The sequence below is a fragment of the Molothrus aeneus genome, chromosome 8, assembly GCF_037042795.1.
Source record: "Molothrus aeneus isolate 106 chromosome 8, BPBGC_Maene_1.0, whole genome shotgun sequence".
In the NCBI taxonomy this organism is placed as follows: Eukaryota; Metazoa; Chordata; class Aves; order Passeriformes; family Icteridae; genus Molothrus; species Molothrus aeneus.
Window position 1 is genome coordinate 4,043,429 of NC_089653.1, and position 553,048 is coordinate 4,596,476.

The following is a 553,048-nucleotide window of genomic DNA, read 5'->3' on the forward strand; positions in this document are numbered from 1 at the left end:
GTTTCAGAGCTGCCTGGACAAAGCCATGACCACCCTGACCCAGTGCTGGTGGCAGGCCCCTCCTGAGCTGCCTCCCACCAGCACTGCCATAAGTGGGGACAGCTCCACAGTCCCTAAATCTCCTCTGCCCTCTGTAAGTGGTAGAATCAGGGGCCACAGGGAGAATAAAACATGTTTCAGGTCTGGATTTAGGATTCTTGTAGGGCCTGACAGCTAAACAACTGTAAATGTTTAATAAGCTCCAATAATGTGTACCAATTTTGTATGCAGTCTCCTTAATTCTTCAGAGATTCATCAATCAGATAATTTTGCCTCTCCTTAAAATCAGTAGGAGAGGATGAATTATTCATTTCCAAGCAGCTGCAATCAGTCTCAGAGATCCCCATCCGGAGGAGCTCAAAGCAGTTGCGGCACTGAGTCAGGAAAAAGAGACAGAGAGCTTTGAAAGAACATCCCTGGGAATCAAATCCCTGGAGATGCTCCTGCTGTCCTGTCCTAGTAACCCCCCAGCCACCCCACTAATAGCAGGGTTTTTTTCAGTAGGTTCTTTTTTTTCTACATTTTTAGGACATGTTTAAGTAAGCCAAGCTGAGTTGCACATTAAAATATTTACCCTCTAAATCATGAACATCTGACCCCAAAAGAGAGTTTTTAGGAAGCAGGGGAGAGAGAGTGTTGAAAGCCAGAATTAGGATATCTGGAGAGCCCCTCGTGCCCCAGAGCAGGTCCCCTTGTGAAGCACCTCGTGTTTATTTGGCTGTCAGCAGTGGGCAGAATTTAGGGAGCATTTCTGGGGGGATTTTCATCATATTTTGTGCGTAGAAAACTCTCTGGGGGAGAAGCCCTTGCTTTTATTTGCTCTGTAACAGCATGGTCCTGTTGGCAGGCAGTGACCAGCAGCCCTTCCCTGCTTCCCTGCACGCTTTTTTGGGATGCTGTGCCTGGATCCAGCAGCCACTAGGTGCCAGTGCTGGTTTACACGAGAACAAGCTCGAGCCAAAGCCTAGGAAAAAAAGAATTTTCCAGGAATTTGGGCGCCTCGCCAGCTGTTAAATATAGCACTCACTACTCCTCACAGTTGCTCGTCCCTCTCCCCTCGACGTGGAGCCATTTGTGCCCTGCTACGTGCTGGGGAGAAGGGCAGAATTCCACCTTTGTTTTATTTTTGTTGGCGTGGGATATAAAGTCCCAGGAACTCGGGAAACTTGTGGCGGCAGCCCGAGCTGCTGTGCACGACTCGAGCGCTCCCTCCTGCACATCGTGTCCCTTCCCAAATTCACCAGCAGCATTAGGAGATGCTAATTTGGGATCTGACCCCAGGCCCTGGGGGAGAGGGGAGAATCCTCTGCAGGCTTTGATGATTCTCTGGAGAATTAAGGAGATAGCATGCAAAATTGGTACACGTTATTGGAGCTTATTAAACATTTACTGTTGTTTAGCTGTCAGGCCTTACAAGAATCCTAAATGCAGGATTTGGGATTTGTTGGATCTCGTGGTTGTTTGGGGTTTTTTTTCCAGCATCCCACAGAGGGTATTTGTGTGCAGTCTATCTGCAACTCTCTGGTTTTTAACATCTCCACAACCAGGGTTGGATATACACGAGGTGGGGCTGGGGACCAAGGAATGTCCCTTTTCCAATGTTTATTCCTTAAGCAATCCCAAATCTGGATGGGCACAATCCTGTGGATAGCTGGAGCCAGGCCAGGATGAGGCTCTGGGCATGGAGAGGACTTTGAGGTGTCCAGGGAGAGAGCAGCCCACCCCAAGCATCCCCAAAGGACAGGGGCTGTCTAAACCCCCCCCAGCACTTACAAAAGGACAGCTGAGAACTGGAATTTTATCCAAGACTGAGATTTTGGGGGACACAACAAAGAAGAAAGGAACATCCATCCCATCAGAGCACCGTGAGTAGCACCAGGGCCAGGCTGGCCCCCAGTCAGTGACCAGCAGGGACTGGTGACCCCTCACTGGGATGTCACCTTCAAAGGTCATTTGGTTTGGGGGTTTTTTTTCCCTCAAAAAGGTGAAATCCAGGTAGGTATGTGATGGAGCAATGAGATGAGTTGGTCCCAGGGAGATCAAGGTGGGAAAAGGGAGCCATGCAAGCTCCAAGGTCATGCAGATCCCTTGGAAAGTCACATTATCCCATGGACTGAGGGGGTTTCAGTGGGACATGGGAGTTTCCCTGTGGGATGTTCCAGGGTCTGGCCAGCTCCAAACACAGAGTTATGTCACCCTCAGAGATGTTTTATTCTCACTCTGCACCTCAGATGAGAGGCCCTGTGTTGTACAGACCTCCAGGAAGGCACTGGCTGGCAGAAGGGAGATGGAAAATGCAATTTTTGTCCCCCCTGCCTTGCCAGCAGTCAAAGATGAGGCCATCTGCTGATTTTTCTGGGTATTGATCTCATCACTTACACCTCAAACTTGTCTTAGAATTGGTGGTGGATGGTGGATATGGTTTTTGGCTTTGTCTTGCTCTCCACTGGGAACCCACATCTTTACAAACGGGAAAAAATGTTTTCTTTAAGTTGGGCTGTTGGGTTTGAGATTCCTTGGAAAATCATCCTTGCTCTCCCAAACTGACCAGCAGCTGCTGCTGAGCAAAGAGGGAATTCAGTTGTGCCAGGGGGGAAATGTTACAGTGGAGCAAATTCTCCATTGCCCTGGTTTTGGAGGAAATGAAAGCAGGACACCAGGAAAAGCTAATGAGGGAAATAATAGAGCTGGCAGAGCTGCTGGAGCCTGGAGCACAGCTGACCTCTTTGGAGGAGCAATGTCAAGCTATTTTGGCAAAATCTCTTTTGGAGTGGCAGGGAGGCCTTGGCTTGTGTCATCAGTAGCAAGGTGCCAGAGCTTCCCCCATTTTTTGGGTTTAGGATGTCTCTGGAAAGGTGCAAACCCAGAACCCCTCGTGCCAGGAATTGCTGTTTCTCAGTCATTTAGCTGTGATGGTCTTCCAAGGAGCAGAGCCTCATCTTAAAAAAGATTTACCTATCAGTGACCTGGCAACAGGCTCTTCTCAAGGTGGGGCCAATCCCTCACTGCCCTAAATCACAGATCTCCACATTTACCCCTTGTTTTTGCTTGGTGTTTTCTCACTATCGATACAACCCCCAGAAAATCTCCATGGGGATCAGGTAAGGAACAATTGCCACTGTAATAAATTCACAGCAAACCAAATTCCTGTAGCACTGACAGGTAAATAAGTACTGACCAAAGAAGTGCTGGAAAAAGAGGCCAAGAACCCCTTGATTTTTCACTTAGAAGTGCAGAAGTACAAAACCTGCCAACTTTCTGCTGTGTGTGTTTGGTGAGGGTCATCAAAGTGCACGTGGAAAACACTCCTGAACAGCCAGTGTGACCTGGGATCGATCCCTCTGGAGCAAAGTGTGCTCCTGTTTACCACAGATACATACAAGGACTGAGGCTCGTGTTTAAAAAGTTTTAATGATATTTCAAAGTCCAGTGAATGTCCTCGGATTACTCTAAAATCACAGGGTTGCTTCACAGAATTTAGTCCTGGTTCTAATTTGTAATGGATGATTGAGATGCCATTTTCCCCTTTATTCCCTTTAAACATACATGATTGTCCTCCAGTAAATGGAAATTGTGATTTTTCGCTACACTTCACAGTGTTAAAACTCTATACAAACCTTGTACTACTCGTACAAAAATAAGTGCTTCATGCACACATCTTTAATACTGCTTCTTGCCCTTTGCTTTGACATCTTTCTGAACTTATATAAATAGCTGAAAAAGCAGACTAAACTTACTGAACATGGAAAGTGAGAAACACTTCCTGCCAACGGTTTGAGAGACTCTCCTGGCTATATTTCCTTGTTGGCAAACACCACTTAAAGACATATACAGAAGAGAAAAAAAAGAAAAAGCCACAAAATCCATAACACTCTCAGTTATTTGGCCCTCTGTGACCGGGTTTATCCTTTGCTGTGAAGCCAAATGTGGCCAGCAGCAGTCACAGAGGGCTTGTAATACCTTTAGGGTCACCCTAACGAGCTACTTTATAAATAGGAGGGGTCTAATGGGATCTCAGACTGTACAGCTGATGGGGTTTGTTCCATTCTGGGGGAAACTGGGTCAGAAGAGGAAAGAAACACTTGGTGGCTGCAGTCACCATCTTGTCACAGACCCTGGTGCTCTGCACAGCTTGGGGGATGCACAGGAAAAGCTCCCCTTGGAATGGCTTCTACTCTGCCACATCACAGCATCTAAAGCAGCTGAAACATCTGGGGCCAGATCTGCTGGGTGTCACCGACCCAGCTGGAAATTCTTCCTCCCCAAAGGGTTCTTTTGGTCCTAGACTGAGTAAATTCAAGTTTTCTTAGTGTGCATCACCATGTAGCATTTATGATATAGGATTAATGTGTCTGCTGTAGTTATCCAGCCCTGGATTCCTCCCGTATCTCCACAGCATCATTGCTCCTGCCTCGATCCCATGGCAAAAATAAATGGATAATGCCCCTGCTGTACACCAAAGGATGCTCCCAGCATCCCCAAAGGGGTCAAACACAACACCAACACTGGTGCTCTCCAAATTAAGAGGTGCCTTTACTGTTGGTGTGATCCCTCTTCCACTAAATTAATTTTTGCTGGAATCAGAGCAGGCAGCAACCTTGATTTAACATGTAAAGCCAGGAAGGGCTCTGTCCAACCTGGGAAAATGTTCTATGGACATAATTTTATTCCTCTTGAGGTGCCTGCTACTACTGGGCCATGGCTGTGAGCTCTCATGCTCTAATTAAGGAGGGAATTGGCCTTAATGAATAGCACTTTTCTGCTCCTCAGGCTTAAAAGTTTCCCTATTTTTCAGTGAACGTGCCATTTGATGAGAAGCGCACAAAAATACACCAGTATTTGCTGATTTTTGGATATGGCTGGGAGGGAGCAAAGTAAGAGGGAAAGCTCTGCTGAATTCTTGTGCCCTGCTTTAAAAATAAAATTAGCACGGAAACCTGTTAAAAATTAGCCTCTTGGGCTGGGCAAAAATGTTTAGGATAAATGGTTTTTTGCCTTGGCAAAGAAGAATTTCAAAGAGCCTTGAGATGCTCCATGCTGGTGGGATCAGGGGCAGGGAGAGGCAAACTCATGTGGCCAAGGGGCACCTCTGCTCTGCCTGGCCTGGGAAACTTTGGGGTGGATGCAGGAGAATTCCTGGTGCACAGAGGGGTTTGCTGGGCCACCCCATCCTTCCCCAGTCCTGGTCACAACAGCCACAGGACCAACTGTTTTCAGCACAGGTTGTTGCTTGTAAACACACAATAGGTGTATAAATATATATACATATAAAAATATATATATACACCTGAGAACCTCTCATTTCCTGGGCTGAGCTTTTGCTTTCTAGTGTGAAAATCTGATTTTGCACCATTTAAAAAAATTTCTTCTCCCCCACCTGCCCCGTTACGAAACTAAAGACCTACAAGCCTGAAACTCCGACTAAAATGAACCTTAGGCCACAGATTCACTTAAAATCATGAGGGTGTTGAATTACCAGACTGAGATTGTTTTTCTTTGCCTTTCTGCCTGTGCTGGGTTTAAGGGAATTTGGTTAAAAGGCTCCGTAGCCGTCGCTCCGTGCGGCGACAGCGAAGGCAGGATAGGCTTCGTAGGTCGCATATGTGGCCAAATCTTGTCCCAGTGTCACTGCTTGCTTGAGCTGAGTGGCTGTGACAGTGGCAGCTGCATTAGCAATGGTGTATCCTAAAGGAAAAAAAGAAGGAAAACCCGTGGATTAATTAATGAAAATCCATCCAAAACTCACCATCGCCCGGTAGGTTTTAATGGGACGACCTAAAGAGGAAACGGCTTAGGCAGCAGTGAGTTTGTTGGTGGGAATAATGTAAATCAATTAAATAATTAATAGGAAAATTTAAGCTTTTCCTCACCCATGATTTGTTAAACACAGTGCTGGAAAAACACTCTCTGGTTGAATATTTTTTCCTCAGGTTTTGATTGTTTCTAACGGTGCTCTGGACAAGTCCACCCTGCATATGGCATGAGGAGGGCAAGGAAACAACCTAGAACGGGGGAAATTTGGGCAGGATTCTTGAAGAAAATATAGCTCTGATCCCTTCATAACCAAAATACAGGCAGTTCAGGACAGCCATGGTAGGGAAATACTGTCAATGCAATGGCAGGGAGCAAATATTTGGTGGACGGGATTTTTTGGGTTTTTTCCCATTGGTTTCTAATGGAAAATGTGGTTTCAACACTTCCAGATTTTCCATGGGAAGATGTAAGCGCTGCTGTTTGAGAATGAATCACTGGGAAAACAGCATCATTTGGGGCTTGTTCCTCTGAAGGCAGGGCATAGCAGCTTGTCAAGCAGACTGCAGTGTTTTGTTGTAAAAGAATCAGGAATTAAGACAAAGTCTAAATTTGGGAAGAATGGCTGGGGTATCCATTGGACCTGCTGGAGCAGGCTCTGCTGCCAAAATACATCTCCCAGGATCCTGTCTGACCATGTGGGCAATGGGATCAACTCCAGGTCAGCCAGAGCCAAGGTCCTCTTGGTGGGGGAATGGAAATATTGGGCAACAGGGAGCACACATTGCCTCATTGGAGGTGTCACTTTGGGGAAAAAACATGATGAATTCCTTACAAATTGAATATTGTGGCTCTCCAGAGTATTTTCTTTGCACCAGCAAAGCCAGGTGCAACATCTCAACAGGAATTGAGAAATCTGGGACTTAGAGCACAGCTGCCACCATCGGGAGAGAAATGAGCTGTGAGCTGGGCATGGCCTGAGCTGAGCTTTAGCAAGCCCTGACCAAGGACTGGTGTTTGCTGCAAGCAGCAACTTTAGCGCATGTCCATTTGCCAAGCTCCTAAGACAAATAAATAAGGGTGGATGAAAGAAAAGGAGAGATGCTAATTAAGCAGTAAGTGGAGGCTGGATTCAATAAAGAGCCCATTTGGTCTCCACGCTGCGGAAGCTGCACAAGCCCAGACAAATTGATTTTTCTGTGGCTTTTGCGGACTCCTGTGGCAGGAAGCCGGATAGATGTTTTATTTTTTTTTCAAAAATCCATCCTTGAGACACTCCAAACAACTCAGTAGTACTGACTAATGGGTTCCTCATGTGCAGCTTGGCACCTGGTGCTGCCTCTCCATCAGAACTGCTGTCATGCTGGAGAGCACGGCAAATGTAATTCCTGTGTTTTCCATGATTTTCCAAGCTGTTTTGGGCAGTTGCAAGAGCTATGAATTCTCAAACTGGGAGAAAAACCTTCTGTGGGGGTGTGAGAGCTGGGATTGGATCCAAACTTTCATGGCTGCGTCACTTCTTTGGCAGATGAAATCCCAAGTGTGGGTTCACAAGGGGCAGGGGGTGCTGGGGGAGGATGGAGAGCCCATGAATTCATCATCCTTGCAGGGAAGAGGATCTCCTCCATCCTGGTGACATCAGGGCCAGGGAGGGGACTCATCCCAGATGTGGCACTGGGGATGCCAGCTTTGCATCCTGCATTGTTTCTGGGGCTCCCAGTTGAAGGAGGTTTTCACAAACTGGGAGGACTGGAGAGGATGTGTGGTGCCAGGATGGGCCTCTGGATGTTGGGATTCTCTGCCCTTGGACACTGCTCTGACCCCCCTGGACATAATCCCAGCCATGGCATTGACTTGAGGGGTCAGGGTTGGAGCAGAGCCCCCCACCCCAGTGACCCCAACCTGAAATGCTCTGGGGTGTGGACACAGAAATTTGTGATAAAATCCTTTATGGGCAATAAACTGGCACAGACTGCCCAGAGCAGCTGGGGCTGCCCCTGGATCCCTGGAAGCATCCAAGGCCAGGCTGGACAGGGCTTGGAGCAGCCTGGGACAGCAGAAGGTGTCTCTGTCATGGCAAGGGGTGGAATTATGTGATCTTTAGGGTCCCTTCCAACCCAAAGCAGTCCAGAATTCTCTGCTAAACATGCCAGACACACAAGCAACATGAGTCATTGTGGGGGAGCACAACCAGGCCAGTCCTCAGCGGACAAAACCTGCTTCATTCCTCACATCCACAAGGAGCCACCAGGAAAATTGACATTGCAGGAGCCTTTTGCTCTACAGACATGCCCATACCTGGGAAAGCTGGTGCTGCAGGAGGCACCTCTGCCCCCTCCACGGGGATGCCCAGGGTCTGCAGGGTGTACTCTGCCGCGTAGGTCTTGGCCTCGTCGATGTAGGCGCTGAGCTTGGGCGGTGTGAAGGGGTGTCTGTGAGCACACAACAAAATTAGCTGGGTTTGCTTTCCCCAGGGCTTTCCTGCCAGGTGTTTTCATCACTTAGTTTTAAATACAAAAGGAGGTATAAAGATCTGGCTCTTCAGGGTTATTAGGGTCTGGGTTCTCCCAATCTTTCCACCGCACTCGCTTGCAATTGGAGGCAACCGCAGTGTTGGATGGATCCTCACTTAGGACAATCTGTTTTCTTGGGTAAAGTTTTATATTTTTTCTTGGGGCCCATTTTTGATCCGCTTAGAGCTGTCAGCACCCCACGCAGCAAATGGAAGCGTGGCTTCCCTGGGCTGGTGCATTACCAGAGCTGCTCTCCTCCCCGTGGTCTGCTCCCTCGCTGGGGTTATCAACCCTGGACACAACATCCTTGCAGAGGTTGTTGTGCTTTTTCCATCAAAAAAACCCCCCAAATAACCCTGCTGCATTTTTTCTTTACAATACCCAGCCTGGGTTTTTCTTTACAATACACAGTAAAGAGTGGTTTTGGTCAGAAATGTTTACAATCATATTTGGGGCTGAAATATCAGCATGTACCTTCAAATTCCTCTCATTTCCCCACAAGGGCTATCGTCTGCTTTCTTTTTGTACAAAAAAAGCACCTTTTTGCTTGATTGTGTCTGCCTTTCTGTAATGTTTGCACCAGCAGAGAGAGCACCAAGCACAGCACTTAATTATACTCTGTGGATGTTTTTCTCCCTGTATTTTTTAAAAGAGTATTTAATATATATGTATATTCATATACATATACATTAATATAGATATGTATATTAATATAAATATATTAATATAGATATCCATATGTGCATATATACTATACTAACATATATAATTATTATATAATTATATATTTTTATATATAATACAAAGTAATATATTAATATATAATACAAATATATATATTGTATATATAATATATAATTATATATACAATACATCTATACATCTATACATATATATAATTATATAAACATATATTATTTAATAAACGAAGATACATATATAAAACAAATATAGATTTAAAATTTCAAATAAATATTAAAATTTAAAAATTAAATAATTAAAATTTTGAATTAAATTAATATTTAATAAATATGGAAACAATAAATATTCTAAAATATATTTAATAATTTTTTTAAAATAAAAGGAAACTGAGACCTGTGTTCTTGGGACTTTGAGGACAGCTGTTAGGTAAAATAGAATTTATAAAATAAAGCCTAAACCTCAGAAACCTTTCCCTAATGACATACATGGTGGGGTTCTGGCTGGCAAGGGCAGGGATGGTGATTTTGTAGAGGAAGAGCTGTCTTTGATCCTGGCCAATGGCAGAGTGGAGCTGGTACACAGGCTGTCCCCAGTTGTTTTTCTGGCAAATTTCTTCTAAGATCTAGAAGGAAAAAAAAGGGGATTTGTGCTGGGGTTAATTGCTGTGAAGAAGCCTCCTTGCCCAGCTCCAGCCCCTGTGCTGAGCAGCTGCCTCCCACAAAGAGTTTTCAGGGATCTCTGGCAGCTTCCTCAAAGCTTAGCAAAAAATCCAAAATAAATGGCAGATAGAATACTGCACCCAGCTTCAAGTGTAAGATTCATCTAAATGCTTTATACATTAATATCTGTTTAATTCCTGAAATTATTCCCTATTCGGCTGGGCATCTGAGTCCTTCTGCTGATTAGATTATTTCAGTGTGGTTTGCTTTGAATCCTCCTCAGAATCTCTGTCTCATGGATGTCTGTTTCAGAGGACTAAAGAAACTCGGGCTGCATTCATCTCCTCTGCTCTGCTGCCTCCCTGGCTTAGTGGGTTACAGAGCACGAGAAGTCCAAATAGGCTTCTTTTTAAAAAGAAAAAAGGTTGTGTTTCCATCCAATTAATTCCACGAGCTTCAGCAGGGGATTGCAGCTTTTGAAATGCTGAACCACTTGCCCTCAGCCTTGGCACAGCTGGTCCCATGGTAATTGGGAACTGCTGTCCAGAAACACTCCTGCTTTGGCTTGGGATTCCAGGGGTTTTTAACCCACTCCCTGTGTGCTGTCCCAGCGGGGATTGGTCACCTTCCATTAAACCAGGTTGCCCTGACCTGGCCTTGAGCATTTCCAGGGATGGGGCAGCCACAGCTTCTCTGAAAAACCTGTGCCAGAGCCTCACCCCCATCACAGCCAAGAAATTCCTCCCAATATCCCATCTATCCCTGCCCCCTGGCAGTGGGAAGCCATTCCCTGTGTCCTGGCACTCCAGGCCCTTTTAAAGTCTCTCTCCATCTTTCTTGTAGCCCCTTCAGGCACTGGAAGGCCACAGTTAGGTCACCCTGAAGTCTTGCTGTGGTCTACCTCATTTACAGCTTACATTTGAACAGATTGAAAACTAAAAAGAAAAAATTAAACCTCACTGCTGCTTTTAATTTTGCCACCACAGCTCCAGCTGAAGTTTAGGGTCTTGCAGTGTAAAATGCTTCATTACACAGTTCAGTTCTCAATTACAACAGCTCATTTTTTCACTGTGGCAACACTTGTTCCCTGCTGTCCCAACTCCTTTATAGGTTGGTTTTATAAAAATGAATTTCACCTGCCCTAAGGCTCTGCAGAACCATTCCAGGGATTTCACACCTCTAGTGGAAGGTGTCTCTATGCATGGCATGAGTTGGTACTAGGTAAGCTAAAGATTCCTTCCAACCCAAACCACTCTGTGATTCTGTGATTTGCTGACAAAACAGACTAAGGGGACTTTTGCAGGAGGGAAAAATCCCACTGTCCAGTTTTCTGGGAGAAAACAAGGATGTTCTCATAAACTTTGGCAAACTTGATGCTGTGGCAATTGAAGTGTTAATAGGCAAAGACATGCTTCAAAATTCGGGGTGAAGTTGGTTTCTTGTGTTGCTCTGGACAATATAAGGGTTATAAAACAGTTATTGTCAGGGCTGGACATCCAGAAACTCAGGGAATTTATTGTGGATTTCTCCTCAGCCCTCTTCATCCATTTGCATCGACACACAAAACCAAATCAAAGAGTTTCCGTGCTAGGCTGGAAGGATGTCAACACTTCTTTTGCCATAGATGATTTGAAAATTTGCATCATTTTTCTATACATGTGCATTGTTCCCTGGTGAAGCCCCAGCTGATGCATTTTATGTATCAAACCCATCATGGGTGGGAATTCTTCGGCCTATGGTGCTTTTATGGTGCGACAGCCAGAACCTGATTAAGGCATTTATAACAACTCTCCCCTGACACTCAAGGTGATCTTAAAGGTCTTCTCCAACCCCAACCATTCCATGATTTTGTGAGGCAGGTGGATATTGCAAGATGGAATGGTGCAGCTCATATTTCAATGTCTTTTGAGACCCAAGAACGGATTTATTTACCAGGCCACAGCGCAGATTCAACGAGGGGCCCGTTTTCCCAACACAACCCTTGGGACACTTGGGACATGGCCGCTCTTTTTGGGGTCACGTACCTGAGGGGCGAGTTTGATCCCTTGGGGCTTTAGCGTGACGTGGTTCATGGGGGTGAGCTCCATGCCTGGCAGGAGGTCGTAGAGCTTCTCCTCTCCCCTCTTGTCTCCCTTGAGGTGGTATCCGCGCCCCAGGCCCGGGAACGCCAGGTAGCCGCGGCCTCCCAGGCCTCGGACGCCCGCAGCCCCTACAGGTACATTCATGTAAATTTCTAGGAATGTAAGAAGGCATTAAACCGAATCAAATCACCGGAAAAAGGACCCTGATTCTCGCTGAAAGGAAAAAGTTAGCCCCGCTTGCTGGGAGGGTTGGGAAGCAGGTGGGCAGGAGGTCCCAGGGCCTGGTGGTGGGATAACACAGGCTTGACATTGACACCCTTTCTTGGATAGGTGAGGGGTTTTGGGGAAAAACTGCTTCTTTTTGCCCATTTTTCATCATCTCTGGTCAGTTTTGATTTCAAGACAGATTTTTAGCCAGCTTTGTAGCTGGAAGTCAGAGAGGGGACAGCTGGAATCTTTTGTTACCCATCAGTGTAATTTCACCTTGAAGAAATCACAGCTTACACAATTTCATACCAATATGGACAAAAATCCTCTTTGGTTTTGCCCTATTACACTTCCATTTTTTCTCAGGGAGCCCTGCTTGGGAGTCTGGGGAGACCATGAGGCAGGAGATGGATGGGGAATTATCATATCTGCTCCTTTCCTTAACACAACTTTTAGAGGAGCTGGTTCACCTGTGTGGGGAAAAGCTTGAGGAACAAGGGTTGTTCCTGCTGCCCTGTCTGCTTCCTGCTAAAGGGACAAAAACTGGCCATCATGATCCTTGCCAGGCCTACCAGGGTGCCACACAGAGTCCTAGCCTGCTGTGGGACTTGGCTTGGGGACACAAGGCATCATCTTTGGAAGGAAGATCAGATGACAGAGTTATTTCTTTGCTAGTCCCAAACTTACATCTGCACTGACTGAGCAATACCTGTATTGACATTTAATTTGGGGTGTGGGGATTTGATTTGGCTCCAGGCAGGGTCACCCAAGAGTTCTCAGAAATATTCTCTTTTATTCATAGATTGAACTAGTTGAATTAACTATTATTAAGTTAACAATCCCCCAAAAGGGGGCCTCCAGCTCCCAGAGCACAGAATGGCTTGTTTGATTCCCTACCCTGCACCAGGGCAACGTGACTTCCTTGGAAAACTCCACAGCTTTGGGTCAGAAAACACCAGGACTGGTAAAATTTTCCCTGCAACTTTCAAGGACAAGTGTCGCAGACATCTTTTATGGAAAATCCTTTCCTTAGGATTTTTCCTCCTGAGAAGCTGAGAGGCATCAGGAACAAAATGTAACCAATGATTATCTGCTGCTGTGGAATGCAACAGGTGGATCTGGGATTGATCTCATGTGGTTGTTTCTAATTAATGGCCAATCACAGTCAGCTGGCTTGGACTCTCTGTCCAAGACAGTTTTTGTTATTATTCTTTCTTATTCTATTCTTAGCTAGCTTTTTGATGAAATCTTTTCTTCTATTCTTTTAGTATAGTTTTAATATAATATATATATAATAAAATAATAAATCAAGCCTTCTGAAACATCCTAGTCTCTTCCCTCATCCAAAAACCCATGTGAACACCATCACAGACAAGAGGAAAGATAGTGGTGGTGGTGGCTGGCTGTGGGAGGGGGAAAGGAAAAGTGTTTTATTTGGTCTTCCCTGCTGGGGCAAAACCAGGAGGATCTGTGGGTTATTTACACTGGACTGAGGGCAGCCCAGAAATTCCTTCCAGGAAAACAATTTTTTTTCCAGCTGGAAGGTTGCCTTTGGGAAAGACAAGAGCCTAAACCCTTTGTTTCCCATCACAGAAAACGGCATCCAGGAGTGGGGCAATGCCAATGTCACCAATACCCATCTGGGGAGCAGCTGCCCGACCCCTGGAGGGGATGCTGGGTGGGAGGGGGTGGTTTTCAGTTTTCCAAAACTCCAAGAGGGAATTACCTCGGATGGAGGGGGGCCGGAGGATGCTCCTGCTGCCGAGCCCCTTGGCGGCGGGGAAGTGCAGGTTGGGGATGGCCGCGTAGGCCTGCGGTGCGTAGAAGACGGGGGCGCCCAGGTAGGCGGTGGCAGGGTCGTACAGGTGGCCCAGGGTGTAGGTGTAGTCCCCCTGCAGCACCGGGGCCCTGCCACCAGTGCCACGTGTGTACCTCACGTAGCTGTCCTTGTCCACCGGCTTGGCCAAGGTCACCTCGATGGGGGAGCCATCCAGCACCTGAGAGAGCAAGGGACAAGCACAGGGGGGAAATGATGCCTTGGGTTTTGGCTTTCTTCTTCTTTCTTTTTGATTTTGTGCTGCTTGGGTGTGTGGGTCTGGGTTTCATATAAGGGGATGGTAAGCTTTCTTCACAATGTTGGTGGACACAACAATGCCTTCTCTAGCTGGGGACCAAGGACAGCCAGATCTGGATCTCAGGCCCAAGAGTATAAACTATGTGGACTGAAGAGAGAAAATAAAAGGATGGGACTTCATGGGCTGGGGCTGTAATTGGACAATTAGCTCCAATATGCTATGGACCAAAACTTATAAAAATGTGAGATCTTGTCACTAAGCCCTCCTTTGCTTCCATCTTGGAGCCATCTGGGCAGAGCCAAAGACGTGGCTCTGGTACTGCCAGAGTGTGGCCTTTGAAGGCCCTGCAATAAATATCCTTTTATTAAATATAAATATCCTTCCCCTTAACTCTGTCTAGCCTCTGTTCCAGCTGTTTAAGGCAGCAGGGGAAGGGGTTAAAAGTGCTTGATGAAAATCCAACCTATGGGGGAGCTGCCCCCACATCCTAACAGATGAGAAGGTGGAGGAAACCACCCCAAAAAAGCCCTGGATCTCCTTCACATGGTTGGAGGCTTAACCTGAGAGTGCCCAGCCCTGGCTCTAGCTGGGAGAGGCTCCTTCAGCAAAGCCTTCAAAAGGCCTCACTTCCCTGCAAAGCAGCTCATAAGGCAGCGAGATTCCACGTGCCCCCATGGAGAACAGCAGTGGCACTAAAAATAGGAGCGGGGTTAACACCTCTTTGGGAACAGCTCTGGCTTTAGAGTGAATTACATGCAGTGCAAGAAGGGCTAAATTCAGCAGCCTCCTCACAAATCCGCATCTGAACTCAGAGCAGATGTTTGGGCTGACCTCGTTTGTCCCACTTTGCCATTCACACGCTGCCCTGCCAGTGTTTTTGTTGGCAGTCTGGAACAAGGATGTGAGTGTGAGCCAGGGGGGGGATCCTCACCCCTCCTTTCCTAGTTCTTCTTTCAGCTTTTCCTGTTTTTTTTTTTTTTCTGTCTGAGCATGAGCTAGAGCCAGGCAAACACTTAGCACAAATCCAAGGAGCCAAAATGAATCGTTTGTGTACAACAGAGCTGCTGAAAAACAAATTCAGGAGTATAAAAGCAACCAGCAAAGAGCAAATTGGGATAACACCTCCAGGAGGATTTTAGAGCTAATAAAGCAGGTGGCTTTGTGTAATGTACTGCACTGTAAGCTCCAGGAATTAACATTTACAGCAGCTTTACCTTCCCATTCAAGGCTTTCATGGCCTCCACTGCGTGTTCTCTTTTATTAAAGTGCACAAAGGCGTAGTCTCTAATTTTCTTTACTCTCTCCACTGCACCTGTGGAAAACATTGGAATATTAGTGGGAAGTGGGGATTAGTCAGAAAACAGAGACCTGAAAGAGTGGCTCTGTCAGGTTATGAGCCCCTGGAGAGCAAAGGCTGAGCAAGGGTAGAAGAACAAGAGGTCAGTGTCCCCTCACCTCTTTGGATGCATATTCCAGAGGAAAATCAATATATAATGGTTGTAGCATTTCAAGGCAAACTAGAAGGGTTTGGGGTCAGATACCAGTAAGATTCCCGTTAAACTGGAGTGGTTTTCTCCTGTCCAAACCATTCTGTTGGACACTGCCTTTGGTCTTGTGCCTCCCTTCTGTGACTGACAATGCACCAGCTGTGGGAACACCCCCTGTGATCCCCATCTCCCCGCTTTTGTATGTGCATTGGAGGCAGCTTTTGCCATAAAACAAGGTGGTTTTTCTCCTTGACAACCAGCTCAGGAAGAATGAACAGCCAGCCCTGCCCAGGACAGAGCAGCCCAGGGCATGGGGATGGGCTGGGGCTGATGGGGCAGCAGGTCTCTCCCTAAGAAACAGCCTCTCTATAGGAAACAGCCTTTCCCGGGGCAGTGGGGCTTCCCTGGATGCCCCAATTCACCTGGACACGGCCCCAGTCAGGCTCTGCAGCTGAGGGTTGGCCCTCCTGGGATGGGGCTTGGGCTCGAGAATCTTTCTTCCAGCCTGAATCTTTCTTACATCCAATTTATCCAAAGTAATTCAAATGTAAATTACTTGTTCTTCTTTTCTAAATCCATCCCCCACAGTTTTGTCTTTCCCCTGTCAGCTGCTCTGATGCCAGAAACTCATACTCTACACTGAGGAGTCTGTCTCCAAAATAACCCCACCAGTCCTGCTCCCCATGGCCACAGCCTTCAGCCATTTCTTTAATTCCTCATCTTCTCTGCTCCTGTGGCTTGGGAAGCACAACATCAGGCAGCCCAGCCTCCTGTAAAACCCCCAGAAAAATCCTTTGGAAACATGGCTAAGGGATGCTGAACAGCTCTTCTGTTGGCTTCTTACCTCCTAAAGCTGAACAGGTGCACAGGGAAATGCCATATTGCCACAAAAAGCATGCACTTAGAAAAATGCAGGTGGAAACACATTTCTTTGGTGTTCAGGGGAGTCATTAGGAGCTGCAGAGGGCTAAATGAGCCTGTCCCAGCCCACAGCCCAAGCAGGCTGCACGTCTTGGAATGACACAGGGATGGTAAAGTAGCACTTTGTGTCCTTCTGGGACAGAGGATGATTTTCCAAGCCTAAATTTATGGGAGTTATATGCTGATGCTTTGTTTACAAGTGGAAGCTTTAATGAACTCGCTGTGTTTTGAATATCCCCCTTCTGCCTGCTGGAGAGCATTCCAGGACACCAATGCTGAGCCAAAAATTCTGCTCTCCACTGCTTTGGCCTCTGCTGGGCCAAGCAATGTGATACCCACCCCTGGGTCAGCTCCATGGAGGAGGAATTTCCTTGGGATTCCTAGGGAGCAAGGGGAGGGCTTTTCAGAGAGACAGCTCTGCAGAAGTCATCAGGCTGTGAATTTGGCACAGGTTTAAGGGGTGCTGCTTGTGCTGTGTCCCAACTTAGCATTCCTGGTGCTGCCTGTGGAGCCCTCAGAGATGTGGCAATTGCTGTGTCATTGGAAGCTCTGGATCATTTTTTATTGCATGATTTGTTGATGTCAAAACAGCTTCCTAATGCCCTGGATCCAAGGTAATTTCAGCTAAGTAGTGCTGAAATGTGGCTGAATGAGTGAGGCAGAGAATCACGGCAGGGCAATGAATCATTTCACGTCCTTGCTGCCTTTTTTGATCTCACTGTAACTTAAACAGCATTTTCTCTCCCCAAAGCTGGAAGTTTTGCTGCTCCAATGCACCCATTCCTGATTTTAGCCACCAAAATCAAAGCTGTCCATTAAAAAAAAAAAAAATTCCAATGTGAACGCTGAAATGATAAAAGGAAAATGAAAGATGATGCAGAACTTGTGTTGTTATGGTGGAAAACTTCTTAGGAGCAAAGCAGATGACTGTTACCAAAGTGTCAAAAGGCCACAAATGTGTTTCTGGGGAGTGTGAGCTTGCTCAAAGCTCGGGAGCAAAACTGGGTAAATAAAAGAAGGAAACAGTTCAGAGAGTGGGATAACATAAATTTAACTAAGGAGTAAAATGGGTTCTGCAACAGCTCGATGGTGGCTAAAAGTATGAGCCAGAAATGCTGGAAGGACACAAGGAATACTCATGAAGACCTTTGCATTGCAGCCTAGTCCAAAAAAAGGCATGAAATGAAGAACTTAGAGGAAGAAAACTGAAGCTCTGCAGTGTATTTTAAAAAATTAATAGAAGGAAGCTAATAGGAGTGAGATGAAAGGAGATTTCCCATTGCCAAGCACCAGTTCCTAATGCCTAATGGACTGTGTGGCTTGCAGAGCTGCAGAAAAGGGTTATTTTTACTTTGTTGGTTTTGAGTGGAATTTCCTAAAGCTGGAACAACTCAGAAGTAAAATCTCCTTTGAAAGCCAGCAGGATTTTTATTCCCAACCATTTTTAAAATTTTTTTTTTATTCCCAACTAATTCTCCCAGCTTTTTTTGAAAAAAAAATCTCACCCTAACTGCATGTAAGATATGCCACAAAGGAATATTGAATTAAATGGAAAGCACTAATTATTCACCAATTTACACGGGGACTAGGGGGATGTATGAAAATGAGTTCAGAATTTAGATAGCTCAGATAAAAAGGAGTTGTATTAAATCACTCTATTTTTATCACCATCCCTTGCCACAGAAGAATGCTGAAGTCACCCAGCTGCTTCCCCAACTCTTTTTAAAGAAAGACTAAATGATTCCAAAGCATTTTGAGGACACAGGGCAACCCCATGCAGCATTTTGGGTCTCTTCAAGTTGCCAATCACCCTCCTTCATGGTGGCTGGGAATTAAGCAGCCTTTAATGGGATGGCATTTTGGGTGGGAGCCTTCAGCCCCACGACAATTTTTGTGGCATTTCACACAAACATTTCACAGCAAGAAAAACCCAGCTATTTTTATCTCTTGTGGCATTTTAGGAAGGCAGAAACATTTCCACTTGCAGCACTTGTTTAGAAGGCACAGCACCTACCTGGTTTGATGCTGTTGAACTCCTTCTCAATGGTCTCCTCGGTGGTGGAGAGCATGAGGTTCCTCACGTAGAGGATCTTCACTGAGGACATGGTGTCCTCATCCACCTCCACCTCTGGCTCTGCCCAGTCCACAGCAATGGGGTGTCCCCACAGCTGGATCCTTCCTTTAAGGGAACAAGGCATGGTCAGGGCTGGGGGGCTTTGCTTCCTCTTGCCCCTTCTCATGCTCTATTTCACAGCAGAACAGGCCTAATTCTACAAACATGACCCACAAAAAGCCTTCCCAGCTCTGCCTTTCCAAAGGCAGATGGTCACACTTGGAATGGCCTCCTGTAAATACCTTTGGAGCCTCCAGAACTGAGAGAAGTGAAAATGTGGAATAATTCACTTTAAACCTCCATTTCCTGGAGCACTCCCTAAAGGGAAATATTTTAATGTATTTATAAAAATCCCCTTTTGGCCAGCAAAGTTTCATTCCCTTGATACCAGAACAGGGATCCTGAAGTCCCAGTGGGATGGAACGAAACAGCAAAAGCAAGGATGTCTCTGTGTGTGTTTGAATTTGTTTGGGGGAAGCTGCAGCAGAAGAAAGGAGGGACACAAAAAGTCTTGATGCATAAACCAGGGTGTGGGTGTGGAGGACGAACCCAGGGGCTCTGTGTGCACTGGACTGAGCTGCTGAGGGGCAGGGAAGGAAAAAAGCAAATAAATCACATTTGTGAATGCTGATGATGCAGCTGGGTTGGTGTCCCCACTTCTTGAGGCTCAGCTCCAGATTTAAAGGCACCTGATGTGAGACTTTCACTGAACTCCAGGGGAATTTTCAGAAGTCCATATTTCTGTCTGTTTGCATGCATGTGTATTACCAAGGCTGCCTTTTTAGAGTTGCCATTAGATTTTGGTCAATTTATTTATTTTGGTCAGATTTACGGTTCTGTTGCACTTACAGAAAATTCTATTAATCCTATTAGAGGTGTTAAATCGGTCAACTTATTAAGGACTACTAGTGTTGATTAGATATTGTTATGAATCATAAACCATGATTAGATATTGTTATGAATCATAAACCATCTAGACCTAAATTGTTGAGCCAGTCTGAGGCTGAGATTGGCAAGGGGGTTTATTCTGTCGGGACTCAACCCTTGGAATCCTTCACTTTTTCCCTCCTCACCTTTTTGCCTCCTTGGTCTCCACATGAATCGTTTAAATCTGATATTAATCAGAGTAATCTGATTGCTTTGTCTGATGTTTCTTTAATTGCTTTAATCTGATGTTTCTTTGTCTGTTTTATCTGTATAATAAGTAATAGAGTGACCCTTGCCATCAACCCTGTCACAAATTTATATTAAACCTGCTTTTGCCCAGACCTTGCTGCTGATTCTTTGAGTGACCTAAACCACACATTGATATTTCTTTAATTGCTTTAATCTGATGTTTCTTTGTCTGCTTTATCTGTATAATAAGTAATAGAGTGACCCTTGCCATCAACCATGTCACAAATTTATATTAAACCTGCTTTTGCCCAGATCTTGCTGGTGATTCTTTGAGTGACCTAAACCACACATTGGCAGCTGAGGGGACAAAGAAAATCCTGCAAAACACTCTAAAAAGGCTTCTCTGCTTGTGCAACCCAATTAAGAGGCGGTGGGAGCTGTGAAATGAGAGGGTGAGGATAGAATTTGGAGGTTTATTGGGAGAGTAAATAATCAAACTAAATGGGAAGGTGCTGTTCCCTTGGAATCCCTCGGGAATGAGCTGGGATTTGTGGAGTGAGGCTGTTTTGTGCCCCTTTCTGAGTAGCTGTTTTCACTTCAAGGGTGGAAATAATGAACTGGTTGACTTGCAGCAAGGAGCTAAGCTTGGTGCCTCTTGCTGAAAATCAGTCCATCTCCACCCTCTTGTTTAGCCAGAGACAGGAGAAAATTTAAATTTTTTAATGAAATCTCTCCATTTTTGAGCACTTTCTCTACAAAGCTCCCTCAAAAAAGCAATGAGGTTCAGTTTAAAGGAACCATCTGATAATGATATTCAATCTCACATCTGCTGGAGACACATTCAGCTCTGGCTTGAAACTTTTTTCCAGTTCCTGCTTTGTGCTTGAGGCTTCAGAAGACTCTGGCTCCTGCTCAGGCCTTTGGAATTCCCTAAATTGTTTACTGAGACTTCCCTAAACTGGAAACCCTCATGCATTGCACATGTCTGCTCAGGGCTCTGAGTTCCTTCCATCTGTCTTGCTGTCTTTGCTCAGGATTTCAAGTGCTCTGCCTGCCCCTGCCTTCCTTTTCCTCATAAAAATCATGGGAAATTCGTGCTGGAGCACAGAATGTGCTCCCACCATCAGGGAGAGGCTTAAACTGAAGAAGAAGATGCAGAATAAAAGGCAAAATTGTCAGGGTGACACATCTCTCAGTAGAGAAGAAAATTTAGTGCTCAAAATCATGCTCATTTTTTTACACAATAAGAAAAAAAATTTAAGTGATGCAGGGTATTTCATGTATCAAACAGGTGAAAGAATGTGGTTCTGAACAAATCTCAAACCGTAAGGTTTGTGGGATGCCTTCAGCAGCCAGTGTGCTCAACAAAGCAGTGCAGGAGCATAAGAAAGCAAGAGAAGATTGGTGAAATCCCTGAAAATGTACTTAATGTCGAGTGACTTCTTCACCTAATACCTGCTAAACCTCTCTCTCCTTCACAATGGTCTTTGGCTGTCTCCCAGTGCTGAATTTCACAGATGTACTCTAAAGCAATTCCTCATTCCAATTTTTTTTTTGCCAAAATATCAGTTTCCAGTCCATGCTCCAGCCTGAATCTGCTCTTGGATGCTTTCCTGAGTGATTCTCCCTTTGAGAAATGGATTTGTACGGAATTTTAAAAACTTGATAGAAAGTTTACACAGTTTTGTACATCTGTATGTAAGCACTGAGATAAGGTGTGTTGACTTAGGAAGGTCATGGAACAGAGATGATATCGTTGAGAGGTTGAACCAGAAACAAGTTTTAAAATATGTAATAAGTTTTAAAATATGTAAAAAGACTAGATATTTTAGAGAATTAGAACTGTGAAAGAGGTATTGTAGTAAGACTATTTGGGATAAAAATACAGGTGATTGGTGTTAGAAGTAATTGTAGTATCGTGTAGTAACAGCTAATAGGTTGAAAAATATTTATAAGGTATTGCAACTAGGAAATAGGTTAGTTTCTGATGGAATCGTGTTAAGTTTTATATTTCTTATGTCTCACTTTTTATCAAGACTAATAATGGAATAAAATCTTCTAAAACACCTCTCAGTTACTCTGTCTCTGTAAAAGCTGGAAAACCCAACACTCCCTGAGAGGCCATAGATGAATCTCTATTTTATGTTCAACCCAAGACAAACACAGGACCAAGCAGAGCTGCATGGATACACACACAGCTAAATCCATCTGGCTGGATTTCCAATAAACCCAAGCTCCTGAAGGACATCCATGGATCATCAGCACTGCAGGAGCTGCAGGCAATCCCACACCCCATGGTGTGTTGGGGCACCTCTGGCTTTGGGTGTCTCTAGCAGAAAACTTCTCTCTGAGGGCAGAAAACCCAGCCAGGTCCACTTCCTTGGATTCCTGGACCCCCTGAAGACGTTGCCACCACACTCCTGAGGCTAAGCCACCCCTCCCCACCCCTGCTGACCTGGGAGCAGCTTCCTCCTGGCCATGGCTGCTGCCCGGTGGCTCTCGTACTCCACGAAGGCAAAGCCCCTGTTTTTGGTTTTATCGGCCGCGCTGGGGTAGACGATGACATCCACGACGCCGTCCGTGACCTTCTTCATCTCTGCCAGGATCTCCTCCCTCTTCTTGGTTTTGGGGATGCCCCCCACGAACAGGCGGCAGTTGTCCACGCTGGCACACACGCCCAGGAGTCTCCCGTTCCTGGAACAAGGGAGATGCTTGGTCAGGAGCCAGGAGTCAAGAGAGGAGAAGGTTAAAGCAAAGCCCCTCTTCTGTCCCCAAACACGAGGCTTTGGTGTCAGCTGTTCTTTGGGATATTCCAGTGGCCTTGCTCAGTGCAAAAGCTGCCACTCTGCTAAATGTGACATCAGGCAGCACAGCTGAAATGAAGGATTTGAGGGAGAAACCAAAGCCAAATTTTGCTTTTCCTACTTGAGGTTCTTCCTTTTGCTGCCACCAGGCAACTGCACCCCCTCCAACCCAGGTCCTTGTGCTGTCACCAGTGGCTTGTGGCTTCCCACTCACTTTGTGACTGAGGTTTTGGGGGAAGAAAATCCCTTCCCATGGAGAGGCACCATTTGAGGACTCACCAATGAGGACCCACTAATGGACTCATCAATGGGCCAACTTTTGTGCAGACCCTAATATAAAAATTTCCTTCGTTCACCTCTTTGGAGTCAAAGTGTCTCTTATAGGCCTGAAGAAGTGCAAAATTTCTTTAGAGGAGTCCTTGGAACCAGGGAAGGAAATGGAGGAAGTGGGTGAAGCCTGATCCCTAAGACCTTCCAACCTCTGCTACAAAGGGCATCTCCAAGGCCTCCATGTTCCTTGACCCACTCAAAGCAGTTCACAACCCATCACTTTTTTATTAAAAAAGCCATACAACTGCCAGAATGGTTTATCCCGAAAGGTTTTTAAGCAAAGGCATCAACTCATCCCACTTTGAACTGGCAAAGAATATTTAGTGAGGTTGAAATCCAACCAACACGTATTAATGGGCCCATCTGTTGTTGATTTCTGGGTGTTTTGTTCCCTCAAACATGAGGGTTTTTTCTGTTCCTTTCTATTAGGAAATGTCACTATTTGCCAATTGGTTTCCATCCTATTTCACCATTTTTTGCAATTGCTCCATCTACCAAAACATATCTGCACAATCTGTCACGAGGGAGACTGTGAATAGAGTAAGTCAACAACAAACAACCTGAGGGGAACATAATAAACAGCGCTGGTTAGGGGAAAGTTAATTTGATCCAAAGCAGAACATTTTTTTCCCCAATGTTCTGATAGATTTTGTTGTTGTTGCTGTTGATTTTCTTGGTTTTCTTTTTTTTTTTTTAATTGTGAAGAAGAAATTTCTTGTGAAAGATGTTGGTTTTAATGAGCACTGACTGCACAGGGAGACAGGAGGAGATTTCCCCTCAAAACACAGCGATCTAAATAACTTTGCTCTGGACTGCCAGGAAAAATATCCCTCACATGCCAAAATAAGACTGATACATATGATTTAAAGTTTCCTTGAAGGTGTTTTTGCTTTGCTTACCTGATTTCATAATTATTGAGCGTCTTTATTGCATTCTTGGCCTCCTGTTTATTGGAGAAGGTCACAAAGGCATAGCCCCTGTTGTTGCCATTGAAGTCCATCATCATCCTCATCTCATAGATTTTGCCAATCTGCCAAGTGAGAGAGACTTGTCAGCAAGGTAGGAGTGGTTAGAGAAGACTGGAATTTTAAAGACTGGAATTTTAAAGTTCCATGGGCAGGGACACCTTCCATGGACCAGACTGCTCCAAGTCCTGCCCAGCCTGGCCTTGGCATCAGCTCAGTTCAGCCATGAAATGCAGCTCTGACCATCAGCAACTGATCAGCTGCCACCAAGCCTCACCTTTTCACAGAGGGGGATAAGTTCATCCTCAAAGAGGTCTCGGGGCAGTTTCCCAATGAAGATCTCACAGCCCCTCTCTGGTGGAGGGCCATCCCAGCCTGGTGGTGGTCCCCCATATTTCCTCTGCCCATTTTCCTGCCGTGGAGGAGAAGAAAAGAAAGGTTCAGCTATCAACTTTTAAACATGGATCAAACCAACCCTGACCCTTGAGTCAGACACCCTCCTTCCCTTCAGCTCCTGGTGGATTCAGCAGGGATCACGCAGTGTCCTGCTGCCAAGGCTGGGATACTTCAGAAGTCCAAGTGCAGACAGTCAGTAACTCCCTGGAAACTGGAAATCCTCCTGGCTCTGGCAGGGGAATCTCCGTGGGCTGTGTGTTAGTTATGGGCTGGGTAATGGAGCACTTGCAAAATTTATAACTTGTCTGGATTTTCATCCAGTCTGAGGATGACACCTGCCCACCCAGGAGGTCCTTCTGGCAGAGAGCAAATCTCGGCCCCAATTAATATTCAAAGATGTGAAGGCCAATCAGTATTTTCCTTTTTCTCTCTTTTTGCTAGATGAGTGTGTCTCTGTTCTCCTCCCCTATTTTTAACCTTCCTTCCTTCCTTCCTTCCTTCCTTCCTTCCTTCCTTCCTTCCTTCCTTCCTTCCTTCCTTCCTTCCTTCCTTCCTTCCTTCCTTCCTTCCTTCCTTCCTTCCTTCCTTCCTTCCTTCCTTCCTTCCTTCCTTCCTTCCTTCCTTCCTTCCTTCCTTCCTTCCTTCCTTCCTTCCTTCCTTCCTTCCAGTGATTCACTACTCCCAGAGGAGCTGGGGCTCCAGGAATTTTTCCATTTTTGGCTCCCTGACCATTTCTTTAGCATTTTTGGCTCCCTGACCATTTCTTTAGTCACTTCCCATTCTGGGATTATTCCAGGAAAGCAAATGCCTTGTACAACTGATTTAAGAGGAACTTAAACAAACAGAGATCGTTACAAGAAAACAGGAATATACCACAAACCCTTTTAGTTTTCTCAAGCCTAGGACAGGCCCTGAATTATCCATTCTCATTCCTGTTTTTCCAATGTTTTCAGTCGTGGTGGAGTCCTGGGGACATTTGGTTTTATGTCTGAGCTGGTGTGTGAGGGAGCACAGCAAGAAATAAACCCTTCTCTAAATTTGCAGTGGCTTTGTTTGTGGCTGGAAGGCAGCACCTGAACAAACCCTTCTTGACAAGGTGCCTGGAGGGAAAGTGGACATCAGCCACTTCCCAAAAATGAATGACCCAGGTGTGCACTGAGGAAGATGATGTTTGGCTGCATCCTCAGACAGGCTGGAAGAAAAATCCCTAAGGTACAGGGAAATTAGGAGAGGTGGGGGAAAGAGAAAAAGATAAAATAGCAAGGTTGGGATGGAAAAGGAAAGGAGAGAGAAGAGCAAGAGGATGTTGAAGTGTGTGGGGGATTGGGAGCTGAAATCTGTGCTTTAGGAAATTTGAGCTTTGCCAGATTGACAGTAGGGAAACCTGAACCCCAGGATAATTCCAAGGCGAGGGTGGACAGGGCTTGGATTAACCTGGGCCAGTGGGAGGTGTCCCTGCCCATGGCATGGGGCTGGAACAAGATGGGCTTTAAGGAACCCCCCAACCCCTGTGATTCTAAGAAAGCCACAGTAAATCTAAGACATACAGGAGTCCCTTATCTCATGGGTCAGGTACAGCAGAAAGGGCACAAACACAGGTGCTGGCCTGGTCCTGGAATGTGCTTTTTCCCAGGAATCTCAGGTTGTGCTTGGGGCTGTTGTGCCCTCTAGTGCCATGCAAAACAAGACAAGGTTCATGGCCTCCACCTGCCTAAAATCCAGTTTCCAGTTCTTTCTTCCAGGATGCAAAGGCAGTCATGGCCAGTGCCCAATGCTTTCCGAGGCTGAGCTTGTTTTGGTCATGGTAGCCAAGAAAGGCTTTCTCAGGTGGGTTTGAAGGTCATGCCCAGGCTGCACCTGCCTTAACCATGGGAGGTTTGGATCTTGGAGACCTTGGAGCCTGAACTGGGAGCAAACCTTGGAGCAGGTGAGGCACCTGCCTCCCATGTACCTGTGCAAGGATCTGCACAAAAGGTGACGTGCTGGACTTCCCATCTCATCCCTCTTCTGAAACTTTGCTCTGTGGGTTTTCTCTGGTTTTGAGACACCAATCCTGACCTTTCCCAACATTTAGCAGAGCTCAGGGTTGTCCTAGCCCCACCTTCATTGTAATTTCCCATCAAGCAAGGAATTCCTTGAGGAATACGACCCTGCTTTGTGAAAGACAACGCAGTGATGATCAGCATGGATGTGAGAGAGAAACAGAGCAAAAAGGAATGAGCAAGGAGTGATTCAGGAGCATGGATTGGCTGCTGACGCCCCCAGTGAAGCTTCAGGATGAAGCACAAGAGGATGGGACCGTGGATTCCTACCTGGATCAAATTATATCCCGTTCGCTGAATTAATGCACGGAGGGCGGCTTCTTTCTGTGTGCCGGTCAATCCATCCCCGGATTTGTGATTTGATTCCATTTGGGAGTGATTATCAGCAAAAAATCAGGTTAATTAGGGGTGCTCACTGCAATCAAATTTAAGATAAATTAAATCAATTAATACAGCTGGGAGGAGAAAGTCCACCCCTCCTGAGAAAGCTTACAGGGTTGCTCTTCCTAAATCAGTTATTTCAGAGATAAAACCAAAACAGAATAGCAGAGATCACGGAAAAAGCAGAAATGTCCCCCTTGCTGAGTGGAAATAAATAGCATTTAAACCCACAGCCAGATCCTGGGGAGATGCAGAGGGAATTTGTAGCTTTTTGGTGGTGCCTCAGGAGGAAAAAATATGTAAGTGCCTAATCCTGCACTGAATACACAACAATGAGTCCTTCAGGCCTTGTGTGATGCTGACACTGGGAAGGCAACCTTGTACCAGCCATGTCCAGCACTCCATGAGAAACAGGACCTAGCCCCAAATTCGGCCTATTCTTATTTTTGAAAATAAAGAACACGGGAGAACTTCAGATCTTAGCTCAGCTCAGGGCTGGAGCAACCTTGGGTTCAGGCATTTTGATTCAGAGCTGCAGTTTTAGGTCATGGCTGATTCAAGAGTTTTTGGTTTGGGTTGGGTTTGGGCTGAAAACATCATAAAACTGAAATCTGAATCTGACTTGGGCTACACCCTGGGAAAGGGACATTTACAGCATTCATTACTGGTGATTCCCTGTTTTTCCTGAATGTTGAGCTTTGAGCTTAAAAATCCATTTATGTGCTCCAGGCATAAAAACCTCCAGGGGTCTGTAGGTGCAAGGCTGAGCTAGAAGCCTCAGGCTGACACTGAACAGCAGTCAGAACAAACCCAGTTCCCTCCTCAGGTCCTTGAAGCCAGAGTTGGGGGCCAGTAGCACCAAGGACTCCATGCAGCAAAATGCTAATTTGTGTCATCCAGCATGGTTGCTGTTGCCTAAAATTACATTTCATCCTAGAAAGGTGGAGGCAAGGCAAGGTGGTGCCTGCCAGGCTTGCCTGGAGAGCAAACAGGGCCAAAAGGGGCTGGGAGGGGTGGACTGGGGGTGAGGGGGATGAGGCACCCTGGTGGGGATGCTGGGCAGAAGGGAAATCCAGAGCAGCAGGGAGGTGGAAAGAAGGTGGATTGCTGTCCTTACACCCTGAGCTACTGCCAGATGTTCAGGAGGAGCCCCTCAACAATCCCCCTGCCACGTTTTCAGAAGGACACCCTAAACAATCCCCCTGCCACTATCAGATTTTCAGGAGGAGACCCTAAACAATCCCCCTGCCACTATCAGATTTTCAGGAGGAGACCCTAAATCCCCCTGCTACTGCCAGATCTTTGGGAAGAGACCCTCAACAATCCCCCTGCCAGATTTTCAGGAGGAGACCCTAAACAATCCTCCTGCTACTCCAGATTTTCAGGAGGAGACCCCAAGTCCCCCTGCTACTGCCCGATTTTTGGGAGGAAACCCTAAACCATCCCTGCACAGCAGTCCCTCGGTGCACATAAGGTGAGCACTGCATGTAAAGAAATGCAAGTAAAGAACTGCAATCTGTCTGGCTACAGCTGATTTTCTGAGCATGTCACGATGCTGCAGAAATAACAGAAAAAGCCTTTTCCACCCAGCTCTTAACACCAACCGCTTTTTCATCGGCTGCTTCTGCGGTTCACTGAGGGAGGAGCCAATGCTGGGGGCAGCCCACTCTGTTTTTGGCCATTACCTGCCCTGTGCTCCTATGCTTTTGTGCCCTGGAAGTCTCCAACTGCTGCTTTCAATTTGAAGTGGATTATTCCCAGCACCAAAAATGGGGCAGGAGCCCAGGAATTTGGAGGATCTCAGTCTCCTGTCACTTGAGCTCTACCACACTGAGATGCAGAGGCTGTGACTCCAACACTTGCAAACAGAGGCACCTCTGTAATGCCAGATTTTGGAGCTATTTAATGCAGAGGTTGGTGAGGCTCTTCTGATTTAATTTTAATTTTTCCCATGCTCCTGGGCTCTCCAGTATTTTGATTACTACCAAAGTGCAGAGGCTGGGACATGGTTTATCCAGTGCAACAGCTCTCTCTTGTCTCTAATTCCCAAATGAGTGTTTTCTGCAGCAGCTGGAGCCCAGTTACTGGTTTGTTTTGCCCTTCTGAGGGCAGCATCAGAACCCTGCTGATGTTTGTGGTGTCTGTGCCTGCTGCCTCCTCCGGAGCTGGCGTTCAGCAGGCACAGGGCAGGATTAGCAGACTGCTGTGCAAAAACCACTTGGAGCCTTTCCCAGGCTGCTGCAGAAAGAGAAAGTGAGCATTCAGAAAAAAAAAAAAAAACAAACAAAACCACCCAGTTAAAATCCAGATTGGTTTTGCACCCTCCCCTGTCTGGGCAGAGACACCCCATATCCACCACATAGGGGAAAGCTCTGTCACACTGCAAATCTGGCCCCTTATATTCTGCTTTTGGAGCATCCTGGCTTCATCAGGGAATTGAGGGATCAAATTGCAGCTCTCCATGGGTCTCTCTCAGCCCTGAGAGCTGGACTTGAGCACTGCCAGGCCGGAGGCCTGCAGGGCTGCTGCTCTGGATGCACTTCCACGTGGATCCTTTAAGGGCAGGCATCCTCTCCTGCAGGGAGGAGGGATTTCCAGGAAGGTCTCTCTCCCCCAGGAATGATTTCACAGCTGAGCAGTGAGCACCAGCCTCGGGGCTGGCGCGGGTGGATGGGAACAGAGCATCTCCCTGGCTGATGCCTTTCCAGCAGCAGCAATATCCCTCTCTGCCTTCTGCCTTATTAGATAAGACAGCAGAGCTCTTCTGGGCTCTTCTCGTAAGGCATCCTGCAAAGATTTCAGCTCTAGACCAGCATGTCTAGACACTGGTGCACTCCAGGATATGCTGAAGCAATCCACTTGGAATCAGGGAGCAAGAGCATTCAGGGTTGCAATGAAGTATTAACCACAGCCTGCTGCAAAACCCGAGCTCTGGGGGGGTTCCTAACAAAGACCTGGCTTTAATCTGTGCCTGGTGCTTCCACACATTCCTGCCTTTGGAGAAAGCCCCGAGGAAACAACCCTGCCCCATGGAAGAGGGGCAGGATGCCCATCCTCAGGGATGCCCTGACTCACCTGGACCTGTGGAGCTGGAAGTGGGGTCCAGCTGGAGACCCCCATCCCAAGGCAGCACCAGCCCCTGCAAGCCCCCACGCCCAATTCTAAAGGAACCTGCAAGCCCCCACCTCTGATTCCTTTGGGATCTGCAAGCCCCCACTCCTGATTCCAAAGGAACCTGCAAGCCCCCACCCCTGATCCCAAAGGAGGCCAAGTCTGGACTGCGCACTCAGGGCTGGACACAGTGTGGACACCCCGGGTATGGTTTGGTGTCCCCACTCTGAGCAGCCAATTCACACCTACTAATTAGCAGCCCGACATCATTCACAGGTAATTGATAAGCCAAAGAGCTGTCCCCCATCAGTGGGGTTTCTCTGGGATGGAAACAGCAAACCCCTCTTTTATTTGAGGTATAAATCCCAACCCAAGCAATCCCAAGGCCAGGAAAGCATGCTTTCCACCCTGCCGTTTTCCAAGCACTTCTTCTCTCCCTCCTTCCTTCCTGCCTCCCTTGAGTTAAACATCTAAACTCATTTTTGGACAGGGCACTTTTCCACCTCTGTCACCCAAGGGTCCATCTCATGGAATCACAGAATTATTTAAGTTGGAAAAGCCCCCTTAGATCATCGAGTCCAACCATTAACCCACTACCAAACCTCACCCCCAGGTCCCTCAAACATGTGTTCATCCATCAGTGCATCCAGAAGGTTTCCAGGATACAGATCATGGGGGGATGTTTTATTTCTGAAACTTGTGGAATTCCAGCCCTTTGCCCTTATTGCAGGCACCAGCTCCAGTCCTTGCAGCAGTGCCAGTGTGCTGGGATATTTTTATTTTACTTTAAGGGAGGAGAATTCCTGTCATCCAGAGGAAACACGATTACTTTTTCTCCTTCTTTGTTCCCTGAGCCAGGAATCAATTAGCAAATCCACCCTCACAGGGGAAAACCCCCCTTCCGTGGCTGCTGATGGAAAATGTGAATGACTGCAGCAAATTCAGGCAATGCTTTCAGCTCTGCTTTAAAAAAGAATCAACCCAGCCACACTTAATAGAAATAATAGTTCTGGAATTCAACCAATTTTGGGGATTTGCCCTTAAAATGGATTATCATTAAGAAGGGCCACCATGAGAAAAAGAAAAGGGAAAAAAGGAGAAGGGAAAGTAGCATTTTGTATAGAAGTTTGAATTGAAATTAACACCTTTGGAAGTGCAAACTATCCATATTTTCTATTTCATCCTCATTTGTGATGAAATTTTGACAACAGCACCAACTTATCATGGTCACAGCATCAAGAAAAGGAAGGTTCTGATTTTACCTTCCATTAGAGTATCACTGGGTCTGGTTTTCCTCTCTCCACTCTCATTTATTTTAGGTTTCTGCTGAAATTCTGAAGTGCCAAGGCAAGAAAAGGTCCTTTTATATCTTGCAAGCCCCCATCAACAAGAAACAAACCTATTTTGATACCACCTGACTACTCCATAACTACTTCTACACATGGCTCCCTCACACCAACTGCAGCACATCCTCTGGCTTTGCTCCATCCATCCAGGAGCAAGATGAATCCAGAAGCTTTTACCCCAAAAATTGTGGAAAAGTTTGCTTCACTTTTGGGTTATTTGGAAAAGGAGGAGTCTCTTTCCTCAGCCAAGGGATGTGTCCCATGCCAGGATTTTTGCTGAGGGGGTATGTGAGGGCAGAACCTGCCTCTGTGCAACTTTTTGGGGAAAGCTGGTTCCTGGTTCTATGAAGGAGATAACAAACCCATGTTTATCCCGCAGGATCAATACAGACCTGACTGTGCTGAGCCACTTGGACACATCTAATTAAGGCCATTTTGTTTGGTATCCCCTCAGTGCAACTACTCCTCCTAAAGAATAACAACCTTTGGAAAGACTGGACACTAATATTCACCCTTTGCCCTAATAACCCACTGGACAAACTATTTTCCTCTAGGTTATCAACATTTTGGGGATTTTTTCCCCCTCCCTCCAGGCTCCAAGCAATATATACTCCTTTCTATCCATCCACAAACACCAAGCAAGCTTCATTTTCCTCCCCAAGGCGGGAAGCCTTGTGAAGCTCCTCGCTGGGGTGACACTCTGGGGGACGGAGTCCGATTGAGCAACGCGGCACGAGGCTTTTGTCCCTTGGCTTCCCAGCCTGGGGGGTTGCTTTCCAGCTCTGGTGGCTCCACACAGAGTGGGAACTCACAGACATTTGCAGGAAAACAGGGCAAATTTGGAGCAGCATGAAGGCTCTGCAGCATTTGAGCCTGGAGAAAATATTTCATGCCTAATCCAGCAGAGTTTTTGTTCGGGCATCACCTTTGGAATCCCTTTTCTCTTGGTCACAGCTTTTGCAGTTCTGCCTCCAAATGCACACAAAATGCCCCCAAAAAAACCACTCAGTGATGCTGAGCCCAGCCTCCTTCCCTAGTGTTTATTTGCATCCCCACTTTGAAACCATCCTCTTTCCCCTGCCTGCTCCCACCCAAAACTCCTGTTCCACCGAGGGAAAGAGCTTGGGAGGAGCATTCTGTGCGGGGCAGAAACTATCCCTGCTAGCTGGAAGGGATTAGGGAAAACTGAGGGGGTTTTGGGAGCAGCCAGTGCCTTGGCCAGGGAGACTGGCAAAGAGAAGGAGGGACACCAAGTTGGCTGGAAAGATCTCTAATGATTAAACCTCAGAAAGTTGCGCTTTAACAAATCCAGAGCGAATTATGGCAGGGAAAATCCCTCCTCCCTGTCTGCCTTGTCTGGTCTTGCTTTCCAGACACAGAAGAAAAGCACAAAACCCCCTCTTTCCATGGCTTTGCCAGGTAAAAACCACACCGAGCCCCGGGGGAGCCCTTTGTGCCCTCCCTGCTCATCCCAAACTCATCTCCAGTGCTGTGGGGCTGTGTGGGGTCAGCCAGGGGGTCCCAGCCCCCCCTGCTCCGGGCTGTGAGTCCGATGCTGGGCACTGCTGGGCTGGGAGCTCCCGATGGAGCTGCTCCTTCCCAAGCCCACCAGCAGCCCCCAGGAGCACCCCCAGTCCCTCCCACAGCCCCAAAGCTCCGAGCAGCTGCCTACCTGAGCAGTTTTGGAGGTGGCCCCCTGGCAAAGAGGTCTCCTTGCTAGTGGGGAGTTTGCGACGTGTCACTGCGGTTATTCCCTAATCATCATATCAAACTCCAAAGGTTCAGCAGCCCCGGGCTGCTTTACAGTCCCGTGGGTTAAACGTTAACCTGCCCTATCTGCCAGCTCCCCGCAGGCCTTTGACCAGATAGCTGCCTCAGACAGCACCCACCAGGCCCAGCTTTCCCCAAATAAATGCAGACAAATCCCATTTGAAGGGCTGGGGTCATGCTGATGCTGGTTTGCTCCACGCTGGGACCTTCCCCACCTGATCCGTCCCCAGCCTTGTGACACTCTTGGGCTTTACAGAAGGTTTGGGTTTGCTGGAGGATGATGGCAGGAGTGAGAAATCCCTTCTGGTGGAGAAATTCCTCTTGGTGGCCTAAACAAAGCTGTGGGTTGGCAGAAATTGCTGCAAAAAATGTTATTCAAGCAAAGATTCAGAGTGAGGAAAGCCAGTGCAGGTTTTGGGGGGCTTTGTTGCATCCAGAAAAATCCAGAATAAATCCAGAATCTGTGAATAAGTCCAGAAGCCACAAATCTCTCCAACATCTGAGCATCCCAATACTATATTTGACCTGAGGCTGTAGAAAAAATTCCCAAAATTAATTAATAATCACGAGTATGTAATTTAAATAAGAATATATAATATCACAAAGTAAAAACACTTAAAAGTTTTACAATATAACAATACACGTAAAACAAAACTTTTAAAACACTAATTCTTCTTCTTCACCTTCTTCTTCATAAGTTTAAGTAATATTACATAATTAGTTAAAATGTCCACATTGCAAACTTCAAATAATTAATTATTAAGTTAAAAATAAAAATAATTCAAGTATCATTATCATTTCTTAATTAAAGAGTTTAACCTTTAAAATCCTTATAAAAATAGTAAACAGTTTTATACCCCATTAATAAAATACTACAAAACTCACACCTTATAAAACTATATATATAACCCTATATAAACTATATAAAGACACCTTATATAAACGATAATATAAATAAAAATAACAAACACCTAAACACAAAGTATCATCTCAAACACTTCATATATAAACACATCTTATATAAACTATAATATAAATAAAATATTAAACACCTAAATCTAAACACAAAGTATCATCTCAAACACTTCATATATAAACACACCTTATATAAACTATAATATAAATAAAATATTAAACACCTAAATCTAAACACAAAGTATCATCTCAAACACTTCATATATAAACACACCTTATATAAACTATAATATAAATAAAAATATTAAACACCTAAATCTAAACACAAAGTATCACCTCAAACACTTCAATACCAACCTTAACAAAAACAAAAAACAAAAAACAAATCAACTCAAAAAACCCCCACATTTAGTGGTCCTTGTGCCACATCTGGTGATGCAACAGCTGAATTGAATGTTTGGCTCTTTCCAAAATCCTTCTGGACCCTCACAGGGATGAAATGGAGCACCAAGGTACTTTAGCAGAGAGATTTCATGGAATTACAGGATCGTGAAGTTGGAAAAGCCCTTTATGATCATCCAGTCAAACCAGCAGCACCACTGTGCTCACCACTGGGCACTCTACCATTTTTCTCGTGTGATGTGCAAGTTTAGGATCCCAGCTTTGGGATCCATCCCTGGAATTGCATCCTGCTGTGGCTGACCCTGAGCTCAGAGCTGGAGCACGCCCAGGCTGGGCCATGGTTTGCCATCCCAGAGCTGACCCCCAGCACAGGGATGCAGTGCTGGGCTTCATTTGCAGCCCTGGTAAATGAAGCATTTATAATTAAGTGTTGCTGACGCTTCAGGTGTGGAAAAGTGCCATCCCTGTGCTTGCTCAGCTTTAAAAGCACGAGGTGTCCCTGAGGGGGGAGGTGACAGGGCTGGATCCCTCTTGGAGAGCAGCATCTCTCTCCTTCCTCTCTTCTCACCAGGGTGCAGCTCCCATTTCCTGGCCCAAACACGGGATTGCTCCCAAGGAGACATCTGCCCTCTGCTCTCCACCTCCCTGCAGGATTTAGGGGTTCAAGGGCAGGTTCTGGAGCACATTCAAAGAAGATAAAACCCCCAAATAATCCCTTCCCAAGCAGTTATGAGCTCCTCTCCCTGAGCATAATTTGGGATCTGCTGCTTCTCCTGATCTCCAGGGCACAGCTTGGGAGTGAGGGGCAGATCTTGTGAGGATTTGTGAAAAGAATTTGGAATGTGTTAGAGATGAGACTTCTGAGTTGTTTTAGATAATGTAATTATTTTTTTTTATCCTTTACATAGGTAAGAAAAGTGAGTTCAACTCATCTTGTACGATTTTATATGAATTATATAAAATTCAGCTCACCTTTTATGATTTTATATGAATATGAATTATATGATTCAGAAGGTCACAAGACTTTTAGTTACAAAAATTTTTGAAAATTTATGAACTAATAAAATGATATCAACAAAAATATTTCTATTTTTGACTTAATCTTTAAATATTTCATCTTATAGACTCACGTTACAATATAAACCTTTTTAGTTAATTATGTTATAATACACAAACTTACAATACTGTATTCTACAACTCTAAGCTTTCTTCTATTTAGTTTAACATGTTTTTATTTTAAACTATAAATCTACGTTCCCATTTCTAATGCTTGAGTTCAGAAGTCTTTTCTAAAATTTCAGATCAAATCTTGTGTTTAATCCTAAGTTTTAACTTACAAACCCAAAGTTTTAAGAATCCTCTACATTTTGGATTCTAACAAGATGGGACAATGGATTTTTTCCATGTCAAAGGGATTTTTCTGTCTTTAGCATGTCATCCTATCCTGTCCAAAGGGACTGGTGGGATTTGATCGCTGGGACACTGGATTTCAGACTGAAGGCCCCCATGTGCCACTGAGCACTGCAGACTGCACAGGAAAATGAGCTGAAATCATTCAGTGACCAATTAAATGTTTTTGCCATGGAATTGTGACAGTGGGAGGAGCAAACCAGCTCCATAAAATCAAGTGTCACATAGCAGCACTCAAAAAAGCAATGAAGAAGTCTCTCTGAGGGTAATGTGAGGTGTTACCTGAGTGCAGGTAACCGGGCTCTGATGATCTGTCAGCAAGAAGGGATGAAATGCAGGTGGCCATGACATGGAAATAGGGCACTTTGGGATGGAAAGCCCAATTTTGGGATAGAAACCAGCTGTGGATTGACCCACAGGTGTGAGGGTGTCTTAGGCTGGGGGTGTGGATTCTATCCCCATCTGTCAGAGGTGGGGCAGTTCTCTTCTGTTCATTGGGCAGTTTGCTTTATCTTTTCCACAACCAATCCTCCCTCCAGGAGATCTCTTCTGTTAATGGACAATTAATTATTAATTATCTCCTGTTCCTGGGCCATTAATTATTAATTATCTCCTGTCCATGGCCAGTGAGTGTCCCTGCAGGGCTGATCCAATTCCATCATCCCATGGGGAGATGCTCTGCCCAGGGGAGGAGCCAAGCATTCCTACCTGGATCCAATCTGAGGTTTGGGACAGCCCAGCAGCCTTTGCCCAGTGCATTCCCAGACGAGCAGCTTTCTGCTGCCCTGCATGGCCAGAGGGAGCCCAGGCCCATCTCCAGCAGCCCTGGAGCTGCAGAGGAAAACTCCCCCCTTGTGCAGGATCCCTGCTCCAGCAGAGCCACAGCTGGCACTGCAGGAGGGCTGAGCCCCCATGGGATGGGGCTGTGCCACCCCCCTGACACACAGGGGACAGGGCATGGGCTGACTCAGTCATTGGTTTGTTTTCTTTTTTGTACTATTTTATTTGTATTTTAATTTTTCTAGTAAAGAACTGTTATTTCTATTCCCATATCTTTGCCTGAGAGCCCCTTAATTTCAAAATTATAATAATTTGGAGGGAGGGGGTTTACATTTTCCATTTCAAGGGAGGCTCCTGCCTTCCTTAGCAGACACCTGTCTTTCAAACCAAGCCAGAGGGAAGCATGACAGCACACATGGACATGGAAAGCCCCTGTGATGCCAGAGGGGTTGCAATTCCAGCATCATTGTTTGAGGTTGTGCAGGAAGAGCAGCTGTGATGCTTTCCTTCCCTGTCTGCCCCTCTCTGCCACAGATTTTGCTCAGAAGAAGAGAAGTGATCAAGAGAGGAGATGTGACTTGTGCTCGTGTTTCCTTGAAAGCCTCTTGAGGAGCAGCCCCAAGAGCAGTAGAACATAATTGTTTCCTTCTCCACAATCACAGTGGGCTGCCTCCTCCAGGCTTTGCCTCAGCCTGCCAGGTGGGATTAGGGAAAAGCACTTCCAGCTCAGGAAAAATGTCACTTGAGGGGATGTTACCCCTTTGTGTTATTTATTTACTGCCACAAACCCCCTAATGGATGGCCTGATCCTCCAGCTTTCCCTGGAAGTGCTGCAGGAAGTTTTCTGGGATGTCCAGCAAGGGGTTTATGGCAAATCTCTGGCTGTGCCAAGCCCCGCTGGGGATCAGCAGCTGCCCTTTAACACAGCAATCAAGCCAATAAAAATATCCTTGGTGTCAGAAGGAGCAGGATCAGAGCCCAGCCATGGAAAAACATGAAAATGGTGATGTTGAGAGCATCTCCTGAGTGCTGTGTTTGCTGTGCTTGGTGGAGACACCCTGGTCAGACAGACCCTGCTGTGATCCAGGTGTGTGGTTGGTGACATTCCCACTGCAGGGACTGCTGGAAGTTGGGCAAAAAATGGGATGTTGCCAAAAAACTTTGAATTTTCCCAAGTTAGCTACAGATTTAGAGGGATGTATGTCAGTTATTGGGGAGGGTTTTGTGTGTGTACAGAAAGAGGTTGTTAAACACCACTGCAGCTCATTATAGCTCTCTAAACATCACAGTTCTCCCTTTTCCCTCAAATAAATCTGCATGCTGCAATGCCACTGTGCTCTGTAATTAGGAACAATTCAATTGAAGTCTTAATGCTTTCCAAAAACAATCCTTTGCTTCAGCAGCCTGACTCATACCCTGCTAGAGAGCTGCTGCTAGACTGAAAAGGAATTTATAGTGGAGTAAACAGCTTGTGTGTATTGGTATTTAGAGATATGAAAACCACTTGGTCCTAATTCCAAAACTGATATTAGGGGGAAAAAAATATTTTAAAAAATGGGCATAAATGAGGTTTCTGCCCCCCTTTCCTTCAAGCCATGGGCTCTCCAGATATTCAAATTGCCAGTTTGCCCTTGTTGTGGCTGAGACATTTTGGGTTTGTTTGTGCCATGGAAAAGCAGCAGTTCTGCCCAAAGGGGGCTGGATCATGCTGCTGCCAAAGAAAACAGAATTAGTTATAAAATTAATTATAATCTGTGGCTTCAAGATAAATCTGTGGTCGTAAGTGTTCCTTTGATTCAGGATAGTTTGATATGACCTGTGTTTGTGTAAGGCTGATGTTGGGATATGGATCAAATATTGACACTCTGCTGCTCCAGAAATGACTTTTGTACAGCTGTGGTTACAGCTCCTTCAGCCTCAGGTGTTTCTGCAATGCTTCTGGATAACAGCAACAGAAATAGTGGGTGGGCAATGCCAGCCTGAATAATCACAGCAGAGGAGCAGGGTCCTGCACCTGCACACAGGAAAGTGGGAGCCAGCAAGCTCAGGAAATGCCCTCATTCCCCATTTCTCTGCTCAGCACTGGCTCCTAAAATCCGTGTCCAAAAATAATTGCAAAGAAGTGATTTCAAGCTGGAGCTGGTGGCAAAACAGTGCTCCTGCAAATGTGTTTGACATGGGAAATGTCTGAATCCTGTCCCTGCTGGCATGTCCTCCCCTTGGGCAAAAAATTCTTCAAAAGGCATCATCAGACCCAAACACTTGGGAAGTTTAATTGGAAGGTACATTCCAATATTTTTAGTTCTGCTGAACAATTTCCCAACCTGCTTTCTGACTTCTGTCCATGCATTCTTGATACTGAGATTGTGACCTCCACCTGGTCTTGGGGAAAAACAGGGGCATCATGGGCCTAGAAATACCTGGTGCCTTAGAAAAAAAGTTGTAAATTTATAAAACAAAGTCCTCCTGTTAAGTATGGAGGCAAACCTTGAAGTCACAGGCGTTAAGATTAAGCTGTAGTGCAGCTTAAAAAAGAAAATCCTTTTTTGCAAGATGTTACAGAACCCCAGACTGGTTTGGGATGGAAAGGACCCTAAAGCTCATCTTCTTCCATGGGCAGGGACACATTCCACTCTCCCAGGCTGCTCCAAGCCCCATCCAACCTGGCCCTGGGCACTTCCAGCTCTTATTTCTCCTCTAAGTGCATTCAAAAAACCAGAATGTTCTGATAGTAATGGTTTACACTGAACAGAAGTGAAAAGCAGTAATTGGATTTACTGTACAAATCACTGACAGTAAGTCCTCTAATGCTGTTAGGACTCCTTAAAATAATAGACTTAAACCTCTCTCCCAGCTGAAACCAAAGCTCCCAAGGCAAATAATTACACTTAAAGGCCAGATGTGGTTATTTTGCAGCACCTTTCTGTGGCTTCTGTGTGTGCAGGAGAAAAGCCTTAGGTTTTGTTCCTTTTTCTTTCTGTTTCAGTACAAATAAATGGGATGGGAAAGGCAAGGACTTGCACAGGTATTTGTTTGCTTTGGAAGGACACCCTGCACAAGGGTGGCATGAACTCAGAGTGCCCCAGCCTGCCTGCCTGCCTGCCTACAGCATAAATCCTAATATTTCCTAATAGATATATTTAATATATCCTGCCTGGGAAGGGAGGGCTGCTGGGGAGAAGGAAACACCCCAGTGGCTGGGTGCAGGTGTAAAGAAAATGGGGTCAAGGCCACTGCTCCAGTTTGTGGGTGGGGGCAAAGGGGGGAGGTAGGAAAAGTGGTATTGATCTGGGGATATGAGGGCACTGATAAGAGAAATGGGAACAATTTGCATGAAGAACTTGGCAAGTCTGGGCAGGACAAACAGACAGGAATGAGGCTTTATTTTTATATATAAATGTGCTTTTAACAAAATTAAAAGGTGATGTTGGGCCTTGTAGATTTTTCCTCTGCTGGGAGACCAGGGAGGAAAATGAGATTTTTCCAAGCAGCAGGCTGGGACTTGTAAAGCCAGTCCTAACCACTAAGCTGAGTCTTTTACCTCTTCTGAGCTTTGGCCAGCTGGGGAGGCAAGAGCAAATAGTTTGTGACTTGTTTCCTTCCATGTAGCTTTTGTTGTTTTCCACTTGTGCTTTTCATCAAAGCCCATTTCATACCTGCCTGGTGGATTCAGGCATTTGTGGAATATTTCCCACAATATTCACCCTTTAAGGGTGGTTGTGTGCTCATGACTCGCTGCACCTTTCTGATGTGTAATAATAACTTCCTTCTGAAAAATGGCTCTGCAGCACATTGAATTCAGGTGTGATTTACCATCTTGTGGAATGGCAGAAAAACACTTGGGACATCTTGCTGTCATTTGGGCATCAGAGTTTATAAAACTGGTACAGAACTTTTACAAGGGATTCAGGGAAGAAATAGTGCTTGGGATAGACCTTGATGTCCTGAGTGGGCTTTGTAAGTCCCTGGTTTATGAATTCATTGAGAAATTGAATCACAGGATGGGTTGAGTTGGAAGGATCTTAAAGCCCAACCATTCCACCCCTGCCATGGCAGGGACACCTTCCACTGTGTCCCAGGCTGCTCCAGCCTGGCCTTGGGCACTGCCAGGGATCCAGGGGCAGCCCCAGCTGCTCTGGGCACCCTGTGCCAGGGCCTGCCCACCCTGCCAGGGAACAATTCCTCATTCCCAATATCTGACATAAACCTGCCCTCTGTCACTTTAAAGCCATTTCTTGTCCTGTCACTCCATGCCCTTGGCAGAAGTCGCTGTCCCTGACTTTCCCTGGAGCAGGAAAAGCAAGTCAGGCTTGACTTTGTTCTTGCTCAGGCAGGGGTGCCATGGAGAAGATCAGGAATGTGTGGCCTGTCCCAAATCACCTTAGGGATGAGGTGTGGGAGGGTGGCTATGGGAAACTGCAAAAGGAATTGAAAAAGGCTCCTGTGACCTGAAGAACTTTGAGAAACAAGCAGAGGGTGCTGAGCACCCCTGGGAGAGGAAAGTCCTGAGTGGGAATGGGTGGCCAGCTCCTGCAGCTCGTAGGTACAGCAAGAATTACTCACCTCCACAAATTGCAGAGGTGCCAAAGCGCCCCACTGCCCCCCTAAACACAGCCAGCTCGTGGTGGAGACTTCCACACCTCTGCTCCAGCAGCCTCAGAGTGCTCAGAACCCAAAATAGTGCTGGCCAGGGGCTGGGTTTCTTGAAATATTTCCCTAAGCCTTGTTGTTTTTGCTGTCTCCTTTTTGCCCAGTGGGTTGGTGGGTGGTCTCTTGGTTGGGGTTGGGTTTGGGTTTGCTCATGGGTGGCCCTGAGCTGGAAGGGTCGGGGTTCTTGAGGCAGGGGCTGGTGCAGAGCTGGGTTTTGGGGTAGGGGACCTTGCTGGAGCCCAGCTCAGAGGCTCATTCCTCCTTCAGGAGGCTACAAAAAGTAGTTCAGACTCAAATCATGAGGCTTGGCCCCTCTGCTTGGGCTAAACATGAACCTCCCTGAGGGTTTGGGTTTGGATCCCACTGTTGGAGTTCAGGGGAGCTGCCAAGCTGTCCTAAATTCAGGTGGGTGGTGGAGCTGGATCTCCCCCCAGGAGGCCAAATGTGAACAAAAAAGGGTCTGTGATGCAGGGCAGTGGTGTTTGGGTTGGGATGTGTGACTGCTAACCACAAACAGAGTCAATATTTAATAGAAAAGAATGGAAAAATAGTAAAAATAGTACTTTAAGCAGACCTGTGTCACTTCAGCATAGGTGTGAGGGGTATCTTTTGTCCTTTCAAGTGTTTATTTTATTTTTATTATTTTTTAAATGAATCTGGGACCCTGGCAGTTGTTGGTGTGTTGCAGTTTGCTGCTCCAAAGGAGCTCTGCCAGCACCATCCCCTGAGGTGCCTGCAGGGTGAGGGATGGGGAATACACTCATTTTGAGTGAAGGTTTTTAACCAAACCCTTTCCAGCTGTGGCCAGACTTGAACCTTCCAATGCTTCCATGTCTGGTGAAAATGGTGTTTCTTTAAATAAAAAAAGGTAGGAGCCAGCACTCCAGAGCACAACCCCAGATGGGTTTGGGTGGGAAGGGACCTTAAATCCCATCCAGTGCCATGGGCAGGGACACCTTCCACCATCCCAGGTGGCTCCAGCCTGGCCTTGGGCACTGCCAGGGATCCAGGGGCAGCCCCAGCTGCTCTGGGCACCCTGTGCCAGGGCCTGCCCACCCTGCCAGGGAACAATTCCTTCCCTCTTTTAGACCAGCTCTGGTGTGGGTGGTGTTGGAGGCACCTTCTCCTTTCTGAGTCATCCTTGCCCTTCCCATCCCATCAGATTCCTGCTGTGGATGGGGTGGCTTGGGATGGTCTTGCTGGACAAACTAAACTCTATAAAAACCCCATCCACCCTCCAAGGCTTCCTGAGTAGTGCCACCATCCTGGACTCGACTTGCCCCGATGTTCTGTCATTTCTTTGAGAAAGTTCCAGCTCTGGCAATGTGTCATTTTCCCCCTGGGAAAAGTGGCTTCTCAGGCAGCTCCAGCCCAGCTTTCTGCTGAAGCTGTCTCAAAGGAGATGTCCACCCTTCCTGGCAAACCTTGCTAGCAACACTTAGGTCATATTCTGCTTTTATTTCCCCTGCTCTGAAAGCAGCCAAACTTCTCCCCAAGCTTCGTGCAGCTGGAAATTGCTGAAGCCTCTCCAGCATCCAGCAACAAATTACAACTGTGAGATAACACACAGCCCTGGGCATTGGCTAGAAATGGCACATTCTAAATATTTTAATTGCTGATTTGTATGTTTGGAAGGGAAAAAAACCCCTTCAGATGCCGTGCAATGCATGTATAAATTGTGAATTGTAAATAAATATGCTCCCTGGGAGCTGAGATTTTTTTGGCAGTTTATCAAGCAGTGAGGTTTAAATGGGAATACATTCAGCTGGACTAGAAAGCAGTCAGAATATCTCTGGGATTTTGGAGTGGGATGGAGCTCCCTGAGCTGGGCAGGCCTCTCCTAATGTTGGTGTCCATGAAAATTGAGAATTGAGAGCATGCAAAGGGACCTCTGGAAGGGAGAGGAGCCAAATTGCACGGAGCAAACTCAACGTTTTGTCCCATTCATGACCTGCAAGAGCCAGTTCTGTTGTGAGAAGGTCACAGATGAATCAGAGCTGCTTCTCCAGCCTTGGAAGAGAATTCCTGCTGCCCAAGCTTTGGGCCTTTGGACAGGGATGCTGTGTTCCCAGGGAGGATGGCTGGTACCTGTGGGATTGCTCAAATAACTCTTTGAAAAGATCAAATGTGGATGCACCCAGTGTTGCTTCCCAGGCTTCAAACTGAGAGAGATGTGACAGGACTTTTAATGCTGGAGGAAAATAAAAATATCTATTTAAAATGGCAAGAATCCAGTCAGAACAGGAAAAATGCCTGGCACAGACCCGAAGCCAGGTTGGACTCTGCTTTGTGCATCTTGGAAACTGCTTTTCACAGGTGCTGACCTCAGTGCAGAGGGGCATGGAGAGGTTTTGTCCCCATCTTGAGCAAGGCTGGCTGTAAAACCCCTCCAGGTGAGCTGCCAGCAGCTTTTCCAGGAACACCAGCCTGTGGGAGCAGCTCTGCCTATGGGAATGAGCTTGGGAAGGCAGGAAAACAAAGCTCTAAAAATTACAGCTGGCTCTGTCACCTTGGTTTTTAATTTCTTCATCAACACAACTTCGCCTGGGTGGCAGACAGGGACTCTGAAGAGCAATTCTCCCTCCTTTTCCTTTTCCAAGTGGTTGGGATTGCCCCTGAGCTGGTGGATGAGGTGGTTCCTGGGAGCAGAGCGTGCTTACCTGGCTGTTCCCAGGCTCCAACATGGGCAGCAGCTGATGCAGAAAATGCTCCAGTGCAGAACAAACCAAGCAGAGGAGAAATATTAATTTAGATTTTTCCAAAAGGCAGCTGGTTTTGTTGGTTTTGCTCACTGGGTTATGCAGATGCTCCCTCGGTGTCAGGGATTTCTGATGGAGCTGGTGCTCTCAGCTGTGACAGAAGGCATAAAAAGAGGTCATAAATACAGCTTTGACTTCAGGTAAAAGTAATAAAATCCCCCCAAAAGACAGACAAAACTGCTTCTAAACCCAGCTTGCAGCAATTTCATGCTCTATATATGCAAGAGGTTTCAGTAGCAGTTCAGTAGCATCAAGAATTCTTCACTTTTCACTGTAAATATTTCTTAGATTAAAAATAAAACTCCAAACAATTCTCCAATTCCCGTGTGCAGCCCTGATGGATTTGTACCTCCTGAGATGAATTTAATTATTTTTCACCTGAAATAATTCAGATTTTACTGCCACAATTAATGTTGACTGAACTTTTAAGCTGTAACTTTCCTGGTGTCTTTGCAAATCTGTGGGGTTTTCATTATTTGTTCTCCACCCAAGACACTGTGAACAGAACAGGGTGTCATTCCTTAGTAAAAAAGGATTTAATAATGAAAATTCCATTTTAAAGGAACCTGAATCTCAACATCTGTGTTGGGAGAGTCTGTAGGAGCTGAGGATCATTTCTAAATGGTTTCTCTGCTCAGCAGCTTCCAAAAGCAAAAGTCATGGAAGCTGAATGTTTCTTGGGATTTTAAACTGAAAATCCAGTTAGAAAGAAGAAAGTCCTCAAGGGAATTGAGGTAAAAATAGCTGCCAAACAAGGGAAAATTGAAGAGGAAAAGAACATTGATATTCAGAATATTCATTTCTCACGGAGCCTGACGTTAACGGCTCTGCTGGGAAATTACATTATTGTTGTTAAAATGCTGTGGAAATCCAAATAAAGGCTGGGAAGCTACAGGATGTTCTCGGAGGATGCAAGCTTTGCTGGAAGAAAACGAAATAAACAGTTCAGCTCCAACACCTAAATATTGATATAAAGATGTAAAAGTCGAGGAGGCTTCACAGAGCAGCAAGTGATGGGGATGTCCCAGGGCACTGGGCAGGCTTGGAAAGTCAAATATTCTCCATCCCTGTGAAGCACTTGGAGTTCATGTGGTGTCCTGGAAAAGCAGGATGTGAGCCAAGGAACAAAGGAATGACAACCCCAATAATGGGGTTACTGACTGGGTTGTGCAGCAGCACAGTGGGGAATGGGGTTTAAAATAACCTCACTGATGGGTGAGAAGGGCCCTGGAAGAGCAGCCCTGAGCAGGGGGGATCCCCGTCCATCCCTTGGGGTGGCCCTGGTACTCCCAGAGCCCTTTCCCAGTGCTCCCAGCTGGGATTGCTGGGGATGCCAGCACGTGCTGCCACTTCAGGAACGTGGCTCTGAGGGGGATCTGGGGTCACAACAGCACAGGGCAGGAGCCACTTGTGGGAAAATGTCCCTGGAGCTCATGGCTGAGCAGGGAGGTCATCAGGGCTGACATTCCCATATGGATCCTGTGGAGCTGCTGCTGGCCCAAGCCCAGCTCACTCTGGAGTTATTCCTGCTCAACATTCCCTTGAGTGGACGGGACAGGACTGCTGGGGAACGTGCCTTGAGCTGTTTTTATTTTCCACCATCACTCTCATTCCATGGTTATGACAATGGGAAGATGCCAGCAGCTCACATCCCAGGCACCAGACCAACAACTTCATGTTACAATTCACTTTAAAAGTTGTTTGACCAATCACACAAAGCAAAAGCACATTGACAGCAGTTCTATCCAACCACTGTAAGCACAGGTACCTTTGGTTAAACAATGCTTGCCTATTTCAAATACAATACCTGCTTGTAAGCCTTAAAACACAATGCACAGAGCTCCATTATTAATCTTAGAACTCCCTAATATCTTGCTAGACAAACTTTTCTGCAGCTTAGGGAGTTATTCTAGACAAGCATTAATACACAGACCATTGTTCTATTTGTCCTTACTTTTCTACTTCTTACGTAATTTTTCTGCTGACCAATCTCATGGCTGCTGCTTAGCTCTAACCACAGTTCTGCTGTCTCTGGGGCCTGCCTTTTGCAGCTTTCCCAAAACCCTCTGATTTTGTGGATTCCCACAGGGGCCTTTTCAGTATTTGACTTTTCCCACTGCTTTGTCACCCTCCTGATTTTCCAGAGCCACTTTTGTCGTTTCGAGAGTTCCTTGCTGGTGGTTTGGTCACCTCCAAGCTCTGCATCCAAAGGCAGGACACGAGCAGGCAGGAGGATGGGAAATTGGGCTCTGCCTCAAATCCCACTGCCCCAAACAGCCCCATCACAGCCAGGCTGCTCTTGGAGCTGATCCCAAATAAATTTGGAGGGTGCTGAGGAGGAGCAGCCCTTAGTGGCATCGCCTTCCCAAGATAACCATCAGTTGTCACCCAATTTTGGCATGGAACACGACAGCGAGGAGCAGGAAGCTTTTTAGATCAGTCCCAGATGAGATGCTGAGCATTTTCCAGGAGCATTTCTGTCTGGGAATAGCCAGTGGGAGGCTGAATGGATTTGTGGCTGGCCAGGTGGCTGCCACAGCTGTGCTGTGCTGTGCTGCTGGATGTCACCCCTGCCACTGCTGCCATCAGGGGCAGAAGGGGTGGCAGGGCTTTGTTCCACGGCTGCAGAGGGGAAATGCTCTGGGGGATGAGTTTTCCTGAAAGGTGGAAGGATTTTTATTATTGATTTATAACTAAATCTATTTTTTAAATTTGGTATTTTTAATAAAAATATCAAAATCTTAATATATATTTTACTATAAATTCTAATATATATTTCAATATATATATTTTAATAGATATATTTGAAATGTTATATTTTAATATATATTTTTATATATGTTTAATATGTGTTTTAATGTATAATTTATACATTTTAATAGAAATTTAATATAATTTTAATATATATTTTAAAATGTATTTATATCTATATATTTATACATATATATGTATATACATATAATATATATATGTATATACATATATTATATATGTATATTTATAAACGTATAATAAAAATGTATAATAATGTAAAATAATAATTGCCTATCTAAAGGAAAAAAGTTCAGAAAATTCTTTGCCTAGATTTGTAATAAGATCAAGTGATGGGATATGACAAAAAAGGAAGTATTTACAATACAATCATCTTTTTACAAGTCTGGCAGAAAGCGACTTTTTTTTTTTTTATGGAGTTATGACAAAACTCTCAGTTTTTGTTCACATTCACCATTTTTCAAAACTCACCCCGTGCTGAGTGGGAGGGAGGAAACAGCCTTAAGAACCAGAAATGCAGAGTGGGAAATTCTTCTGGGATAGCAGACAGGGGGGAAAAACCCAGCAGGAATTCAGGCGTAGATGTTGAGAGCATCTAAATTTGGATGCTGGATTTTTGCAGCCCCAACAGCTCCCACTTGTGCAGTTTATTTTTTCCCCCCTCTTTATTAAAAAGAAAACTCTTTGCAGTCTGTGGTTGGAGTGTCCAGTTGTGGAAGTGCCTCCAAAGGGGAGAGTTAATAATATTTATCTAAAACATGCCAGAGCCCACGTGGAGTCTGGGGGATTGGGCTGGATAAAACCAGAATGAAATCCCTGCTATCCTGGGAATCACTGGAGGGCCTTTTTTTCTTTTTTTTTTTTTTTCCCATCAGCCTCTGATGCTGTGGAGCAGTTGTGGTGAGAGCATGGATGTGATGCTACCCCTGTAGCCAAAGGAATATTTTTAGCTTCCTCGTTTTCCTTTAGGAAAATGACATCCTGCTTTAATTTATATTAATGGGGGAAGAAGTTGAAGCTGTGGGACCATTTCCAGAGCAGTGTCATAAGCAGCAGTGAGGAAAAAAAAAAAGCCAAAAAGAGAGAGGAAGATACAAGGAAATATTTCCAGGTTATTGCCTCGAGAAAAAAAATAATAATGTGGGATATCAGAGTATTTTATATAATCCTAGAATGTTTTGGGTTGGAAGGAACCTTAAAGCTCATCTCATGCCATGGGCAGGGACACCTTCCCCTGTCCCAGGCTGCTCCAGCCTGGCCTTGGGCACTGCCAGGGATGCAGGGGCAGCCCCAGCTGCTCTGGGCACCCTGTGCCAGGGCCTGCCCACCCTGCCAGGGAACAATTCCTCATTCCCAATATCCCATCCAGCCCTGCCCTCTGGCACTGGGAGCCATTCCCTGGGTCCTGTGCCTCCATCCCTTGTCCCCAGTCCCGCTCCAGCTCTCCTGGAGCCCCTTTAGGCCCTGGCAGGGGCTCTGAGCTCTCCCTGGAGCCTTCTCCTCTCCCAGCCTGGCTCCAGAGTAGAGGGGCTCTGTGAACTCTTGAAATTCCACCAGCAAAAAATCCTGGATTTGGCTGATGGGAATAATTTCCTCTGACTTACTGCACGTGCAGTGTCACTGTGCCTGAAGGTTTGATGGATTATAATTGATAGCAGAGAGGGAATTCAACCCAGTTTCCCCAGTGAGGTCAGAACTGGACGATCTTTAAGGTCTCCCTTCCAACCCAAACCATTCTGGGGTTCTGTGGAAATGCCTGAGCTGCATCACCTGGAGCTTTCTGTGCTCCAAAGGAACAGTGGATTCTTGGACACTTCAGTAGCTGCAGGGTACTGCAGCTCACACATCCTCACACTGCTTGTGCCCCAAGCCAACCCCACAAAATCCTGTGGCAGCAAAAACTCCTGTGACAAGCTCAGAAGGAGCTCAGCATACTGCCTGCTCCATGGCATCATCTCCAAGGCTGATTTTTTAATACAAATATCTTTGTTCCCATTTAGGGAGTTACTCTGTGGTGAGCAGGCTCATATCTGTTAGTAAATTAGACACTGAGGAGGTGACACAGTTTATTAAATTACCCAGTGAAATAGGGACTAAAATGAAGAAGGAAACAGTACAGAATTAATCCTTCCTTTTTCTGGCCTTAAAATGCCCTCCCACTGAAATCTTCTGTGTCCACAAAGCAGCTCCATCCCTTGGGAAGCTGCCACGAAACTCCAGCTGATGTTAAGAGATTGGGGGGGGGGGAAATCTAGGTTCAGATTTGTGCCACTATTGAAGTAAGTCACAAAATAGTGAGTATTTTCTTTTTTAACACGGTGGGGATTGCTGCCTTCCTCCAGCTCCTCCAACTCACACAGGGCTGTGACCTCGAGTCCACTCTGCTGCTGCTGCTGCTGGAGAGGCTCCTTGCTTGCAAAAGCGAACTTGAAAGACACAATGGTGGGGGTTGCAGAGGTGGAGTAAAAGGCAGGGTATTGATTTTATAAAAACCCAGCCTCACCTTTGATACTCTGTTAAAGTTACACCAAGGGAGAGCTGGCACGGCTTCCAGCGGGATAAATACGGCCCCAGCCTGAGTAATGTCTGCGTGCTGCCATGAGAAACGCGGGCGCTGAGCCTTCCTGCCTTCAATAGCTGGCATATTTTACATATCTGCCGCCTGCAAAACGTTTTCTATAGTGCCTCGTCACAGAGAAGCCGCGGGGAGCCGGCAGAACGAGCTCTGGCTGAAGCCGAGGGGTTATTTCCAGCAGAACTTTGTGTTTTGCCTGCTCTGAGCGTGCCTGGGGATGCTCACCCTCCGCTGGGAGGCGTGGGAAGGGAGGGGCTCCATCCATTCTGGGACCCCTTCCTTATGGATGGGATCGTGCCCTTTCCTTGGATAAACTCCCGGGGTCTCACTGGGCAGGCTTTAAAGCTAAAAACGTGCACTGATGAAAGGCACCGAGAAATGAGGGGGCTGTAAAGCGCTTCCCAGCACTTGGAGCATCGCATCCTCACCAATTACTGCCATTGTGCCTAATTAACAGCGAGGTGTTAATCTTGGGGTGGGTTTATCCCTGAAAAACGGGACTGTCCAGAGCTCAGCCCGGGGGCGATGCTGGGGCGGGGCGGAATCGCTGCTTGGCTTGGGTCAGCTCCGGGACCTCCTTCTGTGCCTCTTGATCCACTGCGAGACATATAAATTCCCCTGCTCTCCTGGCCTGGGCTCAGTCTGCATCTCCCGCTGCGTGTCCCGGGGAGCTGCTGAGCTTCCCTGCTCCTGGCCGGGCTCTCGGGCATCCCGGTGGGCACAGAGGGGGCCGGGATGTGGGCACAGAGAGGGGACCGGGATGTGGGCACAGAGAGGGGACCGGGATGTGGGCACACAGAGGGGACCGGGATGTGGGCACAGAGAGGGGACCGGGATGTGGGCACACAGAGGGGACCGGGATGTCGCTGCTCTGGTGCCTCAGGGGTGCACAGTGTCCCTGTCCCTCTGTTTCCAGCCGCTCCTCCTGCTGGCCCTGGGCTCCCAGCCTCCCCTCCTGCCCGGGGCATCCCTCGGGCGCTGCCTGCGTGCCAGCCCGGGAGGACAGCGGGATGCAGGCAGGCTCCCAGCCGGGACAGGGCTGCGGGGCGCGGTGGGGACACAGCCTCACCCCGCTGTTCCCGGCCGCTCCTGGCTCTCTCGGTCTCCTTGCAGAGGTTTCTCAGGGCAGTGCTGGCGCTTTTGCCGGCTGTTTTATCTCGCTGCTTATCTGCAGATGAAGCCGCAGTTGGTGCGGGCTGCAGCCGGACCCTGCGCTGGGAGCGCTCCGGGAAGGGCTGGTGGATGCAGAGCGTGGCTTTGGCTTGGCGTGGGGACACGGGGGACGCTGTGACCCCACAGCATCTCAGAGCCTCTTGCTTTGCCATTTTGGCCTCTCAGGAGCTGACCTTGAAGCGGCATCAGTTGCTGGTTGTGAAATGGGGACGCTCCTTGGTGACTCGCTGAGCTGTCAGTGAGCTCATGGAGTGGAGTCACCAGCTGTTCTTAGTGCCATCTACACATTTTATATAAAAATATATCGATGTAGCCTTTAATCTAGACCCAAAGTAGATTACTGAGCATGTTTCACCGATGTGTTTCCCCTTCTGTGCCTCCCAAGCAGCACAAGGCAGCTGGGATATTAATAATGACCATGTGTTGTTCACACACTCCAACCCCAGAGTGCCAGCGTGGGGAGGCAGCCTGGGAGCTGCTTCTGCTCTTCTCTGCTCCAGAGATTGGATTTCCTTTAAGTGAGAGCTCTTCTCAAAAGAGAGTCATAGCCCAGTGTCCCCAGCTGGGGTCCAGTAACGTGGTGAGGGCTGGAGAGGCTGTCAGAGTGGGCTGAGGGCAGGACTGGTGGTTGAATTCACAGAAAATACATAATTATCCTTAACTCACAGCTTCCTTGGAGTTTCCTCTCTCTGCTGCTGGCCCCTGGAGCTGCAAAACAACTCAAACCAAAAGCGGTGCTCCTGGGCTAAACCATGGAATTACACAGTTCCAATTAAAAGAAATGTGTCCAGTTTTAAAAAAAACCTCTTTGGTGAAAGTTGCATCCTTCTTCTGCTGCATGTGAGATTGTTGTAGGAGAGAACCTGCATTTTGGAGCAGTCAGGTGGCTGCTGCTTGATGGAGATCCCTCTGCTTTCCTCATTCAGGAAAGCCAGATGTTTGGGAATGGCAGCAGCTTGGCCAACACGAGTGTCCCTAGGGATTTGAAACTGCCTCAGGTGTGGAGAAAAGGGGATCCTCCTTTCCTGACTGGGTACCCTGGCAGAAAGGCCACAAGCCTTTTTATTTAAATAGACAGAGGACTCTCACATCCATAATTACATCCATAAATGGAAAATAAAGAATTTCATTGATAGGGGAACACAAAACTGACACAGGTAATCACGTTTTGAGAAAAGGGTTCTTCTATCACGTAAAAAACTTGGAGGAAAGTGATGGTTGTGCAGCTGAAATTGTTAAATGAATGATACAAACTCATTCTAACTCCCAGGGGAGTATTTTTGTTCCTAGATTGAGATACTCTTCACCCTATTTTTTTTTCTACACAAGTTAATATTCTCCTGGGAAATACATAAAATCTGTAAAATCAGTGATGAAAAATGATAACCAGCCCACTTCCCTACACACACAAAGGACCAAGAAAACGCTGAGAACTTGCCCAATGACAATAAAAATCCTAAAATGAAGCTCTGAAGCATCTCAGAAGTAACTAAAACACACCAAGAAACAATCATTTGGCTTTTAAAATGAACAAACTACCTAAAGCTGCTCCTTTCTGTGGAGCAAAAGGTTCTCAAGTCCATCATTACATACACAAATAGAAAATCGGGAACTGTATTGATAAGAGACTTTTCCTTCCTTCCCTTTAACCTAAGAGGTTAAAAAAACCTCACCTCCAAAATCTTAATTTGCCTTAAAAACAGAGATTAGGGAGTTGCCACTCTATCATGAGCTCTCCAGTGTGGAGGAAGCAGCTACAACTCCAACTAATCTGTGACTCCAATACCTTGTTATCTTGAACCCTCAGCATTTATTTAACTTATTAAAAAGCTTCATTAAAACCTCAATTGCAAAACATGCCAGGATGAATAACTGTGCTCAACACCTCTGTGGGATGAAGGTTTCTCATCCCCAAGGGATTTGTCCACCTTTATCTTCCTCCAAACCTGAAGCTGCTCTGTTTTATTCCCAGCCAGGTGTGAGGGATCCTCATTTTCCTCTTCCTGAGGCCCAGGGCAGGCACCAGGTAAGGATTGAGGGTGGTTCCTGCCTTTCCTGTCTCTACCCAAGCCACACGTGCCCCATCCGGGTGTTTTCCACCCTGGGCCTTTCTCTTTCCATCCAGCTCCTTGCCAGACATTCATTCTCACTACTGATGCTTTTCTCCTACTCATTCAAGGTGCTTTGACAGGAGGAATCCAGGAATTGCCTTCCAGGCTGAGTTCCTGTCCCTGGGACAGGTTCTACAGTGCCAGGTTTAGAGAGACAGGCAGAGATCCCTCCTTGGGAGCCAGCTGTGTTTGATCCCGAGGGGATCCACCCCCACACGGTCTTTTCCTTCCTTGATGAATCTTCTTTCCTCCTTTGGTGGAAGGAAGATGTTATTCCCGTTTTGGGCTGGAATTTTCTCTGTCTTGCCAATGATTTTGGTTCTGGTCTTTTCCAGTTGTGGCTGTCGGGGGTCGGTCACCACCGTTCGGGTGTGACCCGAGGCTGAGGGACTTGGGGGAGCAGTGTCACTCCCACCCAACAGTGTGACTGTGTTCACAGGGGTCTCAGGTTGGGGAAGAGAAGAGGATCTGACTCCATGTTTCAGAAGGCTTGATTTATTATTTTATGATATATGTTACATTAAAACTGTACTAAAAGAATAGAAGAAAATGTTTCATCAGAAGGCCGGCTAAGAATAAAATAAGAAAGAATGATAACAAAAGTTTGTAGCTCGGGCTCTCTGTCTGAGCCAGCTGGGCTGTGATTGGCCATTAATTAGAAACAACCTACATGGACCAATCAAAGATCTACCTGTTGCATTCCACAGCAGCAGATAATCATTGTTTACAGTTTGTTCCTAAGGCTTCTCAGCTTCTCAGGAGGAAAAATTTTTCATAAAGATGTCTGCGACACAAGAGCTCACCCCGTTCCCCCACACGCTTGTTTGGAGCCATTCCTGCAGCACGGACCCCACGACCAGGCCCAGAGCAGCACCATTAGCTGAGCAATTCTTTATTTTGGGGTCCGCGGCGAATCACAGACTGGTCTCAGCAAGCCACGGCCACGAGGAGTACGGAGACCAGGCGGCGCCCTCGGCGGGTTCCTGGATCACCATCAGCACCCCGATGCCCGTGGTGTGTGCCTGGGGGAGCTGGGCCGCTTTGTGCCCGGCGCCGAGCGGCTCGGGCGGTGCGGCGGTGCAGGAGCCGCGGCAGGCCCGGAACAGCCTGCGGACCCGGGACAGCCGCTGCCGCCGCGGCTCCAGCTCCACCGAGGCCGCCCTGGGCGGCAGCGCTGAGGGCAGCGTCTGCGTGGCCCGCTCCATGAACAGCCGCACAGGGGCAGCCCGCCGCTCACGGCCCGGGCTCTCGGTCTGCACGTCTCGATCCACGCGTTCGGCAGCACGCCAGCTCTCGGGTGTCTGGGTCAACTGGTGGATCAAGAGCACTTCGGGCTCGGTCGGGGCAGGGGTGGAGGGTGTGGAGGGCACTGTCGAGACGGTGTCCGGCGTGGCCTTGCCCGAGCAAGCCACGCAGCTCCTGAGGCGGCGGCACTGCCCGCGGGCCGCGGTGTTGGCGGGCGGCGGCAGCGGCAGCGGGCTGGACGCGGCGGAGCGCTGTCCCCGCCCCGGTCTGGCCGAGCTGGGACGGTTCCTGGAGCTCTGCTGCGGGCGGGAGTGCCGTGAGGGCTTCTCCCCGCGGGCGGCCGGAACCGGGCTCTGGGACAGCTGCACGTGGAGGCGAGAGGAGAAGGAGACGCGGGAGGTGTGGGATGAAATGCTGGCGCCATCCTCGCCTGTCCCTCCAGCCCCATCCTTCAGCAGGTGCCTCTTGGACGGCTGAGGGGCGAGCTGGCCCCTCTCCATGGGCATCTCCATGGCAGCTATCCCGGGGAGCTGCAGCCTCCGGAGCGCGGTGCCCTGCGCTGCTGGAGGGCACGGCCCGGCATGCTCCCTCCACAGCCCCGGGAGCCGCAGTGCCACACGGGCCCTGGGGACAACACGACGTGGCCCCGTGTCACAATGGCACCGCGGGGCCCCGGTGTCACAATGTCCCTTTGTGACACAGGGCCGGACTGTGCCGTCGTGCTGGATGGGACAGGATCGGGCGCGGGGCAGCCCCTGTGTTCCGCTCCGGGACATTTATCCTGATGGGGATCCCAGCGCATCCCATGGAAGCTCCCAGGGCTGTTGGAGCATCCATCCCCTTTCCGTCCCTAAGCTCCCGGGAAGGGCCGCGCTGTCCCCAAATCTCGGCCCTGCTCTGCTGGGCCGCCCACGAGGTGGCGCTCTCTGCCCGCCAATAAAGCCCAATTATTATTAATAATTGTTAATTAGTTCCCCCTCCCCCCCAGCAAGGACTGCCTGGCCCCTTGGCCGCAGGGATGCTTCCACAGCTCCCAACCCAGAGGTTTCCAGGGCTGAGAAAAGCTGGAGGCAAAGACACGAGGGTGCAAAAACACCCCACCACCCCCATCTCCTTAAAAGACAGAGACACTGCTAATTGATTTTTCAGCCCTGAATTTAATACTCCATTGTCCTCCAGCTCAGATGCTTTGCCCTCTCCTTGCCCTGCCCAACCAGACGGAGTCTGTCCCTAAAGGCGTGGCACAAGATTCTGTGGGTCGGGATGTGGACCCTGAGGGGTTCCTGAGAGCCCTCAGTGCCCAAGGCCTGGCTGTGGGGGCTGGGAAAAACCCCCTCCCATCCCCAAGGGTTTTTTTTTTTTGCCTGCAGCAAGGGGCTCCTGAAATCCCTGCTTGGAAACAAGAGTAGTTTGGGAGGGAAATATGATAGGGGAGCTGATGGTGCCCTTTGCCAGCCGGCATTAAAAATTCATGTGCATGATGGGCTCTTCCAAATAAGTCCGGGAAGGATGAGTTCCTCCCTCCCTGGACAAGCTGGCAGAGCACTCCGGCTGCTCCCCCCTCAGGTGCCACCAGGGTGTCTGTGCTTGGGGACAGCATCTTCTTCCTTAGGGTGTGGGGTGCAGGTTGGGACGAGGGACAGCGTGTCCCACAGGATGGTGGGGCTGGGCTGGCATGTGCTGGGGGGTGACCTGGAGGGCAGGGAGCAAGGAAACCTGGTGGGAAGGGGTGTGGAGTCCTGGATGGGGAGGGATGCAGATAGCCGAGAGGGTGGGGAGGGATGCTGGGTGGGATGTGCGGTGCCCCAGCCATGAGGTACACGGGATAATCTGGGCAGGGAAGCATGGAGGGAGGCGTGCGAGGTGCCAAAGGGGGGTATACCCAGGAGGGACCAACAGCTGAGGGTAACACAGCCTGGAACGAGGGGTGAGGAGAGAGGTGGGATGCTGATCTCCTTGGGAGGGGGCAGGATGGGATGCAGAGCTCCCGAGGGCCAGGCCGGGATGCTGAGCCGCTGCCGGGGATGCGGAGCTGCCGCCGGGGGCCGGGCCGGGCGGGCCGGGGGGCGGCTCCACGTGGCTCATTAGCAGGAGGCAATTTAATATTTATGAAGTGTTCTTGTTTGAATCCCAAGTCTTCGGCTCCAGTTACAAGGAGCTGCGTCACCCTGCGATCACATGGTAATTGTTGCTATTTCCAGGATCCCAGCCTCGCAGAGTGGCACAAGAGCTCTTTCCCCTTTTCTTGTCCTTTTTTCCCCGCCGCCTTTTCCCTTGTTGGCGGCTGTTTTCGGGGCGGTTTCTGCTCGCCCCTGGGCCGGCTCGGCGCTGCCGGCGGGCTCGGGGCGATGCCGGGGCCGCTGCCCTGAGCCGGGGCGGCCGCAGCCGCTCCCCCGCCGCTGCCCCTGTCCGGGAGCCGCTCCATGAGAGCGGGACCGGCCCGGCAGCCCCAAAATGACCGAGCTGGAAGGGGACTTCACCAAGCTGCTGCTGCTCAAGGAGGAGCGCATCAAGGAGCTGGAGCGGCGCCTGGGCGAGAAGGACGAGGAGATCCAGGAGCTGCGGCGGCGGCTGCACAAATGCCAGTCCGTGCTGCCGGCCCCCAGCCCGCACATCGGGCCCCGCACCACCCGGGCGCAGGGCATCTCGGCCGAGCCGCAGACCTACCGCTCCTTCCACGACCTCCGCCAGGCTTTCCGCAAGTTCACCAAGGCAGAGAGGTAGGGATGGCACCCCTTTCTCCCCGCTCCCTCCAACCCCGGTCCCGAGCGGGGTGGCCGGGACACCGCGTCCCCCCGCCCGGCATCGCCGGCACGGACCGTGCCCGGGGCGTGGAGCGGCTCCGAGCCGCCGGGAAGGAGCCCTGCCCCGGCATCGGACAGCCCGGAGATCCCTCCCTCCCTCCCTCGCTCCGCTCTTCCCGTCCCCGGCGCGGCTCCGCTCCCGGGGGATGCTCGGCCGGAGCGCGGGGGGGCGGCGGTGCCTCCCCGGCGCTGGGAAAAGTTTGCGGCGGGGCCGGGAAGTTGTTCCGTGGCTGCTCGAGAGCCGCCAGCACCCCCGGCAGCCCCGTTCCCAGGGCAGGTGCTGCCACTCGCCCCGACCCCCCCCTCTTTCCCCATCCCATTCTCCCCAAAAACGAGCCCACGCTGCTCCAGCCGCGCTTTGCCTCCCGGTGGTGGGACTCGCTGGTCCTGCAGGACTTTTCCCACGTTAGTAATTCCATGATTCTATTTCCCTGTGTTGCTGTCAGGCACCCACTGAGAGGTTTTCTGGGGGGAGTATGGGGTCTGCATCACTCAACCCGGGGTCTTGGGGGTCGTCCTTCTTCCATACATGTGGGAGAACTGGGGAGTGTGGTGCTGTGCTGGCTGCTGGGGAGGTGGATGTGGTGGAGAAGTTGTGTGTGACCACAGTGTGACCCTGCTTTGGGCAGAAGCTGTGCCTGGTCCTTCTGGAGCAAGGCACGGTCCCGTGTGCCCTGCGAGGGGTGATTTGTTTCAGCAGAGCCATTCCTGATGGGATCTGTGTGTGTGAATCCTCAGCCCTACCCAAATGTGTCCAGACCAAACTCCAGCCCTTTCCTCCTCTCCTGTGCCCTGCCCCTTGTTACTGCTCAAACGAGGAGCACTTGGCTTTGGGCTTTTTAAATTCAGTATTATTATTTTTTAATTCAGTATTATTCTTTTCCCTGCCTGTGGTGATTTAATAAAGCAAACTGCTGTGCCCAGGGAGGCGTGTTGAATGGGAGCTGAGTGTGTCTCCATTTGTCCTTCCCTGGGGCAGCACATCCCCATGCACCAAGGCAGAGGCCAGGTGTTGTGGATGGAGGAGAAACCACATCCAACTTTTCCTTTTGCTGTTGGTTTTTTTGGAGGCAACGATCATCCCGAGCCTCAGGAAGGCGACAGTGACCTGGCACCTGTGGTGAGGGCAGGACCCAGTGTCCCCACCATGAGTAATCACTTATTTAGAAGTTGTTAAACCTGCTCATGGCTCTAGTGAGGTTTAGTCCCGGCCTGAGGCTTTCCTGTGCTGTTCCCAGTTTGGGTTGGCAGGCCAGCTGCAGGAAAAGCTGTGTCCATGTGGTGCAGTGAAGGTCGTTTGGCCCATCCTGCACCATTCCCACCCTCCTCAGATGATGTTGCAGCAGGCAGGAGAAACTCCTGGTGGGGCCTGCGGGCAGTTCCAGGCTGGAGCTCCGTCCCCTGGCATCCCCCATGCCTCAGCCTCGCTCGTGGTAGCCATGACAATGGTAACCAAGCCAGTCTGGGATTGCTTTTGGGTTTTAATTCTTAATTCTTCCTTTAATTCTGCTTAATTCTTCTCCCGTCACGTTGCTGGGAGAGCGGCGGGCGGCTCCGTGGTGTGCTGAGCACGCCGCACCCACAACCTCCCTTTTTCCCCTGTTTTCCCCCCAAATCCCACCCCACCATGGGCTAGATTGAGGTGTTTTTTCAATGGGCGGTGTGTGGGTCCTGGATGTGGCTCCAGGGTGCTGTCCTGGGCTCAGGGAGCACAGAGCTGTGCTGCAGAGCTGTGCCAAGAGCATGATGAGCTCTCCTTGCTCCCAATCCTGGCAGGAGGCAGGGATGGCTCTGGCTGGTGCCAGCTCCCCTCAGTGTCCCCGGGGCTTTCTCTGCCTCTGGCATCTCAGAACTGCTGACAGCACCTGGCTGATTTATTTATGGGGGGAGCTCATGCACCTCCAGGAGTCTCCTGCCTGTGCTCCAGCAACAGCAGCAGCTCCCAGCTCTCCATCCCTCATCCCTGGGACACCTCTTTTCCCAAACCCACAGACAACTTCCAGACCATAAAACCCCCAAGGGGATATTCAGGCCCACCTGTTTTCAGTTAAATGCCAAAAAAACCCCCCTTTTTTACCTGGGATCAACCTCCAAGCACTTTTCCACCCCTGAAGATAAAGATGTAGTTATTGACCATATAATTGGATTTGTTTATTGTGTGTAATATACACTGTCACGTGAAACTGTCAAGGAGTTGAAAGCAGCAGACTATGGGATGACAGGAACTCAAACAGGGATAAATCCCAGCTGAAAGTGGAAAATGGAGTTGGTTTAAATGTGTTGTGACTCTTGTAAGGCACCCCTGTCACATGCAGCAAGGTTGAAAAGGCTTGCAGAGATCCAAAAAACAGAGGTGTGTAAACAGAAAGGTGGTGAAGGATGTGTTATCTTTGGAAGTGTGATTTTATGCTGTTGTTCCTTCTGATAACATAGAAATATAAATTTTAATGGCAGGAAGCATTGCTGTGTAGCTGGCCAGGTGTATAGAATTATCCATGTATCTATAGCCAATCTGTAAATCAGATTTTCTTTCAAAAGAGCCACTTTCTGTGCCTGTCTACAAAATAATTCCTCCCTGTTGTTCCTTGATCAGCAGAGATGTGAGTGGAGAGTGAAGCTGCACTTCTTGTAGATGATTCCTTAATTTATTTATGGCCAGTGAGTTTTGCTTCACTTTCACCCACAGCCAGCGAGTGTTTCGGATCACACAAGGCCTCGGGGCTGTCTGATCCAGCACCTGCCAGGCCCTTATGGCAACACAAAGAAGGAAAACCAGTTTGTCCCTGTTTTTCCTGGCAGGGTGGGAGCCATCCATGGATAATGTAGCAATCCAGGCACTTTGCTAAAGTGATGCCCAGTTGCTAAGCAAAAGCACTGCAGATGATCAGTGATGCAAAAAAGTAAATGCTGAGGTGTGGCAAAGCCAGGACTAAGAGCTGGATCAGCCCTGCCTGTCCCTGCACCCAGAGCAATCCACCTGAGCCCTAATCCCACCTCCAGATCATCCTCCCAGGAAATTCCAGCTGCTGCCTGCCTTAATTCTGAGGTGCAATGTCTAATTCCAGCTAAATCCTGCTTATTTGGGACGAGAAGCCTCCTTCAAACCAGGGCAGCATGAAATGACTTTGGGAACTCTGGAATATTTTTGGAATTGTGACTGAATCTTTGCTGAAGCCCTGGCCCTGCAGGCAATTCCATGTTTTGTGTGTGGTTATATCCTCAGCTCCCCAAATCCAGCTTGGACAGTCCATGCCTGGGTTTTTCCATGCCTCTTTCAGTCTGACACAGTGCTGTAGGCTCAGCCTCAGCATCATTTCAGACAGGTGAGATTCCCCACCTTGTTCTTGGTAATTTACCCATCCTTCCTGGCTCCCTAACTTTTCCTGCAACTTTTTAATGGATTTTCCCCCTTTTTAAATTTTATTTCAGGAAGCATTTGCCACAAGATGGCAGTGGGGTCTAACATTTAAGGCAAGGTATTGGGGTGTATTGTGGTTTCAGCCTCCCAGTCCTGGACCAGTCCTCCTGCCTGTGGTTTTCCAGGTAAAATCAGACCTGAATCCTTGTTTCTCCTGCTTCCACCTGCCCTGAGGTGGTGGGGGATACTTTGCTGAGGGCGTGTGTTCACCCAAGGTGTTTAAACTCAGGATTAAAGGCTTTGGGTGGTACTGGGGATGGAGGATTGGAGTGGATCCTCTTGACTTTATGCAGCAGAACTTGGGATAAGTTGGTGCTTGCTGTGGCAGGATCAGTCCATCTCTGGGGTTTGGGTATTGCTCAGGCCAGGACCAGCCATGCCCAGGGTAAAAACTGGGCAGCCTGGGAAGTCTCCAGTCCAAAACTCAAGGCTGAGTCACCTTCAAAGCTGGACTGGCTGAAGCAGAGGTGTCCTGCACAGCCCTGTAATTCTCCATCATTTTCCCCCACTATAACGCTTCTGTCTCACATCTCCACCACCCCTGGAGCTGCTCTGTTGATGGCTCCAACCCTCTGAGCATGGCCAGGGGGATGTTCCCCCTCCCTGGAGCTGTGTCCTTCCCCCCTCAGCCCCTTTCTGGGAAGTGAGCTCTGTTAATTTAGCCATGATCTCATCAGCTGCCAGCCACTAAAGCGATATCGATCCTGCGCTAAGCCTGCCCGTGAAAAACAACCCAGCTGCTTCCCCACTACCTGGAACCGCTCTCCCTCAGGGCCTGGCCAGCCTGGAAAAGGAGCTTTTGCCTCATTTTTTTTTTTTTGCTGGTGGGAGACCAGTGTGTGATCTGCTGCCTGTGTGTGACACTTCAGCCTTTAAGCTGAGGAAGGACAGTTTGGGACTCTCCTCGTGCAATATTTGACACCACTCAGCAGCTGTGTCTGAAATAGTTCAAACAGGGAGCTTTTGCTGGATCTGAGGCTGCTGGTTTCTCTCTGTAAGGATCAGCATTACTTTGCAAAGCTCAGAGGAAGGATAGCAGTGATTTTGCCATTTATTACAACTCTAAAAACGCCTCTCTTCCTCATTTACTCGTCCCCAATCCGGTCCCATCCGCTCCTGATGCGCTGCAACAGCAAATTCCTTGGATGCTTCATCCCTGGGTGATCCCCACCAAAGATCAGAAGGATTTTATTAGCTGGAATTCTATTGGCAGAGGAGGAATTAACACTGTCCTCATTGCTTGTTGTGTTGGGAGAGCGTGGCTGCTGCAAGGGAGGGAAATACAGAGGGAAGTTTGACAGGGATGCTTAAATTTGGGGAGAGCTGGAAAATATTCCAAAGAGAGCTATGGAAGTGGGAGATGGACTCTTTGCTTGGTCCTCATTTGGATGGAGAAACTTGTGGCATGAAGCAGTGAAGATGGGGAGGACAAAGTGAGTTGTCACTGTGGGGAGAGGTGTGACATCAGCCCCTCGAGAAGTCCAAGGTCAGACAAATGAGCACAGAAGGGTTTTAGAAAGGGAGAGAAGCAAATGTTTATGGTTAATCAATGGAAATCATTTCCTGTCTTTTAATTTTTAATGGGCCGAACTCACTGCTCCCCCCCTTTCCCTGGGCATCGCTTCCCTTTGGTTTACAGGAGACCTGAAAATCGAGCCAGGATGGGGGGAAATTTGGCTCCCAAAAGGCATCAAATGGTGCCTTTCCACTGGGTACAGCCTGGCGTCTGTCTGTCTGTCTGTCTGTCTGTCTGTCACCAGCAGCCCTGGTCACCCAATCCACCTTTTCCATCGTATCCCTTGGTTGCTTCCTCACGGGCCAGGGCAGCACAGCAAGAGCAGCTAAACTCAGCTTGCCCTTCCAAAAATAGTACAAAACAGGTATTCATTTATATACAAACATCTGAAATTAAATAAAAAGAGTCAGATTAATTTATATATAAACACGTGGAATAATAAAAAAATAAATTATTAGATGCGATCCCTGGTCCTGGTGAAGAAAGGAAGGGCAAGATGGCAGGATTATTTTTTTTAATTATAAAAATGATGATTTTTCTGCATGGTTTGGGATGAAAACTTGGAATCTTTGCTGTGTGTTTCTCAGGTCTGCCCTGAGGAAGGGCACACTCTTGCCAAGGGAATGGGGCAGTGCCCATCCCTGGCTGACGCAGGCTCTGTCCCAGCGGCGTCATCCCAAATTCTTCCTTCAGCCTATTTTTAAATGCCTCAAGTCAGGAGGATTTTGGAGCCTCCCTTGGGGCACCAAACCACAGGCCCAGAGATTTCAGGGCAGCTGCCAGATCTCCATGTCCCCCACCTTCCCTCTGCCTGGAGCTCTGCTTCCCAACCCCTGAAAACCGGGTTACATTGGTGGGCTCTAAACCTCAGCTGTGCTGCCAGGCAAGGCCACCAGAAACTGCTTTTCCCTCCTGGATCTTTGGTGTGAGTGGATTTATAAAAATACAAGGAGCTGGGAGCTGGGACTGTGTTGTTTTTCTGCAGCAGCTTGTGGACATCTCTTGGTTTGGAGGAGAAAAAGGGTCCTGTGTCCTTCTTGCTGCTGTGATTTTAAAAGTGGCCCCTGGATGTGGTGGTGTAAAACTGCTTGGCCTCACTTACTCTTCATTTGGCCTCTTTTATAATTTCTGTCAGGTTTTTTTTTAAATCACTTTCTTCAGAATTTTTGTATCCTTTTCTTCAGGATTTTTGTGTCACTTTTGTCAGAATTGTTCTGTCATTTTTGTCCCAACGGTCCCTCAGGATGGAAAAGGTAATTCTCCAGCAAACATCCCCCCGGGTGATGAAATCTTATCAGAGGAAAATGGGATAGAAAGGACTAAAATAAAACTCAGAGTGCCTCTTTCCTAACGAGAAACTTCAGGAAAAAGCCTTCCCAAGGTTTCCACTTGGTTGTGGAGCTGCTGCAGGTCCTGGAAAATCTCTGACAGAGCTTTGGCAAGGGGCTTCCTGAAGGGCTTTCCCCTCTGCTGTGACCTCCTGAGTGGAAAAGATGAGGATTGCTTTTTTTCAAATAGATTTTTGTTTCTGTGTCCTGCTCATGGGTGTTCTCAGAGCATTTTTGTTCCATTAGTAATAAAACCCTGTAGTCACAAATGAGGCAGGAGATGCTAAAAAAGGAGGGAGGGAGGCAGAGCTCAGGCCCATGGGTGGTGGAAGGAGCTGGGAGGATCCTGGGGAACCACAAGGATAAAGGATTGAGATAATTTTAAATTTAAAATTCCATTTTTGGGATTTAATTCATGTTGGGGGGCTGAGCCTGAGCATTGTGGGAATTGCTACAGGAGAGGGGGAAAAGCTCTCCAGTAATGGGATCAAATCTCTTCTGCTTGACTCAAAGGAGGGTAAATAGATTTGGCTGTGATTTTCTTGGTGATTCCTGGTTTTGAGACATTTTAAGGTGTAAAATGGGGTGAAAACATCCATCTCATGGCACTAAATTAATGACAGGCCAGTGGGGTGATGGAAACTCAAACAGCAGCTACAACAGGGGGGAGAAAACAAAGAATTATTTAATATAAAATACCCAGAAGGAAACTGTGCAGGTGGGACACAGGTTCAGGGGAAATACCTTAATATTTGGGGTTCCTGGCACAAAGTTTGTACTAAAGGAGGCTGTGGTTGATTGATTGATTGATTGATTGATTGATTGATTACAGCAAGCACAGCAGAATGGCAATTTTGAGTTGTTTTCATTTACATTTTACTATTTCTTGGGAGTTTCTATAAAATCCTCCCAGGTAAAAATCACCACCAGGATTTAAAGTGACCAACTAGTATAAAAATTCTGCTTTAAAAAAAAATTTTAAAAATCTATTGAGCTGTTTTAATAAGGGATCAGATCCTAAATCTGGGAATTCCATTTTCTATTTATGCATCTGCACTGTATTGCCAATATTTAACTTTTTGTAAACTTTTAAAAAAACTTTTTAAAACTCTTTAATCCATCAATTTCTGAGGAGCTGTGCTCTGTATTATTTTTCCTGTGATGTGTGGAAGTGGGAAGGATGACTGGGAATAATTCCTTGAGACCCCAAAGAACTACAACCAAATCCTCTGAGTGGCTCAACACAGAATTTTGGTAATAATAATAATTGCTTGCAATTATTAAGCCAAAATTCAACTTTTAAAGCCTGGAATTGGTGGGAATAGCAGGAAGTAGTCCCTTAAAAATACATCTCCAAGGTTTGTAAGGAATCTTAGAAGTGATTGTGGAGCAGGGAAAAATGCAGGGAGAGACACCTGGGGAGTTGCTACACTTCCTAAAAATGGATCTTAAAAAAAAATAAATCAGGAAGCTGGAAGGAATAAATACATCCAGTGTCCCCTCTTGCTCCAGCCTATGGGTTTTTTTTTTACATTCATAGGAAAATAAATCTGTGCTTGTAGAAATACAGAAAGGTTCTGAAGGTTTGGAAAGGCAGAGTGGAGAAAATCTGGGGAGGAGCTCTCTGGGAAGGTGGAAAAAACACCAGGAAGTTGCTTTATCTGGGAAAATGTATATAAAATACACATTTTTATATTTATTTAAATACAAGGCTGTATCTCCAAGGTAGTTTTGCTTCCTATCTGCCAGCTCACCCAAACCAGTCAGGGATTCTGCTTTTTCTGCATTTGATGTTTGCCCTTTTCACAAAGCCTTGGGGGCATTTCTGAGGCCATTTCAGCCTGCATAGAGGCAGGAAAAAAAATCCCCAAATCCGCTCTTAGAGGGAAAACTTTCATGGAATGACACTGAGAGTGTATTTTATCAATAGACAGCAGCCCCCTCCTCGGCTACTTTATTTCTGCTCTGCTCTGTCTCAGAAAAGGATTGTTCAATATTAAAAAAAAAATAGAATACTAAACTGAAAGCAGCATGAAAGGTGGTGGTTGTGGGGTTTTTTTCTCCCCCCCATTGATTTTCATGCTGCTTTATGAAATGTGTGTCAAGTAAAGGGTGAAATCTCTGCCTTCCCTTTCATCCCAGAATGCAAGGCTGGGCTCTCCCTGCCAGGAGCACGTTTCTCACTTTGATCTGCAGCTTTATTATCCCACGTCCCATCCAGGGAAAAGGCTGCAGTGCCTTTTGGGAAGCACACTCCAGAGCAGTTGGTCTCCCCTGCAGAAACCTTGACATTTCAGATCTTCTTCCCCACATTCCTCAGCACTGCTGGGGCACAGAGACTTGAAGCTGGATTGAAATTTTTCCCTCCCTCTAAAATAATCACCTTAAAAAGAAGAATTTCAAAGTGTTTTATCTTTTGATAGGAGAATGCTCGTGGCAACTTCAACCAGAAACTTGTTCTTCTGTGGGAAGATGCTGCAAAAATCTGGGTTGAGCTGGTGTGGGCATTATGAATATTACATTTTTTACTCCATTATTCCAAATGTTTGGAGGCAGAAAAGCAAAAAAGGAAGTGGAAGTGGTACTGTGGATCAACTGAAGGCTGGTTTTAGAGTAATTTTGGGGTCTGATTAATCCCTCTTGAGTCTGTGCAGTCAAATCCATCCTAAAGCATCAGCTGCAGAGACCATTTGATTTTGGGACAGTTGTGCCTCACACTCCCAGTTTTTGGCTGGGTTGACCCCTAAATTTTAGTTTCTACTCTGAGATGAAAAGCAGGTACAGCTGATTCCCATCTTTTATGTTGGGCTGGTTGATTTCTGTTTTGGGGAGCCTTCTCCTTCTCTTCTTTCTCCTTGTTTCTCCTTCTCCTTTGTTTTGCTGCCAAATATCCAGTAGCTGAATAAAAATCAACTCTCTTGAAACCAAATGGGAAACACAAGGGGAAACTTGCCATGCAATGATGTCACAAATCTCCCCAGCACTCGTTTCTGTGGTGGCTCCTGCCCGGGCAGCACATGGAAAAATCCCCTGGAGCTGGATTCCCCCAGAGTGACTCCTCTCCTGACCCTGCTCCCAGCCTGTGGCTCCCTGGGAACTGGGAGCAGCAGCTGCTTGTGTGGGTGTTGTGCTCATGGTGTTCACATCGTGGGGGAGAACAGGCAGCTGATGAATCCCTGCATCCCTATTCCAGCCTGCAGAGTAACCCTGACTGGGGAAGGAGATTTCAAATTGCATTTGTGGAGCCTTTCTGGTGGGGCTGGGAGATGCTGGGTGGCAGAGGAGGAATGGGAATCTCAGGGGGTCAGCTTTGCTCATCCAGTGATGGTAAAAATGTTAAACTTTCTGTGCTTAAAGGCACAGACCCACAAGAGAACACCACGACTGACCTAAAGCTGTAGAGAAGATTGCCAAAAATTAATTAATAGCACTGAGATTACAAGTGTGTAGTTAGTTAGAAGTGTGTAATATCACAAAGTAGAAAATTCAGAGTTTAAGGTTTTAGAATAGAAAAATAAATATGAAGCAAGATAGAAATTTTAAGACAAAAGCAAGTTATTCTTCTTTACCTTCTTCTTGGTAAGTTTGACTGATATTTTGTAATTAGACAAAAAAGTCTGCATTGCAAGCTTCAAAAGATGTTATTGAGTTAAAAAAAGAAAATAATCTGTGTCCTTTGAGATAGTTTAGTTTTAAAAGACCTTATAACAACAGATAGTTAGCCATTTTGTGCCTTACTAATGAAAGACTACAAACTCATCGTTATAAAGCTGTTCCACTAATAAAAAAATAAACACCTAAATCCAAACATAAACTACCATTCAAGCACCTTCAATCCCAAACTCAAAAACTGATAATCCAGCCCTGTTTGCAGACGCTCCCTTGCCCTTGGAGGTTTTGTTTGCACGGGTGCATTTCTGTCATTAATAAATTTCCCCTTCCCATCCGGCTCAAAGCCCTGCCCCGGAGCTGCAGGGGAGATTCATTGCGCTAATTGCTCTGCTTTCAGCATCGCTTCCACATTTCCAGCCTGGATCTGTCTCAGCCTCCCGGCCCAGCTGCTCCTCCTGCCCTGGCTCTTTGCTGGCCTTCCCACGCTTCTCCCAAGCGCTTTTCCCTCGCTTTTAACCCTTCCTGTGCCAGGATAAAATCCCCCGGAGCTGGAGATGCTCCCAACGAGCTCGAGTTTGTGACTCAGGCACTTCACACCAGACTTAATTGCATCAATTGCATTGCATGGCTGCAAATGCTTTTTTGAGCCCAGTTTGGAGGTGCTTTAATAAAACCTTGTAAACCCATCCCTATGTTTTCCATAGGATCCTACAGATTGGCATTGTTGTCTGCCTTAATTTTCCCAGCAATTAAATGGAGGCTTGAACATCCCAAAGGATGTGCAGGGTTTGATGTCAGGCTGACACAATTACCTGTGGGGTTTCATTTACCTGCTAAAATCCTGGTGGAGTGTTTGCTGTCCTCTGGCTCTCCAAAATTTTTTTTTTTTTTTTAATTCCAGAACTCAGTGACCCTCTGTCCCACCTTTTATTGAAAATTAAAACCCCCAGTGTGTAAAGACCTGAACCACTCTATTTTCCAGTATTTTGCCTGTCCATAATTATGTTCTGCTCTAAGCTTTATCTCTTCAGGTGCTGACCCATAAGATCATTTTTTAGCCAGTGACTTGCCCAATATTTTCCTTCCTAAGGCAGCTGTGACCATGACTTTACTGCCCCATCAAGTGACTCTTCCTGTCCCCTTCAACTAATGGGAATGTAGTGAGATTTGGGCCATTTTAGTGTGATGGTGATGGGCTGGAGGTTTTTCTTTCCAGCGCTTGCTGCCTTGGCCAAGCTGTGCTAACACATTTAATTATACAAAATTTTATTTTATTTTATTTTATATTTTATTTTAATCTCAGTCTGAGCTGCCTGGCTCTGGGAACAGGGGTGGTTTTTGGCTTGGAGAACACCAGGATTACCCCAAGTCTCTTGCTGAGGACATGAGGACGTTCTGGTGAGGTTTCTTCTGCCCTTTTCTCTCTGCTGGTCCCATCCCAACACTTCTCTCCCCGATCCACATCCTGGGGGGCAGATTTAAGGAGCAGGATTTGAGGGAAAAGCTGAGGTGCTGTTTCAGCCTGCTCCTGCTCACAGCAAAAGCTGCTTGAGCCTGATACTCCCCTAATGAAATCATGGAGGGATTACTGGGATACTCCCAGTGTGGGAGAAGCATTTTCCACTGACATTATCTCAGTTTAGCCTTCAGGCCCGACAGGAGGATAATGGGATAATTACAGCCCAGTTTGATGTGCTCAGGCATCGCTTTCATTACAGACAAATGTTCCTGGAGAAAGGAAATGTCATCCCATTACTGGCTGATCTTTAAAACCTCGAGGTCCTCGCTCATTTTTGCCTTCCCAAATCTGCTTTTCACTCATACACATCCCCAGCCTTACCCAGGGTAGTGGCTGTGGTTATCAGGCTGATAAAGCAGGCCTGGACACTCAAAGAAATGAGAATTTACTGGTCTCCTGTGGTCACCAGTTGGTCTTTGTGAGGTCCCCAGGATGAGGTGAGAGATGAGAATCTGACTCCAAGTTCTCAGAAGGCTGATTTATTATTTTATGATATTATATTAAAAGAAAATGATATACTAAAACTATACTAAAGGAAGAGAAAGGATCCAGACAGAAGGCTAGAAAAGAATGAATAATAAAAACTCGTGACTGACTCCTCAGAGTCCTGACAAAGCTGGACTGGGATTGGTCATTAATTAAAAACAATTCACATGGAACCAATCAAAGATGCACCTGTTGGTGAGCAACCTCCAAACCACATTCCAAGCAATCAGATAATTATTGTTTACATTTCTTTCCTGAGGCTTCTCAGGAGAAAAATCCTGGCGAAGGGATTGTTCAGAAAATATCATGGTGACAGTCTCCAACCAATAAAAGTGTCCAGGAGCTTAAACACAGATTTGTCTTTTTAAGTGGGCTTCTCATTCAGGAGCACTGCAGGGAAAATCAGGCTGGAAATGAGGAGTGGTGGAAATGAGGAGATTTTTTGGGACTTGGAGCTTTGGCGTCTCCCCAGTGAGATCAAGCCCTGTGTGGAATTCTATTGCTCTCCACAACCCCCTGACAGGAGGGGCAGCCAGGGGGTTCAGGTTTCCTCCTGGGGAACAGGGACAGGATGAGGAAATGGCCTCAAGTTGCTCCAGAGGGGTTTTTTATGGGATAGCAGAGAAAATTCCTTCACCAAAAGGGTCCTCAGGCCTTGGTGGAGTCACAGCCCTGGGAGTGTGTCCTGGTGGCCAAGAAGGCCAAGGGCTCCTGGCCTGGGTCAGGAATGGTGTGGCCAGCAGGAGCAGGGAGCTCATTCTGCCCCTGTACCTGGCCCTGCTGAGGGCGCACCTGGAGTGCTGTGCCCAGCTCTGGGCCCTCAGCTTGGGAAGGACCTTGGGATGCTGGAGCCCATCCAGAGGAGGCAACGGGGCTGGAGAGGGGCTGGGAACACAAACCCTGTGAGGAACCACTGAGGGAGCTGGGGGTGCTCAGCCTGGAGAAAAGGAGACTCAGGGGTGACCTTACCACTCTCTACAGCTCCTGAAAGGTGCCTGTGCTCAGCTGGGGCTGGGCTCTTTCTCCAGGCAGCACTGACACAACCAGAGCACACAGCCTTAAACTGCACCAAGGGAAATATAGGTTGGATATTAGGAAGAAGTTTTTTACAGAAAGGGTGATAAAGTTCTGGAATGGCTGCCCAGGGAGGTGGTGGAGTCACCATCCCTGGATGTGTTTAAAACCAGCCTGGATGTGGCACTGGGTGCCAGGGTTTAGTTGAGGAGTTGGGGCTGGGTTGGACTCAATGATCTTGGAGGTCTCTTCCAGCCCAGTGATTCTGTGAATTCTGTGACTCTTCCAAAACTGTGGATGTGGCACTTGGGGACATGGGTTAGAGGTGGCCTTGGCAGTGCTGGGGAATGGTTGGACTTGATCTCAGAGGGGTTTTCCAACCTTTAGGATTCTCTGTGGAGCATGAACCATCCAGCCCTAAAAACACCAGCTTGATGTAAAAGAACTGTCAAACCTGGGCTATTCCTCTGCTTTTTTTTTTTTTTTTTTTTTTTTTTTTTGCAGTCCCACCCTCTCCCTTATTTTTCAGTTTAAAGTAGTTGTTGGTGCAAGAAAAGAAAGGGTTTGGTACCATGTGGGAGAACCAGGGCTGGATTGGGTCTGGTCAGAGCATTAATGGAAATTCAGTGTAAGGCTGAGCTGACAGATGGATTTTATGCCACCTCCCTCCTGGCCATGGCTTCTGGGAGAGAAAGGAGATCTGGGAGAAAAGTGCAGTTTTAACACTTGGATTATTTCAGCTTTATCTTCCACGTGGCTGGAAATTCTTGATGCTTAAGGCAGCAACAGAGCCATGTCTTGGGGTAAAACCCTGACAAAGTGCAGGGAACTGTGGGAAAGAGATTTATAGAAAACTCTTAAAGTTTGATGCAAGGTTCACATAGTGTGTATTTGTATATAAATTTTGAGATAAGAAATACTGACTTAGAAATGTTGTAGAATAATATAGATATGGTTAAGAAAGAAATAGAATTAGAAATAAGTTTTAAAGGATGGTTTTGTAAAGAAGAGTAGATATTCTAGAGAAATAGAACCATGAAAAACGCATTGTAGTAAGAACCATGAGGAGTAATTTTGGATGATTAGTTTTAAAGTATTTACAACATAGTGTGGCAAAAAATAATAAGCTAAAAAATACTTAGAGTGTTGACTTCTGATTGTGATCATGTGAATTATAACATTTGTATTGCCTCAACCTTCTGAAACTGAAATAAAAGTTTTTAAAACACCTCTCAGTTGTCCCATCTCTGAGTCAGAAAAAAGCATAGTCCAGCAGGGGGACAACCCTCAGCTCAACGCTGAGGAAGTGCTTAAAAAAACCTCCCCAAAACCAAATCCAGGGAATAGAGGGAGGGAAAAGCTTCAGAGCCCCCTGGCTTTCCTGGGAATGAACAAACGCTTTCAGCTCTGCCTCCCCACGCCGTGCCCTGGTGAAGGGCCTCACAGAGCAGAGATCTCTTTGCAGAGGCTTGGAATGAGGGCTGTGCTGCCCTGTGGGTAACCACAGCACCCTCCAGCAGCTGCCCTGGCTGGGGGAGGCTGAAAGGCTGCCCTGTTCCCACTCTGGGGTTTTTATCAGGAAGGGTTCCTGGGGGGAAGCTGCCAAACCCCCAAACCCAGTGGGAAGGTGGGGAGAAGCCTCTCCTGTGTGCTGCCATCCAGGGCTTGGCTGTGGAAAATATTTTGGCACAGCTCTTTGGGGCTGGAGGGGATAGGGAGTGGCAGCAGAGACTCCAAGGGGGAAGATTTTGGGATAAACACACTTGTGGAGGAAAAAGCTGGGTGGTTTGGGGGTTTCAGAGCATAAATCTGCTCAGCTGGGGTGGTGATGGGCGCTGGAGGTGGCACTGCTGACCTGCAGCTGCAGGTGGAGATGTGGGTGAGCCTTTCCCAGGGGTTTTGTGCACCTGGATATTTGTCCTTGTTCACAAGAGCTGCCTCATTTCTCATATGGATTCGCCCATCTTCCAGTTCTTGTAAAGCCTTTTGCTGCTCCTCCTAAAATCCCACTTAATATTGAGCATTTAATCAATAATAGCGTCGATCTAATGTAAAATAAGATTTTTATTCTGTTTTTTTTTTTCCATAAGCCCCCTCTGCCCTTGACAAATACCAGCTCCCAGGTATTTGTTTACCTTCTTTCTGTTCTCCTTTCCAGCACATTCCACCAAGGAACCAAAAGGAAAAGGTGATTTCTTTCCCCTCCCAGATTCCTTTGGTGCCAGTGGCATCCCTGATAAATCAATTTCCATGATTTTTTTGGTGTCTGAATGCAACCCCAGCCCACTTTCTCTGCTGTGATGCCTGGGATCTGTGATGCCCAAAACCTGAGTTCACGTTCAAAGGCTTTTCTGATGAAAAGAAATAAAGAATTTAGTTACAAGCGGAGAATATTCCCCTTTCCCCCCTGCTCTTGAGTTGACAATAAACATTGCTTTGCACTGTGAAGATCTGGAAGAACCCAGAATCTGAAGAAGCCATTGCTGGAATTGGGTTGATGAGAGGGAAGTTTAAGGAAAGCCTGAGCTGGGCCTGGTTGGGCAGGGCTTGGCTTTGCCTGCCGGGTCCAATCCTGGCACTGACTGCCTTCTGAAGAACTCCAGGCCATGAATAATTAATACCTGCTGAATTATTCAGCCTGGGTGTGCAGCAGATGAATGCAGGGAGCTGACCAGGCTAGGAATGAGTAATTATGTTAATTAACCCGTGCAGCTCACTGGAGGTGCAATTAAGTTCATCCTTCGGGCCGCTGTGATTTTTCAGGCACAGAAATGAGATGAAATGAAATAAACTAAAGCTGCAGTTACAAGAGGTGGGTTAAACTATGTGGTTTCAATGATCAGCAGATGAGCTGTGCTCTAATTCAGGTGGATTTATGTTCCAGCAGCCCTCTGTTCCTTCAGGGGGAGAAACAGGTACATTTTTTAAAGCTTCAATTGCTGCTCTCTGCAAGAACTTGAAGATGTTTCTGCAGATTTAGTAGTGTGATGTGCCAGTCTCTTTTTATCCCCTGTGTGTTGCTAAAGAGGAAGAAAAATTAAAGAAAAAAATATTTAAAACCCATTAGCATCACGAAATGAGTCCTAATAATGCCCTACAAATGGAAAGCTTAATTTTGCCAACACATCATTTGACATTCAGTGGCCAGCAAAACCTAAGTTTATGTTAAAAGGCTTTTCTGGTGAAAAGAAAAAAAATAATTTATCTACAAGCAGAGAATATTCCCATTTCCCCCCTGCTTTTGGGTTGATAATAAGTATTGCTTTGCACTGTGAAAAACTGGAATAACCCTGCTGGAATTGGGTTCATGAGAGGGAAGTTTAGGAAATGCCTGAGATTTTTCCCAAGCTGACAGGGAAAGGGTTTGCTCTGAGCTTTGCCTCTCATCAAGGAATTACCCAGGTGAGGTGAATTCTCCACTGAAGAGCTCCAAACCTGCTCCAGCTGTGGGTGGTTTGGTGAATCCTTTAAATAGGAGAAGTGACGGGGTAAAAGCCATAGTTTTACCTTCTTTTGGAAGAGCAGAGATGGTAGAATGTGGCTTATCCATGGGCTGGATTTTGGATTTGGGATTCCCACCTTCAATTTCACCTCCTGGTAGGGATTTTATACTACTAAAACATTGGGTACTGGGAGGATTGATTTATCTTTCTGAATTACTTAATCTCCTTGGGTTTGATTTGCTTTTTACAAACTTTATTTGCCCCTTGTCCTGGGAATGTCCTACAAAAATATAGAGAAGCTTATAGAAAACCATATTTAGAAAATATAGAAAATCATATTTACTTAAATGCCCCATCCTAGTGGGGCTCCTGGATTGATTTTCTCCCATAATTTACCCCTCCATGCTCAGCATTTGCTGTTCTGCTGCCCAATCAATACTGATTCTGCTTGGAAATTGCATTCATGGTTTTTAAAATCGGGGTTTGCTTGCAAAGCTTGATTTTATCTGTAGATCTGAGCAGTTTGGGAAGTCAGGGTTTGTTGTGAGGTTTTGGGGAGGTGATGGATTAGCTGCAATTGCAGTGAAATATCTGTGGTATTAGTGTGAGCTATTTAAATTTAATTGACTTTTCTGGGAGTTTACAAGGGAATATAAATGGAGAGTAAAAAGAGCCAGACTTCTGACAATGCAATAATTTAAAATTCAAAGAAGTGAGACAAAAATGTGGCATGTACAGAGGAAATAAACCCCCTTCATTTTCCAGATTGCTCATTGATACTAAACAATAGGGATGGTTTGGGTCTGTGTGTCCTGAATTTTGTGTGCACACTCAAGGTGGTTGGGAGTTGAGCCAGGAATGGATGCAAATCAATGCTTTAAAGTCCATTACTGCATCAAACCATTGATTCCAGCTCACACCAGATCAATCTTTTGCTTCTCTTTAAGGGGGAACACAGAGATGGTATTATTTAAGTTTGGTATTATTTACCATACCACAGGAATGGTAAAGAAAACCCACCCAAAATGTGATGTCTGCAGGCAGAGCTGTTGTCACAGCTCTGAAATAATTTGTTTATTGGGCAAAATGACTATTTAGCAGAAGCAGGCTGTGAGTTTGATTGCTGTAAGGGACCCACAGACATTGCTGTGGGTTTATAAATGCCCATTTTTATATAAATAAGCTCCTTAAGATGCTATGTGTTCACTTTTTGGGGGAGTTGTAGTGGGTAACTCAAAAAAACTTTGATTAAAAAGTTGTGGTAGCCCCTTGCAGAGAAAAGGAATAAACTAAAGTATTAAAGCTGGGCTTGAGCAATAGTATTGCTATTTTTTTAATGAGATGACTATTTTTGGATTTTTATGTTGCATTTTGGTCGCTTTGGGGATGTTTTTTGTTCGGTAGCTTTTCTGTTTCGTTGGGTTTTTCTCGTGATGTCGTCGCCCGCCCGATGTTTGGTGTAGGGCAGCAGAGGGCGGCCTTACTCCTTGTGTTTGTGTTCTCTCCTGCCGAGAGAAACGGGGATAAAAAGCAGGGAAAAAGGGGAAGAAGGTGGGGAATGCTGTGCCTGCCCGAGCTGCGGGCCATGTAAGGCAGCGGAGGTGGCACAGCAGCCGCGTCATGCCCAAAGCAGCGCTGCAAACTCTCTTTGCTGATAGCCCTGCCTTGGGAGCAAAAGGAAAAAAGGAATGGAAAGCAAAAACAAAGCGATTTTTGTGTGTGTGGAAAGGAGCAGGGGTGGTTTGGAAGCAATTGGAAGCCAACTATTTCTTAATTAGAATACATTAAAAATGTTTTTCTAACCTATCAACTTTAAGCACACCGTACTATAAATACTCTCAAACCAATCATCTAAAATCACTCCTCATAAGCCCTACTACATCTTTCATAATTCTATTTCTCTAAAATATCTAGTCCTTTTCTTTACAAAGCTACCTTTTAAAACTTGTTTTTAGTTCTATTTCTCTCTCAACAATGTCTGTCCTATTCCACAGCATTTCTAAGTCAACCTTTCTTATCTCAAAGTTTACATACAGATGCACACTACATAAGCCTTGTGTCAAGCTTTAAAAATTTTCTCCAGATCCATTTCCCACAGTTTGTGGAAGCAGGCTGTGAGCTTGCTCTCCTGCTCAGGGGTCTGGAATGTGTTGCCCTCCTGCTGCACAGTGCAGGGTTTGTGCCTTGTTTTGATCCTTCCTCTTGTGCCAGGGGCTCTGGGGATGGGTTTGGACACGAGGCTTTGTGTGTTGGGATTGCAGAAATTCGGGAAGGGGGAAAGGGCCCTGTTGCCTGAGGTTGCTCAAGGAAAGCAGAGGAGATAAAGCTGCAACACAAAGGGTTCTTGCAGAGAAATCACCTGGTGAAATCTTGCAGAGAAATCGCCAGCAAGGAGGGACCTGGAGCTGCTGGAGAGAGCCCAGAGGAGGCACCAGGATGGGCAGAGGGATGGAGCAGCTCTGCTGGGAGGAAAGGCTGGCACAGCTGGGGCTGCTCACCTGGAGAGGAGAAGCTCTGGGGTGACCAAACTGTGGCCTTGCAGGGCCTGAAGGAGCTACAGGAAACATGGAGAGAGATTGGGGATAAGGGATGGAGTGCCAAGACACAGGGAATGGCTTCAAAATGACAGAGGGCGGGAGTGGATGGGATTCTGGGAAGGAATTGTTCCCTGGCAGGGTGGGCAGGCCCTGGATCCCTGGCAGTGCCCAAGGCCAGGCTGGACACTGGGGCTTGGAGCAGCCTGGGGCAGTGGAAGGTGTCCCTGCCATGGCAGGGGTGGCTCTGGATGGGCTTTGAGGTCCCTTTGGACCCAAACCCTTCTGTGGTCATATAAAGATCAACACCAGCCTGGGAATCTTTCTTTCTCAACCACAGAGAAGCAGACTCAGAACACTTTGCCCTTGCAGCAGCATCACTTTCAAGAGATTGTTCCCTTTGGGCTGGAGGAAGCTCCCAGGAGTTGGTATCACTACTCCCCAGAAGTGACAATTGTGCTGTTTTGCACACAAACCAAAGTTTGGGAGCTGGTGGGGAAGAGGTGCATGGGGGAATCCTCCTGGCATGTTTGAGTTCTCTGCCATGGAGAGGGGTTAAAGCCAGAGGAAAAGCAGCTGGGAATGGAATTGGAGTGAGGAACACCAGGGCAGGTGAGGAGGTGGAGCAGAGGGAGCCCAGCACCTCAGGCAGGGGTTTGGCTGCGGGTCCGCACCAGAAATGGAAAGAAGGAGAGGATAAAAGCTCTGCCCACCCCTGACTCACCCAGGGCACTCAGCTGAGAGGTGTTGGCCGTGCTGAGGAAATCGGGCGAGTGCTGGTCTCTAATGCTCTGATGAGTAGAGCAATCAGTCCCTGCAAACACTGACAGAGAAAACGGTGAATATGAACATTTTACACACTCTGAGAGCCCAACTTGATGGAGTTCCCCCAAGCATAAATAAGAAATCGCTGTAGAAGTCAGTGGAGCGCTGTAAAACCTTTGTGAGGCCTGATGTGTGCCCTGTTTGCAGATCGTGCCTGGGTGATTCACGGATATTTCCTTGGTACTGTAACAAGCCTGGCCCTCCGTGGGGTGCAGCCATTGATTCTGAGCCTTAAATGAACACAGGGCTCAGCTCCTGTGGGCAGAGCTTTTTGGGAAATGTTTTCAGAGAGGAAAGGTTTAGCATTGCTGCAGTTGTGGCCATAAACACCTGTGGATTCCTAAATAAGAGTCTGCTGCTCCAGTGGAATATTTCCAGTTGCTCAGGACGTGCAAAAGTCAAAGATTTCAGGATAATTTCTGCCACAAATCTGTTTTTGAAAAGGAAGGTAACTCTCAGTGCAACTTAAAGAAACAGCAGCCTGTTCTCCAGGCATGTAAACCCCAGATTTAAAATCTATGGTTTGTGTTTATTATTATAAATACCTGAAACAACCAAATAATATTTTTTTTAATAAGCAAGGGAAATTAAACTGATTGTATAAAGAGACAGGGCACTTGTTCTCAATGCATCATGAAATAATGGTAACACACTGGTTATTTTCATATCGGGGGAGCGGAATTTGTGTTTATTTCTAATCCAATTTCAAATATAAATGAATTGTTTTGAAGGCTGGATAAATCAACCCAGCAGACCAAGACAATTATGGGAGGTGAGTGGTGCATTACTGGCGAGGAGAGATAAGAAAACTGCAGGGTCTGAAGGGGTGAGCAGAGGGAGCACCCAGAATTGCAAATGCTCGGGGCTGCTGAGATGTTTGTCACTGTGAAACCCCCAAAGTGAGGGAATGGCATCAAACAGCCTCAAAATGAGGCTGGAAAAATGAGCTGTTATCCTTTAATATAATTTGGGAGGGGGATAGAATGAGCTTCTTGCTGTTCTCACCTTCCTGAGGGTTTTGCTTTCCACCTCTTGCAGCCAGAGCACTGTGATTAAAGCAATGAGGGAGGTGCAGGTCAGAGAGGGGAAAAGCTGAGACTGAGGAGTTCAGCTGTGCTCGTGCTGTGTTTTAAAAGGAAACAGAGAAGAATTGTAGCTGTCTGGTGGAAGAAATCTCTTTTTTTGGTGAGCCCAAGTTTTTCCCAGCACCTGACAAAGAGCAGTGCTCTGGCAGAGTTGGGATTGTTCAGCCTGGGGAGGAGAAGCTTTGGGGTGACCTCACTGTGGCCTTCCAGTGTCTGGAGGAGCTACAGGAAATGTGGAGAGAGACTCTGAACAAGGGATGGAGGGGCAGGACACAGGGAATGGCTTCCCAGTGCCAGAGGGCAGGGCTGGATGGGATATTGGGAAGGAGTTGGGCAGGCCCTGGCACAGGGTGCCCAGAGCAGCTGGGGCTGCCCCTGGATCCCTGGCAGTGCCCAAGGCCAGGCTGGACAGGGCTTGGAGCAGCCTGGGACAATGGAAGGTGTCCCTGCCTGTGGTAGGTGGTAAAATGAGCTGAGATTTAAGATCCCTTTGAACCCAAACACTTCTGTGATTCCAAGGGTGCCCTGGGAATGGTTGTTGCTCATTGGAGTCCCAGGTAAAGCCAAGCCCAGAGGTGATTTCACATGGAGAAGGTGTGGAAGAGATGCACTCCAAGGAGGAATGTGTGGGGGGCAGTGAATGTCACAGGGTCACTGAGCACAGGCTGTCCCCAGCGTTCAGCTCTGCCTGATGAGAGGTGGAAGGAAGCTGGCCTGGCTGTCCCTGTGGAAACCAGGCCCAGCACATGGCTCCCACCTTCCTTCAACTGCTGCAGCCTCCCCCAGTCCAACAGAGATGTGTGTGGGAGCACAATGAACCTGTTTTCCCAGCAACATCAACTGAGTTGATGTTTTTTACAGACTTCACCTCCGTTGCATCCTGGATCTCATGGCTCCACGACTAAATCTGCTTCCCTGCATTTCATTTAATTGGTCCCTGGGTTCATTTGCTGGTTGCTTATGGCTGAAAGCAAATGGAAAACTGCATTTCCAGGGCCTGCCTTGTCTAAATGCTGCTTTTTGCTCTACATAGGCAGTGCCCTGGGACTGCTGGGAGAAGCAGGGCATGGGCACTGTCTGATTGTGGTAACTGCAAAGAGCACTGAGTGTTTATTTTGGCAGCTTGCAGAAGAAATTTCTACTTAAGCTGAGCCTAAGGAGACTTCTTAAGGCAGCTGAATCATTTAGAACTGGTTTCTGGCTTAATTCAGCCCAGAGGAAGAAGTGTTTAAGCTCTGCCTGTGTGTGATCTTGCTGGGCAGTCCAGCCTTTCCTGGGACCTGGGAAAAATGAACACTTGAGGTGTGTCTGGAGAGGAGGGATCAGGATTGTGGCACTGGTTCCTTCAGGAGGGGTTGAGATCATGTGTGTGGTCCTTCCTGGAGAAAGCCTGGCCCCAAGAAGTCATTCAGGCTGAGGATGTGAGAAATGCTCCCAGGAATCCCACAGCATTCCCTTAACCCTGCAGGGCTGTGGGGACACACAGCCACCATGTGCACCCAGCTGGAGGGGTGAACTGCTGAAAAATCCAATTTTCTGTGTGGTCATGGGAGAAAATCTTCCTGCTTTTTGGAGGGCAGAGGTTTCTGTAGATGTGTGGCCAGAGATGGTGGCAATAGGGTGTTGTCAGTGGGGAGAAGAACTCAGAGGGATGGTTTTGGTTGCTCTGATGGAAGGAAGAAGCTTTGAAGGGTTTATTGAACTCGTGGCTACAGAGAATTATTTTCTGGTGACATTTTTCTCTAGAGCTGGTAATGAGATGAGTGATACTGGTGTTGTTTCAGCTCTGCAGCCCACCCAGCAGGAAGCACAGCCCAGGCTTTGCTCCAGCCTGCAAAAACAACGAGGGGAGGGAGATCTCTCACCTTGCACTGACAGGAGGTGCTTTGTGCCATCCATCTCCTCCTTCCAGGCCAAGAGCCCACCAAGGAGAATTTAAATCTTCAATGTGCCTGAAACCACTGTGTTCCTGGAGAATCCTCTGCTATTCCATGCTCCCAATATCTCCTCCTTGGGTTTTGCATGGCACAAACATTCATTTTGGTGTTCTGTGTGTCCCTAATGTGATATAAAAAGCTAAATGCATTACAACTGCAGAACAGCACATTGTTATTTTTTCCTTCGACTTCTTCTGCAGCGAGCAATTTTTTGTTCCATTAATAAGCCTTGTGGTATTTTTCTTTTCCTTCTCATGCACTCTACCCCAGATTCATCCTGAGAGGATTTCCTGGAATGGCTGCATGCTCTTCACACTTCTCCATGTTTCACACTGAGCATGGGAAGAACTGATGCCCTAAAGGAAAGTCACCAGGATAATCCAGTTCAGGTGTTGATCTGACTGCCAGCATGGAGGAATCAGTGGGGTTTGAATGACAGTGTTCAGAGCTGGACATCTCCATCCATTTGTGGGGAGGAGCAAATGGCTTTCAGTTTTGTTTTACAGGCTCTGGAAAGGACCAAAATAGGGAGGAGGAGCATCCAGTGTCATGAGAAAATAGGTTTTGTTTTCCTAGAGAAAAGAGGCTGAAGCACTCCCCAGATGTTCAGTTCCTGCTCCTTGGTCTTGGCAAGGCTGCTCTGCCAGAGTAATTTCAGCTTCATCCCCATCCCTGGGGGCTGAATTAGTTCCCAGGTGCCCTCTATAAATCTGTAGGGCCCTGTGGCCCCAGAAGGAGCTGCCAGAGGTGCTTTGGGGCAGAAGGAATGGCCAGATGTGCCTTAGGGAGGAGTCAGGTGTGCCTGTGTTTCAGTAGGTGGCACTCCTTGCCCTGCCTTGGGGACTGCCATGGATTTTGGGGACGTGGTGGAATAGCAGGAGGCATCCCATGGATGAGATGGGGGGAGTCTCAGGTGTGACCACACGTCGAGGTGCTTTTTGCAAGGGTTCAGCTGCTGTGCTGCCTCCCTCGAAATTTTCCTGTATTTTTGTAGCTCCTTCTCATCATAAAGGTGTTGCTGTGACTGTGCAGGTAGGGCAGGGATTTGGTTGTGTACCCGTGGAGGGCAGAGCCCTGCAGGTCACAGAGCTTCCCAAAGCTGTACCAGCAGGATAATCCAGCACAAAATCCAGCTGGTTCAACTTTCTGCCATGGGCTGATCTGCTCCTGCAGATCTTTTGGGTAAAGAGTGGAGTGGATTAGGCAGGGCACAAACACCACATCCAGGAGGAGGAAGATGTTTATGTATGTGGTCAGTGGTGCATGTCCAGCCTCTCTGTCCCTGCTGTCCTGGCTGGCTGGAGCAAGGTGACATTTTCCTGTCAGGGATCGTGCCAGCTCCCTGAGCCCTGTCTTGGGAATCCAGGGAGGTGTTTGCAGGATAGGCAGTGCTCAAATCCAGCTTCAGCTTGAAAAATGGCAGCTGAGTGGGTGCATTTGGTGACAGATGATCCCTGAAAGGGTTCAGAAGCAGAAGGTATCAGAACCCCGGAGCTGTGCAGAGAGGAAATATTGTGAGTGCAGCAGAGAGGAGAGCCATCCCTGCTCTGATTCCCACCAGCCAGCCCTGGTGTGCCATGCTCTGGGGGGGGGCAGATCTCTGCAGATGCTCTTTTTTTTGGGCTTCCCACTCGACATCCAGGCACATTCTGGCAGTGGAGGGAGCAGGGAAAGGCTTTGGGAAGGTTTCCTTTAGCTGTGAGCAGCTTCACCCAACACCAAGCCAGTTGGTGCATTCCTGCCATTCTTCTCCCTAAAGCTGTTTCTTTCCATTCCCTGGATCAAGCAGACAAAGCAGCTGCTCTGTTGAGCCTGAGATCCATTTATTTATTTATTTGTTTTATTGGGAGCTTTAAATCAAAAGGGATGGGACCATAGGATTTATTTTTGTTGGAGTGGGGCAGTACCCTGAGATCACACAGCAGGATCTGTGCTGCCCACTGCAGGTTTCTGTGCTCTGGCTTCTTTGGGAGAGCAGGGAATAGCCAGGGATAGGCAATTACAGGCTGTCTCTCCATGGCAGAGCTCTGCTGTAGGCTTCTAAAGCCCTTGGGCTGCTTTGGCCTCATCTTTAAACACTGGCCTTGGGGCTTGACAGCTGCTGGTTATGGTCCCAAATCTAAAACTGGACCATAAAAATCTCTATTGAGACTCCCAAGGGTCTAATGAAAATCTGCTTCCTACCTGGAGATAAATATATATTTTAGGTACACTCAGCTAAATTCCTTGACAGCTTTATGTGCCATAATTTCACATGTTTTTCTGTGGATCCTTTCTGTTCTGGAGCACTGTTGTCTCAGTCCCAGGCTGTGCCCCTCTCACCTATTATTTTACTGCTTGTCACTGAGAAATTATGCAGCAGTTTTCTTCAGGGCTGTGGTTCTTTTGAAGCCTGGTGGGCTTCAGGTAACTGTATCACCTCTCCCTCCTGCAGATTTCACTTCTGCAGGGAGAAAAGCAATAAAAATTACAGCGTGTTGGCTGAACGCTGTTAAAATATTTTATTTATCACTGATTCCCAGTTTGTAGGCAGCAGGAATGCATCTGTTTAATGCCTGTTGTCTTTAAAATGGAAATGTTCAGCAGATAGCTGGTACTTTTGTTCCCAGTGAGTTATGTGAGATGGAAATAGTAAAAAATGCTGTCTGGACTTAAACCTGTGGAAACAACTGGGGGACTTTGCTTTGTGCCTGGCACAAATGTGTCAAGGGGATTGAAAACTGAAGAGTTTTGCACAACCCAAATTTTTCCCCCCTTTCCATGTACATCTCAAACAATGCAGGATCAAATGCACAAAAAACCTGCAAAGCCTCGTGTCTGTGAGCAGAGGCCAGGCCCTTTCCAGCAACAGTGTGGAGCAGGGAGCACTTCTAATTCCTCATCTGTTCTCTTTTATAACTTTATAAAATAAGACTAGCTGCAGGTTGAAAGCTGGAGCCAGCGTGTAACAGGGTGGGGAAAAAAGGGCGAGACCAAAGGAGCTCAGCCCCATAAGCAGGGACTGATGTCTGGCACTCCCAGCTCATGCCTGGCATGGGAGGTCTAGACAGAAACACAAAAAATACACTCAGGGCTGCATCCTCCTCTTCCTCCTCAAATCAAACTCCCCAAGAGGGAACCAGAAACAGCTGCTGGAAACCTCTGAGCATGAAACTGTGCCAGTGCCCCAGTGCTGCAGAAGCTTTTGTGAGGTTCCTGCGCTCTGAGGCTTTCATCACTGGCTCCTCCAGGCTGGATGATTTGACCAGGAACCCCCCAAACAGCTCAGAGCCCCCTGTTTGTTCCCCAGAGAGCCAAGGCTGGAGCTGTGCTCTCAGCGTGAGCATCACTGGCCTTTCAGCACCTGGCAAATGGAAGAACCCACAATCATTTGGCACCAAGGACTTGGCCACTGTGGCTCATTTGTTTGATTTTGTTATTTCTGTGCTGCAGCTCTGTGGGCTGTATGGCAGAGGTAAGGCTACACAGAAAACCTGAGTGCATGAAGGAAAACCCTGCACTCTGGGGAATCTGATTGGTTTGGTACGGCAGAAACTTCGGCTTTCACATGGGTTTGTGGGCCAGGCAGAAAATCTCCCAGATTTTAAGTTAGGTTTTTTTTTTTCTCAGCGCTCTGAAAGCCAGATGCCCTGCCTCCAGGCTTTTTCAGCGCAGACAGACTTGACCGATATTCCCGTGAAAATCTGGGTTTTTGGAGCCCGGAGCTTGCTGAAGCTTGAGGAGGAGCCATGCCAGACGCTGGCTTGTGAGAAAACAACACAACCCGGCTCTTTAAAAGCAAAGTAAAGGGGGGATAAGTTCTTTAAGGAGAAGCGGCACCTTGAGCGGAGCGGAGGGAGGGAGGGGAGCAGCACGGGAGGTGTGCGCGGCTCGGAGCGCAGCCCAAGGCCGGGAGGGCAGGCACCGCTCGCTGCTCCCGGCCCCTTCCCTCCGTGCTCGGCAGCCCGCGGGGCGTGGGCGGCGCGGGGCGCGGCGGGGCCGGCGGGAGGGAGCGGGGCGAGCATGTGCATCCTCCCCGCCGCCCCTGCCTCCCTCCCGCCGCCCGCCCGCCTCCCCTCCCTCCCCGCTCGCCGCCGCGGGTGTGTGTGTGTGTCTCGGCTCCCTCGGCAGCCCGGCCTGACGCAGGCGGATCCACATCGCCCCTGACAACACCCCGGCTCCGGAGCGCCGTGCCGGGGGTCCGGCTGCGGCGGCCCCGCGGGGCCGGGCCGAGCCCAGGGGGGCGGCGGGGGCCGGGGTGGCCCGAGCGAGGGGAGGCGGCCCCGGCGGGGGAAAGTTGCCCGGAGCGGCGAGGGGCGAGCGCGGCGGCAGGACCATGGGCACTTTGCGGGATTTACAGTACGCGCTGCAGGAGAAGATCGAGGAGCTGCGGCAGCGGGATGCGCTCATCGACGAGCTGGAGCTGGAGTTGGACCAGAAGGACGAACTGATCCAGAAGCTGCAGAACGAGCTGGACAAGTACCGCTCGGTGATCCGGCCCGCCACGCAGCAGGCGCAGCAGCAAAGCGCCGGCACCTTGCAGGGCGAGCAGCGGACCAAGCGCCAGGCGATCTCGGCCGAGCCCACCGCTTTCGACATCCAGGATCTCAGCCACGTCACCCTCCCCTTCTACCCCAAGAGCCCGCAGTAAGCAGGGGGTCACCCCGCCGCCCAGCCTCCCCTCTCTCCTCCATCCCGCTCCATCCCCGGCCTCGCCGCCGCCCGCCGGGCAGGGACCGGAGCGGAGCGCGGCATTCCCGCATCCCGCATCCTCCCCGGGTGGCCCCGCGGGGTGGGAAAGTTGCGAGCGCTGAGGGGGAAGAGCGGCAGGAGTGAGCGCCGAGGTGCCGGCAGAGCGGGACGCGCCCGTCCCGGCTGCCACATCCCTCCGGGGCACGGGATCGTGTCCTGGGCATGGAGGCTTTATCGCTGCGGGAGGGAGCGGGAGGAACCCGGGGCTCGCCGCGGGACCCCGCAGGGAGACATTCCCAGCTGGGAAACTTGGAGCCCGGCGGGATGCGGTGCCCGGCTCTGCGGGCGGGGGCTGGTGTTTTGGGGAGGGGGGTTCGGCAGAAGCAGGAGCTTGTTGCGGTGTCCTGGTGCGCCGGAGGGTGTGCGGGGGACTGGGAAAGTTGCGGGATCCTCAGGTGCCGGCGCGCCGAGGGATGCGCTGCCCCGGTTTCACACCTGCAGCAGATTAGGGAAATTAGAGCGCCTTAATGGGGGAGCGGAGCCCTCCCTCGCTCGGTGTCTTCTCCTGGCCGGTACATTGCCGTGCCTTCGGTTCAGCGCTCCTCAAGGGATAAAAAGGGAGCAGGGAAGAGGTGATGAGCGGATGCTCGCCGCGCTGGGCTCCGTGTGCGGGGCCGGGGCGCAACCTCCCCGTCGATGGGCAAACCTGCCTCCCCTCCGCGGCCGGCATCTTCCTCCTATGAGGAATTCCTCGGGATGATAACCGGGAGCGCTGGCGGATCCCCGGAGCCATCCCGTTAGTGGGGAGCGTGTGCGCCGGGTGGGCTCCGGGATGTGGGGACTGAGCGGACGGTGCCCGGGGCACAGGGATGGTTCTCGGGCAGGGATGGCGGGACACGGGGCACGGGACCCTGCCGGAGTGTCCCCTGAGGGCCCGTGGCGGGGCTGGCCCCGCTCCCCGCGCAGCCTCATCCCTTTCCCGCCGCCATGGCGGGCCCCGCCGTCTCCAGGCAACTGCCCGCCCTCAGGGCGGCCGCCATGGCGGGACCCCGCCGGGCCGGGCCGTGTGTGCTCCTCCTGCCGCCCCGCCGCTTCCCATTCCCGCTCCCATCCCCACATTCCTGTTCCCGCCCCCCATTCCCACCGCCACAGATATTTTGTCCTTTTAAGGTCGTTCTGAAGGGATGTCATGGGAGGAACGGCGGTGGCGCGTGAAATGCTTCCCCTCCAGCCCCCAAGACGAATAAAACACCCAAAAAGTGATCAGGGGGGCACAGGGATGGCTGTGAAATCCCTGGGGTGTGTGATAAACATCCACACATCCCACAGTGTTAATTTCCTCAGGGAATTCAAAGCCCCACACGTGTCGGTTTCCTGGTCGGCGTCGCTGCCCCTCGGCGCTCCTGAAGTGCAAATGGAGCTCCCAGAACTCCGGGAAGCGCCGCAGTTTCCAGCAGAGCGAGTCCGCAGCCTCTGCCGTACCCACTGGAATGTGTAGGAAAAGCCTTGCATGAACGTTTTCCAGCTGGGATTTTAGGCGCTCCTTGCGTAAATGCAGCCCTGCGGTCTGGCGTGGGGTGTAATGCCCAACTCCTTTGAGGGGTTGTTTCGTATTGATCATCCGTGGCCAATGCTTCTAATATTATTTACAATGTTCGAGTCAACTTGTGGCTGCAGGTTGTGATTGCTCAGGTGGGGTTTGGAGCAGCCCGGGATAGTGGAAGGCGTCCCTGCCCAAGGCAGGAGGCTGGAATGAGAGAAGGTTTAGGGTCCCTTCCAACCCAGATTGGTCTGTGATTACAGGAAAAGATCCTTGCTAATGATTTCAGGAATGTACTTGGCTCTGGGCAGTGTTGAGTGCTCTGTGTCAGCTTTAAGAGCCCAGTGGCCAAGATAACTCATGGTGGTGGTGAGGACCTGGAAATGACAAAATCTGCACAAAAGGGTTGGGTTTTTTCCCCCCCGTTCATGCTGAATCTCAGTGACTCTTGAGGTGATGGCACCCAGCCTTTGGTTTTGTCAAGCCACCAGGAAGGGTTCAAGAGGCAGGTGGATGTGGCACTTGGGGATGTTGGTTAGTGGTGGCCTTGGCAGTGCTGGGAGAATGGTTGGACTGGATGATTTTAGAGTGGTTTTCCAACCAAGATGATTCTAAAGTAGCCTCTGGGTTTGGTTTTTTTTGTAGTTAGGTGGTGCTGGATTTGCTCTCCTGCTCTGGCAGAGGTGGCTGGAGATTGGTAGGGTCAATAGCAGCAGAAAATCTGTGGGAACTGAATTATCATGAGGGTCATGTAGGTACTTGAGGGTCTGTGGTGGTGGAAGCTGTTGTGATGCCACACAGAAGATTCTGGGTTATAGAGTGGCTGAACTCTGAATGAGTGTAAGAGAGCTGGAGAGGGACTGGGGACAGGACACAGGGAATGGCTTCCCAGTGCCAGAGGGCAGGGCTGGATGGGATCTTGGGAATGAGGAATTGTTCCCTGGCAGGGTGGGCAGGCCCTGGCACAGGGTGCCCAGAGCAGCTGGGGCTGCCCCTGCATCCCTGGCAGTGCCCAAGGCCAGGCTGGACACTGGGGCTGGGAGCAGCCTGGGACAGGGGAAGGTGTCCCGGCCAGGAGGTGGAACTGGATGGGCTTTAAGATCTCTTCCAACCCAAACCATTCTGGGATTCTATGAATGGCTTTCAAAATATGAAAGTAAATTTAATTGCCCTGTGTGGACAAATACTATTCAATCTGCAGGATCTTCCCTTACACACACATCTTCCCTCCAATTAAGGATGCATATGGTTAAATAAAATTGCTTTTTCAGAGCTGTAAGAGTTGGAGTTGCTCTTGGAGGGTTGGGCTTGTTTTGCCTCTGCAATGTTTTTAAAAGTGAAACAGGACTTTGTGGGCTGACTTGAGGAGCTGAAATCCATGGAGGGACACTTCCAGCCATGCAGCCATTTTCTCCTGAGTTATGAGTGAGAGGAATTGGGCATTAGCATCTTTATCAGTCTCCTTGTCCAAGAAGCCAGTTATTTAGAATAGAAGCCAGTTATTTAGAATAGAAGCCAGTTATTTAAAATAAGTGGCCTTTTTTCCCCCTCCCCCTCACAAAGGACATAACTTGCCAGAAGTGACCGAGTAAGAGGGCAGGAAGCTGGCTGGTTTTCTGCGGCACAAAAAATGCCGTGACAGATCGTTCTCTCCTCTTCGTCTTCCTAAATTGCTGCTCTTGTTTGTTTTTCCACACCTTTGACCTCTTGCAGGGTGTATCCTGGCTGCTAACAGCCTGTCAGCACCGAGGGAATACTGGGAGACCGAGTTTGTACCAACTGCCTTTGCACTTTAAACTCTTCAGAGCAGACAAGCAGAGAGAAGCCTTTTCAACCAGCAAAGCTGCAACTCTTCCCTTTCCCTGCCTCCTTCTTGCCATGGGAAAATACCCAGGACTTTAATTTTAACAGGCTGCTTTGTTCAGGGATCTGCAACAGCTGTTTGCCTTTTTGGAAGGCTGTGTAATCAGCGTGTTTTCTTTTCCAGAAGGGAGAAAAAAAGCAACTTAGAAGTAGAACACAGAATAAAGCATGGAGCTCGTGAGTGTGAAGGGCCTGATCTCTTGGCTGAGGTGGTACAAGCTCTGCTGTTAACAGAGACAGCAGCAAAGTGCTGTGTCATTTGTAAGAAATGTTGAGTAAAAGGAAAAATAACTTGGTTTGGGCAGTTAGCAGACTTTTGGGGAATCTGCCAAAATCCCAGAGACTCGTTTGTGAGGGGAGGAGCAGCCTGGGAGTTGTATTTAAGAGGTCTGTTTAAGAAATAGAAAATACTTGGTTGCATAGCCTTAGGGAAAATACAACATCCATACAAGAGGTTTAACAAAATCTCTGCAACAGCCAGATTGGTTCTTTGAAGGCAAATGTGCACATCCTCTGGGGGCTAGAGGCGTATTTTAAGTGATCATAATAGTCATAAAATCCCCAGAAATACTTGAAAAGCACTTTGTATTTAGGTGTTGGCGTGAAATGCTCTTCTGGTGTTTATCAGTGCTATGTATGCTGCAGTTTCATCTAAAAACCCCTGAAACGACCCAAACCCCTCTCCCCTCACTACAGGAATTTGGGGGGTGGTTGGTCCATGGTGAAACCACTGGGAACTGGTGGTGGAGGTGATGGGGGAGGAACTGAGGCATGCTCCTGCAGGGATGGTTTGCTGGAATGTGGGGCAGGAGCTGGGATGGCGCTGGCCTCTTGAGTCCTGTCACTGTCTGGTGAAGCATCTTGCCCCAAGCAGTCAGCAGAGATGGATGTAAGTGGTGCAACCTTTATTTTTTTATTTTGGTGTCAATCCACTCTGACACGTCCAGCGAGCAATTAATTGAACTGCATTTATCATTTGTTGTGGGAGCTGTTAAATGCTGTGGTTGCTTTAATGTCAAATCCATCTGAACGTGGTTTAAGCTGATGTTCGATGGACAAAAATCCATTAATGCCAGTGGGGTTTTTCGGTGCATTTGAAGGGTCAGGGTTTGGGGTCAGGATTTGATGGCACAGGCTGGGGAGGATCCCTGGTGCTGTGCTGTGAAGGATGAAGCTCTCCCTGGCAGAGCTGTGAGCACAGGAAGGGCAGTGCTGGAGCCAGGCAGCCGAGCGTGATTTCCCCGTGTTGTGACAGGTCTGGCTCGGCAGTGGTGGCACTGATGGGGCTCCCCTCTGTGCACTCGTGTGACTCACGCTCTAGTGCCTTGGGAAGTGACAAGGGGACACTGTGACAGCTCAGCTCCTTGTGTAATACATTACAACCCTCTGAGGTTTGGGTTACTCACGGTAGTAAGGGGTGGCTGTGTGGTGTTAGGCTGTTAAGCACAGAATTGTGATTTTTCTCTGTCGAAGGAGTGTTTTGGGTCATCTTTCAACACGTTTGTTCAGGCTGGTGATGTCTGTGCTGAGTGTAAGCTGCAGAGGGGTTTGACTCAAAGGAAGGTAAAAAACAAATCTCCCAATAAAGCTATTAAAGCCACATAGTTGTTTTGTCATCTTCTGTCTGGTTCTTGCTGAGATGAGTTTAATTGCAAGATAAAACATTGCTGCAATGTCACTTATTCTTAGTTCTGTTCAACAAGCAACACAGACTTCCCTGGGTTTTTCTGCTGCTTTTGGAGATTAATTTTAGCAGTGTGGTGTCAGTAAACTGTGTTTTAAAGCAAGTAGCTCTTTTCAGAAACTACAATGACATTTTCTTGGTGGTTATATGCAAAACAACACTGTTCAGCAAGTACAGTAGCTCCGAGCACACTAACAGCTGGTAATTAACATAGAGACTCTTTTTTAAATTTTACTACAGCTCCATAATTTCATTTTCTGCAGAATTAACTTTTTTTTTTCCTTTTATCTATACTACTGGAATAATTACTTATACTTGTTTGAGCTGTGTTACATTCATCCTTAGCTGTATGAATGCTGTAGGTGGAGAGTTTTAAAGTGCTTCAACACAAAATGAGGTCCCCAGGCCACGGACATGAATTCCTTCTCTCCAGACTCTGTGAAAGCATTCCTGAACTTCAGCATCCCCTTTCAGCATTCCTAAACACAGGATGTGTCTTATGTTTTTGAAATGAACAATAATAATAAAAAAGCTGGGTCAGAGTTGTGAAACTGAACAGAAATGGACATAGCATGGAATTTAGCCTGGCCAGCTGCCTCTGGAAGGAGAGGGGACTCTGTGAGTCCTGAATTTGCTGAGCACCAGATGGAAAATAGGAGTTTAGGGGAAAATTTGTTTCTTTCGAGAGTTAAAAAGGATACAGTGAATTGTTACATATCAGTTTCTGTGGTTATCCTGCTCGAGCTAGAGGCTGTAGGATGATCAGAGTTACTGAATACAAACATCTTCCTGAGGGAAGGGGCTCAGAAAAGCTGAGCTGGAGCTGGATTCACTGCCATTAGTGATAGTCCTTGCTGCCCGTGCTGCTGGTCTTTGCTTTTGGCTTTTAAATCCTTGCCTTTGCATCAGGATCAAGTCTAAATATTTCTGTAAATGTTTTTCATCTGCTGCTCTGCCGTTTCTAGCGGGTACATGCAGGCAGAGGAGTGCCTGACATTTGTGTTTTGTGTGGCTGGTCTTTGTTTTGAAGGGCAGAGAGAACAGGAAAAAACAAAAGTATTTGTTGCTACGTTGGAGCCTGAACCATGACAATAATGCCTTTCTCCTCTCAGCAGGTACAGAAAGTGGTTTGGTCGAAGTGTGCAGTCAGTCAGGTATGTTGTGTGTATCCTGACATCCTGAATGCCTGGAATTGCATCCAGGCGCTCTGGAAACGCTGCTAAAGCCCCTCCTGGCAGGGCTGGTGTCAGGGGAAGCTCCAGCACAGCCTGCTCCGAGCAGGAGCACAGGACCGAGCAGGAGCACAGGACCGGCGTTGTGCAAGGCTCTCGCTGCCACTGGTTTCCTTGGAAACCAGAGCCTGAGCAGGGAGAGCCAAACTTCAACACCAGTGCCTGCTTTCCAAGTCGAAAATGGGCTGTCAGACTTTCTGAAGGCTGGGGTCTTTGGGCTGTGTTTGGGGCTTGTTCATTAGGAGCAAACCTGAAGTAGGGTATCAGTGAAAAAAAGCTCCTTGTCAGGCTGCAACAGTTCCTGCCTGGAGCAGTGCTTCTTCCCCCAAATTCCCTTCTTTGATTCGGTTTGTGAGCACATTTATTGGAGGTGTTTCCTGTCAAACACCCCAGCTGTGTCAGGAAAGCTGCACAGCAGCTCTGTGACTTGGGCTTGACATGGATCTAGAAACTACCCAGCCCAGGCCAGCTTGTTTTGTTCACTTACTTAATGTTCTCTGAGGTGGTGGCTGTGGGTGAGGTGATCAAAGAGGAGAAATCATAATGGAGCTGCCTGGCTTGATGGAAAATTTGAATTACAGTCTTGTAAGTGCACATACTTTGTGTTGGATGTGAATAGAAATATATATATATATATGTATAATGACATGTATGTGCACTCGTGTATTTAGCACGTGTAGGGGAGTATTGCATTCATGAAAATACACTTTTATTAGGAGGGAAAACAGGCTTTAATATAGGAGGCAATTTTGTACAGACCCAGCAGGACTGTGGGAAGGCATCCTGGTCTAGTGGAAGGTGTCACTACCCATGAACGAGGTCATTTTTAAGGTCCCTTCAAATGCAAATGTGAAAATGCTGTTGGCTTCTGTGACCACAGAGTATCATTGAGATTCAGGAGTAAATAACATGGGTGAGATGGAAATGCAGAGCCAGTGTTCCCTGCCCCCAGTGGAAGTGGGTCCCTGGGATGTGTCAGTGCTTGTTAGGATTTAAACTGCCTATTTGATGTCAATTGTGTGCACAGATCCGGAGGCTGAGGGGAATTCATTACTGCTCTTGGAGTCCACAGGCTAAATGAGGAAAATAACCTTCTTGGTGGGTGATATTTCTGGTGAATAGAGGAAATCAATGGCCCTGGGACTGCCAGCAGCACATCAGGGCAGTGGCCAAGCACTTGAGGAAGGTGTAGATAAAGCAAATGTGATGCAAATGGTGCCATTCAGCTGTACCTTAAGGCTTGTTGGAAACCATACCCGGCTTCAGCTATTGAGACTTCCAAAATCTGCCTCTGGAACTGCTGAGAAATTCCTGCAGGTGAAATGGAAGATCAGGCATCCTGGAAATGCAGAGTTAGCCTCCAGCTCTTTGCCTTGAGATTGCAGTATTGCCCAAGTCAGTAAAGGTTGTGTGAAGCTTAAGGGTGGGCATGGTCAGCTGGAGGAGATGAACATCCTTCAGCAGCTCCTGTGCTCTGTGGTGTGGAGCACCATCCTCCTTCTTCTTCTGAGCCCTTTGTTACTTCCCTGGGTGTCTTGTTCCTGCTCCTCCTTCTGCCCAAGATTTTTCCCTCTTCCCATGGATGCTGCTTATTCTCTTCCCTGACAATCCCAAAGCTCTTTTTCTACACAGCTGCCCCTTCCAGCAGGGTCCAGACTTCCCATCTCTGTTAAAAATCAGCCTTGTTGCCTGTGTGCATCTGGAGGCAGAGAACCTCCAGTGCCTGGAGCACAAGATCCCACAGGAGGCTGGATTTTCCTGCCAGTCCAGCTTTTCTGGTGTGCCAAGGCCTTTTCTGCTCCTCACCTGCCCCACCAGCCAGCAGACAGGGGCTACACAAGAAACTGGGAGAGGACAGAGCCAGGACAGCTGATCCCAGCTGCCCAAGGAGGATGGCAGAGCATGGAGCCCCACATTCCTGAGAATGGCTGAACACCCACCTGCCCATGGAAAACACTGAATAAATTCCTTGTGGCTTTTGCTTTACCTGTTGAACTGCCTTCATATCAACCCATGAGTTTTTTCCCTTTTGCCCTTCTGATTGTCTCCCCCATCCCAGTTGGGCTGTGGGTGGGTGGTGCTGCTGGGCTTCCACCTCCAGCAGGAACATCTCAAAGTGTCTGCACCTCCAAAGGGATTGGGGCCCAAGGAGACATCCTGGAGCAGGAACACCTTGAGGCATCAGCAGTTGTGCATGAGGCCATGGATAAACTCATGGCACAGCAGGGTAAGACCCATATTGCAGCAGGTTCATTCCTGGAGCAGGGTCATTCCTGCAGGGCCTGTGGGTAAATCCATGCTGGAGCAGGTTCATTCCTGCAGGGGCTGTGGGTAAATCCATGCTGGAGCAGGTTCATTCCTGGAGCAGGTTCATTCCTGCAGGGGCTGTGGGCAAATCCATTCCGGAGCAGGTTCATTCCTGCAGGGACTGTGGGTAAATCCATGCTGGAGCAAGTTCATTCCTGCAGGGACTGTGGGTAAATCCGTGCTGGAGCAGGTTCATTCCTGGAGCAGGTTCATTCCTGCAGAGCCTGTGGCTCCTAGAGGTGGCCATGCAGGAACAGGAGCACTCAGAGTAAGTGTGGCTGATAAATTCACCACAGCAGGTAAACCCCTGGAGACACTGGGTGATGGATGAGGTTCCAGCTGGAGCAGGTACATCCCTAAGGATGTCTGGATAGGTCCAGACTCCTGGACCTATTGTCCAAGTGTCCACAAATACCAATTTGTATTGTCACAGTGTCCCTCTGCATGCCCTGTGCTGGCTCAGTGACATCCTGGGCACCTCCATGCCTGCCCCAGCTCCAGAGGCTCCATGTTTGGCATTGCTTGTCCTATTACAGTCCTGCCTGGGGACCAAACAACAGCCAGGTGTCCCTGCTGGGGAATATCCAGGGGTAAATCCATTAGAAACGTGGGACTGTGTGTGTGCCTCTGTACACAGCTGTGCCTGAGTCCTGGAACAGGACCCAGATGGGGCAGATACTTACAAACCAACTGAGGGTGTGTGTGTAATGCCTGTTGTACTGGGTGTGTGTGTAATTCCTGTTGTATTGCGGGTGTGTCTGTAATGCCTGTTGTACTGTGTGTGTGTGTAATGCCTGTTGTACTGTGTGTGTGCAATTCCTGTTGTACTGTGTGTGTGTAATTCCTGTTGTATTGGGGGTGTGTGTGTAATACCTGTTGTATTGAGGGTGTTTGACTCCTTTTCTGGGTGTGTCTATAATACCTGTTGTACTGGGCGTGTGTAATTCCTGTTGTACTGAGTGTGTGTGTGTAGTTCCTGTTGTACTGGGTGTGTTGTGTGTGTGTAATACCTGTTGTTGCTCCTTACACCTCCTTGCACAGTTCATTGCTGTTCAGACAGTGACTGCAGAAAAAGGAGAACATCTCCTGCCCATCAGATCCATGATTGCCTTCTGTTCTCCTGGTGGAAGCCCAGCTCTGCAAGGCACAGGAGGGAAACTGTGTGGAGTTTTTTTGTTTGTTTGTTTGGTTTTTTTTGTTTCTTTTTTTGTTTGGATTTAGATGTTTATTAGTTCCTACTTACATTATAGTTATATATAATATATTTTATTATATATGATATAATATATTTATTATATTTTATATATTTTAATATAATAATATATATTATTATCTATAACTATAGTTATAGTTTTATAGATTGTGAGTTTTATAGTATTTTATTTTAATAAATTAAAAATGAAGTTGTATTTTTTAATAAGGTTTGTTAAGGATAAATGGTTTATTTAAGAAATGATATTTAAATTATTTTTATTTTTAATTTAGTAGCTAATTATTTGTGGTTCATAATGTGGATTTTAAAATTTAATTATATAATATTATTTAAATTTATGAAGAAGGAGGACTAGCTTTTGTTTTCAAACTGTTTTTGTTATATATCCATCTTATCTCCCTCCATTCACCTGCTGGCTTTGTTTCTGTGCCTGCAGGAGGGTTCCCAGCAAGCTGGGACACCTGAGCACAGTGACTGCCAGCACAGGTGTGTTCTGTGTGCCAGGACTTTTTGTTGGGATCTGGCACTGGGAAAAGTGACCTTGGGCTCTGTGGGGTGACAGACCCAACCTCTGCCTGCTTCACCTTCTGTTCACCTTTACCACTGTTATTTTCTCCTCAACCATCCTGCCAGGTGGTTCTTGTCTTGTCCATGGCTCAGAACATATGATCCCTTCCCTCATAAATCCCCAAGCTTTCCTCCTTTGGACTTTGTGCAAGGATGAGTGTGAGTGTAATCACACACTCACAAAGGTAGGCAAAGCTGCTCCAAAAGGGAGGTCATCAATCAAATCTCAGCTCTTTGGGTTTGTGCTGTTACTCTTGCACAGACAAAACAGGTGTTGGGAATCTTTTGAAATGGTTTCTTAATTTGAAAGCCAAAAAGAACTCAAATGGGAACCCACTGGTGCTGTGCTAAGAGCATCACTTGGGATGCACAAATCTGGGTTAAGAATTATCCCACTCTTTGCAGGTACAGATGGAGAAGCTTCCATGGGGATTGAGGCTGTTTGGTGAGGCCAAATGTGGCATTCACATTCTCTGATAAAATCCATTTGCCCAGGATTTTTCTCCTGGGGAGCTGAGAAGCCTCAGAGAAAAGGAAAACAATTCTTATCTCATTTGCTTCTCCTGTGCTGTGCTCATGTGGAATGTGTTTGGAGATTGTTTACCCACAGGTGATTGTTCCATTGGATTCTGCTGTGAGTTGTTTTGACTCTTTGGCCAATCAGGGCCAAGCTGTGTTGGGACTCTGGAGAGAGTCACAAGTTTCCATCATTATCTTTTTTAGCCTTCTGTAAGTATCTTTCCTGTATTCTTTAGTATAGTATAGTATTCTTTAATATAATAGAGTATCATAAAGTAATAAATGAGCCTTCTGAGAACACAGAGTCAGATTCATCACTCCTGCTTTCATTGAGACATTCCCAGCAAACAGAATAACCAAACACATGGGAAACCTGCTGGAAATGGGGCAGAGCCAGGGACATGTCACAGGTCACCTCTGGAGCACAGTGGCTCTCCACCCTCCTAGTTTTGACTGAAGTTCCAGCTGTGAGCTATAAAGGACTTTTTCAATGGCTGGCCTACTCTATATCCACATATTTTTTCATGTTTTTCAACACAAAAGGTTCTTGCTGTGCTCTGTGATGGGCAAGTGTTATAAGCTGGAGTCAAATTATTTGTTTAAGCTGGCTAGGCACAAACATTTTGGCTGTAGGGTTCTGAAGGAGGCTCCTGCTTAATAAATACAGCTGAGCAACGTTCAGAGCATTGTGGCAGAGTTGTTATTGATGGAAAATCCATGAATATGTAGCAACCAAATGGTAAAGCTCAGCAAAGCTGTGCTGGCAGGGTGCAGGATTGGGAAGGGTGACTTGGGACAGCTGCCTTGGGCACTGGGGCAAAGCAGAAGCTTTGTGGGAAGTATGGATGCTTGTGGAATGTACCCAGAATGGGATCTTCACAGGGATTTGGAGTTTTAATATATGCTGGAGGAGCTTTCTGAGGCTTAGGTGCTTCCTGGGGAGCCTTGAGCTCTGTTACCTATCCTGATTTCCTTGGTCAGCAGCTGAAATATTCTGTGCTTTTGCTCATGCTGAAGGAATGATATATTATGGGGAGATAATATTCCATGCTTATTCCAAGCTTCTTAATGGAATTTTTATCAGTTCTGCTGAAGAATAGGATGCACAAAAAAGCTGCCTGGCTGCCAGGTTGTTTGCTCTGTGGCTCCTTTAGAGCTGCCTTGGCTCTCTCCGTGTGGCTTCTCAGAAAAATGATGAGAGGAACCTTCCCACCCTAAATTCCAGGTGTCTGCAGCCACCAGGTGACATCAAATCCCTTGGACACTGAGGGACAGGCAGGGCAGGAGTGCAGGATGCAGACCCTGAGCATCCCTTGCTGATGTTTCAGGCCCATCTCTGGCCATCTCTCTGCTCAACAATGGGATTTTTTTCCTTCCACCCATATCTGCTCATTTTAAACCTGTCTTGTGCTCAGTGTTTCCAGAAGACTTAAAAGCTGGGTTTTTTTAAATCAGTTTGGTCTGGGGAGCCTGAGATTGCTCAGCCACAGCCACTCAGTGCCTTGACACCATTTTCTGTGGGATTGCTTTGTCGACTCAAGTGCACTTTGCTGCAATACAAACATTGCAGATAAAAGGCAGCCACCTCAGCAAATTAGTGTGAAAGCACTGCAGAGGAATTGTAGATGTGTATTTTGGTGGTTTGGTCTTTATTTTAGAGTCAAGATCTCTCCTTCTACCCTTGGCCTGTGCTTTTTAAGGAGTATCTGTTGTGCAGGGAGGGCTTTTAGAAATTAAATCAATTGTCGGTTTGTGGACTCATCTGAAGAGTAAATCAGATGCTGCATTGACAGGGATCTGCCTGTGTGGTAAAACTTCAGGCAAGGTGGGATTTAAGTGAGTCTGGGAAAAAAAAAAAATCAGTCATGAATCATTTGAAACCTCTCCTGGGAGAAAGGCAGGGAGAGTTGGGGATTTAGCCTGGAGAAGAAGGCTCTGGGTAGACCCTAAAGCCCTTCCAGGGCCTGAGGGGGTTCCAAGACAGCTGGAGAGGGACTGGGGACAAGGGATGGAGTGTCAGGACACAGGGAATGGCTTCCAGTGCCAGAGGGCAGGGCTGGATGGGACATTGGGAATGAGGAATTGTTCCCTGGCGGGGTGGGCAGGCCCTGGCGCAGGGTGCCCAGAGCAGCTGGGGCTGCCCCTGGATCCCTGGCAGTGCCCAAGGCCAGGCTGGAGCAGACTGGGACAGGGGAAGGTGTCCCTGCCCATGGCAGGGGTGGGATGAGATGAGCTTTAAGGTCTCTTCCAACCCAAACTTTCCTGGAATTCTATGATTTCATTCTAATTTTCATAATGAAAAAAGTTTTCCTCTACATGCTACAGGTGTCCAGCTGTGCAGTCTTATTACAAAAAAAAAGTAACAAAAAAGCAAAAAAACCCTGAAAATGCTCTGAAGGGTTATAATGCTTTTTAAACAAGAACCTCAAAATGCCCCATCTTATTTTTGGTTCCTGTCCAGGAAGGCTTTTCTGAGCAGCAGGCTCCACTCTGATTGCAGCTGGTTGAGAAACCTCTCTTTTAGCAGCAGCTGGGTTGTGTGGAATGAAAGAATTAATTAACCTGGTGTGGAATGAGAGAACTTAATAAACCTGGTGTAGAATGAAACAATTCATCAGCCTGTGGCCAGCCTGGAAGAGCAGCCACCTGATGTGTCCTGTTTGATTATCAGGGGCTTGATTCCTGGCCAGGCATGGCTGAGGTGAAAAGCTCCTTCTTTGTGCTGGGACTTTAGCAGAAAACTGAATTTTCATAGCCAAGACCCAGGAGAGTGGTCAGAGGCACGTAGTGGCAGAAATTTCTGCTGAGGAACAAAAGCAAATTCCTCATCAGAGAATGTAATCAACTGGTGATGCTGCAGCTGGTTCCTTGCAGCCTGTACACGCAGACAAAATAGCAATGTAGTAGAGAGAAAATGTTTGCTGAGTTAACTGGGCTATATTTAGGTGCCAAATAAACAGATTGCTGCTTTTGACCCTCCCCCTCACACCCTCAAAACTGCTTCTTGGGCTGTCTGCAAATGTCTTGGCTGTTGGTGGCTCCTGTTCCCTGCAAGGAGAGTGATGGGGAGCGGTAGGGGAGGGACACCTGTATCAGCTGGGCATGGGAAGGGTGAGTGCTGGGCACACAGTGCCCTTCTCCAGCCTTGTTCCCTCCTCTGTCCTTCCTTAGCCCTGTCTGCCCAGGCTGGCTCAGGTACAAAACCCTGAACCCCCAAACTCTTTTCCATGGGAGCCCTTGGGAATCCCAAGGGTTCAACCAGGCCAGGTGCTGGTGCTGCCCCTGGGTCAGGGCAACCCCTGGGATGGATCCAGGCTGGGGATGAGCAGCTGGAGCAGCCCTGGAGAAGGCCCTGGGGGTGCTGGGGGTGAGAGCTGGGAGCCAGAACCCCCCCGTGCCCTGGGCTGAGCCCCAGCGTGGGCAGCAGGGGAGGGGGGGATTCTGCCCCTGTGCCCCTGGGCTCAGGTGAGACCCCACCTGCAGAGCTGCCCCAGCCCTGGGGCCAGCACAGGAGGGACCTGGAGCTGCTGCAGAGAGCCCAGGGCAGGCACCAGGATGGGCAGAGGGATGGAGCAGCTCTGCTGGGAGGAAAGGCTGGCACAGCTGGGGCTGCTCACCTGGAGAGGAGAAGCTCTGGGGTGACCAAACTGGGGCCTGAAGGAACTACAGGAAAGATGGAGAGGGACTGGGGACAAGGGATGGAGGGACAGGCCACAGGGAATGGCTTCCCAGTGCCAGAGGGCAGGGCTGGATGGGATATTGGGAATGAGGAATTGTTCCCTGGCAGGGTGGGCAGGCCCTGGCACAGGGTGCCCAGAGCAGCTGGGGCTGCCCCTGGATCCCTGGCAGTGCCCAAGGCCAGGCTGGAGCAGCCTGGGACAGTGGAAGGTGTCCCTGCCCATGCCAGGGGATTGTCCTTGCCCAGGCATTGGATAGAACCCCTCCAATGGGTCCCTTCCAACCCCAACCCCTTCTGGAATTCTATGACCACTGTGGCCTTTTTGCTCCTTTATAAAGCAGGAGCTGAAAAACCAGCATCTTCCCTTCCATGCTGCATTTTGCATCCCATTTTCCCCTTGCTGCAGGCTCTTTTCCTGGCACTGCTCTTGGGACTGATTGTACAGTTAGCCCTTTCTTGGTGTGTGCATAAATTTGACTTCTTTTAAAGGAAGCAGCTCCTGTAATGGCCTTGCCAGAACAGATTAGGAGAGGGAGTGTGCAGATCACAACACTCCTCTGCTGCCTTTGACGAGGAGGATTTCATCAGCCTGCTTGAAGTGCTGCTTGCAGCCTTAGGGGTGGCCAAAGAGCAGCAGGAAGTTCATTTTTTTCCTTTATTTTCTCCTCTTCAGATGTACTTATGCTGTTCGTGTGTTTTTGCCTCCTAATTTACAACAAGTTGGGGAGTTTGGGGTGTTGGACCTGAGGAGGAGACAATTGTGGTCAGCACAAGGTTTGCTCTGCCCATCTCTGCAGGCTTTCATCTGTCTGGCTTTTAGTGCTGATGAGTTTTTTCTATCCCAGAGAATGCCTTAACTGTAATTGCTTCATAAGCACGGGCACTTGGTGATTAGAAATTACTTTTCATTCCTGATTAAATAGCAAGGCACGGGTCTTTAACAAAAGCAGGACACTTAAAATTCCAGTGTTCTCATTTCAGGAACATTGATTTTCACAGGCAGAAAAGCTTTCCTCAAATTTCCACCTAAAGAACAAACATTAATGCAGCTATAGGTTAAATACAGGTTTATTTAAGGCTTTCTTTTCCTAGTAACCTGAGACTACATCACACAGCAATCTTTAAAGATTGGGTTTATATCTATTAGAAGTGTGCTAATGATATGGAGAGTTTAAAATAGTTAAAGCTCAGGTTAGAAACTTTAGGTGGGTTTTTTTTGTTTTTGTTTTTCTTTTGTTAATCTAAAGGCTTTGTGGAGCCCAGCTTGATTGTCATGGGGCAGAGCAGGTCACTTGGGGTTTCTGCTGCTGAGCTTCCAGCTGGCAGTGCTGGGCATATCTGTCCAGAAAAATGGACTTGGAGCACCTGCAGGGAGTAATTCTGCCTGGCACTTCTTTGTCCTGCCTTTACAGACTTCTCTGAGCTGCTCTGGGGGAGAATATGCTAACCAGCCTGGGGACATCCCTTGCTCAGCTCAGTTTTTGGTTGTGCCTGTGCTCTTTGACGTTGGCTCTGTGGCACAGGACGGCCCTCAGCTCTCAGCCACCCACCAGCCCATATGGTGGAGATCACCAAACACAAAATGCCATCAGGAATTCAGGTTCCTGTGCAAATCCAGCTGAGGAATGTCTCCTGTGCTGTGCAAGGCACAAGCTGGGAATGACTGGGATGGGCTTGGATGGGATTTCTGGGTTTGCTGTGTTCCTGGGGGCCTGCCTGGGCTTTGTGCAGTGGCAGCAGCATCACAGGTGCTGCTACCTTGGATTTAAGCAGTGTGCCCCATTTTGCTGTGCCATAATCACTAGTCTGACCACTAAAAACCTGTTTATTTGCAATTGATGTTAAGCGGATAAAGATTAAACCAGTGTGGTTTGATCACAAAACTGAGGAAGGTTTGAGCACTGGCAGCTCTGGAATCCTTGTGTGACCTCATGTGGAAGTCCCAGTCCCTCAGGACATCATTCCAGGACAGGAACATGGCAGAGATGTGTCCCAAGGCAACGTTTTTGTCCAGGTTAAGCCTCTTAAACCTTGTTTAACCCCCCCTCAGCCACAACCCCCTTTGCTGTTCCTGGCAGCTTTTCTCTCTGCCAGGCTTTTTCCTGGCATGACAGCCAAGCAGGATTTATGGCTGTGCCTTATCCAAACAACCTGTAAAAGTGTTGTAGAGTGTTTAAAAATAATAGTTGTTATAATTCAAGTGAAGAACAAACAAACACTTGCGTTTTCCTCCTTGTGCACAGGCCTTAACTCAGAATGGAGGGAGGAAGAGATGTTAGTGGGAGAAATTTCTTTTTCTCTCTGAAAGGGGCTGTTTAAATGAAATATTCTGTTTTAATAACACAGAGATGTTAAGGCTCCACAGACTGCACACAATTTACTTGACCTTTATAAATAGAACAGCCTTGTCTCTCTATTGGAAAACAAAAATAAAAAAAAACCCAAAAAACCCTGAAAGCAGCATGCAGATTTATTAACCAGCACAGAGAGGAATTGTTAGATTTTATTCCTTGAGCAGGAAGGCAAAATGTCCAAGTAGGATTTGGAGAGAATAGCTTCACATGCAGCAGCTTTTTGGGATGGCTGCCAGAAAAAAATGAAAAGCAGATCCATGCAACTGGCAGGTGGAAAATGTTGTATTCCTGAGGGCTCCTGCAAGAGTTACAGTTTGGGAGGAAAGAAATGCTGGGATGGTTGAGCACCTTGTGAAATTGGCCTCAAACTGTGCCAGGGGAGGTTTAGATTGGATAAAGGAAAAACTTCTCCATGGAAATGGCCTCAGGCATTGGAAGGGGCTGCCTGGGGGGGGGGTGGTGGAATCCCCATCCCTGGAGGTGTCCACGAAAAAGGTGTGGATGTGGCACCTGGGGACATTGGGTGAATGTGGTGGTGGAGTCCCCATCCCTGGAGGTGTCCAAGGAAGAAGGTGTGGATGTGGCACCTGGGGACATTGGGTGAATGTGGTGGTGGAGTCCCCATCCCTGGAGGTGTCCAAGGAAGAAGGTGTGGATGTGGCACCTGGGGACATTGGGTGAATGTGGTGGTGTGGGGCTGATGGTTGGGCTCAGTCTTAGAGAGCTTTTCCAGCCTCAGTGGTTCTGTGGTGGGAAGTGAAAGCTGCCAGCTGCTGTAATCTCAGGCTGGAGAGGGAAAAACAAAGGGAATTGAAATCTTAATGCTGCTTTTAGCACCCATTTGGAACCATTGCACCTAAAGGACACCGGGGCTACAGATTATTCAAGACCTGGTAATTTTATTCTTGGAATAGATGGGGAAAATCATGGAATTCCTAGGGTTGGAAGGGATCTTGAAATCCCACCCAGTGCCACCCCTGCCATGGGCAGGGACACCTTCCACTGTCCCAGGCTGCTCCAGCCTGGCCTTGGGCACTGCCAGGGATGCAGGGGCAGCCCCAGCTGCTCTGGGCACCCTGTGCCAGGGCCTGCCCACCCTGCCAGGGAACAATTCCTCATTCCCAATATCCCATCCAGCCCTGCCCTCTGGCACTAGGAAGCCATTCCCTGGGTCCTGGAATTACAAAGTGGGTCCAAGCAAGCAGAATGTCCCAGTTCCCTTAGCTGGAAGAGGTGAATTCCTCTTCTTCCTGTTCCACAATGGAGAATCCCAGAAGTTCTCATTCCTGGAGAGAAACTGTCTTGTAGTTAAAATACTTTTCCAAAATCTGCCTGTGCATCACAGCTGCCTGAGAGGCTTTCTTAGGTGAGCAGAGGTGTTTCATTTCAGATAAGGTGGATCTTTGTGGGTGAAATAGGATAAATAAAGTGAATTCCATTGAAAAGGAAGGACTTTTTAAACCTGCTGCAAAAGAAGATGTGGAAGTGCAGGCCCCAGGATGAACAATGACCCACCCAGAGTTTGGCTGCTTTTCTTTGGGTTTGAGTTTTCCATTCAGCTCTGGCTGCTGCTGCTGTTTGGGAGAACAGGCTGCATTTAGATTTTAAAAACGAATGCTCAAAGTTGTTGTATTTTCTGGGACCCCTAACGAAGGGAGGAAATGATGAATCTGACTCCATGTTCTCAGAAGGCTAATTTATTATTTTATGATCTATATTGTATTAAAGAATACTATAGTAAAGAATAGAGAAAGGATATAGACAGAAGGCTAAAAGATAATAATGAAAAACTTGTGACTCCTTCCACTCTTGGCATAACTTGGCACTGATTGGCCAATGAGTGAAAACAATCCACATGAAACCAATCAAACAATGACCAGTTGGTAAACAATGTCCAAACCACATTCCAAAGCACCAAACACAGGAGAAGCAAATCAGATAATTATTGTTTTCATTTTTCTCTGAGGCTTCTCAGCTTCCCAGGAGCAAAGTCCTGGACAAAGAGATTTTTCCAGAAAATATGACAGTGACACAAAATTGTGCTGTTTTCTCACTGACTTGAAAGGCTGGAATGTTGGTTTTTTTTTTCTTAAACTCACTAAAGGAAGGTGTGTTTTCCAAGAATTCCAGTGCCAGTTAATTTCACTGTTCAGTGTTTAACACAGGCTTGGGCTGATCTTTCCAATCACCTGAATATATGGGATATTAGCATTTATGCAAACAGCTCGTGCCTGCTTTTGACTTTAATAAGTAACTGTTATCTTTAAATGCACTTAAATTTTAAATGACACTTTTTGGGCCTGTTGGGATTAAACTGGATTTGAATTATTTCAGTTCCCTCCAGTAGTTCCTGTTTCCTCCACGGAAATAACTCTGCTCCTTGGCAGGCACGTTTTCTCCATCCCTTTTTAGCTCTTTCTGTGTATTCCTTTATGTAAATATTTCCTCAACACAGCCTGTGGGGCATGGAAAAGACTCAGAACATGAAGAAGAGTTGTAGCAGTGAGCAAAGTTTCTTTCCTAGTCCTGTGAAATATTTGGGACAGAGGAAAGGAGCTGTTTCCCTAGAAACCCACATGTGCTGTATCGGAAGAAACACCATTTCTGTCTCCTTGTGATGCACTCATGTCCTGGTCTGCTTTTTTTGTGGGATTTCTTTTCTTTATTGTCATGGAATCACAGAAGGGTTTGGGCTGGAAGGGACCTTAAAGCCCATCCAGTGCCACCCTTTCCACTCATAACTCAGGAGAAAATGGCTGAATGGAATCCTCCGTGGATTTCAGCTCCTCAACTCAGCCCACAAAGTCCTGTTTCACTTTTAAAAGCATTGCAGAGGCAAAACAAGCCCAACCTTCCAACAGCAACTCCAACTCTTACAGCTCTGAAAAAGCAATTTTATTTAACCATATACATCCTTAACTGGGGGAATGGAAGGGTGTCTGTGAGGGAAGATCCTGCAGATTGAATAGTATTTGTCCACACAGGGCAATTAAATTTACTTTCACACTTTGAAAGCCATTCATAGAATCCCAGAATGGTTTGGGTTGGAAGAGATCTTAAATCCCATCCAGTGCCACCCCTGCCATGGCAGGGACACCTTCCACTGTCCCAGGCTGCTCCAAGCCCCAGTGTCCAACCTGGTCCCAGGGATCCAGGGGCAGCCCCAGCTGCTTTGGGCACACTGTGCCAGGGCCTGCCCACCCTCACAGGGGACAATTCCTTCCAATATTCTACCAAATCTCATCCAAGGCACATCTGCTATTTCCTTCCTCCTTTCCATTCTGCCACATGAAACCCTTGGGGTCCTTCTGGCTCCTTGCAGCCCCTTTCCAACCTGGGTATTTCTCCTGGCCTGGGGCTCAGCTTTCTCTTGTTTTGGCTGCTATTTGCTCAGCTGCCCCATGAGAGCAGTGAAATAGCAAGGGGCAGGGACCTGCAGGAGGGGAGAAAGCATTTGGGAGGATGGTGAGGGGAAAGGAAAAAGAAATCCACAGTGCTCTGCACTAGGAATGTCAAATGAGGCACTCAGATGAAAAAGGAACACAAGCCAGAGTTGCTGCAATGGGAGCAAGCATTTTGGAGATGGGAGATGGTGTGGGAAGGTGATGAGACACGAGGGAGGTGGAAGAAGGGAGAGCTAAGTGCAGGATAGTAGTGCAAGGGAAGGAGAGCAGTCCCAGCAGTACATTATGGGAGCAAACTTCGTTTTCTGCTCATGTGATGCAGATAAAGGTAACTTAATTCTCTGCCCTTCTCTCTCTTACTTGTTTTGTCACAGTTCTCAGCCTCAAGATGAGGTTGGTTCTTCTCTCTGATGCCCTGTTTGGAGCTTTCCTGTGAACCAAAGGTTTTCTGTTGAGGACCTGGGCAGCAGCATGGCAGCACATTTGAACTGTACATTTTGGGGCTTTCCTGGCTTGCTGAGGAAGGCAGAAGAGCTGTGTGCCCTAATGCCTGTTCTGGCTGTCCCCAGAAACAAGTGCTGCTCCTGTTTCCCCTTGGAATGGCCCTGTTTGTAAAGGGGAGAGCCTTCCCTTGGGAATACCTCAGTGGATCCCACACTGGGATTCTGGTTTGCCAGGCTGTAACACCAGGAGCTTACAGAGTGAGTGACCTCCAAAACTTGCTCAGGGTCTGGAGTGTGAACCCTGTGAGGGAGCTGGGAAGGGGCTGAGCCTGGAGCAAAGGAGGCTCAGGGGGCCCTTGTGGCTCTGCACAACTCCCTGCCAGGAGGGGACAGCCAGGGGGGCCGGGCTGTGCTGCCAGGGAACAGGGACAGGACAAGGGCAAAGGGCCTCAAGCTGGGCCAGGGCAGGCTCAGCTTGGACAGCAGCAGCAATTTCTGCATGCAAAGGGTGCTCAGGCCTTGGCAGGGGCTGCCCAGGGAGCTTTGCAGTGCCCAGCCCTGCAGGTGTCCCAGCAAGGGCTGGAGGTGGCACAGTGGGCACAGGGTTTGGGGGCATTGGGAGCGGGGCTGAGCCTCATCCCTAACGAGCTGCAGCTGTGAGAAGCAGGTGAATAATATTGAAATTAATGAGCCTTAATGAGCCCAGGGGCACTGACCAATCACACAGGAGCAGAGGGCACACAGGTGCAGTGCATCAACACGAGGGGAGAAAAGGCTGGGCTGAGGCACAGCAAGGGCAGTTGCTGGCAGTGTTAGGGTGTTACTGTGTGTGAGCAGATACCTGAAGCCTTCTGAGCTGGTGAGGGGTTGCTCTGTGTGGGTGGTGTTCTCTGAAATTGTTTGGTGATGCTCTGTGTGTCATGGCTGTCTCAGCTGTGACAGGCACTCAGGGCTCTGGGCTGGGGACAAGTGAGCTCTGGGCACAGCTGGGACTGGATGATCCTGGAGGGCTTTTCCAGCCTAACTGGTTCTGTGATTGCACAGTCTCCATGCTACTCCTCAGCTTTCCTTGGGCAGCGCCTTTTGTATTGCTGCACTCTTGTTTTACCTCTGCATGTCCATTCCTGTCAGGGTTCCCTGAGGACAAGTGTTGCCATGAAATGTGAGGTTATTACTTGTTCAAAAATATCTTCCCTTTTGCCACAAATAAGGCATTTCCCTTTCACTGTCTTTCCAGGCTGAAATTCCTGGAAACATTCAGTGCCTCTGGAGGAGAGTTAGTTTGATCAAAGAAAAGGGCTGTTTCCTAAAGTCCTTCTAATTCAAAGCTTTTCATCTTTCCCTTGCCTTCCATCAGAATTTGGTGCCTGCTTTCTCCTAGCACATTTGTCACTCTTATTCTTCAAAAGATTTCCTTTAAGTTCTCTCTGTCTTGTGCTTACATGTGGCTGGATGATTGCAGGTATTCCTGGAGTTTGTCTCACATGGCTTAAGGGAATTAGGGAAATTTCTCTGACTCCCCAACCCACCACTAATTACCCCCTGCAGATTGTTCTTCACAATCCAAGATTTTATGAGGATCCAAAATCCTCATAAATGCAGCTTTCCATGCTTGGGGTTGTGTTTTTTGGTGTTGTGGGGGTTTTTTTTGGTTTTTTTGGGTTTTTTTTTTTTGTGAGGGTTTTTCTGGAGGTGTTTGCCTTGTGCTGCTCTCATTCCTGTTGTGTTGGGCATCCCTTCTGTGGCTGTGGGATCTCCCCTCTGTGAGGACAGTGATGAGGGCTGTGTCCTCCTGCTTCACAGTTTGGGTTAGTTTTTTGGTTACAGCCAAAGGCAACATCACAACCATGGGATTCTGAGTGGAATTCCTAAAACAGGAGGAGCAAGACCATTTCTGAGCAAAAGCCCTGTTTTGTTTTAGTGCCACAGAGTTATTAAGGTTGGGAAAGATCTCCAGGGTCATGGAGTCCTCCCTGTGCCTGATCCCCACCTTGTCCCCTGATGCCTTGAGAAGGCTGCCCTAGAGCAGAGGCTGGACAGAGTTAAAGAATAAAGCAGGGATTTATTAAAAGGATCTCCATGGATGCACCTTGGGCAGCACAAGAGCCCAGCCAGGGCTACACCCAAGGTGAACCAAAATGGGCACAAAATGGACACCTGGTCACGGGGTCTGTCACTGTGATCAGTTCTGCTCCATTTGCATATTGGAGTTAATTGTCCAATTACAGCTTTAGCCCATGCAGTCCCACCCTGCTTGGTTTTCTCTCTTTAGCCCACGTTGTTTGTGCTCTTGGGCCTGAGATTTGGATCATTTGTCCTTGGTCCCCAGCTGGAGCAGGAATTGTTTTGTCTCCCTGCTCTGTGCACAGAGCTCACCATCCCTTAATGTGAAGCTCAGAACTGCACACTAAAGCAGCACAGAATGTGAAAAATATAAAAGCTACACCTGAGGCATCACCCCAGCCCAGAGCCCTGAGTGCCACCTCCAGCCCTTGCTGGGACACCTGCAGGGCTGGGCACTGCAAAGCTCCCTGGGCAGCCCCTGCCAAGGCCTGAGCACCCTTTGCATGCAGAAATTGCTGCTGCTGTCCAAGCTGAGCCTCCCCTGGCCCAGCTTGAGGCCCTTTGCCCTTGTCCTGTCCCTGTTGCTCCCTGCATTCCTGTCAGGGAGTTGTGCAGAGCAGTTGTTGGCATATTCTTCATAACTCAGTGGCATTGTCACAGTCAATGCTCATGCTATAGAAATAGGAATGAGAAAATAATATTTTGAGTGTGCCAACTTCTCCCCCACCTGCCCTTGAGCAGAAGGAAGGCAGCAGCAGCAGCACTGCCCTGCTCCCAGCCCCATCCCCCTGCTTTTCCTCCTGAGCTTCCTGCTGCTGCTCTTTCTCCAGTTAAACGTTATCAAGTTGTGTGGCTGCTCAGAGTTCATCTTGCCGGCCCCAAGGTGCTTGTCCAGCTCTAATCTGGTTTATTGGCAGGCTAGACAGAGCCTGCAGGATGTGCTCCCATGGCTGTATCCTGGAGTGACCCTTCTGGGAGGAGGCACATCGTGCCCTTCTGTCCCCACTGGCTGCTCCTTGGTGCTTGTCAGTGGGGAGTTGTTTGGGTAATGCCACACATCTTGCAAATATTTATGTCCCAAAGCCTGCCTGCAAATGTCAGGCCTCCCGCTGACTCGTGAAGTAGGAAGAAATAGTTTTCCCTAAAATCCTCAGAGATATTTATTGGAAGACTGAGGCTCCAAGCACTGTCTGCATTCCACTGCCACACGCCCATGGCATTTCAGCCAGGGACTTCTCCAGGCTGGAGAGAGCTGATGGAACTTCCCTGGTGACAGTCCCATCCATCACAAGCCCTGGGTGAATCAGAGTGAGGGATGTGAAATCTCTGTTGCTGCTCTCCCCTCCCCATCCATCACAATTCCTGTGGATCCCCCTCCTGAACTTTCACTGGAGCAGCTCTGTATTTCCCTGGCTGTGACAGCATTCCCTGTGGATGTGTTTGTCAGGGAGGAGCAAAGTGTTTCTGCAGAGCACATCCATCTCTCCTGGCCCACGGTGCACTTGGAGGCGCTCCTGACGTGTTCTCAGCCTCTAATCCAGGAGAGCAGAGTGAGCTGTCTCTGCTCAGAGGATCTCTAATTGGATTTCTGCATCTATGTAAATTAGGTTATCATCCCCTTGGCAGATTTCCTGCCCGTTGCACCAGGGTGAAGCCATCTCTGTGGAGGCCATCAGTAACTCCCTTCTCTAGGGAATGTGGGTGCAGCTCACTGCCCACACCTTCACTTATCCCCAGGGAGCCACACACACCTCCAAAGGCACTGCAAACTTGGGGCAACTCTTGGAGCTGCCTTTAGCTCCACTCCTCATCCCTGCCTCCAGTCAGGGTCACTGCCAGGACTGGAAGCCCTCATGGATAATGGTTTGATGGATGGAAAACTCCTGCCTTTCAACTCCATGCTTCTTTCCAAGATCACCATGACCTTCAGGATGTGTTGTCTGGGTCTCTGTGACTCTGTCTTGCTCACCGAGCTCCTTCTGGAGGAGTTTGGGTTGTTTCTGGGTTCCTGGGTGTGTAGACATATGGGGACATGTGTTTTCTCTGCTATTTTTGTAGGTGCAAGAAGGCTCCAGCACAGCTGTGCTGGATGTGAGCGCTGAAACTGTGAAATGCACGGGGTAACGCCCCTCAGAAGTCTGCCTTAGAGACACCCATCCCCCTTCACCATGGCTTTGCCACGTGTTCTGCAAGAATTCCTGCATGCAAAGGGTGCTCAGGCCTTGGCAGGGGCTGCCCAGGGAGCTTTGCAGTGCCCAGCCCTGCAGGTGTCCCAGCAAGGGCTGGAGGTGGCACTCAGTGCTCTGGGCTGGGGACAAGGTGGGCACTGGGCACAGCTGGCACTCCATGGCCTTAGAGATCTTTTCCAACACAAATGTTTCTCTGATTTTTGTGTTTTCCCCTCTCATTAGCTGCCCAAAGCTTCTGCTGTTTGCTTCAGGTAATCAAGGGGCTGCTTAATCCTGCTCTGAGGGCTTGGTAGTGGTTTCTCAAAATGCAGCTCATGTGGGAGTTCCTCAGAGCTGTCAGGGAGTGCAGGAGGAGGCAAATTGTGCTGGCAAGAACCAACTTCTTCTCCTGCCTGAGCCTGCCAACATTTCTGGGATCTAAACCTGGGGCTTTGTAGGATGCAAAATAGGAGCCTAAAAAAGGGCGGTAAATTAAGATCTGTGGGGTGAGACATGTTAAAATGCAAGTTAACCAACTCTTGCCTACAGTATTTTTATACCAACAACAATTTTCAGCGTAGGTGAAAGGGGATTTGAATTTTTTTTTTTTTGCTGAAATGATTTTTCTTTTTAAATGTCGAATGCCAAAATATGATATAATGAACAGCAGTGTACTGATATATTTAGAAATCCTAAATGGAGCTGTCTGAGCAACATTCTCTGCAGAGCAACTCGGTTCTGCGACTCTAAGTTGTATTGAAGTGCAAGAAAACCTGGAAATGTGGAAGCTATTTTCCTGGCTTACAGGTTTAGATCGGGGTAAAGTTGCTTAACCTCTTTTTAAATTGGCATTTTGGGTAAAAATTTGGGTGGACTCTTGTGATGAACATTCTTCCATCCAACTCTTCAGGAGTATTTTTAAATTGGCATTTTGGGTAAAAATTTGGGTGGACTCTTGTGATGAACATTCTTCCATCCAGCTCTTCAGGAGCAGCCACGCTGAAGATCCTGCTCAGAAATTTCCCCTAAATCCAGAAGATGAGCTGTGGGTTGTGGGAATGGGAAGCCTTATAAAGAAAATCCACAAGTGTATTTAAAGGCCTTCATGTTACTCGGTCCCAGACTTAAATCCTACTCTTATTCCCAGTTACTGAGACAAGAATAGCTCTCTGGAGTTATATTTAACATTCCCTTGAAGGAACATCCAGAGTGGGCTTTATCCAGAGCCAAAGCAAACAGCTAATGCAGGGTTATCAGCTATTAATGGCACTGGAGCCCAAACAAGCCCCAGATCTTACCCAAAGGTTGGAGCTTTCCTCTCCTGCTCTGCTCCCTGGAGTGAGTTATGAAGAGATCCATTTGCTCCCTTGCAGGATTTAGGATTTGAAGGCATTATCCAGCATTTCACCTTTCAGGAAGTGCCCTGTGCCTGGGGTGCTTTGGCACTCAGGGAGGATCCTCCACCTTGCCTTGGCACCAAGAATTTCACTTTGCCTCCAAAGGCAGCTTTGCTGAAGGCTTTGGGCTTCAGGCTGGTGGTTGAGGGATTAAATATTCATCCTGGAAGTTCTGCTTCCTACCTCTGGTTCTTTGATGGGAGCCTAGGAGCTGCCAACAATCCATAACCCTGGGAAGGGAGGAGTGCCAGGAACAGGTTTGGACTGCTGCCTCTTGATGATGCTCATTTTGGTATCACTGGAGGCTTTGTGGGTCTCAGCTGCCAGTTTGGAACCTCGGGATGCGTGGCCAGGCCACAGGAGATGAGTTCTGCAGATATTTCAATGTGAGGAGGGCATGGAACTGTTGGAGCAAGTCCTGAGATTGCTGAGGGGACAGGAGCAGCTTCCCTCTGGAGCCAGGCTGGGAGAGCTGGGGCTCTGAGAAGGGTGTGGGGAGACCTCACAGCTCCTTCCAGGGCATGAAGGAGCTGGAGAAGGGACCCTGCAACAGGGACTGGAGTGCCAGGACACAGGGAATGGCTTCAGACTGCCAGAGGGGAAATTCAGGTTCCATAGACAGAATAAACTCTTCCCTGTGAGCGTGGAGAGGCCCCAGCACAGGGAAGCTGTGGCTGCCCTGGATCCCTGGAAGTGTCCAAGGCCAGGCTGGATGGGGCTTGGAGCAGCCTGGGACATGGGAGGTGTTTGGGACAGCCCAAAGGGGGTGGAAGGAGGTGATTTTAAGGTCCTTTCCAACCCAAACCACTCTGGGGCTCTATTCCAGAGCAGAGCTCAGTGTGTGTTTTAGTCTTGCCTACTCTTTGAACTGCACAAGGGCTTAAAACAGAGTTAGAAGCTCTACAAAGGTGAGCTCTGAGCAAAAAGCTTCCCCAGCCCTGCTGGAAACTTTGCTTTTTGTGCCACTTGGAATGAACACACACCCCCTTTGGAAAGGGAGATACATCTGGAGACAGCTTAAAAAACAAAATCAGTGTAACACTTCTTGCTGTGTATTTGTATCCTGCTGGATGGTTTCTGGAAAGCTGGAGCAGGCACAATCCTTGGCTGTGTTATCCCTTTTTAAGGAAGGTTTTTTTTGTTTTTTTTTTCCTTTTTCCATGGTCACATATTGTAGAAGTAAACACTTCTAAACATTTCACAGTGTGGATTTTAAACAGTTGTTGTAGGGATTGGCTGGGTTCTTGTATCCCTCCTCAGATTCAGGGGCAGAGACTGCATGCTTTTTTCCATGCTTCTTATCTCTGAAATCAGCTTAATTCCTTGGGCAGGGATATGGAAGATCCCAAAAAATAGTGCTTTTGGGCATGAGTTTCTACAAATAATTTGGATTTTGGCAGCAGTGATGACCCAGCTGAAAAAGGTGCCCCCGGTTGTAGTAGCTTTGAGTAGGGTTCATTGTATGAGTAAGTAAGAAGTTCTCCTCTCCCAGGACCCTGTGTTTTTACTTCTGTAAACTTGAACTCTCTCTGTCTGTTTGGTCAAGTTCCTGTGGGTGTTTCCCTCCTAAATATGGAGATTTAGGTTATTAGTAGTATTTGTTAATTCCTGATGGGGGAAACACCAGAAAAAAATATTCCTTCCTCCCTTTAGAATTGGCATGTTGAAAAGTTTTGCTCAAAGTTGAGATGGAAACAGCTAAATGGTCTTGCTTCTTTTTGTCACTCCAAAGTGTGTTTTTTCTTTCCCTTTTTTGCAGGCATCTTTCTGCCTGTCCAACCAGTACATTGCTTCTCATTTTCCTTACTGATAGTTTCAAATGGTTTTGCTTCAAAGCTGTGGTGTTAAACACCCTAAAATTTAGAACCATGCCACTAATCTTTAAATTGAACTCTCAATTTCTTCTAATTTTCCTGACCCACCTCTGTTTAACCAGCTCTTGCCAGCAGCAGATTCCCTGGAGGGTGGTTCCTGGGTAGCTCCCCTTGACCCTCAGGTTCCAGCAGGCTCCAAACTGGAGCTGCACCAGTACTGGGTGTGGTGGGAGGGCTTTGGTTTCTGGAAGCATCCCTGGAGGGGTCTGTCAGAGGCTTTTCCATCTGCTCCTAAATTTTTCCCTTAAAAGCCAGCAAGTGGCTTTTCCACATTGAGATGAGCCCTTTTGGGGTGAAAAACCACTTTGTTTTCCAATATTTACTGTACATGCCAGAAGGTACAAACCCAGCGTGGGGAATGTGTTGCTCTGAGGGAAGAGCCTGGGATGAGCATTCCTTGTGTTCCTTGGAAAATGGGAATTCCTGTCAGGATAGCAACAGCCTGTGCTGCAGGGTTTGGCTGTTTCACTGCAGCCATTGCAAAGCATCCCAGAAAGGACTGGGCTGGAAGGGACCTTAAATCCCACCCAGTGCCACCCCTGCCATGGGCAGGGACACCTTCCACTGTCCCAGGCTGCTCCAGCCTGGCCTTGGGCACTGCCAGGGATCCAGGGGCAGCCCCAGCTGCTCTGGGCACCCTGTGCCAGGGCCTGCCCACCCTGCCAGGGAACAATTCCTCATTCCCAATATCCCATCCAGCCCTGCCCTCTGGCACTGGGAAGCCATTCCCTGTGTCCTGTCCCTCCATCCCTTGTCCCCAGTCCCTCTCCAGCTCTCCTGGAGCCCCTTTAGGCCCTGCAAGGGGCTCTGAGCTCTCCCTGGAGCCTTCTCCTCTCCAGGTGAGCAGCCCCAGCTGTGCCAGCCTTTCCTCCCAGCAGAGCTGCTCCATCCCTCTGCCCATCCTGGTGCCTGCCCTGGGCTCTCTGCAGCAGCTCCAGGTCCCTCCTGTGCTGGCCCCAGGGCTGGGGCAGCTCTGCAGGTGGGGTCTCACCTGAGCCCAGGGGCAGAATCCCCCTCTCTTAAGCTCCTCACCCTGCTGGGGATGCATCTCAGAGGTTTTATCTCCCATCTGTTACAAACCAGTATTTTTATTTATCTCCTGCCTTTGAGCCACTGGATGTTCATAGCAGGATTTGAATTTCAGCGTTTTATGGCCTCTGCAAACCTTTAACACAAGGCTTTCCACAGCTCAGCATGGCTTCTATGCATAGCCCAGCCAGTTTTTGCTGGGACAATAACCTAAATTTCTTTGGCTTGTTGGGGATGCTGGTGGCTGGCTCTGGTTGGGCTGGGGGAGCAGAGCACCCCAGTACAGCACTGGGAGGGGTGGATGGACACTGGGAGGGGTGGATGGACACCCCCCCTGTGTGCTTTGCTCCTGAAGAGACAGCACAAGCAGGTTTTTATGCATTAAGTGTATTTGTAGGCAACCTGTTAAGGTTCTTTTTGCATGACTTCTGCAAATTCGAATGCAATTAGCTTCTTCCTCCTGTTGCCTTATTAATTACTGTGATGGACCTAAAGTGATTTGGGACAGGATGTATCACAGAGGATTGTGCCCTCTTTTTAAACTCTTCATCAAGTCTCCAGCACATTTGGTCATTAATCTTGCAGGAAAACAGGGATGGCTTGGTGCCAGGCTTGCTCTGGAGAGGAAAGATGGCAATAACTGCTTTTTACTCTGAGTGACCCTCTGAAGGCAGGGACATCCACTCCAGTGCTAAGTAAATATTCATGGAAATTCTCCTCCTTCAGACAAACTCATTTAGAAACAGTCCTGCTGCCTTACAAATATTGTAGGTTATTTTGTTTGTGCCTTGTTCCTATTAGAAACCTGAACCAGAAAGCACAGAAGAAATGCTGTTGGAAAATAAGAGGTAATGGAACAGCTGTATCTTGTTTAAAGCACTTAGTTGCCGTGGCAGGAGTGTAATTTTTAACCATTTAAAATACTTTGTATTCTGTATTATACTGGGTAGATTCCTGTATTCACATGTGTGGGATAGCTGCTGTTTTGAAATAATGGTGATGATTAAGGAATGGCGTGGTTTGGAGAAGCATTTGTTATTTGAAGAATTTATTATAAATTTTTATTTGAATAATTGGGAACTAGGAGTTGATTCATGTGTTTCTGGGCTGGTGACAAGGTGGGGATTGGTCACAGGCTGGACTTGATGGTCTGGCAGGGCTTTTCCCACCTGGGATTGGACATAAGAATAAACACAATTAAAAAAAAGCCTGTTTATTTGAAATTGGTCCTGTGAATTACAGGGAAAGAAAAGATAATAATAATAATAATAAAATAACGTGGAAGTTGCTGAAAGCCTGGCATGTGTGAGTGTGTGGGACTGGCAAGTCACAGTGCATGAATAATTTTTCTGAATTATTAAGAGTGATGAAGATTCTCTCACAGAGAACAATAGAGGAGCTCTGCTTGTAGCTCTGACGTTGTATTTTTAGGACCAACTCATTTTCAAGTGTGTCAAACTCTGCTTTTTTTTTTTGTTACTCTGTTCTAAAAGATGGATGGAATATTTCCTGCTGGAAGGGTTTGGAGCTCCCAAACACTGCAGGGTGGTTTGGTCTGTGGTGGGAAGGGCGGAAGGAGATGATTTTTAAGGTTTTTTCCAACCCAAAGCATTCTGGGGTTTTATGGAATACTCTCATAAATAAGCAGCTGCCTTGCAAGGTGGTTTTGCTCCTCCAGCCAGCCCTGTTTAAGGGCAGCTGGAGCTGCTTTTCTCACAGGCTTTGTAGTCCAAGTCTCATCTTAACCAATTATCCCTACTAATAAAGCCTATTTTGCTCACATTCAAGCATGACTGAGTTATTATTCAGCCCTTTCCTTGTGGGTATTTAATTTTAGGATGCTCAGATGTGGCAGAGATGAAGCTGTGTTTCATTGATGGCCCAGCCAACGTGTTTTCCTTTATGATGATGTATTTTGTGGGGTGGTTAAAAGGGTTTGGATGACCTGGGGGGGGCTCTGAGCTTGCTGTGATGTTCCTGTGTTGAGGACAGAGACTGAATCAGGTGGTTCAGATGTTCTCCTACACATCTGAGGTAAATATTATGATTAATATAATATTGATAATATTATTAAGCTCTTGAATTTCCTAAATTTTGTCACATTGGGTCTGTTTTGCTGCTTCTCCCCCAGCTAGAATCATAAAGGTTGGAAAAAACCTTTAAGCTCATTGAGTCCAGCTGAGTTTTTCCTGTTCCTTTGCTGTTGTTTGGACCAAATTTCCCAAGTCCTCCTCAAATCCTTTCCCATGTTCAATTCCAACAAGGAGAGCTTTGTTTTGTGCTGAAGGTTTCTACGTCCAGAGGGAAGTTTGACTTGGGCCAGGAATTCCCCACTGTCTTTTTGGGTCTTGTGACTTTTGCAGCAACTCCACTTAAAATCCTAACTCTATCAAGGAGAAATGAAACAAACTTGGAGCCTTGGAATGAAATAAAAGCCTGGGATGGGAATGCAGGTTGACATGATGAACACAAAAACTTTCATTAGGCTTTCTCTGGTGGCCAGTTGGGCACCACCAATAAGGAGCTGGTGGTGAGGAGGATTTGGGGTGGCTGACAGAAGAGCAGTCAGGAGCAGGGAGAGCATCCTCTGGCAAATGGAGGAAATGGGGCTGTGCAGTGCCTGCTCAGCCTTACAAATCCCCAGCTTTGCTGAAAGGAAGGCATGGCCCAGGGGCAGCTTTACCTGGGGCTCCTTATTTGCACACAGGGATGGCTGTGAGGGCCGATTCCAACTCTCAGGAGTGGTTTTGTGGTGCCCTGAGCCCACCTTGTCCTTGGCAGCCTGGTCCTGTGCCCTCCTGCCCTTCAGCAGGGTCACTTCTGGTGGCCTCTGGTGTCCAGTGTTGAAATAACCTCCAAACTATCAAAGGAATAAAAAGAATCTTGAACACCGCCGAGCTGGCAGTGTGGTGGGTGGGACCCTGAGCAAGGCTGGGCTGGTTTGGTGTCAGAGTGAGCTCTTTTTGGATTTACAAGTGGGGTAACTGAGAGGTGTTTTAAAAAAAAAACTTTTATTCTGTTTCCAGTCTTAGGAGAAGGGTGAGCCAATACAAATGTTATAATTCACGTCATTACAATCAAAGCCAACCATTTTTCAATTATAATACACTATAAGTGTGTATAATCATAATACACTATAATACATTTTTCACAGTTCTGTTTCTCCAAAGTATCCAGTCTTTTTTGCAAGGCCATCCTTTGGAACTTGTTCCTAGTTCCATTTCTCTCTCCACAATGTCTGTCCTGTTCCAGGGCATTTCTAAGTCAGCATTTCTTATCTCAAGGTTTACACACAGGTGCACACACTGTATGAGTGAGTCTTCAATCAGGCTTTGAGAATTCTCTACAAATCCATTTCCCACAGTTTGGGTCTCCCCAGGTCCCACTTTGGCTCTTTTTTAAGAAGATAGGACCCATTAAAATGTTTTTCTTTGAAAACTTGGCTTCACATTCACCTTTCCAACAGTTAAATCCCTCCTGGCTGCTCGGGCTCTGCAGGGAACAGTTCAGCCCCCAGGGTGAGGAGTGAGGGGCTGAGGAGCTGCTGTCCAGCCTGGAGGTGTTTTAGGAGCTTTAGTTTTGGTCTAGGTCAGGATTTAACATTCTCAGTTGTCCACCTGCACAAGTGGATTTAGGGATTTTGTGCCAAATGCCTCCTGTAGTGATTATACTATAAATACTCAGAGAATCTGAGCAGTGTCACCCTTTGGTGTGCTCCAGTTTGTATAATTAATAGAAAATATAATAAACCAAGTAATAAATCTGTTAGCTTCTTGTTTGTGCTTCCTTTCAGTTTTGTGTATGGAAGATATTCCAAGGGCTGTGTTACTGTAGATGTGAAAATTGTAGCTAAAAGAGGATTTTGCAACTCCACAAAATCTATTTTTATTGCAATGCTGGACATGTCTAAAGCTTACTTACAACAAATAATAACAAGTTCACATCTCTGTAATTATTTTTCTTTGAGTTCTCTGCACATTTTTAGGGAAAACACTGATTTTTTAAATAAATTTATTTATTCCCCAGGTCCAAGGAGCTAATAAAGGAAGCAATCCTTGACAATGACTTCATGAAGAACCTGGAATTGTCCCAGATCCAGGAGATTGTGGATTGTATGTACCCTGTGGAGTATGGCAAGGACAGCTGCATCATCAAGGAGGGAGATGTGGGTTCCCTGGTCTACGTCATGGAAGGTAGGGTTGGGAAAAATCTTATTTATTCCTTTTTTTTTTTTAACACTTGGACACAAAATCTTTCGTGGGAAAAATGGTTTCAGAGAAAGAGGTTGTCTAAATATGGTTGCTAAAAAATTATGTGGACTGCTTTACTGCTTTTGGCTGGAAAATTCTGCCTGGATTTGTGTGCCTGCCTGGCTAAAGAAAGGAGGTGAAAGATGTTAACCCTGCACTGGAATAAACCTCCCCTAAGCAGAGCTGCTGTGCTTGGAGGTGATGGTTTGCTGGATAAATGAGGATTTTAACAGAAGGAATGGAGATGGGAAGGGGTTGTAGAGTAGGGAGAAGGTGCTCAAAGCCTCCTCCCAGGAGGAAATTTGGGCATTCATTTTTTTTTTAGCCATTTTTTGCATGGATAAATGAGGAATTCATTTTTTTAGCCATTTTTTTTTGGATGGATAAATGAAGATTTTAATAGAAGGAATGGAGATGGGCAGGGGCTGTGGAGCAGGGAGAAGGTGCTCAAAGCCTCCTCCCAGGAGGAAATTTGGGCATTCATTTTTTTTTAGCCATTTTTTGCATGGATAAATGAGGAATTCATTTATTTAGCCATTTTTTTTGCATGGATAAATGAGGATTTTAACAGAAGGAATGGAGATGGGAAGTGGCTGTGGAACAGAGACAAGGTGCTCACAGCTTCCTCCCAGGTGGAAATATGGGCATTCATTTTCTTAGCCATTTTTTGCATGGATAAATGAGGATTTTAACAGAAGGAATGGAGATGGGAAGGGGTTGTGGAGCAGGGAAAAGGTGCTCAAAGCCTCCTCCCAGGTGGAAATTTGGGCATTCATTTCTTTTAGCCATTTTTTGCATGGATAAATGAGGATTTTAACAGAAGGAATGGAGATGGGAAGTGGCTGTGGAGCAGGGAGAAGGTGGAAATGTTGGTACAGCACACAGGGCTCTCCACAGTAGCTGTGCTTGGGAGGATGGAAAATGGTGTTGGTGCATCCTGGGCATCTGCTTGGTCCCAGGATGTGCTGGGGTTTCTCATTCAGCTTTGTAAAAATCTTCTAGCAGATGTTGCCAATGCTTTGCCTTTCCAAAATCCCAGCTCCTTGTGCTTGGTGTTGTCTGATTTCCAGGTTGGCTCGCTCTCCACGTGTCAAACTGAGCATATTTTGTGTATATTTGTGCTTTTTACTGTTAAGGAAGTGCATGTCAGAGCTGTCAGAGTTACTGAGCTGGATCAAACCTTGTGTGCATCCAGAGTGGCTGATCCTGAATTCTCAGGGAAATATCCCTGTTTTCCTTCCTGCTGTGATTTGGTACCACAATAGATAAGAGCTTATCAAATTCTTCTTGCTCCTCACCAGAACTATCTGGTGGACTCAAACATTTTGGCCAGATAACACCTTTTCACTTGCTCATCTATATTTTAATATCTTCAATTGTTCTTTTAAACAAAAATCTTTCCAAGGCAGTAAGCCATCCTTTAAACAAGATTTCCTGCCAAATTCCTCATGCTGTATAGTTGCAAATACTCCTCACTGCTTTCCCAAAACAACTTGAAACTTCTGTCCTTTTAAGGTTAAGTCCTTTCTCAAGGCACAGGTTTAATTCCTCTGCTTTTTCATAGTTTTGAATTTTGCACATTGAAATGGTTTTCCTGTGAATTATGTGTTTCCATCCCCAGGTTTAAGGTTTGCATGGAAAGATTTAAGGTTTGCATGGAAAGATTTAAGGTTTTCAGTCCTCTGAATACAGAGACTACTTTGAGGTGCACAATCTGTTTTGTTGATGATGAAAAAGCGCTTTAAAATCATCCTTGAATGGTATTTTCTTCCTAGTGGAAATGTGGAGGATTTGCCCTGTGCAGTTTTGTGCTCACTTCCCAAATTCCTCCCACACCAGAGGGTTGCTCATGGGATTTTTGCTGCCTGGCTGCTTTTGGGATGTTGTGTTCAATGCTGTCCCTTGGAAAAAAAAAAAAAAAAAAAACAAACCTAAGAACAGGACATGTTGGAATCTGGGTGTATTTATCTCCTGCTCAGCCTCTTCCCACTCCCTGGAGAGGATTTTGGGGGGATTTAGGGGCAGAACTGTTTCCAGCATGGTTTGGGGTATTGAGCACTTCTTGGTACTCAGATCACCCTTTACTGCTGGTAGATTTTATCATATTTATGGCCATTATTTAGCCTTGTGGTGATGAGTGTGCAACAGATGTGTGTCAAAACAAAACAAAACATTTGTATTTTTTGGCACTTGAGGTTTTCCATGTTCTCCTGGCAGCCCTGTGTGTGTGAGGGCACGACTTGGCTCTTCCCTTGGCTTTGTAACTTAATTTAAGAGTATTTAGATAGCTCCCTAAATATGCATAATGCCTAGCAAACCCAATTATGGAGAGTTTATAGTCTGTGTTTGGACATAATGCAATGAGTGATGATGAAGTCATGGAAATGGGAGAGGACATTATCAAATAGGTTATGAGAGCTCATTTTGGTTCATCATTCTGTGTCCTCTCAATTATTAACACAATCAACCCAAATAAAAACTCTGTTCTTTGCAAAATTCTACTGGAGAGACCCATCTCTGAGTGTTACTGAGGGGTGTTTTCTGAAAAATCAGATAAATTCTGCCCTCCTTCCCTTAATTCCTTTTCCCTTCCTTACTTGGGCTCTTGCTGTTCTTTGAGCTGGTAGTGACAAAAACCAGAGCTTTGAGGCAGGAGCTGAAGCTGAAATTTCTCAGCAAGCAGAATCCTGAATTTAGAGCTTCTTTGCTTTTAATAGGTCTAATAAGCTTTTTAAAAATTTATTTTTTAAATTTGTTTTTGTATTCTGGAGTGACTTTAGCCACAGTCTGTGTCTTGCTGGCCAAATTCCCACCTTTAGGAGTAGGAGGGCTCCTGGTTCAGGCTTTCAGGTGCTGGCCCCACCACATCCTATTCTTTAAAACATTTTATTTCTCTGGCTTCACCCTGCCTGTGCTGTTCCTTCAGCCCTCTGAGAACACCCCTTGATTCCCTTTTGTTCAAAAAGTAGCAAGAAGCCCCCTCAACTTTTCCTTATTAACTGAAATGGGTCAAGAGATGCCCTAAACCTTGAGCAACACCAAAAAATTTCCCTTACAGCTGTGCTTTGAAGATGGGAGTGAATTTATTTGTGATGTGACAAGTCCCCATCAGTGGCAGCATTAAATATCCCTGCTGTGCCCACCTCCAGCAGGAATATTCCCCCAGGCTGTGAGACTGGGAATGAGAAAAGGGGCATCAGTGATGCTCTGCCTTTAACTACTCCACACTGGAACTCTCAGCTCTGCAGGGAAAACAATTGTGAGAGAAAAATAATTTTATTTATTGGATATATTCCCTTTCCTGGGAGAAAGTTTGCTGCTCTGAGAGGGGCTCAAATGGAGAATTCTCAGAGCCAAAAAAAGTTCTTGTAAATTGACCATAAAGGAATCTGCTACCTCCATTTTTTTTTTCTTTAAGGGAAAAAAACCCCTAAACATTTCCCTGGATGTGTTTATAAAAAGACTGGATGTGGCACTGGGTGCCATGGTTTAACTGAGGTGCTAGTGCTGGGTTGGACTCCGTGATCTTCAAGTTCTCTTGCAACCCAGTGATTGTGTGAATTCTGTGAATTTTCCAAGTGATACTTTTGCAGCTTTGCATTTGCTGACTTTGCAACATTCCTAACATTTTGCTGAAAGCCCTTAAAAACCTGGCAGGCTGAGGAGGTGTTTTCAGAGAGCTCCACCTCAGATCTGGGCTGTGCTGACAGGCTGGGGCTGTGCGTGGGTGCTGCCTCACACTGATGAGGATAAATGGGAAATCTCACCTCCGACCCTAAATGTTTCCTCTGGCTGAGCCACCCAGCTGCAGGCTGTCAGGTTGGATTAGGGCAGGAAGATCCTGTGCAGAAATCAGGTGGCAAGGTCCAGGTTTGAGGCTCTCCTGTGAATAAACAGCTATTTTTAGAATAGAATAGATTTTTTTAGAAATTTTAGTCATAGGTGTAAAGAGTCCCCTCCCTTTAGGGTTGGTGCCATTCCCATGAAACACATAAGAAATAATTCAGTGACACAGGGGGAAAGGGGAATTCCTTGGATTAACTCTTTTGTGGCTCATGGTTTTGTAGGCTGTCAGGTTGGATTAGGGCAGGAAGATCCTGTGCAGAAATCAGGTGGCAAGGTCCACCTGATTTCTGCACCACCCAGGTTTGAGGCTCTCCTGTGAATAAGCAGCTATTTTTATAAAAAAAATAGAATAGAATAGATTTTTTTTAGGTTTTTTAGAAATTTTAGTCATAGGTGTGAAGAGTCCTCCCTTTAGGGTTGGTGCCAGTCCCATGAAGCATGGATAATTCAGTGACACAGGGGAAAGGGGAATTCCTTGGATGAACTCTTTTGTGGCTCATGGTCTGTGGGTGCTGCACCTGAATTCTGAGGCTGCAGCTCTGCACACACCTGGAGAACCTGAGGGAAGAAAAATCCTCTGTGTGCTCCTGCTCCTACAGTCATGGAGAGGGAAGAAGCAGCTTTTTGAGACCCAGCCCCTGTTTTAGTACTTTTTCCTCTCCTCTTAAATTTCCTTTTATTTGTGTCTTCAGTTGTAGAGATTTCCCTTTTATTTTTAAAGGTGACTTTGTCTCTTGCTTCCTTCTTGGTAGCTCCCCCAAAGGAAGGATCTGCCTGAGATTTCCCATGGGAATGTGGGTTTCTGGGAGTCTTGGGGAAGCAGTGTGTTCCTAGAAACTGTGGGATCTGCTGGGACACGGAGCTGGCTGTTGATAAGGGAACACAAACAAGGTCTGTGTGGCTGTTTGAAATACAGAGACAAATGGGAGTCCTTCCATGGGGTGAAATGCTCCTCTGGGAGGCTCTGGGGTTTTTCCTGTTGAATCCAAAGCAAAGCAGGAACATGGATGTTGTCTCTGTTCCCCCAGGCATCAGCTCAGTGCCTGCACAGCCTCAGCCCCAAGGATTCATGCTCAGTGTGTTGGCACTGACACTTCTCACTCCCCACCTCTCCCTTTTCCCACCTGGGCAGTTCCCTGCTTTCCCCCCAGGGTCACTGCAGGCTCTGGGGAGTCATCCCTTTGTCACACCTTTGTGTCACCTCCCTGTGACCCTTCTTTCCTCCTTTTTTATGGATCTCATTGAACAGGACTAATTCCCTTGCAGGGTCTCGTGAGTCAGATCCTCCTCCTCTCAGGGAAAGGGCTTGGTGGAACTGATACTTAAAAATGAGCAAATTGTGGAGAACAGGGACTTGTTTTGGATTTAAAGAGCATAAATGATCTGAAGGATGGAGCAGCTCTGCTGGGAGAGCTGGAATTGTTCAGCCTGGAGAAGGAAGGCTCCAGGGAGAGCTCAGAGCCCCTTCCAGGGCCTAAATGGCTCTCCTTGCCAGGGCCAGGAGAGCTGGAGAGGGACTGGGGACAAGGGATGGAAGGACAGGACACAGGGAATGGCTCCCAGTGCCAGAGGGCAGGGCTGGATGGGATATTGGGAATTAGGAATTGTTCCCTGGCAAGGTGGGCAGGCCCTGGCACAGGTTTGGCTGAACTCTGTGTGTGGTGTTCTGGGTCACTGTCATGCTCGGGGATCACACCTGGAGAGATGGAGCTGAGCCCCTGCTGGTGGGATTTTTCACAGTATGGTTTGTCCTGTGTGCCCAAATACCTTACTAGGCTTCCTCTGGGAAATCCCTTCCTTTCTAGTCTAGGAGCAGGCAGATTTGAGTGCTTTTCCCAAGTATATTCCTGATAACATTGCTAATTCCCACCTCCCCACATCTCCCAGGGGCTCTGTGGAAGGTGGTAACAGCATCCATTGCAGTCAGGGCTCTTCCAACACAATCGAGGCTGTTCTGCTTTCAGGACTTGTTCTGCCTCTCAGAGCAGCTGTTTTGGGCCCTACCTGAGCCTCTGAACCTCCTCTGGGAGGGTCTGGATCTGCTGTCCCAAGCAAATGTCCAAGACAGGTGCTGGCTTTGGAGACTGGGGAGGGTTCACTCAGTGTCCAGAGGAACTCGGTGTCTGGGTTTAAAAAGACAGGTGTCTGCTAAGGAAGGCAGGAGCCTGCCTTGAAATGGAAAATGTAAACTCCCTCCCTCCAAATTATTATAATTTTGAAATTAAGGGGCTCTCAGGCAAAGATATGGGAATAGAAATAACAGTTCTTTACTAGAAAAATTAAAATAAAATAGTACAAAAAAGAAAACAAACCAATGACAGAGTCATCATAGGCCCTGTCCCCTGTGTGTCAGGGGGTGGCACAGCCCCATCCCATGGGGGCTCAGCCCTCCTGCAGTGCCAGCTGTGGCTCTGCTGGAGCAGGGATCCTGCACAAGGGGGGAGTTTTCCTCTGCAGCTCCAGGGCTGCTGGAGATGGGCCTGGGCTCCCTCTGGCAATGCAGGGCAGCAGAAGCTGCTCCTCTGGGAATGCACTGGGCAAAGGCTGCTGGGGTGTCCCAAACCTCAGATTGGATCCAGGTAGGAATGCTTGGCTCCTCCCCTGGGCGGAGCATCTCCCCATGGGGTGGTGGGATTGGATCAGCCATGCAGGGACACTCACTGGCCATGGACAGGAGATAATTAATAATTAATGGCCCAGGAACAGAAGATAATTAATAATTATTAGCTGATTAACAGCAGAGATCTTATGGAGGTAGGATTGGTTGTGGAAGAGATAAAGAAAACTGCCCAGTGAACAGAAGAGAACTGCCCCACCTCTGACAGATGGAAATAGAATCCACACTCCCCTTTCCAACCTCAGACACTCAGTGTGGCAAGGAATCAATTAGAAATGATGGCAACATGGAAATTTCTGCACAGCCTGCCAATCAGTCATTGCTCTCCAAGGAACCTGCCTTTCCCAGGACTTCCCAAGAGGTTTGGGAAAATGTCCTGTGGCAGCAGCTTCTTCTTTGCTCTCCTTCTCTTCTTTGCTTTGTTTCATGCTTTCATCTGCTTTTGTACTGTTCATTTTTGTTTCCTTCATCCTGGTATTGCAGGGTTGGGCAGGATTTTTTCCTCTGCAGGCTTCATGGCTTTCCTGCCTCTTGGAGAAATTGGGTTGTCCTGCCATACCCAGGGCAATGGAATGCAAATCTTCCACTGTTATCAGCTCATTATTTTAATTTTACGGTGTCTTCATAATTAACTCTTCCAAGAGTATTATTTACCCATATTAGTGATGGGGAATTAAACATTTCTTGTACTTATTTCATGAAATGTTCATGAGATGAAATGGGATATGAAAGGATGATTTGGCTTGTAACAGATGTGGTTTGATCTTCTGGATAGAGCAGTTATTTTTAAAGCTGCACAACTAAACCTTAGCATTTAAAATGCAATCAGAAATAATGGTGAAGTCATCCCTTCTCAGCAAGGAAAACCTAATCTTTGGTTAACTAAGGCAATATTTGATAGGGTGGAAAAGAAAATGGGATCCAAGCTGGGACTGATGACTTCAGACTTCCCAAATTTGTGAAGGTGTTGCCAGACCGGCAGAGGAGAGGAGGGACTGGAGGGTGTTTGATGATTTATACAGATACAAATCCCCCAAAGAGCAAAGTCTGGTGTCTCTGTCCTCAGCCCTGCTGCCAACACAAATTCCTGTTGGAATTGGATGAGAGGGGCCTGCTGGCAGGTTCTTCTGCAGGGCTGTAGAAGTTTGAGTGTGGAGCTGCCCTGAGAATTCCTTTCATTTCTCCAGTGAATGCCTGGCTTTCTTTGGGGTCTGCTCCTATCCACAGTGATTTACTCCTCTTGCCATTCCTCTGATCGTTACCTGAGCCTCTCTGAGTCTTTCTGCAGTGTGGTACTGACACAAAACTGGGGCAGCCTTGGCAAAAGCTGAAAGAATTCATTGCTGGGGAGGAGAACTCGGAGTTTATCAAACAGATAAATCATTCTGTAAATGCTTTCCTACAACCTGCTTCATCCCCAGGCAGCCAGATATCCATCTATCCCTCTCCAGGGAAAACAAGGGATAGGTGTAACCTCTTCCAAAGCAGTTCCCACTGGATAATAAATGTAATTATAATGGATTTTTCCCTCACATAAGCTCATAGCTGATGTGCCATTTATTTTTGTACTGCTCAGCAGTTGTTTGAAGGCTGCTTTGTGGTGAAGGGGGTTTTATTTACTAAAGAAATTGGGGAGATAAAGTCTCATTCATTTTATTAATAATAGCAGCTGGAAAGGGAGGCACAAATGTCTTTCTTGTCCCCCCTGCTGTTCCATGACTCCCTTTTGTTGTGGCTCCCACATGTGAAATGTGAAATAAAAGGACTTTTCAGCCCAGCAGTGAACATGGGGGAGCCTGGAGTCTGACCTTTGGCTGTGCCCCTTCAACCCCAGGGCTCTGTAACTCAGGCTGTTTGTACAGATAGAAAAATTCCAGTGTTAGAATCCAAACTATCATTAAAGGACCAGTAAAAGGAAGGCTCATGTTGGGTGGGCTCCACTGGCTTTAGATTCCTTGTTTGCTTGGAAAACTCATCCACAAAAATAATCAGACCATGGGAGCTCATGGCCCTTTGTTCCTGCTCTTGGTTGTGGGGAGAGAGCTCAAAATCACCAATTTTGGGAAGGGGAAGGAGAGAGAGGCTGGGTCAGAACTGTGCAAACACAGAATAGCCTGAGCTGGAAGGGATCCCATCAGGATCAGCTCCTGCTTCTTCTGGGATCCTGCAGGGTTTCCTGGAGGAGCTCATCCCAAAGAGCTGCTGAGTAGTGAGTTCATCACTGCTATTCCAGGCAGGAATGGGTGAAAGGGGGGAAATCCTTCTTCCTGGTCCCAGAGAGCTTTTCCATGTTCCTTAAATCTCTCCTTAAAAGTTTAAGGAGAGATGTTCACCTTGGTTGAACATCTCTTCACCCCAGGGGAAGCTCATGAGAACATTTCCTGCATTTTTTCCTCCACTGAGGTTTCTTCTCCTTTTTTTTGGTGGGAAAAACCTCCCACGGATTTCTGTATTTTGGATTTTTGGCCAAGGCTTTGACAGAGACAGGTGTGAGAATAAATCCAAACAAAAGGATAAAACTGGGAGGGAAGGTGGGGGGAGATGTTTGCATTGCATTATTTGGCAAAGTTTTCTGATTTTTGCCTGTGCTCTGATGTGCAGGGGTCCTGATCTGCAACTTCTTTGCAGCCCTGGCAGATGGGTTTGGGGGAAAAATGAGAATTCTGCTCTCAGGAAACAAATCAAAATGTCAGATCAATGTTTGCACTGTATTTATCTAAAATAATGGAAATTACAGTGTATCCCAGCAGCTGCTGCTCCTCGCACATCCAGGCACAGATGATAATTAAATGCAATCAGGACACGTTGCATTTAAGATGGAAAAACTAATAAAAATAAGATGTTTGCAATCCTTGTGCTAAATATTTTCATAGCCTCTCGGTTCTGACTGCAAAAGCTATTTTGTGGAGCTACCAGAACATGAAATAACAGTGGGTGAGCTTTCTCCTATTCTAAATAGCAGCAGCAGGCAGGATTTGAGATGCTGCAGATCTGGAAAAGCAATAATCTTGGGCTGGTTCTGCAGCCCCATCCTTCCAGAGGAGCTCCACAAGGGACTCTTTATCACTGCTGAAACTCTGTAAACTCTTATCTTGGACTAGGAGGTAACTTGAAGTCATTTTCTGCCTGGATTGTGAGGCTTTTTTTTTTTTTTTGATTTTTCCTGGTAGTGATGTATAACTTCACAGGCTTCCTAAAGTTAATTGTATTTTTTGTTGCTTGTTCTCCTGCTCCCAGCTCTTTCTTCTCATTACATTTTTGGGGGGATGGAGAGGTCCAGGATCTTTTGTTTATGAAATCTGTATATGAATCTGTATATATTTCATGTATATGAAATCTGACTGAAATGAGGGTTTGGTTTTTTTTCCCCCAGAGTTTTCAGCCCAGAACACTGTGTTCTTTTGGCCTGTTCTCCTGTGACAGTTAATTCCCTCAGAAAAGGGAAGTCCAGTTGTAATGTGGATTAAAGATGTGCAGTGGGGAGTGAGGAACTGCCATGGCAAAGCCTTTAGGATCATGGGACAAGTCAGGGTGGAAGGGACATCTGATGCCACATCCCTGCTCCAGCAGGGTCATCCCAGGGCACATGGCACAGGATTGTGTCCACTGAAAATAGTGAATAACGTAGGAATTTACTGCAGGAGTCCCTGCAAAAAATGTTCCTAAGGATTATGGACCATTTGTGCTCCTAAACCTGTAACCCATGGCAGGGGGTGAAACAAGGTGAGCTTCAAAGTTCCTCCCACCCCAAAGTTTAGGATTTATTTGGCAGAAGTAAGATGGAGAACTGACATCACTGCTGAAATTTAAGTTTTCCAGTGATCCCTGGAGGTTTGTAGTAACCCATGGGGTAAAAATTCCACAGTGGCTGAGGAAAATCTCCAAGTGTCAGGTCCCAGGATTGACCAGTTGGCTCTAAAAAACTCTATGTGGCCTGAAATGAGAACCAGCTCCAGAGATCTCCATTTAGCACTGTGCTCCTGTGTTCAAATTTGGACTGAAAAAACCCATGGAAGATATTTTTTTTTTTTTTTTTTTTTTAAGCAAGGAATGTTTTTGTTCCTCGTTGGTACAAGATAAGAGAAGGAGATGTCCTTGGGAATGTTCATCTGGAGGGAACAAGTGGACCTGCTGCATGATGAATGAAAAGAAAGGAAGTGCATTTTCTGCTTTCCACCAGCAGCCTCTGCTTATTTTCATTTGTCAGCTCTCTCCAGGACATTGCTTTCCTTCTTGGAAAAACCAGGCCTTTTTCACAGACCCCACTTGGCTGAGCATATTTAACACTGCAGAACATATTTAACACTGCAGAACTTACTTTGGTCATCATTGCTGCTGGGAGGATCATTTATATCCTGCTCTTGTGCTCTGTGGACTGGAACAAAAAGCATTTGGGTTTCCTCAGGAGCTTTGGGTGGTAGATGGGAAGATCAAGGGGATGGGGAGCGCTGAGAAGTCCCAGCAGCTTCTTGTCCTGCTTTGCCTTTTAAATATTAATGTTAATCTCAGTTTTCTGTCTTACTCAGGCAAAATAAATCCTAGATGCCAGAATGGTTTGGGCTGGGAGGGACCTTAAGGAACATCTCATTCCCATGTGCAGGGACACCTTCCACTGTCCCAGGCTGCTCCAACCTGCCCTTGAACACTTCCAGGGAAGCCTCTGATTTAGCTGAGAAAAAAAAAAACAGGGCTGGAGTTCTTTATCCCTTTTCCTGCTCCCCAGATTTGCTTCCCAGTTCTGCAGCTGGATGATTTCCATGTGTTAGCATTCCAAGCCAGGTCCTTGGGTGACACAAACCAGCACAGCCCCATCTGTCACCGAGCTGCTGTCTCCATGCACTGTTTAATGTTGTTATTTAGCAGAGGAGGATGAGCAGTAAGTGAAACCTTTCCTTCGTGCCCTGGCCTCAAACAAGGCAGGCTGAAAAAGAGACTGAGAGCTGGGGCCAAAGCAGAACATAAAATCTCTCAGTAAATGAAAGCTGATGGGAGGCAATGGAGTGTGGAATGGGATATGGATTTTGGGACTTCCACAGAAGACTGTTCAGTGCAGATTGGGCCAAGGCAGCAAGGAGTGTGGGAAGGGAGCTCAAAGGGACACCTTCCACTGTCCCAGGCTGCTCCAGCCTGGCCTTGGGCACTGCCAGGGATCCAGGGGCAGCCCCAGCTGCTCTGGGCACCCTGTGCCAGGGCCTGCCCACCCTGCCAGGGAACAATTCCTCATTCCCAAGATCCCATCCAGCCCTGCCCTCTGGCACTGGGAAGCCATTCCCTGTGTCCTGTCACCCCATCCCTTGTACAGAGTCTCTCTCCATGTTTCCTGTGGCTCCTTCAGGCCCTGCAAGGCCACAGTTTGGTGACCCCAGAGCTTCTCCTCTCCAGGTGAGCAGCCCCAGCTGTGCCAGCCTTTCCTCCCAGCAGAGCTGCTCCATCCCTCTGCCCATCCTGGTGCCTGCCCTGGGCTCTCTGCAGCAGCTCCAGGTCCCTCCTGTGCTGGGCCCCATGGAAAGGATAAATCCCATTCCTTAGGGTTACTGATGTCTGAACAGGTTAAGGCTTAAAAACTCCCTCTGGGCTTTTGTTCCCCCTGAGTAGGTGATGAAAATGATCTGTTTCCTAATACAGTTTTAATTTTCTGAACCCTACGAGTCAGAATTGGCACTCAGGAGGCGTTTCCAGAGCTGTGCATTGTGCTGCAGCACACAGCAAAAAGAGGTGCTGGAGATTTATTTCCCTGTCTGGAGATGAGTTATAAGTACATTCACCACATTATGCAGATCAGCTGTCAGACTGTGGGATATGTGCATCAGGAATGGCTCTGATGCCAGAATAGAAATCAGGGAGTATTCACTCCAATATTACAAATTAGTGATTTTAAGAGCTCCATAAGGAGTGGAAAGAATAAGGGTTTTTAAAAGCTCAGAATAAACAAGTTAATGCAGTGACAGTGCTGTGGGAGTGGTGAGCATCAGTTTTAGGGTTTCTCAGAGTCCTGTCAGCCTGATTTGGGTTGTCCTGTGTTTATTCAGGATGTTATTCCCCATAATGGGGAGGTCCTGACACAGGTTGCCAGAGAAGTTGTGGGTTCCCAATCCCTGGAAGTTTCCAAGGCCAGTCTGGACAAGGCTTTAAAGCTCCTCCAGTTCCTCCCCCTGCCGTGGGCAGGGGCAGCTTCCACCAGAGCAGGTTCCTCTGTGTTGTGGAGAAGGGGAAGAGGGTATGAGAACATGCCAGGGTGAGGGGGTTTCCACCTCATTCCATCTGGGAATTAGGAGTCACCAGCAGACCCAAGCAGGCAACAAATCCTAAGAGCAAAAAATGCCTTTTTTTTTTTTTTTTTTTTTGTTTTGTTTTGTTTTGTTTTTTGTTTTTTGTTTTTTCCAGTGGTGAAAGACAGGATACACATTTGACATAAACAATTCCTTAGGAAATGTAGACAGTTTTACATTTCAAGTACGATTCCCTTCCTAAGGGAATGTGTAATTTTGTTAATTTGACTTAGCTATTTCCTTCCATGGCATTTGTTCTGTCAGCTTTGCTATGTGCAGGATATTTGGAATATATCCCTGGTGGCCTGTGAGACCTTGTGCTCACTCATCCCTGGATGTCCTTCCTGATCCCTGGAAAGATTTGAAGCATGGAAAAGGTACCCTTTAAAGAACCACAAGGATTCACTGAATCTTGGTGTGCATTAACAGCTACCATGTTTCTTTGGAAAGAAATTCTTTCCCAACATCCCTGCTCTGGTTCAGCCTAGTGATTACCACAAAAACCTGGCCAGAACAGGTTGGGAGCAGCTGCAAACGGAACTGCTCAACATCACAGATTCATATCAGGCTCTAATGAGGCAAAAATTAGCTCTCCCCATGGCAGATGATTGCTAATGTGCTGGAATATTGCTGCTGCTGCTGCAGCCTGCTTGGAATTCTGACCTCATCCTCTCACACTGGGCCTGGGAGCACACCCTGCTTCTCCCTGTGGGGCTCAAGTCCTTCAGGACATCAAAATCAGGCAGGAAAAAGAGAATGGGGTTTGTTAAATGAGTGAATTTTTCCAAAATCAGGCACTGCTGCCTCGTGTCACAGCTTCAGTGGTTTAATCTAATTCCCTGAGTGCTTCAATTGCACCTTCCCTGTTCCCAGTGGTGAGCTGGGCACAAAGGTTTGCTGGGATGCCTTGGTGCTGTCTGGAGGAATGGACAGCACAGCTTAGGGCACTTTCTTCTCTTTGGTAAATGGTCTCTCTGTGTCTTTGAAAGGATCTGCATTTTTCCCCTGCAGCCTTCCTGATCACAGTTTGCCACACTTCCTGTGTGGTTTGTCTTGGTCTCAAGATACGTCCCTGAAAACTGGTCTGTGTTGGGAGAAAACAGCACCTAAATTTTTTATCTGGTGAAGAAATTAAACTTTAATGGTTAGTTTGTTAATGAAGGTGACCAAAGCAAAGTGTCTCAGCTTTTTCCTTTCTGGTTCTGTGGTGGGAAGGGATGTTCAGGTAGAACATCTGGCTGGGAGAGCCTCAAGTCATCCAGCAGGGAAGCTGAGTGATTTTTTCCTGCAGCTCACATTGGATAAAAGTCCCAGTCATAGGGAGTCTGGAGAGTTGCTGATGGAGTATTGAGAAAACTTGCACCCCTCAGGCCTCACAGCCCCATGGCTGACGAATGGCAGCATAAAAAAACCAAAAGGAAACAACTGGGACACAAGAGCTCTTCCTGGTAAATGGGAATATAAACACTCCTGGACAGAAATGGTTCGCTGTGTTCTTTTTTAACAGAACTTTCCCCCTTCAGTGCATTATTTAGGATTTGAGATTAAAACTTTGTGCTTTCCAGAGCTAAGGGACACTTCTTGAAGCATAAGAAATGCTTGCAGCTTGTCTTTGCTGTGGGAAGTTCAGCTGGAGGGAGTCTGCCAGTTAAAAATATTAATTATTTATGGATTAAGTATTGAAATATTGATAATGAAGCCATTATCAAGGCTTTGAAAGTTCAAATGTGCCAGGCTGCTGTCCTGGAGCAAGCCTGGGTGGAAGCACCTCCAGCCCAACCATCACTGGGCACTTTCTTCTCTTTGGCTAAATGATCTCTCAGTGTCTTTGAAAAGATCTGTATTTTCCCCCTGCAGCCTTCCTGATCACAATTTGCCACCCAGTCCTTCCTGTGTGGGTTGTCCTGATCTCAAGATACATCCCAAATTTCTTCATCTCATCAGGGGTTGCTTTGTTAAGCACTTTCCCCATACAATAACCCAAGTACTGTGCATGGAGATGAAATCATTTTAGCTGACAAAATGAGGGTTTTTTTGTGGTCTTTACCAAAGTTAGACCTAATTCTTACAGGGAAAGAGCAGCCAGATTCTGTTGTTGACAAGCTTTAACAAAGGTCTAGCAGGAGGCTTTTTTTTTCCCCAATTCTTCCAATTTTCTTCCTTCTGTCATTGTTACAAGTCACCCCCTGAGCTGTTGTTGCTAAGCTGCCCTAAGAATTTGCATTCCCAGGCTGTCTGAAACTCTCCTGATTTCAAGAATAACCTCAGCAAGGAGCAATTCCATAACCTAAAATGTGGGCTGAAAACAGCCACTGGTGTGTTTGGCCTATTATTCGTGCTAGGGAACAGCTCCTTGGGCTGCTGTGCGATCCAGAGGAATCTGTTTTAGAGGATGTGTGGAATTCTTCCCTCAGCTCCCCTGTGCAGGTTAATAACCTCAAAAATGGTTTTGTTTCACAGCCAACACCGCCAAGGCTCCCAGGGAGGGGAGGGGAAGGGAATGCTGGCCTCAGGAAAAGGCAGTTTAGGTTTGTCTTTCAAAAGATATCGATTCCTGCACTGTGGGAACCTGGGGAATGGAGTAACAGCTTGTGGGATTTGCGTCTCAGTGAATGGGGAAAAACGATCAGCAAACAGATAAAGCCATTGAGGAAAAGCAGCACAGGCAGACAGAAAGGGATTTATTGACTGCTGGAATGGAATGGCAGAGTGGTCGTGCTAATAAAGTCATTTTACCTGCTTGGGGCAGAAATGAAGGCAGGGCTTGGAGGAGGAGAAATTCCCTGTTAGAGGAAGCATGGGGATGGAGCCTGTGCTCCCTGTGGACACCCAGCCCTGGGATGAGCTGTAAACCTGCCCAACCCATGGAGTAAACCCTGAGCAGGGTGAAAGAGGAGCACTCAGTGCTCTGAACAAGCCAGTATCACCTTGGCAAGCAGGCTGGGGCTGAGTCTCCAAGGCAGAGTCTGACAGGATTCAGCAGAGTGACAAAATCTGAAGGATTCTTTTTTTTTTTTTTGGGGGGGTCTCCCCAACACTCTCGGCCTGGAAAAGCACAGCACATTCCTAAAGAGCTGGGTTTCACCTCCAAAGGAACAAAACAAACCCCAATTGTCCTGGCTGGGAAGAGACATTTATTTTTAGAAGCCCTCAGGTTCCATGCAGACATTAATTATGAATTAATCTGCTCAGGTGATCAGTATTCAAAGCAGCTGTTCCCAGCTGGTTGCACACCAACAATTAGGCAGTGACTCCCTTTGTTGAATATTCCTAAATGAATCCATATTGGGCAATTCCATAATCATCAGTAATCCAGGGAAAAACCATCCTGTTTGTTTTGGTGTCCTTTACTGACCAAACTCTGCAGAAGGGACCAGTGGCTAAAGGTTTTGTTGTACTTCCAAGTCTGATTTTCTTGGAAAGAAATCCCATTTTCTGCTCTGCAGAAATTCCATTTTCTGCCATTATCTTGGCTTCCATTTCTGTGTGAGGGAGTGCGGGCCAGGTGCTGTTTGTGGGATATTTGGGTGCTGGAATACCCTTCTGGCAGTGTCATGCTTTTCTCCTTCATCCTTCCTTCCCAACCCATTCCCTCGTGGCTCTGCACCTGCTGGCTCTCACCTGGGGTGTAACTCCTGAGGAGATGCAGCTTCTGGTTCTCCACAGCACACAAGCAGATGCCAACATCTGCCTCCCTTTTTTGGATACACCAATATTTCACATGATTGCTGCTCCAAGCTCGGGGAGATCGCTCAGCACCTCATTTATTTCAGATTCAGTCTGCCATCCCCTCCTCAGATGAATTACATTTGCCCACAGGAGTCCCTTTTCCCTCAGCCTGAAAACATTTTCTGTCATTTTTGATCTGTTTCATAATTTCCAGTGGGTCACAAAACAACCCTTTCATTTACAGGGAGAAAATTCAGGTGCAGAAAGATATTTTCTCTTCTCCCAGCTATTTGGAGGTGATACAGGCTTTGAAAACATTGGCAAGCTTAAAAATGCCTCCATCTTTCATGTGTAGGAAAGAAAACCTACCTGTGACCTTTTAAGTGCCTTTGTTTACTTTTTGGAAGGTACTTCACAGAAAAAGCAAGATTTAAGAGGAATTTGCTACTTAATGGGTCGATAAAGTATCCAGTAAGGTGAGACTGCTGCTTTCCCAGCCCAAAATAAATCACAGCACACACCAGCCTTGCAACTGAAAAAGCTCTGGAGAGCACCTATGAAAAAATATGTCTTGGTGGGTGATTGTTTTGGGCCGTCTGGTGACGTCCCCAAGTCATGACTGTGTCCTTTCAAGCATGGCAGCCACGTCACTGCTGTGATTCATCCCAGAGCCTCCAATGTTTCTGGCTAACATGGGCATGGCTTGTTTTCCCGACATCAGGGTAATTTGTAGAGGTGTTTAATAGCTGATTCAGTTCTGATTTGGCAGCAATTGCAGCCTTTCAGACGTTCAGGATTGCTGGGTTTGTGTCCTTTCAACAAAAAATGCCCTGAACAAAACCAACCCCCCAAAACTTGTGGCAAGAGTGTTTATGAGCTGTTGTTTTTAAATGGATTTGTGTATATGATCTAGCAGAAAATCTGTGCTTTGCTTGTGTGTGATGGAGATAAAGCAGTCAGGCATTACTGGGCTGTTTATTATGTGGGTTTTGTTTTTCTGGAAGATGCTCATTTTCAGCTTCTCAGAAACCACAGGCTCCTCTCTTGCGTATTAACTGAAACTGAGTGGATTTTTGCTGCCAGCAGGGAGGCTGCTGAGCTGCCTGCAGGTCTGGGGGGGAGAGATGGCAAACATCTCATCCTTGTGGAGATCACTTTTTGGCTGGAGGTCCTTGAAGAGGGCAGATGAAGCTAAGATCGTGTTTGTACAGCAAAATCCTTATCTCCTTTCTTCTTTATTGCTCTTAAATACCCATGACTTTGGAAGCATCAGTTGGAGAAATACTTGGATACTGATGTGGACATGAGGCAAGAAGGTCAGCATTCCTGCCAAACAGCTTTCCAGCATCCCTCAAAAAGGGAGGAGCTGGAGTTTCCTTCTCAGCATCCCTCAAAAAGGGAGGAGCTGGCATTTGCTGCAGAACTTTGGATGTGTGTCGTGTCTGGAGGCCTTGATGGGATCTCCAGGCCATGCTGGGTGGCTCTGGGGAAGGGCTGGGACAGCACAGTTGCACATCCCAGACTTGGAGAACTCACTGCCCCTGGATCCCTGGCAGTGCCCAACACCAGGTTGGACAGGGCTTGGAGCAACCTGGGACAGTGGGAGGTGTCCCAGCCATGGCAGGGCTGGGGACAGGATGGACTTTGAAATCTCTTCCAACCCAAACCATTCTGGGATTTTCTCCTAATTCTATAACTCTGTACCAGGTTGGTAAAAAGTGACTGGAATTTGGAAGGAGGGGTGTCAGGAATGCATTTGGGGCAAACAGCCTGAGCACTGTCAGAAGTCACCAGAGTTGATGTGCCGAGTTCATCAGCAGTGCTGGGCAGCTGGCAAACCTTGGCTTTGCCAGGAATGAAATCCACACTTTTGTACAGGAGCAGAGAAGGCAGCTCTCTGATCTTGCTGATGGTGCCAACTTCTATTTTAACTTCCCTCCCATTCCTCTGAGTTATCCCAAGTGCTGAAGGAACGCCAAGGCGTTGTCACCCCAAGTCGTGCTGGGACACTTGTGCCAGGTGCCTTTGCTGCACCCAGGGACAAGTGTGGGTTGTGGATCGTCCTCACACTGCTGTGAATAACACCTCCTGTGTTAAATCATATTTCACACTGTACTTGTGAAACCTCAGAGTTTCCAAACTTTGAGGCCGAGGCATCCAAGGAGCAATTTCTCCTTCCTTCCTGCCGTTCCTGTTCCCAGTGGGTCTTTGGCACACTGGCTGACATCCCCTGAGCCAGCACCAGCCCTTAGCATGCAGGGCCAGCAGTCCTGGCTGGAAATTGGTGTGTTCTTCACTCCTCACAGCACTCAAGACAATGATCTCATCAAGCTCTGCAAGGATGGATGAGGCAGTGTGGAGAGATGGAGGCCAAAATAGCATCTTCATCCCGAAGGACACTCGGGAACGGACTGATAACCCTGGAGTGGGGAGAGCGGGGAGCTGAGCAGCTGGAGAGCTGCACTGCAGAGGCTTTGTGCTGATGGAAGCCTCACCCATTCACACTTGTTTGGAGAGAAATGAGAGCCTTGCTAACTGCCTGAAGTCCAGGTGTGGCTGGACAGTGCCCAGGCAGAAGGGACCTGGGGGTGCTGGTGACAGCTGGCTGGACATGAGCCAGCAGTGTGCCCAGGTGGCCAAGAAGGCCAAGGGCTCCTGGCCTGGGTCAGGAATGGTGTGGCCAGCAGGAGCAGGGAGCTCATTCTGCCCCTGTACCTGGCCCTGCTGAGGGCGCACCTGGAGTGCTGTGCCCAGCTCTGGCCCCTCAGGCTGGGAAGGACCTGGGGACGCTGGAGCCCATCCAGAGGAGGCAACGAGGCTGGAGAGGGGCTGTGAGCACAAACCCTGTGAGGAACCACTGAGGGAGCTGGGGGTGCTCAGCCTGGAGAAAAGGAGACTCAGGAGTGACCTTACCACTCTCTACAGCTCCTGAAAGGTGCCTGTGCTCAGCTGGGGCTGGGCTCTTTCTCCAGAAGAGAGGACACAGCCTTTAGCTGCACCAGGGAAATATAGGTTGGATATTAGGAAAAAGTTTTTTACAGAAAGGGTGATAAAGTTCTGGAATGCTTTGCCCAGGGAGGTGGTGGAGTCACCGTCCCTGGGTGTGTTTAAAACCAGCCTGGATGTGGCACTGGGTCCCAGGGTTTAGCTGAGGTGTTGGGGCTGGGTTGGACTCAATGATCTTGGAGGTCTCTTCCAACCCACACAGTGATTCTGTGAATTCTATGAAGTGTTCCCAGTGAAAGATGCACAGAAATTCCCTATGTGGGGTACAGAGACAGTTCTGTAACTGGGATAAACCCCAGGAGAGCCAGGACACGGCCCCAGCCTTACACTTCACACCAGGTGTCTGGTGAAGCTTTCCATGAAGTATTTAGTTCCTGATTATTTTGTAAAGCAGACCTTTTGAAACCTCTGCCATCGTGATTTGAACCAGGTTACTCAGTTTTTTGTCTGGTCTGACACGTCTCCTAATGAATTTTTTGTTGTAACTTGGTGTCCATGTGTTGAGTTTCATTGTCTTTGCACTAAGCTGCTGGTATTTGCATTTGAATTGCTTTCCCAGGTCTGTCCAAAGTTTCTAATTTTCAATTTCCCAATTCCTTTGCAGTAGGAGCTAGTCAGATGAATAAAAGATGAAAAATTTCCTGGCTGTTTCATACCTTAGAGATACAGCATTTCTGAGCACTCAAAGAAAGGTCAGTGCTCGTGCACCTTCATTTGTGCTCTTCAAACAACTCCAGAGTCCAGAAATGACAGGACCAGGCACAAAGTAATGGCCAGTGCTGAGGACAGCTGGGACTACCTGAGGAAAATCAGGAATTTGAGGGCAAGGATCACTCTTCTGTCTGTGGGGTGTTGTGTCCCACACAAACCTGAGTCAAACAGACGCTGCTTCTCTAAGTTCCAGAGGATTTGAATGACACAACCCCTTTTGTTCCATTCCATTATGATCCTGTCAAACTTGGAGGAGGAAAGCCAAGGGAAGATATTGGTTGTGCTGAGTGAAAACATTTGTGCCACACTGCTCTGGTGCTTGGAGCTGGATGCTCCTAGTGGGTATTTTGGTACTCTGTAGGAGAAATGTTTGTTTAATTTGAGAAGTGAGATTACAACACATCCTGGGGGATAAAAGAGGCTCTGCTGCCATCCTTCCCTGCCCAGGCAAGGCTGAGGGAGCTGGGGCTGCTCAGCCTGGAGAGGAGCCCCAGCTGAGAGGGGCCCTCAGGCCTGGCTGGCCCTGGCTGCAGGGAGGGGCAGAGCAGGGCCCAGGCTCTGCTCCGGGGCCCAGCAATGGCCCCAGAGCCACGGGCAGGGCCTGAGCCCAGCAATTGCCCTGCACAGGAGGCACAACTTCTGCCCTGGGCACTGCCCAGCCCTGAGCACATTGCCCACACAGCCTGGGGGCTCTCCTCCCTGGGGCTGGGCCACAGCTGGCTGCACACAATGCTGTGCCCTGGCCTCTGGGATGGCCCTGCTGGAGCAGGGAGGGGATACCAGGTGCCCACTGAGCTCCTGCAGCCTCACACACCCTGGCATCCTGTGACTGTGTTAGTGCCAGGCTCTGCCAGCTGGGCAGCTCTGGGAATTTCCAGGGAATCCAGCCAGCAGTCAGTAATTGAGTGGTTAAGGAGCACTAATGGGGTCTCCAATGGCCAGAGGGGCTGTTTGGTGAGGGAGCTTTATGGATATGCCTCCCTCAAAGCTCCCATTACTTCTTGTATTGTTTCCCTTCATTCCAAATAACTTCTCATCTGACTTCCTTAAGTAAATGTGGCTGATTTAATCACCTCCTCCCTGTGTCCACCTTCTGCACCAGCTGAGGTTACCTGTTACAGTCCTGGTAAGTTCAGCTTAACAGTTTAGAGCCTGTGTCTCCTACTTGGTTCTGCTGAGGCAGAGCTCAGTAATTCACAATTTAGAACCTTCTTTCCCTTCCATGGAAGATTTAATTTGGAAATTAGGGAAAAGTTCTTCCCCCAGAGGGTGCTGGGCACCCCAGGCTCCCCAGGGAATGGGCACAGCCCCGAGGCTGCCAGAACTCCAGGAGTGTTTGGACACTGCTCCAGGGATGCTCAAGGTGGGATTGTTGGGGTGTTTGTCCAGGAGTGAGACTGGATGATCCTTGGGGGTCCCTTCCAGTGCAGGATATTCTGTGATTCCATAACCAGAAGAAAGCACAGGAAGGAAGAGAGAGACTCTATATCCTCACTTGACTTTTTAAAAAAGCTTTCAGATCCTCAGGTTCTGGTTATCCTGTTATTGTGGCTGCAGGTTTTTTTCCCTTTAAAATTGGTTTCCTATCAGTAAATTTTATTTCCCCAAGGCATTTGCTTTTTTCTAGGCTCTGGAGTTTGTGAAAGGTATGATTCCATGCAGTATGGATGGAACATCCATGGATGGAACATCCTTTTCACCTCTCCAGTTACCTTGTCCTGGAGGATTAGAGGGAACCCTGATGCACATCACACAGTGCCTGCATTTTTGGTTTTCATCTTTGGCATTTGGATTTTCCCCAGGAATAAATGGAATAACCTTTGGGTTGAGAGTAGTTTTCTTTCTGAAATGAAAGCAGGCTCATTTTCCACAGGACCTAAAATCGTTTCCCCACGAGTTCTAATTAAGCAGTGTTTGCACTTGAAATCAGGACTGTTGATAGGAAATTAATGTTTTCAAATGTGATTAAAAAGCAAATAGTTGAATATAATCTCTGCAAACTAATGAAAAAGAATAAAGCAGAATGGTTTAAACCAGCTTTGTTTACACTCCAGGATCACTCTGTGTGCACATTCACTGCTGGCTACACTTTTCCAAATCTAATTGCTCCTTTTTTTCCTGCTGGAATAGCTGATAATCAGATTTACGTGTGAAGAAACAGAATGTTTTATATAAAAAAGCCCAAATTGTTTTATTTAACAGAAGAATATCACCATTATGTTGTGTCACTGAGTGTTTTAAGGGAAGCTGAGTGATTCCCACTTCTCCTGAAGCTCAGCCAGCTGCCTGAGTCTCCATCCCAGCACTTGTCTTATCAGGGTTAATGTTCCAAAACCTCACAAAGAAACTCTGCTCTTTCACTCACTCATTTTTTCCCTTGCTGGAACAGAAGGAGCAGCACTTTGGCCTCTTGCAAGGTGAAACCAGGGCCCTGCTCTTCTCCTGCAGTTGATATTTTTGTTTGGGGAAAGGGTCACAGACCTCCAGTGTTTGCTGCACTTCTCATCCCTCTGGGTTTTTTTCACCTCCTGGCAAAGCCCAAGCCTCAAATCTGAGGTGGACGGAGCCAATGAGATCAATGGCTCAGATTTTTAGGGGAATCTGGGGCATAGAATTATGCCTTTATTATCTTAGATGTATTTATTGGAGTGTGCTACATCCTCTGTCCTTGGGAGTGAGGGTTATGGTTGCTGGAAAAGGCAAGAACAATCCTTTAATGATATTGGTTACATCAGGGTTTCCTTGCTGAGAGTTCATTTTCCTCCACAAAAGGAGTTTAATTCTCTCTCTTTGAAACCAATCTGCACTTGATGCCTCTTACTGGAAAAAGGGAAGCAGCCAGCAGTGGGAAGAGGGTATAGCTCCAGTGGTAATACAGAGAAAATGGACATTTTTGGGGGGAATTGGCAGATAGTTCTGTTTTCCTCTGGAATTAAATAAAGCAGGAAAGGCCCCAGCAAGATGCAGCAGGTCCCCTGCAATTCTTACAATAACAGTGGCCATCTGCGAGCTGTAAGGTTCCATAACAATAAATAATTAACTCCAGCAAATTAGCTCAAATTCTCATTCATCAGAACAACAGGGAAGAGAATAGTTATTGAATAATCCTGAAATCAATGTTTTCCAGCATTCTTTGTGCAGGGGCATATTGTGAATTTGTTGGCTTTGATATTTTAAGCACAAAAAAAAATCCTTAATTTTCCAAGCTCTGAAGGAAAAGTTGTTTTTGTGTCTTGCTTGCCTGGGGTGTGTGTGCCAGGTCATCAGGCACTGCTCTTCTCATCACCTCATTGAGTCAATCCTTTCTGAAAAAGTCTCCTTGCACTCAGTTTTGGCTGGACTCATTCTCTGCTCCTCAGGATGTCTCTGTGCTGCCTCCTGACTGCTGGGCACACGAGAGAGAGTCACTGACTCTGGGATGCAGGAGCTCCATCCTGTTGGGATGTGCAGAGCACAGAATGCCAGAATGGTTTGGGTGGGAGGGGACTTAAATCCCACCCAGTGCCACCCCTGCCATGGGCAGGGACACCTTCCACTGTCCCAGGTGGCTCCAAGAACCTGGCCTTGGGCACTGCCAGGGATCCAGGGGCAGCCACAGGTTCTCTAAGAAATCCATTCCAGGGCCTGCCCACCCTGCCAGGGAACAATTCCTAATTCCCAATATCCCATCCAGCCCTGCCCTCTGGCACTGGGAAGCCATTCCCTGTGTCCTGGCACCCCATCCCTTGTCCCAAGTCTCTCCATCTCTTTCCTGGAGCCTCTTCAGGCACTGGAAGGCCACAATTGGGTCACCCCAGAGCTTCTCCTCTCCAGGGTGAACAGTCAGGACCATTGCAAGGCCAGGTTGGAATGGGCTTGGAGCAGCCTGGGATAGTGGAAGGTGTCCCTGCCCATGGCAGGCGTGACTGGATGGGCTTTCAGGTCCCTTCCCACCCAAACCATCCTGGGATTTCCTCTGCTGGTTCTTCATTAAGAAGTAACCTCTAAGTGCAAGTGGGAAAAAGGAAAAGATACTTTGAAAAAGAAAAAAGAGAATAAAACCAAATAAATATTTGTTCTTCCAGAATGCCAGGAGTGTTTGGATGTGTGTGGCAGAGAGAGCAAGAGCCTGGGTTGGGTTGGAGGAGCTGAAACTTGGCTGAAGGGTGTGCAGGAAGGATGGCTGCTGCCCACAGAGGAGAGATCCCTTTTGGGCAGGCAATTCCTGCTGGGATGGCTGCTCTGGAGTCCCTGCAGCCCCACTGCCTGCCACAGTGATGTTTCCCAGAGCTCCAGGATTTGTTTGAACAGAGCAGGAGTGTTTCCTGTGGGATTGGTCTGGGAATGCTCAGGCAGCAAAGGGGCTGCTCTGCTTGGAGGTTTGCAGAACTTCTGTTGGTTTTTTGGGGAAAAGTGAGGAGGAGCTGGACACAACCAGGCTGTGCCTGTGCTTTTCTGCCCAGCCCAGGCATCATTTTGGCAGCACAACTTCTGATTACCCTCCTATAAATCAGAATAAATAATTGCTATCAGGTAAAATAATATTGGGGAAAACAAGTTGGCTCTTCTATTAAAAAACTCCCAGGGCTTGCTCTGCTTACAGCTGAGAAGAGTCAGAAACCCAGCAGGAATTGTGGCATTTCAGGTGATGATTGTGTCTGGATTGCACCAAATGGCAGCTCTAATTTCCTTGGATTTCTGTTTACCCCAGGCATTAGATAGCACAGGAATTTGTTTGCAAGTGGGGTTTGACTTTGGAATCTTCTTCGTTGCTTTTTCTGTCTTGGAGGTCTGGTAATCTTTTTTTTGGTGGGGGCAAAGATTTGAAAACCAGGCCTGGCAGTTGTGTGTGGTTTCTGACTGGAGGGAGAAATGATGTAAGCATTGTATGGTGCCTTTTTGCCCTCCTTTTCCTGGGCAAGAAGTGTTCTGTCAGGATAAGAGATGTCCTGTGTAGGTGGTGGAATTGTTTGCTTTTGATTCGTGCAGCATTTCTAGGAATAAATATTAAAAGTGTCATTTTTTTTCCCACTGCTGCCGTGTACCACGAAATCCATGAAGTTCATCTCTCCCAGTGTCATCTTCTAACTAGAAATTAAACTGCTCTGTAGTACTGGAATGTTACAAGGTTGCTAAGATGTTGTATTTTTAGAAATTGGTGCTTATATCTTCCTGTGTGACAGGGGGCTGCTGCTAATACCAGAAATGAAGAACCCAGGCCAATGTTTTTATTTGTACTGTGTGAGTAATACTGATGTTTTGAGAGGTGATCACTTTTTCCCAAGGAGCTTTTTCCTGAGCCATCCTGGCTCCAAACTCAGCCTGTGCCAGCTCTTGGGAAGAAAGGAGCCCTATCCCAGTGCAAACCAGAGCACTGGGAGCATTTCCTTGGGAAATACTGATTTCTTTAGAACAGGAAGAGTTGGGGAAACAGAAACCTCTTGCCAGGCAGCTCAGGGATGGGGGAACACAGCTCCCCTTGTGTCTGCAGGATCTTCTCAGGCCCTGTGGGGTGGCACTGGTGGCACCAGGCCTGTTCCTGATGTGCCCCTTGCTCCTGGGAATGCTTCACTGCCATGGGCTGGGATCCCATTTTGACTTCCAGGCTTTTTCTGGCCGTGAGCACCCTCAGGGCTGAGCCCACAGAAGTCCCTGCTGAGTCTGGAAAGTGGGCAAGGAGAGGGTGATCACTGCTAGGATGGGATGGGTTGATGTTGAAGATCACCTCACAAACAGGGACAGAGACCAGGCTCAAGCGTTCAATGCATTCTTTGCCTCCATCTTCAGCTCTCATCCGTGCATTCCCAGTAAAACATGGATTGTGCCATGGGACACTGCAGAGTCCTTGAGGAGGGCAAGCCCTGCTCAGCAGCAGCCAAACTATCACATCATTGGATGCACAGCTTTGCCAGGGTATTTTGCTGTCACAGAATCCACTGCAGCTTGTCCCCACAATGTGCAGCTCCCAGCCAGAGGTTAGGACAGCAGCGGGTAAAGGGCAGAGTGTTTGTGTCCCTTGCTGTCCCTCGGGGCGCTGGGTGCAGGGATTTGCTGTGACAAGCCCAGCTAGTTTATTCAGGAAGTGTGTGTTGCTGTTAAGATGAATTTTAGCTGGATTTTAGCCCTGGTTCCTGCCTGGCTCAGGGAGCTCTCCTATTTGGGGTGAGCTGGGAGTTACACAAAATGGTTGAGACAGGATGAGTAATGTTTAATAGTCTCCAAAGCAGGACAAGTTTCTGCTCTTCTTGCTGTCTTCTTCCACCCACCAAGTGAGGTTTTGGTAAAGTTTGCAAAGTAGCAGCTGCCTAGAAATGGGTTAGTTCAGGTAGCCTGGAGGTCAGTAGACCCTGAGGGACTTGGGGCTGTGGGAGAGGCAGAGGCCATCTCCAGATCTGCCAGGACATGGCTGTTCTGCAGTGTTGGGAGAGCTCTTCCAGAGGTTTCCATCTTCACCTGGACTGGAGGTGCTGTGTGTCCATGGTGGTGGCTCCATTGGTGCCTTGAGGAGGCTGATCTAGAACAGAGGCCAGACAGAGTTAAAGAATAAAGCAGGGATTTATTAAAAGGCCTTCATGGATCCACCTTGGGCAGCACAAGAGCCCAGCCAGGGCTGCACCCAAGGTGAACCAAAATGGGCACAAAATGGGCACAAAATGGACACCTGGTCACGGGGTCTCTCACTTTGATCAGTTCTGCTCCATTTGCATCTTGCAGTTCATTGTCCAATTCCAGCTTCAGGTTATGGAGTCCCATCCTTGTTTTTCTCTCTTCAGCCCACGTTGTTTGTGCTCCTGGGCCTGAGATTTGGATCATTTGTCCTTGGTCCCCAGCTGGAGCAGGAATTGTTTTGTCTCCCTGCTCTGTGCAGAGAGCTCACCATCCCTTAATGTGAAGCTCAGACCCACACACTAAAGCAGCACAGAATCTGAAAAATATAAAAGCTAAAACCTGAGGCATCATTAGCACAGGTCAGGTTGGGGTAGCAGTGAATAATTCATATCTAAGTAGTGAATATTCACAGGATGCCAGGGTGTGTGAGGCTGCAGGAGCTCAGTGGGCACCTGGTGTCCCCTCCCTGCTCCAGCAGGGCCATCCCAGAGGCCAGGGCACAGCATTGTGTGCACCCAGCTGTGGCCCAGCCCCAGGGAGGAGAGCCCCCAGGCTGTGTGGGCAATGTGCTCAGGGCTGGGCAGTGCCCAGGGCAGAAGTTGTGCCTCCTGGGCAGGGCAATTGCTGGGCTCAGGCCCTGCCCGTGGCTCTGGGGCTATTGCTGGGCCCCGGAGCAGAGCCTGGGCCCTGCTCTGCCCCTCCCTGCAGCCAGGGCCAGCCAGGCCTGAGGGCCCCTCTCAGCTGGGGCTCCTCTCCAGGCTGAGCAGCCCCAGCTCCCTCAGCCTTGCCTGGGCACCCACAGCCTCCAGGCCCTTGCTCAGCTCCAGGCCCTGCTGTGCTGAGGAGCCCAGACTGTCTGGTTTGGGCTCAGCACAGGCACCCTGCTTCTAGATCTAGCCCCAGGATTAACCTCCTCTTTCTAATCCTTTCAATTGCTGAGCTATTACCAGACTTCAGGAGCTGGACTTCATTTTTATTGACCTGACTTAGCCTAAGCCAGGCCTGAATCCCCAGAGGACACAGTAAATATCAAACTCGGGGTCGTTCAGAGTAAGCCTCGCTTTGCCTTGTGGTTGGATGGGCTGGCTCAGCCTGTCCTGAATCTGTTCCAGTTTGTGTAAATATTTGCAGGCAGACCTCCCCTTCCACCCACTGCAATCCCTTGTCTCACTAATATGTGTCACCTTCGACTCTGTGCTGCTGATCCCTGTTGGTTTTTCTGATATTTAAAAGCTCAGCTGGAGCAGAGTGACCTTCAGCCAGCACCACTCAGGGATCACCTTCCTTACACTTTCCTTTCTCCTTGCAGTGAAGAGAAGTTTGTAATTTGATTTTTTTTTTTTTTTTGTCTGTGTATGTCAAGTGATCTTTTCAGGAAGAATCCTGCAAATGAAAATTCTGAGAAGGAGATGATTAGATTTTTGAACAGCTAAGAATTAACTTGAAATCTGAGAGCAGATAAAATATAAGGTTCTGCTCTGACCCTCACTTTCAGTTGCCCAGGGCAGTGGTTGTATGTCCATCCCTGGAAGAGTTCAAAAACTGTTCCTATTCCCAGTGCCTCTGTCCCAGGCCTGTTTAAAGAATTGCAGGTTAAGAGGAAAATCCAAACCTTAACCATTATCGTGAAGTGTTTTCAGAAAGATAGAAAAAACTTAATTCAGGATAAACACGTGCTGTACAATAAAGTTTCAGCACCAAGTGGTTAAAAATGCCTTTTGGAGCCTGTTAAAATGAGGAGTGGAGTTTTCCATCAGAAACAACATTTTGATTCAACATTCCCTACTCTGATGCTGTGATGCTGCACTTCCCATGCTCAGTTCTAAAAGGGTCAAAGAAAACTTCAAGACCAAAGTTCTCATTTTTGTGTCCCTCTTTTGTAAAGAAAAGCTACTGTAAGTACAGTAGGCAGTGACACACAGCCAGTTTGAAATACCTTGTTCTTCTTTAGGTCTCGTTTCCAGCTAAATATATTTATCCCAAGACATGAAGTATTCCCTAAGTGACTCTTGTTCTTAAAATACACTTCAGCAAAGGTCAGCTTAGCCCCTCACAGCACCATTTTAGAGGAGAACATGACCATGCATTTTTCAGCTTGTCTTCCCAAATCCATCTGGAAGCCTCTCCAAGCAGATCATTGGCCAAACATGTGAAAATGTGTCCCAAGGTTCCCTGAGGATTTTAACTGAGGCACTGAAACAGGGAAAAAAATGTTGCCTTGGTCTCTACAGCTGATAGAAATCAGTCTGGATTCCTCTGCTCCAGCCCAGCTCCTTGGATTTATCCTAGCTGGGAATGCAGGGGATGTGGAGGAAGTTATTTCACGGAATTGACTGCTTTGTCAAAAAGATTAACCTGAAACATTTCCTCCATTTCAGAGCAAATCTCTGTTGCCAGCACTGGAAAGGGTTTCATTCATCAGGACATGATTAATGAGGGCTGGCAGCTCCACACAGGAATTGGGGTTTTTTTTTGGTACAAATCTGATATGATTTAAGTTGGGCTGAGAGTTGTTTTGTACACACATTTTGGGAGCTGAGAGTACTTTGAGTAACTAATTCCTTCAGCTGGAGATTGCCTCTTGGAATTTATGATGGGGCAGGTTTAACCTGAGCATTATTATGGATTGCACTGCAGAATAAATAAACACAAGGTAATAGATTTAAAAAGCTGTGGAGTTGCAGGATGGGTGAGGGACTGTTGGGAATTTGAATAATGGGATTGGATGGTCCTTGAGGTCCCCTCCCACCCAAACCATCCTGGGATTCCGTGATCAGTGAAATCAAATCAAAAACCTTGCAGCAAAATAGAAATACACGATTTGAGTTCAGCTTTTTAGGGCCTTTTTTCCCCTGTAATGTTTAATGGTTCTGGATGGTTTTCATTCAACATTAAGTGGAGGGAGAATCGATTTTGCCTTCATTTATGTAGCAGGAGCTGTTTGTTCATATGATTCCTTCATGTGCTTTCTGGCATGCCATATGTGCTGCTGCAAGCCAGCAAAAAGTGCAGGGTTTTTAGCTGTGTAAAAAAGATTTAAAGATATCTCAGCTGTATCTCAGCACTTGTAAAGGAATTACTTAAATGTACAGGTTAGAAATGTGTATTTTCTGTCTGTAATTGATTTCCCCCTGACCTGTGCCCATTTATCAGCTGAAAGGGAACATTTTTATTCCTGTTAGCAGGAATCAGTCCAGGCTTGGTGCTGTCTCTGTCAAGCACTGAGTGGGAGGGGAATGGGGACACAGTTTGTGAAATGTCACCGGTGTAAACACATCCTCCTGAGCCTCAGGCACAGGAGCAGCCAGCACATGGATTTTCTTCAGGCAGGGGGAGGCTGGCAGGTACTTCTTATAGAATTATCCAACCAGAAGAGTGTTTTCAATCCAGAGAGGCCAAAACATGGCAATATTTTCCTAAATTTGTAGCCATGTCTGGTTTATCTTTACTTTTAGCCACAGTTTTTTCTCCTGAATGTGATGCTGGTGACTTCTGACTCTTCATGAAGTGCTTTAAATTCAGGCTTCTTCAACCTTGGCTTGTTTGGCTCTTTCCTTGCTCTTACTTTAAACTTTTGAAGTTTTTGGGTCATTTCAGTCCTGCTGCAAGCCCAGAAGGTTCAGTGAGGCTGCTCAGGGTGGGTTGAGAAGATGCTCATGTTACAATGCCAGATATTTTGCTTTACCTATCAGCAAACAAAATGCAGGTGGAAGAATTGAGTGGTCTTAGCTTCTGCTGAGAGCTGGAAAACACTCAGAATTTTACAAGCAAAAAAAGGACGAGCTGAGCTTTATTCTGAGTTTCACAGCAGAATAAAATTGGAAAGCACAGAGAAAGAAGCAGCAGAAGTTGGAAGCTCACATCTCCAAAAGCCACCAAGCAGATTGCAGCACAAGAGTTTGGATTTGTTAAGGATTGTGTGAGGCTCTGGGAATTGTCTATGCTTTAGACATTTGATATTTCTCTCAATATCATGTTAATGAAGCTGGGAAAGTGCCCGTTTCAAGGCTACTTTTCTTCAAAAGGGCTAAATAAAAGTCACCATCTGCTACCAGATCACTGCAGAAAAACAAGTCTCCCTCTAATCTCGATTCCTCTCTAAGCCTTGAGGTCATGCTGGTAATTGCTGACATTCCCTGAGCTCCTGTGTAAATTTTATCATAATTTCAGCAGAACTTGTCCAAAATCCCATGCCATGAGAGGCTGAGAAGGTGGTTGAGGAGTTTAGCAGTGGGGACACAGAGTGCTTTTACCTAAAGAATTCCCTTTTAAAAGCTGAGCAGAGGAATAAGCTGTTTATCTGGGAGCAGGAATTGTGTGGCAGCTGTGGAGCTGGGGCATCACAAGCATTCCAGGCATTCCTGATGGAGTTTGTGACCATTTCCTGGAGCTCCTCTGCACTTTGGATTTTGGTGGTGTCAAATCTCTCAGCCCCTTCCTTGGAGCACATTGAAACCCATCTTGGCCTGGGTTTTGACACTATTTTTCAGTATTTCCTGGTGTCTGCTGACCTTTCTCAGGGCTGCTTGAGAAATCAATCTGGGAAGCCAATGGGAAGTCATTCCTGTCCTTCTCTGCAAGAAAATTAAATGGTTGTTTGCCTTAACTGGCAGGGATTTGCAGCTGGCACTAGGAGCCTGCCCGCTGCACACAGATGATTTTTGCTGCTTCCCTGCTGGAAAGCAACTGGGTAACTGTCATCTCCTTAAACTCCTCCGTGCTTTGGAGAGCTGCTGTGCCAGCTGCCAAAGCCTGGCTGCTGGTTTTAATGGAATGCTCTTCCCCTGGCATCCAGATTGATGCAGAAACAGGGCAGCAGCCACGCCCCAAAAGCACAGCAGCATAAAAGGAAAGCTTTGTCCACTGCTGAGGCTTCAGAGGGTAAAACCACAGAGTTTCCAGTGTGAAAATCCCATTTTGGATGAGTTTTTCAGCTGTTTTCTGAGCCAGTTGCACATCCATAGCAGAGCAGCTGTGGTGAGGAGCCTGTTTGAAGGGAGCAGAAGGAGTAATTGTGATGTGTCTGATATCACTGAAACACCGTGGGATGACTGCAGCAGCTCATGGAGATGACACATCCCATTGCTCTTTCAAAATGATGTTTATTAGTGCTGGAGAAAGGGAAGGGACAGCCCCTGGGAGGCTCAGAGCAGACCCTGTCTGGGGTGCAGACGGTTCTGAGGGATGTGGGAGAGGAAATCATCAGCACTTTGGGGTGGTGAGAAGGGGCTGCTGAGCTCTGAGAAAATCCACGGCAGTCTAGAGGTTTTCCTTTTGTTAATTTTAGATTCTGTGTCTGTGTTTGCAGTCCTGAAGTTTCTTTTTTTATGTTTCACTCGAACTGGGGGTGATTCAGAGTTGTTGGTGAGCTTAGACTGAAGGAGGCTTTAGATAGAGACAAGAAATAATGAGGGATTTCCCCCTCTGTCCTTGCTAGGAGGAGTTTCTGTTGTGCCAGACTGCTGGGGTAGCTTGAGGAAAGGCTTGGACTCCCAATATCTCCAGTGTCTGTCATCCATCCTGGACAAGGGGAAGAAAAATTCCTTCTCCTTCATCCCTCCAACTCCAGTACATCTCTGGTCCCCACGGTCACTAATTAGTGGAAAGGCAAATGAGGATTGGCCAAGTCAAGCAGGGCGAGGTGGATTTCCATCCCTTGCTCCCTGGGCTCTTGCTCCAGGCACAGCCAGAGCAGGGATGGTTGGAGAGGCTGTGGGCTCTCCATCCCAAGGCTTTTCCAGGATTTAGCAGCTCAAAGCCAGCCCAAGTGAGGTGGTGTGTAAAGAAGGAGAGTTTTGGGGCAGGGGTAGGGGAAAAACCCTGGAATGAAGCACCTGCTGAAGGGCTCCATTTCCTGCTTCCTGCCTGTGGGAAATGGGTTTGGATTTTTCATAGTTTGGATTTTTCATAGTTCTATTTCTCCAAAGTATCTAGTCTTATTTGCAAGGCCATCCTTTGAAACTTGATTCTAATTCCATTTCTCTCTCAACAATGTCTGTCCTATTCCATGGCATTTCTAAGTCAGCATTTCTTATCTCAAAATTTACATACAAATACACGCTATGTAAACCTTCTATCAAACTTTAAGAATTCTCTACAAATCCATTTCCCACTCCTGCCCAAACTCCTTTGGAAGCTGGGATCCAGCCACAGACTGGGATAAAACATCACTGGTTCCCCATTCCATGGGGAATGCTGCAGAAGCTGGATAACCCCTACAAAAGTAAATATGCCTGTATTATATTTCAGGGTTTCTTGGGAACATGTTATGTGAGACAGGAAAAAATTACGTTCAGGGTGGGAATTTTTTCCACGTCTCCTCTGCTGACATTTCTTCCAAAGTTTGGGTACTGCTAAGATCAGCAGTTTCCTATGGGAAAAAATAGGAACAGAACGTGGCTCTTGCATAAGAAAGAAAAATAACTTTTCAGAAGAACTGCCTTTACTTGTTACTTAATGCCTATGAAAGTGATTAGTGAGGGAGTATAAATCCAGAAAATAAATGTTCTGGAGCCTCCACAACTGAACTTACTTCAAACTGATTTAGGAATTCAGTGTAGTAGTTTTCAAGCCAGAAATCAAATATTCCACAGGAGTTTTGTCCCTGAGCTGAATTTACTGAGCACAATGTATTAAAAAGCTCTAGTCCAAGCATTATCTCACTCTCTGAGAAAAAAGCCTCCTATTCTCACTCCGTGCCTCCAAGGACCCCTTGCTTCAGTTCATTTTTAAGGTCACTGAGATTAATTCATTTGCATTCCCAGTCAGAAATGCCATAAATTGTTTGATCAAAACCCTGCTTTTTTATTTTTTTGTCAGTCTTCCCACTCATTTTATGTAATCTCAATTTGGTATTTTTGGAAACCAGGCCTGCCTGGCCGTGTCTTGCACTGATATAATCTCACAGTGGAAGTCTCCAAGGATTCAGGGTCTCAGAAACCCAAAAAGGCAGAGCCAGTGTCCCTAAAGGAGCAATTTCTGTGTAGGGAGTGTCCCTATTTCCCTAAAGGTTACAGATTTTGATGCTAATTACCAGTTTTAGAGATAGGCATTTGGGAATATTTCCTGTTGATCTCCCTTTCCCAGCAAAATCTGTGTTTTCCTGCAAACCTCAGAGACTGGGATTGGAAAAGAATTACTTCAGTAATGGTTTTGCCCAGCACTGCTTGAAATATTATTGTAAATAATGTTGGTGCAACAAATTTTGTGAGGAGAAAAAAATCTCCTCAGAGGTCTGCAGTTGGAACAGAACTGCTGATAGCAAAGGTTATGGAATTATGGAATTGTGGAATGGTTTGGGTTGGGAGGGACCTTAAAGCCCATCCAGTTGCAACCATGGGCAGGGACACCTTCCATGGACCTTCCTGGTCCAACCCGGCCTCGGACCCTTCCAGGGATCCAGGGACAGCCACAGCTTCTCTGGGAAATCCATTCCAAGGTCTCCCAGGGAACAATTCCTTCCCAATATCCCATCCATCCCTGCTCTCTGGCACTGGGAAGCCCTTCCCTGTGGCCTGGCACTCCAGGTCCTCATCCTCATTCCCTCTTTATCTTCCTTGTAGGCTTCCTTCAGACACTCCTTTTTCCTCCTTTTTTGGTATCCTAAAATGCTCATCCTGACAGGCATCAATCCCCAGGAATCCCAGGTCTGGGTAAGTGTAGAAATGCAATTGTAGAGGCAGAGAAAAGCAGGGCTGAGCTGCACAGCTGCTGGAACCATGGAAATCACCCCAGGAAATCCAGCCCTCCTCCCCAGAAAGGCAGCAGGGGCACAAGGAGGTGCTGGGTAAGGGTGAACTTCTCAGGTTTTCAGGCTGACACAATGAAGGACAGGCTGCAGAGCTGGGTTACACACCCCAGGCACTGGGATATATTTAGGAATAGTGGTGTTGCTTTTCTCCACGAAGATGAGTGTATTTCTCCACACTGAAAAGTGTGGTCTTGCTGCTGCAGTCAGGAGACAATGGTTCATTCTCTCTTTTGTTTTGATGATGGAAGACTTGTCTGCAGTGGGAGCTGGCTGAGAGCAGGCTCTGCTCCTCCCCTGTGGCCTCTGGCTCTTGGCTATTTTCTTTTATTACTTGTGGAGAGAAAAATCGCAGTGGCCTTTCCAGTGAGAGTGAGGGCAGAACTCACTGCAGCCTTTCAGGGCCTGGAAAAATAGCAGGGGCACTTCTTACGTGGCACAGAGAGACAGGACCAGGGTTTTGAACTAAAGAGGGGAGATTTAGGTGAGATATGGGAAGAAATTGTTCCCTGGCAGGGTGGGCAGGCCCTGGCACAGGGTGCCCAGAGCAGCTGGGGCTGCCCCTGCATCCCTGGCAGTGCCCAAGGCCAGGCTGGAGCAGGAGCAGCCTGGGACAGTGGAAGGTGTCCCTGCCCATGGCAAAGGTGGCAGTGGATGGGTTTTAAGTCCCTTTCATCCCAAACCAATGTGGGATTCTGTGTCTGCAGATTCCAGAAGTGGCAACACAAAACCTTACACCCAAATCCTGTGTAAGTAGGAATTAATGACAACATCCTGTAGGTGAGTGAGTGACACTGAGCCAGTGACTGCTGGAAGTGCCCAGGATTCACTTCCAAGATCCCAGGCTTGTTTTATCTTGTTTTATCTTGTTTTTGAAGATGAGAAAGGAGCTGGGTTACCTTGGGCCATCCCTTCCCCAAGCACTGTTACAGCAAACACGACTGCTCCCATTGCTGGGGCTCAACCACCTCTTGATTCTCCAGTAAAGTTTAATAACAATGTGATTTAAGCAGGATTTCACCATGGATGTCTCAGCTGTCCTTGCCTCCTCTGCTTTTATATGGATTTTTTTCCATGACTTGTCCAGGGGTAGAACAGTTTGTCTGCAATGTGAATCCAGACAAAATGTTGGCCGGCAGCTCTGTGAAAAGGGCATTTGAAAACCTGATGCACTGGAAGCCTTTAGGTATGCAGCTTTTTAAAGTGATGGAATAGGTTGAGTAACAGCTTCTGCTTGCTGGTTTCTTGGCTTAAAAACAAATATTTTAAGCAAACTGGTTCAGAGACAATATTTTATTCTTGATTTTGCTCCCTTTTTTGAAAAGAAATGATAGAATTTATTGTGCTTGTGTATTTATCTTGGTGAATTCTTTTGTCCTTAGTTGGTGTATTTCTAAATCTTGCCTTTCTTCTTATATTACATATGGAAGAATTCTCAGTTTGGAAGGAGGGCTATATATGGAATATACTCACCAAAAGGAAAATAAACCCAAACTGAAAATCCTTTTGCCTCCATGTTGAAAAAGTTTAAGGTCTGGATCCAAGAGAAACACGGCAGTTTCTGTATGAAGGGACTGCTGTAATGTGAATAATATAATAAATATAACATGACATACACATTTGGGGTTGCCTGGAGGATTCCTGCTGCAGAGGAACTCTAATGACAGACAGATGTTTTACCTCAAGTTCTTTAAGATCTGGTTCAAAAGCTGAGTTTCCATTGTTGCTTCTCCTTCCCTGAACCAACAGAAATGTGTTTGATAGTGGTGCCAAAACTGGTTTCAAAGGCTGCTGGCAGCTCCCAGGAATCAGATCCCATTTGGCAATGACATGTACACTTGCCGTGATATTTTTCACTGCCATGAAAAGGATTTTTCTTATTTTTGATATAATCCCCTCATAACCCCTCCTTTAAAAGAGTGTGTGAAATGGGATATTTTAAATAAATGTGTGGGGTTTTCATCCAGCAGAGGTGCAGATGGCAGTATCAGACTGCAGCTGAGGGTGTGAGTAGAACCACACTGAGCTGGAAGGGATTCACAGGGATTATTGATCCCACTCCTGATCCCAACAATCCCACCCTGGAGCAGTGTCCAAGCTCTCCTGGAGCTCTGGCAGCCTCAGGGCTGTGCCCATTCCCTGGGGAGCCTGGGCAGTGCCCAGCACCCTCTGGAGGAAGAACCTTTCCTGATCTCCAACCCCAACCTCCCCTGGCACAGCTCCACCAGCAGAGAGAACTCGTTTGTGAAGCCCTTGTGCTGGAGAAACAGAGCAAAACTGCAGTGGCTCATTAAAATCCAGCGCTGGGACTGTTGGGTTTTATCAGGGCAGCGTTTCCCACCAGGAATTAACTCGCTGGGAGAAGATACAGGAGGAATAAAAGGAACTGGCAGCTCTCACAGGCGTGATTTTGAGGCTGCTTATGCAATCTGAGAGCTTCAGTGCAAAATCAATTATGGAGAAAAGAAGCAGGCACTGAGCAAGGCAAACATTATTGCTTTAGAGCTGTTTCATTATGGATCGATTGCCCAACGTCTCTGCTGTCATCCTTTTCCTCTTCATACCCTGCTCTGATGAACATGGAGAAATCCAGGAAGGTTCCTGTGCCTGCTGGCAAGCTGGAATTTGCCTGGTTAAATCAAATTTCTAATTAAAATGCAGGATTTTCAATGGAGTTTTGTGCCATATAGTAGGATTTTGTTTTTAAATAACAGAAACACCATTGCACCTTCATGGAGCTCTTGCTTTGCTCATTATTTGGGAATAATTCCAGATATTGAGCTGTTCCCTAAACCTTCAGGGAGGAGGACTCAAGGGCAGAGTTTCATGTCCCACATCTGGATGGCAAAAGTGAATTTGCTCTCATTTGCCTGGATGATTTTGACATTTCAACCAGCAGAATTATTTCTGTCAAAGCCTCTCTGAGGATCAGGGAATCTGTAGCAAGGAGGTTGTGTGGAATTCTTTTGACTGGAGGTTCTCAGGGAAAAGCCCAAATATTTTGGCTTGTTATTTCCAAGGGTTGAGGTAGCTGCCCTCACCTTTTGGGTTTGGCTTTTATTTCATTGGGAATCTCTTAATATAAAATGACTTTAAAAAGAAACTGAAGGCTGGGTTAAGAGGCTCAGGTTTGTAGAAACATCCATTGATTTTTTTAGATGGCTGAAGAGGAATTTGATTGGGGAAGGCGCCAGAGAGACCCTTTCAATATTGAAGGGTTTTAAGAAGGCTCCTGCTGGGTGTTTTCAGAAGGAAACATGCTGAAAATCAGATTAATTTGGGAAGTCTTGGCACCAGCAGAGCATGGGACAGCAGAGCAACTTGGGACTTGCCTGGTTTTCACTGCTGCATGATGCCTTCAAGGCTTTTGGTGGTTTATTCAGAATTCCAATGCCATCCTTCTCCAGCCTGTTGTTTTTCATTTTTAATGGCATGTTGGAATGTCTTGTTGCTTTAATAAATTGCCTCAGCACAAAAGCAAGCCCTGCTTGGGTATTTTTGTTATCATTTCTCTGTGCTTCAGCAAACACACTTGCTTTAGTCCAAAAAATACGAGGTAATTGGCAAATACACTGAGAAATGCTATAGAAAATGTTCATTTGTGTGACAGATACAAATGGTTTGGACATTTTTGGTTCCTCATCATGGTGGTAGGAAATTATATCCTTGCATCTTATTGAAATAATTAAATACAGCTTGCCAGAGGAAGTGTGGATGAGTCTCCCCTGTGAAGGTATTGACGTTTCTAATGTGCCTTTATGGTCCTAAGAATGCAGCAAACAGGGAGAAAAACCCTCTCTTTAGTGTCTTTTGCATTCCGTGGAGGTAATTGAAAGAGTTGGAGAACTCTGGTTTTCATTAGAAGAGAAAGAAATTCCAATTTATTGAATCATTTCTGTTTGCAGGTTTATGAAATAGCTTATTTGTTCAGGCAAATGCCAAGAGGCATCTGCAGCTCTGATAACCCGAGACATTAACTCTGCTCAGACATTATTTTTGCTTACAGTCAGGAGAATAGAAAGTTGACAGGGAAATAATGTGTTTTAATGAAGTATTCACCGCTTCTCCCCATTTTTCATCATTAAAACATCCATTTCAATTTAGAAATGGACCTGGGAAGTCATGAAATCTCTCATGCAGAACAGATGGTTTGCAGTGCAGATTCAAGCTGTTCCTAAACATCAGTCTGTGTATTTTAAGCAATTAACTGCTTTTTTTCTGGAGGTACAATGGGTCAATTCCTTTTTTTCTTTTGGCATGGCAGAGGTGAGTTGCCCAGAGTGATTAAGCTCATATTTTGTTTTCAACCAGCTAAATGAAGCTCATATTTAAAATATTGCATTTGATTAAACACAAGGGGTATTATTTTGGTAGATTTTGAGGTAGGTCAGAAGGATTTTGGGGCATTTTTGTTGTTGTCTTTTCCTAATTAACGAGGGCTTCTTGAGGTTCCTTTGTGGGCCACAGTCACAATGGAGTTTTCCACCCAAGTCCCTTGTTTCTCTGGAAGAGATTCTCCTCCTGCTTCCTCTGGAGGTGGGAGGACAGGGTGTGATTGCTCAGTGTTTCTGTGCTGGTGTTAATTAGCTCGTTAATTTGTCGGCATGCTCGTTGTGGTTGCATTTAACATATGGCTGTGTTTGGCAGGGCTGTGACCTGGAGGAGCTGGTGTCTATGTATATCTATATTATCTATATTTATATTTATTGCTTTTTTATCCATCTCCTCTGATGGAGCACTTGAGGGTCACTAATGAGATTTCCTGAGGTGAAGGGAGAGGGAATTTTAAATGGGCCAATAGTGACAGGAGAAGAGGGAATGGTTTTAAACAGAGGATTGGATGGGATATTGGGAATTAGGAATTGTTCCCTGGGAGGGTGGGCAGGCCCTGGCACAGGGTGCCCAGAGCAGCTGGGGCTGCCCCTGGATCCCTGGCAGTGTCCCAAGGCCCAAAGCAAGGACTTTGCACAAAATGAGATTTTCATGGAACTGGAGCAGGTGCCAGCCATTGGATTTGCTCCTGATTGGAGCTTTTAGAGGGGGGATTCCCTTTTCTCTTTGTGTACTTGCTGTGGTCCAACACACACCCTGGGAAACACCCGGCAGTGCATTTTATTCTCCAAGAGAATCCTTTCAGGAGCATTCCTAAACTTTCCTGTGAGGCTTTTAGAGCTTCCTAATAGAATCATGAATTCCTTGGAGGGTTTGGGCTGGAAGGGACCTCAAAGCCCATCCAGAGCCACCCCTGCCATGGGCAGGGACACCTTCCACTGTCCCAGGCTGCTCCCAGCCCCAGTGTCCAGCCTGGCCTTGGGCACTGCCAGGGATCCAGGGGCAGCCCCAGCTGCTCTGGGCACCCTGTGCCAGGGCCTGCCCACCCTGCCAGGGAACAATTCCTCATTCCCAATATCCCATCCAGCCCTGCCCTCTGGCACTGGGAAGCTGTTCCCTGTGTCCTGGTGGGTCCTTGTGAAAAATCCCTCTCCAGCCTTCTTCTGTACCCCCTTTAGGTACTGGAAGGATCTGAGCTGCCTGGGATCTGCTTGGAATCTTTGCATTTGTGAAATCTTTACATTTGATCCATGATACCTTTGAAATTTGCCACACTGCTTCACCTGACATGTGGGTGAAACTTCATCACCACATCCAAGAAGGGATTTGGCCCAAGATGGATGAAATCCTGTATTTTGGGAGTGTTGGGGATCAGCTTCCAGCTTAGAAAGGTTTACATGGTGGATGCTGTGGCCAGAGCGATTTCAAAGCTTCCAACTCTGGTGATTTTTGAATTGAGAACCTGCAGAGATGCTTTATATTCTATGTCCATCAGCTCCCAGGAGATTAAATATGTTTGTGGAGTATTGCAGACAGGGTGACCTCACTGGATTGCAGGATCCATCTCGAGTGCAATATTGAACAGGGCCATGCCTTTGCTGGGGGCCAGGAGCACCTTCCTGTGGACAAACCATGGATAAACCATGGACAAACCATGGATAAACCATGGCTAAACCATGGATAAATGCTGGTGCTGTGTTCTCCCATTGTCTGGGTGGGATCAGCCCTGCTCCAGCCACCTCTGGGAGCAGACACAGAGATGTGGCTTTAAAAGGAAGTTGTCTTGACATCCAACTCTTCCCAAAAAGCCCAAACAGCTCTCTGTGAAATCCAAAGTTTAGGCAGGCTGGCATCTTTTTACCCTAGAAAAGTCAACATTTCCCATGGTTTATTAGCCTTGTGTCTTTTCCCAACACTGCTCCTGTCTGACAGGCTCCAAATCTAAGAGATTTCAAAGGATTTCTGGCATTTCTTCCCTCAGCAGTGCACCCCAGGCATGGTCAGGGTGGGGGCTCCAAAAGGGGGCTGCTCCCAGTGCTTCCCTTCTTTCCTCTCAGGACCCCAAACATTTCCAGAATCAGCACCTGAATAAGTTAATAAATCTAAAAAAATCATATTAAATGAGGTTTTGTGTTTGGTCCAGAGCTGTGGGACCTGTAGTGAATGAAATTAAAAACATTAAGGAGCTCTAACCACAACAGAATCATGGAATGGTTTGGGTTGGAAGGCCCTTAAAGGTCATCTCCTTCCAACCCTGCCATGGGCAGGGATGCCACTCCCTAAATCAGGTGGCTCCAAGCCCCATCCAGCCTGGCTGTGGACACTTCCAGGGAAAAGGCATCCACAACTTCTCTGGACAACATCTTAGAGCAGTACTTGGGATCCCAGAGGCAATACAAAGGCCATTTGAAGTGTTTTCCAACTGCACACAGGGAAATGTGAATGTGGGGAGTGTCACATCAGATATTCCCATTCTGCTGGTGGAGGGAAGGAGCCCTTAAATTCCTCCACATGTCACATGTAATAAGTACAATAGTCAGAAATATCAGTGTGGACAGTGCCCACAGCTCAGAAGGAAAATCAAATTCAGCCTCCCCTTGCATTTTCAACCTCTCAACACCAGTGAGGCTTCTAAGCAAGAAAATAATGGATTGTTGGTTGAGTTGACACATTGCTGGGACTATTTAAGGTGATTTTCTGGATTTTTTCCTTGGGTTTGAGCATTTTGCTGCATTCCTGGGCTGGAAGAAGAGGCCCTGCTGAAGAAGAGCTGAAAATACAGCTCTGTAAAGATTGGACACGCTGTTGTGGCATCTCAGCAATTAGTCACGACCCAAATGAAATAAATACCAAACCCAGACCAGCCAGAAATAGGCACCAGGTAAAAAGCCACATTCACATTCCGTTCCCATTCTTTAAATTGCTCCAAGGGGATTTAAAAAATCCTGGGAGCATTAGGCAGAAGGGTCAGAGAGAGGCAGGAATGTCACATCATTTGTGGATATTTCTGTGCCAATCAGCCTTCATAGCTGAAATATTGTCCCAGTACATCAAATATCCATTTCCCAGCTAAGGAAAAAAGGCATCTGCACACCTTGGCTGCTGTCACCTTGTAGGTTTTGACAAACAGATGTAGAACAATCAGCACCAAAGAAAAGTGGGAGCACCAAACCTCCTTCTCAACTTACTGCACTCAGAATTTCCAAACGGATCTCACTTTTCTAAGAAATACTCAAATTTTATTTATTCCCCTGGTGGCCTCAAAGTGCACAGGGAAATGGTGGAGTCACCATCCCTGGATGTGTCCCAAAGCTGTGGGGATGTGGCACTTGGGGACATGGTTCCCTGGTGGTGGTGCTGGTTGGACTTCATGATCTTGGAGGTCTTTTCCAACCTTAATGATTCTGGGATTCTTTGAAGTTGTTTTTAATATTTTCACCTGGAAACCTAAAGCTTTTCCACATTTTTCTTGGAAAATAACCATGAGTTCAGAAATCACTGGACTTGCAAAAATAATTTACTTTTTGAAGTCCAAAGCTTACCAAATTACTCCCAAAGTGGTACTTTGTGAGGGGCTGTGCTCAGAGACACTGAGCTGTCCTTTTCCATCCCTTCTCCTCCATGAGCTCCTGGCTTGGATGTTCCTCCAAGGACTGGATTTTTGCCTCAAGACCTCAATCTAAAAAGTGATTATTTAATGACTGAATGTCCATGGATGTTAAAGCTCAAAAATACACACATATGCTGATAAATGCACACATAAATACAAACATAAAGCTGAAAAATACACACAAAAAAGTTGCAGAACTCATGGAGGGCGCAGACCGTGGGGTGGGAGAAAGTCCCTCCCTGCTTTGTGGGCTCCTGCAGGTTCCTGCTGCGCTTTTCTGCTCCTTTCTGATGGAACATTCCAGCTGCCTGAAGGGATTTCTGGTTTGGATGCAGCATTTCCAGCCTGAGGGAAGGTGGGACAGCAGGAGCTCTGCTCTGTGGTTAGGAAGGTTTGAAATCAGAGCTTGGAATGGAGAGAGAGAGAGGGGGGATGGCAGCAATGCCAGCAGCAGCCCCAGACACACCAGTGTGAGAGCAAATAAGGTGAATTTTAAATATTTTTAGGCCTTCTGGCCAAAAGTATAAGGTGAATTTTAAGTATTTTTGGGCCTTGAGTCACAGAGTTCAGCAAAGATGAGGCAAACCCCAGATGGCACAGCAGAGCCAAGAGGACATTTCAAAGTGGTGAGGGGTTTATTAAATCATGCAGCCACTGAGGGAACATTGTTTGCACACCCCCAGTGGGATTATTTTCTTCAGATAAAAAAAGGCAGTTTAAATAGCAAAAATCACAGGAATTATTTCTTTTAATGGTGAACTTTCTGGGTTAAAAAGTCTTTATTTGTGTTGCCTTTAAACACCCCTGCTATGAACACCTCCCTAATTAAAGCTTGGGAGAAGGGCAGTGTTCTCACTGAGGAGAATGAGAGGGACAGGGATTGCTTTGGGGTAAATTCAGCAGCTTTGGCTACTTGGTGGCTGTCTGTGTTGCCCCCAGGCTGTGCCAGCTCCCAGTAACACCCACCAGCTGAGACATCTATCATTCCCATTAATGGGTCAACCCACAGTGAGTGTAGAACATGATAAAAAATTTTATTTTTAAATTACATTTGAAATTAGCTCTTTCTGTATTGCCACTTTCTGTTCCTGCAAGGCAGCTCTGAGAAGGTGATTTTCTTCCAGGCTCAGGCTTGGGTTTCCTCATTCCAGATCCACCTGATGAGTTTTGTGTCTTCTTCTACAGTAGGAAAAGCAGGGCTGAGCCCACAAAATCACAGAATTCCAGCCTGGTTTGGGCTGGAAGGGACCTTTAATAGGTCCCTTAAAAGTGTCACCCCTGCCATGGCAGGGACACCTTCCACTGTCCCAGGCTGCTCCAAGCCCTGTCCAGCCTGGCCTTGGGCACTGCCAGGGATCCAGGGGCAGCCCCAGCTGCTCTGGGCACCCTGTGCCAGGGCCTGCCCACCCTGCCAGGGAACAATTCCTCATTCCCAATATCCCATCCAGCCCTGCCCTCTGGCACTGGGAAGCTGTTCCCTGGGTCCTGTATCTCCATCCCTTGTCCCCAGTCCCTCTCCAGCTCTTCTGGAGCCCCCTTTAGGCTCTGGAAGAGGCTCTGAGTTCTCCCTGGAGCCTTCTCCTCTCCAGGTGAGCACCCCCAGCTGTGCCAGCCTTCCCTGTTCCTGCTCACTCCAGACAAGTCCCATGTTGGAGGTGTGTGGAAGTTCCTCAGCACTTGGAACGAGCAGGACCCACATCTGGCTGGGCTTTCATCCCCTGCTCTGAGCAGAGGTGCTGGGTGCTCACACCCAGCTCATCCTCCTACCTCTGGATTCCCTTGGATTCCCTTCCCCACCCCTTCCTGGAGAACAGGACTGGGACACAAATTTCCTCCCTGCTTTGGAACGGGTGCAGCTTCTCCACTGTTTAATCCTGCAGTTCCAAGGGTGTCTCTGGCCTTCTGAGCCCGTGGGTGACATTAATTAATGTGACCCTGGGGCCCTGCTGTCCCCATCAGTGCTTTCAGAGGGTTGGTGCCTGCAGGGAGGAACCAGCAGGGCCTTTCCTAAGTTCTCCCTTCATTTCAGGAGCACACAGAATCCTGGCAGCAGAAATCATGTTGCAGAGGAGGATTTCTCTCATTTTCAGGGCTTTTTCTGCACATTTGGAAATGTTGATACACAACATCTTGGTTTAACCCACTGTGGTGCAGGAGCAGCCAGGGCTGAAGGGCCTGAGGGTGGCTCTAGGCTTGGTATCAAATATTTACTCCTCACTCCTGTTTGATCTGAAGATGTGAGTCTGTGCAAGGTCACCATCCTCAGACTGAGCTAATCCCTGTGCTCTTGGCTGCTTTAAGGAGGTTAAGCCCTGCTTTTTGCCAGCTTTTCCTATAAGATCATTGTGCAAAGAAAGGAGTGTTATTCCTGTGAATTTTCTTTGTCCAAGCTGACTCTGAGTTGAATTCCTACCTTGAAATTGTTCCTGTGTCTCGTTTTATTGGTGGAAATAAAAAGCAATAAGCTGTTTACACCTTGGTAAAAAATTTAGAAATAGAGGAAATCTTGCAGGAAATCTTTTTTTCTCTTAGGGTTTCCAGTCTGGGGTGGAGATCAAAGGAGCCTTGAGCTCTTGGATGCTCATGTGTATGAAACTGGACCTCTGAACCCATGAGATTTTCAGAACACTGCTTCACAGGAAATATTTATTGTTCTAAGGGGGAAAAAATCCCCAGGAGTTTACTTGTAAGTGACTATTTTCCAAAAGAAATATTCCCCAGCTGAAAAAGTGGGGCATGAAAATGACTTCCACACTGAGGCATGAATTTCTTGGTTTTTCCCATCTTCTTCTAACCCCCCAGAGGCCTCATGAGCCAGTTACACACATATTTTTCCTTCCTTTAAAAGCTTTGCTAAAATCCAGGGTATTGTTGGGATGGGTAGGAGCTGGAGTTGGCTCTGGTAATGAAAATGTGACTGGTTTTGTTTGGTATCTTTAAAAAGCACTGAGAGCTGCAAGTTGGCTCCTCCCCTGCTGTGTTCCCTGAAGGGACACAATGGTCCCAGATGAAGAATCAGAGACTCCCAAACTGGGACTGGAAGGACCTTAAAGCCCACCCAGTGCCACCCCTGCCATGGGCAGGGACACCTTCCACTGTCCCAGGCTGCTCCAAGCCCCAAAGTCCAGCCTGGCCTTGGGCACTCCCAGGGATGAGAATCGCCCACCTTGGCTGAGTTGAGGGTCCAGGAAGGCTCTTGGAAGTGGGATGAGTTCCAGATGGAAGGACCTCAAAGCCCACCCAGTGCCACCCCTGCCATGGGCAGGGACACCTTCCACTATCCCAGAGTGTTTCAAGCCCCAAAGTCCAGCCTGGCCTTGGGCACTCCCAGGGATGGGAATTGCCCACCTTGGCTGAGCTGAGGGTTCAGGCTGGCTCTTGGAAGTGTGATGAGTTCCAGATGCTGGCTGGGAGAGCAGAGCAGTGCAGCTGATAAGGATGAGGCTGATAAGGATGTCCTTTGCTCCCTAGTCCCAGGATAAGAGATCAAATCCTGTGGATACCTCTCGGTGTTGATTGGGAGCTTGGTACCCTCGCTCTGCTCACCTTTGCTCTGAAAGTCTGATTAAGTTATAACCTTGTGGAGGCAGGGAAGCTCAGGCAGGTGTTTAGGTCTGACTTAGATTTCCCCTCTTGAGTTTCCTGCCCCGTGGCAATCCTGGCAGCTTTTCCCTGGCATCCCCTGTGTGCCCATATGTGGAGCAGAGCCTTTGATCCACAGCGCTGGCGGGACCTGCGTGCACAAAATTCTTCATTTCCCTTCACCTCCCAAAAAAACAAGAACCAGAAGCAAAGAGCTGGCCTTGGGCTGCTTAGGGATTTGAAGATATCAGACAGGATATGAATTTTCACGCAGGCAGTTTGCTGGAAGCCAGTGGAAGTGAGACAGGAGCATTAAATGCTGGAGCTCAGCTCCTCCTCTCTTCAGCACACTGTTTGAAATGAGTCCCTAGAAACATGTTTGTATTTTTGTCTGTTGGAGATGAGGAGTTGAGGTCCTGTTTTGAAAATGTGCAAATGGTCTTGGGAGTATGGGGGACTTATCAAAACCCATTCTGTGTGTCAGGGATCTTGTGGGGTGCAAGCAGCCCCTCCTGGGGTTTGTCACAGCTGCTGATTCCCACAAAATGTGGGAATCCTTTCTTGCTGGGAACTGTGGTTTGCTTTTCCTATCCAGTGCTGGCTCCCTGGGCTTTTTTAGGGGATGGAGCCCACTCCATGGCCAGCAAATGGAGGTTGATTGCTTTCTGAAGTGTTTGAAGTTGGATTGATCTTGGATTCCAACCCTGGGATGGCTCAAGTCTTGCAGAGTTTTGGTGCTGTCACCTAACATGTATGGTTAGGTTGGGTTCATCATTCAAGACACATCTCAAAGGACTGAAGGGAAACCTTTTCAAGCTCAAACAAGCCTCACTTGATCCATCTGGAATTTTTTTTTTTCCATGGAACTTGCTGTGTTTTATGCTCTCTGGTCCTTCCAAGCTGCATGAAGTGACACCAGGCTGAGAAGCTGTGCAGGTGTTTTAGTGAAAAATTTGGGTTCCTGCATCAACTTCAGCCATGTGGTGTTTCTTAGGGATACTTCAGGCTGACCTGGGCAGATCCATCTGAGGAAAAACTGAGAGAATCCCTTAGAAGGGTCTGTGGGAAATGCCTGGAAATGCTGCAGGAACATGGGGCAGGAAGGGAGCAGTGAGCATGGAAACAATCTTTAGAAGGAGTTTAACACAAAATTGATGGCAAACAGCTCAGATATCAGGATGTCTAACTGAATAAATACCTGGAAGCTGCACAGGGAGCATCCCTTGGAACAAAGCTGAGTGTTTAACGATAAACTTTTGAAAGCTCATTAATGCACACAGGGTTGGAATGTCCCAGGAGAAGGCTGTTCCTGTGGATTCAGTTTTTCTTGCCATGAATATGCATTGCCATGGAGTCAGCTCTGCCAAGAGGTCCTCCCTAGGCAGCTCTCCAAGGTTCCTGGGCTGGAATTGCACCTTTCTGCCTGCGCTCCCTGGAGCTGCTGAGTGCTGGAGTCTCCCTGGCTGGAATTTTGGCAAGGAGGGGGGGAAACTGGAGCAGGTGGAGTGTCTGGTTGTGCTGTTGTTGTTGGGAAGGATGAAAGTTTGACAAGAAAGTCTCACAGATACGTGTGCTTAGCAGAAAGATTTTTGAATGTAGAGTCTGAAGAAGGAATAGAGATGGAAGCAAGTTTTGATATAGAAGAAAAGAATTGCTGAGCCAGTCTGACTGGATAACCAAAAAGGCAAAGGGTGTGTTAGTTAGAAGGGGTTTTTCTGACTTAGAGCAAAGGATAAACCCACCTCAAACATCAAAAAACATCAAGAAGATGTTTTTTCCAAGCAGAAAGAGAGCACAGGCAAACAAGGCAGCAAATGTTGCAAGTAGAGAGTTGTGCTGTTGTGCCTGTTTGTGCCATGATGTTCTGTGGCATTGCCACATTGTGGGGGTGTGTTGGAGTCCTGGATGCTGAGAATTTTAAACTTTCTGTGCTGAAAGGCACAGATCCTCAAGAGAATACTGCATTTGACCTGAGGCCGTGGAGAAGGCTTCCAAAATTGATTGATAACATGGGATTACGGGTGTGTAATTTGAATAGAAGTGTGTAATATCACATGGTAGAAAACTTAGAGTTGAAGGTTTTAGAATGTAGTAATACCTATAAAGCTAAGATAGAAGTTTTAAGGCAGTGGCTGGTCCCTCTTCTCCACCTTCTTCTTCATGAGTTTAGGTGGTGTTTTATAATTAGACAGAAAAATCCACATTGTGAGGCACAAAAGATTGGTTATTGAGTTAAAAGTGAAAATAATTTAGGTGTCATTTCTTAATTAGATAGTTTAGCCTTAAAAGACCTTGTAGAGAGAGACAGTTAGCCCTTCTGTAGCTTGTTAGTGAAATGCTGTAGAACTCACGACCTGTAAGACTGTAATATCAATAAGAAATAGTAAACATTTGAGCCCAAACATGTCTCTAGCACTTCAATCCCAACCTTAGCAGAAGCAGAAAAGAACATAAAGAATCAACTGTGGTGGAATGTGGGTGGCATATTCCTTCCCACATCAGGAGCAAGGCGAGGTTGGTAGTGCTGCTACTGCCTTCAGCTCAGTTGTCCCAAATACTTGTGAAGACAAATTGCTCAGATTTGCCACCTGTCACCCCTTCCTGAACTCATTAAAGCAATTCCCTTCCCTAAGCTGGAAATCTGCCCCAAAAGGTGCCCCAGGGCTTTGTTTCTACACTTGGGGACATTCCCAGCAGCATGTGAGGGAGATGTGTGGGATGAGGCTGGCAAGTGAAGAAGAAGGATTAGTTTCTGTTTTAAAACTTTTGTTTTATATATCTAAAACATATATATTTATATTTGTATAAATAGATGTAATTTATCACTATTATATATAATTATTGTAATAGAAAAATATATATTATTTATATTTATAATTTATATATATTATATATTATTATATTTTAAAATTTTAAATGTAAAGGTTTTTATTATGTGATATATACTTTTATTTAAATTATATATTTCTAATTTTAGTTTTATTATTTAATTTTTGAAGGTTTTTTTAAGGTTTTAGGTTAAATGTAGCATTTTTTGGGAGGTTAGTGTTTGTTAGTATAGAAAGTTTAAAATTTTCAGTTTCCAGGGTTCCAGCAGTAGGAGATGACAGCAGGAATATTTACCAGTGTGAGGATGTGTCTGTGCACTCAGAGGCTCTGTCCTAGGGGTGCCAGGGAATTGCATTTTGGATTTCACGGAGCTCTTCCCTTTTCTTTTCTCCTCAGGAAATAGCCAATTGCAATGCAAATTGCCTGGCAATTGATTCTCAGCCAAATCAATTTCTGAAGGGAATTTTGTTATTCTAACAGTCTCTAATGCACAGCCACTATTAAAGGTTAAGAACTTGAGGGAAAAAAAGAAAAAACGGGAAAATTGAGAGCAGAACTCCATTACTGAGGTATTCACCTTCTTCCGTACAGGAAAAGCACAAGGCCTAAAGCTTTCACAAGGAGCTGTTGATGATTTCCAGTAGATCAGAATGTAATTAAATCAATTTTCTATTAATGTGCTTTAATCATTAAGAAAAGCTCATTAGGCAGCTTTTCATCCTGTGTCAGCAGCATCTTGTTTGGGGTAAGACCTGAGGATCCAAGGCTTACAACACAGATGATGATAATCAGCCTGTAATCCAGCTCTGAGCTGTGTTAAAGTATTGATTTGTTACAAAAACAACCCCAAAACACGTTCTGCAATTGAAACATCCCCACTATTGGCTGCAATTGCTGCAACAGAGCTCCTGTTAAAAAATCTGAGCTCCCCAGGCTGCTCCTGCCTCCTTCCTCCACAGCTCCTCTGTGAGATTTTTTGACCCTGGCAGGACACTGAGTGACTCAGGATCAGTGACAGGGGATGCTCACGGTGGCCTGGGGGTGAAAACAGCTTCTTACTGAACATTCCCTTCCTCTGAAGGGCTGGTGTGCAGAAATTCAGTGTGAAAATTGTTTCTTTGGCCTGGGAATGGCTGATTTTCCACTCTGCCTTTGTTCTGTGCCTATGGACTAGGGCTGATTTTTAAGGAGGTTTAAGAGTTAATCACCCAGTCCCAAGGAAATCTGGGAGGGGAGATTTTAGGCAAAGTCCACGTGGACCTGGAATTGTAAAAAGAAATATTTAGAGCTTGGTTTAATAATGTTCCAGTACAAATTTGCAGGTTGAAAGCAGCTGTTGTGTGGCTGAGGAGGGGCAGGACAGGCAGGATGGAGCTGTTTCCCTGGAAAAGATGGAGAGGAGGGGGATAAGCCACACGTGGAAGGGGAAAACAAATCAGATGGAGCTGCTGGAATGATGATGAGGATGGGAGCAGCAGCCTGGGAAGGCTGGGGAATCAGGAACAGCCTCAGGGTTTCTGGTGGAGCAGGGACACCACCAGCAATAGGAGAATGGGGATGTGGAGCAAGTTTGGTCAGGCTGGGAAAAGAGGCTCCTCAGTGAATTAAAGCTGGAGGTGACAAGGCAAGAGTTCATCTTTTCATCTCTCCTTGCCTCTGAAGGTCTGGATTCAGAAGGGAGTGTCCAAAGGGGAACTCTTTGTGTCCAAAGGGGAACTCCCCGTGCATATTCTGCAGAAATGAATTCACTGGGAACTCTTTGTTCAGGGAAAAAGGAAAGGACAGGGCACAAGTGAACAGATTTCAAATAAGCAAATGTAAAGAGCCATTTCAGCAGGACAGGCAGGTGGCCAGGGGACAGTCAGAGCACCTCAGGGTACAAAAGCCTCTCTGAGCTGGACAGGTCACGGGCTGGCAGCAGACACACAAAAGAAGGTACTGAATTACCTGTGCCAGCAAGAATCACTGGATTTAATACAAAATAAGCTCTGCAGTGAGCTCAGGAGAACGGAACAGGGAAGGCAGAGAACACAGGATCAGCAAGAGGCTTTAATTACCCTCTGTGTGCTGTGGGGAAAGGGCACATTGGGGATTAATCACAGCAAGGTGGAATAGTGTGGGTTGGAAAGGAGCTTGAGAGCTCCCCAGGACAGGACAGGGAGGAGCTCTGCTGCTCCAAGCAGGGTGATGTTCATCTGAGGTCCAGTTTCTCTCTGGAATTTTAAGAATCTCCTCACCAGAGAGTGCTGGGGGAAGTTTGAGCGCTGTTGGAACCCTGGTTGCTGAGAATTTCAGACTTTCTGTGCTGACAGGCACTGACCCCCAAGAGAACACTGCATTTGACCTGAAGCCGTGGAGAAGGCTTCCAAAATGGAATAATAGAATTCAATTCTATCTGAATGAATGACAGAATTCAATCCTTGCCATAATCTGGGATTTTGGGTGTGGAGTTTGAATAGAAGTGTGTGATATCACATGGTGGGAAACTTAGATTTCAAGATTTTAGAATATAGTAACATATATAAACAAGATGGAGGTTTTAGGGCAGAGGCTGGTCCTTCTTCTTCACCTTCTTCTTCACCTTCTTCTTTACCTTCTTCTTCACCTTCTTCACCTTCTTCTTCACCTTCTTTTCCATGGGTTTGGGTTGTTTGTGTAATTGGATAAAAACCACATTGCAGGCCATGGGAGGTTGGTTATTGAGTTAAAAGTAAAAATAATTTAGGTGTCATTTCATAATTAGACAGTTTATCCTTAAAAGGCCTTGTAAAGAGAGAGATGGAGCTCCAGTTTGTAGCAGCAAAGGAAAAAGGAGATCTGCATCTGCCAGAGAGTGACCAAAGGAGGGACACAGGGATGGGGAAGGGTCTGGAGGGGCCACGTGAGGGCACTGGGATTGCAGCAACTCCTAGGGGGACACTCTGGGACTTGGTGACTGGAATTTGCTCTCAGCACAAAATGTTTTATGCTGGAGCCTAAGAAACTGAGAATTTCAGACTTTCTGTGCTGACAGGCTCTGACCCCCAAGAGAACACTGCATTTGACCTGAGGCCATGGAGAAGGCTTCCAAAATTGAATTATAGAACAAGGATTATAGGTGTGGAGTTTGAATAGAAGTGTGTAATATCACACAGTAAAAAACTTTAAACTCTAAGTTTTAGAATATAGTAATATATATAAAGTTTTAAGTTTTAAGACAGAAGCTAATTCTTCTTCTTCATGAGTTTGAGTAATATTGTATAATTAGATTAAAAAGTCCACATTACAGGTCACGAGTAGTTGGTTATTAAGTTAAAAGTAAAAATAATTTAAGTGTCATTTCTTAATTTAACATTTTATCCTTAAAAACCTTATAGAGAGAAAGATACAACTCCATTTTACCTTATTAAAAAGAAGTACTATAGAGCTCACACTTTATAAGACTATAATATCAATAAAAGGACAGCTCAGCTTTGCCACAGAGAGGGGCTTTGGCATCACTGCAGGTAATTTGTAGAAAACCATCAGTTTAATTCAAAAAGCTGGAAGTGTTCTGGGACAAAGGAGAGGTGCCTGGGTTCCTGGCTGTGGGATGTGCAGCACATTTTTGACTCGCCTGCTGAAGCTCTTCCAGTGAATTTCCTGAATTTTTAAAATTTTGCTGAGCCTCTTATTTATAACAGCACCTGTAAGACAATTTTGTTAAACATCTCTTGAGGTCTAATGGCCAAACTTGTTGGTTTTCCTTCAAATCAGAGCACTGCATGGGTTTAGTGTGGTATGGAAAGGAAATAGCCTGAAAAGGTGTGCCATATGGCCCAAATCAGCTGGTTTGGAGCTGCCTTTTTTAAAAACCAGACTGTTAGTGGGATCTAAAGCATCCACACATCCTTTTATCTGGATCTGGGGATCTTCTGCCTCTGCTGTGTCCAGTTCTGGGTCCCCAATCCAGGAAGGACCTGGAGGGGCTGGAGCGTGTCCAGGGCAGGGAACGGAGCTGGGGAAGGGGCTGGAGCCCCAGGAGGGGCTGAGGGAGCTGGGCAGGGGCTGGGCCTGGAGCAAAGGAGGCTCAGGGGGCCCTTGTGGCTCTGCACAACTCCCTGCCAGGAGGGGACAGCCAGGGGGGGTCGGGCTGTGCTGCCAGGGAACAGGGACAGGACAAGGGCAAAGGGCCTCAAGCTGGGCCAGGGGAGGCTCAGCTTGGACAGCAGCAGCAATTTCTGCATGGAAAGGATGGTTAAACATTGGAAGAGGCTCCCCAGGGCAGTGGTGGAGTGCCCATCCCTGCAAGTGTTCAAAAACCAAGGAGATGTGGCACTTGGGTATGTGGTTTAGTGGGCAAGATGCTCTTCTGTCAAAGGCTGGACTTGGTCATCTTGGAGGGCTTTTCCAGCCTTGCTGATTCCATGGTTCTGTGTGGAAATAGCTGATGATTTCCCAGTGGGTGTGGTTTTTTCATGGAGGAGGTACCTGAGCTCACTCCCCCAACCTGCCAGTCTGGGCAGTGGCTGCAGTGGTTTAATTTATTCAATTCAATTCACTTTGCTGCTGCTGGCTCGGGTCCTCCTTCCCACAGACAGCACTGCAGGAACCCAGCTCTGCAAACACCAATTAAGAGGACAGTAAAAGGCACAGTAATTAATTACAGGAATACTGTAAAGCCCCAGTGTTGGGCTTGGCTGTTTGCTACTTGTTGCTGCCTCTACCCTGCAGACAAATGCCAGGGTTGCTGCTGAAGCAGGTTGGGATGTTAAGAGCACATTAAAATGAAGCAGTGTTTGCCTGGGTCACAGCTCCTGTGCTCCCATCTGTCTGTGGGCTCCTTTCCTCCTCCATTTTCCCCAGCAGCAGCCCTGACCTCCCTGTGCCCCCCCGGGAAGGCTCCCTTGAAAAAGCAACTCCCCAAACCCCCCTGGCTGAGCGTTTTGTGCCATTTAACACTTTGGCCACGTTGTTTACAGAGTCAAATGTTTGTGTGGCATTGCTGGGGATGGGCTTAGTGCTGCAGCACGGAGTCCTGGGATGATTTGGGTGGGTAAAGACCTTAAATCTCATCCCATGCCATGGGCAGGGACACCTCCCACTGTCCCAGGCTGCTCCAAGCCCCAGTGTCCAGCCTGGCCTTGGGCACTGCCAGGGATCCAGGGGCAGCCCCAGCTGCTCTGGGCACCCTGTGCCAGGGCCTGCCCACCCTGCCAGGGAACAATTCCTCATTCCCAATGTCCCATCCAGCCCTGCCCTCTGGCACTGGGAGTCATTCCCCCTTGTCTTGTCACTCCATCCCTGGTACAGAGTCTCTCTCTGTGTTTCCTGTAGCTCCTTCAGGCCCCAGTTTGGTGACCCCAGAGCTTCTCCTCTCCAGGTGAGCCCCCCCAGCTGTGCCAGCCTTTCCTCCCAGCAGAGCTGCTCCATCCCTCTGCCCATCCTGGTGCCTGCCCTGGGCTCTCTCCCACAGCTCCAGGTCCTTCCAGCAGAGCTGAGGAGCAAAGCTCTGCAGGTTTTGATTTCTTTCTTCAGGAAGAGAAATTGGGATCTGTCAACAGCCTTAGATGAACCTTTCTTATCATTAAAAGTATAACAAGAGGCTCAGCTCTAAATTAGGGGTTCAAGGGTGTTTAGGATCTCAGACTGGTTAGGGTTGGAAGGCACCAGTCCCAAAAAAGGCTGTAGCTGTAGAACAACTTGTAGAACTCTCAGACTTTTCCCACCATGGATTGGAAGCATTTTATTGTATCTTAAAGGATGCAATTAATGTGTTGTAGAGACACAGATCAGCCTTCTTTATTCACTCAGGTGGTTTAAAAGAAAGGATCCTTTGAAGAAAAATGTCAGGTTAATTGCCAGACATAATTGCATTATGGCAGAGAAAAGAGTTGTAACAAGGCCCTGAATTCAAGGCCAGTATTTCTGATGTCTGCACTGCCTGGGATTGTTTTAATTTAGTTTAAAGTTTTATTCAGCTTCATTTTCAGGAAATGAAAGGAAGAGGAAGAGCTCTCATTTTCAGGAAACTTTCTTTAGTGGGGAATGCAAGACCGAGATATTTCCAGCTTAGCCAGCAGAGATGGGGATTTGTGTGCTGTTCAAAGACAACTTTTTCAGTGCAATGAGAGGAGATAAGATCCAGCTGGTAGCACCAATAATAGCAATTTTTTAATTTCAGAGAACCAGGCCTATCTCTCTGCTTCATTAATGGTCTGTGCTGCTTAAATCCAGTGAGGGCAATGAGCAAAAGGGTCACATTCTGGCTCCCATCTCTGGTTTTGGGCTGCAGCTCCCCAACTGTTGTCCTGATATGGAAAATCGTGGAATATCCTGACTGGGAATGGACTCACACTGTCAAAGGTATCAGCAAAACCAAGCTTTAATATTAAAGCTATTATTATTAATATTTAAATTAATTTGCAAAAGCACAGCCATGTTGGATGGCAAGGATTGCTCTGCTCCTTCCTGTGTGGATAATGCACATAAAGGAAAATCAAATTAGAGTTGAGTTGTGCTGGTGGATACAGAGCTCAAAGGGTGAGGGGAGATGGCCTCAAGCTGGGCCAGGGGAGGCTCAGCTTGGACAGCAGCAGCAATTTCTGCATGCAAAGGGTGCTCAGGCCTTGGCAGGGGCTGCCCAGGGAGCTTTGCAGTGCCCATCCCTGGAGACACTCAAAAAATGAGTAAATGCAGCACTCAGTGCTCTGGGCATGAAGGGATTTGGTCAAAAGTTGGACTTGGTGATATTGGAGGGCTTTTCCAGCCTCGGTGATTCTGGGATTTTGTGATTTCTTCACACTGAGTTTGACCTGTGTGTGGATTGCAGCACTTACTGGAGCAACATCCAGAATCTGTCCCCCAGGAATCTACAGGATAATTTCACTTCTGAGGAGGTTTTCTGGTGATACTGAGAGCCCTAGTCTCCTTTACTATAATTTATTTCCATTGTTGAACACTTAGAATTTAAATTCACAGGATGCCAGGGTGTGTGAGGCTGCAGGAGCTCAGTGGGCACCTGGGGTCCCCTCCCTGCTCCAGCAGGGCCATCCCAGAGGCCAGGGCACAGCATTGTGTGCAGCCAGCTGTGGCCCAGCCCCAGGGAGGAGAGCCCCCAGGCTGTGTGGGCAATGTGCTCAGGGCTGGGCAGTGCCCAGGGCAGAAGTTGTGCCTCCTGTGCAGGGCAATTGCTGGGCTCAGGCCCTGCCCGTGGCTCTGGGGCCATTGCTGGGCCCCGGAGCAGAGCCTGGGCCCTGCTCTGCCCCTCCCTGCAGCCAGGGCCAGCCAGGCCTGAGGGCCCCTCTCAGCTGGGGCTCCTCTCCAGGCTGAGCAGCCCCAGCTCCCTCAGCCTTGCCTGGGCACCCACAGCCTCCAGGCCCTTGCTCAGCACAGGCCCTTGTGCCTCCTGTGAGGGGGAATCGCTGGGCTCAGTCCTTGCCCATTGCTCAGGGTTGGCTCAGCTGGTGAAAGCCATCAGACAGTGATGCCTGTTGGTATTTTGAGTGTTTTATGAGCATCCTTTGCCATCTGAGTGTGTTCTATCAATAGTTCAGTTCTGTTCAGCTTAGTTCAATCTCTGTACCCTATTTTAATCTTGTTTTTCATCACAAAACCAAGCATTTTTGCTAATCTGGGCCTGAAGCACGGCGGGGAGATGGGAGCCTGGTGGTGCTCAGTGCAGAAGCTGGCCCAAAGGAACATTGCTCTGTTTAAAAATTCCCTCACGATCCCCTGGCCTGGAATGCTAATGAGGACCCGAGATAATGGGAGGAGATAATGTTCCTGCCTGGGCTGGGGAATTTGCTGGAGGGAAGGAGGAAAACATCGGTGTGGAAAATTGCACAGTGGCAGCAAGGGCTGAGTGTTCCTCACTCTGCACTTAACACAGGCTGAACACAGATTTTAGGGCTCTTGCATGCCCTCAGCTCAGCTTTGGTGTAAATACAAACCTTGCTCTGGAAAGAGCATTTCCCCTGCTGCTTTGTGGTGCAGGAGTGTTTTCAGCACTCCAAGGAAAATGAAGATAAGGATTCTGAAAGGAGATTGGGCAAGGAAGGGAGAACAGAAAATCCCCAGGGATGGTGTGATGGAGGGGAGGGAACCAACTTGTTTCTACAGAGTAAATCATGGAGTCATAGAATCATTAAGGTTGGAAAAGGCCTTTAAACCATTAACGCTGGAAAAAGACCTTTAAAATCATCTAGTCCAGCACCATTAACCCACTTGTGTCCCCAAGTGTCACATCCTCAGGTCCTATGAACCCTTCCAGCCATGGGGACCCCACCACTGCCTTGGGCAGAAATATCCAGGTTTCCCTGTTGGACAGGAGGAGCCTTTGAATGGACAAGGCTTTACAGGTTGGGCTTAGAATGCTGCCTTTAAGTTTGCTTAATTAAAGGCTGGACAAATGAGTTGGATTTTCCTGTGCTGGTGTGTTTGTGCCCTTTGTGTTTGTTCAGTTCACACTGTCCTAGGCCAGATTCCATCCTGCAGCCTTGTCTCTTCTGTCCCTGTTCTGGTGAAGGAGGAGGTGCCTGGCACTACATTTTATTCATTCCTATTTTCCAAGGCTTGGACAGTGCTGATGTTCCTACTAAAACAATTTTGGTTGGGGCAAACCCCCTTTTTTCCTCACCCTCCATCCATAGCAACATTCCTGGCCATGCCCCTGGACTGGGACAGAGCTGAGGGAATAATTTTTTTGTTTTGTTTTTTTTTTTGCTGGGCTCAGCCACAGCTCCTGGTGAGTCCAGACTTCAGAGGATGATGCTGGAATTTCATGCTGCAGGGGCCTCAATATTCAAATGGATTCATTTTTCCAAGCATTCGCCTCTAGAAGCTGAGGTTTAAATCCCCAGGTGTGTGTATTTGTGCAAAGTGATCACTGAGATAAGAGGATACAAGGGAAGAAGGCCTCAGCTACATCACTGATAAGGGTTTTTTGCCCTTTAACTTGTCCCATTCAGCCAGAATCTGCTCAAGCAAAGCAGTTCAGGCTGTAATTGCTGTGTAGGGATCAGAGGGGGAGATTTTTTTTTCTGGAGATGAGTGGAGAAGCTTTTCTGCAGCTCCTGAGCTCCCCTGACATCAGCTGTGGACTCATATTTGTGGTATTTTGTGTGTCCCTCAAAGCTGAATCCATGGGGTGGCAGGGATGAAGGTGTCCTTCCAAAGCAGGAAGATGATTTTTGCTTCTTGGTTGTGCTCCACCATGGAAGTTCTCCAGAGCAGCCTCCTAGCCCTGGTGTTTTTAGTGGATTTTAGTGATTTCAGTGACACTGGATTGGATTTAATCTGGAAAACTGCTGAATGGAATCTGGAGGTGACACCTTGGCCTCAAATCCTGGGAACATATATAGATACACAGAAGTCCATAAACCCCCTCCAGGGAATTGTTCCATGGATTAATTTCCTTTGGTTTTGGCTCCCTGCTAAAGGAGGGGATGCTTTGGTTCTTCCTTCAGGGGATGGGGCTCCTGCTTCCAGCTGTGGAGCACACCTGGGGTGGGGAACACACCTGGTGAGGGATGTTGGGGTCTGGGATGGAGAGGAACATACGTGGTGAGGGATGTTGGGATGTTGGGGTGAGGGATGGTGGGGAACACACCTGGTGAGGGATGTTGGGGTGTGGGATGGAGGAGAACACACCTGGTGAGGGATGTTGGGGTGTGGGATGGACAGGAACACACCTGGTGAGGGATGTTGGGATGGTGGGGAACACACCTGGTGAGGGATGTTGGGGTGAGGGATGATGGGGAACACACCTGGTGAGGGATGTTGGGATGTTGGGGTGAGGGATGGAGGAGAACACACCTGGTGAGGGATGTTGGGATGTTGGGGTGAGGGATGGAGGAGAACACACCTGGTGAGGGATGTTGAGCAGCAAACACCTTTCCTGTATCCTGGGGAAGCCACCTTCAGCACTAGGAGGAAGGAAAAGTTCATTTCAAAGATGTTTTTGGGGTTTTTTTTTGCTGCTGCTGTCTGGGAATTGCATTTTCTTTTCTTTTTTTTTTTTTTTTGCGTGGGCTCACAAAATAGGAGTTCATTACCACGGGCTCACAAAATAAAAATTCATTGGGTAGTGATGCTGTTATAAAACATTTTATTTTCATCTTTTGCTTTGTTTGGCTTCATGTTCAGAGAGAAACAAGCAGGTGCTGCTCCTCTGGCCCTGCAGTCACCGTGTTGTGGTGTGGTTTTCTCACTCCTCCACACTGCTCTGCTGCCCACCCACTCTGAAAACATGGAATGGATTATTTCCAACGTTTTACATTTTGTGGAGACTTAAATGATCCAAAGTATTTGCTTCCAATCTGAGGGGATCTATAGGGAAGCTGGAGAGGGACTTTCTGTCAGGGACTGGAGTGACAGGATAAGGAGAATGGCTTCAAATAGGAAGAGGGGAAATTTAGGTGGGACATTGGGAATGAGGAATTGTTCCCTGGCAGGGTGGGCAGGCCCTGGCACAGGGTGCCCAGAGCAGCTGGGCTGCCCCTGGATCCCTGGCAGGACTTTGGGGCTTGGAGCAGCCTGGCACAGTGGAAGGTGTCCCTGCCATGGCAGGGGTGGCACTGGATGGGCTTTGAGGTCCTTTCCCAAACCACTCTGGGATTCCAAGTTGCTCCCTGCTGGATATGAAGCTCCCCCATGATGATTTCAAACACAAAAGAGGTTTAAGCTGTATTTTGTGGGGATTTGGAGGGAACATAAGTTGGCATCTGGTGTAACTTTGCACCCACCCACCTGCCTGATCACAGACAGGCTGGGGGATGGCAGGGATCTCGTCTGGAGTCTCTGCCTCGCTTTTTCCAAAAATATTCCCTTGCTTTGGCCTCTCCATGGTGCAGAGTTGCATTTTTGCTTTCCTTACACACGGCAGGGTTTGTGTGCCCCCGTCCCTGGGTGAGCTGGGAAATCTCCATGTCCATTCCTTTCCTGCAGAAACTCTTGTGCTGTTCATAAATCCTGTTCATGGATTTAATTTGGTGCAGCTGCACCTCCAGGGTTGTGTCCAGTCTTGGGTCCTCCTGGCCAGAGAGCCCTGGAGGGGCTGGAGTGTGTTTTACTCACCTGCTGGAGCTCTTCCAGTGAATTTCCTGAATTTTTTTAAGTTTTCTGAAGCCTCTTATTTATAACAGTGCCTCTAAGACCATTTTGTTGCACATCTCTTGAGGTCTAATGGCCAAACTTGTTGGTTTTCCTTCAAATCAGAGCACTGCATGGGTTTAGTGTGGTATGGAAGGGAAATAGCCTGAAAAGGTGTGCCATATGGCCCAAATCAGCTGGTTTGGAGCTGCCTTTTTTAAAAACCAGACTGTTAGTGGGATCTAAAGCATCCACACATCCTTTTATCTGGATCTGGGGATCTTCTGCCTCTGCTGTGTCCAGTTCTGGGTCCCCAGTCCAGGAAGGACCTGGAAGGGCTGGAGCGTGTCCAGGGCAGGGAACGGAGCTGGGGAAGGGGCTGGAGCCCCAGGAGGGGCTGAGGGAGCTGGGAAGGGGCTGAGCCTGGAGCAAAGGAGGCTCAGGGGGCCCTTGTGGCTCTGCACAACTCCCTGCCAGGAGGGGACAGCCAGGGGGGGCCGGGCTGTGCTGCCAGGGAACAGGGACAGGACAAGGCCAAAGGGCCTCAAGCTGGGCCAGGGGAGGCTCAGCTTGGACAGCAGCAGCAATTTCTGCATGCAAAGGGTGCTCAGGCCTTGGCAGGGGCTGCCCAGGGAGCTTTGCAGTGCCCAGCCCTGCAGGTGTCCCAGCAAGGGCTGGAGGTGGCACTCAGTGCTCTGGGCTGGGGACAAGGTGGGCACTGGGCACAGCTGGCACTCCATGGGCTGGCAGGGATTTTCCAGCCTCAGGGACCCTGGGGTTCTGTCACTCCTGTGGCTCTGATGTGTGGGAAATCTGTGGGGGAGTCCCCTGTGCACATCCATCCACACTGAGCACAGCCCTGCTTTTAGGATCTTTATTCCACCTGTATTAAAATCCATTAATTCCCCAAGGAAATGACCTGAGGCTGTCCTTAGGCATGGAGAAGTCTCCAAACATGCAGTGCAGCCCCAGCAGCATGGATGGAATCACATCAGCTGCCTCTGAAGTGATCAGGAAGGAGCTCACACAGCAATTCTGCCCTTCTGGGGGGCTCTTTGGCTGATCAGCACACCAGCCAGCCTGGTGCCAAGCAGCAGCACAGCAAAGGATGTTCAGGGCTGATTAAAGAGGGGGAAAAAAAAAAAAAGCTCATTATGTGAACTAGGGGAAGGATTTATTCCATGGAAATCCAGAGCAAGCCTTCAGAAATGTTGATTTCTCAGTTCTGAATAGGAACAAGAGGGTTCTTCATTATTTGTGAAAACAAAACAAAACCCTCCAGTCAAAAGTTGATTTTTTTTGAATCATAGAAATCAGTGATCATTCCTGCAGCTTTGTACTTATGTCATGTAATGTTTTTTTGTTTGTTTGCTTGTTTTAAACCCCCAAAACAAGGCAATGTTTTCATAGCTTTGTTGGCCTCCCAGGCAAACTCTTCATTGGCCCAGGTCTGATCAGCTTGCATCCACCCCTGCTCTGTGGGGAGAGACAAACCTTGTGCTCCCTCTGACAATTCTCCTTTTTTCCCATTGAAGTGATTCACTAACACAACACAAAAAGCCTGAATTCTTCAAAAAAGCTTCTAAAAAAGGAGCTGGAGTGCTTGAGCAGTGGCTGGGGCAGGAGTTTCAGTGCTTAATTTCTGTTTTCTCTGGGTGTGCAGTGAGCTCTGTGCCCTGGGGGGTTCCTGAGCAGAGGTGTGAAGGGGTTGGTGGCTGTACAAGGCTTTTCCTTGCACACCCTGGAGCCCTTTTCCCACCAGCACTGTTTAAACCATGTGGATTTCTGGTTTGGAATAATTTTGCAGCACAAGGCATCTGCTGTACTTGAAAGAAGGCTCACATACAAGGGATTAGACACAAAGGTTAAATCTAGATTCATTTTCCCCAGATTCTGGAGGAAAAAAAGTAATTTTCCTCCTGTTTTCTCCCTGGGGGAGAGTGGAAACCAAATTACATCAAGGAGAAGCTGTTTGCTTTTCCCTGGCTCAGGGGAGAGCAGGGTCCTGCTGAGGGCAGCGGGTTTTCCTTGGCCCTGAGCTCTGGGCTTGGGACTCTGGGGAGTCTCTGGTCCCTCTTGGGGCCATCCTGAGTGCTCTTACACCCTGTGCTGGCTCACCCTCATTTTCCTCATCCAGAATGGGGTCACAGAATTCCAGAATGGTTTGGGAAGGGATCTTAAATCTGTCTCCACCCCTGCCATGGGCAGGGACACCTTCCACTGTCCCTGGTCCTCCCAGCCCCAGTGTCCAGCCTGGCCTTGGGCACTGCCAGGGATGCAGGGGCAGCCCCAGCTGCTCTGGGCACCCTGTGCCAGGGCCTGCCCACCCTGCCAGGGAACAATTCCTCATTCCCAATATCCCATCCAGCCCTGCCCTCTGGCACTGGGAAGCCATTCCCTGTGTCCTGGCACTCCAGAACCTTGTCCAAAGCCTCTCTCCATCTTGTAGCTCCATCAGGCCACAAATTGGTCACCCCAGAGCTTCTCCTCTCAGGGCTGAACAATCCCAACTCTCCCAGCAGAGCTGCTCCATCCCTCTTGATCAAACATGATCCTTCAAACCCCAGCAATCAGGGGCTTTGCTCCATCCTTGCTGTTCAGAAGAGACATTTTCCTCATGATGTTCAACCTGCAGAGATGTCCACCTGTTTCAGGGCTCTGCTCTGTGCCCAGCAATGTGTTCCTGCTGTTGTCCCTGTGCTGGAGGAGCTGCTGATGTCTCACCACGTGGCTGTGGCTGTGATTGTCCCTCACTCCTGGGCAGGAGCTGTTCCCAGCCCCCAGGAGCACGAGGTACTGAGACAGCTGAAGGGACACGCTCCATTAGCAGCTGAGATTTGCTGATCCCCCTTAAATTGTTTTTTAAGGAGTTTTCATTTCACTGTTTTGTTTTCATCAGCAAAAGGGCACAGTGAGAAAAATCCTTCCCGTTGGCATTTCCCACTGGTTTTCACAGAATTCACAAAACTCACAGAATTCACAGAACCACTGGGTTGGAAGAGACCTCCAAGATCATCGAGTCCAACCCAGCCCCAACACCTCAACCAAACCCTGGCACCCAGTGCCACATCCAGGCTGGTTTTAAACACATCCAGGGATGGTGATTCCACCACCTCCCCAGGCAGACCATTCCAGAACTTTATCACCCTTTCTGTAAAAAACTTTTTCCTAACATCCAACCTGTATTTTCCTTGGCACAGCTTAAGGCTGTGTCCTCTCATTCTGGAGAAAGAGCCCAACCCCAGCTGAGCACAGCCACCTTTCAGGAGCTGTAGAGAATGACAAGGTCACCTCTGAGTCTCCTTTGAGAGAGTTTTTCTCTGCTCAGGGGTTTGGAAAGGGCCTTCAGAGCACAACAAGGCTCACTTTTGGCTGCACTTCCAATTGGGAAGTTTCAACACCAACCTGAGGAAGGTTGGGTTTTTCCCCCCCGTTCATGCTGAATCTCAGTGACTCTTGAGGTGATGGCACCCAACCTTTGGTTTTGTCAAGCCACCAGGAAGGGTTCAAGAGGCAGGTGGATGTGGCACTTGGGGATGTTGGTTAGGGGTGGCCTTGGCAGTGCTAGGAGAATGGTTGGACTGGATGATTTTAGAGTGGTTTTCCAACCAAGATGATTCTAAAGTAGCCTCTGGGTTTGGTTTTTTTTGTAGTTAGGTGGTGCTGGATTTGCTCTCCTGCTCTGGCAGAGGTGGCTGGAGATTGGTAGGGTCAATAGCAGCAGAAAATCTGTGGGAACTGAATTATCATGAGGGTCATGTAGGTACTTGAGGGTCTGTGGTGGTGGAAGCTGTTGTGATGCCACACAGAAGATTCTGGGTTATAGAGTGGCTGAACTCTGAATGAGTGTAAGAGAGCTGGAGAGGGACTGGGGACAGGACACAGGGAATGGCTCCCAGTGCCAGAGGGCAGGGATGGATGCGATCTTGGGAATGAGGAATTGTTCCCTGGCAGGGTGGGCAGGCCCTGGCACAGGGTGCCCAGAGCAGCTGGGGCTGCCCCTGGATCCCTGGCAGTGCCCAAGGCCAGGCTGGACACTGGGGCTTGGAGCAGCCTGGGACAGTGGAAGGTGTCAGGGATGGGACTGAATGATCTTGAAGTGTCCCTCCCACCCCAAACTATTCCATGATTCTGTGTTTTTATGGATGTGTGAGATGAGGGGCAGACCACCTTCACTTGATAGGATCTCACAGTCCATCCCTTAGGACTAGGGGTGTCCTCCTGGCTGGATCTTCTCTGTTTGTTTCTTTTCATGATCTCTCCCCTTCTCTTAAAATTTGGAATGTCACTGGTGACCCACATGTCCTGGGCTGTCCCCTCCTCTGTTCACCCTCTGGTTACATTGAGGGGGTGCATGAATCCAGCATAAAACAGGCTATAACAGGGCTGGATTTCTGCTTTCTATTGCTTCAAATGCAGCTTCTACAAGAAAAATCCATTTTTTCCTAGAATTCCCCTTATTTTTCAAGTAGTCCTCAACATGTGGGCAAGAGCACGAGGAGTTTCTTGTCCCATCAGTTTTCCTCATTGCTTAGATCCAGGGAAACAAAAAAAACCCATAACATTTTTGCAGCTCTGCTGCTTTGCTTTTATTTTTCAATATTTTCAGACAGGAATATTGCATCCTTAGCTGGTGTGTGAAGGTGAGGGAAATAAACCCAGAGAGGAGCGTGAGGGGAATTCAGAATTTTTGGGCTGTAAAAGGTTTGTGTGGCTCTGCCCTCACCTTTTGGAAGACTGAAGAAAATCCTAGAGAAATTCTGGCTTTAGTGCTGGACATGGAGGATCTGCTGGAGGGGTGTGAGATGGGGACAGGGATCCACAGAAATCTAAGGAATTATCCCTATTTCTATCACTGCTTCCTGATTTTTGGTTGTTACTTCTTTCATGTGCCTAACAAGCAAAATCACAGAATTCCTGAGGCTGCCCAAAGTCCAACAAAGTGCCTGATCCCCACTTTTTTTTTTTTTAATGGGGTTTTTGAAGGAATGAGCTGAATCCAGGTAGGAATTGTACTCAAAGAAATGCCAGGCTGAATGAAAAATTAACCAGAAATAATCCTATATAATTTATTAATGAGTTGAACCAGCAGCAAGAAGCTCTTGAGGGAATATTTTGACCACAGGTTTGTGTAAATCCATACCTACTCCCACAATATCCCCAAGAAAAGCAGCTGTAATTTGGAATTATTGTGGTTATTTTTCCATTAATGCAGCCAGGGAGTTATTTGATCATTTGACAATGGAAAATATTCTTGGCAAAATGATTTGGAGATGGAAATACATTGGCATTTTTTTTATTCTTTGGAGATAAGTGGCTCATGCTCTTGTTTCCACCTCAGCTTTTGTTGGAGGTGCTGTGGAATGTGGAGAAAAACAACCCCAAAATCCTTTCATTTCCCAGGGCTGATTTCCTGAAGTGTTGCTGCAAAGATTTTTTTTTCCTCTTTTCATCTCTTTTCTTAAAAACCTGAGGTAGCCAAGCCTTTGTCATCTTCTCTGTTTTCCTGTAAATGACAGCAGTACTGGGGTGGTTTTTTTTTTTTCTTGAAAGTGAATTTCTTTGTCTACACTCAGAGACAAAGAGTCAAAGAAAGGCCAGAACTCCATCTGAGAAAGAGCCACAATAAATTCATTGTTGCAGGATCAAAAATTCCCTTTGTCTATAAATAATAAACAGCCAGAAAAGTAACAAGGGATTTCTATAGGATCTTTAAATATCTCTAGGAAAGTCCTGGCAAGTTTTCTAATGCATTTTCCTTTTTGAAATTGAAATAAATACATTTTTATACTTGCAAGTTCTGTGCCAGAACTGTACAAAAATGTGAAGGAAAACACGATCACAGCTTTCAGATTGTTGTAGGTTCTTAATTCCTGTGGAATGAGGCAACAAATTCCATGGAATGTGTGTTCCATATAGCAGAGACATCTGTGGTAACTCATGTTTTTAATTCAATTAATGTTTAATGAAGGCTATGAAAACTTTTTTGGGAATTAAATTGGAAAAACCTCAGCAATACCCACCTTGCTTTGAACTGGATAATTATAATTATGGGGAAGCTGAGGAATTTGAGAAGATCCCTCTTTTTCATCAGCTGGATGGAACAGCAACAGTCAGAAATATTTAGGAACATTTCCTAAATCCTGTGAGAAGGAAGCTGATCCCAGAGGCAGGAAACCCCTGGAAAGGCTGGAGCTGACTGCTCAGGGCTGAGATGTCCCCCCCAGAATTCCCAGATGTTCTTCCATTTTCATTCTGGAATATTTTCATCCTGATAACTTCTGTGCCCTTATTCCAGCTGGAATGGGAAGCAGCTTTTGGAATTTGGGATTTGTCAGCCTCATTCCTTGGAGGAGATGCTGCTGCTGTTGAACAAATTTGGGTTAGTTTGGCCTGAACCAAGCAAAATGTGCAGAGCTGTGGGCAAGCCCTGAGGGAAGAGCCTTGTTCTTCCTACCTGAGGCTTTTCCATCTTTTGGGATTTTCATCCCAAAGTGCAGTTGGTTATTTTAAATGCACTGTTTGATAATTATAAAATTCATTTTTGACAGGACTTGGTAAAATATGGCCAGACAGGGCAAGGAATGGTTTCAGGCTGGAAGAAGGGAGGGATGGATGGGACATTGGGAAGGAATTGTCCCCTGGGAGGGTGGGGAGCCCTGCAATGGAAGTCCCAGAGCAGCTGGGGCTGCCCCTGGATCCCTGGAAGTGCCCAAGGCCAGGCTGGAGCAGCCTGGGACAGTCAGAGGTGGAAAATCTCCAAGGTCTCTTCCAACCCAAACCCTTCCATGACTCCAGGATTTAGGTCCAATCTCATTTTCCAAGCTGTCACAGAGGTGATTTGTTAAAACCCCGAATACTGAGAATTTCAGACTTTCTGTGCTGACAGGGTCTGACCCCCAAGAGAACACTGCATTTGACCTGAGGCCATGGAAAAGCTTCCAAAATTGAATGACAGAATTCAATTCTATCTGAATGAATGGCAGAACTCAATTCTTGCCATAATCTGGGATTGTGGGTGTGGAGTTTGAATAGAAGTGTGTGATATCACATGGTGAAAAACAGAGTTTAAGGTTTTAGAATACAGTAATATATATAAACAAGATTGAGGTTTTAAGACAGAAGCTGATCTTCTTCACCTTCTTCTTCATGAGTTTAAGTAGTATTGTGTAATTAGATAAAAAAGTCCACAAGTAATTAGCTATTAAATTAAAAGTAAAAATAATTTAAGTGTCATTTCCTAATTAGACAATTTCTCCTTAAAAAGCCTTATAGAAAGAAAGATACAGCTCCATTTGTAACTTATTAGAATAAAGTACTGTAAAACTCAGAGTTTATCAGACTGGAATATAAATAAGAACTAATAAACATCTAAGTCCAAACAAGAAATACCCTCTCACACTTTTAATCCCAACCTTGGCAGAAAAAAGAAACAAAAAATTCCACAGTTACTGAGTATGAACTGCCCAAATCTCCCTTCCTGTTGCACCAGGGGGTTTGGGAGTTTATTTCTGCTTGAGCTTGAAGTGCCTTTCCTTGGAGATCTTTGCTTTTCCTCTCCTTTTCTGACCAAGCCTCAGGCAAGGTGAGGTGGAATTGCCTTCTTGAGACACATTTGGAGACTGTAAAAATCCTAATTTTTTTATCCTTGTGAGACTTATTAGACACAGATGGGAATTTTTCCTATCTTTTGAGTAAATGCTGCACTTGTTTCAAGACCACCAGCCTTGGATTTAATAAATAATTGAGAGCAATTAATGAAGTTTTCTGTAGAAGAAGATATTAGGGAAATATAATTGTTTGAATGATTTTTGGGACAGGAAGAGTCCAGGATTTAAAATATTGTAGTGATTTCTGTTGCTGGAATTCTCTGTTTAGAGAAGGGAAAGTGCAGCAAAATTTGGATTAATCCCAGAAAATATTTCTTATTTGTTGCTTTTAATAAGGGGATGAATCCAATTTCTCATTTTTGATTCCCTTTCTTTCAGTAATAGCAGATATGGAAAAGCAAAGCTCAAACTTTGAGGGTAGAATTCTAATTTTCTATTAAACAGGAATTGAAATCATCAAATAAAAATGCTTTTCCTTGAAAAGCAGCTTTTATTGCTGAAATAAAAGTTTCTAATTTATTTTCCTGAGGACAAATGCAGAGCTTTCACTTCGATCTTTAGATCTGCAAGTCATTTTTCTGGAGATTTTTTTTTTCATTTAATAACATTTTTTTTTCCCCACACCACTTAAAAAAAAAAAGGGGAGGGAGGGAAAAATCCTGAATTTTATAGGAGAGCTTACAATTTTTAATGGGATATTCCAGGGGCTGTGGAAGAGATGGAGGTAGAAGAAAAGAAAACATAGAAACATTTTTCAAGGGAGAGTCATTGCAAGAAACTTTTGGGTAATTAAACAAAATGAAGTTGTTGGTGAGCTGGCAACACACAGGAGATTTTTTGGGGGCGTTTAATTCTGTGTATTCTACAAATTTCAGGGATTTGGGTTGTGTTTTGGATAGCTCCTCACATGGAATTTAATGGATAATCTCAGGAATAAGTCTCAGGAGTAGAAGTTCACCCCTTTCTCAGTTTTTCCTGTCAGCTGGGTTTTTTCCTTGTTTATTTGTTGACAGCATTCATTAAAGTGTCATTTTTTCAAGTCCCTCAGTGGTGGGAATTGAAGGATGGGAATGTAAGGGTGGAATGGGGCGTGCAGGGAAAAGCTGGGGAGGGGGAATCTGACAGGAAATAACAGGGTTGGGAGAGATTTTGCTTTTGTATTTTAGAATTTCTCACCAAAGTTTCTGAAGGAAACAAATGCCAATCTGCAGATCAGCACTGACAGTGTGAATAACCAGCTTTTCCAGGAGAAAAGGAATTTATTTGTTTGTTCCAAACTATTTGGGAGTAATTGCTGCACGTGACCGCAACAGAAAACAGTTTTCATTCCACTTGTGTAAATAACAGCTTCTGAAATTTGAGTTTTCCTGGGTTTTCATGCAGTCAATATTCCTGTGATGCCTTTTAGCTGGGCCATGGGGAATATCCAACAATATATGGGAATATTCTCAGAAGTGGAGTTGATGTGTGATAGGAAAGGAAGCTGCTCCCTGGCAGGAGGGGTTTGGCATCTCCCCTTATTAAAAACAACAAAGAAGAAATATTTTCTGGGATGAATCCAAAAATGTGGGGAACCATGGATAGCCCAAATGTGCCAGGTGATCCCAATCCCATCATTTCTCACTAAAACACAGCAAAAAGCACAAATCAAAATCTCTCTTTTGGGCCCTTTCTCCCTGTGTTATTTTGAGCTCTGTTTGATGGGGATTAGGGCAAAGTTGCCTTTCCCAAGAAATCATTTGCCAGGGGCACAAACACTCCAAAAAACCCTGAATTTGCCTCTCTGCATGAGAGGTGAAATCTGATGAAAGCCACAGTTTTCACTTGTTCTTTTTTCCCCTTTGCTTAAATATGTAGGAATTAATTGGAAGTGGGAAGTTTTGCTGGGAGCTAAAACACAATTGGGTTCTTAATTATGATTTTTTTCTTCCCTCTCTCCATTTTGCTGCTGAACAGCCCTCAGTGCTCTGGTAGGTGGTTGTAAAGTTGCTTTCAAAGATGCCTTCTCCTCCTTCATTTGCTCAGGAATCATTTTCCTCTGCTCCTCAGGTGCCTGGGATTGGTTTTGAACAGCCTGGGATCCATGAGAACATGTTGGATTATTCCCACTGTGTTCCCCTAACATTCCTCTTGCTTTTTCTGTCCTGTTGTGTGGTGGAAAAGGGGATTAACCCCAAATATTCTCCTTTTCAATAAATCCCATGAGGCCAAATATTCTCCTTTTCATTAAATCCCATGCTGGAGCTGCATATCCATTGGAATCCTTCCTTTAGCTGGGCAATGAAGGTGGGGAGCGTGAGCTCAGCTTGTACTGAAAATCAGGGAATTTTGGGAATTTTCCCTGATTTCCCTCTTCCCTGGTTTTTGGGAATTCCTAATGGTAGCACTTGGCAGCAAAGATGAAAGCTCTGCAGGGAGGAACACACAGCAACTCCTCCCACATTCTTTGACACCACCACAGCACTGCTGGGAATTTAATCCAAGTGTGTTCCTTGTCAAAAGTGTCAAAAGCCTCCATTTTTTCCACTGAGGAGCAGGGGAATGCTTGGTTTATTGAAGAACAAGAATGGAAAATAAGAATATAAAATTCTTTCTGGAAGGTAAAGCTGCAGAGCAGAACCCCAGGTTGGTTTTATAGAATGGAACTGTTCTGCTGTGATGGAAATTAGGCTAAACTTTTGGTTTCTGTTCAAGGAGTGCACTGAAAATTGAGGGGCAGCTCCTGCCCAGTTTGTCCAGTTGGAGAGAAATTCCCAATCCTGCTGAGTGCTGGAAATACACTTGGAATACTTCTGGGCCTTTTGTTCACATAAGAATTTATCTGATTTCTACCTCCAAAATGTCATTTGTACATCAAACTCTGGGATGTTCAGCCAAAAGAAACTGGAATTTTGTTTTCTTTGCATGGTGACAGCCACTGTCACTGCAGCTAAAGTCAATCCAGCTGATTTGTCTTGCACAACCTCCAGCTCCACATGAGGAACTCCCTTTCCATGAGCCCTGGAGCAGCTCCCCAGGGAGGGTGTGGAGTCTCCCTCTCTGGATTCATCCCAAGCTCACCTGGAAGTGCTGCTGTGTCACCTGCTCCAGGTGACCCTGTCTGCACTGGATCATCTCCAGAGGTGCCTTCAAACCCAGTTCTCTGTGATTCTGGGGAATTAGGCATAGATGAAGCCACATCCCTTTTAAACCCAAGAAAATCCAGCTCTCTAAGGTGACCATTTCATAAGATCCAAGTCTTTAATCCTGTGATGATTCCCAGGCTTTCCAGTCCTGCTGCTTGGTCTCAGTACAAGATTTTTGCCCTTAGTTCCTGCTGGTGAATTTCCTTATCACAGACTCGAGGAAAAGAAATCCTACAGTTTCATTTCCCGCATCTTTGGCAACTGTTGATGCAACCCATGTGGTTTTTTGGCCATGAGGAATTACCAGAGCAGTCTTTTCCTTCCTTTGCTATGGAAATACTGATTTTTTTCCCCAAGATGTCTGGTGTGGTTCTCACTGCAGCAGCACCTGGGCATGTGAAAGGGCTTTTGGGTTGCAGAATCCTACAATGACTGCACTGTTCAAGCCTGCTCTGGCTGCTGAATCCAAGCCTTGTTCAGGAAGGGCTGCAGCAGCCTCCTGGAGAGCCTGAATAAAACCCTCTTTGCTTGACTGTGAAATAAGCAGAGCAAATTTCAGAAATGCCCTTCAGCCCTATTTGTTTTTGTTCTAAAGTTGATTTAGGTGTATACCTACTAGAGACCATATCATTCATTTGCCAATAAACACCCCATAAACCAGCCCTGTTTGAAAGCTTTGCTGGTTTGTGTGAGTGTCTCAGTGTAGGTGGAAAAAAGTCTGGACTTAAATATATAATTAGTTCAAGAAGAAGGGATGATTATTTCTGGCAAGAGGTAAATAAGGGCCTTGTTATTTCAAGGTATCTTTCTTTGGAGGAAATCAAAGCATTGATTTTAGGTGTTTTGGGGTAAAGGCAATGATGAATTTTGTTGGAAATGTGTGGGTTTGTAAGAGCAGCAGTCCCAGAGTGGTTTGGGTTGAAAGGGACCTTAAATCTCATCCATTCCCACCCCTGCCATGGGCAGGGACACCTTCCACTGTCCCAGGCTGCTCCAGCCTGGCCTTGGGCACTGCCAGGGATCCAGGGGCAGCCCCAGCTGCTCTGGGCACCCTGTGCCAGGGCCTGCCCACCCTGCCAGGGAACAATTCCTAATTCCCAATGTCCCATCCAGCCCTGCCCTCTGGCACTGGGAAGCCATTCCCTGTGTCCTGTCCCTCCATCCCTTGTCCCCAGTCCCTCTCCATCTTTCCTTTCTCCTCCTGGCACGGGAAAGCCACAATCAGCTCACCCAAACCAGGAATGTCTTGTATAAAGTGTGGGTTACAGAGCTGCTTTTTTTCCTCTTCTCCCTTTCTCTGAGAGGCCTCAGGCTGCTTGGGAGACCAGCAAAGCTCTCCAACTTGGTGTTTGCTGAGAAGGAAACTGAGGGCTCTAAAAGTGTCTGGGTGTGGCCAGGAAACCCTTGGAAGCTGCACTGCTGGTGAAAGGAGCATTAGGCAGCTATTTCCCTCAAGTGTGATCTCAATTTGCCTAAAGTGCTCTTTTTCCTCTCTCTGCCAGAAAATGTTCATGATCAGAGGCAGTGTGAGCCCTCAGAGGTGTTTGAAAATTGGTGTCCCTGCTCTCTGGTGCCCAGATATATTTTAGATCCGTTCATTCTCTTAAAGGCTCCATTTCCTCGTGGGCAGTTGTGCTGGGAAGTGTCTGCAGAGCACACCTCATTAATTGGTCTAAAAGCTTCTGTTTTAACGAGGATCAGCAGTTCTGAGGGCAGCAGCTCCCTTCCCTTCTCTTCTGAAGGCCCTGGGAGTGTTCCTGCTGTGTCCTGCTGCTCCAGCTCCTCAGGGATGGTGCTCTCCATGCTCCTGGCAGCTGTGGAGGTAAACCACACACAGCTCTCTGAAAGGAATAAAATAAAAATAAGAAATCTCATCTCCTCGGCTGCACCAACATCTCCCTGCAGTGTTTTAGGAACAAAAGGGTGCTAACATTTCCCACAGCTCTGATCCCCCTTTCCCCACTGCCTGCTGGAGATGGTTTGCCAGGCTTTGGCCTCAGTTTGGGGCTCTGCAGAACCACAGAGATTTTAGAGGTGTGGGACTGTTAATTTGGGTGTTTTTTGGGAGCTGGATCAGTTTGGCACAGGGGAAGATAAAGGTGTGAAAAACACGTTCACTCTCTTGTGGAAATTAAAAAAAAAATTAATAAAGGACAATAGGAAATAAAGACAAAAAAGCAAAAATTACTATGGTTGGGTGCATCTTGTCACTCGGCCAAGAGCACATCTGCTATTTTGGAAACAAAATTTATATATTTATATATTATATATATCTTTCTACAATCTTTATATAATATTTAATATATAGTCTGTAATCTTCATACATTATTTCTATTACATCAGCCTGTTACATATTCATAGACAATTATGCATGGTAAATTTTTCTCTAAACTACTTTATAAATCCTAAGAACTGTTTAGCATGGTTCTTCTTTGGTTTCACTTTTTTAGAGTATGTGTATTTTTTGGTTGTGGTTTTAGTTCATTTTTATTATCTTTAGTTTTTGGGCTTTGGTCTATGTTGTCTTCAGAGGGTGAGTGTTGGTAGTTGGTGTATCTGTAGTAGGTGTCTTCATCATATCTTCATTGGATGTTATCTAAGTAGGCATTTTAATATAAACATACTTATATCAGCTATTTTACTACCATATCTAAGCTTAATTAACAACAGAATTAAAACCTATATTTTTATAGCAAAGTTACTTCAACACTATATCTATAAAATTAATTTTAATTTTTGTGAAAAGCCAACATTATAACATATTTCTATAACAAAGGTGCAGGAGGACATCTCCAGGCAATGTGTTTGAATCACTTCTCAGTATCTGAGATATCATGTTTGGAGGCAGCTTTCCAAATGTTCAGGATCAGAAGGATGCTGATCTGTTTTTTTTTCTAGGAGATAATTATTGCAAGGAAGAAAAACATTAATGCAAAATGTCAGCTTAAAGTACAGTTTTACTCCATAAAAATAATGGCCAGAATGGATATTTTTTTGGAGGTAATTTGATTGTTCTGGCTGTCTGGGCTATGGAGAAATGGAAAATTCCTGAGTATGGATGTTCAGGAGTGGAGTGTGCAAGTGAAATCCAGAGGCTGTGTGGAAACCCAGAGCACCAGGAATATTTCTCTGTCTTCTCTGATCCCCAGAGCAGCACTGACTCTGACCCTCATTCATGGAGAAACTTTCCTGGCCTTCAAGATAGGCTGGAACCCACAAAAGTGTGCAATAGATTATAGAGAGCAGTGTAGGTGTATCACTGGGTGAGAAATTGAGGGTTTGGGATTTTTAATGTGTTGTGGATGGAAGCAAGATGGAGGGCACAGGGTGTCACCCTGGGTTTCTTCTTCATGCTGCTTCTTCCTCCTTCTCCATGGCTTTGGGTGGCATTTTGTCATTGGGCAGAAAAGTCCCCATTGCAGCTCTGTGGGATCAGTTATTGGGTTAAAAGGGAAAATAATCCAGGTGCCAGCTCTTAATTGGATTAATTAAGTTTAGTCTTAAAAGACCTTGGAACAAGAGATTGTTGGTCATTTTTGTGGTGCTTTTGCAGTGTGCTGAGCCTGGTGTGGACAGCGTGCAAAACTTTAGATAAGATAATAATAAACAAGAACCTGAAGACCAAAAAAATCCAGTGCATCTCTCTTTCCTGACACAAAATCGCTCCAGGAGGGTCTCCCCCAACAGGGGAGCCCCCAGGGAGGGCCCAGAAGTGGAAGAATCAGCAACAAGTACCCCAGCAAGGCTCAGTCAGCAGTGCTGCCCCAGGAGAGCTCCTCCTGCTCTGCAGATCTTGGGTGGGAAACTGAGGAAGCTTTAATTTCCATCCCAAACCTTCTCCCAGCTCCTGGGGCTGCTGTGCAGGACATTCCCACAGGGAAATGTGGGAGCAGCTCTGAGCCCCCAGCAGCAGGAGTGGGGTAGGAAACACTGAACAGCTTTAGCAATTACCAGTTCTGAATCAGCCAAGAAATGAGAGTTAACACCATCTATATTTCAAAAAAGTACCAAGGGACCCTTAATGAGACATCAGGCTCTTCTCTCATCCTGCAAACAGCTCTTCCCAGCCCTGCTGCTGCTTCCCAGCAGATTCAAAGGGAGAAATCCGATTTGCTGGGTTACAAATGCCATCCCCTGCAAGAACACAGAGGTTTGGAAGGCACCACCTTTGAGATTTGAGATTTGTATCTGTGGAACCTTTGCTTTGGAGTGGCTGGTGTGAATAATAAATAAATCAATCAGTGGCAAAGACCAAAAAAAGCTGAATATTGGGATGTTTGGGTTGACTGTTGTGTTCTCAAACATTTTGGAGGTGCTGGTTCAGCCTGCTGGGTTTGAGATGTGCCTTTAGTTCCCATTCAACTTTGCAGCAGCAGCCAGTTCCCATTTCCTGCTCCTCTTCCCATGCCTGCAGGCAGGGCTGGATGTGCTCCTTGGGCTCATTCCCACAGGCAGCAGTGTTGCCTGCAGGTTTTTATGGCACTTCAGCTAAAAGCTGATGGAAAAGCACAAGGGAGAGACTTTCCCGGAGCACAAGTACCATTAAAATTGCATTTGCCACTCCTTTTTGTCCTGCTCTCTTCAGCAAGGCTGGAGAGGCATTCCTGAGCCCTGCTGGAGGCTGCAGATGTCCAAACCCATGAGGATGTGTTTAGGTGCTATCATTCTTCTCTCCTTTCCTGTCACTTTGCCTCCATAATAATCTTTTTTTTTTTTGTTGGACAGAACAGATGAGAGATTTTCCCTCTGGCTTGTGCAGCTGAGGAGGTTGTGCCACAGACCAAGGGCAATTTTTGGTGCACTTGGCACCTGCCATGGGATCAAAGTGACCTGGAGGGAATCCATGAATATGGATTATTAATAACACAACTCATCTTTGACATTCCCACTCTTTTTCACTATTTTTTTGTTGTTGTTTGTGTGATTTCTGTGAGTTGATCTTGTTGGTTCTTTGCTAAAATATCTCCTAACTGGATGGGGACTGGGACTGACACTTGACAACCAAACCCAGCAGGGTTGTAGGTAGGTTTTGCCCCCTCAGTCATAATTAATTTCATGTTCAGCCAGAATGAAAGTGGAATTACAGAAAGCCTTTGGATGAAGTCTGGAGTGTTTGCTTCCTCTAGCTGGCATTACAATAAAATAATAATTGAAAACAGGTAAATCCCCCTGGATAAATAGAATAAAACATGATCCATCACCTTTGATTCACCTGCTCTTGCACACACGGGCTTCAAATCAAAATCCTTTGTATTTGCAAATGCTTCCAGCAGGGATACAGAAATTTTGGAAGAAACCCAGCGAATTGTGATTATTTCAAAGCAGATTTCTGTATTTCTGCAGTGTTGTTCTCACAGAGTTGAGTCAGAAAACATCCCAAGCCTTTAAATCCATGGAGTACCCAGTGTTTGCATGGACCTGTTTGGTTTTTCATTGACTCAAACCCCACACATTGATACTCCTGGAAAAAAGGAGGAGCACCCCAGGAACAATGCCTGGTGATTTTTGGCAATGTTTTCCACTTAAAATATCTCTGAGACACCCCCATGTTATGTGGGTCATTTATGGAAATCAAGAAAGGGAGAAGCTGAAGGGTTCTTCACCAGCCTCTGGAACAAGCACTGAGCAAAATGCTCAGAGTGTTGCAGAATTTACTGCCCAAAGTTCAAAGGAAGAGAAAAATGTTTGTTCTGAGCCCTGGGAAAAGCTCAGGAAGGCTCTGTGTGTCCATGGGGAGGGCAGGTGCAGCTCTGCCTGATGAGGAAATTAAAGGGGAGATGCCTGCAAAGATCTGCACAGGGGTGCTTGGGTGGTGCTGAGCTTCTGGGCCAGTATTTAACACAAAAATAGGATGAAAATAATCACCAGAGGTGACTTTTCCACACACTTGATGATGGTTTTTCCTTTCATTTCACTGCTGAAAGCTTTTCCATGAGGGTTTTATGCAGAATGACAGGTCCTGTTTGGATTTACTGTTTAGTGCATGCCTAAATTAATAGCAGCCCAGTGACACAAGTTAATTACATTTTAAGCCATTATTAATGTCCTCTAAAGAGAAACATCTCCTCTGCATTAAATTCTGCTGCTTTACTGCTCCTTGGCTGGTGGAGATGGGTTTGGGATGCTATAAATTGGAATTTTGTTGTTTCCTGTTGTTTTTATTCCATTGATATCCAGTGGGTGTTTGGACTGCTCAGCTTTTAGCAGGCAAGGAATTTCTGTTATGATCTGCTGGGATGGGATTTTTAGTTCAGATTTCTACCACTGGGTTTTCTTTGAAAAACAGTTTGTTCCCATCAGCATGTGATAAATAAGATAAGGAAGCACCTGGCAGGTTTTACCATCTTCTATTTTCTGCTCAGAGGTGACTGATACACTTTTCCTTTCCTTATTTTTCCCCTTTTCTTCACTGTCCTGCAGTAAATTACTGTAATCCAATTTTGGGCTGTATTGAATCACAGCCCTGTAAGGAACTGGGTAAGGCAGAGGAGGAGAGGAGTACTTTGAGTTCCATAACTTATAAATCCCTGGGGAAAAAAGATCCCTGAGCTCCAGTGAGGAATGGTTTTGTTGCTTTAACAGAGTAAAACTGCCTAGAAAATCATCCCCAAAATGGCTCAAGGGAAGGGTTATTTTCAGGGAAATAGCCTGCTTGAAGTACTTATTCACTCTTTTTTTTTTTTTTTTTTTTTTTTTACCAAGAGAAAAGAGGATTTCTCAGCTTTAAGGAAATATCTAAACTTGGGATCATTGTGGTCCTCACAAATTCCTAAGCCTTGGGAATTTTCTTGCTGCTGCTGCTGCAGCCTGTTCTTCACCTGGAGGCTTTAATATCTGCCATCTGTCAGCATGCTTCATTCTGATTTCTGTTAAATGAGGAGAAAAAGGCAGCACCCAAAAGGATCAGTGGCTTTTATTGTTATTAATTACATCTGTGCAGGCAAAAACAACAGAGGAGCTGCTGTACAGGGGGGCTGGGGAGAGCCTCAGAGCCAGGCAGCTGCAGGTGGGAGAGGGAATACAGGATGAGAGGGGGAATTTGGGACTGACAGAAGGAATACAGGACTGGGAGAGGGAATATGGGAGTGAGAGAGGGAATGTGGGACTGAGAGATGAATATGGGACTGAGAGGGGAAATGTGGGACTGGGAGAGGGAATGTAGCATTGAGAGAGGGAATATAAGACTGACAGGAAATATGGGAATGAGAGGGAATGTGGGACTGGGAGAGGGAATGTGGGACTGGAAGAGGGAATGTGGGACTGGGAGAGAATATGGGACTGGATAGGGAATGTGGGATTAAGAGAGGGCATGTGGGATTGAGAGAGGGAATGTGGGACTGAGAGAGGGAATGTGGGACTGGGAGAGAATATATGACTGATAGAAGGAATATGGGACTGAGAGGGAATGCAGGACTGAGAGAGGGAATGCAGGCCTGAGAGAGGGAATACAGGACATTTTTGGCACTTTGGGCATTGGATGATGTGTGAAGGCTGCAGATTTTAGTGTGGGCCTGACCTACTCTGTCAGGAAAGGGATGGTGCAAGGCAGGGACTCATCCCAGCTCCTGGAAGGACATGGTGTCCACCACCTCCCCCATGTGTGTGAGCACACAGCAGTCTCTCAACATCCTGGCACACTGAAGTGAGAAGAAGGTGTGAGGAGAAGGAATTTTAGATCCACTGCAAACTCTGGCCAGAGGATCTGATGTAATTCCCCAGCTCTGGCCATTTCCCAGGCAACCAGCACAGGGTTCCACACTAAACACCAACATGCCTGCACCTTGCCCCTCCTGAGGGGCTCAAAACACTGGCAGAGAGCACATGGGCCATGTGAGAAATAGTGTGGCAGGAATGGTTTATTATGGGCTGCCTGATTCAGAGCTGGTGGGAGGTGGAGCAGTGATGTCCCTGTGCCATGGGACAGGGATGGGCTGGGATGTCACCTGTGGGAGCCACAGGCACACCCAGCCCTGTCCTCGTGGGCATGAAAGGTTCTGCTGAGTTGTTTTCCCAGCCTGTGTGTGGTGTTTGTATGTATTTGGATATATTTAAGGTAAAGAGAATAATCTCAAGCAGTTGGAGGGGGAACAGATGGCAGTGGCTGCTTTCTCGGGTGGTGTTTCCTGGCACTTCCAAAATGGCCAATGCAGACCTTTGTCAGCAGCTTCTGCTCAGGGCACCAGCATGTGGGAGGGTTGTTGCTGTTCCCACAGCTTGGAATGGGACATTTCTCCATGGCTTTATTGCTCTAGCAATCTCTGTCTTGCTGGCTGAGTGAGTTTGGGGTGCTAAGAGTAGCCCGGAGGTGGCATCTCTTGTTTAGTCCCTCAGGGTGTTACTACTTCCCCATGTGGGTAGGAAGAGCCAGCTCTTGTCTTCCTCACAGGATGCCAGGGTGTCTGAGGCTGCAGGAGCTCAGAGGGCACCTGGTGTCCCCTCCCTGCTCCAGCAGGAAAAATCAAATTAGAGTTGAGTTGTGCTGGTGGATACAGAGCTCAAAGGGTGAGGGGAGATGGCCTCAAGCTGGGCCAGGGGAGGCTCAGCTTGGACAGCAGCAGCAATTTCTGCATGCAAAGGGTGCTCAGGCCTTGGCAGGGGCTGCCCAGGGAGCTTTGCAGTGCCCATCCCTGAAGACACTCAAAAAATGAGTAAATGCAGCACTCAGTGCTCTGGGCATGAAGGGATTTGGTCAAAAGTTGGACTTGGTGATATTGGAGGGCTTTTCCAGCCTCGGTGATTCTGGGATTTTATGATTTCTTCACACTGAGTTTGACCTGTGTGTGGATTGCAGCACTTACTGGAGCAACATCCAGAATCTCTCCCCCAGGAATCTACAGGATAATTTCACTTCTGAGGAGGTTTTCTGGTGATACTGAGAGCCCTAGTCTCCTTTACTATAATTTATTTCCATTGTTGAACACTTAGAATTTAAATTCACAGGATGCCAGGGTGTGTGAGGCTGCAGGAGCTCAGTGGGCACCTGGTGTCCCCTCCCTGCTCCAGCAGGGCCATCCCAGAGGCCAGGGCACAGCATTGTGTGCAGCCAGCTGTGGCCCAGCCCCAGGGAGGAGAGCCCCCAGGCTGTGTGGGCAATGTGCTCAGGGCTGGGCAGTGCCCAGGGCAGAAGTTGTGCCTCCTGTGCAGGGCAATTGCTGGGCTCAGGCCCTGCCCGTGGCTCTGGGGCCATTGCTGGGCCCCGGAGCAGAGCCTGGGCCCTGCTCTGCCCCTCCCTGCAGCCAGGGCCAGCCAGGCCTGAGGGCCCCTCTCAGCTGGGGCTCCTCTCCAGGCTGAGCAGCCCCAGCTCCCTCAGCCTTGCCTGGGCACCCACAGCCTCCAGGCCCTTGCTCAGTGGCTGAAATTGTATTCCTCTGGTAGCATCGGATGTGGGAAATAACTCCCATGTTTTAAGGGTAACATTTCCTCTAGCAGTGAATTAAGCCTCATCTCCTGGGCAATTTATCTTTGTCACAGGGCAAGGTCCTGTCCTGATGCCCTGCCTGGACAGGTGATGGATCATTGCAGTCCCAGCTGTGTCTCAGGGATGTTGGTGCCTGTGCTCAGAGCCCTCAGGAGTGAATGGAACACTCATTTATCCCTGGATTCTGAGCGTGCCCCCAGCTGCCTCCAGCTGTGTGAGGCCACATGGAGCTAAAGAAGTGACAAGGAATGGGGACAGGAAATGTCCTGTGGGTTGGATTGGTGGCAGCACAGGGAAGCCATGAGTGACAGACCTGTGGTGTGACAACGAGGGGACAGTGGGGACAGTGTCTGTCCTGCTGCTGTGACAACTCAGGACAGGCTGCCATCAGCAGGGCCTGGGTGAGGAACACCTGGAAACATCCAGCTTGGAATCTAACAATCCCAGTTTGGGTTGGAAGGGATTTAAAGCCCATCCAGAGCCATCCCTGCCATGGGCAGGGACACCTTCCACTGTCCCAGGCTGCTCCAGCCTGGCCTTGGGCACTGCCAGGGATCCAGGGGCAGCCCCAGCTGCTCTGGGCACCCTGTGCCAGGGTCTGTCCACCCTCCCAGGAGGAATTTCTTCCATATATCTTACCTAAAGCTGCCCTCCTTCAGCTTAAAGCCATTCCAGCTTTCTCCAGGCCCTGGCCTTGGACACTTCCAGGGATAAGGAGTCTGAAACCCCTCTGGACAACTTCTCAGGAGCATTGGCTTTTCTCCCTGCCAGCTTTTCTGTCTCCCTGGAGAACAGGCTTGCTCAGATCCACCTGTGAGGAGAAATGCTCCAGAAGAGACTCCAGAGGAAGTGGATCATGCAAACACTTATTCCAAGAGAGATTTTAATCTGTTTATTCCTCCTGGAGAGCTCCAGTAAAATCCACTGAGGGTAATGGTTCCCCAGAGCACTAATGAAGGCCATCAGTGAGACTTTGGGCTCTGTAAGTGCTGATTTTGTCTGCCTGAGCTTGTGCTTGGCAGCAGGGGGTGGATTGCCTTTAAACACATGATCGATCAACTTAAGCAGCCTCCTTGACAGCACCTTCATTATTTTTTCTCAGCCGGATCATTTTCTGTTATTAAAAAGAAGAGTAACAAGTGGGTTGGAAAACGTTTACTCATAGCTCCTCTTTTTGTGTGGTTTTTGCCTTAAATGGCTGATATTTGTGTTTTCTGTGATTTGTTGGTTGGTGGTGTTTGATACTTGTATTACCTTAGAATCCCAGGATGGTTTGGGCTGGAAGGGACCTCAAAGCCCGTCCATTGCCAGCCCTACCATGGGCAGGGATAACTTCCACTGTCCCAGGGAGCTCCAAGCCCCTTCCAAACTGCCCTTGGACACTTCCAGGTCAGGCTGGAGACTCTGAGATGAGATAATATTTGACATTTATTGACATCTCTGATATTTATTCACCTGTTCTCCTGTGTCACTGAATCTATATTCCCTTTCCATTGATTTTCCTCAGATTTCCTATGAAAACTTATCAAGTTCTGGGGCTGTAGCTCGGTGGGAAGGTGGAGGGTGGAGATTCCTGCCTGGGAGGTGCTGTCTGGCCCTAAGGAGAATGGGAATAAATGGGATTGACAGGCACCAGAGCTGGTTTCCTTCATCTCCAGAGTGGGGAAGGCTTTGTTTCCAGAGGAATTGCACACAGGAGAGGGCAGGGCTAGGTTTTGGGAGTGATGCTGTTCTGAGGCTGAGCCCTTTGCTCTCCAGGTGTGCCCATCAGTCCCTGTGGGTTTCCCGAATGCAGCAGGAGCCAGCAGTGGGAGGCAGGGCTGTGTTTGTCCCTCTGGCAAAGGCCAGGTCAGGGGGAGGATTAGTCCTGTCACTCCCAGGCAGCTGCTGTGCTCTACAGTGGCTTACAGAGGCCACTCTCTCCTGCAGAGATTTCCCATTTCCTTCAGCCTCATCCAGAGGGGAATTAGCTTTGGGAGAAATTGAAGTAGCAGGTGAGTGATTTGGGGAAGAGATTTGGCAGGGGGAATGACTGGCAGAACGCAGGAACCAAAAGTGAAGCAAGGTGACAACACAGGCACTGAAGTTTTTGTTCGCTTAGTTCAGCTTCTCCTTTTCCAATTTTGCTTTGAAGATTCACTGGCATTTCCCTCACACATCCCTGGCTGGCTCTTGCCATCCTCCCCTGTGCTGTCTGGCAGGTGCTGGGATGGATTTTCCTTTGGAAAGCTGCAGCCCTGTCCCTCCAAAGCCTGTGGCTCCCTGGCAGTGTGGGATCTTGGCTTGCTCACATCCCTGAAAGTCTGGCTTGATGGAGCAGCAGGATTGGCAAATTCATCTCCCCAGAGCTGAAGGGCAGCTATTGTGCTTTAAAAAGGCCTTTTACAAATGCTCAGGACCCCGGTGCCAGCTGGAGAACTCAAACATCAGTTTCTAGGTAAATTATTTCTGCTCCCTGAGTCTTCCCAGCGGCCTCTTGGCAGGCAATTAACCTGACAATGGGATGTGGGAGAGATACGGCACAGGCGCTGAGAATTGGACAGCAGCAAGATTTTTAAATTGCTTTTCAAACCAGTGCCTTCCTGTTCCCTGCTCTGCAGTGGCTGTTGTCATACAGCCAGGGGAGGGGGTGTTTGGCACCCCCATGTCCCCAGACAAACTTTGAGGTACATCTCAGCCTTTTAAACCCCACACTTTGAACCAAAGAGGGTCCCGTGCCTGTGGCCACAGAGAGCAGCAGGCACAAGTTTACCAAGGATTTTCTCCTAGGGAAAGGCAGTGAGAAGCTCAGAGAAAAAGAGAAAACAATTCTTATCTCTGTTTGCTGCTGCCTGTTGTTTGGCACTTGTGGAATGTGTTTGGGCATTGCTTACCCAGAGCAGTTTGTTAATTGCCTTCTGCTGAGGGTTGTTTGGATTCTTTGGCCAATTGGGTCAAAGTCGTGTCATGACTGTCTCAGACATTCACAGGTTTTTCTTTAGTATCTCTTTACTATAGTATTTCTTTAGTATGTAATTTAGTATAGTATTAGTGTAATATAATATAGCTTAATAAAGCATTTGTTCAGCCTCTTGAATCATGGAGTTAGAGCACATTACTCCCTACATTGGAATTGCCTGTTTCCACAATACTGTGCCAATGTGCCAGCTCTCAGGGCTTCTCTGGAGAGCCCTCCCAGCTCCAGGCAGCTCTGGGGGGTTTGGATCCCTCTCAGTCTGGGTGTGGGTCTGGAGGAGCAGGTAATTTGTACCTGCTGTCATTACCTGCTGCAGGAGGCTTCTGGAACAGCAGCTCCATCGTTCTTTGGAGAGCTGAGTCAGGGATGTTAGGAAAATTAATCCACAAACACCAGAGGTTTATGCCCAGAAAGGAGACAGAAGGAGTCCTTTGACTTTATTTGAATAAAGGCAGAGGCCATGGGGCATTCCCCTGGGATGTCTCCAGTTTTTGGAGGATGCAGCCTCCCTTTTTATCCCAATTTCCCAGCCACATTTCCCTTCTCTCTTTCCCCACTGGCTGAGGTACTTGAGAGGTTCAGACTTCCCAAAACACCTGATACCAAAGATTTCCCTCTAATGTATAACCCTCCCTTTTAATTTTTAATTCTCATGGAATTTAGGGATTTTTCTTCCCCATTGTTTCTTTCATCTTTCAATGTCTAATTTCATTTATCAGCAAAGCTACAGTTTATTTGCAAAGGCAAATATCTTTTTCCATTCATCAATCAGTGGAATCCTTCCCATTGTTTCTCTTATCTCCCAGTGCTGGTTTTATCTACCAGCAGACCCACAGCTTGTTTGGAAAGGCAAATCCCCTATTCCTCTCAGGGATGCCGGAGCAGGCTCTGGGTGCTGCTGAGCCAGGGATCACCAGGAGTGGGACAGGAGCTGGGTACAACCATGCAGGTCTGTCTATGGCATCATGGAATGGTTTGGGGTGGAAGAGATTTAAAGTCCATCCCATTCCACCCCCAGCCTGCTCCAAGCCCTGTCCAACCTGGCCTTGGACACTTCCAGGGATCCAGGGGCAGCCACAGCTGTGCCAGGGCCTGCCCACCCTCCCAGGAAAGGATTCCTTCCTCACATCTCCTCTGACCTGATTATCCCATTATCCAAGTTTTGGGTTTTCTCTTTCCCTCTAAAGGGATGGGCTGAGCAGGGAGCGGTTTGTGCCCGCAGCGCCCTCAGTCAGTGCTGCCTCGAGGGTCTCCTGTGTGGTGTTTGTTCCTTTGTGGGCTTGTTTTGAAGTCGAGGAGCTGACAAGGTAGGCAGATCTGGGGCTGGCAAACCTCTGATCTTGTTCTTGCATCCAGTCAAAAATCAGAGAGGCGACTTATCCTGAGGGATTTGGGTTGGAATTGGAGTGTTTTCCTTGTGAGCCCTGCAGAAATGAAAGGTTTCTGACGAGGGAGGCTGCTTCCAGCTCAACTGAAGTTCAAAGCACTGAGTGGGAGTTGTGCATACTGTGAGCCTGTGAATATAGGATCCCTGCTTGTGCTTTGACAGCTCATTTCTTATATCCTAAAGGAATGTCACCTGCTTCCCAGGAACCCGGTTTGCCAAAGCTGGAACACCTGCAGTAGATGTGACAGTGAGTGGCAGTGCTGTAATAAGTTACAAATGGCTTTTTGATGTGGGCACTGGAGAGCCTGTGCCAAAATGGCAAGAAATTTTCTGGCATGGGCTTGGGGGAGGCTTGGAAGGGCAAATCTTGCAGCTGTGTCCATCCCTGGAAGTGTCCAAGGAGAGGCTGGATGGGGCTTGGATCAGCCTGGATGGTGGCAGGTGTCCCTGGGGGTGGAATGGGATGGACTTTAAGGTCCTTCCCACCCAAACCACACTGGGTTTCTGGGATTCAATCAGCTTTTTGTCAGCTGGGTGGTGTGGCTGGAAAAAGGCTGTGTGATTCCCTGGGCTGTATCTGTGTGTGGCACTGGTCTGTGCTGGGATTTTCCCTACACCAGTGATAGTAAAATGCAGTTTGGAATTGAAGGTTTTATTTCCCTGCTCCATCTGCCTAAGCTCAAGTAGAGAAATCATCATTTTATCTCTTTCTGTTGAACCTGCCCTCTCTCCAGCCCATGACCTTGTTCCTGGGTGAAGCCCATCTGTATTTTGGTACTTTTCCTGTGGCCACCTTGAAATCCAAAGGTCATTCAGACACACTGAACATCACTTCAAGCATTTTGTTTGATGGAGTCAGGTTAAAATGTTTGATTTATCACAGCTGTATGGAGAAAAAAAGGTGAAAGATGTTGTTGCTCTTGGCTTTGGCTGAGCCTGTTGGGTTTAATGCTTGTGGTTTTAAGGACCTGGTTCAAGGCAACATTTGAAAAAGCTGCTGGGTGCTCTGCAGTAATAAAAGAAGACAGAAAATGAATAATTTTCAGGTAATTTGAGGGCTGCTTTAATTTTCACTTTTCTGTGTGTTTTGAGGTTGGAGAACTTTTTGCTGCCCAGAGGTCTGGGTACCACTGACACAGGGTCTCTGCAGCCACTGTCCCTTGAACACCCAGGAGCTCCTCAGCTGGGTGTAATTGCCTGTAATTAGCTGGGCTAAAATTAATCAGGGCCAAAAAAGAGATTGTTTTTGTCTTTCTGAATCTACCTGTTACTTTCTGAGACTGTGTGTTTGGTTTAAGCACAGCAATTAAAAGAGGGATAATTTAAATCTTTTGTTTGATGAAGATGAAAATAAATCAAGGAAATGCTGCTGATGTGCTGAGTTAAATCAGCATTTATAGCAATAAAGAAGTCTTTGCCTTGTTTGATCAACTCATCAGTGTTCACAAATCATGAGGAACCCACTTGGAATTTTAGCATTTTTACGTTCCACTCTTCAGAACACAAGGAAAGGAGAGGTATCCCATGAGTTCCTTCCCTCAGGCTTCATCACTGGTCTCATTTTGGGGGTTTTGCCCAAATACAGAATAAATCCCTGTGGCTGGAGCTGGGATGGAGCTCCTGAAGGTGGGGCACAGCTGGAATCTCCAAGCTCCAAGTCCCAGAAAATGGGAGTTCATGGGCAGGAATTCCTGGTGTTCCTATGCCCAGCAGAGGCAGAGCTGGGGTTCCTACAGGAATCCCTCTGGTTTGCAGACCCCAGGGAGGGATTCCCTTAGGGGACTGTGGAGTTCAGACCTGGATTTCTGTGCTCTTGTGCCCTCCCAGGAGATTTTCATCTCTCCCTTTATTTATGGCTCCCACCTCCCTCCCACAGTGAGTTTTCTCTCATCAATCTCTGGGAGTAAATTCATCCATCTCATTTCAGAGGACAACTTCTGTGTGTTAAAAAATACTTCTTTATTTTTCCCCCTGCAAGGACAGCCATGCAGGTACCCACCTTTGTTTCCCACATGGCTCCTTCACCACTTTAAATCCAGAGGAAAATTGGGTGTGAGACAGCAGGGAAGCAGCTTGGCAAGGGATGGAACAGGATGGGGTTTAAAGTCCCTTCCAACCCAAACCATTCTGAATTCTGTGATTCAAGGAAAACTCTTGGCTCTGTTTAAGAGGAGAAATAAAAGACTTCCCAGGTGCTGGGTTGGGATGTGCTTGGCTCCAAAATTAGCAATTTTGATCAAATTCCTTGAGCTCATTTCTTGGATGCCCTGAAGAGTGACAAACAGCCTTAGGAAAAGAAAAGCTGGCTGGGTTTTATTGCAGACACTGCTTTTTTCCTTTTCCTCATGGGGCTGTTTGTCACCAGCCAAAGGAAGAAATGGCAGGCCTTGATTTGTGGGCAGCTCTTTGCCTGAATTCCCAGAGGTTTTATTACCTGGGAAAAGTGAGAGGATGAGGAGGGAGGTGAGAGGATCCTTGCGTGGTGCAGGGAACGTCTCAGCCAGCCTGAGGCAGTTGCAGTGCTCACAAAATCCTTCAGATAGATGAAAGATGTGTTCTTGATTTCCTGCTTGTGACCTGAGTGCTGGTTTAGAGTCTGAAAAACAACAATTCTCTGCTAGGCTGTGCTGGATGGGGCTTGGAGCAGCCTGGGATAGGGGAAGGTGTCCCTGACCTGGCAGGGGGTGGGGTGAGGTGAGCTTTAAAGTCCCTTCCAACCCAAAATAATCCATGAGTCCATGATTTTTCAGCTCTAATGGATTAAAAGCCATGGAAAAGTTCTGGGAGGTTTGGCCAAGATTTGGGTCTTCTGCTGTATTTGGTTCCTTCTGTATTTAATACACAATTTAAAAAATTCCTCTTGTATCCATGAATTGCAGAGGACAATCAGCCTTGTCATGCAGGGCTGTTCACTGGGGAGCTGGGATTTGTAAGTTATTATAAATGTGTACTTAACAAAATAAAGCACAAATAGGATTTTTTAAAATTAAAACTTCTCTGTTTTAATCATATTTTGGAAGAAATTCAGGTCAAATAGCTTAGCTGGGAAACAATCTGGGGTGATCTGCAGTGGTCCTTTGGAGCTCTAAGATGGCAAAACCTTTCACAGCTGGGGATGGAGGATGAAATTTTGGCATTGCAGGAGATGAAATTCCACCTCAGGCAGCAGAATAACAAAGCACACATTAATGTGTGCTCTCCTTTAATGTATATCCTGATATTTATTGCAACATATGCTCTGCACACACAATATTTACAGAGCTGGCAGCGTCTCCAAATGGGGCTTTGGAAAATTCTCCAAATGGGAAAGCAACAAAAGCAAAAAACATCATTTAGCTGTCGTGTTGGCTAAAACACACTTGATTGGCAAACAGAGGTAGGGTTTGCCAGGGAAAACCAGCCCAGGCTCTGAAGGTTGGTGCTGCCTGCCAGCAAAAGGAAACGGAGGGTTAAGGGGAACAGAGAATCAAGACAAGACAAAATATTCCCTCAGCTTTCAGAACTGCTTCAAAGTAGTATCAGCAAGTTTTCCACACAAGCTGTGGCTGCCTCTGGATCCCTGGAAGTGTCCAAGGCCAGGCTGGACAGGGTTTGGAGCAGCCTGGGGTAGTGGAAGGTGGCCCTGCCATGGCAGGGGTGGTGGTGGCACCTCCCCAACATGATTTTACCCCTGGAGATGGAAAATTAAAACCAGCATTATTGTAGTTGATGGGCTTTGAGGTCCCTTCCATCCCAAACCACTCCATCCCCTTAACCTTCCTTTTTCTCTGAGCTGGTTTGCTGCACTGAAAAGCATCCTGGGGCTTGTCCCAAAAGATCTGGAGATGTCTGTGGGGTTTTAGAGCATCAGTGAAACCTGGAACTGTTGGAGGCTGCTGCCCCTGGCTCCTCATTGCTGCCAAGGCAGCTCTTGCTCACTTCAGTTCTTCCTGTGCCTCCCACTGGCAAGCCCAGCAGGAGTTCTGGCAATGGAAAACCAGCAAAATAACGAAATGTGACAGCTCAGGAATTTGTGTTTCATCAATAATGGTGCAAAACCAACCCCCAGTGAAGGGCTGCCTGCAGAGGATTTCCTAATTTCCCCCTCCTTTAAAGGATGTGTGCAGCTCCAGCTCTGACTTTTAAGAATCTGCACACACAAATTGGGAAAGATGAACTGGTAATTGTGGTTGTTAATATGCCACTTAGATGTGGATTGATTGCATCACTTCACAACCACCCTGCCTTGGTTTTTACTTCTTTTTTTTTCTGTCAGGGAGAGCTATTGCATGGGATTAGTGTTTGGTAGGAATGGAACTCCCTGCTTTTCTCCTTAATTTGTGATTTGTCATCAGCTGGAGCAGGCAGAGCTCTTGGGGTTTGGGAGTTGCTCTGTGTGAAACTTGTGTCTCCTATTGGCCCTCATACTTGCATGGGTTCTCCTTCTAGGACAACTCCTGCCTTTCAGGCTCAATCATCAAAAATGTTCCTTGTGGTGATATTTTCTGTGTCTGAATTTGGCAGAGCAGCTATTTTGCAAATCCCACTCCCACCCTTTCTCACTTGGTGCTGTGACAGAGGTTCAAGTCTCTCTCAGACACACAGTTCCCATCCTTGTGACTGTGGTGGGAATTACAGCTCCATAAAAGTGGGGAAGGAAAACCCAGAGGAAAAGCTCAGTACAGCTGCAGCTCCTCATACCACTTTGTGCTGTGGTTTATTTGATGTGGTGGTGTTCAGTCAAGAATGTGATGTTCTTGGAGGTCTTTTGGAATCACCTGAATGGTGATTCCCTTGGAAAAATGAGGCACTGTCATTGTGTGGGCAGCAGAGGAAGGCACAGGGAAAGAAGGGCTCAAATGCAGCCATAGCTCTGTGTCAGTGGTAGTTTAGTGCTGGCACTGGGCAGGGTTCAAACCCAAACCCTACTCCAAACTCTGCCCCTGGCCCTTTTTCCCCTCCTCAGGGCCCAAATCTCTTCATATTTCGATGCTTTCCTGTCTCAGCAGCCCCTGTGTATAAATGCTCCCAGACAGCAGAGATCACCCTGCAGCCTCAACTTCCTTTTTTCCTGCTGTTCCCTGGATAGGGAAGTGCAAAGCCTGTCAGGATCCTTTCCTTAGCAGAAGCTTTTAACCAGGAGCCCCCTCAAACTGCACAAATTCAGCTTTGATTTTCACCCACCACTATCTGCGGTGTTTCCTGTCCTGCAGGGCTGTGGTGCAGGATTAGCTGGGGGATCAGTGACTCCCTAAGTGCCAGGGGAATCATGGCAAACTGGAGTGTGCCTGAACAGCCACGTTCCAGCTCTGAGCAGGGCTTGGAGACTGCTGCATTAACCTCTGAGTGGTGGAGGGCAGGCTGGAAAAACAGCTCCCTCTGTGGCCATGTGCTCTTTTTTTCGTTGCTGTAATTTCTCTCTGCTCCAAATAGGCTCCATGAGTCAAAAAACTTGGTTATCCTGGTTCCTCATTGATTATCCAAAGAGCTTGGCTCTGGGAGGTAAAGAATTTGGCACTCGTAGCCTTTAAAGTGAGAGCTGGGTGTGATTAGACCCATCACTCCATGAGCAAGGGCTGTGCCTGAGGCCTCAGAATGGATCCCAGGCTCTCAAATCCATTCCTCTGGCTGAATTTCTCCCAAAGTTTGTCTTGAGTGGAAGCTGCTGTGTTGAGTTTTAACTTTTTTTTTTGTTAGGGTCGGGATTAAATGTGTGAGATGGTGTTTCTTGTTTGGACTCAGACTCAGAACTTTATTTGTTCTTATCTATATTACAGTCTCACAAACTGTGAGTTCTACAGCACCCCACTCTAACAAACTAAAAAAATTGAGTTGTATTTCTTTCTTTACAAGGCTTTTTAAGGATAAACTGTTTAATTAAGAAATGACACCTAAATGATTTTTACTTTTAACTCAATAACCAACTACTCATGGCCCACAATGTGGACTTCTTTATCCAATTACACAAAACCACCCAAACCCATGGAGAAGACGGTGAAGAAGAAGGTGAAGAAGGAGGTGAGGAAGAGGGACCAGCCTCTGCCCTAAAACCTCCATCTTGTTTATATATATTACTATATTCTAAAACCTTTAAGTTTTTTACTTTGTGATATCACACACTTCTATTCAAACTCCACACCCACAATCCCAGATTATGGCAAGAATTGAATTCTGTCATTCATTCAGATAGAACTGAATTCTATAAATCAATTTTGGAAGCCTTCTCCATGGCCTCAGGTCAAATGCAGTGTTCTCTTGGGGGTCAGTGCCTGTCAGCACAGAAAGTCTGAAATTCTCAGCAACCAGGGTTCCAACACTGCTGCATCTTCCACTATCCCAGGCTGCTCCAAGCCCCATCCAACCTGGCCTTGGACACTTCCAGGGATCCAGGAGCAGCCACAGCTTCTGAGCAACCTCCCCATCCTGCCAGGGAAGGATTCCTTCCCAACATTCCCAAATTTCTCTGTGTCACCTGCTGTGGGGGCTCCCCTGTGTCCTCTCTTATGCTTCTGGGCAAGGAACTCCCTGTGCTTCCCAGCTGCTGGGATGGCAGTGCCACATTTGTAGCTGTTCCCATTAAACTATGGCTGGCTGGTTGTACTGGGATCTGTTGAGTTTGTGTGGGTGAGGGACTGAGTTTTCCCTGCTCAATTGCCTGGGAAAAGTAAATGTTAAGTGCTCATGCTCAATTAAACTGGGACAACAAACTGTTAGCAGAGTGCTGGTAAAGTTCTCAAGTCAAACACAAATCCCTGGCTTTGGGCTCTGGGTGGCCTCACCTGCAGGAAAAATCTTCTCTGCCCTGGTGCTGCTTCTGGTCAAAGCTGAAATCCAGAATTCCTGTGTCCCAGTTGGACCCAAAATTCCACATTTCAGGTTGGTTATGGTTGGGATGCAGGTGCTGTGACTTGCCAGCAGGACAGTCCTGCACCAGCACACCCATCAGGGTGGGAGAGGTGGCCTGGGAAAGATCCAACAGGTCCATCCAGCTCTTAAATTTCTCTTTCCAAACCTCTCTGTCCAAGCAGTCCCAGCCCTCTGGGACTTGCTGCTTCCATCTGCAGCTTTCCACCCTTTCCCACAGCCTGAGGGAGAATATCCTCAGTGGGGCTGGACAGGGCCTGCTCCTGCTTGGCCTGAGCAGCTCCATCACCCCCTTTCCATGTGGATCTGCCCCTCCTGAATGTGGGATTTGGGTTCCAGTGGCTCCTCAGCTTCCATGAACTGAATCAAATTGGTCCTTTTGGAATTTTTGGTGTCCAAAAGCTGTGATGTCTCCAAAATTATAGATAGATTTAGGGGTTGTATGTCCAATCCATGGCTTAAATCTCTGGGATGAACCAGGCCAGAAATGACCCAAACCCCTCAAAATTTTGGTCAGATTTAGGGGTTATATGCCTAATCCATGGGTTAAATCTCTGGGATGAACCAGGCCCGAAATGAACCAAACCCCTCAAAATTATGGTCAAATTTAGGGAATATATGTCCAATACATGGCTTAAATCTCTGGGATGAGCCAGGTTGATAAATGAACCCAAAAACCTGGGGAGAAAATGCAGGTTTGTTTTCCAATGCAACAATTCCAGTAGGAAATGGGTTAAGTAAAAATCAATGGTAGGTTACAACTCTGCAGTGTTGTTCCAACAAATTCAGGTGCTCTGAAGAGCTGCTTGTAGAGAGGAAATACAGGGACAAACTGTGAGTAAACAGTGTGTAAATAGTGAGTTAATGTGCTCCCCCCCTGCCAGCAGCTTTGTGGCAATCCTCAGAAATGATCTGCAATAAATTGCTCCTAATTGGTTCCTAAATGTAAGGAAATTGTCAGCCCTCCTTTGCCATTTTAAGTCATAAATTAGAAGTGTAACAGTGACCTTGATTCCATAACCCATCTGTGCCCTTGGAGTTATGTGCTCAACACAAATAAAAGATAGAAAAATAAAAGATAGAAAAGCCAGGGTGGTCTGGGATGAAATTGGGCTCCTTGGAATGCATTGATGTTAACAAATCTTGGCTGAGCAGTTCCATGATCAAGAGAGGTAAAACAACCTGTGCTTGCTGCTGTGGAAATATTTGTTATTTCCCCCCTCAATGGGGTTGATGTTGCTGATGCTGATCAGGAGTTCGTAGCTCTTGTTCTGCAATGGAGTTTCAATTACTTCCTAATTCTGCTCCTGTCAGTGTGTGTGGGGGAGATAAGAGTCCATGGAGTTGGAGCAGTAAATCTTCCATGACTTCTTTCTGGAAAAGAGCAAATATGGCTACTTGTACCAAAATCTTCCAGGTTTCAAATTTTAATGCAAACTTACTATTGTAATAAAACCTTCCAGACATCTCCTTGCTCAGCCTTTTGCTCTCACAGCTCTTACCTGTTCTTCCCTGAAGTGGAAGTTAAGGGAATTGGATATATCCATGTGTGGCTTTTAATGGATTTAATTGTACAAAGGGAATTGCAGTTGTGGGAACAACGGAGCCACTGGAATCCAAGGAGAGGCCTTTCCTCCTTGCTGGGAAATAGGGATGGGAGAGGTCCATCAAATTAAGCAAATTAAGTCTTTATTTCACAACATTCCTGTTTCCCAAATTGCCCAGAAACACAATTATCCAACTAAGGAAAATAAGGAAAATGTAAACAATGACATTTAATTTGGGTAAGCCTATAGTGAACCCTTCAGATTTTTACCTTTCATGGTTTTTAAGCCTTGAAAGAAGAACCTGGAACTGGGGATGTGGAATGGGGAAAGGATTTTCAGGTAAAGAGGGGAATTATGGTGAAGCTGTTGTGCTCACTTACTTGTCTGCAGCCATTTGCCTCCTCCTTTGTGATAATCAACCTTTCCAGCACCATGTGGGGGATCAGTGGGATGGATGGATGGATGGATGGATGGATGATGTATGGATGATGGATGGATGGATGGATGGATGGATGGATGGATGGATGGATGGATGGATGGATGGATGATGGATGGATGGATGATGGATGGATGGATGGATGGATGGATGGATGGATGGATGGATGATGGATGGATGGATGATGGATGGATGGATGGATGGATGATGGATGGATGGATGGATGGATGGATGGATGGATGGATGGATGGATGGATGGATGGATGATGGATGGATGGATGATGGATGGATGGATGGATGGATGGATGGATGATGGATGGATGGATGGATGGATGGATGGATGGATGGATGGATGATGGATGGATGGATGGATGGATGGATGGATGGATGGATGGATGGATGGATTGCTGGCAGTGCTGGCTCCCTGCTGGCTGAGCTCCAGGGTTTCTGGGGCAGCTCCAGGTTTCCATGGGCCAGGGACCTGGCAGATCCTGCAGATCCTGCCTTGTGACATTCCCCACAGGAATAAATTGCTGAGTTCCCCGGACACAGCAGCTCTGGTAGTCACTCATCTCTGCCCTCTGGAGCCCTTGGGATTTGATGGATCCCTTTCTCCCATCTTGCATTCTGTGGTATTTTACACACCAGCCTGCTCAGACTGGCATTTCTGGCTGTGTTTGAGGTTTGCATGACCTTTTCCTCCTGGGGCATGGTTTAGCTGGACCATCCATACACGTGTCTATACTTTATTTTTCTCGTGTTGTTTTTATTTGCTATTTGACTCTTGTAATCTCAAGGTATCCAAAGTAATGTTTCCTCTCCAAACAGAAATCTAAATCCAGCAGGCATGCTGTCAAACTGCTGACAGGAAGGACTGTCTTCCATTTCTTTAATTGTGAAGATATATGAGGTTGTGCTTTTGAGTTCCTAAAGTGCCTGTTGGAGGGGATTTTTTCTCTCCTCCCAGTGGAAGTGGGTAGTTAATACAAGAAAGCAGCTTGTTTTATGGATAGGCTGGGCCTAAATCTTTGGTGCTTAATCCCAGACCTTGGGTACATTTTGTATCTGTTGTCACAGCCATCTTTTGCTGACTGTGAGGGATGAGAGAAGAATCCTGGTGCTTTCTCCTGTAGGCAAAGTGCCTGCTGAGCAACACAATGAACACATCCTCCCTGTGGGACACCAGAGGTTTATGGGACCTGTGCCCCGTTAGAGCATTCTCCAGATGATCCTTTCCTTAATCCTGATCTGTCTGGTCTGGCTGTCTGTCTCTGCCCGGACACTCGTAGGGTGGTTCTTGGGTGGCACACATTTCAAAGGACGAGTCTGGACTCTTCAGCTTTTCGATCTTCAGATTGTTTATTATTTCTTATCTACAAAGTTTTCTGTCTGCCCAACAGAGGTCTGACTTGCAAGGCAGCCAAGGGCACTCGTGACCAACCACGGGGCGGTCGTGTCTTTTTATACTAAAATCTACGTACATCATATTTACTTTTATTTCTTAATACCTTTCACCCATATTAGCAAGTGCACCTTCGCCATAAACTAATCCCCAAGTGCCAACATCACCACAGAAAATGGATGACAAGAAGCAGAAAGAAGAAGGATGAGACACGCCCTGATCCCTCCATCTTGTCTCCATAACCCTCTTGTACCAAAAACCCTAAAATCTATATTTCACCCTATAAATGTGTCTTTCTTGCACCACTCACTCCCAAGTGACTCTCATGTCCTCAGACAGGTGTCACTTCCTTAGAAGGATCGAAATCAAGCCACCAGACACTCCTGGCAACATTCCAGGATTTCCGAGCCCCCCAAGGGTTCTCTCGGTAACTCTGGACATCCGGAGTGATGTGCTGAGTTCCCACACTGATCCATAGGATGGATTATCTGCTGAGGAATAATGAACCAGCCTTCAGCCTTGGTGATGTCCCTCAGCAGCAGGTGGGCAGGCAGCATCCTTGGGAGAGCTGCTCCAGGCTCAGCTGGACCCCCAGGTAGCTCCTGGCACAGTCAGGTCCCCTGACAAGTGGCAGTCAGGCAGGTGGATTAAAAACCTTATTTAGCAGCTGCAAATCCCTCAATCCCTGAGGTGCTGGTGCCACACATTTCCCTGTGGTGGCTGTGGGGAAGGTCAGAGGGGACTGAGGGAGGCTGGAGGAGCAGCTGAGAGCAGGTTTGTGCTGTCAGCCAGCTCTGTCTTCTCGTTAATGGCTCAGCAGGACGTGGCTGGCTCGGCTCAGACCTGGCCTTTTCAGCTGGCAGCACAAGGAGCTCCCTCCCTGCAGCTCCTCTGGCACCGAGCCTGTCCTTAGTGACAGCCAGAACGTGGGAGCAGGAGCCATCCAGACCCTTATCCTGCTCAGGGCATGGAGTCACTGTCCTGCTTTCCTTGTGGGAATTGGGAAATGTGTGATGCACCTCTGCCCATTCAGGCTCCATCTCTGTGGTGCTGCAGGTTGCCCACAGAGCCTGGGGGCTCCCTCCCTGGGGCAGGAGGGTTTCTGCCTGGTTACTCTTGGTTATAACCTGTTTAACCCAGCAAAAATTCTCAACTTCATTTGGGGTTTTTTTACTGTTGGAATCCGACATGCAAGGAGCTCTCAGAACTTTGGGTCTGTAAGCCAAAGCTTAGAATTAAACACAGGATTTGATCTGAGACCTTGGAAAAGGCTCCCAAACTCGGATGGTAGAAACAAGAATGTGGATTCATAGTTTAAAGCAGAAACATGTTAAGCTGGGAACATGAAAGTTTAGAGTTTCAGAGTTTAAGATACAGAAAAATTTAAAAAAGAAGTTTAGAATTCAGTACTGTAGGTTTGTGTGTCATAACATGATTGGCTAAGAAAGCTTACATTGTAGAATGAGTCTGTAAAACGAAATATTTAAGGATTGGATCAAAAACTTAAATATCCTTGTTGGCAGTGTTTTTATTGGTCAATAAATCCTTAAAAGGTCTTGTAACTAGGAGTTCTGTGGCCTTCTGAACCATGTGGTGAAGATGTGAGCTGAACTCACCCTTCCTGCCTGTGTAGAAGATAAGTAAAACAAATCCCATCATCTAAAACACCTCAGAAGTCCCGTTCTCGAATTCTTTCACAATTCCTCACATTTACAGTCAAATTTGCCAAGGCTGAAGCTTAAGGATGGAACAACAACTCATCAACTACAATAGTGCTGTTTTTCATTTTCCATCTCCAGGGGTAAATCATGTTGGGGAGGTGATGATATTCAATCATGAGACCATCACTTGGAAAGGGGTTTGCTCATCCAGAGCATGATGAATTGATTTTTGGGGAGGACAGCTTTCTCCCATGGCTGAGTTTGGAGTATCCTCGCAGGGTTTCTCTTTGAGAGACTTTGCACCTTTTTGATGACAAATACAAAGCACCTGTAATCATCATCTGAATTTATGGCTCTGCAGTGCTGTGCAAGACACAGTTTCACTGTCCTTTAGGGTTCAATAGAATATTATGTGCTTGATATTAAAAACCTGCAGAAATGTCAGGGCCATTCCAGGTTGTAGAAGAAAGGCTGTTACTTGGAGTAGAAAAAAAATGCTTTATGTAAACAGCACAATGGAAGAGAAGTTAATATGTCCTCTTGGGAAAGAGTTGGTTCTTGAAAATACAATGAAAGGGAGGAAATCACCTCCCTCAGAGGAGAAATCCATGTGAAAGTTCAGTGTTGGGACCCTCTTTGGCTTGATGTACTCCTCCTCTCATCTCCCTCTGCACTCACAGAGAAAAGAAAACAAAGCAGATGAGCTTTGTGGGTGGTTCTGTGTTTCTTTTCAGAAGCTCTCATCCATAACCTTTCCAGCTCTTTTGTGGATGTTTCTCCTGAAGCGTTGTTCCCTTCTGCAATTCCAGCCTTCTCTCTCCTGTGAACAGGGATGCACACACTTGTGTGCATTCACCCAGGCCCTGCACCCCTGATGGGTTTGGTAGAGATTAATTAGGGATCAGTTCATACAGCTCTCCTGATTTTCACACCCAAAGCACTCTCTGAGCCCTCCTCTTCCTCTCCTTCCTCTTCTCATGCCTTCTAAAAAATGGGTGGTGGAGACTGTGAAAAGTTTAGCGAGGAAAGGAATAAAAAAAGTTTATGTGTGAGTGTTTGCATCCATGCTGGGGACAAATCCCTGCTGGGCAGGAATGGGACAGGAATGGGACAGGAATGATGGAGCAGCTCTCCTATGGGGAAAGGCTGGGAGAGCTGGGGATGAGAAGCTCCAGGGAGAGAAGAAACTCACCTGGAAAGGAGAAGGCTCCAGGGAGAGCTCAGAGCCCCTTGCAGGGCCTAAAGGGGCTCCAGGAGAGCTGGAGAGGGACTGGGGACAAGGCATGGAGGGACAGGACACAGGGAATGGCTTCCCAGTGCCAGAGGGCAGGGCTGGATGGGATATTGGGAATGAGGAATTGTTCCCTGGCAGGGTGGGCAGGCCCTGGCACAGGGTGCCCAGAGCAGCTGGGGCTGCCCCTGCATCCCTGGCAGTGCCCAAGGCCAGGCTGGACATTGGGGCTTGGAGCAGCCTGGGACAGTGGAAGGTGTCCCTGCCATGGCAGGGGTGGCTCTGGATGGGCTTTAAGGTCCCTTCCAATGCAGGACTGTGTTGGATTGTGTGATTTTGGGATTCAGCTTCTCAGGTGCTGTGAGGAAGCAGCCAGTGTGGGAATGGAGGAGGTAGGAGTGTTCCAGCCCTGGGCTGTGGCATGAAAACAAGTGTTTGCTATGGGAAAATAATTCCAAACAAGCCAGACCTGTTTCCCATCCAAACTCCAAACTCCTACCCTGATTTTGTTGGCCAGGGCACTGGTACTTGGTAAGTTTGCCTTTAATCTTTGTCCCTTGCACTTTTGCTGTTCCAGGATTACCAGAACTTCCTGGCCTGCTGAGGAAAAGTCTCTTCAGGGCACCTTGTCACAGGAAGCCACTGCCTGTGAGCTGAGAAATTGTTTGCAGGCAGATGATCAGATCTGGGTGCTTTGTTTTCTGCACTCCCAGAGAGAGCAATATCAGATTTCCCCCCCTTTTCCACAGTGACAGAGCTCAGGAGCAAATGGGACTTGTCACTCCGTATTCCCTCCATCATCAGAAGCTGCTTCCTGCTGCTCTCTCATGTCCCAGACAGTAATAAATCACATTTTCTGAGCCCAGCCAACGTGCTGATTTGCAAACATGAAGTAGCAGCTCATAAGAGAATGCATTTCACATTGTAGGGAGCAGACATTGCATTAACCTGGAGTGGTGCAAATTGCAGCAGCAGAGAGTGAAGTGAAGCTTTGCTACTTCAAAGTTCAGTGCAGACTTGATGTATGCAAAAGTAATTAAAACTCCATTTGTTGTGTTTTCAGAGGAGACTTCAAACACATTTGACAGAGAAATCACGTTCCTTTATATCACAAAGTGTTTCCAATCTTGTCATTTGCCCATTTGTCACCTTAGATTTGGAATGAGAGCTCGTACTTACTTCCAAGGAGTTTCTTGCTCAGGCATTGATCACCCAGCAAACTTTGTAAAAATAAATAATCTTATGTATTAAAATTATTTAATTTATTAAAATAATTTTATTTATTAAAATTATACATTTAATTCATTATTCATTATCAATAATAAATTTAATTATTATATATAGATTTATATAATATATAAAATTTATATATTATAAATATATAATTTTAATTTATTTAATTTATAATTTATTAAATATAAATTTAATGATTTATAAAGAATTTTATTTCTTTATTTTTAGAATTATAAATATTATTATTATTATTATTATTATTATTATTATTAATAATAATAATAATAATAATAATAATAATAATAATAATAATAATAATAATAATATGTATTTATTTAAATGCAGGTTCCTACCTGCATTTTCCAAGATTGTATAAAATGGGTCCAAACTTGTTCACAGCCCTTTGCCTTGTGTTTGAACAAACCAAAGGGCTCCTGCTATGCTGATTTCCATTCCTGGGGATATCTATTCCCCAAAATGCCAGTTCCCCCTGTACCAGGGTTTCTTTTTTGAATTCTCTTTGTGCTTCAGAAGTGCTCAGCTGCCTCCTGAGCTGCTCCATCCCTGCCAGCACAGGGCAGGCTTTGCTGGGGTGTGTTTTACTCACTGCTGTGGGGTCAGCAGTGCTGGGTTATCCAGAGAAAAGCAAAATGAAAAGCAGCTCTGGTGAAATCAAGATTTGAAGGAGGATTTTTGTGTGTTCACAGCTGCCCTGCCTGAGGCAGGAATGAGATGGTCTTTAAGGGCTCTTCCACCCAAACCATCCTGGGATTCTCTGATTTTTAGTGTGGTTTAAGCCCTGGTTTCTTGCTTCAGAGCTGCCACCCTGATTCTCAGCTCAGTGCATTTGACTATCAGAACAAGCAGCCCTTGGATCATAAATTTCACTTTTCTCTTTCTCTCAGAATCAAGACTTGATTTTAGATATTTTGTTTCTCTCCCCTTCTACCTGTTTTTTATTCTTTGAATCAAATAACCTCCTACTGTTCATAGGACAAGTATTTTTTTCCAAATTATTGATTCTCAATGTTTTCCCAACCACTTCCACCATTCCCTTTCTCTGCTGTCTGCAGTGAGGTTATCCCTACGTGGCCTCCAGGGAAACTCAGCTCCATATTTTAGCAGAGGCAAGGCAGAACAATTCTGTTTAATCCAACCTATCTCCCATCCTTTCCTTATTTCCCAGTGAACTCTGGATTTTGGAGTTCTGTGGAAGGAAGCAGCCCTTGAAAAGCTCTGGGAGAAACCACAAAGAGTCATTTCTGAGACCAGCAGAGACAGAATTGGGGCAATAAAGGAGCAGAATCTTTTAAAGCAGTGAAATCATTATTTCATAGGTGTCATTGTTTCCATGTTGTGGTGGAGCCTGAACCCTCCAGGCGTGTGAGGGTCTCCAGGGATTCCCAACTTTGTTTGCTGCTGACACTTTTCTCATATTCCTGATTCTCTTCTTGGTTGTTCTGGATGCTTTATGATCCACTTGGCATTTTTAATAAAATTCGGGTTGAGCCACTGATGTTATTTTGCCATCTCTTCCTAGAAGGAAACAGCTCTGAACTGTCCTTCCTTTTCCCACAGGATGCTTTGGAGGTCTTAAATCACAGTTAGGTGCAAAGTGGACTAAATATTGGGCTGAAATAAGGAAATCACAGCATTCATCTCCCTGGGAGGCTGCAGGATAAAATGGGAAGGGGAGCAGCTCCTGAAGGCCCTGCCTGCACCTTTCTTTCCCAGTGGAGAAGCTTAAATAGAGTTTTTCACTGTGCTGTGAAGGTGGTTGGGAATCTGAGCAGAGCAGAATTATTTTTGTTAAATGAGAAAGGATTTGTTTTCTCAAGAAATCCTTCCCTTCCTGCCTTCAGGGGAGAAAAAGCAGAGTGAAATTCTGCAGCACCTGTTCTGTCAGGAACACTTTGCTGTCAGAAACCTGCCAAGCTTTTTATTGACCAGCAATTCCAAACGCCTCGTGCCTGGACGAGGAGTGAAAGCACCAAAGTGCTGCTGCTTCTGTGTAACACAGAGCTGAGCTCATTGCAGGTGTCAGGTGAAAATATTGATTTAGTGGAGATCTTCTCCTGCTGCATCCGAGGCACTCCAGTGAGAGCTCTGCCTGCCCAGCCCCTTCAGCCTCACCCCAGGTTTATTTACCAGGAAAATGTGGGGAATAGGGGAGAGAGGAGCTGTGCTGTGAGAACGTGAGACCTGGAATAGGAAATGTGGACTTGCAGTCACTCAGAGCTGTTTGGCTCTTTGGTCAAACCCTGTGGGCTGGAAGGACCAAATAAATCCTAATCCCAGGTGTTCCCTCAGATGGATTTAGCCATCTCCTCACATTATTTACCACAGGAAGGAGTTGTGAGCATGTGCAACATCACTAAGGCTGCAGTGGCTTTAAAAAGTATTATGGCTGTGAAAAACGCTAATCATTCGTTTTTAAAATTTTACAAGTTTAATAGTAATAAAATGGTTATAAAAATAGTAATACAATTAGAGTAATAATAATTTGGACAATTTGAATTAGGACAATATGAGACAATAAGAATAAAGAGCTACGGATGGTCCAAGTACCTTTTTCCCCGAAAAAGGCCCCACGTTAACAGAGGATTAACCCTTAAAAGCAACAGCCTGTTGCATATTCATACACCTCATCCATGATGCATAAATTCCATTCAAACACAGGATTGTGTCTGGTCATCCTCAACTTCTTCCTCTGAATCCTGACAGCGCCTTTGAGGAGGGAAGAAGTTCGTTTCTCCTGATAATGGAGCAATAAATTCTCTTTCTCTGAAAGATTCAGGTGTCCTGTGGCTGCTATCTCAGTGCGAGTCCTTTCTTTAAAAAAGTATCCTACATAGCATAGTTTCTGTTTTAACATTTTGTTATAACCTAAAACTATATTTAACACAGTACTTAAGAGAATTAATACAGCATAACTTTCTAACACAACACATATAATATTCATTTTAATATTTGTGAAAAGCCAATCATAAAATACGCACTTTTCACAATGGCATTGGAGCATTTGGGCTAAATAAACCCCCCCAACCCCATACAATTACTGTGGTGTGCTTTGAGTATGGAGAAAATAGCATTTTTCCTTTTCCCTGGGAAAAGCCAAATAAATTCTGATAGCATTTCCCAGGCTTACTTGGTTTTAAGCTCCTGCAGCAGCAGTTTAAAGCTCAATCTTTTAGAGCTGTGCAAATGAAGAGGAACTGAACAGGGGCAGCTGGGCAGCCTGGAGACCAATGACCCTGCAGAGCCTCATCCATATCCCATTCCCAAAGACCCTCCAGTGAGCTTTACCCTTGCTGGATAAACCCCAAGAGGAAGGGAAATGGAGCCAGACCTGAATTCTGACTCTCAAACCTCCAGCTGTGAGTGGGGACAAGCTCCAAGTCCCTTCAGCAAATGCATTTGGAGTTGAACAAACTGATTTTAGCTCCTCTCAAACCCTCTGGGGTGAGGAGTTTTTGTAGGATTTCCTTGCAGAGCTGTCAGTGTTTGGCACTGGGATTTGTTCCAGGCAGATTGATGTGTGGATTGTGCACCTGCAGAACAGTGTCAAATATTATGGGTGTGTAAATTTTTATCAATATTAATTTTTTATTCCTGTGAGTTACAGCTTCTCTAGGAAGTGGCTGTCTCAGGGTTTTAAAATATATTTGTTCTTTTATTGCTGCCTTTCAAGTGCAAGATTCTCCTGAGTAAAAAGGGAAAGAAGGGAATGAATTTGTGTTGTTTTTAGGGATCTCAGCCTCTGGGTTTGGTCTGTTATCTTTGATATGAGACTGCAGTGGCTGCATGTCCCAGTATCACTTATCAGTCACATATCAAAAGTGATTTTCAGTTTGATTGAAGGATAAATTTAAACAGACTCCTCAATTCCTCTGTTTTATTTCTTTATAGCTACAACTTTTGTTTTTGGTAGTGATTTTTTTTTGATTAACATTTTGACATAGAATCATTAAGGTTGGAAAAACCCTCCAAGATTGAGTCCATTAACTCAGCACTGCCAAAGCACCTCGAATCCATGTCCCCAAATGCCACATCCACACAGCTTTCCAACACTTCCAAGGATGCTGATTCCACCTCTTCCAGCAACCCCTTCCAATGCCTGACCACCCTTCCTGTGAATAAATACTTCCCAAAATCCAATTTAAACCTTCCTTGGGGCAGCTTGAGGCTGTTTTCTCTCATGCTGAGAATGCTTCCAAACTATTTTGAAAAGCCAAGAAATGAAAATGAGAGCTCTGAAAAGCAAGGGAGGAGGTTTGCAACTAGGAAATAAATTTGGATGGCAGGATCTAAGAGCTGTTTGGGGCCGGGAAGCAAAATGTCTTTTCTCAGAGAGTATTCCACTGGGAACATCTGAGTGTTTTAAGGGGGATTATTTTAACCAAGTGTCTTAGAAGGGCTGTGAAAATGAAACAAATCAGAGTTTTGCTCACAAAAGGCTTTGAGTACCAAAAAAGGGTCAGTTTGCGCTCCTGGAATTGGAGCTGTGATTCCAGGTTAAGAGGTGCTGAACCAAAATTTGGGCCAAACATTGCAGCTCAGCAGGGCAGGCTGTGTCCTTCCACAGAATGCTTGGGGGAAAAGCAGTTTGCATTTGGGTTTGTTTGCTTTTGAGATTGAAACTTGTTATTTATCCAGGTAAGAGTGAGGCAGATTAGACAGGCGTGCCTTGAAGGGTATTTGAGCTTTTCAATATTTTATCCAGGGGAAATGTGAAACTCATCCCTTCTCTCTGGACACTTTTTGCTCACATCTGGGCTTCAGAAGGACTGGATAAGGGAGAGTGAGGATAAACTCCAGCATCTCCCACTCTGCAGATCTTCTTGAGTTCAAGCTTAACTCCTTGAGTTCCTCAAAAATCCAGCTGAGCGAACCACACGTTCTGTTCCTTTCTCTAAGGATCCCAGACTTCTCTTTCCCTCCTTTTTTTTCAGCCTCCTGATGGATGAATCAGGCAGAGCTGTTCATTTTCTGGGAGCTGTCCAGCTGAGGGGCTGAGTGTGGGATCAGTGCTCGTTCTGGGGTGGAACATCTCAGTTCCAGGGATGCTGATTCCAACTCTTCCAGCGGCCCCTTCCTGTGAAGAAATACTTCCCAAAATCCAATTTAAACCTTCCTTGGGGCAGCTTAAGGCTGTTTTCTCTGTGCCTTGGTGCTGAAGGAGATCTTACATCAGACAAAATATCTGTGAGTCCCACAAGAACCAAGGTTGTGCTGGAGCTCTGGAGCTCACCTCTCCCTAACCCTGAGCAGGGATCTGTGTTACAGTTGGAAAGATCTTGGAAAAGCAGGTTAAATATATGTCTGTGGGTATAGTTTTTGATGTTTTATATGGTTTTTGAGGATGTGCATCTCCCCTTGGGAGTGGGTCCAGTCCTCCTATGTGGAAGAGGTTTTACTACAACTTCTGTGAGCCAGAGAAAAGCTTGATAAGAGGATCCATGTTTACCCCTGAAAGAATTTCCTACCAAGGTCATTGACATAGAATCCAAGAAAGAAAGAAGGATAAATAAGAGAAACCTGCAACTGCCTGTTCCAATGAACACTTTGAGACCAATGAGTAGAGTGCAAATTTATGAGCTTTGCAAGAATGTAGAAAAAGCATGCATGCTAGAATAAAACCAGTTTGAAGCCTTCTGAAAATAGAGTGTGTTGCTTTGTATTGTCTCCATCTCAACTACAACACACCTGCAACAAAAAATAGTCATCATCATCATCATTATCTTAATAGAAAAAAAATCCAAACTAGTTTTCTATTCTCCCAGAGAGGGAAAAAAAAGCCAACAAGCCATTTATTTTGCTTTGGCTGCGGAGTTTTCTTGTGTGGGTCACAGGAGGATGAAGTTGGAAGTGTCCACCCCTGTGCAGGCAGAGTGGTTTTTTTTGGGATAATTCATTAGGCTCTCTCCACTTCTCCTTCCAAGGGGGATGTTGGCAGTTTGGTGGAGTGGGGATCAGGCACAGCTTGGATTGGAAGATCCTGGAGGGTTTTTTCCAACCCCAGTGACTCTGGGATCTCCACAGGCTGCCATGCTCTGGCTCTCAGCGCTCTGTGCCTTCCTCTCATCTGCCTTTCAGTCCCTATCTTTAAAGCCCAGGGGAAGTTCTTTAACCATTTTTTCAGCTGCTCTCAGTTCTCCCAGCCCCTCTCTGCCCCCAGGCTGCTGTTACACATTTCGGCAATCACCTCCTTTCTTTCCACTCCTGCTTTTCAAAACGCTCCTGCAGCCAGGGTGGAAACTGGGATGGAGCTGTGCTCTTATCTCCAGTAATCCTTTCTCTGGAGTGTGCCTTGATTTAAATCCAAGAGGTGTTACTGAAGTCACAGCTCCAGGCTGCAGACATGATACACGTTGATTCATGGCTTCAAGCTCAGTTTCTGAACGATTTCTTAAAAGCCAGTGTTAAAAAGCAGTTTTAGGACGTCATTTTTGTGGTAGCAGATCCCTGCCAGGGAGGTTGGGCCAGCTTGGTAAATACTTTCTGCTTTTGGGTTGGTGCTGGTGTCAGGTTCTCCTAAATAAACTGGCACTGGAAATCCTCCCACCCCCCAAAAAAAGAGGATTTCCAGGGTCTGTCTATAGGGAGGCTGTCCCAGTGACTGCCCCAGTTCCATCACACTGGGACTGCCTCCCCCAGAGGGTTTGAGAGGAGCTAAAATCAGTTTGTTCAACTCCAAATGCATTTGCTGAAGGGACTTGGAGCTTGTCCCCACTCACAGCTGGAGGTTTGAGAGTCAGAATTCAGGTCTGGCTCCATTTCCCTTCCTCTTGGGGTTTATCCAGCAAGGGTAAAGCTCACTGGAGGGTCTTTGGGAATGGGATATGGATGAGGCTCTGCAGGGTCATTGGTCTCCAGGCTGCCCAGCTGCCCCTGTTCAGTTCCTCTTCATTTGCACAGCTCTAAAAGATTGAGCTTTAAACTGCTGCTGCAGGAGCTTAAAACCAAATTAGTCTAGAAAATGCCATGAGAATTTATTTGGCTTTTCCCAGAGAGACATCTGAGGAAAATGCTATTTTCTCCATACTCAAAGCACTCTCTCAAGTATTTGCAGTGGGAAAACAACTTGAAATTTGGCAAAATACGCATTATTTATTTTTTTTCCTCATTGATAGTGTAGTTATTCTGTCAGAACTTTCCTGAATTTGGGTAAGGGAGAAACTTGTCAGGGCTTGTATTTCTCACAGAGGCTTGTCACTGTAAGGGCAACTTGTGCTTTGTCTCAAGTGCCATTTTTGCAATATATTCAGCCTTGTTCAGGAAAATCTGCAGATCCAGAGTGACATTTCCTAAAGAAAACTTTCTGCAAACAATCATTCCTCAGTTTTCAGAGCAGAGCTTGAATAGCATCCAACAAACCAAGCTGCAGTCCAAGTGTGAAACAGGCACAGATGAAATCAAATATTGAATAGTCATTCATGAATGCTGCACTGAATTGAGGGAATCCTCCTCCCACCCCTCCTGGCATTTTTGGAGTTGTGGGATGAAATTTATATCTTAGGAATACATGAGCTCTTGCTGAACCCTGCTTTTTTACATTCCTCATTTTTCACTAGCAGTGCTTGTATTTTTCAACCTGGCATAGCAATGTGATGAATAATTAGTGCCTTCATGGGTGAACCAGCCTTTTTTTTTTATTTCCTGAGGGTCCAGGACTTGAAGAGGGCCCAGGAATGTGAATTATACTAAAATATACCATTGCTCTTATCCATGTTCCAAAGGCACTACTGGGACAGAGAACTGAAAATAAGGAATTAGGTCTTCCAGGTGTCTCTGGGTATGGAAAAATACAAGGTAGGAATGTCCCTGGCTCATTCCTGCAGTTAGAGCCTTTTCTGGACAACAGGAGAAACATTCTTTTTGTACAGAAATATCCACTTGGGATTCTCACATACCCTCTTGGATATTCTTGTATCTTTAGAATTCAGATTTATTTGGATTTGGGAGTCATGGAAGGTTTTGGCTTGAAGCAGCAAGTGCCCTTTCTCCTGTGCTGGGAAGAAAAAAGGAGAGCTGATAATGCATTGCAAAAATTTAGTCTATTATATAAATTACACACAGGCTGGCAAGTTCCTCGGGTCAACTTAATCTGTTTTCTTCTGTGCCTGGAAAGAGAAAACGACCATTTAATTATTGGGGAGAAAAAAATGATCCTCCTGATTGAGAGAGTCACATGAGTGCAATTTACTTCATCCTTCCATTCATTGAACGGACATGGATGCAGTTCAGGCAGAGATTTCAAGTTTAATTTCAAGCCAGTTATTTCAAGTTTAATTGGGTGGACACAGAGTGACAAAACCCCCAATGTTCCTAAAGAAACCAAACCCCTCTGTGCTTTGCTGGTGGTATTGGGGGTCACAGAATTAATCCTGCTTTGTTCTTACATGCTTCATTCATATTTTTCCTCTTCTGTGGTTCAAATGATCCGTGTTTAACTTGGCATTCTAGGAAGTTATTCAGGAATTTACCAGAGCACAGGTTCTCCATCCCTGGTAGTGTCCAAGGCCAGGTTTTGGATCACCCTGGCACAGTGGAAGGTGTCCCTGGCCATGGCAGGGGTGGCACTGGATGGGCTTTAAGGTCCCTTCCAAACCATTCTATGATTTTCCATGTACAGATGATTTTCCAGGAACTATTTCCATGATTCCTGAAACTGGGACAGAGGTACACCAGGGTGCACTATCCCAGGGTGATCCAAAACCTGGCCTTGGATACTTCTGGGGATGGAGAACCTGTGCCAGGGTCTGTAAATTCCTGAATAACTTCCCAGAATGCCAAGTTAAACATGGATCATTTGAACCACAGAAGAGGAAATTCAGCCTGTTTCAAGCCTATTTTATTCAGTGTCATCCTGTTTTTTGTTCTCAGTCCAGAATCCCAGGATGATTTGGGTTGGAAGGGACCTCAGAGCTCCTCCTTTTCCACCCCCTGCCATGGCCAGGGACACCTTCCACTATTTTAAGAAGGCCTGTGACCAAAAAAAAATTCCCCTAAATCCTGGCTTTAGTTTCAATATTGGGAATGTTCCTCATGGTGAAGTGTAACACTCCACAGGCACCGAGGGGAGGATTCCCAGTGCCCGGGGCACAACCCCGTGAATTATCCATGAATAATTCATGAGTAACGGGGACCATTATCGGTTTGTGTTCCCAAACAAACACCAGCCTTAGCACATCTTCATCGGACCCGCTCTGAAGTCAGGCAGCCACTTAGCAATTAAAACTTTAATTGCTCCGCAATTAAATTGGCGACTACAATGTAATTAGCAGGCAGGGTTTCATTTGGGAAAGCCAGGCTCTGGCTGAGAGGCCCAGGGGCTGTGTGCTGGGGACCAGGGCAGCAAGGGAAGCTGTTCCCTCTTGCATTTCATGGAATATCCCCAAGCATCGCTCAGCTGCAACTCCTAGGGCCGGTTTTTACTAAGAAAAGCTTAATTTCATGAAGTTTTAGTGAACCTCCCAGAAATCCTGCAAAGCAACAGGGTGAGGTGAGGCTCTGGCACAGGTTGCCCAGAGCAGCTGTGGATGCCCCTGAATCCCTGGAAGTGTCCAAGGATAAAGAACCAAAGCACTGAGACTTGGGGGCCTGCAGAGCCCAAAATATTTTGAGTTCTGCGTGGTTAAAGGGATTTTTGGAGCTATTTCTGTTGAGGACAGGCTGATGGCTTGTGGAGGCATTGATCTCTTTTATTGACCCTTAACTCTGGTCACCTTCTCATGTTCATCCTGGAAAGGGAATGGCTGGAGCCCTTGGAACTGGGGAACTGAAGGCACTGAGATTTTTATTTTATGCTCTGTTTGAAAAATCATACACATTGCCCATTGTTATGGAATAGCTTCTTACAGCTGACAAAAAAGTGCATTGTTTGTATGCCAACTAACGCTCCCCAAAATCAGCTCAAGCTGTAAATTAAATATAATGTTGAATTCAATAATGCTCAATATTTGGACTGAAATGCAGCATTTTCTGATTCTCCTGCCTGGAGAGAAGCATCTCTTGCATTATTTAGTGTTTGTCTGATGGAGATGCCAAGGCAAGCTGCAGATGTATCTCCATTAATTGATCAATATTGTGTTGTATTCCATTTGGTTCCTTTATCTGCTTGATACAGCAGAACAATTTGTTTGCTCCATGGAAAACTGCACTGTACAGGCTGCCAGGTAGGAAAAGAAAATGGGAAAAATCCTACAGCAGTCCCTTGAACTTTTAATTCCATAAGAGGTGAAGTTTTCTCATGGTCTGGGCATCTTATGCTGAAGTGTTTAATGTTCCAGATTGCTCAGTTACACAGCAGGGGAATGGGAGGCTTTCTCCAGGATAATAAATTGTAATTAAAGAGCACATTAATTACCTAACCACAGAGCATTGTTTTATCTAATCTTTCTAATACCTGCAATATTGTGCTGGGAAATCTTCTCTTTACTTTTAAAACAAGTATTTAAATTTCATCAGCAATGTGTTTCTTGTGCTCCCCAACACTTGGGAATAATGTGATCCCATCTGTGCATTCCTGCTCAGAATTGCCCATCTTTCTTTGGAACCCATGAGCCAAAAGTCAGGTAAAGTAATTTCCTTAGCAGGTTTTTGTTATAGAGCTTTATCCAGCAGAGCTTTTTTGCAGAAAAAGCTGCTGAAACTCCAGTCTATTAAACAAAAAATGACATTCTTCAAAATGATTTAGGAATCTCTGAAGTGTGGGAGGCCCCACTAAAGGTTGATATTGCTCATTCTTGAGATAAACACCTATTTTTGTTCTTCTTGTTATATTAATACTTAATATGAAGAAATTAATCAAACATTTATAGAAATAGTCATAAAAATTAACTTGCATGAAGATATTTGAATTCCCCCCAACTCTGCTTCTCTATCACAGAAAACACTGCTGCCATTTTACACTCCCACAGCCCAGGTAACTTTTAGGTCATAATATTTACCAAACAGCCATTTTCAGCTTGATAAATAATCATCTTTTCTAACCTAAATGAGTCTGTGTTTCAGTTCTCTGAAACTGTTTCCCAGTTTGGGGTGTTGGGGGAGGTTTTTGTAGTGGCTGCTAAGATTTGAAACCTTTGTTCTTTTTCCGCACCTTTTTTTTTTTTTTTTGTGGGAATAACCCTGTGGCCCCCTCATGTCTGTCCCCTCTTCCTTCTCTTCTCCTGGCTCTTGTTTATCAAATCTTGCCTTTCAAGCCCTCCATTATTTAAAAGATGGGCCACGTCCAACCTCCCATGTTGGTCCTTTCTTTCCATCCAACCTGGGATTTTAATTTTGATCCTTCCTCACACATCCCAACATGGTGCAGATAAGCTGATAAAGCAGATTTCCCCTCATAAAACGAGATATTCAGAAAGGCAAGGGGTGGAGAGATGGGAATTAAATAATAGCCACAGGTCAGAGTAATTTTCTTTTCTATGATAGTTCTGTTACTCATGGATGAATGTTCTCAGGGATTAGTTTCTCAGGGAAAATGACCAAAATTACATCTCACCGCCGTTTTCACGTGGGGTGTTAAAGACCTAAATCTTTTCTTTTTTGAACATAAAAAAATGGGGGAAATTTCACCTGGAAGTCTAAGGGGAAATTTCACCTGAAAGTCTAAGGGGTGAAACAAGTTCACACTGAGTTTAGTGTACTGTATGTCCTGACTGTACAGATGCTCTGTAGGCACAGAATTTTTGGGTATTGGGAGTGGAGCCTCATCCCCAGTGTCTCAAGCCTTGTCCCACAGTCTCAAGCTGGCCCAAGGGAAATATAGGTTGGATATCAGGAAAAAGTTTTTTACACAAAGAGTGATAAAGTTCTGGAATGTTCTGCCCAGGGAGGTGGTGGAGTCACCATCCCTGGATGTGTTTAAAACCAGCCTGGATGTGGCACTGGGTGCCAGGGTTTAGCTGAGGGGTTGGGGCTGGGTTGGACTCTATGATCTTGGAGGTGTCTTCCAACCTGGTCATTAGAATTTAATTCTGTGAATTCTAATGAGCTACAGCTGTGCAGGACAGGTGAGTGATATTGAAATTAATGAGCCAGTAATGAGCCCAGGGGCACTGACCAATCACACAGGAACAGAGGGCACACAGGTGCAGTGCATCAGCACGAGGGGATAAAAGGCTGGGCTGAAGAACAACCAAGTGCTGATGCCTGAAACTTTTCTCTGTGTGAGTCACACCTTTGCTGTCAGTGGTGAGTTTTGTATCCCATGGAAGAGGGCTGGAGTTCATGTCCAGGGCCCTGTGGCCCTGCTGGGCTGCTGCAATTCCAGATGGTGCAGGATGTGTCCCCAGCCTGCCACCACCCACACCTCGGGCTGCCCTGGCAGTGCCAGCACCTCCTGCAAACGGGGCTGGTGCGTGGGCACAGGGTTTGTGGGCATCGGGAGCGGGGCTGAGCCTCATCCCTAACGAGCTGCAGCTGTGAGAAGCAGGTGAATGATATTGAAATTAATGAGAGGTTAATGAGCCCAGGGGCACTGACCAATCACACAGGAGCAGAGGGCACACAGGTGCAGTGCATCAACACGAGGGGAGAAAAGGCTGGGCTGAGGCACAGCAAGGGCAGTTGCTGGCAGTGTTAGGGTGTTACTGTGTGTGAGCAGATACCTGAAGCCTTCTGAGCTGGTGAGGTGTTGCTGTGTGTGGTCTGAAGCTTTCTGATATTGTATGGTGACACTCTGTGTACTGTGGCTGTCTCAACTGCAACGATGCTCCACTAAAAAACAGTCAAGTGTTAAAAGTATCTGCATGCAGTAGTTGGTTTTAACCTTTTTCTGAGTGTATGTGCTCTTCATAATATATTTAGTTCCTTTTGAAGTTGTAGGGCTCTGGTGTGGTTTTTTCTTTGTTCACAGTATGGAATTCCATGATGGTTTGGATTGGAAGTGACCTTAAATTCCCTCCAGTTCCACCCTGCCATGGCCAGGGACACCTTCCACTGTCCCAGGCTCTTCTAAGCCCCATCCAAACTGGCCTGGAATCTAAAATAAATTTTAGAGTTAAATCTCAAAAAACATTCACCCTCCTTTAAAAAATGTCTGAAATTATTTAATTGCCCTTTTAAAATGGTTATTCTCTCTTCTTTTTCTCACAGATGGGAAGGTTGAAGTGACAAAAGAGGGAGTGAAGCTCTGCACCATGGGACCTGGCAAAGTTTTTGGGGAGTTAGCCATCCTCTACAACTGCACCCGGACAGCTACTGTCAAAAGTAAGAGCATTTTAGATGTTTCTTCAATCTTTTCACTTGGGAGCTGCAGCCTCTTTTAGGTGTTTCACTTTCTCAGTGAATTCAACTCTTTAGGGCATGGATTTTGGTATGGAATTTAGGCACTCTGTATGAAGGAGATGCAGAGGAAATGCACCATTCAGTCTCTCAGGTTGGTCCTACCCCATGCAGAGGAGCCTGAAGCTTGCACCACAGTTTTCTTTACAATTCCTGCTGGATCTCATGATAATTATTTTCTTCTTGTTTAGAAGAACCTTTCTGACATGTGTAAGCCTTTAAGGGAAACTCAGTAAGCCAAGCTTAGCTTTTGTTCAGGACAAATCATTGTTTTCCCACTAAAATAAATCAGGGAAAAAAAATCTGGATGGCACTTGACCCCCTGCTCTAAACTCCTCAGCACTTTTCTTACCTGTTTTCTTTCATGAATGTTCTGGGCAAAAACTTGGCTTGCACAGTTAAGCAGAGGGAATAAATCACATTGCTATGCATGACTTAAATGGGTTTTTGTTTACATTCAGATGCAGATATAGGATATCACAGCTCTCCTTGATCTTGAGGACAAGAGTTTATGGTGGTGTCTGAAGCAGAGAGAGAGATAATAAATAGTTGTGTGGTTTTAAGGTGCTGTGGTGGAGGAGTTAAGAGTACAGATGGTACAGAAAAATTCAAACAAGAGGTACAAACTTGAATAATACAAACCAGTGGTATTCTTGTGCCAGAATAATGAGCTGTGCAAGTCCCCGCTCAGAAGAAAGCTTTTTCTGACTATCTAATTGTGCCTCAAAAAAAGAGAAAGGAAAAGAACAAATGGGCAGGAATGAGAAAGCAGGAACAGATAAGTGGATTATTTTCTGCAGCATGTGCTGTTCTCTGTAGGGCTCAAGGACATGACTGATGTTCTCTGTTCTCACCTGTGCAAACCTTGCCCTTTCACAAGTGCTGGGGACCTCAAGTGAGGGTGGAAAACTCAGAAAAGCAGCAGGTTTGTGTGATAAATACAGCTGGGGAAGGTTGGGAAGAGCAGAGGGAAAGCTCACAGCCTAGAAAAGGCAGTGAGGGGATGGTTGTTGTTTAGTTCCCCTTAGGAATGCAGGGCTGGAGGGCACCTGAGTGGAATCCCACAGAACAACTCTGTTCCTGTGCCATTCCCAGCTGCTTGGGCAAGGCACTCCCACTGCAGCTTTTCTGTGTTTTTTTTTCCCTTGCTGCCTTTTCCACACCCTCACACACCCCTCCTGAGCAAACCTCCAGCCTGGCACGTGGCATTGCTGTCCCAAATCCCTTTGTCCTGGTTAAACTGGGGGCAGGAGTAAAGTCACTACTCAGAGAATCCTTGCCTCAAGGAAAAGGAGTCTGTGTCCCTTGTTCCTTTCTTAGCAGCACTGTGTAATTAGAGTTCTGCTGGGTTTTAATCCCTTTCCCAGGGCCAGCAAGGGACCTGGAGGAATTTTCTCTCTGGTTAGTGCACAGATCAGTGCAGAGTTGGGGCTGTAATGAGCTTGGGGAGCTGCTGCAGCTCACAGTCATTGAGCTGAGGGTGTGGAGGTGCTCACATCCCCTCTGGGCTTGGTGTTGACTTAGTTGGTCCTCCACAGCTTCAAACACCTGCTTGTTCCTTTGGGAAATGAGCAATAAATGTGCTAAATCCTTAGAAAGTGGTGGTAAATACTCCATTAAGCCTTGGATCATTCCAAGGTTGATTTTGGGAGAAATAAAATTGGTGATTGTAGTGAGAGCAGACACTCAGCACTGGTGGTGAAGAAGTGGCAGGGAGCACCATCCAGCTCCCGTTTGGAGGAACTCTCAGGGCTTCCCAATTTTCAGGAGAGAGCTTTCCATCATCTCCAGGGTGTCAGGAGTGTGCTTTGATGGGCCTGCCTGTACTTCATTAGGAGGGCATAAAGTGCTGCTTTCTGAGGATGAAGTTGCAGCAGAGGCTGAGTGAAGGATGGATTTATGTGGGTGTGGAGCTCTGTGTTACAGCTGGGCCATAATGAGGTGTCAGCTGAGTTGACATCTCCAGCTGGAACTGGGTTTTATGTGTACCCTGGCTTTGGTTTGTAAATAATAATGATTTTAGTGTCATTACTCACTGTTAGTCTGCACAGGCTCTTCAGCTTGTGCTCACTCTGCAGGAGCAAACTTCAGCTATAAATCACTGGAGGAAGGGCTTTGTCTTTGCAACAGGATTTAGGAGACATTAAAATTTAATCATTCTGATCTGACTCCTGTCTCATAATGACCTCTTTAATAAGGCAATCCAGGGCTTTGAAAAGCCTGCCCCAGGAGCACTATTAATATTTTTTTCCCCCTGTCATTGCAGTCTTAAAGCAGGGTGGGGTTTGAGTTCAAGCAGGGCATGGGAAGAACCCAAACCCTTGAGTGTTGAGGAGCACCGGGGAAGGCAGGGACACATCTCCTGACATGTGGCCTTCTTTTTAAGATAAATGAACAATTTCTGACATCTGATTTTTGTTTGGTTTTTCTGCAGTGTTTGCTTTACATTTCCAGATATTAGTAGAGGGTTTGGTGGTTGTTTTTTTTTTTTTTGTTTGTTTGCTTTTTCTTCTTCTGGTAGAAACTGGTCAGTCTGCTCCAAGTATGGAACTGTCAAGGCTTTCTGACTCCTTGATGTTCACAGATCACCTTCCCTTGCACACTCAGTGAAATCCAAATCAGCAGCTAATTTCTCCCCCTCTCTATATTGATTATCCAGAGATCTCAAGTGCCTGCATGCAATCCTGGATGCTGCTTGCAATTCAAAGCAGAACCACAGACTTTTCTCCCCCATTCCAACAAATAATTAGGTTCAGAATGAGGAAAACATCACTTGTTGTGGCTACACCTAAAATGATGTCTCTGATCCTCTGTTTTTAGAGACATGGTTGGAAAAAAGAGTTTAAGAGAGGTCAGCAAAAAAAGATAAAAGACAGAAATCCCCCCAGATGAATTGGGGTTGTGTTTAAAACATTGTGATTCTTCATTTTGCTAACAAGATGTGGGAGGAAGTGAAATTAATCTGCTGTTAATACTGGGCAGAAGTCTCATTACTCTTAAAGAATAATGTGTGGAGCAGATTTTTGCAGATGATTTAGGCTGAATTTTGTGGCAGGAGCAGATTGCCCATCCTCTAAGGATGTTCTGCTTATTTTAGAAGTGGTCTAACACCTGATCAAATAAAACCATCCCTTAGAAACATCTCCATGCGAGGCTGACGATTTCAGGGGAGTTGCACTCCAAGCCAGCTTGTGTTTTCAGGAGAACTACTAGCAAAAAAAAAAAAATAATAAAAAGCAAGCAGAGGCTGAAGTTATTAAACTCTAAATTATGTAAATCCTTCTGCTGGCCCTCAAAAGGCAGCACAAGAGTCCCTCAAGCTGCTGTGCTTGCCAGCTGCACTAATCGTACAAAACCCGGCGCGGCGCAGAGGGATTAAGGCGGGAGCTCAGCTTCTCCTTGCCAAGCCTGGATGAGTTTGAATTTTCAACTGCTGGTTTTTGTTTTAATGGAGTCCTCTGCACTGCTTGCTGCAGCCCCAGGAATGACAGAACTTTCTGAGGAGCTTGGTAACATGGATAATTTGTGGGGGAAAATAAGGCAGCAGCGAGTTGCCAATTAAAACTGCAGAGACTCGTTAAAGCCTTGTAGAAGGATGCTGCCTTCAGATATTCTCCTCCAACAATTACAGGAGCCAGGGTGAAGTTTGTTCAGCTCTCCTTAAAACACACTTTGCAAGGAAGTTGACTTTTAGATACTCAACTGTTTGATTAAAATCTCTCTGATGTTACATGGAGATAAGAAACCCGGGCTGGCCCAGCCAGTCTGGTGTGCCTGGTGGGAGATAAATGGAATATAAATGGATATATCCTGGGAGAAAGTAATTTAAACTCACCCTTCCACTGCCTGTATTTTACTGTGACCTTTACAGGTCTTGCAAGTAATGTGACAAAATGGGATTGGATTATTCCTCCGAGGGGATGATAATGAGAAAATGATGTTGAGGACAATGGACAAGGTGTAGCAGGATTCCCCCCCCCTTCTTCAGAAGCATCTTCAGGATGGCATTTCCGTGGCTCCTTATTTCCATCTTTGGGATCACAGAATCCCAGAATAGTTTGGGTTGAAAGGGACCTTAAATCCCATCCATTCCACCCCATCCCATGGGCAGGGACACCTTCCACTGTCCCAGGCTGCTCCCAGCCCCAGTGTCCAGCCTGGCCTTGGGCACTGCCAGGGATGCAGGGGCAGCCCCAGCTGCTCTGGGCACCCTGTGCCAGGGCCTGCCCACCCTGCCAGGGAACAATTCCATTCCAGTCTCCCACCCAAATCTCCCCTTTCCTGCTGGGAAGCCATTCCCTGTGTCCTGTCCCTCCATCCCTTGTCCCCAGTCCCTCTCCAGCTCTCCTGGAGCCCCTTTAGGCCCTGGCAGGGGCTCTGAGCTCTCCCTGGAGCCCTCTCCTCTCCAGGTGAGCACCTGGAGGTTCTGGCATCATAGGCAGCTTTAAGACTGGGTATTTATTTATGGGAAAAACTTTCAGTGTTAAATCCATGTTGAAAAACCCTATAGACCTGTATGGCCAAGCAGATAAAGTAACAATAAATAACAAAGGCCTGTTTGTTCTGTCTGATAGAGAAGAAGGGTGATCACCATTCCAGGGAAATGAATTGTTTCTGTTGTTCTGGAATGCTTGTGGAAATAATTTTGTTGATATTTTTCATGTTGATTTAATTGCAGAGTGGATTGAGCTGAGTTCTCATCACTTAACCATGGTTATAAGGAGATGATGGCTTTCTCTGTGCAACCCTTGAAGGATTAGTGAATATTAATAGCAGATGTCAGACAATTAGTTCATAAAAGCTCCCATTTCATCCCTTTTTATAGATGTCACTGAAAATGTTGCTGATGTTTGAAATGTGGCCAGAGCAGCTGTGAGAAATGAGGTGACTGAACTTTGCTGTTGACAGTAAAGCTTTGCTTTGGGCAGAGTTTGATAAACAAGGGGATGCAATGGAATATTTGCCATAAATATTAATTTATAGGCTCAGTGACTTGTGATCTTTTCCCAGATTAAAATGCAACAGACAGCACAGGGGCTGGGTTTGCCCCACATTATATGAAATTTCTCATTCTAGACTATTTCCTGGCAGTAACTGGGGAACAAGAGGGCACTTGGCACCAAGACAGGCCCAGAACTGATCAAGTTGTGTTTCAGAACCAAAGCAACCACTGCCTTCTGTTCTCTTGGGCCACTTTTAGGAGCTCTTTGCTGCCATGAAATCACCCCAAGCTGCCTTTCCTGCTGTCCATAAAAGCAGAGAGCTCCATGGTATTGACTGTGCGACCTTAAATCCACTTGCTCGTGGCAATGATGCAGCAACAATCAAATTGATGGAATAGTAACAGTTCCAAGAATAATGGAATGATGGAATCACTGAAGCTGGGAAAGACCCTTCAGGATCATCCAGTCCAAGCTGTGCCCACCTTGTCCCCAGCCCAGAGCACTGAGTGCCACCTCCAGCCCTTGCTGGAACACCTCCTAAGAGTGCCAGTATTTCCCCAGTTTGGGATGCTGAAGAGGGCTGGAGTTCACTTGCATTTATCTGAAGTTCCCTGGCCAAGATGCATTTCACATTATTGAAGTGCCAGTGTTAAAAGCATTTGGATACCAAATAAATTGACAAAAGTGCAGATAGGCTTTTTAATTAAAAAAAAAAAAAAAAAGGCACCAACAAGTTCTCTGTATTGCACGTTTGAAAAACTCATTATATTTCATGAATTGTATCTTCTCTGGGAATGGGCTGGGAATGGAAGCTTTTATTTATCTTTAGGCTGCAATAAAACCCATCCAGACAACAAGCAATGTTGACAACTGCATTCACTCCTCTGAAGTTATTTGCAGAAGCCTTTACTCCACAATATCAAAACCAGTAGTCTTTGAAACGGGTTTGCTGAAGCTCTGCCCTTTGCAGCCTGTGCCTGACACCCATCTGGAGGAAATGAGATTAAAAAGTGTCCCTTTTTTAATTAACTGCAGCAATGAGGTGCCTGGGGAGAGGCTCAGCTATGTTTTGTTAGTTCTTTGGGGTTTTTTTAGGGTACTCCATGTAGACAGCAGAAGGTGCAGGTGCCACCTTAAAGCTGTCTTGTCTTTTCCTCTGACATGGCCTGGATGCCCTGGATTGGTTTTTTCTGATGGGAATTGAGGTGAACTCCAGACATCTGAAGCGATCCGACAGCACTAAGGGCAGAGATCTGAACGAGGCAAAATCCTGGCTGCCTTTGAAGAAATAGGATTGTCTTGATTTCCTGTGTTTGTTTTCCAGCTCTGAGATCACTCTGCCTGACTTATCTGTAGTAGAGGGCAGGAGCAGAGGCTGATTGAATTCACACAAGGCACCCCAGTCACAGCCTGTCTTTTAAACTCGGATTTTCTTTGGCTGATGAGGGTCACAGGAGCTGCCTGGAGCGGGAGGAATTGTCGGAGTGGGTGTGAAAATGCCACGTGCTGGGTTTGCCTGTGTCCCCAGTCCCATTTCTGATGTCACCAGCCCCAGGTACACCTGAGTGCCCGCAGCAGAGACACTGCTGGGATGTGCCTCTCCCCCATTCCCCCCTTGGGCAGGCACATCCTCCACTTAAAGGCTGTTTAGCATCTGCTTAGATCCTGTATTCCCTGCTTGAGGAGTCCCTTGAACCTCTTCAGGGTCCTTTTTGTGCTTCAAATTTCTTCTGCCTCTGCTTTTGTGATCCTTCACCATTTCTGAGCACTGCTGTGATTCTTCCATTGTGAGAGATCCCAAAAACAGATTTAGTTTTTGTCAGATACTCTCTGCTAGCACAGCACAGTTGGCTTTGTTCTTGGGGGAAATTAAGGGAATTCAGGTGAGTTTAGCTGATTTAAGGAAGCAGCTTTATGTGTGAAGGAGAAACTCAGGTGCTCTGCCTGTGGTCATGACACCTCCCCTGATCCTGGCCTTGTGTTGCTTGGGAAGGACCTCAGGAAAGCTTCTCCAACCTTTTTTTGGGACAGGGGCTGCCAGGCAGCCATGGCTTTGTCCAACAGGTCTTGGTGCCCTAAAGGTGCCCTGACCCAGAGGGACACTGTGGATTTTTTGGGTTTTTTTTTGTTGAGGTTGGGATTAAATGTGTGAGATGGTATTTTTTTTTGTTTTTTTGTTTGGACTTAGATGTTTATTAGTTCTTATTTATATTACAGTTTCACGAACTGTGAAGTCTACGATAATTTACTCTCACAAGTTAAAAAAGGAGGCTTATCTTTTCCTGCACAAGGTTTTTTAAGGCTAAACTGTTTAATTAAGAAATTACACAAAATGTTTTTACTTTTAACTAATTTAATAATTATTAACAACTATTAATAACTAATGACTTGTGCTCTGCAATAAGGACTTTTTGATCTAATTACACAAAACCATGAAGAAGAAGGATTAGCTTCTGCCTTAAACTTCAGTCTTACTTTATATATATAACTACATTCTAAAACCTTAAAGTTTCCCACCATGTGATATTACCCACTTGCATTCAAACTCCACACCCATAATCCCAGTTCTAGAATTGAATTTTGGAAGCTTCTCCACGGCCTCAGTGTTCTCTTTTGTGGGGGGGTCAGTGTTTGTTAACACAGAAAGTCCAAAACTCTCAGCAACCTGAGTTCCAACAGGACACCTGCTTGGAAAAGAAGTTTTCCTTCCTGTCCAGCCTGAACCTCTCCAAGAGCATGCCCTGAGATGGAGCAATGGCCATGTCCTGGTATTCCAGAGCACACCTCTGTGCCCAGGGACACAGGAGCTGCTTTGGGAAGGAGCCTGGGTTAACCATTAACCCCCCCATAAATGTTAAACCCCTCTTTGGGTGATTCTATTTTTTTTTCCCCTACAGCTGGATAAACACTTGCTGGGAGAAGGGAGGGGAGCACATGGGAATGGGGAGAGTGCTCAGGGCTGCTGCAGGTAGTGGTGACAAAACAGGGAAAAGTGTTGAAAATCCTCTTTTATTCTGCATTGTGGTGGTTGGGGAAGATCTAACAGCTTTAAAGTGCTCTCCTGCTTCAGACTTGGAGCTGTTTGGACATGGCCCATTTGGGTGGGGACATCAGGGCCCTGCAGAGCTCATCCCCATTGTCCCACCTTTCCCAGGGGATGGAAATTTCCTTTTACTAGAGGGAAAAATACACCTGGAGTGAAGCTTCAGGTTGAGTTGAGATTCTGCTTTTTTCTGGAAGCTTGACTTTGGATAAGCCCTTCCTATCCTTTAGCACAGGTTTCTGAAAAACTGGGATAATTTGAATTTGCATGCATGAGATTGGCAACTTCCTGGGAAGGGGCTGGTTTATCCCATACCATCAGCACTGTATGGCTCTAAATGCAAGTAATAATTACTTGGTTGCCATTGCTGATGACAGCTTTGTGATTCAACAAAAAAAAAAAAAAAAAATCTGTGCCTGCCCCATCCCTGGAAGTGTCCCAAGGCCAGGTTGGAACAGTCTTGAAGTCTTAGAGGGAGTTTTTAAAAATCCATTTTCAAAATGGAGGATTTTGAATCTTCAGAGAGACAAATACTTCAGTGTTGGTTGGGATTTTTTTTTATTTGGCTGCACAGATATTTGCCTGCTTCAAATGAATTGTAAAAGCTTTATGGTGTTTGCTTAATCGCTGGTGCGTTTTTAATTGTTGCTTGACAAACATTGTAATATCTAAAAAGACTCAGTAATTCCCCAGCTTTATGGAGCACTGCGAAAGGAGATAATCTTGTTTTGGCTGCTGCTCCTGCAGAGTTTTTTTGGGGTTTAAAAGAAATCCTCCTTGCAAGTCCAGGAAGATGATGATGGTTGTATTTGACAGCTGATATTCAACTCCTGCTTCGTTACTAAAATAATCCCCCTTAATTGTGGGTGAATAAAATGCTTCAACGCTCCATCAGCTACTGTAAGAAACTGTGAGGCTCCCAGGCTTTGCTGTGCCCTCATCTCCTCCTGGTTATTAACAAAGGACATCAGTGATAATGTATTTTTTCCTGATTAACTCCTTGCAAACTTATTTGCTTCCAGGTTTGCCATAACTATTTGTGTGGAATGAGCTTGCAGGCAGGTCTGGGATGGAGTACACTGCACAGGATGATCACACCCTGGTAATGCAGAGCCCCAGGACTTATTGGCAGCTGGCATGGCAGCCTCTCATTCAGCTGCTTTTGGCATTTAGGCAGGAGAAAAGCAGGGATGTGCTGCATTCCCAGTGGGAATGGGAATATATTCTATATCTCATCAATGGGAATGTATAAAAAATAGCTGTGAAGGCATGGAGGCAAGCAGGCTCATTAGCACAGTGCCCCTTGGGCCTGATTTAATGTGTGTTTTAATGACTTTCTCATTAGTGTCTGGAAACCAGTGGTTCCATTCTTGCTGGATTTGTGGGCACCCCTGAATCCTGCACTCCTGGGGTCACTTGTTGCAGACATGTTTTATGAAAAATCCTTTCCTTAGGGTTTTTCCTCCTGAGAAGCTGAGAGGCCTCAGGAACAAAATGTAACCAATGGTTATCTGCTGCTGTGGAATGCAACAGATGCATCTGGGATTGGTCTCATGTGGTTGTTTCTAATTAATGGCCAATCACAGCCCAGCTGGCTCAGACAGAGAGTCAGAGACACAAGCCTTTGTTGTCATTCTTTGCTATTCCATTCTTAGCCAGCCTTCTGATGAAATCTTTTCTTCTATTCCTTTAGTATAGTTTTAATGTAATATATATCATAAAATAATAACTCAAACCTTCTGAAACACGGAGTCAGATCCTCGTCTCTTCCCTCAACCTGAGACCCCTGTGAACACCACCACAGTCACTTCCCAAATAAATTGGTGTAACTCCAGTACATGGATGTGTTCATCACAGAGATGCTCTGGTGCCAATCTATCACCCAGTAAAACCCCAGACATCAATGGGTTTGTGATGGCTGTGGCTTTTTTAAACATTTATTAAAACCCCAGAGTGGTTTGGGTTGGAAGGGACCTTAAATCCCATCCAGTGCCAACCCTGCCATGGCAGGGACACCTTCCACTGTCCCAGGCTGCTCCAGCCTGGCCTTGGGCACTGCCAGGGATCCAGGGGCAGCCCCAGCTGCTCTGGGCACCCTGTGCCAGGGAACAATTCCTCCCCAATATCCTATAAATCTCATCTCCTTTAATTCAGAACCCTTCCCCTTGTCCCATCACTATCTAACCATGAAAATAGCCCCTCTCTCTCTTTTTTAGAAGCTCCCTTTTGCTACTGGAAGGTGCTTTAAGGTCTCCCTGGAGCCTCCTCTTCTCTTTGCTGGGAAGATGGAGAGGTGGCAGAGATCCATGGAAAATGTGCACTTTTAAATTCCTCTGGGGAAGGTTTGCAGCTGAGATCAACCAGGAAGACTGAGCAGTTTGTCAGGCAGTGAGTTTTTTTTTTCAAGGATGGTCAATTTGGAGGAGCCAATCTTAATTTTCCAGCTTAGTTTGCAAATTAAGTCTTCTTTTCTGAGAATAAAACTAATGTTATGAAAGCATCTTTATAAACAGTTTGTAATTGCTTTAATTTGATAAAGGCAAAGTGTTCCCATCTTTGTCCTCTAATATCAGTTTATCCTTCAACAGCATAAGAGCAGAACTTGGGAAAGAAATGATTCCTTGTGGAAAGAAACACTCATTTCCATGTTCTTTCTCTCTTTTTTTAATGTTCTATTGTAGCTAATGAACTGCTGTGGGTTTGTGTGGGCCACGAGCATTGTGAATTCATTGTGTGTCTGCTCTCAGCCCTCACATTAGGACTGGAACAACATTTATGTCTTTTAATCACCTCTGGAATCCCTGCTGCACTGGGGTGTTACAGCTTGGGGTGTGCTGGGAACAGAGAGCTGGCACACACTGGTGTGGATTCCTCCAAACCCAAGTGTTCCAGGCTGTTGGAGATGGGCACAAATAATCCCCCACAAGTAAAATGTCCTTGTTGATCTCATTCTGGAGTCCCCAGTGCTTTGGTGCTGGGACAGGAACAGGTGTTGGTGGTTTTGGGAACTTCTGTTTGTGTTCCAGCCTGGGAATGGGGTGAGGCCCTCTCATTGGAGGCACTTGAGAGCTGCATCTCCATCCAGGAGGATTGAATCTTGGTAAAATGTTATTTATTCTCTGCAAGCTCTGAGGTTTGAGGGTGATGTCACATCCACATGAGTATCATGGAATCCCAGAATGGTTTGGGTGGGAAGGGACCTTAAAGCTCAGCTCATTCCCGCCCCTGCCATGGGCAGGGACACCTTCCACTGTCCCAGGCTGCTTCAACCCCACCCTGTGCCAGGGCCTGCCCACCCTGCCAGGGAACAATTCCTCATTCCCAATATCCCATCTAAATTTCCCCTTTGTCAGTTTGAAGCCATTCCCCATTGTCACTCCATCCCTTGTACAGAGTGTCTCTCCATCTTTCCCATCAGCTCCTTCAGGCCCCAGTTTGGTGACCCCAGAGCTTCTCCTCTCCAGGTGAGCAGCCCCAGCTGTGCCAGCCTTTCCTCCCAGCAGAGCTGCTCCATCCCTCTGCCCATCCTGGTGCCTCCCCTGGGCTCTCTGCAGCAGCTCCAGGTCCCTCCTGTGCTGGGGACAGCTGTGTGTCACAGGGGGTTGGCAGTGAGGGACCAGCAGGACACACATTCCATGCTGGCAGGGCCACAAGAGTGATTTGTTGTTGGGATCTCTGTCTCTAAAAGGTTTGCTTAGTGAAAGAGGGGGAAATATTCCTAATTTCAGAGGTTCTACTGAGGGTTTGAGTTGAGGAATGTGCTGGTCTTGTTATACCCTAAACTCCCTCAAGCTGCCTGATGCCATTTGGAGATTCCAGCATCTGATCCATTCCAGAGTCCACTGGAAACACCCCAGAAATCCTGGAGCTGCAAGTCACAGCCACTCAAGTCCACATTTTCTACAATTAGGAATGTTAGAAGCCTGTAAAGGTTAACTACATTAATAGTCAGCCCCTGCCAGCCCTCCTGAGGTGAGTGGCCTGTCTGGGAGACCTTTTGTGGATGAATTGTGTTGTAATGTGGAGTTATTTTGCAGCTTCTCTAACTTATTTTCCCTGAATATTTGTCAAGTTGCATGTAATATTTCCAGAATAGGGGAGGCATTAACCTTTATTAACCACTGCAGAGACTGAAACTCCTAAAGACTGACGGGATAATTAAGGCAACATCTCAGGGTGACTTCACTGCTCCTCAATCTCCATTAATTCTGATGACAGTGATGAATTTCAGTGCAGTAATAATTAGTTTTTCTCACTGTATGGAGAAACATTCTGTGAATCACTGCTGTAAATTCACTCTTTCTGACTCCAAAGACATCTGAACTCATCAGTGATCCTGCAGTTATTTCCATGTCCCAAGAGATCTGTGTGTATTGGAATGGCAAAGGTTCCACAGGCTGGGACAAACAGCACAGCTGGATGTACAAACTCCTGTCGTGACACCAGCAAAGGACTTCTGAATGGTTTGGGGTAGGCTGGGCTTTCCCCCTTGCATTTACATCCTACTGGAGTTAATCCTGGCCATGTATTGCATGTTCAGGCCTTGAATAATGAGGGTGTGATTTCCAGGTGAGGCTTTGGTATAAATCCATTGGGAAAGGCTTGTTCAGCTTCTCTCTGCTCTTCTTGGGTTCTGTTCTGATCAGCATTAAAAGCTGATTGTCACATCCAGCCAATAAATCCTCTCATGGAATTATGGAATATCCTGAGCTGGAAGGACCCACAGGATCATCCAGTCCAAGTCCTGCACAGGCACCCCAGCAATCCTACTCTGTCCAAACTCTCCTTGACACCTTCTGGCTTTGCACCTTTTCCTCCTGTTCCTTTTGCCTGCACTTTCCAAGCTCTTGTGGGCTGTGTGCTGGAAACAGAAGGGATGGGTGTCACTGTCACTTTTTTTCTGGGAAAATCCCTTTGCCCAGTATTTCTCTCCAGGGAAGCTGAGAAGCCGCAGAGAAAAAGGAAAACAAATTCTTATCTCATTTGCTTCTCCTGTGCTTTGCTGCTTTGGAATGTGTTTAGAGATTGTTTGCCCACAGGTGGTTGTTTCATTGGTTTCTGCTGTGAATTATTTTGACTTATTGGCCAATCAGTGCCGAGCTGTGTTGGGACTCTGGAAAGAGTCACAAGTTTTCATTATTATCTTTTTAACCTTCTGTCTGTATCCTTTCTGTATTCTTTAGTATAATTTAGTTCTATATATATTCTTTTATATAATATAGTTATCATAAAATAACAAATTAGCCTTCTGAGAACATGAAGTCAGATTCATCATTCCTTGCTGCCATGGGGCACCCTGCAAATACAATAGATGGGTGCTGGGGAAAAGGGATTTTAAGACCTGTGGAGAGGTTCCATGTGTGGGCAGGAAGTTTGAGCCCACACCAACAAGGGCTTTTTCCTGTCTGGAATAAGCCTGTGAAGCTCCAAGGTGATGCAATGCAATTCCAGGTTTTACTTGTCAGAGGAAAGAATGCCTTGCTGATGAAATCCTATGGATGGTTTATTTTGGCTAACAGGGAGAGGATGGTCTCATTTTAAATCCTGTGCACTGATGTTGTGTGGAGATTATTTCATGTTTGGTGCTGAGAAATTTAGATTTTTTTTGGGATTGTTCAGCCTGGGGAAGAGAAGCTCTGGGGCTGCCCCTGGATCCCTGGAAGTGTCCAAGGCTGGGTTGGATGGGGCTTGGAGCAGCCTGGGACAGTGGAAGGTGTCCCTTGGCAAGGGGTGGGATGAGATGAGCTTTAAGGTTCTTTCCTACTCCAGCCTTTCCCTGATTCAATCATTTATATATAATATAAACTCATACCTTTTTGCCTATGAGCTCTGTTTTATAAAAACAATTTTCCAGTCTGAATTGCTTTTCCTAAACTCTCTGCAAAGCCTGTGTTTGTAAAGTGGATATTAAAATGGGCTGAAAATTGTCTGGTCACAAAGTCAATGCTCTCAATTCCCATGCAAATGGTTCATTTTGTTCTTTAAACTGTTATTTACACACAGTGGTCTGTGAATGTTTATATGCAATGGCAATTCAACAAGTCCTGGGAAGGAACTGGAATCCAAGAGGCTTCAGTAAAATTGTGTGGTGCAGATTTCACAGTAGATTTGGTTAAAACCATTTTTCCCCATTTAGTTTGTCACTAATCGCTGCTTTCACTAATTACTTTTTTTGTCTTGAACAACTGCTTGGAACAGCTCCACAAAAGCCAATTTGTTGTGTTCATCATGCAAAATATGCCACGACCAATTACACTGCATGAGCCTGTATATTTAAAATACAGTAAATCATCAGAACACAGCCCACAATTTATTTCTCTGAGCGCGCATAGAAATTAATCCACAATTTTCCTTAAGGTGGTTTTATGGCTATGCCAACTTCCCGTGTCATAGCATCATTTCCTGGTAAGGGGGAATGGATTTAAATTGGAAATGTTTAATGTGTTTCAATTGAATATTGGGAAGGAATTGTTCCCTGGGAGGGTGGGCAGGCCCTGGATCCCTGGCAGTGTCCAAGGCCAGGTTGGAGGAACCTGGGATAGTGGAAGGTGTCCCTGTCCATGGCAGGGGTGGCACTGGATGAGCTTTAGGGTCCTTTCCAACTCAAACCATTCTGGGATTCTGTGGTTCTGAATCTGCTTGTGCCTTATATGGGAACGGTGTCTTGTGAGGCAACAGGAAAATGAAGATGTGAGAGAAAAGAAAGGAGCAGAGGGTGTCATGTGGATGAGTTTGTTAATGACAGGTGGATTTTCCCTGTGCTCTCTGTCAAGGTGGCAAACCTGACCCTCTCTGTGCACATGTGCAGAGCTGTGCTTGCCTTCATGCTTTAATTCTTTAGCTTTGCATTCAGCATCTTTGCAAATGATTCCAGTGATTCACTTTGGGATGACAAATTCTGTATTTTTAGCTATTTTATCCCAGCTGCTGGGATAACTGCTGGGAGCAGCAGAGGCTGCAGCCAGTGATGCACAAAGGGAAGGAGCCCAGCCTGGCTGCCAGACCCCCCAAGTGACTTTGCTGGTTTTGTGCTGTTGGCAGATAAATTGCAGAATGATCCCAATGAGACAGGACTGACTGGCCAGCTCCTGATACCAGGACAAACAATATTCTGGGCAGTGGGAGCTTACCTGCTTTTATCTCTCCCTTTTACATGTGGTTTTAGCAGATTTTTAATTTCCCAGAGCATCTGGAGGCCTGCAGCTGGTTTGGCATGTGGTGGGAAGCCCAGTTTGTTTAGCCAGTGGGTTATTTAGTAATAATAATTAGTTTATTTCATTTTATCTGTCCTCCTGTTAGAGATGTGTGCATGGGAAGGAAGCAGTGGAAATTGGGCCACCCAGAGCTGGAGTCAAAGAAAAGACCAAACAGTTTCCCCAGAGCTTTCAGGAGAAAGCAGGGCAAGAAAAAGTTTTTTGGGAAGGACACTTAAATATGAGCCTTTTCCATACATTTAGGTCAAGAGGCTCAAAAGTCCTGAACAGGAGTGTGGCTCTGAATCCCTTTTGGAGATTGGTATTCCCCCAGGGAATTCCTGCACATGGGTTCTGAGGGTCCCTGGTGCACTGAGTGGTATGGAAATGATGGGAATGAGCCACAGATCAGCCTCTCCAGTGGGGTGTTACAGCAAAATTACCACAAAGAAAAGTTGGGATGGAGCAGAATTCCTGCTTCAGTTGATGTTGTCCTTGTGTCCCAGGGGAATGTCCCAGCTTCTGCTCCCTGGCCACCCATGGGTTCCTCTGTGGCTTTGTCCTTGTGTATGAGTGTGGCACATTCATCTCCATCTGCCATGAGGGACTCCAGAGGGATGGAGCAGCTCTGCTGGGAGGAAAGGCTGGGGGAGCTGGGATTGTTCACCTGGAGAGGAGAAGCTCTGGGGTGACCAAACTGTGGCTTTGCAGGGCCTGAAGGAGCTGCAGGAAAGATGGAGAGAGACTGGGGATAAAGGATGGAGTGCCAGGACACAGGGAATGGTTTCCCAGTGCCAGAGGGCAGGGCTGGATGGGATATTGGGAATTAGGAATTGTTCCCTGGCAGGGTGGGCAGGCCCTGGATCCCTGGCAGTGCCCAAGGTCAGGCTGGATGGGGCTTGGAGCAGCCTGGGATAGTGGAAGGTGTCCCTGCCCATGGCAAGGGTGGCACTGGATGAGCTTTAAAGGTCCATTCCCACCAAACCATTCTGGGATTCCGTGACGTTTCCTTGGCTGAGGCCGGTGGTGAGTGACTGGGTGTCCCACAGGGCTTTGGTGACTATGTGACCTGGCTGGGGCCCTGGGGATCAGCACAAAAGATCAACCCTGGAGCAAACTTGATTTGCACAGAGAATCAGCCACTTCCTGGTAGAACCCACTGATCCATGGTGGTTCATGGTGATCCATTGCAGTTGATGGTGACCCATGGTGATCCATCGTGATTAACAGTGATCCATGTTGATCCACGGTGATTGATGGTGATTTATGGTGGTCCATGGTGATCCATTCTGACTAATAGTGGTTCATGGTGATTTATGATAATCCATAGTGATCCATTGTGACTGATGGTGATCCATGGTGATCCATTGCAGTTGATGTTGACCCATGGTGACCCATGGTAATCCCTCGTGAGTGACAGTGGTCCATGGTGATTGATGGCGTTTTATGGTGATCCACCATGACTGATAGTGATCCATGGTGATGGATGGTGATTTATGATGATCCATGGTGATGGATGGTGATTTATGATGATCCATGATGATCCACGATGATCCAGGGTGATTTATGATGATCCATGGTGATTTATGATGATCCATGGTGATGGATGGTGATTTATGATGATCCATGATGATCCACGATGATCCATGGTGATTTATGATGATCCATGGTGATTGACAGTGATCCATGCTGATCCATCATGATTGATGGTAATCCATGGTGACCCATGGTGATCCATCATGATTGACAGTGATCCATGGTGATTTATGATGATCCATGATGACCCATAGTGATCCATGATGACTGATGGTGATCCATGATGATCCATGGTGATTGATGGTGATTTGTGATGACCCACGGTGATCCGTCGTGACTGATGGTGATCCATGATGATCCATGGTGATTGATGGTGATTTGTGATGACCCACGGTGATCCGTCGTGACTGATGGTGATCCATGATGATCCATGGTGATTGATGGTGATTTGTGATGACCCATGGTGATCCGTCGTGACTGATGGTGATCCATGATGATCCATGGTGATTGATGGTGATTTGTGATGACCCATGGTGATCCGTCGTGACTGATGGTGGTCCATGATGATCCATGGTGATTGATGGTGATTTGTGATGACCCACGGTGATCCGTCGTGACTGATGGTGATCCATGGTGATCCATCATGATTGATGGTGATCTGTGATGATCCATGGTGATTGATGGTGATTTGTGATGACCCACGGTGATCCATCGTGACTGATGGTGATCCATGGAGATCCAAGCTGTGGTGGCCTCTGGAAGCCCTGATCTTGGTGTGCAGCACAGGAATGAGGTTTTGGGGACGCGGAACAGCAGATCCAGGATCTCCCCGGCTGAGAAAGCTCTGTCCACCATCCTGCGGTCACATCAGTCTGGGCATTGAATTTCCATGGGGAAAATAAGCAAAATTTCCATTCCTGTTCAATACATCTCCAGTGGCTTTGGTTCACCTGATTCCTTTTCCTTTTTTTGCCTCAGCTCTTTTAATCCTGTTCATTAAGTATTTCATTAGTTGCCCTGATCCCTCAGTTAATCTGTTATCAAAAAAAGATAATTGAATTTAACTTCCCAGCACAACCCAGTTTAGATGGATAAAATTCTAGGCTAATGACTTGGTTTGCTTCTATTAATTGTAAGAATTTCTATAATTAGGCTGAGAATATTCTGTTGACATGAGTTCTGAAATATTGCTCATCCCAGGGAAATATTTTTCAAATAGTGCAAATAAATGTGGTGGTAGAAAACAGAAGAGTATTGAAATAGGAGGGGTTCTGCTTGGTTTGAAGGCAGCTTGGGAAGAGAAAGCATTTATGGAATATTTTGGGTGGTCCATCCCTGTATTGCTGAGAAATAGGATTGTATTTAGAGATTTTGCTGTAAAGATAAATTTTTAGAAGGAGGAGGGAATTCCCCCTAAACCAGTGGGGGGAAAGTAAAAGGCTTTGGGAATGCAACAGCCTTTGGTGTGGGGACTTTATACTGCTCAAAATATTTCCATTATTTTCCATTATTTCCACATTGCAGGCAAGTAACAACAGATGAGGGGTTTCTGATGAGAAAATGTGCTGATAAATGAGTGATGGACTATTAATTAACCTTATGTTAGTCCCTAAGGGGTGACCCAGATGATTTGGGTGGGGAAGGCAGGAGGGGGAGCAGGTCAGGATCCTGCAGCTTGGATTTTGTGGAGCTGTGTGGAGTTGTTTGGCTGAGAACAACTCTTAAAATGCCTCACAAGCTGAATATTTGCAAATAATTTCAGCTTCCCCAGCAGCTGGCTGTTCAAATCCCTCATGGAAGCTTCAGAATTCTCATTTAGGATATTTAGTGGGTTCTGTAAAATCAGTGGAATTGCACAGAATAGAACATGAAGTGTTGTATAATCCCTTCGGCTGAGGGGAGGACAAAACCCAAAGCCTAAAGCAGTCCAAGTACAGACCTGGGTTCCTTTTGTTGTCTCCCATCTCCAAAACCAGTTGCAATTTCTGTTTTATCCCAGAATCTTGGAATGGTTTGTGTTGAAAAGGACCTTGAATTTTATCCAGTCCCACCCCCTGCCATGAAGAGAGACATTTTCCACTATCCCAGGTTGCCCCAAGCCTCATCCAACCTGGCCTTGAACTTTTTTACGTTGGAAAGGGGATGAAAGAGATGGGGAAAACCTCCTAAAGCTTTTGTTGATTAATACAGGTTTCAATTCCCGCTCCCAATGTGCTTTCCCTTTCCACAGCCCTTTTCAAGGCATATCCTCCTGGATGGGCTTCCATTTCTCTGCAGCACTCAGGGAATAGGAATCACTTGACACCCTAAATTTGATGGGCTTGCTCCATCTGTGCATGATGGTTTTTACAGGAAAACGACAGTTTGGGGATTTCCCAGAGTTTCCAAGCTCATTGTTCTGAAAGAAAAAGTCTTGGGAAGGACTTTTCCACTGAGATTACTTATCTTTAGGAAATAATTCCTTGTATCCTACTGGAAGGCAGCAGTGAGGACAGGTCTTGGATTTCTTATTTCCCAGGAAGCAGGTGAGTAAAACAATTCCTAAATGTGAAAGATGAACATTTTTGAAATGGAAGGAGTGCAGTAGGAAGGGTGATAGATGTATTTTTGGGCAAATAATACGTGTATTTTTTGGCAAATGTCTCCTGGCTCATTCATTTGAACGCCCTGGACAGGTGTGGATGAGTCAATCCCTTACGTCAGAAATGGGCTTTAAAACGGAAAGGCAGCTTTGCCACAGGAATATCACCCTCAGAGGGAGCATTCCTTTTCCCTGGAGGAAATGAATCCCAAATTAAAAAAAGCCAGGAGCAGAGCAAATGCACCCCTGTAATAGCACCCCTGGGCCATTCTGGCAGTGGTTGTGCAGAGCAATATTCATAAATCAGGATTTGCAGCAGGAAGTACCAAGCTCAGATGGGGTTTTTATTTGCAGTCATGCCTTGGTCCAAGCGGTGTTTGAAAATAAATGGAATTCTCTCGTGGGGCTTGCAGGTCACAGTGCTGCTGTGGGAGAAGTGCCACCTCTTCTGCCATGGGCAGGGACAGTGACAGCAGCCCTGGGGACACCTCCTTCCTCCCACAGCTTTGGACAAGGGATGCAGTGCCAGGACACAGGGAATGGTTTCCCAGTGCCAGAGGGCAGGGCTGGATGGGATATTGGGAATGAGGAATTGTTCCCTGGCAGGGTGGGCAGGCCCTGGCACAGGGTGCCCAGAGCAGCTGGGGCTGCCCCTGGATCCCTGGCAGTGCCCAAGGCCAGGCTGGAGCAGCCTGGGACAGTGGAAGGTGTCCCTGCCCATGGCAGGGGCGGGAATGGATGATCTTGAATTCCTTTCCAACCCAAACCAGTCTAGGAATCTCAGTTACACCTTGAACACACCCAGGGTATATTCATGGTTCTCCCAGGTGACATTATCCCCCTAACATTAAATAAAAAAAGAGCTGATGGAAATGGTGGGATGTGGAGTAGGAAGAGCCCATCTCCTCTTGTATTTTTGCTTGCACAGAGGCACCTCCTGTCCCTGTCAGTGTCTTTCAGTCACCGGGGATGATAAATGCAATATTTGTGCCTTTCACAGGAAAATGGGATCATTCCCAGGGAGGTCTGGAGACTCCTTTATTAGAAAGTGTCCTTTATTAGAAAGCATATCAATAAGGAAATGGGGAATGGGAGGACATCTCTATTTATGCCATTCACTATTTTCTTTGATCATTAGATGCTCTGTAACTCCATCTCCAGCCCTCTCAAGTGGCACCATAAAATTAATTGGTTACCTCTGGAAAGAGGCAGAGCTCAGGCACGGAGGGTTTGACAGCTGGGATCTCAGATGCAGAGGGAATGCAAAACAATTCTGCTTTCCATCCCTGAGCAGGCTCTGGGAGTGTGGATCCAGGAGGGATGGCAGGGATGCCAGCAGCACCAGGAGTGGCTGAGGGAGCTGGGAAAGGGGCTCAGCTCACAGGGAAACCAGGCTTAGATAAAGGTCAGGATAGCTTGATGGAAATTTAGATAAACCAAGAGAAACTGAGGTAAACTTGGGACAGGCAGACGTAGGAGAGACTGTGGCAGATGGGATCCCAGAATCTCAGGATGGTTTGAATTGAAGGGGACCTTAAATCCCACCCAGTGCCACCCCTGCCATGGGCAGGGACACCTTCCACTGTCCCAGGCTGCTCCAAGCCCCAGAGTCCAACCTGGCCTTGCCCCTGAGCTCCAGCACATGGCAGGGATGGTTCTGTGTGTGCCCCCATTTCAGGGTGGGAGATGAGGGACACTGAGGAGAATCTGCTCCCATGAGCCACAGGGAAGGCATTTCCAGCTCCTTTCCAGCAACCCAGGCAGCTCAGCCTGTCCAGGCACAGAGCCAGAGCAACCCCAGGGAGCACCTCAGGAGAGCCCTGCAGGGGCTGAGGGAGCTGGGAAGGGGCTGAGCCTGGAGCAAAGGAGGCTCAGGGGGCCCTTGTGGCTCTGCACAACTCCCTGCCAGGAGGGGACAGCCAGGGGGGGCCGGGCTGTGCTGCCAGGGAACAGGGACAGGACAAGGGGAAAGGGCCTCAAGCTGGGCCAGGGGAGGCTCAGCTTGGACAGCAGCAGCAATTTCTGCATGCAAAGGGTGCTCAGGCCTTGGCAGGGGCTGCCCAGGGAGCTTTGCAGTGCCCAGCCCTGCAGGTGTCCCAGGAATGTGGCACTTGAGGACATGGCTTAGCTGTGGGCATCAGGCAGTGCAGAGTCAGTTTTTGGCCTTGATGCCCTTGGGGGGCTTTTCCAGCCTTCCTGATTCCATCAGGAGCACAGCACCTGTGTGGCTGCTCTGCTGGGAAGGAGCCACACCTTCCCCTCCAAACAGTCCTGGAGGATCTCACACTGAAGCTATTAAACCAGCCTTGATCTGGAATTGCCATTTCCAGAGGTTAATCCTTTGGGGAATTTGTGCTGGCTGGTTCTGCCCTGGGATGTTGATGTCACTATTAAATCAAACCACTTAATTTGACCAGATCCAATGTGTTCCTCTTCCCATGGAAGCAGGAGGCAGCTCTGCTGTTGGAAAAAGGGAAAAACCCTCTTGTTGGCTACACTAGAGATGTCAGGAAACTATTCCTGAGTGGTTTGTTTTCCTTTAAAAATAGATATTATTTCCCCTGTTACTTGTGGCACGGGGGTGACCCCCCTGTGCTCACATTAATAAATGAATTACAGGAGCCCCAGCGATGCCACTTGTCACAATTACACTGAGGAGCTTAAAACGTGCAAACCTCCCCAAATTAATTGCAAAGCTGCTTCATATATGAGCAGCTCAAATTAATCATTAACCTAATCATTTTTATCCCAACATTATTTCTTTGTTAAAAGCAAGCCATTTTAATTGGATAATGAGGTGCCAGTGCCACTCAGGAATTGAGCATTCCCCAAGCTGATGGGAAGGAAGGGAGGTTATACAAGGAACAGGGTAGATGCTGCTCCAAATGCCTCCACATTGTATTCTGAGGAATTCTTCATTTCTTTCTAGCTGGCTTTGGAGTTTCTACAGCAGTTCCTGTGTGCTGTCATTCCCTCAATTGATAGTGCCCTCACCTCATTCTCGTGAGCCCCAAAAGTGATGCTCACACCCCTGGGCAAGACCCAGCCTCTGGTTCCAGGTGTCCCAGCCCTCCTCTGGCAGCAAAGGGAAATAAGCAAGGTGTGCATGAGAGATTACTGGATTAGCACCTAATCCTGAGGGCAAAACTGGATTTTTCCAGGAGAAACGAAGGCTTTTGTGGCATTCACATTTTCTGGAAAAATCCCTTTGCCCAGGATTTTTCTCCTGGGAAGTTGAGAAGCCTCAGAGAAAAAAGGAAAACAATTCTTATCTCATTTGCTTCTCCTGTGTTTTGCTGCTTTGGAATGAGTTTGGACGTAGTTTATCCAACATGTGCTTTTTTCATTGGTTTCATGTAAATTGTTTTGACTCGATGACCAATCAGAGTCAAACTGTGTCAGGACTCTGGAAAGAGTCAGGAGTTTTCATTATTATCTTTTTAGCCCTCTGTAAGTATCCTTTCTGTATTCTTTAATATAATACAGATCACAAGATAATAAATTAGCCTTCTGAGAAGATGGAGTCAGATTCATCATTCCTCCCTTCATCAGGGCACCCCAAAAATACAATAGGCTTTCACCTCAGAAACCTAGAAAATATTATTGGAAGTATAGTTAGAAAAAAATACATTTAACAGAGTTGCCAGATGTCTCATTTTTAGGAGCCTGCTTTTCCATACAAGGATTTTATTTTTTAAAAAAGAAAGCATGACAAATGGAAGAATACTCTGGTGTTTTCTGCCCCTGCAGGAGAATAATTCATAGAAATAAAGAAGCCTCCCTAACATGAAATATATTGAAAATATATTTGATTTCCAAACATGAACTGTGCCATGCTGCCCAAAATGGAAGCTTTTTAAAGGAAAACAAACCCCATTCCTTGTGCTGCCACTCCCACCCTGGCCTTGCCTCCCCTCCTGCTCCTGGTGCAATCATTGCCCTCTGGAGCTCATAAGAAATGAATCAATTAAGTGGGTAATTATTTCCCTGCCTGGTGGCACGTTTGGGTTAAATGGATGAACTCACTCCCCAAGCAAAGTCCTTACATATCTGATAAGTGGAGAGGGATATCCACTCTCCTAAGGCATTCCCACATGGCTTTCTGTGATCTTTTCTGCCAGATGTTAATTCATTTTGATAGGAAATCAGCCCAAATCTGCAGCACATCAAAATACTGTTGTAGATGGAGGAGCAGGAAATTTTTGGGTTTTATTACGAGTTAGAAGGGTTAAATAGGGCTTAAAAAACTCCACTGTCCTGTCCTGGTGAATCCCTGGATTGGTTTGGGCACTGAGCAGGCGCTTTTGTAATCCCCACCCTTACCCTTTGCTCTGGGAGGAGAGGAGGGAATGTCACTGGAAAACAGTTTGTGTGTCAGCTGCTCCCACTTTAAGGGTGAAAAAAATCAGGATTTCCTTGAATGCCCCAATCACTGACACCTCTGTGGGGTTGCCTATTAAATTTCAGCCCCATTAATCTAAAACCTGACACTTTTGTCGTGGAAAGAGGGATTTTTCCAGGCTGCTTTTAGGTTTCCCAGAGCTCCAGGAGTCACAGACAGGACGTGCAGCGTTTGAGGTGGTTTAAGGTGATATTTTCTTGGTGTAGGGTTTTCTTTCCCCTCCCACCCACAGTAGTTGTGTCCTCCCTCTGAAGAGTGTCCTGCACATGATGCTTTGTTTGACCTTGGGGTGGGACATGTGTGATGTGCTTTATTATTGAATTTTCCTTGATATAACGTGATACTAACCCAAATTCTCTGCACCGAGGCATCACTGCTGCAGCAGCAGCTTTGGTGACTTTTCCCTTCACATCATCTCCACTCCTAATTAGAAACAGAGGCTGTTAATTAAGTATTTCCCCAGCGTTGGATTAAATATTTGTCGGGTGCCTGTGAGCAAAGCGTGAAGCTGCTCTGAGCTACCAGGGTTTGTTTTTGCTCAGTGGGGCTGTGCTGGTGTCTCCCCAGCAAACCTTGGGATATTTGGAAGCTGCTCCTGTGTGTGTGCATGGGGAGCAGCTGGATTGTGCACAAGCATGCAGAGGAGCTGGGTGTGGGGCTGAGATCAGCAGCTCTGCTGGGAGGGAGCCACGGGGAGGGGACACCTGGAGTTCTCCCGTGGAGGTGGGCACAGCATCCATGGAGAGCTCAACTCCTGGGAAAACATCCTTTATTTCTGAAGGAAACCTCCTTTCCATCTTTGGGGTCACAAAATCCCAGAATGGTTTGATTGGAAGGGACTTTAAATCCCACCCCTGCCATGGCAGGGACACCTTCCACTGTCCCAGCTGCTCCAGCCTGGCCTTGGGCACTGCCAGGGATCCAGGGGCAGCCCCAGCTGCTCTGGGCACCCTGTGCCAGGGCCTGCCCACCCTGCCAGGGAACAATTCCTCATTTCCAGTGTCCCATCCAGCCCTGCCCTCTGGCACTGGGAAGCCATTCCCTGTGTCCTGTATCTCCATCCCTTGTCCCCAGTCTCTCTCCAGCTCTCCTGGAGCCCCTTTAGGCCCTGCAAGGGGCTCTGAGCTCCCCCTGGAGCCTTCTCCTCTCCAGGTGAGCAGCCCCAGCTGTGCCAGCCTTTCCTCCCAGCAGAGCTGCTCCATCCCTCTGCCCATCCTGGTGCCTGCCCTGGGCTCTCTGCAGCAGCTCCAGGTCCCTCCTGTGCTGGGGCAGCTCTGCAGGTGGGGTCTCACCTGAGCCCAGGGGCACAGGGGCAGAATCCCCCCCTCCCCTGCTGTCCAGGCTGCTTTGGGTGGATTCCCTGCAATTCCCTCCTGTGCTGCTGCAGGACAGCTCTCAGGAGCTCTGGGATGGAGTTTAATCAGGATTTTTGGAGGAAACAGGGATTCCAAATCCAGGCATTTCTCCCCCAGGGTCTTAACCAGGGGCTGAACAGTCTGGAGCTCCCCCAAATCTCCAACCCCTTTTACTCCTCCAATCCCCTCTGTATTTACTGCTTTGCTCCTTCAAGTTGCCTTTCCAGATTTTTCCTGTTTTAGAAGGATTACTGAGGTTTAGCCACTGCTTTGCACACCAGATGGCTTTTTTTGTGATTAATTCCAGTAATTTTGCTGCTGTTGCTCCTCACTGCTCTAGTGCTGCCACACAATACTTTTCTGGTGTTATTAAGTTTTGCAGAAGGAACAGTGGGGAGGAAATCCACAATTTAAGGAGTTGAAAATAAACAATAAAAAAAGTGTTGTTTTTTTTTTTTTTTTTACCCAGTAAAATTAAAAACTCCAGAACACATTTTCTTTTCCATTAAACTCCCATTTTTAAATGTATTACAGAAAAGGTTCCTTCTTCTCTTTCCACTCTGTGACTTCATGGGTGGAGCTCTGACATAAAAAATAATTTTGTATTTTCCCTTTTCTAAAGAGAAGGGGCAATTGTTTACATGGGGGCTACTTTGATAGCACTGCTGGTGGTGGAAGTGTTTGGAAAGAGGTTTGGGATGACAATCCAAGGTTTCTCCAATGGGGTGCCCTTTCCAGGCATTCCTAGGCTCCCTGGCCCTGTGCAGCATCACTTGGAATGGAAATGGAATGGAAAAGTCTTTGCTTGGAAAAGGGAAATCTTCCTTAGACCTTTTCTTCTGCATCCCTAAATGAACTCCCCAACTGTATCTCAATTTTTTTTACTGGTTGTAATTCAGGAAAAACAAAAGAAATCCAATTTCTGAATATTTTCAAACAGCTCAGGGGTGTAGTGGCAGCAGGATGTGGCTTCTTCCCATCTTGCTGCAGGTCCTGGAGCAGGAGGGAAGGATTTGGGGATGGCCGTACTTTGCTTTGCAGTGACTAACTCACCTTTTCTGCTTCAAACTGTGGTTTATACCTGAAATCCACCTAGGTCTCAGTGCTGATGGGTGATTTTGCCATCTTTTAGCCAGCCTAGTGAGGTGCCAGGGAGTTGGCATCAGCTGCTGCCTCTGGAAGTGCTGGAGTGGGACTCATTCCATTGGAGGAGTCAGGGCATGGTGGCTGGGAGCCTGTGGCTGACACAGCTCAAAAACCTGTGTGAGTTTTGATGATTTAGGTGGATTTTATCTTTATATTCATCAGTTTTTGATGATTTAGGTATTTTTATTCCAATATAAAATATTATATTCTAATATAACATTTATATTATATTAGAATATATTTATATTCTCCAGAGAGCTGTTTCCAAGGGCCATTTGTGATTTCCCCAGGGATGTGAGGATGGAATCAGCAGGGAGCAAGGTGCTAAATGTCATTTTTGCTGTGGCTGGGGGGGGTCCCTGTGCTGCAATTCCCAGTGCTCTGTGTCTGTGTGTGACCCACAAACCACATCCCTGCTCTCTCTGGGGCTCTTCCCGCTTCTGCCTCATGCTGGAGGAGTGGGAGCTCATAAATCAGTGTCACTGGGAGCATCCCTGCCCTCCACATCACTTCTGTGTGATAATTCACTTGTGGGGAGTTTTGAATGAGTTAGAGACAGGACTTCTGAGTTGTTTTTGATGATGTGGTTTATTTTCTACAAAGACAGGAAGGGTTAGTTCAGCTCACATCATTACAGCATGGTTTAGAAGGTCACAAGACCTGTAGTTACAAGCCCTTTTAAGGATTTATTGACCAATAAAACACTGCCAACAAGGATATTTATGTTTTTGACCTAATCATTAAGTATTTTATCTTAAGGGCCCATGTTACAGTGTAAGATTTCTTAGCCAATCATGTTATGACACACAAAATTACAGTAGTACTGCATTCTAAACTCCTTGTTTACCCTTGTAACTATTATTTTTTTCTATATCTGAAACTCTAAAACCAAGCTCTCCTTTATTTAGTTTAACATGTCTCTGCTTTAAACTACAAATCCACACTCTCGCTTCTAGAACCTAAGTTTGTGAGATTTTTCCAAGGTCTCAGATCAAATCCCGTGTTTAATTCCAAGCTTTGGCTTCCAGGCCCAAAGTTCTGAGAGTTCCCTGCATTTCAGATCCCAGCATTTCTGTTTGCTGCTGTTTCACCCAGGCACAGCTGGAGGCAGAGAGTGGCTTTTGCTCTGTGGCTCTACAGCATTTTCAGTGCCATTCCTGGCTCTTGTCAGCCCCCAAAGTTATGGAATGTGCTGAGTTGGGAGGGATTCACAGGGATCATGGATCCAGCTCTTGTCCCTGCACAGACCCCCCAACAATCCCACCCTGGGCATCTCTGGAGCAGTGTCCAAGCTCTCCTGGAGCTCTGGCAGCCTCGGGGCTGTGCCCATTCCCTGGGCAGTGCCAGCACCCTCTGGGGGAGAACCTTGCCCTGAAATCCAACCCAAACCCCCCTGGCACAGCTCCAGCCCTTCCCTGGGTCTGTCCCTGTCCCAGAGAGCAGAGATGGAGCTGCAGCCCCCAGTGAATCTCCCCTCAGCCTCCCTCTGCTCCAGGGAGCACAGCGAGAGCCCTTTGGGTGCTCCAGAGGGGTTTTGTGTATGGAGTAACATAGACAAACCGGGATAGGTTATGCTAACAGGGCTCCCAGCATCCCTGGTGAGGCAAGAGCAGCTCTGGCAGCGCCTGGGGGATGAGCAGGGCAGAGGTGAAGCCCCACAGGAGTTGCTGTGACTTGAAGGCAGCACAGGGCTCATTCCTTATATGAGGAATGTGCCCAGAGCAGCTGTGGCTGCCCCTGGATCCCTGGAAATGCCCAAGGCCAGGTCAGAGGGGGCTCGGAGCAGCCTGGGATGGTGGAAGGAGCAGCCTGGGATGGTGGAAGGTGTCCCATGCTGAACAAGATGGAATTTTCAGGTCCTTTTTAATCCAAACCCTTCTGATCAGTTCAGCTCTGAAGAATTCAGAATATCAGACAGTGACTGTGTCCCTCCTCATTCACTCCCTGAGAATTTCAGTGCCAGACCACAGACCCAGGGATGTTTTTATGGATCTCATGGCAGGAATTTACCCAGGAATGTGGCAGCCTTTAGTGGAACAAGATGGATTTTTTAGGTCCTTTTTAATCCAAACCCTTCTGCGATTCTGTGATCAGTTCAGCTCTGAAGAATTCAGAATATCAGACAGTGACTGTGTCCCTCCTCATTCACTCCCTGTGAATTTCGGTGCCAGACCACAGACCTGGGGACATTTTTATGCAGCATGTGGCAGGAATTTACCCAGGAATTGTGGTGTTTGTGAGGGTCCCCAGGATGAGGTGAGAGATGAAAATCTGACTCCTTGTTCTCAAAAGGCTAATTTATTTTTTTATTATATGATATATGATAATTACTATATAGTATATATTGCATTACATTACATCTTATATATCATATTATATATTGTATTCTATATCATTTATTCTATATCACATTATATATTATATATTATATATTATATATTATATATTATATATTATATATTATATATTATATATTATATATTATATTATAGAATGCTATACTAAACTACACTAAAGAAAGAGAAAGGATACACCAGAAGGCTTAATAACAATGATAATGAAAGCTCAGGACTGACTCCTCAGAGTCTGACACAGCTGATGGTGATTGGCCATTAATTAAAAACAATTCACGTGGTACCAATCAAGAATTCACCTGTTGGTAAACAATGTCCAAGCCACATTCCATAGCAGCAAACACAGGAGCAGCAATCAGATAATTATTGTTTTCATTCCTCTCTGAGGCTTCTCAGCTTCCCAGGAGAAAATCCTGGGCAAAGAGGATTTCTCAGACAATATCACGGTGACAAGGAAAGTGCAGCCTTTAGTGGATCTCTTCCTGTGTCTATCCAAGCTTGGAAAACTGCTGGCAGGGAGGACTTTGGCATGGTTGTGTGTTAGTTGGGAGCAGCTTTCCAAGCAGTGATTCCTTACAGCATGATGAAGGATGATCCCTTGCACTGCATGGCAGCCTCTTAAGCTCCTCTCCTGGCTCTCACTGTGGTTGCCTTTGGCAAAACCCCTCCTCCCTGGGCTGTTTTGATAAAATGAGATAATTTGTCAGTGTTTGTACAGCGCTTCAGGGACTTCAATTTTCATGCCTCAGCAACTGGCTGAGGTGACTTCAGTCAAAAGTGGGTTTATCTGAGGAGTATGAAACTAAATTTGTCTCATTAAGCCTAGCCTTTCTCTTGCTTTCCCAAAAACGATGCTGGCAACTGCAGCTTTATCTCGTCACCAGTGCAGGGCAATAATTGCTTTGAAAATGATACTTGTCCTCCTTTTAGAGCCAGTTTCTTCATGGTTTCTGGGAGAAATCCTTCCTCTTCTCCACATAATACCTCTCCCTGGTTCTACATGGAGCAGCCACTCCTGTTCCAGCTGAGAAACTTTTCCAAATGTCCTGGGGAATCCTCCTTCCTTCCCCCCCAAGGCAGATGAAATTGAATTTTTTTTAGATGTACAAGAGCCTATCCCTGTTTTTTGAAGCTTCTCACTGCCATTTGGGCAGATGAAACAGAATTTTTTTAGATGTACAAGAATCTAACCCTGTTTTTTGAAGGTTCCCGCTGCCATTTGGGCAGAGCTTGGGAGGTATCCCAGAGAGGAAACCTCAGATTGAAGATGCCAATCCTTCTGGTAAAGTTTGAGTGCATTTTAAATGATTCAATTTTTCATTAGCCATGAGAGTCCCATTGGCTAAAACCTTCCTTGAAATGATGATGGTGATGGAGCTTAGTGGGGAAAAAGGTGATTTTTCACAAATGGGGCAAAGAGGCTCTTTAAGGTTTAGTGTTTTTGTTTTTTTTTTTTTTTTTTTTTTGTAGGTTTATTTTTTGATGTTTTCATTTTTAATCTATTAACAGTTTTTCAGGGTCAGAACCTAACATTTTGTGTTGGAAATATTTTTAAAACCTCTGCCTTGATTTTGTTCCCAATTGCTGCTACTTTGAAACGCTTGTGGCCCTACATAAAAGGCTCCTGTGGGTGATAAAAGGGATTATCTGCAGAAATGTGCTTATTGTGTTGGTAATTATGCTGTCATCGAAGCCTTGTCACGCTCCAGCAGGTGTGAATTCAAGATTCATGTGCAGAACTCGTTGCTTTTCCACTCCTGCTCAGGGGAGGTTGTTATTACTTCGGGTATCTCAGTGCTCATCTCAAACCCTTCTGTCACCAGAGCCTACAATGAAGTTACAGAACCTTGGGGCTGCACAGTCTGGGGTTAAGGACAGCATTTGGTCTTCCCTGGGCAAGGAAACAAAAAAATTCCTTCTTGGCCACGGTGTCCTTCAAAACCCCAGTCAAAAGACTTTGTTTTGTTGCTCAGCACCCAAACAGGACCATCCTGTCCCCATAGGAGGCCGCCTCACCTCTCTTGGTGCCACCTCCATCCCCAAGGATAACGAAGAGGGAAACCAAGATCCAGCCTTAACCCTTGACTTCCTCCTTTGGCATCATCCCACAGGAGTTTTTAAGAGTCTTTGGGCTTTCCATGAGGGGTTGGGGGGGTGTTAAGTCACATATTAGGAAATATTTATTGCTGGAAAATGTGGCCAGATGTTGGGAGGTGATGGAGTCCCCATCTCTGGAATTGTTCCCGTCCATGTGGGACGTGGCCCTTGGGGACATGGATTGGAAGTGGCCTTGGCAGTGCTGATCTCAGAGGACTTTTCCACCCTGAAGGGTTCTGGCATTCCCTGGTGTGCTGAGGGAGTTTCTTTTATCTCAGCATCCACCCGACAGAAAATCCTGGGATTGTTTTGGCTCCTTAAAACCATCCTGCAATGGGATTTTTTTTAGGGAGTGAATTTCTGTAGTTGGATACCAGATAATTCCCATGAAGGGAGGATGGGGTAGGTAAGAAATCTTTGTTAAAAAATCCAGAAGAGTGAGATGATTTTCAACTCCTGCTTTTCAATTCCCAGGGCCTTCCCTAAGTGCCTGGATGCTTCCTCACAGCACAGAAATTTATAGGATTTAGCACTGTTGTAATGACAACATGATCTGTGCTTCCTTCTAAATGGAAGCAGCAATTTATTCCTTGGGGTGAGGGGGAAACCAAACAAACCAAGAAGAAAATAACAGGTTAAAGGCTGAAAATCATATTTTTGTGTGTATCAGCCTCACACAGATGGGTTTTTAAGAGGGTGTAATGTTCCATGGATAGTTTTGTCCTGCAGCTTCCACAAGATCAGCTGGGCCTGCAGTTGGTTCAGCTGCTGAAAAAGATGGGAAGCTCAGAGGAAAAAGGGAAGGGGGGAAAAGCAGATTAACACAATTATTTTTTGAATGAACACAAGATAATTCCTTGGACCCCCTGTTTTCATGCTGGATTTCAAAGGCAGGAATAACACAGCCACTCCTCTGAAGCAGCAAGAAACCCCTCAGCTTCATCTTTCCATAAATGTCTATTTTTGGATGCCATTTATAAATAGGGTTCTTTAAACAGAAATGGATTTTTTTTCTGCCTTTGTTTGAAATCTCCAGGGCATTTTGGGGGATCCATTTCTCACAAAGGAAATGGTGCAATCAGAAGTGATTCTGTTAACAAAAAACGTGGAAGCAGCATCCTCTGAGCAGTTTTATAAATCTGTAAATTGTAGGATTTTGTGGAGGAAATCTCATTTGTGAATCTTTCTAACTCACCTAATTGCCATAAATCTTAAAGACTCTTTTTTTCTTTCTCTCTGCTGCAAGTAGGTGAGTTTGTACCAGTAGAGAAAATTGCCTCAAAATCATCCTTGGTCTCTGGTGTGGCCTGTGTCAAGTGCCAAATTAGTGGAGAAACCTAATTATGCCTCTGCTCTAATTACATCAGCACAACTTCCCCTGTCCTCAGAAGCCAGCATCCCAAACCCCATCTCCAGGGTGACTCTGGCAGCTTATCCAGGCTTTTGACACTCCCAGTGGGGATGTTCATTCCAGACCTTTCACAGCTGGAGGTGTGAGGACAAACTAGCCAAGGTTAGAAAAAAAGAAAGACATAAAAACCTCAGTTTTTTATCGATTATCCCAGTGGAGCAGGTTGGGATGTCCATGTCTGACAGAGCCAGGAGTGACCACGAGAGCTTTGTGAGGTCCCCTCATCCCAAACCATTCTGGGATCCTCTGGCTGAACTCATCTAAACCAGAAATATATTAATATATCTATTGTTTATTGTCATTAATATGATGATTTCCCAAGTTTCTGCAGGGTTTTCCTTTCTGCTGCTGGGAATCCAAAGCAGCCCAGGGTTGTTCAGCCAACCCCAGGTGAAAATCTCACCTGGCTTTGATGGATGTTAATATTGAGGAGAAGGAAAAGGGGAAAGGGAAGGCACCTGGTGTGGAAATGAGGGAATAAATTGTTGAATTTCTGGGATAGAAAGGAGAAGGTGTCAGGTGAGGTTGCCGGGATCCATCAGCATTCCCTGAACTGCTTTGCAGAATTAACAACAGCTTCAGATGAAAGTGGCTGCTTGAAATTAAGACAAATCTGGACTAAATATGCAAATAAGCTGCAACAGCTGGTGAGACCTTTGTGGGGGCACTGCAGTCATGCTCAGAAACTCCTGCACATCTGGAGGAGGACATGTGGCAGATGGTGTTGCTCAAAGCTTGGGAACAATTCCTGGCTAAAGTAGTGGTTATTTCATTTAATTCCCAGCTGATCCTAGCACGAAACAGACTGTGGGATCATCAGAGCATGCCAAAGGAATAAAGGATTTGGGAAAAAAGGGGAAAAGTCAGCCTGGGAAGTGGATAATGCATCCACACAGGGAGTGTGGGAAGTTTGGCATTTGAGCCACAGCACTTGGTTAAATTCTAAATCAAAGCCAGCCCATGGCTCAGGCAGGTGGCACCTTTGGAGCTCAATAATTAGATTTAATTAGAAATCCAGGTTTTTATGGTCAGTCATTAGTGCTGCTTCTGGGAATAAGATGGGGAGGAATTTCTGTAGCCAAAGGAAAAAAAATGGAGTGGCCAAACTTCTGGTATCACCTACAGCCACCCAAAGACCTTTCATCTCCAAAGAAATTCATGGAATATCCTGAGCTAGGAGGCACCCACAGAGATCATCCAGGCCAACTCCTGGCCCTGCACACCCACCCCAACAATCCCACCCTGTGCATCCTTGGAAGTGTTGTCCAAACTTAGTTCCTCTGGATCTGGTTAACCAGGAGCATTGCAGACCAAGGGGATGACCTATTTTAGCTTTTAAGTGCATTTTCTGTCACTATTTCGACATCTTTGTTCCTGGAAAATGATATTGCAGGGTTATCCTTCATTTTAGAGCCAGTAGCAATAAAAACATTCCTCGTGCAATACTGAAGATCCTTTGCCATTTATTGGGAAAGCAGGATGTGCCAGTGGAACTTTTAATTTCCTGTGCTGGCACCAAACTTCATCTGTCATTTGCTGCTTTGTGTTTTCCAGGGTTTGGGTAATGTTTTTAGGGACTGGGAGTAGTTTTTAATTTTTTTTAAATTCCCTCTTTAATTATTAAGATAGTATGATGCATGTGAAGATCATTTGAGTGTTCATGAGGCTTTTATGATTTAATTACAAATAATGGCCCAGCTTTGTAGCTGTCAGTTTAATCAGAGGTTAAAGGTATGAACTGTAAAAATTGGCAAAATACTATTTTATTATTCTTGTGAAGGAAGAGCTAGACCTGACTCAATGCTAATATTTATAACTTAAATATTTGTAACTTAATTAGGAGTGGATTGGAATATAGGAATAATATGAGATAAATGCTAAAATTAGAAATCGTGTTCCATAAAATTAGAAATTGCTGTTCCATTTTAGGTTGCCCATCTTTTCTACCTGTGGCAGAGCTTCTCCCTGTTATTTTCCTTTCTCTTTTTGGCAAACACAGGTGGTTTGCACCTTGTGGGGTTTCAGTACAGAGCCTCTTCCTTGAGTGCCTTATCAGTCAGGCCCATCCCTGCTTTCCATGCTTAATTTCTGTCTCACATCCTGGGCTGCATTTGGGTCAGGATTTTGAGTTGTCAGAGAAGAAGGCAAGGAGTACATGAGAGAGAAGCCTGTGAAACCTTTTAGCCCTAGGAGGGTTTGTCCTTTTAGGGCAGGAGTGGCATAACCCATGAACTGTTTTTTTTCCTGTTGTCTGCACAAGAACCTGGGGTGGGATCCTTTCTCCTGTTATCTCTTCCTTGGGATGCAGCATCCATGGACAGGCACCCCCTGAGCTCCTGTTCACAGCTTTACAGGTCCTGGAAAATGCATTTTAATTCCAACTTGGACAAAAGTGAGGAAATAATAACTCCAATGCAATTTATTTTCCCTTGTGGGCGTTGGGAATAGGGGCTGCTGGAAATCCTTCTTCTCTTGGCCAGCTCTAAATGAGATTTCCTCCCTTCAGCCCTGATTTTTTTTGATTAAAAACTGATGTCAGTTCTCTTCAAATCTTGCTGGCAATGGCCAGCATCACCACAATCCCTGCCCATGAGCTGCCCAAATGGATTTTTAGGGGCTGGTGGAGTTGATGCCTTGTGAAGGCTGACCAGGAACAGAGACTGGACCAAGTTAAAGAATGAAGTAGGGATTTATTAGGAGGTCTCCATAGATCCACTTTGGGTACTACAAGAGCCCAGCCAGGGCTGCACCTCAGGTGAACTTAAAATGGTCACAAAAATGGACACCTGGTTATGGGGTCTGTCACTTTGATCAGTTCTGCTCCATTTGCATATTGGAGTTCATTGTCCCATTCCAGCTTCAGGTTATGAAGTCCCATCCTTGTTTTTCTCTCTCCAGCCCACGTTGTTTGCGCTCTTGGGCCTGAGATTTGGATCATTTGTCCTTGGTCCCCAGCTGGAGCAGGAATTGTTTTGTCTCCCTGCTCTGTGCACAGAGCTCACCATCCCTTAATGTGAAGCTCAGACCCACACACTAAAGCAGCACAGAATGTGAAAAATATAAAAGCTAAAGCAGTTAGAGAAGGAAAAACACCTTCTGTTTATAAATCAGTTAGACATGGAAATATTTCATGGGGTTTTTTCTCATTGGAGTGGTAACATTTATTTTTTTGGATTTGGAATGGCTAAGAAACCAACCCCAAGCCACTGCTTTGGGGTAATTTTGATACAGAGGGAGCTGGGCAGGGGCTGAGCCTGGAGCAAAGGAGGCTCAGGGGGCCCTTGTGGCTCTGCACAACTCCCTGCCAGGAGGGGACAGCCAGGGGGGGCCGGGCTGTGCTGCCAGGGAACAGGGACAGGACAAGGGCAAAGGGCCTCAAGCTGGGCCAGGGGAGGCTCAGCTTGGACAGCAGCAGCAATTTCTGCATGCAAAGGGTGCTCAGGCCTTGGAACAGGGTGTCCAGGGCAGCATGGAGGTGTGTGGATGTGGCACTGGGCACAGTGGTGGCCTTGGCAGTAGGGGGCAGTGGGGACAGTTGTTGATGTCCTTGGAGGGCTTTTTCAACCTCAGCAGTTCTGTGATCTTTGTATTCTGGGGGTGAGCTCTGATCACCTGCCCAGCTCTGGGCTCCTCCTGGGTTGAGCATGGCAGCACACACAGATCAATCTGGCATTTCTCCTTTTCCCAAGTGAGCTCCCTCAGGGGAGGCAGCAGAGCAGCAGGAGCTGTGTGTCACTGCAGGACAGTGACGTGGAGATGAGCTGATGTGCCAAGTGAGGTGACTCAAACAAACCTCATCCCTCCTGTGCTGTCCTTGGTGTTGGGACATGGTTTGCATTCCAAATGCCACCAGGCCAAGGAGTCCAGGAGAGCAATGGGATGGTGTGAGTCCATCCAACAGCAGCTCTGGCCACAGCTGCCAGGGACTGGGGAGTAATCAAGGGGCAGGGCTCCTGTGGGAAGCTGCAGCCTGCTGGGAATGCTCAGGAGCTCAGCAGGCCTGGGGTTGTCTCCTCACAGGGATAGGAAAGGGTTATTGCCCTGATGCCTTGAGAAGGCTGCCCTAGAACAGAGGCTGGACAGAGCTAAAGAATAAAGCAGGGATTTATTAAAAGGCCTCCAAGGATGCACCTTGGGCAGCACAAGAGCCCAGCCAGGGCTGCACCCAGGATGAACCAAAATGGGCACAAAATGGACACCTGGGCACAGGGTCTGTCACTTTGATCAGTTCTTCTCCATTTGCATATTGGAATTCATTGTCCAATTACAGCTTCAGGTTATGAAGTCCCAACCTTTTTCTCTCTTCATTCTGCTCTTTATGCTCTTGGACCTGAGATCTGGATCATTTGTCCTTGGTCCCCAGCTGGAGCAGGAATTGTTTTGTCTCCCTGCTCTGTGCTCACCATCCCTTAATGTGAAGCTCAAAACTCCACACTAAAGCAGCACAGAATCTGAAAAATAGAAAAGCTAAAACTTAAGGTATCACCCCTCTGGATGCTGTTTATCCACAAACAGCAATAAATAGGGATTGCTTCTCCCAAGAAGCGAAGCCAAGGAGGAGTTTTAGCATGAAAATGTGTTGGTGCTGTTCTTGTTGTAGTGATTATTAATGCACCTCAGTCTGGACTGGGCATCATCCCTGGTTTTTCCATAGTTTTGGGATGCAGTGACTTTCCCTGTTGGAGCGACCAGCAGCAAGCTTTGGGGATGTTTGTGGGTTTCCCATGAATGCTAGGGTGGTGATTCCTGAAGGAGATCAGGAGAATGAAGGGTGGGCAGGCCCTGGCACAGGGTGCCCAGAGCAGCTGGGGCTGCCCCTGCATCCCTGGCAGTGCCCAAGGCCAGGCTGGAGCAGCCTGGGACAGTGGAAGGTGTCCTTGCCCATGGCAGGGGTGGCACTGGATGGGATTTAAGGTTCCTTCCCACCCAAACCTGGTGTTCTGTGAATGTGGTGTTGACCAAACTCCTCAAATTTCAGCCTTAAAAAGCAGCAAATGGAGCTGGCTGAGGGGTGAGACTCCCCACCATAAACTCAGCCTGGAATAGTGGTAACACACTGCCTTGCAGTTTCCTGTGTTTCAAACAGCTTTAGAAATGCTTTGACAATATTTGCTTCAAACTAGAGCCTTAAATGATTTGGAGCATGAGACTAATTTAATTTAGTTTTGGGTTTTTTTTCCCTCCTGAGTTGCTTTGCCCTAACAAGTTCTAGCAGTGCATGAAGAGTTTTTCATTTACATGGTGCTTTTCTGTTTCATCAAGTGCTTTGCTCCCACTCTGATGGTGCCTGCAGCAATCCTGAAATGTGCCAATAGTGGTGTTTTAGCAGAATAATGTAAAGCAGATAAATAAAGGGACTTCTGCAGGACACAGATTCAGGCAGTGATGAAGGGATTGGGGTGGAACTGGTGTCTTTTGGTGTCCTGGAAGATTTGGGACCACCAGAGCAGGTGTGTGTTCCTCTAAACATGTGCTGGTTTGGAATCCAAATACCTGGAGGTCCCTGGGCCTTTTTAATTCACTAAAATTACACTAAAAATTAATTAATTAAGCACCCCACTCAACTCCAGTTCACTACCAAAAGAATGGTTTGATGCTCAGTGCAGTGTGGTGGTTAAAAAGCTGCCTTTCAATGTGTACAAAAACCTCTGTATGGGCTTCCAGAAGATAATTTGGAATTGTAATAAAATCAGGAAAAATCCTTTTCCCTGCCTGAAGTGAAGCCAGTGGCATGGTGGGATCCTGTGATATTTTCTGCAGGAATATACTGCTCCTCTGCTGCAGAATTCCCCCCACAGAGACATTTATTTTATTTGGTAATATTTTTAGGGGAATAATGGGCCTACTTCAGCCCTTGCTTTTGTGCTCCCTGTAGCCAAACCCTCTTATGGAGTCTGAAATTCAGGGGAGAGTGGGTTCAGAAATAGAGATTGGAATGCAAAATTTATTTTTTGGCTCATGGAAAATGCAATCCCTGGAAGTGTCCAGGGCCAGGCTGGATGGGGCTTGGAGCAGCCTGGGGTAGTGGAAGGTGTCCCTGCCCATGGCAGGGGGTGGGGGAACAATTTCAGGTCTTTTCCAACCCAACCCATCCCCTGATTCTATGTAAAATTACTTTATTTTTACAAGCCTGAAGCTGCACTGCCTCAGTTTCCCTTGATTTTCCATACTTGGAAAATGCATTTCCAGTAACTCATATTTCCAGAGTAAAGCCTCTCTCCTTTCTGGCATTTCCACAGGCCCTACCCAGTATTTCAGCTGTTTCCTGGCACTCTAAAATCACCTGATCTCCTCTTCACCTCTTGGCAGAAGGCTGGGCTGATTCATTGCTTTTTGAGCATTGTTTCATTATACCCCCATTATTCCCAAAAAAACCCCCATCTATTTGGGATCCCTGGCTATTGGAGAGGGATGCAGGCAGGCCCTGAGCCTGCTTGGCTGTGATTCCTTTGGAAAAGGCACCACAAATAGAATTTCCATTTCAGACAGCTCCAGGCAGTTGTGCTAATTTTAAAGTATTTCAAAATATCCATCAGTTCATGGAGTTAAATGGTTTTTGGGTTTTTATTTTTTCTGTTTTTGCTCCTTGCATACAGAGAAGCACAGTGGCAGTTTTGAGGAATCTGCTGATGCTTAGTCCAAACAAAGATGGGAAATTGTTGGAATTTGTGGAGGGAAAAAAAAAAGAATCAACCACTGTCTAAAACCTTCCTTATTCCAGAGCTACCCCTGAATGAACCCCCTGCACCCCACACCTGGGTTAAGACTGAAATTTTAACACAGATTATGGGGAATTTCTGGGAAGGGAGAAGTGAAATTGGAATATCCTGGAGGTGTTACCCAGGCACCAGCAGCAATAAATCCCTGCCATTGCATCCCCTTACCCATCTGCAGGGGCCAAAGTTGGTTTGTGTTCCTGATTATTCCATCATCCAGGACTTTGGGGCACTGTTACCATCTTTATGATGCAGCCTTGCAGTAAAATCCTGACTAGAACTTGTTGATTTTTTGCTTCTTTTGTATTAAGGTTGGGATTAAATGTGTGAGATGGTATTTCTTGTTTGGGCTCAGATGTTTATTAGTTCTTATTTATGTTGTAGTCTCACAAACTGTGAGACTATAATACAAATTTGTATTATACAATTTGCATTACACAAATACAAGTTTGTATTATTTTATATAAATAATATATATTTTATTATTATATTTTGTTAATATATGTTTTATGAACTTTATATTAAGTTCACATTATTTTATATTATTTATATATATTTATATTATATGTTTCTATAAGTTTATATATAGAAACTTATATATATAAGTTTCTATAAGTTTATATATATTTATATTATAAGTTTCTATATTATTTCTACGGTACTTAACTCTAATAAGTTAAAAATTGAGCTGTATTTCTTTTTCTACAAGGCTTTTTAAGGATATTTATGAAATTCATCTAATTATGAAATGACACTTAAATTATTCTTATTTTTAACTTAATTAATTAGTGTCTCGCAATGAGTACTTTTGAATTATACAATATTATTTAAGCTCATGGAGAAGAAAATGAAGAAGAAGGAATAGCTTCTGTCTTAAATTTTCTATTTTGTTTTATATGTATTACTATATTCTAAAACTTTAAACTCCTAAGTTTTTTACCACGTGATATTACACACTTCTATTCAAACTGCACACCTATAATCCTTGTTCTATAATTAAATTTTGTGAGCCTTCTCCATGGCTTCCTGTCAAATGCAGTGTTCTCTTGGGGGTCAGTGTCAGCACAGAAAATCTAAAATTCTCAATATTCAGGGTTCCAACGATAACTCACTGTTCTCCATCCAAATTTTGGCTCTGGCTGCAGAGTTTTCCCAGCCCTGAGATTCCTCAGGAGTTCTCCAGCAGTGCTTTGGAGTTGGTGACATGAGCACCCCTTTCCCTGGATCCACACTCAGCCCACTGATGAGTCCCACAAGTAATTGCCTCGTTAAATCCCTGCCAGCGTTTCTTGCTTTGCCAAAAGGCAAAAAGCTCCTTCCTTTTAATAAGAGCTCCTTATTGTATCGGGGTGTTTATAAAAATGCAAAGGAGACAGAGGAAGCTTTAAAAGCAATTACTGGGAACGTTTTTGTTGCTATAACGACAAGAGGCAGCTCTTGATGAGCCATCAGATCCTTAATGTTGTTAAAAAGTTGTGTTGCCACGACAACAGAATGCAGTTTTTATTTCCTGGACTGATACTTTTGCTTTTTTCCCCTCTGTTTTTGGAGCAGCAGGCTGGGTTGGATTTTTTGGAGGGTGAAATATTTAGCAAACACAAATAGGAAATAGGAAGTGGAGTACATAGGGATGGATCCTGTGCTTTCCCTTGTATTTTAAATTTGGTTTTTAATAACTGTTGAGAACAGGGAAACTTCTGGGAGTCTTGAAGAAGACAGGCTTTGATCCCTAGAGATGTTATTTAAAATGGCAGGGCTGGATGGGATATTGGGAATGAGGAACTGTTCCCTGGCAGGGTGGGCAGGCCCTGGCACAGGGTGCCCAGAGCAGCTGGGGCTGCCCCTGGATCCCTGGCAGTGCCCAAGGCCAGGCTGGACACTGGGACAGTGGAAGGTGTCCCTGCCATGGCAGGGGCAGGGATGAGGTGCTCAGCTCTGAGTGAGAAAAGAGGAAAAGCAGATCCTGGGAAAACACTCAGCGCTGTAGGAATGTTGATGCCAGTGGGGGACAGCTTTGCCCAGCCAACCCTGAGAAACCTGCAGCAAATAAATGAGTAAGGCCCAGCAAATCATCTTTTCCAATTGCTTTTGTTCAGTCCCCACACGGAGCTGCTGCTGCATCCTGGGGCTGCCTGGATTTTCCCATCCCAATTTCCCCATCCCCTCTCCCTGCCAATTCTTGTTTTCCAGCTGCTGCATCATGCCAGGCTCTGGGATTGCTGTGGCACCCAGGGAAGGATGCTCAGGCTTTTCCCTTAATGGGCTGTCACCCCTCATCACTGTTAGCAGGGAAATACAGGGAAGGTTTGGGATAAGCCTTGAGGCTGGGGATGTGTTCCAGGCTTGCTCATCCTGGAATTTCAGCCTTCTCATGGTGAGGGGAAAGCAGCTGGAATTAGGAATGAGTAACTGAGAGAGAGGGAGATTCACCCCAAAAATGGTGCAAGGAAATAAAGATCAATTCATATGGGTCTGAAGTAAAAATGTAAATGGGTAAATACAATATTTTAATGTTATAATAATATAGAAATGTAAACATATATAAATGGAGAGAAGTTTTGGATAAAGGCCTGGAGTGCCAGGACACAGGGAATGGCTTCCCAGTGCCAGAGGGCAGGGCTGGATGGGATATTGGGAATGAGGAATTGTTCCCTGGCAGGGTGGGCAGGCCCTGGCACAGGGTGCCCAGAGCAGCTGGGGCTGCCCCTGGATCCCTGGCAGTGCCCAAGGCCAGGCTGTGCATTTGGAATAAAGCCAAGGAATTAGTGGAAAGAGGTGAAAATTGCAGGAACTTCCCTTTGCCCTGCTCCAGTGTTCATTTGCAAAGCAGCTTTTGGATTAAAAACCCCAGTCCTGAACTGTGTTTGCTGCTGTTCCTGATTTGTCCTAAGTTTTGGAGAGCCCCATTCCTGCTCCTCCTGCCATGTGCAGGATTTTGCCAAAGCAAACCTCCAGTGGTGCAGCCTAGAAGCCACAAAGAGATTTTTTGGGATGTGTGGATGAGGGAAGGGTGAAAGGAGCTCTCTGCAACAAAACTGGGGGGGTCCTGCTCTGCTTTGAGCCTTGAGGAGAGATCCCAAGGAAGACAAGGAGCAGCACCATTATTCCATAGCAGCTCCAGGGAGAAGACAGATTCTAGCTCAGAGTTGTTCCTGAGTGATTCCCCCAGTGCAGGAACATCACGGAGCTCTGGAGCTTGAGGAATATCCAGCCCTGTCTCCTTCTCCATGTGTGATTATCTGGGATGTGCTCAGGGAGGAGAGCTCCAGGAGCAGCTCTCCTGCAGCACAGTCATGCCTCAAGTTTTAGCTTTTATATTTTTCACATTCTGTGCTGCTTTGGTGTGTGGGTCTGAGCTTCACACTGAGGGATGGTGAGCTCTGTGCACAGAGCAGGGAGACAAAACAATTCCTGCTCTAGCTGGGGACCAAGGACAAATGATCCAAATCTCAGGCTCAAGAGCACAAACAACGTGGGCTGGAGAGAGAAAAACAAGGATGGGACTGCAGGGGCTAAAGCTGGAATGGGACAATGAACTGCAAGATGCAAATGGAGCAGAACTGATCAAAGTGAGAGATCCCGTGACCAGGCATCCATTTTTGTGACCATTTTAAGTTCACCTGAGGTGCAGCCCTGGCTGGGCTCTTGTAGTACCCAAAGTGGATCTATGGAGACCTCCTAATAAATCCCTACTTCATTCTTTAACTCGGTCCAGTCTCTGTTCCTGGTCAGCCTTCACAAGGCATCAACTCCACCAGCCCCTAAAAATCCATTTGGGCAGCTCATGGGCAGGGATTGTGGTGATGCTGGCCATTGCCAGCAAGATTTGAAGAGAACTGGCATCAGTTTTTAATCAGAAACTCAGGACTGAAGGGAGGAAATCTCATTTAGAGACCCCCGTGCCCGGGTGTCCATTTTGTGCCCGTTTTGGTTCACCTTGGGTGCAGCCCTGGCTGGGCTCTTGTGCTGCCCAAGGTGGATCCATGCAGGAGATCCTTTTAATAAATCCCTGCTTTATTCTTTAGCTCTGTCCAGCCTCTGCTCTAGGGCAGCCTTCTCAAGGCATCAACAGGGCCATGAAAGCTGGGAAGTGAACCCAGTTTGGAAGTGAACCCAGTTTGGAAATGAATCTGTTTAATTCACTCTGCAGTAAAAGAACACTCTGCTCATTAGCTCAGTGCCTGTGATTAGTGCTTATTACCTATGCTGAATTCCCTCAACCTTCTCCCTCTTCTTCTCTTTTTCCATCTGATTTCTTGGTAATTTGGATTATTGCCTTGTTTCATTAGAGCACTGAGGAGAACAGAGTGATGAGAGAGGACCAGCACATCTGAGTTGCCCAAAACCAAACTAGAATTTCTCCTGAAATTCAATTGCCAATGTCCCAGCCCCACATTTCCCAAAATGTAACACTGTGGAGCAAAAAGCAGTGTCCAAGTGCCTGCTTGCATCCATGTCCTCTTCCTCTCAGGTGTGGGGTTTTATAGCATTTTCTGCTATAATTTACACCCTAAAATAGCAGAACTCTCTATTTGCAGCTGGGCTTGAGGTTTTTAATTTTTTTGCCTTCTTAAAGTTACGTTTAGCTGGGCTGCAGAGTCTGCTTTGGAGATTTACTGCATAGTAGAAATTATTTTAGGCACTTCTTTCTTTAGTATTTCCTCTTTACAAGCAAACACTCTGCCCTCTGTAAATTCTGCTATGTTTTCTTGATAGTGAAATATTTTACCTTCATATGTAGATTTTGTTGAATTCAACCTGGCTGCTGTTCCAATAAAATTTCCAGGGGAGGAAAAGTTAATTTGTGACAAATTTTTTGCTGTAGTTTGTTTAAATCGGGGAGTTTAAGAATTATTCTTTTCACCCACCTCCCAACCAACAAATTCAGTGTCCCTGCTCTGTTTGCTTTAATCAGTCAGTCCATAATGGAGGTGTAAACAAGACATTCCATAGTGATAATCCTCATTTTCTCTCCACTTTCTGCTGATGCTGAATTGCTCTTGGATCCCTTGTGGGTTGTTGATGGAGCAGGGATATTTTGGGATAGATTGTGGGATTTCGGGAATGACCTGCAACAGCCCCCTGGCAATCACTGACCAAGCTCTACCTGCTTTTATGATCCTTGGGCTGCACTTCAGCCCTGCTAAATTCCAGGTGGGAATTTCCTGTGTGGCAGCACATGGATGTTCCTGGAGGAGCTGGAGGACAGGGGTGCAGCAAGGGAGGTGGGATTTATGCTGGGTGGAAGGAGGTTGAGATGATTTTGATAACTCCAGTGTCCATGCTAAGCTCATTCCCACCAGAAATGGTTTTCCATGATAAACTTTGTCAGCTGGAGATCTGTACCAAAACCCCTCACAGGGGTGGTGTGGTGAATAAATCCCTTGTCCTGCAGCTGGTGTTTGATGCAGGGAACTTGTGGCTTCCTGAAAAGGCCAATCTGAGTGAAATCCCTTCTCCACATCAGAGTGTTCTGCTGAGTTCTTCCTTCTGGACAGGTGGAAATGGTCAATTTTCTCTGCAGTGTGAAAAAATCCCACAAAAATTCACCAAGGCATGGAGGTGCTGAGAGTGAGGAGGGGCTGAGGGAGCTGGGCAGGGGCTGAGCCTGGAGCAAAGGAGGCTCAGGGGGCCCTTGTGGCTCTGCACAACTCCCTGCCAGGAGGGGACAGCCAGGGGGGGCCGGGCTGTGCTGCCAGGGAACAGGGACAGGACAAGGGCAAAGGGCCTCAAGCTGGGCCAGGGCAGGCTCAGCTTGGACAGCAGCAGCAATTTCTGCATGCAAAGGGTGCTCAGGCCTTGGCAGGGGCTGCCCAGGGAGCTTTGCAGTGCCCAGCCCTGCAGGTGTCCCAGGAATGTGGCACCTGGGGGCAGGAATTAGGGTTGGGCTTGGCAGTGCTGGGGGAACAGTTGGACTCGATGGTCCTAAAAGTTTTCCTTTTCCAAGGAAAAAGATTGCACCCTGTAATCAGAGAAAACACAGGACCTTGAATTAAGAAAGGGTTTTTCCACTAAAAAAAGGGTTTAATAATCTGAGATCAAAGGAGTGCCAAGCCTTAGAGACATTTCACTGGAACTGTTCCAGGTTAAACCCAGGTGAGGAGCAGGGCAGCTCCCTTGCAGAGCATCCCCCATCCCACCACTCCAGGAGGGAGAAATCCCTGCCCCATCTGGGAATTGTGGGTTATTTCTTGCTGGGAATTTCTCCCAGTCCCTTCCCAAGCTGCTGGGAACAGATGCTTGTCCACATCCCCCCTCTCTGCTGGCAGCTTGTCAGCAGATGTTCATCCTTCCCCCCCCACAAATGATTCATTTTCATCTAAACAATAGAAAAAACTCAGGAGTAAAGCATTACTAGGTCCCATGAATTATTTAAAAAAATCATTTCAGATGTCAAAACTCCAGTTACAGTTCCTTGCAGCTCCCTGGTGACTCTGGAGTCATCACTCTTGAAAAATAACCCAAATTATATTTAATAATTGAATAGCATCTACTTTGGTGCTTCTCTGTCAACTGTTGGAGTGACATTTAATGCTTGTTAGAAGGGGCTTGGGGTTGTTTAATTCTCTATCATGCCAAGAGTTCTGTACAGGAACATGTTGATTTTAATTGCATTTAAATTTGATTACAAAAAAAGAGTAAATCACTCAGAAAGGGTCAGATTGTTCCATTTGGCCTCAAGCTGTTTTGCTTTTCACAGCAGATATTTTATGTGGAAATCTGGTTCTGTGTGTAAGAGGAGTTCTGAAACAGAATTAATGCAAGGTGAAAATGAAAGCAGAATTGTAGAGTTTGTAACTGTGAGAAAACATTTTCAGAGCAAATTTCAAATTTTTCTTTTCTTTCATGACATAAAATAAATCTTATTGAGCCTTCTTTACTGTCAAATATGTACCACATCCCATATTGTATGGAAAGAAAATAATTCCTATATTCTCCTCTTCCCTCTTTTCTCTCTGGGATTCAGTAGTGGAACATTTTATTTTCAGTTAATTTGAGCCAGAACCTCAAATACTGCTTAATTGGGTGGAAATTAATGACCCAGAGAGGACCTAAATGTCCTCTGCTGTTCTTGCCCGTGGGAATGGTGAGGCCCTGGGATGGATTTTCCAGAGAAGCTCTGGCTGCCTCTGGATCCCTGCAAATATTCCAGGCCAGGTTGGACAGGGCTTGGAGCAGCCTGGGACAGAGGAAATGTCCCTGCCCGTGGCAGGGGTGGAATGAGATGAGCTTTGAGGTCCTTTCCATCCCCAAATCCAAGGCAAAATCCAGCATTTTTCAAGGCAAAGATGCCCTGAAAGCCCAAGCATCAAGTGAGATCCTGGCATTTTATATCCCAGTTTTTGATGGGCTTAGGATGTGGAGGAGCAGTGTAGGAATCTGCATAATTCTGTAGTTCCTTTTATCTCCAGCAGGAGTGGAATTATTTAGAATTTTTGGCTTGAAATCCTTGCCTTTAGACCTTTCAACTAAAAAAAATTATTGCCTGCAGTGAGTGTAAATCCCAATAAGAAACCAGTGCCAGAGGAGGGGGGAACAACTGGGAGCACCATGGAAATTCCATGTAAATTCAGTTGTGTTTGCACAGGGAGGTGCTTCATGGGCTAAAAACTGGAACTCAAGAACTGGGACAACAAACCAACTCTCTGGAATCAGTGCTAATCATGTTTGCATTTAATCTTCCCAGGACTTTAATGGATTTGGGAGGTTTTGCAAGAAAGATTCTGACTAATCCTGAACCTTCAGAGATTTGTTATTTTCAGTGCAGGCTTTTAATAAGTCAGGTTAGAGTTATAAAATCCCAGAGTGGTTTGGGTTGGAGGGACCTTAAATCCCATCCCATCCCATCCCATCCATCCCATCCCATCGCAATCACCTCCTGCCATGGGTAGGGACACCTTCCCCTATCCCAGATGGCTCCAAGCCCTGTCCAGGTTTGGGAATATGGGCATGGAGTGGAATGAGTGGCAGAATTGAGCTGTGACTGATACCAAACCCTTGGGTTTGCCTCAAGGCAGGAAAACTCAGCTCCAGCAATTTCCGTGCCTTAAATAGTCCACATTTTTTGCTGCCTGTGGGGTGGATGGGATTCCTTTCTGTCCTTCATGGATTTGATGTGTTTGAGAGGCTCAGTATGGCTCAGTGCCCACCCTTTGCAGAGGTTTTTGGAAACACTTTTGGGAGGTGTGGGCTCCAAAGGCACAGGGAGGACAATCCGTGGGCGAGGCGCTAATCTGGAGAGATGGAACTGCTGACCTGGAAAACAGGCTGGGATTAGGGAATGACAGCTTGGTGGTGGGGTGTCCTGAAGGCAAAGGGAGAGGAAGATGGAGCTGTTTGATGGCAGCACAAACAGGGTGAGGATGGATCAGTCTGGACTCCTTTAGATGTGGGACATCAGAGGAAAATCAGGAGATGTGGGATGGGCGTTCCCTGGATGAGGTGTGGGGAGAAAGCAGATATTTTTGTGATTATAGAAGAGGAATTGATACCCAGAAGATGCTCCAAAAATCACTTTATGATCTGCACAAGTCCCAGGAAGGGGGATGGACAAAACCTTTTATTGTTTGGAGGCAGGAAAATGTGAGTCCTGAGAATTTTGTGAGAGGGAATTTTGGAGTCAGTCTGACTGGATTTACATTAATAATTGAATAGCATCTACTTTGGTGCTTCTCTGTCAACTCTTGAGTGACATTTAATGGACATTTAATGGACATTTAATGTCACTCCAACCCTAACCCCAAACCCTAACCCTGCCCAGTGTGACCTTGGCATTAAAATCAGATCATCAGGAAAGAGAAAGAGAAAGATTTTGGCATCATCTGTAGGCATTCATTAAAAAGCCTCTTAAACAGAACTGAAATATAGACACCGGAATAGAGGAAAGGGTGAGACTAAAAATAGAATATATTTAACAAAGTGTAAAAATTCATTCATCATTTTGGTCACACCTTCACTTGCAGAACAGGGGAAAGCATAAACAATTAATTACTTTATATTTCCTGATTTAATTGGCTGTTGAGCACAGATTTCACCTTTAAAACGAGGAGTTCTATGTTGTTGATTTTTAATAATTATTTTGCTATTCTTTTATAACAAATGCTATCTGTTGGTTGGCTGGTTTGAGGTTTGAGCCTTCAGCCCTGAGGTGTGGGAGGGCTGCCTGAGGGATCCAGCCTGGATTTGTCATGGGTATTTCAGGACAGAGGCAGAGCCCTTGCTCTGATTTAAAGGAGTCTGTGCTGCAATTGGATTATGAGTCCCATTTAAGTTAATAAAATCAGGGAAATGCAGAATTAAGGTGATTATTGGAATTGGTGGGTCTGGAGCTGTAGAGAGTGGTAAGGGCACCCTGAGTCTCCTTTTCTCCAGGCTGAGCACCCCAGCTCCCTCAGTGGTTGCTCACAGGGTTTGTGTTCCCAGCCCCTCTCCAGCCCCGTTGCCTCCTCTGGATGGGCTCCAGCGTCCCAAGGTCCTTCCCAAGCTGAGGGCCCAGAGCTGGGCACAGCACTCCAGGTGTGCCCTCAGCAGGGCCAGGTACAGGGGCAGAATGAGCTCCCTGCTCCTTCTTTCTGCATCATAGAATGGTTTGGGCTGGAGTGGACCTTAAAATTCCTCCAGTTCCACCCCAACAGGAGAGCTGGGGAGGGACTGGGGACAAGGGATGGAGTGACAGGACACAGGGAATGGATTCCCAGTGCCAGAGGGCAGGGCTGGATGGGATATTGGGAAGGAGTTGTTCCCTGGCAGGGTGGGCAGGCCCTGGAATGGATTTCCAGAGCAGCTGGGGCTGCCCCTGGATCCCTGGAAGTGTCCAAGGCCAGAACTTGGAGCAGCCTGGGATGGTGGAAGGTGTCCCTGCCCATGGCAGGGGTGGGATAAGATGGGTTTGAAATCCCTTCCAATCCAAACCTTTCTGGGATCCTGGGATTCAATGAGCTGGGCCTGTGTTCTGCCTTGAAATCAGAACAACCTGGCCAAGTTTCGAGGCAGGGAATGATTACCTGGGATATTTGTATGCTGATAATGAGGAATAAACAATCTATTGGGAGGCTGAGTATGTAATCAAGGTTATGGCTTAATTACACCACAGAGCTCGCTGGGATAATTTGCATTCCTGGGAAATTGATAGAGAAGGATGCAGCTTTTTGAGGAGAGCCAAGGAAGGGCTGACATGTGAATTACAGAGGTTTTCCAGATATGCCAGTGTGTGATTATTGGCATAATAATCACAGAACCCCAGAAGGGTTTGGGCTGGAAATGCCCTGTGGGGCTCAGGTACCTCCCAACCACTGAGGGATCCCTGTGGGAGAACCTCTCAGGGCATATTTTGGGTTAAGTGTTGTAGGAATTTGGGATTTCAGGTTGCACCTGGCAGAGTTTGAGATTAATCCAAACCCAGACTCCTGGCACCAGTAAGAAATTCAGCTTTGGAGTGATTTTTGATTGATTCCCAGATTAGGTCATTGGATGCTGCACTGACCAAAAAAAAAAATAAAAAAGAAAAAAAGTAGTGACGTGGACTTAAGTCCATATCCTGAGTATTTTTAATGAGATTTGTACATTTGGATGAATTCAGAAGAGCTCAGGAAGAACCAGTTCAGCTGCTGACAACTAAGGGTGGATTTGTACAAATGGAGCTTTTCCTTTAGGTGATGGGAGTTTTCCTTTTAGGTGTTGTCCCACTTGGAACATCTTCATCACCTCCAGCCCTCATAGCTGCTTTTTAAATTTTTTTTTTAATATTTAAAATATACATTGGAATATAGCTGTGGCTGCCCCTGGATCCCTGGCAGTGCCCAAGGCCAGGTTGGACACTGGGGCTTGGAGCAGCCTGGGACAGTGGAAGGTGTCCCTGCCATGGCTGGGGTGGCACTGGGTGGGCTTTGAGGTCCCTTCCCACCCAAACCATTCCAGGATACTGGTAATGAAGATTGTGGTGATATTTTATGGGCAGAAGAAGACAGAGATTTTGGATAATAATTTTGGATCTTTTTGTAGCCATGCCATAGGACATCTCCAGCTAGTCGTGTTTCTGAGCTGCTCGGAAATGTCCAAAAGCCACAAATATTTCATGTTCTTACCCTTCTCTTGCATTTCAAACTTGGAGAGGATCCAAGGAAAATCTGTATCCTGATGTAGGTGGTGTCCTAGCTTTGATCCATGTTCCCTGTTTGTGTAGCCTGGTTCCAGGAATGCAGGGTAAGGAATAAACATAGGATTAAATATTGAAGGTTGGTGATTTAAAAAGGCTCTGTCCTGCACCCAGTGCAGAAACGTTTCCAAATGCAGCATTGGCAGGGAATAGGCAGCAAAGGCAAATCCCAGCTGAATTTTTTAAAGGATTTGCTTTTGCCTTCTCCAAGCCCATCAGAAGGAGGATGTAGCTCCCTTGGAGCTTCCAAAAGACCTGGGCCAGATCCCTCCCCCAGAGCCAGGTGTCCCTAATCCTCCTCCCCTGCCCTTCTCCCTGTTCCTTTGTGCTCTCCTTCAGCCTCCTGGCCAAGTGGCTCCATGTGGGATTGGAGGGAGGGACCACAGCAGGGTTTTCCCCTTGGTTCACCTTCCTTTTCCCAATCCTTTTGTCTTTTTGGCCGTGCTGAACATGGAGCTGGCGATTGAGGGGTTGTTGTGTGGTGGCTCCTGCCCAGCCATGATAGCCTTGTCTCTGTGGGCAAGAATTTTAATTTGGAGCTTGCTCAGCTCAGCTCTCCCCTCATGCATCATTTTCCACCCTCCAGCACCAAATCCTGTTGGATTTGTGGGTTCTATGCCACCAAATCCCATTTTATTTGTGGGTTCTACTGCAACCAATCCCCTTTCATTTGTGGGTTCTACTCCACCAAATCTCCTTTGATTTGTGGGTTCTACAGCACCAAATCCTGCTCGATTTAGCACCAAATCCTGTTGGATTTGTGGGTTCTACAGCACCAAATCCCGTTTGATTTGTGGGTTCTACAGCACCAAATCCTGTTTGATTTGTGGGTTCTACTGCAAAAAATCCCGTTGGATTTGTGGGTTCCACAGCACCAAATCCTGTTGGATTTGTGGGTTCTACAGCACCAAATCCCGTTGGATTTGTGGGTTCTACTGCACCAAATCTCGTTGGGTTTGTGGGTTCTACTGCACCAAATCCTGTTGGATTTGTGGGTTCTACAGCACCAAATCCTGTTTGACTTGTGGGCTCTACTTCAACAAATCCTGTTGTATTTGTGGGTTCTACTGCACCAAATCTCGTTGGATTTGTGGGTTCTACAACACCAAGTCCTGTTGGATTTGTGGGTTCTCCTGCACCAAATCCCCTTTTATTTGTGAGTTCTACAGTGTCCAGCAGCTCCTCTTTGGCTTTTACCAGCAGGTTTTATCTCATCACCCGGTTTGATCCCCTTTCCTCACCGTCCCTTCCCTTCTTTTCCAGAGCATGTTGGACAGCAGCAATCCCCCTGTACATCCCAGGATTCTTGGGTGCTTGGTGTCTTTAACCCTCCTGAGTTTCCCTGAGAGCCTTTATGAAGAGACCACATCAAAATGCCCCTGGAATGCTCAGGGAAGCAATTCCAGCCCTTCCCAGGCTGAGTTTGGGGAACCAAGGGTCTCATTTCCTACTCCTACACTCAGCAAGAGTAGCAGTGACCCCTTTGATACATTCATACCTAATTTTTACTGATTTTTGTGATTCCAGACATCAGACCAGGCAGTGGGAAATTCTCTTGAACCCTCTGGGAGTCATTTTCCCAGTATTTTCCACCTCTATTTTATTGCACAGTGAGGGGCATGTGCTGAAATAATCCTGTGAGAGCCCTGAGTTCAGGTGCATCAAAGCCAGCACAATTCCATGCAGGCAATCCCTTATCCCAGGTATTCTCTGGAAGTGCTTCCTGACCTCTCTTTGGTTCCTTTTTCTCCTGGCTGGAAGCAGAATGGTCTCTTCAGGGGTGTCTGTTCCTGATCCAGCCTTGTTTTAAATCCTGGCATCCCAAACCCTGCAAAAACCTTTTCTCTTGGTAAGGATTTTACTCTCAACCTTCTCCCTGGTGCTCCTCAGAAATCTCTGTTGGGTCCCTCACCATGGGTTTGTCCCTGTTTTTCCCTCATCCAGGTACAATCAGCATTTTAAAGGATTGTCTTTCTCCTTCTCACACTTTTTTATTGTCCGTTTCATGTCATTTTGGAGACATTTTGGTTTATATTTCTTCCCAAATTCTCAGGGGTGCAATGAGATGCTTTTAATGCCACTACTAACTTTTACTTTCCCTTTTCTCTGCTCTTTTTTATTTCCTTTCAAGTTTCCACATTTCTCTCTTAATTTGTTTTATATTTAGGGCTGACCCTGGGGTGGAAGTTGGGAGTTTTCATTTTCATGGGGAATAAATTGGAGTATTTTCAGCAGAAAGCAGATCTGAAGCAGCTCTTTGGGGAATTGCTATTTGGGATCAAGGCTGCTTTAAGGATGGGACAGTTTGGGGTAAGAAAGGATCCAACTGAGGTCACTCAGTAATTCTGACCTGGCAGTTTCCCAAGTGTCTTGTCCTGTGGCACAGAGCCCTCCCTTTTCAGTGAATTTTGCTGAGAACTTTCAGCTTAAAATAAGACTTTGCAACTTTATATAGAAATATCTTAATTTATGGATTTTCCAGCACTTGTGCCTGCCCTTGGTTCTGGTTCCACTCCCCATCTTTGTGTGATTGATTTAAATGCAGCTTCCTTTAAATGCCAGTTCATTATTGGAGTTTTTCCTGTCTTTTTAAGGCAGTGGAGTTTTCAAACCCTTCATTCCTCTGCAGTATTTAGTTCTGAATATATTTTTCCACTCTGGTGAGCTGTCCTTGTTCTTTGTTGTAGAAATCTGTAGGACAAAATCTTACTTTCTTTATGGAAGAGAAAGTGAGGAGAAGATACAATTCAAGCTCCAAATTAAAAGCAACTTCTCAAGACTCCCAGACCTCAGTAAATGAACTGGAGCTGCCTTCAGCTCTGTGCTATTAAAACTCGATTAAAATCAGCCTGTTCCACTGGAATTCCCACCAGAATTTCTACAGAGGCTCCATGTTTAATAAACCTTCCAGCTCCTCTCTGATGAACACAAAACCCAAAGTTTTAAAGCTGTAAAAATGAACATTAAGGATGAAATTCTCCCTGGCCAAAATCACTGAGGCTCAATAGGAACCCACTTTATCCTAACAGAAGCATGGAAAGGAGTAAGTGGAAATAATGGAAAACCAGTTGGTTTTGGGATTGGTGCTGCTGCTCTGGCTGTGTTTCAGCTCAGTCTGATTTCATCCTTAATGTCAGAGATTTGCAGAGAGCAAATTATTCCTCAGTAAAGGCCTCGTTCAGTCAATTGTGGATTATTTTTAATAATACTACTACTACTACTAATGTATAATAATATACTACAATATATAATAGTAATAATAAAAAGTATATATAATAATATAATATAAAGAAATAATAATAATAATAATAATAATAATAATAATAATAATAATAATAATAATAATAATAATAATAATAATGTTTTTATTTCTTAATAATTTTGGGGTATGATCCACAGGCCAACCAATGTGTGGAATTCCAGGGAGCTGCAAGCACATAACTAAAGCTGCTGGAATCTGCTCCCTTGTTCTCTTTACATATTTTTATATCTATATATTCATTTCTGTGCAGCTTTGGAGCCTGTCCAGCACATCCTGTGTCTCACAGGATCAGGATCTTGAGGCATAAGTACCTTACAAGGCCCTGAATCAGGAGAAATAAGTGCTTGAAACGTGGCCCTGGGGAGAGGTTAAACATGCAACGAGAGGCAGAATTTAATGTTAGTGCAGAAATCACAGAGGGGAGGATTTCAGGGGGCAGGGAGGATGAAATTCCTGCCTTCACAAGGGCTGGAGGCTGCTGGGTCTGGTTGCTGAAACACCTGAAGGAGGTGTGATGTCCCCTCTTTGTTTAAAAATAACTCCAGGCTCCTGACATTAGGGCAGAAATCAATCCCAGGGTCCCTGAGGCTGGAAAATCCCTGCCAGCCCATGGAGTGCCAGCTGTGCCCAGTGCCCACCTTGTCCCCAGCCCAGAGCACTGAGTGCCACCTCCAGCCCTTGCTGGGACACCTGCAGGGCTGGGCACTGCAAAGCTCCCTGGGCAGCCCCTGCCAAGGCCTGAGCACCCTTTGCATGCAGAAATTGCTGCTGCTGTCCAAGCTGAGCCTCCCCTGGCCCAGCTTGAGGCCCTTTGCCCTTGTCCTGTCCCTGTTCCCTGGCAGCACAGCCCGGCCCCCCCTGGCTGTCCCCTCCTGGCAGGGAGTTGTGCAGAGCCACAAGGGCCCCCTGAGCCTCCTTTGCTCCAGGCTCAGCCCCTTCCCAGCTCCCTCAGCCCCTCCTGGGGCTCCAGCCCCTTCCCCAGCTCCCTCAGCCCCTGCAGGGCTCTCCTGAGGTGCTCCCTGGGGTTGCTCTGGCTCCGTGCCTGGACAGGCTGAGCTGCTTGGGTTGCTGGAAAGGAGCTGGAAATGCCTTCCCTGTGGCTCATGGGAGCAGATTCTCCTCAGTGTCCATCATCTCCCACCCTGAAATGGGGGCACACACAGAACCATCCCTGCCGTGTGCTGGAGTTCAGGGCCAAGGCCAGGTTGGACTCTGGGGCTTGGAGCAGCCTGGGACAGTGGAAGGTGTCCCTGCCCATGGCAGGGGTGACACTGGGTGGGATTTAAGGTCCCCCTTCAATTCAAACCATCCTGAGATTGTGGGATCCCATCTGCCACAGTCTCTCCTACCTCTGCCTGTCCCAGGTTTATCTCAGTTTCTCTTGGTTTATCTAAATTTCCATTAAAACATCCTGAGGTTCATCTAAGCCTGGTTTCCCTGTCAGGGCCACCTCTCCTTCGCCTGCTCCTTCCAACCTTCTCCTTCTCAACTCCAATCAACCAAATCCAGCTTTTAATCCATGTTTTATATTTCCACACTTGTTATTTCCGTCTTTCATGTCTGTTTTCCCTCAACAGCTGAGCTCTCTGCTGCCTCTCAAAAAATAAGAGCTCCTGAACAGCAGCATTGGCACATAATTTTCTCTGAAATCCATGAGCAAATTTTCCAGGGAAGGCAGATTTCAGTGTGTTTTAACCACATTCACTGCTCTCTTTGGGATGCAGCAGCAAGTGCTGTGTGAATTATGGAAACTGGCTGCTGGCTGGGGACTGCAGACATTTCAAAATAATTAATAAATATTATTAGAGGAAGGAAAAAAGCTCCTCAATATTCCACTTTTAACGTGATTTCTGAGCATTCCAGCCAAGACACCAACTTCCACAGTCAGTGTTCAGTTAACAGTGTTTTCCACCAGAGTCAGAACCCTCTGGAATGATGGAATGATGCTTCTGCATATCAGGAAGGCATTTTTATTTGACATATATATTAACCAAGAGCCAGAGGAGCGTTATGGCCCTGAACAACTCCTGTAAATGCACGGGGAATGTTTTTATTCCAGCTGTCCCTGGCAGCATTTATTGAAACCCCACAAGTTTCCCTGATGGAACACACGGTGTTATTTCTGTTGGTATTATGGATTTAATGGTTTGGAAAAGCAGCTCCTCATGAATCCCATTAACCACTCTGCCAGCCAGGGAAATCCAGCCTCACCTGCACTGCTGATGGGGTGGCTTGAGGAGCAACCTTTGGGGGCTCAGGGTTTTTCCCAAAGTTGATGCGTGACGTCTGAGGGAAGAATTGGGGACCCCTCTTGCAGGTGGGATGTCTGCATGTCTGAGTGGGAAGGGACCCACAGGGATCATCCAGCCCAGCTCCTGGCCCTGCCCAGACGCCCCAACAATCCCACCCTGTGTCTGGGAGCGTTGTCCAAGAGCTCCTGGAGCTCTGGTGCGGCCTTTGGGTGTGGCGTGGAAATAAAGGTGGGAACCTCCCTGTGCTGCTGTGGCCACAGGGACTGACCCCACCCTGGCATGTGGGGGGAATTCATCTCCCAGAGGAAACAAAGCATGCAAAAAGAGGAATTTCCAATTCTTTCTGTGCACCCTGGGGCTGTTTTCCCAGCCCTGGGAGTAGTGCATGGCTGAAACCCCCTGCCACAAAAGTTGCCCTAATTTCTTTATATCCCCCTTTCCCTCTGCAGAGAAATTCCTGATATTTATATTTTTTTCCTCTCTTTTTGCCTATAAACAGCTGAATTTCAGCTGTATTGCAGCAAGCTGTGTGCCTTTTGCACTGCCAGTGGCTCTGTTTGGTGGTTTAGTGGTGGATCTGTGTGCTTGGTTGGTCCTTGAGGTCTTCTCCAGCCTTAGTGATGCCTGATCCTATGATTTTAGGATTCCATCTGCCTCCCAGCTGGGGTTGGAGCAGCAGACAGGTGTTGATGGGAGTGCTCTCCTTGTGCCCCACTCTCCATGTGTTGCTTTGCCACAACAGAGGTTTTGCCACCCTGGTTTGGTTTTGGTGGAGAAACACCTCCCAGAGCTCCCACCATGTGTGATCCAAGTGCTGCTGGATCCAGACCTGCTCCTGCCACCCTACAAAGCTTCCCCATGTAGACTTCTGGAGTAGACAGCCCAAAAAGGCTCTGAAGTGATAGGAGTGCCACCAGGGAGTGTTTGAACAGTTCCTCCTGTGACATTTCAGAATTGCCCTTTTCCCTTTCCCTGCTCCTCAGGACCTGCTGCTGCTGCTCTGTGCAGCCTCTGGTGATCCACAGCTCTCCAAGTGCAGGAGCAAGGAAAATCCCAGAGATCAGCTCATTTCAGGAAGAGATAGGTGCAGAGTTGGGAATAAAAAGCCAACTGGGCAAAACGAAAACTGGATGTCAAACCTGACACGATATTGAGGCTGCACAGGAGCAGGATTGAATTGGAACTGGAGAATCCATCAGGTTGGAAAAGATCTCTAAGCTGGCAGTGCCAAGGGCCAGGTTGGAAAGGGCTTGGAGCAGCCTGGGACAGTGGAAGGTGTCCCTGCCCTGGGCCTGGATGGGATTTAAGATCCTTTCAACCCAAACCAGTCTGGGAATCTGTGATGATCCTGTTATCCCAGATCTCCTGTGGGGATGGGATCTCCTTGGATTTGGGATTTGTTGGATAGAGGAAGTCCCTAAAAACCCCAGCTTTTCCCCAGGGCACACACAAACAACCTTGGGCAGTGGATTAATGCAGCCCCCTTTGTGCTATTTAAGCACAGCAAAAGCTTTAGGACAGACCTTTACAAGCCAGGCAGAACAGCCCAGGGATTTGACAGGATGGGACAGGTTTCCATCCAGTGTGGAAAACAGGGAATGCTCAGGAGAGAAAAATCTGAGCAGGGATTATTTAATCATTGTGTAGGGAATGCTGCTCTTGGGAAATGAAGTGTTGAAACCCAGGGAATTACTGCAAAGTTCATTTAGCTAAGTGCCTCTTTTTAATCACACCAAGAGAAGCTTTTGTGTTGTTGGGGTTTTGAGCTGCTTCACGTTCCCAGTGTGTGACCGTGTTCACAGGGGTCCCAGGATGAGGGAAGAGACGAGGATCTGACTCTGTGTTTCAGAAGGCTGATTTATTATTTTATGATATATATCACATTAAAACTATACTAAAGGAATAGAAGAAAAGGTTCCATCAGAAGGCTGGCTAAGAATAGAATAGCAAAGAATGATAACAAAGGTTTGTGGCTTGGGCTCTGTGTCCAAGCCAGCTGGACTGTGATTGGCCATTAATTAGAAACAACCACATGAGACCAATCCCAGATCCCCCTGTTGCATTCCACAGCAGCAGATAACCATTGCTTACATTTTGTTCCTGAGGCCTCTCAGCTTCTCAGGAGGAAAAATCCTAAGGAAAGGATTTTCAATAAAAGATGTCTGTGACACCAGTGTGCTGCCCAGTCCCACTTTAACTGCTCTGTGTTTCTCAAAATGTTGGGATTGCAGCTCAAAGCTGGAAGTTTAGTTTTGATTGCAGGTGGCAGCAATGGAACAATTCTGTTTGGTGTTCAATTGCAGGCTGGTGGGCAGCATTTTGCAGGAAATGTGCAGCCGAGTGTGGGGCAAGGAGACAAAATCCTCACTCCTGCTGCTGAAATTGTGCTGGGTGAAGTTCATTCCAGACTGGTTTGGGTTGGGAGCTCAAATCCCACCCAGTGCCACCCCTGCCATGGGCAGGGATACCTTCCACTGTCCCAGGCTGCTCCAAATGTCCAATTTTGGGCACTGCCAGGGGTCCAGGGGCAGCCCCAGCTGCTCTGGGCACCCTGTGCCAGGGCCTGCCCACCCTGCCAGGGAAGGATTTCTCCCTCATATCTCATCTAAATCTGGTTTAAATGAGTAGATCTTAGAAACTTGAGTGAGTTTTGATTTAAATGGAGAGAAGGTCTGACAACAACATTTCAGGCTTGGAGAGAAAACAGAAGGTCAAGAACATGCCATGGCTTTCCTGTGAGATTATTGTCCTTGCAGCCTCTGAAGGGTGCATGGTTTTTCCCTCTATCCCTTTTCCTCAATTCTTTTTCCTGGTAAAATCAAATCCCAGCTGGAGAATGGGAACCCCAGCCCTGGAGCCTCTTGGACAAGGGACAAGAAATCGTCCCTGGGATGTACAAGCATCTCAGTGTTGTGATTATTTCCATTTTCTTCCTGTCATTTCTGTGGAGGGGATTGTGGGGTTCAGCTTCACCAGTCTTAAAATCCCAGAATAATTCATTCCACTGCTTTATTTCATATTATTTAATCCAAAACTCCTTCTTATCTCTGCGTGTCCTGTTGCTCAGCAGAATCATTCTCATTCCACTGCTTTATTTTATATTATTTAGTCCAAAACTCCTTCATTTCTCTGTGTGTCCTGTTGCTCAGCAGAATCATTCTGCTCCTAACATCCTGTAAAAGGAGATCTTTCACATTGTTTTACACCCAGACAGCTGCAATTTGGCTATTTTAGGGGCCATCACTTCAGAGCACATTTTAATTTTGTCCCATGCAAAGCCCAAGGGAGCAGCTCGGAGCTCCAGCAGCAAAATAAATTCATGCAGTTGAACTAGAAAGGAAACAAAAGCTACAAAGCAGCTCAAGAAGCAGAGGTGACACCTTCCCTTTGGAAACTCTGGAGCTCAGTGTCCAGGATGCTGCTCTGGAGGGGAGGATCCCTGCAGAGGGAATGGCACCCTAGGGATGCCCCGAGCTCCTGCAGCAAAATCCCCTTGCTGGGACCTGTAGGGATGTTTGGGATTAGCACTGGGATGTTTGGGACTGGTTTTGGAGGGAAAATAAACTGCACTTTTAGTTGTCTTTTTAGTGGTGTTCTTCCTGTTCCCTTTTTAATGGTCCCCCACATCAACTTCTCCATTCATCAACACCTTCCCTTCCAACCCAGGGCTGTGTTAAGATCCCCTCTTTAATTGGGAATATTAATTTTCCTTGGGATTGGAGCTCCTGTAGGCAAGGAGCTAGAACTGATTTGTGATCTCTTCTAAATGTGAATTTACTGCTTTTCTCATTCCCCTTTCCTGGCATGTCAGTGAGCCAATTTGTCCCAGGCTGAATCTCCACCTTCCAGGAGAGATTTGTGTTGTTTGCCCCTCTTCCTTCCCCACATAACTGGAGACATTTTCCCTCACCCCATTCTCACAGTCAGTGAACTAAATGAGTTCTTTAATTTGAGACTTCTGACCTGCCTGAGATCCTTTTTGTCTTTCCATTATTCTCCCCTCACACACACACACATCACTCTCCATCACACTCCAAATAGGATTTGGGAGTATTTCTTGTGGCCTCCAGCTTGTTCTTCCTGAATTATTTCAGCTTTCAGTGTGCAGCACTGACGAAGATTTCTGAGGTAGTTTGGGAGCTTGTACAAGGGTTAATTAAAAACCTGGGCAAAACTCTGTGTTGTAAGAATGTGAGAGGAGCAGAGCTGGGAGGAATAAGAGGTGACAGGGAAAGGTTATGTAAAAGAACAGCTTGAAAAGAGCAAATCAGGATGGGTAATTAGCAGGGGTTGTAGTACAAGTGGTTTGAAATTCCAAGGAAAAATACCTGATGTAATTGAACACTTCCTTAATTAATCCCTGCCAGCACTTCTCATTAAGGAGTTTGGAGGCTGCAGGAGAGGATGGAGAGGTTTCAGGGAGACAGCAAAGACTGGGAATGCTGTTAGAGAAAAACAAACACCTGGGAAACATCAGGGGCCTTCAACTGATCAAATCACCCAGGGTGAGGTTATTCCTGACTAATTCATTGGGAGTTTTCTGTGGCATGTTGGGACAGGAGCTTGGATTACTCCAAGAGAAATCCCAGGATCCTCCACAGCACCTGCTCCAGCTGATTGTGCTTAGCCCTGGCTGATAGATGTTGTCAGATCTGTTTAATACTGTTAAATTCAATAGTTTTTAATACTCTATTTAATTTATATGTAATAGTCCAGATGGTTTTGGTAATAACAATTTCACTCTCTGCTTCTTTCCTTGGTCTTCTCTGATCTTCTCCAGGCAAATATTGTTCCTAAGCAAACTTTACACACTCCCCTGAATTTTGGACTTCCTGGAGCTGACTGGAGTGAAAGCTCTATTTTTTTAATACTCTATTTAATTTATATTTATATGTAATACTCCAGGTGGTTTTGGTAATAACAATTTCTCTCTCTGCTTCTTTCCTTGGTCTTCTCTGATCTTCTCCAGGCAGGTGTTGTTCCTAAGCAAACTTTACACATTTCCTTGGAATTTTTGGGCTTCCTGGAGCTGACTGGAGTGAAAGCAGAGCTCCCTGAAGCTCTCACATCCTTCCTGCTTCCTTTCCTCCTGACAAAACCTGCATTTATCATTTGGCACCTCTGAGACCAGGGATTGAACAGCAGCCCAAGCAATTCCAGGCATGGAATGGCCTTGGACACTTCCAGGGATCCAGGGGCAGCCACAGCTTTTCTGGGAAATCCATTCCAGGGAGCAATTCCTTCCCAAAATCCCATCTAACTCCACCCCCTGGCAGTGGGAGGTTTTCTCTGTCTCTGCATTTATCCTCAGCCTAATTTAAATTACTCCTTCACCAATTGCCAAAACCTCCCTGGGGAATAAAGGGAAAGGAGCTCCTGAAAAATGGGATATCAGGATGGAGCCATGCTTGTGCCAGTGCTGTTGTTAGAAATTTGGGACAGAAACATCTGGGAATAAAGGAATTTATTCCTGCTCCAGCCCTTGGATGCATCCCCTCCATCACTCCATGCTGTAATCTGGAGCCTCCCTCATCATTCCCAGAGTGTTTGGTGGGATAAATTAATTCCATGTGCTCCTCCTGTTGAGTTAAATGTGCTTTCATCATCATTTCATACCTGAAACAGGAGGCACCAGAAACAGCTGGAAATGGCTGTGTTTTCCTAATTTCCATAATATTCCCTGCAAAACCCAGCCCAGGTGAGAGGAGGGTTAAATAGGAGTGGAAATTTGACGTTCTGTCTGCCAAAAAAAGCCCTGAGGACACAAAGTTGTGGCTGTTCCTTTGCCTGAGGGCAGATAAACAAACAATTTTTGGGATAAAATAGCCCAAAAGGCAAAATGAGCTGATGAATTCCAGCTTGGGATGCAAAGGAATAATAATTTTCAGGTCTGGTAACGCTGCCAGCAGCACTTGGGCTGGGGATGATGCACCTGATGATCCTTGAAAAAACTTGGGAAGGCTTCAATGAGCACATAAAAAACTTGGGAAGATGCTTGAAGAATGCAGAACCATGTGAATATTGCATTTCATTTGGGAAATAATGCCCCTGCTGGCTGCTCTGATTTCAAGGATTTTTTAATATTCAGGACTTCCCCACCTACCTAACATAAAATATACCAGATTAAATAACATCAACAGCATTTAAGTTGCTCTTCTGTAAATATTGAACTTAAAACTTTGCATTTCCCCCCTTATTTCATTGCCTTTGCATGTGGGGAAGGGAAAAAGGAGCTGATGATCTTCAGCCACTGGGTTCACGAGAAGAAATGAAGCAAAACAGCCCAAATTTTGTCCTTTGGCAGGCTGGGGGTGTGATGGAAGTGTTGAAAATAAAGAGAATTAAGGCCTGGAGAGGTTCAGTAATGAAAGATCCCTGTTATTTAGAGATTTAGGGCTGTTCAGCCTGGAGAAGAGAAGGCTCTGGACATGGATGAACAGGCTGGGACATATCTCAGGTTTTGGGCTGGACTCTGCACCCCTCTGTTCACCCCTTTCAATTGGGATATAATTTCATGGGTTCCCAGGTTATTAAATAGGAAGAAAAGTTGTGAAATAGCTCTTTGTGGAAAAGAAGTTTGAAATTGGTTATTGAGTTTTTAAATTTGCTTTAATCAGGCGTGCTGATGGAGAGAGGGGTTTGATTCATTTACTGAAATCATTGATTTAGATAATTTCAGTCAGCTTCAATCAGGAATTAGGGTTTAACCATGGCAAGCATTTCAATTTAAACTTTAATGAAAACATCTCCACCCCCATGCAGTTCTGACCCAGGAAATCCTGACAATTTTTACTCCTCTCTTCCCTGTTTCTCCAGCAGCATTTCCTTTGTCCTCAGCCCTTGAACCACAGCAGAAACCTGTCAGAAATCATAATTCCCATCAATCTCGTGCTCTTCTGTAAATATTTAACTTAAAACTTTGCATTTCCTCCCTTATTTCATTGCCTTTGCGTGTGAGGAAGGGAAAAAGGAGCTGATGATCTTCAGCCACTGGGTCCATGAGAAGAAATGAAGTCAAATGAAGAAATTCCCATCAATCTGTAGCTTCAATGTGCAATTCAAATATTCTGCAGTGCCCAGTCCCCTCACCTGGAGAGCTCCTACAACTGCAGCCCTATAGAAATCACAGGTTTGGGCATCCCTGCCCAAACTCCTGGGGGTTTTAGGATGAGCAGTGATTTTGTTGTGTGCTGTTCCAAAGATGAAACAGAGCCCCAGCTATGGCATTTTGTTGGGAAAAAAAGTGTAAAAGAGGCAATAAAATTAAATTGTAGCATCCCAGCTCTGATTGCAGGATGATATTTCAGATTATTGAGAAGGGAAACTCCTGTTGGAGACACATCTCCTTCTATCATTTTGTTTCTCATTTTCCTTTCTGGCTATGCCTCCTGCAGTCAGGGAATGGGATATTTTATATTTTACTTCCAGCATCCAGCACAGGCTCTGTGGGGAGGGATGGGCCAGGAAATCTGTCTGTGTCTGTTCTAATTCCCAGTGGATGTTGAATTTGTGGGACACATCCCAAAGATTTATTTTTCATCTCAGGGCACTCCTAAATAGATAACTTTGAAGTCTTTAAAAGCATGAAATCCCACAGAATTCCTCCTGTTTCTTCAGCCCTGACAGGGAGTTCCAGCACAACAGGAGATGCTGCACATGCTGATTATAAGGGTCTTGCTGACATTTAAATCTCTACCCTGATTAGCCTTTAGTAAAGCAGCTGTTTGTCATTAAGGCAGGAGAAATGAGAATATAAGGTGTGATTAGTGGTTTAATTAATACACAAGTGCATTGTCTGCACTTCAGCAACTTCCTGGGCTGCATGGACCTTGTGGGGGGCTGGTATGTGAATTTATTAAAATATGTAGGATATAACACAGAGGTTGTGTATATAAATATATATATGTATATGTATATATACACATATATATATATGTACACACACACACACATATATATATACATATATATATATAATATCTACATATATAAAAAAGATAAAAAGATATAATATATATAATTTATATATAATTTTTATAACATACTTATAATTTAATATTATAAATTATACTATATTAATTATATTATATATAATATAATAATATTATATTAATTTTATTATATTAATACTTATAATTTATACATAATATATAATTTATATATAATATACACATTATATATATTTACATATAATATATAATGCATAATACAATTTATATATTATATATCAATATATAGTTTGTGTATTATATATAATATAGATATAATTTATATATATTATATATAAATATATGTAAATAAATATATATAACATATGTATCCTATATATAGGATATCCTAAATATATAAGGATTTTATTAAAATATATAGGATATAATAATGTGTTATGGCTGTTAAACGAGAGAGTAGCACCTCCCCACAATTTCTGACAGGGGATGTTGAGCTGTGCTGCCAGGGAACAGGGACAGGACAAGGGCAAAGGGCCTCAAGCTGGGCCAGGGGAGGCTCAGCTTGGACAGCAGCAGCAATTTCTGCATGCAAAGGGTGCTCAGGCCTTGGCAGGGGCTGCCCAGGGAGCTTTGCAGTGCCCAGCCCTGCAGGTGTTGCTTTGATTAGAAAACTAAAAATTCTTCTCCAAGAGAAGTTTCTGTGTTGAAAACCAGAAGAAGCTTTAAGGGCTGTTCTGCCGTGCAAGTCCAGAAGAAATCTTTGAGTTTGCACTTTGAAGGTTTTTCTATCTTGCAAATGCAGTTAGGGATAAAAACTCATTAAGGAGGAGGTTTGGGAGCTGAAGGAGCAGCAAATCAAAGCCCATTCATTTCATGGATTTTATCAGTGGGAGTATTTGTAAATATTTTGCTGAAAGTCTCTCTGCTTCGTGCTGTTTCCTGCAGTCAAATGGGGGCATGGGTATGGAATTTATTGCATTCACTGTCTGAAAAAATAAAAAGAAATTAATACAAGTGTAGAGGTCTTGGGAATAGTTTTAATCAAATTGTTTCTCTAAGGAGAAGCCCTATTATAAACTGTATCTACTCAAGCATTTATGGCTAATGCAAATGTCTAAGCCACAGCTGAGATGAAAACTGGACCTTTTGGGGCTCTGCTTTCTGTGCACTGGTTTTTCCTTTTTTTTTTAACCATGGAATTTTGCCCCTGAAGAATAGGATGTGGTGTTTGGAGAGTGACTCAGAAATCTTGGAATTCATCAGGGACCCAAAAAATAAAGTTGGAAAAGAATGGCTCAAAACCTCCCCAGGTGGGAGGTGGTTCATTATCAGGGTGCAGCAGGGCTTGGGTCTCGAAATTTCCTTGGGAGCACGACAAAACCTCAATGGATTTTGCTGGATAATGCACTAAAAGTGACCCAAAATCACTCAGGTTGTGATGAACTGACCCCAAATCCTTGCTCACCTTTGGCCTTCCATGATTTCTCCTCCTCTCACAGCAGCTTCTTCCAGGCCATCTTTCCAAAACCCCACATCCACCAGGACCTTCCCAATCCTCTCAGTGCATGTTTCATGTCCAGCAGCTGAATTTCCTGGTTTGCAGTGCTCCCCATTCCCAATGACTTCGTTTTCCTCTGCAGTTCACAACAGGAATTTGGACATTTTTTTGCTAATCACGTTTTCCCCTTGTCTTGTTTTTTTCCAGCTCTCGTAAATGTGAAACTTTGGGCTATTGATCGGCAATGTTTTCAAACAATAATGATGAGGACTGGCCTCATCAAGCATACTGAGTATATGGAATTTTTGAAAAGGTATGGCACTTGTTTATTTATCCAAAAATCCCATGAAACTGCCGTCCTCTCTTGCCTTTTTTTTTTTTCTTGTGAGTGCAGTATTTGATTTGTTTCCTTCTCATCTCTTTCGGTTTTAATGATTAATATTATTATGATGATGATGATGATTTTTATTTGCTGTTTGCCCATCCTCCTGAGAGGAGGGGGAGCTTTGCTGTGGGGGAGTTTCGTTCCTGTTGTGAGTTATTCATTGGCAAAGAGTCCCAGAGCTGAGGGGTGAGAGACAAGCTTTCATATGAGTCATTCAAAGTGTGTCAGAAAAGACACGTTTTTACAAAAAAACACCCTTTCAAGGGAAAGATCTGGGGTTTAAACAGGTTCAGATCCACTGGGGGTGTGTTCTTGTGCTTCTGGAATTAAAATGGGAGTTTTTGGGAAAGCAGAGCTTTAGGTTGCTGTACAATGCAGGTTGGATGAGTAACATAAACATAAAGACAGAAAAACAAAATTTTCACTCACTCCATTTGATTTTCCCAAAGGTTCCTTCAGAGATTTAAGTTGGAGAGGATCAATAATGAATAATACTGATTATTTGGAGAGCTGGGGTGTTTACATGGAGAAGAGAAGGCTCCAGGAAGAGCTCAGAGCCCTTCCAGGGCCTAAAGGGGCTCCAGGAGAGCTGGAGAGTGACTGGGGACAAGGGATGGAGGGACAGGACACAGGGAATGGCTTCAAAATGACAGAATGGAAATTTAGCTGGGATATTGGGAATGAGGAATTGTTCCCTGGCAGGGTGGGCAGGCCCTGGCACAGGGTGCCCAGAGCAGCTGGGGCTGCCCCTGGATCCCTGGCAGTGCCCAAGGCCAGGCTGGACACTGGGGCTGGGACAGTGGAAGGTGTCCCTGCCATGGCAGGGGGGAAAACAATTTCAGGTTCTTTCCACTCCAAACCATCCCATCATTCTATGAAAAATCACTATATTTTTACATATATTTTTTGCATATATTTTACAGGGGATGGCGCTGGATGGGCTTTGAGGTCCCTTCCCACCCAAACCATTCCATGATTTCATGAAATCCAGTGCCACAGTGTAAGGAACGGATTGTGTTTCGTATCACCAAAATTATCCCAAAGGGAAGGAAATGTCAGGAATTGTAGGGAAGGGGAGGCCCAGGCCACTGTGAGGCTTTCAGCCATCCCAGTGCTACTCAGACATTACTAAGCTGTTACTACACCCACCTTGTCCCAGTTAGTATTGGAGAAGAAAGGGACTCAGGGAGATAATAACAACAATAATATTATTAATAATAAATGTTAATAATGCCATTATTAATAAAAATTTAATTATCTAATTATAAAACTATATAATTTTATATAATTATATTTTAATACTTCTATAATTATTAAATTATATAATTTTATAATTAAATTATAAAATTATTAATAGAATTATTAGTTTATACAAGTAGATATTATTTAAAATGTATATTATATACCATGTATAATAGAAATATACATATAAAATATAACATCTAGATGATTCATAGGATCTTTTAGGTTGGAAAAACCCTCTAAGATCATTGAGTCCAGCCATTCCCCCAGCACTGCCAAGGCCATCTCTGACCATGTCCCCAAGTGCCACAACCACATGGCTTTAAATCCCTGCAGTGATGGGGACTGGGCAGCTGTGACCGCCCTTTCCAGGAGGAATTTTCCCCAAAATCCCATCTAAACCTCCCCCTGAGGCTGTTCCTCTTGCCCTTGTTCCCTGGGAGCAGAGGGTGAGCTCAATGATCTCCAGAGGAACCAGGAAGGTGATCCCATGAGATTGATGCCCTGGGGTGAGGGTGGCTCTAGAACAGGGAATTAATGCAAGTGGGATTTGATCTGGGAGCAGAGTCCTGCCCAAGTCACTCCTTGGCTGATCCCATCCTCTCCTTGTGGGCTGGAATTCCACTGGGATGGAAATACTCCTGGGAAAAGAATGAAACTCAGGTACTTGGTGAGGTCAGGGATTCCCTGGAGAGAGACAGGAGCTCCACGGGGATGTCCCACAGCTGGAAAAGCATGGCTGAGCTTTTTCCAGGTGTCTCTGCTCGTGATTATCAACAACTCAGCTCAGGAGAGGAGACAAAACCTGCTGCTTTGTTTTAGGGGCTTAAAACCCATCCATTCCAGCATTAAAAATCTTTTCAACAAACCTGGGAATGGGTGTGGGATCAGCTCTGGGGTGGGAGCTGCTGGAGCAGGCCCCATGCTCACATTAAGCTTTGAAGCTCTGAGCTTTAATAGAGATTTTCCAGAAGGCTGTCAAGATTAATTTGGATTCAGGTCCTGCAGAGCCTGCCCAGCTTTAATTTTAAAGCAAATGATGTGAGGAGGAAATCAAGGAGTGTCTCCTCACTCCATGGCTGTGCTGCTTGAACACAACCTGTGGCTCATTAGAAAGGCCTAAGGCAATGAAATAAATATTTATTTTATGAAATCTTACAGTTCCAATTTAGGAAGAGTATTTCTTCCATTTGGAGCACTTGTAGGAAGGTCCTTAAAAAATGTTTTTTCCCATTCGGTCTTCCACTTGTGCTCTGGGCATCTTTAGCTGTCTCAAGCTCAGTTTAAATCCCATATGGAACATGAAATACTCATTTTTAGATCGCATTTGCTACATTAAGTGTTCATTTTAAAATCTCATTTGCTACACTAAATGCTCATTTTTAAACATGCTTTCCTTCAAAATGTTTCTAATGAAAACCAGGATAAATCCTGAAAAGACAGAGCTTGTTGATTGTTGACTTTATTCTTTGCTTTTGGGGGATTTGGGAATTTTTTTCTTTTCCTGTATTAATGCATGAATGCAAATACTCTTGTTAAGAAATAAATTGAATAAAACATAAAGGTTTGAATGGTGCCTGCCCACAGAAAAGTCAGTGGGGTTGGACAGGATTTTTTCCTGCTGATATTAATCTAAAAAGTCCCTCTCTAATTGTGCCATTATCACAATAGCAGAATTGTCACCATCTCCAATAACAGATTTTCACATGGGAGCAAAGCACAGCAGAAATTAAACTTCTGGGGGTGAAGTGAGGCTGTTCATTTAGTTATTTTGTTTTAATCTTATTTATCCTGCTGAAAATAACTGCAGCTGGATTTCCAGGGCTCTCTGGGAATATCACCCCAATGGCACCGTGGATTTGCTGGAGTTTTCCCCAACAGGAACATCCCACTGGCACAGGGCAGCTGCTGCTCCTTAGGGCCACCCTTAGGTGTCAATCCTTTGTTCTGAAAGCCAGCAGAAACCATAAAGACAGGAAAAATCCATTTCCTGGCTGAGAAATCCAGGAGTGCCTTGCCAACATGTCCTGGGCTGAAACACTGAATCCCACCTTGCTCCAAGGAGTTGTGCACTAAGAAAAGTTGGGATAACTCCCCTACTGACATAAAGCAACTCTTCTGGAGCAAGGAGCAACTGAATATCCTTTTTCTGAGGAATATAATTTTTCTGAGGAACCAATCCATGCCTCCCTTCCCAAAATCAGCAGATGATCCTTGATGGGATCAAAAGTGGCCCTAATTCTGTGGCAGTGCCTGCTCCAAGGAGGGGCTGGAAAAGGCAGCTGGTTTTTGATCCCTGTGGGTACCTGTGTCTTGGTTTGAAAGACAGGTGTCTGCTGAGGAAGGCAGGAGCCTCTCCTGAAATGGAAAATGCAAACCCCCTCCCTCCAAATTATTGTAATTTTGAAATTAAGGGGCTCTCAGGCAAAGATATGGGAATGGGAATAACAGTTCTTTATTAGGAAAATACAAAATACAAATAAAATAGTACAAAAACAACACTGAGTCAGCCCATGCCCTGTCCCCCTGTGTGTCAGGGGGTGGCACAGCCCCATCCCATGGGGGCTCAGCCCTCCTGCAGTGCCAGCTGTGGCTCTGCTGGAGCAGGGATCCTGCACAAGGGGGGAGTTTTCCTCTGCAGCTCCAGGGCTGCTGGAGATGGGCCTGGGCTCCCTCTGGCAATGCAGGGCAGCAGAAAGCTGCTCCTCTGGCAACGCACTGGGCAAAGGCGCTGGGGTGTCCCAAACCTCAGATTGGATCCAGGTAGGAATGCTTGGCTCCTCCCCTGGGCGGAGCATCTCCCCATGGGATGATGGAATTGGATCAGCCCTGCAGGGACACTCACTGGCCATGGACAGGAGATAATTAATAATTAATGGCCCAGGAACAGCAGAGATCTTATGGAGGTAGGATTGGTTGTGGAAGAGATAAAGAAAACTCTGGTTTTAGAAAGAAAACCTGGTTTTAACAGCTGGCCCATGAACAGAAGATATCCCCCTGGAGTTATGAGGGATGAGTCATGGAAAAGAAAAAGAACTGTCCCCCACTTGGTATTAGAATAGATACTTTTGGTTACATCTTGCATTGCTACTTAAGACAACCTGCAAGATGAATCAGAGCAGTGACTCCCTCGGAAACTCAGATTTTTGGTAGCTCAATATGTGACTCAATCAATGTTAGGTCAAGGTAGATCATAGAGCAACCAGCAGTGAAACGTGAAATGTAATTTAGTGTTGTGGATTTAGTTACTCCTGATGATACAGGGGGAGTTTGTTGAATTCATCTCTAGTTTTCAGCCTAAATTGTGCTTTTTGTGTTAATTGAATATATTTGTCCTTATGCAAGCGCAGTGAGGTCACAGCTGTGCTAAATGCCTCTGTACTTCTCACTGCAGTATTCCCTGTTCCAGGCTTACAATGATTTCTTTCTCAAGCCAGTCCTAAAAATCATTCAATTGAATTAAAATCAGAATATTTCAGTTAAGGAAACAACTATTTGTTAAATTAATTTGTCCAGGGAATAAAAGTTGGGGGGGAGAAACTTGTGCTGTGGCAAGAATTTCCTGCTAAACATAGTAAGATCAGAATGCCTTGAAAGAGTAAATATTGCAATTTTTTTCTTCCCAAAAAGGCTTCATAAATGAAAAAAACTTCCTTCAGTTAAAAGAGGCTGCAGGTTCTGGTCTGTGGTGTAAATTCCAGTTCCTCCAAGGCCCTGGAAGCAGTCAGGAGAGTGTGAGGGATGTTTGGTGTCACCTTGGAGGCAGAGTCGAGCTTTAGGGGTGGATACTGGGGAGAAATTCCCACTTACACAAACACAGCCTTGAATCGCAGGAAGGAAAAAATTCCTTGGGCAGGCAAGGAAAGGATTCTAGGGAGGCTGGATGTGAGAAGCTGCAGAAGGTGGGGACACCCACAGGAGCTCTCTGGACATCTTCGCACCTCCTGGGGTCATCCCTAAAGTGTGAGCCCAGCCTGCCTTCTAGGCTTTGTGAGATTTCAGTCCCCTGCATGGAAAAACAGCTCTGGGAACGGCCCCACCTCTTGTCTGCCTGGTGTGTTGGGTTTTTACCAGGTGATTTGAAATCCAGGCTGTGCTGGGGACATTGAGGACATGGCCAGGGAAGCAGCTGAGCAGGAGGAGTTGGATTTGCTGTTCCATGGAGCAGAACTGAAAGGATGCTCCATGGGATCAAACTGTCCATTCCTGCTGCCCTTTAACAGGAAAAAATGTCTTTCTTGTTTTGTGGAAAAAGCCAGGCTCAGGTTTTTTTTTAAATGCTTTTTTGTGTTGAATTTTTTTGATAGCCACAGTTTAGTCTCTGCAACCCCTTGTGAATGTGGGAATGGGTAGGAGGGGGCTGGGGCAGATACTGCTCACTGAGAGAGGTTAAATATTGACAATACACATTTTAAACTAAGGAAATCCTTATTGGAGGCAATGCACCACAGGGAAAAGGGAGGAGAAAGGAAAAGGTGGCAGAAGGGTCAGAGTCTGGTTGATTCAGGGCATGATGGAAGGGGTGGATTAATTCCTTCAGTTCTGGCATCAGCTGGGTTTGAAATATTGGTTAATACACATTGCAGTAAGTCAATATCTCATTTTAATATTGCTATTTCATAGAATTAAAGGATGGGTGGAGTTGGAAGGGACATTGAAGATCAACAACACATCCCACCCCAGCCATGGCAGGGACACCTTCCACTGTCCCAGGCTGCTCCAGCCTGGCCTTGGGCACTGCCAGGGATCCAGGGGCAGCCCCAGCTGCTCTGGGCACCCTGTGCCAGGGCCTGCCCACCCTGCCAGGGAACAATTCCTCCCTCACACTCAATCCAAGCCCCCCTCTTTGCACAGAGCTGTTCCTTGGTACAGTGGAGGGACAGCCCTGGTGTGACCCCATGGGAATAAGTCCTGGTTCCCTGAGGATTTTGCAGTGTTTACCCTGATTTTTCAGGTTTTGTTCTTTGGTTGTTTTTTTTTTTTTTTTCCTCTTTCATTCACCTCAGAGTTTACTTGATGAGATAAACTCTAATTTACTGACAAGATTGCTGTGCTCTGTGAGATCCTGTCTTTACATTTCCAAAGAGAACAAAACCTCAATGTCCTTTTCCCCTTTTTGATTCTGTCAGTGAGGAAAAAACACCCTCAGAGACCCACTTGTGATCTCCAGAGGCACAAGGCCTGGTTTAGGTTTAACTTGCTGCCTTCTATTTATAGATTATTCTATTGTTGTGCTTCTACTGAGAATTTGAAAATATGATGCCAGGAATTAAATCTTGGCCTTTTTCCTCTGGTTTTTATCCTTTAAAAAGAATGGTGTTTATTTTTACTTGGTATTTTTGTTTTCCAAATACCTCTTTTTTTCTTTTTGGTTTTTTTTTTTGGTTTTTTTTTTTTTTTTTTTTTTGAAGGATGAGTGCTGCCTTTTTTGATTTTTTTTTCCATCAGTTATTCATTTTGCCCACAATGAGAATCATGTTTTACTTTTCAGCACCTGAAGAGTGGGTTTTCAGGTACAGATGGATCAACAGGGTGAAATCACTGGTAAAACAAATGTTCTGTGGTTTTCTCCTGATGCAAACAGGCCCAGAATCCAACCCTCAGTGGTGCTACAGAGCCTTCCAGGGTGGTTCCATCCCACATCCTGCCTGTTCAGGGAAAGAAAACTCCTTTTGTCAGGAATTTTACATCAGGTCGGGCCCAATCCTGGCTCTTGGCCCAGGAATTCTGAGCTCCAGGGCAAAGCAGGCTATGACAGGACTTCAAATCCTTCAGATTGTGTTTTCTGCAGCTCCAGCTCTTCACAGCTCAGTGCAGAACATTAGGCACAACTGGAGATTTATTGAGATGTTAGGGTTTGTTTGAAGTCACTCATCCTTTCCAAATTATCATTTGGGATTGAAATATTGATGGCTGTGCATAGCAAAGGGATTGTTTTGTGTTGCTTACTAAAATGTGGAGAAGAGTGGAGTGATGGGAGGGATTGGAGTGAAAGGTTGGGGCTTTTTGCTGCCAGTAATAAAGTAGATGCAATTATTAACTATTTTGATCACATTCTAGAGTGACTTGAAACACAGAGCTCTGAAAGGTGGTGGGATGTCTGAGTGGGGATGTGCAGCTACACCCTGCATGGCTTCCTTGAGGTTTCCCTCAGGAGGGGATGCCTTGAGAGGCTGCCCTAGAACAGAGGCCAGACAGGGTTAAAGAATAAAGCAGGGATTTATTAAAAGGATCTCCTGCATGGATCCACCTTGGGCAGCACAAGAGCCCAGCCAGGGCTGCACCCAAGGTGAACCAAAATGGGCACAAAATGGACACCTGGTCACAGGGTCTGTCACTTTTATCAGTTCTGCTCCATTTGCATATTGGAGTTCATTGTCCAATTCCAGCTTCAGGTTATGGAGTCCAATCCTTGTTTTTCTCTCTCCAGCCCATGTTGTTTGTGCTCTTGGGGCTGAGATTTGGATCATTTGTCCTTGGTCCCCAGCTGGAGCAGGAATTGTTTTGTCTCCCTGCTCTGTTCACAGAGCTCACCATCCCTCAACGTGAAGCTCAGACCCACACACTAAAGCAGCACAGAATCTGAAAAATATAAAAGCTAAAACCTGAGGCAACATTGCCCCAAAATAGTGGGGCAAGACTTGTTTGGGTGTTATTTTGCTGAGAATCTCTGGAGCTGTGACCTGTCAGCTCTAGGAAATGCTCAGGGCAGCTGTTCACTCCCTTGCTGGGGCAGAGGAGAGAGGAGCAGCCATGCTTGGTATTTAAATATTAAAAATGATGAGTTGTGGTGAATTGTAAAGGATGAGACATCTGGAGGTAGAATACAACAGGTTTTACCCCTTAATTTATAAACTAATCCTGAACTGTTGGAAGATATCAAGTGGTTTGATGTTCATCCCTGTCCCTCTCTGGTGTGACTGCAGATGTGCCCAGATTGTTGTGCTCCCCTTGTGCCCCACATTGAGAGTCCCTCAGGATGTCACCAGGGTGCCTGAAGAGTTGAAGGACCTTCAGCTCCTGCTCAGTGATCAGTATTGGATTATTCATCAATGGATTGGAAATCAAGGCAAAAGCATAAACACAGGTTTAGGACTTATTGCACCTGAGTCCCTCAGCCTCAGCAAAGGATGCTCACCTTAAGCAGGATCAGTATGATTTGGGTCTCTTCCTTAACCTTCTTTTTGAAGTTTCCCCTGACCCATTAAACTCCCCTTCCTCTGGCCTCCAGAGGTGTTTTGGGAGCCCTTGGACAGCGTGCAGCCATTTGATAATCACAGATATTTCAGAGCTCATCCTGACACTTCTCATAAAAAGCCATTTATTTCCCTATCCAGCCTGTTATCACTCAGACAGTGCCCATTCTTGTGTCCATTTTCCTGCTCAGATAACAAATATCCCTCCCAAAGCAGCTGACAGCCTGCTCTCCTCACAGGAGAAGGATTTCAGCAGGGCCAGGAGTCTGCTTGGAAATATTTTGCTTTTTTGATCAGGCCAAGTAAGGAACTCTTCATACAGGGGCAGAAATGCAGCTGGAGGCTTCCAAACTCTGTTTCCTTTTTCCTGGCTCATAACCACATCAGCTCCTGTGTGATAAGAGGATTATTGTCTTTATCATTAGGATTATTTTTCAAATGAAGGAGGAACCTGAGCATCTCTTGACAGGTTAGAGGGTGAAGTTTAGCTTCTCTGTTGTGTTTTTTTATCTCTTCTAAGAAGAAATGCCTGAATTTCCCTGCAGTGTCCTGGATTGCATCTGATTAGCCATGGAAGTCCATGGGAGGAGAAGTGCTCCTGTGGGAATGTTGGGTCTGCCAGGGTCAGAGACGCCTTTGGGTGGTGTTTTCTGGGATTTCTTCTCCTTGCAAAACTGTTCCCTGTCTTGGGTTTATGATGGAAAACCAGCTAGAAGGTCTCTGGTATAATATTTTAGAGAATTCCAAAGGAAACTGGGCTAAAATATGTTAAAATCCATGGAATCTTAGGCAGAGAAAGTCAAGGAAAAAAGGGCCTTTTTCTGCACAGCTGGTGGAAAAGTTTGAGCACAGCCTAATTATGAGGAGGATGTCTCAGGCTTCATGTTTGAAAACTCTGTCTCTAAACTGCCTTTGGAGCCTAATGAAAACTGGAGCCTGCCTGCAAATCCACAATGCCAAGCAAAGCCTTCTGGAGGAGCATTAATTTGATGGAAAATGCAGCTTTGGGGCTGAATAAATCATCGACAGGCTGCTTCAGAAATGAACAATTTCATCTCTCTGGGTGCTGGATTCCTCCCAGGATGAAGAGGCTCTGAGGAAGAGGGCAGAGCTGAGGGTGGGGCTGGTTTGGGGTCAGACAGGCTGGGGGCACTGTTGCCTGAGGATGGATGATGGATGGGTGATTAAATGGGCTGGAATTTGGCAGGGCTGGCAGGCCTGGAGAGAGGTAATTAATGGCTTGGATGTTTAATTGGTGCCAGGGAAAGGCAGAGGGTGGTGGGGTTGATGTGAGGCAGATGCTCCACATCTCCTCTCACACTGCTCAAGGCCACACCTTGAGGGCTCTGTCCAGTTCTGGGCCCCCCCCAGCTCCCTCCTGGGGCTCCAGCCCCTTCCCCAGCTCTGCTCCCTTCCCTGACAGCCTTTTGTCATGAGGAACCCAAAATTAAACTTCCAAGGGCTGCACTTGAGGACCTCATGGTGCTGACAGGGCTCATGGTGAATGTTTAATGTTTGATGAGTTTGTCCCTTCTAGCTGATCTCTGAATTCCTGCCCATGATGACAGCATTCCCAAAGTCTCCAAGCCTCAGGTTGGAGTGGAGGTAGAGAAAACCTCAGATCCCAGCAGGAATTGCAGTGTCCATCAATACTTAGTAGGTAACTTGGAGTTCCTCCTATTTTAATGAAGGATTCATTGAAGTTTCAATTTGCTGTGGAGTTCTTTAGGATTTCCTAAGTGGGTTTTTAGTACCAAGACCCAGCATTTTGCTGTGAAGCTCTTTAGGGTTTCCTAAGTGGGTTTTTAGTACCAAGACCCAGCATTTTGCACATCCAGGACTTCAGCCCTGTTGGGAAGAGCCTCTGCCACGGCTGCTTTCTCCTGGCACCAATTCCCAGAGAGTTCAGTAATGTGGTGGTGGATAAAGACACGCTTTGGGTTCTGTTAGAAAGGGGGAATTAGAAACACAGCTCTGAAATGAATTCCCTGGCCTGAAACATGGGTGGAAATTCAATTGCCATGGCTGGAGGAGAGGGGAAACCTTGAGATAACTGGAATTGTGCCTACAGAGTAATGGAGTGCTTGGGTGATGGCAGTTCTTTTAAGAAATAAGTGACCGTGTATGGTGGTGTTTGTGAGTCCCAGAACAAGGGAAGAGATGAGAATCTTGACTCCATGTTTCAGAAAAGCTGATTTATTATTTTATGATATTACATTATATTATATTAAAAGAAAATGCTATACTAAAACTATACTAAAGAAAGAGAAAGGATTTCATCAGAAGGCTAAAAAGAAAGATAATAAAATCTTGTGACAGACTCAGAGTCTGACACAGCTGGACTGGGATTGGTCACCAAGTAAAAACAATTCACATGGAACCAATCAAAGATGCACCTGTTGGTAAACCATCTCCAGCCCACATTCCACAGCCATCAGATAGTTTTTGTTTACATTTCGTTTCTGAATCCTTCAATGAAGGATTCATTGAAGTTTCAATTTGCTGTGAAGCTCTTTAGGGTTTCCTAAGTGGGTTTTTAGTACCAAGACCCAGCATTTTGCACATCCAGGACTTCAGCCCTGTTGGGAAGAGCCTCTGCCATGGCTTCTTTCTCCTGGCACCAATTCCCAGAGAGTTCAGTAATGTGGTGATGGATAAAGACTCGCTTTGAGTTCTGTTGGAAAGGGGGATTTAGAAACACAGCTCGGAAATGAATTCCCTGGCCTGAAACACGAGTGGAAGTTCAATTGCCATGGCTGGGGAAGAGGGGAAAACTCGGGATAACTGGAATTGTGCCCACAGTGCTTGGAGTAATGGAGTGCTTGGGTGGTGGCAGTTCTTTTAGGGATAACAGAAATTCACTAGCCATGGCCACCTTCCTGTCATGGGCCAGTAAAAAACAAGCATGGCAAAAGCCAAGGCAAGGTGTTAGTCCTCCACATGGTCTAATTGGTTGTAACTGGCTGGAAATCAGAAAGCTCCAGTGCAGATTTGATGTTGTCACTTAACCCCACGTCTTCCTAATCTAAGTGGATTTTTCTCCCTACTGGAAAAGGCTGGGGACGTAATTTTTTTTTTAATTTTATTTTTTTAATTTTTATATTCTTGTGACAAAGCATCATGAAAAAATGCATTTCAATAAGAACAAAAATTTAATCAGGAGTCTGGTGAGCTGTCACTTTAGTTAACTCTTAACCAACACAGAGCCCTTGAGATGTGTGTTGGGATGAGCTTGGTGTGATCCTGGTGCCAATTGGAATCCTTTGGGAAGGGAGACGTGGCCAAGTTTGTTCAGGCAAAACCAAAATAGCACAGGCTGGCTCTGAGGAGCTTTGAAATAAAGGGAATTATTACTTCCCCTGCAGAGGGAGTGTAAAATGAATGAGTTCATCCAGACCCTTCTGACAGAGGGATTTAAATGTTAGTGATCTGAGTGAAACAGTTGCTGAGTGCAGCCAAATCATATCCTGTATACAAAAACCAAAAAAAACTCCAAAAACAAAACAAAAAAAAAAAAAAAAAAAAGAAAAGAAAAACAAAAAACCCAAATCAAGAGGAAAAATAGGGACAATCTTTGGATCCACCTTGTTGTAGCACTGTAGGGCTCGGGGGCACATCTGCTCTGTGAAGTGTGTGAGAGTCTGAAGGCCAAGCTAAGTAAAGATCTGGGCACAATTCCAAACTAAAAGCTCATTAACTCCAGCTCTGTGTTGCTTTGACCTCTGGGATGTGCATGAGGACACCCCTGGATGCTCCTTGGCGGGGAATTGGGAGCTAATTTTGGCCTTGACATTACAGAATGATGCTGCTGGAGATGAAGCCCTGGCTCAGGAAAAGCCCCTGCTTTGCTGTTTGGGTGCAATATGAGGTGTGAGGGAAATATTGTGGCAATATTTCCTTCCATTCATGGGATAACAGCCATGATTCATGAGGAAATGGGATAATTCCTGTGTTTAGGTTGTGTTTAGGTCTCTGCAGAACTGGAGGCTGGAGGATGTATAAATATGGGATTAATGTAGTGAGTTGGTGTCTGTACAATTTATATCCTGTGTGTTGCTGCCTTGGAATTATTTGTTTCACATGCCTGCAGCTTGGTGAGCACATCAATTGCTAATCTGACAGGTAAAGCAAGAAATTTGGCTTAAATGAGTATTTAAAATGATTCCTAAGGTGGTTTAGGGAGCTTTTCCTCTTTTTTTGCTCAGAGTGGCAGGTTCTTTCCTGGAGAAAGCCTCTACAACCTCTGTAACTACTGGTGGAGTAAAGGGAGGGTGTCAGATCATTCCTTACTGAGTTGTTTCCCTCTCAGAGTTGAATTATCCCTGCTTTTAGCTATCTGCTCTCTCTTAATCTCCCTGGGGTTATCTCTGTGTGGTGTCAGAGTCCCACCCAGGTGGGTGAGAGCAGTGAGGACGTGGTGGATGTGTTTTTAGAGGATGATGGATGGTGCTGGCTCCTCCAGCTTGTCCTCCTCCCTGGCCAGCTGCTGGGGTGGCTTTTGCATCCCTCTGTGGTTCACATCATTCCCAATATTCCACCTGTCCTCTGGAATTTGGGACAAGGTGAGCAGTAAGTCAAGGTGATGGGCTTTATTCTCCTCCTTAAATATCCCAGGGCATGAAATTGGATTTGGATTTTAAGAGGTGAAAACCCCCCAGTTTGCAGTTTGTTCTGGCATGAAGCAGTAACCTTTACCAGGAAGAAACTCCATGGAGAATGCAATAAAAGTGGGATTTACATCTGTTTCATCCAAAAGCTGTCATTTCCAAACCAAAACCAACCCATATTTGAATTAAAGCTCATCAAGAGCTGCTCAGGAAAGCCAGGAATATTTGTTTCAATATTTGTTACAACAGAGTCAAGCAGTTTTGACCATTCCAAAACTTAGGTGCTCCCACAGTTTGCCAGGTGGATTTGTTTGGAACATGTACAAATTGGGTAAATTCTTGTTTCTGTGCTTGAAGATTAGAAATGATTCTGTATGTGCACATCTCCAATCATCTGTCCTGAGTGAAGTTCACATCCTTTACCTGGTAATTGTTGTGTTTTGTCTCAGCAGAGCCCAGGAAAGATGAGGCACAAAGCCTTTAATGTGATTACAGAGAGCTGTTAAACGTGCATCTCATTATGTGGAGTGTCTGGAGGCCTGGCAGGCTGCCTTCCCCACACAAGCAGTGCTCTCCCCTCATGAAGATACAGAAATATTGATCTAAAGATAGGCAATAATTAGCACAGAAGAAGATGTTACAGGAAATAGCCCCTGGCACTGTCAATAGAGGATCTTGTTCAGAAGTTGTTGTTGAGCATGAAATCACTGCTGAGTAATATGAACTGATTTGATCACTAAATGCCCACAGATTATAAATTTGGTAAATTGATTATTTATCTTTTATCTTTATTTATTAATTATCTTTTGTGCCCCTAACTCCCAGCGGCTCTCACTGTGTCACAGAAAATTCTCAGTGATGGGAGCCTGGGGTAGGAGTTTGGTTCAGGAGCTGAGCAGGACCAGGGAAAGGCTTTTAACCATTGGCATCTTCCCCTTTATGGAGTGGGAAGAGTTAAATTTGTGTTGATTTGAGGAAAACAGAGAATAGGGCTCCTCTTTGGGAGCTCAACTGAACTCAGACTGGGAGGAACTGCAGGGACCTGCACCGAAGTGGAGAGCAATGGAGCTCTGCCCTTTTTTCCACTTCTTTTGAGCCAAAAATTAGGGATTCTTGTCTGGGAGTTCAAAATCCAGTTCTTTTCTCACTCTTGGGCTGCCCTGAACGTGCTGCTCAGGGTGGAATGGCTGGAATCCCTGGAAATGCTCAAGACCAGGCTGGAAAGGGCTTGGAGCAGCCTGGGACAGTGGAAGGTGTCCCTGCCATGGCAGGGGTGGCACTGGGTGGGCTTTAAGGTCCTTCCCAACCTAAACCATTCCATGCATTTCTGATTCCATGACCAAGGCTGCACCCCAGGGCTGTGGTAACCAAAGTCAGTCAATTCTGAGGTGGGAAGAGAAAGAATTTGTAATAGCCCCCTCCTATGAAAAATTAATCTGTGTGAGCAAAAAGATGGGGTTTAATTTCTGCATCTGGACTCAATTTGGAGACTCCTCCTGGGAATCTGGAGAGGAGTTAATGACTCACAATGTGCTTAATTACCTGTAAATTACTTTGTGCTGAGCAGACAGAAAGTAAGAGTTGGGCAGAGTGCAATGAAAGTTCTTTAGCCAAGACAAAAATGAAAGAGGAGGAAAGAAGCACTGTGGTACCACAGGTGTCAATGACAAGTCCAGAAAAAAAGTGGATTTGTATAGAATCATAGAATCCCAGAAAGAATTTATTTGGAAGGGCCTTAAATCCCATCCAGTGCCACCCCTGCCATGGCAGGGACACCTCCCACTGTCCCAGGCTGCTCCAGCCTGGCCTTGGGCACTGCCAGGGATCCAGGGGCAGCCCCAGCTGCTCTGGGCACCCTGTGCCAGGGCCTGCCCACCCTGCCAGGGAACAATTCCTAATTCCCAATATCCCATCCAGCCCTGCCCTCTGGCACTGGGAAGCCTTTAGAAGGTCAAGGACAAGGGCAGCACCTCCCTGGGCTGGGCTTTCCAAGGACACCTGTGTGCATGGTGAAATCAGGGCCATAAATAAGTGTGGAAGTTCTGTCCTGAGTGGAAAGAGATTTAAAACACTCATAAATGCTCATGAGAAAAGGAGTCACATAATGTGGCTGCCTGGGTAGGATCACCACTAATGGAATGGTGGTTTTGGTTTGTTTTTATTTCAGGGAGTTAATTCTGCTTTCACACTGGAGCCACACTGTTGTTAATACTGGTACAAATCCCATTTTTGAAGCAAGCCTTAGTCATGCTACTAATGGGAGCATTTTCTCTTCAGCACCTTTAAAAGTTCTCTAAATGGTGCCATTTGTGCTCTGATATCTTAATGTTTTTATGTCCAGGCAGAGACGGGTCTGGTTTTCCTGCACCGAGTCCATTTGCACATCATAATGATCATTTTATGCATTTGTCCTCTCCTTGCATGGGATGAATTTTTAATGTGCAGGCAGAAGGTGACATTTTTATTGCTTTTACGGGCATCAGGAATGCATTTTAAATTCAATTATGTACTGTCTCTGGAAATACCACACAAGTGACTTGCCAATAAATACATCTCGTGGATTACTGGAAACTAACAGGGACAGTAATCACTGGAGTAACTTCACTGGGCCAATTTTTGTCACTCCAAAAAAATACAGGTTAATGCATATTAGGAGGAATAATTCAAGCTTCATATAGACACTGATAAACCAGCATAATTATTTCTGGAAGGAGATGAAAAGAGTTTGTGCAGCTCAATGGAGACAAACTCACTGGGTGCCCCAGTAGCTCGATATGCAATTAGAAATCAGTGTTTTAAAGGGTAGGGGAAGTCAGAAAAGGGCATTCCATGCACTGAACACCAGCTCAAAGAACTCACAGGATTTGTGCTCTGGAATTGAGCTGAAGGTGAAGTGGCTGAAGTGTCCTCAGAGGGATGGTAAAAAATCCTGAAGTTGTTAATAATTGAGCAAATTCCAGCTGACCTGCCGTGAATCACTGTTCTGTTAAGCTGCTGACAAGGAGGGGGAGCAGAACCAGCTGGCCAGAGCACACCAGGAATCAATCAGAATCTGGTTTAACAAGAAAATCCAAACCACTGGAAAACTGGGAAGATAAAACTCAGAGCAAATTGGGATCTGTGGGTGCAGGCACACACATGTGTGGGCATGGGATTTGTAATGCTTTGTGGGGAGATAAAAGGTGGTGAAAATAAAACAATGTCACTTGAAACAAGTAATTAGAGTGTAAGTCCTTATCCAGAGGAGGTAAATGCAGGAGGAATCAGCATTTGCTTCCAGGGCATGGAATAACAGAGTTGTTCATATTTGCAGGGATCATCTGCTCCAAAACCTCCTTTAAAACAGTTGAGCTTGAGTTGATCCCACCACCACCCCAGGGAAATCTGGAGGGAGCAGATGCCCTGTCCAACACAGCCTCTATTCCTCTGCAGCTCTAGGATGGGAGATGTCAGCAGCTCCTGGATCCTCTGAGGAAACCAGGATTGCAATGTGGATTTTTCTGTCCAGGATAATGGGATTTACCCTTCCGAACACCACCAGGGATCCAGGACCTTGTGTTCCCCTGTGTTCCAGGTTAAACTGATGTTTCAGTAAATCCCAATCCTTCTCAAAGTGTTCCCAGCACTGTCTCCATGAGGTTCCAGATCTAAGGGACAATGGATAAGGGACAATGTCCCTGAGCCTGTCAGCTCCACTGCAGCCCCCACTGGATTTTGACTGGAGAAAGGTAAAAGCACCTCTTGATAAGAAAATATCCAGCCTTGTGTCCTTGGCTTTCTCTTGGACAGAGCTTTGCCCTACATGGTGCTGTTCCTGTCCTTTCCCTATTGCTGGAAATGGAGAACGAAACAAAAAACTCAGTTTATGGGGTTTCTAAATCCACTCCCCTTTGCCTTCCTTCACCTGTAGATGATCTTTGCCACCTGAACTTCCTCCCATGTGGGTAATAACCACTCTGAATCCATAATAAGTGACAAATGTGTTATTCCAATGACACTTAATGGGATTTTTGGGGGTTGTTATTGAGAAAAACCAATTTTAAATCAATCCTTGTGTGCCCACTCCAGTGCTGCTGCCCTGATCTCTGTGCCTGGTCCACAATTGAGCTGTTGAGCACATGTGGGCCATTGAAGGGAATTTTGTTAGACATTAATCACCCCAGAGGAATAAACTGAGTCATCTGCAAACATGTGGAATGATCATCAATAAATCAGGAACGACAGGAAACCAGGAATGGATTTATGGAAGTGCTTTCAACACCTGTTGCTGGCTCCTTTTAACAGTATTTTGATATCTGTCAATGAGTCAGATTTTAATCTGAAGTGTTTCCTTCTAAACACATTGAATGGTGGTTTTAATCAAGAAGAAATGTGGCCTTGCATAAATCAATGTACAGAAAATAAGATCTGCAAGACAGTCATAATCGTATCATGATGACCTTCTTTCAATGAAAAAATGAAATAAAATAGAGCTGACTAGCATAAATTATATTTTACAATCAGTTTTGATGGGCTGGTGGAGCCAATGTTGGATGAGGATGGGCTCTGGGAATGGCCAGGCTCTTGGATGCTGCTCTGGGAAAAGAGGCAGGGCAGGATATCCTGGATTGCATGGCTCAGGGCAAAAGCTCAGCACCAAAACTGGGTTCATTCCTTTTGGATCCATCTTCCCTGTCCTTTCCCCTTCCCTGACCTCCTCATGGGCTAAAGTGGGGTCAGGTATTCCCTTCTGTTTGCTGCATGTCTGCCACAGAAATCCTGGAATTCTGTCCTGCCTTTTATTATTTCCCTGTCCAAATATCAACCAGGGAGCCCACAGATGTTCCCAACCACTCTAATTCCTGGATTGTCTTCATCACTTTTGGAACAGGACAAGAAGAAAAGGTTTGGAGGCTCAGCCATGGGCCTAGGGAATGACAGAGCAGGGTGCCAGTGGAATTCCCTTCCTGGGATAACCCTGTCATGTGCTGACCTTTTGTCATCTGTTGAACAGCAATTAATTAAACAAATTGGTGGAATTTAGTGAAGCTTTCATGCTGCAGTGGAGCAAATAATGGAAAAGGGAAAATGCTGGAGAGAGCAAAATGAAACATCTGTTGGGATTCAAGCGGGGATGGATCCAAAGGAAATGTCCCCAGGAATAAATTCTCTCTAATGGCAGGACAGGGGCTGTTCCATGGATCAAGTGACCCATGGCTGGTCAGTCTCGCTGGTGACCACTGACCAGAAGGTTCCTCCCCTTTTCCAAACTGCTTTGGACCTGGAATGTTGCACTTTCCCCTCATGGATCATCTAAACCAGAGATGCTCCAGTTGGAAGCTTGGATGTCCTGCTCCCAACAGGACTGGGATGAGCCTGGGTGTAGGATCAAGAATTGAGGGTTGGATTTGGGATCACCAGCACCAGATAAGCTGTGCTGGGAGAAGAAGCTGGGACTGGGATGAGCCTGGGTGTAGGATCAAGAATTGAGGCTTGGATTTGGAATCACCAGCCTGGGAGAAGCTGAGAGGGTTTGACAGAATTATATGGAATTACTGCAATTGGCTTCCCAGCACAGAGCTTTTTTTTTGTTTATTTTGGGTTTTTTATTGCCCATTATGCTGCTTGCCTGTCTCTAATATTCCCAAGATTATGTTTTCATAAACAATTGTATTTTTGAGCTGTGTGTGGAATCTGTCAGGCTTTATTTGATTATTTCTCCAATAGAGCCCAGGGCCCTTGAAAATCCTCGACCTTTAATTCATTTCCAGCTGTGGAGGCTTTGCTGTGCATAGGAAATTTTGTTCTCCAAGATATAAAGGGAGAATCAACAGAGCTGTAAAGTCTGGGATTAAATCATCCTTCTCCTTTCTTTAATTCAATAAAGGACTCATATCCTGGAGAAAGGGATGTCCCACCCATGGCTTTAGAGGTACTTTAAAAATATTTAGGATTCTGTGCAGGTAATAAATCACAAGGAAGGAGTTTTGCCCATTCATGAGTTGGGATCATGGAATTGGGCTCATTTGGATGTTCTGGTGGTCTTGCTGGGGATCTCTGTGGTTGGCACAGCACTGCTTATTTGTGGGAAGGTCTCAAATGCCTCTGAGTTGGATTTTCATGGGGCCAATCCCAGGATTTCATCCCGGTGTGCTTGTGCTGTGTTTTCGCCATGAAAGGAACAAAATTCTTTGGATTTTGGTACCATGTTTTGTGGCTTATTCCTCTGGGGGTAACTAAATCATTCTTGGAAGCCTGTTCTCATTGGTGAGTTCAGAAGTGATCCTCTGGTGATCACTCAGAGGGAATTTTCTTTGGACTTGTCCCTCCATAAATCATCTCAGATGTATCAGCCAGAGTGAGGAGCTCAAGGTTGCTCCCAAACCAAGTGTCTGGGATTTGGTGATGCTGCCGGCCACGGGGTCACCCCTGCTAGCTCCCAACCTAGGAATGTGTTGGGCAGGACATCCATGTTTTAAATTTTTTTCATAGTAACTAACAACAAAAAAGGTTTAATGCTTTGGAGATTAATGTTTTAATGCTTTTAATTCTGGAGATCCGCTCAACACCTGTGTAAGGGAGCAATTAAAAAAAATAAATATTACTCAGGATGCCAGGGTGTGTGAGGCTGCAGGGGCTCAGTGGGCACCTGGTGTCCCCTCCCTGCTCCAGCAGGAAAAATCAGTTTAAAGTTGAGTTGTGCTGGTGGATACAGAGCTCAAAGGGTGAGAGGAGATGGCCTCAAGCTGGGCCAGGGGAGGCTCAGCTTGGACAGCAGCAGCAATTTCTGCATGCAAAGGGTGCTCAGGCCTTGGCAGGGGCTGCCCAGGGAGCTTTGCAGTGCCCATCCCTGAAGACACTCAAAAAATGAGTAAATGCAGCACTCAGTGCTCTGGGCATGAAGGGATTTGGTCAAAAGTTGGACTTGGTGATATTGGAGGGCTTTTCCAACCTTGGTGATTCTGGGATTTTGTGATTTCTTCACACTGAGTTTGACCTGTGTGTGGATTGCAGCACTTACTGGAGCAACATCCAGAATCTGTCCCCCAGGAATCTACAGGATAATTTCACTTCTGAGGAGGTTTTCCGGTGATACTGAGAGCCCCAGTGTCCTTTCCTGTGATTTATTTCCATTGTTGAACACTTAGAATTTCAAATCACAGGATGCCAGGGTGTGTGAGGCTGCAGGGGCTCAGTGGGCACCTGGTGTCCCCTCCCTGCTCCAGCAGGGCCATCCCAGAGGCCAGGGCACAGCATTGTGTGCACCCAGCTGTGGCCCAGCCCCAGGGAGGAGAGCCCCCAGGCTGTGTGGGCAATGTGCTCAGGGCTGGGCAGTGCCCAGGGCAGAAGTTGTGCCTCCTGTGCAGGGCAATTGCTGGGCTCAGGCCCTGCCCGTGGCTCTGGGGCCATTGCTGGGCCCCGGAGCAGAGCCTGGGCCCTGCTCTGCCCCTCCCTGCAGCCAGGGCCAGCCAGGCCTGAGGGCCCCTCTCAGCTGGGGCTCCTCTCCAGGCTGAGCAGCCCCAGCTCCCTCAGCCTTGCCTGGGCACCCACAGCCTCCAGGCCCTTGCTCAGCTCCAGCAGCTCCTGGCCCTTTCAGGTCCCTTTACTTTGGGGAGGTTGCCCCGGAGAATGTGAAAAGCTGGTGATTCAGAGGATGTTAAAAACATTTACAGCTTATCTTTCTTTTGTGTACTTGTAATTCTGAAGGCAGCAAATGATGGTGATCTCTGTGATATGTTCATTTAGTGGGGGTGGTTAAAAGGAGGACGGAGCGTTCCGGCAGCAAACAGGGCTGTGCTTGGAGAGGGTGTCAGTGGCTCCATGAAAAAGAGATTATTATGATGCTGTCAAGTGCAGCAGAGATCTCCTAGACACAAGACTGCTGACTTCATTTGATCTTGGATATGTTGTAAATACCCAATTTAGAGGAAAGAGAGACACCAGACCGTGCATGCAAATGCCACTTGTCCCTTATTTACACTCACTGCAATTTTGACACACTGATCAGTGTTAAGGATCTCTTTTGAGGCGCACTGTGAGAATCAGTCCCAAAAATCTTTGTTTTCTACCTTGTGTGAGGTAATGGTCTTTGTTGGACTTCATTCTGGTGCTCCAGGGTTCCAAGGCCAGGTTGGACGGGGTTTGGAGCAGCCTGGGACAGTGGAAGTTGTCCCTGCCCATGGCAGGAGGTGGCACTGGATGGTTTTAATGTCCCTCCCAACCCAAACCATCCTGGGATTCTGTGGTTCAATCAAGAAGCAGAAAATTGCCTTGGTGCACCCACTCTGGGTCTGTCCAGAGGCTGAAGGGTGAAGTTCCAGAGAAACTCCTTGACAGCAAACTGTTTTGAAGAGGTAATTACAGTGCAAGCCAAAGACAATTTAATTTCAGCTGTATTGCAAATGCAGGATCATAAAAATCAGTGTTCAGGGCTATGAGGCTTTGCATGACAGCTCTTATCTTTAATCACCAGTGTATTTATATCAAACACAGTGTGGCCAGATGGACCAGGGCAGTGATTGTCCCTCTGTGCTGGTCTTGCTGAGGGACCTCCAGGGCTGTCTCCAGTTCTGGGTCCCCAGTCCAGGAAGGACATGGAGGGGCTGGAGCCCCAGGAGGGGCTGAGGGAGCTGGGCAGGGGCTGAGCCTGGAGCAAAGGAGGCTCAGGGGGCCCTTGTGGCTCTGCACAGCTCCCTGCCAGGAGGGGACAGCCAGGGGGGGCCGGGCTGTGCTGCCAGGGAACAGGACAAGGGCAAAGGGCCTCAAGCTGGGCCAGGGGAGGCTCAGCTTGGACAGCAGCAGCAATTTCTGCATGCAAAGGGTGCTCAGGCCTTGGCAGGGGCTGCCCAGGGAGCTTTGCAGTGCCCAGCCCTGCAGGTGTCCCAGCAAGGGCTGGAGGTGGCACTCAGGGCTCTGGGCTGGGCACAAGGTGGGCACTGGGCACAGCTGGCACTCCATGGGCTGGCAGGGATTTTCCAGCCTCGGGGATCCTGAGATTCTGTGATACAACTGTTGGAAAAGCTGGGTGAATTGGAAGGTAGAAAAGCTCTACTTTGGGACTGCAGGTAGAATTTGATTTGCAAATATGAAGAAATTCCACCTGCTCGATCCAAAATCATCCCATGCCATCCTCCAAAGATTCCAGCAGGAGCAGGCTCCTTCTGTGAGGTGGCTCAGGAGCAGCAGAGTGAACCCTGTGCCTGGAGATGAGCAACCAGAACTGTGCCTGCCCAAACTTCACTGAGGTTCCCAGACTGGCAGCTGCTTCTGCTGACCCTTGGTAGCTCTCAGGGAGCAATTGTCCCTTTCAAGATGGATCATCCTGGGTAAATTCATGTGAAGTGAGAGGAGGGGGTTCACATACCTGCTGATGATTCTCCTTCTCTCTCATTCTGACATCAAAAATGGAATTTTTTTTTCTTTTAAATCAGTCACATCTCCCCAGTGACTGCCACAGGAGATGCAGTAGGAGGGTTCTGTGTGATAATGAAACCCTGTCAGAGAGAGGCAGGGATTGACAGAGCAAGGCAAAACACTCCTCCAGAGTTCCTGCCCTGCTTATTGAACACAAACAGAGCCTGGGCTGAAAGAGGGCCCTGCAATGTTCAAAACCACACAGATGTGGTGGGTAGGGATGGGTTAATGATGGACATGGCAGAGTTGAACTCTGCTCTTGGAGGTCTTTCCAGCCTTTCTGATCCTTTTGAGATCATTTCAGGTTCCCCTCAGGGACACTGAGAGTTCTGGTCTTGTGATGTCAGCAGATCCCTTGGAATCCTTTCAGCACAAGAGGGAAAAATGAAATTCTTGCCACTTGCTTTGCTTCAGTATTTGGTCATCAGGGGTAAGATCAGTTCTGCTTCTCTCCTGTTTTCCTGTCTGTAGCAGGGCTTAGGAGATAACCAGACCCCTGAAAACAAATGTCCCACAACCTCCTTTCAGGATTTTATTTCCCTCATTAGGGCTGTGTAATGAGTGGCAGAGTGTTCAAACTGTGGCTGTTCCATTTTCACCTTCTCCAAAATGAGTAATTGTGAATGGTTTACTGCCTGTGTGGCTATAGCACAGCAGACAAATCATCTGCAGCACCTGCAGAGCAAATCTCTTCCCTCTTCCTGAGACTTCTGCTCCATGAGGTGCTTCCAAGGCTAACCCAAAGTAAAATTAATGGGAATGTGAGTGGCTGTCACCCTCCCTGTCCCTTCCTCCTGGTTCTCTAATATTCTCTGAGCTGTGTCCTGTTCTGGGCCCTCACAGCCAGAGAGTCCTGGAGGGGCAGGAGCATGTCCAGGGAAGGGAATGGAGCTTGGGAAGGGTTCAACTTGGACAGCAGCAGCAATTTCTGCATGGAAAGGGTGCTCAGGCCTTGGCAGGGGCTGCCCAGGGAGCTTTGCAGTGCCCAGCCCTGCAGGTGTCCCAGCAAGGGCTGGAGGTGGCACTCAGTGCTCTGGGCTGGGCACAAGGTGGGCACTGGGCACAGCTGGCACTCCATGGGCTGGCAGGGATTTTCCAGCCTCAGGGACTCTGGGATTGAATGAATCCAAGCAAAAACCAGCCTGGACTTAGCAATGACCTGTGTGACTGGGGAAGGACTGAGGTTTTTTTAGAAATAGATACACCTTTTCTAAAATTAATTTCTGCCACTTCTTTTGTGGGTACTATGAATGAAAATAACTAGCAGATGATCCTTAAAGTAATATTTATTAATCTGACAGAAAAGAGGAATTATCTTCAGTTTGCAACACAAAAGGAATGTACTTGGCAGGGTGGGCAGGCTCTGGCACAGGGTGCCCAGAGCAGCTGGGGCTGCCCCTGGATCCCTGGCAGTGCCCAAGGCCAGGCTGGACTTTGGGGCTTGAAGGAGCCTGGGACAGTGGAAGGTGTCCCTGCCCATGGCAGGGGTGGCACTGGATGGGCTTTGAGGTCCCTTCCAACCCCAGCCACTCTGATTCCATGAAGTGATGCCATGATCCTGATGGAGCCAGCATTCCCTCCCTGACACAACAGTGGGAGGCTGCCTGTACAGCTTGAGTTGTCCAAAACACTGTTTTTTGGTGATATCCCAAATCAAGGATCAGCTGGTGCTGATCAGATGTAGCCTCAGTCCTTTTGGAGCTGAGACAGAGCAGTAGGAGCATCCTAAGTGTGCTAAAGAGGGACATTTACATTTTTCAGCTTTCATTCCAGTTGAGTGCCAAAAAAAAAAGTTTCAGGGAACTCAGACAGCCTTAATTTCCTTTTACTGTAGTGTTGGAGTCTGGAGCTCTGCTTACTCAAGGCACAGAGCAGTGACAACAACAGCAATTGTGATGGTGCCAAGCAGCAATAAAAGAGAGAGGTTTTGTTCCAGGCTTAACCCAGGAGAAACATCTGCCACCGACCTGGATGAGCACCCTCACTGAACACCCTTCAGAAGTTTGGGAATGAGTCTTGAAATGGATTTAGAGAGCGAATGGCTGCTTTTGTGTCCTGGAGGCAGAGCAGAGCCAGGAGCCCTGCGGGCTGTGGTGTGTGTCAGAAGATAAATGTCCTGTCAGAGCTGGCAGGGACTGAGGCTGCAAACAACACCTTGGGCCACAGCCAGCACTGCCTGGAAACCCTTGCTGCTTCCTCAGGAGCCATCCCATGGGATGGACCACAGGCATGAGTCCAGGATGGACCACAGGCACGAATCCAAGCATGGCTAATGGGGATGTTGCTTCTACCTGGAAGTTGGGAGCAGCTTGGTGGCTGCATCCCCAGGGATGGAGCCATGACCTTTGGGTTGTGCATGTCCCTGCTCCTCTATGGGGACAGGGAGTCAATCCAGGGATGTTTCAGCACAGCTGCTTTCCCTGAGTTTGGCAGCTGGTGCTCTCTGGGAAAATGTGTCACGTTTGGAGCCAACTCCAGACAGGGAGCAATTCCCCAGGGGAAATTCTCCTGGCTCCAGACACTGCCATCATCCCTGCACAATGTTCTGTGGCTGAGCAGTGGGGAATGCAGCCAGGAGAATGTCACCTCTCCTCATGGCCCTGCTCACTGTCCAGGGTGTAGGGACAGGGATGAGGAGAAGGTTCCTCATCTCGTTCCCTCCCGTGGCAGTCACACTCTCCCGATAAAATGCTGTTTGTGGATGGATGAAAATCACCCAGTTTATTGCATTTTCTGTTAAAACTCAAATCCTGGAGCTAGGGGTCTGCTTTGCCTCCTTGTTTGCTGCCTCTGTAGGGTGGCCTGGCTCCACCCTTGATAGGCTGTATTTTGCCTATCAAGTAGGCATACATAATTTGCTCTCCATACTTTTTCACACCAATATTGCTTTCAAGAACTTAGAGGGTTGCAGGTGAGCAGGAGGTCAGTTGTGAATATCCACTCCATCCCCAGCTGGATTCCATAGCCTCATCCAGGGAGTGGATTCAGGGCAGGTGCAGAAATTATTCCTCATTAGGTGGAATAAGAAGCAGCTGGAGAAAATCCCTCATAAGGACTGGGTGAGCAGAGTGGAAGGAGCCCTATCGTGCTGGGAGAGGTTGGTAAGCTGCTCTTTTTTCTTCTATAATCAAATTCAAATCATTAAACTGGAAAAAACTTCCAGGATCATCAAGTCCAGCTTTTCCTGGGCAAAGTGAGAGATGGTTGTGGAAGAAGAGGAACAAGTGAAGTCCTTCTTTTGTGCTGCAGGTAGGGAGAAAAGTCACAAGTCTCAATCTTTGCTGAAGATTTGCTTTCAGTGTTGCATACCAGGATATGTATTTTGCCAGCTGTAGCACTGTTACTGTCTGGAGTGGGTGTTTAAAAATCTTCATTTTTGATGGGATTTAAGGAGCAGTGGGGGGAGAACGTGGCGGAGAAAGTCTGGGTTTGTTTGACCCTGCTTTGCTGGGCAGAACAATTGTTCCTTGAACAGCTGGAGCAGTGTTTGCTGTGATTTTTTTCCACCCTAAACACATCCCAGCTCAAGGGCTGAATATTTGCCCTTCTATACTTTATTCACACAGTTGTAGAAAGGGAAATACGATTTTCCTGCCTCTTGCTGTGGTGATCAAAGATGCCCTGTGAGATTTTCTGCTCCCATTTGCCTCCCTCCCATGTGTTTTCCCACTTGCAGCAATTTGCAGCTCAGTTGTTATGCTCGAGGCTCTCCCTGGAGAGCTGAGGCTCCATTTGCCTTTCAGGGCAAGTACCCACCTGGAAATAATCATGGAAACACTCCTTTTGTACACAAGTCCTTCAAAAATCCAGGCAGTTCTTGGAGGGAAATAAGGCTCTGTTTTATGAATCCATTGAATATTGTCCTGTGGAGAGCAGAGGGGGATCTTTATTGACCTCAAGAATCAAATCTTGCACTCTTCTTTTCAAAGAAACTCAAATATTTGGCTGTTTTGTCACTTCTGGCTGCTCAGGGGAATCCTGGCCTGCCATAAACCCCCCTAAAACTGAGATATTGATGGTGTAATTCCATGATGTGTTTGGAGTTTGTTTTGTCAACAAATTGCTTTTCCCATTATTTGCTCTATTGTGGAGTTGAAGTTTTAGGCTTTTCTCATGGTAAGAGTTGGAATTTAAGAACTTAGGGCCTAATTCCCTATTTTTTTATGGATTTGGTCTATAATAGATGTCTTTCACTACCCATTCCTGGGTTTCACAGGCATAATTATCCATAAAAAAATACCCTGTGGTGAGTTCCCCCCAGTTTGGGAGTTTAAGGGTGCAAAAATCTGACCACTTGTCCAAGGCTGTTGTCTTCTCTCTTAAGTTCATTCCTCATTTGGGAATGCTGGAATTGATGTAATGAATTTTCATTTTATGCTTAGGCCTGGCTGTCACAGAATTCCTGTCCAGTTGTTTGCTTGCTCCTGTTACAATGTGGGCCCACGTGCTCCCAGTAATAAAAATGTTCTCCCTAAGGAAAAAAGCTGTTGCTGAGAGCATGAAAGGTGATATTTTCTGCATTTATCAGCCCAAATTTGTCTTGCTATCATTAAATAGATTCAACTGAAACTATTTCTTTTTTTTTTCCTTTAATTAAAATAAAGGGTAAATGATCAGAGAATAATTTAGGTTGGAAAAGACATTAAAGATCAAGTCCAGCTGTTTCCTCAGCACTGCTGAGCCCCACACTGACCCATATCCCCAAGTTCCATGGCTCTTAAACCCTTCCAGGGATGCTGGTTCCACCTGGGCAGCCCCTGCCAAGGCCTGAGCACCCTTTGCATGCAGAAATTGCTGCTGCTGTCCAAGCTGAGCCTCCCCTGGCCCAGCTTGAGGCCCTTTGCCCTTGTCCTGTCCCTGTTCCCTGGCAGCACAGCCCGGCCCCCCCTGGCTGTCCCCTCCTGGCAGGGAGTTGTGCAGAGCCACAAGGGCCCCCTGAGCCTCCTTTGCTCCCACCCATTCCCACCCCTGCCATGGGCAGGGACACCTTCCACTACCCCAGGTGGCTCCAAGCCCCATCCAGCCTGGCCTTGGGCACTGTCAGGGATCCAGGGGCAGCCACAGCTGCTCTGGGCCATGGTATATTTTGGGTTAAATTTTTGTTGTGTCTGTGTGTTTCCTTCAGCATCACCTGGGAGTATTGATGGATCTCAGGTTTTTATGGAAAAGAGAGGATGAGAAAGCAGAGTACTGCAAATCACAGGCTGGTTGAGGATGGGAGAGACATCTGGAGGTCCTCTGGTTCAGGTTGCCATGGAGCATGTCCTGATGGCTTTTGGGTCTCTCCAAGGAGGACAATTCCACAGCCTCCTGGGCTGTAAGGCAGTGGAGATATAGCTTCAAAGTCAGGATACTCCCTGGAGCTTTGGAGACCCAAACTTGTGCCCCCCAGACTGGTTTAGGTGCAGTCCTGTGGACCCTGCCTCAGGGGGCCCTTTATGGCTGCATTGCCTTCTCATCCCAGCCTGGCCTGGGCAGCCTTTGCTGAGGGAATTGCTGCCAAACAAGTGACAAAGTCACTTTTTTGGCTGAAGAAAAGCCACAAATTTGGCTGTGAAACAGCCAGGGAAGTGTTCAGAAACTCCCTGAGGGCTTGGATGGGTGCTCTGTGCACTGTCCTCTGTCCATCCAGGTGTAGTTTCACTCTTCTGTCTGGGGCTGCTTCACTGATCAACCTCTTTTGGGTTGCATTTTATTTCTGGGGGGCTGAAGCAGAGCAGGAAGGAATAGAACTGAGCAGGTTTGTGGCACACAGGAATTCCAGTGGATCCTGAATGGATCCTGTTGCAGTAAGGTAGAAATTCAGTCATGAAGAAAGGCTTCATAAAATCAGCCTGCTCTCCTAAAATCAGTGGCTGGCACTTTGCAAGTTCCCATGTGAAAGCAATCCTGGTGTGAGCAGTTCTTTAACATAACAATCTATTCGTGGGTGAAAAACAATGAGCACCTTTATAAATTGTTTTTACACCTTTAGATAGAAAAATGAAAACTATCTCTCACAAACAGCTTTTCCTGCATGTACACACCAAGGGTTTGAATGAGCAATCAATACAGAATAACAACTTGTTAATAACAAATAAGTAACTGGCAAGAAAGCTCCTGACCAATTAGAGTCCCACACAAGGTCTGTAAAACTGTATAAAAAGGAGTTAAGTGACTAAAGAAGGGTCTTTTTCCACCACAAAGAAAATGGAGTCCTGTGTGATTTATTCCTGTGGATCCCTAGCTGATTACCAGCTTTAGGGGTGGCTCTCCAGAGGTTCATCCCAGGGGTCTCCCATTGTCACCAAAGGCATCCTGCAGCTTTCCATGGTATTTTTTTCCTTGTTCAGCCCCAGAGCATGAAGGAGTCGTTTCAGGAAGACAGAGGGCAGGAAAGCAGCTGGATGTGTGCCTTGTGTAAAGGGATCCATTAATGGAGGTTTCTTTTCTATTGCAGCGTTCCCACATTCCAGAGCCTTCCCGAGGAGATCCTCAGTAAGCTTGCAGATGTCCTGGAAGAGGTAAGAGCTTTGAATGTTGAGATTTCATGAGCTCAGAACCTTCTGCTGACAATATCCAGCCTCTTCTTTTTCCCCAAAGAGCAGCTCCCCAGTTTGGCAGCCATCGAGGCCATGAGAGGAGTTGTGGGGAAAATGAATCCAGTTTTGAATAGGGTTTATATATTTTTTAAATTGGGTTTTTATCCAACTGGGGAGTGAATCAATAATTTCCTGTGGTGTCCAGAAGCTGGGATGAGCTTCTCCAGCCTCTGGGTGAGTGGTGGGGAGGAAGGGAATGTGAAAACCTGGTCTCATGTCAGATTTGATGGCACAGTTATGTTGGAGGGTGTTTGTGGAAAAGGTGCTCTGGGAAGAGTGGCAGCAGTGTTGAGATGTTGGGGTGGAGTTGGGCTTTGCCTGCCTGGCTTTAACTGGGGTCTCATTAGGGTCAGGTTTTTAATAAGTCTATTTAAAACAACAAAGAAATCACCCACAAAACACCAACCAAAAAAAAAAAAACCCTCTGAAAAAACACCACAAGCCCTCCAAAAATGCAAAAACCCTTAACCTGCACCCTACCAAAAAAACCCCAAATCCCCCTTGCCCTATAAGCAGATGTAAAATATTTGGGTCATATCAGAGTTTTCCCCCCATATTTTATTCCCACAACACTCCCTTCTGAGCCTGAGGAATTCAATATCCCAGAAAGTCATTAATAAACCCTTCCAAAAGGTGATTTAAGTGCAGGGAATGAGTGTGTGGCAGTAATTTATTTCATCCCTGCTGGCTTTTCTTCATCCCTGCCTCTCCATCAGGGAAGATGTTCCCGTGGATTTGGAGGAAAAGCGCTGCTGACATTGGAGTTGATTTGAATTCCTTTTTTTTCTGAGCTTTGCTGGGGTGTTGTTCCTTCTCTGCCTTTTTATTTAGTGCCCAGATAAATTCTGTGGCTCCAACAAATCAGCTGTTTGTCACCCTGAATAATTGCATATTCACAGATAAGCTTTATTCCCTTCACTGCCAGGCAATGCTCTGATTTAAGGAAATAAAAGGATATGAATTCCCTGTGCTGTAAATTCCATCTGCCTATCTCAAAACCCCACTCCCAACCAGAATTTGCTTGGATCACATCACCAGCATTAAGCTCCTTATCAAGAGTTAAGGAGGAGAATAAAGTCTATAAAACTTTTCCAGAAACACTTCAAGTCTTGTGGCAGCTGGGGAAAACATTCTTAATAAATATCAGTGAAGAAATGAGGCACAAAAGCAGCATTTATGGGGAATAAATCTGAATTGTTAGGGTGGATGCTCCCAGTTTTCTGTTTGGAATGAGTGTTATTTTCTCTGAGTTTGCCTTGGATTGAGTAGACAGTGTTTTGTATAAATTAAAAATAAAAAGTCACTCTCAAATCTGTGTATTTAGATATAAACTCCCACCTGCCTACAGCCCCCTTTCCCTAGGTTACAACTGTGAAGTATTGGAAAACCCCTCTGGGTCAGGGAATTGTTAATATTCCATGGAAAAACATGTCTGGTGACTCACACAGGGATTATCTGGGTGGCACCAACACTGCCAGTAATTTCAGTCTTTATGGATAATTGTATTTAGCAAATGGAATTAAAAATGCTGAAGGGAGTAGGATGGGGAGTCTGTTCCTGGCATGGCTGAGGAGTGGGATGAACTTTTGGTGGGCATGGGCAGTGCTCAGAGATCTGGGCTGGCATTTCCTCCTCTCCCTCTTTTCCCCTCTTCATTTTTATTCAGGTTTTGTGGCACAAAATCAGGATTTCTTTCCCATCCGTAAGTTGCTTCACATTCTGGCAGTGCTTTTCCTCTTTAAGGTTATTCCCTGTGCCATTCAAAAGTAAAACTTGTAGGATTTCCATCTCAAACCAGGTGTTCAGATACTGATAGCTGTAATTAAGGTTCCTTGACCTCTTCTCCTCTGAAGCCACTTCCAGGTACTGATGATTTTGTAATTTTCCATTTGATCTCACATTCTGCATTGTGCCTACAGCTGATTCTTCTAAATTTTGTTCCCCAGCTCCAAATTCCTACTCCTGTTTCAAAGAAGGATCCCTTTACCTGTATGTCAGGGATGGAGCTGTCACCTGCCTGAACATCTATCCCAGCTCCACTGAATTGGGTTTTTCATGGAAGGGGAAGGAGGCAGGAACTCAGAGAGCTGGGGGCAGCTGGAATAACTAATCCCAGACTGGTTTGGGGTGGAAGGGACACTAAGGATCATCCCATTCCATTCCTGCCATGGCAGGGACACCTTCCATTGTCCCAGGCTGCTCCAGCCTGGCCTTGGGCACTGCCAGGGATGCAGGGGCAGCCCCAGCTGCTCTGGGCACCCTCTGCCAGGGCCTGCCCACCCTGCCAGGGAACAATTCCTCATTCCCAATATCCCATCCAGCCCTGCCTTCTGTCATTTTGAAGCCACTCCCTGTGTCCTGTCCCTCCATCCCTTGTCCCCAGTCCCTCTCCAGCTCTCCTGGAGCCCCTTTAGGCCCTGGCAGGGGCTCTGAGCTCTCCCTGGAGCCTTCTCCTCTCCAGGTGAGCACCCCCAGCTCTCCCAGCCTGGCTCCAGCCCTGGAGCAGCTCCATGACCTCCCCTGGATTCACCCCAGCAGCTCCAGGTGCTGTTGGTGCCCCAGACAGAATTTAAAGTTCTGTAGCTGCAGATGCACAGGAGGAGATCGAATTAAGGTCTCGTTGGCATTTTCAACCCAGGCCTCTTCATCTGCATTTCCTAATCCTGTTCCTTGGCTGTTTGGGATTTAGCCTGGTAATCCATGGGAGATGTTGTGTGTAGGGATCTGAGCAGCTGGAGCAGCAGAGACAGTGACAAAGACGCTGTGATTTGCTTACAAAACCCTGCAGATCAGTTTCTTGTGCAGATAATGTCAGGTCTAAACCACATCACGTGGATTTGCCTCCTTTGTTGTGTATCCAGAGCTTGAGACAGCTTTGATATTTTTGTGTGTGTGTCACCATGATATTTTCTGAAAAATCCCTTCACCAGGAGTTCTTCTGGGAAGCTTCAGCTTCTCCCTGTTTTGCTGCTTTGGAATGTGGAGATTGTTTATCCAAACATGTGAATTGTTTTTAATTATTGACCAATCACAGCCAGCTGTGTCAGACTCTCTGAGTCAGTCAGGAGCTTTCATTATCATTCTTGTTAAGCTTTCTGATGTCTCCTTTCTCTTTTTTTAGTACAGTTTTAGTATAGCATTCTTTAATATAATATCATAAAGTAATAAATCAGCCTTCTGAGAACTTGGAGTCAGATTTTCATCTCTCACCTCGTCCTGGGGACCTCACAAACACCACGTGTGTGTATATTTATGGATTATTGCTGGATGTATAGGAATTTAAAGTGCTCCAGGCTGGGCTGGACAGGGCTTGGAGCAGCCTGGCATAGTGGAAGGTGTCCCTGCCCATGGCACAGGGATGGACTTTAAAGTCTCTTCCAATCCAAGCCATTCAATGATTCTTTGATAATACTTTATAAAACATTGAAATATATGATATTGATCTATCACAGTTGTGGTATAAATAGATATTTAAATATAAATATGGCTAATTGTCCTAAATCCAGCTGTAAAGCACTTGATTAACGCCTCCTGGGTTAACAGGAGAGCAGCCACAGCTTGGAAGTGCTGGGAATTGTGATAATTTTGGGGTCCCCTGTTTGGAGAGGAAAGATGAATCTGACTCCATGTTCTCAGAAGGCTAATTCATTATTTTATGATATTATATTAAAGAATGCTATACTAAACTACACTAAAGAATAGAGAAAGGATACTTACAGAAGGCTTAAAAAGACACTAATAAAAATCTTGTGACTCTCTCCAGAGCCTTGACACAGCCTGACTGTGATTGGTCATTAAGTTAAAACAATCCACATGAAACCAATCAAACAATGACCAGTTGGTAAACAATGTTCAAACCACATTCCAAAGCAGCAAACACAGGAGAAGCAAATCAGATAATTATTGTTTTCATTTTCCTCTGAGGCTTCTCAGCTTGTCAGGAGAGGAAATCCTGGCAAAGGGGATTTTTCAGAAAATATGATGGTGACAGGGAATGGCATTCCCACATCTCCCAGTTTTGGGAATTCTTTCAGTGGAATCATTAATATTCAGAATTTTAATCTATTTGAATGCACTGCTGAGATCCAAGTGCCAGTGATGCAGCCCTAGGCAGCCTGGCCTTGGCTCCCAGTGAATCCCTGGACAAACAGCAGAGCCAAACTGAGGGGAGAGGCAGAGAAGTGTGCTGAACCCCACAGGCAGAGGCTGCCAGGGATGGAAACTCTTCCTGCCACTCTGGGTGCTGAAATCTGGGATCCCAGCTCCTGTCTGCAGCCACTTCAGCAGCTCAGTTTGTGTGCTGAGGGTCACTTGCCAGCCTTTGTCTTGTTCCTTCCTTTCATGTTAATTTTCTCATTTTAATTCCAATGAAAGACTGAATTTCAAAAGGCACAAATGTTAAAAAAATAAAACACAACCCAAAATTCTTCCCAGTTGCTCATGGAGATCCTGTTGTGGCTCCTGGTGGAGAATGGGATCTTGGAGGAGATTTCATGGCTTAATTCAGCTTTCAGAGCTGTCCTGGGCCTTTAAGCATCCTTCCTGCTCCACACTGCCCAATTAGTATGGATCAGGTGGCCTTGAGATGCCTCTGGTTAATTAACAGAGGCTGAACACAGTCCTGCCTTTGTGGGATTGTGTGGCAACAGTGAATAGGAGAGGGAAAATGTGCAAAATTAATTAGCTTTCCATAGAATCTGTGGTTTTTAGGCTTGTTTAGGAGTGAGGATGGCTCTTGGATAAAGGGAATCAGGTCCCTGGTCTGTCCTGCAGCCTCTGCCATCACCAAGGCAGGTATTGATGTGAAACAGAGGCAGAAATCAGATTGGAGGGAGAACTCAAACAGGGAAGAGTAAAAGATTTTGGTTAAGAAAAAATATGTTAATGTTGTTATTTATTTATTTATTTATTTTTTATTAAAGGAAGCACTCTGGGGAGTGCTTACTGGAGGAGCTGTGGTGTTGGGTAATGCTGCCTGTGGGGGCATCAAATCAGCTTCAGTCCCACCTGACTCCATCACAAATGGACAAAATTTTGACTCGAGTTGTACTTCCATTAATTTTTCAAATGGTGCTCATGAGAACACAGCTTTGGGTTTGCAGGTGCACCAGGAAATAAAAGCTTTTTTGGGGAAAAAAAGCATTAGAAAATAAAAAGCAGCTGGAGAAACTGGAGTGCAGGAATACAATGGAGTCAGTGGCAGGAGCTGCTCTAGCTTTGGATTGGGATAAAATGTGTTGTTTGGAGTTAAATTTTCCTTTTGATTTTCTTGAATGTGGGCACAGACCACGTGAAGGGAATTAAAAATAATCTCCTGCTTGTATTAGCATAGGAAAGGAGTTCGGTATTTCCTGGTTTCTGAGGATTCTTGTCAGGAATGTCTCTGTGTGTGTTCATTGCTCATCCTTTGCTTTCCTGCAGTGGTAGAAATGGGGCAGGATTTGGGGTTTTTCTTCCCCAGTTCTGCAAAACTTATTGAAAGATGATGTCAATGTGAAAACCTTTGGGGCTCTGATTACTTCCTAATTCCCAATATCCCATCCAGCCCTGCCCTCTGGCACTCTGAAGCCATTCCTGTGTCCTGTCCCTCCATCCCTTGTCCCCAGTCCCTCTCCAGCTCTCCTGTATTGGTTCCTCTGGGTCTGGATTTGAAGGCACTTCAAATGGTAGTTTCATGTTCAGACTCAGGTGTTTATTATTTGTTATCAGTAAAACAGCCTCACTACTGTGAGTTCAGCATTAGAAGGCACAAAATGGCAACAATCTTTTGTTCCAAGGTCTTTTAAGACTAAACTATCCATTTAAGAGCTGACACCTGGATTATTTTCCCTTTTAACCCAATAACTGATCCCAAAGAGCTGCAATGGGGACTTTTCTGCCCAATTACAAAATGCCACCCAAACCCATGGAGAAGGAGGAAGAAGCAGCATGAAGAAGAAACCCAGGGTGACACCCTGTGCCCTCCATCTTGCTTCCATCCACAGCACACTAAAAATCCCCAAACCTCAATTTCTCACCCAGTGATACACCTGCACTGCTCTCTATAATCTGTTGCACACTTTTGTGGATGTTATATATTCCAGTCTATCTTGAAGTCTGGGAAACTTTCTCCATGGATGAGGGTCAGAGTCAGTGCTCCCCTGGGGATCAGGGCACCCCAGAGCAGACAGAGAAATATCCCAGTGCTCTGGGTTTCCACATCCTGGAGCCCCTTTAGGCCCTGGCAGGGGCTCTGAGCTCTCCCTGGAGCCTTCTCCTCTCCAGGTGAGCACCCCCAGCTCTCCCAGCCTGGCTCTAGAGGGGCTCCAGCCCTGGGGCATCTCCATGGCCTCCTCTGGACTCACTTCAAAAGCTCCAGGTCTCAGGTCAGACACCCACTGCAGGTGGGGTAGAAAACCTGTTGCCATTTCTTCCCATTTGATTTAACATCAAATACCTCCTCTTTTTCCTCCAGTAAAATGCTTGTTCTGGACACAGAGGAAGGCATTTCCTGGAGTTCCATGCTCTTGGCACATGTGGGAGCTTCAGGTCTTCTCCTGGTAGGACCTGCTGGGTGTTTTGTGTCAGGTGCCAGGAGCAGCTTTTGGCCTCTGCCAAATGCACTTTTCAGGCAGGGAAGGGTGTTCTCTTTTTAATTGAGATTTATGAAATGAATTTAGAAACCTCTCAAGAAGCAGCTTTTGCTCAGGCTGAAAATCCCAGTGGTATCAGAGGGATCTTTATCCAGAGCTTTCCATGCAGAGCTGGATTCCTCTGGAGACAGGGGGAGTTTATTAACATCTCATTTACTGTCAGAAGTCCCCCTGCCCTTGTCTCTGGGCTCCTTTGCTACACCCCAAGCAGAGGAGCTGGGTTGTTGGATTTCTTTCAAGTGTGTGTTGTAAAATCCACTGGAGTTAGGCCAGAGCACCCCTGCTAGGGAATTGCATCTCCTCCACCTGTCCAAAGCACCTGGATGCATGGAAATCTCCATGAGAATCCCAAGGACACTCAGAAGGATGGGAGCTGTAAGATATTTTCAGCTGTCAGAGAAGAAATTCTTCCCTGGCAGGGTGGGCAGGCCCTGGCACAGGGTGCCCAGAGCAGCTGTGGCTGCCCCTGGATCCCTGGCAGTGCCCAAGGCCAGGCTGGATGGGGCTTGGAGCAGCCTGGGATAGAGTGGGAGGTGTCCCTGCCCATGGCAGGGGTGGAATAGGATGATCCTTAATATCCCTTCCAACCCAAACCATGCTTCTTCCAAGAGAGTTCTGTAGTTCCCTGTTTTCCAGCTGCCTTTCCAGCACTTTCCCAGCTTTTCCCCATTCTTTGGGCACCTCCTTCTCCTCAATCAAGCTCCCAGTGGTGGGAAAAGCCACTCCAGCAGTGCCATGGTCACCAGCAGGACACGTGGCAAAGGCAGCATCAAACAGAAAAAACTTCCCCAAATTTGCTTTGTCCTGGGATTTTCTTTCTTTAATTTATTGTTATTATTTTTGGCATTGGTGCATTGAGTGGATGATCAGGTTTCCAAGAGTCACTGATAAAATGTTAATTTCTAAATCTGCCCCTCTCAGGTTATGCAGGTGTTGGGATTTAAATATTTCCTATTTCCAGTTGGATTAAACCTATCTATGAGATATTTTAATTTTTTTTACGCTCTCTAAGCGGATTCTCCAGCTGATCTGTCAGTTATGAAAGAAAGGAAAAAAGAAAAACAAACATTTTTTTTCCTGTAATCTTAGATATTTTCCAGGGTTTCACAGATATGAAAAGGAAGGATTTAAGCAAATCCATAATTTATTATTTGCCCTGGTGGATTTGGAGGCTCTATTAGAGACATGCAGGATGGATGTGGATTTTTCATGGCACCTGGGACAACAGAGAGTTCACAGGGGAGAACTCAGGAGCTCCAAGTTGTCTCTTCCCTGATCCAGCCTTGTTCCTAATTTCCCAATATCTGTTTGTTTACTGTTCCCACTTTCCAGAGGCTCTACAGCCACCCTGGGGCGAGGAACCCATGGAATCTGCTTTGCCAGGCATTTTCTTTGTTGCAGACAGCTTGGGACCAATGGGTTGGTGGTTGTCCTTCACTTCCTGGGCAGAGAAAATGCAATCAAATAATTCTGACTGAAATTTAATTAAAATTTGGGCATTGGGGGTGGTTTTACTGTGGGTGGAGGTGGCTCGGCTCAAGCCCCTCTTCCCAAGCTGTGTTCCTGACAGCCTGAACCAAGTGATTTTTGGGATGGATCTTCCCGTGGATGAGTTTGCTGGTTTGTGCTGAGGGCTTTGCTTTCAGTGCTGGATTCTTTGGGAGAAGCTTGGAAGGAGTGTATGTGGCTCTCTGGTCTTTCGGGCATCTCCTCTTGGGAATTTGTTCATCAATTTCCAAAATTCCCTAATTCTCACCCACAAATCACTACTTACAGACATGTATGGGCTAATTTTGGTGGGAATGAACCCCAGAATGAAAATCCAGCTTGGTGCTTACTCAAAAAAATTCCATGACTTCCACCCTTCAACCCTGAAGAAGTTAACACAAACAATGCCTTTTTACCTGTAAAAACAGGGGAAAAAATATTATCAGCAATTATATTAAGGAAAACCTAAATATTAATTACCCTGATGAGTGTTTTCCCTTTGATTCCAACATTTCCCTGCTGGATTTTCCCATAGTGTTGCCCACAGTGACACCTGCTGGAATCTGGGACAGGGTTGGCATGCAGGTCCTGCTGAGTGAGTCCTGCCAGGGATTAATTAGGAAAAAAAAAATGAAGGGAACACTTTATGAGGTGATGGAGACATCTGTGGCCACCCAAGGAATGGCCACCAGGCTTGGAATGCTGGGAATATCAGCTGGAGACCCTCCATCCATGGGATCAATAGTTAAAACCCAGCTTTAAAGCAAAGGTCAAACACGAAGATGGGGAGATCCTCTTCCCATCCCCAGACCTCCTCAAAGTATGGCTGGGTCCTTTTCCAGGGAATTTATTTCCCTTGGGAAATGGGGTTGCTCACACTTGAGGCTTTGTGCCTCTCTGGTTTTAAACATCCCCTCAGAGGGATGGATTTGAAATTCCCCATTCTCAGGGTGGCATTTGCAGTGTTTGAGTTGTAATAATGGGAATTGAAAAGTGTCCTCAAGATGGAAAAAGCCATTTCTTAATCCATGGGATGGGCATGTTGCCAGCTTTAAGCTGCTGCTGTCCCAGGATTTTCCCTGTGTGGGATGGGATCCCATCTCCATTGGGGTCAGACCCCTCTGTTTGTAAATCCAAATGGCCATTTCCCACATTCCTGCAGAAAAAGCCATGCAAAGTAGAATTCAGAGTTTAAATAAGCCCCGGTGAAGGAATTTTGGGGTCATTGTGTCCTTGCCTGGTAAGGAAGGGGTCAGCTGTGCCTTGTGCTAAAAATCTGACATAGATTACATTTCCCAGCCTTGCCCTGGTTTTGTTTTTGGTTTTTTTTTTAGGACTGATATAAGAGATGCTCCCAAAAAGTCTGCCCTAAAGCACAAAATAGCTGGGAAAAATCCAATATTTCTGAGTGGGGTCATTGCATGAGAGATTGATTGAAGTGTTGCTGCTGCAGGGGCAGTTCTTGATGTGCTTCATCCTTCAGAAATCTCAACTTTTACCATCTTCTGAATTCAGGATGTGATTTATTTTTATTCTTCACACCTTCCTCTTTAGTTACCTTCCTCTTTAGTTACCAGTTGTCCAAAATCCTGGAATAAGTTGGAGGCAATGGAAATGTCATGTAAAATTCCTCCAGGCAAAGCTGGAATAGGCTCCTGCAGCTCCAGCCACATCAATTTTAGCAGCAGAGATTCTGTTAAACAGTAAAAATTACTGATTTCTGCACTTAGGGAGCAGATATTTTGCATTTCTATTGTAAAACACAGGTTTTATCCCAATTTTCCAAATTCTGTTGTCAAGGAGACGGTGATAAGCCAGGTGAGTGGCTCAAGGCAGCTTCTTTTTCATTTGGGAGAAGTTTTTATTGATGTTTCAAAAATTGAGATTTCACCTTTTCCCAGTTTATACATAGAGTGAAAGTTCACTTGCTGCTTTAATAAATATATTTGGAGCAAACATTTGATCTTATGGAAGTGTGATTCACTTCCAGAATTCCTTGTTGAGCAGACTGGGAATAGAGGCTGAGTTTGTATCATGTGGGTTGATAAAATACTGCATTTTTTGTACCTTTTGGGGAGTTGATGAGAGAAATCAAGGGAAAAGAAGGATATTTTCCAGCAACAGCCAAAATCCATGGGGATATAACAGGGAATATGAGTGTTTAATTCACCTGCCAAACCTAGGGCTGGTTGTCACCTGCACAGAACCCTCAAAGTGGAAGCAATTGGTGAATTCAGGGGTATAAACTGGGAAAATGACCTGTTCCAGTGGAAGTCTGTTGAGGATGAATAAATCCAATGCTTTCTGTGATTTCCCTTCCAGTAAAGTTGGTTTTCAGTGATAATTTGAAGTGCATTTTCATATGGAGATGTAGAGTCTCCTCTTCAGTCTAGACCACAAAAAGAAAATACATTTCATAGCAGGTGACTGGAAAAGTGGCTGAATATATTGAATTAATGTGCATTTTTTTATTCCTCCTGATCGATTCTGAAATGAGTTTGGATCCTGGTGGCAATGCAAATGCCTGGGGTGAATAAGCATGTGAAATTTGGAGGAAATGAAGGAAAAGAAATGAAACAAATGTGTTGATTTAAGTTGTTTACTTCCAGTTTCATTTTGGCAAGGAATTGATTCCCACTCTAATAACTGTGGAACAGACCTGTGGATTTAGGGAGGGCAATGGGATTTCTACAAACATTCTCCCATTATGATGAGGGAAACAAAATCAGAGCTGTTTGGGAAAGGATTGAAGAGCAGCTCTTTGTGCATTTCAATGAAATTTAATTAAACCCCCATGGACTTGAGCTGCTGGTGATTGGTTTTGTGGTGCTGTGCCATCATGGGGTTCTGTTTCTGGTTGGATTTCCTAAAGTTCCTGTGTTTAATGTCCAAAGGAGGCTGGGAATGTCATGGAATTATAGAGATTTCAATCCTACAAAAGCCTAAAATTACATTAATGTGACTGGCCCAGGGTGCACAAAGTCTTAAGTTTTTTAATTGTGTTTTTATTTTTGCTGAATTTTACTGTTTGCTAGTTTTTACTCCGGGTGACTGATGAATTGATTCCACTCTGTTGCCTGGGGATCTTTTTTCTAATTACTGATTCTCAGCTAATTCTCCACATTTCACAGTCATTATCTGTGAATCTGGTACTATTTAAATTCCTAAGCAAAGCTTTTTGGGGGTTTTGACCCCAATTTGTGGCTTGATCTGTAGCCTAATCCCACTACTGCCCTTTACCCAACTAGTTTATCTGTTATCTCCCCTGGGAATGAATCCTAATTTTTCCCATATCAGTTCATCTTGTTTTCCTGGAAAATCTTGTTGCTACACTCCTCTCCCATTTCTCCTGACCCCATGCTGCTCTCACCCTCTGTCATCCCTCTGCTCTCTTAATCTTTGAACTCTTTGAGTTCTCCCTCTTGATCTTTGAGGTTGGTCTTGACCTTTTGCCTTCTTCACCTCCCTCTCTATCTCTGAACTTCAGCATCCTAAACCTCCCCAAATTCCTGTTTCTTCTCAGCAGGCAGTCCTTAAAAAAGAGCCAAGTTTGAAGCACAACAAATCCTCAGCCACACAAGCCAGCTCCTGCTCTCCAGCCAGTCCAGGGGCCTTCCAGGAATGGCTGAAGGAAAGGGCCAGGATCTCCTCCCATCTCGTGCACCTTCCCTTTGGGAAGCAGGAGCCTGGGCCATCGTTTGCCAAACATGGTCCCTTATCCACCTTGCTGCCTTTTAATTATCCCTGAAAATTACACTCAGCAGAAGTTGGGTTGAAGTCCAGTAGAATGGGAAAAAAGGAGATAAAAGCACAGCCAAAAGGACAGTGTCATGTTTTTCATGACTAGGAGATGAAACCATTGAGGTTTATCCCTAGTTTGTGTCCTTCTCCTTAGTACTGCTTGGTTTAGGGGGATTCTGAGATGAGCTGTGTTTGTTCTATGGCAAACCTAATAAATCCTCTCTGATAGCTCACAAATGCTCCTAATTATCCACTGTTAATTGGCATGAGGAGAGTTTTGTGAGGGTTGGATGTTCAGGTGTAAAGACCTTGACTTTGGTGGTGTAAAAGGAAACCAAACTGCTCAGCTGTGGGCTCTGGGTCATGGAAATGCCAGAGATGTGGAGCTGCTGCTTCTTTCCATGAGATAATTCAACCTTCAGGCAGCTTCTGAATTATCACAACAGTAGTGTCTTATTTATACCTCAATGCAAAAAACTTGAATTCCTGGTGGAAATTCAGCCTGGGTTTCAGGACCAGCAGTTTCACCTGAGGAGTTGTCAGAGCTTTGGTCAGAGTTGGAAAAGTCACAGTTTGGAGATGGCCTTTTGCTCTAAATTGGAATGTGTTGAGTTTCTCTCTTCCACAGTTCCCATGAATAACTTTATTCCCATCTCCTGTCTTGTCCTAGCAGCTCAGCTGGGAGAGGGCTGGGTCTAGCTCAGTTTGTGGAGTTTTTTGCCTTTGAGACACTGAAATGGGAGGAGGTTTTGAGGAAAAGGAAGAGCAGGAGGATGCCAGCCCTATCTCCTTCCCTCTTGCTCACTCTCAGCACACCAGAGGGAACAGCAGTGCCAAAAACCAAAAGAAACAACCAGAAATTAAAGCAATCATTTAACCAAAGAGCTTCAAATTAAGGACATTTCTCACATCTTTGCACTTCAGGAACAGCAGGGCCCTGTTGTTTATTCCTTTGGTTTATCCATTTCAGTGTGTATCCCATGGATTAGGTGGAGGCTGTACTTGCTTTTGCTTCAATGAAATAGTTGTTGAATATCCTTTTTTTACTCTTCTCATACATCCTTTTAGATTCCTTTTCCCTGGAGCAATCCCTGTTCCTGAGTCTTCAGCAGCACAGATTATATCTTGATATAATACAGGTTTTATCTTGTTGAGGACAGATGAACTCATTGTGGGGAGTCATCTCTTAAATCATAGTTTAGTTTTAAGCAGTTGTTCTTGGACCAGGGAGTTGGATCAATAATCCTCATGTGTCCCAACTATTTCCAACCCTAGAATTCCAGGATTTTTATTATTCTGGAAGCCGAGCTGTGTCCATGCACAGCCAGCCCCTTTTGGAGGTGTATTAAGAGCCTTGCTCAGGCATGGTTTTGCAGGAATTGGAAGGAATCCATAAAGGCAGAAGGCCCCACAATTGGAGAGGACAGCCAGAGTGTCCAGCTCATTCCCAGGAGTGTTTTCCTCAATGCTGTCACAGCCCATTAAGGAGCCACAGTGAATTAGTGCAGAGGAAATGTCTCCCAAAAGGATTGGACAGGGAGACAGGCTCCTGTCACTGTCACAGCACAGCTTTTGCTCTAAAGTACATACTCAGTGCTGGTGGGATAGCAAAGAGCTGTATCTTTAAGGAGGAAGAGTAAGTTTGTAATGCCATCAGTTTGAAAAACTAAACAAAAAAATTGCTGCAGGATATTGCAGCTCAGTTAGAGCCAGCTGAGTGAAAATGACAGGATCATGGAATGGTTTGGGTGGGAAGGGACTTTAAAGTCCATCCTGTTCCACACCTTCCACTGTCCCAGGCTGCTCCAAGCCCAAAGTCCAACCTGGCCTTGGGCACTGCCAGGGATCCAGGGGCAGCCCCAGCTGCTCTGGGCACCCTGTGCCAGGGCCTGCCCACCCTGCCAGGGAACAATTCCTCATTCCCAATATCCCACCCAGCCCTGCCCTCTGGCAGTGGGAAGCCATTCCCTGTGTCCTGTCCCTCCATCCCTTGGAAATAGTTTTCTCTCCATCTTTCTTGCAGGCTCCCTTCAGGTCCTAGAAGGTCACAATGAGGTCCCCTTCCTCATCTCCTTTCTCAATTCTGTGTTCATAATTATTGTCAAATTAAGGACGTGAGTTAACCCTCTCTTCCCCTCCTCATTTCCCACTTGTTGCCCTCTAGTTAAGCTGCTTCTTGGGTCTTGAGATGTCTTAAGTGTCAAAATTTAGGGATAAATGAGGAGAGGACCAGAAAAGCATAATCTTCCCCTCTGGCTATTTCAAGCAGCAGCATTTTTAGATAATCCCTGGGAGTAGGACACACTGTAAAACCAGGGAAACAAATCTGTGTGATTTTTAAGTTCAGTACAGAAGACTGATATTTACCTGCTTGGTTTTCCACCGTTTTCAGCAAATAAATATATTTTTCCATTTATTTTGTTTGCATACCTGTTGTCATTTTAGGATGTTTAAGGCAGCAAATCCTGAACAGGGAAAATAGATCTTCTAAAAGCTGCTTCTGTTTGGAGTTTTGCTGTCAGTTCTGTGAATATTTTTTAAAGCACCAGCAAAATAACCATATTTAGGTTATTTTTATTTTATTTCAAAAACACCCTGGATGCAATGGGTGGGACATGGAGAACTGTCATCAACCCTGTGTTGCTGTCACTGGTTTTTGTGGTCCAAACCCAGCTCCAGCTTTGAAGTCCTCGTTTCAAAGCCACCTTTGTGCCTCTGCTCCCCTGAGGGGACCTTTGGCGCCGTGGGTCACGGAGCATTCCAAACTCCCTGGTTCCCACTTTTTCCCAGATGTTCTCAGCATAAACAGTCAGAGGCGTCCAGGGAGAGGAAAAATGAGCTTTTTCTCAAGTTTAACTGTTGGGTTGGTCTCTAGAGTGAAGGTTTCTCCGTGAGGCCTGGTCCAGCTTAAACATCTTGTTTTTAGTCAAGGATTCCTCACAAGACCAGGGCAGACTCTCAAAAATCTCAATTTTAGTCAAGGTTTCTCCACACAACCTGGTCAGCTCTCAAACGTCTCATTTTTAGTTGAGGTTTCTTCACAAGGCCGGGGTAGGCTCTCAAACATCTCAATTTTAGTCAAGGTTTCTCCATGAGGCCTGATTGAGGTTTTTCCATGAGGCCTGATCAAGGTTTCTCCACACAACCTGGTCAGCTCTCAAACATCTCATTTTTAGTCAAGGTTTTGCCATGAGGGCTGGGTGGGATCTTTAACATCTTGTTTTTAGTCAAAGTTTTTTCTTGAGGCCTGGTTGAGGTTTCTCCATGAGGCCTAATTGATATTTAGTCCATGAAGCCTGGTTGAGCTCTCCAACATCTCATTTTTAGTTGTGGTTTCTCTATGAGGCCTGGTCAGGCTCTCAGACATCTCATTTTTGGTGGTATTTAGGAGCAGAAGCTCCAGTTGAAGTTTGTGACTGATCAGCCGAACTCAGTGGGCCAAAGTGCTCAGCCAGATTTGAAGGTCTGAAGTAGCAAAGGTGATGGATTTTTGTGTGGTGGGTGAGATGTGTCCTGGTGTGTTGGGGAGAAAGAAATTAATCACACATTTAACTGTTCTGAGATGGATGGATGGGGGTGGTCACTGAAATATTGTTTGTACATTGCTTTGGGTCCTGTATCTATGGGAGATTTTCATCCTGGGGAGCACTAGAACTTGAAAAAGGAGTTTATTGACAAAATTTGGTGCTGTTGGGCCCCACTGTTCCTAATTTTGTCCATTTTCAATGTAAGTTGGTCTCATAAAAATCCAGTCACTCCTGAAGAGAACTTGCATTGGGTATTTCTTGACTAAAAGAAATGTCCCTGTCCACTCATTGGCATTCTGCACGGAATGAGGGATTTCACAAAATGGGATAGTTGCCTTTTTTAGAGCACATCTGACTCAGTAGTGAGATTGGTACTTCTCCTGTGGGGTACCTGAAGCAGGTCAGGAAGACCTATCCATGTCTTATCCTCTCAAACCTGCTGTGTGAACATTCTTCCCTCCCTCGGTGCTGGGATTTTTTTGCTCACTTTAAGTAAAACAGACAATAGAAGTAAAGGGAATAAAAAACCCTGGTATTTTTATAGGAGCTGTTCTTACTGGACAAACAGAAATCTCCAGGGGAGGCACCTGATGGAGGGCTTCAAAGGGAGGAAGAGCTTCACTTTTGTTCATTTAGGTTGGAAATGCTATTTTGTGGAAGATTCCAGCTTCTCTGTATGCTGAGGGTCAGGATGGGAGGAAACAGCCTCAACTGTGCCAGGGGAGGCTCAGCTTGGACAGCAGCAGCAATTTCTGCATGCAAAGGGTGCTCAGGCCTTGGCAGGGGCTGCCCAGGGAGCTTTGCAGTGCCCAGCCCTGCAGGTGTCCCAGCAAGGGCTGGAGGTGGCACTCAGTGCTCTGGGCAGGGCACAAGGTGGGAATGAGTCACCAGGTGGACTCCTTGCTCTTGGGAGGTCTTTTCCAACCTCAGTCATTCTGGGATTCTGTGAACTTTTGCCAAAAAGCTTCTTCAGAGATCTTTGATGGTACCAGAGGTACCTGAGGAGGTATTGCTGCCTCTCAAGTGGGGCTAAAAGCAAGAGCCTTGTTTTTATTTCCACTTCCATGCGCTCTGAGTGAGCTCTTGGGCACTTTGCCTGCCCAGAATGGTGCTCTGACACTGGGCAAGTAGCAAGAATCCCATTAGAAGGGCAAAGCACAGGGACGAGCTGATTTGTGTTAGAAAACAAGGATTTTAAGAGCAGGAACTCTGCTAAAGGATGGGAAGGATGGGTTGATTCGAGCACGAAAAATTGTGTGTGGAATTAGCTGTGAAAGAAATGGCTTGGAATACATAAGCATGAGGATGTGGGTGGCAGGGAGGGTGGAAAGAGGCACCAGTGAGGAGCAGGTCAAGCAAAATGAAAGCTCTGGGCACTCAAGGAGAGACTAGAGGAATGTGATTGGAATGTTGGAAGAACTTGGCTGAGATTAGAGCTCGGTTTAAAAAAGAAGAGAGGCAACTTTAGGTGCTTTGAAGCTCAAGTTTGTCTTCTTCCCATTACTTTGGAAGAGTTCTGGGTGGGAAGTTTGGGAAGGGCCATGTGTGGGAATGATTGGGAAGATTTAGGGGTGGAATGGTGGAATGGAATTGATGGGTTAGAAGGTTGGGAGAACTTGTGGGTGGGAATTGGTTACAGCAGCAGGACTGAGACTCTATTCTGCAGTTGTTGGTGCTGGTGGTAGTTGGTGAGCAAGACCAAGAAATGGCCTTTTATGGAGCAGGTTTATCATGTTAAATTGCCCAGAAATAGTGTAAAAATACCAATGAATATGGATCACCTGTTGTAAATTTAGAAGCCATTAATCCAGTATTTTCATTAATTAGATTTTTGGGTGCCTACAAGATTCCACTTGAGGGAGGTCTGATCCCAACACCTCCTAAAATCAGGCCCTTCCAAGGAATTTCACCATGGATGGTCAAAAATGTGCACTTTAAACTTGCTCTCCAGAAACACCCAACATAAGCAGTAAAACTGCAATTTTGTGTCCAGGTCTCCTCCAGACTTTTTTTTCCCCTCCCTCTTCCCACTCTGGCACATGAAAATGAGAAAAGCTGGAGGTTCTGTTAACAGTCTGTAAATGATAAAAAGTTTGGGTATAAAGATAAATAAACAAACTCAGGTCAACACAACACCTTTGAAAAAAAATTTCAAGCTTAACCAAATTTGAGGATTTGGATTAATTCCCCAGTTTTAGCTCCAGTCCTTGCTTGTTTATACGTAGTTTGGGATTAGAAGATCTGATGGTGAATGCAGGGCATTTTTGGGGTGATTTTGTCCCAAATTTGGGCTGGAATAGAATAACCAATACCTCCAGCTCTCCTGGTCATGGTTGAAAAATCCAAGAGACATTTATGCCAAGGGAGATGCAGGAGAGGTTGGAGGGGAAGCTCTTGGCATCCCCCAGCCTGCTGTTGGTTGAATTTGCAGTGGCAGAGCATCTGGGATGAAGATTCCAAGGTATGGAGGGAGATCTAAATATCAATTGAAAGTCTTGATTTAGAAAATATTTGGGTTTTTTGGTGATGTGTAAATGCACATTGCTTTTGATGGGGTGACACAAGGGATGAAAGTGTCCTAACAAGTTTAGATGCCAGCATTGATAAGCTGTGACATGAATTTAGCAAGGGCTGTTCCACAAAATAAGGCAAAAATGGACAGATTATACTGCTATAATAACAGGAGAAAAGCAAAACTTACTTGCTGAACAAAACCCTTGCTAGCAAAGCTGGAAAACCACCAAAAAAAAAAAGGAGAAAAAAAATTTTTTATACCAGACTTCCTATTACAGTTTAGTTCACGTAGCTTATTCCCTGTTGGAAATTCCTCTGTCTTGTTGATGTGCTAAAAATGGATCCAGGCTATGAGGATAATTCATCTGGGCACAGGCTGGCACCAGCACAGCCAGAAGAAAAATGGGCAAGCCACAAATGCTTCCAGTTTAATTATTCTATTCCTTACCACAGGACTATCTTTAAGTCACAGCCAATGTCCAGCTGGGATAAAAGGGGTCCAGGGTGATGTTCTTAACAAAGCTGCCAAAATATGGGTTATAGGACAGGCTCTGCTTTGATTTGTTCATCTTCATTTGGTTCCTTTGCCTCTTGCAGACTCACTACGAGAGTGGAGAGTACATCATCCGCCAAGGGGCACGAGGGGACACCTTCTTTATCATCAGCAAAGGAAAGGTGAGTTCACACCTTCCCAGGCCAAGGGGCTCCCAAAATACTGCTCCAGCCTCGCTCTCTCCCCTCTCAGGGCACAAATGTGCCAGAACTTGACATGTAATGGAGCTCCTTGGCTGGGTCAGGAAAGGAAGAGTGGCCTGAAGGACTGAAAATGAAATCCCCTGCTGGTTTCACATGTGCTCCCAGGCAACACTCTGGGGTGGAAACTGTTGTTGAGTCTCTGGGTAAATGGCCACAAAACTCAATTTCTTTGAAATAAATCCTACTCCTAAATACACCCCATGATTTGTTTGCTAAGCATCCCCCTTCCAAGGCTGACTTCCAGGCTTCATTCCCATGGCTCTCTCTTCCCAGCTTCTCCAAATAATAGAAAGGCAGGGATCTCTGAGCTCTCTCCATAGGGAAAAAAAAAAAAGGTCAAAGTTTCTCTTCCACTGCTCACAGGGAAAATATTTTTGACCTCATTTCCCATAAAACACTGATAGGATTTTATAGACCAAGTTTCTTCCTTCTATTCAACAATTATTTTTAATTTTTTTAGCGTGCCTAATACACTTGAGAGACACTTGGCTTCTTTCCACATAGCAGGATGGAGATTTTGGAGGGAATACACACAGTGATTTCCAGCTGCCAATTCATTTTCCACCATCATCTTCCACTTTCTGAGAGCCAGTTTTTATTGTAAGGCAAAAAATGGTCTTTTTCAGTTTAATAAGAATGTCTTGGAGAAGTTTTTGAAATTAAGTTAATCATAGCCTGCAGAAATCCAAGTTAGTTGGTTTGATGCCCTTTCACTTGCCTTCAATCAGAAATAATATTCCCTCTTTTCTCAGAGTGTGGACAATCATGAGCCAAGCTTCAAATCCTTTTTCTTTTGCCATTTTTTCATGGGGAAAAACATTGGGATGGTGCATCTCCCTCCCACATCTCCATCTCCACTCCCACTCCAGGGAGTGTTTGGAGCTATGTTGGCTACAGGGGCTTTTGCCCCACTTGGTCACTGGGTGGATCCCATCCCTTCCCAGCAGCACAGAATCCTGGAATGGCCTGGGTGGAAGGGACCTTAAATCCCATCCAGTGCCACTCCTGCCATGGCAGGGACACCTTCCACTGTCCCAGGCTGCTCCAGCCCCAGTGTCCAACCTGGCCTTGGGCACTGCCAGGGATGCAGGGGCAGCCCCAGCTGCTCTGGGCACCCTGTGCCAGGGCCTGCCCACCCTGCCAGGGAACAATTCCTCATTCCCAATATCCCATCCAGCCCTGCCCTCTGGCACTGGGAGCCATTCCCTGGGTCCTGTCCCTCCATCCCTTGTCCCCAGTCCCTCTCCAGCTCTCCTGGAGCCCCTTTAGGCCCTGGCAGGGGCTCTGAGCTCTCCCCAGAGCCTTCTCCTCTCCAGGTGAGCACCCCCAGCTCTCCCAGCCTGGCTCCAGAGGGGCTCCAGCCCTGGGTACAACTCCATGGTGCCTCTGGACTCATTACAACATTCCCCAATCTACAAAGAAATGTAAAAACCAAATCCCAGTTGTTGGCCTGCAGCCCTTTACCCTCACCCAGAGGATGGAGAAGACCTCCCATGGCCTTGACCACTGCTCCAGAGCCCTGGACTCCTCCTGGAGCAGCTCCTTGGCTTTGTCCCTGGCCTCTGCTCCTTTATCTTGCTGTGATAGCTGCAGGCCAGAAAAAGGGAGCTAAAATAAAACAAGGCACCGGGACTTGCGCTAGAAAATTCCCAGACTCTCAGCTGGAGCCTGATGGCTTGACAGAAATTCCCACAGGGATGGTTAAATCCTGCCCAATTTTCTCTTCCAAGCTTATTGCTTTGGAAAAGAGACACCAGTGGCTGATGGGTGGTGGAGCTGGAGAGAGTTTAATTTTAATGCCTGACTTAGGATGGATGTAATAATTAATCCATGCTAAGCCTTGGATAGTGGCTCAGCAGTGAAACAGGGAATAAATGACAACAAAATACAGGATTTTAGAGTCAGTGTGTGCTGCCTGGCACCTGCAGAAGCTGGAGCACATCACCTCCCATGTCCTGTGGTAAAACTTGACTCAGGCAGCTCAGCAAGGCAGGAAAATGCTGGAAGCAGCTCCTGGGAGTACACCTGCAGTGTCTGCAGTCAGCATCAGCAGGATCAGGGAGAGCTCCTTAGGGAATGTCGGCCATGCCTGTCACGTCACAGTGTCTGGAGTCACACAGAATCATGGAATTGTTTGGATTGAAAGGACCTTAAAGTGCCACCCCTGCCATGGCAGGGACACCTTCCACTGTCCCAGGCTGCTCCCAGCCCCAGTGTCCAGCCTGGCCTTGGGCACTGCCAGGGATCCAGGGGCAGCCCCAGCTGCTCTGGGCACCCTGTGCCAGGGCCTGCCCACCCTGCCAGGGAACAATTCCTCATTCCCAATGTCCCATCCAGCCCTGCCCTCTGGCACTGGGAAGCCATTCCCTGTGTCCTGTCCCTCTGTGCCTTTCCCCAAGCCCCTCTCCAGGTCTCTTGTACCTTTATGCCCTGGAATTCTGCTCTAAGGTCTCCCTGGAGCCTTCTCCTCCCAGCTGAAGTGAGCAGAGATAAATTTTTGCATTTCTGTGCCCATCGCTCCTCTCAGAAATACTGAGAAAACTTCTGCTCTTCCAGCCCATCCTCCATTGATTTCTCTTCTCTTCTCGCCCATCCTCCATTGATAATTCTTTTAGGACCAAATTCCTTTTTCCCTTCTTCCCTGTCAGCTCCACCCACCCCACTTGACCCCACTCCTGAGCTCCTTTAGTGTATTTATTTGAACTTGTTTCCTCAAGTCCTACCAAGCAGAAATCAAAGTGATTTCCAACCATGCTGTGTGCAGGAATCTGTGGAATAATGATGGATGGAAATGGCTCATTCCCTTCTGCTTGGGAAGTGCTGCTTGCCTTTATCCAAAGGCAGCATGGGCCTTGCTGTGTCATTTCCCACCCTTTTCCCTTTAAAATCCACAATGTGGCACTAATTTAATGCAGGTTCCCCACTGGAGGCTGGCTCAGAGCTTTGAACATTGTAGAAGTCACTCTGTCCTAATCTCTAAACACTGTTTGCTTTGGATCATTGGAAGTCATGGAAAAAGAGCTGAAATCTGCATTGAAGTTCCCTCTATTTGTCCAGGGGTGTTCCTGGCTCATCCACTCCACATTCCCTGCCCTTCCATGAGTCAGGGCAGGCGTTCAGCACCTTGTGCTGCTCCATTAACCTCTCAAACCCACTGGTTCTGCCACCCCTTAAAGAGCTGGGACAAGGTGCAGGCCACAAATTTAATAGGGAAATTACACTGGGATATCACTAAATCCAAAAGGATGTGCCTGACACATCCCACCTTTGAGCTTTGGGAATTTCCACGTGCAAAAGCTCTGGTTAAAAAGATGGAAAGATTTGATTTCTGCTCCAGCTGGAGTTGTTCCCTCCCTGAACTGGAGAGAGAGAGCAGAGCCACACTTCATCCTGCAATGCCCCAAACTGGTTCACTGTGTCCCAATGGTGGTGATTTGTGCTCTTCCTGTCCCTTCAGGGAACTTGGGAGCCCTGCGGAACAAAGCTAATGGAAGCTTTAAGCCGCAGATGATAGATACACACAATTTTTGGAATTTTATTCTCCTGTGACTGTGCTTCACAGGAGAATAAAAGGAGTGCAGCCAACTCCATGTTTAGAATTAAAAATATTCCCGAAAATCCAAAGCTGTGTGTTTTTGCAGGAGTAGAAGGAAAAATCACTGCCCCTTTTTTTGGATGGTTGGTTGGGGAGAGTGCAGGACTCTGGGGACTTACATGGCTCCCAGAGGAGCCTTTCCTGAGAGATCCAGGAGGTGACAAATTCCCAAATTCCCCTCTGAACAAAGACATTTTAGCTGTTAATTAGAAGTTCTCTGAATCCTGTGGGGTTTTGGCTTTTCCACAGGTGAACGTCACCAGGGAGGACTCTCCCAGTGAAGATCCCGTCTTCCTCCGCACTCTGGGGAAGGGGGACTGGTTTGGAGAAAAAGCCCTCCAAGGGTAAGTGCTCCTTAAGAAGCAGTTCTTGAATTTGGATTATTTTCTGCAGGATTTTTGCAGCTTTCAGGTGGTTCTGGCTGTTTGGGAAGAGATTGGGAGTGGATTTATTCTTTTGGAGTCACTGGATTTGTGTTAGAAGGAGGCCCCACCTCAGTGGGGAATGGGTTTGTTCTGCACTTGAGCAGCCAAATGTAGACTTTCCCTTGCTTGTGGACATCAAAAATTAGTTTATCTTTGTGTTTCCTTCCCCAAATATCCATTGGAAGCTGAAAGAGTTTGATTTTTGCAACTCTGGAGTGTTATTCCTGTATGGAAAAGGATAATTGTGGTCATCCTGGTGGGGTGGATGGCTGAAAGAAGGGCAGTTTAAATTGCCATGCTGTATTTATATGGGATTTTGGAGGTGGAAATTGGATCTGAGTGAGCACTTTATATAAACATTTTCCTTTGGAGATGAGTTAAAAGAAGAGAAGCTGCAAATTCATATTCAGGCTATAAAAATAGGCTTAATTAAGGCAGGAATTTGGGACACTCATTCATCTTCATGGATAAACATATTTTCCTAGGGGTTTATCTGGGTGCCAGAGCTCTTGGGCTTTTTTGGGGATGCTGTGGTAACATGGTCAATCCCTCCTCTACCATCCTTCTCCCCAGTAAAAGGTGGCAGAATATTTGAAGGCAGAATTTCCTGGCACTTCTTGGCAGCCAGATGTGTATCAAGCACAAACCTCAAGTCAATGAATCTCTTCCCTAATTACAAAATATTGTGGTTATTGAACAAATATCCTGATTTTGGTGCCATCCCTGCACAGCCCTGGTGTCACAGAGCATCCCCATGGGTGGGAATTCCTTGGCATTTCAAGTAGAGTAGTTTGAGATTGGTTAATTTGCAATACTTGGCTGCATAAATTTGAATATTCAATATAGAAATCGAAACTTAATTATTGAGAGGACGTTCTCAGCATGCAGGGAAAGCACAATCCTGCCATCCTTGGAAGTGCCCAAAGCCAGGCTGGACAGGGCTTGGAGCAGCCTGGGACAGTGGAAGGTGTCCCTGCCATGACAGGGGTGGCACTGGATGGGCCCTTCCAGCCCAAAACCATTCTGTAATCTTTTTTTGTTGCTAGAGAATTCCTCCAGAACCATCCTTCCAGTTTGCTGATAATCACAGGAGTCTCACAGGGAGATTTAAATGGAATAATGTGAAAATATTGCAATGTAAACATTTGGTAGCTCAAATAAATTGCTAATTAATGAGTTTCTGTGAGGATTGTGTGAGACATCCCTGTTTGGCCACTTGGGAAACCTTTAGGATGATTCCACTGCTGTAAAATACAGCTATGGCTGAGAGCTTGAGATAAAATTGGATTTTTACTCTATTTTCTTTCCTTTTTTATCTTTGATTAATTTTTTAAAAACTTTACCAGGGCCTTAGCAACACTTGAAATCCCAGAGTGGTTTGGGTTGGAATGGACCTTACAGACTACAGGACACTTTATTAAAACCTGATATATTTTGTGTGGGCAGAATAAAACAAGGGCTACAAATCATTTCTTCATTAAGATAGAAACTAATGCAGAAATGCAGCCTAGCAGGAGCTGGGATAACAAATCCCTCCCAGCAATATGTCCCTGACAGAGCCATCAGGGACTGATGTGCATTATCCCATTTTCCATGCTCACAGCAGATGGCACCCATTAGCTCCCAGTATCCCATTGCACACTGGCAGAGCAAGGCATGAAATGATGATCCACATCCTCTCCCAGGCCCCTCATACCTTCCTGGCTAATTGGAGGCAGCAGATGGATAATTTGCAGTCTAGCATGACATAATTTAGGGTGCTCCGAAATCAGGTGTTGTTTTCTTCTTTGCAGTAAAAACATTTATTGTGTAACAACATTTATAAACATAGAAACATAATATAAAGATTTATTATAAAGCAATAATTATTTCTATCAGCATGAAAATAAAGTATTGTGGTGTTGGGGGTCCCCAGGACGAGGTGAGAGATGAGAACCTGACTCCAAGTTTTTAGAAGGCTGATTTTTTGTATTATGATATTATATTATAAGAAAATGCTATACTAAAACTATACTAAAGAAAGAGAAAGGAGACATCAGAAGGCTTAACAAGAATGAATAATAAAAACTCGTGACAGACTCAGGGAGTTTGACACAGCTGGCTGTGACTGGCCATTAATTAAAAACAATTCACATGTTTGGATCAACAATCTCCAGGCCACATTCCAGAGGAGCAAAACGTGGAGAAGCTGAGGCTCCTCATCTTCCCAGGAGAAAAATCCTGGTGAAGGGATTTTTCAGAAAATATCATGGTGTGACAATAAAGTTCCTTCAAGTCAGCACGGGGGGAGAACTCAGTGCATCTCAGGTGCTACACTCAGTAATAACTCAGTGGGAATAACTCAGTGTGGCTCAGGTACTCAAACTGGCTGATAAATAGGGGGTGCTGCCTTGCTGGCCTCACACGGCTGGATCTTGCTCCAGAACATCTGGAGCACAGCACAGCCCCTTCCAGAGGGATGTTTTGGGAGCAGCCATCCATCCCACTGGTTTAAGCATGTGGCAGGAGTCTTGAGGCAGAAAATGATGGGGGAAGAAAAGAGGCCAGAGAGCAGATCTTTAGGAAAATGGGGGTTCTGAGCACGCTGGGATAGTGGAAGGCGTCCCTGCTGATGGCAGGGGGTGGAACGGGGTGGAATTTAAGGTCCCTTCCAACTCAAACCAATCTGGGATTCCATGAAGGCCTCCTTCCTGCTGCACATCCCATCCTATATTGCATTTACACAGGGCTAATGGTTTGGGTGGTGTGGGTTTCATCTGGTTCTGGGATTCAGGAGGGGTTCTGGACCTGGAGCAGTGGACAAGGGCAAGGGACTGATGTTTGGAGAGCTGGTGATGGAGCAGGAGAGGGAAGGGTTTGATAGAGATTTTCATTGTTTGGTTCATAAGGCTTTGACCAAACTGGCCAAGTGTTGAGGTCCAGCTGGGATTTTAAGGTGAGTGCTTTGCTGTTTAAAAAAGGGGTCCCTAAATACTCCTGGGCAGTGGCAAAACAGGAAGAATATGGGTGAGTAGCCCAAGCTGAAGCTGAGACAGGGCCTCCATAACATGTGTGTGTCCATTGGATGTATTTATGTTTCAATATAAATATGAGGGTGTATCCTACTGGGAAAAGCAATGGGAATATGGATGATTTAAACCTACAGGAATAGCACAAACTTATAACAAACATATTTCATGTTTTAACATGAGAATGCCAGCTGGTTTTAAGACTGTTTTATTGCACATCTAGGAGGAGATTTTTAATGCTGATTTATTCTGAAAACTGCTGAGTTTGTTCATTTGCCCTGTGGGCTGTCCTGGAAAATAAGGAAGATATTTGCTCTGTGGGGAAGGACTTGGGGAACACCGAGCTGGGCCAGCAGAGTGCACATTTTTTTGATTGATTCTTTGCAAAATGCGTTTGTGGTGTGTAGGGGGAAGAAGGAATTGTGGCCTTTGGGTTGTGCAGGGGGTGCTGTGCCTTGGTGACCCCAGCAGCGATAACTGAGCTGTTGGGACTGATTTATATCTGGTTTTTTTGTTACATTCTTGATGATCTGAAAATGAGAATGGTGGTAGCTGTTCCTCATGGGACAACACATCTGCTTCCAAGAAAATCTGTGCTATTTCCCATTTACATTTCCATCTCTAGTAGTTATTTTCCCCAAGTTACAGAAATCAGCTCTGCTCTACCTGCCCCAAATCCCTGGGGCATGATTTGTGCCCTGACAATTTCCTGGAACAGTAAAACAATATCCATGGATATGGGTAGCAATGTCAACAGGACAATTTCTGTGCTGACCATTGCAGAACCTGACACCATATTTCCCACCTGGAATAGTGGGAGTTGCTCTGATGGACGTTGACATCAGTGACCAGAAAAGCATGGGAATGCCCATGGGAAATATCAAATCAGGAATAATCCAATCAGGATTGCAGCTGGTGATGTCAGAGCTCTCTTTATTCAGAAGTTAATGTTGGTGCTGAATTTAATGCCAAAAGCTTTTTTAAAAGGCTGAGGACAAGACCTCAATAGAAGTAGGACCTTGTTCCTTTTCTTATAGATGGTGTTTACTTGAGTCAGACTCCAAAATTATTTGTTTTTTATTAAATCTTTAGTAACCCTTCAAGAGGTGCTGGGATCACCCTGTGTCTGTTCCTCTGCTCCCTGCTCTAATTCCCACTTTCCTTCTGTGTCCTTCACTGCTGGGCTGACCTGACCTTTCCCTTGCTCCTTTTCCCAGGGAACAACTGAAAAACTCATTGTTTCTTTAAAAACCTCATCATCCCAAACTGGAAGCCTTTGGGGTGCCCCACCTTGCTACCCTGCTCCCTGCTTTTCTTTCCTCTCCAGCTTTTTTCAGGTTTCTTGGCTGTCCTGGAAAGGAGCCCTTTTCCCCTTGTTTTCCCTTTCCCCCTTGTTTTCCCTTTCCCCCTTGTTTTCCCTTTCCCCCTTGTTTTCCCTTTCCCCCTTGTTTTCCCTTTCCCCCTTGTTTTCCCTTTCCCCCTTGTTTTCCCTTTTTCCCTTCCCCCTTGGTTTCCCCCTTGGTTTCCCCCTTGGTTTCCCCCTTGGTTTCCCCCTTGGTTTCCCCCTTGGTTTCCCCCTTGGTTTCCCCCTTGGTTTCCCCCTTGGTTTCCCCCTTGGTTTCCCCCTTGGTTTCCCCCTTGGTTTCCCCCTTGGTTTCCCCCTTGGTTTCCCCCTTGGTTTCCCCCTTTTTCCCTTCTCCCTTTTGCCTTTTCCCCTTTTCCCCATTTTCCTTTGTTTTCCCTTGTTTTCCCTTTTTCCCTTCACCTTTTCCCATTTTCCCCTATCCCTTTTCCATTTTTCCCTTGTTTTCCCTTTTTTCCTTGTTTCCCCTTTCCCCTTTCCTCTTTCTCCTGTCCTCTTTCCCCCTTTCCTTTCCCTTTTCCTTTCATCTCTGCAGCTTCTATGGGCTGAATCCTTTTCCAATGTCCTTGAACTGACCTTCCCAGGAATAATGAGGGTTATATTCCATTTTCTTGGGACACCTTCCTTGCCATCCCCTGCTCCCACTAAACCCTTCCCATCTGCTGCCCTATGTACCTCATGGTCCTGAATTTTCCAGGGAAAAGGGAGTGGAATGGAGAATTTTAAATATTTGTCACTCTGGGACACAGAGGAAGGCACACAAGTGTAAACGTGGCAGGAATTTCATCTCAGGGTGACATTTCCAGAGGTATATATATATGATTAAAAGATATATTTATCCTATCGGATAAAAATAGGAAAATATTGTAATTCCTTTTTCTTCAGGGAGAACCACAGCTCCTTCTGTTGCAATCTATGTGTTTTTGGGAAAAGGCATCCAACCACCAAAAAGTGTTGGGAAAGGGCTTGAGAAGCAGCAAAATTCTGGTGTAGGAAGGCAGATGGAATTTGTGATGGGAAAGAGCTGGAAAAATGGGCTGTGGGGTGGAAGGACAATGAGGGAAGATTCCCTCCTGGGGAGATTCCTCTTGGCATGAACCCATTCCTTGGCCACAATGCTGAGACATTCCCTATTCCCAGTTTGGAAGAGTAGAAAAGGGAATTAAAAGCATCCATGGGGTGGGAATGCAGTCCAGGATAATGCAGGATAATTCAGTTTTCTAGCCAGGAGCTCCATGGAGATGGGGATGTACCCATATGTAGAGGGCACCATAAAATGGAAGTAGTGCTTCAAGTGTTGATGTGCAGGAGAATGAATAAAAACAACCCCAAAAGAATAATAAACCCAACTCTGCCAAGTTGAGAAGCATTTTTGCCACCCTTGTTGCTAAATAATGGGTTTTTTCCCATAAATCCAGGGTGGTTTTCCCCTATTTCCCAACACCTCTGCTGTGTGTGTATCCCATGGACTGTGGATCCAACACATGGTCTCCAAGGACCAGCTGGAATTTTTGTCATCCATTATCTCAGGTGCTTTTTACACTTCTTGCAAGCACTGGCTGATCTCAGAAGATCTTTCAGCCTTTCCCTTTCAGCCCTTTCCCTGCCAGGGAGGTGGGAGCCCTGATGGATTTAGACCCATCCCTGACGGATTTAGACCCATCCCTGACGGATTTAGACCCATCCCTGATGGATTTAGACCCATCCCTGATGGATTTAGGTCCATCACCCTGAGGCTCAGGAAGCTTTCCCAGGTTTTGGGCAAGCTGTTGGCAATTCCCTGAAACAAAACCCTCCCAAGAGGCTTTGGAGGGTGAGCGCTCCAAAGCTGGGACAGCTGCAAGTGGGGAGGCCAAGTGACACGAGGATGGTGTCACCATCTGCTCCCCTCAGGGCTGCAGCTCCTCCTGTGGCAGCTGGGCCTTGGAGCTGAGTGATTTCCTGAGGACACCCCATGGCAAAAATTCAATTTAATGGTGGAAAACGTGGCCTGGCCCCAACACCCTTGGTTCAAGCAGATGGAGAGGGGTTATGATTGCAAAATTGTGGGATTTCCATCAGGCCCTTTGTGCTTTGTTTAATTCCAGTATTGCATAATAGATTTGCTTCTCTTTCTCCAAGTCAGGCCCTTCTCCCAGGTACCAAGCAACAGGAGAAGAGGAAATGGCCAGGAGAGGTTCAGGCTGAGCATCAGGAAGAATTTCTTCACCAAAAGGGTTGTAAAGCATTGGAACAGGGTGCCTGGGGGAAGTGGCAGAATCCCCAAAAAGCAGAATCCTGGCATGAAGTGTCCAAGGCTTGGAGCACCCTGGGATAGTGGAAGGTGTCCTTGCACATGTCAGAAGCTGGGACAAGATGAGCTTTAAGGTCCCAACACAAACCATTCCAGAATTCTGGGATTTCCGTGATTCTGGGCCTTTTTTTTTTGCCAATACATGAAGGAATGAGCTGGAAAGGGCATTTCCCAGAGGGCAGAGCAAGGTTGTGGTGGCTCTCACAGCATCCTGCTTGGCAGCACTGCGCTGGCACTCCCGAGGAACAGTTTATTTTCTGCTTTTTCAGCAGGAATGAATTGATATTATTGGCTCTTCCTCCCTAAATCACAGCACAGAATGGATTCTCCCAAAGCTCCATAAACGTGGCATTTCCAGCACCCAGAATTAATTGCTGACCAACATCCTGAACCAGAGCTGCAGCTTTAATAATTTCTGATCCTTGCTGGGTTGAATATCCTCAGGCAGTTTTTAAATCTTCCTTCTCCTCCTGCACACTTTAAAGTGTGGCACTAATTGCCACAGTAGGTTGGGGCTTTTAATGGTGCTTGTTTGGTTTTTTTTTCTTTTTGGATGAGCCATCTGCTGCTTGAGGCCATTCCTCTGAGTTCTCAGATGTGCCGTTGACTTGTTGATTTTTAGAGTCTGTTGTCTGAGATTATACATGTGGCAGCAAGCCAGGTGAAGCCAGTTTTCCTCAACTGTCTTTACATTTTCTGGCACATTGAAGATCTCTGGATGGTGTCCCTGCCCATGGCTAGGCAGCTGGAAATACATGATCTGTAAAATCCCTTCCAACTCAAACCATTCTGGGATCTTCTGAACTCAGCCCAACTTTTTTGTTAACAAGAACCACAATTTTTAAAGAAAAGAAAATGCTGTGTCTTAAAGCTGTTGTGATATATTTCTATATAAATATAATGTACATAAAATATGATATTTATATCAAGGTTTGGAGCTGGAACTCAGCACCTGCAGTGCAATTCTGTGTTCTGACCAACAGCTCAGTTTATAATCTCAGGGCTTTTTCTAATTTTTGTGCAGAGAGCTGGTACCACCTTAGGCTGATCAAATAGATCCTCATGGAAACACCTCTGGTTCTGAAGGGATGGGGGTGGTCAGGAATGAAAGGCTGGTGCACAGAAATTCACCTTGTTTTTTAATTTATTTTCTAAGGAAAAAAAAAAAAGAAACCAAATATCAGAATCATGAAGTGGTTTGAGTGGGAAGGGACCTTAAAGATTCAAAATTCCACCCCTGCCATGTCAGGGACACCTTCCACCATCCCAGGCTGCTCCAAGCCCCAGTGTCCAGCCTGGCCTTGGGCACTGCCAGGGATCCAGGGGCAGCCCCAGCTGCTCTGGGAATTCTATTCCAGGGCTTTGCCACCCTGCCAGGGAACAATTCCTCATTCCCAGTATCCCACCTAAATTTCCCCTCTGTCTGTTTGAAGCCATTCCCCCTTGTCCTGGCGTTCCATCCTTTGTCCAAAATCTCTCTCCATCTTCCCTGTCGTCTTCTTCAGGCATTGGAAGGACACAATGAGGTCACCCCAAACCTTCCCTTCTCTTGGCTGAACAATCCCAATTCTCTCAGCCTTTTACTCTGTGCTTTTAAAATATTTTTATCAACCCAAAATCTCCCTCAGGGAAAAAGAGCCATTAGGAGAGAAGGTCCCTTCTGACCAAAACTTTTCTAGGAGTCTAAAAAAATCAAAATTTTACTGCTCTTCTTCTCCTCACAAAAAGGTCATAAATAACATTAATTTGTGTGGGGAAGTTACACTCAGATCCAACTTGATGACTCAAATGTAGTTAGTAAATAATCAAGTGGTTTGGAGTCTTAAAGACAGTTGTTGGTTTAGAAAATCACAGCTTTTGAATTGTTCTTAATTTTCTCAACTGAGTCATAGCTCAGGAACTCAAATTGTTCTTGGGTTTTGTTTTTTTTTTCTTTTGAAGATGTTGTCTAAAGAGCAGAGACAGTATTCTTCCTGCAGAGTTAAAAAAAATATAAAAAAATAAAATATATTTAATGTTGGGCAAGCAGAGTGTGCCAGATGGAGGATTGGAGGCAGAGCAGCATTTTGGGGTTTCCAGGGGTTTGGGGCAAAGCAGCACTACAGAAGGTTTATAGTTACCTTTATATTTCCTTTTGCTGCAGTGAACATCTCCAAAAATTTTTTTCCAATGTCTTTTTTCCTCTGTGTTCCTTCAGAGCCTGAAAAAGAAAATTGCTGCCTTAAGGAATGCATAGGAAATAATAAATATTATTGCTATTTATTAGCTAAGAAAGCTGCTGGGGCACCATTCACATCAAAAGAATATGGTTTTAATTTATAATTTTTTTTAAGTAGCACAATTTGGAGGATTTATTTTCCTGTCTGAAGTGGGATGAGTGGAATGGGTGCTAATGGAAGAGATTTCAAGGGTCAGATCTGGTTCTTGCTTCCTGGAAAGAGCAAAACCCTGGGCTTGCACTTTGATTTTCCCATCTTGGAGGGTGTGAAACAGCCTGGCAGGGCTGAAGGCTCCAAACTCTTCCCTTTTCCCTCTTTTCATGATTTTTTGCAGGCAATTCCTGTGTTGTGCACAAGGAAAAAAGGAAACAGTGGAGGGGAAAAAAATTCCCATGTGATTTTTGTCCTGCAGCAATACCTTGCTGTCAATAATAACCATCAACTGTTAGATCCAAATGTTTTATCCTAGAATTTCAAGATGAGGATGTTTGTGTCAAAATGATGGTTTAGAACAAATGATTCTAGTTGGGGAAAAAATGCATGCTCTGAAATAAATGTATTTTTAATGAGAGGAAACAAAAATCCCTGTACAAGAGTTCCAGTGAGGAAATCTCACATTTTCCCTGGGAAAATGCTTCCATCAAAATACTCCCCCCAGCTCTGTTCAAGTTTGTAAGCATTAAGTGGAACTGAAGAATGCAGCAGTGAATTTGAATTCTCTTAACTTCCTTTAAAAAACCACCCAAACAAGTGAAGATGCCTGTGGGGGATGCAGGAGTAGGAATTAATTCATGGGATGTAGACAGGATTAATCCATGTCAGCAAACCCTCAGAGCAGGCTACAACAAGATGGAATTGAAGAGGGGAAAAGAACAAAAAAATGGGATATCAGCTTAAATGTATAGGTAAATTTACTACAGCACCTCGTGATGTGGCTCCTGTTCAAATCCCTTTTTGTACCTAGGATGGATTTGGGTTTGTGTGTCAGGCTTTGGAGCTCCATTTAAAATTCCTGTAATTTATCAATTTTAGAAAATTGAGGGGGTTTTCTGCACAGTAACCTGGAATTGGGATGCAGGGCCCACTCATTATGAGGCACCATTGTAATTAAATGTTCAGGCCTGTGCTTTATAAATAATCAAATGTTCTCTATTACAGCCGCATTAAAATAATTCCACCTCTAAAATACAGAATAATATCAGCTCATGCCTTGCATTTTGCTTTGCTGTAATTTAAACACAGAGGGACCAAAGGAAACAGCCTCAGGTTGCACCAGGGGAGGTTTAGGTTGGACATCAAGGAAAATGTTGTCAAGCACTGGGACAGGCACCCGTGGCAGGGGTGGGATCAGCATTCCTGGAGGCATTTAAAATATGTGTGGAGGTGGCACTTGGGGACATGGGGCAGTGGTGGCCTTAAAACCCATCCAGTGCCACCCCTGCCATGGCAGGGACACCTCCCATTATCCCAAGGTGCTCCATTGTCCAACCTGGCCTTGGACCCTTCCAGGGATCCAGGGGCAGCCACAGCTGCTCTGGGAATTCCATCCCAGCCCCTCTCCACCCTCATAGGGAAGAATTTATTCCCAATATCCCATCTAAAATTCCCCTTTGTCAGTGTGAACCCATCGCCCTTGTCCTGTCCCTCCATTGCTTGTCCTCAGTCCCTTTCCAGCTCCCTTGGAGCCTCTTTAGGCACTGGATGGGGCTCAAGCAGTGATACCAACCTGGGAACAATGTAGGAATAATCCTGATTTATTTATGGTTGCTGTTCTCCTCATCCTCCCTCCCTAAACACCCAGGTTTTCACAGGCTGAGTACATTCCTGTCCTGTATACATTCCTATTTCTTCACAGCCATCACTCTGCCAGTCCCCTGCTTTGAATTTATTGATTATTAACATCAATTTTAAGTCTCAGAGTGGATCTTTTACCCATGTGCAGACTTGGCACAGGGGCTGTTTATACTGGTGATGCTCCTTTCAGTGGCAGCCTCTGATCTCACTTTGAGTTGCCTTGGCTGTTGACACAGAAGATCCACTGAAGCTTTTCATTCCCTGGTGCACTCCAGCAGATTCCTGCTGTCCCCACCTGTCCCTGTGCAGTGTCACTGTGACTTCAAAGAGAGGGCTGGAGCCAGCCTGGCCACTGGGACCCTGGAGAGCAGCTAGGCTGGCTGGGAATACCCACCCTGAGAGGGGTAACAATTAAGAGTAGTGAACTGTGTTACACAACTCAAATTTGGGTGTTAGTTCAGGTGAGGGCACAGCCTGAGTGTGGCTCTCGTGAGAGGCAGAGCTCCCGTGACAGCACCAGGATTGGTGTGAGGAGCTGGGGCTACCTTTGGGTTTGCCTCCCAGAAATGAGGTTTGGGGATGGTTTTGCCCTTAGGAGAGCCTGGTTTTTATTGCAAAGTCCATGTGGGGGAGAGCCAGGGTCCCTTTTTGCTGCACATAGAGGGGCGAGGTTGTTTGTTTAGGAGTGCTCCCCTTAGGGCTTAATGTTAGGCAAAACATGTGACAAAATGTGACAAAATGTCACATTGTTGGCAGTTATTCTGCCAACCTTCTCTTGGCATCCCCAACTTCCTTCTTCCTCCATGGTGGAAGAGTTGTGTTGATTCTCCAGCCTCCACTCGGGGATTGCAGGGATTTGTTTCCTCATTTTTTGTCTTTTTTTTTTGGTGTTTTTTTGTCACATTTAGTTAGGCTGAACCATGTTGTCACTGATCCTCCTGAAACCTTGGAATGGCTGCCTAGAACAGAGGCTAGACAAGAGTAAGAGAATAAAAGCAGGTATTTATTAAAGGCCTTCAATAGATACACCTTGGGTAGTCAAAAACCACCAAGGGGCTGCACCCAAAATGGCCAATGAATTTTTCAGACAGATATAACTTTGGTCCATTTATATATTGGGTTAATCCTCCACTTACAGCTTCAGGTAATGAGGTAATTTACCCCCAGTTTGCTTCCCCCCAATTCACTCTTTTTTGGGGTTTATCCTTTTTGAGGCTGTAGGGTGTCCTTGGATCTCAGGCCTAGGGGGATTGAAGTAAAGCCATTCCTAAAAAAAACCCTGGACCACCCAATCCATTTTTGGAGAGTTGTCAATTCAGAGCTGCCAGCTATGACCTTCTCTTGGCATCCCCAACTTCCTTCCTCCTACACATGGTGGAAGAGTTGTGTTGATTCTCCAGCCTCCACTCTGGATTGCAGGGGTTTGTTTCCTCCTTTTTGTCTTTTTTTTTTGGTGTTTTTTCCTCTCTTCACTGAACTTTCAGCTCATTTCCTCTCCCCTGATGTCTCACTGATTATTTCTGGACTTGTCTCTCTCCCAACAAGAGGGTTCTCTATGTAGAAAGTCTCAAGATTTCCATGTGGCCTCCAGAGGTTTTCTGGCTGGACCCTGTGAGGCTGCTCTGGAATTGCTCTTATCCATCAGGATTGCTTTGATCCTTTGATTTGGGCCCTGACTCCTCACTTTTCTTGCCTCAAACCCCAACTCTTCCTCTTTGCCTCCATGACCTGCCCCAATCCAGTCTTTCCACTGGTGATTTTGACATCCCACACCCATTATTGCACTCTGAAAAATATCCAAGGGGCTTCTTCCAGATGCTCCTGAGCCTGGGAGAAATTCCCAGTAAAGACCCACAGAGCTGCCCAGGCTTTGAGACCCCCTAGAAAGTGCCAGATTTGCTGTCAATAATTAAATTTCCAGTATTAATTTCTTTAAATTGAGGTTTGTCACCGAGGTGTCTGCAGGCTTTTGCTGTTTGGAGCAAGGTGTCAGTGATTCTCCAAGGAATCTCACCACAGATTGTCCCAAATCCAACAGGAGGGATGGGAATTGTTGAGCTGTGTGCCTTGGATGGAACAGACATTTTCAGAGGTTTAGCTGTGTTTATATTCAATTAAAAAAAGGGAAAAGTTCATATAAAACTACTAAAGCTGTGGGCAGCCTTCATCTCAATTTAATCTTGGGTTTGTTCAGGCTGAAAAAGTGGTTTAGGGTTATGTGGCAGAACTTCTCTAAGGAAGCAATTTCACTCTGGCTGGTAAAGGGGCTGGCAGAAATTTAAATTCATCAACATTTTTTATATTTAATTTTTTTCCCCCTCAGCCCCTGGGTTTGTAAAATCCAGTTCTTGATTCCTGAAGTCTAAGGCTGTAAATTACACATCCTTAAGGCACCTGCTAAATTCCATTATGTCCACAGTCAGGCTGTAATTAAATGGAAGGTTGGCAGTTGTAGAATCGAGACAAAACTGGAAGGTTTTAGGGTTTTATATAGACCATGATCTTATAAAGATGAAAATTGCTATTACAGGAGGTTACTCAGCATTTGTGCTAGGTGCTGGTTTATTTTCGTATCCCCTACTATAATTTTGGATATAAAATATTTTGGAACTTCACCCCTAAAAAATTTTGCTCAAATAGGACTTTTGCACTATTCTGGGGTGGAGATCAGGGAATAACAGGGAATATCAGAATCCTGTAATGGTTTGGGTTGGAAGGAGCATTAAGGATCACCCAGTTCCCCAGTTCTGGGACACCTTCCCCTGTCCCAGGCTGCTCCAAGCACCAATGTCCAGCCTGGCCTTGGGCACTGCCAGGGATCCAGGGGCAGCCCCAGCTGCTCTGGGCACCCTGTGCCAGGGCCTGCCCACCCTCCCAGGGAACGATTCCTTGGTTATAAATGAGATTCTGGTCCTGGATTCCATCCCAGGGAGAAAAAAATTAAAGGAAGTAAAATCAGGGAGAGAGAAAGGGATGTGAAGTTCCTGGGCAGGAAGTTCCTGGACAATCCTATAGACTGAAGGGACTCAGCTCTTCCATGGTACTGCAGCTCCTTTACACCCTTGTACAGTAAATTCAAATGACCCCCTGAGGCAGGAAATGATTGGCATCTGACTCCAAGGCTTTGGAATGCTGAACCCTCGCTTTATTAAAACTATTATTATATTACTTTATATTATACTATAACTATACTACATCATACTTACTTCTAACTCCTGAAAAACTTTATTAAAACTATTATTATAATACTTTATATTATACTATAACTATGCTACATCATACTTACTTCTAAGTCCTGAAAAACTCGTGACCGTCTGCCGAAAGTCAGGACACAACTTTGCGTGATTGATCAAGGAAACAAAACAATCCTCAGCAGAATCCAACTACTAAACTCCTTCAGGTGAACAATCTTCCAACACATTCCACATGTGCAAAACAGCAGGGGCAGAGAATAGAGATAAGAATTGCTTTTCTCTAGAAAATTGTGAAGAGAAATGCGGCCACACCGTTGGCTGCAGCGTTGGGCAGGGGCATCTTCTCTGTGCTGAAAGGACAGGAATTAGGCAAGGTAAAACTTGCTGGGAATATTTGGGAGTTCAGTGGAGCAAAGGGAATGCATCAGGCAGTGAAGAGACTGGGAGATTTTGCACCCATGATGTCCAAGCTTTTAGGCAGAAGTTGCAGAGTAAATCTTGCATCAAACAACCAGGATGTGATCGCAGTTCCCCACTGCTGGTGAAGCCTTCCCAGGATTTTAGCATCCTGATCTTTAAGCCTTGGACACTTTGAAATGTCCTCCAGGGAACCTTGCAAAAGGAGATGGAATTTGAAAGCCAATATTGTTCTTTTCTGAAGCTGGGTATTCCCAACATCTCCTGTTTCCATGGGTTAGTGCAGTGCTTGTAAGGACGGCTCTGGCTGGGATTTTCTCTCCTGTCTTGCATCTGGAATTGGCATCTGAAATTCTCCCAGTGCTTTCTTCAGCCTTTTTAGGGTAAAGCTGCCTGAAGGAAAACTGAGGTGGCACAAAAAAGTGTTTGGTTCTTGTTCTTCACAGGACCTAGAACTGGAGCTGTGGTTTTTAGTCTGGGACATTTACAAATGAGTTGGATTTGCCAGAGGGAGTGAGGCAGTATGGGCAGGAAATACAGAAAAATCAGCTGAATACTGGCCAAGAAAGAGCTCTAAAGGTCCCTGCTCCAACTTCCTGCTCCAAGCGGGGATGTCCCAACTCCTGGAGCAAAGTCATCATTCCCTGGTCCAGCCTCATCTTAAAACTCTCCAAGGAAGGAGCATCACCTATTGCACTGCTCCAAGTTTTCCTGAAGTTTTCCATCATGTCCAAGCTAAATCTCCTAAATGACAACTTGGAGCTGCTTTAAAAAAATTCCTGGGGGAATAAATCCCAAGAGAAGTAATTTAAGCTTAGGAATCTGGTATTTAACAGGGATTATTGCCACTGTTTGCTTCAAAAAGCTCTTGAGTCTGGTCTTTATTATCACCAATATGGGAATATATCTAATCTCCATGGATCTGGGGGTGTCCACAAGAGCACAGAATTTATAGGCATGGAGATATATTATATTATATTATATTATATTATATTATATTATATTATATTATATTATATTATATTATATTATATTATATTATATTATATTATATTATATTATATTATATTAATTTTTTTAAAATCTTTCATCAAATGTCCTTTCTGGACAGGCTCTCAGAGATTTGGAGAAATGATAAGTAAGAAATAATTTGGCAGTTTGGGAGAGATCCCTCCACCTGGGAGATCTGAAACTCTTTGGAATGCTGGAAAAGTCAGAGCCTTTTGCACTGTTGTTTTATTGTCCTGCTGCTGAAAAAAAAGAAAAGAGGAAAAATGCAGATTTTAAACTCGCCCCCAGTGTGTCCTTGAGCAACATCAGATATTTTATGGATAAAGCTCCCTAAGCAGGACATCTCCAAGGAATGCAGGCTCATTTAGGAAATGTTTTTTCAATTGGAATCTCTTGATGAAAGGCCTGTTATAAAGTATTGGAGTTAACCTTGTAGCCTTGTTTCTCCTTTTATGGCTACAGAAGATACTTTTCCCATGTGGAGATTCCAGATTAAGGATGGTGAGAGAGTGGAAGGGAATGATTTTAATTGTCAGGAGCTTTGAAGTCATAATGGGACAATGACCCTGTGTTCCTGCTGGAGCTCAGGAGAAGCACTGGATCACTTCTCAGTTTGGGGGATCCACGTTTTCCATCCAGGCCCAAGCTGTTACCAGTATCCAGGGCTTGGAGAGGGATGAGGCAGCCATGGGAAAAGGGACTTGGATTTCTTTAAATCCCAGAACAGCTTGGGTTGGAAGGAGCATAAGAATCAGCTCATCCCACCCCTGCCATGGGCAGGGACACATTCTACCATCCCAGGCTGCTCCCAGCCCCAGTGTCCAGACTGGCCTTGGGCACTGCCAGGGATCCAGGGCACCCTGTGCCAGGGCCTGCCCACCCTGCCAGGGAAGAAGTTGAAAAAGTGGGGTCAGTTTATCATTGATCTTGGAGGTCTTCTTATTCCTTCTTTGTGTTTGTCACTTCGCTTATTAAATAATATTAAAGCGCAGCTGCTGAGTTCTTAATGAAGAAAATGTGTCAAGGACCATTTCATGTGGCTCTGGCTGCTGAATTCTGTTGTTGCTGCACTTCTTTTATGAGGAAAATAATGTAAATCAATGGTTTCCTCTTTATCTGAGCCAGTTTCCTGGGCTTTTGGCATTTCCTGCGTTTTTGGCTTTGCCTGGCTTTGAATGATCTGATCAAGGCTGGCAGAGAAGTTCCTTATGCAGAGTAGGTCTGCAAGGCACCAGTTTCTAGAAGCCCTTCTGATTTGTTCAAGGTTTAATTGCTTTGTCCTTGAATGGGATCATTAACATTTAATATGTCTTAAAGATGCTCCTGTCGCCCACTGGCTGATAAAAGCAGCAATGGATGGGGTGTGGTAGGGTTTTATTTCACTTTAATGAAAAAGTGGCCATTTCGTGCCCCGGGGTTGTTTCACTTGGGGAATATAATTAATTACAGACTGGTGAGAGTCTGGTTCATTACAATAATTCTGAATAAATTGCACAAGTAATTGGGTTGAATCATTAATGGGTTTGGCAGGCAAGGAGGTTCTACCATCCCAGTGTCAGCATTGTATCACTCAGATTTGGGTTTATCTGTCACAGACTAAACTTAAGCCACAGTTTACCTACAAATACCAGTTTTAATTCCTGTAGAATATTCCTCTAGCTGTGTTTGCTCTTCCCTGCCTTTCTGAGCTACTGGAAACACTGTTGTAAATGATAGCAATATCATTGAGGGTTTTCTGGGAGCAGTGGGAATGGAAAAACCCCTGGAAATGGTTTTACCATCAGCAGAGAGGGATTTCTGAGCATTGTTCCCACCTCAGCAGTGGGAAACACCAGTGGGACACAGTGGATCCCTGCAGGGATTAAAACTGTGCACGTGGCACTTGGGGGCAGGGTTTAGGGGAGGACTGGGCACTGTTGGGTGCATGGTTGGACTCAGGATCCTTTTCCAGCAATTCTGTGATTCCTTGCTCGTCCTGATGCCAGCAGATCCAGCCATGGTGGGATGGGTGCAGTTACAGGGGTTAAAAACAGATTCCATGCAGGATTTGGAAGCAAAGGGTTAGGGATGAGGTGCTCATCTCTTTCAGCCTTGAAAGTCAGCCACAATAAGGATTTCAGCTGGATATGGGAATGCCTGCAGTGCAAATCCTCACTGCGTTGTGGCAGCTCTTGGATTTAGTTGGAATTCCCTTCCCAGGCAGGTGGATTGCCCAAGGGATGGTACAAATTGAGTTTCTGTGCCCAGAGAAAAGGCAGAGCAAGGACTGTGAAGATGACAGCCCACAGGTACTGGAGAAGGCTCCAGGAGAGCTGAGAGCCCCTTCCAGGGCTTAAAGGAGAGCTGGAGAGGGACTGGGGACAAGGGATGGAGGGACAGGACACAGGGAATGGCTTCCCAGTGCCAGAGGGCAGGGATGGATGGGATATTGGGAATGAGGAATTGTTTCTACAGGGTGTCCAGAGCAGCTGGGGCTGCCCCTGGATCCCTGGCAGTGCCCAAGGCCAGGTTGGACAGGGCTTGGAGCAGCCTGGGACAGGGGAAGGTGTCCCTGCCCATGGCAGGGGTGGAATGAGCTGATCCTTCATGCCCCTCCCAACACAAAGCATTCCATGGTTCTCTGACTTCCCAGTGTTCCCACCCCAGCACTGCCAATAACCCATCCCTCTGTTTGCCTGAAGGACTCAGAAAAGCTCAGTGGAATTAACAGAAGGTGGAATTTTTGTTTGGCTGAAATGGGATTTGTGAAATGGACCCTCCTGGCTGTGGGTAGATGTTTCAGAAAAGGCTGTTTGGCATTTGGGAGTGTGGACACCTGGGTGGAAACTGAGCTGAGGGTGCCACTTTGCACAGGTGTGCAGGTAAACATCCCAAATCCATCTGGCACCTTCCCTTGGCACTCCAGCTTCTGGAAGTTCCCGTCCAAGTTTGGCTCCTGGCTCATCACCAGCAAAGAGAGAGCCACAGGGAATTGTGTTCCCTGGGGTTTGCTACCTGTGAGTTGTGGATCTGGAAAGTGCTGTTTGTCAGGAAAGAAATAGTTATTATTTTCTTTATATATTGTATATTTAGGGAATTTCAAACCCAAATGTCAATCCCTAAACTGTTTGGGCTGGGGAGGACCTTAAATCCCATCCATTCATACCCCTGCCATGGGCAGGGACACCTTCCACTATCCCAAGCTGCTCCAAGCCCTGTCCAGCCTCTCCTTGGACACTTAAACAGTGGAATCCTTCCTTGGATTCACATTTGGAATGTGAATATTCCAAGAAGACAGAAACTTTTAGATAAAACTTCACTTTGTCCTGAATGCACCCAAATTCCCCTTTTATAGAAAGCTAATTGAGGAGGAATTTGATTCCCATGGACACACTGACATCCCAAGGACACCCAGTGCTACTTGAAAGGCCCATGGGAATATTAATATCAGAACATTTATTAAGAAAATGTAATTCTTAATCTCCACGTGACTTTCCCAGACTATTCCAGGGCTGTTTTTCAAAATCCAGGGCTATAAGTCAGCCTCATGTCTGGGCTTTTTCCCCATAGATATTTTATTTAAGCTTTGTGCTTTATTTCTTCTTTTGACAGACATTTTATTTTATAAAAACCCTTTTATTCCATAATGAAATTTCCATAAGTTCTTGCCCATTTTAACACTGTGGAAGTGGTTTAGTGCAGACCCTCCCATGGAGGACGAGCACTTTTGCTCCTGATTTTTAGTGCTGTGAGTCCTTCCTGTGCTGAATGGCCTCAGATTCAAACACTGTGTTGGAATTCATCCCAATTCGTTCTTAAATACCTGCTCACCTCATAAAAATGATAAAAGGAAGACAAGGTTTCTTGAAGGGTCATCATGGCTTGAAATGATGAGTGTAATAATTGCTGAGGGTTTTATTGTGCCTTCCCAGTGCTGAGTGCTGAATCTTCCACCTTCATATTCGGGTGGCCAGCAGCACCTGCCATATAAAACCCCTATAAAATCACCTTAAAGGTGTCCTCAGAGCACTGAAATCCTGGGAGATGAGCCTGGGAATGGGGACCCATCCCTTTCCTCCTGGGAATCTGCTGGGTCACAACCCTAAATTGCTCTCCTAATGCTGCTGTTGTACTCCCAGTGCCAGGTTACCCCCATCAGGGCCAGGAATTAATTTTTTTTCCATGCCAGTTGGTTTTAGTTGGGTTTTGGCACATAAAACTTGATTATTTATTTCTTTTTTATTAAATCAAGAATAGGCAGGTGGTTGTTGCATCTCTCCCTGCTGCGACTATAGGCCAAGATGCAGGTGAAGTTATAGAAATTATTTATTATTATTATTATTTAAATTTTATTTTGTTTATAGAAATAAAAGGTAATCAAAGCTTGAAAAAGACGTTTTTAAGTCTCCAGGCAGGCAAATCCCCCTTTTTAAAGGATAGAAGATCACCAAATTTGGGTACCACTCCTCAGAATACCCAATAAAGCTGATTCTTATCTCTCACCTGAAAGTCACGGTATAATCAGAAAATGCCCAATAAAATAGAAGTGAAGATAGAGATACTGGGCTTTGAGCTCTTATTGCTAAATTTAAGCTAATAATTGATTTTTCCCATTTTTTCACCTATCTGACATGTCTTGTCCTAAATGCTTTAAATCAGCCTTATTAAGAATATTGTAACAAGGTCAAGTGCACAGTGCTGGGAGGTGGGAAAATGCATTAAAAAACTCAAATAGCAGCAAATTAGGAACCTCTGGATCATCCTGTGGCATAATTTAAAACCCACCAGGGAAGACCTCATTTTTTATTTCTGAAAAGCCTCATTAAGAGCATTCTCAGCTGATCTCAGCACTCATCTCCTGAGGTCCCACAGGACAGGAGGTTTCTGCCAGGGACTCTCCCAGGCGGGTTCTGCAGGGCAGCCACCAAGGTCCAGGCACTGACCCACCTGCTCTGGGTGGTCCTTTGAGGCTCTCTAGATTCTTGAGCTAAGAAATGAGGTTTTTATCCTCATTTTTTAGGGAGGGAAATGGCGAACATCAGGAAACAACTGGATGGGGCTGTGTCCATGGGGTCACAGACTGGTTTGGGTTGGAAGGGACCTCAAAGCCCATCCAGGGACACCTTCCCAGGCTGCTCCAAGCCTCATCAAAGATTGAACTCGATGACTTTGGAGTTCTTCTCCAAATTTAATGAATCCATGTCTGTATTCAATCACCTGGACATGCCTGATTTCCATGGGGGAAATCCACCCCACACAGCCCAAAGTTTGGCTTTCCAACCTTTCATCTTCCTGAGAACCCAGCATCCATTTGCCATTGGATTGATGTTTAAAAATGTATCACTGGGATTAATAAACACAGCATGCTCTACTAAACTTTTATAGATTTTAATGTGAAACTAATAAAAGGTGCCGCTTGAAAAAGCTGCACTTGAAAAGCCATTTCATAAAAAATCTTGTAAAAATTCCATCAGGCATTAAAATCTCACTTCCTAAAAGGGAATGAAATACAACAGGAGGGATTTGACTCCAAGGTACCCCAGTTTGAGGACATGTAGCAAAAACCCCATGTGATTTAAGGTTCATGGGTATTGGGAAAACAAAACATTTCTTAGAGAACAACAATTCAGCTCGTTTAGCTTCAAAAATACTATTTTACTGGTTTTTTTACTCAATATAAGCCAAATGTACAACTCTTCAAATAGAAAATGTACCAGCTCCCTCTAATACTTTGTTTTATGCCTTGTGAGCATCTTGTTAGCACTCACCGACTGCTCCTAAAATATATTTTTACTCCCAGTGGCTCCAGCTGAAAGGTTTAAGCCCTGCCAAGGGTTGTACAACAAGATTTACGAAGAAAGAGGAGCTGTTTGTGATAATTGGCTGGAATATTTATGAAGCTGAGGCCTCTGGTCTTTCAAGGCTCTGTTGGTCAAGGAAATTCTGCTCTGTCTTTATGGCACTGAGGGTTCTAAAAGTAAAGAAAAACTCCCGGGAGCTGCTGCTGGGATTCCACCAGCCTGGAGCAAAGGAGGCTCAGGGGGCCCTTGTGGCTCTGCACAACTCCCTGCCAGGAGGGGACAGCCAGGGGATGTCGGGCTCTGCTCCCAAGGAACAGGGACAGGACCAGGGGAAACGGCCTCAAATTGCACCAGAAGAAGTTTAGGCTGGATATTGGGAAAAAATTCCTTTACAGAAAGAGCTGTCAAACATTGGACTGACTAGCCAGGGCAGAGGTGGAGTCCCTATCCAAGGGACTGGGAGCAGTGGGAGCTATGGGAGAGGGTACTGGAGAAGGACTTCAAACAGTTTGGGCATGTAGGAAGGCAGAAAAAAGCAAAAAAAATATTGGGAATTGCCTCAAACATTTTTACATTTAGAGCAAGTTATGGCAGCCTATGGTAAAACCACGAGACAGAGGCTGAAGTGTAAACTTATCTCTTCTTAAATTGAGTTGTTGACAGCTTGTCAGAAGAAAAATTGTTGTAACTTCCCAATGTGGTGAAGTTGGCTGTAAATTCCAAGGAGGAAAACAGATCTGTACATTTCATCCCTTAAATAACATCCTCATGTTTCCATTGGTGTGGTGGCATGTCACCCTGATTTTTTCAGTTTTTCTAAGCTTTCTGATGTTTACGTTCTTGTAACCAACTTTCTCACACACTTTATGTAAATAACGAATTGTTTTGTGTTCTTTTATAGAGGAGAAAAATTTGGTAGGCTGTTGGTTTGTCATTGGAGAGGTGGCACTGTCACCCTCCCATCCACTGTCATTTTTGGAAAACTATAAATGTTAGAGTCAGAAATTCAAAAACTCTCTTTTACCTTGCGTGTCTGCGCTGTCTTATTTCACGTCCTATAGTGATACTGGCACACCTGGGAACATTTAGGAACCTGGATTTTTGTTGCCACCTAATTCCACTGCAGGGCTAAGGAGCTGGAAAGGGCACACGAGGTCTCCTGCTGGAACTTTTGGCCCTTTTCCACAGCCAAGGATATCCTGAGGGCTCCCAAATCCTCTCCTCTTGGGTTTCCGCGGGCCCCTGCAGCAGCTGTGCCCTTTGTGCAGGTGCCCTGGCATGGAGGGAGCTGGCACCTGCCAGGGGGTGGCACAGAGCTGGGGGCTGGAGGGGATCAGGAGTGCCCGGGGGGAATGAGGGAGCAGCCAGGGCCATGGAGCGCTCGGGGAGCGAGGGCAGCTCCACGGATGAGGAACGCGGATTTTCGGGTAGCAGCTCCGAGGAGGAGGAGGAGGAAGGGGATGAAGGCCAGGGAGTGTCTGAGTCAGTGCTCTCCTCTCCTCCCTGGGGTCACAGGCGGTGGTGGGGCACTGCCAGGAATTAATTAATTAATTAATTAATTGTCAATATGTTCTGTTTTACACATTACAATTCTAATATCTGCTTAGTGCTGTGCTGTTGAAATAATTACTTGTATTTAATGCACTTGTAGTAATTAAACTACCTGTTTTTTTACCATTTTTTACCATTTTTACTATTTTTTACCTGTTTTTTTATCGTTTAATGCAGTATTTTCACTTGTCATTGCACTGGTAGTAGTTACTTTTGCCTTTAAAGCTGTGCATTTACTGGGAGTAACCTCTGCATTTAATATTTTGCACTGGTATAATTACTTGTTTCATGTATTTACTAGTAATTAGTTTTTCATTTAATGCTGTGCACTGGGAGTAATTACCTCTGGTTTTAATGCTCTGCATTTGTAGTAGTTACTGTTTCAGTTAATACCATGATTATTTGTTGCATTTAATGCCCTGCCCTGGTAGTAACTTCTGTATTCAATATCTTGCACTTTTAGCGGTTACTTTTCCCTTCAATGCTGTGCATTTACTAGTAGTAACTTCTGGGTTTAATGCTTTGCACTTGCAGTAATTATTACATTTAGTGCTGTGCCCTTATAGTAATTACTCCTGCATTTGGTGCAGTTCACGTGTAGTAATTACTTCTTGCAATTAATGCCACGCACCTGTAGTAATTCCTTCTGCATTTAAAGCTGTGCACTTCCTAGTGGTTAATTTTCCACTGAATGCTGTGCACTGGTAGGAATTACTCTTGGACTTGTAGTAATTACTCGTTGCACTTAATAGCATGCACCTGCAATAGCAACTTCTGCACTGAACTCTGTGCACTTGTAGTAATTATTTGTTGTGTTTAATGCCACCTGCTTGGAACAGTTGCTCTCTCACTTAGTGCTGGGCACTTGCTGGTGGTTGCTCTTGCCTTTAATCCCCTCTTAGTAATTTCTTTCCCAATTAATGCCTTGCACTTGGAGCTTTTCATGCCATGCACTTCCAAGGTTTCATTGGCCTTTAATGCCACGAATTTCTGTACCTGCCTGTGCTGCAACTGCTGGCCAAAGTCACCTTCTAGAAAAGGATGGGTTAATAGAAGTTAGCAGAAATTACAACAGTCCCTTGTGCATCTGAATACCTCATTTCCAATTTTATTGAAAATGTTGGAGCTGAGGCCACCAATTTGATTGTTTTCTCCTGGTCTGTAATCATCTAAGTATAAAGGAGTAAGCAAATAATGTCTGTGATCCATAAATTTACAGGGATAAATGTCTTTTTGTGGCATCTGGGATAATAGGACAAATGTGTTGAGTTTTAATGGGAATTAGTGGACACCAACAAGTTTGGATTCTCATTTTAATGGATCAATATATTGTCAAAAGCTGGCTACAGCAACTTAATGAGGAATTCAATATTATCCTTCCTTATCCTCTCTGTATTTACCCAAGTTTTAGGAGTTAATAGAGATAATTATCCACTTCTGTTCCACTACTTCTTTCTCATTGCTTTAAATTAGCACAATGTGATTTATCAGTGGGGTTAATTAGCACGAATACACACTTAATTCCAGTCCAAATAGACTCAGAGTCAGCATTACAGCACAGGCTGGAGTATTAATGTATTTCTGCTTGCTCTGCTCTAAAGGTATGAACATGAAGAAATTAAAGTTAATTAATGATGACCTCAAAGTGAGAGTGCACGTGCATCACCCTTTTTTAACCATATTCCTGCTTTAATACCTCCAGTCTTTAAATGGGAATTTCTATTTCTAACAGCACCTGTAAATCTGATTTTCTGCCTCAGTGGAAGCCTAGAGTGGTGTTCCAGCCTAAATGAATGAGGGGTGTGCAAAAGAGGGGTGTAAGTGACTGTAATCCACTTAACCTTGGGACATGGAAAGGTTGGAGGAAATTGGGATAAAGTGAGCCCAGAAAATGCAGCACTGACTCTTAAACACTGGAACACCAAACCGACCTGATTAAAATGAATTAAATTGATTATTTTTATTAGTCTTTGAATGCTAGTCTTTTATTAGCCTAAATGGATGATGAAAACAGCAAGGAAAAGCTGTGAGAGCCAGAAATTTGTCCTCAAAGTGCTTGAAGAACCCTGTGTGCTGGAAATCAGAAGATTGTCATGGAAATAACTGGAGAAATGTGTTTTTTCTTGCAGGGAGGATGTCAGGACAGCCAACGTCATTGCAGCTGAAGCGGTCACCTGTCTGGTCATAGACAGAGAGTAAGTTCCTCCTTCTGCCTGGGGCTGAGGGAAACTCCCACTTAAACCTTTTCCAGAGCTTAATGAGAGCCTTGGATCATCTTCTCCAGAGTGGCTTCTTAATTTGGGATGATAAAGTCACAGATTTGATGAGTGGAGGGAAGGTGCCCCTAAGTCAGTGAGACAAAACTCAATAGTGACAATTACAAAACTCAACAGTGACCATTACAAAACTCAATAGTGACTATTAGAAAACTCAACAGTGACCATTACAAAACTCAATAGTGACTATTAGAATCACAGAAAGTCCAAATTGAAATAAAGGAGAAGCTGGAATTACTGTGGAAATTCCACAGCATTTGCTCCTGGCACGTGTTGGAGCAAGGTGTATCCCAGTCCCGTGTGGGGATGGAGAGTCCTTGGGAGAAGGCCACAGCCCTGCTGGGAGCTCTGTCACTCAGAGGAGATGCAGGACATCAGAAGAGTAAAATAATAATTTATACAGGAAGCTTGAGAGTATTAAGGGGGGTTAATCCAGAAAAAACTGTGCCTTGGATGCTCCAGTGCTGCAAATCCAGCTGCTCTCTGCAGTTACTGGGAATGGGATTAAAAAAATGACATAAAAGTGGAACAAAATTCCTGGGCTGGTTTTCCTGTTGTGCAGCTCTGGCACAGACCAGAACAAGACATGGACACTCCCAAGATGATGGGAATCTTTCCATGGGAATGTGCTAAGGATCTGTGAAACCCACAGAGAGGGTGAACAGGTGTTGACTTTTCACTGCCTCCCCCCATGCAGGAGCCCCAAGAAACCTTCAGGAGGGAGCCAGAAACTGTGGAATAATGAGAAAAAAATGCTGATGTTGGAAAGGAAAATAAATCCATTGGATTTTTGAAGTATGTAGGACCCACCTGTGGGCTTGGAGCTTTTAGAGCAGTGTGGATTGTTGGGGTGTCTGGGCAGGAGCTGGATCCATGATCCCTGTGGGTCTCTAGAAGTGATTCTGGAGCCCTTCTTGTGTTCTGGTGGGAGATGGGATTCTGTGCTCCTTTAGGGCTGATCTCCATCCCCTCAATCCTGATGGAACACCAGTGGTTTGTGTTATCTCACAAGCCACCATTTCTGTAAATCCAGTGTTCTGTACAGGCTGAGCTGGGGAAAACCTTCAGAAATCCTGATAAGTTCTGATTTATGTTAATTATTAATTGCAAAACCCATGGTCTGTCCCTTGAACACAGGTGGGGAACACCTGAGGGCTCCTTTCTCAACCTCGTAGGTAAAACCTGCACCCTCCCTTCTCGTGCTGAGGGGCAAAGAGAAGAAGAAGAATTTTATTATTTAGCAAGATAATATTTTGATAATATTTTTGCTTTTAATAATTAGATAATTTAGCAATCATTAATTCAGGGAAATGAAAAGCAATGAATAATTTACACTTTTTTTTTACACTTTTGCAGCAGGTATTTTTGGTTTGCACTGTGAGAGTTAAAAACCCCAAATAATTCAAGTCACTCATTCCTGATAATTTCCCAAACTGTTCCTTTCCTTGTCTCCTGTGCCTTGTCCTCAGCATTCAGTGCCCTTGAAATAGTAAGGAAGTACAAGTTAAATTTAAACGGATGAAGCTGTGGTTAATCTACCTCAGAGATTCTATTAACATTGTGCAATTAGCAGAGTAACACTATTTTAAAAATTCTTATTTATAGGGCAAGAAAAGTGACCCTATTGATAGCCCTATTTATAGCTCAGAGCAGGCTGTCCTGTGTCCTGGCCAGGGCTGAATTTCATGTCCCAGCTCTTCCTAAGGCTGTTATTTTATAGGAATGACAACAGCAGGAGCATCATTTCATGTGGAGATAAACTCACAGGACTTGTGACAATTTGGGAAATTGGCTGAGGAAAAAAGAACCAGTTTTTTATATCCAGACAGCAAATTTTTACATCTTTTGGGTTGTGGTGGTGGATGAGAACGTTGAGTGACACAGGAGGTGGCAGTGGGAGCAGGGAGTGGGTGTTCCCTGCAGCTGGAATTTGTTCCATGCAGCAGGAGGGTTGACACAAGTCACTGAGGCTGCCAAATATTTTCCTTTTCCCAGACAAGCTCTTTGCCTAATCAGATGGAACCACTGAAGCAGCAATTTCCATGCTCTGTGGGTGTCCCCATCTGAAGCAGCTCAGCAAAACTGGTGCTGCAGTTTCAAAAAAACAAATGGTGGGAAAAGACCTTTTCCTTAACACATGGGATTCCTGGAGAATCACTGACCAGTATCACCCACTGGAATTATCTACAGCAGGGCAACTCTTCCCAATTCCTTGTGGAAGGCTTCCCAAGGCATCCAAAAATTGTTCCAGCTGCCACATCTCATTAACAAAGTCAATCACACCTCGGTGCCACAGGAAGTTATTCCTAAGGGAGGCATGAGCCTGGCTCTGGATTTGCCAATTTTCCCAGCAATTTTAGGGCTGGTTTAGCTACTGCAGGATTTGTAGTTTGGGGGTAAATAACAGGGGAAACTCATCACAGGGATGAGCCAGGAACTGTGGGCAGGTTGGGTTGGAGAAGGGAATTGCTGAATTTGGGTTGGAGAAGGGAATTGCTAAAGTAGGGTTTGGAAAGGGAATTGCTTAAGTTGGGTTGGCTCTGGATTTGCCAATTTTCCCAGCAATTTTAGGGCTGGTTTAGCTGCTGCAGTGTTTGTAGTTTAGGGGTGAATAATGTGGGAATCTTTCATCACAGGGATGAGCCAGGAGCTCTGGGCAAGTTGGGTTGGAGAAGGAAATTGCTTAAGCATGACAGGAGGGAATGCTTTGCCCAAAAGGATCTCTGGAATTTAAAAAATATGTATAAAATGGCTACAGGGCTGAAGCAGCAGGAGTGGGAAATACCATGAGGGAAGTCAAACTGGAGCTCATGATGGGTCTTTAATTACCAGATGATGGTGGTGCTGCCTTGCTTTTTAATTTCCTTGTGAAACAAGAGGGCTCTTCCAGCCTCAAAAACACCCCAAAGACTCCCAAAAAGTAGTACAGCTATTTTTGCCAATCTAGGAAGATGTGCTTTGCAAAGTGCATTTCCAGCATCCTTTTCTGGCATAGGAATGAGCAAAATCCTGATCTAACAGTGAAAACAACCTGCAGGAAGCATTTGTTGCATCCCATGGACTTTGTTCCCACTTGTCCTTGTCCTGAAAATATTTGTCACAAAAAGTATTGGCATTTTTTCCCGTCTTGCAGTTGTGTTTTCGAGTACCTTCCTTTACTGGAATAATGAATTTCAGTGGGATTTGGTCCTTAATGCTCTTAATCCTTCCCTGTGAGGGTGGGGAGGCCCTGGCACAGATTCCCAGAGAAGCTGTGGATGCCTCTGGATCTCTGGAAGTGTCCAAGACCAGGCTGGATGGGGCTTGGAGCACCCTGGGATAGTGGAAGATGTCCCTGCCCATGGCACTGGATGGGCTTTAAGGTCCCTTCCAACTCAAACTTTTCTAGGAATTCTATGGTTCCCATTGGGAGCACCATCCATTTTGGTCCCCCAAGGAAGGAAGACGAAAATATGTGTAGTCCTACCTAGTCAGGTGTATTTGAAAGAAAGAACTTGGAATTCAGAAAGGAAACATTCCAAGGAATTTCCCATTATCATAAATATTTCAACACAGAAGAGGAGGTACAGTAATCCAGTGGAGAAAAGGAAGTGAGAGGGTGACAAGGGTGAGGAAATGAGGTGGCAGCCCTGTCAGGGAGCACAGCAGGGCTCCATGCTCAAGCTCTCGGGTGAGTTGGGATTGATTTAGCCAATGTTCTTCCTGCCATGGAGCACAGACCCAACCATGGGCTTAGGGAATTGGCTTGGAAACTTCAACAAACTCCACACAGCATTAATGTGAATTGTGACAAAAAAGGCCAGCTGGATATCTGATCATCTGAGGGAATTTGGGGAAGCCTTTGGGTACTTGAGGAGCCACGCAGCTCATTGCAGCCCCACCATTTCCTGCTGCTCAAACCTCCACTCTGGGAACACACATTCATATTTCACAGCACCTCTCAGATGGTTTTAAGGCATTTTTATTTCCAAGTGCTTTTTTTTAACATTTATTTACAATTCATGCACTTTCTGTCTTTAGGACTTGCCTTGACCCTACAAGATCAAGGCTGTTGTTAATGAAGTTTTTCCTGTAGTGGCACTGCAGGAATTCATCCTCTGGGAAAAAAGTTACTCTGGGAGCTGCTCAATGGTGCTGCCTCCAAATTGTTCTGAGCTTGGCCTTGTCAGAGCTCATCCTGGTGAATTTCCAGGCTCCTTGGAGGCGTTATTAGATTTGTTCCAGAAGTACAGTTGGGGAGAAGTTAACAAATACATGCTGGATTTGACGGATTGGTCCTTTAGGAACTTGTCTGTAAAAGGTCTTCTGATAAAAATGGTGCAGACATTCCTTGAGCATCTGTTCTGTGGATCAGTTTGAATAAAGATGCACAGACAGACTTCACTTGTAGGCCCTTTGTATGGAGAGAAAACAGGAGGGAAAGGCTCCAAACTCATTCCTGACGTTTGGATCATCACTGGCACCCTCAGGTACAAGTTGGTGCCACTCTATAATTCTTTTTTTTTTTCCACCTACCTACCTCTTGAAACTGTGAAAGTGTTTGAAAGTGTTTGTGGCTGCTCCTGAACTGTCAGAATATTTACACTGAGGTTGATCCAGGTTCATCTTTTATTTATATGGGATTTTTTTCCTCTCGATATAATTTATTTATGGTGCCAACAACGTTTTCCTGGAGCTCGGAGATTTAGCAGCACTGTGGGTGTTGGGAGGACAAAATTGCCTCATGCAAATGGAGAGAGAGAGGAGCTGATGGATCAGAGCCAGAACAACTCAAAGCCCAGCTGCTGCTGACAGAGAGTTACAGAATTACCTGGAATTTACTCTAAATGCTGTTTTTCCAGATTCTTGTCTTCTTCAGCTGCACATATCAAGAGGATGCACGTTTTTTTAAGGAAACATTTTAAATATTTCAGCTATTTTCTGCTTTTCCACTTTGCATTTCCTATTTTTGTCTGTGTTTCAAAGCCTGGGTTTGATTTTTTTTTTCAGGGAGGGCTGTGAGGTGTCAACAAAGGGTATTGGTTTGGCCCTCCTGGCAAGGGAAATTGGAGAAAAATGAAATAAAAAAGTATTATCCTGGCATGACTGACCCCATATAAGCTGAGCTGAGCTCTTTCAGTGGAGATTTTAGGGTTTGCTGCTCTGCTGTTTCTCCCAGTCAGAGCAAAGTTTATCCATGGAGAAAATTGGTTATGAGGAGAGAATAGAAAAAACGAAGAGAAAAGGCCAGGGGGAGAAAGAAACCCGAGCAGTTTCTGATTGAATTCTGGGACTGAGCTGAGACTTCAGCAATGTTGAGATGGGCAATAAAAAAGGGACTCAAGTGAACTTTGATAGCTTGCCCAGTGCTAAATCTGGCTTAAAATTTTTAATAAAAATTAAGGGGTTTAGAGAAACTGTTGTTGCTCCTTTCAGTGAGTTTTTTTTTCTTTTTTGTTTCACTAGAATAGATCTATTTGCATTGCCAAAAAAAAAGGGTATTTTTAACCCTGCCACATTTTCCTAAGCCAATCAAGCCTAAATCACAATATAGTGGTTAGGTAATGTCTTATGGCCTTCCAGGATGGTGTTACTGTGTTAATTAATTGTCTAAATACCTGTTTGGGATGCAATAAGGCATTAACACCCCAGTCCTGCTTTTGTCTCACTGTCACTTTCCAAGGTTTGGCTTCATCCTGTGGCACATTCCCAGCAGCAGGAAGATAAAACCTGAGATGCTGAAAGAGCTGAGTTATTCCTGTTTTCACTGCTGAGCAAGGAATTTGGGGTTGAAAAGTTACTCCCATTATTAACACATCCTAATATTAAAAATATTAGTAATTACCAGATTGGTTAAAAACCACTAACATGAGTTTATGTGAGAGCAAACGGTTTGTGCCTTCTCTTCCTCATAAATGAATTAATGAATTTGCTTGCAAAAATTATTTTCTTGATTGTATTATTTAAAATGTAATGAATTAAGTGGAGTGGAAGACTGGGGAAATTGGTGTGGGCAGAGGGCATTTCCTGAGCTGTAATTCCCAGCAGAGAATCCCAGGATGGGTCAGTTTGGAAGGGCCCACAGTGGGCACCTGGTGGCACCTCCCTGCTCCAGCAGGCCAGAGCACAGGGTTGTGTGCACACAGCTCTGGAATAGCCCCAGGAAGGAGAATTCCACTGGAAAAGCCCTTCCAGCAGCTCCAGATCCAAACCAGCTCTCCCAGTTGTCACCTCCTGCCCCACAGTGATGGGGAAAATGCAGCTTTTTCCAACAGGATAATTGTGCCTCCCTTGGTTCTGCCCTAAGTGCTGTCTCCGCACATCCATGGGGTGCATTCCATGGGGTCAGGCATCTCCTAAAGGACCCTCTCAGGACTGTCAGTTTGTCTGAGCCAGCCAGGGTCCCGTCATTCCTGTCCCAGGAACACTGAGTATCCCAGCTCACCCCATGCCTGGCAGGACATTGCATTTCCCCAGCTGCCCTGGCTTTTCCTCACCTGCTCAGTGCCATTCATTCTCTTTGATCCTACAAATCCTCCTTGAGAAAGGGCCATATTAAACATCCCCTTCTTATTCCTTATGTCAGAAATGCGGCTTTTTCTTTTATTTTTTTCAATGTTTCAGTTCATTTTTTTGTCAACTTAGAGCAATTCCTTTTCTTGAGCTCCGTGTTTCGTGCCTCAGGAGTGTCAGGAGCACAGAAGAATTGCAGGGTTTTCATTTGTGAGGCTGTGACATTAGGGCAGAGATCAGTCAAGAGACTCTGGTTTGCAGCAGTTCATCCTTTCAAATTCTTCTTCCTTGAAAAAAAGAAAACCTGTGTGGCACAGACCCAGACTGGGAATACTGGAATTGGATAGTAGAAAGTAGCTTTTCACCTGGAATATTTTTGTTTCAAGGCATTCACTGATTTCAGTTATTAATTTCTGGTTTTTCATGGAATCCCAGAATGGTTTGGGATGGAAGGGATAGTAAGGATCATCCAGTTCCACCCCTTGCCATGGGTAGGGACACCTTCCACTGTCCCAGGCTGCTCCAGCCTGGCCTTGGGCACTGCCAGGGATCCAGGGGCAGCCCCAGCTGCTCTGGGAATTCTGTGCCAGGGCCTGCTCACCCTGCCAGGGAACAATTCCTAATTCCCAATATCCTGAATTCCCTCTCTTTCAGTTTGAACCCCCTTTGACGTGTTTTTGGATTCTCTTTCTCTAAAAGATGAGAAAGCTGGGATCCAGAGGTGAACATTTCACTTTGGAAGCAGAGGGATTTACAGGGTTCCTGGTTGGAGGACAGGGATGTGATTGTTGAGGTGCCCCCACCAGCCACATTTACTCTGAAACTTCTGCTGGAGGGTGAAAACCTTCAGCAGCCATTTCAGTGGGCTGGATAAATAATTTTGGATCTTCTTGGCATTGGTTTCTGCATCTCCAGCATTTCTGAGTTCTGGGCCTGCTGGGTCACCAGCATCAAGATCCAGCCCTGCTTGCTGCCAAAAAGCCACACTGGATTTCTTGGCTCCCAGGTGGAATCTCTTCAGGTTCAGTGGTGGACCCGGTGGGACTGGATGATCTTCAGGGTATTTTCCAACCTTGGTGTTTCTGTGATTTTCCTCTCAAAGTGTCCCTTTGTCTTTACAGCTCCTTCAAGCACCTGATCGGGGGCCTGGACGATGTCTCCAACAAAGCCTATGAGGATGCAGAAGCAAAAGCAAAGTAAGTGCTCAGCATCAGGTGAGGTCAAACTTCTGTTTTTTGATGGTACACCTCTGGAATTCCCAAAAAGCCCCTCCTTGTTCTCCATGCAATAGTACCAAAGAGCTTGAAAAGGAGAGATTCCTCCTGTGGATGGAGGAATTTTCTTCCTCGTGTCTCCCTGGTTCTCCCCATGAATATGGAGATGGGTTTCCTCTGGTCAGTGCCCAAAGCCAGGTGGTCCCAAGGTCCTGCTCAATCACAATATTTGAATCCAGAAACCCTCTTGAAATATTGAGGTGAGAAATATATTGTGATGCGAGAAACTCTAGATCTTGGAATTGTCGTTGAGGGAATTGTCGTTGAGGGAATTGTTGTTGAGGGAATTGTCGTTGAGGGAATTGTTGTTGAAGGCATTTCATTTCTTTAGAGAGCTCTGAACTTTCTCAAATACCTTCCAAAGTCAAACTTGTTCTGAGACAAAGGATGGGCAGTGGAATTTGTCATTTGAGGATAAAAACTAGAGCTGCCTTGATGTGAAGCAATATATTCATCTGAGGTCCACAATAAATATTCATCCCTTTCAGAAGGGAGCTGTAGAGTATTAGATTAAAATATTTTTAAAACCCCCACTTTTTATTAATTCTTGAGCTGCAATTTGATTTTAATCTGTAATCTTTGAGCTCTGATTCTATCCCAATGATTAAAGCTTTTCAAGAGGATCCTGTTCTTCTTTGGGGGATGCTCAGTATCAACCAAACACAATTGAAAGGCAGAAGTTGTTGAAAAGAAAATTAAATTTGCTCTATACAAATTTTCTTTACTTTTCTCCCCTCTCAATTATTTTGCTTTTATGGGGATTTTTTTCATAGCAGATTAAAGAAGGGGGGGAAGTGTTTTCTCAAAGTCAAATGCTCTGAGTGACTGCTTAAATTGCAGATTCCAATGGGGTTATACATAGAAACTTCTCATTAAACCACAGGGGTTGGAATGGTGTCTGCTGAAGGTATTGGGCACCTCTGTGGAGGGAAGTGAGAATTCCCAGTTAAGTATTGATTAAAAATAACTCTTGGTCTGTTTCAGAAACTAAGATCCATCTCAAAAGTCTTCAGTTCATAAGCAAAACTTGTTAATCCTGCAAAATACCCATAGATAATTTCTCTTTTCTTATGTTTGAGTGATGTTTGAAATATCTAATTGATTTTAAGGTATCTAAAGGGTTGCATTTTAGATTGGTATAATATTTCCCTGCCTCAGATCAAATGTGAGCTTCCTTCTTATAAAGAGTTCCATTAAAAAGGTTGAATTCCCTAAATTCTTGTTGACCCAATTAAAAAAGTGGGAGACTATCAACTTCCTTTACCATCCCCAAAAAAAGGGGATTTGGGGCGTGGAATGCTTCAGATAGATGATCCCAAACATCACATGGTCATTCAATTATTATTTTATATTAATTTTTGAGTGTTCCTATTTGGGTTATATTGATTTCCATTGGAGCAGAAGGAAAGAAAACATTGGGAATAACACCGGGGAATTTTGGGTTGGGTCATAAACAATGTCATGGTCACAGAAGGTTTTTGAAGGTGCCACCACAACCCATTAGCACCAAGAAAAATGTGCCCTTCCCACTTCTATAATTTTAAGCTCTAATGTTGAGTATTTGTTATCCCAGGAACTTTGGGGATGCAGATTGAGGAGATTTTGAGGGTCGTTCAGGGAATTTTAGGATCTGCTGTACAACGTAGGGGAAGCTGCAGTCTGGGACCTCTTTGGAAGAAACTCTTTCTTTTGGGAGCCACTGGGTTTTGACCTTCACATTTTTGAGCTTTCATCTTCTCCACTCCTTTCCTCCTAATGCCAAGTGTTTCATCCCAATGGAAGGGCAGGGCCCTGCTGATGGAGGAATTGTTCCCTAAAAGGCTGAACCAATTAATTTTCATAACAACTTCTTTATCTTCAAAGTCAGAGGCCGGTGCTGGGGCCCTGCCACTGCAGAGTGGAGGTGACAGTGACATTATTGTCACATCTTGACATTTTGCCTCAGAGCAGGAGGGATCAGTGTTGTCTGCCTGGAAAAACATCCAAAAAAAAGGAATGCCCTATTGAAAAACAGAGTATTGAGCAGTTAAATTCTATATTCCTGTTTGCTGGGCTCCTTGAAAGCCAGCAGAAAGATGGATAGAGGAGGGAAAAATTGTAAAGTTCCTTGGGGAGAGAGCCCAGAAGAATTGTGAGCCCTTCCAGAAAGTTTTGGTGTTCCAGAGTTACCTCTCAAGGCAAAACTCCTTGGGAGAAAAGTCTCCTTGGCAGCAAGTTTAACCTGGATTCCTCTGCAAGCAGCAGTTAATTAGCTCCAGCTAATTGTCCTTCAAGGGCCTATTTTTTCCAAGGGGAGGTTTGTGGTAGGGAAGAACTGGGAACATAAAACGTGGGCAGGTTTGTGAGGCTTTATGCAAATCCCATGGAATGTTTTTGCTCGTCTTTTTTTAGCTCCCATCTCCTTTTCAGAGCTCACTGCCAGCTGGGAAAAGGCCTTGGGATGCCTCCTGTGGATCAAATGGATCAGGATGACCAAGGGCAGCTTGGGCAGGATTGGTGTAGTGGGAGATGGAAGGGGTTGGAACCAGATGGGCTTTGAGGTCCCTTCCAACCCAAACCATTTTAGGACTGTAAATGCCTACAAAATTAGTGGCACTGGAGTTTTTCTCCCCATTTCCATGCTGGAGCACATCCCTGGAGTCACAGAGCTCAGGGCATGGCTGAGAGGACGTTAGGCAGAAGTTACAGGCTTGAAATATCTTTCCATGTATCCATCTGTCCTCCAGGCCTGGAGGAGCTGAGCTATTTATTGAGTTTATTCTTATTTTAGAGGCGTTTTCCTGCTTTTTGTCAGCTTGGGGTTGGCAGTTCCCTTTAATGTCCATCCTTGGTGTTCCCTCTCTTAAATCAGCAATTGCAGACACGTCATCTGTGAGACCAAGATTTTAATTGTAGGCTATGATTTTAATTATAGGATTGTGCAGACTGTAATATGAATTATAATATTCTACTCCTTGAATGTATTCAAATGACTTAATGAATTAATTAACTAATGGATATTATAGTTGCCTCCTAAAAAGGGAAGGAGATAGGCAAATTTGCTTCATGCTCTGAGGAAATGAGAGTCTAGAAGACTCCCAGTGTCCCAGTGCCAGGCCCAGCCACGGTGGCATTTAGGGCATGAAGGAGATGCCCGAATCATCAGGATTATCTCAGTGTAGGTTGCTTCCAGTTGGAGCCACTCCAGCAGCTTCCATAAATCCAGGAGGACACAGGAGGGTGGCTTCTGCTGCAGCTGGTGGTGCCAAGTGGGGCAAGGTTCAGTGACCCCCTTTGCTCAGGGCACACCAATCCCTCCTGCTGGGCTCTTCCCAACCCAGGAACTCTTGGCATTGATCCTGTGCAATTATTGGACCCTTACCAAGGCTGGAGAGGTTCCTCTCTAGCTGGTGGCACCTTTCCATGGCAGCGCTGTGGCACAGCCACACCACTGAGGTGTCCCTTGCCACCCAGCTGGGACAGCTGGCACTGCCTGGCTGTGCCCGGCCAAGCACAGCCCCCAGAGGCACTGTCCCAGTGCTCCCACCACATTCCCAGCTGGCTCTCAGTGCCCATCTCCTGTGGCAGCAGGGCTTGGGATTGATCCCCAGCTGAAGCCTTGGTGCTTTGAGAAGGCTGCCCTAGAGCAGAGGCCAGACAGAGCTAAAGAATAAAGCAGGGATTTATTAAAAGGCCTCCATGGATCCACCTTGGGCAGCACAAGAGCCCAGCCAGGGCTGCACCCAGGATGAACCAAAATGGTCACAAAATGGACACCTGGTCACGGGGTCTGTCACTGTGATCAGTTCTGCTCCATTTGCATATTGGAGTTAATTGTCCAATTACAGCTTTAGGTTATGAAGTCCCATCCTTTTTCTTTTTCTCTCTCCAGCCCACGGTGTTTGTGTTCTTGGGCCTGATCATTTGTCCTTGGTCCCCAGCTGGAGCAGGAATTGTTTTGTCTCCCTGCTCTGTGCACAGAGCTCACCATCCCTTAGTGTGAAGACAGACCCACACACTAAAGCAGCACAGAGTCTGAAAAAAAGCTAAAACCTGAGGCATCAGAATAACCAACAAACCTTAAAATACTTCACAGCCTGACTTGGCCATGCTGTGTATTTGTATTTTAAGCAGGACAAAGAGTTTGTTAGGGTGAGGAGATGACAATTTGCCTCCTGCTGCCATTTTCTTCCAATCCAAAACACCCATGGAAGGAGCTTGGGGCAGAGTTAAACCAAATGGATCCACCTTGGGCAGCACAAGAGCCCAGCCAGGGCTGCACCCAAGGTGAACCAAAATGGTCACAAAATCGACCCCTGGTCATGGGGTCTCTCATTTTAATAAGTTCTGCTCCATTTGCATATTGGAGTTAATAGTCCAATTACAGCTTCAGGTTATGAAGTCCCATCCTTCTCATTTTTCTCTCTTCACCATTGTTTATACTTTTTGGTCTGGAGCTTGTAACAATTGTCGTTGGTCTCAAGTTGGAAAAGGATTGTTTTGTCTAACTACCCTGTGAAGAGAACTTGCTAACACTCCATATGAAGCTCAGAGTTACACACTAAAGCAGCACAGAATCTGAAAAATATGAAAGCTACGACTTAAGGCATCAGCCTGGACTCTGGTGCCTTCATGCTGTTGCTCCAAGCTCTCTGCAGGTAGAGGTTGTTCTGACTGCACTTCTCCCGTGTTTTATTTCCCATCCCAGCTGAATGGCAGCCCTGGGGTAATGTCTGGATACTCACAGCCAAAATCAGCTGCTTTTCCCAGAGCTTGAGGGGACAGGGACCTTTATTTAGTGTATGATGCCTTTCCATGTCCTTGAGCCCCAGAGCCCTTCATCTTTCTGGAGCTGTGTTTTAATGAAGAGCTTCATTAACAGTTGGACTCAGAAATCTGAGAGCTCCATTCCAACCTGAATGATTCTGTTCAAACCTTTTGTTTCAGTTCCCTTTCCTAGTTCTCTTTTTCAGTCCCTGAGATGTCCTTTTTTTCACCTTACACCCCCTCTCTCACTCCATTTATTCATAAAAGAGCATCCCAGGAGTTCATTGACTTAATTTTGCTGCAGAGGGTGGTTATGAATATTTTCCCTTTTATATACCTATGGAAATGAAACTACAAAGATATCTAAGGAAAAGAAATAAAGGGTAAGAGGAGAGAGAGTAGAGGAAAGATCCCACCATCCAGAAATGAGACTTGGTTGTTGCAATTTTGATATATGTGGGTCCAAGTGATGGTCACAGTCTTGATCCAGTGAGGATGAGGAAACACTGAGGCTGGATTGGCCCTTCAGCTCTGTAAAAGGGAGCAGAAACCAGCTTATTTTCATGGAAACTCCTGCTTTGGTGTGATGGAAAACCTTGGGAAAGCTTTGCCTGCAGATGCTGCCTCTGCAGGGCTCTGTCCAGCCTGCTGGGTTGGACATCCAGCCTGCCCTGGGGCTGTGTGGCTAAAACAGCCCTGGGTGTTAGGGAAGGATGGTTTTATTTTGTTTAGAAATACAGCTGAGATAGATTTTAACCCCTGCCAGAAGGGAAATGGGCAGAGTTAGGGTTCCAAAACGGGAGCTGCCAGTTAAAGAGGATGATTTAGTGAGGATCTGACTTGGTGCTGGGCTGGAAAACTTTGGCTGAAACAATCCACCAAGGCATGGAAAGTCATTTTTCCTCCAAGAGACAGAATTTGCTGGCTTTGCAGCATCATGGAGCTGTGCTGAGGGGCTCCATCCCCCCCTGTGTCCCTTGTTCCCTGAATTAGGGACCATCTGGGAAGCAGCTTTTGCCTTGGCTATCCATGGTGCCAGACTGGGGAGAAATCCTGTGGGATGTGCAAAAAGCTGGCAAAAAACTCCTCAGGGCTATAAAAAGAGGTTGCAGTCATTTCTTTTAAGCTGTGTAAATAATTAAAACCCTTCTCCTCTCTGGTGAGGGCTGTGTGGAAGCAACAACTGATCATCAATACCTGCTCAGTTTGTGTGAGCTGGAACATTTAATATTCAGAAAAACTGAGATTTTAGGCGGCATTACTTGGCCTCTAATATGGAAAAGCTTTTTCTCTTCCTGCTGGAGAGTTTTGCTTTTCCCAGCATTCAGCCTTAAATGGTTTGTCATTCCATCCTGAAGCCACTGCTAGCTTGTATCCACCTCTGTCACATTTTCCTGATTGCTGGAATAAATAGGGCTGGAATTAGAAAACATCTCAGAAATCATTTGAAAATGTGAGAACCCAGCAAGAGAGCACGCAGGGTGATGTCCCTAAGTGAAGGTAAATGCTAAATATGACTTTGTTTATTGAGGGGGACTTGCTGTTTGTTTGCAGACTTGAATTATTCACACAGAGACCACACCAGGCAGACTTGGTGGCTGCTTCCCTCTGGAGAAAGAGCACTGGGAATGCTCTGTCACCCACCAGGGATATGTGAATGACCTTTTGAAAGCCAGGTTGTTTTATTTAGGTAATAATCTCTGTGCTCTCCCCTTGCTCCGCTGACCTTTGGATGTGATAATGGGCTGGGGCATGGCAGATGGTGTGGAAAAGTCAGGGCCTCTGAAGGGGGCAGCTCTCCCAACAATTGGCTGCATTTCTTTATGGAATTGGGGCTGTCCTCTTTGTTTTATGGAATTAGAGCTGTCCTGAGGAAGCAAAACTGCAGCAGAAATAAATCATCCTTAGGATAACAAATTCCAGGGGGAGCAGAAATGCAATGTGGACGCCTCCATGTGCATGGCCATTCCAGCTGCACGTGGTGGGAGCACCTGATGGTCTGGGCCTTGGAAATATCAACCATTCCTGTGGCATGGATGGGAATCCTTCTCTCAGGAGCTGCTGGGAATACTCTGCTAATCCCAGAGCTCTGTGCAGTGCTGGCTTGGTGCTTTAACCAGAAACCTTGGCCAGTTTTGGGGGGAGTAAAGGCAAAGGCAGCATTAAAACATTTCCATGCACCCCTGGTGGTGTAAATTGGTTGTCCAGCATATTTTGGAGCTGTCCAGAAGGTTTATCTAAACAGCTTTTAAGGATGACACCACTGGAAGTTGGGCTATTTCTGTCCTGCTGTTATCTGCCGACTTAAATAACAGGGAGGCACTTGAACAAAATGTGTAATCCAAATAAAACTGAGTGATACTGCTGCTACAGGGAAACAGTGGTTTTGGAACTGCTGGGAACAGGTGGGAGATCATTTGTGACTTTCCTAGAGCTGCAGTTCTGTGTTAGTCCAGTTCTGCTTGGCTCTGCCTCAGCAGCTCCAACAAGCTCAGACCTCACTTTTATATCCAAGAGTTTGTAAGGGGAAGGGAAGAAGGAGATGTAGAGCCAGTGAGAGATGAAGGGCAAGTATGTTGCTGGTGCTGGTACCCAGGGAAGGTCTGGCAGGAGAAGATTTGGGCCCCAGAGGGAAGCACCAGGGCAGGAGGTGGTACAGTATTGTCTCCCTGATTTCAAATTATCTTGGCAAAGGCATTACCAGGTAAAGAAGTTTCTTCCCATTGACCCAAAAAACTTTCCAGGCCAGGATTTTATGGGAGTAGCTCCAAGGTTTGGGACTGCTGGTTGTTTTAACTCAGGGAGAGGGGAAGGAGCAGAGGGTGGAGGTTCCTATTTCAAAATGAGTGAATATTCGTTGTTCTCCCTGCCAACATCAGTGAGTGTGGTACCCAGAAACTGCCCACCAAATTCAGCTGACCCCAGGACAGAAATTGTGTCACACTGGGAGATGAAATTCAATCACCCAACTGTGAAATGGAAGAATTTAATCCCACTTTAAGTGAAAAACACAGTGTAGCCTTAACTCCAAAGCTGCTGCAGACCTCCATCTCACCAAAACAGCTGAGCCACCCTTTTCCATCTTCTTTGTAGAAAACAGTCACTTTTCCTGAGGGCTCAGATTGCTGTCCATATACAGCTTCCAGTGTAAATGCAGTCCCTGTTCCACTCAGGATTTCTACCCCATCTCAGCCTTACCTGGAGAGCCCCTTCCAGGGCCTAAAGGGGCTCCAGGAGAGCTGGAGAGGAAATGGGGACAAGGCATGGAGGGACAGGACACAGGGAATGGCTTCAAAATGACAGAGTGAAAATTTAGATGGGATATTGGGAATTAGGAATTGTTCCTGTGAGGGTGGGCAGGCCCTGGCACAGGGTGCCCAGAGCAGCTGGGGCTGCCCCTGGATCCCTGGCAGTGCCCAAGGCCAGGCTAGAAAAACCTGGGACAGAGGAAGGTGTCCCTGCCCATGGCAGGGGTGGCTCTGGATGATCCTTAATATCCCTTCCATTCCAAACCATTCTGGGATTCTAGGAAAGTATTCTAGGACAGGTCTATGCCTTTCCTGCTCCCAGCTGTGGGACCCACAGGATGACGCTCCTGTTGTTGGGATCACCAGGAAGGTGCCAGCCTCCCATGACAGTAATATATACCATAACACTGAGTAATGGAGGTTTATTTATGTTATTATTATGTTATTTTGTTACTCTTACTATTATGACTATTATTATTACTATTACTAATATTACTATTATTATTACTATTATTACTATTATTATTTTTTTCTCACGTGCTTGTTTGCAGCACCTGAGACAAGCACATGAGAATGCCAGACAACTTGGAATGCCAGAATGGTTTAGGTTGGAAAGGACCTTAAAGCCCATCCAGTTCCATGGGCTAGGACACCTTCCACTGATCCCAGGTTGCTCCAAGTCCATCCAGCCTGGCCTTGGAGCAGATTTAGGGCATCCCAAACCCCACACTAGTCAGTGCACTTGGTTTTCCTGGCTGTGCTGTGCTCCACTTACATTGATTTGCCCTCAGTTGCATTTGCTCCATTTTCTCTGTGTCTCACTGAATGCTCCATGAAATGATTTGAGAAGTGCTGGGCTCTAAATCTTTATATCATCTGGAAAAAAAAAAAAAAAAGTGAAGAAAAAAGAAAGGAAAGGCAGTTGTCATGATTTAGCTGATCCCACAGCTTCTGCAGACGTATAACAAGATGAAACATCAGAAATATAGATAAGATGACATTGTGAATATGTGTGAGAGCTCAGTGCCTGTAAACCTTGAAAGAGGAGATGAAAGCCTCATCTGGCCCATTATGTTGGACATTAATGTAAAACTGCCTGGAGGTTTTTAATGGGGCTTTTGTTATTAAATTTCTGCTGCGAGTTAAAAGCCCCTCATTCGTGGCTGTATTTAAAATTCATTTTAGTGCTGGCAGTGAGGTGTTCCTGGCTCTGTCTGCTCAGCAAAGCAGTACAGGGAGATGTGTTTGAGCCCTGTCTTTGCTGTCTCTTGGTTTCCTGTCATTTCCTGTACAATTGTTGAGTTGCTCTGTAGAAAACATCAAATAACATCATTTATTGATCACAGAGCGAGGGATTAGAGTGATACCATGAGCATCAAAGTGTGCCATTGGAATCTGCTCAGCTGTTGATGATCTGTGTTGAACAACTCTGCCATACCTCCCCCAAGCCCTTCAGAGCTCCAGGTCCTGATCTGAGTCTGTCACAGACAGGTAGAGAAATTATCAAAGAAAAGCCTCATAAAATTAAGCTGAATTAATAGCTGGCCTATCACTTCTAAGTGCAGTGAAGTAGTCTGCAAGCTCCCATGTAAAAACAATCTGGGGAATGAGAGCTTGTTAACACAACAGTCTATTCCTAGGGTGTAAAATAAGTGCATCTGTATAAACAATAAGATCTGTCTCATAAGAATCAGTAGAGAAAATATGTAAACTAAGCAGAAATACAGAAGTTTGATAGATATGCAAAATACCATGTACCAGCCAATGTGGATGTATTATCAACAAATAAGATTTGACACAGAGCCTTCTGATAATCCTATAAAATATAACCTACACAACAATGATCTGGCTTTTCCTTCATGAAGATAATGCAGTCTTGGCTAACTTATTACAACATTAGTCTGGGATTAAACCTCAGAGCTGGGTGCATTTCCATCCCAAGATGCTTCCTTAGCAAGGTGCATTCCTCACACAGGGATCCTTATTCCTTCAGCCCTTTGGAGGCTGCCCCTGTGCAGGAGTGGTCTCATTCCTCTTGGAGGGCAGCATGGAATTCCCATGGCTCAGAACTCCTTGAGGAGCCCCAAATGGCAGCAGCCCAGGCCGGGGCTGGGACTCTTGGAACACACAGGGAAATTTCCAGGGAGTCCCTGCAGATGCTGGCTTGGCACAAAACTGAAAGCCTCCACTTTGAAACATCAGCTGTGCCCTTAAATTCCCCCACTTCCAGCTTCCCAGTCATTTCCTACACTGCCTGCAGTTCAGCTTTGAAAGCTGTTTTACCAACCCCACTGCTCCAAATCAGCTGTTTTAATAAGGATGCAGGAGCTGAGTTGTCATATTTTGCATCTGGGTCAGATTCAGACATGAAAATATTTAAGAGTTGAGCAAGTGCTTAGTGAGGACGTGACCTCCTGCTTGGAAAAACAGCAGATCCAGGAGAAAATGCTGCTCCAAGGCTTTTGCTCCCTGCTGCTCACACGTGCCCTTGCTAAGTATTGAAGCTGACATTTAAAGCAAAAAGGATTTGCTCTCATGTTTTATGGTTGCAAAGGGTAAAGTCCTGCAGGAGTGAGCATTGCACCGGTCGCAGACCACACTCAGCACTTCCCAAAGTCCTCTGAGAATTAAATAGATTCATGTTAAATATGAAAATTAAATAATAAAATGAAATAGATGATATTTAGCTGGTTTTAGTTGGTTTTAGCTGGTTTTTCTTGCAACCAGCTAAAACTCTGGTCATTTGAACTTCCTTTCACTGAGTTTGGGAAATGCAGCAGCAAAATGAAGAATATCTCCTCCTGTTTTCTGTTTGTGTTTCAACCTCTCCATTGTTTCCCAGGCAGGCAGGTTTTTATCAGTGCCTTGTTATCCAACTCCTTGGAAATGGAGAAATCACTCAGTCTTCTCAGGAGAGCCAGGAGAGGGTAAAGGCTGGGAACAAGTAGTGCTGTACCTTCCCTTTGCTGGTGGGTTGCTGATGGTTTGAGGTGGGAGTCTCTCCACTCAAGTGTCCTTTTATGTGAATCTCTTTGCATGGCTTCAAGCATTTTGCAACATCGTTTTAAACACACCTGGGGGAAAGAAATTCAAATATTTGTTTGACCTGCAGCATCTCCTGTGCTGTTATACAGAGGAGGGGAGCATAAGAGAGCTGAGCTTGGGGGGTGCCAGGGGCTGCATTGCTCAAAACATCAACAGGAGCTGCTCCAGGGAATTCTCCTTTTGAGTCAGTGAGGGTTGGATGGCACAGCCTGGCTTGGAAATGAAAATAATTGCAAACAACTCAGCTGTTTGAAAGTTTTCCTAATTTTCCCCAAGTTTCAGTGGATGGCATTGCTTAGAAAAAGAAAATTTCTAGCAGAGGCCATCACTCCTGCTGCAGGGCTCAGGAGAGGCTGATCTGTGTCACCCCTTTGGAGAAGGCACGACAGGGATGCCAAAGGATTTGTAAATGGCATTGAAAGTGTCTCTAGAAAAATAAAAAGAGACTCAATCATATTTTATTATGGCCTTCTAAAAACTCTGCAGGGCTTGGAATAGATAGTAGTCCCAGCAGTATCTCTCTCCCATTTCCAGTGTTCTTGTTGGGAAGAATCCTACTGTCATGTTGGACTTGAATTGATATTTTCAAAGTGATAATTTTCAACCAACTTGATCATTTGCCTGAAGTCCTTCAATTAAAAAAACCCATTCACTGTTAAAAAATGAAATTACCCAGGACCACTTTCATGATACATCCAAAAGCATCCAGCCTGCTCTTTCCTCAGAAACCCATTTTTACAGTTCTTTGTACACACAACTTCAATCCTTGTGCCAATACTCATTTAAAATTATGAACTCCACCTGAGAAGGTCCTAAATTAGTACTTGTTGCCCCATTCCCACATTGCAAAGCTCCAGTGTTGAGGGATGGGAATCCAGAGTGACTTGGGGTGATTTGGGGGAGTCAGGATCAGAGCTGTGAATCAGGAGCTGAGGTTTTGCTGCCTCCAAAACTGAATAATCCAGAAAACAGCTCAGTTTCCAGCAGTGGGATCAACCTCTTCAAACTGGGGTGATTGGGGGAATCAGGATCAGACCTGTGAATGAGGAGTTGGGATTTTGCTGCCTCCAAAACTGAATAATCCAGAGAACAGCTCAACTTCAGCAAGTGGGATCAACCTCTTCAATTTGGGGTGATTGGGGGAGTCAGAATCAGACTTAGGATTGATGAGCTCAGATTTTGCTGCCTCCAAAATTGAATAATGCAGAAAATAGCTCAGTTTCCAGAAGTGGGACCCTTCACAGTGAGTCTGGGCATTATCATTTGTGTGCCATCTCTTTATTTGATAAGGTGCAGCCTTATCTGGCTCTGCCCTTAGAAAAGCCCAGTGCCCATTAGTGATATTTATTTGTCTAATAAAACACAACATTGCCAGCTTGGACCTGTTCATTTGTATTTTACACTTCTGCTCTTTACTCTCAGTTTCTATGGGAACCTGGGCTGTTACAGCAGTGGGGAATAAAGAGATGAGGAGAAGTCTTGGAAAACACAACTCTTGTTTCTCCTCTGAATTGGCAGGCACAAACACTCAGCTTAGATCCAAATAAACTGGGAAAGGAGCAATCAAGACAGGAGAGTTGATGATCATCAAGTCCCTCCTTGCTGAAACATTTTCTACTTGGAAAATCCAGGTGTGATGCTGAAAAGCTGGGATTGAGGAGGAGATAACAGGTTGTAATGCTTGACTTTATGGCTATTTTAGTGCAGAGTGCTCCAGTGCAACTGCAAATTTTATCAAAGCCCTCTCTTTTTGGTGTAATTAATTAGAGATGATGAGGTGGAAATGTGGTTCATGTACAGGTCTGTACATGAGAAACACACTGCAGGTCACCCATTCCAGGGGATCCTTCAGGATCTGCTGCTTCTCTCAGTGGTTAATGCAGATGAGGTGAAATAATGAGCAGGAAATAATTAGGAAAATCCCCTTTAGGACATCGCTTGCAGCACCATGATGTGAATTCTGGACAAGATGCTGGGCTCAATGATCTGACAAGTCTTTTCCAACATAAGTGATTCTGTGTTTGCACTTCAGCCTGACTGGGAAGGATGTGAGTGCAATGCTCTGAATGCAGACTGTCAACAAGGTGAAGATGAATTTTACATCTTCCAAGAGGTCTGTGTTTAAAATCCAGCAGATTTGGTGGGGATATAAACAGCAAAAAAGGCTTTTGAAACAGTTGGCCCAGAGCACCTGGGGCTGGCCCTGGATCCCTGGCAGTGTCCAAGGCCAGGTTGGACAGGGTTGGAGCAACTTGGCACAGTGGAAGGTGTCCCTGTCCATGGCAGGGGTGGCACTGGGTGGGCTTTAAAGTGTCTTCCAAACCATTCCATGATTCTGGGATTTCAGCAGAGTCACTTGCTCAACAGCAGCAGAGCCTCTGATGTTGGAGGCTCCTTTTTCCACAGCCCTTGGGCTGAAATTGGCTCATCCTCCCATCCCTGAATCCAGGGGAGGGGTTTGGAGCCCTGGCAGCTTTGGAAATACCACAGCTGAAGCCTCAAAATCCACTCTGCTTAAAAATAAACAGAGAACCACATGTTTTGTGCCTTAATAAGCTAAAACATTGGCACCTACTTAAAAAGCCAGTTTTGATTTAGTCCTGAGGGATGCAGACACTCCTAATCCCCATGTATAGCTTACAAAGGAGCTTTGCCCCCCCCTGCCTTGCCTGGTGTTAATCAGGCTGAGGTGCCTGACAGGAAAATCTGACAGAATTATGTTTGTTTGGCACAGAGCTGAGTTCAGGCCTCTCCTGATTCATTTTCAGTCAAAGGGAAGCTCATCTGAAAGCTCCACCACTAATTCCAGGAAAGGAAGGAGGCATTAAGGCTCTCCTGGGAGTTTCAAGTGACAGCAGAGCCATTAGCAGAGGGGAAGTGCAGGAAGATGATCTTTATCAGAAACTACATATTTGGCTGTAGAGCTCAACCCCAGGAATCACTGTTTACCCCTTGGTTAAGGATTGTTTTATTACATTTAAAAAGAAATGTTTCTGGGTCTCTCATCCTCTCAGTGAGCAGCAGGTCGAGTTTGGGTGTTCACTAAAGATGATGAGAGAGTAAAACCTACTTGCGAAGGAAGAGATGATCCCCTTTGAAAATAGAAATGGGTTTTTGGAAGGGTTTTGTGTAGACTGGAGAAGTCTAAACTAAGGTTTTGTTTAAACTGGAGAAGTCACTGGAGAAGTGAAGGCCTTTATAAAGAGTCTCCATTTTTCTTGGGGAATCCCTTCAGGCACTGGAAAGCCACAATAAGAGCTTCTCTCCAGGCTGAATAATCCAACCTGTCCCAGCCTTTCCTCCCAGCAGAGCTGCTCACCTCTCTGCTCATCCTGGTCCCTCCTCTGGACTCGCTCCAACAGCTCAAATCCTTGCTGTGATCTGGGTTTTGTCTGGAATTATCACACAAAGGGATCATCCCCTTGGGAGGGCTGAGATTCCTGCTGGAAGAGCACAAGGAGGGTGGGTTTGGTGTGCAACATTCTGCTCCTTGTAAAACCTTTCCAGAGCTCCTGTGAACCCACCAAGCCTGCCAGAATATTCCAGGGAATATCACCACACACTTGCTCTGCTTCTTCACATGCTTCCTATTCTCCTGAGGAGAAAAACGGGCCTTTGACCTGATCCTAGACATCCCAGAGGTGATCTGCCCCAGGGCACATCTCCAGTGTATCTTCATTTTCCACATCAGGAAAGAGATCTGAAGAGAGGAAGCAAATTAACCAAAATTCATAAAAGATCAGGTCTGACACCATCCTGCTCTCTCCCATCTTTTGGGAACAACTGGCAGAGAAGGACCCCAAGTGGGAAGAGTTTCACCTGCAGAATTGTTTCCCCTGTAAGGAGCTAACACTTTGTCTTTATAGCCTAGAACTAGACTGGAAAAGTCAGGTATTTAATGTGGAGAGGAGTTCCTAGAGCAGGGCATGTTCAGCATGATCCCAGATATTAAACACTCAGATAGTCCAAAAACCCCTGGATTTTAGTGAAATGTCTCCCTTTACTAAATATGCCTTGAAAATGGTGAATTGTGGGCAATTTTCAGGCTGGAGAATCTCAGCTTGCTCAGCCATGACTCCTGTGGTGCTGTAGTTTGTATAAAGCCAAAGTGTTTTCCTGCTGCTTTCCTGGTGATCCCTGGCATTCCATCCTTCTAGCCCACCAGCATGGAGCTGATGCTTTCCTGTGTTTATCTTGAGGAGAATTGTCATCCCAGAGCCTGGTTTTGGCATTGGAAGTTTGGGTTATTTTTTTCTATATCTGTTTGATTTCATCTTTATTGGGAAAGTACTGAGGTGCTTCTGCCAGGCTCTTCCCAAGGTCCTTCTGCAGCTCACTTTGGTTCCCTCTGTTTCTTCTCTGCTGCTCTGAGTGGCTGAATGTTCACAGAAACCTTTTAGGAACCTTTATTCATCTGAATTTTGACTCGATGAAGCAGCAGCAGCCCCAGCCTCAGGGTTACAGGTGGTGGCCTCCTGCTCTCCAGAGCAGTTCTTTCTCCATGAAAAAACCTCTCCTTTTGTCTCCTCACAGCTTTGTGTCTTCAATGGCCTTTGCTGGGGAACATTCTGAGAGAACTTTTGGAAACCACACAAAATCCGTTGAGCAGACCAACCTTAAGTGTGACCCTTTCAGGGACCTCCATATGTCCAATTGTGGGAAATCGATTTTATTCTACTCTTGGTGAGAGTTTTCACAAAGAAAGACACAGGCAATACAAGCCAGAGGTCCCCAGGTCAGCTCTGCAAGATTGTCACAGAATCCCAGGGATAACTGAGGCTGGAAAATCCCTGCCAGCCCATGGAGTGCCAGCTGTGCCCAGTGCCCACCTTGTGCCCAGCCCAGAGCACTGAGTGCCACCTCCAGCCCTTGCTGGGACACCTGCAGGGCTGGGCACTGCAAAGCTCCCTGGGCAGCCCCTGCCAAGGCCTGGAATTGAATTCTAAAGCTGAATGATAGAACTGGGATTATGAGTGTGGAGTTTGAATAGAAGTGTGTGATATCACATGGTGGGAAACTTAAGAGTTTAATGTTTTAGAATACAGTAATATATATAAACAAGATGGAGATTTCAGGGCAGAGGCTGGTCCCTCTTCTTCACCTTCTTCTCCATGGATTTGGGTGGTTTTGTGTAACTGGATAAGAAAGTCTGCATTGCGGGCCAGGGATGGTTGGTTATTGGGTTAAAAGTAAAAATAATTCAGGTGTCATTTCTTAATTGGACAATTTATCCTTAAAAGGCCTTGTAGAGAGAGAGATGGAGCTCCATTTTTAGTTTGTCAAAGTGAAGTGCTGTAGAACTCAAGGTTTGTGAGACTGTAACTGAGATAAGAACTAATTCACCCTTTGCATGCAGAAATTGCTGCTGCTGTCCAAGCTGAGCCTCCCCTGGCCCAGCTTGAGGCCCTTTGCCCTTGTCCTGTCCCTGTTCCCTGGCAGCACAGCCCGGCCCCCCCTGGCTGTCCCCTCCTGGCAGGGAGTTGTGCAGAGCCACAAGGGCCCCCTGAGCCTCCTTTGCTCCAGGCTCAGCCCCTGCCCAGCTCCCTCAGCCCCTCCTGGGGCTCCAGCCCCTTCCCCAGCTCCGTTCCCTGCCCTGGACACGCTCCAGCCCCTCCAGGGCTCTCTGGCCAGGAGGGCCCAGAGCTGGACACAGCCCTCAGGTCCCTCAGCAGGGCCAGCCCAGGGGACAGGCCCTGCCCTGGGCCTGTGGCCACCCCATGGCTGGCACAGCCAGGGGCCATTGGCCTCGTGCCCCCTGGGCACCCCTGGGCTCCTGTCCAGCCCTGACACAGCCCCCAGGGCCTTTCCCCAGGGGCCCTTTCCAGCCCCTCTGCCCAGCCTGGAGCTGCAGGGCCTGGGCTGAGCCAGGGCAGGACCCAGCACTTGGCCTTGGTGAACCTCAGCCCATGGATCCAGCCTGTCCTGAGCCCTCTGCAGATCCCTCCAGCACAGCCACACTCCAGCCAGAAATATTTTTAAAAGTTTTGTTGTCTCATGAGGAAGCAGTGAGGGTGTAAATCTCCAGCTCCATGCCCGTGTATGGAATTCCAGTATATCTGTGCTACCTACAGAAAAATTATGTCAGGAAATTAGGGGAGGGCACTGGGAGGGGAGGCATGGCTGTGGGGACAAAACTGTGATGAAAATAATTAGGATGTTTTGAAAAAAACCATCCTGCTAATTATCCTGCTCCATAAAAGCAGCACAGGAACCAAATGAGGGTGTGGAGGAGCACACAAATGTCCCCAAAGGCTGGACCTTCCTAGGGCTGTTTAAGGGTGTGCAGAAATGGGCTGGAGGATCGTCCTTGGAAACGTGGGATATTCCTGCCCTCCAGTGGAAGTATGGGAAAGTGCTGGAGAAGGGATGGGAACCTTCAAAGGGATGCTGAGAAACCCTCAGGTTTCTTGATTTTGATCCTCTGTCCTCTGAGCTGCCCCTGGTGTTGTGTACCAGAGCCCTTGGTCCCCTCTGTGTCCCCACCCCAGAGCTGCTGCTGTGCCCATGCTGGTTTTGGCACTGGAAGTTTGGATTATTTTTTTCTATCTCCGTTTGATTTCATCTTTATTGGGAAAGCACTGAGGTGCTTCTGCCAGGCTCTTCCCAAGGTCCTTCTGCAGCTCATTTTGGTTCCCTCTGTTTCTTTTCTGCTTCTCTGAGTGGCTGAATGTTCACAGAAACCTTTTAGGAGCCTTTATTCATCTGAATTTTGACTCCATGAAGCAGCAGCAGCCCCAGCCTCAGGGTTACATGTGGCTCCTTGCTTTTGATCCTCTGTCCTCTGAGCTGCCCCTGGTGTTGTGTACCAGAGTCCTTTGTCCCCTCTGTGTCCCCACCCCAGAGCTGCTGCTGTGCCTGTGTCCCATTGAATTTTCCAGGGCTGGGGTGAGATTCCAGTGTTGGGAACATGGTTTGGAGGGGTTTTGGGGAGCTCTCACCCGTGCAAGTTCAGTTCCTGGGCTGGCACAAGCCTTTCTCCAAACTCAGCAGAGTGTGTGGGAGGTGTTTTAGGAAATGTTGTGCTCCATCAGAAAAGCAGGAATGGTGTTGAACTGCTGGGATGTGCAGGATTTGGTGGCTGGATTCCCCAAATGAGCCAGCTTGAATCCCTTTCCCAGCCAAGGAGTTACCTGAGGTAAAAATCCCCTGGGAGTTCAGGTGGTTTGTTTGGGTCCTTGTTTTCCCAATCCCTTCCTGATTAGCACAGGATAATTAATAATCCAATGTTGTCAGAGCACTTGGGAGTTTCTCCTCTGGAGAATTTCAGCACAGCAGCAGCAGAGCAGTGAGAAATCTGTTTCTGCCTGGCTGCCACGTGTTAAAGAAATAAATAAATGCCTGATAAGAACTTCCTTTTATCTGGTCAAGACAAGCTGTAAGATTGAGCAGCTCCTGTCTCACCATGTCAGACACAAACAGCTTCCAGGGCAGGCTGGGAAACACAGCTCTGGGTTGTAGTGCTCTCAGACACTACAAGGAGGGGGTCTTGAGTTTCCCAGTTTATCCCAGTTCTGTGCAGATCTGCTGGAAGTCCCTCAGTGCATCCAGGGGTCCTGTCTCTGCCCATGCCCTCCAGCAGTTATCCAGAAGGGGGAGAAGAGCAAAGAGGTGATTATTGATTTATTAATTGGCAGCCTCTGCTCTCCAGTGATTTGGGACTCGGGCACTTCCTGCTGTTGATGCATTTGAGCATTCCTTGGTGGGTTTCTCTTCCCTGAGTCTGCACAGCTGCTCTCCATGGCACAGCCTGACCTTTTCAACTTTGACCATCTCCTGCCAGTTGTCTTTTCCCCTAGCACAGAATCCCCTCCAGATCTGTGCTCCTCACCATCACTTTCCAGTACCTTTTCCAACTTTACTCCTAAGCTTTTGAGGTGAGGGCAGTAAAGGTGGATGAAACACCATCACCACCTGCTTGTGTAGGATTTTTTCCCCCCTCTCTTCATTCCTACAGGATTTCAAGTGTAGGTATTACCTTGTCCCTCTGTGTCTTTAATTCCTTGCTCAGTTTTTCACCTTGGGCTTTTGTTTGCTGCTTTTGGTGATTTCATATCTTTGACCAATGCTGTCACTTCACTTCTTCTCCTTGTTTTTCCAGTTCATCCCTAAAGATGTTCAACAGGAAGCATCTGAGCACTGCTGGCTTCCCTCCATTAGGAAAATGAGCCATGCATTTCCCATTTTGAACTTTTTTGTTTTGTTTTAATCAATGTACAGACCTTTCTTCTTATATCCTTTCTGTAAGAGCCTTTCAAACCTCGTCAGATGCCGTTAGGAAATCCAAGCCAACTGTATCCAGCAGATCTCTCCTTCCCATGTGCCTGGGGACTCCTTCAAAGAGCCCCAGTAGGCTTGGGAAGCTCCTTGGCACTTCCCCAAAGAACTCTGATTTATCCATGTGTCAAGTGCTTCTGTTGGGACAGATGTTGGGTTTAGGGAACCAGAGGGCTCTGGATCCCATCAAAAAGCCACTTCCATCCTGGAGGTCACACAGAAGTGCTGGGGGAGGCCCATCTGGTCCCTTGGTGGGCTTGGGTCCCCTCCTGACACTTCAATGGGGTTCCCCTGGAGCTTCCCTGGGAAGGATTATGTGCTGGGAGGCTCTCCCCAAGAGCTTCCACGTTGAGCCCAGGGGTAAAAAGTGCACTGAGCTTCTCCCACATGGCTTTGTTCTCCTTGGTGGGCTCTTTCCAGAGGGTCCCTGTAGGGTCTCTACAGCCCATGGTCAGGCTCGTGCTGCTGCTGTGGTCAGGAAGGGTTTATTATTTGGTTTGAAGCCTTTTGAAGTTGTTATTTGCCTTTTTTTGTTCTGTCTTATGGAGTTTTTCCTTTCAACTGGACATGGTTTGGTTCTTTTTTCTTTCCTCTTTCCTGATTTGTTTGAAATTACTTCATATTTGAAGGGTGCTCTTGCTTTTAATATCCTGGCTCCTGCTGCCACTCAGCCACTCCAAATTCCTGCTGGCCTCTCCTAGAACCATGCTGGGTGTGATGGCTGTGTCCAAATCCTCATGTGCCGCTGCTGAGATTTCATTCTCCTCATCAGCTCCTTCAGCTGCTCTTTGAATTCCCTTTTGTGACTTTTCAAGTGGTGCTTTTGAAACCTCTCTCCAGCAGTGTTAGATCATGATTTTTCTCTTACAAGGAGGTTCTCCCAAGGGTAAGACTTTGAATTGGGCCTGGCTTATCTTTTCTTATCTATCATGTGGTTGTGGCTGCCCAATCCCTGAAAGTGTCCAAGGCCAGGTTGGACAGGGCTTGGAGCAAGTGGAAGTTGTCCCTGCCCATCACATGATGATTTTAAGGTCCTTTACAACCCAAACCAGATCACAGCCACCCTTGCCCATCCTTTGGGTGCCCAGAAGTCTCATCCTTCCTTGCTTACACTGGAATTTCCAGCTACAGTTAATTTTATAATTTGTTTTGTTAAGCTCATTTAGCACAATAAATCACTCTTTTTTAAGTACAGGCTGTTTGGTGTAGCCTTCCTGTCTCCAGCATCTTCTGGGGGTGTAATTCTGTCATCCCAGAGATAGCCCTGTGCCAAAATAACCTTCCTGAGAGCTGAGACCTTCTAATTCTCCTCTTCTTCACCCTTCAACCTTTCCTGGATGTCTGTGCATGCACAGGTTCTTTGGTTTTCCTGCTTCTCCAGATTTTCTCCAAATGGACCTTTCATTCTTCAGCCTTTTCCTGCCTTTTGCCACGTAAAGGTTGTTTGTGTGGAGATGATGAACTCTTCCTGCCTCTGCAGAGTCCACCTCACGTGGAGCCAAAAGGACCTGCATGGCCCAAGCCCTTGATTCTGCTTTTCAAAGCAATGCTCACTCAAAAAAGCAAAATCTCAGCAGGTAGCTCTAATTAGAAGTGGGTTTGGAGCAGGGAGATCCCAGGATGGGGTTGGTTGTGTGGAACCCAGGTTCAATGAGCTCTTCCCATATTTTCATCTGCCTGCAAGGGAAGTACTAAACCCCTCTTTGTGAGAGAAAATCTGCTTCCTGCCTTCTCCCGCTTTTCCAGTAGCATTTTGTGTGATGTTCCCCTCCTTCCTGCCTTCCTCTTCCATGTCACCCCTTTTTTCCCAAGTAAATTAGGATGGAAAATGGAACAGCTTCCACCAGCAGTGGCAGCATGGCTGGAGCATTGGCCAGAGGCATAAAGATGGAGAGACAGGACACAGGGAATGGCTTCCCACTGCCAGAGGAATTGTTCCCTGGCAGGATGGGCAGGCCCTGGTACAGGTGCCCAGAGAAGCCCCTGGATCCCTGGCAGTGCCCAAGATGAGGTTGGAGCAGCCTGGAAGGTGTCCCTGCCCATGGCAGGGGTGGCACTGGATGGGCTTTGAAGTCCCTTCCATTCCAAACCATTCTGTGATCCCATGAAATGCCCCTCAGCAGCCCTCGGAGAAGGAACACACGTTCTCTCAAGGTAGAGCTCTGCCTCTTAGCAGCTGCCATGCTGGAATCCCTCTTGCAAGGGATTTTCTCCCAGAGCATTTGGACCATTGGGAAAAAGAGCCGGGGGCAAAACAGTGGCAGAGCTGCCTGAAACCCCTGGGACTTGAACAAATGCACAGTAAGTGGTGAACACAGCGAGTTGGACAAATAAATGTGTCTGACATCATCAATTTATTGATCTGTTCCCCACATTCCTTAAAAAATTTAAGAAGAGAAAGCTGCAACCAAGTTGCCATGGTGACCTTTCCCATGCAGGTCCTGCCTGGAGGCTGGAGGTAAAAGGGCTCCTTGGAGCTCAGCTGAGCCATTTTTGGGGTTCTTGGGATCTAATTAGCACTTTGCAATTAGCTGGGGAGATTCCATCTTCCACAACTGTGATTTGAGCAATTTCAAGGTGTAATCAGGCTGAGCTTTCCTTGAGATCATGTCTGGCCTTCCAAGGGTGGAACTGAGGCTCTTTCCCAATGAATCCCAACAATTTTCCCTAAAATACCTTTGGTGTTGCTCAATGGTACCTTAGAATCCAGTTTGGGATTTATTGCCCTTGCAGCGTTCATTTGGAATTTTAATGTAAAATTCTTGTTTTCCTCAGTATCCACAGCAGCCTGGGCTCCCCTTGGTGTTTTCCAAAAAAAAAAATATCCCCAAGGGATCTGTAGGTATTGCCTCTGAATTCAGCCAGAAAAGTGAAAGGAAACACACTTGGTGCCTTCTTTTCCAAAGAGATTTTATTGTTTATAGATCCAAACTGTTGAATACAAAACTAATGAGGACAAACGAGGGAATTCAGGGAATTGTCTCCTTTCTCACCAAAATACTAATTTTTTCCCCCTTCTAAATTATTCAAGGATATCAAAGATCACTGTGGGAGGTTTGTTTTCCACAGCCTTCATGTTATTCCTTTAGGAATAGGGGGGGTGGCTGTTCTCACAGAAATCTGAATCTGCTGAATCTGGGGGTTTAAACCCCAATTTGCCCCAGGAATCCATGATTTGAATATGAATTTATTTGGCTGTTGATAAATAACATCTTACTGCTTTTCCATTTTATACCAAATATTCCCGAATTCCCAAATTCCATTTTATACCAAAAATTCCCAAATTATTCCCCATAAATTAAAAAAAAATCCCCCAAAATCCCCCAAAATTTCTGCAAAAGTTCCCCAAAAATCCCCCCAAATTGCCTAATAATAAAAAAATCCTCCAAAATTGCCCCCAAAATCCAAGAAAATTTAAAAAAATCAAGAAAATTCCACAAAAAATTCTCAAAAATTTATTAAAAGTTATGAAAAAAATAAAAAAAAATTTATTAAAAATTCTTTAAATATCAAAAAAAAAAATCCCAACATTTCCCCCAAAACTCCCCTGGATTTGACTCCTGGCTGTGCTGCCAGTGACCAAGGGACAGCAAAGAGGGACAGATGAGTGCCCAAAAAATGCCCCAAAAAGTGCCCAAAAATGGCCCAAATAATTCCAAAAAATGGTAAAAATATTCCCAAAAATAGAAAAGAAATTCCCAATGGAATGAAATTGAGGTTGTGAGAGGTCTGAGTGCAGCATTTGAGGTGCTGTGAGAGGTCTTCTGCTTTTCCTTAGGATTTTGTTCCCTGGGCCAGGATAGAATGTGATGTGAGGCATTTCTTTGGCCTCCAGCTAAAATCATCCAGAATTAAAACAAGAGACCAGGAAAAGGGGAGGGAAAAGAGAAGGAACAACCTCATCCTTAAGCAATATCCTCTAATACTGCACAGAACAGGAAACTCCACCAGAGGAAGGAATACTCCACATCCTCCCTCCGCCCCTTTTAATTAAAATGGATTAAAATCTGGGGGGTTTAATCAGACTATCCTGTAGGGTGTCTTGTTTGAACTATTTCGGGACATTTTGGGATGAGGAACAGTACAAATGTTGTTTTACCCAGAGTAAAATGAATGCAGCACTCCCCAGAGCAGGAGGTGGGGACAGTCCTGTTGGAAGCATGGAGCTGTTTCCTTAGGAGTTCAGGATGAATGTGTGCATCTGAAAAACAAATACACATTTCCATGGGGATCTCCCTGTGACTTCCAGGGAAAATCAGGGGTTGTGTTCCCTAAAAACCCTCGTTGTGCTCTCCTGAGAGCACCTGGGCTCTGATCTCTACAGAGTTCCCATCAGTTGGCATTTTCTATCCTGGTTTTTTTTGGCTCTTCCACCAAAATTGTAGCTTTTGCTGGCCCATCAGCATCTTGTGGATGTGTAATGGATAATTCCACAACTTGTGGGAAGTGGAGGGTTAGAATTTTGGGAGCTCAGACTCTTGAGGGCTGTTGTGAGCTTTAAAGGGAATGATGAACTTCTCTGTATTACATGAGGAGAGGATCCTCTGTGAATATTTGGGGGGAAAAAAGGGTGAAATTTGCATTTGAAGGGGTTTTCTCTCAGATGAGGTCCACTGTGGGGTGGGAGGCACTGAACCCAGCAGCACAAGGTGTTTAATGAGATATCACCAATCTCTTGGCACATTTAGGGCTTCAACAAACCTCACTTCAGAAAATTCAGACTTTTCAAAGAGCCTGGATGAGGAGAAGCACTTTCTGAGCTGCTTTGGCTGCATTTCAGTGCGTTCAGTTACAATTCTGGGTGAGATCTGTGCAACATCCAAGTCTTCAAAGCCCCATGATGCCAACAAACCTCTTTGTTTAACTACTGAACTAAACTGGGATGAGCTCAGCTTGCTGCAACAGCACAATATCATGTTTGTGGTGCTGAGCTCTCACTGAAAAATGATTTGCTTTTAAAAAGGGGAGGGGACAGATGAACCTGTGAGTTTTTTAACCCTATATATATTTAATTTCAGATCTCCTTCCCCTTCCAGAGGAAGTTAGAGATGCCATGGCTTTAATGTCTGGTTTAGCTGCCACTCAAAGCTCTCTTTCTTCAAGAAAATCTGAAGCAGGGAGTGTGCAGTTTTCTCCTGCTGTGAAAGGCTGTGAGTTCAGATTCTGGGGCATCCAAGAGAAATTCCCAGCCCTGAAACCATGGACTTGAAAAGAAATGCAGCCTTTTTTTTTTTCCATGCAATGGTCTCAGCAACTGCAGCTTCAAAGCCAGTGGCACCACCAGCACATGGCTTTTAAAAATCCCAAGGAAAAGGCTCTTGGTTTGGATTTTTGAAGGTGTCAGATGTGGAAGACAGTGAGAGGAGCAGCTAAATCAGGAGTTAAAGCCACCTCAGAAGGATGGGCTGGAAGGAGGACACCTGACCTAAGGAATACCTGGGTTATTATTCCCATCTGTTTGCCCTGGATTCATCCACAGATCCATATTTCCACTCTTTCAGTGTGGTTTGCAATTTAAAAAATAATAATAATTGAGAGTAGAAGATGAGTTTGGTGTTCTCCTTCTTCGTCTTCCTTGGGGCAGGGCAGCAAATGCTCATCTGGAGGTAAATCCTCTCTGAGCAGCCAGGGTCAGTGGGTGGCATCCATCCCTCCCTGGACTGCATTGGCATTATAGGGTAGCTAATCCCAGGTAGGAATTATTGATGGAGACATCCTGGAATAATTCTGGGATCTGAATTTGTGAGCAGGCTCATAAATGGCAATAACGTGACAGGGCTGGGAATGAATTCAGTGTTCTGTAATGTTTGTGATGGACAGGAAAACAGGCAAAGAGCTGGGCTTTTCCTTGGAATGGCAGCTTTTCCTACAAGGATCTTGTGATGGACAAGGAAACAGGCAAAAATCTGGGTTTTTCCTTGGAATGGCAGCTTTTCCTGAAAGGATCTTTGGGAAGTTCCCAGGTACATTTGTGCATCATGAGGAGATGGACATGTGGTACACAGAGGAAGGAGCACAGAGGCCTTTCCCATGATGTTTCAGGTTTTAGCTTTTATGTTTTTCAGATTCTGTGCTGCTTTAGTGTGTACTTCTGAGCTTCACACTGAGGGATGGTGAGCTTTCTGCACAGAGCAGGGAGACAAAACAATTCCTTCTCTAGCTGGGGACCAAGGACAAATGATCCAAATCTCAGGCCCAAGAGCACAAACACCATGGGCTGGAGAGAGAAAAACAAGGATGGGACTGCATGGGCTAAAGCTGGAATGGGACAATGAACTCCAATATGCAAATGGAGCAGAACTGATCACAGTGACAGACCCCGTGACCAGGTGTCCATTTTGTGCCCATTTTGGTTCACCTTGGGTGCAGCCCTGGCTGGGCTCTTGTGCTGCCCAAGGTGGATCCATGGAGGCCTTTTAATAAATCCCTGTTTTATTCTTTAGCTCTGTTCTAGGTCAGCCTTCCCAAGGCATCACCCCTACACTCAGGACATTGTTATTCCCTGCTCTCACTGCCTGCTCTGCCTGAGGGGCATTTTGGGGCCAGCACCCCCTTCCAGCTAATCCATGAGACCTGGGAGTGCTCAGATCCTGGAGAAGTCTGGAGAGCAGGTTTGGCCTTTTCCAGCAAGGGTTGGGTTCATGCCCTGGTTGTTTTTTCCTGCTGCAAAGGTTCGTCAAGGAACACCTTCCCCCAGAAATCCTGACTCCATGGATTGATATGCAGAGACAATGCTGGATAAGAAGGGCTGGGACCTCTGAGAGGATGAGTGGCACCACACCACTAAGAAATAGGGATTTGCTCTCAGTGCCTTCCAGGAATTGCTTCCAGGCATTCCCAGGCTCTGGATCCTGCTGGTTGTGTCAGTGCCCTGTGACTGTCCCTGCTCCCCTGTGTCCCCTGCCTGTGTCCCTCAAACAGGACACAGCTGAAGCTCAACATCTCACATGGACACAACACAAGGTGCTTTTGTTTTCACTGTCACCTCTTCCTGGATTCCCCATTGCCCCAAATCCCTGGGAAAGATGTGATCCTGAGCTTTTTGGAGCCATTGGAGCCAGCAGGGAAGGGAAGGGAAGCTGTGGCAGCCCTACCACCATTTGCTGCATCTGCTCCTCCTTCCATCACTTTCAAGGATGAAGCCTCCTGGTGACAGGAATTGCAGCCATGTCCCTGCCACTTCCCATTATTCACCTTCACTCAAATTTGACACAGCACAAATCCAATCTAGGGAGCTTTACATGATTTCAGGGTACCAGGCAGGCAGGGGGCCATGGATGGACCAGACCCAGGTGGGTCATTTCATCCCAGCTAAAATTATGGACAGTCAGATGGAGAGTTAGAATAGTCACAGAACTGAAGATTTGGGGGAATTTTTGCTTTCTTTTACACAGATTTTTTTTAAGCGCCCCATCAGCTGAAGCAGCATTTAATAAGAAATAAATTGTGGCTGCCCCATCTTGGAAGTGTTCAATAAAAGGTTGGGAGAAACCTGGCCTAGTGGAAGGTGGTTGGAACAACATGATCATGAAGGTCCTTTCCAAGTCAAACTATTCCATGATTCTCTGACCCTTTTAGAATCTCACTGTATCTTAAAACCATAAGGAAAGGACTTTTAGCGGGCACAGAAATAAGGTTTAGTTTTGGGATGTATTTCCCTCCTCACCCCACCTGTGGATCTCAGGCTTATTTCACCTGTATCTCCTTTCAGGCTGGCTATGATCATCACCATCCAGGTGCTGCAGCTCCACTTTTCCCAGTTTTTGCAGAGATTTCATAATTTCCATCTTCAGAAATGCTTTTCCTCAGTGACGGGTGAGGTAGTGACCTGGCTGACCAAAAACCCAAATTAAAGGCTGCTTGTTAAACAAAGCTGGTGTCTGCCAGTGGGGAAGGCTCCCAAATTCTGGGTTTATCCCCCCAAACTGGTGGCATTTGCTTGGATCAGGGTGATTGGTTCTCATTTGGTTGCAATTCCTGGCTGTCTGGCAGGCTGCAGGTGGAGAGGAGCCAAGTTTTCTCTGGAGATGACAGTTTGCTAACAGATGTCTGATGTTTCCCAACACGGTTAGGATGGGAATCAGGAGCTACTTCAGCAGAGCTGAGCAGTTGGGTAATTGCAAACCTTTGCTCCTCACATTTTCTAGTTTATCAGCTGCCTGGGTAACAAGATTATTTAATTATTTTGTTGTTGTTCATCGTTTTAGGAGGCAAAGCTTGAAATATCTCTCAGAGCAATCACCATCCTAGGAGGCAGTGGCTCATTTAAATGCTGGGAAACCGCTGGGAGTGTGAGGAGCCACAGGATTTCCTCTCCCCTTGGGCACAGCATTGCCCAGACATTTGGGCTGTGGCTCCTGCACTGCCATTTCAAAGGATTGGGATATTGGAAGGTGGAATTGCTTCCTGAGCCCCCTGATTGCTCTGATGTCTTGTATGTGGTGCCTGTCCCTGCCCAAGAGGAGGCTGAGGCCAGGCAGCTCCTCAGGAACAGGTATTTTATTTGGAGGCAGGGAAAGCAGTGGTATTCCTGAGCCCCAAGCTCTTCCAGAGGAGCTTTCAGGAGGTTTCTGCCATTCAGATTCACAGGGAATCTGGGAGAAGAGCTTGGAGGCTCTCCAGGATGCTCCTGCCTAACTCAGAGCTGAACATCTCCTGCGCTGCTCTCTGAGGTCCCACTCTGCTGTCACCTCCAGGAGTGGGCTGTGAGCCCTGACAAGGGTGGGCTAGTGTCAGTGGGTGACAAAAACCTGCTTCAATAAGCAAAAAGTTCCATGAGGAGCACACTGGGAGTTGATTCCTGGTGTCCCACCAGCTCCTGTGAAAAGCTCAGCCTTCATTTTAAAAGCTCTTTAATAAAGAACAGACTGTTCATTGCTTTTGGATCACACCTTCCCTGGATCTTTTCTTTTTGTGCACTTCCAGCTAGGATTTTCCTGGCATTTTGACCTGGGGTGAGCAGCACAATTACCAAAATGTCCAGGGAAAGGCTCTTTCTTAATTACAGCTAATTCCACTGGAGACAATCAAGCCCAGAAATCCCAGTGCAGGAAGTTCAGGCCTCTTGAGTGCACAGCTCCAGTGTGTGCCTGTGATGCCACTTGTGCCTCCAAGGTGTCTTCCCAGCACTCCTCCCATCAATTAATTCAGGAATTTGAACTCTTCCAGAGTCAGACAAGCATTTGATTATTTGGAAAGTCTCCAAGCACTGGCATAAGGCTGGGATTTACAATAAAACTGCCTTTCTGATTAAAGAGGAATGGCATGAGGTTGTGGCATCTCCAAGGTGGAGAAAAGCACCCTGCCCTGGCACAGGTGGATTTGTTCCACAAAGGGGCGAGTTATTCCCACCTCATCCTGCACAAGTGGGGTCAAACTGTCCCTCCTCTTACCTCTTATCCCACCTCTGTCCTGGGGCTGGGGCACAGCTGCGTGCACACAATGCTGTGCCCTGGGCTCTGGGATGGCCCTGCTGGAGCAGGGAGGGGACACCAGCTGTGATCCCTTCCAGCCTGAGCCACCCTGTGAATATCCCAATCATTCCTGACTTGCAGATTCTTTATGCTGATCCAGAACTGAACATTTTCCTACAGAAAAAGATCAATTTTATTATTATTATTATTATTATTATTATTATTATTATTATTATTATTATTATTATTATTATTATTATACTACAGAAGCTGCCTTCTGTATTCCTTAGCACTGCCCTCCCAGTGCCTCTTTACTTTGGGAGGTAAAAATCAAACACCACAGATGTTTTTTACCATCGTTCTGTCGAGTGAGGAGCTCACACTGCAGAACCTTGGGAGCTTCTGTTCAGGGAGCAGCACGCTCAGCTTCAGGAATTTGGAAGGAATTCTAAAACTCCATGATGAGGATCATGCCCCTGGGTTCTGATTTAGCTTGGGAATATTTGTATTTTCATCTTTTTTCTGAAGATATTTATCCTTCAGCTTAGCAGGTTTGGAATGAATAGCAACTTAATTTATAGGAATTTGGTGTTTAAGTGGACTTGGACTTTTGTAGCTGGGAATAAAACAGAATTCCAGTGGGACTGTTGTTTGTGGGCATGGGAAGGGCTTGTTTGCTTGATTTTACCTGTGTTTTGGTTTCACTGCATATTTTTGGCATTTCTTTTAGGGTTTGGATGTTTGTTGCACTGTATTTAGGAAAAAAAATGCATCCAATTTGCCTCATCTGCTTTGCTGCACTTGTGTGTTCTCACTACATCCAAGGAGTGTGGCAGAGGGAATTAGCCAAGGGATTTCCCAAAGCAATCCCGAGAATGCAGCAAGTATTTTTCTAAGCAAAATAATACAGGTTTTTTTGACATGTTCCAATGCAAATCCAGAAGATTTCAGCTTCCTTACCCAGGAAGGTTTCCCTGCCCATGGCAGGGAGGCTGAAATCAGGCGGTCTTGAAGGTCCCTTCCAACCCAGACCATGGTGTGACCCTGGCCCTGAAATTTTACCTCTATTTGTGAGTTGGCAGGAAATTTTCCACGCTGGGATTTCATCTTCCTGGCAATTAGAAATCATTAAAGGTATTCAAATGCTCTGTCCATTCATCATGACAAGGAGAGGCACTCAGTGCTCTGTCAGCCCTGAAATGATGGCTCTGCTGTGCTTTGAAAGGGGACATTTCAATCCTTTTTTAGTGCCAGCTCAGCGTTCGCCTCGTGATGAGCACGGAGGGATCAATGAGCAGCTGTGGCACACAAGGTTATCCCAAGTTCACAGCAGGCTCCGAGCTGATTGGCTTCCAAAGTCAGATGCATCAGGAGCAAGGTCACCAACAGGATCTGGTGACAGCATAAAAAACAAAGCAGAGCTGAAGTCATTTGTTGACAGCATCCCCTGGGAGAAAATTGTGTTTTATTGCCTCAGATTTGGGGCTTTGTGATGTGACCTTTCACACTGATGGACTCTTATTTTTACGTTTCCCTTTTCACTTGGAAAATGATGGAGTTTTTCTCTCTCTCTCCCATTGGCATTGAGGTTTTAAATAGAGCAGAGGAGGTGGTTTGAAGTGAATCTGTTAATGCAATAATCAGGGTGGGAATGTCCCAAAGCTGGCCAGGTGGCCACGGGAGTGGGATGGTGGCTCATCTTCCCACTGCTGTTACCGTGCATGAGCAAAGCCTCCAGTGATTATTCCCTACTGTTAATTGCAAGTTATTCCAGCTGAAATAAAGCCTTGCACCTTCCAAGCCTCCCTCCATAATCCAGCCAACTCTTTTCCCATAAAGTCACCCACAGCCAGAGGTCAGACACGCCCAGGGACTCTCCAGCAGACAAATGTCACATTTTATGGAGGGGGTGGATCCTCCATAATGCTCATCCATTTCCCCTCCAAGCCTTTCTAAAAATACCCTAAACCTTAACAAGGAGCTATTTTGGGGGAATTATGGTCATGGATAGGCATGGGAAGCTGATTCTGGCAGGCTTGCTCGGGTTGGAGTTGCGTGTTCCTTACTCGAGCGCGTGGTGTTGTGGGGATAAACAGAGAACATCAGGATTTTGGGACCTCCTGGCTTGGGATGGCTGCTCTGAGTGGGTTTATAGGAGGAGAACAAATGAAGATATCCTTATAGGAATGTTGATCTCTGCCTGAAGTCATTCATTTCAGGCATTTGCAGTTTATCAGATCTGATTTCATAAAACCTGGCTGGGATTTCTCTCCAGGGACCTTTAGTGATCCTGCCACTTCCAATAAACATTTATAGAAACTGCTGCCAGCCTGTGGATATGAGAAACTCCTAGGAGAGACTTCTGTCTTCCAAAAATCCTTAAAGACACCAAAATATTTACGAGCAAACCTCACCCAGGAGAAGATGGATAGAAAATGCCCAGCCTTGGGAGCTGCATTGCGGTGCCAGGCGTTGGCTTTGCACCCTCAGTAGGGATGTTTGCTATGGGAAAAAAAACCCATTAAATTGGAAAATTTGGAAAACTGTGCCCTCCAGAGCCATGCTGGGATTGGGAGCAGCAGAAAAGTGAATTTTGAGAGCTGAGATGGAAGTGCAGCAGGTAAAGGCTGGCCCAGGCTCCCACAGCTCGGGGGCGGCGGCGGCGCGCGCTGCTCAGGTTTGCACCTCTAAGAAATTTCCGTTTTTTCGCCTCAAAACCTCCAGATATGAAGCCGAAGCTGCCTTCTTTGCCAACCTGAAACTGTCAGATTTCAACATCATCGACACCCTGGGAGTCGGAGGCTTCGGGAGAGTGGAGCTGGTAGGTGACCTCTTCTTCTTTGTGCGACATCCTCATGCAATTGCCGTGTTAAAAGCTTAATTTTCTTTGTTATCACACCCCAATAACCCCGAGAAAAATGATCTGCTGGGATGGTCTAGTGAGGAAAGCTGCCTTACGTTTCCTGAGACATAAAAAATGTACCAATAAATGGTTTGCAGTAGGCGAGGAGGATTTATGTCCTAGGCTGAGTGAGGAACACACATCTCCTCTCTCTTTTAAGTGGTTTATGGCATTGATTTATGGCCTTTTAAAAACAACCTGGAGAATTGGGTGAGTGCTGGGATTGGAAGAGCAACCTAAAATCTTATTTAACCAGATTCAGAGTAACAGTAGAAAGCCTCTCCCACACGTTTTTTATTCATTTCTAGAGTGGTTGCACTTGGTTGTCCTCAAAGCTGAACACTCAGCACCTGACCCATGACAACACACCCCAAAGAGGGCCTGGTTTTGTGCAGAAAAGACAAAATCCAAGCCTGCTTTTTGTTCTGCTTGGAGCTTTGGAGCTCTGTGGTCTCCTTTAAAGCACAACCAGAGCCAGAGGGGAGCTGTTTGCAGCACCAAGGCAACACAAAACCTTGGAGTAGGAAGAGGGAGTTGGGTTACACCAGGAGGAGCTCCGGACACCAGACACTGGTGCAGAATGTCAGGAACTCCTGCAAGCCCGGGCACAAGGGGAACAGAGTCACTGTTGCCACCACAAAACCTCAGGGAAGCCTCCACTCTATAACCCTGTGGGAGCTGAGGAATAGTAAAATGGGCAAAACTGGGTGGTTTTGGTGGTTATTTGTGACATAAAGAGGAGATTTGGTGTGCAAAGCCCAGCTTGCTCTTCCCTGTGGTTTATTCCTGACTTTTCCTAGCTGGATGTGAAATCCTGTGGAGGAAAGAACATCTGTGGGCCCTTCCTGGGGTTTGGGGTTTAATCTGTGGTTATTTTGTTCATGAATATTTAATTTATGAGTATTTTGAAGGAGTCACCTGCTGAGGATGCTTTAGAGCAGGAGGTTGCGCTCAGCCTCTCTTTTGAAGTCCCTCCCTCCTCTCCTGACACCAGGGATTTGCCCCCTAAATTAACATCTGGCTTCTCCACCCTGTAATGAGGGACCCACCAGTCTGGGGCTTGGTTTGAGCCTTGGGAAGCTTTTGGGTTCACTTTGAATGGGTTTTACCAACCTCAAAAACTTTGGAGGTGCATGAGTTTGTGTCCATGAGGGGCTGCTGGTGGGACCCTCACCAGTGGCCATGGCCAGGTGGCACGGACAGCCTTAAAGTGACAAAAACTCTACCCTGGTGATGTGAGACCCTGGCCCAGGTGAGAGGAAGAACAGGAGATGCTCTGTCCCTTCAAGGTGTCAGCTCGAGTAGGAATATTCCATTCTGAGCAGATATTCACACCTCAAAAGCCTCCAAGAAACCCTGGAGACACCTGAGGTGGGAAAAACATTCCCAGAGGTTTTCTTCCAGAGGTGGGTGCCCCTCTCCTGAGCAGGAAGATGCTGGATAAACTCATTTTTTGTAGCACTGAACTGCACACAGATAAAACATATTTAAAATTGTAGCTCAGCACACCAGATTTTGTTCTTTTTCTTTACCACAGAAGGAAATTTTGTTACAAAGCCAAGGAAATATTCCTTTTGTCAAAACTGAGCCTGGAATTGCTGCCTCATGCTTCCACCTCCTCCATTAAAAATATGGTTTATTGCTTCGGGCTAAAAATGTGAACTATATCGGAGGAATCAGCTCTTTTATTGCCTGAATATGGAAGTGTAGGAATGTTCCTGGAAAACATTCACACTTTTTGTGCTTTCCAGGAGTAAAATGGATCAAAAAAGTGAAGGATGTGGCAAGGAAAAGGGATTTTATAGCTTTGGGCATGGAGCCTCAGAACGTCACCACTGGAGAGGGCAACTGGAATGTGTGGGGCTGGGATTGGCCAAGAATAAATAACATTCCATGGATGTGGCTTTCCAGACACCTCTTGGAATGCTGGTGCCTTGGAGAGGTCACCCTTTCCATGCATCCATGCACAAGGATAAGGCTTTTAGGTCAGACGGCCTAAAATAGAAATTATTTTCAATTCCACAGCTATTACACATGGAAATCCCCTTTTGTCTTGATTTTCCAGGCTGTTTTGTTTTCTGTATCTCAGGAAAAAAATTCCAAAGCTTTGGAATGAGTGGGTTTTTGTTCAGTTTTTTGGTGGCTCTTCCAACATCCTTATGGATGCTCCTTTCATCCCAAACTGGGCTATGCAATCAACTTTTATCTAAGTTTTTCTTGAGGGATAAATCATCCAGCGTTGGAGGAACCACAGCAAATGGCAGGAGAGGACTTTTTGGGATTTTTACAGCTCAGCCTCCCTGCTTTATGTCAGCTGAGCATCTTCTGAGGTGGGATCCAGGATTAACATCAGGAAAATAGGAATTTCAAGTGCCACTGGCATAGGGAATGTCACCTCATGTGACAGGGATGGAGGGCAGGTGTCCCCAGCCCTCAGAAATCATCTCTGCTCACCTTTATTGCTCTTGGCTTTGTTCTTTAATTTCCTTTTCACTCAAGTCCTGTGCTCCTGAGCATCTGCTCCAGGTCAGTTCTTCTGGGTTTAAATCAAGATTATTTTTGACAGCTCTGAAATAAATACATTGGAGTAGCTCAATATCCAGGACTTGAGTCATTTTCCCATGGAATTGGTGCCTGTAGGTGATGGCTGAGCACAGGGAGACTAAGAAATCACATCCTTGTCTTCTACACTCCTTCTGGCCTCATGGTGGCCCCAAAAAGCAAAATTCCCTTGCAATATGGGGATTTCTAGAGGCACAAATAAAAACATGCACATAAAACATCACAGCCATGTTTTACAGGCTCTGTACAAAGTGGACACAATGGAATTTTTCAGCTTTATTTGGGTTTTAAGAGAAATCTGGCCCCAGCTTCTGAAGTGCAATTAAAACTCTTCCAGCCTCCAGCCTGTGTTGTAAACAAAGCCATTTGTGAATTAATTAGATAACGAGGAAAAACCTGCTGCAATTGTCTTCTGATAGGCTGGCAGATGCAGAGCCCAAATATTTATTGGTGGAAATTTCCAACTGTGTCCCATTTCTAATCCCCAAGCCAGTTGCTTTTCCTAGGTAATGCAAAGTTTTTATTAGAAAGGTAATTTTTTTTTTCTCTTGAAATTCTCCTAATTTTGGGGTTTAATTGTCAGGAATTGCCTCAAGCTGGGCCAGGGGAGGCTCAGCTTGGACAGCAGCAGCAATTCCTGCATGCAAAGGGTGCTCAGGCCTTGGCAGGGGCTGCCCAGGGAGCTTTGCAGTGCCCAGCCCTGCAGGTGTCCCAGCAAGGGCTGGAGGTGGCACTCAGTGCTCTGGGCTGGGCACAAGGTGGGCACTGGGCACAGCTGGCACTCCATGGGCTGGCAGGGATTTTCCAGCCTCAGGGACCCTGGGATTCTGTGAATTTTTTAGCTTTTGAAAGAATGGATCTTTTGGTTGCTATGAAGGGGAGCAGATTTGGGGATTTCAGTGAGGAATTTGAGACCAAATACCCAAGGAAATCCCAAACTCACCTGACAACATCACTCTTTCTGAGCTCAGCAAAATCCTGGGGATGGTCTGACCCCTTTTTTTCATCCTTTTCCAACATTTGCAGCATATTCCCTTCTCCAGCATGTGCAGGATGTTTGCTTTTGTCCCACCACTACAGGGCCATGTTTTAATTTTCCCTGGGTTTTGAATTCCTGTTGAAACTCAAGGCATCCTTTGTAGATGGAAACATCCTTGGGCTTGTCTGTTCATGGAAAGGCTCTTGGCAAAGTTTGGGAAAATGGGATACATTGGGAGCCATCAAATCTGGGCAGAGGCTGGACCAGGATATGAGCTGGGCCAGAGATTTCAGCTCCAGTTGAAGGCAGGAATCAAACATAAAAACAGGTTTTTTATTTCAGACAAATCCAAACTGGGAATCAGAACAGGATCATGTATGGGATTGTTGGAGTTTAGCTCCATTTGATATTTCCAAGATGCCACAGCAGTGAGTTTTTCCATTTCCCACATCCCTTAGCCATAGAATTCTTCTTCCTCTATTTACTTTTCCTTGGAATGATTTTTTGCATGAAACCCTTGACATTCCTCACTGCTTTTTAGCCTTTTGCTTCCAGACATTTCTGTAAAATCATTTTTCCTTCTGGGCTTTATAGAGAGATGAAATTTTTAGTATATTTGCCCAATTTTTAGTATATTTGCCCAATATATTTACTCATAAAAAACCTGGTTGTGTTTGTTGTCAAGCAACAAAAATCAGTTTTCAGTACAGCAATCAGGATGTGTAGTTAAAGGGGTTTAGCACAGTTGAGTATTTGATTAACAATTGGTAAATTTGCTTCTTTGAATGTCTTCTTAGTGTATAATTTTGCAGATTATTTTTCTGTAGAGCCCCATAGTGCTCTAATTGGGATAGGAAGTTTAGGGCTTTCCCAACCAGTGAAATCTGGATTACTAAAAAAAAAAAATAAAGTCACTGTCATGGACAGTTTCCACCCTGCTGCCCACTTGGAATTAATTTTGAAGGATTCATCCTTCAAAATTCAGCCTACAATGTGTCTTGTAGACTTCACTTTTGCTCCATGGTTTTTCTTCTCATCTTCTCCTAAAATTCCAGAATCCCAAGATGGTTTAGGATGGAATGGACCTTAAAGCTTCAAAATTCCCCCCCTGCCATGGGCAGGGACACCTTCCACTGTCCCAGGCTGCTCCAAGCCCTGTCCAACCTGGCCTTGGGCATTTCCAGGGATCCAGGGGAGCCACAACCACCCTGAGCCATGTCTTAGGTGGAGTTTATTTAAGTCTTGTCTTATTTTCCAGCCTAACCCAGCACAGTGTGTTCTGTAGCCAACCCTAAATTAATGTTGGGGTTGATGTAGGGAGTGGGAATCTAATTTGGATATGCAAATTATCATTTCTCTCTAAATTTAGGTGAGGAGAGAGGCTGAATCTGGCCTCAGGAAATGTGGAAAGGCTCCTAAAAATCCTTATGGATCATTTGGGCTGGAAAATCCCTGCCAGCCCATGGAGTGCCAGCTGTGCCCAGTGCCCACCTTGTGCCCAGCCCAGAGCACTGAGTGCCACCTCCAGCCCTTGCTGGGACACCTGCAGGGCTGGGCACTGCAAAGCTCCCTGGGCAGCCCCTGCCAAGGCCTGAGCACCCTTTGCATGCAGAAATTGCTGCTGCTGTCCAAGCTGAGCCTCCCCTGGCCCAGCTTGAGGCCCTTTCCCCTTGTCCTGTCCCTGTTCCCTGGCAGCAGACCCTGACCACCCCTCTGGCTGATTTTGGGGAATTCTCTTCCATCCTGGGAGAAGAGGAATCCCTTCAGGAGGAAGAGCAGGCTGTCCCCTCTTGCTGGGACAGGAGCAGTCCCTCTGTGTGTGCAGCTGCCTGGATTAGGAAAGCTCAGCTTGCAAATGCTGCTCTCAGCAACAGCTGCTGCTATTTTGGTCTCTTCTACCAGATCAAGCTGGGAAACAGGGAAAATGCAGGACCTTGGCAATGGCCAGCAAGCAGGAGCACTTGGAATTCAGCTCCCAGAGTGCTGCTGTTGAGTCAGTTCTTACTTCATGTGGTGGGGAAATAGCCACATTTCAGCAGAGCATGGATTTCTGGCTCCTTCCTATTGGAAGAGTTCCACAGGAAGCAAAATTCCCTTGGATGAGCATCTTTGTTTTGGAGATTCAGAGGGACACAGAGGGGAAACTGTGGTGAGTGGGGGACTCAAAGCTCATCCAGTGCCACCACCCCTGCCATGTCAGGGACACCTTCCACTGTCCCAGGCTGCTCCAGCCTGGCCTTGGGCACTGCCAGGGATCCAGGGGCAGCCCCAGCTGCTCTGGGCACCCTGTGCCAGGGCCTGCCCACTCTGCCAGGGAACAATTCCTCATTCCCAATATCCCATCCATCCCTACCCTCTGGCAGTGGGAAGCCATTCCCTGTGTCCTGTCTCTCCATCCTTTGGAAATATCCTGGAATGTTCAGTCACAGAAATAAATCCTTCTCTGGGGGCTTGTTCTGCATCCTGGGAAATATTTATGAAAGTTTCCACTTTCCCAAGTTCAGCTGGGATTGGATCAGCACAGGAATTGCTGGATTTGCAGGCTGTATATCACATACATAGGGATGATTTATAGGGAATACAGGTAGGGAAGGAGGAAGGATAAGAAACACATAATTCTTTTTTTTCCTCTTTTCCATTGAGCTCTGGGTTTCATCTCTTCAATACCCACTTTCCCAGCCAGCCTGAGACAGCACCAAGGTGTAAAACCATATTTATTTCTGTGTAAGTGTTAAAAACCAGACAAAAATCAGGCCTGGTGTTCTCTGTGTGCCCTGGGAACTGCAGAAGTTTAAAACCATAAAGCACAGGAAGGATTTTGGGGTGGTTCCTATACCTGTGATCCTATGAAACAGGGATATGGAAAAGCTAGAGGGGCTGCATCTCTTCTTTTTCCCTGCCTTTCTTTGCCCATAGAATTCCAGAGTGGTAGATGGGACCTTAAAGCCCATCCCATTCCACCATTCCTCCTGGTGTTTCCAGGGGGATCCCCTCCCTCCTGGTGTTTCTGTGGGGATCCCCTCCCCTCCCTCCTGGTGTTTCCAGGGGGATCCCCTCCCTCCTGGTGTTTCCGTGGGGATCCCCTCCCCTCCCTCCTGGTGTTTATACGGGGATCCCATCCCACCCCTCCTGGTGTTTCCATGGGGATCCCATCCCCTCCCTCCTGGTGTTTCCATGGGGATCCCATCCCCTCCCTCCTGGTATTTCCATGGGGATCCCATCCCCTCCCTCCTGGTGTTTCCATGGGGATCCCATCCCATCCCTCCTGGTGTTTCCCTGGGGATCCCACCCTTCCTGGTGTTTATATGGGAATCCCATCCTTCTTAGTGTTTCCCTGATCCCTGAACCACACCAGAACAAAGCAGGTGGACAAGAAACTGTTCAAGTTCAGGGTGTGTGGCCTGGGAAAAGCCCAGGGGGAATTTTAGATGACACTCCTGGGAACATGGTGGGATTATTGAGGTGTGTGAGGGCCAGGAGTGGGGTCTGAATCATCCTTGAGGGGCTCTTCCAACTCAGCACATTCCATGGTTCTACAAAGGTGCCATGTCTCATATGCACCCACATTCCTGTCAGCAAAGCAATACAAAACCAGATCTGACATTAAATAAATTCTGATTGCCTGAGTGTTGCCTCCTAACCCTAAAGGCAGCCTGGGCTTCTGACAGGGCTCAGTGACAACCAAGCTGCTTCCCTCTGGCAGAAGCCAAATTCCTACAAGGCCACCCAAACAGAAGTTGCCAGATGGCACCTCGTGCTCCACAAGGGGAAAGCACCTCACTGGAATATTGTTGTGAGCAGCTGCTGGGGGAATTCAGCAGACTTGGAGGCCTGGGAGGTCAACAGCGGGGTTTCTTTGAGAGGGTTGGCCAGGATGGGAAGGCTGGCTGCCTTCCAGCTGGATTTGGGATGGGGACCTGCCCCTCGGTGTGGCTCAGGGTTCAGAAGTTGCCAGGGTTACCCTGAGAGCAAGCAAACAACTCCTGTCAGCCTCAGCTTGGGGAAGCAGGCTAAAAATAGGGGGCAGAGGCTTAAGGTGAGAAGCCAAGCCATGAGCAGGGAGTGCTGCTGGGAAGCCTGGTCTGCTCCTCCTCTGCAGGCATCCCAGCCCTGCAATTCCCAGCCAGAGCCAGCCCAGGTGGGGTGACCTGGAGGAAAAGGGGGTTGGGGAAGCCAGATGTTAACTGGCAACATCTTCTGATCCTGTGGGGATACCAATTGCTGGGGTTCCAATTGCTGGTGTCTCTGGGTCTGCATTGAAGGCACTTGAGACAGTAGTTCATGTTCAGACTCAGGTGTTTGTTATTTCTTATCAGTAAAACAGTCTCACAACCATGAGTTTGGCAGCAAGGCACAAAATGGCAACAATCTCTTGTTACAAGGTCTTTTAAGACTAAACTGTCCAATTAAGAGCTGACACCTGGATTATTTTCCCTTTTAACCCAATAACTGATCCCACAGAGCTGCAATGGGGACTTTTCTGCCCAATTACAAAATGCCACCCAAACCCATGGATGAAGAAGGAACCCAGGGTGACACCCTGTGCCCTCCATCTTGCTTCCATCCACAGCACACTAAAAATCCCCAAACCTCAATTTCTCACCCAGTGATACACCTGCACTGCTCTCTATAATCTATTGCACACTTTTGTGGGTTCCAGCCTATCTTGAAGTCTGGGAAACTTTCTTCATGAACGAGGGTCAGAGTCAGTGCTCCACTGGGGGTCAGGGTCAGAGAAATATTCCCCGTGCTCTGGGTTTCCACAGACCCCAGAGCAACACCCACATTTGGCTTTTCCCTAACAATTGTGACATTTAGAAAAGGCTTTTTTAGGAGTCAGCCATGCAGTTACAAACCTGGATCATGTTTGGACTGGAGAGGTGGGAGGAGCTCCTGGGAGGCAGGCCGGTGGGATTGCTGGCAGGGAGGCGGCACTCCAGCGGAGCTGTGGTCTGTGTGTGACCTTGTCCTGTCCTCCCAGGTGCAGCTGAAGAGCGAGGAGGCCAAGACGTTTGCCATGAAGATCCTGAAGAAGCGGCACATCGTGGACACGCGGCAGCAGGAGCACATCCGCTCCGAGAAGCAGATCATGCAGAGCGCCCACTCTGACTTCATCGTCAGGTACCTGCCCTGCTGGATTTGTGGGGTTCCCCACATGAGGCAGGAGTGATGAATCTGACTCCATGTTCTCAGAAGGCTAATTTATTATTTTATGGTACCATATTATATTAAAGAACACTATACTAAACTGTGACCGTGTTCACAGGGGTCCCAGGATGAGGGAAGAGATGAGGATCTGACTCTGTGTTTCAGAAGGCTGATTTATTATTTTATGATATATATTACATTAAAACTATACTAAAGGAATAGAAGAAAGGATTTCATCAGAAGGCCAGCTAAGAATAGAAAAAGAAAGAATGATAACAAAGGTTTGTGTCTCTGACAGAGAGTCTGAGCCAGCTGACTGTGATTGGCCATTCATTAGAAACAACCACATGAGACCAATCCCAGATGCACCTGTTGCATTCCACAGCAGCAGATAACCATTGGTTACATTTTGTTCCTGAGGCCCCTCAGCTTCTCAGGAGGAAAAATCCTAAGGAAAGGATTTTTCATAAAAGATGTCTGTGACACTAAACTATACTAAAGAATACAGAAAGGATATTTACTAAATGCTCAAAAGCTAATAATGAAAACTCATTACTCTTTCCAGAGTCTTGACACAGTTTTACTGTGATTGGCCAAAGAGTCAAAACAATTCCCATGAAACCAATGAAACAACCACCAGTTGGATAAACAATCTCCAAACACATTCCACATGTGAGCACAACAAAGGAGAAGCAAATTAAATAAGAATTTTTTTTTCCTTTTTCTCTGAGGCTTCTCAGCTTCCCAGGAGAAAATCCTGGGCAGAGAGATTTTTCCAGAAAATATGACTGCCAAACTCCCCACTGCTCCAGCGGGCCAGGGAGCCCCACAGGGATCAGCCATGGCAGGGAAAAGTCTTCAGCTCCCTCCTGCACGGGAATGGAGGTGTGGAACAGGAGGAAGGTGCTGGGCAGAGCTCGCTGGTGCTGCCAGATGATCCATGTGGAATCCCAGGGTGATTTGGGTGGGAAGGGACCTCAAAGCCCACCCAGTGCCACCCCTGCCATGGCAGGGACACCTTCCACTGTCCCAGGCTGCTCCAGCCTGGCCTTGGGCACTGCCAGGGATGCAGGGGCAGCCCCAGCTGCTCTGGGCACCCTGTGCCAGGGCCTGCCCACCCTGCCAGGGAACAATTCCTCATTCCCAATATCCCATCCAGCCCTGCCCTCTGGCACTGGGAAGCCATTCCCTGTGTCCCCTGACCCAAGTCCATCTCCAGCTCTCTTGGAGCTCCTTTAGGCCCTGTGGGATTTGCAGGGGTCCCCAGGATGAGGTGAGAGATGAGTGAATCTGACTCCATGTTCTGAGAAGGCTAATTTATTATTTTAAGATACTCTATAATATTAAAGAATGCTATACTAAACTATACTAAGAGTACAGAAAGGATAATGACAGAAGATTAAAAGATAATAATGAAAACTCATGACTGACTCCTCAGAGTCTGACACAGCCGATGGTGATTGGTCGTTAATTAAAAACAATTCACATGGAACCAATCAAACATTGACCAGTTGGCAAACAATATCCAGACCATATTCCAAAGCAGCAAAACAGGGAGAAGCAAATGAGAAAATATTGTTTTTTCTCTGAGGCTTCTCATCTTCCCAGGAGAAGAAATCCTGGGGAAGGGATTTTTCAAGGGATTTTTTTTTGATGGACTCACCATCAAAAATTTATATATACATATACATATTTATTTATTTATTTATTTATTTATCATGACTTGGCTTTGCCCCTGCTCAAGGTTACTTTTACTTTTCCTTCCCAATTTCTGAGTTTTCCTTCCCAATAAGGGAAGCTGGAAGGCAAGGCTTGATCCTTTGACATGACACAATGCCATGACAATGAGCAGCTGTGTCCAGAATTTCTCTTTAGGGAATATTTGACAACTCAAGTTCATCATGCCTGGACTCCTCACTGGAAAACACATTAAAGCCATCTCCCTGCCCCAAACCTAAGCACATCTCCAGGGAATAAAAGGGGCTTTTTTGGTTGTTTCCACCCTCATAACAGCATTCAGTCTCAAGCTGTGTCAAGGGAAATAGAGGTTGGATATCAGGAAAAAGTTTTTTACAGAAAGGGTGATAAAGTTCTGGAATGCTCTGCCCAGGGAGGTGGTGGAGTCACCATCCCTGGATGTGTTTAAAACCAGCCTGGATGTGGCACTGGGTGCCAGGGTTTAGTTGAGGTGTTGGGGCTGGGTTGGACTCGATGATCTTGGAGGTCTCTTCCAACCCAGTGATTCTGTGAATTCTATGGATTCTGTGAATTCCCTAGATTTTCAAGGATTGTGACTACAGAAAGGGGATTCTTCCAATGCTGTAGGTCAGGATGGAGCTGTGGGTGCTGAGGATCCCTGAAGCCACCTTGAAGGGCATCCAAGCCAAGGCTGCTTCATCCCACCCTCAGAGATCCCTGGAAAACTCCTCTGCCTTAGGAGATCAGCCCTGCTCCCTGAAATTGCTCAGGAGATGCAAACAAACCCAGGGTGAAACCAAACCCCTGGGATGATTCCAGAGGGAAGCACGTGGCCAGGCTGGGGCACTCAGGGGGTGTTTCCTTCCCAGGCTCATCCCTGGGATTCCCCATGGCTTCTGCGGTGATTCATGGGTGATCACTGGAGCCTGACACTGCCCGGCTGCCGTTCCCTTCAGGATGTGCTCCTGGATCCTGAAACATTCCCTGTAACCCAGCCCAGAGCCAAATATTCCCATTTGGGAATTCCATTCCAGCCATTCCAGCCTCTGGATTTTTGGAAGGCTGAGCTGTTTTGGGATGAGAGGGGAAGTGCAGGGCCAGCCAAGCCATCATTCCCAGAAATACCCACTCCTAAATAGAACCTAAGCCTCCAAACATTTCTTAATGGAGCCAGTGATACTCATGGCTGATAAATGAAATTCCCACTCTTCAACCTTCAGCAGGGAAGCAGAACAAGGCTGTTTTAACTGTGCATCTTCTCCTTCCATATCCTGCAGTGTTTCCCACCTTTTGCAGCAACAACCATCCCTGAATTACATTTAATATCCCATGGAAACCCTGCTCTGGGAAGGGACTTTACAAGTCACAAAGTCCAACCTTTTGCTATTGCTAGAAGATATTTGATTTATCAAACTCTTGCCCATCCACGGGGATTTGAAGTTTTCCTATAGTATCTATCCTAAAATTCTTCAACTTATTTATTGTTTATTCAATAACTTGTTTATTCAATTTCTTGGACCAGCTGGGATAATTTTTTGGGGGGTGCAAAGGGCAGAAATTTGAATATTTCCGTAGATTAATTAAGTTTTGAGCTGATAGATGAAAGGTGGGTTTAAAATAATCTCAGAGCAAGGACACAACCTCTGGGATGTTAGAATGGGAAAGACAAAATTCCTGATGAATTGGGTCATTTTCTTAATTCATTGTGTTTGTTAAAAAGTCTTTGAAGAATAATTTGGTTTGGTTATTAAAATGAATTAAACCAGGCAAAAGGAGCAGGAGAGGCCAAGTGGCCCTAAATAAAATTGACTTTTATATAAACTGAAACTCAAACAGAACAAAATGCTCTGGCTTGGATCAGGTGCCAAACAAGTGCAAATATTTCAAGGAATAAAGAAATAAATAAAGGAGTTACTCAAATATTCTGTCATTTAAACTTAGGAAATAATGTCCTTTCATGTGTCTAAACTTTATGCTTCCATGATAGCTGATAAATAATATTTGATTTTTTTTTAATCTGTGCATTTTAGGCCAGATTTAATGCCCATAAAATTTTCAGCAGGGCTGCCTTAATTAGGGAAAGTACTTCAGTACTTGGTAATTTAAATTACCAAGCAATTAAAAACATGAAATTACATTTGGGATTATTGAAGTTTTCTGTAAACTTTAATAGTGATTAAATGTGTATTAAGATAAATGATATTTTGTCCAAGTGGCAAGAAATAAGTGGGGGGATTTTTATAAAAACCATCAATTATAGCATTATTTAATGGTCAGTTATAACTGACCATTGATGTTATATAAATAGAAATGGATGTCATCCAAAGGAACCAAATCCTGCAGTGTTTTCCTGCTGATCCATTACACAGCTCTGTCAAAATAATAACTGAGATTAGCAGGGAAGTGCTGGAATCTGCAAAACCCACCTGGTTTCATTTCCATCATGTGGTGGCAGCTGTTGAATTTTTAACTCCTGAAATTTTTAACTCCTGGAATTTTTAATGCCTGGAATTTTTAACGCCTGGAATTTTGAACTCATGAATTTTTAACTCTTGGAAACTGCCAGGAATGCAGGAATTGCACCAGGAGTCGCCCTCAGCATTCCTTTCTGCTGCAGAAATTGTTAAAATTATTATCCAAAAGTTACAAATTAATTACAAAAATTAATTACTTAATTAATGACCAAAAAATTTACAAAAAATTAAAATTACTGTCCAAACTACCTGCAAAGAAACCTTTCCTGTATCCACACCCTGCTGGAAGCCTGGGTGGATAAAGCCACACATGGAATAGGAAGTACAAAAGCAGCTGAATATTAAAACCAATTAAAAAAAAATCTCTGGTTTTTTTTTTTCACCATAGTTATTTAATATTATTGAACACATCTATAAGTCCAATTAATGTAATATCATTAGAAAATCCTGTTGAGCACAGAGCTTGGGTTTTGGAGCACAGTCCAGAACTCGAGGATGGGTTCGCGAAGCCCAGCCCATCCCCTGAGGCAGTTTTTCCTCCACATTCCTTCCTGGGAGGAAGAGGAAGAGCACTTCAACCTCTCTAAACTCTGTCAAACCAGCGAGTTTAGTGCTCAGATAATGGATTTATTTGTGATTTTCTGGTTGCCACCCTCAGGCTCTACAGGACGTTCAAGGACAGCAAGTACCTGTACATGCTGATGGAGGCCTGCCTGGGGGGAGAGCTCTGGACAATTCTCAGGGACAGGTGAGCTGGGGCTTGTCCTGCACTGTGAGATGTTTTACATGTCACAATTCCAGCTGGAAGGCTTGGAAGGGACCTTAAATCCCATCCAATGCCACCCCTGCCATGGGCAGGGACACCTTCCACTGTCCCAGCTGCTCCAGCCTGGCCTTGGGCACTGCCAGGGATCCAGGGGCAGCCACAGCTGCTCTGGGAATTCCATTCCAACCCCTCCCCATCCTGCCAGGGACCAATTCCTGATTCCCAATATCCCATCCATCCCTGCCCTCTGTCATTTTGAAGCCATTCCCTGTGTCCTGTCCCTCCATCCCTTGTCCCCAGTCCCTCTCCAGCTCTCCTGGAGCCCCTTTAGGCCCTGGCAGGGGCTCTGAGCTCTCCCTGGAGCCTTCTCCTCTCCAGGTGAGCACCCCCAGCTCTCCCAGCCTGGCTCCAGCCCTGGAGCATCTCCATGACCTCCCCTGGATTCACCCCAGCAGCTCCAGGTCCTTTTGATGTCACAGTTTTTAAATCACAATTTCCCATCTCATTTTTAAATCACATTTCCCCACCCCTGTGTTTGCAGCCCTCCCTCTGTGAGTCTGAATCTCAACTCTCAGCTCTGCCACACGGACACTGCTAAATAATATCCATAAATATTTCCTGGGATTTATGGCCCAGCCAGGACTGAGAGCAATGAGCAGGGGGAAATTGAGAGCTGTGCAGGGTCTGCTGGCCCAGAAATCCCATATATACACCAGGGCTGCTAATTCAAGTGGGAATCAGAATCCACACTCTGCCAGGAGCACTGTTCTATCAGGATGCAGCAGTGACATGGAAAAAAAAATGAGTTAGGAAAGCATGCATGTCCAAAACCCCACAGTCCCTGCCTTGGAAGGGGTCACCTTGGAGTGTTTGGGGCTCCTTGGAGTGTTTGGGGCTCCTGGGTACATGTGGGATGTGCCCACAGAGCAGGAAAAAAAAGCAGGGAATTGTAATTCTGGAATAGCCTCATCTCTGGAACAGAATTCCATTAAATTTGGAAAGATTGGTCAGGAAGATTAAGTTGTCTTTTGATTCCCCAGAACTATTTTTCCTCTAGTTCTTCCTTTTCCCAACAGCATTTTTCTCACTGAAAGGGGAACTGGAGCAAAGTTAGAAGGTGCTGGGTGGGATTTTTCCTGATTTTTTTTTTTTGTCAGAGCCTGATAATTCCATCTTTAATTCTCTGGGATTTAAACTGAGGTTCTGCTGCCATCTAGCTTAGACACCCTCTGGTCTGAGCCAGCCCCCAGCAGGCAGGGGGATGAGGTTTTCTTTGGAAAACTTCAGAAACAAGGATCCAAAGGGGCAGTTTGGGATTTGCATTAACTCTTCAAATCCCCACAGCCTTGATTTTTCTGCCTTTTGTCTCAGTTAGGAACATTAATACAGAACTTATCTGCACTCCTCAAAGGAGTTTTAGCACTCAAACCCCAAAGTTGTAATTGGAAAAAAATATCTTTTTGCTTACAGGACAAGGATTTTAAAGTTTTATTTCTAAATTATAGAATAAAACCTTAAAATAGCTTCAGATATTGGAGGCAAAGAGGCTTCTTCAAAAATGGAAATTTAACTAGATTAGAGAAATATAGAGATATAAAATTGAATATATATATAGAGAGAGAGATATAAAAGTGAGAAATATTTTATATATAGGGATATACAGTGAATATATATAGAGAGAGATATAAAAGCGAGATATATTTTATATAGAGAGATTTTATATATAGATATATATAGAGAGAGATATATTTTATATAAAGAGATAGCAAAGAGGCTTCTTGAAAAATGGAAATTTAACTAGATTATAGAAATACAGAGATATAAAATTGAATATATATATATAGAGAGAGAGATAAAAATGAGATATATTTTATATATAGAGATATAAAAGTGAATATATATATAGAGAGAGAGATATAAAAATGAGATATATTTTATATATAGAGATATAAAAGTGAGTTTAGCACCAGGAACTTCCCAGTGTTAAAAAGTGATTTTACTGCAGAAATCAAAGTTTTAACAGCAGAATGAATTCCATGGGGAAGGAAACCACTTCCCAAGGATTCATCTAATGGCTTTATCCCCTTTTCCCTCCCTTTCTCCTTCCCACAGGGGTTCATTCGAGGATTCCACCACCAGGTTCTACACGGCGTGCGTGGTGGAAGCCTTTGCCTACTTGCATTCCAAAGGGATCATTTATAGGGACCTCAAGCCAGAGAACCTCATCCTGGATCACCGAGGTTATGCCAAGCTGGTGAGTGCCCAGAAAAATCCCCCCAGCTTTGACCAGAAAGGGTGAGGAGCAAAGTCCTCCCACAGGGTCCATGAGGGGATGCTGAGAGGAGATCAGGGCAAGGTGGTGTCATCACCACTGGGATGTTTTCCTGACTTCCAGCAGGGCTCAGGGCATGGCTGAGCTGAGAAATGCTGACTGTGAGGTCACAGTCTCAAGCTGGCCCAAGGGAAATATCGGTTGGATATCAGGAAAAAGCTTTTTACACAAAGGCTGATAAAGTTCTGGAATGCTCTGCCCAGGGAGGTGGTGGAGTCACCACCCCTGGATGTGTTTAAAACCAGCCTGGATGTGGCACTGGGTGCCAGGGTTTAGTTGAGGGGTTGGGGCTGGGCTGGACTCAATGATCTTGGAGGTCTCTTCCAACCCAGTGGTTCTGTGAATTCTCTGACTTCTGTGGTTCTGGCTTGGGATTCAGGTCCATGCTCCTGCAATGCAGAGAAAGCATCAGGAGAAAGCCACCTGGCTGTCCTGGGCAAAAAAATAACCCCAGAACTCAGGACAGGCACCCTGCTTTTTAGGGGTACACCAAATGGCCTGGTGAGGGCATGGAGAGGGGCAGGAGAGATGAAATAGTTCCCTTGGTGGGAGGTGCTGCAGGATGTGGGCCCTTGGGAAGCCACCAGTGAAGGACAGGAGCCCTAAAAGGAGCTGGTCCAGGAGGGGCTGATGGCCCCAGGGGCTCATGAGGGGCCAAGGGCTCTGTGTCTTGGTCTGGGGCTCTTTGGGGACAGTAGCTCAGGCCATCATCACAGCCTGGTGGCAGCCTCCACGTGTCACCTCCTGAATGACACTGGAATTTACCCTCTGGGGCATTTCCCTGAGCCTGGGGCTCCTCTGAGGTAGAGGAGGATGAGGTGCAGGACTGTCCTTCTCCCACCCCAGGAGCATCTGGGATGGGTCTGTGCTGGTCCCTCAGCAGCCCCCAGCTCCTCAGGTGTGTCCCTGAGTGTCCCAGAGCCCTGTGACCCTGTGGGTTCCTGACCAGCCCCAGAGGACTCCACTTCCCAGCATAATCTGATTTTCCATGCTTGACACTGCTCTAGGGCCACAGGGGGGCTGGTGAGCCCAGCACATCCCAACAGCCAAACAGGGAGGACACTTGTGCTGCTTCACTCCTGATGTTGGGAGAGGAAACCAAACTGGGCAGGAGGTGCCTAAATCACAGGATCCTGGAATGGTTTGGGTGGGAAGGGACCTTAAAACCCATCTCATTAAAAAAAAAAAAAAAAAAAAATAAAAGTCATGTCATGGACAGTTTCCACCCTGCTGCCCACTTGGAATTAATTTTGAAGGATTCATCCTTCAAAATTTAGCCTACAATGTGTCTTGTAGACTTCACTTTTACTCCATTATTTTTCTTTCCATCTTCTCCTAAAATCCCAGAATCCCAAGATGGTTTAGGTTGGAATGGACTTTAAAGCTCCAAAATTCCACCCCTGCCATGGCAGGGACACCTTCCACTGTCCCAGGCTGCTCCAGCCTGGCCTTGGGCACTGCCAGGGATCCAGGGGCAGCCCCAGCTGCTCTGGGCACCCTGTGCCAGGGCCTGCCCACCCTGCCAGGGAACAATTCCTCATTCCCAATATCCCATCCAGCCCTGCCCTCTCACAGCTTAAAACCATTCCTTGCCCATGTTAATTTAAATTTAACAGAAAAAAAAGCAAAATAAATCAATCTGCCCTGTGAGTGACATCAATCCCAACCCCCAAGAAACCCTTGGTGCTGGTGTTTGCTTCCCTCATGGGAATTTTCCCAAGGATAAATCAGCAAAAAGGTCACTGTGGTTCCCTGGTCCTGGAACGACCCTCGGTGCTTTAATTGGGAGAAAATTCCCATGAGGAATCCTCCTTTCTGCCTTGCTTCACTTCAAGAGGAGCAGAGCCCAGGGCTGACATTCCCTCTGATGCCCTGCCCTGACTCTCTCCTGCCCCTTCCCCCAGGTCGATTTTGGCTTTGCAAAGAAAATAGGATTTGGAAAGAAAACATGGACTTTTTGTGGCACCCCGGAGTACGTAGCCCCCGAGATCATCCTGAACAAAGGTCATGACATTTCAGCAGACTACTGGTCCCTGGGAATCCTGATGTATGAGCTCCTGACTGGCAGGTATGGGCATTGAAATTCATCCCAAGATTTCTGCCCTTCTCACCCTGATGAGGCCAGGGCAGGGGTAGGGCTGGGCCAGGGAACTCCACGGTGGCTTTTCCACTCAAATCGTCTTTTTTTGGCTCTAAGTGGGCTGGACATGATGGGAAAAGAGGAAGGGTTTGGCTCTGAATGGTCTGAAATGGTGGGAAAAAGAGGAAGGGTTTGGCCCGGAATGATGGGAAAAGAGGAAGGGTTTGGCCCTGAAGGATCTGGAAATGGTGGGAAAAGGGGAAGGTTTGGCCCTAAATGATGGGAAAAGGGGAAGGTTTTGGCCCTGAATGGTCTGGAAATGGTGGGAAAAGGGGAAGGGTTTGCACTCAGCTCTGGAGGTTTGATCCTGGAGGGTCTGGAAATCTGGGAAAAGGGGAAGGATTTGGCCCTGAAGGGTCTGGAAATGGTGGGAAAAGGGGAAGGGTTTGCACTGAGCTGGGGAGATTCCTCACTGCTGGAAAGGAGCAGGCAGATTGGGCACCATCCATCCCTTCCCATATTTAATTTGGGATATCACTGCTGCTCTTGGCTTCCTGGAGCTCCCTCACCTCACCCCCAGGAGATCCATCCCCTCCACCTGCCCATCCTTCACACACAGCCCCCCATCCATGGAAAGCCAATTAATCCCCACTGGGATCAGGAATCACACAAAGATAAGCCAGGGAATGCTGCTCAGAGCCTCCTGCCTTGGGCTGCTGGGATGCAGCTGCCATGGGAAGAAGAGGTTTAGCATGGAAAACTTCTTTTTGGTGCTTGCCTGAATTCCAGAGCTCCTTGAGAAATGGTTAGGATCGTGGGAAGCAAAGCATTCCTGGTTGTCATCTACCTTTTTTTATCTGGGTTTATTTTATTAGACTTCAATGCTGTTTTAAAGACAAATTTTTATGAAAGACAAGTTTTTAATCTTTTTTTTTGTTGTTGTTCCCTGTGCCCTCTGAAGTCCCCCTTTCTCAGGCCCAGACCCCATGAAGACCTATAACATCATATTAAGGGGAATAGACATGATTGAATTTCCAAAGAAGATTGCCAAAAATGCTGCTAACTTAATTAAAAAACTATGCAGGTAAGTGGATGTAAGAATAAAACAAAAAGCCTTGATGTTGTTTGCAAACAAATGAGCTGGGCAGAGGGATTTAGGATTTGTTCTTCCTTTTACAGGGACAATCCATCAGAAAGATTAGGGAACTTGAAAAATGGAGTGAAAGATATCCAAAAGCACAAGTAAGTGTCTTCTCCAGCAGCCAACTCCAGAAAGAGGCATTTCAAACACCTCGATTTTCCCCTAAAAGCCATTTCCTATCCATCATGTAAATTCATCCTCCCTTTTGGTCCCATGGTAGGGGTTACATGAAGTCTTAGGAGTTTTTTGGGATAAGAACAGGTGAGAGAACCATTCCAGGAAGAATTTCTCTCATCCATCTGTGCTGGATCATCTCTTCTCCCATCCCCAAAGCAGCAGGAATGGATTGGATGGATATTTTTGTGGGAAGGCTCAGGGTTCATCCACTCACCTTGAGCAAACCTGAGGAAAACCATGAGTGGGGCATCCTTGAGCATGAAGTTGGGAGTTTACCCAATTCCACAGGGAAAAAAGGTCTCCTGTGGGATGGATCGACACTCTGGAAGGGAAGGAGCAGCTTCCAGGACACCTGCAGCAAGGAATGGTTCCCATTTGAGCGTTGGCAATTTCCACTTGGGTGGTGTCACCACGGGGTCACTGCACATTCTTCCTTCTTGGTCCCCAAAAAAGATGACAGGAAAAATTGCAAAGGGATTTGAAAGCAAAGTCTGTGGGGCATGAAACCTGTTGTTTAATCAATTTTCTGTTCTTTTTGTGCTACACCTGTCTAACTGTTGGATTCTTCCCTTGCTTCAGATGGTTTGAAGGCTTTAACTGGGAAGGGTTACGGAAAGGGACACTGACACCTCCCATAATCCCAAGTGTAAGTTTTCCTACCATTGTTTTCTCCTCCACGGGCAATTCCTATGATGCTGTGAGCTTTGGGCAGTAGTATACTGGGTTATGTGGGAATAATGTGCTTTATCTTCTGGAGATGCTTGGAAAATAATTTTAGGCACATTCCCAGCTAAGCTTGCTCTCCAGGCAGGCTCTTCCCTGGGAAGGCAGTGTGAGGAGGGCACAGCCATGGAGAAATCCCCTTTGCAGCAGGGGGTTGAGGCAGGATCACCCACTCCAGCACATTTTCCCCTCTCTCACCTGCTCCACTTGTTTCTGCATCTCCTTTTCCCCTTTCCATGGAGAGCTGCCCCTTCCACCCCTTCTCGCAGCTGCGTCCTCTCCCCTTCTCCTTTATTCTCATTTCCTTTGCAAAGGCAAGTGGGATTTGGATGCCATCTTCCTTTTCTTTCACATTAACCTTCCCTTCTCTGCTGTCTTTTGTGCCCCTCTTTGCCCTGCATCCATGTCCTACATGAAAAGCTGTTGATGTTTAACCGGGAGTGGGCGCGGAGGGACAGCTCCGCTCGTTTTCCTTTGCAGCAAAGCCCTTCCTTTGATGTCTTTGTGAGCTCCCTGCCCTCAAAGCCCCGCTGCAAAGGGAAACCAAACAGGATTAGCTGACAGAAATTACCTCAGCCCCTTCTGTCCTGCAGCCTCCCCTCCTTGTTCCAGCTTAATCCCTCAGGATCACCGGGAGAATGCCATTAATGGGGGTTTAATTGCACCCCATTGCTCCATCCTGCAGCTCCTGCAGCAGGGGCAGGCCCAGCTCAGGGGCTGAGTCTGCCATCCCAAAGTTTGCTTAGGGAAAGAGCAGGAGGGTTTCCCATCCCCCCTTTTTGTCCTGTGGATGCAGGAACTCCTGGAGTCAATGGGGAAAGCCGGACTTGCCAAATCCCTCCAATAACAACTCAGAAATGTTTTAGAGATCAAAGCTGGGTTTGGTTGGGGTTTTTTCTCTCAAGCTCAAGCTATGAGCCTGGTTTGGGTTGGAAGGGGCCTTTGAGATCATCCAGTTCCATCACCTTCCATGGCATCTTCCACTTCCACTATCCCAGGTTGCTCCAAGCCCTGTCCAGCCTTGCCTTGCCCTATTTTTAATGACTATTCATTCATTCATCAGCAAGATCACATTTCAAGTCAGGCAATAAAGTCAAGTTTCCCTAATCTTTTCCCTTCCCCTTCTTGGTTTGCTTAGGGAAAGAGCAGGAGGGTTTCCCATCCTCCCTTTTTTGCCCTGTGGGATGCAGGAGCTGCTGGAGTCAGTGGGGAAAGCAGGACTTGGCAAATCTCTCCCGTAACAACTCAGAAATGTTTTAGAGATCAAAGCTGGGTTTGGTTGGGTTTTTTTTTTCTCTCAAGCTCAAGCTGTGGTCCTGGGATGGTTTGGGTTGGAAGGGACCTTTGTGATCATCCAGTTCCATCACCTTCCATGGCATCTTCCACTGTCTTCCACTACCCCAGGCTGCTCCAAGCCCTGTCCAGCCTGGCCTTGGCCTATTTTTAATGCCTATTCATTCATCAGCAGGATCACATTTCATGTCAGGCAATAAAGTCACGTTTGCTCCTTCACATCCAGCTGCAATTCCTGCTTTAGGAATGCAGGATGTCCATGTAGCCTGAAAAAAACCCAGGATGTCTTCCTAACTGGTTTTGGTGGGTTTTTACTTTAGTAGGAGCATTTCCAATCCTGCTCTTACCCCACACAGCAAGGCTAACTGGAATAGGGGGAGCATCCTTCCCTCTTCCAGGACAGCTCCAGGCTGGCCCTAATCCTGGTTCAACCCAGCTCATCCTTTCCCTGGGCTCTTGGGAGTAGCAGCTCCTCCAGACCTACTCCTGAGATCCTCTCCAAAGCCATGAACTGTGAATTTTGTCAACCCCAGAGCTGTCAATCCTACTCCAGCTCATTTTCCACAAGTTTTTTTGGCAAAGTCTCAGCTGCCACTCTGAAAAGTGACCCAAAATACAGCTCTGGTGGCAGACATGCACTTTTCCTTCAATCCACCTCTCCTTGTTAGCTGGGAAAGAGCCAGCAGGACCAAACATACAGATCAGTTCCTTTTTCTTTGAAAAATAAAAGGCTTTTTCCAGCTCTTTAACTCTCATTTCTTACGTGGCTCTGCCAGTGAGGCAATCAAAGCTCTTGTTCCATGGGATTTTTGGAAAGATCCCAATTTACAACCTGCTGCTAGAACACTGCTGAGCCTTGATACCACAGCTGGAATCTGTGATTTTACCTCTTCTTAAAAGCTCAGGACTCTGCCAAAGATGAGCTGAGCAAGCAAAGGGTGAAGGAGCCCCAACAGAGTCAACAGATCCAGATAACCTGAAAGAAATTAAGATTTTGTAGGGTGGGGTTTTTTTTCCAAAATGAGTCAGGTATTCCACAATCCTGATTTGCCCCAAAAAGTGTTCAGCAGCAGGAAAATGCTGATGCAGTTGGGCAGCACATTGAATGTGGAGCTGGAGTTGGAGCTCCTGTCTTTTCCCAAGGCTTGCAGCAGCATCCAACATCAAATGGGAATCTCAGGAGGGTTAACAAGGCCCAGTGGGTTGGGGCAACCCCTGAGATCAATCCAGGCTGGATACTGGGAAAAAAATATTCCTGTGGGCAAAAATATTCCTGTGAGGGTGGGCAGGCCCTGGCACAGGGTGCCCAGAGCAGCTGGGGCTGCCCCTGGATCCCTGGCAGTGCCCAAGGTTGGACTTTGGGGTTTGGAGAAACCTGGGACAGTGGAAGGTGTGGGAGGGTGGGACTGGATGGGTCTTTAAGGTCCCTTCCTACCCAAACCATTCCAGAATTCTGGGATTTAATGCTTGTCAGTTGTGCCCTGGCTCAGGCTCTTCCCAAATGAAATGACTGAAAACAGCAGCAAGTGTTTTCCTGCTCTGGGTAAAGCTTAAAGTATTAAATTTCAAGTAAGACTCTCATTGTTTTGGGCTGGAGAGTTGCTGGTTTCCTCTTAAATTGTTTTATTTTTTTTATTGTCTTGACTTTATCAAGTCCTCAGTGTAAGAAAGTTTCCCTCGCTGTCACAAAGCAGGAAAACCATAAATTCTGTAGCCAGAATAGATTTCAAATGTCATTATTTCCAAAAAAGAAATGGGCTGGGCCTTCATCCTGGGAAGATGGGTTTCTCTGGAAGGATCCTGAGGCTGAGCAATGTCAGGAAGCTTCAAGGCAGCAGGGCTCAGCATCCTGGATCCATGGATGGGAAATGGATCCATGGATGGCTCTTTCCCCGAGCTGTTGTGATAACCTTGTGGCAATGGGTAGGAAAACTCAGGAGAGCTGGGGGAAACCCCTCAGCAAAAAGCTGTGCATGCAGCACTTCCCTGCCTTGCTGGGGATTCTGTGGGATGAAGAGGGAATGCCAGCCCTGGGATGAACATCCCCTTCTCCTTGCTCTTCCCCCCGCAGGTCGCGTCTCCCACGGACACAAGCAACTTTGACAGCTTCCCAGAGGACAGTGACGAGCCACCCCCTGACGACAACTCAGGATGGGACATAGATTTTTAATGTTCTTTCTCTTACCTGCTTCTGCCTTGCTGAGGACAGCTTTTCCTGGGACGTGGCTGCCAGCGGAACGGGAAGACCGGAATCGGGGAGGATTTGTGCTCGGGGTCACCACGATGCCTTGATTGATGCTGCTCCAGTAACTCCAGTGGCATTAGGACTTCTTGCTTAGTGACAATAGTGCTCTCCATGTTTTCTGTTGGAACGTGACCTGGCTTGGGCACGGTGGTCCTGGCACAGAGCCTTGCTCTGGCACAGAACTCCTCTTCTGTGGCCCCAGAGATCCTGGCCCACTCTTGATTAGCAGAGTGACAGATCCGTAGAGTAAGAGGCACTTAAATTCCAGCTGCTTTTTCCCTAGGATCAGTAGTAACTTATGAAGTGCTGCAGCTACTCCAGTGCAGGATTTGGGCTATTCCCACCCTCTGAGCTCCACAGGGCAGCGCTGGAGCCCAGGAGGAGCACGGGCAAAGCGCTCCCGTCAAAGCAGTGGGGAATGTGTCCTTTTCCTTCCCTAGCAGTATTCCTGACGAGACTGAATGTTCCCTTCCTTCTTTGTTTTGGAAACATTTTAGCTCAGCCTGGTCAAACAAAAGCACAACTGCTGCAGATGCTGTCGAGGCAGAGGTTGGGTCGCTTCCCTCACGTGGCAGCGCCACCTTTGGGCTTCAGTTCTCCTTTCCCTTGGTACCAACACATGCATGGAAAGAGAAAATCGTGGAATGAATCCATTGCACATCCACTGATCTGTTCTACGTCCATTGATCCACTGTACATCCACTGATCCATTTCACATCCGTTGATCCATTTCACAGTGCTCCAATCACGGTCCTGAACAAAGCAACAGCAGCCCACCAGTCTGATTAGGTATAAAATTAAGGATAACTTGGATCTTTTTGGGCTCAAAGGGAAAAACATGAGACCTGTGATATCCTCTTGAGGTGCTACATCCATCCCTCACCTGGGAAGAAACCTGTCCCTGACCCATCCTGTCAGGAATATGTAGCAGAGGCTCCGTTCTCCCTTTTGGTGATTCCATGTCTCCATGTCTGCATCTCTTTCATGTTTAAAGAATCTCATTAAAATAGAAATCCTGGCTCTGATGGAACACTGCCAGTAATCCTGATGCCCCTCCAGGCTAAGGAGCTCCACAGGAAAGTCAGTGGAATTCAATGGAAGATCCCTGTGAGGTCTCCAGTGTGCCAGGTCCACGTGACTGTGTTTAACAGGGATGGCCAAATCCATATGGAAAAAAGAACTAGGGAAAACAATATTATCAGGACATGCTTTTCCCTCACTTCTACTGCTTTTCCTTTGCTGGAATTCCCTCCTCTGGTTTATAGGATGCAGCAGAGGGATCCTCCCTGGGTGCCCATTTGTTGCATACACACAGGACTGAAAGTTTTATTCCATTATCCAACAGGAAACATCAGCTTTTGGTCTCTCTGAGAGACCTGACCCAAAAAAATCACAGAATCATGGAATGATGGAATGGTTTGGGTTGGAAGGGACCTTAAAGGTCCTCTCCTTCCAGTCCCTGCCATGGGTGGGCAGGTGCTGCCTCCTTTCAATCTCAGCTGCCAAGAGCTGGCCGTGGAAAGATCAAGTCTTGCTGACAAGGACTTTTTCCACATATTACATGGAAAAGGTCTGTTTGAGCAGTAAAAAATTCCTTCCCTGATGCTGAGTCCCAACTCTTTTGCATGTTTTTCATTAAAGGATGTAATCAAAATGGTATTTTGACAGCGTGGGCCGTGTCTGCTGTTCAGCATGAGCTGGGTCGTGTGACACCTTTGAAACCAGTCTGTGGCTCTGGAATTCCCTCTGTTTCCCAAAGGGTGAGGCCACACCTCTGGTACAGTCACTTCTGCTGTTCTTTAACCATTAAAACTTTGATTGCCTTCAAAATCACAGGGAAAAGGCAGCACCTGCTGGCTTTTCCACCTTTCTCCAAGGGATGGACAGCACTGAGAGCCAAGGCTGAGCACGAGGGCTAAAACATTCACCAGGCATCTTAAACAGGCCTAACAGCCAAATGCTTCCCTCCTCACGTCCCCCTGGACTTTCACTCCATGGGGACAGCTTCCTGTAGGAGTTTGTCCCAGGATGGTGACACCTGATGAAATTGGCAGGCAAGGAGGACAAAGCACCACAAGGATTTGGGGATCAACCTGAAAACGTGACAGGAAGGAGGGTCTGAAATGGGCTGAGCAGTTGGGTTTCTTTTTCCTGTCCCTTTTTTTCCTTGTGCCGGGCATGGGAATTGACACCTGCAGCGTGCACTGTGCTGAATCTGAGTTTATTTTGATATCAAACACCTCACTCGACTTCCATGGCCTCTCCTGAGCATTAACACTTGGCATATGTATATGATAAGCCTTCAGTTATAATAATATATTTAAGTTGCTTTATATATATCTCTATATATCCACAACAAGGGATTGCCTCTGTGTTTCCACCTCCTGTCCTTATTTGTTTGTCTCCTTTCCTGATCTATGGGATGACAGCGTTTTTAGGGAAGGGGGAATCGGCTCCCATGTTTCCAGAGGGGGCTTTGAGTGGTTTTGTGGCTTCTCCTGGAGCTGCACTGCCCACAGCAAACTCTTCTTCAACAACAGGACCACGAGCAGATATTTCTGTAAATAGGTATTTTTGTGTCGATGTTTTGTGGGTCACACAGGACTTTCTGTTCTTTTCCAGTTCCATGGCATTATTCCTTCATTTTCTTATTTGTAATGTAATGTTTTTAGGTCGAGGTAGACTTGAATTAATGTCATATTTGTCAGTATGATTAAACTTTCTGTCAGCTGTCCTGTTCACCCACCCGTCCCATAGTTCTAGAACGTCACTGGCTATCTGGCATTGTTGCAAGTGCCTTAAATCCATGGCATCTTATTGAGAAAAAAAAAAAAAAGAGACAAATTTGGTGTTATGCTGCATGACAAAGACAAACACACCTCAAACTGTCGTCCTTTCTTAGCTTGCTGCGTTTTACAGTTCTTTCTGCTACCGATTTCTAAGCCTTTATTATCTGATCTCGATGAATTCCAGAAATGATGACGTCGTTCTCTGATTTCTGTTCAATGTACCAGAGCTGTGTATCTGTTAATGAGATACAGAGTCATTTCTGTGAAATGTATAAATGTGATGTGCGGGTCAAATTAATCTCTGACATCCTAGCAGTCTGTAGACAGGTATTCCTGTTTTGCTAAGCTCTGCAGATCCCACCCATCCGTGCTGTCCCACACAGCCCTCCCTGGGGAATCTCCCACATGGGAAAAATCCACCCTGGCAGCGTTTTCCTGACCTAAAACCCCGGTGCAAAGCCGAGGCTCCTTTGCACCACTCCACCAAACAGGATCTGTGCTTGGATGAGCCCTGGAAACTCTTCCTGCCTCCCCAGCCCTGACACCGAGACTTGGGCGCTTTTAGGGCTTTCTCAGAAAAAGGGGAAATTCCCATTTGGAGTTGCCTCTCCCCCTGAGTCCCGATTTACGCTTGTTTTACCCCAGCCCTTTGTTTTATACTCTGATTTTCTCTCCGTCCATGGCAGAGGTTTTGTTTGTCGGGCCGATGTCGGTCACGCCCCGGCCATCGGCCGCTTGCACTCTTTGGATGTTGACTGAGGAACTTTTGGGTTTGTTTATTTTTTTCTTTTTTTCCATAAACTTCCATGGCTTTTGTTTCGCTCTGTACTCCCCCTGCAGCTGTAATTGCCGAGTGCCTGTTGTATACTTTATAGAGTTGAAATAAAAATAATTACTTTTCAACGGCTGTCAGTGGGTTTCTTCCAGAGCAGGAGCTGAGTTTGGGAGAGATCTTCAGGAAGGTGGTGAAATATGGGGCTACAAAAGTTCTGTTCCCACAGTTCCCACACAGAGAAGTTGTGGCTGGATCCCTGGCAGTGCCCAAGGCCAGGTTGGACAGGGCTTGGAGCAGCCTGGGACAGTGGAAGGTGTCCCTGCCCATGGCAGGGGTGGCTCTGGATGGGCTTTGATGTCCTTTCCAGCTCAAAATCATTCTATGATTTGATGATGACACAGAGGTGAGCAAAAGCTGGGAGAAAGGAGCAATAAAACATCCTCTCAGGAGGGGAATAAATGTGGCAAGAGCCCAAGGAGGAGCTGGCAATCGTCACCAATCGTTTTGCTGGATGCAGCAATCGCAGGTCCAAGTTAATAATGCAATAAATACCCCAGGGTGACGTGGCCCTCACCTGAAACCGCCAGGGGAACACCGAGATTTCGGGGCGAGGCGTGGCTCTCGTTATTCCAGGCTAAAAATAGGGAGGGCAGGAGGGGTGGCCGGGCTGTGCCGGGGATGTCGCCCGGCCGTGACTCAGCCGCTGCTGACGGCACCTGCCCGCCGTGCTCCCGAAACCTTCCCAGGCAATTATTAGCCCGGCTTGAGCCATTCGGGGCTGGAACGGCTGATAAGGGATACCGGGACAGCGATACCGAGAGAGCGTTCATTGCAGGAATTGCCGCCTCCGGGATACCCCACCGCGGGGATTTCGGGGGCGCTGCTCCGGCTCTTCGTATTCTCATTTAAACCAAGCAGAGAAAATAAATTACCGGGAGCGCGGGCCCGCCGCCGGGAAAAGCCGGGTTCATTAAGGGGGGTTAATTAACGAGAGTTAATTAGCGGAGCGGGGAGGGGGGAGTGGGGGCGCGATGGCGCGGCGGGGCCGCCAGGGGGCGCCCTGGGGCCGCTCTGCCCCGGTGGGGGGGAATGGGGAGGGAAAAATGGGAATGGAGGGGGGAAAATTGGGAGAGGGGGGGCGACGCCTTTGATCTCCCCGCATCAAAGGGCCCCGAGCTCCCCCCCCACCGACGCTGCCTCCTGCCCCGGCTGGGGTCAGGGGAGTAGGGGGAGGACAGCGAGAGTCCCACCGTGTGTCCCCGTCCCCCGCCGCCACCTCCGTGTCCCCGCACAGCGCCCGGCGCGGGGGGATGCGGAGCAGCCCCTCTCGTCTCCTTTCCAGCCCCTCTCCTTTCCTGCCCCTCTCCTTTCCTGCAAGGCTGCGCTGGCGCCAGGAAGGACGCGGGGGAGGCGGCGGGGGGTTGTGGGGGGAGACTTAGAGGAGACCAAAGGACCGACTCTGCCATCGGGGGAGGGCGGGGGGCTCTGCGCACCCACAGCGGCTCCCACCCACCATGGATGGGGGCTTGCACAAGGGGGAGTGTCCCCCCCGTCCCTCTCGCCGGTCCCCTCCGTCGGGCGCGCCCGGCCGGAGACAGCGGCGGCGTCGTGGAGTGCGGAGCATCTGGCCGGGACCCGGGGGAGGAGGGATGCTGGATGGGGGGGTCTGCCCTCGCCCTTGCGAAACCCCCTCCCGACCAATGTGGGAGCCCTCGGGGCGGGGTGGGGGCGGCTTTGGGGGCTCACGGGCACAGCCCCCACCCGGGAAGGCTTTGAAATCGCAGCCGGCGGGCCCCCCGCCCCGAGGGGGCGGGCAGGAGGCAGCCTCGGGGGTATAAAGGCGGCGGAGGAGCGCAGGAGCCGCTGCTGGCGGCTCGCTGCTGCTGCTCGGGGACTGCGCGGGCACGGAGGGCACGGCAGTGGGCACCAGGATGCGGGGGCTGGTGGCGCTGCTGGCGGCGCTGAGCTGCGCGGCCCCGGCGGGGCGGGCGGCGGCTCCCGGGGGTGCCCTGAGCTCCAACGCCATCAAGGGACCCCCCCCGGGAGGGGCGGCCGAGACCAGCGCCGCCCCCGCACCCCCGTTCGACGGCAGCAATAAGGCCCCGCCGGCCGCCACCCGACAGGTAGGAGAGAGCATGGATGGAGCGGCGGGACAGCGGAGATGGAGGGGGACAGACACCGGGAGTAGAGGGGGTCACACTCCGGGGATGGAGATGGGGACACACAGCGGGAATAGAGGGATACACACCAAGGGATGGATGGGAACACACACCGGGATGGAGCGGCGGGACAGCAGGAGTGGAGGGGGACACACACCGGGAAGAGGGGGATACACACCGGGAGTGGAGATGAGGACACACAGCGGGAATAGAGACACACACACCGGGAGGGGAGATGGGGACACGCACCGGGGGATGGAAGGGGACACACAGCAGGGATGGATGGGACCCGTCGGGGATGGAGTTGAGGGACACATTTGGGATGAAGAGTGGGACGTCGGGGATGAGTTCACCCACACTGGGAGATGGAGCTGGGGACACAAGCAATGGAGGGGACACCGGGAGTGGAAGGGATAGAAGAGGGCGGGGACACAGCAAGGATGGATGGATGGATGGATGGATGGATGGATGGATGGATGGATGGATGGATGGATGGATGGATGGATGGATGGATGGAGGGGCTGCCCAGGGCATGGGGGGACACTCCAGGGATGGAGAGGGGGACACCGGGGATGGAGGAGAGGCACGCATCGGCTGATGGGGACACAGACACACTGGAGGGAGTGGGGACATCTCGGGGATGGAGGGGACACCGAGGACGGGGTTGGAGGCGGTGAGCGACACACGGGGGATGGATGGAGCGGGAACACCCCGGGGATGGAGAGGGGGGACGCTCGGCGATGGCAGCACCGGCCCCGCTGATCCCCCCTCCTTCTCTGTGTCCCCCCAGCCTTTCCCGTGCGCCGAGGACGAGGAGTGCGGCCCCGAGGAGTTCTGCGGGAGCGCGGCCCGGGGCGGGGGGGCCCCGCTGTGCCTGGGCTGCCGGCGGCGCCGCAAGCGCTGCCTGCGCGATGCCATGTGCTGCCCGGGCATGAGCTGCAGCAACGGTGAGGGCTCTGCACACCTGGGGAGGCGCTGGGGCTGGGGAGGGTGTCCCGGCCGTGGCTGACAGCCCCATGTCCCCGCAGGGCTCTGCACGCCCCTGGAGCCGCCGCACGGAGCGGCCGAGATGGACGAGACGGGCACCGAGGCGCTGCCCCGGCGGACGCCCGCTCCCGCCTGGCTCCCCACGGCCAAAGGTGAGGCGGCCCCGCTGCTGGCACCCCGCCTGAGGCTGCCATCCTTCCCTGCTGTCCCCTGGGCACCGCTCCGGACTGGCCAAGACCTGTCCGGGATGCCCATCCTGCACCTTCATCCCCCGTGGGATCGCTCCGGGATTTCTCCCTTTCCCTCCCGTCCCCTGTGGGATCGCTCCGGGATGCCCCCATCCCCTCTAACTCCAGAAGCCAAACCCGGGATCCCCATCCTTCCCTCCTGCCCCCTTTGGGATCACTCCTGGATGCCTCCCTTCCCTCCTTTCCCCTTTGGGATTGCTCTGGGATTTCTCCCTTCCCTTCTATCCCCTTTGGGATCACTCTGGGATGCCCCCATCCCCACTAACTCCAGGAGCCAAACCCGGGATGCCCATCCTTTCCCTCTTGTCCCCTTTGGGATCACTCCGAGATTTCTTCTTTTCCCTCCCGTCCACTTTGGGATCGCTCTGGGATGCACCCAGCCCCACTAACTCCAAAAGCCAAACCCGGGATGCCCATCCATCCCGTTGGGATCACTCCAGGATTTCTCCTTTCCCTCCTGTCCACTTTGGGATCGCTCTGGGATGCCTCTCTTCCCTCTTGTCCCCTTTGGGATCACTCCGAGATTTCTTCTTTTCCCTCCCGTCCACTTTGTGATCGCTCTGGGATGCTCATCCTTCTCTCCTGCCCCCTTTGGGATCGCTCTGGGATGCCCCCATCCCCACTAACTCCAGAAGCCCAGCCCGGGATGCCCACCCTGCCCTTTGGGGGGCTCGGGATGCCCCCCCTGCCCCACGAGCGATGCCCCCCCCCCGCCCCGGTGTCCCCCCTCGGCCCGGCTGAGCGTCCCCTCTGTGTCCCCCCGCAGGAGAGGAGGGCGACTTCTGCCTGCGCTCGTCGGACTGCGCGGCCGGGCTCTGCTGCGCCCGCCACTTCTGGTCCAAGATCTGCAAGCCGGTGCTCCGGGAGGGCCAGGTGTGCACCCGGCACCGGCGGAAAGGCTCGCACGGCCTCGAGATCTTCCAGCGCTGCCAGTGCGCCGAGGGGCTGGCGTGCCGCCTGCAGCGGGAGCACGGGCCCGCCGACGCCTCCCGCCTGCACACCTGCCAGCGCCACTGACCGACACGCGGACAGACAGACGGACGGACGGACACCTGCCGGCGCCACTGACCGACACGCGGACAGACGGACGGACGGACGGACACCTGCCGGCGCCACTGACCGGCACGCGGACAGACAGATGGACACGCGCCGGCGGCGCTGAGCGACAACACACGGACAGACAGACGGACAGGTGCCGGCGGCGCTGAGCGACACACGGACACACGGACGGGACAGACGGACTCGTCCCCGCCCCGCCTGCACACCTGCCAGCGCCACTGACCGACACACGGACAGACAGACGGACACGTGCCGGCGGCACTGAGCGACACCACACGGACAGACGGACACACGGACAGACGGACAGGTGCCGGCGGCACTGAGCGACACCACACGGACAGACAGACGGACGGACGGGTGCCGGCGGCACTGAGCGACACACGGACCACAAGGACAGGACAGACGGCCGCATCCCCGTCCCGCCCGCGCGCGTGCCGCTCAGGCGGCCCTGAGCAACACACGGACATGCGGACAGACAGACGGACGCGACAGGCTCCGGCCCCGCCGGAGCGAAGGTTGTTTCTCAAGGGAACTTCTCCTCAGCGACTCCTTGCAGTACGTTACTGTGTTGTGAATACTCGAGCTGGCACTTAGCTGTACATAGCGCCGGGGCTTCTGGTGACTGACCGGCTTCTGATGGCTTCTGACCGAGTGGTTATTTTGTGTTTTCTTTCTCCGCGCTCCGGCCGCGGCTGTGGCTTTGTACACACTGGGTTTTTCTGTCAATTCGCCCTGAGCTGCCTCCAGGTCCTGCCCGGGGAGGAGAGATGGGCCCCAGCATCCCACGGGAATGGGATGGGTTGGCACCGTTCATCCTGGGGCTTTTTGGGAATTCCCTGGTCGCCACTGATGCCCTCTGGAGGAGAGGGAGCGCGGTCGGGGCTCTGGGAAGGGCTCCTGGCAGCAGAATCCCTGTCCCTGGTTTTGGGAGGGAGGAGGGAGCGAGGGATTACTCCTGGACCAAGCACGGGTGCTGCCGATCTCGACCTTGCTCCATGCACAATAAAGATTTATTTTTCCCTTCATTTTGTGGTTGTTTCTGTGGCTCTTCAGCCTTTTGGGATGGCCTGGGGGGAGGGAAAGCTGCGAGCACACGTTTTTCACCTCTTTAGCTGGCCCCTTGTTTCAGGTGGGGAGCCTGGGGCTGCAGCTGCATCCCTGCAACCTGGGGAAGGGGTTTGGGGTGCAAAACCTTCCCTGTACACCCCAAAAGCGCTTTGCACCCAATCCCAAACCCAGCACAGCCCTGGGGGGCTCCAAGGGTAAGGTATACGGGAGCATCCCTCAAATGCTGCCCGCTCGTGGGTGTTTGGTGCCTTTGGGGTTGGTGCTGCCTCTTTAGGGCATTAAATTCCCTGGAGAACGTGGGGTTGTGGAATACCAGCCCCACTGGCAGCTCTGGAAGTGCTGGGTGGTGCTGAGGCACGGGAAATGTAAAGGAGGGAGAAGAGCCCCAGGGAAAGATCATTCCCAGCTCTGGAACTGGCTGAGAACAGCCCAGACTGCCCCAGACTGGAGGGTAAAACACTGATGGTCCTTAAACCACCCAAACCCACCCTTGAAGTCCCTTCGGAGCAGCTTTTAATGGAGTCACAGCATGAGCAGCCCCTGAAAGAGTTCCTGACTCACAGGCTGGAGTTTAGTGCCTGAATCATCATTCCAGGTGGTGAAAATTAAAAAATAAAAAAGAAAATAAATAAATAAATAAATAAAAGTGGCTTAAAGCACTTTTGAAAATCACGCTTAAACAAGATTGCACAAAATACATAATAATATGATTATTTTATTATCATAATAATGTTGTGCCCTCAAAGAGTCAGTGACACTGGGACCTGGCTAAGAAAAGCACCAAGAACTGTTCAGATGGGTTCAAATCTGCCATGAACAGTGGCACTTTTTATCCCTAGCACATTTAGACCACTGTCATTAGGGTCAGGGCTTTTTCTCCAGAGAGTGAGAGGGACCAGCACAGCTTTGACACCTCTGCAGGCAGGGAAAAATGCCCTTGTGGGGCATTAAACACAATTTCTTGTCCTCTTGGGTACCTCTTTGTGCACCACCCTCTTTTGTTTTGTTCAGGTTGGTCACCTCCACACCTGTCCTTGCTTCTTGTGCCTTGACATTCTTCACTTTCCCAGCGTGGTGAAGATAAAAAGAGCATTTTTAGCAGCCATTCTGAGGCAAGAGGAGCTCGGGTCAGCCCTGGTTGCATCTGTGCCCTGTAGTCTGTGCCCAGCAGGATAGATGCTACCACAGACATCTCCAGAATCATTAATTTCATGGAGAGATTCCACAAAAACAATGGTTTTGCTAGGTTTTATTCCATCCTCTCCCCCCTCACCATGTGTGCAGTCAGGATCTCTTCCCATTCCTGCCCCTTTTGGACTTTCTTTAGGGAAATCCAAGAAATTTGATTTAGTAACATCCCTTAGGAAAAAAAATCACGAGAATATGACCCTGTGCCTGTTGAGATTAAACAAAAGCTGTTCTTGAAGGGAGGGATTTCAGCCTTCCCTTAGCCCTGACTACGCTTCTGTCCCCAAAACCTGAGCCCACTCAAGGTCTGCATCATCCTGGGAAGCCAAAACACTCAGAGGAATGGGGATAAACAGCCCCTGAGCCCTGGAAATGCGGTCACAGGGAGGCAGAAGCAAAGGCAGAAGTGTCCCCCTTGCCCAGGGGAAAGGTGGGTGGCTGGCAGTGGCATTCCCTGGGGAATGGGCAGGTGACATCACCAGGGTCCCCCCTGCATCCTTCCCCACTGTGACAGATTCTCCTTATCAGAAACGCCTCAGCGAATTCCTGGCCAGCCCCAAACCAACCCAACAACAACAACAACAACAATAATTAAAAAAAAAAAAAAAAGGCCTGTGGGAAGTAGAAAATATAAAACTTGGGAAAAAATGGAATGTGTGGAGCCTCTGAGTCTGGCCTGGCTGGTGTGTCCTGTCTGGGTCTCCTGCTCTGATCCAGAGGGAAGGCAGGGAGAAACCCCAGCCTTCAGCTGCTGACACACAAAGCAGTGACCCCAGCTGGGAAAGGCATCTCAGGATGCACTTCCCCACCAGTCCAATTGAATTTTTCCCCACCAAAAAGATGGGACACCCCCCTTTTTTCCTAAGCAAGAGGAGAGTCAATAAAAGCAGCAGGTTTTGGTGGATGGAGAGCTTTGGCACCTCTGGTGTACTCCCTGCTCCTGCTTTGAGGGCTGGAAGAGCTTCAACAAAGCTCTGTGAGGTTCAATATTAATATTTATAATCATAGAAATCTGTAAAGCAGCTTAATGATGCTGGCTGAGCCCAACCTCTCTGCCCCCAGGCTTGGTGGGACCAACACTTTCATTCCCCCAGTTCTCCTGCTCAACCCCAGCATTGTCCCAGAGCATTTGTGGGGTTTTTAGAGGAGGTTTATTCGGGAAAGATGATTTTCCTCAGTCAAGGCAAGACACTATTACGATGGCTTCTGCTGGACAGGGACACCTTCCACTGTCCCAGGCTGCTCCAGCCTGGCCTTGGGCACTGCCAGGGATCCAGGGGCAGCCCCAGCTGCTCTGGGCACCCTGTGCAGGGAACAATTCCTAATTCCCAGCATCCCATCCAGCCCTGCCTGCTGTCAGTTTTAAGCCATTCCCACTCGTGCTCTCACTCCAAAATCCCTCTCCAGCTTTCCTGGAGCCCATTTAGGTGCTGGAATCATCTCTGGGGTCTTTCAGCCCTTTCTGGACTCTTCCTCTGCACCTCTCAGCTAAAAATCCCAAAGCATCCCAGGATTCCAGTGGCTGCATAAACATGGATGGTTTGGAGGGGAAACTGGATCCTTCCATGGTTTTCCTGAACTGATTTTCCTGAACCTGAGGGGTTCAGGAATCCCTCCAAGGTTTTCCTGAACTGATTTTCCTGCACTGTGGGTCATCAGAAGTCCCCCCTCTGCTGCACTCGGGGACAGTCTGGCACAAAGGAATTAAACTTCCAAGGAGGGAGGCTGGGACAATGATTGCTGTCATTTGGGGAGATTTCAGGGAAGCAAATCCCATTTTCTTCTCGTTTTCTTCCTAAGCTCTTTCAGGAACCACTTCCATCCCAAGCTGTTGCACAGAAACTCCCTTTTTATGTCTTAATAATTGTTTAGAGCTGATGCTCACACCCTCCTCTCTTCCACTGATCTTCCCGTGGCATTTAAAACTAAACGCCCCTAAAAACGCTCGGGTGAGGAACAAAACCTCACACGGAGCAAGAAAGGGTTACAAAACCCCTTAAATCTCCCCGCAGGCATTAAAAGGGAAAAATCCCTTTTGTTTTATCCCCACCTCTCCTGACAGAAAGCAGAATCCTGCCCCTCTCGGCTCGGGAAGATGAAACACAGGCAGCAGGTGGAAACCTTTGTGGCTGTAAGGCAACACGCAAAGCTTTGGGGTGGCTTTGGGGTTTGTTTTCCCCTTTATTTTGGGGCCGCCTTTTTTTGGGAGGGGGAAGCTCCCCCACCTGCTGGAGCTGCTCTTTGTCCCGAGCCTTTCAACTGCGGGCAAACCTTGATCTCCCTCGGGAGGGGAAGCAGAGCATCCAGGTGGTCCAGGTGTGGGATCCCCATGCCCTGCGCTCCTTCAAACGCATCCCCGCTAATCCAAAGGGATGTTTATTCCTTTTTTTTTTTTTCCTTCTTTTTTCCCCCCCCTCTCTCAAGCGGCTTTGTTTCCCCTCCCTCAGTGCCGGACTTGTGTCCCTAATTAACACCTTAAGAGGGGGTGAGGATAACCGGGATATTTAGGAGGGCACTTGTGGGCAGAGCTCCTAATCCAGCCCGGCGGAGGGAGGGGACCCATTAGCAGGTGATTTTTGGGAGAATTGGGATCATCAGCATTTAAATGGGCACGGCCTGTTGAAAGGCTTGGCTTGGCTGCCAGGGAGCTGTGAGCTCCGGGAGGGATTTCCCCAAAATCCCAGGTGTAGGGTGAGGAAAGGGAGGTGGCTGAGGGGGAATGGAGGAATGGAATCATGGATGGATGGATGGATGGATGGATGGAAGCATGGATGGAAGCATGGATGGAAGGATGGATGGATGGATGGATGGATGGATGGAAGGATGGATGGAAGGATGGATGGATGGAAGGATGGATGGATGGATGGATGGATGGATGGATGGATGGATGGATGGATGGATGGATGGATGGATGGATGGATGGATGGAGGATGGATGATGGATGGATGGATGATGGATGGATGTTGTGAAGTGGGCAAGGAACCCATGTGGGTTTTCCATGAGGAAGTGGCGCTGTGCCAGTCCAGGAGGGGTTTGAGGATGGCACAAGGAAAGAGGTGAAGCTGCTGCAAAACCCCAAAAGTATTCTCCTTTTTTTTCTTTTTTCTTTTTTTTTCTTTTTTTTGGCATAATTGGGAGCAAGCCATAACATTTTTTCCATTATTGGGAACAAAGGGTTGTTGCTGTGGTGGAAGGAGGGAATGATCCATCCTACAAGGGTGGCATTTGGGCTTTGCAGCTTCAATCACCTTCTCTTTTCCTTTTTAATATTAAATCCATAGGTGACACAGAGTCAGGATAGATAAATCTGGGGGGAAAGAAATAACCACGGAGTCGTTAAGGCTGCAAAAACCTCTAAGAGCATCCAATCCAATCAAAATCCAATCCAATCAAAATCCAGGCAGGCAACTCAGAAAATACTGCAACTCCAGCAGCACAGAACTGTGGAAAACACGGGATGAGGAGGTGGGAGCGTGTTCCCAGGAAAATGTGGCAGCTCCCAGGTGCCAAAGGGAGGGCAGGAGAGGTCTGGGAGGCTGTAAACAATGCTCAGGACATGGCTGAGGGTTATTTCTGTCCTTCCCAATGCAAGGAGGAGCTGGAGTGCCCAGCTCAGAACAAACCCAGATTGGGCAGCTGGGGGCCACAAATAAATCTCCTGGCTGGAGTCACTTGGGGACAAGGGGAATTCATGGAAGGCAGAAATTTGGGGGGGATTACTGGCTAGGAAATCTCTAAATGCTGGTTATGGGCACTGGGAAGGATCATTCTGGAAGTGTCTGGAGCTGGAGGAGGGTTTATTTAATTATTAATTTAGTTTTTCTTGGATGCTGGCTCCTTAAGGCCTCGTTGCAGGGCTGCTGTCAGATCCACAGGGAAGTGTTGGTCCTTATTTATTTATCTATAATTTTATTATTTTATCTATATTTTAAATACTATTTCTATATATTTTATTTATTTATATATAATTTCAAACTAAACACTCCTCTGAAACACATCATTGGTCAAAGATGCTGATTTTGAGAGGAAAAAGAGATTTTTCTGGTGGGAAGTGTCCCTGCCCATAGCAGGGGTTGAGATGAGGTGATCTCTCAGGTCCATCTTCCTGTGGCACGACAAGTTCTTGTCTTTCATATTTGATATCAATAATTGATACCAAATATTTTGATTAAAAATATTTTAATCAAAATATTTGATTAAAAATTTCAAAAATTGAAATATTTGATTTTATTGTTCCTGGCTCAATATTTCTGGGGCTTATGGAACTGGGTTTAATATACACCAATGCCTCCGTCAATCAGTAAAGAATTAGATGGTTTTTAAGGTTTTTTCCATCCCTAGGTGTGGATTTTTATGGCATGAACTGAAGGTCAAAGTGTTGAAGGACACATTCAAAGATTGAGTCCCTTTCTCTGTTTTTTTTTGTTTTTTAATTAATCCTGAAAGCCACAAATGAAAGTATTTCTATACAGCATTGATCTTCCTTTAATTTTCTATTTTCTATTAATTTATAGAGGGGTTTTGTAGCTTCACCACCAGTGCAGGTGACCCTTGAAAATGCCAACCTCCCAATATGGGGAGAAGTTGGACAATCCTGAAGTCTCAGACCTCACCTTTCTATTTCTGAACACCAAGATTCACACAAAGAACAAAAAATCCAAACCGTAACGATTTTATTTAATTTATTCTAGCATCTCTCCATTGAATGGGGATGGTTTCAAAGTTTGGGGTGGCCCCAAGGTGTGTGAGCAGTTTTGGGGTGTCCCTAAAGCGTGTGAGGAGCTCTCTGCAGGTTTGGGGCACCCCAAGGTGTGTGAGGAGGTCTCTGCTGGGGGTTTGGGGTGGTCCCAAGCTGTGAGGATGTCCCTGGTGATTTGGGGCACCACAAGGCACGTGAGCAGGTCCCTGGTGTTTTGGGGTGTCCCCCAGGTGTGTGTGAAGATGTCCCTGATGTTTTGGAGCGCCCCAAGCTGTGTGAGGATAGCCCCCAGGTGTGTGAGGATGTCCTTGGTGTTTGGGGTAGCCCCAAGCTGTGTGAGGCTGTCCCTGGTGGTTTGGGACACCCCAAGGCGTGTGAGCAGGTCCCCGTTTCTTTGGGGTGTCCCCCAGGTGTGTGAGGAGGTCCCTGGTGTTTTGGGGTGACCCCAAGCTGTGTGGGGCTGTCCCTGGTGGTTTGGGGCATCTCCAGGTGTGTGAGCAGGTCCTTGCTGGTTTGGGGCACCCCAAGGTTTGTTCTCTGTTTCTTTGGGGTGGTCCCCAGATGTGTGAGGAGGTTCCTGGTGTTTTGGGGTGACCCCAAGCTGTGTGAAGCTGTCTAAGCAGGTTTGGGACACCCCAAGGGGTGTGAGGAGATCCCTGTTTCTTTGGGGTGTCCCACACGTGTGTGTGAAGATGTCCCTGATGTTTTGGGGCACCCCAAGCTGTGTGAGCAGGTCCCTGGTGTTTTGGGGTGACCCCAAGATGTGTGAGGCCATCTCTGCAGGTTTGGGATATCCCAAGGTGTGTGAGGATGCCCCTGGTGGTTTGGGGTGACCCCAAGGCACATGAGCAGGTCCCTGTTTCTTTGGGGTGTCCCCCAGATGTGTGTGAGGATGTCCCTGGTGTTTTGGGGCACCCCAAGCTGTGTGAGCAGGTCCTTGCTGGTTTGGGGTGTCCCCAAGGCATGTGAGCAGGTCCCTGTTTCTTTGGGGTGTCCCACAGGTGTGTGAGGCGGTCCCTGGTGTTTTGGGGTGACCCCAAGCTGTGTGAGGCCATCTCTGCAGGTTTGGGACACCCCAAGGTGTGTGAGCAGTTCCCTGGTGGTTTGAGGTGTCCCCCAGGTGTGTGTGAGGATGTCCCTGATGTTTTGGGGCACCCCCAGCTGTGTGAGCAGGTCCCTGCAGGTGTGGGGTGTCCCCAGGTGTGTGAGCAGGTGCCTGCAGGTGTGGGGTGTCCCCAAGCCACCCACTCCCCCCGAGGCTGAGCCCCCCTTGCTCTCTGGGTGCCTGGGCCATCCCATCCCTCTCTCCCAGCCCAGCAGTGGGTTTGGGGCCGTGCCAGCAGCTCTGCCTGCCCATAAATGACCATGCCAGGAGCGCAGGAGCCCCGCAGGGATGAGTGATGGCCAGGGCAGTGCCAGCCCAGCTCCTGCCCCTATTTGGAGCCCTGCTCCGTGCACACCACAGCCCTGGGGGAGGAGGTGAGGGAAGAGCCTGGAGCTGTTCCTGCCAGGGCTTTGTTCCACCCCATCCACAGGGAGATCATGGACTTGGAGTTTTCAGCTTCGGCCACAGACCCTTTCTGCAGGAAGCTGCTTTTCAACCTCTCCAGGTTTTTGGGGTGTTCCCAGCTTTTGTGCAGGGAGAATTCCTCCCTGGAAAGGGTGGTGAATCCCTGGAAGGGATGTGGTGGAGTCTCCATCCCTGGAGGTGTCCCAGCAAGGGCTGGAGGTTGCACTCAGTGCTCTGGGCTGGGGACAAGGTGGGGACCAGGCTCAGCTGGAACTCCATGGTCCTGGAAATCTTTTCCAACCTGATTTTAATGATGCTGGCTGAGCCCAACCTCTCCGTCCCCAGGCTTGGTGGGACCAACATTTAATTCCCTCAATTCTCCTGCTCAAGCCCAGCATTGTCCCAGAGGGGATTTTAGAGGAGGTTTATTCATGCAAGATGGAATTCCCCTGCCAAGGCAGGCACTACTATGGGCAATATTGAAGTGTTTTATCCCCTTGTGTTATGTTCCAGCTCCTCCTTGGCGAGGCACATGGGACTTGGGACACCATGAAGCCTGTCCCCATGCCAGTGATCTCCTCTCCTCCCAGGCAGTGCCATTCCAGAGCTGGATCCTTTGCCCAGGCAAATGTTCATTCCATCAGAAGGCTGGCAGTGCCCACTGGCAGCAGCTGGCCTGTCAGAGCCTCCAGGAAGCAGCAGCAATGCCAAAGGGGAGCTTTGTACCCAAATTATTGCTGTATTTTAACCCCTGCTGTGGGAGTTCCTGCTGTCCAGGAGCTCAGGAGCTGGGGACAGTGACAGCTCCACACCACTGAAAGCTGGCAGGGGCTGCAGGGGTCCCACCACAATAAGAGGAGACACTGGCATGGAGAGGTGGGATGGGTTCCTGGAAAAACCCATTCAGCAATTCCCTGGTTTTAGTTTGAAACCAAAATCAGCCACAGTGATCAACAGGGAGGGAAATCCCTTTTTTCAGTTCATGTCCCATGCATTTAACATTTTCTCTTATAATGATCTTTGTTTAGAGACTGTGTGTTCTTAAAAAACCCAAACATTTAATTGTTGGCCAAAGCATTGTATTGGGTAAAGAGGCTCCCAGCTGACCTGTTTGGAACCCTTTAAAAATCCATCAAGGTTGTTCTGGGTTCAGTTTTTGGGGGGGTTTTTGACAACAGGGAGCAAAGAACCATCATGGAATGGTTTGGGTTGGAAGGGACCTCAAAGCACACCCAGTGCCACCCCTGCCATGGGCAGGGACACCTTCCACTGTCCCAGGCTTCTCCCAGCCCCAATGTCCAACCTGGCCTTGGGCACTGCCATGGATCCAGGGAAGGCATTCTAGTAAGGTTCCTATTATCCTACTGCCCCCTCCATGAATTTCTTCCCATCCTGTTTGGTTTATGAGTGCTTATTTTTATTTTAAAATGCCCCAAGAGTGCTGGGCTGCACTGAAGAACACCAGTTCCCTCTGCTGACCTTCCCCTGGGTTTCCCTGCTCCTTAAAGGCTGATTTCCATGTGCTACCCTGGAGGTCACTGTCTGTGACCCAAGTGGCAGCCAAGGAGGGGTGACCACCCCAAACTCTGGAGCTGCCTGGTGCTGGATTTGGTGCTGTTGAGCAACCCCAGGTACTGGCTGGGATTTTTTCCCCATTTTTGCTGCCTACAGATCACGTCTCTGCACTGCTGAACTTCCTGGCCTTGGGAAAAGGCCAAGTTCTGCCCCTGATGGAGCACAGAGTGCTGCTCACGTGGCCTGGGGTGGTGACGTGCCCTGCTGCATCCCACAGCTCCCAGGAGGGTTCTGGGACCCCCTGGAGATGGGATCGTGCTCTTGATGGGGAATTTCAACTTCTTGGGTCAGAAAAGGCTGAGAAAACCAAGTCCTTCCTACCTGGGCATCTCGATCCTGCCTCAGATCTGCCTCTCTCTTAAGTTGTGGGTGTAATTAAATTAAATTAAATTAAATTATTTTATATATAAATACCTTTCAAAGCTCAAAGTTTTCAAAGTTTTCAGTGTTGCCATGAACCCTTAGACCTGAGCACCTTTTCCAGCCTAATTCAGAACCTGCAATGTCATCAAAATGAAGAAGACTGCAGCCCACACTGGCTTTGATAAGATAAATGTATTTTCCAGGAGTAACTAAACCTCAATTTTTTATTCTATCCCTTAAATCCTGTTGAGCCTCAGACCATCACTTTTGCACATATTTCAGTTTTAATTTCCTCCTTGTCACTCCAGTTTTAATCACTTTCAAATCAACACTGGGCACTTCACATCTAATCCTGTGTAACAAGATAAGAACCATGTGTTTCTCCACTCAGGAGAAGTTCTGAGGTGGATCTTTCCAGGTCTGTATTTCAGGAAGGGCTCTGGGTTTGGTTTAGTACTGACTTTATGTTTTGCAGGGCTGCTGAAATAGTGGGAATTTTTAAATTTAAAAAATTTAATTTTTAATTCCCACAGTGTGGGAATTTTTAAAATAAAATTTATGGCTTCTCATTGACACGAACTCAAATCCCTTCTGGGGTGAGAAACTGGAATATCAGCAAAATTCCTGAAGGAAAATAAAACCTCCACTATTTTCTTCCCAACGTGACTCGGTGTGCACATGAGCTGCTCCCCAGGTTGAGATAAAACAGAGATGAGTAAGAAAAATCAGATTTTGCCAAGAACAAGGAGAGCAGGGGATCCTGCTGGGCCTTTGTTTTTGTTTACTTCCTTGGGGTGCTTGAGGGAAAGGAGATGATGAGGTCACTGGGAGCAGTGCTGGTACAGACAGAGCTTTTTAAGGCACAAGCTGGCCCCTTTATCTCCCTCCTTATCTTTACTAGGATGGCTGGGGTGGGGTTCAGTCAGAGCCAGAGCTTCTGTTGCAACCTCTGAGCCTTTGGGCTCTCCCTCCCTCACCCTTCAGGCTGAGCCTCACGTTTGGAATCTGCTCCTCTCTGGATCCCAGCACGCAGCCCCGGGATTGTGACATTCCCTGCTCTGCCCCAAACACCTCTCTCCACCCTTGTATGGCCATACAACCACGGAAGGGGCCCACAGGGAACAGACACCCCAACAATCCCACCCTGGGCATCCCTGGAGCAGTGTCCAAGCTCTCCTGTCCCTTCCCTGGGCAGCCTGGGCAGTGCCAGCACCCTCTGGGAGAAGAACCTTTCCCTAAAATCCAGCCCAAACCCCCCTGGCACAGCTCCAGCCATTCCCTGGGTCTGTCCCTGTCACAGAGAGCAGAGATGGGAGCTGCCCATGGGAGGATGTTGAAGACCCCAAAGAGGTCTCCCCTCGGCCTCCTCTTCTCCAGGCTGAACAAACCACTTGAAAAGCTGCTGGAAAAGTTCTTTTCTTATATTTTGGGTGGAATTTTGTTCCTTGTCCTTCTTTTGCCTTCCACTCTTCTTGGCCCATCAAGTACAGACAAAATTTTCTTCACTTTTAGGATTCTGAGGTTGCCTCAGCCCAGACATTGAAAACTCCTGAAAAATAACCATTCTTCCTCCTTGCTGGAAGCCTCCCAGAAACTCCAACCTGATGACTTTGTTGTTGCCCCTGGAATCACTTCTTAAATTCCTGGGATCATTCCCAACCCCCCTTCCCACCCCCAAACTGCCCTGGGAAGAGGGGAGGCTGCTCAGGGCTGACTCACAGCACCTTTTTCAGGTTTTTTTTATTTTCTGTTACCCCTTTATTTGCTCCAGCACAACCAGAATCTCTTGTCACTGCTCTGTATGTAGCAGAGGATGAAGAATATGACAATAAATGACAATAAAAGAGCAGGGGAAATGCACGAACACATTTCAGGCATGGTTTTGGGGTGAAAAGGATGTGTCCTGATGGGAGAGGGGGACAGCAAGAGACACAGAGCAGTCTAGACCTGACCTCTACCACCCACCCATGTATATTTGGTAAAAAAAACAGCTCTGCCTGCTGTATTTTATTTTTCTCACTGAGGTACACATGGCTCTTAAATAAACATGATTATACCCTACGTGGAGCTGCAGCTCAGGCCAAGCACTAAAAATAGTGGGCAGAAGGGAGAGACTTCAATTAGATGCAGAGTGCTCAACAATTTAACTTCTAATTGGCTTGTGGTTATCCCCCAACGAGGAACCAGCCCTGGAGTGCTGAAAAGATTCGAGGTCTGGCAAAACAGGCACTCAAATGGAGTGTTTTTGACCAAAAAAAGAGGCCTGGGTGTTGCATGTCGAGGAACTCGTGTGTTTGTGTGACATTTGCCTTCAGCTCAGGGCTGAGGCCTCACCTTGGGGCTTTCACAGGTGGGTTCAGCTCCATGTCCTCTCCTCAACCCCAGTCTGGTGGCCCCATGAGGTTTCTTGGGTTGGATTTGGTTCCTGATTCAGCTCATGGTGCAGAACTCCAGGAGCAGCAGTCAGAAGCATCCCAAGAACTCCTTAATTTCCACCCTCAGCTCCAGTCCAGACTCTATTTTTCCTTCCAGCTCCCAGCAAGCCTTTCCCATCATCATTCCCTTAATTTTCCCCTGCAGGTAACTGTTCCTGCTGCCTCAGCCTGAAGCAGCAGCACAGAGTGGCCTCCTCACCATCATGGAATGATCTCCCATTCCCTGAAGCTGGCTGTGGAGCAGGAGGAGGGTGGGAACAGGGGCCCAGTTTTTGGGAGAACACCAAAAACTGGGCCCCAGCCACTGCCCACTCGCCATTCCAAGCTCCCAACCCAGCTCTGCTCTGGCACTGGGCAGCCAAAGCTTTGCCAAGGCTTTGCTGGGATAGAAGAGTGGATTTCAAGGACAAAAATTCACAGAGCTGTGTAGCAAGAAGGTTTGGAAGAAGGAGATCTGGGATCTGGAGTGAAACACAGCAGGAGACAAATAACACAGGGTGGGAGCTGGCTCGGGTTGATCCCTGTTGGCCTTGGAATAACTTTCCCTGTTTATTTGGGAATTGTGGCAGGATTTCTGGGGGTTTTGTGTATCTGGAAGCTCCTGGGATTGCTTGACATTTTTCAGGATCAGCTCCCTGATAGTGGATTCCCAGGAGCCTTTTCCTCTGTCTGCATCCACTGTTTATTTTTTTCTCCCCAGGATATGGGAATGTGGGAATCCTGCCCTTATTTCCAAGCCACATTTTTCCCTCCCAACTCAAGACCCCCAGGAAACACCTGCATGATCACCAAGGCTTGCTCTTGTACACGTGACTGTGGCTTAACTGGAGGAGAACATGGCAATTTAGAGGGGAAAAAAAATCTCAATAGTTTTAAGTGAAAGTAGCAAGTGCATTCCAGTATAATCCATGCATTGTCGGAATTGGTTTTTCCCAATTGTTCCCAATTGTTTCCCATTGTTGCAGGTGTTTTTTTCCCAATTTCTTCACCTCAGGAGTTGTCTAGGAAAGCTTTTCCACCTTTGCCCTGGGGAGGAGACCACACAAACTGCAGAGTGTTTGGTGTGCTGAGGCTGAGATGGAATGCAGCCCTTCTTCCCAAAGCCATGGCCCTGCAGCCAGCCCTTCCTCATTTCCCTCCAGGAGTTTTTTTTCTGGGACACTCGAGGAGTGTCCCAGAAACCACCATGGCCTGGATGGCTTCAATCCTGAATTTTTCAGTGGAATTGGCTCCTGTAATTATCTGCCTCCTTGCCAGGCATGTCCACTTGCCCAAGGCTCTCCCACAGTGACAGCCACGGGGTTTTGGCAATATCTGAACACCAAAAGTGAAACTTTGCCCTGTGGCTGGTGGAGAGGAAAGGGAAGGGTTTGGAATTTAGTCAAGGACTGCTCCCAAACTGCATAGTGGTGGGAAGAAGAGGACAGAGAATCCTCCTGAGAAGCACAGCTCACATCTCTGGCAGCTCTGGGTGAGGAGGAGGAAGATGGCCAAAGATTCATAAAATCATGGAAGGTTTTGTGTTGGAAGGGGTCTTAAAGCTCATTCCAACCTCCTTTCCTGGTTTTCTCCACTACCCCAGGGTGCTCCAAACCCTGTCCAGCCTGGCCTGGGACACTTCCAGGGGCAGCCCCAGCTGCTCTGGCCACCCTGTGCCAGGGCCTGCCCACCCTGCCAGGGAACAATTCCTCATTCCCAATAATCCAACCTAAATTTCCCCTGTGTCAGTCTGAAGCCATTCCCCTTTGTTCTGTCACTCCTTGTTCCTGATGATTTGTCCCTCTCCGTTTTCCCTGTCACCCCTTCAGACCCTGGAAGGTGCTGTGAGGTCTCCTCAAACCTTTTCTTCTCCAGGCTGAACAGCCCCAGCTTTATTTATTAATATAATATATTTATTCCCAATAACCCCCCATTTGCAATAACATAGGGTGTGTATTTTTTCACTCCTAGGCCTGCTCTCTCTTCATTTACTGCATCAAGTGTTTTCCATCACAATTAATTTAAAAAAATCCTTCCACCAAAATTAAAAGTTGTCTTTTGCTGCCTTTTCTTTTCTTTTGTTTTCTTTTCTTTTTTTCTTTTTTTTTTTTTTTTTTGGTGAAATAGGGTTTCTCCTGCCCTTCAAGCAGAAAACTGAATTAAAGCATACGAGTGAAATGATGATTGCATTAAATCCACCTTGATGAGCAGCCAAGGAATGCTTTGAGTCCCTATAGGTGAGACTGTCTCATCATCAAGCAGCAGGGCCGACACCTCAGGAGCCTCCCAGGGGAAATCCTGTTCTTGCCCAGTCTGAAATCCTGTTCTGGCCCAGTCCTGCATGTCTGGGCTTGTTGGTTTGTCTCCAGCTCCTGGAATTCCAGCTCAGGAAAGAAATGCCCTCTTGTTCCACCAATCCATTCCTGCATCGCTGCCCAACATTCAGGAAAAATTTCTCCATGGAAGGAGAGGTCAAACAATGGAACTGGGCTGCCCAGGGAAGAGGTGGATTCATTATCCTTGGAAGTGTTCAAGAAATGAGTAGATGTGGCCCTTGGTGGTTTAGTGGCCCTGAGGGTGGTTGATCAGAGCTTGGATTGATGATCTTGGAGTTCTTTTCCACCCTTAGTGACTCCATGAGTCCCTGATTGTTGGATTATAATTTTTCTGACCCAGAGATGAGGCAACTGAGAGGTGTTTTAAAAAATTTTATTCTATTTTCAGTCTGATGAGAAGGGTGAGACAATACAGATGTTATAATTCACACCCTCATTATTAGAAGCCAACTATTTCTTAATTACAAAACACTGTAAGTGTTGCTTGCCTTATCAGCTTTTTGTTACTCTATGTTGTAGATGTCTTAAAGCTAATCATCTAAAAATTACTCTTTGTGGGTATTATTACAATGCTTTTTTCATTGTTTTATTTTTTTTAAAGTATCTAATCTTATTTGCAAGGCTATAGCAAGGTTGATATCCTCATTAAAGTTGATAGCCTTAGTTGGGGAGAAATGCAAATTATATTGTTGCACACAACAGGACCAAAACTGATGACCAGAAACGTAGACAAACATTCATATTTTGGGGAGGAAATCTTGGAAAACAAAGCTTTTGCTCCATCTATTATGGGTTGGATGCCCAAGGGAAGGACTGGAAAGCTCCCATCCCAATCCTGAGCACCAGCACGAGCCCATCCATCCTTCTCCTGGAGTTCCCAGCAGCAGCAGGGCACAGCATGGATCCTCATCCTGTTCTCCTGCAGAATTTCCAGCCCAAAAAGTGTCTCCTGCTGCACTAACTCCTCTGACAAACCCCAAAGTGTCTGGATACAGGAAAATCCCTACTTGAGTTTTGCCAGCCAAGCTCCAGCCCTCTCCAATCATTCTCAATCCCAATTTACTGAAAACTGGGATCTGTTGTTAAACACAGCAGGAGACAAATAACAGAGGGTGGGAGCTGGCTTGGGCTGATCCCTGTTTGGGTTTGGAATAACTTTCCCTGTTTATTTGGGAATTGTGGCAGGATTTCTGGGGGTCGCATGTGCCCAGCAGCTCCTGGGAATTGCTTGACATTTTTCAGGATCAGCTCCCTGGTAGTGGGTACCCAGTTCTGCAGGGTGCAAATGGAATATTTAAGGATGCATGGAAATGAGAGGTTATGGGTGAACAGATTCTCCCTCAGGATCCTTTTATGAAATCCTGGATGGGCACTTAAACTGAATTCCATCATGGAATTTGAGGTATCCGTGTCCCAACCCCGTTACTGGGAATTCCAGTGGGGAAAGACTTGGCCACCCCCCCAAAACATTTCAGTCCTGCCTGGATGGGTCATGGAGCATCCCAAAAACTCATCCTGTGTTGGCTCCTTGAGCTTTCCCAGGTGAGTTTGGAGGTGCAAGGAGGAGATTTGGGCTGCCCAGAGTGAATCCCAGAATCAGGGAGTAGTTTAGGTGGGAAGGGACCATAAATCCCATCCAGTGTCACCCCCATGTCATGGGCAGGGACACCTTCCACCATCCCAGGCTGCTCCAAGCCCTGTCCAGCCTGGCCTTGGGCACTGCCAGGGATCCAGGGGCAGCCCCAGCTGCTCTGGGTTGGGGTTTCAGCTATGAAATTCTCTGGATTTAGGCTTATTGCCTTTTTTTTTCCCCAGATTTTCTCCCATACTGACACAGGTAATTTTCCTTAAGAGACACCATCCAAGCTCGTTTTGGTTGGGACACATGGAGGTGGGGGAAGGGTTGGCCATTCCAGGATGGGGTTTGGGGTATCCAGCCATGCCCATGGATCTGTAGTGTTCATGCACTTTCCAAATTAGGGACAGGGGAGAAAGGCTTTTTAGAGAAGATTCTACAGGAGGAGAGTAGGGCACAGGCACCCCAAGTGTCCTTGGACAAGGAAGCCCATGGATTTGATCAAACTCCCAACTCAAAGTGCAAGTTCCCTGATATTGAAATAGTGAAGGTGGGATGCTGCCTGTGGTAGAGAAAAATCCACGATCTGCTGTCAGAAATACAAATTAAATTCCCAAAGGAGTTGTTAAACTCTCAGATCAGTCCCAAGCTCCCAATATTTATGGAGAGGAGCTTAAATGTCCCACCACAACCACCAAAACCTCATTCCCCACAAGATGTCCACTTCTTTATTTATTAATATTTTATTGTGTAATGTGGCCTGAGACATTCACCACCCTTATATTTCAGGTGGTGCCTTTTTTTTTTTTCTGACCATTCCAGGATTTTTTCTGAGACCCAACAGCCAGCAAAATATGTTTGGGTTCGGGGTTTTTATTTTGTTCTTCCCATAAATATCCTCTGTGCACGGCTCCTGATGTGATGAAGTGATGGATGTGAAGCTCGTTGGCATTTCCAAAGTCACGCTCCAGATTCCTGCTTCAGTCTGACCCCAAACAGATCATGGAGATGAGCTGAGCTCTGCTCTTAAGCCTCACTCAACTGCTGCTTGAGCTGCTGATCTCATTTGTAATTTTGTCACCAATTTCTAAAACTGGAGGAGTCAGTAAATGATGGAAAACTTTGAGGAAGTCCAGGAGAAAAGCCAATCCAGGACTTTTTAATGCCCAAATTCCCATCACAGCTGCTGCAATTTGTTTGTTCCTAGAGCAAAAAAGCACCTGGAAATTTCTGTATAGAGAATAAAAGGTGAAAAAATAATGCAGGGAGTCTCCTGGCTGTAATTTAGGCAGTGACCAGCAAAAATAAAATTATATTTGAGTAAAGGAAGCTGGAAGGGAGAACATGCAGTGGGTCAGGACAGTGCTGGGTGCTGTGAGTAGGAATAAAATGATGTTAATAATAAACAGCTCCACTGCTCTTTTAAAGAACTTATTTCTCCAACACATGCAGAAAGTTAAAGTTACAACTCTGTGAAATTTCTGCTGGCTGCCTCATCTGTTTATCATTGACTCCCTGGATGCTCGTGGTAAGAATTTCGGCTTTTGGAATAACGTTTGTGGTAGGTGGTCCCTTCAAAGCTGCTCCCTCACACTCAGCCAGTTTGATTTGCCGGGAGAGACTCTGCTCATGCAAAGTTTTCCTTCAACTGCATCCAGCGCCGTGATGAGCCAGTGCAAGAGAAACTACTGTGCTGTGATTCCCCTCTCAAGCCACTCAGGCACTTTGAAGTGGAATTTTTCCTTGATTTTTGGGGCCAGAGAAGTTGTTAGGGTTTTTCTATCCCCCCCCCCACCCCTTTCCTCCATTCCCAAGGGAAAAATAAAACATTGACACATATGCTGGTGGTCTATATTTATCCACATAAAATCTAAATATAGCATTGTTTTTACACCCATTGCTGGGGCTAACCCAGCCATGAAATAAACACACTTTCTGCTTTCTAAAATTGCATTAAAAAAAAAAAAAGGTTTACAATTATTATGGCCATTTTTATGGTATCAAGGCAGAAATGGAACTGCTCTCCCTCTGTGTGTCCATCTAAAGGAGGGAGCATCACATTCTCTTCCATAAACTGCATGGATACTTTCCATCAAATTAAAAAAAAGCAAGGCTGCAAAACAAGAAATAAAAAAAAAAAACCCAAGGCTGCAAACCAAGAATTTAACATTTTTTTTAAAATAAAGATTAATATCATAAATCAGCACAGCCACTGTCACACCAGCAGACACTGATGTGAGGTGTAGCTGAGCTCACACTGCGGAAGAGATGAGTGCAAGCACAAAAAGTCAGACAAAATCTGTGAAAAACTACCCAATCAATTTAGAAACCTTTTTCCCAATAGTAAAAGAAAAAGCAAAAAGGAACAGTTTTGTTTGAGTTAATGTTGCACCGCTCTCGAGGCAAAAAAATGCTCACAAATAAAACACTCGTGGGGACTGTTGTGTTTATTTTGCTTTTGCTAAATGCTAGAAATCCATGAGACTTCAGGCAGTTTGCTAATTCTAAAAGTCCATGAGACTCCAGGCAGTGAATATTCCAAGAGAAGCTAAAAAAGAGGAAGATGGGAAGGAAAAATTCCAAGGTGAAAATGGGCAGAAAAAAATGCAAGGGAGAAGATGGACAGGAAAAATGCAAGGGAGAAGATGAGAAGAAAAAATGCCAAGGGAAAACCTGGGATAAAAACACGGACAGGGTTTCTCTTGAGTTCCATTGCTCCCACAATTAATGAGCAACTGGAAGAGGCATCACTGGAGAGCAGTGACTCTTTAATTACAAATGAATGGATGGTGTAGGTGATGGATCCAATGTTTTATATGCTGATTAAAAAAAAATATATTGCTTCTATATTGATTTCTAAATTATTTTAAAATTGGTTTTCCTTGTCTTTGGTTAACCCCCCCCCGTCCCCAGAGCCAGCAGCCCATTCCTGAGCCCCTGTGAGCAGCAGCTCCTCCCCAACTCCTCATCCTGGAAAGGCAATGGCAGGAGAGGTTCAGCTTCCTTGGAGAGCCTTTGTGTGCTCCAGAGAACCCAGAGATGGAGGCCCTAAATCAACCTCTAAATCAGGCCCTAAGTCAGTGTCCAAATCTGGCTCTAAATCATCCTCTAAATCTGGCCCTAAATCAGCCCTAAATCAGCCCTTAAATCAACCCCTAAATCATTCCCTAAGTCAGGCCTTAAATCAACCTCTAAATCACCCCTAAATCAAGCCCTAAATCTGGCCCTAAATCAGCTTCTAAATCAACATCTACATAACACCCTAAATCAACCCTTAAATCAGCCTCTAAATTAGCTCTTAAGTCAGGCCCTAAATCAACCCCTAAATTATCCCTAAATCAGCCTCTAAATCAGGCCCTAAATCAGCTTCTAAATCAACATCTAAATAAACCCCTAAATCAGCTTCTAAATCAGGCCCTAAATCAGCCCCTAAATCAGCCTCTAAATCAGGCCCTAAATCAGGCCCTAAATCAGCCCCTAAATCAGCTCCTAAATTAGGTCCTAAATCAGCCCCGAAATTGGGCACTAAATCAGCTTCTAAATCAACATCTAAATCAACATCTAAATCAACATCTAAATCAACCCCTAAATCAGCCCCTAAATCAGCCCCTAAATTAGGCCCTAAATCAGCCCCTAAATTAGGCCCTAAATCAGCCCCCAGATCCCCCCGTCCCTGTGTGACCTCCTGACACGAGCAGCACACAGGAAGATGTGGGGTGTGAGTGACAGCCCAGCTTAGCAACTCCCCATGGAGCTGGGATTTAAGGACTTGACCCCAAAAAGTGACATTCAGGATGTCCCTTCCAGACAAAAAATGGGACACTGCCCTTCATGGTGTCCTTGCTACGGGGAGAAAAGAGCATTGGGATTATCTGCCCATGGCATGGGGTTGGAATGGGATGAGAGTTTTAAGGTCCTTTACAGCCCAAATCATTCTGTGATTCTGTATTTATAAAATCCCCTGTGATTCTATGATTATGAAATTCTGTATTATTCTAATTAAATCTTATTATTCTCAGGGTTTTAATTTCATATTCCCTGCTCCTGGCAGTTGGAATTCACGCTGATTTTTGCATCCTCCAGCTGGCAGCAGATGGAGAATTCCTTGAGAGCACCACTTGATGATGGGCAAGGCTGGGAGCAATCCTGGGGTGGAGTGGCTACTCCAAATATTAAATTTTACTATAATTTTACCATAAATTTTACTTCTTTCCCTTTTAAAACCATGTTGCTTTCCCCCCTGCTACAGCCCCCACATCCCTTCTCCCTGGCACCCAAGTTTGTGAGCTCTTTCCCAGCAATTTTGGTCTGGAAAGAAAGCAGGAGAAGGAGAAAAAATTAGGAAATTCTTCCCTATAAGAGCCATTCCCTGTGGAAAAGCTGCTCTGTCCTGGGATTGCTTTCAGCTGAACCACAGGCTGAAATTACATTGTTCAAATTGTTCAGAAAAGCGATAGAAAAACAAACCTCAGTTTCTTGGTGGCTCTGTTTAAGTTTTGGCTGTGCTTCCACTGGGCACCTATGGGTGAAAAAAAACATTTTTTTTTTCCAAATGGGAAAAATCCTGTGTTTAAAACCAGCAGTGGGCAGAAAACACTTCTGGGGTGTGGGTGACCATGCATGTGGACACTCAGCTCCCATTTCCAGCAAAACTCCTGGAGGGGAATCCCCTTTATCCATTGGGAATGGTTTCTCAAGGCCAGATATGTTCCTCTGAAGTTCCTTTCCAGGCAGCAGCTGTCCAGCATCCTTATCCCATAGGCAGCACCTGAGTGGGGTGGGGTTGTTCCTTGTCCCTGACATGGGGAATTGGCACATTTGGGGTGGCTGTCCCCCCCAGTGCCATGCTGGCCTTTCCCCCTCGGACCTTAATGGGATAACACCGCCGAGGGCTTTGAAGATGAAGGAGCAGCCTGGACAAACAGGGCCAGATAAACACAGGCTTCATCTCTGAGCAGCACCGTGCCCAGAGTGCTCCCAACTATTTTTCCCAGTGTCTCCACACACTGGAGGAAGCCCAGGTCACCGCTGAGCTCTCCTTCCCCCCTTCCCCAGGCAATCCATCCCATTTGATGCATCCCTGCAGGATGCTGCTGGGAGCACACACGGGTTAATTGAGCAGCATTAACCCAAGTCAAACTATAACCCGCTGGGTAAACATTTCCCTATTGTTTCTGGGGATTACCGTGCTGGGAAGTCATTAATAACCTGGAAGTACATTCCATTTATCTTTGTTTATTAGCTGCTTTTGGCAGACTCCAGGAGCGTCCCCCTGCTCTGACATCAGCCCAGCTCCAGCCCCTGTAAAGTCAACAATCTAATTTGGTCATTAATCTCCCACTTCAAAAGGGCAGGCAGGAGGTGCAGGAGGAAGATCTCACATCTGCTCTTCCACTTGCTGCTTTGCCGGGGCTGGCTCCAGATAAAAGCCTGGTCTAGGATCCCCCTGCACTGCTTGACCTCACCAGCATCCCCCAAAACCCTTCAGGAATTCATTTCACCCCTCATTTGCACCTCCAGGCAAAAGGGAAGTAGTTCCTCCTGTAGTTCCTGGAGGTGTGGAACATCTCCTGAGGAACAAGACCTGGAGATGTTCCACACCTCCAGGAACTACATGAAGTGACCAAACCCCATCCCTAGTACCCCAGTAGGTACTTCCAAGGATCCATCCAGCTCGTTTTTGAGCTAAAGACAATGAACCTCACTCCAAATCCCAGGGTCCTTGTGGCTCCAGATCCCACCACTGAATCCATGGCTGCAGAGGAAGCCCAGGCTCTCTGCAGACCTGCCAGGACCTCAGAGGGGAAGGTCCACCAAGCACAAAGGCATCACCTCCTCCAGCTTAGTGTGCAGTCATTCCTACATCCCTTATCCAGCCTTTTGAACAGATCTGAATCCAAAATTCCACCAGACTTGCTGAAGGAACAAATCAGAGTTAGAAAACCCACCGGACTTGCTGGAGGAACAAATCAGAGTTAGAAAACCCACCGGACTTGCTGAAGGAAAAATTTGGCATGTTGGAAATGCTTAACCCCCTTATTATCGTGGGAGGGAGGAAAACACTGGTAAAACAATTTATTCTTCACTAATTGCATTTTTTTTCCTGCTGCCACACATCCAGGACAGGAGTTGCTGCAAGGAGGGAAGCAGGAGAAGGCCATGAGTGAAGAATTCCTTGTGGTTAAAGGCACCTTGGAGCCACCACTGCCAAAGCAAACCCAGCATTGTTTTTCCTGGGCAGGGTTTGCTCCTCGTGCTCCAAATGTTTGCTTCCCAAATAATTTCTTCAAACCACAAATGTAAAATTTTCCCTTCCACATCCAGAGCCTTTCACTTGCCCTGGGAAAGTCCTCAGCCTCTCTTCTGTGGGAAAATCCTCATTTAAGCAAAAGTTTTGTTAAAATTCATTAAAATATCATGAAATATCCTGATTTTACCAGGACATTATTTTGTTTTACTTCCATGGGTAAAAAGGAAGATGACAGCCTCTCTTCTATATCACCTACAAGGACACTTGCTTCCATTTGTCCTTTTAAAAGACAGAGATTTTATTTTATTTTATTTTATTTTATTTTATTTTATTTTATTTTATTTTATTTTATTTTATTTTATTTTATTTTATTTTATTTTATTTTATTTATTTATGTTATTTTATTTTTATTTTTTATTTCATTTCATTTCATTTCATTTCATTTTTGAAATTTAATTTTTTAAAATATTATTTTATGCTCCCCAGCCCTCCAGGAGAGGTGATGTAAGGATGGGTGGGTGGGATGAGATCTCTTCTTCCTCTCCTCTTGTTCCTGCTTTCTCTCTGGATGCTGATATTGGAGATTAGATCCCAACCCCTCCAGGCAAGGAGGAACTTCAATGTGCATCTCCCACATTCTAAAGGGATGCTTTAATCACTGGGATGCATAAGGAGAGGGAGGGAGAGGGAAGAAAGGACCTTTTATTTTGCTTTCTTTAGGGCAAAACCCAGCAGCGGTTTCGAGACCTCCTGAGCCCTCCAGGTGACGAAACTGCCTGAAGTGACACCTAGATTTCCCTGGACTTTGCAAAATTTCCTGACTTCCATTAATCTTCTATTCCTCTCTACATCTCCTGGCTTGGACCTGGCTGAGTGGTTGAGGAAGATCCAACTCCTCAAATATCCCTGGAAGTATCCAAGGCCAGGCTGGATGGGGCTTGGAGCACTCTGGGATAAAGGAAGGTGTCCCTGCCCATGGCAGGGGTGGGATGGGATGGGATTTTGGGTCCCTTCCAACCCAAACCACCCTGGGATTCTACAATCATCTCATTTCATATACAAATATAAATAAATGTATCAAATATCTAGGGATATTTATAATATGTCACAATCTTGGAGTGATTTCTGATGTCACTTTGTGTTGTCTGAAGCTGCCGAGTGTGACACAGTGCTGTTGCTCACGGGGGTGTGCTCCACTGCATGCGGAGAAATTAGGGAGAAATTAAAGGAGATTAAAAGGATAAATTAAATTAGGGAGAAATTGAAACACTATTTTAATTAAAAATGCTCTAATTTGATCATGTAAATGGTCACTGCACACAGACCTGCCTTGGTGTGTTCTACAAAACAAACCTCCGTGGCTTTGGAGGGCATTTTTGGGGGATCTGCTTCACTGCATGTCCAAGGAGAAATTAAAACGCTATTTTAATTAAAATTTATTTAATTTGATCATGTAAATGATCACTGCACACAGATCTGCCTTGGTGTGTTCTATATTAGAAACCTCCACGGCTTTGGAGGGCATTTTTAGGGAATCCCAAGGAATATCCTTCCATCACAGCTCAATATTAAATATTCTTAATAAACGATGAATGCATTTGTACTCACAAGCCTTGGGATGGTTTTCCTGCTTTTATTAGAAACTCAGGCAATGGGGAAAAAAGAAAGAAAAAACAAATCCAATTGCTGCGTGTCATCTCCATCCTGTCCGAGCAAACATTCCCTCTCCGGGATGGTTTTTTGGGAGATGCCCGGGGGCAGCACACGGAGCCTCCCATGGCGGTAGTTTAACCATTAAGCCGAGCTTAAGGCTCGGTGCCTAAGGTGAGGGCACGAAGAAAGGAACGCCAGAGCTTTGATCTGGGCCAGGTGTTAATTTGGGAGATTTGGGAGCTGTTAGGAAGCTGGGGCAGCACATCCCGCGGGTTTATCAGGGCCGGGATTAGTTAGGCTGAGGACAAACAACCTCTGCCGGGACAAACAGGGCAGCTGCCACATGAAAGTGCCACCAAGAGGTGGCCGTCCCTTAATGGGGACGCTGGTTTTAATGGGGACTTTCATCTCGGCGCTCCTGAAAGCAACGGGGGATGGAAAAAACAGGAGGAAAAAGCGGATTTGGGGCCGGGAGAAATCACCTGCTGCTCGGGCAAACACCAGGGATGGGTCCTTGGGGCTGTGCTGGGGGATAAAATACAGAGCTTATTTCCAAAGGGTGGGAGCAAGGGAAGGAAAAGAAAAATAAGAAAAGTAGAGGTGATTTTCCCAGATTCTTCAATAGAAGCTGTTCCCTCTCCTACACACCTGACTCCTTCTACCCTTGAGGACCTCTGTGGTTGCATCCACCACTACCAAACCTTGAAAATGCCACTACATAAAAACTGCATCCAAGAACTTCACTTTTAAACAAATGCCCTGTTTGTTTAAGAGGTTGTGGGATGTCATTTTCACAATGAAGGAAAATGCTGGTCCCTGAGGGCAGGATTAATATTGGAATCTGTGAGCTTAACACCTCATGGTTTGTCTCCTTGACGTGATTTTAAACAACAGACCTTCAATTAAAGAAAAAAGACTACTGGAAAATCCTTTAAAAATAAGCATAACCCATATTTCATCTTTCTTGTGTTGAGGAGAAAAGTAAGAATCAACAGAATCACTGCTAGTTGCACATTTTCAATCAAACAATATCCAAATAATAAATATTGAGGAGGAAATCCCTCAGTAACTATTTTGAAGAAGTCACCACTAAAGACCTGACATCAACATTTTGTTGCTTATGAAAACACCCATAAGGCACAAACTCTCTTGCAGCCCAAAGATTTCTCCTGCTGAACCCTGATTATTTTTTGTTTTCCTTCAGCACCAATCATTGAGGACAAAAGTAAGAACCAACATAATCACTGCTGGTTGCACATTTTCAATCAAACAATATCCAAATAATAAATATTGAGGAGGAAATCCCTCAGTAACTGTTTTGAAGAAGTCACCACTGAAGACCTGACATTGACATTTTGTGCCAAACCCATAAGGCACAAAATTTCTTGAAGTCCAAAGATTTCTCCAGCTGAACCCTGATTATTTTTGTTTTTTTTCAGCACCACCCATCCCACACCACTGGATTGCGACAGGCTGGGGGTGGAGAAGCAGCACCGTGAATGTGACACTTCCCAAAGGTGTCACAGATAAGGTGAGGGGTGCTGGTGGCTCCCAGTCCCACCTGGGCTGGCAAGGAGCACCTCTGCCCTCTCCTGGGGCAGCATAGCCTGACGTGGCCTCCACAAGGGTTTCAACCCCCATGGGCATTCAAAACCACCCCTCGAAGTGGTTTGAGCAGTACAGAAGCTACAAAGATGTGGAAATGAGATGGTGCAGCTCCAAACCTGGGCACTGAACCTCCCTGGGGCTTGGGACTTGCTGCCTTTATCAGGGGGGATTCCAAGAAGGGGATTTGGGGCAATTTGGAAGCCCCTCTGAACCAGCACATCCCTTCCCTTTGGCTCATCCTCATCTTGCTCTCACTTGTGGTCCAGGCTCCCTTCTTTTATTTCCCTGGCTGCCTCTAATTTGTGGCCATCCAGCAACTGCTGCTCGAGGCCTGCTGGGCTCAGCCCCCTGGACACACTGGCTGCTCCCTGCCACCACAGCCATCCCAGGAAAATCGGGATGGGGATGGAATATTTGCCCTCTGATTGTTTAACAGCATCTGAGAATTCCAGCAATTCCCATGAGACCCGAGGAATGCAGAGCCAGAGGAGGAAGAGCCATGTGCCAGAACCGACTCCTTTTCATTTCTTTTGGGCTGTGGAGAGTGGAGCCAAGGAAGAGCTGGGATAACGAAGCCCATGGTGGTTTTAATTAGCTGCAAGCCTGGAATGTGGGGGCTGATTGTATTTGTTTAATGAGGAATAAATTTGGAATGGTGTGGGTGGGTGCAGGAGATGATCCACGAGTCTCTAATAATGCACAGGGAATATAAGGAATGTCCCTACAGCACAGAATCACAGAATCACAGAATCACAGAATCACAGAATAATGAGGTTGGAAGAGACCTCTAGGTTCATCAAGCCCAACCTATGCCCTAACACCTTAACTAGACTATAGCACCAAGTGCCATGTCCAGTCTTGTTTTAAACACATCCAGAGTCTTGTTTTAAACACATCCAGCATGGTCACCTCCCTGCTGGGCTCTTCCCAAGGGATATCTCTCTGTGGAAGGCTTGGGACTGGCTCCTTGGGCTTGTTCCCAGTGTGCCAGGAAAGGAGATTTCGTGGAAGACAGACCTGGGTGTGGCTGTGCTTGCAGGGGGTCACACCTGGAGCAGGATCAGGTGCTTTGCCTGGAGAGCTGCTGCACAAATCTCCCGGGCCAGAAGCAGGGAATGGGATAACCATGGCACAAGCGGCCCTCAGGGAAAGAAACTGGTCCTGGGAATACCCTTATTCCATGTGCCAGATGCTCCCTGCTGGTCAGTACAAGGCTCTTAACTCAAAGGACCATAAGTCATGGCTTTTTGGTGGTTTTGATCCCAAATTAGTGTGAGCAGGAAGGGTCCTGCCCATCTCTCACTGATGCTACAGAGGAGGGCAAAGCCCAGGCAACCAAGAGCAAAGGATGGGGACATCTGGGGTCAGCCCATATCTGTTTCCAGGTATCTGGGGTGTGATCAGCAATAACCAAACCTTCTTTTGAGCTGTCCCAGGGGACCTGTCCCTCCCTGCTGTGTGGAACACAGTTAGGTTGTGTCCCTAGACCACCACGGAGAGTGGATAATGGCTTGGTTTAAGGATGTGTCAGAGCTGGTATTCTGCCCCAGGGTGTTTCTAGGGTCTACTGGAGGTGGTGGAAGCTTTCTGTGTGGTTGTACAGCAGCTAATGAGTGGTTGGTCAGCAGGGGAATACACCCAGGGTGGAATCCTACACCTGGAATTTCAGCAGGAGGAGCAACAGCAGCCTTGCTGGTCATGCTGCCCTCTCTGACCAACTGCTCTGGCCTTGAAACACCTCAAACCCCTTGGACACATCAGTGGGGAGGCAGGGTTTGCATGACTTGTCTGGGAGCCACCTCCAAAGTGTTCCTGGCACAGCTCTGATGCAAAAAGCCACGATGGAGAGTCATGAAAACACCCTGGAAACATGCTGTGTGGGAATTGGAGTGCACAAGCACTTTGAACTGGAATAAAATTTGCTGAAATATGTCCTGAGATGGGTAATGGAGCTGGGGAAGGGGCTGGAGCCCCAGGAGGGGCTGAGGGAGCTGGGAAGGGGCTGAGCCTGGAGCAAAGGAGGCTCAGGGGGCCCTTGTGGCTCTGCACAACTCCCTGCCAGGAGCTGGAGTAGGGCAGGGATCAGTCTCTTCTCCCAGGGAACAGACTGAAAAGGAAACAGCCTCAAGTAGTGCCAGAGGAGGTTCAGATTAGACATTGTGGAAAATTTCCTCACCAAAAGGATGGTCAAGCACTGGAATGGGCTGCTGATGGTGTCACCATCCCTGGAAGTGTCCAAAAGGCTGTGGGTGTGGCACTGGGGACATGATTCAGTGGTGCTGAGTGAGCAGCTGGACTCGATCTCAAGGGCCTTTTCCAACATTAAATGTTTTTCACACACAAATGCACACCAGGTTTAGGGTAGGTTTCTAAAGCTTGGTTACTGACAGGAGGTTCTTTTACCCTCCACAGGACACAGCAACAATTTGCATAAAATAGACCTAAAACCTTGACTTCCCTCTTCCCACCCCAGCCTGTTTTATCCCCAAACCTGCAGGGCATCCACATGGAGATGATGCCTTAATTTTTAGCTTTTCTATTTTTCACATTCTGTGCTGCTTTAGTGCATAGTTCTGAGCTTCACATTAAGGGATGGTGAGCTCTGTGCACAGAGCAGGGAGACAAAACAATTCCTTCTCTAGCTGGGGACCAATATGTAAATGGAGCAGAACTTATAAAAGTGGGAGACCCCGTGACCAGGTGTCCATTTTGTGACCATTTTGGTTCACCTTGGGTGCAGCCCTGGCTGGGCTCTTGTGCTGCCCAAGGTGGATCCACTGGGGCCTTTTAATAAATTCTTGCTTTATTCTTTAGCTCTGTTCTAGGTCAGCCTTCTCAAGGCATCAGAGAAACTGCAGTTCCTGTGACCAGGAATGGTCCAAGCATGGGGATGACAGCAACAAGTCCTGGTAGGGAGCTTGGACCATTCCTGGTCACAGGGGGTGCAGTTTCCAGTGGGATGGGAGCCTGGAGCACCACATTTTCACCTGGAAGATGAAAATCCCCACTGAAAATCCCCAGTGTGCCCCATCCTTGCTGAGGTGACCCCATGGATTTCCCTCAGCGCTGCGCACTGAGGAGCTCGGAGCAACCGAAGGCCCCATCTTGCTGGAAGATGCAACAACCGCGCTTGCGCCTCCAGCATCCCTTCCCTGCCTCTCCCTGGGCTGCTGTGAGCCCCCAGGCTGCAGCCCCAGCCGTGGGGAGGGAGCTGCTCCTTTATTACCCTTTTCCTTTCTGGCGCAGCAGCCAAGGCCAAGCCGGAGCGGCGTCCACGGCCGGGCCTCTGTGGGAGCGCCGGCATCTGGAGCTGCAGCTCCTGGCGTCCTTTGAGGAGCACAGCCAGGCAGCTGCCGAGCACATGGCAGCAGGGAGGGAGCTGCTCTTGCTTCCAGGGATGCTCTGATGAAGCCTCGCAGCCTCGGCAGCTCCCTCCTGGCTGGGGCGGCTTCCTGGAGCCTCTGGGAGCTGCAAGTTCAGGGAGAGGAGAGGAGGCAGCTGCCAGGCTGAGGGTGAACCTCTTGGGAGAGTTGTGTTGTCTTTAAAAGTCACTGAAAGAGATGGGGGTGTTTAGATATGGGGGTGGTGATTCAAGGACTTCAAGCATCACAGAGTCAAAGCATGGTTTGGGCTGGAAGTGCCCATCCAGTGCCACCCCTGCCATGGGCAGGGACACCTTGCACTGTCCCAGGCTGCTCCAAGCCCTGTCCAACCTGGCACTGGGCACTGGGCACTGCCAGCTGCTCTGGGCACCCTGTGCCAGGGCCTGCCCACCCTGCCAGGGAACAATTCCTTCCCAATATCCCATCTAACCCTCCCCTCTGTCAGTCTGAACCCATTCCCCCTTGTCCCGGCACTATATTCCCATATAAAAAGTCCCTCTCCATCTCTCTCTAGGCCTCCTCCAGCTACTGAAAGGCTGCAAAAATTCTTCAAACACCTGAAAAATGTCAGGACTGAGCTTTTCTAGCAGAGATTCCACTCTCAGCCTCCTAGGAAATAACCCAGCAGCTTCTGACAGTTTGCTGCCAGTTGGGAGACCTGCACCAGTGAACCTCTATTTGCTGGCTAGGCACAATATTTTTATTCCTTCACCCCCTGCATTTTCTCCTTACAGCTTGGGACATTTTTTTTTTTTGGCACATAAAGAGTTTGGTCCCAAAGAAGAGTTAAGATCTTTCTGGAGATGGAATTACGATGCAGCATAAAAATGATCTCTTCCTATCTCTTCCTAATTTAGGGCAGGAGGCCACCCTTGTTCCCCAAAACAGCATCCAGAGATGTGTCACATCCTCCATCCACTCCCTCCCACCAGGCACAAATTAAATTCTTCCTCTGGGAGAAGCTCTGGAGCGGGGAATTCTGGTGGAAAAGCAAGGTGTGCTTAGAGGGAGGTTTGGATCTGCTGAGGTTTGAGCTTTGCATGTTTAGCAGGGCTGGGAACACATTAATGTGCATTTTCCCCTTTCCTTGGCCATTTTCCCCTGCCTCCTGCTTTCCCTCTTCCCCTCCCCTGGAAGGACAGAACCTGGTGTGGGAAGTGGAGCAGGAGGTGTACAGAAATTCCCTGTTTTCCTCCCACGTGTACCCACGCTCATTGGGCATTCCCCAGAATTTACACCCAACCTCCAGCCCTGCACAAGGCCAGCATGGCCCAGCTTTGGGATGATGGAGAAAACATCACCTCTGGCTCTGCACCCTGCCAAGGGACAAGTGGAACTCATCCATGTTTTCCCAGGGGGCAAAGCTGTGTTTTCCCTGGGGAAAGAGCCACCTTTCCCCTGGGAGCAGCGGGGAAATTTTGCAGAGCACAGCTAAGCCTGCGCGGCAGCCACTGCAGGATGTGGGGTTTGCTCTGCCAAGAAAAATTAAATAATAAATAGTAGGAGGGAAAGCCTGCAGCCTGCTCTCACTTTCACTGATTTAATTCCAATGGTGCTAATTTTGGGAACGCCAGCCCTGCCTTGCACGAGTTCCTCACCCTCACCGAGTGGCAGACAACGCTCTGTTCTGCTGCCCTTCCACCTTTCCCCCATGGACTGGGGGGAAAACAACACCCCCATTCCCAAATTTTTAACACCCCAAGCCAGAGGAGTTTGGGAGAAGTGCTAGAATGGATGTAAACAGGGAATTACACCCTTCCAGCTGCACGTGGGGTTATAATTACCCGGGAATGCAGCTCGGCCGCTGGTGCATCAGATGCGCCACGCTGTCGCCAAATTTGCAGATGTTCAGCCTTACTTTTATTAAGCATGACAATGCCCAGCAGGATCTATTTTCCCTGATTATCCTCAAATGGAGAGGAATATTAAAAGGCAGGATAATTAAAAATAGATGCCTAAACAAAAGGATGTGTCTACAATTCTTTTTCGTAGCGCTTTGAAATAGTTTGAATTTCTCGGCTGGCTCATGTGTACAGGGAAGCCAAAGGATGTCTTAAATTCAGACATATGTCTTCATTCTGTTTAATGTGCCAGAACAAAAACAGAGCTCGAGACCACCATGAATTGATTTGGAAGCGACGGCTCCTCGTCCCGCTCTGCCAGACTCCAGGGCAGATTTTGCAGCGAGGATATAATAACTTCCTACAAGATAAGGGGGGGAAAAAAAGAGGGAAAAAGAGCCTGTCTGCTGAATTTAGTGTTGGGGATGTTGCATGGGGAATGTCCCCAGAAATAAACTCTGTATTTTTTTTTATCATATTTTTAATATGAATTGATTTGGAGTGATGGCTCCTTGTCCCGCTCTGCCAGGCTCCAGGGCAGATTTTGCAGTGAGGATATAATAGCTTCCTACAAAATAAGGGAAAAAAAAAAGAGGGAAAAGGAGCCTATCTGCTGGATTTGGTGTTGGGGATGTTGCATGCGGAGTGCCCCCAGAAATAAACTCTGTATTATTTTTTAAAGCCCAAGTGCAGGGGTATTTTCCAGGAAGGTTTTGCAAGAAGGATTTCCTTAAATCCCTCTGATATTTAAGGCAGACTTTGAAATAAGCAGCCTGCCATGGGTTTCTTTGAAGGATGAGGATTCAAGGAGAGCAAACAACCTGATTTGGAGGAGATCCAGCCTGTCAGATGGCAAATTAAGGGTGCCAGAGAAGCTATGGCTGCCCCACTCTCTGGAAGAGTCCAAGGCCAGGCTGAATGAGACTTGAAGCAGCCTGGGATAGTGGAAGGGGGTGGAATGGGATGAGCTTTGAGGTCCCCTCAAATCCAAACTGTGCCATGATTCTGTGATTCTAACATAGCCCAACTGAGAGCTGGGAAAATCAGGAATCAGTCAATTCCTCAGGCCAGGAAATGTGTCTTACACACAAAAAAAAGACCAAAGGTTAAACTTTCCAAATGTGCACAGCTTCAGGATGAAGTAGGGAGAGGCACAGGGCGAGGAGCTGGGAGCGACCAGTGTAGGGTGGGAGTGGTGTCCTCAGACCCAGAGACATGGCAGGGATAGCTGGGAAGATGGGGAATGAGGCTCCAGAGGATGCTGGATCCAGAGATTTGGGATAGCTGTGGCTCAGTGGGTGGTGCTGGATGCTGCCTGTGGAGGGAGAGGCAAAGCTCTGACTCGTGTGAAATCCACCTCCACCCAAGAATGGCCACCCCCATCCAAACCCAAAGCCAAGAATTCAACCTCTGCTCCATCTCTTCTCTACACACTCCCCAAGGTCTGGATACCCAGCCACGACTTGTAATTGGTTTTTTTGGGGGGCAAGGAGGGAAGGAAAGTTGAGAGAGTGAAGAGGAAAAACCCAAATCCCAACGCCATCGATCCAGCAGAGACTTGCAGGGATTGGGAATGCCTGGCAGCATCCCAAAGGTCAGGCTGGAATGGGCCAAGCTCAGCCATCATTTCCTGGGCTGTAGGATAGGATGGTTTCCTGGGAAGAGATGGGAACTATGATTTTACCCCCAAATGCAGCTTTGCAAAACCAGACAAAGATTTGCAAACACTTGTTCGAGTTCCAGGTTCTGTTTTCATCCAACTTTGTGTGGGTGAGCTGATGTGTCCCATGGTTCCTCCACCCCAGGGAAGCTGAGGGATTAAGCACTGGTTGCAAAAAGTTAAAACCAGCTCAGAAATGCATCTTGGTGCCTAAAGATGAACCCCAAACACTGATCTGGCAAATCCCAAGCCTCCTGCCTGATCTAAAGGGATCTAAATATTCCAGGCACCTTGGCTGTGGTCTGAAATCCCTCCAGACATTGGGGCTTAGTCTCAGGGTCTGTATTTCATCCAGAAACTGATGGCAAACATTCCAAGAACCCCAGGGAAGGGACTGGGATGATCCTGTCTCCCAAAACTACCCCAGAATTGCCAAATTTAGCCAAGCCCTTGACTTGCTCTCCATGCTCATCTGCAAAGTAGGTTTCATGTGGTGGGTTTTAGGCAGGGCAGTTTTCCACAGAGACAAAACTTGGGCAAGTAGTGACAGAGGCAGCAGTGCAGCCTGAAATCCCAGTTTTTCCTTTGGAGGTGCCCAGTGCTGTCCCCCCTGGAGGACACCAGTGCCTGTGGGCTGTGTTTTCTGGCTGTGTTTCAATCTGGAAGAGTGCAGCAGCTCCCATATCAGTGGGGTTGTATTAATCTCAGTTTGTGGTTGCCAGTGTTTTCAAGAATCCTACAAAACATCCCAGCAGCAATGGGAATGAAAAGCAGTTTAATGACTTCCCGCTGGCTGGGAATGTCCAGGCTCCGACAGACTCCTTGGGCTGGGGATGCCCAAAAATGGATTTGCAAATGCATCCACTGTTTGTTTTCTCTCTTCTCCCCACACAGAAATAACCTCTGCTCACCCTTGCAGATGCTTTGGGGCAATTGCAGGATCCCATAAAAGCAGGAAGGGAGGTTTGGGAAGAAGGGAATTGCCAGGAAGGTGATGCTGCTCCCGAGAGGAGAGCAGCACCAGCAGCTGCAACTGGAACTGTTCCTGCTTCTCCCATTGCAGAGCTGGGTGGGATGATCAGGGTTCCCCCCAGCCCAGGAACAGAAGAATTGAGGAGAACAAAAAAATGACTTATTCTGGGAGAAATTATAGATTAAGGAACCGGATTTCCTCTCCATAAATCTCATTAAAACATAAATTCTGTCCTCCCAACACTGCCCTCACTCCGAGCAGTTTCCTGGGATCATAAGGGGCTTCTCCAAAATGCTCCCAGGAACTTCTGGATGGAGGTGCTGGGGTTCAGAGAATTATCCCTGCCCTCTCCCATGCCTGGTGAAGCCCTGGGAGTGCAGGGGTGGGTCCAGACTCTCACAAATGGTCCCTGACCCTCTGGGACACCTCAGTCCCAAACGTGTCCCTGAAGGACCAGGTGAGCACAAAGTGCTTGTTAAAAAACCCTGGTTAAAGTTCTAAAACTCAACTTTCAAATCTCATTTTATGATCTCTGGCACCAAGGTTTGGAGGGTTGTTCTCTCCACCTCACCCTTGTGCTTCTTGCAACCAAGAAATAAATAAATTGTAAATAAATTGGGCAAGACTGTCCCAAAGTGTCAGGGATGGGGATCATCCTCCCACCCCTACCTTCACCCCACAGGACACAGCAGTCCCCTCAGAGCAGTCCTATTTAGCACAGAGAAAAACCCATGGATTTCCTATGCATTTTTTAGTCACTCTGTTTGTACACACTCAATAAAGGAGATCAAGGAGAGAAAATAACCCCCAACCCAAACCAACCACAGCCCTTCAAGCTTTGTTTTCTCCCACACTCGTTAAGTGCTAAACCAACATCTGGATGCTCTATAAATGCGTTCTTTACGGAGAGAGAGTTTCCCAGAAGTGTTTATTTGCAGTGTCCTCGTCTCTGTGGCAGAGGGGCTTTGTGACGTGGGGCTCAGTGGCAGCTCCTTGCATTGAAGTGACTCTTTTGTAGTCTCAGTGTCTGTGCCACTGCCAGGGCCAGCAATCACCACATTAAAAATGCTTGTCAGCCTCGTGAAGGGGCTCTGCCTTGCAGCATCCTTGGAGCCTGATTTAAAGGCAGGATTGCCTTGCTCAGACAGGCAGGGAGCCTGTGGGATCACCAACTCTGCTATCCCTCTCCCTTTCCCTTCCCTGGCCAGCATGGATTTGCTCCACGAGGAGGGAGGGATGTTTGAGGCATTTTTGACTCAGTGATGGGGGTGAAATGCTGTGGCTGCTCCAGGAGTGGCCAGCACGCTGCAGGGTTGGGCTTTGGGCTCTGTGGTGGCATCTCTGTGGGGACTGTCACATCTCACCACTGGTGTGGCATGAGGAGATGCAGAGCACAGCCCTGCAGGAGGGATGTGGGTTTATGTCCCCCAAAAAGATCTGGGAAAACCCTGGACCCTTGAGACAGTAATTCATATTCAGACTCAGGTGTTTATTATTTCTTATCAATAAAACAGCCTCACTACTGTGAGTTTGGCAGCTTTTCATTAGAAGGCACAAAATGCTGAAGGAACAATCTCTTGTTCCAAGGGCTTTTAAGACTAAACTATCCAGTTAAGAGCTGACACCTGGATTATTTTCCCTTTTAACCCAATAACTGATCCCACAGAGCTGCAATGGGGACATTTCTGCCCAATGACAAAATGCCACCCAAACTCATGGAGAAGGAGGAAGAAGCAGCATGAAGAAGAAACCCAGGGTGACACCCTGTGCCCTCCATCTTGCTGCCATCCACAGCACACTAAAAATCCCAAAACCTCAATTTCTCACCCAGTGATACACCTGCACTGCTCTCTGTAATCTATTGCACACTTTTGTGGGTTCCAGCCTATCTTGAAGTCTGGGAAACTTTCTTCATGAATGAGGGTCAGAGTCAGTGCTCCACTGGGGGTCAGGGCACCCCAGAGCAGACAGAGAAATATCCCAGTGCTCTGGGTTTCCACACTGGAGTTCCTCTGGTTGGTGCCTGGGAGCTGCCAGACCCATCCTGTGTAAATGTCCATTCCCGTGGCAGCCATGAAAACTCCTGAAGGATCTCCAAGCTGAAGGTTGAGTGATGGGATCCATGGAGACATTTGTAGAAGCCTGGGCAGTAAGGAATTAATCCCAGAATCCCAGAATGGTTTGGGGTCGAAGGGACCTTAAAGCCCATCCCATTCCACCCCTGCCATGGCAGGGACACCTTCCACTATCCCAGGCTGCTCCAAGCCCTTTCCAGCCTGGCCTTGGGCACTGCCAGGGATCCAGGGGCTCTCCCTGCTTTTCTTTTACTCTTTTGTCCTGCTTAATTTCAGAAAATATGGACAAAAATGACATCAATTTCCATGCTGAGAGTGCAGCCTGTTGATAAAACTTTGTGACTTCTCTTTCTTGGATCTTGCTGTGCTTTTTCAACCGTGGGCATCTACAAGTCTTCCCACAGCCATTACATAAGTTGTTATCTAACAGCTTCCCTTCCATGTCCTGTTCTCCTTCATCACGTTTTGGAGGAGGAAAAAGCAAATCTGGGAAATGGAAATTTAAGGATCATAAGAGAGTTCATTAGAGAGGAAACAACAGTGATTTTCAAGGCAAGAATTCTCCTGGACATCCTCTAAAACACACCAACAAGCTCAAGGGAACAGTGAGCAAACATCCCACTCCTCCTGGAATGCTGGACCAACGTCATTCTTCAGGGAACACCAGGACAGAGTGCTGGGAGGACAGGAAATGGTTTACACAGATCAAACCAAACCCAATCCCATGGCTGGGAACACGGCTCCAGCTTGGATTTTACATGGAACTGGAAATACATGGCTGGATTTACTAACAGGGAGTTTCAAACTAATTAAAACCACGTCAGTTTTGTTGTGCTGGAGCTGGGTGGCAAAGGAAGATCTGGATGGAAACACTGCAGAGTGTTTGCAGGAGATGCTGCTGTTCCTGGTCAGTGATGTTTTGTTGAAAACCCTAGAGGGGAAGGAAGAAAAGCAATGATCAGCCTTCCAAATCATGAAAGATTTGGAAAAGACTCATTTGTTGAGGAAAAGAGTTGGAAAGAAGAGTTGAATTTTTCTCCTGGCTTTTCATGTAAAGGTGCCACTTGTAGAATAAACGCAATTTGTCCAGTAAATAACAATTATGATTAAAAATAACTCCTCTTTAATTAGTCTTAGGCCATGGGAAGAAGTTGCACAGCATCTTGACCTCATGCTTTTAATTATCTCCTGCCTACGCCATCTCCAGGCTTTGGTGAGAAATTAGGAAAGGGAGGAATTTTGTGTGATTGGATTTTATTTTGCTTGTTTGCCTTTCATTCCACGCCCCCAACGTATGAGAAAGAGCAGAATTCTGCAATACCACTCTCATGTAATAGAGAGAGGTCTGGCTACAGCCAGATGTGCTGCAGGAAGGGATTTCTGTGCTCTTCTCCCTTGGGATTGAGAATTGGGATTGTTAAATCTGGAGAAGAGAAGATTTGGGATGACCTCATTGAGGCCTTCCAGGGCCTGAAGGAGCTGCAAGAAACATGGAGAGAGATTCCTTACAAGGGATGGAGGGATGGATTCCCACTGCTAGAGGGCAGGGATGGATGGGATATTGGGAATTAGGAATTGTTCCCTAGCCAGGCTGGACGGGCTTGGAGCAGCCTGGAATGGCGGGAGGTGTCCCTGCCATGGCAGGGGGTGGAACAAAATGAGCTTTAAGGCCTCTCCAGACTCAAACCATTCCATGATTCCATGATAATCCTGACTGCCAAGTAGGATTTCCTGCCATTCCCCTTCCCAGCAGCTCTTGGCTCATCTGCAGAGCCAGCACTGAAACATTCCCCAGGGAATGTGAGCTTGGGTGAGGAGATGGTGAGGCTTGAGCATGGCTGCTAAAGCAGGAATTGAATTAATTCAATAATTAATTAGGGAGCCATGGTGATGTCACATCTCCCTGTGTGCCCCTCACAGTGTGATGTGGCTGCTTCCAAAGGGGATCCTGAGGAGTTTTCCTTCTCTTCCCAGAAGAAAGTCTGCTCCTGATTATCCCCTGAATGAAGGACACAAGTTCCTGGAGCACCTCTGTGGGAATCCACAAAATCAGAGGGTTTTGGGAAAGCTGCAAAAGGCAGGCCCCAGAGACAGCAGAACTGTGATCAGAGCCAAGCAGCAGCCATGAGATTGGTCAGCAGAAAAATTACGTAAGAAGTAGAAAAGTACAGAGAAATAGAACAATGGTCTGTGTATCAATGCTTGGCTAGAATAACTCCCTAAGGTGCAGAAGAGTTTATCTAGGGAGATATTAGGGAGTTTTAAGCTTAATAATGGAGCTCTGTGCATTGTGTTTTAAGGCTTACACACAGGCATTGTATTCAAAATAATCAAGCATTGTTTTAACCAAAGGTACGTGTGCTTATGGTGATTGGATGGAACTACTGTCAATGTGCTTTTGCTTTGTGTGATTGGTCAAACAACTTATAAAGTGAGTTGTAACATTGAGTTCTTTGTCTGGGATGTGAGCTGGTGGCATCTTCCCATTGTCATAACCATGGAATGAGACTGATGCTGGAAAATCAAACAGCTCAAGGCACGTTCCCAGCAGCCCCATCCTGTTTGTGATTTGTACAGAGCCCCTCTGCGGCCAGAGATACACCTGGAGCCGATGTCCCTGCTGAGCTGGGCAGGACGCGGTGTCTGTGAGAGGAAAACGAGTCCTCGGTTAATGATTTTCCTCTGCCATGGCCGGGCCGGCGTTTGGCAGGCAGGACAGGAGGGAAGGGAAGGGAGCCGCTCCCCGGAGAGGATGCGCGTCCCCAGGGATCGGGGATGATGAATGGCTTGCAGAGCCGGCTGGGAAAACAGCGGCGCCTGGGGAAAGCTGTGAATCATCCCCCTGTCTCACTCTGCTTCCACTGCAGTGGCTTCCCCTCTGGAAAAACGTGGCAATTCCTTTGATTGGAGGCGCTGCAAAGAAATGTGTCAGTGCTGGCAGCTCCTGGGACAGGCTGGGAGTGGGGATGTGTCCCCCACCCCGCTGGGGTGGCTGCTCCTCGCAGGAGCAGGCTGGAATCATCTCCACTGCTAAATTCCTGTGAAAAATGTCTTGATCCTTGGTCCAGTTCTGCTGCCTCCTAGATCCTGAAATCAGTGATCTTTTTCCGAGCAGGGAAAACAAAAAAAAAGAAAAAAAAAAATCCAGGCTGGACCTGGGCAGGGCTTGGAGAAACCTGGGATAGTGGAAGGTGTCCCACGGCAGAGGAAAATGAAACGCGTATAAGCCATTAGGGATATTTTTTTAAATTAGGGCATCCACTGATAGTAGATGGATCCCTGGATCCCTGGAAGTGTCCATGGCCAGGTTGGACTTTGGGGCTTGGAGCAGCCTGGGACAGTGGAAGGTGTCCCTGCCATGGCAGGGGTGGCACTGGATGCGTTTTGAGGTCCCTCCAACCCAAACCATCCTGGGATTCTGGAAACCTGGGATTCTGTCACATTTACCTTGATTATTGCTGGATCCTGACTATGATTGATGCCAGGGCTGTGACCAGGGGCAGGTTTCAGAGTCACTCCAGTTATCTCCAGGGCTTGTGAAAGAAAAAGAAATCCCTGAAGGGTAACTGAGGCAGCCCTGACTGTACTAGGGCAACCTGATGTGCTTTGAATCCTTAGTGGAATCATGGAATCACAGAATTCCAGGATGGTTTGGGTTGGAAGGGACCTCAAAGCCCATCCAGTGCCACCCCTGCCATGGGCAGGGACACCTTCCACTGTCCCAGGCTGCTCCAAGCCCTGTCCAGCCTGGCCTTGGGCACTGCCAGGGATCCAGGGGCACCTGCTATCAATGGATGCACTAAATAAAAAACATATCCCTAATGGATTATACATATTTCTTTTTTCCAATTTTCTTTGTAAGATGCAACTTCCAGGTACCTGAGCTCTATTTAATTTAGTTGGAATTTGAACAGGATAGTGGATGTACTCCATCTGCTCAGTTTTACTTAATTACAGAAATCAAAACACAGATCACTTGGAGTTTCACTTAAATTCTGACAAACAAGAGAGAGGGAACGTGAGGAATAAACCTGCAGGGAGGATGGGGTGAAAAACATGCCCTTGAGAAGGTGTGGGGGAACTATATATACAGAGGTCAATAAATAGAGCTCCTGTTTGGGCTCTGTCAGAGGTGTCCTGAGCTCCCCAGGGCAGCAAAATATGTTGGTTTTGTGTAACCCCTTGGTCAAAAAACAATACGATCTGAAATGGTGGTGAAACGCACTTTTCTGCCCTAAATTAGCAGGCAAACTCTGTGAACCCAAACCTGGCTTTGCCAAAGTCACAAAACCTCAAACACCTCAGACCTGAGCTGCAGGACCACTGAAGGGGCTCTTTGATGGTGCAGCCCAAGCCCAAGGTCTGGCAGGGTATTAGAAAAGTGAATTTTTATTGGATGTATCAGAGGGAGAGAATCAGTGGAAATTTTTGGTGTTCTCCATTAACGATGAAGTTCCAGAGAGAGCCCAGCAGAGCACTGGGTTGTTGACAGAGTTTTGGCTGAGCTTGCTGGCTCTGGAAGTGTGAAAATCCTAGAAGCCCCTTAGGAACAGAGTTTAGGTTTAGACCTACAAATATCTAGCTCAGGCTTTAGCAAATCCCAGCCTTAGCAGGACACCTGTAAAACCCACCAAGCCCTAAACCAAACTGGTAGAAAACCAAACTCTGAACCAAACTGGCAGAAATCCAAGCCCTGAACACACCAAACCCCAAACCAAACTGACAGAAAGCTGCAGACACTGCAAATCACTGTAACTGTAAAGATATAAGAGTTGTAACTAGCAGTAGTAACTCCAAATTGTTGTAACTTTGAAGCTTCTCCTCTCATATTTGGTGAGGGTCCAGTCACACTTCATGCAAGAAAGAGTAAATCCCATTTTCCTCTCCCTCCCAGCACTTTGTCCTTCCTGTTTTCCCATGGCACAGGGAAATACTTTTTGATATTGTGTGAATTCATTGGTGGAAGTCAATCCAGATTTTATTTCTCCCTTTATTTCCCTTTATATCCAAAAGGACTGGAAAAATTTGCTCATCCCAAACTGATTCCTCTGCAGTTTTACATGGCTGAAGGAGCTGAATTTGATGGTTTGGAATGAATGAGAGGCTGGGTTTGGGTTGAAAACAAACTCACGGGAATGGGAATTCTAGCCCAGGAGTCACTATTTAATGTTCTCTTTTTAATCAGGGAATGGTTTGGATTGGCAGAAACCTTCAAGATCATCTCATCCCACCCCCTGCCATGGCAGGGGCACCTTCCACTGTCCCAGGCTGCTCCAGCCTGGCCTTGGGCACTGCCAGGGATCCAGGGGTAGCCCCAGCTGCTCTGGGCACCCTGTGCCAGGGCCTGCCCACCCTGCCAGGGAACAATTCCTAATTCCCAATATCCCATCCAGCCCTGCCCTCTGGCACTGGAAGCCATTCCCTGTGTCCTGTCCCTCCATCCCTTGTCCAAAATCTCTCTCCATCTTTCTTGTAGCTTGCTCAATGTCTGTTATAAGTTGCCCATGGAGCTGCCATTTGGTAGAAAACCCATTTTGAAATAAAAAGTGAAGCATTAAATAAAAGGGAAAATGTGGGAGATATCCTGCATTTTTCTGTCCTATTCAATGACCATAAATTGTTTGGATAAACTAAAAAAAAAATATATTTTTGATGGGATAAAAGGTTCCCACCACAGTATTATTTCTTTTAAGCTTTATAATGCTTCTTCTGGCATCACAATAAGCCCTTCTTGCTTGCCTGCAGCTGAAGGCAGGGATTTGGCCTCTGGATATGACATCTTTCTTGAGCAGCCTAAAAGTGTAGTGATAAAATGCCTGTGGAGTCATTACAATCAGTGGAGAAAGTCTACAGGCATCTAAAATAAAATCCAAGCTGCAAAATCGTTATTCCTACAAGAAAATGGAATTATCACAGGAGAGCCCCATGGAGCAAGCACCCATTTCAGCCTTGTGATAAGAAAATATCTTTTCTCCTTAGAAATGTTCAGTGGACAGGAGCCACGGGCAGGGCCTGAGCCCAGCAATTGCCCTGCCCAGGAGGCACAACTTCTGCCCTGGGCACTGCCCAGCCCTGAGCACATTGCCCACACAGCCTGGGGGCTCTCCTCCCTGGGGCTGGGCCACAGCTGGGTGCACACAATGCTGTGCCCTGGCCTCTGGGATGGCCCTGCTGGAGCAGGGAGGGGACACCAGGTGCCCACTGAGCCCCTGCAGCCTCACACACCCTGGGATTCCACCAAATTTCCCAGCGGGAAGAGATGGAAGGCTGGGTGAGACTTTCTCTCCTGCTCTGAACATAAAGGTGAATTCCAGTGATTCCCTTACCTCTTCCTCAGAGAACGAGGCCCTCTCACCAGAACACTCTTTAGCCATTTCCCAAAAGCATTCCTGAACTTTTGACTCTTCCTGTGACACAGAACTGGTGCTGGAGGAGATGGGAGGGAGGCACAAAACTCTCCAGAGGAAGGCACACAAATTCTGACCTGACCCACACACCGATTTTGCTGCTTCAGCAGAAGCTGAAGTTTGCCCTACAATCCAAGGCTCCCCTCCTGAAGCTGTAATTACCTAAATCATGGTTCATTAATACCTGATAGCGGCACAATTCCAGCCTGAGACCTCAGCCTGCATTCTCAGCAGGAGCTTTTGCATTGCAGGCTGAGAATGATCCAGGTGAAAGCTCTCTTTCCATGACCTGTCATAAATAAGGGAGCCTTACAATCCCTCCCCCAGCCTGGCTTTCCACAGACTGCCAGGATCAAGCCCCTTAATTCCTATTGATGCCATGGGATTTTTGTGGAAGTCTAATCAAAGGATTGCTGCTTCTAATAAGCTTTAGAAAAAGCAGCAAGAAACAAAAACAACCCTGCCTAAGTGGATTTCTCCTACTCTTCATGTTTGCCCCAGCCTTGGATTATTAATTGCTGTGACTGTGATGTGCTTTGATTTATTTAAATCAAAGCAGGCTTCTTTGGCTCTCAGTTTAACTTTAAATAGACATTGATACAAGACTTAGTGATATAAAGAGCAGCTGGTTTTGATAAATGACATCCGGAGATGCAGGGGACTACTGAACACAGAAATTCCCAAATCTCTGCAGGTTACTGTGCATCACAGCACTCACACATTTATTCTGCTCACAACACCCAGAGCAAAACAGAAAAATTCAGGAAAATTTCCATGTGGGCACCTGGACATCATCAGGAAGTCCCTGGTAAAAGTTTATTAAACCTGGGAGATTGAGTCTCACACCTATGGAGCTGCCAGGTGCTGCTCTGACCCTGAAAAAAATCATTAATTAATTAAGTCATGATGGCTATTCTGTGTTGATTCTTCATCCTGAATTTGCTAGGGTTAAATGCAAACCCCCAAGCCACAACTCTGTGCTTTATTTTAGCCTGGAGCTGCACCAGGGGAGGCTCACGTTGGACAGCAGGAGGAATTTCTCCATGGAATTTCTCCATGGCAGGGCTGGGGCTGAGCTGGGACAGGACAGGCTGGTTTGAAGGCAGGATTAGGGGTGAGATTTTGGTGCTGCCTTGATCCACTGGTTTCTTTTGCTGGTGATACTGGAGGGGAATCTGGGCTAAATGAGGGCTCCTGGCCTTACATCCAGAAATACAGAATCATTAAGCTTGGGAAAGGCCTCCAAGATGACTGAGTCCAAGCACTAACCCATGTCCACAAGCACTACAATTCCACATTTTTCTGCCATTTCCTGGGATGGGGTTTCCACAAGGATGGTGATTTGACCTCTGGCTTTAGTTAAAAGTATCATTAGAAGTATTTCTAATCTTTACATGTTGAAAATACCAACAAACAAACTACTAAAATACTACTCACAAAACTTTGATGAAATAATGACAAAAAAATTATACTTAATACACCTGATGTTCCTCTCAACTCCATCTGTTCTTCTTATATCGAGCCCCAGGCTCCCCAGGGAATGGTCACAGCCCCAAGGCTGCCAGAGCTCCAGGAGTGTTTGGACACTGCTCTCAGAGACAGGGTGGGGTTGTTGGGGTGTCTGGGCAGGGCCAGGAGTTGAAATTGAAGAACCTTGGGGGGGTCTCTTTCAGCTCAGGATATTCCATGATTCCAAGCAAATGGTTTAGAGGAAAATCATCCAACAGCCCAGTGAGTGCTCCTGTGAGATGGGCTTGAGACACTTCAGGAGGTGGTGATGGAAAAGCAGAATGTGGCACCATGATCATGAAATCCCAGGGTCCCTGAGGCTGGAAAATCCCTGCCAGCCCATGGAGTGCCAGCTGTGCCCAGTGCCCACCTTGTCCCCAGCCCAGAGCACTGAGTGCCACCTCCAGCCCTTGCTGGGACACCTGCAGGGCTGGACACTGCAAAGCTCCCTGGGCAGCCCCTGCCAAGGCCTGAGCACCCTTTGCATGCAGAAATTGCTGCTGCTGTCCAAGCTGAGCCTCCCCTGGCCCAGCTTGAGGCCCTTTGCCCTTGTCCTGTCCCTGTTCCCTGGCAGCACAGCCCGGCCCCCCCTGGCTGTCCCCTCCTGGCAGGGAGTTGTGCAGAGCCACAAGGGCCCCCTGAGCCTCCTTTGCTCCAGGCTCAGCCCCTTCCCAGCTCCCTCAGCCCCTCCTGGGGCTCCAGCCCCTTCCCTGGACATTCTCCAGCCCCTCCAGGGCTCTCTGGCCAGGAGGGCCCAGAACTGGACACAGCCCTGGGGGTCCCTCAGCAGGGCCAGCCTGGGGGTTGTCACTTCCCTGGCCAAGCCAGGATGCTGCCCTGGGTGTCCTTGGTGTTCCCTGCACCTCAGGCAATCACAGCTCCCTGGAGTGAAGGAGCAGTGTCAGTCCCACAACAGGTTCCAGCTGGGAGCTCCAACTTCCCAGGAATTCTGGAAGAGACAGATCATGTAGTGGCCACAAGGCAGGGATCTCAGAGTCCCCAGAGGAGCTGATTTGTGCCCAAGAGGCTCACAATGAGTTATCAAAAGGAGAAAAGCCCTTTGCTGTCTTTATTGACAGACCCTGTTTGTTGTAGGAAACCATGGAAAGTGGAAATCAAATCCAAGCTGCCAAAGCAGAGAGAGAGACTGGAAAAATTCAGGTGGACTCATGACCAAGGGACAGAGCTGATCCTTGAGGTTGTGGCATTGTGCTGAGTGGTAAAAGCTCATGGAAGGAAGGAGAAATGAGGTGGGACACATCCATGCTTATGGAATTTGGCTTTCTGAGAAATCACTGTGCATGCTGAGCATGTGCAAGTGCCTGAAAAGCCACCTGTGGGTGGGAAGGGAATGAATTCCTCCTCTTGCTCTGCCTGCATGTGCAGCTGCTGCTCATCTTATTAAACTGTCACTGCCCAAATCCATGGACCTTTCCCCCTTCCATCCTGCTCCCCATTTCCTGGGGGGGAGTGCAGAGGAGGGTGGTGGCTGCTCACTGGCCAGGCTCAAGGCCAGCTGGCCCCTGTGCCACACCTCTGTCCCCACAGAGGACCCCAATGTCGCCAGGACTGTCCCCAGCCACACTGGCCCTGCTGGCTCTACTGCAGTGAGTCCCTGGGATGAGTTAGAGGTTGGAGTGGGGATAGGGAAGCTCCAGTGAGCACCAGTGAGAGCAGGAAAATAATTCCAGCTTCTCCTGTTGCCCCAATCCCTCTGTCCAACACGTGTAGCTGCACAAATCTGTGCCTTGGCTGTAAATATTTGGGATAAACCATCCATGTCCATCCAACCTGTGCAATTCCCAGCAGTCCCAAAACTGTCCCATGGGTAAACACAAGCACAGCAGCTGTATTTCCACAGGGAAAAAAAATTCCCTGTGGGAAAAAAGAGGCTGAGGCAGGTGGATCTTAACCGAGAGGGAATTTTGATTGCACCTTTTATTTGATCTTTATTTCTTTTAAGCACGACATCTTTTGTTTTTCTTGCTTTCAGGCTCTGATCTGTCCCTCTGAGCAGGTGACAAGCAGGTGTTTGCAGTCCTGACACCCATCCTAATATAGGGTATGGAGCCTACAGAAATCCTGCCAGTTCCCAGGCAAGGAAACTCAGGGAAAAGGTGGGGATGAGCACCTGTGTCTATGTTGATTAGCCCAGGGCATTGTGAATTATCAGCCAGGCAAGTGTCTGACAACTCCTGTAGCTCTTCTTGAGAGGATCTGAAAGCCATGGGATAGGAGATGGATCTGTGTCAGGGAATGCAGGGATGGGTGTAACTCTGTGTATCCTTCATTCCTAGAAATGCTCTGGAGTTGCAGCATCTGCACCCTTAAAACTGATGGTCACCTCTTCTGCTGTGACAAACCCAGCGTGGGGCTCTGGTTTGGCTGTACATTTATTAAAAGATGGGGAAAAAAATGGTTTTATTGCCATATGGCAGCATCCATCTGGAGCAACCCTCAGGATCCAGGTGAATTCTGCTGGTCCATGGTTCCCTCTGACTGAAATTTGGGGTTGGGGAGGCCCCTGGGGCTCACAGGCAGCTGCTGATGAAATATCCACTGGGAAGGTGGGCAGGGATGGAATTAGGAGAGGAAATGAGCCCAGGGAAAGGGGGCAGGAGAAGGGGAATGGCTCCTTCAGGTGAAAAATGTTGGGGTGGATCACTGTGTAACCCCTGAGGGTGGCTGGGACTGAGGTCAGGGGAGCAGATGGGACTTTGCAAGAGCCAGGTGGAATTTGCTGTTCCAAATTCTGATTTGGATATTCCATTAGGAGCTGGGCAAAGGCTGTGCCATCATCCTGCATGGATTCAGGGATTTCCTCTGACTCAGGAGAGAATAAAAGGGTGGAATCTCCCTAAAGCAGAGGCTCTTTGCACCAGTTTGGGCTGAAGGCTTGCACTGGTGAGTGGCAGGGTAAAATGGAGGGAGGGGAGGCTCAGTATGGAGAAACATCAGCACTGGATTCAAGTAGAGCAGCACCTGCAGGTCCAAGAAGGGGCAGAAGCATTTTGGATGGAGTGATCTCCCTGGATGGACCATGGAGAGGATCCCCAGTGGCAGCACTCTGGCTGTGAGCACAGCATTTTCTCCTGTCTCAAAGGGCATCACTCCTAATAGTTCCCTCAGCTTTGGGAATCAGGGGTGATTTTTAGTATCCTTAAATAAAAAAATAAAAAAATCAATTAATTTCTCTTTTTCTGATCACAGAAAAGATTAACCAGATAATGCTTCTGAAAAAAAAATAAATTAAAAAATGGGAGTTTCCTTGTGTGCTTCAAATTCCCTGTGTTTGGAGAAGGGTTTCCTCCTTAAATCCTCTAAGTCTTTGTTTCTTATTCATGATGAGTGCACAATAACAGAACACAGACATAAGGCATCAGTTTAACACAAAGCAACATTTTAAGGCCCTTATCAGCCATATATAACTCATTATACAGGTTATAATATATATAGATATATAAAATATAATATACATATAAAAGGAATGGCAGCTAGAACAGCTGTGAATTAGCTTATGAACCCTAATTATTATTGAAAAATTATAATTATCAATCCTTCCTCTCTGCTTCCACCGTTTTGCATGGTACTTTTTAGTAATAACTCCCCAACTAAATAGAAATAAAGATTTGTTTTTTCAGGATTATTGTAACAAGGGTGGACTTTTGGACACCTTGCAGCATCCAAAACCCTTTAAAAGGGAGAAGTTTCCTATAACAGCAGGATCAGTTTCTCAGTGCACATGGCTTTACCCATGTTCAGCCTGGGGCTGTGAGGGTGTCCCAGCTTGCCAAAACCAAGGGAGGAAAAATGGGATCCGAGTCAAACTGTCCTGCAGGGCTCTGTAAACTCCTGTTTATACAAACACATGAGCGAGTCCTCCCTTTGAGGGTAGAGTTTCTCCAGCTTCGTGGCTTTAGATTTCTACACGTACAAACAAAGAGTGAAAAATCAAACACTTGGCACAGGGCTTTTCCTCAGTGGCTGATGAGCAGTGCTTCATGCTGCTTAATCAACAAAAGCCAATTAACTCTTCAAAGGCAAGCACAGACTGAATCCTGCTGCCATTTGCATGGGGAGCAACGTTCCTCTTTCTTCCAGCTTCCACGGAAGCCACGATGGCTCCTCACACTGAGGAAGAAAGAGTTCAGAGAATGATTTCATGGAATCATTTCATGGAATCATTTCACAGAATGATATCATAGAATGATTTCATGGAATGATGTTACAGAATGATTTCATGGAAAAATTTCTTTGAACAATTTCACGGAATCATTTCACAGAATGATATCACAGGCTGATTTCATGGAATGATTTCATGGAATGATGTCGCTGTATGATTTCATGGAATAATTTTGTAGAATCATTTCATGGAATCATTTCACAGAATGATATAATAGAATGATTTCATGGAATGGTTTCATGGAATCATTTCACAGAATGATGTCACAGTATGATTTAATGGAATAATTTCAAAGAATGATTTCACTGAGTGATTTCACAGAACGATTTTATGGAATCATTCAATAGAATGATTTCATGGAATCATTTCACCGAATGATTTCACAGAATGATTTGATAGAATCATTAAGATTGGAAAAGATCTTCGAGATCCTCAAGTCCAGCCATCAGCTCAGCACCGGCACCGTGGTTCTTGTGTATTTTCTGGTGCTGGTGTGGATGGCAGTGGAATCAACCAGAGAGCGGCGCCGGAAATGTTCTCCAAAAGAGATGAAAGAGCTCCCAGGTGTGGGGTCAGGACATCCTGGATGGGGTGACCTGCCAGAGATGTCCCACGAGGAAGGAGGAAATGCCCTGGGTTTGTCTGTCAGCTCCTCCACCAACAACAGCACCTCCCTCATTGTCCCAGTGAAATATTTGTCACTGTCCAAGATTCCTGCAGTATTGATGAGGTCAAAATGCCAGGACAGGGCCTCTGATGGGGCAAAAATCTTGACTATGAAGGTTTTCTATGGAGGCTTGGGTCCTCATAACATTTCTCCTCCCCATAGCTGCTGTTCTACTCCACCACTGTTAGGGTGACAGACAGAGCACTGGGGACAAGGGATTTTCTGTGAGTGCCATCTGAGATTCTGCACATGGAAATGAATGCCAGGGAAAGAGGCTGGATCCATGGAATAGACTGATTTTCCTAGGGCTACTCTTCATGCTTGCTTTCCTTGTAGCCTGCAGGGCAGACAGAGCAAGCCATCCAAAACCAGGGATGAGAGGAAAGGGAGACAAGGAGCATTTAGTGCTCTGAGCCTCCTCCAAGGGAATTCAGTGTGGGCTTTCCTGGATCAAAGTTGCTCCCCCACAATCCATTGTAATTTATGTGCGCTGGAGCCATAGAATAATGCTGAGCTCATGTGGTTTGGTACTTAAGTAAACATGTTTGTGGAGTTCCTAATGCATGACAGAAAGGCTGGATCGAAGCTTTTCCTGGACTAGGAGGAGAAAGGAAAACAGCCATGTGGAAGGAGCAATGTGTCCCACTGAGGAATGCAGGAGAAAGGCTGGGAATCAGGATTTTAGTCTTGGATAAGGAGCTATTTCTGGTCATTATGGGCCTGAAAACCAAGCATCTTGGGCTCATCCCATTATTCCTGAGCTCATCCCATTATTCTTGAGCTCTTCCCATTATACACAGGCTCTGGAGCTGCTTCTTTGAAATTCTTATCCTCTTTCTTAAGGTCATATTCTGTCTTAGGGCAGTAAGATGCACACATCCCAAATGAGGGAAAAACACAGCAAAGAGTTTGCCTTAGCTGAAAGAATAAAGTGAGAAAAATAAATAATAGATAATAAAATAGTAAAAAATTTAAAAATAAAATAAATAAAATAAATAAAAAAGTAATAAAAAATAAAGTGACCTGTCCTGTTGTGCGACGGACATAAATTAAATATTATGACTTATTTTTCTGTCTGGTGGAGTCTCATTTATTAAAATTGGACAGTGCAGCTGGATAATACGTCATTAAACTAAAATAACAAGGTGTTTTTAATTTTAAAAGATAATTTTACAAGGTTTTTTTGAGTCCTGTTTGGGTAGGGGGATTTATTTAATTTCGAGGCAACACCAACACAAATCCCAAGGCCTCATTGGTGTTTGCAGAATGAGCAGGGCAACCATAATAATGGTTTTGTTTGATGTATTTTTAATGAACGTTCAGAAGGATCCTGTCTGATAAAGCATCCTGAGAAATGGACCTTCCCCAACATTTCCTACCCCAGCAGATGGATTTGATCTCCAAAGCCAACCACAAGAAGCAAACCACGTGTTAACAGCGTGGGAACAGCAGGGAGAGGGACCTTTCTGGCTGTCTTTGGAACACGAGGAGCTTTCGGGATGGTTTTGCCCCACTGACGTCTCTTCCATCAGGGAGACAGATCCCAGAGCTTTTTGGGGATAACAAAAGCAACTGGAAGCAGGAAAATGAGAGGGTGGGTTGTGTATGTGAAGTGGGATGAGCTGGGAAGATCTGCAGATATTTCACAGGTTGTGAGACTGAAGTGCTGATGAATCCCACAGATTTCCAAGGAGAAACCCAAAGTTGCAGGACATACACTGGATAACATTCAGGATCCACACATCCAGATGGGAACAGCACCCAAAGAACTTGGTCTGGAGCAATGCTGTGATCCTGCCAGCATCCACTCATGCCAGAACGACTCAAGTGAGAATTTCCTGTAGGAATGAGGACTCCTCACAAGGAAAATAATTTCCCAGGGGGCAGGAGGTGACAGAGTGCTCTGGGACAGCTTGGATGGCATGGAGAAGAGGAATGGGGGCTGGAATCTGCTGTGCATGCCTGGCATGAGACACAGAACCAGGAGCAGCAAGGTTCAAAACAAGCCAAGGAGATGCTTTGCTATATCCCATCCCAAAAGTCTCCTGGCTGGAAGAGGATGCTGGAGCTCTGCAGGAATTCAAAAGCATCAGGCTGTTTCAAATACAAATCCACCTTGTGAAAAAATAACATCCCACCTCCAAATCACCAGGGAAGAGGGAAGAGCAGCTTGGTGAACTCTCAGTGTGGGCTCAGTCTGGATTTGTGTACTGATGGGGGCAGGAGAAATGGACTTGGCAGACCTGAAGGACCTCGGTTTAGGCTCGGTTTTATCTTTTCTTCTCAGCATAACTGTAAAACAAGGCTCAGCTCAGATTTTGCAGGTTGGGGTGAAAGAAAAGTCAGTGATGGCCCAGCCAGTGTCCTCTCACTGCCACCCCAATGCCAGCTGTGACAGGGGGCATCTCGTGCTGAGATCAAACCTCACTGTTACAGAAGAGGAAAATGGGGCTTCCTAAACACACACACACCCCAAAATATGATCCACTTGAGCAGCATTTCCCATTGCTACTGATGAGGCTGGGTTCAAAAAGTTATCATGGAACCTCCTGAGCTGGCAGGGACACACTGGGATCATGCAGTCCAACCCCTGGCCCTGCACACACCCTCCAACAATCCCATACCCCAAAAATCCCACCCTGGGCATCCCTGGAGTGGTGTCCAAACCCTCCTGGAGCTCTGGCAGCCTCAGGGCTGTGCCCATTCCCTGGGCAGCCTGGGCAGTGCCCAGAACTCCCTTTATCCCAATATCCACCTGGCCCTCCTCTGGCACAACCATTCCCTGGGTCCTGTCCCTGTCACAGGGAGCAGAGGTCAGTTCTGCTACAAGAAATAAAAGATCTCAATTTAAGCACATGCTGCTGGTTATTTAGGCACTTAAAATTAGGTGTGTGCTCCAGAGGTGCTGCTTGTGCTGAGCATTAGGCTTAGGCTGCTGCCCTGAGCTGGGACTGCCCTGATAGTCAGACATGGAAGCAGAGAAATGAGGAGCAAAACCCAAAATAGATGCACGCACACACAAAAATGCAGAAAGAGTGTTTCTTTTTATGTCTGTCTGCTGGGCTTAGTGGGCTTTCTTGGCTAAGTCTGAGCTAAATATTACTGAAAATAGCACAGTGCTGTAGCTATTTCAAAGCTCTGTCTGTATTTGTTCTGTGCACTGGGTGGGCAGGATGCTCCATTTCATAAATCACTTTCAACGAGACAGTAGGCTATAAAAAGGGAGGGTTTTTTTCCCTTTAGTGTTTTTACTTCTGAATGTTCTGAAGAGGCACGGGCTGCACACTGGGGAGAGTTCAAGAAATGTGCTCCTTGCTGCTCCACAGATCTTCTCTCACACATGAGAGACCCAGGGAGACCCTGGGCAGACAGCCCTGTGCTCGTAGGTTGACCAGGTCATGCTTAGACTGGGCTAAAGTATTCAAAAAATGTTAGAGAATTGCAGATTGAGATGAGATATTGGGAAGGAATTCTTCCCTGTCAGGATGGTGACACAGGAAAGCTGTGGCTTCCATCCTTGGAAGTGTCCAGGTTGGACTCTGGGGCTTGGAGCAGCCTGGGACAGTGGAAGGTGTCCCTGCCCATGGCAGGGGTGGCACTGGGTGGGCTTTAAGCCTGTTCCAACTCAAACCATTTCTTGATTTTTCAGCTTCTTCTCATTCCCAGCCCTGTGCAAAGCCCTCCACAAGCACTTCCCAAGGGCTCTTCAGGAACTCCTGTGGTGGAACAATTACCCAGGAAAGAAAACAAGTGATTTTTCAGGAGGGTCTCCTGGGACATTTTTGGGCACAGTCAGGCAGGGATGTGCTTCAGGAGGAAGCTCTGAGGAAGAGGGGAGAAGCAGGTAGGAGAACCTATTTAATCCAGGAATTCTGCTAAGAAGATCCTTTTTAAAACTTTAACATTGAGCTTTGCACTGCAAAAGGATGCAGCTGAGGGTTAGGTTGCTCCCCGTGGTGGATTTTAGGAACAACAGGATGGGAGAGAGGCAGGGAATCAAGGAAAAGCTGCTGCCTGGTTCAACTCATGGAATCGCGACTTTTCCAACTAATACCACAAAAAAAAAAATCTAAAAAAAGGGGATCTGCACATCAGTATGGAAAATGTGCCCTGGGATTGTGGCACTGGGCAGCTAAAACACCACACAGGAATAAATGTGTCTGGGGGAGGAGATGTTCCTCTGGGGAACCTCCCACAAACAGGGGAGCATGGGAAGGTCCCACCTGAGAAAAGTCAGGAACAGCCAAGCCCAGAGAGCCCCCTGGAATCAGCTGCTCCAGCACTGAAAGCCTCAATAAATCCAAGCAGCTCCAGCCAATCAATTCCAGCTCCAGCCTTTCCCTGGGCTGCTCTCCCAGCCTGTGGACTCCACAGCTCAGCATCTTCCTAGGTCAGGAAAAGATTTTGGGCTGCCCATCCCTGGAAGTATCCCAGGTCAAGCTGGAGACACCTGGGATAGTGGAAGGTGCCCCTGCTCAGGGAACTGGATGGGCTTTAAATCCCTTCCATCCCAACCCAGTCTGGGACTTTCCCCACTCTCCTTCTTCCTGAGACCTTGGAGAGAGCTCCTGGTGGTGGAGATCAAAGCTCAGGTTTAGATTAGTGCTGCACAGAGGAGCAATTCTTCAGAAAACCCAAACAAACCCAAATCCACCCAACATCAGCAGCTCCAGAGCCTTTCCCAACTCCCTGGCTCTGATTTCACCCCCTTGTGTTAACAGATCCTGACTTAGGAGAGACCATCCCGTGCTGGGAAGGCAGATTAAATCTTTTCATTTTCCATGGCAAATATTAGGATGAATCACTAAACCCAGGCTGTGCTCCCTGAGCCTGCAACACCCCATGCTCAGCATTCCCTCGCTGCTTTTAGCTCCCTGAATTTGTCATGGGACCTCTGTGGATTTGCTGAGTGCTGAAGTTTGCTTTTAAATTCCCTTCCAATCACGGAAACCACACAGTAAGTGGAGCCATTGTAGTGTGATTTGCAGAAAATGAGCTATCTGGAAACTAATTCTGGTGGTTCTGCGTTGGCTCAGCTCGTGGTGTGTGGCTTTGATCAGAAATAAAGTAAAATCTTGGAAAATTAAAGTCAGAAAAATTCACCCCAAACCAAGAATCTGAAGTGTAAAAGCGTTGATTGAAGCTGAGTGAGAAATAGCAGAAACCCTCTGGTTCTGCACAGTGGTGTAAACAGTTCAAGGGTGGTGTAGCTATTGTTAGTTATTTAATGCCATAATTTGAGATATATTTATGCATTTATTTAGCTAAATAGATATATTTCACATTTAAAATGAAGAAACATGTCATACCTCACCATTTCACCTCTTCTCTCTCTTTTTGCTGCTTAAATTACCTGCATTTTAAAAATTAAAAATAAAAACAACAGAGATCTGTAAATCCTCTCCCATCCCTGGCTCACCAGCAGCAACAGCATCTGTAAATCTTAAAATTTTAGTTTAAAAAGCCTCTAAAACTTTTGAGAATTAAATCAGGGCATCCTATGAGAGGAACAAGATGTCAGGGCTTCATCCAGACCCTTGTTGGAGACTAGGATTGAGGCTGGAAGGTTGCAGATGGATCCAAAGCAAGAGATTTGGGGACTGGAAGCTGGGAGTTAGTCTTGGATAGAGCCTGGGTGAGAGATGAAGGATGCAAGCACCAGGAGAGAGCAGCTCTCTGCACACCAAGCGTGCACAGGTTCCACCCAGGAAATGGGGCTGGAGGATAAAACCCCTCCTGGCAGGGCAGGGCAGAGGATTTCAGCTTCTCCCCACCTTCTCTGCCCAGGAAAGCCAGAAGGAAGCTGCTGGGTTTTGCTTTTTTTTTTTTTTTTTTTTTTTTATGAGCAACTCTGAAATGAAGCAATTTGAGGAGAGAAGTTCCTGGGATATGGCTTCAGGAAAAACATCACCTGGCCCAGGCAGACTCCAAAGGATTTGTGTTTACAAGCTGAGCTCCCCTCTGGCTCAGAGGGGTGGGAATCCACAGAAAAAGGAGATGCAGTGTGCTGCCTCCAAGGTGGAGCTGCTTTTTTAGGCCAGGATGATCACACCAGGCAGAAAGGTCTGGCCAGAGGGCCTTGGTCACCTTTAAATCTCTCTTTTACAGCCAGTTTTACCTTAAAATTTGAAAAACTCTTTCTATTCTTGGTGTGATTTTTCTCACTGAAAGCGAGACTTAAAAATGTAAGAGAAAGTTCCGCCTAAATCACCCACCACATAATTCCTTTGGAAATGGAGAATTGCTCCAGAAATCTGCACCTTTCTTCCCCTTTTCCTTGTTTTAGGGCCTGCCAAGGCAGCAGCTCAGGATGCTTAACCTGGTATTCCATGTCAGGAAGATCCCAGAAAAAAATCGATTTTCATTTCAATCCCATTTACATGACTGAGTAGCTGATATTTGGTAGTTACAACTCAGTCATTAGTCCCTACTCAGAGCAGCTGGGGCTGCCCCTGGATCCCTGGCAGTGCCCAAGGCCAGGCTGGACCCTGAGGCTTGGAGCAGCCTGGGACAGTGGAAGGTGTCCCATGGCTGGATGAGCTTTAAGGTCCCTTCCCACCCAAGCCAGTCTGGGATTCTGGGTTTTTGTGATTTTTTTTCTTAAGCTCTTGGAAGGATTCAGCTCCCAATTCCCACTAGAAATTGTTGGAAGTTTTGGTTTTGAAAAGCTTTGGTGGGAGTTTATTTCCAGCACAGACATCCTGTGTAAATATGAGTGTTGGATTAAGATCCTCTTGTTTGGAAAACAAGGCTGAGTAGGGGTGTCAAGTTTTTAGGAGAGAGGCATTATTTGATGTATCACAGAGTCATGGATTGGTTTGGGTTGGAAAGGACCTGAAGCATCCTTTATTCCATGCCCTGCCATGGGCTGGAATATCACTCACGCCACCAAATCATCGTCCTAATAAGTGTTAATTCCTTTTTCCCCCTTTCCCCCTTTCCCCTTTCCTTTTTCCTGCACTGAGATGCCTTGAGAAGGCTGCCCTAGAGCAGAGGCTGGACAGAGTAAAAGAATAAAGCAGGGGTTTATTAAAAGGATCTCCTGCATGGATCCACCTTGGGCAGCACAAGAGCCCAGCCAGGGCTGCACCCAAGGTGAACCAAAATGGGCACAAAATGGACACCTGGTCACGGGGTCTGTCACTGTGATCAGTTCTGCTCCATTTGCAATGGAGCAGAACTCTTGGAGTTCATTGTCCAATTCCAGCTTTAGCCCATGCAGTCCCATCCTTGTTTTTCTCTCTCCAGCCCACGTTGTTTGTGCTCTTGTGCCTGAGATTTGGATCATTTGTCCTTGGTCCCCAGCTGGAGCAGGAATTGTTTTGTCTCCCTGCTCTGTGCACAGAGCTCACCATCCCTTAGTGTGAAGCTCAGACCCACACACTAAAGCAGCACAGAATCTGAAAAATATAAAAGCTAAAACCCGAGGCATCAGAATAACCAACAAACCTTAAAATATTTCACAGCCTGGCTTGGCCCATGCTGTGTATTTGTATTTTAAGCAGGACTAAGACTTTGTTAGGGTGAGGAGATGACAACTTTGCCTCCTGCTGCCATTTTCTACCAATCCAAAACACTCATGGAAGGAGCTTGGGGAAGAGTTAAAGCAAATTTAAAGCTGCTGGTGCTGTTGGAAGCTGTTCTGGGCTGGAGCAGCTGATGGGAGGAGGGTGGGAGAGCCCAGGAAGGTGAAGGTGATGGAGGGATGGGAGAACTGTGAGACAACACATCCTGGGAAGAGCTTCCTGGTGAGCCTGGCTGCAGGGTATAATCAGGCATCTGCTGCTCGTTTGCTGGGTGTTTTTTTAACTCCCATCCCAATCCCCCGAGCCTCCCCTCCTGTCATGGCTGTTTTTTTTTTATTATTTTTATTTTTTTTTTTGCTGGTGAACGCTGTCTGTTTGTGTAAGGGGTGTCAGGGGCCTGAAATTGTGATCCCAACCAGCAATTTGGGTGTGTGGGTGAAAATGAACCATTGTAGTTGGTTATTTTATGGGCCCAAAATATGGCTGTTAAAAACCCCAACATTCCCCATCTGAGCTTTCTGCATCCAGCCCATAAAATGTCTGGGATGCAGAGACGGGATCCGAGGCGACTTCCTGCCATGAAATTGTGCTTCACTAATGATCACTGCAGCCTGTTTGCTAAACTTGGAGCCCTCTTGTTTTCCCCAAGGGAGATTATGTTGTTTGTCTTGGGGAAAAAAGAAAAAAAAATAATAAAAAAAAAAAGAAAGTGTTTGTGTGCTGCAGTTGTGAGGTTTATAGAGCTTCAAAAATTCACCTGACATGGGACTGAGCAGCCAGGTCAGCCTGGGTACAGAAAGGAAAAAAAAAACACACTAGAAAGCTGTAAAAAAGGACAAGGATAAGGGATTAGTAGCAATTTAATTGTCTATCAACTCCCATATTTAAAATTGGTTCATTTTTAGGTGGGGTTATCTCTCCTCCCCTCTATTGCCCCCAGGTTTTTTTCCTCATTTCCCAAACAGTGCTTTTCTTATCATATTTTTGAATTGAATAAATGTTGGTTTTTTACCTTAGGAGAGGTTTTGAGTGAGGAGCTGTCAAACTTCAGGCTTCTAAAACTGCACCTCTGATGCCTTGCAACAGAGAGATCCCAGTTCAGAGTTCAGAAAAAAAAAAAAATACAGAAAAAGAAGTGATGAAAAAAATAGGAATTTAAAGTCAGCTGAATAAAGAGGCTTTTTCTTTCATCATCACCCTGGTTAGGAATAGTTTTTTCAAGTTGCTTTGAAGAAAAAAGTCCTTTTTTTAGGTGCCAGTGGAAGACTGATAAAGATGGATTGGAAAGCAGACAGGGCCAGATGAGCCCCTTCATCCCAGGTACCTCAAAGCTGTTGTTTTAGGGCTCCCTAAAAGCCACCAAACCTTTTAATCCTCTGGATAAATCAGGACTTTTCTCCAGCAGGGGAAGAAAACACAGCTCCTGTTTGGCCTTCAGCTCAGGGAAGGTCTGGAGGATCAAAGCTGGGATTTTTGGGATCCTTTTGAACCTCCAGCCAGGGTGATTGGTGTCACACATGCCCGTGACATCCCAAATATCCCCATGGAGGGCACAGTGACAGCAGCCACAGCTGCAGGAAGAACAGGAAGAAGGAATTTGCTGGATCTGCTCCCATTTTTAATGTCACTTTTTGAGTGCCACTGCCTCACGTGTGGGATGTGTCAGCCCCACACACGGACTCTGCGTAAGAGAACTCCCTGCTTGCCAAGGCACCAAACATTTCAGGAATAAAAACTTTTCCAGAGGCGCTTTAGGTGGGATTTTTAATTTGGTCACTCCCTCTACTGGAGGTTTTTTGCTTTGGCCTTATGCAGATGGTGATCTCATTAACAACTCATTAATCAGGCTTCACACTGTGGGGTTTTTAACCATTTATTTTAAAATTAACTGCATTTAACCCATTTCTTTTTGTTGCTTCCAGAGTGCAGGGCTGTCCATGTGATGAAAATCTGTTGGGATACACACTCAGGTCAGCAGGGAAAGATGGGCCAGGAGGATTCCCTGGAGTTTGGGGGCATTTTTCCCTACAGCAGCCTTGTTTTTAGCTTCCCAGTGGCCACTCTGGGGCTGTCAGGATGTTAATTCAATTTACTACCCCGATTTTGAAAGCAAACTCTCCCCTCCACCTGGAGATGGAGAAAAGGGCACTGCAGGATTTATCCCAGCAGGCTGGAGCTTAAGGAGCAGAGGTGATGGGATCTTTGTGGATTCCAGGAACCTATCCCACATCCAGAGCCTAAACCCAGCAGATCCAAGCCTTGCCTTGAAGGCCTTTCAGCACTTTCCTAATATTTAGTTTGGAGGTGGCTCTGTGTAAATGGGAAAAGGCTGGAAAAGGGTAAGTAAATGTGATTCCAGCATGCTCAGCTGAGGAGGATTAATAAAACACAGCAATAAAAAGCCCATTAGAATTAATTCTTAACATCCTTCAGCATATTTGGAGTAGCTGGGTGAGACTGAAGCAGGAATTTTCCCTGCAATTCAAATGGAAAGACTGGGGGATGTCTCAGAAAGGTTTGATGGGCAAAGTTTTACCCCCATCAACCCAAACCCTCGCCAGCAGCAAAGCAAGTCCATGCAAGCCCAGCTTGGAGCTGTTGGGCTGTGCTTAAATTCCTCTTCCTCTGGTGGCTCTGCCTCCAACCTCAGCCCAGCTCAGCAATTGCAGGTCCCCCAGCACCACAGGCTTTTCTTAGCTGGGTTTGGTTAAGCCAGGCCTGTGTTTAAGGCTGGGCCCAGCCCCTGTTTGACAAGGCCGTGCGTTCCCAGCCCGAGGTTTGCACATTCCCAGTGGGAATTGCCCACACATCTCCCCTGGCTGCCTCTGCTGCTGAGGGGCCTGGCACTGTTTTTATAAGATGGAGGTTGGAGATTTGGGTAAAATATTCCTGGCAGGGTGGGCAGGCCCTGGCACAGGGTGCCCAGAGCAGCTGGGGCTGTCCCTGGATTCCTGGCAGTGCCCAAGGCCAGGCTGGATGGGGCTGGGAGCAGCCTGGGACAGTGGAAGGTGTCCCTGCCATGGCAGGGGTGACATTGGATGAGCCCTTCCCATCCAAACCAGTCTGGGATTCTCTGATTTTTCAGCCTCTTCTCATTCCCAGCCCTGTGCAAAGCCCAGGAAGCTGTGAGAAGGGAGCAGGTAGGAGAACTTCATGAGGAGCTGTGGCTTCCCCTGGATCCCTGGAAGTGTCCAAGGCTAGACTGGACTTTGGGGCTTGGACACTCTGGAATGGTGGAGGGTGTCCCTGCCCATGGCAGGGGTGGAATTGGATGAGCCCTTCCCATCCAAACCAGTCTGGGATTCTCTGATTTTTCAGCCTCTTCTCATTCCCAAGCCCTCCACAAGAACTTTCCAAGGGCACTTCCAGCCTCAGGAATCCCTGTGGTGGAATCATTGCCCAGGAGAGAAAACAGGTGAGTCAGGGGAGTCTCCTGGGACATTTTTGGGCATGGTCAGGCAGGGATGTGCTGCAGGAGGAAGCTGTGAGAAGGGAGCAGGTAGGAGAACTTCAGGAGGAGCTGTGGCTGCCCCTGGATCCCTGGAAGTGCCTCAGTTCAGGCTGGATGTGGCTTGGAGACTCTGGAATGGTGGAAGGTGTCCCTGGAAGGGGTGGCACTGGATGACCCCTTCTCACCCAAACCATTCTGGAATTCTCTGATTTTTCAGCCTCTTCTCATTCCCAAGCCCTCCACAGGAATTTTCCCAAGGCACTTCCCTGGCAGTGCCCTAGGCCAGGTTGGATGGGCTTGGAGACTCTGGAATGGTGGAAGGTGTCCCTGCCCATGGCGGGGGTGGCATGGATAAGCCCTTCCAACACAAACCATCCTGGGATTCTCTGATTTTTCAGCTTCTCATTCCCAGCCCTGTGCAAAGCCCAGGAAGCTGTGAGAAGGGAGCAGGTAGGAGAATTTCAGGAGGAGCTGTGGCTGCCCCTGGATCCCTGGAAGTGCCCCAGGCCAGGCTGGATGTGCTTGGAGCAGCCTGGGACAGTGGGAGGTGTCCCTGCCCATGGAAGGGGGTGGAAACAAGATGGGATTTAAGGTCTGTTCCAACCTGAAGCATTCCATGGTTTTCTGGAGCATTTTCCAAGTGGCTGGTGAAGGTTTTCCCAAACCTCTCCATTTCTTCTGCTGGTGTTAGCTGGGAGAGGTTCCACCCCAACCTGGGTCACCTCAGACAGTGACACCCTCAGCCTCTGGCTCCTCCTGAGGAGAGACCTCCTCTGGGAGAGGAAAGCAGGGATCAGCCCCTCACCTCACTCTCATCCTGAATTTAGAGCTCCAGGAATGTTTGGACAACGCTCCCAGCTAACACCAGCAGAAGAAATGGAGAGGTTTGGGAAAACCTTCACCAGCCACTTGGAAAATGCTCCAGAAAACCATGGAATGCTTCAGGTTGGAACAGACCTTAAATCCCATCTTGTTTCCACCCCCTTCCATGGGCAGGGACACCTCCCACTGTCCCAGGCTGCTCCAAGCATATCCAGCCTGGCCTGGGGCACTTCCCTGTGGGTCCCTCCCAGCTCCATGATCCTTCTGGAATATCACCCTCCTGGAGGGATGGAAGTCTTCTCCTAAACCAGTCCTTTCGATGCAGGTTGTGGAGTTTTATGCAGGAATCAGCGGTAAAGCAAACAAAAAACCTGGTCTGGGTTGTTCAGCAGCATCAGGGGTCCCCACAGAAACCTCTAATCTGTGTGGTTTACTCTGTGTGTCCTGGGTTTAGGCCCTTTCTGAGGCAGGGGACACTGCAAATATTGGAGTTTCACAGGAGGAACAGGGAATTTCTGTGGAATGCAGTGTGTAACCCACTGTGGAAAGCGTGGGAAGAACTGACTGCATGGGCCTGTCTGTGCTTCCCACAACCCTTGGCTGAGAAAAATCGCAGAAATTAGAAATATCAGAGAATTTCTAATCAATTAAACAGGAGCTATTAGCCATGGGAAGTTAAAAATTAAACCTCTGAGCTGAACACTGGGTCGTTCAGAACATCATAAAGAAAAAAACCACTGAAAATATTGAAAAATAGAAAATATGAAAGCATTTTGAAAATGCTCTAAGGCATTTAAAGGTGTTTCTGGAAGCTGTTGAGTTGATATTTTTGATTAGAGCATCTGACAACCCAAAAGCTCTGAAACTTCCTGAGAAAAAGTGGAATTCTCTTAAACCTTCCTGGTAGCCCCAGGGAGACTTTATCCCTGGCATGCTGTGCTTGAAGATTTTTGAGGAGTAGATGGTTAAAGGTGATGAAACAGCATCAGATTTTCCAGCTGTGCCACGATTCTGGCACTCTCCCAGCAAAATAACCTCTGGATGAATCAGCAGGAGGAATCCCAGGGCCAAGTCCAGGCCTGCTGTGCAGGAGGAGTTTGTGGGTGACACCAAGCAGGGATTTGGCTGCTTCTCATATTCTGCATATTTAGGAGAAAAACATTGAGTTGGGACACTGGAAAACATCACCTGTGCTATTCCAGCTCCCCCCAAAAAGCCAGGAAGGGTTTAGATGAGCAGGAAACCAGGAAAAAAATAATGGGATGAGGCAGGCTTCCATCAAACTGTCCCCTAATGTCCCAGAGAGACCAAGGTGAACATTTCCTGCTCTGTCAGTGCCACTAAGTGAACCTATGGAAGTGGCATCCAAAATCTTGGGAGACAAAAGTTGATTTCTTTTCCTAAATAGGTAAAAAATGCCTGAGAGCACATGGTGTGTTCAAACAGAATTCCCCACTCCTTGTCCTCAAAATTCTGGTGAATTAAGTGAAGCAGCCAGCCCTGGGTTCTGCCCCATTTAAAAAACAAAAAACAAAATAAAACAAAAAACAAACAAACAAAAAACCAAAACACCCCCCCCCCCAAAAAACAAAACAAAACAAAACAAAACAAAAAACAAACCAAAAAAACCCAAGAGAAATTAATTTTTTCAAGCTTTCCTCATCTTTTATGATCTAACTCTTCCTGTGGCTAGGGGAAAAAAATTACAAAAAATTCAAAATATAGTGGAAATAAAATTCCTTAAGGTGTTTGTGCCTCCTGGTTATCCACAGCTTCCAGGTCAGATGTGCATACAAAGCTCAGCTAACACAGGAAATACATTTCCAGTCACATGCAACTAAAATATTATAAAGATAAAGATACTCTATATCATAAAACAGAATAAAGATACTTCCGGGTTAATTTTGTGTTTTGATTTTAGCTTTGGTTTTGTTTTTTTCTCTCCAGATTGCTGAGAACCCCAAACTTTCATGAGTTGTGAACAGGCCTAAACCTAAACCTAAACTGGACTTTTCCCCCCCTGCAGCGGAACGAGCTCCCCAGGCTGGGGATTTTCATCTGTGCTTCCTCAATTATAGGATTTTTCAGGCTCTCCCCTCATCTGTTCCCAGCTACATCCTGTGATTCCCAAAGATTCTCAATCTGGCCAGCACAACTTCCATGTCCTTATCAGTGACTCATCCGCACATTGGAAGATCTTAAGAGTGAATCACAGCTCCCTGTTTGCCGAATTCCTGCTGCTGCCTGGGGAGGAAGGCTCGGGCTGAGGGAGCAGAGCTCAAGGCAAGAGACACTTTGATGTTTTAGGGACTTGAAGAGGACAGGAATCCTTCAAAAAGAGGATTTAAATCAGTTTATTGTATCACTCCGTGGCGGCACCTTCGAATTCACCCTTGAATTTTTCAGGCTGCACATTGAGGGAAAATGGAAATGTTTGGGGGTTTTTGAAGCTGGCATTTCAAATATGTTGGAGCAGCTCTCTGTCACATCAGCTCCGTGGAGGAAGTGTCACTCAGCACAACGGGCCACAGGCTGAGCCTATAAATTGTCTGAAATCTTCCCTTTCAGCTGTCAGCTGACAAATGCAAAGGGGAATTACATAAATACCAGTCCTACATTAAAGCCTGAACACAGGGCTCCTGTCTGCTGACGTCTGAGAGCTCCAAACACAGCGAAACCACACGGAGTTAATGATAATTGAGATCATATGGCCTTTATCAAAGCTTCCCCCAGAAAAGCAGCTTAAGGGAAAAATCCTTAAATGTGTGTCTTGACCACAGTCTAGCAATCTCCTTCCGCATTGGAGCCTTTAACTAATTTGTTGGGTTAATTACTGAGGCCCAGGAAAGTTTGCAAGAGTGATAACTGCCTATTCTTTGATTGCTGATCGTTCCATCCAGTGGTCTTTGGGACAAAATAAAAAATAAAAATATCCCAGCGCAAGATGCAAACCTGGGGGTTCAGTCTGTGCCTAAGGCAACCAAAAAAGCAAAGGAATTGCTGTGTCAGGGAGCTCACAGCAGCCTACAGAAAACTGGGATGCAAAAATGGGTCCAAAAGGAGATGAAGGAGAGGTGGAGGGGGTTCAGAGGCTCGTTAGGTAACTCTGGTGTGCCACGCTCTGCTACCTTTAATTGGAGGGCTGGGGGAGCTCCTGCTCTGCATCCAGCGCCGGAGGAATGACCAGAAGGTCAAACAGGAGGGAGAGGCGGGGGAGGAGGAGGAGGAAGTGGTAATTGAGGAGCCAAGAGATGATTGTGAAAGTGCTCCGAGGAGTCTGAGTGTCTGGAGAGGTGCAGGGAGCTCCAACAGCAGGGCAGGGACAGGGACAGGGACAGGGACAGGGACAGGGACAGGGACAGTCCCGCTCCTGCTGCCCTCCCAGCCCAGCAATGGCACTGCTGAGTGTCCCCAGAGGCTGCCCAGGCACCAAAGCATGGCCAAGCTTAATTAGCTGTGCTTAATTAGCCATGGTTAATCAGCCATGTTATCTATGACAGAGATATTGGCCATCCACACACTCACACCTCGGTGTTCCGGGGATGAGTGGGAATGAGAAGCCAACAGCAAAACCATGGAGCAGTGAAGGACCTTCCTTCTGTTCTGACTCAGCTTGCAGAAGGTTTTCTCTGTCCCTCCTCCATTATTTATAAAATGGGGCATATTTTATAAATGTTCTGCAATAAATCACTGAGGCCAGGCCAGCCACCAGCACAGCTTTGTTGTCCTCATCCCTGGCAGTGCCCAAGGCCAGGCTAGACAGGGTTTGGAGCAGCCTGGGACAGTGGAAGGTGTCCCTGCAGGGGTGGCACTGGCTGAGATTTAGGGTCCTTTTCAACCCAAACCATTCTGGGATTGTACAGTTCCAGGACATCAGGGGAGAAGGGATTGGGAATGCAGGATTCACATGAGTCAGGCCCTGTGCCACAGAAAAAGTGCAAACCCATCAAAACCCTCAAAGATTGCACTGGAAAACAGGGGTGGAAGAAGAATTTGAGCAATTAAATTACAGATGGATGTGTCTGAGGCACAGAGAGCCCAAGGGACACCATGAAAGCAAAAAAAGAAAAGATGTAGGATGACCCAAGAAACTGCAATCCAAGAGAGGAATCAGCAGAGTGAGGGTGACAGTTCAGCAAAGAGGGATGGATCCAGAGGAGCACAGACCATGGAATGGGTGTGAACAAGGAGAATCCACATGTGTTCCACACTGGATCAGCTCCATGGACAGACACAGCGAGCCAGGGACTGATGGCAGCTCATGAAGACACCGGGTTTGTTCCCATGTGGAATATTCAGACTGGCAATGAAGTGTTTGCCCAAGAGGAAACCTGGCCTGTTCTCACCCCACTTTTACAGCAACTTTTGCCTGGATTTGAAAGGATTCCCTCAGTTTTTTACATCACAGACTCACTGAGGCTGGAAAATCCCTGCCAGCCCATGGAGTGCCAGCTGTGCCCAGTGCCCACCTTGTCCCCAGCCCAGAGCACTGAGTGCCACCTCCAGCCCTTGCTGGGACACCTGCAGGGCTGGGCACTGCAAAGCTCCCTGGGCAGCCCCTGCCAAGGCCTGAGCACCCTTTCCATGGAGAGCAACATTTAATTATTTGAAAGCTTCAAGAAAACAGAAGCACCCTGACAGCTGGAATCCCTCTCATGTTTGGGTTATTTCTTGTCCCTATAGAGAAGGAGGATGGAATGTACAAGCAAAAAAAACCCAAAAACCAAAAAAACCCACTATATGTTATTTCATTTACTTCAGCTTTTCCAATAAAAGCAATTTCAGTTTTCCACAAGAACACACAGTTATTAATATCAAATCTGGCTTTAATGAGGATATTTTTTTTGTGGAACAAGTATCTTCAGCACAGCCACAATTTATCTTTATAATGCAGCCCAGTTGCCAACAGAGACATTACAATTATAAGGGAAGTATCTGAAAGTGTCTGTGAGGTATTTTTGGAGTTGGATTTGAAAACACAAAGCCACAGCAATACATCCTTCTAAGTCAAATTTAAAGGCAAGCAAAGTCAATATTAAGCACATTCTCCTGCAACTGCTCCAAAATTCATATTCTGCAGCAAATACCCATTCAGCTGATGGGTTTTTTAAGTGTGCACAGAACCTTAAAACACTTGCAGACCTTCCAGCTGTTGCCTTGGGAGCCCTTCCACTCTGCAGTGCCAGCAGAGATGTTGGCAGACACAACACAAGCAGATGTGGAGACCTGGATCACAGCTTGGATGGCTGGTCAAAAAGGGGAAAAGGAAAAAAATATTTGTAATGGTATTGAAGAATTGGTCTGTGCTCAGAGAATCCCAGAATGGTTTGGGTGGGAAGGGACCCTAAAGCTCATCCTGTGGCATGGGACACCTTGCACTGTCCCAGGCTGCTCCCAGCCCCAGTGTCCAGCCTGGCCTTGGGACACTGCCAGGGATGCAGGGGCAGCCCCAGCTGCTCTGGGCACCCTGTGCCAGGGCCTGCCCACCCTGCCAGGGAACAATTCCTCATTCCCAAGATCCCATCTGACCCTACCAACCACTCCTTTTTCCACACAGATCTATTGGATCCTCCTGAGTGTTTTGCCAGGCTGAGATCTGGCATTCCTTTCCCCCAGCCTCTCCTCTACCTCCAATTTGCTGATTTTTGTGTCTCCCCACGGGTGTCCTTCACTCTCAATGCCCATTTGCATCCAAGGGTAGCTACCCCTCAACTGTATCCCCCTAAAAAAAAAACTTGGGGGATCAAACTTGATATCATCAACAAACTTTTCCACCCTGTAGATCTCCCACTTATTTCTCAGTGTATTGAATCCTTGCTCAATCCTTTAACAACATTTTGGTGACATCTCTCCTTTCCAAAGGCTGCACACTCGCTCCTGCTCAGTTTTTCAAATCTTTAATGAATTGCTCCCCATGTGAATATCTTCCCTCTCACCCCACAGCCCCTTTAGTTGCCAAATTCCTATTTGAAAACTGCATGAACTGGGATTTGGACACACATGGGGCTTCCCTGAACGAACTGAAAAAATGTGAGACTTAACTTGCCCCCACAGACACCCCACTGGCTCATCCAGAGAGCTGAGTTTATCAAAGCCTCAGCTAAGCCTGGACTAGGGTTTATTTGACAGGGGGACCTTGCCTAGAGCTGGCTGCAGAAAGAAAATCTACTTTTAAATCACCATTTTCCAGAACATGTAGTTCCCCTTTGGAAACTGAGGTGACAATGCTGATCTGGGGTGTACTACAAGAAGACTGAAAAAACCCAAATTACCCTTGCTCTGAGGGGCTGGAATCCCTTTGGTATTGTTCAGGTGTTCTGGAAATGGTTCCAAATTGCAATTCTGTGCTCTTCAGCCATTTGTGGGGCTCCAGTAGGATGGATTTTCTTGCTGGCCCCTGCACTTGTGCAATTAAAATCCTTCCAGCATTGTCTTTTCCTTTTCCCCTCCTCATTTAAAGGCACCATCCTTCTCCTTCCCTTCTCCTCCCTCCCCTCCTGCCCCTGGCAATTTGTTAAAGGCCCAGCTCAGCCCTTTGTTGTTTTCCTGGGGAGCAGCCCATCAATCCCAGCTGCTGAGAACAGGACACAGGGGCTGGGAGCATTTGGGGGGTGCATTTTTGATGTCCAAGCTGAGCCCTGTTGGGTTTTGTGGACACAGATGGGTCTTGTTCACACAGAGAAATCCACAGGGGGAAGGGGATGGGAATTCTTCTCCCAGATCCATTGGGATCTGTTGGGGAGTCATGGGGTCAGAGCTGCTGGGGAGATTTCTTAGGGCCTCACAGGTGTCACACTGGGCCCGAACAGCTGCTTCAAATGTAGAGGTAGGTGACAAACCAAGATATGTGTGTGTGGGCAAACAGTGCCTGCACCCAGCTAGGAACATCTCACAAAGAGTTGGGGTGTGCAAATGGACTTGGCCCAATTATATTTGACTAATTAACCTTATTTGACACCCCTGAGCAGGGAGATGGGAATGTCTGATAATAGCAAGCTAAGATAGCAAGGGCTGATATCACACAGTCATGGAAGGGTTTGGGGTGGAAGGGACCTGGAAGTTCATCCCATCCCATCCCATCCCATCCCATCCCATCCCATCCCATCCCATCCCATCCCATCCCATCCCATCCCCTGCCATGGCAGGGACACCTTCCACTGTCCCAGGCTGCTCCCAGCCCCAGTGTCCAGCCTGGCCTTGGGCACTGCCAGGGATCCAGGAGCAGCCCCAGCTGCTCTGGGCACCCTGTGCCAGGGCCTGCCCACCCTGCCAGGGAACAATTCCTCATTCCCAATATCCCATCCAGCCCTGCCCTCTGGCACTGGGAAGCCATTCCCCATTGTCCTGTCCCTCCAGTCCCTGTTGCAGGGTCCCTCTCCAGCTCCCCTGTGTCCCTTCAGGCCCTGGCAGGAGCTCTGAGGTCTCCACACACCCTTCCCTTCTCCTGACCAGGCTGCCAACTTTCTCACCTCCTTGAGAACTGTTGAAGGTCTCTCTGAGGTGGAAAACCTGGACACTGAGGTGTCAGATCAAGTTCAACATCGATCTATGGAAAAAAAAAAAAAAAAAAAAAAAAGAAAGTGTAAGGGAAACAAAATTCCAGGCACCTCAGCACTCTCACAGGGGAGAATTTCTTCTTCTTCTGATATCTGACCTAACCCTGCCCTCTATCCATGGGAAGCCATTCCCCCTTGGCTCCAGGCCCCTGTCCAGAGTTCCTCTCTCTCTAAAATATTGTAAATGTTTATATTTGCATATAAATATAAATTTAGTTGGCTCTCCAAAGGATGCTGCAGAGCATCCCCCTGAAGCTCTGCCACCACAACCGTGTTCAGCTCAAACCTAAATGAACCTGGTGATGTAAGCCTGACTCCAAGGGCTCTGTGCTTGCAAAGCTCAAATGGACCTGATTTAAATTGATATTCAGTGAGGGAAGTTAATCATTAATGGTGCCCCTGTGCCTGAAATCAAGCACAGACCCACAGGCTCCCTGCTTGCCAAGCTTGTGCCATCGTGAGATGGCAAACAGGACTCTAAGAGGGTGGAAATGTAGGATAAAAGTAAAACAAAAAAAGGAATTTGTGTATTTATGAATAATTTATGAATAATTTAGGAATTATTTATTTATGTGGTTTAGCTTAGGTGCTGGGGTAAAACTGAGATGCTTTTCATGGTGGAGATGAACGTTTTCATTCTCAGCCCTCATCCAAACACTCTGCTCATGGGGTCCCAAACACAAGGTGGGTCAGCTGAATATACTGAATATTACATTCCTTAAGCAGCCTGAAATCCTGTTCCATAGGAAAAAGCAAACATTTTCCCACTGTCTCCCTGCTCTCTGCCAGTGACACGTGAACTCTGTCACCGACAGGACAAACTTAGAGGGCTGGATGCCAAGCACAGGCAGAGACAAAGAATTATCTTTGTAATTCAGGCATGGCCAGCCAAAGGTGTTTAAATCAGAACAATATGGAGCAGCAATCAGATTTTTTTAAGTGTTTAAATCCCCCAACAAACAACACCACCACCAAACCAACCCCTTGCAGCTAATACCTGATTTTTACCTCCCTTCCCCTCACAAAACTGCCATAAAAATTCAGTCTTCCCTCACGCCCAAAGCCATTTGATATCAAACCAGCTCTGACTGAGCTCCTGCTTCCTGTTAGGACCCAAATGCTCCTATGGCATTGCTCCTGCAAAGACCCAGCCTCATCCCTCTTTTCCATTAATTTGATTAATTGTTTTTCCATTTGTATTCTTTGTGATGTTCCTCCAAACACTCCACAAATTATCTGGCCTGTAGAAAGCCAGAAGTTGTTGAGCTTTTTGTTGTGTTTTTTTTTTTTTTTTGTTCTCTTTCCCCCCTTCCTCTTTAAGCTGGAGTTTAGATCTGCCATTAGTTTTAACTGCTCTGTGTAGACCTGCTGGCACCACTGAGGAGAGGGAGGGCTCCGAGGATGCTCCCGTGTCCCCGGCCAGCACAGAGCCAAAGCCACCCCTGTTATTAGTGCTACTGAGCCTACATTTCCCATATGATTAATCATTAAAGCCTGGCTCCAAATTCAGGCTGTTCTGTGGGTCAGGGAGCTCTCCCTGAGCTCATTAACCAAGCTGGGCACTCATTTACTTCTCCTGCAGCAACAACCTTTTCCTAAAGCACGAGGAGGGAAAAAATGAAATGCAGGTGATTGTTTTTTTTTGGTTTTTTTTTTGCTTGGGGAGGGTTGGGGCTTCCTGCTTGATCTCTCCCAAATAGAAGCAGCAGGAGTATTTTGCTTGTCAAGAGGACAGTAATTCTTCAAATCCCCCTCGAGAGATAACGAGTGGCAGCGCGCTGCTTTTGATCTGTCATAATTACAGAAATAAAAAAAAAAAAAAACAAAAAAAAAAACACCAAAAAAAAAAAAAAAAAAGGAGCGGATGCAAAGCTGCTGTGCCACGGGAAGGTCACTCCTTTAAGCATGCAGGATTCCCTCTGTGGCTAATCCCAGCTTGTCCCCAACAGCACAGGCTATTTTTAGGAACAGCAGAGAGCCCCTTTACACATCCTGGCCCTATAAAAGCAGCGCCTTCTGTGCTGCTTCTCCTCTAGGGCAGCTAATGAGTGGGTAGGGAAATGCTGGCTCTGTGCTTTGGGCTTGCAGGCTGCTCCAAGGAAGGACAGCAGGAACGTCTCCTCTCTGGCGTCAAACAGTCCCCCCACAGCATCCAGGCAGCTGCAATTATTACAAGGCAACGGGACAAGTATGAAGCCCTGCACAAAATAAAGTAATTATGCTTAATTAGGCAGCCAAAAAAAAAAAAAAAAAAAAAAAAAGTGATGGCCTGAGCCTCGCTGCCTTAGATGTTGCCTTTTGTTGACTTAACACAGGACAGGTAGTGAATGAAACTTCAAAGTGTAAGCAGCTAAATTACTGTTTAATTAGTGGAGGCCTAGTCAAAAACACAGCAGAGAAACAACAACAACAACAACAAAAAACACAAGGAAAAAAACAACAAACCCTCAATTTTCTGCTGTCAAAGGTACTGAGGCAGAGATACCTGTTTTAGAAATGAAGGATTATTACATTAAGTTGGTGTTTGTGGTCAAAAATAAGTTTCTGTCAATGCAGGGCTCTCCAAGTTGCTGGATCAATCCTGACAGTGCCCAAAAGGGACCTGGGTGCAAACAAGGTCCTGGCTCCCAAATCTCACTGACCTGGCAGGCTCCAAGTGTAGCTGTTGAATCCTGAATGCTCTGATCTGTGTTCTGAAGCAAATGTCCATTAATGCAGGGCTCTCCAAAGGTGCTGGATCAATCCTGGAGCCTGTAAGCACTCAAAGGGGACCAGGGTGCAAACAAATCCCTCTCTCCCAAATCTCACTGGCCTGGCAAGCTCCAAGTCCACATTTTGATGCTCTGATCTGCCCCTGCCAAGGAGGCTTCCCTGGACCAAAGTAGCTTTGCCAAGTCAGAAACGATGGGAGATATAAAAATAATAGGTCTAGAAACACTGGATTCTTAGGTACAGCCTCTGTCAGTTTTGCTGTTGCATGTCCAGGACTGCAGAGTTTGCCAAGGCAGCCTCTGATTCTTGCATGAGCATCCCACTGCTTTATCACACAAATGAAGGTGGGAAACAGGAGTGGGTCTGAGTAGCAAATTGAGGGGTGTTTTCTGTCACCTCTGAGACAGCAGGGCAGGGGGGGATTCTGCCCCTGTGCCCCTGGGCTCAGGTGAGACCCCACCTGCAGAGCTGCCCCAGCCCTGGGGCCAGCACAGGAGGGACCTGGAGCTGCTGCAGAGAGCCCAGGGCAGGCACCAGGATGGGCAGAGGGATGGAGCAGCTCTGCTGGGAGGAAAGGCTGGCACAGCTGGGGCTGCTCACCTGGAGAGGAGAAGCTCTGGGGTCACCAAACTGGGGCCTGAAGGAGCTGCAAGAAACATGGAGAGAGATCCTTTAGAAGATGGAGTGACAAGGGGGATGGCTTCCCAGTGCCAGAGGGCAGGCCTGGATGGGATATTGGGAATTAGGAATTGTTCCCTGGCAGGGTGGGCAGGCCCTGGCACAGGGTGCCCAGAGCAGCTGGGGCTGCCCCTGGGTCCCTGGCAGTGCCCAAGGCCAGGCTGGAGCAGCCTGGGACAGTGGAAGGTGTCCCTGCCATGGCAGGGGTGGCACTGGGTGGGATTTAAGGTCCCTTCCCACCCAAAGCAGTCTGGGATTCTATCCCATTTGTCTCACACATCCAACAGTCCCCTCTCCCCAGAGGTGCTCACATTTGCAGGAGAACCCACAGCCAATGGAGGATTTGTTTCATTTCTCTGCCTGCTCTGGGTATTTACCAGTGGCAACAGCTGGAAGCCAAAATAACATCTCCCACAAGGATTTCTACCTGGCTCAGCTTTTCTCTCAGGAGCCCCTGATGACTGTGCCCATTTTAACTGCCCTTCCCACCCCACTTTTCTGTCTCTCACACCTTTTTCCCTTTGATTGCCCCTCACTGTCTGTCCTGCTGCTTGTCCCTCTCTCCAGAGCCAGCCTTTTCACCCCCTCTGATGAGCTGCTTCACACTCCCCATCCAGACTTGGTGCCTGAGATCAGAAGCAGCTCAGGAAGAGGTGACAAGGAGGATCAAAACATGCAACTCCATCCTCCTAAATCCTTTACCTCTGCACATTTAGAGGGCCAAAATAATTCTTTTTTTTTGAGCTGGGGTCATTTGTGTTGCTCTGTCAGTCCTGTCCATCCCCTCCTCAGCCAACAAAAGCTACAAACAACCAAAAAAGGCACAAATTTCCTAGAAGGCTTCTCATTCTCTGGTTCCACATCTCAAAACTGTATCAGGTACTCGTTTTGGAGTAGTGGCTCTGTACCCAGGAATTATTAAACACCAGCTTGTCCCAGAGTTTTTATTTTGTTTGGCATGAGGAGACTGCACTGCTGGACTACAACCACTACCCTCAGCAGGCAGATTTTTCCAAGAGCAAGCTTTGCTTTCTATCCACAGGCTGAAAACACTCAAAACCCCTCAGCACTTGAATTTTGGCCCTTTCCCCCACTATTTCTGCATATGCAGCAAAAGGTTGGAGATCAGGGAAAGGTTCTTCCCCCAGAGGGCTCTGCCTCATGGCCCTGAGGCTGCCAGAGCTCCAGAATTATTTGGATAAATTCCCAAGGATGCCCAGGGTGGGATTATTGGGGTGTCTGTGCAGGGCCAGGAGCTGGATCCATGATCCTGATGGATCCCAACTCAGGATATTCCATGACTGCCCCCAAAACCCACCATGCTGAGGTTGGCAGCTCAGTTGGGAATGCACAGAGATTGATACTCCAGGAGTGGCTGTTTCCTCACAGAATTTGGGTTTCCACAAACAAACTCCAGTTTTGAGAAAAAAAAAGAGAAAATATTAAAAAAAAATTACCTCCCCACCCTCTCCAGCTGAAATTTAACAGCCCCACCATGCTGGAAGTGAGCTCTGGAAGCTGGGAAGCAGTTCCAGGAAAGTTTCCCTTGGTTCCAGAATGGCCAAACTTCCCTGTGAGACAATGGGATTACACCAGCCCTTGATCAAGCTGGCTTTATTATTAATAAATAATTAAAGAGTTCAATGATTTGGTAAATTTTCAGTTATTTCACCTCCTTCCCCAGTGCCAGCCACTCCCAGTTGTCCCACTGTGGGCAGGGTACAGTGTCCTGCTGTCACCTTTCCCACCATTCCCTACTCTCCTACCCACTGGCATTTTTTCCCAAACCCCCACCAATTTGCATTGTTGCTGGAGATAACTTTAGAAGGAGGCACCTCCTCCCTTCTCTACTTCTTACTTGGACATTTCTTTTCCACAGGGGTGATGTAAAGACGTAAAAAATTCACTTGACAGTCCCATGAGGATCTCAGGACACAACTCAGCAGCTCTAATCTGCTCTGCAAAGATGACACACAGCCCTACAGGGCAAAATATTGTGTGTTCAGGGGCCTCCTTCTGTCTTGAGCACTCCTGAGCTCCAGCTTTATCTATTAGGATTTATCTTTTACCAATAAAAGTGCCAGCTCTGGGATAATTCAAGGGTTTCACCAGAATCAATAGGATTTTCATGTGGTTCTCTACACTGTTACCTTCTAGGACAGGGTCAGAAAAAAAGTAAAATAGAGAAAGGGGAAGGCAAGGAGAAATTCAGAATTTCCCCAGCTTCTGCACCAGAAAAGCAGGGTACCAAAAAGCAGGCATCATCCTGGAACTGGATTTAAATGAGATTCCTGGTATCTTTCAACAAGACATAGAAATGATTCTTTTAATTATTTCAGATGAAATGCTACTGGAAATGTTTGGTTCCTGATCCAATTCAAATTCAAAAGCAGGGAGAGCTCACACATTTCCCTTGCTATGAATGTGCTCACTGAGGAGCAGCTGGCTTGGAAAAAGGGATAAGGGGTTGGAGAGCTCCATCCCTTTTTCCTTTTTTACTGCTGTTCCTTACTGGGACAGCAGTAGGAATACACCTACTTGCACATTAAATGCACAGTTACAACATGTTGGAGATGAGGAGAAAACACAGAGATTGCAACAAAGGATATTTTTGATGACTTGAGTTTTTTGGCAGTTTTGACTTGAGTTGTGTTTTTGATGACTCAAGCCATTTTTGATGACTCGAGTTTTTTGTCTGGTGGCAAAACCTGGATATCTGGAGGCAAGAAATCAAAACTTTATGATCAACATGAAGAAAATAGATGAAATTCAGCAGTAGAAATATCCCAAGTTCTCTTTTAAGGCTTCTTGTAAAAAAAATCTCATTTTCCAGTACAATTTGGAGACATATTTTTCTTTTAAGATAATACTGCCAATGTCCACTATGGGCACATATTTGATGAAGGCCCAAACAATTTTATATACATAATTAGTCCCAAGAATGACATTTTTATTGCTACATCACCAACTCACTCTTTTTCCAATGGCATGGAGCCATGGGTTGGCTGTTGATTGCCTTCATTTACTGCCACATTTACAAACAATTACAGAGCAGCTGCCTCACTAAACCCTGGGTTTGTATAAAACCTGACTGAAATATTGACTGTAGCTTATTTGGAGTGTAAGAAATCCTGCAAAAATCAGAAAATGTCTGTCAGATGCCTTAACAATCCTCTCTCAAATCCATGTGTAAAATGACAGGAAGATTTTGTGTGTTTTATAGCTTCAGGCTGCTGCTACAGTAAACTATTCCCATTGTATTCTATAGAATAATGGAATGATTTGGGTGGGAAAGGACCTTAAAGCTCCAAAATTCCATTCCCTGCCATGGGCAGGGACACCTTCCACTATCCCAGGATGATCCAAGCTCCAAAGTCCAACCTGGCCTTGGGCACTGCCAGGGATCCAGGGCCTGCCCACCCTGCCAGGGAACAATTCCTAATTCCCAATATCTCATCTAAATCTGCTCTCTTTCTACTACCTTTTTAAATTTTTTAAAAATTTTAATTATTTTTATTTATTTATTTCCTAGAGCTAAAGGGAGAAGTCAAATTTAGAGTCAAATTCCCAGACAGTTCTCCTGAGGGCTCAGGGAGCTTGAAGAGATCCAGAATCTCCCACAGTATCACCACAGCTGATCAGTGACAGATAAAGGTGAGGTTTTTTTCAGCAGAACCAGTCCTGAGCTTTCATAGGAACTGATTTTTGCTGCTCTGGGGAGGAGGACTCAGGAACATCCTCCCTGCCTTGGGAAGGGCAGCAGTGGGGTGGGAATTCAGGAGAGGACTAAGGAGGCAGACTCCATTCTCTCCAGGGCTTCCACAGGCAAGGGATCCATTCCCTCCTCCCAAATTTCCTCTTTCCTCAGTCATTCCCTGCAGCTGGGACACCTCACCTGCCTGGAGGCAGCTGTTGGATGAAAGGCAGCAGGGATGGGGTTGCTCCATGAATCCCAACCCACTAATCCCAAAACACGACACAACAAACCCCTCCTTCCCACTTCCCAGTTTCACCTTCCTCCTCTCCCCAGGGCATTTGTGAGGCTGAGATCCTGGTCCCTGGAGCAGTCCAGCCTTTTCCACAGAGCTCATGGCTCATTTTCCCAACCACAGCAATTTCACAGCTCAGTTTCCCTTTCCAAACCTTGCTCAGGCCGCTCCTTGTTTTTCATCCCAAGGCTTTCTGGCATGAGCCTCAGTTTTCCAGTTGAGAAATGATGGCCTGAGGGCCATCAAAACCACAGCTTGGACTTTTTTTCCTCCTAAGAGATTAATTCACTGTCCTATAAATCTCAATATTAAGTAAATTGAGCAATTATTTGTCCATTTTTATAAGCCTTCACCTGAATCATCAGCACCTATGCACACGCCCAGGACCAGGCAGGAAGAGTTTTCACCATGCTGCTGAAAGTTATTTCAATAAAAGCTTCTAAATTGCTTTATTTTTCATTAAACAATATTATTAAATTTATGTTTGGTTATTGGAAAGAAATATGACAGAGGGTTTGTTCTTGGATATTTATAAATGCACTGGAAGATGACGGAATACCAACAGGTTTGGGATGGAAAAGACCTTAAAGCTCATCCTGTTCCAACCCTGCCATGGGCAGGGACACCAGGACACCCTGGGATAGTGGAAGGTGGCAGAGGGTGGGAGCTGAAAGAGCTTGAAGTTCCTTTCCAGTCCAAACCATTCCCTATCCTGTGATTCTACACCCAAGGAATCACTCAGGTACCATCAGAACGGGCACAACATAAAACCTCCTCAGAAAGGAGAAAGAGATTTTATGTGAAGTTGTTTGAAATAAAAATGACAATAACCCACCTCAAATACTTTTTTTTTCCTAATTTCTTTTAAAAAATGTGATAGAAGCAGCCCTTTTGTATCATTTCTGAGCAGAACAGCTCAACTTTCAGCTGGAAAAGGCGGTGCTCTACCAGGTATTTTTGATTTGTATATCCAGGAGGTCTCATCCAGAATGCAGGATCCTGCATTGCACAACACATTTCCTGGAGGTAAGAACCACCTGGAGAGAGTGCAGAGAGCTGCTCCACCTGGAATAACACTGGATCCATACCATGGATTCATCCATTCCAGGTTACCTGGAGAAGGGCTGGACAGAGGACACACATGATACCCACCCTCAAAGTAATAAACCAGGAACCCTCATTCACCCTAAAACCCACAGATCCCTCATTCTGCAGGAGCAGGATAAGGAGGAACAGGAAGTTTCTAATAGAGAGGTGAATGTTGGGAAAGGTCCAGGAAAGTCTCCAGCCCTCTGCAACTCAGATGTTGCAAGAATTTCCCCCACCTACGACTCGGGAGGAGATTATTCTTTGATTCTCCAGCCCACCATGACTCACCTGTTTAACCTTCATTTACCTCTTCCTAATCTGAATTCCTGAATGTGGGGCACCCCACAAGGCACAGCTGCTTGGGAAGCAGGGCCATGGGAGCAGAGGTTTCTGGTGAATCAGTTCTCCTTCAAGCACAGGCCTGCAAGGCAAGAGGGCAGGATGAACAGCTCAGCCTGCCCTGGGAGCAGCCAGCTCAGAGCTTCAACCACAAGCAGGTCAGAGAATCATGGAATATCCTGAGCTGGGAGGGATCTGTAAGCATTTTTAGCTCTTGTCCCTGCCCAGACACCCCAACAATCCCACCCTGGGCATCCCTGGAGTGTCCAAGCTCTCCTGGAGCTCTGGCAGCCTCGGGGCCGTGCCCATTGCTTGGGGAGCCTGGGAAGTGCCAGCACCCTCTGGGGGAAGAACCTTGCCCTGAAATCCAACCTAAACCTCCCCTGGCACAGCTCCAGCCATTCCCTGGGTCTGTCCCTGTCCAAGAGAGCAGAGTTGGAGCTGCAGCCCCTGGTGAGCTCTGCCCTCAGTCTCCCCCAGCTGCACAATCCCAGTGCCCTTGATGCCTTGAGAAGGCTGCCCTAGAACAGAGGCCAAACAGAGCTAAAGAGTAAAGCAGGGCTTTATTAAAAGGCCTCCGTGGATCCACCTTGGGCAGCACAAGAGCCCAGCCAGGGCTGCACCCAAGGGGAACCAAAATGGGCACAAAATGGACACCTGGTCACGGGGTCTGTCACTGTGATCAGTTCTGCTCCATTTGCATCTTGCAGTTCATTGTCCCATTCCAGCTTTAGCCCATGCAGTCCCATCCTTGTTTTTCTCTCTCCAGCCCACGTTGTTTGTGCTCTTGGGCCTGAAATTTGGATCATTTGTCCTTGGTCCCCAGCTGGAGCAGGAATTGTTTTGTCTCCCTGCTCTGTGCACAGAGCTCACCATCCCTCAATGTGAAGCTCAGACCCACACACCAAAGCAGCACAGAGTCTGAAGAATATAAAAGCTAAACCTGAAGCATCACCCTCAGCCACTCCTTGTATGGCCCTTCCAGAACCCTTCCCCATCCCTGTGTCCCTCCTTCAGACACTCTCCAGTGGATTTGGATCCTTTTATAACCCTCTGTTCTCCTCCCCACCATCCCTGGGGATGATTTTCCCCGGCAAAGAACTCCAAGGGTTGTCTCTGAGAGGCAGCAGAATCCAGGTGTGCTGGGAAGAGGAGAAACACAGGTGTAAAGAGGAGGGCAGAGGTGACATTCCCATGGGATTAACCATGACTTCCTCCCTCCTGAGCAGAGAACATGCAGCCAGGTGCCTTTGAGGGATGATTCCAAAGGTGTGTTGCCAAGCTGCTCACACCACACACATCCTTCCAATCACACAGCTCCAGCAAAGGGCTCGCTCTGAATCACCCACAGGTTGAACAGCTTACCACATCCCAATTGTGGGAAGAAATTCTGCTGGAATTTGACTGGGATTTACAGAATGGTGCCAGAATCAAGGTGCTGATAACTCCCAAATTTGTGGTCTTGGGGCAGACTCGGTTTTTTGTCAGGCAGAATTCAAAGCGGTGGGTTTGGAAATGCTTCCTCAGCCAGGAGAAATCCAGGGGAAGAAAACAGGCCTCAGGAAATAACAATATATGTAAGACAAGAATTTTTGAGTATTTGCAAGGGGAGATAGTCCAAACTGTGCCTTTTAAAAAGAATGGGAAAGTGCAGCTAAATCTTTCAGAATGCTAACAGCCCTTTTGCATTTCAGCTGGCAGGTCCCAGGAGGGTTGCAGACTAATTACCTCAAAATGCACCTGCTCACAGCTGGAGAGCAGATGTGCAGCTCTGGAGTACTCAGAGTTTAGGACACCTGATCCTTGAGGAGTGTAAAACCATGTAGTACACAGAAATTCCTGCTAGCAAATAATCAATGAATTCTGGTGTTAAATGGAACTAAAAAGCCTCTTCCTGAATTGCAGCAAGGAGCTCATTGCCTTAAACCTACAAAGGTTAATTTTTTTCTTTCTTTCTTAATTTTGCAGTGCAAAGCAGGAGCTGGATTTTGTAGTTTGAAACATCCTCCTCTTCCCTTTTTATTTGTTTCCTCCAGTACCTCCTTCTACCTCATGGATTGTATCTAAGTGATCATCATACCTTGTCTGCAATGAAAAAAAAAGTTTCTGCTGTCTGGTTTTCCACTTAATCATGGAATCCCAGATTCCCTGAGGCTGGAAAATCCCTGCAGGATCACCGAGTCCCAGCTGTGCGCAGTGCCCACCTTGTCCCCAGCCCAGAGCACTGAGTGCCACCTCCAGCCCTTGCTGGGACACCTGCAGGGCTGGGCACTGCAAAGCTCCCTGGGCAGCCCCTGCCAAGGCCTGAGCACCCTTTGCATGCAGAAATTGCTGCTGCTGTCCAAGCTGAGCCTCCCCTGGCCCAGCTTGAGGCCCTTTGCCCTTGTCCTGTCCCTGTTCCCTGGCAGCACAGCCCGGCCCCCCCTGGCTGTCCCCTCCTGGCAGGGAGTTGTGCAGAGCCACAAGGGCCCCCTGAGCCTCCTTTGCTCCAGGCTCAGCCCCTTCCCAGCTCCCTCAGCCCCTCCTGGGGCTCCAGCCCCTGCCCTGGACACACTCCAGCCCCTCCATGTCCTTCTAGTGGGGCTCCCAAAATAGAGAGTGCAGAGGTGGCCTCCTGCCTGGCAGATGTGGCCACATCTGGGCTTCATCTGTGACCTCTGGATCAGACTGAGGGCTCTCACCTGTTGTGTGTCCTGACCTCCAGGCTCACAGTGTCCTCTCAAGGTTTGATATTTATCATCAGATACCCATCCCAACCAGAGTGGTTTGGGAAAATCCCAAATCTGAGATCCCCCACAAGCAAGGGGCAGGAGGTTGTGCATTCCCACAGACCTGGGAGCCAGGATGGAGCTGCCATTACCTTCAGTAGTCACAAATAGTTGTGCCAAGGCAGATTTCAGGCACCAACAGAAACAAATGCAGGGCAGAGCTGGAGACTGGGAAGATCAGGAATGTGCAGGCTGCTGAATGAGCATGGAAATGCAGCCATGGGGATACTGCTCAGCAAGGTAAATTGCTTCTGACAGCTGCCAACCCACTTGTTTTGCTGTTCCCATTTCACATCACAGAATCCCAGGATCACTGAGGCTGGAAAAGCTCTCCCGTCTCTCTCAGCCTTACACAAACACCCCAAATTTCCCTTCCTGGGCTTCATCTCTTTTCCCTGTCTCACACCCTTTGCCCAAACAACAGGAATAAATTATTCCATGGGATCCTCACACCCATCTTTAGCCATGACAGCAACAAAGACGCTTTCTCACAGTCTTAGTGATGCACACTAAAATAAACTTGAATTACTGCTGAACAAAAAGCACACACAAAAAGCCTTATCTGAGGAGCTGCAGCACCTCTGGAAATCATGAACTGATCAGCAGCAGTGGTTCAAGTTCCTTGTTTTCCTAGGAGCATTAATATTTAGGTCTTCCTGCCTGAAACATTTGGAAAGCCTCGTTAAAAATGTTGTTGGACAAGGCAGGCTCCGCAGTGTCTGTTTGGAAATCCAGCCCTTACAGCACAGGAAAAACCACACATGGGGCAGAAAGGATAAAAATGACTTCAAAAGGAGCAACTGAGGGTTTCAGCACCACCCCTGTCCCCAAGTGGATCAAGCAAACACAGGATGCACCATGATTGTGCTGGAAAAAAAACAAGGAGCAAGGCATGGCACTGATTAGGAGCTCTGGAGAGGCAGCACAGGGAATTTGTGCCGAGTTTGTGCAGTTTGAGTTGAGGTGAGGGGTGGTTAGGGGATGTGTCAGATTGCAGGGGTTGCCAGGACACTCCAGGAGGTCAGCCCACCTTCCTAATGCCCCCCATGCAGAGCAACAAGGCTTTTTTTTGCCTCAAAAACCCTTTTCAGAGGCTGATTTCCCCCCATGACACATTAAAGGGGTGATTGGTACCAAAGTGGATCAAGAAAGCACAGAGATTTTGCCCTGGCAGCTGGGCAAAGGGAACACACATCTCTGAATCCTGTTGGAAGCACAAACTCTGCAGCTGCTGCTGAAATCCACAGCTCAGCTGATGAGCAGGAAGGGGGAGTGCCAAATTGGAAATTTATATATTCCAAAGGGTCATAAGAACACCAGAATGAGGAGTTTCCTTGTCAGGAACAGACCTGCAGCCTTTGGGGGCTGCTGCTTGTGCCAGCCCTGCCATGGCAGGGACACCTTCCACTGTCCCAGGCTGCTCCAGCCTGGCCTTGGGCACTGCCAGGGATCCAGGGGCAGCCCCAGCTGCTCTGGGCACCCTGTGCCAGGGCCTGCCCACCCTGCCAGGGAACAATTCCTCATTCTCAATGTCCCATCCAGCCCTGCCCTCTGTCAGTTTGAACCCATTCCCTGTGTCCTGTCCCTCCATTCTCTTATCCCAACCCCCTGTAAAACACCTTTTATCAAACAAGATTAAAACACCATGCAGGTGTTTTTTTTTCAGCTCTGATTTTCCTTTCCTTGCCTCCCTGTGCTTCCCTTTTCCAGGGGCAGCCCCAGCTGCTCTGGGAAATCCATTCCAGGGCCTGCCCACCCTGCCAGGGAACAATTCCTCATTCCCAATATCCCACCCAGCCCTGCCCTCTGGCTGTGGGAAGCCATTCCCTGTGTCCTGTCCCTCCATCCTTTGTGCAAAGTCCTTCTCCATCTTTCTCCTCAGCTCCCTAAATGTCCTCACAAGGTCACAACACATTCATTGGACAAGAGGGCAGGATGAACAGCTCAGCCTGCCCTGGGAGCAGCCAGCTCAGAGCTTCAGCTGCCAGCAAATCACAGAATTATGGAATATCCTCAGCTGGGAGGGATCCATAAGGATTATTAGCTCATGTCCCTGCCCAGACACCCCAACAATCCCACCCTGGACATCCCTGGAGTGCCCAAGCTCTCCTGGAGCTCTGGCAGCCTCGGGGCTGTGCCCATTCCCTGGGCAGCCTGGGCAGTGCCCAGCACCCTCTGGGGGAAGAACCTTGCCCTGAAATCCAACCCAAACCTCCCCTGGCACAGCTCCATGTCCTTTTGATTTTGCTAAGTTTCTTCATTGAGAAGATTTAAATTACAAAACTGGCATATGAATCCCAGGTAATTCCTGGTTTCACCCTCACAGACTCAGCTGTGTGAGCTGATGGCTTTCACCTGGTATTTCTCCATTTGAAACAAAGTTTGTTGGGCCTTTTGTTTTCCCCCCCAAAAAAAGAATTGGAAAGAGATTAAGCCAACCCTCAGGAGAGCCAGGGGGATTTGTGAGATCTGTGGGCAAAACTTGTCTCTTATTTATCCTCTATCTTGGGGGACCACTGACCTGCAGGATGTCTACAGAATTAGGAGGAAATGAGGAAAGAGAATTTCATTTTCAACAGATCCCATTTAAAAGTCATTCAGTGGCAAATCCAGCCATGTAGGAAGAATGACTTTGCCAATAGGTGACAGTAATTCATGGTCAGACTTGATCATCTTAAGGATTTTTCCAACCTAAACAATTCTATCATTCCTTTCTGTTAAGAGCTCTTTGATGTTCTAAACATATCCTGATATAAAGATTTTATAAAGAAAAAGTAAAAGTTGGAGAGAAAATAAACTCTTGTTGGGAACAGGACCCAAACAAATCTTAGGTAAAATAGGGAGGTGCTAATGGCTGTATTTTATCAAAGTTAGACTGATAATTAAATGATTAACAGTGGCTTTTTTCATAATAACTATTGACTTCAATGACCTGCAGTCACCTACATATGTTTTTTGAGGCTGATTACTCATCTTCTGCCATAAAATGCTTTTTATTGAGTTTATTATAATGGATATTATTTTTCTTGCCAGATAAAGTGGTTGAAATTTACTGCTGGCTTGGACCAAACTGCAGTTTTGGCTTCCCATTTTATAAAAACTGGACTGCAGCAGTCAGAATTTCTCACTGCTTTGATTGCATGGCAGGGCAGCAAATTCTTTCATCCCAGAGCTGGCTGTCAAGATCAAATTTCATCTCAGGAGAAGTAAAGGCACAACTCAAGTCAGGCAAAAGAACAGACCTCTTCTTCCTTGTTTTCCTTTTTTTCCTGTGCTCCTTCAGCACTACAGTTTCCTGCAAGGACAGGAATTAATCTCCAAAAACATTGTCTTCACTGATAATCCTGTATAAGGTTTCTGCAATTGGTTTGCAGGCAGAACAATATAATTTCTTAAAATTAAGATATCCAACTGTCACAATTCCAGCCTGTAATTAAGTCCTTTATAAATTCTTAATTTTTTTTTTTGTAGGCTTGTTGTCAGGGCCTTCCTAAATTTGTCATTCTACCTGTGACTCGTGTATCAAAGACAAACATTTCATAGGAATATTCTGAAATTTATAAGCAAAGAATGTGTGGCTAATTCACCCCTAAGGCAGCATCACCTGCATGTGGGGAAAGCACAGTTGGTGCCTTTAGGGTCCTGCACCCATGGAAGTGAGGGCAGCTGGAGCCATGTGGTGATCCTGCAGCCCTCCAGCTGGGAATGATGCCCCAGAGACAGCCAGAAATAAATATATAAATAGATTTAAATATATAAATAGATTTAAATATATAAATGGATTTAAATATATAAATATAATCCTAGGGTCCCCAGTATGGGAAGGACATGGAGCTGTTGGAATGAGTGCAGGGGAGGCCATGGAGGTTTTGATGAAAGAGCTGGGAGGGCTGGGAGGAGAAAAGCTCTGGGGTGACCAAATTGTGCTTTGCAGGGCCTGAAGGGGCTACAGGAAATATGGAGGGGGATTTTGGACAAGGGATGGAGGGACAGGACCCAGGGAATGGATTCCAGTGCCAAAGGGCAGGGCTGGATGGGATATTGGGAATGAGGAATTGTTCCCTGGCAGGGTGGGCAGGCCCTGGCACAGGGTGCCCAGAGCAGCTGGGGCTGCCCCTGGATCCCTGGCAGTGCCCAAGGCCAGGCTGGAGCAGCCTGGGACAGTGGAAGGTGTCCCTGCCCATGGCAGGGGTGGCACTGGGTGGGCTTTAAGGTCCCTTCCAACCCAAACCATTCCATAGTTCTGTGATTCCAGAGCTATTTCTGCCATTCTCAGTTTTCACAGAATTATGGAAAGCCCTGCCTCGGAAGGGACCCACAAGAATTCCAGCTCCTGCCCCTGCACAGGACCACCCCAAACTTCTGTGCTGTTTAAGCTGGTGCTTCCCTAAGCCCTTGCAGTTCTTCTCCAGGCTTCCCAGCTGTGCAGAACCTGCTCCAAACCCTCACTGCACACTCCTGCAGCATCCCCCATTCCCAGCTTTCCCAGCCCCTGGGCTGTGGCCACAGCGTGGGATTACTCCAAGACTGACGTGTTTTGAAATGCTCCTGGAATTTCCATGCTGCCATTCCACATGTTGGCTGCACCCCCAAACTATGCCCAGCTCTCCTAAAATCAGGTTTGTGGCTGTCCACAGCTGTTGTTCCTGTTCCCCAACCCAGCTTGGAAACCTCTATTCTGAGTCCTGCCATATTCAAGACACAGGATTTGGGGTGAGAAAGGGGGAATTTGTCCCAGATCAGGGTGGGGATTGAGACCAGGCCGCTCCTCAGCATAAAACAGCTGCTTTGGGGACTTGCAGGCACACATGGGCTGCTGTTATCCCCAGTGGGACTTTTTTGGAAGTGGAGGCTCATTAACATCAGGGCAGGCTGCAGCATCTGGCCACAAGAACATCAATTAGTTGCCTACCAAGTTATCCAGCAGCAAACAAAGGCAGATTTCCAGCACTCAAACCAAATGGGTTTGTAAAAGAAATAGGCTACAAGTTCAGGCAGTCGGTGCCAAGTCAACTCTGTGTTCACCAGGTTTGCTACAAGAAACAGAGGAAACGGAGGTTTGGCTTTCTAACAAAGGAACATCCTTTGGGACCTAAAGAAAGAAAGAAGAAAAAAAAAAAGAAAGAAAGACATTTCCTGTCTGCCACTTCAACTCAGGATGCAGAGCTGGTGTGGAGAAATCTTTATTCCCCCAGAAAAAAAAAAAAAAATGACACTGCTGTACTTACCCTTCCTTGAATCATTGCATCTTTCTGCATCCAATTCCCATCCTCTCTGCCTGAGGACAGCTCTGTCGAGGCTGCTGTAATTGGAAATTATCCAAAAGGAAACACAGAGGAGTTCCATGGAAATGGGGCTGTCAGTCAATCAAAAGCATTCCAGCAGCTGGGAGCACCTCGGAGATGTTCCCAAAGCCTTGGGAGTTGGAGGCACCCAGGGGTGATTTTTAAAAATAAGATTCTGCAGCACATGAATGAGCTGGACCTACCCCCGATGAATTCCAGGATTTGAGTTGTTCCTCTTCACCTTCAGCAGAAAAATGGAAGCTCACCCCTGGAAGAACTGAAATCCACAGCCAAAGCCTTGACTGCAGACACGGTGCTGACACAGCTGCCAGGATTTAGGTGCTGAGCTCAGTGCACTTCACCCTTACCTGTTCTCCAGCTCCTCTTGCTGCCAGTGGGATTTTTGGAGAAAAAGGTAGAAAAGGTATCCCAAAGGTAGAAAAAAGTGGGATTTTTGATGTCAGCTTGAAGCAATGATAGTTTGAGATCATCTCAACCAAAGTTTGTGATGCCCTGGAGATGTAGCCACAGTTTAAAACATCTCAATTGCTAATCATCATCATCATCATCATCATCGTCATCATCATCATCATCCAGATTCACTGGCACCCATCAGCTTTTCCACAGGATGCTGTGTCCATGCCAGGGTTCCATGGGACATTCCCATGAGCAGGGCTGGTGACATGGGGGTGACCAGGGGGATCACCTGTCCCTCTGCCCAGCTGTTCAACATCTGCTGCCCAGGTGATGCAGGAACCCTCACCTGGCTCCACATGGAGTTTCTGCCCAGGGAATATTGGACAACCATTGCCAAACTCCTTATTTGATAATGTAAAAGAGCAGGAACTGCGGAGAAATGTGGAAAGAATCATGGAATGGTTTGGGTTGGAAGGGATTTTAAGGCTCATCTCATTCCCACCCCTGCCATGGGACACCTTCCACTGTCCCAGGGTGCTCCAAGCCCTGTCCAGCCTGGCCTGGAGCACTACAAACACCAATGCAGAACCAAACTTCTGCCTATCTTGTGGCTTTATTAATGACTGATGCCAAATTAACCAAAGGAATCAAGTGAGGCTTTTAAATGAACTTACATCAGGTTTAACCTGGTGAACACAGAGCAAATTTGGCATTAGGGGCATGAACCTGTTTCTTTTCCAAACCAATCTGGGTTTCTGTAATCTGGTTTTTGGACAAGGGATGGAGTGTCAGGACACAGGGAATGGCTTCCCAGTGCCAGAGAACAGGGCTGGATGGGACATTGAGAATGAGGAATTGTTCCCGGGCAGGGTGGGCAGGCCCTGGCACAGGGTGCCCAGAGCAGCTGGGGCTGCCCCTGCATCCCTGGCAGTGCCCAAGGCCAGGCTGGAGCAGCCTGGGACAGTGGAAGGTGGAGGTGAAATCCTCTCTGTGGGTTTCACACAGCAAATATCAACAGAAAACTGTTTCTACTCACAATTCTGCAGTGAATTCAATGAAATTTTGCTTAATCATACATAAGCCTGAAGGGATAAAAGCAAACCAGCCCTCAGCTGGCTGGGCAGAAACAGGCCAAACACGGAGAAGGATCTCATCCAAGCAGGAATTTATTTGGGATGGATTAAAAGCCACAGAGGCTGAAGGAAGGGAATTAGAAAAGCCCAAAGAAAGCAGAAGGCAGTGGTCAGCAGCTCCCTGCCAAGGAGCAGAAACAGGCTCCACTGCCTGGGAAAGAAGCTCTGGAAACTGGGAGCATGGAGACAAACTGGGGATTATCCAAGGGGATCAAGTAGCAGCAGCCCCAGTCTCCCAGGGATTGTGAACATGAAGAAATGAGTGTAAGGTCTAAAATCAACAGCAGTGAACTTAGGAATACGCTTGTAACACTCCTGTGATTAAATCAGAAGCATTCTGCAGCAAACCCAGCTTTTCCACCTTAAAACAACCCAGCCTTTGGCTGTTTGGTGTCAGCCAGCATTCCCACTGTGGGAAGGCATTCCCAAAGGACACGGAGAAAGGGCAGCAGTTTGTGACTGGGCTTTCACAGTCTTGCAAGAAACCCTCAGAGTTTGGGCATGTGTGGAAAGGATCCCAGAGTGGTTTGGGTTGGAAGGGACCTTAAAGCCCATCCAGTGCCACCCCTGCCATGGCAGGGACACCTTCCACTGTCCCAGGCTGCTCCAAGCCCCAGTGTCCAGCCTGGCCTTGGGCACTGCCAGGGATCCAGGAGCAGCCCCAGCTGCTCTGGGCACCCTGTGCCAGGGCCTGCCCACCCTGCCAGGGAACAATTCCTCATTCCCAATGTCCCATCCAGCCCTGCCCTTTGGCACTGGGAAACCATTCCCTGTGTCCTGGCATTCCTGGCCATTGGAAATTGTCCCTCTCCATGTTTTCTGTGGGTTCCTTCAGGCACAAGCCTGTCCCACTCTCTGTCCCAGGATGAGATCCCTCACTGCTGCCAGTGGGACAGAATTCCATGAGACATCCATGGGAAGCCTGACTCCCCTTTGGCTCTGGGCTGCCCTGGAGAAGCACATCCTGAAGTACAGCTTGCAGCTGGTAATGAATTTTAATTAATGTTAACTAAATGCATTTACACTGTGGGGAACTTGGAACATTTGCTATTTTTATTAAAAAAAAAAAAAAGGCAAGGAAAAACTTGCATTCCAACATCTGACTGTGGACCAGGCAGCTGGAATTTGACTCACTGAAGTTTCTGTGCCTGATCCTTGCAGTTCCTTGGATAAACAGAGGTGCTTTATTAACAACAACACAAGCAGCCCTTGGAAATCCTCTTGGAAAAGGAGCTGTCCAGACACACAGAGATTTTATTCCCACCCCTTGCATGCAGGGGACACATGCCAAGCATTTAGGAATGCATCAGCCAGAAGGATGAGGGGGAGTTGGAGCCAGCTCCTGAGGGAATGTGGTGATGCAAGAGATGCACCATTAACGAGCACTTAACTGGAAGCAGCTCGACATGAAAAGCTGATGTCAAGGACTGCAGGAAGCTTTTCCTGCTGATTCCTGTGGATCTGGACCTCTGCACCCAGAAACCCTCCTGCACCCTGCTCATCAATCCAGCTCCAGCTTGTCCCAGCACCCAGCTGCTTCCAGGAACCCAGAGTTTGGCAAGACTCAGGCTGGTGCTTTGGGCTTCTTCATTTTTGTAGGAAGAAAAGGGGAGAGATCTTTTTCATTCTCACTACAATTACGAAGTTCAACTCCTTTTATTTATCTGTCCCTGTAAATCAGGGTGATTTGGGGTAGGAGAGGGTTTTCATTCAGAAATGGAGGCCTTTATTTAAGGGAGATGCTTAAATTGGTGATATTTATTGCTCAACTAGACTGGAGTTGTTTAGTCCACATAATCCACTTAGTGTAGGACAGGCATTTTCTGTATCACCTCCAGATGCTGCCAGAACCTAAACCACTTCACCCCAAAGCTGAATCTTGCTGTGGTTGTAAAAATCTGGGCTGGCCAGTTGGATTTCTTTCAGAGGGGATGTGGTGGATGCATTTCAGAGCAGAGTTCTGTATTTACCAGGGGGAAATGAGACAAAAGGAACCACCCAGTGCCATTCACACCCTGCATCCCAGCCTTGGGCACTGCCAGGGATCCAGGGGCAGCCCCAGCTGCTCTGGGCACCCTGTGCCAGGGCCTGCCCACCCTGCCAGGGAACAATTCCTAATTCCCAATATCCCATCTAATCCTTTCCCCCTCATCCTGTCACTACAACACGTTTGCCTTTCATATTCAAAAATAGCACAAAATATTTTTTACTTTATTTCTTGCCTCCCTGTTCCCCAACACAAGAGATTTTGTTACTCCCCATGCTTGGCCTAGAAGACAAAAGTGATAAAAAGCAAAAGAGTTTGGGTTGAATCCTTTTGTCCAACAGGAACTGACTGAATAATTGCACTTTATTAAAAAATAAATGGATAACAAAAGAGAGAAAGGGAAGGTTTTGATAGGTTCCATTCTACCCTGATGGACAATTAAGACCTCAGAGGTCAGAAGGATTTGAAGTTTGCTACAATTTAGGATTTCACATCAGATTTGGCAGCCCTGCCCTAGACCTGAATTTGCTGAGGCAGCTCCTGGAGGATTTTTGCTGCCTGTAAAACACCTCCTCCTCCTCCTCTCCCAGCTACCTCCCTCTCCAGCCCCACAAGATCAAAGTACAGGGAACAAACGGAACAATTTCTTTACAACTTCAAGGTAAACCTAATTTGCTGTAAAGCTGCAAAAAAAAGCAGTGAGGAGCTGCTCTTCCTTGCCTTGGATTCTGCAGCAGGAGCTGGAGGGATGAAGGAAGTGCATCCACACAGGGCAGCAGGAGCTGTGAGGTGGCAAAATCCAGGTCAGATTTCAGGGAATAAAGTAGACTTGGAATTGTGGGCGTTTTCCCTTTGGGATTTCTCATCTCCAGCCAGGATGCAATGAAGATCAAAAGGTCCCTAATCCCAGTTTTTGGCTCAGGGTCAGCCCTGGGAGGAGACAGGGCTGAAATCAGCCTGAATAAAATGGTTCCTGAGGTCAATTCCTGCTCTGGCAGGTTAAGGAAAGGTGGGAGGAGATGGATCACGTCTTTGGCATCTGCTGTCCCAGAAGGAAAACAATTGCAGGTGAGGCTGTGGCTGGAGGGTGCTGGACATACAGGACCTGGACTGGGAAAAAACCTGGATAAAATGGAAAGAAAGTGGGAAAAACCCCCATGTAGTGATAAAAAGCATGAACTGTGAGAGGCAGAGAGCAGGACAGGTGCTGGAAGTTGCTTTTCTTGGCAGCATCTGCTCCTGCCTCACCTCAGCTGCTCTGGTTGCATCCTTCTGCCAGGAACACACAAAGCCCAAGCCCAGATCAGTCCCAGTCCCAGCCAATATTCCCAGGAAATTAAAGAAACAGGAAGGGAACACCCAGAAAGCAGAAAAAGCAGAAAATCCCTGATGTTGCTCAGGTTCATACAAGGACTGCCTGATCTGGTGCAGTTTTTGGATGAGGATTGAGCCCTTCCCATTTATTCTGCAATAAAAATCCTCTTATTCCAGCCCAAACTTGCTGTCAAGGACTTGGGAATACCATTTATATTTTACAGCATTTGGGTTGTGAAGTATTCAAAAGGGAGGATCTTTAACCTGACACGTTACCAAATCAGTATTTTAGACCAAAAATGTATTCAGGATGGGTTATCAGGCTTCTTATGGGGTTTGATGCATTTCCACGATCCCCAGGGAATATTTCTCTGCACCAGATACATTTACACACAACAGGCTGGAATATGTTTGTTTTTACATGGAAAAAAAAAAAAAAAATCCCCTTCTTTGGCCATTTCCTCATTTCCTGGGAGGGCTTTTTTTTTCATCTATCACCCAAACACCATTAACAACCAACATTTCCAATGCCACTTTCCAACATTCCAGCTCTGGCAAGGTCCACTGTCCTTCCCCAGCTTCACAGGGGATTTTTCAGCACCTTGTACTTGTGGTTTCCTCCAGGACATGAGGCCAAAATCCAGATGGATTCAATTACCTGGGAACAGCCCCGGTAGGCTCCGATTGCTCTGCTTGTTGTGCCCTTGTTTTATGGGAGGGAAATGTGGAATTAACACAGCCCACACCACTTCCACTCCTGGAATATCGACCACAGGTCAATAGGATGGCCCTGACAGCAAATCCAAGGTCATTCCCATGCACAGGGAAGTCACAGCAGGAGCTGGAGCAGCAAATCCAGAGAGAAAAGCCTTAAAAAGAAAGAAAAAAAAAAAAAAAAAGAGAAAAAAAAGCCCTGCTCAGCTTTGGTTAAAGCCCAGGAAACACTGAGGAGCAGTTAAACACATATTTAAACACATATTTGCTCCTTGTTGTGTTGTGACCCGCTGTTTCAGTACTGTTGGAGTCGATGGGGTATTCCTGCCACTTAAAATCCTGGGATATTTTAGTGTATAAAATATAAAATATGCTGGCACACCGGCCACTGGTGGGCTTTTGGAGCATCTCCTTTAGGGCCTTAAAACACAGGTGGGAAAGAATAAAATGCTGCCATACCTGTAACAGTTAGAACTCTGGGGGTTTTCCTGGTCCTGGTAGTCAGCATAATTTTTCTTATCAACAGCAAACACTAATCACAAAAAAAAAAAAAAAGAAGAAAAAAAGATGAAACAGCCTCAAAACATAGAAAAATATCTAAGATTCAATTAAATAAGAAATAACTTCTCAGTCAAAGAAATTGTCTCTGTGGGTGGTTTATGGTGCATCGTGGGCATAGAACTGCAGAGTCGTGGAATGATTTGGGTGGGAGGGGATTTAAATCCCACCCAGTGCCACCCCAGCCATGGCAGGGACATCTTCCACTGTCCCAGGGTGATCCAAATGTCCAGCCTGGCCTTGGGCACTGCCAGGGATCCAGGGGCAGCCCCAGCTGCTCTGGGCACCCTGTGCCAGGGCCTGCCCACCCTCACAGGGAACAATTCCTAATTCCCAGTGTTCCATCTAAATCTCTTTTTGGAGCCTAAAACCATATCCCCTTCTCTTTCCTGGGTTATTTTGCCCATCCGCCTCTTGCTCATTGTTGATTTCCCTTTCCCACTCCTTCTACATTCCTGTCACATTTAAGGACAGGTCATTATCCTGAGAAATCCAAGATTTGATCCCATCTCTCTATAGAGGGATCCAGACACAAACTGGGATTATTTGAAAGTGAAATGACATTTTTTGCCATGGATAAAACAGGAAAAGTCACTCCAAAGAAACTTGGGAAAAGCTCGTTCTGGTGGCTCCGGGGCCACAGTGAAGGAACTGAGGTCACTCCATGCTCCACATATCCATCCATTAAACCCAAATATCCATCCATTAAACCCAAACCCACACAGAACCCAGAGTTCACTTCCCCTGAGGCTTTTTCACTTGGCATCCTCTCAAAATTATCCTCGGCTTCCAATCTACAGCGGTGGAAAAAGGGTTCCAGCACCCTCCTCCTTCCACGGCCGGCAGCAGGACACCGAGGAAATTCGGTATTTTAACGCACAGCAAAGGTTGTGCATTTCATGATCCCCCTCTAGTGACGTTTTTGGGAATACCACCATGGATAAAACAGGACACACAACCAGACCTTAGCAATTCACTCCTCTTTGAAACGATTAGGGCGTACAAAACCCAAGGCTATTTTTCAAAGGAAATTAAAATTATTTTCTACAGAGAAGGATTCACCAAGTGGAAAGTTCGTTCCTTCCAGTTAAGAGCAGCTCATCCCAAGTGTTCCCCATCAGTGGTTTGGTTCTGAATTCCTGCTCCTTTTCCCCTTGAACGCATTTTCCCTTGGCCTTGGCATCACCTTGTGGGGTTACATAACTCGGTGACACACTTCCCCTGCCCTGATTTCACAGGTCACCTTCCAAATGGTTTTCCTGGGGGAAGGAGGGCCTTGTTCTGAGCAGCAGAATCAGGTGTGAAACTTCCAGCTCTGCATTTCCTCAGGACAGAAAGCTTGACCCAGGAGAATTCATAAATACCATATCTTTATGTCCAGACTCCCGAAATAATCTCAGCGTGGATGAATTTGGATATAACCCCCCCCAAAAAACCCAAATCAGAGTTAATATCACACTGCTTTGGAGAATTTTATTCTAATTATTAAGCTTAATTTTTATTTCTTATTTTTTTGCCAGGGTTTAAGTTCACTGGGTGGCTTTAGGTCCACTGACCTCAGTTTTATTCAGATGACAAAATTCCTCACAGTGGAAATAGTGCATAGGACAAGAAAGACTCCCACAGGATAATATTTCCACAAGGAAAAACCACCAAATGTCTAAGAAAGCATCATTGCTCACATTAAAATATTCCTAAGTGCATTTTTGAGAGGTGACGCCTGAGACCAGGAGCCTGCATGGGATATTTCCAACTCCACAGTGAAGGAATGAACTGTTGGGTTCAAATCTCCATCAATCCAACGGCTTTGCAAAATTTAGTTCTTTTTAAAAGTTCAGCTACTGCTTGGGTTATCCTGGCAGCCAGATCTGACTGGAAAATGCCCTGAAATTCCCAAATCCCAGCATCCAATTTCTCTGCAATGCAGCAGCTGTTGCTTGCTATGATCTTTGGGATGTTAAGTGACTTTTCCAAGGAACATTCTCAGGGAGCACAGCCTTTTCTGACATTCCCAACTCCAGCTTAAATTCTTGGGATCAGCTGGGGCACTTCAGGGCTGCTGGACTGAGATCCTGGCCCCAAAGCAAAGGTCTTGACCCCCCAATGCCTGCAGGAAAGAAATCCCAGATCTCACATGGAGCATCTGATGTCACCAGAGGGGACCATGGGACCTCCAGGACTCCAATATCAGGGAATGGTTTGGGTTGGAAGGACCTCATGGGCAGGGACACCTCCTATCCCAGGGTGTTCCAAGCATCATCCAGCCTGGCCTGGAGCTGATTTGGTTCATCCCAGGTGCCAGAGCAGCTAAAAGGTGATTGCACAGGCAGGTGCAGCTTGGGGGGCATCTTTCAGGTCCATCCCATCCCATCCCATCCCATCCCATCCCATCCCATCCCATCCCATCCCATCCCATCCCATCCCCTCTAAATCCTGCACAGAAGGCTCTGGTCATTTTTCCAGACATTTTCCTTCCACCCCCATTCCCCCTGCTCTGGTTTTATCCCGTGCAAGTTGTTCCTCCCTGGGTTTTGCTCGTGCTGATGTTTTAAGTGACAGAACTGCTCCAGTTTCCCCCCATTTCTCTCTGGCTGTGTTGTGGATTTATCCCAGTTCCCTGACACAGGACAGGGAAGTAAATTATCCCTCACTGCAGCATTTGGGGCACTCAGTTCCAGGCTATCCTGCACAATCTTAATTAGACCTGGTTTCACTGGCACAAAATCCCCTTTTTGACCAGGCTAAATTTATTCCATAGCATCCCTCAATCTATTTAGCTCTTGCTAAACCCTTTCTTCTCCTGTCCCTGCAATCACTGGACTTTGTAAATGATCAATTCCATCTCAGAGATGGGAAATTTACCTCATTTCTGACTCAAATAATTTCACAGAGGAACTGATGTAGTGATTCTTTTTTGGGAAGAAAAAGCAATTCTGCCTTGATTGTGTTAGTTCCTTCCAAATGTATTTCCAATTCTAATTTAGTGCTTTCTTTGTGTCTTTCATACCTGCTGTTCCATTTTTAAAATGGTGCAAATTATAACAGAATCTGTCCACTTATTTTGGTATGAGCTGTGATTCCAAAATAACAAATAATTCATTATAAAGTTTAGCACCAAACCTGAGAAGAGCCAGAAGAAATAACCATGAAATACATGAAATAACCATGAAATACACTTAGGACATGGAATTTCTGGGCTGATTTCCAGTCAGATGAATATAGGGAATTCTGCCACATCCATTCCTGGCAAAGGTGCTGCCAACATGGTGACAGAATCCCAGATTGGTTTGGGTTGGAAGAGTTGTTCCATTTTTAAATGGTGCAAATTATAACAGAATCTGTCCATTTATTTGGGGATGAGCTGTGATTCCAAAATAACAAATAATTCATTATAAAGTTTAGCACCAAACCTGAGAAGAGCCAGAAGAAATAACTGAAATACAGTTAGGACATGGAATATCTGGGATGATTTCCAGTCAGATGAATACAGGGAATTCTGCCACATCCATTCCTGCTGCCAACAGGGTCACAGAATCCCAGATTGGTTTGGGTTGGAAGGGACCTTAAAGCTCTTGTCATTCCACTGAAGACACTTTCCACTATCCCAAGGTTGTTTCAAGTGATGAAATCCAGGGAGAATTACCCTAAAAACTAGTTAGGAAAGAAGTTCCAACTCCATTGTGCAGCAGATACTGAAGAACAGGATGAATAAAGTGAATCCCTTAGTTCAATGCCACAACAGAAAGGGAGCACACCTTTATCTTCTCCCTTATCCCGAAGATCTGGAGTGATTTCCTAAGTGTTCCTTCACTTTCTTGGAGTGCCTTTTGGAATTAACTCTTTTAAATGGCTTTTTAAACGACTCGGGCCCACACCTTTGTAATCAAGGGTGTGTAATTGCCAGGTAAAAAGGCAGAAACCCCAGGGTTAAATAATTGCTGGATCATAAAAGTGAGGATTTAATTCCCAGTGCAGGAGTGGGAAAGTGCCTCTCTGGAAAGGTGGCACCACCCTCCAGAGGCTTCAGCCATCCCGCTGATCAAGGGCCGATCACACCCACACCCCTGATAAGGAGCTGCCCTTATCAGGGAGCAGTTGCCACCTTTTCCCTGAGATCAAGGGAGATTCTCCCTTTCATGGAGCAGCTGTGAAGATGAGGCAGAGGGCTCGGCCCCACACGATTTCCTCAGCAGGAAAACCAGTGGATGTTGTGGCAGGAGAACATCCAGCAGCTCCACGCAGGTGGAGGTTGGACCTTTCACAGCCTGGCAGTGTCTCTGGCCCTCTGAGCAAATCCTGGAGTTTGTTCCCAGTGAAATCTGTCCTGTGGGATAGCATGACTCCAAAAAAAGCCTCTCCTTACCTGCCCTGAGCCCCTAGATGGCTTCTCCTCCCCTCCCCCCCTACAGTGAAGCTACAAGAGGAGAGATTTCCCCTTTGCACATCACCTAGTTAGGATCCTCTCTTGGCTCTCCAATCCTGGATTTCCCATCCAGAGGCTGTCCTGAAAACAGCACCAAACAACTTAGGGTGGGTGTTTTTCTAGTGTAGATTTTCTGTGTGCTTTTTTTACCAAAACACACATCATACAATTATACACATTCATCAGTATAACCCCAGTGCAGTGCAATTATGCTGATTAATGTGTGCACTGAGGTGAAAAACACGGAATTCCTGAATGGTTTGAGTTTGAAGGGGCTTTTAAGATGATCTCATTCCACACCTACCATGGGCAGGGACACCTTCCACTGTCCCAGGGTGATCCAAGCCCTGTCCAACCTGGACTTGGGCACTGCCAGGGATCCAGGGGCAGCCCCAGCTGCTCTGGGCACTGTGAACAGAGATGATGGGTGAGGAGGGTGGTGGTGCTCTTGATCTTCAGTGAAGAAGAAGACCTCTCTTCTCAAGACCCCTCAGCCCCAGGGGGTGAATCTGGGGGGGACTGGTGTCCCAAAAGTGAGAGACTGTTGCTTTTTTTGGAACCAAGCAAAGCATCCTCAAAAGGAGAACCCTAGAAGCAACCCTAGTCCATGTGCAGTGGTGAGAGCACTGGACATGGAAGGAAGATGTCACAGTGGCAAATGTTCTCCAGGCAGTGCCACGTGTGACGTGGAAACACAAAAAGTTTCAACTGTGTTCCCTGAAGAAGCCTATAATAAAAGAAGGACTCCTCTCTTCTTGATGAACTGGGAATTGATTATCTGAAAGGTAGTGATGAACTGAGAGTTGATTATCTAAAGAGTGGTAACTTGATTGAGAATCCAAAGGTTTGTCTCACTGTGCTGTGTTAGAAATTTAGTGGGAGGAGGAGGAATGTTTTTGGAAGGTTTTCATTCTGAGTTCTGTGTGTGTGTGTTTCTTTTACATATTGTAAGTTAATAACGTTTTTTCCCTGTGTTCCTAAGTTAGAGCCTGCTTTGCTCTATTTCTGGTCACATCTCACAGCAGACAGTAAAGAAAACATATTTTCATAGTGGCTCTGGCATTGTGCCAGTGTCAAACCACGACATTGTGCCAGGGCCTGCCCACCCTCCCAGGGAACAATTCCTGCCCAAAATCCCATCTAAATTTCCCCTCTGTCAATCTGAACCCATTCCCTGTGTCCTGTCCCTCCAGTCCCTGTTGCAGGGTCCCTCTCCAGCTCCCCTGTGTCCCTTCAGGCCCTGGAAGGAGCTGGGAGGTCTCCCCACACCCTTCCCTTCTCCAGGCTGAGCATTCCCAGCTGGGATCAGGTGGGTGCCATCCTGCCCATGGCAGAGGCTGGAATGAGAAGATCTTTAAGGTTCCTGCCAATCCAAATCATTCTGGCATTCTCTGGTTCCATGATCCACCTTGGGGAATGCTGTTATTTATCTGTGTCTCCATTGCTGCTTCAAGGAGCCTTGGATGAACTCACCCCAGCTCCTGTCTGAGAGCTGAAGGGCAGAGCCCAGTGTGGGGATCTTCACTACCCAAATCAGAGCTGTTTCCTTCTCCCCTGAGTGCTCTACTCTGCATTTAACACCCCATGAAATTCCCTTTCCCCTGCCTTTAATGAAGTGCTGCAAATGATTTCTCAGCCCAGCTCCTAAAAGTTGATTGTCTTGATTAAACTCCTGACCCTGTCAGGACAAATTTGATATTTGCTTTGCAGGAATTATTTCTCACAAGATGCCTTTGATTGGTGTTAATTATGTTGTCTTCAACCTCTCACTGATTGCATCTGCCCAGATCCTTCCAATATCCAGCCCAGAGTGGCCTGCTCAGCTTTTTAAACACTAATTTTAATTTATTCCTCTAAAACCGCTTCAGTGGGGTAGAATTGAACAGAAATCACTCTGAGTGAGTTGTGCCAGGGGAATATAAAAGAAAATTTCTTCACTGGAAAGGTTGTCCAGCCTGGAAAAAGGCTGCTAAAGGAATTAGAGTCCCCATCCCCAGAGATGTTCAAGAATGTGCAGATGTGGCCCTTGGGGACATGGCTTAGTGGTGGCCCTGGCAGTGCTGGCTGATCTTGGAGGTCTTCCCCAACCTTAACAATTCTATGATTTAATATTCCTTTCAATTTGTAGCAATTGTACAACCCAAGGAGATACAGCCTCAACTTGTTGCTCCTTTACAGCATTTTCTCTAAATAATGCAAAAACTATCCTGCCAAAAATCTATTTATTGATAAAACATTCCATCTAAAAAAAGGAAGGGGTAAGTTTAAGGTGTATGAAGATGCTCTGAAAACAGGGAATACTAAAAATACCCAGCCAGACCAAAGCCAAGGGGCAAGAATAGGTCAGTGGCAATAATTTACATTATTGTAAAAATAATTCTGTTTTTATAGCTCCCAGCTCTATATATAACCCTTAATCCCTGCATTAACTGTAAGTAATGCCCCATAAGTAAGAAAATACAACAGGATTTAGTAGCAGCAGAGCCAAGATGGGAAGATTTGGGGCTGGGCTGTAATTTCTTAGACTCAGGAGCAAAACTTCCATGGAATAAACATTCAAACATTGTCAAGATCTTGATAAAATAGCAGGATTTAGGGACAAAGCCTTCTCACTTTTTTTTTTTTTTCTGAGACCCTTTCTTTTTTTTTTTTTTTTTAAATATTTCTAATTTCAAATGAACTTTAAAAATGAATTATTTTGTAATATTTAGCACCACCTAAAATCTTCCTACTCCTGTCAAATAATTGGGAAATACTGCAGACACTGGGATTTTCTACAGGAAAAAGAGGGCAAAGCTTCTCTCTTTTATATTTTCTATTTCTTTTCTCTCTGTACTCTTTTATATTCCCTATGGAGTATAAAACCCCTGTGGGGAGATGGAAACTGGAGACTCAGGAGTTAAGGAAGAGCAGCCAAAATACTTCAGAACATCCAGCTGCAGATCCCATCAAGCTTCTGTGGATGCCAGTGTTATTCCCAGTGGATTCCTCTGGCACACCAAGGATAGACTCCTTTGCAGCATTTTTCTTCTGACTTTGCAAAAGAAAAAAGTCATTTTGTTTATTTGTTCATCACTGTTGTGTTGTGAAAAATGACCTTTTTAAGCTTTGGGGTAAAAAAAAGAGGAACTCCTTAAAGTTCTGGTGCTTCAGAGGAAATGAAAGGAACAGGAAAGGCAAAAAGCAGAGCAGGACGCTGCTTGTTTTTAATGAACCCACTCATTTGACCATCTGACCACTCCTTTTATGGAGAAATCCAAGGTTTTTCCCATGGCTGCTTTTGGGACTGTTCAAAAATAGGCTATACTTTTGCCTTGCAAGTCAATTATAAATATCTGTGGCAGAATGCACAGCTATACCAAAAAAAATCCTAACCCAGAAAAAAATGACTGTTGCAACTCCCATCACATTTTGGGCTTTTTTCTTAGCATAATAGTGTTAATGTTAAAAAAAAATAAATAATGCAACAGTTTTCTAAATAGAAATCCCCGGGATGGCCTGGGGTGGTTATTACAGAGATGTTTAAGAGGATTTGAGGCTCTTTCTTGCTTTTTTCCTGTCCTTTGCTGACATCTGCTGGGTCTTGCTCAGACTTGCACAAACCCCTCCCCAGTGTGACCTCCTCCTGAAATTCCCAATGGAGCAGGATGTCTGCCAGACCCAGCCTGCCACCAGCTACAATTTGAGCTGTCCTGGCAGTGCCAAGCCTCTCCTGCAAACTGACAGGCCCCTGAGGCCTTCGAGGGGGCTGTGGGGTCTGTGAAGGCTGGGATGGGTCTGGGGGCTCTGAGGACTTTCTGGGGTGTGAGAGCTTTAAAGGACAGTGGTGGCTGCCATGGCTGTGGGGCTTTGAGGGCTGTTTGAATGGTATGGAGAATTTCTTCACTGGAAGAATGGTCAGGGCTCAGGACAGGCTGCCCAGGGAAGTGGGGGACTCCTCATTCCTGGCAGTGTTCAAAAGCCCTGTGGATGTGGCTCTGGGGTACGGGGTTAGTGGGGAACACGGCAGTGCTGGGGGAATGGTTGGATGTGGTGATCCCAGAGGGCTTTTCCAGCCTCTGTGATTTTATCATTCCATGACCCAGTGCCTTTTTTCCTCTTCCCCAATTTGGCTTTTCAGAATAGATGAAAATCTTGCAAACCCCCTTTTCTGCCCTCTCAGTAGCACATTTCACACGGGCTGTGATGCAGCCCCAGATGATGAGGCCCTGGCACAGGGTGCCCAGAGCAGCTGGGGCTGCCCCTGGATCCCTGGCAGTGCCCAAGGCCAGGTTGGACATTTGGATCACCCTGGGACAGTGGAAGGTGTCCCTGCTCGTGGCACTTTGATGGGTTTTAAGGTCCTTTCCAACCCAAATGGGGAAGAATCTCTGATTTAACTTGCAGAGCAGGTGGGGCAATTAAAGCGGGTAAAAAATCACAGCGATGCTTTCCTGGCCACAAGGGGGACTCTCACACAGCTTTATGGGGGAAGAGGATTTCAACGGAGAAGAGGAATAAATACATCTGGATACGCAAAACCCATTTTAGGCTTTAAGTTTTTAATCTTTTAACCTGTGAAATTCATTAAGAGGTATCAGTTTGCCTTCATGCCCAGCTGCTGCTCTGGCTTCTTTCAGCTTCTGGTTCAATGCTGCAAATTGTATGTTGCAAATATCCTGTTAATTTTTGTTAATGAATTGAAATTACTTGCTTGATACAGTTTACATAAAAATTACCAACCAACCCCCTGACAGCTCATAGGTTTTTATGTTCTAAAACCCACTCTGACCAGATTCCAGGGCTGGCAGGACCTGGCCCTGGTACACCAAGCACTGGAGCCAGATGTTGGCAGTGGTGGAAAGGGCAGAGGGGCACAAGACAGGTTGGAATTTGGGCAGCAGGGCGGGAAAAAAGGAGGAAGGTATGGAAAAGTGCTGGGAGGGAGGGAAGAGGTGCATGGCCAGTGCTCGTCAACTTCAGCCACCCAGGGGGTCACATCTGCCTTAGAGTAATGCATTAAAAATAGCCAGAATAAGAACAAAAGAACAATTTGAGGTTTTTATTAACGTGGCCATATTTTATTGTGTTTTTCTGCACTTTCTGCTAACACCTGGCTGCCTTGAAATCTTGATACAAACATCACTCTCTACCCCCAGCCACAGCACACACTGAAAACATTTGGAGTTCTCAGACGTGACCCAGGAAATCAAGAGTTAAAACACAAGCGTTGTTCCCTTTCAGTGGTAGGAAGTGAATATAAAAGGCACAATAACTCTCAATTTCTAGGGAGTTAATATAATAGCCAGTAAGTATCACCCTGAATTCCCTGTACAGCGCCTCTCTTTGCTGAAATGCAGAAGAAAACCTGAGTATCTCTAATTGAAACTCAGCTATTGTGCTATTTCATTTAGTGGGAGGCTGTGGGTTTGTGGTGAGAGTCACGACTAAAATGGAGCTGAGAATGAGCTGCCAATTCCCACAAAGTGGAGGTGACCTCGCAGTGCCTTTAAAGGCTTCTCCAAAGAGGAGACATTATCATTCTAATTAGGGCTTCCTTTTAGTGGGGAGAAAATTTGTATTGCACTGCTGCCATAATTCTCATTATAAGTGAGCAAATAATTGTTCCTACTTGACACATTAAATTCCTTTTATATCTTCAAAACATTATCTAAACCCAAAAGTCAAAGGAGGATTTTTTTCTGCTGGAGGCCAGTGCTTGAATTGTTTTGCCAGGAAGAGTGCAACAGTGATAGGCACATCACATCTCATGGCAGATGGACATGTCAGACAACAGAGAGTGATCCTCACCTACTTTCATGATCCTTTTTGAGGTCCCAGCTGTGAGTGACAGAGAAAGGAATTTGCACCGGGAGCAAAGGAAATATTTGGAATTCACAGGATGCCAGGGTGTGTGAGGCTGCAGGAGCTCAGTGGGCACCTGGTGTCCCCTCCCTGCTCCAGCAGGGCCATCCCAGAGGCCAGGGCACAGCATTGTGTGCACCCAGCTGTGGCCCAGCCCCAGGGAGGAGAGCCCCCAGGCTGTGTGGGCAATGTGCTCAGGGCTGGGCAGTGCCCAGGGCAGAAGTTGTGCCTCCTGTGCAGGGCAATTGCTGGGCTCAGGCCCTGCCCGTGGCTCTGGGGCCATTGCTGGGCCCCGGAGCAGAGCCTGGGCCCTGCTCTGCCCCTCCCTGCAGCCAGGGCCAGCCAGGCCTGAGGGCCCCTCTCAGCTGGGGCTCCTCTCCAGGCTGAGCAGCCCCAGCTCCCTCAGCCTTGCCTGGGCACCCACAGCCTCCAGGCCCTTGCTCAGCTCCAGCAGCTCCTGGCCCTGCTGTGCTCAGCATCCAGAGCTGGACACAGCACTCCAGAGGTGCCTGCAGGGCTGCCCCAGGGCCAGGATCCCTCCCTGCCCTGCTGCCAGTGCTCTGCTGCTGCCCCAGGCTCCATTCGCCTCCTTGGGCCAGGACACTCTGAGGGTACAGGGACAGCTCGGTGTCCCCAGGACACTCTGAGGATACAGGGACAGCTCGGTGTCCCCCAGGACACTCTGCTGGCTCAGGGACAGCTCGGTGTCCCCAGGACACTCTGCTGGCTCAGGGACAGCTCGGTGTCCCCCAGGACACTCTGCTGGCTCGGGGACAGCTCGGTGTCCCCAGGACACTCTGCTGGCTCGGGGACAGCTCGGTGTCCCCCAGGACACTCTGAGGGCACAGGGACAGCTCGGTGTCCCCCAGGACACTCTGCTGGCTCAGGGACAGCTCGGTGTCCCCCAGGATACTCTGCTGGCTCGGGGACAGCTCAGTGTCCCCCAGGACACTCTGAGGGTAGAGGGACAGCTCGGTGTCCCCCAGGACACTCTGCTGGCTCAGAGACAGCTCGGTGTCCCCCAGAACACCCAGGATGAGATTTCCCTCATCCAACCCTCTGCCACTCACTCCTCAGTGACCTCAGGCATCCCTAGGACACTCCAGGAATCATGGAATAACCTGGCTGCCCATCTTTAAACTGTTGCCCCTCCAGTTGGCCACAAGCATTCTCAAATCTTCCACAGAGGCCACAGAAGCATCTCGTTGCTTCCTGCTTCCCTCTATCCAGCTGTCTATTTTCCTGAAATTTGTGGAAAGTTAATTAATTTGTAGACTGCAAATCTTCCTTCAAATCTGGATCGAATTGGCCATTTGGTTCAGAAATGATTCTGAATTATCCTGACAGGTGGGTGGACACTGCACCCACCTCTGTGTTATTTCCATAGGAAATAAATTTGAAAGCAGGAGTGTAAGGAGAGGATTATTAAAAAAAAGAGGTCCTCCAGTCTTAGGGGAGTTAATTAGTATCTCACACCTGCTGGAGAACTAATTACTGATGGGCTAATTTTGACCAGGCACCTGGGAAGTGCCGGTGATGGAAGCACAGTGGGGCTGTGGTGCTGCAGGGCAGGGCAGGGCAGGCGTGCTTCCCACAGCATCCATGGCTGTGGATCACAAAGCTCTCTGCCAAGTGCAACAAGCCCAGTCCAACCTGTAAATAAAGCACTCACAAAAAAACCCTCGAATTTCTGGTTTTTTTCAGGCTGCCTTTGGGATTTAAAGTTAATGAGAAATGCTACTCTGAGGTTTTTGGGGGTGTCTGAGTGATCCTTGTGGGTTCCTTCCAACTCAGGGCCTATGAAGAAATAATTTTGCTTGGTTGATTTTGGGGATTTTTTTTAGTGAACCTGTGAGATCTACACTAACACTCCTTTCCCTGGATTCAGCCAGGAAGGGTCTGGAAATATGTTATTAACCAAGACTGTGAAACAAACCCTTCTTTCCTAAACCTTCTTCAAAAGAGAATTCTGCAGCATTTATAATAATCTAGAGTAGGAAAGAGACCCGAGTTCAGTTTGGGGTTGTATTTTCCTCTTTAGTTCTGCCACACAGAGCTGTACTCAGCTGTAAATAAAATCTCCCCAAGACCTCCTACTTGACAGGACCTTTTATTTATCATTTCTATTAAAAAAACAAACCTTTTATGGAAAGATGGAGCTGGATTAAACACCAGCTAAATTCACATTGCTGCTGTTTATAATAGCATGCAGATGTGCCAGGGGAGGTTTGGAATCCCAGAATCCCAGCGTGGTTCAGCTTGGAAGAGGCCTTAAAGCCCATCTCATTCCACCCTACCATGGGCAGGGACACTTTCCACTATCCCAGGCTGCTCCAAGCCCCATCCAACCTGGCCTTGGGCACTTGTAAATATGCTCTATTTTAAAATTTTTGGGGCAATAAAATCTAATAAATCATATGAGCACTGCTGCTATGACTGGGTGGGGGCAGCTTTTCCAAATTCCTGACCTTCTTTTGCTGATTATTTGTAAGAATTTGTCAAAAAAAAAAGGGCAAGGTCTTGATATTTGGGCTATCTTGATACTCATGAATGGTACAGATAGTTCTGAAGTGATAGCTCAGCCTCAAATCCTTCCTGATTTTTGACACAAAGGAGAAGGGTGTGAATTAGCCAATTAAAATCCATCCACCTCCCAGAATTCCATCAACTGGCATGGGATATGTTTATCCTGGGCTGGATTTGTGCTGTAGCAGCTGAGGCCAAGCCTGTCACCTGCAGCTGGCTCAGCTGCTGAGCCTTGGCCAGGTTTCCCTGCAGATCCCTGGGGATGCAGTGATTCCTTTGGGAGAGGGGTAGAGGTTACCAGGATGTTGGGAATCCTTGATTCCCATCCTTCCCAGCTTTTCCTACCATCCCACCCACTTTTCCTGCTAACTTTTTTTTTTTTTTTCCCTTTTCCTAGGATCAAATATTCCTCCTTTCCAACCCAAAGTATTCTGTGTTCCCATGTTATTGTGAAGGCTGAGCCAGCAGCACTCAGATGAATGCATGTCACAATCCAGGAGTGAAGAACTTCCCTCTAAACCCCTAAAAGGCAAATCATGCTGGGAAGGAAGCACAGGAATCATGGTGACATGTTGTGCAGCAGCAGCAGGTGGGGTGATTTCACTGCCTAAAACCCAACAGCTTTGCTGTCTGTTCCTTTTATAATCCTCCTTTAACAATCCTGTGTTAATTTGGGAACTCCCAGGCTATTGGGAAGGCTGGGAAGCTGTGTCAGGAGCAGAGCAGCTGCTCAAATCATCGTGAGCTCCCAATTTGTGGAGCACTTTGCTCCCTGCTGCCCCAAACTCATTTATTTGGTTCAGCTGCCTTCTCCTCCTGAAGGGAATGCCTTCCCCTGGGAATGGTGCTCTGGGTGTGGTGGAAGCTGCACCTCGTGCCTGTGGGCTGATCCTTCCTCCTGCCCCTCCTGGGGACAGATCCCATATTCCACCAAGATTTCCACCTTTCATTTCCCAGGAAGATGTGTTTGTCTGCACATTTCCAGCAGGTGAACCACGATGCTGGGTGGTTCTGTAAGGGCAGGAAGGGAGCAAATCCCCTCCAGGCATACCAGGACAGGGCTATTCCACGAGCTTGGGCTGAAATTTGTCACCCTGGCAGCATAATTCATTAATTAATTAGCCTGGGCAGCATAATGCCCAGTGTGGCAGCAGTGTGTGTGTCTCCATCCCTGGGCACAGTCCTGCCCTCCCTCACCTTTTGGGAGGAAAGGAAGGGGGAGGCAGTGGTGGAGCCAAGAATGAGAGCCCTGGGATCACCACTCCCCTCCCTGTGCTTCTCCTGGCTTTAATAATCCCTCCCACACCCCCATCCATGTTCAAGGTCTGTGCCTTGATGTCTCCTCAGAATTCCCACCCTCAGCCCCCAGTTATTTATGCATTTCCAGCCTGCAAGGCAAAAATGTGCAGCAGTAAATTAGGCTGCTGGGAGAGACAAAAATTTATTATTCTTGGCTTGGTGATGGGGTAAAGTTTTGAGTTTATCCTTCGTGTTCCTCATTTAAACCATGGTGATTAATCAGCAGTGAGCAATTTGTTTCCCCTCCTCTCTGTAGGACTAGCTCTGTGTAATGCTAAATCCTGCTCAATATTTGATATATTTAAAACCTGCACTTTCATTTTTTCATTAAAAGAGCCTCTCACCCACATTTCTGAGATAACAACTTGGAATAAAGTAGCTCTTTGTGAATGCTGGGAGAGCGACGCTGTCTAGGTCTGATGTCTGAAATGTAACACATTAAAAAATAATCATCCTTCTACCTGTGCAAAATTCATCAGATTAAATAATGGCCCTAATACCATTTCCCTGGTGACCTTTATTGAGGAAAGAAGAAATTCTTCCCGAGATACTAAAAATAACCACGACAAAGCAGAGTTTCTCTAAACTTTGGTGTTGTCATTCTCTCTAAACTCTTTGAAACAAAGCTAAACCTCCCTCCAGCACTACAACATTCACCATGCACCATTCTCTAGAAGCATCTCATCCCTGGAACCCCAAAAATCTGCCCCAGAATCTCTGCCTGGATTTCTGTGGCATTCCCAGGAACCTGCCCTGAGAACAACCCCAGGCCTGCTCTCACATTCCACTTAGCTGGGTACCATGCTCACAATCTTCTGGGAGCAGAAATCATGATCTGGAGCTGTAAGCACTAAAAAAGGTTAATTTGGGCTTTGCTGCCCTAAAAAGATGATGTTTCCTATTCTCTAAGTATTTCAACAGAGCTTTGAAGGCAAAGAGAAAGGTTTTCAACAGTTTGAATCAAGATTTTGTCCTTTGTCTTAGAAGAGCTGCAGAAGAGCCACTGCAGCAGAGACACTTCCCCAAATCCACTTGGGAATCCAGCACAAACAACTTCCTTGCTGTTTTCCCCTCCAAGCAAAGCTTCCAGGACCTCCTGGAAGCCAAATATTGGCTAAACCCCACAGGTCTGTGCAAACAGAGCATCTCCACAGGAATCCCACTGCCATGGCACAAGGATGGGGTGGACAGGGATGGATGGGACATTGGGAATTAGGAATTGTTCTCTGGGAGGGTGGGCAGGCCCTGGCACAGGGTGCCCCTGGATCCCTGGCAGTGCCCAAGGCCAGGTTGGAACCACCTTTTGCAGGGTTGTTGCTCCTGCTGGGTGACTCCTGAGAGAATCAATTCAATTTTATCCAGTGAAGAGCAACCATCCTTGCCAGAAAGAGAAACCACATTCCAGCTGTCCTGGCTGGTGCCACCTCAAAAGCCATGTGTGAATTACCTGATTCTGCTCCTGTTGTTGCTAGAGCTTTGATCCAGCTCCAGCTTTAGCCTGGGATCAGCTGGGCTCAGAGCAGACAGGAAGCTCACTGACACTCCCTTCTTCCAGAAAGAAGGAAAAAAGGCAAAACTCCAGTTCTCATCAGCAACCAGCAGCCTCCAAAATTCACCTGATGAACTGCACTGCTCTTTGGGCTTATCAAAGCTCTTAACAGTGCTTTGTAATAAATGCAAATCTTCCTCAGACTACAAACAGTGGTAACTCAGCAACATGGAACCAGGGAATGGCTTCCCTTGGAAGGGATCTAAAATTCATCTCACCACACCCCTGCCACTGTCCCAGCTGCTCCAGCCTGGCCTTGGGCACTGCCAGGGATCCAGGGGCAGCCCCAGCTGCTCTGGGCACCCTGTGCCAGGGCCTGCCCACCCTGCCAGGGAACAATTCCTCATTCCCAATATCCCATCCAGCCCTGCCCTCTGGCACTGGGAAGCCATTCCCTGTGTCCTGGCACTCCAGGCTGTTGTCCCAAGTCCCTCTCCAGGGAGCTCCTTCAGGCCCTGCAAGGCCCCAGTTTGGTGACCCCAGAGCTTCTCCTCTCCAGGTGAGCACCCCCAGCTGTGCCAGCCTTTCCTCCCAGCAGAGCTGCTCCATCCCTCTGCCCATCCTGGTGTCTGCCCTGGGCTCTCTGCAGCAGCTCCAGGTCCCTCCTGTGCTGGCCCCAGGGCTGGGGCAGCTCTGCAGGTGGGGTCTCACCTGAGCCCAGGGGCACAGGGGCAGAATCCCCCCTCCCCTGCTGCCCACGCTGGGGCTCAGCCCAGGGCACGGGGGGGTTCTGGCTCCCAGCTCTCACCCCCAGCACCCCCAGGGCCTTCTCCAGGGCTGCTCCAGCTGCTCATCCCCAGCCTGGATCCATCCCAGGGGTTGTCCTGACCCAGGGGCAGCACCAGCACCTGGCCTTGTTAAACCCATAAAATTCCCATGGGCCACTTCTGGACCTTGTTCAGGTCCCCCTGGGTGGCCCTGTCCTCCAGGAGAGTTTTAAAGTCACCATTTCTGCAGCAGCATTTGAGGGGTGAGCAAGTGTGTGCAGGAGAACAAGGTGAGCAGGAAAACATTTACCCCCAGCTGGAAATTATCCCTAATTTTAACCTTGCCAGTTACCCCTGGAGTAAACTGCTGGAAAATGAAGAAGCCACTTCCCAGCCACTGAGAGCATCACACAGAAGGAACTTGGGGACAACCACCCCTGTCATGCACTGGAGACTCCTGTAAATATCAAGCAGTATTCCCTTGGAATGGGTGGCAGTTCCCAGGAAGCATTTCCATGGCCTATTCCCACTGGGTGTTTGCCCAGCATTTACTAAAAAATCACTTCTTTTTTGTGTTCCAATCCCTTTTCCATTTTGCTGACTGTTCTCCAGGTTCTGGAAGGATTCAGGCTGTGATGGGAGGATGCTGAGTGACTGTGCTGGGCCATTTCTGCCAGCAGACAGACACTTGTAACCCACCACCACCACCACACTGTCCTTTCCCTCACTCCAAATCCTGGGTGCAGGGACTCCCCACCATTAATACAAACACATTTTATATTAATATTTGATTTTCCAACAGAACCCTGACAGATCTGTGGGGCTTTCTTTACACTCTTAAGTAGTAAATACTTAAACAAGGGAGAAAATAAGAATAATTCAATTTTCCACCTTGCTTTCCTTCTCCCCTCCCAGTAGGAATTACACTACCCTACCACAACCCCAGAATTTCTCATTTGGATCTTCCCTGGTCTGAAACTGTACCAGATGCTGTGCTAAGCCACAAAATCCTGCTTGGAGAAGTGCAGGAGTTAAATCAGTGGCAGGAGGGGTCATTATCACCTTGATCCACCAGCGAGTGCTTCTGCCACTCAGGGGAAGCTGCTCGTGCCTCGCCTCAGCCCGATAAATTTCAGTGCTTAAACAGCTGTAAATGCCATCCCAAGGCACAGATCTGGAATTCTACTCCCTGTATCCAAAGCTGGGTTAATGCCTTGTTTCCCAAAGGGAAATAAAAGGGATTTTTTTTTTTTACTGGCTCAATCTGTGAGGTTCCTGCTGTTGGTTCTGGCTGCCAGTGCCTGCTCACAGCCTCAAATCCAGAGTTATTTGTGGCATGGCATCCCATGAAAGGCAAAGTTTGGAATTCTGTATTGATTTACAGGATGACACCTCTAGAAAATAAAAGGGGAAAAAAATACCCCCCACACCCCCAAATCTTGTCCACCTGAGGAAGGTTTCCCCACAGTTTTCCTATTTTTTAAAAGTTTAGCTAAAATTGAGTTAATTTTAGATAACACAGCCCCCTCACTGCTGAAAAAAGTGGGAATTGTGATCTCTGTGCATTGTGGGAGAAGCTCTGAGCACCTGGACAGCACAAAGGAGCAGATGGGGATGGACTTTCCCTTGGATAATAAGCAGGGATGTCACTACTGACCACCAGCCCCAGGATCCTTCCCAGAGCTACACATGCTGTAGTTAGTTCAGAAATAAAGAAACAATTTCTGTTTTCCCTCAGAAAATTGGGAGAAAATGAAGATCAGGAACAGAACTGACAGACTTTGCAATAAAAGTGAGGCAGTGAAATAATAACAGTGTCTTAAACAGGATTAAAATATAACATTTTACTCATTATTTCAAAGAATAGATTTTTTTTTTTCTTTCTTCCATCAGTCTTATCTGTATGTCCAGCCTCCAGCTTAACTCCAAACAGCTGTTTTAGCGCCGGTCCCAAGTGCAAATATGCCAAGAAAAAGGAATCAGGGCAAAGAAACATCTGGTGGGTTTGTTTTCCCCACGTGTGAGAGGCTACAGTGCATTTCTCTTGCCTGAAAACAAGCACCATTGCTCAAAATATTTGGTCAGAAACCTCAGCTTGAGAAGGAGGTATTGGACAGAGAAGTCACATGGACACCACATTGCAGACAGCTCCCAAAGACAAACATTCCCAGGGATCTGCTGGGGGACAACCTGGGCATAGGGAAACCCAACACAGCCACAGCAGCACAAAGTCCTTTTACTGCCAGAGCAGGTCCATCCTCACCCAGACCTGGTGGTGAGGCCTCAGCAGCTGAAAGGGAAGAGAATGGTGCTGCCAATCTCTTCCTTGCCAGTTACACACATTTATCTGCTGGCTCTTCCAATCTTTCCAGAGGAATCCAGGTTGTTCTCACAATTGGTTTGGTTTTACCCCAAAAAAGTTTGCACAACACAACAGGACACTTTTCTCAGGTGAATGTGGTTCTGCTTTTTTTTTCTTTTGCTGCTTCATACTGGAGAAAACCACTTTTCTTTGTCTTTTTTTGGGTGTTGGTGACACCAAACAGTGAAAATTCTCAGCTCCCTGCCCAAGCTGTGACAACACACTCAAAACCTCAAGGTAAAACCAGAAATTGTAACCAGGTGCCTAAATTTATGTCGTGTATTTCACAGGTAATGGGTACTAAAAGTTTTGGAAACAACTCTGTGTGTGTGTGTGTCCTGAGACCCTTTGCCCTTCCCAGATCTGTCTGCGCATGTTCACCTCATAAAATATTCCCTTTTTCTCCTTTTCCCTGCGGGATCCATTTGTCTTTTCAGCACATTTGTGTTCAGTTAGCAGAGTGGAATGGTGATGGCACTGCTGAACCCACCAGCCAGCTGGGCTTGGGAATGGATCCATCCTCTTCCCATTAACTCCTCTTTAGTGCCTCCCACTGTCACAGGCTCATGGATCATCCTGCTTTATTCCAGAGGAATACAGCCATAGGATGACAATTACTGATAGAGCACAAAAGCTGGAGCTAGAGACCATGGAAAGAAGCAAACAGAACTGATGTGGGAAGAGATGAAAAGATGAAAAATTGACTGGAGAAGAAAATTGGAACGAGCTAATTTACAAAAGAAAATGAACAAACCACGGCCAGGTAGCTCTGAATAAG

At 46.7% G+C, this 553,048-nt stretch overlaps 3 protein-coding genes across 5 annotated transcripts; 2 read left to right on the forward strand and 1 right to left on the reverse strand.

Moving 5' to 3' along the window:
* Window positions 1-5,572: 5,572 nt before the first annotated feature.
* A1CF (APOBEC1 complementation factor) lies at window positions 5,573-26,570 on the reverse strand. Of its 2 annotated transcripts, none has more exons than XM_066554720.1 (11): window positions 26,472-26,570; window positions 24,041-24,175; window positions 23,698-23,828; window positions 22,120-22,358; window positions 18,450-18,614; window positions 15,242-15,339; window positions 13,679-13,949; window positions 11,689-11,873; window positions 9,491-9,627; window positions 8,089-8,222; window positions 5,573-5,724 (listed from the first exon to the last, which is right to left on the reverse strand). In XM_066554720.1, exons 1-11 carry the CDS (start codon window positions 26,568-26,570, stop codon window positions 5,573-5,575), a joined length of 1,746 nt encoding a protein of 581 aa, XP_066410817.1. The 2 variants fall into 2 exon arrangements, with proteins under 2 accessions (XP_066410817.1, XP_066410816.1); XM_066554719.1 differs by having other exon boundaries at window positions 11,689-11,897.
* Window positions 26,571-56,055: 29,485 nt separating this feature from the next.
* PRKG1 (protein kinase cGMP-dependent 1) lies at window positions 56,056-437,959 on the forward strand. 2 transcript variants are annotated; one of them, XM_066554198.1, is made up of 18 exons: window positions 56,056-56,321; window positions 117,157-117,323; window positions 229,186-229,299; window positions 294,475-294,580; window positions 323,530-323,593; window positions 342,171-342,248; window positions 346,174-346,268; window positions 371,109-371,174; window positions 378,869-378,943; window positions 410,472-410,568; window positions 419,172-419,311; window positions 424,169-424,258; window positions 426,389-426,530; window positions 428,513-428,676; window positions 429,650-429,772; window positions 429,868-429,930; window positions 430,586-430,652; window positions 434,094-437,959. In XM_066554198.1, exons 1-18 carry the CDS (start codon window positions 56,056-56,058, stop codon window positions 434,190-434,192), a joined length of 2,016 nt encoding a protein of 671 aa, XP_066410295.1. In that variant the 3' UTR covers window positions 434,193-437,959. The 2 variants fall into 2 exon arrangements, with proteins under 2 accessions (XP_066410295.1, XP_066410294.1); XM_066554197.1 differs by lacking the exon at window positions 56,056-56,321 and adding an exon at window positions 83,438-83,748.
* A 1,800-nt stretch (window positions 437,960-439,759) lies between these two features.
* DKK1 (dickkopf WNT signaling pathway inhibitor 1) lies at window positions 439,760-442,242 on the forward strand. Its single transcript, XM_066555102.1, has 4 exons — window positions 439,760-439,954; window positions 440,781-440,937; window positions 441,019-441,129; window positions 441,992-442,242. The coding sequence occupies exons 1-4, from the start codon at window positions 439,763-439,765 to the stop codon at window positions 442,240-442,242; spliced, it is 711 nt and encodes a 236-aa protein (XP_066411199.1). The 5' UTR covers window positions 439,760-439,762.
* Window positions 442,243-553,048: the final 110,806 nt, after the last annotated feature.

Excerpts from the sequence above, each read along its gene's own strand:
- DKK1 (XM_066555102.1), top strand. The coding sequence starts at position 439,763 with ATGCGGGGGCTGGTGGCGCTGCTGGCGGCGCTGAGCTGCGCGGCCCCG. Across the intron at positions 439,955-440,780 it reads CGCCGGCCGCCACCCGACAG|CCTTTCCCGTGCGCCGAGGA; the intron begins GTAGGAGAGAGC and ends GTGTCCCCCCAG. Across the intron at positions 440,938-441,018 it reads GGGCATGAGCTGCAGCAACG|GGCTCTGCACGCCCCTGGAG; the intron begins GTGAGGGCTCTG and ends ATGTCCCCGCAG.
- PRKG1 (XM_066554197.1), top strand. The coding sequence starts at position 83,438 with ATGGGCACTTTGCGGGATTTACAGTACGCGCTGCAGGAGAAGATCGAG. Across the intron at positions 378,944-410,471 it reads GATGCAGAAGCAAAAGCAAA|ATATGAAGCCGAAGCTGCCT; the intron begins GTAAGTGCTCAG and ends CAAAACCTCCAG. Across the intron at positions 424,259-426,388 it reads TGGACAATTCTCAGGGACAG|GGGTTCATTCGAGGATTCCA; the intron begins GTGAGCTGGGGC and ends TCCTTCCCACAG.
- A1CF (XM_066554719.1), bottom strand. The coding sequence starts at position 26,570 with ATGGAATCAAATCACAAATCCGGGGATGGATTGACCGGCACACAGAAA. Across the intron at positions 22,359-23,697 it reads CTCAATAATTATGAAATCAG|GAACGGGAGACTCCTGGGCG; the intron begins GTAAGCAAAGCA and ends CCCTTGTTCCAG. Across the intron at positions 11,898-13,678 it reads CCGGCCCCCCTCCATCCGAG|AAATTTACATGAATGTACCT; the intron begins GTAATTCCCTCT and ends TTACATTCCTAG.